This window comes from Lutzomyia longipalpis, chromosome 1 (genome assembly GCF_024334085.1).
Source record: "Lutzomyia longipalpis isolate SR_M1_2022 chromosome 1, ASM2433408v1".
NCBI classification, from domain to species: domain Eukaryota; kingdom Metazoa; phylum Arthropoda; class Insecta; order Diptera; family Psychodidae; genus Lutzomyia; species Lutzomyia longipalpis.
In genome coordinates, this window is record NC_074707.1 from 20,009,224 (window position 1) to 20,481,626 (window position 472,403).

At 35.1% G+C, this 472,403-nt stretch overlaps 83 protein-coding genes and 2 long non-coding RNA genes across 131 annotated transcripts; 49 read left to right on the forward strand and 36 right to left on the reverse strand.

The window, feature by feature from the left end:
- Nucleotides 1–1,404: 1,404 nt before the first annotated feature.
- LOC129796800 (involucrin) lies at nucleotides 1,405–7,957 on the forward strand. 2 transcript variants are annotated; one of them, XM_055838888.1, is made up of 4 exons: nucleotides 1,405–1,831; nucleotides 5,007–5,275; nucleotides 6,475–7,109; nucleotides 7,167–7,957. In XM_055838888.1, exons 1-4 carry the CDS (start codon nucleotides 1,811–1,813, stop codon nucleotides 7,829–7,831), a joined length of 1,590 nt encoding a protein of 529 aa, XP_055694863.1. In that variant the 5' UTR covers nucleotides 1,405–1,810; the 3' UTR covers nucleotides 7,832–7,957. The 2 variants fall into 2 exon arrangements, with proteins under 2 accessions (XP_055694863.1, XP_055694862.1); XM_055838887.1 differs by having other exon boundaries at nucleotides 1,465–1,831; nucleotides 6,475–7,957.
- Nucleotides 7,958–10,162: 2,205 nt separating this feature from the next.
- LOC129796773 (protein split ends-like) lies at nucleotides 10,163–13,855 on the forward strand. Its single transcript, XM_055838849.1, has 3 exons — nucleotides 10,163–10,219; nucleotides 10,435–10,615; nucleotides 10,694–13,855. The coding sequence occupies exons 1-3, from the start codon at nucleotides 10,166–10,168 to the stop codon at nucleotides 13,456–13,458; spliced, it is 3,000 nt and encodes a 999-aa protein (XP_055694824.1). The 5' UTR covers nucleotides 10,163–10,165; the 3' UTR covers nucleotides 13,459–13,855.
- Nucleotides 13,856–19,386: 5,531 nt separating this feature from the next.
- On the forward strand, nucleotides 19,387–21,759 carry LOC129796890 (probable zinc transporter protein DDB_G0282067). The gene is made up of 2 exons (XM_055839024.1): nucleotides 19,387–19,798; nucleotides 21,456–21,759. Exons 1-2 carry the CDS (start codon nucleotides 19,538–19,540, stop codon nucleotides 21,684–21,686), a joined length of 492 nt encoding a protein of 163 aa, XP_055694999.1. The 5' UTR covers nucleotides 19,387–19,537; the 3' UTR covers nucleotides 21,687–21,759.
- A 249-nt stretch (nucleotides 21,760–22,008) lies between these two features.
- On the reverse strand, nucleotides 22,009–40,252 carry LOC129796788 (zinc finger protein with KRAB and SCAN domains 5-like). Of its 2 annotated transcripts, none has more exons than XM_055838870.1 (7): nucleotides 39,931–40,252; nucleotides 28,217–28,336; nucleotides 26,045–26,571; nucleotides 24,084–24,620; nucleotides 23,522–23,693; nucleotides 23,115–23,450; nucleotides 22,009–23,033 (listed from the first exon to the last, which is right to left on the reverse strand). In XM_055838870.1, the coding sequence occupies exons 2-7, from the start codon at nucleotides 28,325–28,327 to the stop codon at nucleotides 22,908–22,910; spliced, it is 1,809 nt and encodes a 602-aa protein (XP_055694845.1). In that variant the 5' UTR covers nucleotides 28,328–28,336; nucleotides 39,931–40,252; the 3' UTR covers nucleotides 22,009–22,907. The 2 variants fall into 2 exon arrangements, with proteins under 2 accessions (XP_055694845.1, XP_055694844.1); XM_055838869.1 differs by lacking the exon at nucleotides 39,931–40,252 and adding an exon at nucleotides 29,554–32,633.
- A 344-nt stretch (nucleotides 40,253–40,596) lies between these two features.
- Nucleotides 40,597–41,323, reverse strand: LOC129796893 (uncharacterized). Its single transcript, XM_055839027.1, has 2 exons — nucleotides 41,135–41,323; nucleotides 40,597–41,066 (listed from the first exon to the last, which is right to left on the reverse strand). Exons 1-2 carry the CDS (start codon nucleotides 41,152–41,154, stop codon nucleotides 40,646–40,648), a joined length of 441 nt encoding a protein of 146 aa, XP_055695002.1. The 5' UTR covers nucleotides 41,155–41,323; the 3' UTR covers nucleotides 40,597–40,645.
- Nucleotides 41,324–41,670: 347 nt separating this feature from the next.
- LOC129796829 (ELAV-like protein 3) lies at nucleotides 41,671–59,729 on the forward strand. Of its 10 annotated transcripts, none has more exons than XM_055838937.1 (9): nucleotides 41,671–41,998; nucleotides 50,487–51,317; nucleotides 51,701–51,736; nucleotides 51,990–52,093; nucleotides 52,945–53,098; nucleotides 53,206–53,467; nucleotides 54,335–54,379; nucleotides 55,141–55,429; nucleotides 56,429–59,729. In XM_055838937.1, the coding sequence occupies exons 2-9, from the start codon at nucleotides 51,104–51,106 to the stop codon at nucleotides 56,462–56,464; spliced, it is 1,140 nt and encodes a 379-aa protein (XP_055694912.1). In that variant the 5' UTR covers nucleotides 41,671–41,998; nucleotides 50,487–51,103; the 3' UTR covers nucleotides 56,465–59,729. The 10 variants fall into 10 exon arrangements, with proteins under 10 accessions (XP_055694912.1, XP_055694910.1, XP_055694916.1 ...); XM_055838935.1 differs by having other exon boundaries at nucleotides 41,672–41,998; nucleotides 51,701–51,745; XM_055838934.1 differs by lacking the exon at nucleotides 41,671–41,998 and adding an exon at nucleotides 48,121–48,782 and having other exon boundaries at nucleotides 51,701–51,745.
- LOC129796781 (tRNA (cytosine(34)-C(5))-methyltransferase) lies at nucleotides 59,606–62,241 on the reverse strand. Its single transcript, XM_055838857.1, has 4 exons — nucleotides 62,086–62,241; nucleotides 61,348–62,025; nucleotides 59,932–61,278; nucleotides 59,606–59,859 (listed from the first exon to the last, which is right to left on the reverse strand). Exons 1-3 carry the CDS (start codon nucleotides 62,161–62,163, stop codon nucleotides 59,935–59,937), a joined length of 2,100 nt encoding a protein of 699 aa, XP_055694832.1. The 5' UTR covers nucleotides 62,164–62,241; the 3' UTR covers nucleotides 59,606–59,859; nucleotides 59,932–59,934.
- Nucleotides 62,242–62,315: 74 nt separating this feature from the next.
- LOC129796867 (uncharacterized) lies at nucleotides 62,316–63,421 on the reverse strand. Its single transcript, XM_055838989.1, has 2 exons — nucleotides 62,666–63,421; nucleotides 62,316–62,594 (listed from the first exon to the last, which is right to left on the reverse strand). Exons 1-2 carry the CDS (start codon nucleotides 63,322–63,324, stop codon nucleotides 62,435–62,437), a joined length of 819 nt encoding a protein of 272 aa, XP_055694964.1. The 5' UTR covers nucleotides 63,325–63,421; the 3' UTR covers nucleotides 62,316–62,434.
- A 92-nt stretch (nucleotides 63,422–63,513) lies between these two features.
- LOC129796864 (F-box/LRR-repeat protein 15-like) lies at nucleotides 63,514–64,619 on the reverse strand. The gene is made up of 2 exons (XM_055838986.1): nucleotides 63,859–64,619; nucleotides 63,514–63,784 (listed from the first exon to the last, which is right to left on the reverse strand). Exons 1-2 carry the CDS (start codon nucleotides 64,518–64,520, stop codon nucleotides 63,586–63,588), a joined length of 861 nt encoding a protein of 286 aa, XP_055694961.1. The 5' UTR covers nucleotides 64,521–64,619; the 3' UTR covers nucleotides 63,514–63,585.
- Nucleotides 64,620–69,774: 5,155 nt separating this feature from the next.
- On the forward strand, nucleotides 69,775–70,210 carry LOC129796908 (uncharacterized). Its single transcript, XR_008751287.1, has 2 exons — nucleotides 69,775–69,889; nucleotides 69,981–70,210. It is a non-coding gene; the product is annotated as an uncharacterized LOC129796908 (long non-coding RNA).
- LOC129796869 (F-box/LRR-repeat protein 15-like) lies at nucleotides 69,814–71,078 on the reverse strand. Its single transcript, XM_055838991.1, has 2 exons — nucleotides 70,242–71,078; nucleotides 69,814–70,175 (listed from the first exon to the last, which is right to left on the reverse strand). The coding sequence occupies exons 1-2, from the start codon at nucleotides 70,901–70,903 to the stop codon at nucleotides 70,025–70,027; spliced, it is 813 nt and encodes a 270-aa protein (XP_055694966.1). The 5' UTR covers nucleotides 70,904–71,078; the 3' UTR covers nucleotides 69,814–70,024.
- Nucleotides 71,079–71,211: 133 nt separating this feature from the next.
- Nucleotides 71,212–72,134, reverse strand: LOC129796896 (glia maturation factor beta). The gene is made up of 3 exons (XM_055839031.1): nucleotides 71,904–72,134; nucleotides 71,746–71,836; nucleotides 71,212–71,686 (listed from the first exon to the last, which is right to left on the reverse strand). The coding sequence occupies exons 1-3, from the start codon at nucleotides 71,904–71,906 to the stop codon at nucleotides 71,367–71,369; spliced, it is 414 nt and encodes a 137-aa protein (XP_055695006.1). The 5' UTR covers nucleotides 71,907–72,134; the 3' UTR covers nucleotides 71,212–71,366.
- A 5-nt stretch (nucleotides 72,135–72,139) lies between these two features.
- LOC129796834 (WD repeat-containing protein 74) lies at nucleotides 72,140–74,393 on the forward strand. The gene is made up of 5 exons (XM_055838950.1): nucleotides 72,140–72,359; nucleotides 72,444–72,675; nucleotides 72,734–73,138; nucleotides 73,204–73,405; nucleotides 74,160–74,393. The coding sequence occupies exons 1-5, from the start codon at nucleotides 72,278–72,280 to the stop codon at nucleotides 74,334–74,336; spliced, it is 1,098 nt and encodes a 365-aa protein (XP_055694925.1). The 5' UTR covers nucleotides 72,140–72,277; the 3' UTR covers nucleotides 74,337–74,393.
- LOC129796847 (luc7-like protein 3) lies at nucleotides 74,333–81,027 on the reverse strand. 2 transcript variants are annotated; one of them, XR_008751280.1, is made up of 7 exons: nucleotides 80,780–81,027; nucleotides 80,332–80,712; nucleotides 80,063–80,262; nucleotides 79,835–79,993; nucleotides 78,479–78,585; nucleotides 78,291–78,407; nucleotides 74,333–76,164 (listed from the first exon to the last, which is right to left on the reverse strand). XR_008751280.1 is itself a non-coding variant. In XM_055838963.1 (6 exons), the coding sequence occupies exons 1-6, from the start codon at nucleotides 80,876–80,878 to the stop codon at nucleotides 78,364–78,366; spliced, it is 990 nt and encodes a 329-aa protein (XP_055694938.1). In that variant the 5' UTR covers nucleotides 80,879–81,026; the 3' UTR covers nucleotides 74,333–78,363. The 2 variants fall into 2 exon arrangements, 1 of the variants encoding a protein (XP_055694938.1); XM_055838963.1 differs by having other exon boundaries at nucleotides 74,333–78,407; nucleotides 80,780–81,026.
- A 627-nt stretch (nucleotides 81,028–81,654) lies between these two features.
- Nucleotides 81,655–86,517, forward strand: LOC129796797 (proton-coupled folate transporter). The gene is made up of 4 exons (XM_055838881.1): nucleotides 81,655–82,589; nucleotides 82,655–82,814; nucleotides 85,339–85,427; nucleotides 85,511–86,517. The coding sequence occupies exons 1-4, from the start codon at nucleotides 82,067–82,069 to the stop codon at nucleotides 86,425–86,427; spliced, it is 1,689 nt and encodes a 562-aa protein (XP_055694856.1). The 5' UTR covers nucleotides 81,655–82,066; the 3' UTR covers nucleotides 86,428–86,517.
- A 216-nt stretch (nucleotides 86,518–86,733) lies between these two features.
- Nucleotides 86,734–91,818, forward strand: LOC129796856 (uridine-cytidine kinase). 2 transcript variants are annotated; one of them, XM_055838975.1, is made up of 5 exons: nucleotides 86,734–86,941; nucleotides 87,041–87,106; nucleotides 87,208–87,642; nucleotides 87,729–87,777; nucleotides 90,837–91,818. In XM_055838975.1, the coding sequence occupies exons 1-5, from the start codon at nucleotides 86,741–86,743 to the stop codon at nucleotides 90,977–90,979; spliced, it is 894 nt and encodes a 297-aa protein (XP_055694950.1). In that variant the 5' UTR covers nucleotides 86,734–86,740; the 3' UTR covers nucleotides 90,980–91,818. The 2 variants fall into 2 exon arrangements, with proteins under 2 accessions (XP_055694950.1, XP_055694951.1); XM_055838976.1 differs by lacking the exon at nucleotides 90,837–91,818 and adding an exon at nucleotides 88,380–90,752 and having other exon boundaries at nucleotides 86,753–86,941.
- Nucleotides 91,819–91,823: 5 nt separating this feature from the next.
- On the reverse strand, nucleotides 91,824–114,304 carry LOC129796312 (protein crumbs). 3 transcript variants are annotated; one of them, XM_055838150.1, is made up of 12 exons: nucleotides 114,037–114,304; nucleotides 107,825–107,959; nucleotides 105,849–106,064; nucleotides 102,616–103,614; nucleotides 102,403–102,534; nucleotides 100,535–100,792; nucleotides 99,563–100,407; nucleotides 95,953–98,728; nucleotides 95,761–95,885; nucleotides 94,781–95,028; nucleotides 94,544–94,712; nucleotides 91,824–94,397 (listed from the first exon to the last, which is right to left on the reverse strand). In XM_055838150.1, exons 1-12 carry the CDS (start codon nucleotides 114,083–114,085, stop codon nucleotides 94,320–94,322), a joined length of 6,030 nt encoding a protein of 2,009 aa, XP_055694125.1. In that variant the 5' UTR covers nucleotides 114,086–114,304; the 3' UTR covers nucleotides 91,824–94,319. The 3 variants fall into 3 exon arrangements, with proteins under 3 accessions (XP_055694125.1, XP_055694108.1, XP_055694116.1); XM_055838133.1 differs by having other exon boundaries at nucleotides 91,824–94,144; nucleotides 114,037–114,303; XM_055838141.1 differs by lacking the exon at nucleotides 102,403–102,534 and having other exon boundaries at nucleotides 91,824–94,144; nucleotides 114,037–114,303.
- A 1,687-nt stretch (nucleotides 114,305–115,991) lies between these two features.
- LOC129796891 (zinc finger CCHC domain-containing protein 10) lies at nucleotides 115,992–116,785 on the forward strand. Its single transcript, XM_055839025.1, has 2 exons — nucleotides 115,992–116,141; nucleotides 116,215–116,785. The coding sequence occupies exons 1-2, from the start codon at nucleotides 116,095–116,097 to the stop codon at nucleotides 116,618–116,620; spliced, it is 453 nt and encodes a 150-aa protein (XP_055695000.1). The 5' UTR covers nucleotides 115,992–116,094; the 3' UTR covers nucleotides 116,621–116,785.
- Nucleotides 116,711–119,771, reverse strand: LOC129796775 (DNA replication licensing factor Mcm2). Its single transcript, XM_055838852.1, has 3 exons — nucleotides 119,651–119,771; nucleotides 117,394–119,526; nucleotides 116,711–117,321 (listed from the first exon to the last, which is right to left on the reverse strand). The coding sequence occupies exons 1-3, from the start codon at nucleotides 119,654–119,656 to the stop codon at nucleotides 116,794–116,796; spliced, it is 2,667 nt and encodes an 888-aa protein (XP_055694827.1). The 5' UTR covers nucleotides 119,657–119,771; the 3' UTR covers nucleotides 116,711–116,793.
- Nucleotides 119,772–119,861: 90 nt separating this feature from the next.
- Nucleotides 119,862–122,110, forward strand: LOC129796836 (cell cycle control protein 50A). The gene is made up of 3 exons (XM_055838952.1): nucleotides 119,862–120,211; nucleotides 120,529–121,341; nucleotides 121,424–122,110. Exons 1-3 carry the CDS (start codon nucleotides 120,160–120,162, stop codon nucleotides 121,633–121,635), a joined length of 1,077 nt encoding a protein of 358 aa, XP_055694927.1. The 5' UTR covers nucleotides 119,862–120,159; the 3' UTR covers nucleotides 121,636–122,110.
- Nucleotides 122,111–124,527: 2,417 nt separating this feature from the next.
- LOC129796785 (DNA-binding protein Ewg) lies at nucleotides 124,528–135,748 on the forward strand. 4 transcript variants are annotated; one of them, XM_055838865.1, is made up of 8 exons: nucleotides 124,543–124,741; nucleotides 125,918–126,333; nucleotides 126,406–126,492; nucleotides 126,715–127,200; nucleotides 127,461–127,604; nucleotides 128,872–128,997; nucleotides 129,095–129,361; nucleotides 133,256–135,748. In XM_055838865.1, the coding sequence occupies exons 2-8, from the start codon at nucleotides 126,040–126,042 to the stop codon at nucleotides 133,457–133,459; spliced, it is 1,608 nt and encodes a 535-aa protein (XP_055694840.1). In that variant the 5' UTR covers nucleotides 124,543–124,741; nucleotides 125,918–126,039; the 3' UTR covers nucleotides 133,460–135,748. The 4 variants fall into 4 exon arrangements, with proteins under 4 accessions (XP_055694839.1, XP_055694840.1, XP_055694837.1 ...); XM_055838862.1 differs by lacking the exon at nucleotides 133,256–135,748 and having other exon boundaries at nucleotides 124,551–124,741; nucleotides 129,095–132,308; XM_055838863.1 differs by lacking the exon at nucleotides 133,256–135,748 and having other exon boundaries at nucleotides 124,551–124,741; nucleotides 127,461–127,568; nucleotides 129,095–132,308.
- On the reverse strand, nucleotides 135,733–136,357 carry LOC129796901 (protein transport protein Sec61 subunit gamma). The gene is made up of 2 exons (XM_055839038.1): nucleotides 136,223–136,357; nucleotides 135,733–136,157 (listed from the first exon to the last, which is right to left on the reverse strand). Exon 2 carries the CDS (start codon nucleotides 136,144–136,146, stop codon nucleotides 135,940–135,942), a length of 207 nt encoding a protein of 68 aa, XP_055695013.1. The 5' UTR covers nucleotides 136,147–136,157; nucleotides 136,223–136,357; the 3' UTR covers nucleotides 135,733–135,939.
- Nucleotides 136,358–136,886: 529 nt separating this feature from the next.
- Nucleotides 136,887–138,116, forward strand: LOC129796855 (uncharacterized). The gene is made up of 3 exons (XM_055838974.1): nucleotides 136,887–137,050; nucleotides 137,112–137,588; nucleotides 137,649–138,116. Exons 1-3 carry the CDS (start codon nucleotides 136,957–136,959, stop codon nucleotides 137,987–137,989), a joined length of 912 nt encoding a protein of 303 aa, XP_055694949.1. The 5' UTR covers nucleotides 136,887–136,956; the 3' UTR covers nucleotides 137,990–138,116.
- A 1,173-nt stretch (nucleotides 138,117–139,289) lies between these two features.
- On the reverse strand, nucleotides 139,290–151,108 carry LOC129796578 (tyrosine-protein phosphatase 69D). The gene is made up of 8 exons (XM_055838642.1): nucleotides 150,827–151,108; nucleotides 150,569–150,677; nucleotides 150,100–150,472; nucleotides 148,281–150,027; nucleotides 145,487–147,078; nucleotides 142,627–142,934; nucleotides 142,412–142,547; nucleotides 139,290–142,036 (listed from the first exon to the last, which is right to left on the reverse strand). Exons 1-8 carry the CDS (start codon nucleotides 150,939–150,941, stop codon nucleotides 141,956–141,958), a joined length of 4,461 nt encoding a protein of 1,486 aa, XP_055694617.1. The 5' UTR covers nucleotides 150,942–151,108; the 3' UTR covers nucleotides 139,290–141,955.
- A 288-nt stretch (nucleotides 151,109–151,396) lies between these two features.
- LOC129796784 (zinc finger protein 486-like) lies at nucleotides 151,397–153,760 on the forward strand. The gene is made up of 2 exons (XM_055838861.1): nucleotides 151,397–151,905; nucleotides 151,962–153,760. Exons 1-2 carry the CDS (start codon nucleotides 151,531–151,533, stop codon nucleotides 153,480–153,482), a joined length of 1,896 nt encoding a protein of 631 aa, XP_055694836.1. The 5' UTR covers nucleotides 151,397–151,530; the 3' UTR covers nucleotides 153,483–153,760.
- An 830-nt stretch (nucleotides 153,761–154,590) lies between these two features.
- LOC129796888 (ubiquitin-conjugating enzyme E2 G1) lies at nucleotides 154,591–157,776 on the reverse strand. The gene is made up of 3 exons (XM_055839022.1): nucleotides 157,621–157,776; nucleotides 156,968–157,070; nucleotides 154,591–155,387 (listed from the first exon to the last, which is right to left on the reverse strand). Exons 1-3 carry the CDS (start codon nucleotides 157,664–157,666, stop codon nucleotides 155,030–155,032), a joined length of 507 nt encoding a protein of 168 aa, XP_055694997.1. The 5' UTR covers nucleotides 157,667–157,776; the 3' UTR covers nucleotides 154,591–155,029.
- Nucleotides 157,777–157,861: 85 nt separating this feature from the next.
- LOC129796805 (SH2B adapter protein 2) lies at nucleotides 157,862–163,166 on the forward strand. Of its 2 annotated transcripts, none has more exons than XM_055838895.1 (8): nucleotides 157,862–158,155; nucleotides 158,230–158,340; nucleotides 158,408–158,549; nucleotides 158,611–158,733; nucleotides 159,794–160,030; nucleotides 160,116–160,709; nucleotides 160,799–160,969; nucleotides 162,039–163,166. In XM_055838895.1, exons 2-8 carry the CDS (start codon nucleotides 158,240–158,242, stop codon nucleotides 162,228–162,230), a joined length of 1,560 nt encoding a protein of 519 aa, XP_055694870.1. In that variant the 5' UTR covers nucleotides 157,862–158,155; nucleotides 158,230–158,239; the 3' UTR covers nucleotides 162,231–163,166. The 2 variants fall into 2 exon arrangements, with proteins under 2 accessions (XP_055694870.1, XP_055694871.1); XM_055838896.1 differs by having other exon boundaries at nucleotides 160,799–161,023; nucleotides 162,039–162,154.
- A 979-nt stretch (nucleotides 163,167–164,145) lies between these two features.
- LOC129796857 (uncharacterized) lies at nucleotides 164,146–166,068 on the reverse strand. The gene is made up of 2 exons (XM_055838977.1): nucleotides 165,833–166,068; nucleotides 164,146–165,371 (listed from the first exon to the last, which is right to left on the reverse strand). The coding sequence occupies exon 2, from the start codon at nucleotides 165,056–165,058 to the stop codon at nucleotides 164,165–164,167; it is 894 nt and encodes a 297-aa protein (XP_055694952.1). The 5' UTR covers nucleotides 165,059–165,371; nucleotides 165,833–166,068; the 3' UTR covers nucleotides 164,146–164,164.
- A 119-nt stretch (nucleotides 166,069–166,187) lies between these two features.
- Nucleotides 166,188–170,883, forward strand: LOC129796863 (spermidine synthase). The gene is made up of 3 exons (XM_055838985.1): nucleotides 166,188–166,326; nucleotides 166,403–167,000; nucleotides 170,632–170,883. The coding sequence occupies exons 1-3, from the start codon at nucleotides 166,196–166,198 to the stop codon at nucleotides 170,764–170,766; spliced, it is 864 nt and encodes a 287-aa protein (XP_055694960.1). The 5' UTR covers nucleotides 166,188–166,195; the 3' UTR covers nucleotides 170,767–170,883.
- LOC129796790 (moesin/ezrin/radixin homolog 2) lies at nucleotides 170,835–174,078 on the reverse strand. Its single transcript, XM_055838872.1, has 8 exons — nucleotides 173,675–174,078; nucleotides 173,234–173,346; nucleotides 172,601–173,170; nucleotides 172,316–172,525; nucleotides 172,015–172,251; nucleotides 171,798–171,944; nucleotides 171,422–171,735; nucleotides 170,835–171,344 (listed from the first exon to the last, which is right to left on the reverse strand). The coding sequence occupies exons 1-8, from the start codon at nucleotides 173,679–173,681 to the stop codon at nucleotides 171,134–171,136; spliced, it is 1,809 nt and encodes a 602-aa protein (XP_055694847.1). The 5' UTR covers nucleotides 173,682–174,078; the 3' UTR covers nucleotides 170,835–171,133.
- Nucleotides 174,079–174,391: 313 nt separating this feature from the next.
- Nucleotides 174,392–177,086, forward strand: LOC129796830 (tryptophan 2,3-dioxygenase). Its single transcript, XM_055838945.1, has 7 exons — nucleotides 174,392–174,525; nucleotides 174,906–174,961; nucleotides 175,519–175,620; nucleotides 175,693–175,826; nucleotides 175,999–176,358; nucleotides 176,426–176,675; nucleotides 176,737–177,086. Exons 1-7 carry the CDS (start codon nucleotides 174,506–174,508, stop codon nucleotides 176,958–176,960), a joined length of 1,146 nt encoding a protein of 381 aa, XP_055694920.1. The 5' UTR covers nucleotides 174,392–174,505; the 3' UTR covers nucleotides 176,961–177,086.
- A 63-nt stretch (nucleotides 177,087–177,149) lies between these two features.
- Nucleotides 177,150–178,450, forward strand: LOC129796848 (MTRF1L release factor glutamine methyltransferase). The gene is made up of 3 exons (XM_055838964.1): nucleotides 177,150–177,448; nucleotides 177,507–178,021; nucleotides 178,089–178,450. Exons 1-3 carry the CDS (start codon nucleotides 177,239–177,241, stop codon nucleotides 178,333–178,335), a joined length of 972 nt encoding a protein of 323 aa, XP_055694939.1. The 5' UTR covers nucleotides 177,150–177,238; the 3' UTR covers nucleotides 178,336–178,450.
- LOC129796777 (ER degradation-enhancing alpha-mannosidase-like protein 3) lies at nucleotides 178,342–184,463 on the reverse strand. The gene is made up of 8 exons (XM_055838854.1): nucleotides 184,184–184,463; nucleotides 183,976–184,122; nucleotides 183,495–183,647; nucleotides 182,992–183,430; nucleotides 181,914–182,798; nucleotides 181,603–181,837; nucleotides 178,862–179,124; nucleotides 178,342–178,788 (listed from the first exon to the last, which is right to left on the reverse strand). The coding sequence occupies exons 1-8, from the start codon at nucleotides 184,297–184,299 to the stop codon at nucleotides 178,711–178,713; spliced, it is 2,316 nt and encodes a 771-aa protein (XP_055694829.1). The 5' UTR covers nucleotides 184,300–184,463; the 3' UTR covers nucleotides 178,342–178,710.
- A 434-nt stretch (nucleotides 184,464–184,897) lies between these two features.
- Nucleotides 184,898–186,712, forward strand: LOC129786969 (sodium channel protein Nach-like). Its single transcript, XM_055822236.1, has 4 exons — nucleotides 184,898–185,244; nucleotides 185,313–185,907; nucleotides 185,976–186,201; nucleotides 186,276–186,712. Exons 1-4 carry the CDS (start codon nucleotides 184,898–184,900, stop codon nucleotides 186,710–186,712), a joined length of 1,605 nt encoding a protein of 534 aa, XP_055678211.1.
- A 1,355-nt stretch (nucleotides 186,713–188,067) lies between these two features.
- LOC129796897 (uncharacterized) lies at nucleotides 188,068–189,599 on the forward strand. The gene is made up of 2 exons (XM_055839032.1): nucleotides 188,068–188,463; nucleotides 189,160–189,599. Exons 1-2 carry the CDS (start codon nucleotides 188,163–188,165, stop codon nucleotides 189,252–189,254), a joined length of 396 nt encoding a protein of 131 aa, XP_055695007.1. The 5' UTR covers nucleotides 188,068–188,162; the 3' UTR covers nucleotides 189,255–189,599.
- A 247-nt stretch (nucleotides 189,600–189,846) lies between these two features.
- LOC129796832 (uncharacterized) lies at nucleotides 189,847–191,792 on the forward strand. Its single transcript, XM_055838947.1, has 2 exons — nucleotides 189,847–190,365; nucleotides 190,961–191,792. Exons 1-2 carry the CDS (start codon nucleotides 189,892–189,894, stop codon nucleotides 191,612–191,614), a joined length of 1,128 nt encoding a protein of 375 aa, XP_055694922.1. The 5' UTR covers nucleotides 189,847–189,891; the 3' UTR covers nucleotides 191,615–191,792.
- Nucleotides 191,793–193,703: 1,911 nt separating this feature from the next.
- LOC129796883 (protein cereblon-like) lies at nucleotides 193,704–195,036 on the forward strand. 2 transcript variants are annotated; one of them, XM_055839014.1, is made up of 4 exons: nucleotides 193,704–193,833; nucleotides 193,980–194,215; nucleotides 194,282–194,459; nucleotides 194,520–195,036. In XM_055839014.1, the coding sequence occupies exons 1-4, from the start codon at nucleotides 193,743–193,745 to the stop codon at nucleotides 194,564–194,566; spliced, it is 552 nt and encodes a 183-aa protein (XP_055694989.1). In that variant the 5' UTR covers nucleotides 193,704–193,742; the 3' UTR covers nucleotides 194,567–195,036. The 2 variants fall into 2 exon arrangements, with proteins under 2 accessions (XP_055694989.1, XP_055694990.1); XM_055839015.1 differs by having other exon boundaries at nucleotides 193,980–194,182.
- On the forward strand, nucleotides 194,580–194,876 carry LOC129786971 (RNA guanine-N7 methyltransferase activating subunit). The gene has a single exon (XM_055822237.1). The coding sequence runs from the start codon at nucleotides 194,580–194,582 to the stop codon at nucleotides 194,874–194,876; it is 297 nt and encodes a 98-aa protein (XP_055678212.1).
- A 43-nt stretch (nucleotides 195,037–195,079) lies between the features above and the next one.
- LOC129796835 (zinc finger HIT domain-containing protein 2) lies at nucleotides 195,080–196,346 on the forward strand. Its single transcript, XM_055838951.1, has 2 exons — nucleotides 195,080–195,191; nucleotides 195,252–196,346. The coding sequence occupies exons 1-2, from the start codon at nucleotides 195,160–195,162 to the stop codon at nucleotides 196,309–196,311; spliced, it is 1,092 nt and encodes a 363-aa protein (XP_055694926.1). The 5' UTR covers nucleotides 195,080–195,159; the 3' UTR covers nucleotides 196,312–196,346.
- A 347-nt stretch (nucleotides 196,347–196,693) lies between these two features.
- LOC129796808 (probable citrate synthase 1, mitochondrial) lies at nucleotides 196,694–203,783 on the forward strand. The gene is made up of 4 exons (XM_055838900.1): nucleotides 196,694–196,947; nucleotides 200,420–200,581; nucleotides 201,694–202,053; nucleotides 202,139–203,783. Exons 1-4 carry the CDS (start codon nucleotides 196,900–196,902, stop codon nucleotides 202,973–202,975), a joined length of 1,407 nt encoding a protein of 468 aa, XP_055694875.1. The 5' UTR covers nucleotides 196,694–196,899; the 3' UTR covers nucleotides 202,976–203,783.
- Nucleotides 203,784–204,478: 695 nt separating this feature from the next.
- Nucleotides 204,479–240,141, forward strand: LOC129796238 (spectrin alpha chain, non-erythrocytic 1). Of its 5 annotated transcripts, none has more exons than XM_055838026.1 (10): nucleotides 204,479–205,171; nucleotides 222,694–222,866; nucleotides 223,269–223,940; nucleotides 224,036–224,223; nucleotides 224,867–228,266; nucleotides 228,334–235,536; nucleotides 235,602–235,908; nucleotides 235,996–236,145; nucleotides 236,405–236,587; nucleotides 239,445–240,141. In XM_055838026.1, the coding sequence occupies exons 1-10, from the start codon at nucleotides 205,132–205,134 to the stop codon at nucleotides 239,654–239,656; spliced, it is 12,528 nt and encodes a 4,175-aa protein (XP_055694001.1). In that variant the 5' UTR covers nucleotides 204,479–205,131; the 3' UTR covers nucleotides 239,657–240,141. The 5 variants fall into 5 exon arrangements, with proteins under 5 accessions (XP_055694001.1, XP_055694009.1, XP_055694025.1 ...); XM_055838034.1 differs by having other exon boundaries at nucleotides 235,996–236,127; XM_055838041.1 differs by lacking the exon at nucleotides 204,479–205,171 and adding an exon at nucleotides 218,514–219,220.
- Nucleotides 240,142–240,338: 197 nt separating this feature from the next.
- Nucleotides 240,339–240,902, reverse strand: LOC129796899 (uncharacterized). The gene has a single exon (XM_055839035.1). It carries the CDS (start codon nucleotides 240,738–240,740, stop codon nucleotides 240,393–240,395), a length of 348 nt encoding a protein of 115 aa, XP_055695010.1. The 5' UTR covers nucleotides 240,741–240,902; the 3' UTR covers nucleotides 240,339–240,392.
- A 1,509-nt stretch (nucleotides 240,903–242,411) lies between these two features.
- LOC129796794 (putative mediator of RNA polymerase II transcription subunit 26) lies at nucleotides 242,412–246,968 on the reverse strand. Its single transcript, XM_055838879.1, has 3 exons — nucleotides 246,713–246,968; nucleotides 244,576–244,838; nucleotides 242,412–244,048 (listed from the first exon to the last, which is right to left on the reverse strand). Exons 1-3 carry the CDS (start codon nucleotides 246,735–246,737, stop codon nucleotides 242,627–242,629), a joined length of 1,710 nt encoding a protein of 569 aa, XP_055694854.1. The 5' UTR covers nucleotides 246,738–246,968; the 3' UTR covers nucleotides 242,412–242,626.
- A 4,690-nt stretch (nucleotides 246,969–251,658) lies between these two features.
- LOC129796886 (uncharacterized) lies at nucleotides 251,659–256,826 on the reverse strand. The gene is made up of 3 exons (XM_055839018.1): nucleotides 254,712–256,826; nucleotides 254,230–254,588; nucleotides 251,659–252,062 (listed from the first exon to the last, which is right to left on the reverse strand). The coding sequence occupies exons 1-3, from the start codon at nucleotides 254,793–254,795 to the stop codon at nucleotides 251,981–251,983; spliced, it is 525 nt and encodes a 174-aa protein (XP_055694993.1). The 5' UTR covers nucleotides 254,796–256,826; the 3' UTR covers nucleotides 251,659–251,980.
- Nucleotides 256,827–257,600: 774 nt separating this feature from the next.
- LOC129796812 (protein DDI1 homolog 2) lies at nucleotides 257,601–262,154 on the forward strand. Of its 2 annotated transcripts, none has more exons than XM_055838904.1 (4): nucleotides 257,601–259,208; nucleotides 259,382–260,278; nucleotides 260,345–260,567; nucleotides 261,928–262,154. In XM_055838904.1, exons 1-3 carry the CDS (start codon nucleotides 258,947–258,949, stop codon nucleotides 260,554–260,556), a joined length of 1,371 nt encoding a protein of 456 aa, XP_055694879.1. In that variant the 5' UTR covers nucleotides 257,601–258,946; the 3' UTR covers nucleotides 260,557–260,567; nucleotides 261,928–262,154. The 2 variants fall into 2 exon arrangements, with proteins under 2 accessions (XP_055694879.1, XP_055694880.1); XM_055838905.1 differs by having other exon boundaries at nucleotides 258,735–259,208; nucleotides 260,345–260,594; nucleotides 261,810–262,154.
- On the reverse strand, nucleotides 262,122–268,880 carry LOC129796786 (apoptosis-inducing factor 3-like). Of its 3 annotated transcripts, none has more exons than XM_055838867.1 (4): nucleotides 268,687–268,880; nucleotides 267,872–267,967; nucleotides 267,712–267,791; nucleotides 262,122–263,970 (listed from the first exon to the last, which is right to left on the reverse strand). In XM_055838867.1, the coding sequence occupies exons 1-4, from the start codon at nucleotides 268,695–268,697 to the stop codon at nucleotides 262,298–262,300; spliced, it is 1,860 nt and encodes a 619-aa protein (XP_055694842.1). In that variant the 5' UTR covers nucleotides 268,698–268,880; the 3' UTR covers nucleotides 262,122–262,297. The 3 variants fall into 3 exon arrangements, with proteins under 3 accessions (XP_055694842.1, XP_055694841.1, XP_055694843.1); XM_055838866.1 differs by having other exon boundaries at nucleotides 267,872–267,970; XM_055838868.1 differs by lacking the exons at nucleotides 267,712–267,791; nucleotides 267,872–267,967.
- Nucleotides 267,970–272,227, forward strand: LOC129796803 (probable tubulin polyglutamylase ttll-15). Of its 4 annotated transcripts, XM_055838894.1 has the most exons (6): nucleotides 267,970–268,354; nucleotides 269,940–269,962; nucleotides 270,289–270,379; nucleotides 270,446–270,945; nucleotides 271,001–271,782; nucleotides 271,855–272,227. In XM_055838894.1, the coding sequence occupies exons 4-6, from the start codon at nucleotides 270,448–270,450 to the stop codon at nucleotides 272,174–272,176; spliced, it is 1,602 nt and encodes a 533-aa protein (XP_055694869.1). In that variant the 5' UTR covers nucleotides 267,970–268,354; nucleotides 269,940–269,962; nucleotides 270,289–270,379; nucleotides 270,446–270,447; the 3' UTR covers nucleotides 272,177–272,227. The 4 variants fall into 4 exon arrangements, with proteins under 4 accessions (XP_055694869.1, XP_055694867.1, XP_055694868.1 ...); XM_055838892.1 differs by having other exon boundaries at nucleotides 269,940–270,379; XM_055838893.1 differs by lacking the exon at nucleotides 267,970–268,354 and having other exon boundaries at nucleotides 269,487–269,962.
- Nucleotides 272,228–272,509: 282 nt separating this feature from the next.
- Nucleotides 272,510–273,528, forward strand: LOC129796866 (histidine protein methyltransferase 1 homolog). Its single transcript, XM_055838988.1, has 3 exons — nucleotides 272,510–272,591; nucleotides 272,663–273,060; nucleotides 273,127–273,528. Exons 1-3 carry the CDS (start codon nucleotides 272,537–272,539, stop codon nucleotides 273,502–273,504), a joined length of 831 nt encoding a protein of 276 aa, XP_055694963.1. The 5' UTR covers nucleotides 272,510–272,536; the 3' UTR covers nucleotides 273,505–273,528.
- A 252-nt stretch (nucleotides 273,529–273,780) lies between these two features.
- On the reverse strand, nucleotides 273,781–278,107 carry LOC129796798 (acetylcholine receptor subunit alpha-like 2). The gene is made up of 9 exons (XM_055838882.1): nucleotides 277,571–278,107; nucleotides 276,705–276,749; nucleotides 275,972–276,081; nucleotides 275,695–275,875; nucleotides 275,461–275,620; nucleotides 274,966–275,369; nucleotides 274,717–274,898; nucleotides 274,273–274,474; nucleotides 273,781–274,185 (listed from the first exon to the last, which is right to left on the reverse strand). Exons 1-9 carry the CDS (start codon nucleotides 277,769–277,771, stop codon nucleotides 273,994–273,996), a joined length of 1,677 nt encoding a protein of 558 aa, XP_055694857.1. The 5' UTR covers nucleotides 277,772–278,107; the 3' UTR covers nucleotides 273,781–273,993.
- A 2,390-nt stretch (nucleotides 278,108–280,497) lies between these two features.
- On the forward strand, nucleotides 280,498–296,238 carry LOC129796799 (acetylcholine receptor subunit alpha-like 1). 3 transcript variants are annotated; one of them, XM_055838884.1, is made up of 10 exons: nucleotides 280,498–280,895; nucleotides 283,329–283,807; nucleotides 284,834–285,040; nucleotides 285,127–285,171; nucleotides 285,436–285,545; nucleotides 285,684–285,864; nucleotides 286,002–286,462; nucleotides 287,470–287,684; nucleotides 287,854–288,113; nucleotides 289,389–296,238. In XM_055838884.1, exons 3-10 carry the CDS (start codon nucleotides 284,852–284,854, stop codon nucleotides 289,590–289,592), a joined length of 1,665 nt encoding a protein of 554 aa, XP_055694859.1. In that variant the 5' UTR covers nucleotides 280,498–280,895; nucleotides 283,329–283,807; nucleotides 284,834–284,851; the 3' UTR covers nucleotides 289,593–296,238. The 3 variants fall into 3 exon arrangements, with proteins under 3 accessions (XP_055694859.1, XP_055694861.1, XP_055694858.1); XM_055838886.1 differs by having other exon boundaries at nucleotides 283,346–283,807; XM_055838883.1 differs by lacking the exon at nucleotides 280,498–280,895 and having other exon boundaries at nucleotides 281,435–283,807.
- Nucleotides 296,239–296,272: 34 nt separating this feature from the next.
- Nucleotides 296,273–297,108, reverse strand: LOC129786972 (uncharacterized). Its single transcript, XM_055822238.1, has 3 exons — nucleotides 296,935–297,108; nucleotides 296,685–296,869; nucleotides 296,273–296,571 (listed from the first exon to the last, which is right to left on the reverse strand). Exons 1-3 carry the CDS (start codon nucleotides 297,106–297,108, stop codon nucleotides 296,280–296,282), a joined length of 651 nt encoding a protein of 216 aa, XP_055678213.1. The 3' UTR covers nucleotides 296,273–296,279.
- A 307-nt stretch (nucleotides 297,109–297,415) lies between these two features.
- Nucleotides 297,416–297,884, reverse strand: LOC129796904 (uncharacterized). Its single transcript, XR_008751283.1, has 2 exons — nucleotides 297,678–297,884; nucleotides 297,416–297,544 (listed from the first exon to the last, which is right to left on the reverse strand). It is a non-coding gene; the product is annotated as an uncharacterized LOC129796904 (long non-coding RNA).
- Nucleotides 297,885–298,700: 816 nt separating this feature from the next.
- Nucleotides 298,701–299,651, forward strand: LOC129786973 (uncharacterized). The gene is made up of 4 exons (XM_055822239.1): nucleotides 298,701–298,850; nucleotides 298,931–299,088; nucleotides 299,208–299,315; nucleotides 299,528–299,651. Exons 1-4 carry the CDS (start codon nucleotides 298,701–298,703, stop codon nucleotides 299,649–299,651), a joined length of 540 nt encoding a protein of 179 aa, XP_055678214.1.
- A 259-nt stretch (nucleotides 299,652–299,910) lies between these two features.
- LOC129796843 (uncharacterized) lies at nucleotides 299,911–301,742 on the forward strand. Its single transcript, XM_055838958.1, has 4 exons — nucleotides 299,911–300,436; nucleotides 300,526–300,810; nucleotides 300,880–300,987; nucleotides 301,059–301,742. Exons 1-4 carry the CDS (start codon nucleotides 299,937–299,939, stop codon nucleotides 301,195–301,197), a joined length of 1,032 nt encoding a protein of 343 aa, XP_055694933.1. The 5' UTR covers nucleotides 299,911–299,936; the 3' UTR covers nucleotides 301,198–301,742.
- Nucleotides 301,743–303,418: 1,676 nt separating this feature from the next.
- Nucleotides 303,419–305,126, forward strand: LOC129796837 (uncharacterized). Its single transcript, XM_055838953.1, has 4 exons — nucleotides 303,419–304,203; nucleotides 304,277–304,438; nucleotides 304,575–304,682; nucleotides 304,748–305,126. Exons 1-4 carry the CDS (start codon nucleotides 303,539–303,541, stop codon nucleotides 304,878–304,880), a joined length of 1,068 nt encoding a protein of 355 aa, XP_055694928.1. The 5' UTR covers nucleotides 303,419–303,538; the 3' UTR covers nucleotides 304,881–305,126.
- LOC129796877 (uncharacterized) lies at nucleotides 305,089–307,092 on the forward strand. Its single transcript, XM_055839000.1, has 4 exons — nucleotides 305,089–305,284; nucleotides 305,403–305,776; nucleotides 305,850–305,972; nucleotides 306,054–307,092. The coding sequence occupies exons 1-4, from the start codon at nucleotides 305,126–305,128 to the stop codon at nucleotides 306,190–306,192; spliced, it is 795 nt and encodes a 264-aa protein (XP_055694975.1). The 5' UTR covers nucleotides 305,089–305,125; the 3' UTR covers nucleotides 306,193–307,092.
- LOC129796853 (uncharacterized) lies at nucleotides 306,494–307,811 on the forward strand. Its single transcript, XM_055838971.1, has 4 exons — nucleotides 306,494–306,673; nucleotides 306,768–307,255; nucleotides 307,332–307,454; nucleotides 307,653–307,811. Exons 1-4 carry the CDS (start codon nucleotides 306,494–306,496, stop codon nucleotides 307,789–307,791), a joined length of 930 nt encoding a protein of 309 aa, XP_055694946.1. The 3' UTR covers nucleotides 307,792–307,811.
- On the reverse strand, nucleotides 307,809–308,490 carry LOC129786974 (uncharacterized). Its single transcript, XM_055822241.1, has 2 exons — nucleotides 308,129–308,490; nucleotides 307,809–308,052 (listed from the first exon to the last, which is right to left on the reverse strand). The coding sequence occupies exons 1-2, from the start codon at nucleotides 308,488–308,490 to the stop codon at nucleotides 307,809–307,811; spliced, it is 606 nt and encodes a 201-aa protein (XP_055678216.1).
- Nucleotides 308,491–308,847: 357 nt separating this feature from the next.
- On the reverse strand, nucleotides 308,848–309,567 carry LOC129786975 (uncharacterized). Its single transcript, XM_055822242.1, has 2 exons — nucleotides 309,071–309,567; nucleotides 308,848–308,983 (listed from the first exon to the last, which is right to left on the reverse strand). The coding sequence occupies exons 1-2, from the start codon at nucleotides 309,565–309,567 to the stop codon at nucleotides 308,848–308,850; spliced, it is 633 nt and encodes a 210-aa protein (XP_055678217.1).
- Nucleotides 309,568–310,393: 826 nt separating this feature from the next.
- LOC129796879 (uncharacterized) lies at nucleotides 310,394–311,263 on the forward strand. The gene is made up of 3 exons (XM_055839006.1): nucleotides 310,394–310,697; nucleotides 310,833–310,949; nucleotides 311,016–311,263. The coding sequence occupies exons 1-3, from the start codon at nucleotides 310,471–310,473 to the stop codon at nucleotides 311,176–311,178; spliced, it is 507 nt and encodes a 168-aa protein (XP_055694981.1). The 5' UTR covers nucleotides 310,394–310,470; the 3' UTR covers nucleotides 311,179–311,263.
- An 809-nt stretch (nucleotides 311,264–312,072) lies between these two features.
- On the forward strand, nucleotides 312,073–313,989 carry LOC129796807 (tRNA modification GTPase GTPBP3, mitochondrial). The gene is made up of 3 exons (XM_055838899.1): nucleotides 312,073–312,429; nucleotides 312,500–313,637; nucleotides 313,709–313,989. The coding sequence occupies exons 1-3, from the start codon at nucleotides 312,336–312,338 to the stop codon at nucleotides 313,971–313,973; spliced, it is 1,497 nt and encodes a 498-aa protein (XP_055694874.1). The 5' UTR covers nucleotides 312,073–312,335; the 3' UTR covers nucleotides 313,974–313,989.
- Nucleotides 312,691–337,333, forward strand: LOC129796823 (zwei Ig domain protein zig-8-like). 5 transcript variants are annotated; one of them, XM_055838923.1, is made up of 9 exons: nucleotides 320,135–320,672; nucleotides 321,300–321,569; nucleotides 323,266–323,751; nucleotides 327,558–327,754; nucleotides 328,060–328,118; nucleotides 328,812–328,975; nucleotides 331,027–331,154; nucleotides 331,427–331,595; nucleotides 332,022–337,333. In XM_055838923.1, the coding sequence occupies exons 3-9, from the start codon at nucleotides 323,682–323,684 to the stop codon at nucleotides 332,444–332,446; spliced, it is 1,212 nt and encodes a 403-aa protein (XP_055694898.1). In that variant the 5' UTR covers nucleotides 320,135–320,672; nucleotides 321,300–321,569; nucleotides 323,266–323,681; the 3' UTR covers nucleotides 332,447–337,333. The 5 variants fall into 5 exon arrangements, with proteins under 5 accessions (XP_055694900.1, XP_055694898.1, XP_055694899.1 ...); XM_055838924.1 differs by having other exon boundaries at nucleotides 321,325–321,569; XM_055838927.1 differs by having other exon boundaries at nucleotides 320,324–320,672; nucleotides 321,325–321,569; nucleotides 332,044–337,333.
- A 27,403-nt stretch (nucleotides 337,334–364,736) lies between these two features.
- On the reverse strand, nucleotides 364,737–367,590 carry LOC129796818 (uncharacterized). The gene is made up of 7 exons (XM_055838913.1): nucleotides 367,263–367,590; nucleotides 367,010–367,137; nucleotides 366,761–366,882; nucleotides 366,495–366,681; nucleotides 366,247–366,400; nucleotides 365,891–366,111; nucleotides 364,737–365,187 (listed from the first exon to the last, which is right to left on the reverse strand). The coding sequence occupies exons 1-7, from the start codon at nucleotides 367,473–367,475 to the stop codon at nucleotides 364,929–364,931; spliced, it is 1,284 nt and encodes a 427-aa protein (XP_055694888.1). The 5' UTR covers nucleotides 367,476–367,590; the 3' UTR covers nucleotides 364,737–364,928.
- Nucleotides 367,591–386,937: 19,347 nt separating this feature from the next.
- LOC129796881 (uncharacterized) lies at nucleotides 386,938–389,052 on the reverse strand. Its single transcript, XM_055839008.1, has 4 exons — nucleotides 388,876–389,052; nucleotides 388,646–388,807; nucleotides 388,444–388,569; nucleotides 386,938–387,378 (listed from the first exon to the last, which is right to left on the reverse strand). The coding sequence occupies exons 1-4, from the start codon at nucleotides 388,937–388,939 to the stop codon at nucleotides 387,152–387,154; spliced, it is 579 nt and encodes a 192-aa protein (XP_055694983.1). The 5' UTR covers nucleotides 388,940–389,052; the 3' UTR covers nucleotides 386,938–387,151.
- A 454-nt stretch (nucleotides 389,053–389,506) lies between these two features.
- LOC129796826 (signal peptide peptidase-like 3) lies at nucleotides 389,507–394,492 on the reverse strand. Its single transcript, XM_055838929.1, has 7 exons — nucleotides 393,898–394,492; nucleotides 392,421–392,848; nucleotides 392,219–392,341; nucleotides 391,959–392,150; nucleotides 391,347–391,800; nucleotides 391,154–391,274; nucleotides 389,507–391,076 (listed from the first exon to the last, which is right to left on the reverse strand). Exons 2-7 carry the CDS (start codon nucleotides 392,653–392,655, stop codon nucleotides 391,008–391,010), a joined length of 1,194 nt encoding a protein of 397 aa, XP_055694904.1. The 5' UTR covers nucleotides 392,656–392,848; nucleotides 393,898–394,492; the 3' UTR covers nucleotides 389,507–391,007.
- Nucleotides 394,493–395,553: 1,061 nt separating this feature from the next.
- LOC129796831 (opsin-1-like) lies at nucleotides 395,554–397,141 on the forward strand. The gene is made up of 2 exons (XM_055838946.1): nucleotides 395,554–395,834; nucleotides 395,993–397,141. The coding sequence occupies exons 1-2, from the start codon at nucleotides 395,715–395,717 to the stop codon at nucleotides 397,010–397,012; spliced, it is 1,140 nt and encodes a 379-aa protein (XP_055694921.1). The 5' UTR covers nucleotides 395,554–395,714; the 3' UTR covers nucleotides 397,013–397,141.
- A 93-nt stretch (nucleotides 397,142–397,234) lies between these two features.
- LOC129796789 (cilium assembly protein DZIP1L) lies at nucleotides 397,235–399,326 on the forward strand. Its single transcript, XM_055838871.1, has 2 exons — nucleotides 397,235–397,489; nucleotides 397,550–399,326. The coding sequence occupies exons 1-2, from the start codon at nucleotides 397,381–397,383 to the stop codon at nucleotides 399,271–399,273; spliced, it is 1,833 nt and encodes a 610-aa protein (XP_055694846.1). The 5' UTR covers nucleotides 397,235–397,380; the 3' UTR covers nucleotides 399,274–399,326.
- Nucleotides 399,327–399,509: 183 nt separating this feature from the next.
- Nucleotides 399,510–401,550, forward strand: LOC129788192 (EF-hand domain-containing family member C2). The gene is made up of 3 exons (XM_055824254.1): nucleotides 399,510–399,563; nucleotides 399,620–400,636; nucleotides 400,711–401,550. The coding sequence occupies exons 1-3, from the start codon at nucleotides 399,510–399,512 to the stop codon at nucleotides 401,548–401,550; spliced, it is 1,911 nt and encodes a 636-aa protein (XP_055680229.1).
- Nucleotides 401,551–401,872: 322 nt separating this feature from the next.
- Nucleotides 401,873–406,361, forward strand: LOC129796774 (ras GTPase-activating protein 1). Of its 2 annotated transcripts, none has more exons than XM_055838851.1 (5): nucleotides 401,873–402,115; nucleotides 402,332–402,495; nucleotides 402,587–404,036; nucleotides 404,111–405,171; nucleotides 405,247–406,361. In XM_055838851.1, exons 2-5 carry the CDS (start codon nucleotides 402,345–402,347, stop codon nucleotides 405,396–405,398), a joined length of 2,814 nt encoding a protein of 937 aa, XP_055694826.1. In that variant the 5' UTR covers nucleotides 401,873–402,115; nucleotides 402,332–402,344; the 3' UTR covers nucleotides 405,399–406,361. The 2 variants fall into 2 exon arrangements, with proteins under 2 accessions (XP_055694826.1, XP_055694825.1); XM_055838850.1 differs by having other exon boundaries at nucleotides 401,889–402,193.
- A 1,622-nt stretch (nucleotides 406,362–407,983) lies between these two features.
- LOC129796900 (protein kish) lies at nucleotides 407,984–408,519 on the reverse strand. The gene is made up of 3 exons (XM_055839036.1): nucleotides 408,389–408,519; nucleotides 408,210–408,319; nucleotides 407,984–408,149 (listed from the first exon to the last, which is right to left on the reverse strand). Exons 1-3 carry the CDS (start codon nucleotides 408,389–408,391, stop codon nucleotides 408,044–408,046), a joined length of 219 nt encoding a protein of 72 aa, XP_055695011.1. The 5' UTR covers nucleotides 408,392–408,519; the 3' UTR covers nucleotides 407,984–408,043.
- A 106-nt stretch (nucleotides 408,520–408,625) lies between these two features.
- Nucleotides 408,626–410,590, reverse strand: LOC129796801 (5'-AMP-activated protein kinase catalytic subunit alpha-2). The gene is made up of 3 exons (XM_055838889.1): nucleotides 410,291–410,590; nucleotides 410,032–410,214; nucleotides 408,626–409,960 (listed from the first exon to the last, which is right to left on the reverse strand). Exons 1-3 carry the CDS (start codon nucleotides 410,588–410,590, stop codon nucleotides 408,812–408,814), a joined length of 1,632 nt encoding a protein of 543 aa, XP_055694864.1. The 3' UTR covers nucleotides 408,626–408,811.
- A 366-nt stretch (nucleotides 410,591–410,956) lies between these two features.
- LOC129796842 (MYG1 protein) lies at nucleotides 410,957–412,220 on the forward strand. The gene is made up of 2 exons (XM_055838957.1): nucleotides 410,957–411,405; nucleotides 411,458–412,220. Exons 1-2 carry the CDS (start codon nucleotides 410,957–410,959, stop codon nucleotides 412,203–412,205), a joined length of 1,197 nt encoding a protein of 398 aa, XP_055694932.1. The 3' UTR covers nucleotides 412,206–412,220.
- A 91-nt stretch (nucleotides 412,221–412,311) lies between these two features.
- LOC129796817 (pseudouridylate synthase 1 homolog) lies at nucleotides 412,312–413,878 on the reverse strand. Its single transcript, XM_055838912.1, has 2 exons — nucleotides 413,729–413,878; nucleotides 412,312–413,671 (listed from the first exon to the last, which is right to left on the reverse strand). The coding sequence occupies exons 1-2, from the start codon at nucleotides 413,769–413,771 to the stop codon at nucleotides 412,350–412,352; spliced, it is 1,365 nt and encodes a 454-aa protein (XP_055694887.1). The 5' UTR covers nucleotides 413,772–413,878; the 3' UTR covers nucleotides 412,312–412,349.
- LOC129796889 (39S ribosomal protein S18a, mitochondrial) lies at nucleotides 413,875–414,656 on the forward strand. Its single transcript, XM_055839023.1, has 3 exons — nucleotides 413,875–414,050; nucleotides 414,134–414,412; nucleotides 414,490–414,656. Exons 1-3 carry the CDS (start codon nucleotides 413,942–413,944, stop codon nucleotides 414,606–414,608), a joined length of 507 nt encoding a protein of 168 aa, XP_055694998.1. The 5' UTR covers nucleotides 413,875–413,941; the 3' UTR covers nucleotides 414,609–414,656.
- Nucleotides 414,657–415,115: 459 nt separating this feature from the next.
- Nucleotides 415,116–418,376, forward strand: LOC129796779 (facilitated trehalose transporter Tret1). The gene is made up of 4 exons (XM_055838856.1): nucleotides 415,116–415,351; nucleotides 416,051–416,283; nucleotides 416,344–416,825; nucleotides 416,893–418,376. Exons 1-4 carry the CDS (start codon nucleotides 415,335–415,337, stop codon nucleotides 418,279–418,281), a joined length of 2,121 nt encoding a protein of 706 aa, XP_055694831.1. The 5' UTR covers nucleotides 415,116–415,334; the 3' UTR covers nucleotides 418,282–418,376.
- A 1,170-nt stretch (nucleotides 418,377–419,546) lies between these two features.
- LOC129797587 (gustatory receptor for sugar taste 64b-like) lies at nucleotides 419,547–423,140 on the forward strand (the record flags this gene model as incomplete). Its single annotated transcript, XM_055820447.1, has 9 exons — nucleotides 419,547–419,588; nucleotides 419,650–419,927; nucleotides 419,990–420,242; nucleotides 420,337–420,433; nucleotides 421,588–421,962; nucleotides 422,031–422,317; nucleotides 422,383–422,540; nucleotides 422,612–422,864; nucleotides 423,036–423,140. Coding segments are annotated over 9 exons (1,848 nt in total), but the record flags the coding sequence as incomplete, so codon positions are not given.
- Nucleotides 423,141–423,194: 54 nt separating this feature from the next.
- LOC129796585 (TBC1 domain family member 1) lies at nucleotides 423,195–432,086 on the reverse strand. Of its 5 annotated transcripts, XM_055838654.1 has the most exons (12): nucleotides 431,654–432,086; nucleotides 431,169–431,266; nucleotides 430,927–431,104; nucleotides 428,394–428,669; nucleotides 428,252–428,323; nucleotides 428,058–428,186; nucleotides 427,707–427,990; nucleotides 427,580–427,627; nucleotides 426,226–427,092; nucleotides 425,403–426,147; nucleotides 425,087–425,339; nucleotides 423,195–425,018 (listed from the first exon to the last, which is right to left on the reverse strand). In XM_055838654.1, exons 1-12 carry the CDS (start codon nucleotides 431,771–431,773, stop codon nucleotides 423,907–423,909), a joined length of 4,182 nt encoding a protein of 1,393 aa, XP_055694629.1. In that variant the 5' UTR covers nucleotides 431,774–432,086; the 3' UTR covers nucleotides 423,195–423,906. The 5 variants fall into 5 exon arrangements, with proteins under 5 accessions (XP_055694629.1, XP_055694638.1, XP_055694647.1 ...); XM_055838663.1 differs by lacking the exon at nucleotides 427,580–427,627; XM_055838672.1 differs by lacking the exons at nucleotides 430,927–431,104; nucleotides 431,169–431,266; nucleotides 431,654–432,086 and adding exons at nucleotides 429,613–429,717; nucleotides 429,814–430,097.
- Nucleotides 432,087–432,881: 795 nt separating this feature from the next.
- Nucleotides 432,882–435,487, forward strand: LOC129796882 (ras-like GTP-binding protein RhoL). 4 transcript variants are annotated; one of them, XM_055839012.1, is made up of 4 exons: nucleotides 432,882–433,118; nucleotides 434,549–434,816; nucleotides 434,886–435,003; nucleotides 435,071–435,487. In XM_055839012.1, exons 2-4 carry the CDS (start codon nucleotides 434,583–434,585, stop codon nucleotides 435,274–435,276), a joined length of 558 nt encoding a protein of 185 aa, XP_055694987.1. In that variant the 5' UTR covers nucleotides 432,882–433,118; nucleotides 434,549–434,582; the 3' UTR covers nucleotides 435,277–435,487. The 4 variants fall into 4 exon arrangements, with proteins under 4 accessions (XP_055694987.1, XP_055694986.1, XP_055694984.1 ...); XM_055839011.1 differs by lacking the exon at nucleotides 432,882–433,118 and adding an exon at nucleotides 433,328–433,469; XM_055839009.1 differs by lacking the exon at nucleotides 432,882–433,118 and adding an exon at nucleotides 433,369–433,625.
- Nucleotides 435,488–435,968: 481 nt separating this feature from the next.
- On the reverse strand, nucleotides 435,969–438,570 carry LOC129796846 (lysosomal-associated transmembrane protein 4B). The gene is made up of 6 exons (XM_055838962.1): nucleotides 438,423–438,570; nucleotides 438,164–438,283; nucleotides 437,497–437,677; nucleotides 437,288–437,426; nucleotides 436,953–437,217; nucleotides 435,969–436,880 (listed from the first exon to the last, which is right to left on the reverse strand). Exons 2-6 carry the CDS (start codon nucleotides 438,269–438,271, stop codon nucleotides 436,557–436,559), a joined length of 1,017 nt encoding a protein of 338 aa, XP_055694937.1. The 5' UTR covers nucleotides 438,272–438,283; nucleotides 438,423–438,570; the 3' UTR covers nucleotides 435,969–436,556.
- Nucleotides 438,571–438,627: 57 nt separating this feature from the next.
- Nucleotides 438,628–440,729, forward strand: LOC129796865 (cytoplasmic phosphatidylinositol transfer protein 1). The gene is made up of 5 exons (XM_055838987.1): nucleotides 438,628–438,834; nucleotides 439,152–439,300; nucleotides 439,723–439,811; nucleotides 439,884–439,891; nucleotides 439,970–440,729. The coding sequence occupies exons 1-5, from the start codon at nucleotides 438,784–438,786 to the stop codon at nucleotides 440,507–440,509; spliced, it is 837 nt and encodes a 278-aa protein (XP_055694962.1). The 5' UTR covers nucleotides 438,628–438,783; the 3' UTR covers nucleotides 440,510–440,729.
- Nucleotides 440,730–440,836: 107 nt separating this feature from the next.
- LOC129796811 (protein singed wings 2) lies at nucleotides 440,837–444,280 on the forward strand. Its single transcript, XM_055838903.1, has 4 exons — nucleotides 440,837–441,160; nucleotides 441,479–441,933; nucleotides 442,002–442,342; nucleotides 442,416–444,280. The coding sequence occupies exons 1-4, from the start codon at nucleotides 441,105–441,107 to the stop codon at nucleotides 442,956–442,958; spliced, it is 1,395 nt and encodes a 464-aa protein (XP_055694878.1). The 5' UTR covers nucleotides 440,837–441,104; the 3' UTR covers nucleotides 442,959–444,280.
- Nucleotides 443,236–446,966, reverse strand: LOC129796776 (uncharacterized). The gene is made up of 6 exons (XM_055838853.1): nucleotides 446,839–446,966; nucleotides 446,524–446,758; nucleotides 446,193–446,432; nucleotides 446,037–446,131; nucleotides 444,264–445,964; nucleotides 443,236–444,180 (listed from the first exon to the last, which is right to left on the reverse strand). Exons 1-6 carry the CDS (start codon nucleotides 446,844–446,846, stop codon nucleotides 444,012–444,014), a joined length of 2,448 nt encoding a protein of 815 aa, XP_055694828.1. The 5' UTR covers nucleotides 446,847–446,966; the 3' UTR covers nucleotides 443,236–444,011.
- Nucleotides 446,967–447,609: 643 nt separating this feature from the next.
- On the reverse strand, nucleotides 447,610–449,177 carry LOC129796825 (short-chain specific acyl-CoA dehydrogenase, mitochondrial). The gene is made up of 2 exons (XM_055838928.1): nucleotides 449,032–449,177; nucleotides 447,610–448,955 (listed from the first exon to the last, which is right to left on the reverse strand). The coding sequence occupies exons 1-2, from the start codon at nucleotides 449,057–449,059 to the stop codon at nucleotides 447,775–447,777; spliced, it is 1,209 nt and encodes a 402-aa protein (XP_055694903.1). The 5' UTR covers nucleotides 449,060–449,177; the 3' UTR covers nucleotides 447,610–447,774.
- Nucleotides 449,178–449,431: 254 nt separating this feature from the next.
- Nucleotides 449,432–452,718, forward strand: LOC129796833 (TBC1 domain family member whacked). Its single transcript, XM_055838948.1, has 4 exons — nucleotides 449,432–449,633; nucleotides 450,857–451,359; nucleotides 451,438–451,587; nucleotides 451,651–452,718. Exons 2-4 carry the CDS (start codon nucleotides 450,860–450,862, stop codon nucleotides 452,111–452,113), a joined length of 1,113 nt encoding a protein of 370 aa, XP_055694923.1. The 5' UTR covers nucleotides 449,432–449,633; nucleotides 450,857–450,859; the 3' UTR covers nucleotides 452,114–452,718.
- Nucleotides 452,719–458,060: 5,342 nt separating this feature from the next.
- On the reverse strand, nucleotides 458,061–470,187 carry LOC129796816 (lachesin). Of its 3 annotated transcripts, none has more exons than XM_055838908.1 (10): nucleotides 469,890–470,187; nucleotides 468,064–468,601; nucleotides 464,746–464,867; nucleotides 464,436–464,643; nucleotides 462,124–462,297; nucleotides 461,910–462,038; nucleotides 461,586–461,784; nucleotides 461,074–461,222; nucleotides 460,115–460,174; nucleotides 458,061–459,170 (listed from the first exon to the last, which is right to left on the reverse strand). In XM_055838908.1, the coding sequence occupies exons 2-10, from the start codon at nucleotides 468,164–468,166 to the stop codon at nucleotides 459,004–459,006; spliced, it is 1,311 nt and encodes a 436-aa protein (XP_055694883.1). In that variant the 5' UTR covers nucleotides 468,167–468,601; nucleotides 469,890–470,187; the 3' UTR covers nucleotides 458,061–459,003. The 3 variants fall into 3 exon arrangements, with proteins under 3 accessions (XP_055694883.1, XP_055694886.1, XP_055694885.1); XM_055838911.1 differs by having other exon boundaries at nucleotides 468,064–468,475; nucleotides 469,890–470,170; XM_055838910.1 differs by having other exon boundaries at nucleotides 468,064–470,187.
- Nucleotides 470,188–472,403: the final 2,216 nt, after the last annotated feature.

A 472,403-nucleotide genomic window follows, 5' to 3' on the forward strand; every position in this document is an offset into this window, starting at 1 on the left:
AAAGGTTTCGTGAAGCCCTACAAATGTCTAGAACATTGCAACTTCGAAAAATGACCGCGAGAGGCGCTAAAGTCAAAATCAAAATTTTCGAAAATTTCGAACTCGAATATTTCGAAAATGCCATTATCGATTTACTTCATATTTTAATATATTATAGTTGAGGTTAAGACCTTTCCAACGATAGCTCAAACTCGAAAATCTATGGAGCTGTTCCCGAGATATGGCGTTTTAAAGATTTCTTGGGGGATGACTTTTCAACTTTTTCGGACTTTGCGCGTATTTAAATCAATTTGCGTTATAATTTGCTCTCACAAAATTGGTACACTGAAAGAAACACAGCTCTCGTAAGCTTGGTCAGCTTACCAGTACATTTGTTTCTTTAAGCACCTACATTTTATGAAATGTATTTAATGTGCAATGTCGAGGGAATTTCCTTGATCTTATTTTTTTCTTCGATGCAAGATCTCGCAGATTCGATGTGAAATGTTAAAGGTTCTTTTACAAAGAGAGAAATTGTGCCAATTCAATTTGAAAACCAACAAAATGAGCAAAAGTATTAAGGAAAAATTTAATTCTATTTGATGTTTCTAAAGTAATCTCATCGCTAAAAAGTTTATTAAACCGATGATGAAGATGATCAACAATTTAACTTTTCTCCTTTCAATTCTCTCATCAACACTTTGGCTACAAAATTGCATTCAAAATCCCATTGTTGATCTTCCTCATCAAAGCATCATGACTTTTATATACAAGAAACATGCGCAGCCATTGAATTTAATCAAACAAATATTTAATTAACTCTTCAGTGCAAATCCACGGAAAGCACTTGGCATTTAAATCGGACAATTCGAATAATTATATGGATTCCCTCAATTCCTCCTTCTTTAAGACCGCGAACTTCAACTTTCAAGCTCTTTTCACCATTAAATTGAGAGATGTTTTACCGCAGGGTAAAAGGACTTCCGTGTAAGCTCGAGGGCTGGTGGGTAGTGCATATAGATTGCATAATGCATAAACACTCACTTACGGTCAGTTCTTGCAAATTCCGCGTGCTTGGAAAATGCGTGGAAATGGCGTAACGGCAAAAGGAAAGCATAAAAGCTGTTGGCTGGAAGAGTTTTGTGACTTGAAGATGGCACAGCGAGATACATAGTATTGCAACATGTTCCGGGTATAATGTGCTGAGGTGAGGTGAGGTGGTGATCCCCAAACAGATGCGTCCAAAGAGGCGAGATGAAAAATTTCGCGCGGAGCGATGTTACAAAATTGACACGATGGTGGCATCTTTCTCTTCCCAGCCAGCACTATCACATTGAGTTGGCTCCATAGTACGCCCCTCTTTGACGCCTCCTCGAGACACCGTGAAGCGGGTTTCGTATTTTTAGGCAAGTAAGGCACCATCGTGGTTCTCCGTCGCGTTGTGCTTTAGAGCCAATATAAGAGCTACCCAGCTGTTGTGGAGTTGCAGTTTAAAAGCGCGCCGTTTCCGCTCAAGACGTCTCAACATTCGTGGAGCTTTTAGCACCGTAAATTACGTATTAATATATTATATTATTTCCTTGAGAGTCCCCTCTGTGCGCATGAGGAGCTGGGTCTGCGCAACAAGTGCCGTCCAGTGCGTGTCGCGAGGTAGTGTGTGCACGACTGTGGGTTAAGCAAAAGCTCGCAATTGGGATTAACTAGAGCATACGATAAATGTGTGATATTGGAGTGTAAATTGGATTTGTTTTTTTCTTCTACTGCCATCGCCAACGACCTAGCCAATTAGTGGAAATCATCCCATTTTTGGACACAGCAACAAGGATAAAATATGGCTAAAGTGTTTCTTGTGGTACGTTTAAATGTGACATTAATTGATGGATTTAAGTTGCCAATTAAAAGATCTTATCAAAGTGATTCTCATCACGTACATACTAAAATTAAATTAAATATATATCAAAAAGCTCACTCAATAAATCAATCTTCATTCGTGACTATTTATTGCCATCTTCATCGTTGCATCTGGTGGACAAAAAGAGCGATTAATTCATGAAATTGATGATCCACACGCGATGGAAATGCAAAAGAGCCTCCATCGATATCACATTACAAACAGCAACAAAAAAAACCATTTAAAAAGTGACGGAAATTGTGAATCGCCAAAAACGAGCTTTTGAATACATAAGAAAAAATGTTTTAAAAAAATCCCCCTGATTGGGATCAAAAGAGCATCAATTGCATAATTTGGATTAGGCGATATATCGCCTTTTAAAAACACAGAGACACATAAAATTTCCGCTTTGTGGTCCATTTGTAAATGATGATGGGGGCACACAATCAATGGTGGAAATTGAATTAAATAACAGCTCTCCGAATGAAGAATATCATGCCGAATGTGCAAGAGACTTTCTCTTGGACGAGAGTGAATGCATACCATTAATATGTATAAGATTTCTTCTTCATGGGACTCTTCCTGGATGTGTGTAGTATATGGTGGCTTTTTCTTTGTCGACATTATCAATTTGAAACAGGTGTAAAATACACCGATCCACCTAAACATTCGCGTCTGCCTCAACATGCATTTTGCACAAAGATCTGTGTGGAAATTATGGGAACAAAATCCAATATTTTTATTTCTTTGAAAGTGGGTCAACTTTTGCGCGATTTTCTACTAATTTAAAGGATTATGATTTATTGGATATTTAGGTTTGGGCCATTAACTGACCACTTTATGATTCTTCTTTGATGGATCGAACATTATTTTATTGAACAGACCAATGAATTTTAAACGATTAACCTAATTTTTTTATTATTTCCTAAAAAACAATAGAGATATTTATTTTAAAAAATTAAAGAGTCTTCATAGCCCATATAAGATTTATGTAGCTAAAAACTGGGTTATGGAGTCTTCATCAAATTTTGTTTAAAAATCAATCAAGATTGCAATGGAGGCGCCTGGTAATCATAGCTTTTATGGTGTTTGATTTTACCCGCTAGTTTTTTGAACTTTCTACTCAAAAAAAAAACATTTAAAAAAAATTTTTTTAATTAATAAAGTTATTATTTTTTCTCAATTTTCTCAATAAAACAAATAAATCGCATCACTTTTCTCTAGCTTTCGATTGATAGAGTAAACAATGCAGAGCATTTGAAATTAATTTTATAAAAAATAATTCAAGCAAATCATCATCAAAACTCTGGTTTTTATGTCAACTTAATACTCTTTCAATATTTGTTTGAAGAAAAAACTAGAAAAATTATCAATTTATGCGAATTTAAAAGGCACAAGATTAAAAAAATAATAAATGAAACGTTAATATTAAAATTCAGTTTCGTTTGATTTGAAGTTCTTGACTCTTGATTGTATCTTATTAATGTTAATTTTAATAATAAAGAATTCACAATATAACCAGGCGTCTCCATCTTAAAATAAAAGGGACAGTTTGACAATTTTTGATAACTTTTCAAGAAATAAAAATCAATTTTTAGGGTTAGTTTCGTAATTTTATATTTAAATTAAAACTGCAGTTAAAACAAAAATAATACCTAAAACTAGTGGAAAAGTTAAATTACCAAATCTTAACCGAATTAGCTCTAATTTCCAGCTGAAAATTAATCTAAACTTTTAAAAAAAAAAAAAGAGAGATCAAATGAACCCAAAAATTACCCAATCAGGTTAATTATTTCTCCATATCTATGCCTCATTGAATAATCCCAAAGCGTGTGATCCAAAAGTACTAATCAAGGAGGTAGACTGACCTATATTTCTGCAGTAGTGCAACACCCAAGTTCAAAGGTGTGTGTACCAGTAATTTTCGCAAGTTGAGTTTGCATGCACGCCCCACGATTTATTTCTGTCTTACCCGCTGCGCCACGTGAAGACAATTTATGTAATTTGGCTGGTGTGGCACAATGATGAATTATCCACTTTCCCCGCCATGCTCATCTTCTGATGAGATGGAAATTAAACAGTGTGTGTGGTGCTATTCTATGCCACGACTTTTGCGAATTACATTAACTTCCTCCTCAATCAAAACAGCAATCAACATCGCCCCAAACAATTGGGAGGAAGTTTTGAGTGCATGATGGTTTGTTTTTTTTTCGACGCACCCATTTGAAGTTAATATTAAGCATCTTGAGAGTCATCTTCACATACGCTATTATGATACTCGGCAATTTTTGTATGAGCCACCGTAAAAGGCCCCAATTTGCCACGCTTCGGATTGAATTGAGAAGAGTCTCAAAGATAAAAAAAATCATTGTTTTTTTTCGAGGTATTGCGGCATCACGATGAACCTCACGAATTTACTAATCGTTCATCTTTGCGATGCTGCTTATTTTATTTGTACGCAGAAAAACGTGATGCAATTGCCCGCACAACGAGATCACCAATATTACTCACTAAATCTGTCCTGAATTGCCCATCGACATGAGTTGTGAAAGAAAACGTCCACGGATTGATTTTTAATAGCTTTCGTTATGAAATAAGTTGGGGAAAAAAAAGAATTAAGAAGAGCACACGCTATGGCATTCCGCAGAGACAGTGTTCTTGTTGTTTGAAAAAAATAAGAAGCTCTATGTACTTCCGCTTTCGTTTTATATATATTTCACTTTCATTCGATGATACGGAAACCACGAGGAGGAAACACCACCGGCTAAAAAAAAAGTAAAACATGTTGTTTCTGCGTATGAAATTACCCGAAAAATTGCAGAGGCAAAAATTGTAGGTATTGAGTGCAAAAGAAGTCCGCCACAAAGCATTTCCAAATGACCACCTTTGGAAGTCTTTGCTCATTGAGGCATGGCGCGTGGTCTGCGGGATTATTTTAGCGACAAAAATTCACACACGAAGAGGCCAGTGAAGGGAAGTCTCTTCCATGAACCATTTTCCATGGCTTCTTGCATTCTCATGTGCTTGTGCAATGTGTGTGGATCGCATTGCACTTGAGGCTGTTTAAATTCACTTATAGCTATGAATAATATATGGACGACTTTTTGGTGATGCAACTGCCTTGATTTTCTCGTAGATTGCACTGGCATTCGTGGCCACGGGCGTGCTGGTGGAAGCCAAGAGTGGAGACAGGAAGAAGGCCTTTTCAGGCAAACCAACCAAGACACCCAAATCCGTTGTTGATTTATTCAATGGGCTTCCGGAGGAGGATATAAAATTCCTCAAGGAGCTAGATAAGCAGTTTAAAGTTCACGGGGATACTATTAAAATTCGCATTGAGAGGGACAATACAACAGGAACAACACAAGGAAAGAATTCAAAGAGAACCATCGATGGTGATTTAGGGTAAGAGTTTTTTCTTCTTTTCCATTTTTTAACACCTACACACCTAAATTATAAGCAAAAACAAGAAGAAGAAGTAAAAGGTGTTTACGCATGATTGAGTGACCTTGACCTAAAGCTGCCATGTGGGTTAATTTATAATTATTTTATAGGAAAAAGTCTGAAAAGAAAGGAAAATTCGTCATCTCTATAAGGTCTATAAGAAAATAATCTTAAAATTTTGATTTAACTCATTGAATCAAAATGAAGGTCTTGTTAGCAAATTCTCAGGAATTTTGCTTTGAGTGGTCCAGCAGATAAACTTCAAGATAATTATAGTTGTTTGCAGATCAAGGATAAAGTCATTACAAGACGAGCAATGAGATTTTTAATACAGTTTGTTCAATAAATGCTCCAAAAGAGCTTTTTATTCAAATTTTCTGATATGTTTATAGCTTTTACATGGAGCTTTTATACCAGCTTCGGGCTCTTTTTTTTAACAGACTGTTGACTCTACCAAATAGCCAAAGAAAAACCATTAAAACAACATATATAGATTAACAATTAAATCAATAAACTGAAATTATTTGAACGTGTTTTTGAAAAGTAGAACGATGAATTTGAAGGCAAATTGTGATAAATTTTTCTTTGCAAAAGAAAATCTTTATTTGCCTTCATAGATCTTGCTTGAGATGAATTTATTTAATAGAGTCGTTAAAAAATAAACTTCTCATTACTTTCTTCCTATGTGAGAAAACATAAACACAATAATTAGCATAAATGATATGTTTTTATGTAAAATGTGCAAATTATTTTGATGAGATTTGCATTTGAAAACTTATGCAACTTCCCGGCATTCCATTGCTTTTATCTGCCATCGATACATGATAGTTTTTTCTCAACATAAAAATATGATTAAAAAACATACGAAATGAGCTCCATTGGAGATGTGCAAATTGAAAATTCATCGAGAAATGATATTTTTTTCACTTTCATCGTTTAATGATGGACGGTGGTGATTAAATTATCTCAAAATGCCATGTTCATTTTTGTGAGGTTGCAAAATGATTTTCATTGAACGGAAGTTGAGGAAGTTTTGTGGTATTGATTTGAGAAATTTATGTACGAAAGTTGCGTCTAATGTGTCGCTCTTCACGCAATGTTTATTAATGGCCATTTCGGGGCAATTTCTCACTCTCTCTCTCTTCTTCCTCTTAATATAGATACGGTTACCATCGCAATCATCGACCAGCTGGACCGAATTTCTACTTCTCGAAGCCTAAATTGGAATTCTACCCGTACTCCCAGGAAGATATCCCTCCACTGCCTCATCCAGCGCAGCATCAACTTCAGCAGCATCCACTTCATCACAGGAACAGGCAACGATTGAACTTCCATCCAACGAGACATCAGCCACATCACTATGGACACACTGCTGTTGAGATTCAAGCATCTCCTGGCTATGAAATCCACGAGAATACATTTGAGCATCCACCACCACCTCCACAGCAACCCTACCATGCGGATTTCCAGCAACCAGCTGCCTACCATCATGCAGAGCCTGTGATTGTGCTCAAGATTCCCGGGCCACAGAAGTACGCAGCCCATTTGCGTGTCCTTCTTCAGCAGTATCTCGAAGTGCGTGCTGCACAATTCCTCCAGGAGTTGCAGCAACAGGAATTACACCACCAGGAGCTGCAGCATCAAGAACAAGTCAATCAACATGGGAATGCCATTCAGGAGACATACGTTGAAGAACACATTCCAGAAACCAATGGACACACCTTGGCTACAGCTCAAGCTGGAACACCACATGACGCCTATGGTCCACCAGGACATGACCAACAAACAACTTATGGTAAAAAAAATGAAATTTTTAAAGAAAAAACAAAACTAAATGACTTTTTTATTTCAGCACATCCAGAACATCCTGAAGTACCCCTAGCTGAAGCTTATGGAGCCCCACAGCAAGAGCAGGCAATCTATGATGCACCACAACAGGGACAAGCTGTCTATGAAACCCATGAGATTCACTATGAACCCCAACAAGCAGTGTTCATCAACCAAGCTCTCTATCAGAATGATCCACGTGCAGCTTATCAGGGTCCAGCCTACCTTCCAAATACCGCCGAACAACCGGCAGAGCAGCAGCAATTCTACTATCAGCAACAACAGGAGCACCATCATGCCGAAGATGATTTGCCATCGTCTGAGAACTACCCAAGTGAACAGCATACGAGGGTGATTTTCACGAAAGAACTCCACAAAGGATCAACGCCCAAGTCAACACAAGTAGAGTACCAAGAAGAGTATCAAGCAGCACCCATTGAGCAGCACTCCACAGTCACTCCACTGGCCTTCAGGACACAGGAATACTACCAACCACATGAGGTGGAAATGGACGATGTTGTGGCCATCACGCAGAAGCCCTTCAACTACCATGCTCACGTCTCAAGTACGACACTGAGTCCGCCTGCTAAACGGGACGTTCCACCCTACACAGAGGAGCAATTCAAGAAGCTCAGCAAACTCGTGCATAAGCTGAAGAGGAAGCAGGAGGTAACGGAGGAGAGCAATTGAGCAACACCACCCCCGCGTGTATATAGAAAGTCTCTCTAAGCATTTATTTATTTTTCACCTCCCTCGTAAATAGGTCAACTACTTTGTAAGGACTAATGAATAAAGAACATCTTTTGTACAGACAAAGACATTTTGTTTTAAATTAATGTTTTTTTAGATTAAATTGGAAGATTTTGAGAACGAAACGATGACTGTTCGAGCTTTTATTTCAAGGATTTCTTAAAGCTCTGATGAGTCTTTCATGGATCCCTATGGGCATGATGTTGAAGCTCTAAACGCTAGATTGTAATTAATAAATGAAAAGAGCCTAAAAAAGATTTTTTTCTATACTTAAAAAGAAAAGTATAAAGTTGCTTTGCTAGTATGACCCAAAAATTCCCGAAATAGAAAATTTTTCAATTATAAAACTGACTGCTCTTTTTCTCTTAAATTTTTCAATAATTCCTTAAAGCCTATAGAAGAAAGAGAATTACATTCAATAAAAATCATGAAAAACTTTTCCTGATTCTTCCTTTCTCTCAAGGAATTAACTGAGAAAGTCTGTACAGGAGAAGGTATGCAAAAGCTGAGCTTTCTAGTTAAAAGAAAGAAGTCAAAAATTTTAAAGAATGCTGCAACATTAATTTAAAAAAAATTAAATAACAACCCCTTTCACTGAAATTTCCACACTTTTCTCTCTAAATGTTATCAGAGTTGTTTCATTTCATTGCATTCATTATGTTCACACTATTCACAAGTTTGAAAGGAAAGAAGGGCAATTTTGCTTTCAATTTTTTTTTGCATAATCTCATACATATTTATGTTTTGGCCATACAATTTTGCAAATTCATGCGGGTGGTCAAGAAACTCCTCGCTGGAAGAATCATTGCTATCGCTCTGTGCACAATGACCTAAGATTTTCCATAATCTCACAAGAAAAGCGTTTCATCTGAATAATTGCGCGCATATTACTTTTTTTTTCTCTTCTCCCCCTTTGGCGAGTATTTGCAAGTGAAAAAAAACAACTTTTCACTTTCGATCTTCGTGCCATAAAATGTACGCCTAAAAAAAGAAAATCATCCTCAAAAAAAATCGCGACACGCTCCGGGAAAGTGCTCGATCTGCCCCCATAAGAAGCTTTCTTCTTGTCCAAGATGTCCGTGTTGAAGATCCAGTAATTGTTGCGATCACCTCGCTAAAAGAAGCGGAAAGACAAGAGGAAAAAGCGAAAAAGAGTCATAAAGGGCATTCTCAATTTCTTTATTTTATTGTTTTAAACTTTAATTAGTCTTAAAAATAACAATAACTTGCCAACAACATGATATTGTTTCCGATACGACTATTAAAACTATGTATAGGTAACGGTGAAGATCTTGCACGTGGGTGGAATGGAAGCAAAATACTGTCTCTCTGATCATCTTGAAAGATCGTTTTTTTGTGCAAAAACTAATAACCGTTAAGATGCACTTAAATTTATCGCGTGAAGCAGAAAAGTATTTGAGAGTGTTTAGTGGAATTTCACAGATGATCCTCATTATGATTAATGCGATGATCTTCATATGAGATCAAATGGAAAATTGATCCTGATTTTGTGGCTTCAAATGGGTAGGTTGGAATTTTTAAAATTAACGTTTTAGAGTTGTTAAAAAGATTTTCTTCTCAAGTGATCTTTTACTGCGATCTTGTATTGATCTACGAACTGATCTTCTGTTGTCTTTGCTACGATCCTTCTTAATGTAACTCCGACCTGATCTTTTCTTAATCAATTTTCTATTATTAGATCATTCTACATATTTTACATATTTTATGATCAGTTAAAGATGATCTTTAAAAAAAAAACAATAAATTAAACATAAATCATTAAACTTCTTCACGTTTACACATTTTTTCATGAGCATAAAAAAAGAAACAAATTTACATAAAGTCCACGCGCGAATGCAGTTAATCTCATAAATTAATTATTACCCAAAAATCCGCTGGAATTTCTTGAAAATCTCGTGTTCTCCAGCGCAGATCATCGCTATCGAAGCATCATCATCACTTTCATACGGATGAAGGGGGTGCGCGCAGTGAAAATTTTTTCTGCCGCGAAGAAATTCATTCGCAATTGCATGCGAAAGTGGAGGAGAATTCATCTATATGAAACAACTACTATGTACTCTGTGTGGCAAAATAATCGTTGAATTTAATACATTTAAAATTGCGATTTAAAAAAACCCCCCACAATAGACCTTGTTGTGCCTCGAGACGAAGACGAATGGTGCGATATGGTTTTGTGATTTTCTTCGTTCATGACTCTTTTTTTGCGCTAAAACGTTATAAAAGCTCCAGATAATATCTAATTTCATTCAATTGATGTTCAGACCTTGCACCGAAATGACCAAACACAAATACCTGCTACCACTGCTCGTAAGTGCGCCCTGTGATTTATTAAACCCAATAGTGCTTTTTGAGGATTTACTTCGTTTTTTTTTCTCATGGATTTAACGTTCAAAAAGAAGAAAATAAATCTTTGTTTTGTGTGGAAGTTCAGTGATGAGAAAAATTAGAGAATTGTGTGCGAAAGGAATAAAAAAAATTTCTGGAAGTGCTCTAATTGGGGATTATTGTGTCTCTTCCGACAGATTCTTTTCGCTGTGGAAGCGACCTCACAGAAACAAATCAACCACCGTCGTCCAATTTTGGATTACAAAAGCGAGTACGACAATGGAGATCTTGTGGCACAGTCAAGCACCACAACGGTGAGGTGGCTCCCACCACCTGGCAAAGGGGCAGCTACACATTTTAGGAACTATCGAGAACCAGGTAAGTCACAGAAAAAAGCAATTTATGCTTCTTGTGTGACAACAATGTGAACGATGCGTGTGCAACATTCTTCTGCAGATCAAATGTACCAAGCGTCGTCCACGTCAGCCGTCACGTCGAGCGCAAAGGCACCTCCAAAGGTCAAGAAGATGATCAAGAATACGGCCTACGAGATGTCGGATGCACTAGCAAATACGGAGACAGCGGCGGAGTACGTGTCCACAGCACTGAAGATGTGGAATGGCCCCACGAAGCCAACTGCTGTTCCAGAAGCCAGCAAGAAGTCTCTAATGAAGTACGACGTTTTCGATCCAAAGCAAGCAGCTGAACTTCTTCACCTCAACCAATTTGATCCGCAACTGTATCAAGTTCCTCAGTCAATTCAATCTATGCAAATCCCGACGCACTACGTTCAACCAACGCAGTACCTCCTGGAGCCTGCTCAGTACGAAGAACAGGAGCCAATGCCACAGCAGTATCATCCAACGACCCTTCCACCGCAGCAAGTGATCACATTGCAACCAGTTGTGCAAAAGAGGCCATTTGAAGTTGTTGAAACTGAAGCACCATCAACTCCGCCACCTGTACCACGATATGCTCGTCCTGCCATTCGTAAACCATCAAAAGTTGTTCGACAGAAGGCACCTGGAGTGGTGGATAATTCCTACGATCCCTACCAGAATGCTGTAACAAAACCCGAACCATTTGAATTGCCCACAAAAGCTCCTGTCCACAAGGAAGTTACTGCTGAATCCCAACGAACTACATACAGCCGAAATCCAACCAGTACTTACACTGTGGAATCTGGTGGTGAGACCCACATCCATCATCACTATGCTCCGGTGAATCATCAACAGTATGAGGATGAAACTGTGGAGGTTCAGGAAGTTCAAACGCCAACAAGACCCAAATACGTCACTCCCAGGACTCGTTCGAAGCCATCTACGCATGCTTTCCAAGTCCAACATCTTCATGCAGTTACTGAGGAACCTAGTCCTGCAGAACACACCACACCCTACAGAACAACTACTCCGTACCAGCAAACACTAAAGGCAACAAGTCGCCCTTTAGCACATAGTCATCAATCTTATTCACATCTCGCACAGGACATTGAGAAGGATCTCTCATCGCAGAGCTATCAAATTGAAATTCCCCGAGAAGAACTTATAAAGCACATTGAAGAATCCGTTAACAAGTACTTGAAGAATATGAATTTGGAGGAGAAATTTGCCAGGGAACGTCCACGACCACCATCCTATGTGCCCAGATCTCAGCAGCATGTCACAATTATTTCGACAACACCTCCACCACAACCACCTCCAACAACAACCCCTCTGCCCACAACCCCAAGACCAGTTAAGATTCCCCGAAGACGGAGGCCAGTTGTGATTCAACAGCAGCAACCGCAGCAGGAGATAAATCATGATCATCAAGAGCAGCATATCATTGTGTCAAATGACGAATATCTCCCGCCATCCTTTGTTGTGCACCAAAGTCACCCACATCAAGTACAGCAGCAGGTTCAACAGCAAGTTCAACAGCATGCCCAACAAGCTCATCAACATGCTCATCAGCTTGCCCAGCAACATGCGCAGCAGCTCGCACAGCAACATGTTCCCCATACAGTGACGCATCAAGTTACACACCAAGTTCCACATCAGATATCGCATCAGGAGCCAATTGTTGTGACACAACCAACGAAAATCTACACCTACGAAGAGAGTTCGGAACAAGCTCCAGAGCAGGTGTACAGGCAACCAAAGGTTGTGCATCAGGAGCAGTATCAGGCGCAGTATCCACCAAATAATGAACTCTCGCGTGAATCAGTTGTTCACAGTGTAGATCTAACAGATCAGAATCCTAAACATCGACCCACGCATATTGACCTGAGTGCTCTTGATGTTGGACAATCGTGGTCACATGGAAATACATTCGATCACACGGCTGCTCTGAAGAATCTGCAGGGATTTGATCAGAGCAACGCCGTACTCCAACCAGCCCCACATCCAAAGCTACACTTCAATTCACAAACCTACCATGACATCAATGCACTACCGTACAACCCCAATAGGGATTTTGTGTCAACTGTTGAACCACCTGTTGCTGCATCAACTGTTCAAGCTGTTGATACATCAACAACATTCTACAAGAAGCAATCGTCGTATGGACCAATGCCTGCTCACAGTACAGTCAACGTCAATGAGGGCTCTGCATCTGTTGGTGCATCCATTAGTGTGGGGGCGGAACAAAATGTCCCTGGACTGCGGGATGAGCAGGTAAAGGCAATAACTGATGAACTTGGTCCTGTACACATTATCAATGGACTTCCCGTTGTTAATCCCTACAACATTGATTTGCATACGCTGAAGTTTATGCTTGGCTCTCCCATGTCTCCGGGGAATGTTAATCAAGTTCAAACTCCCCACCCGGCTGGACCGTCGTCTGTGTCTGAAGTCCCTCCACCACAGCCACATAAACCACGAAAGGTTCAGGGTAATAGTCAGTATACGCGGGATAGTGGCTGGACGAATGCCGTACGGGTACCCATTTCGTCCGGAAGCAATGCAGTCCAGTACAAATACACAGGGAATGACCTACCGTTGGACAGCTACAGTCCCAAATACAACAACAACCCCAAAGGTGAGGGCTACCAGGTGTCACCTGCAACGCACTCCAAAATGCACAATGCCCATCAGAATGGGTCACAGTTCACGGAGGTGATGAACAAAGGGCGCGTAAAGGTGCTGGAGGTCAAGGCTCCCCGAGTGAAGAAGCAACAAATCAAAGGCCGGGAACCGGACACTGAACTGAAACCGCCGCCAAGGTTCCCAAAATACAATTAATGTTTAATTGGGGTGGGGTTTAAATGCTTTTAGAGCGGGTGGGGCCTCCTAGGGTAAACATTGCAACAAGTCCATCCACCTCATGACCCCAAATTGAGGTGGTCCTTGCACCTATTTATACTTCACTCTCTCTCTCTCCATCCCTTGTCTTCTCCTGCAAAAGAAGTGCATGCAAAAAATATTAAATTCCAGCGTTAGAGCAAAAATACTAATTATAAAAAAAATGGAGTGTATGTACATAGAAAAAATGCTGAAAGTTAATTTACCGTGTCGTGCGTGAGATAGAGAAACTAAACTGAATAATATTTTGTAAATACCAATTGTAATTGTGATAATTATTAATTTTTGTTAAAAAATAAAAATAAAAAATTAAGCTACGAGAAGTGGTTTCACAGATGAGCTCACGTCTTTTTTTTTGTGTGCGAAGAGAAGCTCGCGCGCGAAAATGGTGAAAAATTAAAAATTCATCGCGAGGAAGCCGCCTCAGGGCATCATCTCACTTTTCCACATCAACTGCGAATCAGTTCTGGCGTCTTTGGTGGATGCTACTCTTGTACGTGCACGTAATGATGGTCGCGCCGATTGAGCGAACACAATCTATGCACAGCACATAAGAGCATGCATTTGGGTTGCAACTGCGCGCGAGATTATTTGGGCGCGCGATAGCACAATTGTTCGAGAAAGCATAAAAATGAAAGTACAAAATAGCAAATCACCCGCACTCGAACAGAGAGATACCTACCAAACAGACTCCCGAACCACGCGCAAATGGACCCAGGAATGCCCATTGCAATCACGCCAAGCGCACGCCTTGCTGATTTGACGAGACAACGACACGTGCTGCGAGAGAAAGTGAATTAAAATGGAGTAAAAATACAAAATTATTCAATCACTTTGATGGCGAAAATTTGATAAAGATTTAGCATGCAAAGTTATTCTCAAATGAATTTGGCATTAAGTCAAAAATCTTATTATTTTAGATTTATATATTCCTCAAATGTCTCTGCCATGAGAGCTTTTGGAGCTTTTTGAACTTTTGGGAAATATATATTTATTATTTCTTGCGAGGAGTGAAGATTAGAATTAATAAGCTATAAAAACGTATTAAGAGAATTTAAAAGAATCCCATTGAATTTATCACTCTTAAAAATAATTTAGCGGAAAAGAACAAAAAAGTTAATCAATTCTACTAAAAAAGATCTTTAGTTAAAATAATTATTTTATTCCTTTAACTATGAAAAATATTTGCAAGAACTTTGCAGGTTGATTTTTAGCCTAATTTACAAAAATTAAAAATAGTTCATTAATAAAGTCATAAAGAAAAAAAGAAAAAAAGGACATTATTCGTTTTTTTATATTGAGTAAACCTTCATGCGAGAAAACAATCTGAACACACATAATAATTATTTTAAATTCTCTGCATACGTTTTCATAGCTTATTGTAGGGCATCAAAAAGGATTAAAACTTGCCAAACAGACTTTCCATTTTCCACAAGTTTCAGCTTCGAAAATCTGCCAAAAGTTTGTTCAAAAAATTCCCAAAATGACGTCAAATTGGTGCATAAGTATTGCATTTTGTTTTCTTTTTCATAAAGTGACATTATTGTTTCTTTTTAGGATAATTTTCGCCAGGTTTTCCCATCAAATCCTAAGGGAAAATTTAAAAGGGTTGCCCATATAAAAAAGAATAAACTCCTTTTCGTTTTTTATATCCAATAAAAATCTATAAAAAAAATCATTTCTTCTCAAGTTATTCTAAATTCTTTCTCACATAATTATGTTTTTTTATCCAAAGGATACAATTGAAGTTGAATTTAGCTAAATCATAATAATCTTTTACATTCTGTATATTTGCATATTTTCGCTGAATTATTTTTATGAGTGAAGAATTCACATTAGAAGAATAATGATAATTCGTTGTTAGGACAGAAAAAAATCAAAGTGTTAAAAAAAATCAAGATACAATACGAATTAAAAACTAATGAATAGAAGAAAATCTGAAAAATCGGAAAAGCTGCGCATTATATAAAAACGAATGATTTAGATTGAATTAAATCAATAAAATCATGGAAATCTTCCGCAATGGTAGCTGAATTAAATGCCACTGACGCCGCATTGCTTTGCATTTATAAATTTTCTTGGCAGCAAGAAATGGCGGAAAAGTGCTTCCTTGACAATTTGATCACCGGGGAAAGCTCGAATAATTTAGGTGAGATTTATTGCGAGCAGTTGGATCATTTTTTTTTGCAAAGTAAACCCCTCAATCTAATATGATAAATCGTCGTGTTGTCTGAACTCTCAATAAAATTTCGATCATTTATATTCTATTCGTTGCAAAAGAAGAAGGAAAAGATAAATGATAATAAGGAGGTGTTATACTTCCTTGTTGCTAATTTCGAGGATCAATAACTATGTATAGTACTCTCAATTATCGATCACGATTAAATCTCGAATTTAATGTCTCTATTGTGAAAGAATTGTTGGCGCAATCAGAAGAAAGTTTACAATACATACCTACATTGTATGTTGTGGCAATTGATCGCGATGTATTTTCATTAAATTCTCTTCTATTTTGAAATTCATATTTTATTTTGTTACATGCGGGGAGTAGCAGCATATCTAATTACAATTTAATTTATTAGCTGTCTAGTCAACAAAAGACAGATGTTATTTTTCAAAGCAGTATAAAATGATTACAAAGTATGTTTGTTATTTAATTTTTGAGTCTTTTGTAGAGGATTAATTTTTTCTTCTTTTTTCCTCATTCTCTTTGGGTGCTTTCAAAGACATTCACTTTTTTGAAATGCACGCTAGAAAATCGATGGGTTTACACTAGAAAAAAAAATATTGTAATAATTTTAACCCAAAATTGTGTGTAGAAAATCCATGGACACACATAAAAATGCATGAGAAAATTTGTACAAAAAAAGCGTGAGTCAAAACGAGGTGTTTTCTCATTATAAGTCTAATGGATTAATTGCCTGAATTCGTCGTAACTGTATAGATATATAAAATCCAGCCAATATGTTATGTTCATTATGCAATGTTCTCACAGGCAGCAACATATTAAATAACATCTCCTAAGTAATTTTAGTGATGAGCGCTATCGGTTTGCTTTAAACGAGCTTTTTTATTAACTAAGAAGATTTATTTATTAGTTTTCCATGCAACGCGATAAATGTGCATCTAGGAAAGTTTATTTTTCTCTTTCTTTCTCTATCACATTGAGTAGTAATTAATGTAGTCTCTTCAGGTAAAATAATAATAAAGAAATATATTTTATAAAGCATTTTCTTGCTGAAAAGGTTAAAAAGCTTCAATGCGAAATAAATTCCTCGTGAGAATCTCTCAATCAAGTGAGGGTTTTTTTTTCTTTTAATTTACCAAATGAAGGAGAAAGTCTTGTTCTGAATTTCTCCTGAGAAGAGGTACACAGACAGATTGTCGTAATGAAGCTAGTTTTATGCTTTGAGCACTTTGAGCCCCCTCGAGAGAGATGCTTAGTTCATGTAGCCACGTAATCTCTGCAACATTTTACAATTTAATTGATCACTTCCGGACGGATTTGCATGCATTTGAACACATTTTATGCGCCGAGACTATGCAATTTTCATGCTCAATCCAAAATTCAGTCAAGTTTGCAATTATGGGGCAATTACACGCAAAAGACACAGACATTTTTTTCTAATGTTTTACTTCGTGGGTGGAGTTTTTGCAAACATAAATTTGAAGAAAACAAAATTAAAAGTGAATGAAACATGGCAGGAAGTTGTTGACTTCTCAAAAAAAATTAATAATAAATTTATTGTTTTGGGTTTTTCTTCCGTTCAAAGAAAATTTCTGTAAAAATTCAATTCAATGGAGAGGAAGTATAAAAGTAATTAATGGAATTTAGGTCTAGTGCGAAACCCATTTTATTTATGTATTTTTTACAAGACTCCTTGTTTAATATTTAGGGCAAAATTAATTTTATAGTTACCCACAAATTCGGAATTAATTATTAAACTTTTAAATCAAATTAATCAGTAAATCGATAATTCAGTGAAATTTTTACCAAATCTTATTTCAAAATTATCTGATTTCAGAAAGTTCTAAAGCTCTTCCTATTTTTTGAAAATAAAAACTCTTTAAGCTAATTTCTTAAACTCAAATCAACTAAGAAAATTTTCCGAATCTACTAAAAAATGGTGAAATCCTTTTAATCAAAAAATACTCACAATGACGTCCAAGAAAAAAGCTCATCTTTAAGCTTCATCAAACTAGCGCCATCTCGTGACACGCACCTGCCTCTCTTTTTGTCCATCTTCATCATCCGTTGAAACCAGCTTCACCACCAAAGCCAGCAAACAAGCAAAGCCAATGAAGAGCTCACGTAGAAAGGTGATGAGTGCGAATTCACTTGGCGGGAAAGCAAGAGCGGAGGGGTGGTGTTGACTTTCCTCCGTGGTGTCAAAGTCATTGCCAACACACCGTGTGTGTACAACGGGCAGGTACAAGCGTGGAAAATTATATGGTATGCTTGTGTTGAAGAACGAGTTCCATTTAACGCATTTCAATCACACCATCGCGCGCCATCACTCACGGATCGCGATCTTGAACACCATCCAAGAAGTGAATTTCTTTTGTCCGTGCGCGGGAAAAGTCGCGCGCGAAAGCGTCGATCGCTTGGCCGTGCCAATGATCTCTGGCAAAACTGTTGCGCAAGAGATGATGAATGTCACAGAAGAAAAAAAATTCGTGGGCAATTGTTGCATCAACGTGAGATTGTGTGACAAAATAAGAAGCTGAAAAAAATGAGATAAAACAAATGAAAAAGAGATCAGAGCACGAGATCACGCAAGGAAGGAAGCAATGGCGGGTGCTTTGGGAATTGGAAACAACTTTCACGAATTCGTTAATCCGATCACTTTTGTTGGGCCTCAAATGATGGGAATTGGTGGCACTATTTCCGCAATTATCGCCGTTATCAATGAAAGTCAGCTCAGAGATCATCGAATGTGCAACATTATTCTATGTAAAATGCTCTCTCACAGCTGCCAAATGAGAGACATTTTCTCCAATGATCTTAATTGGATCACTTGGCACGTTAGATAATCTCCTCGACAGCACATTTCATATTTCTCCTCTTAAAGCCATTTTGCAGATTAAAACTACCTCCGAAATGATCGAAATCATTTGCAAAGCCCCTTTTTTGTATGCGGAAATTATTACATATATTGCATAAATTCATGCCAATTAAGCTATGAGGGAATTTTATGGGTAAATCTATGTGTCGCTACCAATAAAATACTGTGTGTATGATGTTTATTTTCTTGTGCTAAATCATCCAACTAAATACGATGTAATAATTTTCAGCCCCACTAATTTGCATGGGGAAACCCCCAAAGCGTATTGATTTAATCGCAAAGGGAGATTCTTCAAAAAGAAGAATTTCTTTACAATCTTTTTCTGTGATAAAAAAAATCCCAGAATTAAGATTTTTCATAACCAGAATATTTGAAAAGCTTCTAGGGAAAATTTCTCAATATCCTTAATTAATTTTTAAGTTAATCCACAAAATAAATGAGAAAGAACACCTCCCATAACAAAAACGATCGAAAAAGAAAATTATTGGAAATCCAAAACATTAATAAAAATCCATTGAATGCGTTGGAAAAAAAACAGAGCATTTGGGTGAAAGAGAAATGCGTCACACCATTAATCAAACAAGTAAATAATGCAATTTTCTTGTTCTGCATTCACCTTTTTTTTGCCTTCGTCGCACACCTCTTACATACAGACTGCACGCGGGAAATCCGTCGTGGTGCGTTGCGCACGTCCACTAACCGCACACAGGGTGTCATGTCCACAAATGCTCGCACACTTCCGATGCTGCTAACACAGGAGCCCCATTCTGTGTGCATGCCACCGCCAGCTGGGGAGAGATCCCCAATGGGTAATGTGAAAGTGGGGGCGCCGCATATAAAAGGCTCACCTGGGCACACAATTTGCATTCAGTCGCGTTTATCCAAAGTGTTCGTGTGGATTTGCCACCCTGTCCCAATTTCTCTCGCATTTCTTCTAATCTACCTTAGTTAAGATGTTTAAGTTGCTTGTGATTTCCGCCGTGATGGCGTCCGCCCTTGCTGGGATTATTCACGACGATTACGGACACGGTGGCGGTGGTGGCGGTGGCGGTAGTGAGACAGATCATCACGTTGAGGTGGACCACAAACACGCAACGTCCCATCAGAGCTTCAAAGTGCACCACTTCCATGCTGTGCCGGTGTACATTAAGAAGGAGGATCAGCACCTGCTCAAGCATCCCGTTGAGGTGTCTGGAGTCAAGCACAAGCTGAAGGTAAGGGAACATGAATATTATTTTTTTCTTTTATGGAGAGGATATTTGTTTAAAATCTTGATGAAATTCTTAAGAAGAAATCAATTTAAGAACAAGTTTAATTAATTTAGAAGTAGTTCCAATCAATTCTTTAAAAATAGAACAAAGAAAAATTCAGAGTCTTGCGTCAAAATGGCTTTAAATTAAATTAACTGAAAGCAATTAAAAGGATTAGTTAAAAATAAATAATTAAAAATTCTTGAAATATTTCCTTAAAAAATTCTTTTAAAAGATCGATTCGATTGGTTTCATTAAGATGTAGGAAATCTTAAACAATAAGAATTTTTAAAGAAAGGGTCTTGAAAATAATCAATTAGCAACCTCAGAACACGAGAAAGAGTCTATGAAAAACTCTAATTAACAGTTAAGGTAAATGAAAAAATAATTATTGCTATGCCCCTGTCAAATTTTTTTAATCCTTTTAATTTATAATTTAATTTAAATCTCTCTTCTTAACCATATTAGAAAAAGAAGGTTCATAGCATTCCGCCATATTTGCGAGGTTCTAACCTAAATGTTTAGCGTCCTTATTGAAATAAATCGATTTTTGAACAATTTTTTGGTATTTCGATAGTAAAAATCGATTTTGAAAACATCGAAACACTAAAATATCTTCAATAAATCGATTTATTTCAAAAAGGACGCCAAACATTTAGGTTAGAATATTGTAAACATGGCGGAATGCTACAAATCATTTTTATTGTGGTTAAGAAATATTATTAGACTAATTTTTCACAGAATACGCAATCTTGAAGTAAAGAATTATCTTCCTAATAATTTCTTTACACAAAGCATTGATTAACTACCAATTTTGCCTACATTTCTCTCGCAATTTTATCGCATTAAAATGCCCCCAAATGAACCGAAACTAATTTCAAATTAGCGGGAGTGAATTGAGAGGTAAACATTAAATTGATAAATTGACATTAATCATTAACTCTGTGTGCGCCTTTCGCGGTAGAGAGAACTTTACGAGGTTATATTTTACAAAAGATTTAATGAAAGTCATGAAAGTGCATAAAATTCATTCTTCAAAAAATTCATTATAGAGTCAAGTTGTATAATTTTTGCATTATTATGAAATAATTGCATCAATATTTTACATCAGGAAACATCCAACGCTGATCAACTTTACTCTGAAATTATTCAATTAATTCATTAGATAAAATTAAGCTCCTTGTTGGTGGAATTAAAATAAATATAAATGAAGCTTGGATTTTTCTTTAAGACCTCTTTAGCTCTTTAAAAAAATAATCTAAATAAATATTCATTGAAAAAGAATTATGAAAAACTCTTAAGAATTTTCCTTCTAGATCTTCGGATAAAGCAAAGAAAAATTTAATTTTTATGTCTTTTAGAAGAAATTTATTATATGTAATTGAAATTATTCTGCATAACGTCCTTTTAACGTCTTCTATCTGTAATCAAACTCAAACAAAAATCCCTAAAGTCCTTTAAGCTTTTAACTCTTCACTTAAATAAGAGCTCAAGAACTCAGAATCAGTCAAATCTCTGCTATTTAACAATTTCAAAACCTTTCAGTTAGAAAAGATTAGGAAAAGATTTCTAAATTAAAAAACATTAAATTAACTCACACACCTTCCTCCCTTCCTTGCAGGTCCTCCATCCAGAGACTGAACACTCCCACGGGCATGGATTGACACTGGAGAATCACAGTGAATTCGAGGATAAGACGCTTGGCGGCTATCACGGTGGTGGCTTCAGTCATGGCGGACACGAAGGCGCCGCTTCCTACTCGGGCGGCTTTGAGCACTACGGTGGTGGCGGTGATGACGGCGATCACGGTGGCCACGAATACCACGACATCCACGTGGGGCATCACGAATAGAGCGTATCTCCCGCTCTGCGTTTCCAACTGTAGATCATTGAGCCAATAAAAGCGACTGTTAAGTTATAAACAACCACAAACTACTTCATTTTCCGCCTTTCTGCTCGAACTTTTCTTGAGCTTTCACTCATTTCAACTTTTTTCCTGCTTTTTCTCTGTAAGAAAAGTGGTTTTGTTGTTCTTCTGGTTGTTTGTTTTTCTTACCATCGAGTTGCTGCACCAACACGCCGTTCTTCAATAGATTTGAGCGCCTGCAATGAAACGAACCCGCTGAATTAAAAACCAAACTTTTGCGCCAGAAACTATATAGTTGTAAAAGAGCTTTGTTATTGAATTTCTATAAACTTTATTTACAGAGCTTTTTGTATCAACTTTTTCTACACAATTTGTTCATGTTTTTTTGTATTCATTTTTTCGAGTTTTGTCTTTGTTTCTCAAAGTTCTCGCTTTGTTTTTGTGTTGGAACTTCTGTAAGCTTCTCCATCGCTAACGAGCTTCAAGCTCTCCCGGGCGCGTTAAAACTTACAAATTCCAACTGGAATGTTAGAGCTTCCCAAAATTTTAAAATTTTCATAATATAACTACATAAATCACAATAGAAAAGGAAAATCTCAAGAAAAACAAATAAACAGAGTGTGAGGAAAAGTGAGAAAAGAAAAAACTATTGAGAATGCTCTAATACCACGTTTTGCTTATTTTCAAGAAAATTGTTTTTTAGGAAATGAACTACAAATGAAAAAAATACTAAATTCAGAGAAATAATATTTTTAAAAAAAAATCTTCTTGTAGAAGATAAAATCTTAGAAAAATACTTAAGGTAAAATTTAAATTAAATCCATTCTTGGAAATTTTTTACAGAGCTGCCTTTTCGGCTTATTTCATTTTTCACTTCATGTTTTTTTCTGCTTATTTCTATATACTTACAAATCCACAAAATATATATTTTTGTTTTTATATAATTCTCTTCTATATATCAGTTTTAAATCGTATGAAAATTCTCTCATATAATTTGTCTTTCAGAATAATCTCCATTAATAAATTGATAAAATGTCATTAAAAATCCGTTTTTTTTTTCTTGGATTTTCATTCAACTTTTCTTTTAATCCGTTTTAAAAAAGGAAAATCTGCATTGAAGCCTCATCTCTGGCGGCCATCTCACTATGAGCTAACAACCCTCTCCCCTTATCTGGGGCTCCTTTTTAGCCCCATATTTTGTCTATTCTAGAGAAGAGACGACGTAGTTGGTGGTAGGCCGACATTTGACACTGAACTCTCCGTCGCTGTGGTGGCCACAAGTTGGGGGAGTTGAATTTGAACAGGTAGAGTTGTGTTGTTGCTTGTTGGTACCTACCATGAAGCAATAAAATTGATTTTATTAATAAATTGAAGGAGGCACAGTGAGGGGCATAAAAACAGAACCAAACTTACATGAATGATTGTGGTATTGGTGCCCGAAGTTACGGGATTTGAAACGGATGTTTGAATCGTGGACGTTTCCACCCTCGACGTGATTTCCGTGTCCCCACTCGCATCGGATGGTTGTGAATTTGATCCAGAAACCGACGTTGGGATGGCCGTGATTGAAACTGCGGGCACAATGGTCTCAATGGAGCTACCTGACGATGCTGCTGAGGCTGCAGCCGCTGCAGCAGCTGCACTCGCTTGCGCACTTAGTTCCTCCTTCATTCTCTTCATTGCATGCGACTTTGCGTGCTTCCGCAAATGATCCTTCCTGTAGAAACCCTTCCCACATTCCCCGCAGATCTACAAACAGCCCAAAAATATTTTATTTTAGAAAATAAAACTTCCCAATAAAGCTTATATGATCAACAAACCTCCGTTTTTTCCCCACTGTGAATGACAAAATGAAGATTTAGATGCTCTTTGCGCTTAAAGCCCTTCATACAGACACTACAGATATAGGGTCGATCTGGATTGTGACCCAATTTATGCCTCTCCAAATGTTCCTTCCTCTTTAGTCCTGCACCACAAATATCGCAAATAAATCTATGGAGAAAAGAAACAAATTTTGGTGTAAAATTTTCACGACCATCACTGTAAATGCAACATTAAAACCAAAACGGTACCCATTTCCCAATAAATCTCCAGGCAATTACACAAAAAGTTTCTTTTAACAAATTAAAAAAGAAAAAAATTGGTCAAACCAGAGTGAAAAGAAGCTAACTAATCTGGAAGCCCCGAAGCAAGTGAGATTCTTTTAGCACTTAATCAAGACATTCTAATTGCTTCATTTGTGGAGATAGAAAAGACATTTTCTTTGTTAATTGAACGAAGAAGTGGAGCTCTTGGGGTTTTTGGTTTTCTATCGACCATAAATTGTGGGCTAAAGAGCCCCCAAATTGGTTGATCATGCCGGGAATTTTTTGGGTTATTTACCTCCTTTCAATTTTGTGGACGGATAAATGTTGCTCGAGGTTCTCCTTCTCCGGATAGGCACGATGACATTCCGGGCAGCAAAAAAGAATTGTCCCATCGAGTGCTGTTGCAATGTGTACCTGCCCCGGTTTGGGACGTTTCGGTTTTGGGGGTTTCTTCTTGTACCGTCGCTTCTTCTTGGTCTTCTCCGTGCCCTCACCCGCTGCTGGAATGTCCCCCTGGATGTCCGTACCAACACTCGCATCCTGACTATGAGCTTCCTGTTGCTGCTGCACCTGATTCCCATCCACCTGCTGCTGTTGCTGCTGCTGCTGCTGCCCCGAGTAATCATAGCTGATTATTGCCCCATTTAGTGGACTATTCTCCACTTGAGATTCACGTTTAATGGTTTCCGCGTTGAATTTGAGGAAGTGATGCAGGTGCAGTGGTAGCTCCTGCGTTGGGATTCGCGACAGGTACTCCGAAATATCCGTGGAGGCACTGGCACTCGAAACCGGATTCTGCTGCCACACTGGCTCCTGTTTTATTTGAATGGGTCTGAGGGGGAAGAGGCATTGAAAATCTCATTAGATTTCTTCTTCTTCGTAGCAAGATTTGACTAATTTTAGTTTTGCCCACTCTCCCCTAATTAGTTGGTGTTCCACTTTGTGGCCAACACCAAGTATTGTAATCGTCGGAAAAACCGACCACCTCAGATCGGGCTCAAACTTGGTATGAGCACGTTTTAGACATCCCACATTACGAAAATGGTGGTGGAAAATTTTTGATCCGGCCGGCCTGCCGGTGGTCCAAACTTTGCCTTATAGCTCGGGAACGGTAACAGATAGAGACTTCGGGTTTGAAGTTTTCTATAGAAATGTGGGTGTAAAATTTCATTTTTTCGCATTTTCAAAATCCAAGATGGCCGCCGTTCGCCATTTTGAAATACCGTCAACCACTTCCCTTATAGCTAGAGGTCTGAAAGTTTAGTATGTTGTAGAGCTCAGTGAGATGTTTTCATCAACAATTCATACTTGACAATCGGTCAAGCCGTTTAGCAAATATGGCGGCCTAAAGCAAAAAGTGTTTTTTCGATATAACTTGAGAACGGCTTGACCGATTTTGACCATCTTGGTACCAAATGAAAGGTATTGAGAAGCCCTACAACTGTCTAGAACATTCCAAGTTCCAAAAACATCCGCAAGAGGCGCAAAAATCAAAAACAAAAATTGCCTAACTTTAAGGAACTATATCTCCTAACATCTGTTATCGTTTTCCTTTAAATTTTGATATGTTGTAGCCTGACTCAATATCTTTCATCAGTCCGAAAATGAAGAAATTCTATGTCGCCGTTTAGAAGATATAGCCATTTGAAAAATTCTTGAATTTGAAAAGTTCTAAGAGTCATATCTCTTGAACGGATTGTACGATTTTGCTCATCTTAGTATCAAATTAAAGGTTTTGCAAAACTCTACAACTTTCTAGAACATCAGAAACCTCTAGAAGCATTCCTTGAAAACAAAAAGTGCAAAAAACTGTTTTGGTAGAACAAAAATCCGCCATTTTGTGTTCTGGAGGTGACCTTGAAAATTATTGAAATTTATGTTAGTTTATAGCCTGTTTTAATACCTTCCAAAAACTAGTCAAGAAATTTCTGTAGGTCCTATAGAACCGGAGATATGACCATTTTTATCCATCACATTGTCGAATTTTACAAAAAAATCAAATTTGTCTGCTAATTGTGCTCACAAATCGCACGTTGTGGGACACCAACTCTTATAACTGGACGCGTTATGATTGACTTATCTTTAAGTTTTTCTTTCCCTTCTAATCTTTCTTTAATTTTCCCACACTGTTCAATTTCTTTCATAATTTTCCTCTATTAAATTTATCAAGAAATTCTCCTTATTCAGTTGTTTAGTTTATCAACAAGAAATCTTCCCACCAACAAAGAGCAGAGAAAAATTACAAGAGATACCTACTTGGCAATGGTTTGTTCCTCTGTATCTTTGGAGCTGGGCTCCGTTGTTTGGGACCCCGTATTTTGTTGAGTATTCTGCTGCTGCTGTTGCTGCTGAGCCTGTGACGTGAGTGCTGCTTGTGCTTGAGCAATGAGTTGAAGATCTTGCGGCTGAAGTGCCGCCACAACCGTCATCCCCTCCGGTAGCCCATGATTCTGCAGGATATCCCCTTCTTGCGGAGCATAGGCCACCGTAAGTACCGTTGTACCCTGCTGAAGCCCCTGAATGGGAATCTGCATTTGGCCCATTTGGAATTTGGGCTGTTGCTGAATGGGATTGGGATTAACCACCTGTATCTGTACCGTTTGCTGCGCATCTCCCGGCTTTGCGCCCGGCATCGTGATCGGGAGCGTTATGAGTGTCTGATGCGATTGCTGCAGACTATTCGATGTTGTCGTCGTCTGTGTCTGCCCGGGGAATGCCGCCCCACTTTCCACCGGCCGGAGGTAATGAACTCCGCCATCCCCTCCAGACACCAATCCGACCACCTGTTTCCACACATTTATTTATATATACATTTAGTATAGATACAGAGTAAAGGTACCCAACAAACCAATTCATGAGAAAATTCTCCCGCGCGCGCCAAATCTCTCACTCTTCGTCTTCTTCTCTTCAAAAATAAAAAAAAACTTTAGCAGAACCACGCGGTTACATCCTCTCCCCCCCACACACACACCTATTTAATCTCCCGCCAAGGTAAAGCACATCGAGAAACTTTTCCCACGAGGAATCTTCAGAGCTCATCTACTACAATCACAAATTTTCCCATCATGTTTAATTTATAGAAAATGTGGATTGTGGGAGAAAATTTATCAATTAACGTGCTCGCACTTCATCAACCCACAAATACAGCTGCGAATCCATTCACCCACAAAATGCATTAAAGATGCAGTTTTAGAATGAACAAAAAAATATGCAGTTTTATGCGAAATTCGTGTATGATGTGGGACATTTTAGAAGGCTGAGAAGGTCTTAAAAATGATGCATCTCTATGCAGTTTAAAGGGAAAACTGAAAGTTAAAAGATTTACTGGAAAAGCTGAATTATTCATTTTTTCTTTTAAAAGATTTTGTAACAGTTTTGAAAATTTGATTTTCTAGCATTTAAAGGATTTGTTGGATTTGTTTCAATATTTGTAGGATTTATTAATTATAAACTAAAAGATTTTAAGGACTTGCGAGACTTGAAAAAAATTCTGAATTTATTCAGTTGTTTGTTATTTGCCTTGCAAACAGATTGAAATAAATGTTAAAAAGTAAACATATTCGTCTTTAGAATTAAAATTTTTAAATCAAATTCAAATCTAAAGAATTTCATATTTTGAAGACCTGATGAAGCGGGAACAAAGCTCTCGAAACGTCGTGTGGAAGCATATTCTTTTCTTTCGTACAACGATCTACAAACCCTTTAAAAAAAAGTTCTAATACCTTTAAACCCAAAATCCTAAAAAAAAAACAATAAAGAATTTTTCGAAAGAAGCCTCATTTTTCAGGCAACTTTGTATCTGTGAAAATTGATTGATTTTTTTTTTTCACTTTTTTGCCTCCAACGGCCATGACATTATATTCGCATTTATGGGAAAAATGAGAACCTCACTGTAATAATCTCTCACGATTCCACAGTAGGTACAACAGCAACTTGTGGAAAAACTAAAATAAGTGATTGGAAACACTTTAACTTGAATATTGCAATGAGTTGTCGACTTAAACACAACTCTAATACTCATGTTTCTGTTTTTTTTTTCTCCCCATCTCATGGATTTTTTTTTCTTCTTATTTATTATTTATATACCAATTTAAAGCATTATGTATGAAAACATAAAATCGTGTTTTTCTCACTCTTTCGCACACACTGTCTCCCCCCATTCATATGCCATTTAATCACCACACAACATACAACGCACACACAATCCGCCGCGGTGTATGTTTTAAATGTTATAGGAGTGAAAGTCAATTTTTCAATTGGATAATTTATATATAGAAAAAAAGCAGAGACTCATGCTACTTTAAAAGATACATCGGGATTCAATTCATTTCATTCACTCCATTCTCTCAATTGTGTGAGATTTGTAGCGCAACAAGGGGAGCCCCTAAAGGGATATTCTAAGTCTACCTATTTGCACTTTAAGCTTACCTGTCCATTTGCCGTTGTAATGTTCTGTGTAAATTTTGCCGCTGTGAATTGATTGACGGCATTTGCAGGTAGAGCACTGGCGAATTGGGTCGTAAACGGGGAGAAGTTCATTTTTTGGTACTACAAGGGAAAAAATAAATAAGAATTAATTTTAAAACTTGAGAATTTTTATAAATTCATTAAAAGCAATTCATTAAATTGTCATGAAATTAGTAATTTATAATTTTTCATAATATTTTAAAGATTATACTCAATGCAGCATATGCAGTACGCATCAAAAGTAACTTAACTATTTTCTAATTATAATTTTTCTAGTATAAAGTGTAAAAATTCAAGAATTTTTATGTTGATTAAAAGTCATCTTAGAATTTTTATAATTCTTGAAATAAAACTTGAATGGTCACGTTATTTTTGAAACTCTACAGAAACAAAATGGCCAAAATGTGCGCATTTCAAGCAATTTTTTTAGCACAAAAATTTATTTTCTTAATCAAAACAACTGAATTCTTATCAGTATTTGGCCATTTAACAAGAGTACAAGCATATTTAGAATTTTTTGTTTCAAAATTGGCTTGAAATCGCTCCCTTAATTTATTAGTTTGATTATTTAAATATTTTTTCGAGTATTCAGTGTTCCATTAAAAACTATCTTAACTCATTAATTCATCAACTCATCATTAATTTCATCAATCAGTCCTATAAAAGAAATTATGAGAAAATTAATTTTCTTTTAAATCCGCTGGCAATTTTGCACAGTTTACTTGAAGAGCATAAAACCTTTTCATTCCTTCAAAATGAGTTTTGGGATGTCTCCATAAAATTTTACAAATCTGGCTTGAGAATTAGATTTTCTAAACCGTTTTTGAATAAAACATTTTAAAAATTCTTTCGGCTTTGATATTTGTCTATTATATATTGGATAATTAATATCGTCTTTATCTTGTAAAGTTCAGCAGGACTGTTTAAATCGTTCTAATTAATTGTAGTGTTGGATTCCTTAATTAATAAAAATGTCCTCAATTCTTTTTGTAAGAAAAACTCCTCAACATTTTAAATTTTCCCATAGATTTATGTTTTTTTATCATAATGGATATATTGTTAACATTGCAGACCTGAAGAAGGACAAATAGATCAACGAAAAGTAACTTTTAAAGAATGTCAAATTCATCTCAAGTTAGTACAATTTCATTTAACATCACAAACTGTACGAAAGACTTCAACTCTCTTCACTAACTGACAAATCCTTCAACCAAAACCAAACGTGTTCCTTTTCCTCGCACCAAGATTTTCAAACTGGTGGGGAAAATGCAAGAATGGTGAAAATTCAAGAGACTCACATCCAAAAAGTTATCATTATCATCCATTTCCATTTGGGAATCGGGACTTGAAGATTGCTGAATAGCTGTAAATCGAGCTCTTGAAGACGCGCGCGCAACACACCAATTCTAACAGTTATATTCTTCTTTTTTTCCACTTCTCTTTCTCAGGGAGAAAATTTAAATTATAAGTTTTAAAACACGAGCACAGTTAGATTTTTTAATTCAATTTATTCTAATTAATTAGTCTCTCAATGGTGGGTGCAATTAAAAAAAACTTCAATTCCACATGATTTTCTTGGTACTGATTTTATCCACACAAAAATAAAATAATTAATTTTCAAGAGTTTATATCACTTTTTTTTACTTTTGGAAATGCTTCAATTTTTTTGGGACGTTGTGGTTCGAAAATTCCACACTGTTCGTTGGTTTTCTTCACATCCGAAAAGTTGTTTTTTTTTGCACCAATGAAATACCTTTGGAAGTTTTTGAGTGAAGAAATCTAAATTTTAATGAGTATTGTTGGATGAATATAAGTCGTGGAAAAGATTTACTTTAAGAGTGTTGCTTGTGTTTCTTTTTCTTCCTTTCAAATTGCAACACTATGAGTCACAATTGAATTTTTCCACACAGGTTTTTCTTTGAAGGTGTATTTCAACGTGAAAAGTGTTTTAGTATATATTGTTGAAAAATCAACTCAGCACCACGTCACGCCACACAGTCTTTGAGATGATCATTAAATTGCAAAAATTCCACTGAAATCACCCAAAAATTTGCTGGTATATACTTTGATGACGATGAGGGAATTTCCCATGAGAAAAAGAAATAAATATAAAACTCGCACAAGTTATTTTAAATTATTCTTCAGCAAAGAAGTTTAAAAAAAACTAAAGTTTTTAGAGGAAAAACTCAAAGGGAGAGGGTTTGTGGGGTCCTCCCTCTCTCTCTCACTTTTTGTCCACAAACACAAATTCACTTCCAATGTTTGATTTTTATGCTTCTCGTTGTAATTTCGAACCCTCTTCTCGCCTTTTCTTCTTCTTTTTTTTTCAAACGAATTTTCCTTCCACTCTTCACGATGGTGAGACACACTCTTCTTTGGGAGTTTCCGCCACCATAGCACCCAACTCCCAACCCATCGACTTTCCACACACTCCGTGAACGCACGCGAACTCAACACTTCTTGTGTGCAGCAGCCACCAAAAGACCACGACGGGAGAGTGGATAGTGTAGACCCACCGAAATGTGGGGGTTAAATGTGCGGATTTTCTGTGAGTAGATATAAAAGTGCTTGAATTGGGAATCGTCACTGGCACACGCACAGTTCCTCTCGAAACTTGGGCACGAAATCAACTTTCCGGATATTCGGCATCGAACCGTCTCGTGTCTTTCTCAATTTTTTTTTTCGTCAAAAATCTTTCTTTTTTTTCGGGGAGAGAAAACCATTTAAAAGCCACAAACCCGTGTGTGACCCATTCGTATTGGTCTCGATCCGCTTTTACAATAAACTTCAACACTGCGGCAGAAGAAAAGAAGTGATATTTCCACCTCGCGTTGTTGAAAAACTTTCCAACATTATGTGGCCACAACCACTGCACCACAGCACACATAGCAAATACATTTGCAAAAGCTAAAAACCTCGAGAGATCACATCGCGTGTGTATTACATACTTTTCATTGTATATATACGTACATAGCTATATCATATTAATCCATACAATGAGAGAGCTTTTTATTCCACCTGAAAGTATTCGTGATTCGTCAGTGCGGAGAAGGTTCACAACACCTGTGTGAGTGTTGGAGAACATTAAGCATAAAAATGTTGCTGCTTTGTGGTTTTATTGAAAGTTTTGTCAGACTTTTTTTTTCAAAGTTCAAAAAATTCTTTTCAAAGTCTAAATTTTGAAAAATATTAGAAAAAGTTCTATCTCAGATATACAAATTTTTGAATCAATTTTTCAAAGACACGTCGATCTTAACTAGAATCTTCTTCAGGTCTTCAAATCGTAGGGAAATATATGACAGGATTTATTATCTTAAAATCCGTATGATTTCCGAACAGAAATAATTCATTTTGAAACACTCATAAAATGTATTTAAAACCAATTTAAAAATATGATTTTTAAATGATTAAAAAGAAATGTCAAACTAGTAAAGAAACTTAAAGCGTTAGAGAAAAAAAACGTTATATTTTGAAAAAAAAAAGGAATATTGATTATAAAAAATGAACTTTAAACATTATAAAGTAAACGTCAAACGATTTAAATGAAACTTACAACGTTAGGAAGTGAACGTCAATTGTTTAAAAAAAATGCCCCAAACGTTAAAAAAAGTACCTAAAAAATGTCAGAACTATAAAATAAAACTGTCAAAAGCTATTAATTCGAATGCAATAACGAATGAAACAATTACGCACATGTTTCATACATTTTAAAAGGAATATAAAATACAAGAGGGGCGTGGCTTATGAATTTTGAAGCAAATCTATTCAGAATTATTTTCAACTAAATTTTTAAATAATAAATGACTTAAAAAATTCCCCCAAAACTTATTCACTGACTCCAAATTTATTTCACGGTGCTCGTACTGAGAGATTTTATGGAACAAGACAACTATATGGCTTTATTAAAAATCATAAATACTCTGTTTATGTCTTTTGGTGACCCCTTTTAGTTGTACGGAGAATCCCATTTTGAGGTGCAATTTACGAAATATCCCAAAAACTTTATACCTTCAAGTTTTGATTCTTCTTTTGGGAAAATTCATTTAAATGCCCTCATCATCATTGTACTTCCTCTTGTCTAAGACTCCATACATAAGTGTAGTTTATGCTCACTAAAGTGTCGAAAAGGGAGAGAAATAGTGTAAAAGAGAGAGAAAATGTACACACAAAAATATTTCAACCTCTTGATCACCACATGAAAGAAATTTAGAAAGTGGAGAGAGTAACGTGAATCGCTTGTGATTTCAATTCGAAAACCTTTACAAAACCACCTTTTTGCAAAGAAACTCGCCACGAAGTGACTTTTTCTCTTTTGCAATTTCGCAATCATTTTTATTATTATTATATATTAGCAAAATAAAAGGAAAAAAAAAGAGAAGAAAATTCTTCAAACACTGCAATTTTTTTTTATTCCATTCACCCACACCTCTAAAAGTTGTTGTGCAATTTTAGCAAAACTGCTCAACCTCTTTTGAATGTTTTTTCTTCTTTCTTTTTATATATTTAATTACTTATAGAAAAAAAATTGAAGACTTCTTGCGTGCTTCTTAGCGATTTGAACTTCCAATTGATGGATGGAATTAAATGTTTACCCATAAGTCACTCATGTGAATTATTCTCTCTCTCTCGCGGTGTGACTAAATATTTAATTTAATAATACAACTTGTCTTATAAAATTGCTCATCGTAATACTTCCTCAAGCTGATGCTCGTTTTACATCGTCGCGCAAAACCTGTTTCCTAAAAATCCTCAACAATTTATATTTATAAAGAAAAACAAACATCACAAAATCAAATGTCTTTTTAGTGTTCTTTTTTTGTCTTTGCAAGAAATTTATCATTCTCACGGACTTTGCGAATGGTGCTTCCAAAAAACCGCAAAGAATTTTATTATTTGGTATTTGATAAGAAGTCTGTTATGTGACTTTACGACTTTAGTTTTATAGCTGGATGAAGATTTGTGTTTGAATTGCAATTTTTTAAAGGAAAAACGTGCTGTTTTCATGTTCTTCTGCAATGTTCCAATTTGAAGGCGGGATATAAAATGAACCAGAAAGTCGCTGGAAAAGCTTTTTCTTTCATTGACTTGTACCAAGATTGAGGAAAGAAATGTAGAAACACTTGCAGAGCCCTAAAAGGTGAAATTTTGCCCAAAAATAGGTTTTCTTGTGAAAAATTAATTCTTGGATCGATTCTGCAAAAATCTTATCTTTCAACTTAAAGATTATTGCAAGTTTTCTTTGGGTTTCCGGTCGTCGCCAGGGGTAGAGATTCTCGTCCAAATGAAAGACGTACTTCCCAAAGCTTTCAACCCCTATCCGGGCCTTCTTCAGTGGATGGAAGTGGGTGAATTTCTTTATTTAACAATTAACATTCAAACAATTTTATATAACAATAATTCTTACTCGTAACAGATTCTTTGGACACGTCTAACGTCACTGACTTTTACATTACTATAGGACATCGCGAGGGAGATCTTTGATTCTATGGGGGTGGTTTGTTCTCGGTTTTAAATGAATTTTCCTACTTTTCTTGTACAATTTGTGTTAATTCTCTTTGTTTGGCGGAGAAACTATTTTTAACGGCCTCTGTCACTATGAATAATTCAATTCTCCGCTGTGTCATTTCCCCTTTCCATTTGACATTCATTCATCGATGTGTTTCGTTGAGTTTGCCTTCCCCTCCGTCTATTTGTTGATGTTTTGTTTAGCGCGATGAGATTTGTGTAGACACTGCTGAGCCTCTCCACATCCCTCCTGGAATTCACCAGCAGGGGAAGATTCTCTTGTATGTGGAGCATCTCTGTGATCAGACGCCTTGTGTAGTGTCTTTGGGTATCCAGGATCTCCACGTCATCGAATCTGAACATATGCCCAGTGGTATGCCAATGCTTCCATAGTGCGAGAACAAACCACCCCCATAGAATCAAAGATCTCCCTCGCGATGTCCTATAGTAATGTAAAAGTCAGTGACGTTAGACGTGTCCAAAGAATCTGTTACGAGTAAGAATTATTGTTATATAAAATTGTTTGAATGTTAATTGTTAAATAAAGAAATTCACCCACTTCCAGCCACTGAAGAAGGCCCGGATAGGGGTTGAAAGCTTTGGGAAGTACGTCTTTCATTTGGACGAGAATCTCTACCCCTGGCGACGACCGGAAACCCAAAGAAAATTACCTCACGCCAGGTTCAAACACAAAGATTATTGCAAGATTTTGACAGTTGGAGCAAAAAAAACTTTATTTACAAAATAAAGTTTTTTTTTGCTATTTTTTAAAAGAAAAAATGAAAAATCTTTTGTTCCATGAATTTTTATGAATTATCTGAGAAAAAAATTTCTTGAAAATTATTTTTCTTAAAGAAATAAATTGCCAAAATCAGATTTTTCATAAAATACAACTGTCAAATAAAAAGAAAATTCAAATATTTTTCACAAAAATAATTTCTCTACGAAAACCATGATAAATCAACATTTTGGTGATCTTGAAACTTGTCAAAAATCCTAATTTTCCCCTCTACAAAATAAAATATTGCGAAAAAACACACTTTGTGTACAAAAATAAATTCCAAACAATTGCACAAGATTCTTTAACAATACAATCTTAATTTAATAAATCTTTTCTTTCTTTTTTTTTTGCTGTCTTTATTTTTTGAAAAATAAGAACAAAAACAAGCATTTCAATATGAAACGCAAATGTTCTTTTTTCACGCAAGCAATGCAAAAAGTGCATTGAAATGATTGTCCGTATCGTAATTCCCTCGTATACATAAATAGAAGTTTTACAGAATAAAGTAAAAAAAAAAAAGAAATACTTGCACAGAATCATTTTTGTGTCATTCACACACTCAAGAAGCGCAATATGATGAATTTGAGATTTTTTTTCTTAAGCGATACCACACAGAAGTATAGGTAGGGGATTTCGTATGAAGAAAATCTCTATGTACACATCTTAATTCATTTTACGGTGAAGCATTTTGAGATTTATTGTAAGACGTACAGAGACAAAATTCACCAAGTGGAAAGGTACGGGGCAGGTGGGGGGAGGAAATCTACATCATCATTGCGAGAATACAATGGCACAGGTAAAGGATTTGAAAATGTCTGTAAGACATTCATTAAAATGTGTTGTTGGCTCACATAAAAGCCATATAGTCGAGCAAGAATTCGAAAGTAGGTTACAAGAAAACTCAGCATTGCCACGTTTATCCATCTCATTCACACACTCATTTCAGCAAGTTTTTTTTTTACTTCTTACTTCTTATATATCTCCACCGTGTGTCTCTCTGTCCATAATACAAACTTAAATGCTGATACCTGAGGTTGGGAGCTTTTTTTTTTCATCAGCAACCTTTTTGCAACTGTATGTTGACACTGCATTTTTGTTTTAAATATAATAATCATCATTTTCAAATTCCAACAAAATGTTGCTTCTCACACACATTACACTGAAAAAAAACCTTTTAAAATTGGGTTGACTACCAAGCAGAAAAAAAATCGGAAATAACTCTTTTTGCCTTCAGTCAGCACATCAAAGGTTTTTGTTTCACTTTTCCAATGCTATTATGCATTATTTACTGAGAAATCATAAACGTGGGGGTGTTGACCGGAAAATCAAAACAATGCGCCCCCGCATAAATGCCGGTCTCTCTGTGTGTGAACTCCGTGGGAGAATCCTCCCCCACCACCACCATTTGGGCACACTCCAAGCGCACAAAAGTCGCACACGCGGTTGTAAAGTGGCGGGAAGAGACATCAGTGCCTGATAAGAACTCCCCAGTCCTCGCACGGTGTTCTCCCACCTAAATGCAAAATTATATAAAAGTAGGAGTGAGGAAACAGAGACTCTGGGTCACAAAAGTTCTCTCTCACTGGGATCCCACAGACCAGCAGAGTAGCTCGCGCGAGCTCTAAATTAATTTTATTGGAGCTGCTTTAAGCTACACAAAAGATATCTTATTACGGTATTTGATCAAATCAGAAAGAACTAAGAATAATCGTTAGAATGTCTTATTCTTCTGATTTCTGAGGATCAGTCAATGAAAATATAAAACAAATCGAAATATTTTTTATTAGTCTTAATAATTGTTCAATTTAAGGACAGTAGAGTTTTTAAATGTCCTCTAAAAACCTATTCTTCCTTTGATTTTTCACGCCTGTTTAGATAGGAGACACACGTTAACGAAATTTCTTGCATGGACCCAATATTTATTTAGGCAAGTAGAACAACTCCTTAGAAAACTCTGCTTAGGAAGACAAGTCTAACTCTGAGCCTAAAAGTCCCAGTTCTGACGAAAATTTTGACAAACAACCCAAATAATTAAATCACAATGAATGTAATGAAAGAAATAAATTCCAATCTCTTTTCCAGTCTGATCTTCATTGTTATAACATTACCAAGTCCACGTGCTCCCGTGTGAGTTAATAGGAACTTCAAACTGTTGGTGTAATCTGGATGGGTCAGTGAACTTCCCCCTCATCTGCACATAGTAAATACATTGGATGGGATGAATGAAAGTGACAATGAATGGGTGACGAGCGTGAAGCACAAAAAGGGGCCCCCTAAATCACGCGAATGCATCTTCCACCCTCCCTCTAAAACGCCGTCGCGTCACTGAGTACCCCACTTCTTGCCCCCCAGACAGATCCCACTTTTTCGGCACAGCCGCAACGCCATGGGGGAGACCCTCCAACGCAATTTTTGATGCCAAACAAGTGGGGGGAACAACCACGTGAGAAGGGGTGGGAGAAATGCCTGGTGGGGTGGTGGATTGTTTGTGTATCATCATCCACATCAATCCCACTTCCTCCTCCGCCGCACCACACACAGCTGCGGAGCGGGAAAACGGAGAAGGCACCAACAGAGGTGGGGGAGAGATAACGCAAGGAGTGTGAGAATTTCACGCACTTGTGTGCCTCTCCTCTCGCATCCTCATCCAAACACCACAAGCATCCATCTGTCCCACTCTCTTTAGTGGTTGCTTATACCACCTGTGAGCACATGGCTTCCAAAAGGGACATCTCCCACCAACAGGCAACAAAATCCCCCGTGTCAGCCAGCAAAATGTGGTCAGTAGAAGGGGCAAAAAAATGGACATTAAAGACTACTCAACGAATGGGCAGAAAGGACCAGGAAAAAAAATTAGAGAAACGAACTACTTCGTGGTCTGAGTTTTGTGCCTCGAGGGAAGTCAATTCGACTTCTATGAGTGGGGATGAATCTCCTTTTCGTTACATACATGTCCCTCTTCCCACAGCCACACACTTTCATTTCGCTTCACTTCTTCTTTTCTGCCTGTCACACAAATCCCCTTCCTTTCGAGAACTCCCTCATCCCTTCCATTTATTCTTTTCTTCCATCCACGTGCTGCGAAACCCCCTCTCTCTTGTTTTTTGTTCGCTACAACCGTGCGTGGAGTTTGTAGGGAGTTTATAATTTAATGGACTCTCTCTCTGTGTAAAACGAGCGAACTAATCCCAAAAGGCATCCCCACAGTCCCTCATTAGCCATTCAATGCATAACATCCGAAGCATTTTGTATGGAAATGGACAACCAAACGCGACACATCTAACTATGAGGCATTTATTCACCAAATATGCTCTGCTGTACATAGAAGATGGGAGCCTTCAAGTGATTAAAATGAGTAGTGGAACTATCTGGTGGCGGAGGGACAACGCTGGTAAAAACCGATCTACACTATGTGGCCTGCCGAACGAACGCCAATGCCCAGCATCAGTACGCTAAGTGATCGCGGAACTTCCCGTGCAATGATCGCCACCGACGGGACTCCCCCCTTCAGCCAAACAGTCTTAGGACTCGCGCGGAGTAATCTTCCGAAAAAATCTACATGTAATTAACGCAAATTGAATTTGTAACAAGAACATTGTAATTGAGTAGGAATGAAAATAAAGTATTATTATTATTATTATTTTTTTTTTTTCATTCAATATGTTATACACAACCATTGCCTTTTTGTACATTATTTATCATGGACACCACATAGCCTTGACGTGGCTATTTTATAAAGTTGCAATGTACAAAAAAAAAAACAAGGGGTTTATCAGTGCCAAACAGACCTCCTTAGAATCTAAGGATTATTCGGGATTACAATTGAACACCTTGCAAGGAATTTTTGGTAAATTTTCTTTAAGGTGTAAAACATCGTGACGTCAAGCATATAGCCTCTTTGGAAACGATTGAAGTTAATCTAAACGCGATAGCGAATAGGTACATAAAATTTACATTGGAAGACAATTAAATGGAGATATCAATTTCTTATCAACTATACGGGTTTATAGGTTGTTTGCACTGCCTCAATTGAGGCAGTCACGAGCGAGACAAAACTTTTTCTTGTCCCCGCTAAAACTTTAAAACATCCTCTTATACCACATTAAATAACAAATAGTTGATAGTATAGATTATTTTCTAGGTCAACTAAATTTTTCTTAGGAAGTCAAGGTCTCAAATGGAGTGGCAGATTATTATTAGTAGGTAATTATATAAGTGTTACAAATTAAACAGTCTCAATTTTTAAATATCAAAATTATAACACAGATAATACGGGACTCATTCATTACAAACTTTGCTTAAATTCGCCTTTTATTTAATTCTTCCATTTTACTAAAAGAAAACTATTTTAAAAGATTTTTAAAAGGTTATAGACGTTAAATAATCTAGAAATCATTTTTATACTAAAAGGTTTGATTCTTACAGACTCTATCAAACGTTTTTGTTGAACTTCATTCAACAAACTTTAATTAAATTAAATTTAAATTCAATTTAATACGTATAAATATATGCGCAGCGCATGCTTGTATGTTTGCGCTGTATGCTGTTTTAACATCTCTTTTACACAAATTATTTTCATTCTAAGAAAAACTAGAAGAATTCTAGCTATCTTTTAATTGTTTATTCTTAAAGCAAATTGTCTCAAATAATTTCACTTTTCCTAAAATAAAATACCTAAAATTTAAAAATAAATAAATAATAAACAAATATTAAATTTTATTCTTTAGTTAAAAACAAAGAATTAATCAATAATTCATAATATTCGTCAAAAATAATTCAATTATTTGCCAGATAACCGCCAAATTGATTCTTTTAGAAGAGAAATAGTTTTGATTTTCCTTTAAAAAAAATTCCTAATGAATCCCGCATGAATGAATATTTTTGTTTTTTATATTTTTTATTTTAGTTCTATCCCCCTTTGCTGTCCTTCAAGTGGGGGGTAGGAGAGATCGCACAGGGTGGGGGTGGGTGAAGAAGATCATAGTCAATCAGCATCAGGGTGAGTGAGAGAGCATCAGCGGTGGGAGAAGAGACCGAATTGATATCATTCGGCTCGCGTCGCACTCGCACGATAGGGGCATCGTGGCGTCTCACTCTCCCTCCCCGGACGCCACCATCGTAAGCCCCCGGGCAGGAGCGCCCCTCCACAGCCAGAAATACCACCACACAGCCTCCTCATGCCATTCCCTCGCAACACAGAGCATCCCCCACTTTCCCCCCGCCACTTCCCACTCAAGCACGCTCCCTCTCCATTTTCGCTTGTAGCGCGTCAAAATTAGGACTGCGGGATCAGTGGCTGTGGCGTCGCCACTGCGCCCGATTTCATTCTGGCCCTGGATGTGCCACACAGTGCCAATCCCGACCGTTTCACGCGACATCCCACACTCACCTTTTCACGCTGAGACCCTGCCTTGGATTTTTATTCTTCTCGCCCAATTTTTCTTCGTCGTGGTGCCCCCGAAGAATGTAACGGGACCCCCAATTCTTGCTGCTACTGCTTCCGCACACTCACGCACGGCCGGAAACACTTGAACGACACTACCACGGAATCCGCGGGAAAAAAATGTATATTCCAGCTACTTTCCCAAAGAATTTTCACGGCAATTCTCCCTAAAATAATTCACGAGAAAATTTCGTGTTTTTCTTCACACAAGTTGTCAAAATTATATGTACATACACAGAGATATCTTACATCGACGCCACCTGGCGATACATTATTGCAATTGAGTACATTACCGATATTTATTTGAATATTCCCGCGTCGCTTTGCTCAATCCGCGCCTAACTTCATACTGCAAAACAGATGATTTTTTATTATTGAAAATAAAAATCCAGGAAAGCTCAATAGATTTTTCTAGATTTGATGGCATTCCTGGGTTTCCTAAAGTTCCCATCTGGATCATAAAATAATACAGTGGAGACCGGGTATAAGATACACTCGGATGTATGTACTACTCTCGCTCATTACAAATAATGAAATATAGCAGCAGCTTGCCACGGAAACCAAAATCCAATGGAATTTCCTTATGGATTTTCTTACAAAACACCCCTAAAATTGACTCACAAAGCCTCCTTTAATGCGAGATTCCTCCCCAAAAAAATCATCACAGCTGAACAGTGTCATCCAATTCGAAGCACTGGAAACGTTTTAATCGCTGAATATGCAGCTCAAAGAGGAGTTTGTTCTTCAGGAAGTAGTGCGGATTCTCAATGATACTCAGCTCAGGGCAATATTCTGACATGTGAATACTGTCCTGTGGCACCTCTTGGGGTTTTGGTAGAATGCTGAAGAATGGCTGTTGCTGGGCAGAAGATGTATTTTGTTGTGAGTAGAAGTGAACAAAGTTCTGCGGAGGCTCCGTTGGGGGTGCCTGACTGTAATTTTGGGTACACATCGCATCGGAATTTGAGCTGTTACTATCGTAGATTTGTGGCAGGGATGTTGTGGTCAGATGAAGATTATTTATTCGCTTGGAGAGTGGCATAAAATCCATTGAAGCATCTTCCTCCTCCCTAGAACGTTTCCTTTACGAAACGCAATTGAGAAAATGTTAATTTTATCATTGAAATTAGAGGATTCTGAGGTGGCTCACCTGTTGAGAATGTGATCCATTGTTTAGAGATGATTTTTAAGTAACACAATAATGTTTTATTGAAATAAATTGGGCGTTTTCTTCACACGAAACAATGATTTTTTGTAAATAAAGAAAATGTCATTGATGTTCATCTCACAATACCAAAGAAGCCAGCGACACCTACAATTTACTTACGCTAATACAACTTTCCCGGCTGACAAGGCTTAAAATAATTTTATTACACCATAGTTTTTAATATTTTTTCACTACCATAAGACAACCGAATACTCAAAACATTTTTTAATTAAATAATAATTAAAAAGTATTTAAGATAAGCAGGTAATAAATCAAATTCTTATTATACCTCTTATTTCTAATCTGCTTGACATTTTGAAACAAAAAACCAAAAAATTATGTATAGTTGATTATTTATTACACGTCGCGTAAAAAAAGATTTTCACGTAAAATACTCGACCCGGGTGTACCACCCCTTGCACCAAAAATCATCCCTCGCTTTTAGCCCACCACACCTCCGTATGCGAACAATCTCTTTTCAGTTTGTAACGTCTGAGCCGAGGGTGCGAACGCGATTTGAGCGCGTGCTATTTTCGCATTGCATTTATTATTATTCAATTCATTTCTTATTTTTCATTTGTTCTTCCACGTCATACGAAGAAAAATTAATATACATACATATTATCAGAAAAAAAATCCGCGTTGTCCGGAAAATCCAGTTCAGTGCTATTTTCCACGAGAATTTTTCATTTAATCTCAACTTCTTGGGCGAAAAAGAAGCGGAGGGTGGAAAGAACCCCGTTCTTGATAGAAGTTAAGCAAAAACGGATTATCTCTGGTCAACCACCTTCAGGATCATCTTCTGAGGTATTTTTGCATTTATTTTCATCTTTTGTTTTTCCGTAAAATATCGCATTTTCAGGGGAAAATGCAAAACTCCCTCGCCACCCTTTAGTTAGTAGCCGTCTCGGCGGCCATTTTGAGCATTTCCACCCCAAATTTTCCCTTCAAAATCCGCACACACACTTGCCGTCTTTTCGGGGCGAATTCCCTCCTTTCATACAAAAAGGGAAGATTTCCCGCAGAAATACAGTACAGCAACCCTCATACCCACCCTCTGCTTGTACAATTTTTTTTGGTTGAACGTCTTTTCTGGTCAATGAACTCTGTGAGTGCCTGGGCCCAGCTATTGCTGCTGCATTGATGCACCCATTTTCTGGGCACTTTCGCGTGGGTGGTAATACATATAGATAAAGTTAGGGGTGTGTCCAGGGGAATACGGATGCAAACGCTACACGGCCCACACGTTAAACTCCCACGGAATTTACATATTTTTAGGATAAATATGGCATTACATTAAAATTTTAAAGTTTTTTCCATTAATTTTCTTGAAAAGTTGAAAAAAAAATCTTTTTGGCCTTTTTGGCAAAAAAATATTAGTAAAATACTGATATTTTATAAGAAAAAAATATGAGATAGCGAAGCTAACAAAGAAAAAAAATTATGCTAATAATTTCATCCACACCCTTGTTAGGTGAAAAATCTTCTGGGGATTTTCCTTCCGGGTCGGATTTACCGGAGAATGTTGAGCGGATGTGAATGGGTGGTGGTATAGCTACACCCTCGCCAAAATCACAATTTATAAAGCAAAGTGTTTGTTGTGAAAATCTGAGCTTTGATTTTGTATTTTCATTGCTAGAGAAGATTTTTATTTTTATACGGCATTTTAGTTTTTTTACGCTATAATGTTTTTTTAATTAGCAATTTTTGGAGAAAATGGTGTAAAAAATGTAGAAAATTCTGTAAAAAAAACTTTAAAAATAATGAAAAAGTTTCATAATAAGCAATAATGTCAATAAATCGTTAAGAGAAGCACGAAAAAGAATAAAAAGTTGCCCAAAATCCTCAAAATTAAATAAAAATCAACAAATAATATAATTTTATGAAATCCAAATATTTAGAAGATTTACAAAAATAAACTTAAAAGTCTTTTCAGTTACAAAAGTTTTAAAAAAATGATTTTTTCATGCTAAGAAAAAGAATTTGCAAAATACCTCAACTAAAAAAATTAAAGAGTATTTTCTTCAAAAAATAAATTAGCCCACACATCTTATCTGCCCCACTGCCACTCAATTGCAACGGGAGCTCCATTTATTTCTAGAGCGCCGACGCACAATGAGAAGCTTTGACTCCCTCGAAATTCCATTCATCCCCCAAAAGAGCAACTAAAACAAAAAAAATGTTTCATTTTTCCGGGATTTTTTTTTGGGGGAAATTTGGGAGCCCCCTGGGGTATGTTGCAACTTCCGCACGGATTCCGCATGTAATTTATGCATAAATTACAACAAAGAACCTTTTTTATTCCGCACACACTTGGCGCATGTGCCGCATTTTCCCATAATTTCCCTTATTCGCCATATATATGTATTATGTATGTATGTACGATCAGAACCCAACCCTCGTTGCGTTTGGAATACAAAATCCAAGAGGAGGTTATAATGAGGACGAGGAGCAATGGATGGAAAAAAAGCCATGAGTGTGGATATATTGGAACAAGGATATAAATTGCACAAAATGTGCCAACAATTCGACAGGGCGACTTTTTTTCTCTCTCTCGAGTAATTATTTATAAATAAAAACTCCCTCTTGGTGCAAAGGAAAGTCGAGAGAGTGACCCCTTTCTTTTTTTGCAAAAAAAATTCTCCAAATAAATTAGTTAAAAATCCCTCTTCACCCCTTGAGTCGCGAACTCCCTTTGGCGGGCTTGCAAAGGGTCGTGTGTGAATGTCCAATTTTAAATTATTAAAAATGCAAAAGACACAGAGACTGACCCCTTTAATGTTCGGATATAGGCAGGCAGCTCAGCATAGGCAGGGTATATGAACCCCAGCGAGAATGATAGGGCAAACAATGCCACTGTAGTACGTGTAATTTATGTACAACATTTTCTATGTAATTCATCGTCATGAAATGATTGTTTGGGTGCATTTCAAGAGGGGTGGGTTGTGCATTGTGCGGGAGGGTGTTTAATGTTTTAAATTTAAAGGGACCCGACTGCACGATGGCCTTCATTCAAGAACTCGCGCGCACTTCAATCACGGTCTTCTGTTTTTAGTTTGTAGAATTTTCTTCCTGCCGACTCTCTTTCCAGCTACATACATACATAATAGAGGAGAAATCTGAACCCCTTTGAGCCTCTAGCCAAGAGAGCTGATTAATGATTCCAATTCAACTGTGTATTGGATGGATTTGTTTGATGGGGGAGTTTTTGAAACTACACACAGAAATTGATATTCAATCAATATTTTAGTGGCTTCTTTCATTTTTTTTTATTCATTTCAACATACCCAACAATGAAATTAAACTTTCAAGAAAGACCCCATCCTCCAATCAGCTTGCATTTTATCGTCGTCGTTGTAAATATAATTGAGGCGCGGAAGAGAAGAGGGAAACATGGGTGCTATATCGATCAAATATAGTACATTCACCTCATTGCCAATTTCTCTATCTTCCTATCAATCACACAAAATTATTTTATTGATACTAATCCACTTTCAGAAATGAAAAGAGTCGGTGGTGGAGAACTGATGAAGAGATTTCTATTTGAAATGTTGAGGGAATTAATCTTAATTGAATCAAAAATTGTGACGAATCGTAGCTTTTTATGTAAGGCCTGATGAAGGTCCTGTTCGTTCCCAAGAAAACCTTCTATTTTTAGGTATTATTTAACAAAGGAATTGATGCCCACTTATATGAAAGATGATCCTCTATCGCAGAACAATTTTAACCCATTCCATCTTGTGGAGGATCAAAAAACATTGAAGAATCGCGAGAGAAACTCCCCAAAATCCACTGGGATCACATCGAAAAGTGCAAATAAAAATTGCCAAAAAATTCAAATATTGCGACGCCATTTGACGTTTTTATCACTATAAAAAATGTTTGAAAACTTTTTTGTAGACTTGTCGCTCATTTTCCGTGGAGTTTTTTTCTAGTCAAAATAAATATTTATTATTTCGTTTCTGGAGTGACTCCTACATCTGAATCTGTGAAATCTTCTGCTCCTTGGAAGTCTGTGCATCTAATGATACTCTCAAAGCACTAAGAAAACAAACTCATTGAGAGTTTATTGCTGTGAATAATTTCATGAGACTTCCGGATGTCTTTCTTGACATTGTAGCCTCCTCGAGAGCGGATGCAACAAGGAGGAGGGCATAGAATCTCTGTTCACTGCCCGTTGATTCAATTTCAATGTGCCGGAGCAAATCTTTCGCTTCCGGAAGTCCCAATATCTCCAGCAAAACCTCATGGGCATTCTGCAGAAAAGAACTCTGAGAGGCAAAATGAGAGTTGAGAATCACTTTTGTCAGCTCCAGGAATTTATTGCTCTTGGGGAAGATGTATGGGAGGACGGTGATGAAGATTTTGTGGACTTGCTCAGTGTTCCAATCTCAGAAGGAGACTTTCAGGAGCAATATCAGAAATGTCTTCCGTGCTGGTCATGATTTGCTTGAAGACTCCGTCGAATGTTTCTGGATACTGACTACTATATTGATTTATACATCAGAATCAGGTATATTGCGCTGGATGAGATTCAACTCGGTAAGATTTGCTAAAATTCTCACTGCCAAAGAGGCCCAAAAAAATGTAAAAAGATTTGTTTTGATTTGCAAAGGGCTGGTTCTATTAACCTCCCTCAGCTTCATTTCGCTGTGGATCACCTGATTCAGATGTAGAAATCACTCCAGAAACGAAAAAATAAACATTTATTTTGACTAGAAAAAAACTCCACGGAAAATGAGCGACAAGTCTACAAAAAAGTTTTCAAACATTTTTTATAGGGAAAAAAACGTCAAATGGCGTCGCAATATTTGAATTTTTTGGCAATTTTTATTTGCACTTTTCGATGTGATCCCAGTGGATTTTGGGGAGTTTCTCTCGCGATTCTTCAATGTTTTTTGATCCTCTACAAGATGGAATGGGTTAAAATTGTTCTGCGATAGAGGATCATCTTTCATATAAGTGGGCATCAATTCCTTTTCTAATGAAAACATTTAAAATGAATAATTCAAAAAAAAATTAATCGTTGTTGTATCCAGATAAACAAATCCAAATATTTTATTGCATGTTTAAAAATTTTATTTTGCTCGTGCTTTCCCGTATTATCTCTCACAGACAGTTTTGGGGTTTATATGAAATTCTAACGTCAGCAAAGAATGCATTTCTCGTGAAATTCAGCGAACAATTTGAAAAGGAGAAATTTCAGCATGAATAAAAAATTCCACAAGTTCCAGAAATTCTTATTTGTGCCCTGATTCTGTATGTCAATTGAGGAAGAAGCCCCCGCATATTTAAAATTCCACCCACACAGAGAGAGCTTTCTCACATAAAAGCCACAAAATATTTTCTCAAAAATTATTTCCCCAAATACGAATGAAATTTGCCCCCGTTTGGGGGTGGCAATAACACAATTTTCCCTCTTCGTGGTGAAAGCATAAAATTGGTGGGTGAACTGACCTGAATTTCCAGAGAGAAATTGCATTTTCATCCCCCCAAAAATAGGATTATAAATTTTCCTGCAATCTTCTTCTTGCAAAATGTTCCATATGCACTATTATGTTATAATAGATAATTTAAAATGCAATTTTCTCTCTTCTCTGTGGCAAAAAAATTGACTTTTTAAAAATCAATTAAATTATCTTTTGTAATATGTTGCAAATTTTGTTTAACCCTCTGCAAACTCTCTCCATGTTATACAAGGGATTGTTTTCTTTCTGTCGCGCAGAATACCGCAAATTGTCTTTTAATACGCAGTTGTGCTATAAAAGTGCAATGAAAATGTCATAAATTTCCCCGAGATGGCAAATGTGCGAATTTTCATGAATAAAATTCATGTTTTTGCGCTCTCTCTCACATCCAAACGAAGGGATTTTCTTGTCTGTTTGTTTTTTAATCAATTTGGACTTTTTTTTCTCCTGCTCTGAGTGAGGGTTGGGGGTTGATTTCATATCTGTGCAGAGTATGAGGGGAAATGAACTTTGTCATTTCCAGATTATTTTTCTTTGGCAAATCATATTTTTCTTTCTACTTTCCATTTGCGCTGTAGGTCCTTGACTTTCCACGCGTGTGTGGGAGTTCAAAGGAAAATGCCTTTTGTGACTTCTTGACTTCTTATGTGTGTTGTGTATATCTTCATAAGACGAAAAGTCATCCTTCTTTGGTAGCAGAGAGAAGATTCACATGGCAACGAAGCGAAAATATTTTTATCATTCACGATGTTCCTTTGTGGAAGATTGAAAGGGCTTTGTGGTAATTTCTACGCCCACGCCGATGTGCTGAATTCGTGCAAATTGGGCTAAAAATACCTTCATTCAGTGTGAAATCTCTGCATTCAGCATAGCAAATCTGCTGATGGCATGGAGTACGAAAAAAAATCCCTAAAAGTGCTAAAAAAATTTTTTTTTGATCAAAATTTGATTTTTAGACCTTTCGGCTATAAGGGATGGTTAAAAAAATTCCCAAAGCTCAAAGAAAATTGAATTATTTGATATTTTACAATATTTTAATAATTATTTAGCCATCATGCAATGATAAATGAACAGAATATTGAGTCAAAAATTGCTCATTATTAAGTCCTTAAGTTTTCATTATTAAATGCACTAACTCTTATTTATTTAATCCATTCAATATCGCGTCTTCAGCCGTCTTAATCCTCTCAGTTTCATCAGGAGAATAGCAGAAAATTTAAATTAATAAATAACTGATATAAAAGAGCAAAGACTGATAAGTAAAGAGACTTTGCAAAAGACTTTAGTCACTGAGACTTCCCATTTTCCACTGTATTCAATTGAAAAAAAAAATCCAGCAAAAGTCTGACCAAAAAAACACCCAATAACGTCACTATTGTGCTTTTTCTCCCTTTCAAAGAATGAAACGTAAGATTTCTTATCAAAAATCTTCTACGAAGTTTTAGCAAGAATACTTCATACATTAAAAGAGACAAAAAAAAAGCACAATGGTGACGTCATTTATCACATTTTTTGATCAATTTTTGGCGAATTATCTTAGCCAAATCTAATAAAAAACTGAGTCTCTTTGGAGACATATTATTCTTTTTTTATCCTTAATAAAACTACGATAAACCCGATTGTTTCATCTAATATGGAGTTTTCCATACGGAAGTGACTAAACTCCTTTTCTTTCGAGCATTTTTTGCAAGTAGAAATTACAATATCCTAAAGAGATGACAAAAATATCAATTTATCAAATAGCCTGAAGATTCTTGGAATTTATATAAAAATAATGCAGAATGTGACCTCTCGGCGCTTTGAAAATCAAAATTGATTGCACACACTCCACTCTATACCCAATTTATTCCCTACTCGCAATCGCAACGGGTCACCCACACGCTGGAGGAAAAAAAATATTCTTCATGTCCCAAAGGGCCACCACCGTGCTGAGGAAAATGATTAAAATTATATTCCACGTCACAATCAGGCAAAGAGGGATTTTTATGCTATCAGACACCGTGGCGAGGGTCCGAAAATGTGCGTCGCAGGGCCCTTTAAATTAAGTATCTCTGTTTAGTATATCGTGACTATAGCAGCAGCACACACACCGCAGAACCACCCTCTGAACCAGATGGTAATGTGTATGTGTCCCTTTAAAGCATTTTGATTCGCATGCATTTCATGTCGCTCCATCCCTCCAGGACATTACATTGCGCGCCACATACAGGAGGGCGAATGTTGATTCATCTACAAATACTCCCTTTTTCTATGCGGAGCAACCTTTTGTAGATGATAGAGGGTAGTTTTCGTGTATGGAACATTTTTCGGGCATTGACCTCTTCGCAACATTCTCTTGTGAACCATCCGTGAAATTCCCTCCAACCCCTCGTACAACATGGCTTTCTCTCCCTGCATTTTTGGCAACTTCTGGCATAGCTCAGGGATTTTATGTGCCTTTCGGCGCAATGAGACAATTTTGGGAAGGAATCCAATGAGGACTCTTCTCATCTTACGCCTCTTATCCACCACGATTTTCCTTTCTTTTTTCTTGGCACACCATTGGCTCGAGGATCATTTTCCCATCTCAAATCCTTTTTTTTTCTTCCTCTAACAAGGAAATTTATGAGCCTTGGAGGAATTTTCCAGCCACATAGGATACACCACAAATTTGGCCTAGAAATTGCCAGGCCAAAAACGAAGCGATAAATTGATGATTTTTCTAGCCTACGGGACGCAATTTTTCATCATTCTTCCCCCCCCCCCCCCCCCGCAACCCATCGTAGCGGATACAAAAGAACTAAAACCACAATTTATCTCAACACAGAGTGTCACGTTTTAATTCAATTCCCTCTCTCTAATCTCTTTCGTTGCCATTCACAAAAAAAAAATCCTTTTGCACCGAGAAAATCGATCAGAAGCAGACGTCGAGGACTTCTTCGTTATTTATCATTTTAAATCCCGCCTGTGTCGTGGCTTTCAGACAGATAAAATGAAATGTGATTGAAGAGTAAATGCGTGGATTTTGTGTGTAGTTGACACTGAGGGTTGGTTTTGCATTAATATTTATCTTTCTAATTAAAAGGAAAAGGAGTGCAATCATTTTTAACTGCTCAGATGAAGAAAATCATCAAAATTATCAATAAAAAATCAAGAAGAGTCAAAATACTTTTTTTCTAATTTTTCATAGTTTATTTGAGAAAATTTTAATAGTTTTAGGGGAACCTGGCGTTCCTAATTAAAAACGAGTAAAAACCACGTCCCCATGGTATTTAAATTTCACATTCTGGGACTAAATTATTCAGAGTTTCCTCAATTAATTTTTAGCAGAAAAGAGAGAATCATTTAAAGTTTGAAGAGTTTGTAGGCATATTTTGGCTAGAAGATTTGCATTTTATGTTTTCAAAAGACCATTAAAATGAATAAACTCCTTCTAAAGTAATAAATAAAAAATTCCTTCAATTAATGCAAAAATTTTGATTGATCTCAAATTGATAGAATAATATTTTCAAAGGGAAGAAAGGGAAAATGTTGTACTGTACCCAAAGACCTTTAATTACATTAGAATTTGCCCTTTTCAAGGGAACCCATATGGGTTTAATGAACCAAAAATCTCCCTGACGTCTCTGCAATTTTCTTGTTCAATCATCAAAAAAAAGGTATTCCCGTCGTGAAATGGGGCGTATCCACAAATCAGACCCCCCAAAAGGTAGAAATTGACGTAGAAAAGAGCAAGACAATTTATCATAAAATATTAACACAGAAATTTACCTCATATTTCCCCCCTAATGTGCGCCTTTCTCTTTACTAACCCCCAACATCTCTCTCTCTCTCTTTTCCCATTTCAGTGTGACGAAAACCACCCCCACATTTTTTCGAGAAAAAAAAACCTACTCATTGTGAGTAAATTGACGACAAAAGCGGTGGATTAAAAATAAACCAATTCTTATACTGTGAAACAACTGAAAAGTATTAAATGTGCTATTAATCATATTAAAAAGAAAATATTAAATCACGATTTTAAGCAAAAGAATTACATTTAAAAAAAATTGAACCGTGAGGAAAATCTCGTTTTAAAAAAAAAGTGAACGAAGAACCGAAGAAAATTGTTGTTTTCCAATTTTATATACAAAAAAAAAGTAAAAAAGAAAACGCATAACAATAAATTTAATAAGAAAAAAAATTTAGTGTATTGTGTGGAATATTTTTAAGTGATTTTAAAGAAAATTTACTCTGCTAACGAATATAATACGAGGAAATAGGTGAGAAGGAGAATTTGCATAAATTTAACTGAAAAAAAAACGAGAAATTACGCAGATTTTTGGGAGGCTCAGTGGCGTGTAAAAAAGCAGGACAAAAAGGATTTTCCATTGTGAGGAGAGGAAATCAAGAAGTTTACAGCACGTGGCAAAAGGGGTTGGATTTGTGCATCGAAGGGTGAGGGTTTAGAGAAAATACAAAAAACATGACTAACACGATGGAAACTGCAGTGGCACAGAATGGCACAACACAGACAGCTGCCAACAATGGCAATCCCGGTGAAGGGAGTCAGGATGAATCCCGGACAAATCTCATTGTCAACTACTTGCCGCAAACTATGACGCAGGAAGAGATGAGATCCCTCTTTGCCAGCATTGGGGAGCTTGAGAGTTGCAAATTGATTCGCGACAAGGTTACAGGTAAGTCTCTCAGCGTTCCTCCTCAACCCCATTGAGGGGCTTTTCATCTTGCACCCCTCTCTTCCCTAATGCTCTCTTATTATCTCCGCTTCTCTATACATAACTTTTACAAACTTTCTTTCTTCTTTACCTCTGTGTGTCTTCAACATTATTATGTACACCTTCTCTTGAACCCTTTTCTTTCTTTCTCTCTCTCTCTCTATGCGCCTCTTCAAGCTCTATTTTTATCCACAATTATTGATTCAAGATTGATAAAACAATTGGCGTTATTTTAGTTCTTTTGCAATTTATCATGCACCCTTCATTAAGAATTATTCCTCACAAGCATGATTCATTCATAATCATCATTTTATTTTTATTTTTTTCTTCTTTTGTAATTCTAGTCTTTCCTGCATCTGGTAATCCGGCACTACAGCAAGGTAAGATATGTAAGAGCTTTTTCATATCAATTTTATTAATATTTATATTTAAATAAAATTCTTTCTTTTGATTCTCTGCTCTTTCTTCAAATATTTCTCTATGCCAAATTTTGTAATTTATCTAACTATTTAACAAAGAAAAAACTCCAAATTTGCTTCTTTCTTCAGCTTTCTTTTTTTTTTTTTGAAAAAATATTGCAAAGAATTTTTCTTTTGATAATAAACTTTTCGTATTTCTCTGTGTCTTCTTCAGGTCAGAGTTTGGGATATGGTTTCGTGAACTATCAGAAACCAGAAGATGCCGAAAAGGCCATCAACACACTTAATGGATTGAGGCTTCAGAATAAAATCATTAAGGTACGTTGAGAATTTTTCAGTCTTTTAATATTTCAATTAAATCGAAATTTAAAAAAAATGACAAAGATTTAAAATAAATGTCAAAAAAGAATAAAAACATCAATCGTTAGAAATGTCAAACATGAGAAAGATAGCATAAAAACTTTCCAAATCATCAACCGTTAAAACAGCATCACAGCTAAAAGAATTGTCTAAGGTTGTTAACAAAATGTCAGAAATTCAAATTGAAAGAAAGACGTTGAAAAATAACATCAAACGTTAGAAAAGAAATGTCAAGTCGTACTTTAATCCATTTCCAACGTCTTTAAAACTTTTAAAAAGAATTTTAAAAATTATTGATTAGATTTCTAGCTAAACTAGACTCTATATCTGAAGAAACTCAAAAACTTTTGCAAATTCTAGTCTTTCATGAAAGAGACGCCCTTCTGTAAGAGAAAGGTGATTTTTCACACAAAAACAACATTATTCCAATTTTATGATTCAGAATATTAATGTTCAATTAATATTCATGAGAAGAGAGAATAAATTTTTCTCCTTTTGGGTACCTATATAATGTTTTAGTGAGTAGGTATCCCTCCAACATAGAAATCACCTTTTGTATATGGAATTAGCTCTTTCTCCTGTCACACCATGCCCAGAAATAGACTTGTCAATGTCACTCTTAATAAAATTCGAGAAATCACCACTGATGGTGGAACAAGATAGCCCAATTTCTCCATACGCAATCTTATGCGGGGCATTTAATTTTTCTCGTTTTTTTTTGACCACCCCCATTGAAAGGATTGACCTTAGGCTGCGGAGAGAGAAAAAATACTAAACTCATGTGTTTGCGTGCTTTCTGTATTTTGCAGGTGTCCTTTGCACGCCCCAGTTCGGAATCGATAAAGGGGGCGAATTTGTATGTTTCTGGATTACCAAAAAGCATGACACAACCCGAGCTGGAGGGTCTCTTCTCCCCCTTTGGACGTATTATAACTTCACGTATCCTGTGTGACAATATCTCAGGTAAAACGCAATACTTCCCACCCACCCATACACACCCTTTCTCTGCCTAAAACTGCCCTACTAACGATTTCGTGTCCGTTTTGTGATTTTTTTTTAAATTTTTGTAGTTCAACAATTTGTGGCGAATGATTTGCCAACATCGGGTATGTCCAAAGGTGTGGGTTTCATCCGTTTCGATCAACGACATGAGGCAGAACGTGCCATCCAGGAGCTGAATGGGAAGATCCCCAAAGGCTGCACGGAGGCAATCACTGTTAAATTTGCCAACAACCCCAGCAACAATGCAAAGGCTCTCCCACCTTTGGCGGCTTATTTGACGCCCCAGGCCACGCGGCGTTTTGCTGGAGCCCTCCCAGCTGGGAGATTTAGGTAAAAATAAAAAAAAAAACCAAGACGCGTCCTCCCCCAATCATATGCCCCCAACGACGTCAAGAAATCCTAGATCAGCAAAAATAGGAGAAAACAACTCCCATACATACAAGACACACTGAGAAAAATAATTGGAAAAGTTTGTTGATTTTTTAAGCCATAAAATGATTGATCTGAATCAACGGAAAAATTAGAAAAATCAAACAGATAAGTAAAACATAAACGAGCAATAAAAATCAACAAACTTTCACACAAACAAACCCACAAAATTTACAAACTTTTCCCATTTTCTCTGTGTTTCGTGCAACAACGAAAGCTTTTGTGATTTGATCAAAGCTTTTCCTTTTGGCCACAGAGGAATTTTCCTGCATATTTCGCCCACACAACAAAACAAAATCCTTCAGGGGATACATAATCCGTCGTTCCCACACCCCCGCCCTGCCCACCCACACACACACACATACACAATTTAATTTCATGGTGTTTTCTTCACAACTTTTTCATCAGCGTGAATTAAAGTTGATTTTTCACAATTTTCTTGATTTATTTTTTTTCTCTCAATGAGCGTTTTGTGATATATATAATTTTCGTTTATTTTTATCAAACGAGTGTGTTTTTGTTTCATTCAAAGGGTGTCACACAAATCTATATTAAAAAAATATATTTTCTTTTAATTTTTCCTTCAAAACATTCACGCAATTTTTGTGATTTTATTATATAAATAATTTTCTTTTTTGAGAAAAAAAAATCTGTCTCTATGATTTCTTAATCTTTTGGTTGGCAGTGATTAAGAAAAAAAAATCTATGCTTCTAAATTTTATCATTTTTATATACAAATATTTGTTTTTTCTCCATTTTTCATTTTAGCATTGGGAAAAGTCCATTGCTTGCTATAAACAAGGGTTTGCAGAGGTTTGTATTTGTTATTTTTTTATTTTTATTCGTCTCCTTTTTAAAGCTTTTTCGTCAACTAAACCCCTTCCTATCCTTCTTTTTTTATAATAATTTAGTTTTCTCTCCTTCTGTGTCGTTTTTTTTCTTTCTTTCTTTCTATTCTGTGCCTCAATTTGTCTCCTCGTCAAGTCAATTTCATATCAAGAGCAATTTTATTTTATGTGTGTACCATAAATGTCCTTTGTTAGCAATTTGTCTGTCTCGTAGAATTGAAATTTTATATTCTTCTTTTCTTTTAAAGAATTTTTTTTTCAGTTGATTTTCTTCTTTATTTCAATTTTCTCTTTTTTCTTGTAGTTTTTTTCTGTGAGAGTGATTTCAATTTTATTAACTTTCTTCACATTTTTTCTATGAGTTCTTTCTCTACTATCTATGTATATATCTTGCTGTATTATGTACATATAATATTGTTTAGCAGCACCCACAAAGACTAAGAAGAAAGAAAATAAAATAAAATAGAAATCTTTCTATATAAATCCCAATCACTCTGACAGAAATCCAATATAGAAAACCTTTAAATAGAAACGTGTTGCAAATGACCCCAAACCCGCTCGCGCCATCAAACCTCCCCCATTTAAGAACTCCAGAAGGCACAGAATTATCCCACCATCACCACCCTTGCAAGACAAAGAAAGAGAATGCAATCCCCACTTCCCACCGTCAATGTAAAATGAAAGAACTTTAAAGGGAATGTTGGGTGGTAAACATCTATCTTCCAGATATTCCCCCCTGGCTGGAGATTTGCTGGCAAATACAATTCTTCCGGGTACCGCAATGACTGGGTCCGGATGGTGCATTTTTGTGTACAACCTGGCCCCGGAGACGGAAGAGAATGTCCTGTGGCAGCTCTTTGGGCCATTCGGAGCCGTCCAGAGTGTCAAAGTAATTCGGGATTTGCAGACAAACAAATGCAAAGGCTTTGGATTTGTCACGATGACCAATTACGATGAGGCCGTCGTGGCCATTCAATCCCTCAATGGCTACACCCTTGGCAATCGCGTACTGCAGGTAATTTTATTGTTTTTTTTTCCTAAAAATGTTTTCTAATTTAATCTAATTTTATTTTTTAAAGAAAACTTTCGAGGAAAGCTCACAGAGCTTATTGTTTTTGATTAAGCTAGTTTTTTTTTTATTAATTCCAACCCTCACCCAAAGGTATTCAGGTCATTAGACCTATGTAGAACCGCTATATAAAAATACAATACTTGTAACTTTTGAATCAGGCTATACTATAGGCGCTCTCCAGAAGCCCAATGAAAGCCCTGCCATCGTCCAGAACATTAAGCTAGTTAATTATTCCGAATATTTGAGTTTTTCTTCGATTTTACTGAACGGGATTTTGATAAAATTGAATGCTAAAACGGAGAAGATTTTATTGGTTATTCTGCATACATAAAATCCTCATATTTCCTTCCCAGAGACCCAAAAGATTAATAAACTTTGTGAGATAATTTTCTGCACAACGTCTCCCTCACCTTCGAAAAAGGAGCTTTATTCATTTTTAAACAAGGGGCGTTTATCTGACGGATATTTTAATTTTTCGGCGAATCATGCGAATATTTCCGAAGATCGGAATATTTTATTTAAAAAAGAAAAAAAATCATTTAATTCATTTTAATTTCAAGACTAAAAAATTGAAACTCGAAAAAGTCAAAAAGCTAATTTAGAACATTTCGGTATGAATTTAGTATTTTTTAGGCTTGAATTTTTCGGCCTCATTTAAGTCTTTTTGTGCTTGAATTAAATTTTTTTAGGCTCAAACTAATATTTGAATTTTCTTGGCGAAACATCCGAATATTAGCAAATAATCCGAATATTTCCGAAGATCCGAATAATTTCATTCAAATAAACCTTGTTTTAAGTTTTTTTTTGTAAATATTCCTTATTTAAATTAAATAGCCAACACATGGGCAACAATTTTTGTTGCCATAACTTCAAAAATCTTTCCTAAAACATCATTAAGCCTAGATTTTTTTAAAATTGGTTTTCTCTTCTCTTTTTTTCTAGGTCAGTTTCAAGACAAACAAAACCAAGACCGCCTAAAAGGGGTTTTCTTCTGCAGACAATGCTGAATTGATATTTAAAGAAAAAAAATTCTTCGTAAGTAAACAAAAATGAGATATAAATGGATTTACAAAACCTACATTATTATACTTAAAAAAATATATTAATTAATATTATTAGAAAATCATCATTTTAAAAATTCATAAATTGACTTATACGCAAGAAAAATGAAACCAACACCAAACACTTTCCAAAGAAAAAAAAACCAACTCTTTTGTGAGTTGGGCAACAAAGTAAAAAAAAAAGATTAAAAAAAAGAAACAACTCTTTAAAAAAAGAATATATATATAATGCTATAGAGAAACGAATGAAACGAAGAGATTTGTGAAAAAAAATGACGCTATAATCCCAATATTGCAATATTTTGATACATTTTTGAATGAAGATGAAAAAAGACAAATATTAATATTTATATATTTAAATGAGACATAAATTATTATATACATATATAACCTCTAATCAATTTTATTGCACCCTTGGTCACTTTTTTACCAGAGAAAAAAGAAAGAAATAAGAGAAAAACAAATATTGAAGGATTTTTTTGTGTGAAAGGGGAAAAAATAACCCCCTGCGATATAAAAAAAATGAGTGAGAACGGGGAGGTTCTTTTTTTTCTTATTAAAACAACTACCTATACTAAATATTTTATTCTAGTCTGGCAAATTGCCAATTTTATCTCTTTAGGATTTCTTTTTAATTCTTAAAATCAATCGTGAGTTTTTAATTAGACAACTTTTCCCATTTTTTTAGAAGATGTTTTACAAATTTTATTCTTTTAGCGATCATTCCATTCCACGTGCGTGCTGGTAGTTGATATTAGGACGATGTAAGGAGTGAAGAAAGTATAAAAGTCACACAATTGTAGAGAAAAGGAAAGAAAAAAAAGAAAAAGAGGGTGTAAGCAATTCCTAGATGTAAGTGTTGAAAGTTCTGTAAATTGAACAAAAACCCAAGTTGTTGTAAAATGATAAAAAAAATGATGACCATGTTGAAGGGGAAGTTCTTTTTGTCTGCAAAAATTAATGACGGAGAAGAAGAAAAACTTTCAGAAGAGAAAAAAAAATAAGAAAATAAACGAAGCGACACCGCCGATGTCATTTGAATTCTTTATCACTATTTTTGGGTGTATTTAGCAGAAAAGAAAAACTAAACGGATGGACACGAAAAGAGGCCGTTCAGACTTAGATTTCCGCATGTATCAAGTGGGTGGGTGTGAAGAAAAAGATAAGTTAGAACGTTAGGTTACTGCCAGTCTCTGTAGTTTACTTAGAACGTCATTCTTAGAATATTTCTAGAAGAAGCTTTGCAGCATTTTGGAGCTTTTTTTTAACTTTGTCTATTCTCATCTGTTCTCTGTAATCTTTCAAATGAATCCTAAATTACTAAATAACCTTATTCTAACAATACATTCTAACCGTTCTAACCTACAAATTCCTTATTTTTCAATTTTTCTTCAATTTATTTCCCATATTTATTTTCATTATAAAATCTTTGTAACGTATAAAGGCCTGGCCCTACTTCTTCACCCCCATTCCTGCTAAATACCTAAGCTTTCAACGAAAGGACATTCATTTTTTTTCTATATACCTACCTACTAAAATATAGCAGTAATCATAAAAATTTTGTTGCAGAGTGTATTTTGTATTAAAGATTTCTTTATATTAGTAAAAAGAAAATATTCGCGCACAATTTATTTAAAAAGAAATAAAGAGAATGTTTTAAAAAATCCATGATAATAGTTTTAAAGAAAAAAATGGCAAAGAAGGAAAGTTTTTTTTTTAATTCTATCGCAAGCTTTTTTGAATTATTTCTTTTAGTCCAAAGGAAAATTCCCTCTTCTAACGGAAGTTTTGAAGAAGTTAAAAAAATGCATTAGATTTTCCTTTATTTCTTGCATCCTTCCGCGTAAAATTTTCGAAAAATGGTAGGATTGAAAAAACAAAAGATTTAAAGGAAATTAAGAAAAACAAGGCTAAAGTGCAAGATTATTGAGATACTCATACGAAAAGAAAATGAAGAAATGATGGAAGAAAAAAACACGAATTATATTTAAAAAGAATGAAAAACAAATACTCTTAAAAAATTGATATTTAAAAGAAATTTCAAGAAAAAAAACAAATAGATCTCTATTCTGTAATTCTTCACTCAAACTTTATATTTATTATTCATAAATAGATGAAAAAAATGAAGATTTATGTCTTATAAGAATGAAAAAAAAAGTATAGTCAAATCGTATTATTTAAAAAAAAATATTTTTAATCCAAAAAATGAAGAAGAAATGAGAAGTAAATGATAAAAAAATAAAAAATATAGTGAAATTGTTCTTTTATGTCTAAAAAAATGAAAAAGAAAAATCCAATAAAAAAAGATATTAATTTGTAAAACGATCTCTAATTAAAAAAAATTATCAATATGCTGTGTGCTTTTAATGATAAACAAAAAAAAGAGGAATGAGAAGAAATTAAAACAAATGGGGAGAAAAGAAAAATTTTTATAAATTTTATATATAAATTCAAATTTAGTGTGATGTATTTTCGTTTTTTCTGTTGTAATTGTGTTTTTAAATGAAAAAAAAAGAAGAAGAATATGTTTGTAATGTTTATCGATGGAAGAAAATTTTCTTTATAAAATTACTTTGCATGCTTTTTCACTCACAACCTTTCTTTTTAAGTTAAGAGACAAAAAAAAAACATTTTTTTCTAGTCAAAATGATAAAAATAGTCACTAATTTATTAATTCTTATAATATATTTAATTTTTAATGAAAAAAAAAACAAATATTAGTGGTATTCGTATCTTTGCGTATTTATATTAGATGAATTATCATAAACTTTTCATTAATTTATTAATTTAATTTATTTATGTATTTATTTCATAAGATGAATGGATTTAATTTATATTTATTCACATATTTTACATGAATAACTTTATATTTTTAATGTCTCGTAATTTATTTATATTTTTCTTCAAACAAAAAAAAAAGAAAATCCCTTCATTTGCCGTAGAAAGGAAAAAATAATCAGCAAGATGGTAAAGAAAAACAATTTTCAATGGTTGGGCATTTTGAGATTTTTCGTCAAATATTTCAAGAATATATTAACAAAAACATGAAAAAAAAACCTTTACATTCACTATAATCTTTTTATTTTCTATAATATGGTAAATTTATAATGAAAAAAACAAAACTTTTAATAAAACTTATGTACTTCTCAAAGAATGTGCAATAAAGAGTAAAAAAAATCCAACTTACCCTTATTTTTCGTTTAAACCGAAAAATCGTCGTCTGTTATGAAGGAAAATTATTTTATGCAATTATTGGAAAATTCATCTAATTGAGGTTTCAATTTTCTGTGTGGAAAAGGAACTTTTCCGTATCTGCAAAAAAAAAGAATTTATTCTTTAACAGAATATTTCCCTTTCCTCATTGGGAGATAATTAGATTCCTACCTTCTACTCCATCTTGGCCTCCTCTGCTTCCTTCTCAACAACTTCCTCCTTCTCTTCTTCCTTCTCGTCCTTCCCGTCCTTTTCATCTTCCTCTTCCACCACCAACTCCTTGGCAGCCTCCTCTTCGGCTTTCCGGAATTTATTAACCTCATACTTGGACACATCAGCCCGGAGGAGTCTCAACATGTGCACCGTCTCACTCTGATCCACATACGCCCTGAGACTCGTTGTCCCGCGCCACCCAACAAGGCTCAGCTGCAACCTTTCCTCCCGATACTCCAGAATACAACTTCCGGGCGTTACTCCGGCTATTCTCTCACGTGCTGCCTCCGAGAGTTCCTCCAGACGCGGTGGCTTAGTCGGATCGATATTCTGCAGCAAAGTTACGAGGTCACTGCGCTCCAGCAGCACCCTCCTGCCATTCCCAACGAACTCATTGACACTCGGTAGCCCCTCTTGGGCAAGACGGAAGGCGCACGACATGTTCTTATTGTCACACCGCACGAATACCTTCACACCCGTATTGATAATCTTCAGGGCATCCCCACTGAGTTGCACAACATCCCGAATGGCTTCGGAGGCGAAGTAGATGTTCTTCTTCTTCCCCGTGAAGCAACGCGTCAGGAGGCATGTTGGATTGAAATCCTCCCGGAGAGTGTAGAAGGATTTAATTGACTCAAAAACATCCTCATCGCCGTGGAAGAAGACAAAAGGCTCCTCTTTGTACCCACCGAGGCGTCGTTTCTTCTTCTGCGGACCCTTTGGGGACTCCCTCGCCTCCGTTTGCGTCTTCTCCCACGGCATAGGCCTTGTCTTCACAAGTACAGCCACAAAGAAACCCCCAGTGTCCTGATGATGCGGCAAAATCCGCATACAACGCTCCAAATGGAATTGCTCCACATCCTCAGGGGGGAACATCTGTGGACGGAGGATTGTGTGATACTTCTCGGGAACTTCCGTGAAATTCCTGTAGAAATCCATTTCCTTCGTTGCAAGCTCCCATTCACGCATTCCTGGATCAAATTTCAATCCTGGCACAAGATTTGAGGCATCAATGAGCTCCAGAGCACCTGCGGATTCCTTCAGGAGACGCACAATCACAGCCTCATTCTCCACGGGATTGAATGAGCATGTGGAGTACACCATTCGCCCACCAATGGTCAACAATTCAGCTCCTCGCTTTGCTATTCGAAATTGAACGCCATTGAGATTTGTTCCATGGGCGGGATTCCACTTTGTCCAGATATCTGGATTCTTCCGCAATGTGGCATCACCACTGCAGGGAACATCGCAGAGAATCCGATCAAATTGCATATTTTCCACCTTTCCGGATTCCTTGTTTGTACACTGAAAAGAATTTTTGAAAAAAATATATTAATAATAAAAAAGAAAATTCCTAAAGATTTTTTTGCTCACCAGAAGATCCGGAAATCTCTCACTGTCCTCATTTGTAACCAGGAAGCATGGGGAATTGAGTCTCTTGGCTTGATGGACGAGCATATAGCAGCGGCTATTGTCAATATCATTGGCAATCACAAATCCACTGGGGAGCTCCTTCTTCTCCTCCATCTCAGCGTGCAGAGCCTCAATCAATTGGGCCGTCTTTGATCCCGGAGCCGCACACATGTCCAGCACTCTATGATGTGGCTTCACATCCAGCACAATCGGTGGGATCATAGACACCGTCTCCTGCCGACTAATCCCCCCTGCATTTGTTTCAGCAATGAGAAAATTGTGGAGCTTATAGAAGATTTCCGATCGACGAATATCCTTCCGCGAAAGCTGCAGCTGCCACGCCAACTCTCCAGGATACCATGGAAGGGGGAATGGTTTCTGAATTGTCATCTCGCCCCCATCCTCAGTGACTTGCTTAAAGTACTCCGTGAAGTATTCACTCTTAATGATGTCCAGAAGTGTCTCAGACTCACCACGATAGCCCGTGACACGAAATGCTGTTGGAAGATTCGATTGCAGGGACTTCATAAAAGTCTCCCATTCACCTTCGGGGACAATCTTTTGTTGCTTGTAGTACTTAGAGAAGGATGCATTCTCCCGCAGGATTTCCACGTAGGGCTCAGACCGGCGATCTGGCTTCTGGAAAGAGGGATAAAAGTTACACAAAAAGAACAAAAGAATACCTTCAAAGCGTCTTACCTGATTATTTTTCTTATCTCTCTTCTTTTGTGCAAAGGGATTTGTGTTGTTTTTCCTGTTTTTATTCCTTTTTCCCATTTTTTTTAGCAGGATTTTCTTGCCGTGTGGTGTAAAAAACAGTGCAATGCGAAAAGCCACAAGTTGAAAAGTGAGGTTAGACTCATTTTATTGGTGGAATTTAAAAAGAAATTGTAACGTCTGCTTAATAAAACCCCAAGAAATATAAGAAATTCATTTATTGCATTTATTTATTGTTCTTTTATAATATTTCATTGGCATTTGTTTTAGTAAAAAATAAATCTAAATTATTGTGGATTTTCCAGGAGAATCAAATCCAGAAATCTCAATCTCAGATCAATGGGGGAAGTGGGGGAATGAGTAATACATTGAACTCCGTGAGAGTTCTTGCGTAGCTGCAAGAAATCCCACGGTCTTCTTCCAACATTTCGCTGTCAGTATCGTAATATTTAATGTAGAGTTGTACCCTGTGTTGATTTTTAGTGAAATTCCTGCAAATTAAAAAAAAATAAAAAAAAATAAACGATAATAATTTCGGATTTCATCAATGCAATTTACATACTTGAGGACATTCCTATCTCGAATAATTGAGCCTCGGAAATCGATAACCTTCAGATTGAAGCAAGTTTGGGAGATCGTTGTCAAAACCGGTGAGATATCAATATTACTGTAAGTCAAGTTAATCACCTCCAATTCCGGCTCATTGCGAAAGAAGTGCTGAAGTGCTTCCACAGAGAAGTTATAGCATTCGCAAAAACTCACAGATTTCAGCTTTTTGTTGTTGTTAGCGAACTCAATCAAGAACTCATCGTGAATATTCATACGAATGAGTACCAAATTTTTGATCTTTTTGCAAGCAACTAGTGGAACAAGTCCTCGAGAAGTTATTCGCTCGCACCAATCTATAGCAACAGATTCCAAAAGACGATTATTGCTCATCAATTGGTGCACTTGATCATTACTCAAAGTCATTCCATAAAAATAAATTTCTCGAAGCTGCCTACAAGTCTGAAGAATCAGGGGAATAGGTCCTTTATCGCTACTGCGCAACACAAGCTTCCTGATTCCGGCAAACATTTGATCCGCCAACTCCTTGCATTTCCGGGAACAAGTGCGGAAGGTTGTAAGATCTTCCCTTGTTAGGTATGGCGCAACGTGATCCACCAAAATCTCAGCTACAGGCAGATCCAAAAGACTCCTCGAATAAGACGCGTTATCCATTTTTTAATGATTTTCTTTACCTTTCACACAAAAACTTAAGAACTTTTCCAAGAACACTGCAAAAATCGACCTGTTAAACAATTTTTTTTCCGTCAAATGATCGGCAAAACTCGGATTCAACTCGTGCAAGTTTATAAGTTTCCGAATGAAGAATTCAAAAAAATTGGTTTATTGCAAATTCATCATTTTGTTTTATTATAATAATTTCATTGGCATTTGTTTTAAAATTAAAAAAAAAAATACAAATTTCAGCTTCGATCATTACCATAGCATTCTCAAAATATTTACCATCCTTTCTTCTTCGTATTCTTCGTCTTCGACCTGTATCTTGAACTTCCTGAGAGTTTTTGCGTAACTCCAAGTAATCCCACAATTATCATTCGCCATTTCGTTGTCGCTATCATCGCTATCGTCATCGTAAAATTTAATGTTGATTACTACTCCAGGTCTAGCAAAATTCCTGAAAAAATAGTAAAAAATAAATAAATAAATAAATATTCGGTGATACCTTCGGATTCCATCATGGTAATTTACTTGAGAACATCCGTATCCCGTAAAATTGAGTTGTAGACGCACAAATACTTCAGATTGAAGCAGGACTGAGAGATCGTTATCAAAATCGGTGAGATATCAAAATCTCTTAGTTCGTCTATTTCGATGTGCTTCAATTCCGGTTCATTGTGAAAAAAGTGCTGAAGTGCTTCCACAGAGAAATTAAAGCATTCGCCAAAGTTTGCTTCTTTTAGATTTTTATTGTTATTAGCGAATTCAATCAGGAATTCATCGTGAATATCCACATGAACGAGTTGCAAGTGTTGGATCTTGTTGCAAGCAATTAATGGGACAAGTCCTCGAGAAGTTATTTGCTTGCATTTAAATATATTAACAGTATCCAAAAGAAGATTATTGCTCATCAATTGGTGCACTTGATCATTACTCCAGGTAACATGATACAACTCAATTGTTCGGAGCTGCCTGCAAGTCTGAAGAATCAAGGGAATAGGTCCTTCATTACCACAGGAAAACACAAGCTTCCTGATTCCGGCAAACATTTGATCCGCCAACTCCTTGCATTTCCGAGAACAAGTGCGGAAGGTTGTAAGATCTTCCCTTGTTAGGTATGGCGCAACGTGATCCACCAAAATATCAGCTACAGGCAGATCCAAAAGACTCCTCGAATAAGACGCGTTATCCATTTTTTTTTTTTACACAAAAACTCAAAACGGTAATTTCGCTGGGAAATTCGGCGGAAAACGCGAGAAAATTGCAAGAAACTAAAAGTGTGAGGGAGACAGTATCAGTGCACCGCGTCTCATTTTCTCATCAACAAAGTGTACCAAAAAAACATCAGTGGTGGCTTTTGGAACTACATTTGGGGCGCCAAATTCAAAAAAATAGTCAAAAAATATCAAAAACATGAATTTTAAATTCTTTATATTTACCCTATAAAACATTTCCGCTCATTTGCCGTCAATTTTACCGGGTAAAACCTCAGCGAATGACCGGAGATTTGACTTTTTCCCATGGAGAATATCCGCACATGACCACAGGAGACCGCGGCAACACTATAAGCGAAAATACATGTACTGCGTACGCAGTTTTCCAGGGTAAATCTCCGAGGGATATTCTCCATGGGTTCTCGTGCTTGTCTACCGTAGGATAATATCCTTATGTACTCTCTCTATTTTGCCTATGGAGAGTATCCATAGATTTTCGTTAATTTTTCTGTGTAAAATTCTAACAAAAAAATTTTAGTATATAAGGAGAATTACCGTCTATTTGCTGTGGTTTTACCGGTAGAAAATATCTCTCAATTTTCATAGTTTTTACTACTGGTAAAATTCCCCTAATTTTCTGTCATTTTACCACATGACTTTTTCCAGGCATTTTCTTTAATTTTACCCATGGAAAATATCTGGCAATTTTCTTCGTTTTTACTACAGGATTATATCCATACATTCTCTACAATTTTACCCATGGTAATTATCCGATAGTTTTCTTGATTTTTACCCCCAGTAAATATCCGTTGATTTCCTACAATCTTACCTTGGGTTATATTCCGTGCATTTTCCTCAAAATTGGAGGTGATGGAGTGGACGACAAAAATATTAAAAAGCGTAATTTTTTCTTTATTTTTTTTATTTATTATGATTATTGCTTACAGAGAAGTGAATATATACAATACATATTTTCTTAAAAGACTATTGATTTACTTACATCAGAAAATAAATGGAATTAGACTTAAATCTACTGGAGACTCGGGAAAAGTCATGTCATTATTTTTTTTTAATTCAAAGAAATTTGTACATTTTTTTTTTCTAATTTAATGCAAAGTGTAATTGATCTACAGTGGGACCCCAGTACAACGACCACTCGGATGTACTCTTCACACTCATTATTTTCAATGCGCGAGAGTAGCTCAACCAAGTGGTCGTTGAACTGGGGTCCCACTGTATATATTTTAATTGTACTACTACCATATCTAGTTGTTTTGGGAAGTATCTTTTTTTGACAATAATAATTTTGTAATAAACTAGTACTTTAATCTTTGGCTTGCAATTCCAAACTGAAACTTTTATTAAACTTTACTTGATTATACCTTAAAATATAATTTTCATACAATACAATTAGTGGGCGATTTCGCCACACCTCCCTCCTAATGGGAACGCACGTCCCCGTGCGTTGATGCTTTATTTGAGAGGAGATATGGGAATTACAATGTTTAGGAAATGCTTCTAATAAAGAAATTAGGGGTAACTGGGGCAAAATGTTATATCGCAAGGTTCGGAAAATGGACTGAAAATGCATTTTCCCATTGAGATAGAAAGAAATCGTGTGAGACAAAGTTGTAGCCCAGAAAATTTCCTATAAGACAGTCGTCATTATAAAATTAAAATATTTTCTCAGTACATACCAAGGAAAATATACTTCTCAATTAAAATTAACAAATTGCCCCATGTTCCCCTACATATATTTTTTAGAACATTATAATTATTTTATTATTCAAAATTACTTTTCTTGTTTAGAAATTTAGAGATGTTTTTTTTGTAAAGAATTGGAACATAATTCTAAAATGTATATTTTTCAAGTGACATTTTAATAAGAAAGATGTATTTTTTTTCTTTATTTTTGAATTGAATTTTAATTAAGGGGGGTCTCTTGGGAAAGCTGTTAGAATTTACACAGTTTTAATGTTTTCATTTTTCTTGGGATTTTTCTTAAACTCGGTTTTCCAATGTTAGTTACGTTTAAAGACTTATTATTGAAGAGTAAGATAATAACTTTCCGCCATCTTAGGTGCGACGCCATCTTGTGATTTTCCGACTTTTCCACAGAACTGTCCTAAAACACAAAGGTAGGTTTTTCTCAGGATCTACTGGATGGATTTTGATGGGGTAAGAAGCAAATGAATGAGGAAATACCAATACAGATTTTGATGTAGCGGAATTTTGAATTTCCTTTCTGGGGTTGAGAAAAGTGGAAAAACGTCAAAAATATCTGAAGTCACATTTTTCCACTTTTCTCAGCCCCAGAAAGGAAATTCAAAATTCCGCTACATCAAAATCTGCATTGGTATTTCCTCATTCATTTGCTTCTTACCCCATCAAAATCTATCCAGTAGATCCTGAGAAAAACCTACCTTTGTGTTTTAGGACAGTTCTGTGGAAAAGTCGGAAAATCACAAGATGGCGTCGCACTTAAGATGACGAAAAGTGATTTTCTTACACTTCAATAATTAGGCTACAAATGTAAATAACATCGGAAAACCAAGTTTAAGAAAAACCATAAGAAAATGACAACATTAAAAGTGTGTAAATTCCAACAGTTTGTCCAAGAGACCACCCTTAAAAGAAGTTGATTTTTTTTGTACCTATTACTTAAATTTTGGAGTAAGCCTGGAGCTGTTGCTTGAAGTAGGGCTGAAGTCAGGGGGATGCCCAACCCCGAGAAATCAGTACTTTTCGTGAGGCAGCAGGTTCTTCCGATCAAAATAAGGGATCAGTTTGCACAATTCCACTTGCAATCGAAAGTACATTTAATTAGCTCTCGATTGATCCCTATCTCATCATAGAAATAACATTATTAATATAAAAAAAGTTAAAGTGTTTCTCGGGAATCGGTCGAGATTGAGCGAGATTCGAGAATTCCTCATACATTTTGGTCAACAAAAAGTGACTTTTCTTCACAGAAAATGAGGTTATACCATCCCCTTGGCTGAAGTGATCGTTGGTTGATATTGTAACAATCACTTGCTGAGATGTTGTTGTTGAGAAGCCTTTGCGATCGCAGCGTTGTATGATAAAGTGATTTCAGTACTGATCTTTGTTATGGATGATACGATGACAGAATGCCATGGTTGGTATGCCGACGATTAGTGTATCTCTGATTAAATGAATTGGATGCGCCACCCTGCATTAAATGAATAGAAAAAGACATTAGACAAAAAAAAAGAAAATTGCTACATACGCAATGCATCAATAATAAAAAAAATCCAGTTATAAGAGTTGGTGTCCCACAACGTGTAGATGTTTGTTTATGCGTTGTAATACTATTTGTGAGCAATATTAGTAGGCAAAGTTGATTTTTTATGAAATTCGGCAATTTGATGCATAAAAATGGTCATATCTCTGATTGTATAAGACCTACAGAAATTTCTTGACTAGTTTTGGAAAGGTCTTGAAATAAGCTATAATTTGATATATATCTTAATGATTTTCAAGGTCACCTCTAGAACACAAAATGGAGGATATTTATTTCACAAAATGAGTTTTTCGCAATTTTTGTCCTGAAGGGATGTTTCTAGAGGTTTCTGATGTTCTAGAAAGTTGTAGATAATTGCAAAACCTTTAATTTGATACCAAATTGAGCAAAATCGGACAAGCCGTTCAGGAGATATGGCTCTTAGAACTTTTCAAATTCAAGAATTTTTCAAATGGCCATATCTTCTAAACGGCGACATAGATTTTCTTCATTTTCGGACTGGTGATAGATATTGAGTCAAGCCACAACATATCAAAATTTAAAGGAAATCTATAACAGATGTTCGGAGATATAGCCCCTTAAAGTTAGGCAATTTTTGTTTTTGATTTTTGCGCATCTTGCGGATGTTTTTGGAACTTGGAATGTTCTAGACAGTTGTAGGGCTTCTCAATACCTTTCATTTGATACCAAGATGGTCAAAATCGGTCAAGCCGTTCTCTAGTTATATCGAAAAAACACTTTTTGCTTTAGACCGCCATATTTGCTAAACGGCTTGACCGATTGTCAAGTATGAATTATTGATGAAAACGTCTCACTGAGCCCTACAACATACTAAAATTTCAGATCTCTAGCTATAAGGGAAGTGGTTGACGGTGTTTCAAAATGGCGGACGGCGGCCATCTTGGATTTTGAAAATGCGAAAAAATGAAATTTTACACCCACATTTCCCTAGAAAACTTCAAACCTGAAGTCTCTATCTATTACCGTTCTCAAGCTATAAGGCAAAGTTTGGCGCACCGGCCGGCAGGCCGGCAGGCCGGCCGGATCAAAAATTTTCCACCACCATTTTCGTAATGTGGGATGTCTAAAACGTGCTCATACCAAGTTTGAGCCCGATCTGAGGTGGTCGGTTTTTCCGACGATTACAATACTTGGTGTTGGCCACGAAGTGGAACACCAACTAATAGTTAGGGAAATTATCCTTTTTTATGATTGGACGTTAATCAACATTTTCAATATCGTCACTTAGCACTACTTTTGTCGTATGTGTCTAAAAACTTCAGAAAGAAAAAAGATTTATAACAACAAAAGTAGCGACAAGCGATGTTATGTAAAAAAAGGATATATTCCAAGAAGCTTTGAAAAATATCACAACTTTTTTTGTTTGATATATACATAAGTACGGGAAATAAAAAAAAATATAGATTAATCAAAGAAAATAGAAAGCATTTCTTACCTTTTTCAGTGTTTTTTCAATTTATTCACATTTTTTTTTAATTCACTTACACATCACATGCGCGCGCTCCTTTCAGTAGAACATCTCACAAAGAACTGAATATTGTGAAATACTCAGACGAGTGTTGAGCACAAAAATTTTAAGGGTAAAATGGGAAGGTTGAAAAAAATGAGGCCTCATGTGCATGTAAAATAGACCCATGTACCTAAGGCATGTCTTTTTCATGCATATTTCGAGAACCCGAGACCCTAATAAAACCATAAAAAAGGTTTACTCAGTTGCATCTTCTCTTGCCCTCAGAGTGTCTCACCCAAAAAAATGAATTTGATGACAAAAAATTTCGCGGAAAAATAACAGCACACTCGCGGAGAAAATCTATCAGGAAAAACTTAGGGAAATACAAACATATTTTCCATGGAAAAATTAGCAGAAAAGACTGCAAAATATACACTATAAAGTGAATTATCCGTGTGGAAGTACATAAGGGAATGCAAAGATATTTTACGTGGAAACACAACGACGAATGCCAGATATTTTCCGTTGGCGAATAATTTCCAGCTATTTCCTTTTATTTTACCCCCGGAGAGTTTCCCATAGTGTCTCCCCCATGGATAAAATTTTTACAGGGTAATTAATTCATTTGTTCTATTAAATACTTCATTGGCATGTGTTTCAAATTAAAGAAAATAAAACTAAATTAACTTCCTTGTGTTTTCAGCTCCTGCAATCATTGCGGATTTTCCAGGATCATCAAATAAAATCTCAAATCCTGATCGATGAGATCTGTACATTAAACTCCCAGAGATTTCTTGCGTAGCTAAGAGAGATCCCACGCTCTTTTTCCAACATTTCGCTGTCACTATCGTAACATTTAATGTAGAATTCTACCCTGCGTCGATTTTTAGTAAAATTCCTGCAAATCAAAAAATAAATAAATAAACGATAATAGTTCAGGATTCCATCAGTGTAATTTACATACTTTAGGACATTCCTATCTCGAATAATTGAGCCATAGACTTTCACACGCTGGAGATTGAAGCAAGTTTGGGAGATCGTTGTCAAAATCGGTGAGATATCAAAATAACTGCAAGACAAGTTGATCACCTCCAATTCCGGTTCATTGCGAAAAAAGTGCTGAAGTGCTTCCACAGAGAAGTTATAGCATCGTCTAAAATTCACAGATTTCAGCTTTTTGTTGTTGTTAGCGAACTCAATCAAGAACTCATCGTGAATATCCATAGAAACGAGTGCCAAATGTTTGATCTTGTTGCAAGAAACTAGTGGAACAAGTCCTCGAGAAGTTATTCGCTTGCACGAATCTATAATACTAACAGTATCCAAAAGACGATTATTGCTCATCAATTGATGTACTTGATCATTTCTAAGAGTAACATAACCCAAAAAAATTATTCGGAGCTGCCTGCAAGTCTGAAGAATCAGGGGAATAGGTCCTTTATAACCATAGTCCAACACAAGCTCCCTGATTCCGGCAAACATTTGATCCGCCAACTCCTTGCATTTCCGGGAACAAGTGCGGAATTTCGTAAGATCTTTCCATGTTAGATATGGCGCAACGTGATCCACCAGAATATCAGCTACAGGCAAATCCAAAAGACTCCACGAATAAGACGCGTTATCCATTTTTTTAAGTGATTTCCTCGATTTCCTTAAACTTTCACAAAAACTCAAAGATTTTTCCAACAAAACCCTCCAAAAAGCAATCGTCTTTCTTAACGGTTTCTCCTCACCAAGTGATCGGCAAAATTCGGATTCAGTTCGTGCAAGAAATTTTGTTTGCAAATTCGAAAAATTGGAAAAATTCAATGGAAAATTTTATTAGGTTGTCCCAAAAAGTTTCAGATTTTTCCCACATTGTTTATTTTTTCTTATGGGTTTTAATAACAAATATTGAAAATACCAATAATTTCAACACAAATAAATAAAACCAATTTTCCGGTCTAATGAGGCCTTTAATGGGAAAAAATGTCTCTGACAATGAGACTTCTTACACAAAATGGGGACTCCAGTGGGTGGGGCCCCCGGAATACAGAGGGCATTTGGCAATGTTTTAGGGTTTTTGTCTTCTTTTCGCATCATCGCATCTTCACTTTAGCTTCTCCCGCAGCCACTCTTCGGTGAAGTCATCCAATTCCCGCACCTCGTACACCCGCGTGAGTTCAGCCTCCCGCTGCAGGGCCATCTTGGTACCAGCATACATCATCTGGAGCTCCATCTGACTATCCCGTGGTGTGTAGAAGATGAAGCACATTGGGTAGGAGACCCTCTGGTCGTCGTGCTGCATCCGGTAACTCAGAATCACATAGCGTGGCTGATGCCCAGGCAATTGTTCCTGCAATTCCTCCACTGAGACATCATCAAAGAACTCATCCAGCACCACCAGCTGCTTCTCCCGGTCAATTTTCACTGCAAAAACGAAACATTTTCAATCAGTCACAGTTCATTGATTGTGTGGAAAAACTCACAGACAAGTGCTGAATTGTTGGTACTCTTGCGGAAACGGAACTTCTTCAACTCCTCCCGTACTTCTGGACTGATGTCACACAACTTATCGGCCTGAAATGCGTGGGAAAAGCACTCAATTAGACAATCCGGGAGGTAACCAGAAGTGACTCATCCTTACCATTGCGAGTATTGCTTTGGGATTTTCTCAAATTCTTGTACAAACGGTGGGCAAAATTATCACATAAAAGGAATTACCAATCACCTGGGGAATTAGAGAGAATTAATTACGAAATCTCACACTCTTTTGCTAAAATTTTCTCTATCTCATTTTTTTTTGCTTCCAAACAAAAGAAATTTTCAGGGAGGTGATTTTGATGAATGTCCCAAATTGAACTCTACTCTCTTTTGTAGTTTTGTGTGTAGTTATCAGGGACACTGTAATAAAAACTACACGTGTTTTTGTTGTTTTGATTTCTTCCACTACAAAAAGTAAAGAAAATTGTTAAATTTTGTTGAATTTAGAGGAATAATTGGCACTGGAAGTTGTGAGAAATGTTCCTGAGGAACGTCAAAGAATCCAGCTATACGGAGGATCATAGAATCTACGTAGGAAGCTGCGTGGGGGCCCTCAAAGGTCTTCTAACCTTCAATTTTTAGTCAGAGAATTGGGATAAATTTTGCAAAGAGATAAAATAAATTGTTTTAAAATGTTTTTCAGAGTATGATCTTACTGCTGAGAATCCCTATAAGCCAACAAACTTCCAGAAGATATGTGACTTGGAGCTAGGCCAAGGAATCAGTGCCCTGAAATGGGGAAATGAGGAAGAAACTGAAATCCTTGTTGGGAGGAAAGATTCCGTGATTCAGATCTATGATCTTCTAAGGAATTCCTTGACAGCGACTGAAAAACTTCCCAAAGGAGAAGTTGTTAGCGTTTGTCGAGCAGATGGGTAAGAAATATTTATTTTTATAGAGATTTTTTGGGAGATTAATTGTCGGTTATTCCAGGAAACTCATTGGAGCCTCCAATTTGGGACAGATTTACATCTTAGGTTCAAAAGACAATGTCACTACCTTCACAGCTGGGACAGACATATCACGGATGCGCCAGTGCAAGGAGAATACCAAACTCCTGGCCACGGGGGGAAAGGAACGAAAAAATAATCTCAAAGTGTGGAATATTGAGCAGGAAATACCGATATTCTCATCTAAAAACGTTCCGCATGACAATCTTCAGCTGGAGGTTCCCGTGTGGGACTCTGATGTGGATTTCTTGGACAGTAGCACCCTTGTCACGGCATCACGATACGGATACATCCGGACGTACGATATACGGACACAGAGGCGCCCCGTGAAGCAATTTGTGCCAAAAGAGGAACAACTCAGTTTCTCCTGCCTTGCCACGTACGAAAAGTAAGTTAAAAGGATACAAATTTTCCCTCTGAATAGACTTTAAACAGACTTTTTGTTCTTTCCAGCCTCGTTTACGTGGGACTCACAACTGGTGGGATTCGTGCCTTTGATACACGAAGCCTTAAATTCCCCATTCACACGTACAAAGGACCCAGTGGGAGTATCACTGATCTCGCACTAGATCACACTGGGAAGTTCCTTTGTTCCTCCTCCCTCGATCGCAATGTGAGAATAAATTCCACCATTAACAACACAATCCTCTATCAGGTAAAATTTTCTTTAAAAAAGGAACAATCTTTCATTAAATATACTTTACGAGGTAATTTGTCGCTTCGCTCCAATTTACCTCGCCCCGATTCGCGGAGATTTGTTGCGCTTCGCGCAAATTTTAGTGAGAAAGGAAATGTGATGATTTATAAGTAGATTAGAAATACAGTCTTGAAAAAAGTAATACAGCCGTTGAAAAAGTAATACAGCCTTTAGAAAAGTAATACAGCCTCCAAATAAAGTAATACAGCCACTTAGAAAAGTAATACAGCCCTTAAAAAAAAGTAATACAGCCGTTAAAAAAGTAATACAGCCTTTAGAAAAGTAATACAGCCCTTAAAAAAGTAATACAACGATTCAAAAAAGTAATACAGCCTTTAAAAAAATTAATACAGCCGTTACAAAAGTAATGCAGCCGTTAAAAAAATAATACAGCCGTTGAAAAAGTAATACAGCCTTTAGAAAAGTAATACAACGATTCAAAAAAGTAATACAGCCTTTAAAAAAAAGTAATACAACCGTTAGAAAAGGTAATACAGCCGATAAAAAAGTAATACATGATATTTATATGGGGGCTTCGGGGGGAAAATGGATACGGCCACTCGAAACCGCCTGATATAAGGAGCCTCTGTACCAAATTTCATCGCGATCGGTCAAACGGTGTAGATTTGTATAGCCGAACACGACGGAAGATTACCAACAAACAGACCTTTCTTTATTATATAGATTAAATTAATTTATTTTTTTCTTTCAGTGCTACGTCAAGACGAAACCTTCGAGGATTCTCATCAAAAGTCCCGAGAAATCGGAGAAATCAATCAAAAATGAAGAAATTGCAGAGGAATCAATTGAAATGCAGACAACAGAAGAAGATTTTACAAATGATAAACTCCTGAAGCGTCTCAAGAGAAAAAGAAAACTTTCAAATTAATTTTCTGTGGATTTTTATTTATTATCTTCTTTTTTAAATAAAACATCCTTCAATTTTTTTGTTGTAATTTTACATCGAAACTCCTCACGTTTACACAACTCTTTAGTTTAGTTTTGAGGGACGAAAAATTCTCATCTAAATGGAGAAAATACGTTTTAGTTTCTTTTTTTTACACTTGGCGACAAAATTGAGGAAAATTATTAAAAAAATTTTGTTGATTCCTTCTCACACAAACATGCTGGAAAAGAAGGGTGATGGTAAAAAAAATCTCTCAAGGGAAAATAATTTCCCTTTTCTCCCATAAATACATAATAACATTATCATGGTTTTATGAAGTTTATCTCTAAAATAGTTTTATAGTTGTTTTTGTAAAGAATTTTCACTATAGGATATGAAGAGTTTTGCAATTTAATTTGCAAAGTTTTTTTGTATAATTTATTTTTTATTATTTATAATTGGTAGGATATTTGCCTTTAGATTTTGTTTAAAAAAAATCTTTCCTTTTCGAATATTGCGTTAAAACGATTCTTTTGAGATTATTCTTTTTTTTTATAGAACCCTAGACACATACCCAATATGCTATAAAATAAAATAAAGATTTATTGATTTTATTGAAAATGATAAATAAAATCTTCTTCGCGTTCTTTTGATTTGTCTGGATAACTGGAAATTTTTTTTTATGTTTTGGATGTATTTTTTAACAGAAAAATCAGTTATTTTATAGCAGAAAATGTGGCTCGACTAATTTTAACGGGGCTATCACACTTAAGCTCCAAGTGCTTGAGCATCATAACCTCTATGTGAGTACGAGAGAGACAACAATGCTGTTTTTTCTCGTTTTGTCACATGTAAAATCTTAAGCATCAAACGCTTAGAGCTTAAGTGTGATAACTCCTTAAAGGTTATCTATTTTTTTAGATTGAAAAACAAATCCTACAAACCCGTAAATTATATTACGAGGAAAGATTCTTTTTTTTATTACAAAATCTAGGCCTTTATTTTAAATGATTTTCTTTGCAAATGCAAGGTGTCTCAACTTAAACGAAGAACTTAAAATCTCATTCTCTGAAGAGATTTTTATCTAATTCCGTTTTCACTTTTTTATCTTCCTAGAAGAGCTCAAAGAAAAAAAAAATTTAATAGTTAATGAGACACCTTTTGCCGAAAAAAATTAATTAAATGTCCTTTCATTAAAACAAAAATATACAATTTAAAAAATCTAAATTGAAGTAATTTGTAAATAAATAGAAAATTAGAAAATAATATTTTAAAAAAGTGTCCTAAAAACAGAAATTAAAAATTTCTTATTTCCTTCATCAGCTAAATTTTTTTTCTTCTATCCTATTTTTTGCCTCACACTCTCTTTCTCTTTTCATTTGGTTACTAAAATGTTCGTTAGATTAAATCTTAATACAATTGTTTGTTTTTTTTTAAACAATATATAGAGATATATATGGATAAATTTATTAAAATGAGAAATATTCATTTTGAACGCACCTCCAATGAGTGGGCGAGTGGTAGACGGCTGCCTTGCTGCTCTTCGTTTTTTTTCTGATTAAATAAAATCCAATCAGAATTCTTTCAGACTGAGATGTGGGTTGATGGCGTCCAAATGCAGCTCCTCCTGCATCCAAACAGCATTCATTGTGAGTGAGATGTCCTAAATTTTTATTTTTGTTACCTCCAAATTGTCATCCTTCGCCACAGTCCTCTTGCAATATCCTCTCAATTTTCCTTTTTCTTCTTCATTCAACAAATTTTTACAATGACGACGGATTTATAGGGGAAGTTGCTTCTGCCTCTCTCACTCACTCATTCTGCAAAAATCCTAAAGCGGCAGAAAACAAGGTTTTTTAACCCAAAAAACAATCCCACCTTTGACTCACATTTTTTTTGCACGTATTTTCACAATAATTTATCTTCTTGATCTCTCTGGCTTTTCGTTGTTTTTTAAAGACGAATCTTTTTTTTTTTGTAAGTTTTCTCTCTAAAAGACTTTTTCTTCGTACTTTTTTTGTGTAGCATATTACAGTTTTACAGTATATATAAAAAAGGAACAATAAAAAGAAATAAGAGCACAACACACATTGCAGAAACACGTTAAAAATTTTCTTTTGGATGATTTTTCTTTAAAAAGTTTTTTTTATATCACAGTTCTTTCATCTTTGGCGAGTCTTTTTTTGCAATAAAAAGGCGAAAAAGTTAATTTGTTTAATTTTCTTGTACATCCCTAAATTGTGTAAAAAAAAACTCTTCTAAATAGGAAGGATAATAAAATTTTTAGTTTAAGATATTTTTTTGTAGGTATTGTATGTAAAAACAGGGTTATCCACAAAATTTGAAATTAATTAAATTTATTTCTCAATTTGTAACGAGGATTTTTTAAGCTGAATTTTAATAACTTTACTCAATTTAGAAAATAATTCATTTTTCAGTTATAATAATCTTCTGAAGCGTTATATGAATATTACCTGATGAAAGACGGAAAGGTCCGATATGTCATGAGGATTTTGAAATATTCATTTTATTACTATAATTGAGGAAAAAGTAAAATAGAGAGAAAGAATTTATCACTTTTCTAGATATTTGCTAAAAATCGTTTCTTTTTTAGTTTTTTCAATAAATAAAGAAAAATTGAAGCTAAAATGACAGAAAATTAATTTTAATATCTCGTTTTGCTCGTTTTTTGCTCTTTGGCCTAGAATTTTTTTTTGGACTAGATAAATAAATATTCTAAATTCCCTTTAAACTTTAGAGAAAAGAATAATTTTTTATGTGATCTTTCTGCAATTTTGTAATCTTTTACTTATTTTTGGCTGACGTTTCTGTTCTATGAGAGTTTTACTAGAAAATTTGTCAATATAGGAAAATTTTTCTTTTAAATATAGAAGCTCAATTATTCTAATTTTATATAATTTATTATTCTTTTTAAACGATTTTTTAACTGATCAACATTCTCTCATTCTCTCTAAAACATATTTACAAGGATCAATATAAATGATTTTTCTTCTTCAAATTTTGAGAATAACCCTGTTTGAAATAAAAAAAATTCAATCTCATGTTTTATAAATACCTCGAATTATGCTCGCTGTTGCATTGCTGTGTGTAATTTTTTTTCTCAAAAAAGGCATTTTCTTTAAACATTTTCATTTGGGGTCCCTGTTCTTATCCAGACGTCTCAAATAAACGTTTCTTTCTTTTCCTATAAAAATTTTCTTCCCAACGCTCCCAAAACATTTTTTTACAAAAAGAATTTAAAAAAAAAATAATAATATGTATACCTCGTGGTCTGGAAATGGGTCTGAATTGAGCAGAAGATTTTTTTCGCTAAAAAATTCCGCATTATTTTATGTTTTTTTTTTTACTAACCTGATTGTAACGCCGTGTTTTATCAAATGGGCCCAACAATTTGCTGGTTCATTGTTTTTCTTTTTTCTTTTGTATCTACTACATTAATAAGGATTTGTATGGAATTCTCTATAATAATAATTTGTTTTACTTGGATCTCTCTCTCCGTGTGATTATCCTCTCTATAAGCTGTGAGGAGATGGAACCTTTCCTATTTCTTTTCCTTTTTTTTTTGCTTTTAATTTAGGTATATTATTCTCTCTCACTCTCTGTGTATTTATCCACCCACTCATTCATACTCCAGACAACACGCAATTTTTCCCACACATGTTGTGAAGTAAAAAAAAACATTTTTATCGATTTATTGATAAAATAATATTCTTGTAAAAATAAATGTTTGTTTAAAAAACTAAATCAACATTTATGGGAAAAAAAGTCACACAAACACACCCACATTTTGTACATCATACGACAATATTGATTAAAAAATAAAATAATATAAAGTTTAAAAGAAAAATAGTAAAAAAAAAAAAAAGATATAAACATCGGAAGATATTTTGTGTGTATAAAAAAATGAAAATAATAAATAAAAGGAACTCCACATACCTGGATCCATGGGTTATTGTTTTTTTTATAGTTTCTGGGTACCTCTAAAATATGATGAAGGAATCTCATTGCATCAATGCAGACTACGACTACGACTCCGCCTGCGATCGCGGTGATCTACAAACAAAAATTAACTTCGTCAGTTAAAATAATTAATTTTCCTTAAACTTGAGGGGGGTGGAACTCACGTCTACTCCTGTATCGATCTCTATCCTTGTCGCGTTCTCTTTCCCTGTCGCGATCACGATCACTTCCTCTGCTGCGGCGATCATCTCGACGTCGATCATCATCCCGGCTAGAAGAAAAAAAAATGTACTGGTAAGCTGACCAAGCTTACGGGAGCTGTGTTTCTTTCAGTGTACCAATTTTGTGAGAGCAAACTAGAACGCGAATTAATTTAAATACGCGCAAAGTCGGGAAAAATTGAAAAGTCATACCCTAAGAAATGTTTGGAAGGCCATATCTCGAGAACGGATCCATAGATTTTCATAAATTTTTTTTTGTTTGAAAGGTCTTGAAGTCAGCTATAACATATCGAAAAATGAAAAAAAATTATGTCGCCATTTTCGAAAAATTCGAGTTCGAAATTTTCGAAAACTTTGTTTTTGACTTTAGCGCCTCTTGCGGTCATTTCTCGAAGTTGCAATGTTCTAGACATTTGTAGGGCTTCACGAAACCTTTCATTTGCGCTTGAGTTGATCAAAATCGGACTTGTAGAACCCGAGATATGACATGCCAACTTTGGAAGGCTATATCTCGAGAACGGATCCATAGATTTTCTTCATTTTTGGCATGAAGCTAGATAATATGGTCAGCTACAACATATCAAAAAATCAAAAAAAATTATGTCGTCGTTTTCGAGATATTCATCGAAAACTCATCGAAAATTTTGTTTTTGATTTTTGGCCCCCTAGCGGTCACTTTTGAAACTTCGGATGTTCTAGAGAGTTGTAGGGTTTGTTGAGATCTTTCATTTGACCCCGGGTTGATCAAAATCGGTCAAGCCGTTTTCGAGTTATGGTCGATTTTCGATGAAAAATTGTGGCGGCCATATTGACTAACCGGCTTGACCGATTTTCGAAAATGAGGTATCGTTGGAAAGCTCTTGATGGACCCTACAACATATCAAAATTTCAGCCCTCTAGCTATAATAGCGGCTGAGATATAGCGAAAAGAAAATTTTGAGGTTATTCAAAATGGCGGACGGGGGGGTGGGGGGGTGGATTTGACATCATAACCGGATGTCTTCCGGTCGATATTTAAACTTTGCCGTTTACCGCAAGTCTCTATCTATCACCGTTCTCTTGCAATTTAGCTCTGAACTCCGGACGGACGGCCGGACGGCCGGCCGGAAAAAATTTTTTTTTGGCGCATACGTTTTTTGGAATGTGGGGACCCTAATTCGTGCTCATCCCAAGTTTGAGCCCGATCTGACGACTTTCGATTTTGCTCGATACACAAAAGCTGTGTCTGAAAGAAACACAGCTAACTTTAAACTTTCAACCCTTTAAACAGAGAAGATAGCTCCCGGAAAGTGAACAAACCTCGATCTCCTGTAGCGATCATCTCTTCTGCGATCGCTGGATGAACCATTATCATACCGTGGACGTCGTTCGTCATCCATGCGCTTCTTCTCCGACTCAGATCTTTCCCGTCGACGAATTTCGTACATTTCCTCAATTACCTTCCTCACCTTGGAGTACCTGATCGATGGAATTTATCAATAAAACTCTAAAAAGTTTTCTTTTGAAAATTAAGTAAAAAAAACTCACCCTAAATGTTGCTTTCCCGTTAAATGATCTTCAATTCGTTGCTGAGCATCTCCCACAATGAGAAATGCTCCACAAACTTCGCAAACTTCCATTTGCTTCTCCTGCGCCTGGACCATCTCAAGGGACCAATGGGCATTCTCACTGCTCATCATTAATGCATCCTTTTCGTCCTTAAGCTGATCACACAGCTTCATTAGGCCCTGTAACAAAAATAACTTTGAGTTTAGCAAATTGTGGAAAGAGAAAACGAATTAATTTGTTCAGCAAACCTGGGCTTGATCTACATCCCCACGGTGACCAGCTTCCTCAGCCTCCCCAACGAGCTTCATTATTCTCTCTGTGAGAACATTCAGCTGTTCCTGGTGCTTTGAAATGTGGCCACCGTGTGTTGGGGAATCCGGATCATCCTTATTCATGAGTTTTAGCCGTAGCTTCCCTTTGTGGATCTTCCGGTCAACCTCGTTGACCATATTGTTGCAGAAACGCAGAAATTCATCCTCATACTGCCTCTTCTTGGCCGACGTGCGTGGTTCCTCCTCATAGAGGCGCTTCGCCTCGTCATCATGCAACTTGGGGCACTGTCCCAAATCAGCTTTTGTATTCACAAATAAATCATGCGGGCAGAATTTCACGAGGTAGTACTGACAAAACTACAAAAAAATAAACAATTAAGCACTTGGGGGGCACCACAAAATTGCGGGGGAGCTTCAAAGTTACCTCCGGATCAAAACAATTGAGTTTTTTGCATTTTGCATCGGGGTCCAAGTTGCGATTCCGCCCCATTAGCTCATCCAGTAGCTGCCTTGCTGAATCCATTGTCAAATGCAATACTTCTTGGTGCACAAACAACACTTTTACGTCTTTTTCTGCATTTATTTGCAGGGAATTCCAATTTTCTTTTTACAATTTTCTCTCGTCGTGCGTGGAAAAAAACAATTTGTTCTGTCAATGAAATGTGAAACATGCGTATATGGAAACTTTTCGAGTTTCAAATGATCTTGTGTTTCATGTATGCATCGTTCATTTTGGCGGGAGACTTTCGCGGGCTTTTTTCATCCAGCATGGTCAGCATGGGGCAACATGCGCTAAAAATCGGTGAAAGGTGATTTTTTAACACCTGCTTAATTAGCATACGATGCACCTTGACCTCTGGGGCCTCTTGGTAAATTATATTAATTTTGTATAAAGTGCAATGTCATTGCAATTTTGGCGATGAGCCCTCAGGGGGCCCAATAATTCCCCGCCGTCGCAGATGAATCAAATAAATCACCTGCTCAATCAATAATGAGTTTTTTGTTCTGTTGTATAGAAAAATTGCTGGAGCGTGTGTTTTTATTTACACACGAGAATCTTTACATAATAACCCAACCAAGCTCCCCCACTTGAGGTCATATCCGGCTCCGTGTGTAGGTCTCTTCTCAACCAAAATGACCACAGTGTAGCTCTTTTTTTATCACATCTCCTCCGTGTGTGTCCCTCTTGGTCTTTTTGTACTAACATGAGAACATTCGTCCCCCCACAGTGTGTGTAAGAGGAAGATGATCTGCGCAGAGAAGCAGAAAAAAAAACGAGTCTCAAGAAATTCCAACACCACAATTAACAGCAAAAGATGTGGAAGCCTTCGCGTGTAAACAGGTTTTCCATTTTCTTTCTCTCATTCACCTGTGCGCGAGAGGCAGCAGCAGCAGAAGGTAAGATCCTCAGCGACAGAATTCTCTCTGCTTCTGCCCGTGGCATTCAGTTTAGATTTTGGAAGTCACGCAGGATGACCACAGACGCGGAATCTCGCAGTTGGTGTGATATTTAGCACTACCCGGACGATCGTTTTGTGTCATCAACGAGTTTCTTATTTAGAAGCCGCCGCCACCACCTCTTTTAGTGCAGCTCGAGTGGAGAATTTTTCATTAGCAGTGATTAGCAGATAATTTTGTGGCTAGAGAATTTCCCGCGGGGTTCAGTTTATATTTTCGGGGGATTTATTGTGTGATTGGAAGTGCTGTGGAGATGGTGGAGATGGCACTTGCACAGAAAGTTCGAAAAGTCCTCGGATTTTGGAGGCACATCACAGTGGAGCCACTGCTCCTGTGCTGGCTCCTACCCAGTTGCTTCCTCATTGCTGCCATGGAGAATCTCGAATTGGAAAAATCCTGTCGTGTGAATCTCGGCCTGGAGGACATTGTGTGCACCAATATGATCAACAAGACCATCCACAACATTGATTGCACCGAAGTTACCCCACCGGAAGTGAATGTGATGAATAAAACGGTCGATGGGGAGGAGAATCGAGCGGAAACAGTGCTTGTGAATGAAGATGGTGTTGTGAATCTCGATGTGCTCAAGGAGAGGGTTTGTGCAGCAGAGACAGAGAGTCAGAAGGTTGTGGCTCTCATTAAGGGCTACCGTGCTCCCATCTCTGCCATCTTCCCCCTCATCATTGTCCTCTTTGCCGGGGGATGGAGTGATAAGAAGCGACTCCGGAAGCCCTGTATGCTTCTTCCAGTCTTTGGGGAATTTCTCGGATGTCTCGGTAGGATTACTCATCTTCTCTAAATCTCTAAAGAAAATAAAATTAACTCGAATCTCCCCTTGAAGCTCTCTTCATCTCTGCCATCTTCATGCTGCAACTCCCGATGGAATTTGCGGGAATTCTCGAGAAGCTCTTCCCCGCAATGTGTGGAGGTTTCACCCTCATGCTAATGGGGGTGTACAGCTACATTACTGATATAACTGCTGAGGAAGATAGAACTTTCAGGTAGGTACTATAATTGAATCCTCCCTCAGCCACGGAAGACGTTTTAATTTTATTTAAATCTCATTCAAAAAATTCAAAGCTCGTGTTGAGATTTTAGGAATTTTTTTGTTGTCTACGATGATGATTTGTGGAAATATCTTATTTTTCTATCAACAAAAAATATAAGAATTTTAATGAGTTTTTAGTTGTTGCAGCTTCTGTGTGTGGGTCAAAGATTAATTGTGGGACAGCAAATATTATTTTGTTTCTTTGATTTTTCGGATTTTTCTTGTTCTTGAATTCTTTTTTTAATCAAACATAGATCGGCTAAAAAATATAGATCACCTTTCTTAATTTTTTTTTAGAGCTCACCGAAATCTTTACTGTGCTAAATCTGTTAAATGAATAAATTAAGTTCATTTTTATTAAAATCGTCCAAGCGTATCCAAAGAATTTTGCAATTTTTGCATTGAAATTGCCACTATTTTGATTTTTTTATAAGTTATGCTCGTTATGCTTGTTTAGCGTCTATCAAAATGGCGAAAGCAAACTTTTCTTTTTAAAGTTAAAAAAAAAGTATACCAGCCTCTCTGTGAATAGGAAAGAGACAACATAATGTTTTCTCCCGGTCTTTTCCATCAAGTTTTTTTCATTTTTCCATGCAAAATAATCCACATAAAATGTTTGGAGCTGTTGTATTATAACACCATTACCGTATTACCCAAAAGTTGAGATTTAAGCAATTAATTGAACATTTTATATGGAAAAGTCAATCATAACGCGTCCAGTTATAAGAGTTGGTGTCCCACAACGTGTAGAAGTTTGTTTATGCGTTGTAATGCTATTTGTGAACAGAATTAGTAGGCAAAGTTGATTTTTCTTTGTAAAATTCGGCAATTTGATGGATAAAAATGGTCATATCTCTGGTTCTATAAGACCTACAGAAATTTCTTGACTAGTTTTGGAAAGGTATTGAAACAAACTATAAATTGACATAAATTTAAATAATTTTCAAGGTCACCTCCAGAACACAAAATGGCAGTTTTTTGTTTTACGAAAACAGTTTTTGGCATTTTTTGTCCCGAAGGAATGGTTTTAGAGGTTTCTGATGTTCTAGAAAGTTGTAGAGTTTTACAAAACCTTTAATTTGATACCAAGATTAGCAAAATCGGTTAAGCAATGCAGGAGATATGGCTCTCAGAACTTTTCAAATTCAAGAATTTTTAAAATGGCTATATCTTCTAAACGGCGACATAGATTTTCTTCATTTTCGGACTGGTGAAAGATATTGAGTCAGGCTACAACATATCAAAAATTCATGGAAATCTATGATCGGGATTCGAAGATATTGTCCCTTAAAGTTAGGCAATTTTTGTTTTTGATTTTAGCGCTTCTTGCGGACATTTTTGGAACTTGGAATGTTCTAAACAGTTCTAGGGCTTATCAATACCTTTCATTTGATACCAAGATGGTCAAAATCGGTCAAGCCGTTCTTAAGTTATATCAAAAAAACACTTTTTGCTTTAGGCCGCCATATTTGCTAAACGGCTTGACCGATTGTCAAGTATGAATTGTTGATGAAAACGTCTCACTGAGCTCTACAACATACTAAAATTTCAGATCTCTAGCTGTAAGGGAAGTGGTTGACGGTATTTCAAAATGGCGGACGGCGGCCATCTTGGATTTTGAAAATGCGAAAAAATGAAATTTTACACCCACATTTCTATAGAAAACTTCAAACCGGAAGTCTCTATCTGTTACCGTTCTAGAGATATAAGGCAAAGTTTGGACCACCGGCCGGAGGGCCGGCCGGCAGGCCGGCCGGATCAAAAATTTTCCACCACCATTTTCGGAATGTGGGATGTCTAAAACGTGCACATACCAAGTTTGAGCCCGATCTGAGGTGGTCGGTTTTTCCGACGATTACAATACTTGGTGTTGGCCACGAAGTGGAACACCAACTAATAATGAGAGAAAACAGGATGTTGTCTCTCTCTTTTACTCGCGCAAAAGTTTTAAAGCTTCAAGCGCTTGAAACTTCCATGTAATTAGTCCCTTAGTTCGTAGCTTAACTTTTCTAATTTCCCTCTCCTTCTAACCCAATCTTTTTAAATTTTCTTTTCAAAAATTTAATCCCAAAAATCCATTTATCAACCCTTTGGCCTTTTCCAGAAATATTTTAAATATTCTAATATTTATTTGTTAACATTCTTGAAGATACCGAGAAGCAAGAGAGGCCAGTATTGTCCACAGACAGATTATAATAAATAATTTTATTGTAAAGAAGAAAAAAGTCAAAAGCTAGTTTTTCTGGGATGTGCATTTGGGATGACGGAATCAGCGAGAATTTAAGAAGAAGGAGAGGGAGAGATAAAAAAAAGAGAATAGAATGCCATTGAAGCAAAAAGAAATAAGCTAAAAGATGATAATAAAATGCTTTGGGTGCCAGAGAGGTGATGGCATTCCCATTTGGCAATCAATTTTAAAGCTTAACTCCAACATCGAAGAATGTTTTTATTAAAAAAAAAAAAATTTCATTACACAGATTCGGTGTCCTTGCGGTCTCCATCTCCCTCATCCCAATCGCCGGAGTTCCCTGGAGTGGGTATCTCTTTGAGAAGCTCGGCTATATCTGTGAGTGGTGTCGTCACACATTCAGAAGATCAAACAGTTGTAGCATAAAATCTTCTTTTCATTTTCTCCACACGTACCTATAGATCTCTTCTTGCTCTGCTTGGTCATCTATATTGTTGGAATTATCTATGCATTGATCTTCATCAAAGAAATCCCAGCACCGCAGCAACAGCAGCAGCCGCAGCAGGAGGAGAAGGGAGGGGATACAAATGGAGTAAATCTCGAGAATGGGCGTGAGCAGACAGTGCAGCAGGTGGTGAAGAAGAATGCAATTCTGGAGTTCTTTGATCCAACACTCCTCAAGGATTGCATTGCCGTTGTAACGAAGAAGCGTGAAGGTAATCGCCAGATGATGATCATCCTCCTGATTGCGGCATATTTCACCTTCTTGGGACCCCCATTGGGGGAAACTGACTTCATCTACCCCTTCACGAGGAAGAAGTTCAACTGGCAAGCCACGGAGTACGTGCTCTTCCTCACCTACAGCACGTTTATTGCTCTCGCGGGCACCGTCATCATGATTAGCTTCGTGAGCAAGTACCTAAAGTGCTCAGATCCCCTCATTGGTGTCATCTCCTCCATTGGAACGGTCATCTCCAAGCCAATTCTCGCTTTTGCCGCCACAGGAGCTGTCTACTATGCCGGAACCATAATAGATCTCTTCCTTGGGTGCCGTCCCATTGCCCTGAAGAGTATCATTTCCACCTTTGTGGAAGCCAATGAGATTGGTCGTGTCTACTCAATTCTCGGCATCATGGAATCCTTGGTGCAATTTATCTTTCCCGCCATGTACAGTGCGGTGTACATTAATACCCTGGAGAACTTTGTGGGGGCTATCTACCTTTTTGGGGAGATCTTCTTCGTGCCCACACTCATAATATTCATTATTCTCTACATTCAGCACAAGAGAAATTCCCGCGACCAAAAATCCGACGAGGAGAAGAATGACGCAAGCAGGACAAATGGAGTGGCTCTTGAGGAAGAATCCACGTACATGTGATCCTCCTGGAATCTCTTGATTTCCTTTTTTTTTTAAACAAGAATATCCTATTTTTTATCCTGAATAAAATACTCAAGTCTGCCGTTAAAATGTTTCCAATATCATTTTGAATTCTCATGTTTCACCTTTCTCTCATGTGAAACACAATGTGTATGTTTTAATGGCCGCCCAAAGTGTAGTCTCTATGTTTTTCTAATTGTATTAATTTTGTACTTGGTTATGTCGGTCAAAAATGAACTCTAATGTTCGCTAGACCTACCATGGTTTTTGGGGGGGTTAAAAAAAAAAAAAAAAAAAAAACACAATGTGTGTGATGTTTCATTGGAATTTCTTCTTGTGTGGAGAAGAAAAAAAAGTTTTTATTTTTATTTCGTCGTACCAAAGAAAAATAGTGAAAATGAGTGAAAATTCAGCTTATTTGGGGGTGAATGGTGCAAAAAGTAGTGCCACAGTTAATGGTGAAGTGAAACAACCATTTTTAATTGGTGTAGCAGGTGGAACGGCATCGGGAAAGGTGATTTTCCTCCTGGATGGGTGATTGGATCACCCACAAGAATTTTTCCCGGAAATAACATTTGGAAAAATCCACTAAAATGTGTATTTTTTCACACAGTCAACAGTGTGCAAGAGGATAATGGAGCAATTGGGGCAAGCTGATATGGATCATGCACAGAGACAGGTAGGAAATTGTGTGGAAAAACTAAACACAGAGAATTATGCAAAAGGAGTGGAGAATGTGAGGTTATGTGAGACTGAGTCCCATCCTCCTGTGTGTCCCAGGTTGTCTCCATCAGCCAGGACAGCTTCTACCGGGAATTGACAGCGGCGGAAAAGGCAAAAGCCGAACGGGGACAATTTAACTTTGACCACCCGGATGCATTCAATGAGGACATGATGCTCCGGACGCTCAAGGACATTCTGGCCGGGAAGAAGGTGGAAATCCCCGCATATGACTACCGCACCAATTCCCTGCGTCCTGAGCGTCTCATCACCATCTACCCCGTGGATGTGGTGATGTTTGAGGGTATCCTCACGTTCTACTTCCCCGAAATTCGTGATCTCTTCCACATGAAGCTCTTCGTGGACACGGATTCAGACACTCGCCTGGCACGACGTGTCCCACGGGATGTCAATGAACGTGGCAGGGATCTCGATCAGGTGCTCAACTACTATCTCAACTACGTGAAGCCAGCTTTCGAGGAATTTTGCTCACCGGTGAATTGACAAAACAAAAAAAACTCCCTCCATGGTCACCCTGCCACCCCTAAATAACTAACATTTCACCCTTTCTTGCTTTGCAGACAAAGAAATTCGCCGATGTCATCATTCCACGAGGAGCTGACAACACAGGTGTGTCTCTTACTCCATTCAAAAACGTTCTCGCGGTCCCCATTTGAAAATCTCGCGGATGCATTTGAGAGTTATCAGAATTTCTATTTTCATCTATCTTCCACTACAAACGCATTCATCATTCTCTTTGCTTTCCCTGCGTGTGGATTCTTATTCTCCACACCACAAAAAAGAAACTTTTCTTTTGCTTTTCCTTCACATTTGCACCGGCATTTAAATGCTGGATTCCACAGCACGCAGATTCATCTCTTCTCATTCCCATTTTGCTTGAATATTTAATGAGAAAAGATGATAATTTCTGCTTCTCTCAGGAACATTTCTTCTGGACATTTAGCTCCCTCTCTTTGCAGCAAGAAGGCAATTTATTGAAGTTATTTGAACTTATTTTGTAAGAGATAAGAATTTTCCTTTGTTTACAGAATATGCACAAATAACATTGATAAGAAGCCTCACGTTGCTTAGAGATCGATAAACTTTATTATTGTTTTTCTTTTGACGTTAGATTTTATAGCATAAGAACAAAAAAAAATAAATAAATGAGATAGTAGAATGTTTGGGCAAGAGATGAGAATTAGCACCGACTTCTGCTTGTGTTTTTGCAGTGGCAATAGACCTTATTGTGCTCCACATCGGTGAATTGCTTCGTTCCGGAGGCTCCACGGCCAATCTACCGCCACTCTTTCCCATGCAACGACGTGACCGGGAGCATTAGATTTTAGTGATTAAATGCGATGTAGAATAAAAAGAGAGAAAGTTGGAACAATAAAAAAAGCGAGAGGATTGTTCCAGCACGCAAAGTTGAGCGCTTTTGCACCACAAAAGGATACTCATGATGGGAATATCCTCTTGTACTTAGATACCTAACTACTTAAAAAAAAAAACAAGAAAACAAAGTCAAACATTTTGTAGAAAAAAAAAGTAAAATTTTAATGTTGTTAGACACGCAAGGAGAATTGCTGTAAAAACCAAAAAAAAAATTTAATCTGTCTATTTAGTTGAGTATCAATGTACTATACTTATTAGTCTCTGGTATTCTACAGCGTTGCTATTAACTGCTGTTGCACAGAAAATTATCAATTTTATTTTTTTTTAATAAAGAAATAAACAATTCCAGGCTTTGATTTGTTTATTATTTTTCAATTAAAATGTGTACTTTGAAAGCTTCTTCGTATTAGTAGAACTGTAGAATACCACAAGTAGCTATTTCCTATTATTACATTATGCTTGTAAAATTCATTAACCAAAAAATAATGAATTCTATTTTATTTCTTTTGTATACGTATTTACATGTTATTTTGTATTGAAAAAAAATATTTTATTGAATTATTATTACTGTAAACTGTCGTTTTATCTATTCTTTTGTAAAGTATTCTATAAGAAACATGTAGGAATTTTTAAATTTAAATAGTCTTTAAGGTCTTATTAAGTCTTTAAAGGCTTCAGATGCAAAACTTTTCCGTACACAAAAGCTTTTACAGTTAAGCTCGCGCAGTAGGACCGTCCTCAATACCGCGGAGAAGTCCTATTGAGGACGGTCCTACTGCACAACTTGGCCGTATAAAATCCTACAAATCTAAACAAACGAACAAAATATTGGAAGAATTCGTAAATAAAATAAATTCCCTAAAAACCAGTGTGTTACACAAATATATATTTTTTTAAATACACTAAATGATTTAAAATTTATTGTTTAATAAACGGAGGAATGTCCTAAAATAACATATATTTCTGTAGATGAAATGGAATTACTTTTTTTAAGATTAATAAAGGTAAAACAAATTATTCACTTTAATTACGTCAAGGAGTTAAACAAAAAGGTTTTACCTGTTGTTTGAGATTTTATTCATTTTCTGAATTTTAAAACAGAATTTCGATATTTTTACTCACTCCTTTTGAATTCTATTCACCCCAGTTTACGATTAAAAGTAAATTTTTATTTTCACATCCCTTTTAGAATTTTTTTTTACAAAGTTTTCCATTTTGAAATTCAATTTACTCATTATCCAGGAATAAATAAATTAATTTTGGATAAGAATCTCTTTCAATAAGATTGGAAAAACTATTTTTTTTTATTAAAAAAGAAAGATAATGAAGTAGGAAGGAGAATTTATTAAATAATCATGAAAAAAATTAACAATAATTAATTTCCGTAAATTAATTAAAACATACCTACTTAATTTTACTTTCTTATAAATGAAAATGATTTGATCATCAGTTCGTGGCAAATCTTTGTAAATTCTTGTATGCGGAGAGAATTAGAATTTTTAATTCAAGAAATATAATTTTTTTCACGGATTTTTAATAATTTTTGTTCTTTAGTTTATTCAGCTAAATTATTCATTGTTAGATGGATTAGAAGCGTCTTTTTTTATAATTCATGAGACATTAAACGCTGAGTTGTATTGATTTACAGTAAAGACTTGTAGAACAGCCTTATTTTATACAAATTCAATTAATTTACTACGTAGCATAAAAGAAACGAATAAATAATATCCTTATTTTGTATTAAATCCGAAACATTTTTTTTTTCATTGAGAAAATGTTGTAAAATGATTTTCAAAGGAAAGGTTGTAAAATCACATTTTCCAGTGAAATTAGAGAAAATAAACAAGCAGAAAATCCTTTAAGTATGTTTTGAATTCTTCCACATTGTTCTAGAGCTCAATGAGAACACGAAGATTGCTTAAAAACTCAAGGAAAATATTCTAAAATCTCAATAATTTGTCATAAATTAAAAACTCTACATGTTTCTTATATCAATGCTATTAATGAGATACTTTAAGCATTTTTCCTTCCATCTTCCCACCCACGCACAAAAAAAATGAATATGAAAGTCATTCTGATAACTCTCAAATCATCATTCCCGTTCTTTAAATTTTTTTTACGTGAAAATTGAACCCTAAATTATTTCCATTTCTGTAAACCAATAAAAAAAATCTTTTTAGTGAGTGTGAATAAAAATATTCTTCAATGAATTAATTTTTTTAAATGATTTTTTTACAGTAAAAAAATATTTTGTTTTGTAATTTAATAATTTTTTCTTCTAAATTTAATTTTAGTGGCAATTGAGTTGATTGTTGAGCATATTCGGGACTTTCTCAATAATCGCTCATCGGGACGTGGTCAGGATTTGAGTCTTCCACCAGTGGCGGAGAAGAAAAAGAAGCCCGACAATATATCACCTCTTCAGAGGCTCCACTGAAATGTCTTTTGGCTACATCAACATATAAAGATATTTCAACGCAGAAGAGGAATCACAAAACAGCAATAAATACAATGGCAACATTTGTACAAAAAGAAAGGGAAGAGGTGAAGAAAACAATCCAAAGAACCCCCTTAATCGACCATCGGGAATTTAACAACAAAAAATATTTAATTTTACGAGTTTATCGCTCTCTTTAAGACTTGTTTTTTCTATAACAATATCTAGTCGCAATTGGCTATAAAAATACGCTATTCTCAACTGGGGTGAATAAGAACTTATTTCTTTTATTTGAAAAATCAACCTGAGATCCCTTCTAGAAGCTTAAAGCCGACAGAATCTAGTCTTACGGTTTTTGGTAATTTTTAAAGGATTTTCTTGGATCTAAAGCAATCAAATTTTGTCCCTTTTTGCTTCCTTCTAGCCCCAGTTGATGCAAAAACTGGGTGTCCCAAAAACTTCTAAACAATTATAAATTAGAACCATTATACTCCCCTGCTTGCCCCTAGGTTTTAAGGGACACCCACAAATGTGTTTGTTTTTTATTTAAGGCTGCAAAAAAGAATGCCAAAAAGTTTTATCTTGAATATTTTAATCAGAACTGATTAAATTTGTATTTATAAACCTCCAAAGAAAATATATTTATTGTTTTTTTTTATTTAGATTAGGATTTATTTGAGTGAAGACATTTTATCGCTTTTTGTCCCTTATTTTTTGTAGCTATAAACCTTAAATTTTAAGGGCTACAGATGTAAGTTTTAGTGCCATTTTGTGTCTTTCGAGATTGTTGGTAAAATGAAAAGTAAAAATTATTTTTTAAAAAAAGGAACAAAATAAAAGATTATTTGGAATGTATATTTAATAAATTTATTGTTAATATAAAATATCTCTGAGATAGGGAAAGAAAAAAAATTGTAGATAGAGTATATTAAAATTATAATAATATATTTTAATAAAGAACGTGATTTACTTTTTTGTGTTGAAAAAAATCCATTTGTTTTATTTTTGAATGATTAAAAAGGTTTTTCTTAGAGGAAAGGAGAATGGTGTGACCTTAAATATTATATCAGTCATTAATTAATTGACTTGCTGTCCCTTTTTTTCCTTTAAATTCTCATTTAATCTAATCCATTTCTCCCTTTGGTTCTCATCTCATTCAATTGGATTCTTTCGCAGAAAACTGTACAAAATTATTTCTCTTTATTTCTCTATTTTATTTACTGGTTTTTCTTACGCAGTGCTGGATTTCTTTTTTATTATATTTACAAATTAATATTTTATCTTAAAACCTTTAAAAACTAAGTAAAATATTCCTTATACGCTTAAGTACAAAAGGATACGTCTTTTTTTCTGCAAAGGACGGCACTTTTAAGGCAACAGTTCATTTTATTTTATTTTCTTACGATTTTTATTCCCAAATAAATGTTTTTTAAGAGTTTTTTTCAATAATTTCAATCAAGGACGGTTTGATAACTTTTTTTTAGAGTATTTATTTAACTTTCTATTCGTCCAAAGCTGGAATTTTTCTTTTTTCTTTCATTTCTCCAAAGAAAATCAACTACAAAAGGAAGGAAGAATACATTTATAGATTTTTTTTAAATAAATGAAAAATAAATCCAAGGATTTTTTTTTCAAATTTATTTAACCATCAACCATTAAAACTGATTCGATGGCAAAAGAATCCAACACAGAGGTTGGAATAATTAAAATACTGACGTAAAGATATCAATCAGTACTAAAATTTTGTACAGAATTATTATATTTTTATTTATTTTCCTTCTTTTCTATTAAGTACCAATTTATTCTAATTATTATTCTTTTTAAATTTAATTTTATTCTTATTGTTCTTCACATATTTTTTTATTAGGTAGTAATATTAAGTAAAATATCTCCATTTAACCGAATTTCTATGTTAATTTAATATTTTAAAATTCTAATTCTTATATTTAATTTATTATTTAATTTAAAAACAAACTATTTATAGAGAGAAAATATTTAGAATTTGCTGAATTTAATGCTTAATTGTTTGAAATACTCGCATTGGTTCGTTAAGTGGAAGATTTATTGGGAAATTGCTATGATTTTTATATATTCAGACAAATTATTACGCCACTTTGTCATTAACCCAGCTGGCAAAAAATGTAGAAATTTTCATTAAGTTAGATTTTTTATATAACCGTATTTGGTTTAAATGGAAAAACTTTTACCAAAAAAATCCTTTTCTCAATTTCAAATCTTTGAATCTAAAAAAATCCGCAGAATGTATTAAAAAACGAAGCAATAGTCCAGTAAAATGAATATAGACCAGCCGGGTAAATTTTTCTACACTTATTTATTACACGTTGCGTAAAAAACCTTAAAAGGTTTATCTACGTGTATTATAATTGGTGTGAATGATAAAAGATGTAAAGAAATACTTTAAATCTTTAATAATTTTGGCAAAAAACAACTCTAGGTGGATTAATTTTATTCCTTTAATTTTTTCTTTTGAATTAAGATTGGCATAAATTCTTCTTCTGCTTTCCAAGACTCCATTTTCCCAATCATCTCCCACATTTATGAAATGTTTTAGTAGTATTTCAAAAGCTTCACGCATTAATCCACGTTTTTCTTTTAAAAATAAAATCCCTTTTTATTCGTCTTATTATATCCTTATTATATGTAACTATATATCACAATTAAAATTCTCTCAAGGCAACGCGCATTTCCTAACTTTTTTTCTCTTCTTCTTCTTCGTCTATTATGTATTTATTTTACGAGTCGAATAAATAAGAACATTTCTCTTGCTAAGAAAATTATTGTATAGAAGGTATAAAAAATAGAGGACCCGCATTTTTTAGTCTAAGCAGAACGCGCGGAATTGTGTCTTTTTTTTGCACACGGAATGGGCGGAATGTTGGAGGCTTTACGCACTTTAATAATTTAAATTTAAATTTAGATGAGCCTCTCCTCTGGCGGTGGTTTGAGCACATTATCCATTTCAAGGCGTGGGTTGCAGTACTCTTGTGCCGAGGGGCTATACGTACCACGGGTGGCTCTCTTGTTGCGCGCCATCACCAGGAAGGCCGCTAGGAGGGCTCCACCGAGGGCAAGAAGCCCCACAATAATCGGAACAACTATTATTGCAATATCCGTGGGCGCATAGCCTTCCTGAACTGGTGTCGCCTGAGCGAATTAGACAGAGAGATTTCGTCATCATTTTATCCCATTTTAGCCCCACACAAACTTAATACTAATTAATTAGTTTAGCTATAAAAAAAAAACAAAAAGGTGCAAAGAAACTCCTTTTTTTGCTCTTGAAAGAATGAAAGTTGTGCGCTAAATGAGGATGTGTTGGTTATCATGTAAAGTATGAGAATGAATTTCTCACTGCACGCTTTATGTACAAATACACATAAGTTGTGTAGGAATTAGCATCCTAGAATGAAAATAGAACAGAGAGAACATCCTAATAGATAGGCAAAGAGCATCCCTTTCTTATGAAAAAAAAGCCAACAGTGCGAAGGAAAAGCGATCGTGCATGAAAGGGGAAAAAGCAACAACAAAAAACTTTTTTAAACTTACAATTTCTGAGCAATTTCTCCCCGTGAAGCCTTCGGTGCAATTGCAAATGTACTCAGGTTGTTCTGCGCAATCTTCAATGCACACCCCACCATTCAGACAGACCCCCTCCTCGAGGCAGGGATCTGAGAAGTCACACTGTCGCCCACAGAGTCCCATTTGGCAGGAACATCTACACAGAAAAAAATTGATTAATAAAAAAATCCTTTTGGGTTCCTTTTTAAAGGAAATGTTTCTCACTTGAAAGATCCTCGAGTATTGAGACACATCCCTCTACCACCGCACGTTATCCTCCCTGTTGCACATTCATCAATGTCATGATCGCAGTGAATACCATCGAATCCCGTCCCTGTGCAATTGCATCGATAATCCCCGAGGAGATCAATGCAGGTGCCACCATTCTGGCACGGTTGTGATGCACATTCATCAATTTCAGTCTCACAGAATCTCCCACCGAAGCCCAAACTGCACTGACACACTGGCGCCAGCTAAAAAAAAAAGAATTTTAATTATTAAATCAAGTTTTAGAGTCATAAAAATTGCTTTATGTTGATTAAAATTTGAGAGTCCAAATCATCTGAATTTTAGGGTCAGAATTTTGAAGTTTTGGGGACAAATCTCTAAAATTTAGAGCAAAATCATTCTTAAGTTCAATTTAAAAAAAAAATTGAATTTTGAAGAATAAATTCAGAAACAAAAATTTTAAGTTGAATAATATTTAAAAAAAATATTTTTTAATTTTAATTTAACCCTTCGCGTTCTTTTTATCACGATATTTGTCCTTAGAATATCCCCTTAGAAGATAGTTTTTAAGCAAAATGTCTTCTTTAGCTTTTTTTGCGTGAATTTAATGCATTTCAAATGTGAAAAAATAATTAAAACTCACAAAAAATTGGGAAAATAAAATATTTCAAGTTTGGGTGTACGTATGATCCAAAGAACGTGAAAGGGTTAATACTCAAAATTAGTTTTTAGAGCTTTAAAAATTTGCTTTACTAGTTCAAAATTGAGGATATAGAAAATTGAAGAAAGAATCACAGCTAAAAGATGGAACAGTATAAAGCGAAAATAAAGACAGAATCCTCGAGCCTAACTCTACGTTTTAAACGTAAATTAAATGAAAAATTATTTTTAAATTGAGTTTAAAAACAGTTTAAAAAAAACGACTTAAAGTTAAAATTTCAAGTTAATCTAATTAAAATAAATAAAAATATCCTTACCGATGGCTCCGCAAAGCAGAACCCACCATTCTGACACGGTTCAACATGGCAGAAGGGAACATCACAGAGAGGACCCACAAATCCTGCCAAGCAGTTGCACGTAAAATTATTCCCCGTTGTTCCATCTAATTGAAAGGAGATTCAATTAAATTCATCTCAAAATTAATCATCAAATCTTCCGGATAAACTTACTGTATCCATCAACGCACGCCGATCCATTGCGACAGGGATTATTCTCGCAAGTCACGAGGCGCAGGACATCACATTGGGGCCCTGCGTACTCCTCCGTGCAGGCACAACTGAAGTCTGCAATGAGATCCGTGCATGTGCCACCGTTGTGGCATGGATTTGAGAGACATTCATCAATCTCCAGCTCACAGTGTCGCCCCTCGTAGCCGGGCATGCATTTGCACGTGTAATTGGCAATGCCATCGATGCAGGTGGAGTTATTTGTGCACTCAGCTGCGAGGCACTCATCAATGTTCTCGGAACAATCATCCCCCGCATAGCCTAGTGGACATTCACAGGCATACTGATCTGATGCATTTGAGCATGTCCCCCCATTCTGACAGTCACTCTGGAAGCACAGGATGCACCCTTCTTCGGGTTTTGTCGAATTGAGCGTGTAGTGTGGCCGTGGCTCCATATTGTCACGATAGACCTCAATGTCCGGGAAGTAGGGCAGGAGGAATCCACCGACACGCACCTCACCCAAGCATCCCTTGAATTTAGCACCATTATTTGCCGTCCCCTTGGGCACACTATTCTCCACATGTGGCGGAACACCGCCCAAGTAGATGAGGAATTGCCCCGAGAAGAGATGCTGGAAGGCATTCTGATCGACTGGAGCGAAGATCAGTGGATTTGGATCTGGCATTGAATCCCATCCCTTCCAACCACCCTCGAGGCTACCATCCTGAACACGCAGGGAGATTGTGCTCCAATCAAAATCTGCCATTTCCTTGTGGAAACGTCGTGTCTCTGGCAATTCCGCCGATGACAGACGCCACTGTACTGTGACCTGATCATTGAACACGGCAATCTCAAAGTACATATCCCCATCTTGGACGTACAGCAGTGTCCCACCGGTCTTACTCCTGTACGACACTTCAATTGTCGTCTGTTGGTAATCATCAATCTTCTCCATCTCTCTGGGTTGGAACTCAAAGGCCAGGGGGCTCTCTTCAATGCCCTGGAATGTCATATTTGTAATACACTCAAAGCCATCATCGAGATTCTGGCACACAGCATTCCCCGGGCATTTGTGCAGCTCACAGAATTGAATGTCCTGACACAGCTTCCCCTTGTACCCACGTGGGCAAATGCAGACAAAATCATTCCACGTATTGCGACAGGATGCCCCATGATGGCATGGTTGCACCCGGCAGAGATCATCAGACACCTCTCCTTTGAGAATTGATGCACGATCAATGGAAACATCCCCAAAGGGTGGAGGCAGTGCCAAATTTGCCTCATTGAGTGGATACAGCTCCACAATCATCACCTGCGATCCATTTGACACCTGAACATCCTGAATTATGCCTTTGAAGTAATTCAAATCCGTGGAGAAATTAGCATACGGTGGTGGTCCTCCGAGGTAGAGAACTTGTGCATCCAAAATTCCCGTAGATGACAGAGTTTTCCGGAAGTATTCAGTACCATTCAGCTTCACCTGCACAAGCGTCAAATTCCGGATAACTTGAATGAGATGCGTATAGCCATTGTCCAGCTTATTCCCACCCACAGTGTAGGCTTCGGGGGTGCCATTGAATTGAATCTGAACATGTAGTTCCCCACCAAGAAGCTTAGCTGACACATAGGAATCCCCAATGTCTCTATTTGATGGAATCTTCCGGGCATCGCTGCCCAAATAGAAAATCTGCCCTGTCGGTTGGCGCGTCTTGATGAACATGGAGATATCAACGATTGTCCGGACAGATCTCCTTGGACGTTCAGCCACGTCGACAATTGCTGCGGAATTCGTTGTATTCTCATGCCCAAAGGTTGCAGCGGTGATGTTGAATTTGCACGTTGGTCCTAGGTGCGGGCGTGTACACGTGCAGGAGAATGTGTGCCACAGATCTGAGCACAACCCATTGGAATTGCATGGATTTGGCTTGCACTGCTCAGTACGTGGGCATCCCTGTTCCACATTCACCAATCGCACGGTTTTATTGTCCGTATCAAAGGGGAATACCCACTGCCCATTGATCACGACATCCTCCATGCATCCCACAAAGCTCGATGGTGTATGCGTGAGATGCCGAAGGTAGGAATTGAGATTGGGTATCGTTCCACCGAGATCTGTTGTTGGGAAACTCGTATGACTGGCATTGGTGCCTTCGTAGGAATTTATCGGGTAAATTGTTTGCTCCTCATTGGCAGACAACACCAAATGGGATGAATTTATGGCCACAAAAACCTTCTGCCATTTACTATCATTCAACCCTGAGCCAATAAATACCCCCTCCCACTTATTCAGCAATGATGAATGGAGATTAAGACGACCATTGACCAATTCCAGGATGTAGCTGTACGTATTCCCATTGCCAAAGGCCAAGATTCCATTGGGGAGTGTTGTCCGGAAGCGCAATTGGATTTCATAGCCCTCATCGCGGGAGGTGTTGACGGTGATCAAGCTACTAGCCACGAGGGACATTGTTGTGACTTTCTCACATGTGGATCCTTGGAAGCCAGCACGGCAGGAACAATTGAATTTGTGGAGAGTCTCATTCTCCAGGTAGGGAATGCAAATACCATCATTCAAGCACGGCTGACTTACGCACCCAATGAGGCTCACGCTGCAGTTCTTGCCACCCCAGAGGGGATCACAGTCACACAGATAGTTATCCCGACCATCCATGCAGGTTCCATGAATGCACGGCTTGTACTTTTCGCACTCATCAATGTTGATCTCACAGTGCTTACCCTCGAATCCTGGATCGCATTCGCATGAATACGTCCCAACCTGATTGAATGTTTTATTTGATATTTTAAAATTTAAAATAAAAAAATACCTATTCCTAGATCCTCTCTATCATTTTAAGAATGTGGGGAGAATCATCTAATAAAAATTATGATTTTATTTTCAAAGTTTTGCCGAATTATTAAGAATTAAAAGCAACTTGAAGTTTGTACACTTTTTGAATAAACTTTTCTTCCAGGAACGGTTTGACATGTTCCCGGAAAGTGCCATAAGTGCCTGAAGGTTGAGTATTCATCCTGCCCATTGTAACAGGAAGTTTCTAAGGGATCTTAGGAATCTATACTTTTCAACACCCGGTTGATCTTTGATTACATTTAGGCGTCAAAATCTGAGTCTATAAAAATGCTTCACACAATCGTAAAGAGGACTTCCTAAATGGACAGATTTTGACTCATAAATGTAATCAAGGATCAGCCGGGTATTGAAAAGGAGATTCCTTAGATCCCTTAGAAACTTTCTAATACAATTGGGAGTCATCCTGCACAGCTTCCAGGCACTTATGGCACTTTCCGGGAGTTGCTAAAATTACATTAGGTATTAATTTTTGAAAAGAATTAAACAAACATCTCAATAACTTTAAAAATTCTTTTTTTTTAGAACTTCATCGATAATATTTATTTATTTAATGTAAAAACTTCATCTCATGTAATGTTTTCAATAAGTCTTACGTATTCTTTTTAAATGTTATAGGCCCTGAGGAAGGGCTTACATATATAGTCCGAAATGTCGGTTTTAAATAAAAATTAACTGGCCTTGTATCCGACCGAAAATCTGCTTTTTTAACTTCTCAATTTCCTTATCAATTACAAGACTTACCTCATCAATGCAGGTGCCATACTTGGAGCAGGGATTACTTTCACATTCATTGATGTTAATCTCACAATTCCTCCCGATGATACCATCAACACACACACATTCATAGCCACTGGCATTCTCGTAGGCAAATGGCCGTGAGAAAGCAGCCGGAAGGGCATATTTCTGGGATTCTGGCAGCTCATACAGGAGCTGATTGGATCTCTGGTAGCACGTTCCGTTGTACTGACACGGTTTCACCTCACACTCATCAATGTCCACTTCGCAATTCTTTCCCGTGTACCCGGAAAAGCACTCACAGTGATAATCATTAATCTCATCGATGCACTTTGCCCCATTTTGGCATGGATTCGTCTCACACTCGTCAATATTCAACTGACACTGATTCCCTGTATAGCCGGTGTTCTTGCAATCGCACTGATACCCACCCAATTCATCAATACACCTCCCCCCATGCTGACACGGCTGTGATTCACAATCATCAATATCAATCTCACACAACCGACCCGTCATTCCGGGAATGCAGATGCACGTAAAATTGGCAATCCCATCGAGGCATGTTGACCCACGAGAGCAGGGATTCTCAGCACATTCGTCAATATTCAATGAGCAATCCTTGTCCGAATATCCCGGCTGGCACACGCACTTGTAGTCATTAATGAGATTGAGGCATGTTGCGCCATTTTTGCACGGACGACTCAAGCATTCGTCAACATCGAGATCACACACGGCTCCCGTGTAGCCCGGTTCGCAGTAGCACTTGAAGGAACCCACGCGATTGACACAGATCCCATGGCCACAGACATCGGGTTTCTCGCATTCATCCACATCATTCTCGCATCGTGTTCCTGGAATTGATTTTTATTTTACAATATTTATTTACTTTATTTAGCATTATTGCGTGTCACGGAGCAATTTTCTCCTTTAGCTACGCAGAAAGAGAGAGACAAGGGAGAAGATACAAAATTCTCTCACCATTGTAACCACTGGAACATTTGCAGATGTAATCATTTCCGGCGACAAAGCAAGTGCCACCATTGAGGCATGGTTGTCCAGAGCAGGGCGTAATTTCTGGACAATTGCTCCCATTGCACGGTACAACTCTCTCACAGTGATTACCCTCAAAGCCTGGCGGGCAGATGCATTCGGTTGTGTTGAAGCTGCAGGTGCCCCCATTGAGGCAAGAGCAATCATCGGCAAATGGTAGTGCCACTGGGGTTTCACATCGTGGACCTAAAGCGAAGAATTCGAGGGAAATTTTAGGCTTTTCTCTCTTTACTTGTTTGTGAGTGAGAGCTTTTTGTCACCAACATGCGGATTTTTTTAAAATTTTATTTACAATGCAGGGAAGCTAATACAATCAGCGACATTGAAGCAGCTACAGTTTTGCTTGAAGAAGCTCCTGAAGAATCTTTATCGCTAAAGCTTCTTTGGAAATTAAAGAAAAAAATAAAGCTAAAGAACACTCAAAGAATCTCTGTGCATAAATGCTTCAATTAAAGCTTCAAATCATCTAAAATGTACTGGTAAGCTGACCAAGCTTACGGGAGCTGTGTTTCTTTCAGTGTACCAATTTTGTGAGAGCAAACCTAAACGCGAATTAATTTAAATACGCGCAAAGTCGGGAAAAGTTGAAAAGTCATACTCTAAGAAATGTTTGGAAAGCCATATCTCGAGAACGGATCCATAGATTTTCATAAATTTTTTTTTGTTTGAAAGGTCTTGAAGTCAGCTATAACATATCGAAAAATGAAAAAAATTTATGTCGCCATTTTCGAAAAATTCGAGTTCGAAATTTTCGAAAACTTTGTTTTCGATTTTAGCGCCTCTTGCGGTGATTTCTCGAAGTTGCAATGTTCTAGACATTTGTAGGGTTTCACGAAACCTCTCATTTGCGCTTGAGTTGATCAAGATCGGACTTGTAGAACCCGAAATATGACATGCCAACTTTGGAAGGCTATATCTCGAGAACGGATCCATAGATTTTCTTCATTTTCGGCATGAAGCTAGATAATATGGTCAGCTACAACATATCAAAAAATGAAAAAAATTTATGTCGCCGTTTTCGAGATATTCATCGAAAACTAATCGAAAATTTTGTTTTCGATTTTTGGCCCCCTAGCGGTCACTTTTGAAACTTCTGATGTTCTAGAGAGTTGTAGGGTTTGTTGAGATCTTTCATTTGACCTCGAGTTGATCAAAATCGGTCAAGCCGTTTTCGAGTTATGGTCGATTTTCGATGAAAAATTGTGGCGGCCATATTGACTAAACGGCTTGACCGATTTTCGAAAATGAGGTATCGTTGGAAAGCTCTTGATGGCCCCTACAACATATCAAAATTTCAGCCCTCTAGCTATAATAGCGGCTGAGATATAGTGAAAACAAAATTTTGAGGTTATTCAAAATGGCGGACGGAGGGGTGGGGGGGTGGATTTGACATCATAATCGGATTTCTTCAGGTCGATATTTAAACTTTGCCGTTTACCGCAAGTCTCTATCTATCACCGTTCTCTTGCAATTTAAGTTTATGATCCGGCCGGACGGCCGGACGGACGGCCGGACGGACGGACGGCCGGCCGGAAAAAAATTTTTTTGGCGCATACGTTTTTTGGAATGTGGGGACCCTAATTCGTGCTCATCCCAAGTTTGAGCCCGATCTGACGACTTTCGATTTTGCTCGGTACACAAAAGCTGTGTCTGAAAGAAACACAGCTAATATTTCTCCATAGAATTTTCGCAGAAGCTCTTCACAGCAAAGCTTTAGCTCCTCCAACACGCTGCTGACTGAAGCATGAATGCTAATTTAATAATAATTGTAGGTATATAAGAATGTGATAATGAACCTGTAAAGCCAGCAGCACAGATACACGTAATATTCGAAGCAGTCCCAATACAAGTGGCCCCATTGAGGCAAGTGCATGCATTACTTTTAGCTGATTTTTGACCAAGCTTTGGGATGCAGTACCCTACAGGGCCTATAAAACAGAAGCAAAGCATTTTTTTTGCATGACGAGCGAGCTTTTTTTTCGTGTGCCATGAACCCTCATTACTCTTACCTGTTGTTCCTTGCTTGCACACGCACTGACCACCGATGCATTCGGAATCATTAGGACACTGTGGGCATGGTGGGGAGATCTCACACATACTACCAGTGTAGCCGGACACGCAGGAGCACGTGAAGGTCCCTTTGCCGGGAATGCAATTGCCACCGTGCTGGCAAGGCTGTGATTGGCATTCATTGATGACAACATCACACGTGGGGCCCCCAAAGCCAGGCTGGCATTCACAGATAAAGTATCCGTGTGTATCGTAACAATTGCCCCCATTTTGACACGGATTCCTCTGCTTGCATTCATTTATATTGTCCTGACACACATTCCCCGTATACCCCGTCCCGTCGCAATTGCACGTAAAACCCCCAATTTCATCGCTACAAATCCCATTGTTCTGACACGGTGTGGATTCACAGTCATCACGATCAAATTCACAGAATGGCCCCGAAAAGCCATCCAAACACTCACAATCCACCGTCTTCCCCAGCACACGACAACTTCCATTGTTCCTGCACGGACTGTTCTCGCACAGCGGATGAACACTCAATTCCGATTCACATCGTGGTCCCGTGAAGCCAGATGGGCAGAAGCACTGCACATCACCACGTGCATCCTCCTGACAGGTGCCACCGTTGAAGCATGGCTGATTGAGGCACGGTGGTCCTGTGTCTACTTCGCAATTCTTCCCACTGTACCGCGCAGTGCAGTGGCATTCGTAGCTGTCCGGACGTGAAATGCACGCCCCGTGCTGCATGCAGGGATCGTGAATACAGTGATCCACAACGGAATTGTGGACAATGTCATCGTGATCGGGGCCACAGGGACCACTCGGGAGGGGACAGCCCGTAAAGAGAACCCCAACGGGATGCATGGCGGTGTAGTTGAACACCAACCCAGGACCATGGAGCATGCAGCCGGAGTAATTTGTGCCCAAGATCAACACAGCTGCCTCATTCTTCACTTCACTATCAGTGAGGAATTCCGTGTTGTACGTTGCATTGGCTGCAAAATAATTTTTTTTCTTTAATTTTAATTATTTTCTTTTTAATTTAAAAGGAAATTTTTAAAAAGAAAAAAAATATTAGAAAAATAAAGAAGATTTAAGAGGAAAAAATTCTTTCATTTTTTTTGTCGAAAGAAATTGAAGATTGAGAACTTTTCTTAATTTACTTTTTATTCATTTCATATTAAAAGGTTTTTTTTTTACGTTAATAAAATTTAATATAAGTTCTAATTTCAATAAAAAAAATTCTAGATTTTTTTTAATAGAATATTATTTTTAAAATTCAAAAATTTTAAAAAAGTTTTATAGCTCAAATAAATATCAAATTAAGGTCCTTTCTGTTTTTTTCTAATTTTAAGAATCACGCAATTTTCTTCTTTTATAATTTCTTTTAATAATTTTTAGAGTTTTCTTTAAAAAAAATTATAACAATATAATATCGTTCTTCTGAAGACAATCAAAATACTTCAGTAAAAAATGATTTATTTCTTTATCAAAAGAACTAAATGATGCCCTATGTTAGAATAATTCATGCACAAAAGAATTTAATAATAAATATATAAACTGCAAAGATAAAAATTAAATATAGCATGGATGGAACAGTATAAAGCGAAAGAACGGTAAGTAAAACTTACGGGCTGTGATTCTTTCTTTGTCAGTGAAATGTGAAATTGACGGAAAATTAAGGATGGGCAAATTTTGAGGAAGGCTTTCTCGCGCACCGAATCACAGCCAACGCGCAGATAATTTGTGAGAAGCCTTAATCGTGGGCGTTGGCTGTGATTCGATACGCGAGAAAGCCTTCCTCAAAATTTGCCCATCCTTAATTTTCCGTCAATTTCACATTTCACTGACAAAGAAAGAATCACAGCCCGTAAGTTTTACTTACCGTTCTTTCGCTTTATACTGTTCCATCCATGCTATATTTAATTTTTATCTTTGCAGTTTATATATATTTATCTTTGCATTTTTATATGTATATATATAATGTATATATCTATGCATTTATATATATATATTTTATTTTATTTTATATGTGTATATAAAACGCCCCGCTTCGCGGGGCGTTGGACTTATGCAACTCAAGATATGACATGTAAACTTTAAAACGCGATATCTCCGGAACGGCTACATAGATTTTCTTCATTTTTGGCATGGTGATAGATACTATAGTCAACTATAACATATCAAAATTTGAAGCAATTCTATAAAGCGGTGCTCGAGATATTCATCGAAAACTCATCGAAAATTTTGTTTTCGATTTTAGCGCCACTTGCGGTCATTTTTTGAACTTGCAATGTTCCGAGCAGTTGTAGGGCTCATTAATATCTTTCATTTGAGCCCGAGTTGATCAAAATCGGTCAAGCCGTTCTCGAGTTATGGCCGATTTTCGATGAAAAATTGTGGCGGCCATATTGGCTAAACGGCTTGGCCGATTTTCGAAAATGAGGTATCGTTGGAAAGGTCTTGATGGCCCCTACAACATATCAAAATTTCAGACCTCTAGCTATAATAGTGACTGAGATATAGCGAAAACAAAATTTTGAGGTTATTCAAAATGGCGGACGCGGGGGTGGGGGGTTGGATTTGATTTCATAATCGGATGTCTTCCACCTGATATATGAACTTTGCCGTTGACCGCAAGTTTCTATCTATTACCGTTCTCTTGCAATATTGCGTTATATTCCGGCCGGACGGACGGACGGACGGCCGGACGGACGGCCGGAAAGATTTTTGGCGCATACGTTTTTTGGAATGTGGGGACCCTAATTCGTGCTTATCCCAAGTTTGAGCCCGATCTGACGACTTTGCATTTTAGAGTGTACACAGAAGCTGTGCTTCTTTTAAGAAAGAATCACAGCTAAAAAGTGGGGGGAAATATAGAAAATAATGTAAATCTGAAGAATAAAACATGTTTTTGTTGTATTTCTCCACGGACATTGTGCAATGCATTATAATGAATTATTATTATGCTAAAATTGCACAAGAAAATTAAACCCACAGCAACTGTTTTGCGCGACTCTTGCATACAATTTTCCATCTTTTGTGCCATGAAAAAAAAAGAGAAGAGAATTCTGCTTCGTTCTCCCGCGGTGTAATCAAAAAGTACAAAGAGGTAAAAATTTTCGCCATGGTGCATGGAGACAATTTTTTCGCATGAAAGGTGTTTTTTTATTTTATCATCTGCACAGCTGGAAAAAAAAGAAACATCAAGTAAAAAACAGACACTCACCAATGACCATTGATTGACGATCAACAATGAGATTGAGATTGCCTAGCTGGTAGAGAAATTCAATGGTATGCCAGCGATTGTCAAAGAGCCCCGCCAGGACGGGAAAGTTCACCGTGAGGTTCTTCTCTGGCGTTGCCAGGCTCACGGTGACGGAATGAGGATGAACTGCCAGCCTCAGGGTGTGGAGAGCATAGCGCTGTGAAAAGATTTCACTGCCTGAAAATAAAATGAAAGAAAAATAAAATAAAAACAGAGTCCATAAGCAAAAATACTTTTTCATTTCTAGACCGTGTAATTTATTCCAAATCATAACAATTATATTAGTTTATCGATATGATATAGAGAGAAAGAAAAAAATATCTCCTCTTTTTTTTTTCTCATTGATCAACCAATATTTGCTGTACAAACCTACCTACAAAAAAAACCTTCAAGAAAAAGATCATCCTCATTGTTAATTCTTTTTCAATTTAATTCGCACACTTCATCTTTTTTCCATCTTGTTGTTGCCCTTCTATTTGATTTACAATTCTTCAAAAAATTTCTCTTTCTCCTTCATCTCAAGTCACGCACTTTTAATACCAAACCCATTGTATTGAAAGTAGTTTAGTGGAGGAAAAAAAAAGACCTAATGTGTTGTACACAATTATGTGAGACACATTTAGACAAAAAAAAAGTTTTGCGATTAACTTGAAATTGCTTGGAAAATTCTAACATTGCGAAATTGCAAACATTGCGTCAATATTTTGAAATAAAACCTTGAATTTCGCAGAGATTATGGCGAATGATAGGAAAAAAGGGAATAAATTAATTATAAATTGTGCAGAGACTTCATTCAATTTCCTGAGATTCTTTTTAAAGCATTTAATTGTATTTTTTTAATACAATAATAATTAAAGTTTAAAAATATAAATTTTTGGCTTGATTTTTATCTGTGGGTAATCTTTTCAATTTTATGCGTTTCTGAAAGAAGTTTATTTTAGGCTTAATAATTAATCCAGATTTAAAAAATATCAGTGACATAGCAAAGGAGTTTGTTAAATGTCCTTAATGTTCTAGGAGGTCTAGGAGATAAGATTCTTCTTTTTAAGGTCAAAAGAAATTATTAAGAGAAGTATTCAGTTTTTCACTTTATAACTTTCCAAAAAATCCCAAACATATAAACTCCTCTGATTGATTAAGTTCTCTTCAACTGTATGTTGTAAAATGTAAAATATCTTTCAGCCAGACAGTGTTAGAAATATTGATTTTTGGCCTTTAAAAGAAGAAGCCTTCCTTTAAAATTCAATCTTAAATTAAATTCGAAAGAACAAATTAATAATTTTATGTTAAAAATTATTTAAAAAACGAAATAAGGAAGATTTTCTAAAACTCACGTGTTTCAAATTGATTTTTAAGAAGTCCCCCACTAGAGAAATCCTTAATTAAATTTACCTCGCGCAACCAAAACCTTCTATATCTTGTTTTTTTTTCTTCTCTTTATTTATTTTACGTTCTTGCTACGGAAGTTATGGTTCAATGTTCCAAAATATTTATACCTACCAAATTAATCAATACGATATGCGATAAGGTTTTTGTAAGAAATAAACATTTCAAATTATTTACTAAATTTATTTATTAATGAAATTAAATTCTTACAAACGAAAAAAAAAAACATTTCGAGGTGTTTTTGAAATAATAAATTTTCATGGGGAAATCTTTGAAATTCTTTCCCGTTTTTCCCCCCTTCTTCTGTGTCGCAAAATAATCGCTTTGTTAATCCATCTGGTGCTTTAACATTATATAAGATATCACGAAATGAAGAGGAGTTGCGGTCATTGCGAGAAAATTGTCTAATTGGAGTGGTAAATTGCGTGCTCACACAATGCAATTACAAATTGTTGGCATACATCTTTGTTATGTTTTGTTGGATAGAAATGTGTGGGGCCGGGGGGTGGTACAAAAGCGTACGATAAGTATAAAATAAAAAGATTATATACCTCGACATGTTCGAAAGGTAATTGCTGAATGTCCCCAGACCGGCATTGGCGTGAAGAGTCTCAAATAGGCTGAACCATTGAAGAATGCCTCTTTGGGTTCCACAACTGCTGCTATGGAGATTGTTGGTAGCAACACTGAAAAAGAAATAAAAAGAAAATTTTCCTCTATTAGTCCATACTCTTCCTGCACAAATGTGACTCACACACATCAGTTTCTCATAGCGCGATAAAAATCATTTCCCAACACCCACAAAATAGATTTTTTTTGGGCTACCTAACAATTAATTTCCCCACATGTCCCGCAGAATTTATGGATGATGCCTATTTTGGAACAAAACACTTTTTCTTGGAGAATGGTGAAACCCCATCCACCTTGAATCAATTGGCCGTAAAAATAGCACATATGAGATAATTTGCATTTTAGCAGCAATGCAATCGATAAGGAATGCCGTGTAATATGGCGGAGAAATCATCAGACAAGATTGTTGGATTGTTGTTGCACATGCCACACAGAAACCCTTTCCTTCTGCTACTTCATTAAAAAATAAAACATTTAACAACAGCATGGTGGATTTATTGGGAAGGAAGAGAATTTCGAAGAAAGCTGCAACTCCGTCTGACGCAGGAGCGCGTGCACGGAAGAATGGAAATGAAGCACCCACCTGCTGTTGAAAGTAATTTTCCCCAAAAAATGTGATCAACCTGCCCTGGCCTTTTGCGGAAGTTATACACACCAAAGACCAAACAATTCAAAGAAGTCTCTCTCTTCGTGTACCATCTTTAACTCTGTTTCGCTTCACCAATTTCTAAACAATAGCATAATAAAATATTCTCAATTTTTTTTTTCAACTTCTTCTCACTTAAGCATTCTTCCCTTCTTCTTAACTTTAAGCATTTATACAAAAAAAACACAGGTAAAAGACATCAAAGAGAATTCATAAATTTTTTTTTTCTAAAGATTAAATATAAAACATTTTTTTGTTTATCGAGGAAATCCTTCTGTTTGTGCAAATAATAGTCAAGTTGTTGGCTAAGAAAGCTCTTCTTCACACACAGAGTGTGGTAATTCTTATCAGAAAATGTCTCAATCGTATGTAGAAGGAGAAAAAAAGACACAAACACCTTCCTCAATAGCACTCCCAAAGGCCAACATGTAAATTTTCTCACGAGTTTAGCGTTGAAAAAAAATCCCTCCATTTTTTTCTCCATCTTCTTCTATACATACGCTTTTATTGCAATAAACAGCCAGCCAACCCAGCTAGCAAACAGGGAGAGACAAAGAAGAGGTAGAAATGAGGTAAAGTCTTCCGGAGACGTTCATAGAATAAATAATAATAAAAAAAAATCTTCAAAGTCTGACCACGTATCTCTTCTTCTTCGAAAAGCCCAGCTATATGCATGCATATTCAAATGTTTAATAAGCGAATATTGAATTATAAAATAATACTCTCGATTTATTATTTTTTTAAAATTATAAGATTAAAAAATCTTTATTAATTTATCAGAGGAACAAAACTTATAACTTTTTTACGTTTCCAGCGACGTTTCGATTTCGTTATTTCCTCTTTATTTTATTCCATTGACGTTCATCAAGTTTAACTGACATTTCGGCTCTCTGTTTAACCCCTTCATCATGATGACAATTTTTGGGAAAATCATATGAATTTCAAAAAACAATATCACCCACTTCCAAAATAACTTGAACTTGTTGAAAATAAATCCCAAAAAGGAACGAAAAGAAATCATTACCTAAACAAACATTAATATATTTGATGAATACATTAACCGGACATTGCAGTATCTAACCCTTCCACCATATGTAACGAATACATGACAATATAAGCTTTACTATTTTATCTCCATTATTGTCCAAAGCCATCATGCTCCATGTCTCTTTGTCAACATTTATACGACAGTGATTGGCACTCAATTAAACATTACGACACACACACTCTCCCTCTCTCTCTTGTTTTCCCGGCACAAGAACTATTGTCTTCTATTTCGGACAACAGCAATAACTACAAGAGATATATAGCATGGGTGTGTCACTGAGCCATCTGATTGACCACTTGGGCGGTCAAAATGCATCATCACGACGACACCAAGTCACGCGTTCACGGAAGGAAATACCAATAAATCATTTTGGAATTGCCTCGAAGGAATTTCTTCAGATGATGAATGAGTTGAATTGAAGATTAATAATTTCACTCTTTCTCCCGCTTCTTTATTTCAACATTAAAATTGCATACAATGTTCAATTTAAGAAGGTGTTCCCGGTGCACTTTTCACGCGGGGGCAAAACCATCTTGAAAGAAGCCAGACGTTGAAAAGAGCTCTCAACTCAAAGTTGATGTCTTCATTGTTGCTAATTTCCCTTCTTATATGTACTTATCATGCACAAATCTCTTTTGATCTTGTGTTTAATCATGAATAAAAGATTTTAAAATTCAAAAAAAAATCCTCGCAATGAGCCACGAAAAACTCTCATTTAAACACTTTGCTGAAGAATGTTTATTAAGTAAAGTAAATTAAAAGAAATAAGAGACGTTTAATTGAGAGATGGTAGCATGACAAAAGAGATCATTTGCAAAAGTGCAAAAAGTACAGCAAAGGTGCGATGAACTTTGATAAAGTCAACGTTTGGTGGAAAAAAAATTCAAGTGAAGGTGTTTTAATTTCTTTTACTTTGAGCACAAAACTTTACGATGTCTCAGCAATTTTTTTTTCATCTTTCTAAACAATTTCAACTCTCATTTAGCCTTTTAGTCTTCTTGCCATTTCTTATAAAAGACTCTCTTTGCACTATTACATTATTAAATAAGGCTTTGTCTCTACGTGGGAAATGTGATTCTTTTGGGGAATTGTGTGATGGAGTTAATATTACATTTTGCTTTTAAAAGTGGAATTTGAGAATTTTGCAGTGAAAGTCAAGTCTTCTGCATTTTATGGTTTAAACTTTGACCAAATGATCTGGAAAGAAATTTAAATCTTAAATATTACAAAAGACTGAAGAAAAATCAATCAGATTTTCTATTTTTCAATAAAAAAATGAAAAAAGGGAAAAAATTATTGGTTTTCATTTTATCAAATTGATTTTTCTTTAATCAAAGATGTTTTTCAACAGAAATTGATTAAATTCTTTACAATATCTGTGATTTTTTTAATGCACAAGAATTATAAAGCCATGAGCTACATGTAAGAATCCACAAAACACGCGAGATTACCTTCAATTCGTAGATAATTGGAAGATATTTTCAAGACTTTTTAAAATTATGTTTACAGTTTTTCTTTGGCAATTTTTCTTTTCAACATTCTCTCTCTTTAGTGCTTCATCATAAGACAACATTTAAAGTAATTTTCTCATATTTTGGTAGAACTTCGACGTTATTTCTTTTTCTTCATGCAGCAGCATTTATCTTTCTTCACGAAGAGAAATGACTTTCTTTTGGATAAATGTATATCATAACATTTAAAAAGATGGAAGTGAAGAAAAAAATCTCACAGAGAGTAAAAGAAATTTGGTGGCAAGTAGACCAAAAATGGTAAAAGCCATTTCTTTTTCAATTTTAATTAAATACCTGTCTAATTTTTTTTTGATTCGTACTTCTTACTGTTTCGGTTGAAAAAGTGTCATAGTCACGTCTTGTTGGTAAATGGAGAGGAAAAATTAATTATTTTTGTATTTTCTGAGAGATATAAAATTGCCGTGACATTCCTTTTTCCTCGTAGCGCCAAACGGCTCTCTTGAAGGGTTCAACACCACTTGAGAAAAATTATGAGAAAGTTGATTTTTTTTTGTGTTGAGTGAAAGGGGATGAAAAACAGACAAAATCTCAATGGGAATTCTATTGAGAAGACATCATTATATTTCTGGGAACTTCTCAAGCACCTCAGAGAGAGAGAGAGAGAGAAGAGAAAAAGAATTAGAAGAGTTTTGCCAAATGCGTGTACATTTGCCATTGACATCAACCTCTTCATAATAATATAAAATGCCAGACTCGCAACACTGCTGGAGAAAAGACTTGAAGGCGAGATTGAGGCACAAAAAAGGCCATTAAACGGGAAATACAATTTTAAAATTTGTGCTCAAAATGAAAACATTACAGAGAGGTTGTTGTTTTGCATAATCAACCTCCACTAGTTTCAACTTCTAAAGCAACTTCTTTGAGCACATTTGCTCAAAGAAAATGTCCCATGAAGAGAAAAAATGTTTTACTTTAGGCCTTCACACACCACACATCCATTAAGTCCAATCCATGTCGTGACATTTAAAGCATTTAATAAAAGAAAAGAAAAAAAAACAAGAAAATTGCAAAATAAAAAATATATATAACAAACTTCCGATAGAACCTTCTTTTGCAAAACATTTATTAACTTATGCAAGACTTCTTGTTGCTCATTTTTTTTTGTGCAATGTGGGACAAACTGTTTCTGCTAAATTATGTACATATCCACACCACCAACAATCTCCTCTTGTACTCTCTTGTTGAAGAAGTGAAAGAAAACCACAAGAAAGGTGAGTCATAGCTCTGTGCAAAGAACAAGCAATTGGAGAAAATATTTCACCAAAAACCATTTAGATTTGCCAGCAACTTCCCTATATGAAAGATTTTACCATTAGATTGATCAACAAATTGGTCTGATTTTCTCTCCTATAAGCAACTCACTGCAGAAATATTTTAATTGCCAACCTTTAAAGATTTTCTTTAAAATAAAAAATGAAGAAGAAATTCCCCAAGCGCACGATTGAACATCAGATTCATTTTGTAAAAGAAGATGTTTTGAGTAAAATGATATTTCCGCGGGAAAGTTTCAATAAACTCAACGGAGATTTTTGTGCAAAAAAAATGCTTTTCGTGCTGGTAAGCAATCCGCCGTGTTAATTGCCTTTTATTGGTTTGCAATTCAATTCGAGGGGAGTTGAGGTGAGAAGAAAATAAAGCGACAAATCTTTGTGAGTGAGTGACAAACCCACACAAAACCCACAAAATGAAATTCCTAGAGTTCTTATTCAATTGCAAACGATTTCTTTTAAGTAGAACACGATGAAATGATTTTTTTCTCATTAAAAATCTTGAGGAAAAACTTTTTTATTTTACAGCTCGAAGATCTCCTTCAAGTTCTCTATTCTTTTCTAATCTAATTAACTCTTTAAAATCTTTACAAAAAATCCAACAAGACGATCCCTGAAGAATTTTTTCCAGTAAAACTCTATTAAAATTTATCATCTCATCAGAAGATTTCTTCATCTCTCCATAAACGCCTCTTCTCAATTCTTTTTTTCATCCCATCATTAAAACTCTCTGATTGAGAAATAATAATCCAGGAATGAACAAACAATCCAGAAAAAAGAGACTTCTGGAATTCAACGACCAGGGGCTCGATCAAAGGGCTGACTGATAATCCTATTAGAAATCTTCAAAAAAAAAATTCTTGGAGAAAGTTGTTGATGATCGTGAGGAGGAATTCTCTCGAGAGTGCTTAGGGGCGTCACATGGGAGAGTGCCTGGGAGGAATTTAAAGCAATTCTCGCGCGCTTATCTGGACAGCGTTGTTCTCTCAATATAGGAGGGGGCACAGGCGACGGACGGGAAGAGGATGCCGTGTGTGTGGACGACAAAAAGAGAGATCTATTGTTTGACCACAACATGAGACTGTGTGCGAGTGCTGGTTCACTGGATTTCCCGTCCTCCTCCATGGTCCCCCGCGCGCTACCTCACAGGTGTGCGCTGATGCAATTGTTTGTCCAGCAATTGTGGGATAGAATTGAAGAAATGTCTGGCTGCTTATAAAGCAATGAGAGATCCAATTGTCCGGGGCATCTGAATCAACACACAGATCACTACTCTCTTTTGCTGCTTTGTTGTGATGCGATCTCTTCTTCTTTTCACCTGGCCCAGGCTACCTGCTCGCATTTTCTACTTCTGAATTTTTGTATTTCTTCTCTTTTTATTCTGGGCCACCCTTCTTGCCCCCGGACACCTGGCGACGACTCTTGTTGTGCCCAAAAGGCACCACCAAACCAATACAGATAGACAGGTATTCGGAGGCAGGCAGATGGTGTCTCTTTCTGCCCAACGGCTGCTAAGGTAGAGGTGAAGCAAGCACGCTGAGTGAGTCACTCCCGCCGAAAGAATTCCACAAATTATACACACTATCACACGGAAACCCACAAAAGGTGGAATGGAGGAGGCGCAACAAGAGAGACTCACCGAAAATTGCGAGCGCCCCAATTGTGGTGCTACTCCCCAATAAATGCATCTCGAAAAGGCACCCTAATCCCTCCAGGAATGTTTCATTGGCGATCCAACTTCTTGCACTTTTTTTCTCACACCAAATTCCACCAGTTTCACTCCACAGTCACACACAAAAAGAGGCACAAGAAAGGTGAGATCACAAGTGAATTCCAACCGCAAACCCAGCACACGTCCGCACTGCTACGTCTTATGTTCGCGACTGAACTACTTGCGTGTATGAGATGTTCTATGTGGCTCTTCTTCTTCTTCTTTTGTCAGGGCTGGACGTCATTTTGACATTCACACAGCCCGCCACTTTAGTATTATGAATTTTTACTAGTTAACGAACTTTTAAGTCCACTTTTTGTGCTATTTTAAGGCTCATTGTCTTTCTGTTTTATACACTTATCGCAATTAACGAATAATGCATTGTCCATTTGCATATCCTCCTCTTGTCTCTCTTGAACTCCTGTTGGTATCACACGTTGCTCTTTACAACAGATTCTGTACATCCACAGTTGCACTTCTAATACTTAATATAATAATAATAATTGTTTAATTTCATTGATTTACACATTTTATACAATTTTTCTCAACAAATTCAATTTGCGATATTACTTTGTAATTGGCCCTCTACCCCGGGGAGGTTTGACCAAGAGTCGTGCTTAAACCCTCTCGGCCTCCGGAACTTCATACATCCAATTTTGGTACAGTCAGGTATTGGTTAACGTCGCATGGGATATACTCTTTCCACTTATTATTTTTAAAGGGTGGAAAGAGTATATCCCATGCGACGTTAACCAATACCTGACTGTATTTTCCTTGCTTCGTACATTTGTTATGTCCAGGACTGAATCCTTCCATCACCATCTTCTTTCCATATGGTATGATATCTTCTCCTTCACCCAGATAAATTGTATCAATTACTCCTTCTTGAACACTGGACATGATTTCCAATTTGCAAAGTGTGGTTAACCACAATTTACACATTTAATCCCTGTTTTGCATGGGTTAGGGTCATGCCATGAGCTTTTCCTGCACATCTTACACATGTAGCCTGTCCTACGCTTCTCTCATGAATATGGCCAAATTTATGGCATGAGAAACATCTTGTTGGCCTTGGGATGTAGTCCATCGTTTTAATAATCCTGTATCCAACGAGTTCCGGTCGATCTCACAGCTCAAAGGTAATCACAAATACGTTAGATTTGACCAACACAGTTTTATTCTCTTCTGCTTTTCTGTATTGATTCTATCTTTTGCACTCTTTTTCTTTATATTAAAATTAACAATTTCAACCACCTTCTGTGATGCCAACTCCCTCTTCATCTCATCCAGATCCCAGTACTTCATATCTTCATCCCTGACAAACGCTTTCATCCTGTTCAGCTCTCATGTTTTGTCATTTTGACCTTGATATTGTTAATTTCCGTCACAATCTCTTCTGCTTGTTTCTGCGTAGTTTCCACAAGTATCCATTTCTTATCTTCCTGATTTTTACATCCCTACAAGTCTTTAGAGCCTTATCTGCTTTCCAAGGTTCGAATCTCTCCAAAGGAATTCCATTCTCTCGCTTTATTGTAAGAAAACTTCTTATCTTTATCTAACCGAAATGTCTTCTAATTCACAGCATTTTCCACCTCCTTTGAACCTCTTCTACTTGTCCCCATCTCGAAAAATATCCCTTTCGGCTCTGGGAAGAACCTTCACCACTTTTCAATTTTATTTTCATTGTTTTTCCGTATTAAAACACATTTTTTTCACCAGAATTATTTTTAGCGTCACCACTTTTTTTCAAATATGTAATCATAACCGCCCACCCGATCGGTAAGTCAAACATGACGAATGCCTTACATATCGCATATGAGTAATGAATACACACGATGCGTCGTTCGGGACAACTCGGGATTTTTTGTCCAATCGGCAATCCTCCAAACCACAACATAACCCCACTTTATCCTTGTTTTTCTTCCTGGGTGAAAAAGTACAATTTTGTGGTAAAAAATATCCTCAGACGCCCCAAAAAGTTCCCAAATGACCCTTGCTGGGGTTAGTGCTCACAAGCTGGCCCAGAAGAAGAGGTAAACTGCCCCAAATGCCCGTATTTTGTACAATTTTCTCATCATTGCAACTTTGTTGACATTTTTTTTTCAGGGCGGAGAAATTGGCCGCTTCCTTTCCAAATGGGGCACGATGCCAGAAGTGCTTGGAGTACGGACACTGGAGCTATGAGTGCAAATCCAAGCGGAAGTACATGCACCGTACATCGCGAACGCAGCAGCTGAAGAAGAAAATCGGCGAAATTGAAGCAAAAGCAGGAAGCTCAAGTGAGCCAAAGGCAAAGGTGCAGAGACGGAAATCTCATGATTCCTCATCATCGAGCGACTCTGAATCCGATTCGTCTGATGACTCGTCTAGCAGCAGTAGCAGTAGCAGCAGCAGCAGCAGCTCCTCCAATTCCTCATCAAGCGACACGTCGGACAGTGAGAGTGATTCATCTGATTCCTCTGACTCCTCTTCATCCTCCTCATCGTCATCATCTGCACGAAAGTCTCCTTAAATTAATTACTATTTTAAGAACTTACTAGACCTATTATTATTATTATTATTATTATTATTATTATTATTACTAAAAGAAAATTGCTGTATATAGACGTAAGAAATCAATTGTATGTAATTTTAATTCAAACAATTATAAAAAAAAGAAAATTATGTGACATTGAAAGGGATTTTTCACTGAGCCACTGCAGCTTCTGGGACCACCTGGACAATAATTTTGCGTCTTGGATCGTAGGTGTATCCATTATTGGTGAAGAGGGGACTGTCGTAGAATGCCTTTACGGTGTGCACGTTGATCTGTTTAGCTCTCTCGATGAGATCGCGTTCCATAATTTCAATGTGAGTGGCTGTGGGGCCCTCCTTGCAGCGCACATACATCAACTGGTCCAGGGAGAGTTGACGCAGGATGAAGAAGAGCAACTCAGCATTGTCCTTCTGGAATGACAAGTACTTCTGGAACGTGGAGCGCATCTTCTTCATCACGCTGAACTTTTGTGCCTCAATGAAGCCCTCCAGCATCATTCGGATGGCCATATTAACGTCAATTTCCTGCACAGAATCCCTCAAATGCATCCTTGCGTGTGCCTCTGACATTCGTATTACACTCTCAATGTGCCTCACCGTGATGGGAAGGCTTCCCGTGGCCAGAGATTCCTGACGCAGCTGTGAGTACATCTTGGCAATTTTATCTTGATCCATATTCTGCAAAAAGAAAAAAGAAATAAAATGATTTTGTGGCCAAAGATTTAAGGGGAAAAATAAATTGAAACGAACCGTGAGCTTGGGATGAACATTCTCCTTGGCATAGACGAGATATTTCTTCAGCAATTCCTGTGGGATCTCCTCGGCATTTGTCACATTCTGTGCCTGCTGACTCTCCTGCAATCCATCCTCCATGGCGGGATGATGCTTAATGTGCGATTGGACGACAAATCGTGCCAAATGCTGATCCTGAATCGGATCAAATTCATCCTTAACGACACAGAGGACGTCAAAACGCGACAGGATTGGCTCAGAGAGATTCACATTCTCCGTGAAGGTCATACTGGAGTCGTAACGTCCACCAATTGGATTGGCAGCCGCAATGACGGCACAGCGTGCCTGAAGGGACGTAACGATGCCCACTTTGGAGATTGAAATGGATTGCTGTTCCATTGCCTCGTGAATGGACGTGCGGTCTTGATCGTTCATCTTGTCGAACTCATCAATCAGGCAGACACCCTGATCTGCCAGCACGAGAGCTCCAGCCTCGAGGGTCCATTCACGCGATGTGGGATTGCGACGGACGTAGGCTGTGAGACCCACAGCTGAAGCTCCCTGACCCGTTGTGAACACCGCCCTGGGGGCAATCTTTTCGATGTACTTCAAAAATTGAGATTTTGCCGTACCCGGATCGCCACAGATGAGAACATTTATATCCCCACGGATTTTATGCTTCTCCCCGGCATTTTTGGCTTCACCCCCAAAGAGAGCCAGAGCCAGACTTCTCTTGATGAAATCATGCCCATAGATGGATGGTGCCATGCTGGCTACAATTCGATCACCAATTTTGGGATCTTTGCTCAGCTTCTGAATCACAAGGATATCCTCATCCGTCAGGGACTGCACAACTTGCTTGGAATCCTTCACGACAATATGATTAACGAGGATCACGGTGGCAAATACCGGAAATCCCTGATCTGTATTCAAGGAGCCATCGTAGTTATTTGTATAGATGCCGGTAATTTCAATTTCATCCCCCGGCTTGCAGGAGTCACACAAATCAGCCAGGAGGATGCAATCCTTACTCCTGGGAATTCTTCCGGCAGGAATTCGTCCCGGAGATTCATGCAGTGTGATCTTCTGGTAGTTTCTGTACAGTGTCTGTTCCATGTTGATGGAAAAGGGTCCAGAACTCTGACACTCTGGGCACGATCCGGGTTTCACTTCGGCATTCTGGGATTGCACAAATGGGCCCAGGATGTAGCCACATTTGACACAATCATACTTAATGACGGAGAGCTGCGGCATGACTCCTGTTGTTGCCGTTACGACACCCAGAGTACGCACCAATTGATTCAAATGCAACTTCCGGAAGGTCCGAAGCTCCTCCACGAGTGGAAGATCAGAGATTCTCACGTGAATCTCATTGGTGACACGCTCATACGTTGGATAGATGCTGAGAACCATATCCTTGGCAACTTTATCGAAGATCTCAAACATCTGGAAGGGAGCTTCGGGAAGGAAGTACGCCAGGACGTGTTCCTTCTTAGCCAAATCGGGATAGGAGACAACAAAGCTCGATTGATTCTGTTCGCACATCCTCCTAATGCGTTCTCTATACTTCAGATGACCACCCTCATCCACAAATGTCCTCAGGAAGTTCTTGAAGCGATTTGTAATCTCCGTACGGGGTGCAAGCATGGAAACCCATTCCTTCGTTGAATGCCCTTTGGTGTCCTCGAGATTCTCAATGGATTCCACCATTTCCTCATCTTCCAGCTCCCCACCCATTGCTGCCTTCTCTGCAGCACGTCTCTTGGCCCGTGGGATGTCATCTTCATCATCACTGCGATCATAGAGCAAATCACGGTCGTCTCGTACGATCCCCAAGGCACGATCGCGGCGTCTCATCTCCTCTTCAGCTGCTCGACGATCTGCAGCTGAGATCACGCTGTACGCATCCTCATCATCCAAATCAGCTCCTTCATAGCGATCTAGCTCAGGGATTGGCCGATAATCATTCTCCATGCCGTCCCCAAAGAGCTCCTCTCCTTCCTCTTCTTCATCCTCGTGGACGATTCCTTCGCCCAGGAGATCAACGGCGTTCTCAAATTCCTCCACGGGGGATTCCAATACCTCCCGTATCTGACGCTGATCCTCATTGTCCACATCACTGGGGGTTGGTGGAATGGGGGAATCTGTTTCCTGGAAATTCATTTCAAACAATGAGGTTAGAACCAAATTAAAATTATTTTTCCCCTTCAGTTTGCATTGAATTCTCAAAACTTTTTAATACTTTCAATTGTTGTAGTTGTTTGGGAATACTTACCGACATATTTTGTGCAAATTGAACGTAGAAAAATGTGGAAAACTATAAAAAATAGAAAACAACACAGCACAACAAAAACACCACAAAGCCTCTCAATAATTTTCCCGCGCGAATTTATCCCAATAAACATAAACTCGTCGAAAACTTTCCTTTGTTGAGGTTATGTTCTAAGAGGGAATTTTGGTAAAATGATAAAAATTGATTCTACGACAATCTTATAGCCACAGGAATTCCTGGAATTTATCCATTTTAACTTTCGAGAAATAAAAATCTGTCGTTTTAGACAGAATCTTTTTTTTTCAATCAATATTGGAAAGAAAGGATAAAAAATTTCCAAAGACAATCCATGGAATAATCGACAGATGTTCTTTATTGGGTGATGAGTCAGATTGTCAAAAATTCGTGTTGTGTTGTTTTTATCTGAGGAAAAAGGAGTTTTCCGTGCAAAAGGATCAATAATTTCCTGAAACGCATTATTGGGACTCCGTGGGGCACTTTAGTGTGAGAAAATGGCTTCTGTGGGGGAGTCAGAAGTCACTGTAAAATCGAAACGACCTTCAGGTGAGTTCCTTGGCTCAGCTGCTGCTCTTAAAGTCACTGATATTGCTTTCTGGTCGTTTTCTTACATTAATGGGGCTCTATTCTACAATTTATTTCCTCATTGAAATTCGGAGAATATTCTTTAGTTAAATTCTGAAATTTTGCTTGAAGCATTCTGAGTGTTCTATAATCTGATTATTTGATTAGCTAATTAAATGGAAGAAAACGAGAAAATCACAAAAAATCAATAAGGGTTTAGCTTACTTTCGTCCATGGGCTCGGCAGGGAGAGAAAGAAAAATGAGAAAATCGATAAGAAAGTAATTTTTTTTCTTACAGATTCGGCATTTAAGCAGCAGCGCCTTCCAGCGTGGCAGCCTGTTCTCACAGCTGGCACTGTCCTGCCCACATTCTTCATCATTGGCATTGCCTTCATACCTGTTGGTGTGGCTCTGCTCTACTTCTCGGACAATGTTCAGGAGCACATTATTGACTACACGCACTGCAAGCAGCTCGGTAGTCTCACAAGTAACATCACATGCGCCGAAGTTATCAAGACAGACGGTGGGAATTGCACGTGCGAGATTACCTTTACCCTGCATGAGGATTTCCAGGGAAAGGTCTTCATGTATTATGGGTTGAGTAACTTCTATCAGAATCATCGACGCTATGTGAAATCTCGCGATGATGATCAGCTTCTGGGACGTCTGTCGTCAACACCTTCAAGCGACTGCATCCCCTTTGCCTATGCTGATGAAGCTAACACAATCCCCATTGCTCCCTGTGGGGCCATTGCTAATTCCCTCTTCTCTGACACGCTGACAATTCACTCCCACACTGATGGGGTAGTGCCACTGCTACGTACTGGGATTGCCTGGCCATCGGACAGGGAGATAAAGTTCCGCAATCCAGAGGGAGATCTCAAGCAAGCACTGCAGGGATTTGCAAGACCACGTGCCTGGACGCGGAATTTGTGGGAATTGGACCTCGAGAATCCGGAGAATAATGGATTCCAGAATGAGGATCTCATCGTGTGGATGCGTACAGCAGCCTTGCCAAGCTTCCGGAAGCTCTACAGGCGTGTCGACCACACAAATGCCCCCTTCACGGAGGGTCTCCCCAAGGGGGAGTACACGCTGAGAGTGGACTACGGTGAGTCACATCATTCCACTTGAGAGATTCTACTTCCGGTGTGATATTCCTCACGATAAGCTTCTTTTTCTCTGCTTTTCAGCGTACTCAGTGACAGAGTTTGAGGGTTCAAAGAAGATGATTCTGTCGACGACATCCGTACTGGGTGGAAAGAATCCCTTCCTGGGTATTGCCTACATCGTTGTGGGTTGCATTTGCCTTCTCCTTGGCATTGTGCTGCTATTTATCCATATCAAATTCTCCAAAAACACCACAGAAATGATAAATGTAAATCCTCGCACGCCCTACACATAAAGCACACGAGCACTTATCGCGGGGGAGTGCGAATGAAAGTGATAAAGAAGTTCACAAGAAATACCTTCTCACGCGTGAACAATGCCAATGCAGTTCTTTTTTTTCTTAAGTATTTTTTTTTTGTATCGCGCTATATGATGTGAGATAAGAGTTTAAGTAGAAAATGAAGGAAACCCAAACATTACTTGGTGCATTGATTAAATTAATTTAAAGAAAACCTCTTTATTACTGTGGACATCGAAGATGAAGAAGATTTACCTTTTTTTCTCACTCTAAAACTTTATTATTGCCGCGTAGAAATCACCTGTTTGTATTTCTTTTTGTTATAAAAAAAAATGTGCGCAAATGTATGTAGTGTAGATGGTAGTTTTTGAAGAAGGCAAACTAATGTGCCGAAAAGCGAAAAACAAAGATTAAAAAAGTGATTGTATGTTTAAAAACAATTAATAAATAAATATGAATGTTAATTAAGAAATTCTAGAGTTTTCATTGGTCCGATCGCGATGAAATTTGGTACAGAGACTCCTGATACCAGGCGGTTTTTACCAACGACATTCATTTTCCCCCCAGAGCCCCCCTTCGTAGCGCCCCCATATAATTTTCACGCTTTTTTGACTACTTTTTGAATTTGGCGCCCTAAATGTAGTTCCAAAAGCCACCACTGCTAATTTTTGGTACATTTCGTTGAAGAGAAAATGAGACGGTGTACATCACTGATACTGTCTCCCTCACCCTTTCAGTTTTTCGCAATTTTCTCGCGTTTTCCGCCGAATTTCCCAGCGAAATTACCTTTTTTGTGACCAGGAAACGACGCCGCGTCGATTGGCGTCGCCTGTTCAAAACTCTCAAAATCCGCGCCAGAAAAAGTCGTGCAAATTCCACAAAAAAATCCCGGGAGTTGCGCCCCCAAATTTTTACTGAACGTACTTTGGGCCCCTCTGAGCCACCCGCCAACTTTTGGCGCCCCAAAAATGAGTTTTTCCCGGAAAAATTAATTTTTTAAAATCTTTTTCCACACATTCCACAAAACATGCGCATGAAGTGGTAAATTCCACGCGTTCCACACTCAACCACCACAAAACGCAGAGTGAGAGGAAAATAGTTTTCTTCTCATGCCATCTCGTAATCATCATAAATGACTTAAATGACTGTCAAATTAGGGGAGAGCGGGGCAAAATGAATCAATGATAGTATGAGAAAAAAAAATAATTTTCCATGAAAAAACTCATTTTTTGGGCGTCAAAAGTTGCCGGAAATGCTCAGGGGGGCTCAAAGTACGGCGCGGATTTTGAGAGTTGAACTGGCGGCGCGGAATTGACGCGGCGTCACTTCCTGGTCACAAAAACCTGATTTTCGTGATTTTCCCATGAAAATTCGGCGGAAAACGCGAAAAAACGTGCACCGTCTCATTTTTTTTTCAACAAACTGTATCAAAAAAGGCGCCAAATTCAAAAAATTGTTAAAAAAAAAACATGAAATTTATATGGGGGCGCTACGAAGGGGGTCTCTGGGGGGAAAATGAATGTTGTTGGTAAAAACCTCCTGGTATCAGTAGTTTTTGCACCAAATTTCATCGCAATCGGACCAACGGTGTAGAAATGCATTGCTGAACATAAACGTAATCCTTTATTATGTAAAAAAAAAAAACTGCACGTGCCTGTATCGCGTGCGTGCGTTCACAAGGAGCAGCAGCAGCAGCAGAGGAAAGAAAAGCAATATTGTTGAGGAGGATTGGTGTCGTCGTCTTTGTAGGCCAATTTCTCTCATCACCCATTCCCTTATTGCGCAGGACCCCACCGCGTTGGGCCCCTCACCCACACCGCCAGGATTTTCCATTTGGGCAAGTTCATTTCATTGCCAGAGAGGAAAACTTTTTGGTAAACACGATGGGAAAATCTGAGTCATTTGGGCCAAATTGGCCTTTCCCACCGAATCGTTTCCAATACTGCGACCGTGCGTGGCCATTCTTTCTGCCATCTCGCGTCGCGACACAACTCCCTTTTTTGTGGGGGGTGCACACACACAGCACTGCGTACCACCCTCCTGTCCATCCTGCCCATTCCGGCTGCAACTGGAACATCACTGGAAGCCGCACTGGTGCATCAGGCAGGAGAGAAAATCCCGCGCGTTCCCTTCGGTTGTGGTGGTTGGTGCGTTTGGGAAGGGGTTGCATAACCACCAACATCACGGGCATCACAGGTAGTTTGCAAGGAAGAAGAAGCCTCCTGGATGAAAATTGTTCTTCATAGCTGTGATTATTTTCTGTAAAATTTAGTGGTGATGTGGCTGGGAGTTTGTTATATTTTTTTTTTTGGGTAAGAAAACCAGCAGCAGTACAATCATGGTAAGTTTTTATCGCGTGTCCACTTCCTTTCTCGCCCATCTTATCGCCTTTTCTTCAAGATTTTCTGACGAATTCACTATAAAAGGAGTCTTCTTGTGATTGTTCCAGCCCAGTTGTCGTCCACATGCTGTGTGAGTAGTTCTCTTATTTAATCTCTTGTGCAAAATTAATAATTAAATAATCTCTGCTGTGATTCAGAGTGGGGATTTCTTGTGGATGATAAATTTAGGAATTTTGTGTGTGAGGAGCAGCTCCCCGGAGTCCAAGTCCGGTCGTTCGTTAGGTGTCTAGCTTATGATACTAGCTTGTTAGCTGCCTTACGAAGGGCTTAGACTGTGAACTACCATTTCCACCGTTCATCTTCTGCACACAAACCAACCCCATCGATCTTCTATGGGGAGCTAAAACAAAAATTGGGGCATGGAAATTGATTTTTATATTTTTTTCTCATTGAATTTTTTAAAACACCGCCATTTTTCATGTATGAATGTTTTTTTTTTCTTTTCAAACACATGAAACATGGTTGGATGTTTCTCACTGATGGTGGTGGGTAGGTGAAACATGAGCTTTTGTGGTGAATTGGTCGCAATGGCGAGTGCTTTTGTGGTGAAAATATATTTTCATCAATTTTATCGATCCGAAAGTCAAAAAAGTGTGAATTTTTGGAAATTGTAGTGCAAATTGTGGGTAAAAAGTGATGTGGTAGTGTGCACAATGGAGTGTTTTGTGTGAAATTGCGTTGGCATTGTAAATAGCACGCAGGTGCGATGCACGCAGACGTATTCTCAACATTTTACACTGGGCTTGTGCTGTGCTCGCGCAGTAGAGTGTTTTGGATGGGAAGACCCGCGCCTAGAGTGCATTCAGTGGACAAATCCCCCTCTAGCTAGGGCGCCTCGGTGCGATTTCGCTGAAAAAAACTCACCTCTACGCCTAGAGTGGTGCTCGGTGGAAAGAATTTTGGCTCTAGCGTAGAGGGAATCCCGTAGAGTAAAACTCGAAAGGGCAAACGCGAAATTTTGTGATGCGCCGCAATAAAACATTTAATTTGTTGACAATATGCGGCGCGACAGCGAATTTCCCACAGAATTTGGCATATTCTCACGGGGAAAATGGCCTTTTTGGGTGATTGGAAAATGCGACGCTAGACTTTTTCACCTCCACCATCTATGGCCGACGTCTCGACGACTTTCAATGGGAAAACACGGCCTATTTTCATGAGAAAAACATCACGGGCTCTGCGTTTGTTTACATAATTGCCACCGTGCGTATTTCACGCGGTTCTTTGACCCATCACGCGGGATTTTGGTGCCCCAAAATACGTGTTTAGGGACGTCCAGATGGTGGGAAAATGCATTTTCCCTCTGGGGAGACTACATTGCCCCAAACCAGCAGTGGTGGGACCGAAAGAAAATGCCCCAAATTTTCCCATTTCCCACAACGTCCCAGGCTCGATTGCCATTTTAATAATTCATCTGAAACATTTAATGCATATTTTCCACCCTCATTCACCCCTTGCGTGCATTTTTTCCACGGAAATACGCCATTCGTGCAGCCCCTCGATCGATAAAAATTTCCATTTTGACAATAGGGGGTGAATTTATTGATTTTTTTTAGTCTTCCATTGAAGCAACGTGAATGAAACATAAGATTAATTTGGAGGGAAATTCAAAATGTTTTTTTTTGTTTCTCTTTGATATTAAAAAAAATAATTGAATTTCTCGCTAAATTAAATTTATTCTTTTTGTCTGCTTGTGAGAATGAAGAATGTCGTAAAAAATGTCTTAAAATAAATTATTACTCAATGCATCTACTAAATATTTTTTTGTATATATATTTAGCACCAGCACAGTCCAGTAACTTTAAATGATTCATCATGAAAGTAGTTTCCGAACAAAAAAATAAATTAACACATTCTTTTAATTTTTTTTCTTATAGGAAAACGAGCACGATTGTGTGAGAAGAGAGAGAGAGAGAGTGAGGAGAAGAAATAATTTTTGAGACAAAAGGAAAACAGATCCGCTACTAAAATTTTGAAGTACACGCTGGCCACGGAGGAGATGGATACGTCCGAGGAGGCGATCGAGATGATTGAGGATGCCGCCATCACGGGCGCCTCGGATGATGACGATGGGAGCCCCAGTAGTCCCGAGAGCGCCTATGATGACGGCAAGGATCTCATGAATATCGCCATGGGGGACGATGTGACGGCGCAATTGGCAGCAGCTGGTCCCGTGGGGGTGGCAGCAGCTGCTGCCATTGCGTCTGCAAAGAAAAAGAAGCGCCCCCATTCATTTGAGACGAATCCCTCAATCCGCAAACGACAGCAGAATCGTCTTCTGCGCAAACTGAGGGTGAGTAATTTTTTTGTCTTCTTTTCTCTGAAAAAAATTGTTAAAAATGTTCTTTTTTTAATTTTTTTCCAGCAAACGATCTTTGAATTTGCCACGAGAGTTGGTCAGCAGGCTATTGTCTTAGTGGCAACGCCCGGAAAACCAAATACCAGCTACAAAGTAATTATAAAGTTTTATTTTTTTAAGAAAAAAAATGATTTTTTTATCAGAATTTTCTCGTAAAGTTTTATTTTGTAAGAGGAAAAAAACACCATTTTTGATAAGAAGCTCTTAGTCATAAAGAACATGAAGGAATTTCCAAAGAAATAATCTCTGAAGAAAAAAAATCAAAACGTCGCTGATGCCCAAGAAAATACTGATAAAGTTTTCTTTTTGGGGCAGGTTTTCGGCGCTAAACCACTGGAGGATGTGGTTAAGAACCTCAAAAGTATTGTCATGGAGGAACTGGAGACAGCCCTGGCACAGCAAGCACCACCACCACCGCAGGAAGATCCATCGCTCTTTGAGCTTCCACCGCTTATAATTGATGGCATCCCAACGCCAGTGGAGAAGATGACGCAGGCTCAGCTACGAGCCTTCATTCCTCTCATGCTCAAGTACTCAACGGGTCGTGGAAAGCCAGGCTGGGGGCGAGAATCCACACGGCCACAGTGGTGGCCGTTGGAGCTGCCCTGGGCCAATGTTCGTATGGATGCACGCACAGAGGAGGAGAAGCAGAAGATCAGCTGGACTCATGCATTGCGCAAGATTGTCATTAATTGCTACAAATATCACGGCAGAGAGGACCTCTTGCCGGCATTCTCCGAAGAAGACGAAAAGGCCAACATTCTGGCTACGTCCAATGCCACAACGACTACAGCATCCAACGTAAGTTCATCCCTTCAGCTTCTTTTCTTTCCTTTTGTACTTCTCCTAACAAATTTTTAATACATATTTTTGGTGTTGTGTCTCTTGCAATTAAGGGGGCAATCTAACATGAGGGAGGGTACTTAAAAAAAAATCAAAATTTATAACCAAAACTCATCTCAAATCCTTTTTATTCATTAGAAATATTGTTCTCTTATCTCCTCTCTCTGTCTTCTGTGTCTCTCCTCTTTCTAACATTGCCCGCGGGGCGCTTTTCGCAGGTGGGGGTGTTGAAATTTCACAATGGGGGCACTGTGACGTCGGCAAGCAATCAGCAAACCACAAAGATTCAGATTCAGTCGCCGACACAGACAATAGCAAACGCACAGGTTTGCCTAGACCCGTTGGCACTAACAGATGTGGATGTTCGTACTAATCAAACACTATCAATGTTGTGCAATTTTGTTGTTGTTGTTCTTTTTACCTCCCGTCCACCCCCTTTTTATGCGTTTATCACTCACAATTTTATTTATTTATTTATTTTGTTTTATTTCTGTGCTGTTTTAGCTGCAATTCTTTCTTTCTTTCTTTTCGTTGATTTTGTTATCAGTTTTTTTTAAATGAAAAAAAAATCACAAATTTACTCCATTTTCTTCCTTTTTTTTGGTTTCTCGTTTACATTATTTATTATTTTGCTTAATGAAAAACAATCACTGAAGAAAAAAAATTTGCAGGAAATTTTTGAAGGAGTTTATTCACTGTGATGCTCTCATTATTTCATTGAATATAATACAAATGAGATAAGGTAAAATCTTCTAAAAAAAACCAAAAAGCAATTTTTTATAAAAATCATAACTGATCAGGAAAAATACATCGAGTAAGATTTGCCAAGAAAATGTCGAAAATTATTATATTTGTTGCGTTTTATAGGAAGCATAAATGCATATGCTTCAATTAACATTCTCTTTAAGGGAGCTATCACACTTAAGCTCTAAGCACTTGATGCAAGATTTTACATATGAAAAAATGAGAAAAAACGGCATTGTTGTCTCTCTTGTACTCATGTAGAAGTTATGATGCTCAAACACTTGGAGCTTAAGTGTGATAGCCCTGTAACACTCGAGTACTAAAAACTTTGATTTCTGCAAAATCACTAAAAAAAATTCCTCAATTTTTACTGACTTTACTTACCAAATAATAACGTTAGAAATTAGTAAGCTAATGACTAACGATCTAACGTTAATAAATAGTCATAAAAGTCCAAGTTATTCTGTGTTAGTTGGGAAAATGATCAGAATAAGAACAACATGTTTATTCAGATTTTTAATATAAATTCTTTTGCACGAAAATATTAAATAAAGCAAAAAAAAACATTCTTTGAAGCATGTGGGTATATGCTTCATACAAAAAGATGAATTATGAAGTACCAAAGAGGCGTGGCTTATACATTTTTTGAATAAATCTTTTTATTTTTAAGGATATCAGTAAAAGTTTTCAAATGAATTTTTTCTTTGAACGTTTTATCAATCTTCTATGAAACTTTTTCATCTCCTATTTGTAATTTTCAATGATGTAATGAGAATTTCGCAAAATGAATAGAGTCCTTGATGAAAAATTTCTCTCAGTGATTGTCTTCAATACAAATTGAAATAGAAAAATAATGATTTCAAATATTTCTTTTCTTCGCAACAGTACACACAAAATATGCTACAGACCATCACAAATGCCGATGGATCATTGTCAATAATCCACGTGGATCCCAGTAATTCAATAATAACACTTCCAGATGGAACAACAGCACAAGTCCAAGGAGTTGCGGTGAGTTTTACATCAATTTTTTTCTTTAAAAAGTATTTGTTTTAAAAATCAAGGAGAGAGAAATTTAATTTGGCCGTGTAATCAATCGTCCAATTAGTTGACGACCCAAGGTGAAGGAACCACCGTGCACACAGTTCAGGGTATTGAGGGTAATGGACAGACGGAGAATATGACGGTTGACCTGACAGAAGCTGGCTTGGGTCAGGAGAATCAGCTAATCATCACAGGGGAAGATGGTCAAGGGTATCCGGTGTCTGTGAGTGGCATGATTACAGTTCCTGTGTCCTCCATGTACCAGATGGTGGCAAATATACAGCACCTGCATCAGAATGGCGACGGCACTGTGTGCCTCACCCCAATTCAGGTACCCCAGTCTCAATTACATACTAGTCTACGGCATCTTAGTGGCAATAAGGTCATCCATGCGACCATCAATGCTGCTGCCATGGCAAAGGGTCTCACGGGGCAGACGTCGAGTCTCATTTATCAAATTAAACAAGAGGCCACGGCACCCACAGAGACCCCGAGCAATAATAACAACAACAACAATAATCACCTCCAGGGCAGTGGCGGCGGCGGCGTCGGTGGTGGTGGTATCCCCAATGGGGCGACGGTATCAGTGTTTGAGCCAAAGGAAGAGCCGGAGGAGAGTAGGTGCAATAGTAGTGCCATAGGGCATACAGATTCTAGTCAACCACAGGCCATCATTGACTCCGAAGGCAATCTCATTATACAAATGCGCACAGCACCGGCTCCTCCCACCACCACAGCATCTGCCGCCGTTGCTGCCCATTCCACCCCCGCGCAACCCATTAAAGTTGACTTTGAACCCTAAAAATTCACCTTTCCCACCTCCCATCCAACAGCTCCATTTCCTCGCATTTTATTTCTTTATTTTTTTTCTTAATTATTTATTCTTTCCCAGTTGATTCAGCGTATTTTTATATTTTTTTCTTTGTGGTAGAAAAAAGCACACAGATTGCGTTAAATTTGTAAAGAAAAGAAAAGATTTTTTTTAAATATTTTATGAAGAAAAAAAAATTTTGCTTTATAGTGATTTTTCAACAAAAAAAAGTTTTTTTTCCATTAGGAAACGTTGCAATTTAAAATAATCTTACATTGAAGATTTTTAGAATGTTTGAAAATCAAAAACTAATTACTATTAGGCCTTATTCAGCGACCAAGAAACTCTTGAAATCTTTGAAATTTGTACTGAATTTTTTTTTCTAGTCTAGTATTTTTTTTAATGAAAACTAGGACTTTCAGTGGAAGAACAGAACCATTAAAAGAATTTTAAAATCACTTAATTAGGAAGAAAGTTTAAAAAAAATTAAATCCAATCCAAATTCTTTAAATTGCAATGTTCCCTAGTTTAGTATGGAACCTATTGTGAGTATTTTCTTTCATTTTATAAATTTTATTTCTTTTTCGTTTGTTTTAGTCAGTCGTGTGTGTTCTTTATGAATTATTTTTCTCTTTTTTTAAATATTTTTTTCAATGGATAAAAAAGTTCTTTAACATAGAAAAAAAAGATGAAAAAGAACTAAATTAAAACAAATGGCTAAAAAATCTATTACCATTAATTTATTTTACATAGTATTGAGTATTTTTCTACCCTTAATTGTATTTAAAAAAAAATACAAAAAATGAAAAATAGTTTTAAAGAAAAATGTGTTTTTCGCAGTAAAATGGCGTTTTATTAATTTTTATTGCGAGAATTTCTTTAAAATTTTCTTAAAACAACGCGGACTTTTTTTTCTTTAGAGAGAAAAATAAAATAATTTGTGCAATTTTTAAATCTTGAAAAGAACAAGAGCTTCTAAAAAAAAAGAATTAAAAAAAGATTTTTTTTTGTAAAATTAGTTCTTCATACCAAATAATGCCTATATGTGTATAGAAGCGCAAAAACCATAGAAAGTACAAGTTTACCTTTTAATTATTAATGTTTTATTTTTTTACATTAAATTCTAGTGAGAAAATTATGATTTATGTATAAATGATTATTTTATTTATTTTGCAAACTTTATTTATTTTATTTTTTTTCATTTTATCACCACAAATCTCCATTATTACAATATTAGTTTATACCAAAAATTAAAAAAAATGAAGGAAGAAGATAAAATTAGTGAGAGTTTATACGTTTTATGTCGAGGTGAATGTTTTACGGAAGAATTTTATGTTTTAATTGAAAAATTCTCTTGTCATTTAACAATTTTTTTGTGGATAATCTAAAGAACACAAAAGAATTAAATCTTAAAAATAAGAGAGAAAGAAAACGCATGGTCTTAAATTTAAATAAAAATTCATAGGAGAACAAAAGGAGAGAAAGCATTGCAATCTTATTGCACTAATTTAATCACTCGAAAGCCAAAATCTTTGTGATTTCAGAGAACCTCTATTATTATTATTTTTTAGCTTTTTTTAATTTGCAGCGTAGTTGGAGATATTTTATTTTATTTTTAAAATTCTATTTAATTTCGCATTGTGCATAGAACCTTTTTTTTGTCACAGAGTAGATTTGTGCGTGAGTGATGAGAAATTTCTTTTATTTAGAGAAGAATTTTGTGAGTTTTTTGTGTGTGAGAAAAATTTGCAAAGAAAAAAAAGAAGGAAATCTTCAATTTAGTCAGATAAAAGAAAGAAAATCAACGACAAAAATATTAATTTATTAAAACAAAACAAAGTCCCATTTTACTTAAAAAGTAAAAGAAATGAAAGAAATGAATTTGATTTAGAATGTAGGTTATTAATTTAAAAAAAAATAAAATTAGGAGAATGTTTCGCAAATTTATCCGATAATTATAAATTTGTTTAATCTGATGAATTTTGTGGCATTTTTTTCAATATTTTTAATCAAATTTTGTGTAATATTTGTTTTTCTAATTATTATTTCTTCTTAACAATTTATAAAAAGAAAAATTAATCCAAACAAATAAGAAAGTCAAATGACAGTGATCTCTTTATTTTATTATTTTTATTTTGTATTAGTCAATTCAGTAATTTTTAATTTCTTTGCTGTATTTTTTTTTTTATTTTGTAAAAATCCCTATATTAGTTGGACTGAAAGAAAAGAAAAAGCATAAGAAAAAAAATCAAATTAATGCCACACAAGCCATAGATTTGCCTATCGTCATTGTGTTAAAACAAACAAGTAGTTTGTAGTTTAATTTTTAATTTTATTTTCGCTTTAAAAGAAGGAAAGATAAACTTTTCCCCAGTGAAGGAGAAACTTTAATTTTTTATGTGTAAAGAAAAATTCATCGATGTTGTATTTTAGAATAAAAGAAAAACATCTCTTTGTGTCCTTTTAAGTTTTCTTTTATTTTTTTATTGCAGAAGTGTTTTTGATTTTATTTCATCACGTTTTTGGTTTTAAACAGGTTGTAAAAGGATGTTTTTAGGATCTTTTTTTTCTGTTAAATTTTAAATTTATTAACACATTCAACGCGGTAATAGGAAGTGAATATTTTTTTACGTGATGTGTAATATGTAAATAGTTTACCCGGCTGACCAGTATTCATGACATTTTTACGTTGATATAGACATTACGTTTTAGTAGAATTTTAAGAATTAATTAGATCGTAACACTTGAATTAAAATTAGAATAAACTGAACTTACAAAAAAAAAATTGTTACGCAAGTTTTCATAAATAATTTACCCAGCTGACCTATCTCTATACTTTTGTAATTGTCACATTAATTACATTTTGAAAAAAAAAATACTAATTAGTTGACTCGTACGTGGAAATAGATAAAGAAATTAGCTCAACTGACGATAAATGTTTAACTGATAGTTTTCCCGGGAATTTAATACATTTTTTCTTGATTATAAAATAAAACTTTCAAAATTTCAATTAGTTTTTATTGTTTTGATACGTTTTTAGAGAAAGTTTAGACTGATTAATTCATCCGATTATAAAAAAAAAAGATTTTCAAAAGTTACCTAATATTTGTCAGCCGGGCTATTGTTATCAACTTCTTACAGCGTAAGAGATTGGTTAGCAGTCTTCTCAAAGACGTGTAATAAAATAGAATGTGTTAACAAATAGACCTAAAGAATCCTTTTATTTGCCTGCAACGTTTTTTTTCTTTTTTTTTTCGTGCCGTAAGCATGCCAGAGTTTTATTTTCGTAGGCACTCTCAAATCGTACGTATGTATTCCCATCCTTTACTTATTTGTTTTCAATTTTAAAAAATATCCAAAATTGTCATTAAAAATTCTCTTTAAAAAACTTTAAAACAAATATTTCTCTGACAGGTTGAGAATGGCGAAGGAATGGAAACGATCACAGTGAGTCCGGGAATGCACCAAATGCTTCAGATTCAGGGGGCTCCAGGCACAGAGCCGCAAGTCCTTCAAGTGTTGAGCCTAAAGGATGCCACTGTTCTCACAAAGGCTATGGCGGCAATTACAGAGGTGAAAGGGGATGATTCGGATGAGAAGATTTTCACGATTAAGTAGATGAATTTGCGTGGGAGGCAAGAAAACGGCTCGCTCGAGGTTTGCTGAATATTTTACTTCTTTTTAATCTTTATCCTTTCTCATCCTTTCGGGCTAACAGTTTTTTTTTTGAGAATTTTTCGACTAAACCGTGGTTATATTTGATGTACCTGAAAGACTATTTAAAAACAATCTTCCCTCTTCTCTTCAATTTCCCTCTCAAAAAGAGTAAAAGTGTCTGAAAATAATTTTTTATTTATTTATTTCACTTAAATTTTATATGCAGAGAAAAAAATATTTATTTATTTTTATTTAAAGAAAGTTTTTGTGATTTATTTTGTTTGTGATATTATTTATTTATTTTGCAATAATTTTACAATTTTCGTGTGAACAGAAAATGTGCAAAAAGTCATTTTTTTCAGACACTTTTCCCTTCATTAAAAAATATTTATTAATTTATTTATTCTAAAAAAAAATCATTCCGAAATTCAACAAAATAATATTAATTGAAAATTAAAATAAAAGACACAGGAATTATAAAAAAAATATTCATCCATGGTGAAGGATAAATCATGGAAAAATTAATAATCCATAAAAGTAATTCAATGTGAAATGAAAAACAATTTTTTCTTCTAATTTTTAGTGCAATTTGTGAAAGAAGGAAATTAAGTATAAAATTAAAAATGTAATTGATGTGTCTCTTAGTTTTGTCTCAGGAGGAATTTATTGAGAAAAAAAAGGAAGTTTAACTTTTTTGCGAAGAAGTTTGTTGCCTTTCAATTATTGGAATTTAATTGAATTTAAAAGAAACATTCCCAAATAGGAGAGACAGGGGTAAAGTGGGTTAAATGTTTAATAATTTCCGTAGTTGCTTAACTTGAAGTAAAATGCACAAATAATGAAGAATTCTAAATAGATCAGTAAATAAAATACAATAGTTGTAGGAAAAGAGTTTATTCACTTCTGTTCTTATTTTCCCATTATTAAATAAAATTAATTCGTAGATAGTAAAAATGACCTTAAGAGAATCTTATTTTCTTTTTAAATTAATTTGGAAAGAAATTGTGAAAAATTTTCATGTAAAGATTTAGATGTTTTGTCAAACAATCAGAAGTGAATATAGACTCCTTTTTCGTTCTAAGACTCTGTGAAATGCGCTTTTGAGCTTTTCCAAATGCCCTCGCATGACTCACTCTACCACAGTCCTCCCTAATATGCTTTATATTAATCAATATTTTTTTTTAAATAATTCAACAAACTTCTCCTCAAATTAAACCTTTCTTCCTAATTTTTTTTTTTTTAAATAAAATAAAAATATAAGAGACGAAAAAAATTGCAGATGGTTTGTAATAAGAATTCTAGTCAAGTTTTTTTTTGTCACTACTGCTAATAAGAAATTATAAAATATGTGGTGAAAGAGAAAGAAAAGAAAATGAGTGTTTAAAAAAAATGAAAATTTATTTAATAAAAAAAATCATTGTAATTAATAAAGTAAAAGTAAAAGTTTTAAATTAAATTCAATTTTCGAGAAAAAAATATTCCAAAATTTTTGAGGAAAAATGTAGGCAAAAGTTTACTGTAAAAAATTACATAGAGTCGAATATTAGGTGTATTTTAATTCTCCCATTTTATTACCCGCGTCTACACAATAGGGTCTCACTGTACAGTTAACCCTTTCAGGTCATACGCTGACCCAAAGACTCAATTTTGAAAATGTTTCATTTTGTGTAGTTTTTTTTTTAATATTGAGTCCAAATTAGTACAAGACTATGTCTTTACAATCTCTGATCATTTTTTATAACCACAAAAGGACATTCCCAAGGACTCACAGGATCAGGAAGGACGAAAAACCGAAAATTTTTGAGTTGGGACTTTTTGCCAAAAATGTCCTATTTGAGCTTAATGAAACCTACAAAAATTATTTTTAGTTCAATCAGCTGACTAGATTAATTGCGGACCTGAAAGGGTTAATCCCACAAGAGAGCTTCACTCACAGTGAAGCACAAAATGTACTGCGAGACACGAGTGTAATTTTTTTTAAACTGCATGTAATATTTGTGAAGTGAATGGGAGAGAAAGATTCGTCGTGCGGAGAATTTCTCCGAGCATTTCTATTTTTTTTCTCAATTTACTAATGTAAAATGTAATAAAAAAAATATAAAATCCAATAATAATAATAAAAAAAAAATAGATGATGACTTCCCAGGTTCTTAGATGATTAGGACAGAGATTAAATTATGCTTTTCAGTGTAAGAGGAAGTGAGAGAACTTTCTCAAAAAAAAAAATTAAAGAATTTTTTCTTCAATAAATTTTTTTGTCTTTATTCATTTCATTTTTTTTTTACGTGGAGATTTAAATAATATAATTTTTTTGTTATAAGAAATCTGTGGCCCCACGTGGGGGGTCTGAGGGGGGCCGCCGACACCTGCTTGAAGTGGGGGGTGGTGCTTGCAGAGTAACTTCCGGATGGGATGAACAAGGGATGAGGTGTGTGTGGTACTTACGAGCCCACAATGATATTATTGATGGGGATGTGGATGAGCTTCACGAAGAATCCAATGAAGCCCATTATGCAGAATCCAATTGCCGTGGCAATGGCAATCTTCTGGAATTCCCGCCGATCGGGTTTTGTGCACCTCTTAATTAGGCGGATGGAATCCTTTGCGAAGAGACGTCCGGGTTCACAGAACTTGGCAATTTGATCCATGATTGTACTTCCTGCCGCAAGGAAATCACATTAATTCACCTTCCTGCACTGCCCTTGAGGCTTTTTGGGTACTTACAGTGATTGTGGATGTCCACGGGATGAGAATTAAACTGAGAAATGGGGAATTGCGCGTTGCTTAGCTGGGGAAAAACACGCGAGAAGAATTTCTCTGGCCACAAATCCACCACGTCACAACCACTTCTTCTTCTTCTTTTTGGCCGGACGTCATTTCGACATCCACGTCACACCACGAAACCACAAATCATTAGGTGGTCCATGAAGGTGACGCAATCCTTTTTTCACGGAAAATTTAGGATTGTCCGGGCGTTTTTTTCGTCCGGGTGTGGTTTTTTGGGACCCTGGGAAAGAGGTGCGTCGTTTGGCGCCAAAAACGGGGAAAAATCAATTTTATTTAATTTCAAAAAGTCCCCATAGGTTATAATGCAAGCTGATTTAGTCGACGATTCACTGTTTTTCGCGATTTTCTCGCATTTTCCGGGCGTTTTTCCCGTCCGGATGCGGGTTTTGGGGGCGTAGGAAGCGCCCCCGCGTCGTTTGGCATCAAAAACGCGGAAAATTCACTTTTATTTAATTTCAAAAAGTCCCCAGAGTGTAAAAAGCCAAAAAACGGTAGTCTACTTTCAGGGGCAGCATTCCCTCTCGCTCTTTTTCTCGTCCCCTCTCGCTCGCACATCGTCTATGAAGTCAGCGTATGCGGCATCTGCTGTAAATGTTACAGTGCAGGCTGATTTCGCCAACGATAACACCCGTCAAAAAACACGATTTTTGCAAAAAAAAAAAACAGCAAAAATGTTCGAAAGTGAATTTGAGCGATCCCGGAGTTTCCCCGTGATCCTTGTGGTGCACGACAGTGGTGGTCCATCGGCTGAGGATGTGATAAACAGTGAGAGTCCCTGAAATCCCTGCAAAATCCTCCTAATGAAGCTCTAAATTCCCTCCCACAGACATCCGGAAGAAGACACTCAGTGAAGATTTCGTAGTTCTGGACGAGGAGACACAATCCAAAGGATACAGGCATCATCTTGTCACCAAATACTACGAGACAGATCTCCTCCTAGTCCCCACCGCATCCCCACTGGATGCATCATGCCCACAGAGTCTCCTCAATGGTGTCGAGGGCGTCCTGATTTGCTTCGATGCAAAGAAGAGGGACTTCCTGAAATCCATCCCAAAGTACGCAAACTTCCTCAAGAGTAATCAAATTGAGTTGGGTATCCTGCTCTGTGATCAACTGAGTGACGAGGAAGCCGATGGGATAACCTACCGCGAAGCGAAGCAATGCAGCAAGGAGTTGGATGTGATAGAATTGGCCAGGAGTGTGGATGCCGACGAAGAGGAGGATCCACACAATCCCACGGGGTATGAGGAGCTACATCAGGCACTCCGGAGTTTCCTCTGGTCCAGCGCAGAGGTCAGCAATGGTGAGAAGAATCTCAATCAAATCCATTTTATATCAAATAAACTTCAATTCCCTTTGGCAGTTTATCACCGTAGCAATGGCTACTCCACAATGGATCTCCACGATGATGACGATGACGATGATCCGGAGATTCCGGCAAATCTACGTGGAGTCCCCCCATTGAATGGCCAGGAGGCCAATCCGGAAATGAGTGAAGATGAAATTTCCGCTGAATTGGCCAACTACGAACGTCTCCTGAGTGAAGTCATCCAATTCCGTTCAACCACATCGTCCTGGTCACGAAATGAGCGTCTTGCGTATGCCCAGGAGTTTGCCAGTCTCTTTGACGATCTCCTTGGCATTGATTCCGGCTCCGATGAGGATCGTGCGGGGGATGAAACCCATGAAACTGGTGCAAAATAGGAACCTTCTGTGAGGCTACAAATTGCAGAATATAAATTAAATTTTAAAGGAATTATTATACTTTATAATTACTATATTAATATATTGTATTATTACAAAAAATACGCAATACACAGATTTACGTTTATTTTTTTTTTCTTTTATGTACTTCCTTTATCCTTCTTTAGGGGAAACTGGGGTGAGATGAATGAGTTTTATTTGTTGTTCCTCCATTTTTGGCGGAATTTTTAATCATTTTTTTTATTAAATTTATTTATTGTAAAATATTGACTGTGTATTAAATTAAAAATTATTTAGTTTTTTTTGTTTTCTTAATCACACATTGATCTTTTACAATTAATAGATATATTTTTTAAATTTTAATTTAACCACCCAAAAAGGATTAGCAGAAAGGATACAGATTATTATGTGAATGTGTTGGGGGGTGTTGTGTGTGTTTGGCAGACACTCTGTGACGATATTTTGTGTGATTTTTTAATGATTTTATTTACTTCAAAATGAAAAAAAATTGTTTTATTTTCCTGACATTTAAAATTGCGAGATTTGCCAGAAAGTCAATGAAAATGTGCATTTTTCTGGCAATTTTGTCGCTTTTCGTGAAAATTTTAATATATTCATATCTATTTATTTTTTTTTCTTTTTCATTTGGAACTCTTATTTATTTTAATTTTTCTTTTAATATAATTATATACCCTTTATTCTACAAATATTCAATATCTTTATTTTTAAGGTATATATATTTTTTAGATTATTTGATTTATACTTTTTTTTCTTTTTAAATATTGTTATAGCAATATTTATTCATTTCTTTTTTTTTTTAACTTTTCAGCTTCTTCTACAAAATACCAGCATTATTGGTTTTCTATTTCTTTCACAAAGTGTTTTCATCTCTTGTATTTATTTTATTTATTATATCAATGTGTTTTTTTTTTCCTTTTCTTTTTATTTAATCATTTCCTTTCAATCATTTTGGTGGATTTTTTTCCTCGTCAGTGAGCTTTTCAAAATACATTCAAAATTTCATTATATTTTTTTTTTTACAAAAAGAACTTATTTCTGAATTGTTTTTTTGGCTTTTGCGTGTAAAAAATTGTAAAAAAAGGATGTCCATTTTATTTTAATTATTCTTTTCATTAAATTACAGTCTCTGTTTTTTTTAGTTGGTACTGTGCGGATATTTCATTAATATGTATGTATTTTTTCAAGAGTTTTTATTGGTTTTTTTCTGTTAATTTTTATATTTTAATTAATTATCATTTAATTCTTCTATCTTTGTTTTCCGTATAAAGAGTTTTTCGTGTTTTCTTCTAATTCTTTATCAAAAAGTTGAGTTAGAAAAGACTTTTTTTTTGTTAAAAATTTATTAATTTTTAATTTCTTTTTGGTATTGCACTACGCAATCCTCAATCTCTGTAGTTTCTTTGAATAAAAGTTATCTATAAAAATGTGTTTTAGCTGTGTTTCTTTCAGACACAGCTTTTGTGTACCGAGCAAAATCGAAAGTCGTCAGATCGGGCTCAAACTTGGGATGAGCACGAATTAGGGTCCCCACATTCCAAAAAACGTATGCGCCAAAAATAAGTTTTTTTCCGGCCGGCCGTCCGTCCGGCCGTCCGGATTCCAAACTTAAATTGCAAGAGAACGGTGATAGATAGAGACTTGCGGTAAACGGCAAAGTTTAAATATCGACCTGAAGAAATCCGATTATGAAGTCAAATCCACCCCCCCACCCCTCCGTCCGCCATTTTGGATAACCTCAAAATTTTGTTTTCGCTATATCTCAGCCGCTATTATAGCTAGAGGTCTGAAATTTTGATATGTTGTAGGGCCCATCAAGAGCTTTCCAACGATACCTCATTTTCGAAAATCGGTCAAGCCATTTAGTCAATATGGTCGCCACAATTTTTCATCGAAAATCGACCATAACTCCAAAACGGCTTGACCGATTTTGATCAACCCGGGGTCAAATGAAAGATCTCAACAAACCCTACAACTCTCTAGAACATCCTAACTTTCAAAAGTGACCGCTAGGGGGCCAAAAATCAAAAACAAAATTTTTGATGAGTTTTCGATGAATATCTCGAAAACGACGACATAAATTTTTTTCATTTTTTGATATGTTGTAGCTGACCATATTATCTAGCTTCATGCCAAAAATGAAGAAAATCTATGGATCCGTTCTCGAGATATAGCCTTCCAAAGTTGGCATGTCATATCTCGGGTTCTACAAGTCCGATCTTGATCAACTCAAGCGCAAATGGAAGGTTTCGAGAAACCCTACAAATGTCTAGAACATTGCAACTTCGAGGAATGTCCGCAAGAGGCGCTAAAGTCAAAAACAAAGTTTTCGAAAATTTCGAACTCGAATTTTTCGAAAATGGCGACATAATTTTTTTTCATTTTTCGATATGTTATAGCTGACTTCGAGACCTTTAAAACAAAAAAAAATTATGAAAATCTATGGATCCGTTCTCGAGATATGGCCTTCTAAAGATTTCTTAGGGTATGACTTTTCAACTTTTCCCGACTTTGCGCGTATTTAAATTAATTCGCGTTCTACTTTGCTCTCACAAAATTGGTACACTGAAAGAAACACAGCTCCCGTAAGCTTGGTCAGCTTACCAGTACATTTTTTTAATGTTTTAAAAATCATTTCTAAAATAAAAAAAGTTTCGTTTCAATGAGAAAATTTCCCAAAAATGAAGTCATGATGATAGAAAATTTAAAAAAAAATAAAATGAGTGAACACAATAAATTTTTCCCGTCGTTGATTTTTTTGTTTTAAAAAGAAAATTTTGGCTTTTTCTAATTTATTTTTTTTAATAAAAAAAAAAGATCATATTTTTCAGCGACTAGATGAAAATTTCACAGAATTTTATTTTTTTCCATTAAAAAAAATTTTCTTATAAAGAGATTCTTGAGGATTTTTAATGAAATTTTTCTTCAAAAAAAAATCGAGTAAAGACGAGATGATTTTTTTTAGAAAAAAAAAGTTTTATAATGAATTGAAAAAAACAAAAATTCATCTTCACTATCGGAAGGATGGATAAAGAGCCTCTTTCTGTGAAATCACATGCTCCAATTCGTTCTCAAATGGACAGATAAGTATTACTGTAGTTTTTTTTTATTTAATTTCTAATGAAAAAATAAAACGCGAAATAAGAAAACTTATGAAAAATATTCTTTTAAAAAAAATCATACAAAAATTATTTACAAATAATATTTCCTACATGGTTGTCACATTAATAAAAATTTTCATTTAATTAATAATAATATTAATAAAATTATGCTTCTCATTGCAAATTCTACTAAACTCCTTCATTCTCTTCTCTCTGTCTAAAGTCTAAAGCAGAGAATAAAAAAAAAAAGAAAACTTATAGAACTATTTTGTTTTCTTTCTTTTTTTAATAATCTTGCAAATATTTATATAAAATATAATATAATATGGCCAAATTTGAATTTTCCTTCCTACATGATTGATTTATTTACTTCTCTTTTAGTTTGTTTCTCATTTATTTGATAGAAAATCTCACTCTTGATTATTTTTCGGTGTTCCTATTTTTTTTTTATATTAAACCCTTTCAAAAATATTAAAAAATTTTGAGAATTTTTTTTTCTTGGTCTCTAATTATCTCAATTTGAAGATCTTTATTGAAAATGATTTTTTTCTCAAGAGATGTCACTGCTTGAGAACAAAATCCCCAACAGATGTCGTTTTTTATCCCAATCAGCGCCATCTCTTGCCATTCCCAATTGTAGAATATTAGCCATAGAGCTATGAAACTTTTTTATCGCAAAGATCCTCAATGAAAATAATAACATTTTGAATATCAACCATTTTCTTTCTTTCAAGGATAATAATTTATAAAATGTTTAATAAAAAAAAAGAACATCCCTTAAGAGAGAATATTTTTTTTGTTGTAAAAAAAAGCATTTTTATTATGCTTTTTTTTAGACATATCTCAATCAGTCGGAGGGAGAATCTAGAGATACTCGATGGAGATCAGCATAGTTGACAATCGCTCTATGCAGAAACTCATATTGTGCCTGTTGCGAGGATTTATTAATTTATAATGGGAAAATGTTTCTTACGTGGTAAAGGATATTATGCACAATATATAAAGAAAATTGACAAAACTCCTTTGAAATTCATTCTAGCTGGGAAAAAAATTGAAAGATTTGCCCAAAAATTTAAACAATGACGTCACCATTGTGTTTCACATCCCATTCAAAGTGTGAAACATTCACACCAATGTTTCATTATTAACTTCTGACGAAAGGCACTTTGAAACATTTTAGAAAACAATTTTTTTCTGAAACTTCAAGGATTTCTTCGTCACTGAATACGACCCAATGTCTTCTCTATGATATTGTGCATAAAGTCCTTATTAAAAATAAAAGAAAAAGAAGCAAATTACTTACATAAGTGTCGATCATCATATTGCGCTGAGATCGCAATTTCCTCACTGTCGTACAAATATCCACCCTCTTCTCTGCCCGAAGTTGCTCCACAAGGAAGCACATGGCCACAAAGATTGAGCTTCGATCGGATCCCAGACTTTTTTTTTGAAAAGAAAATTCCATTAAATTAAAAAAAAAAAAACAACGAGCAAACTTTTAATTTTAATGATGCAAACCTGCAGTGAACGGCAATAGGACTCGATTGACTGTAGGCCTTCTGACTGTTGTGATGCTTGAGTGCCTGATCCACCAGCTCAATGATACCCCGACAAACTTCGGGAACTTCCCCATCAACTGTGGGCCAGCCATTGTACTGGAACTGCGTGACTTGAATTGTATCATCTATCTTCACATTGGTCACATTGAATTCTCGCCTCGTGTAGTACGGGCAGCTTTCGCTCTGGATGTACTTCACGGAGATGTGATCGTACTGAATTTCATCATCAGCCCAGTATCGGGGACTCTTCTTTGGTCCATCGCCAATCTAAAAAAAAAACCATCATTGTCGGAACATTTAGAAATATTCTTCAGCCTTATGCTTGTCAATCCTTTGATCTTTTTTTGCATGGGTGTTGAAAAATCGTGTTAAATTGATGATTTTTCACGAATTTTCCTAAACAAGATTCTTTACAAATTCTAGCCGGGTGTGACTTGTTAGATTCTATAGTTATCCTAGATTCACATTCGATCATGGAAAATGGGATATATTGCAAAAAGGATACGATTCTTCCCCAATTTCATAACCTCTATACTTTTTTGAATGAACTTTTTGTCCGGAAGTTTTTATGGTAAATTCCGGGAGTTAAATTGTGGAAAATTGTGAAAATTTTTAAATATTTCCACAATGTTGGCATAATTGTAGCTCCTGGAATCAGGGGCGTAGCCAGAATGAAATTTTGGGGGGAGTTATTTTAAGTTTTAGATGCATGACCTAAGTTTTTGTATGCATGACATTTATTTTAGATGCATGACCCACTTTTTAGGCTTTCATTAAATTTTTATAAGCGTTTTGATATTGAAGATTCTGCTTATTTAGAGTTGCAAACCAAATAATATTTTTAGATTTGAATTTAGCACATTTCAGGTTGAATTTACTACTTTTCAGCTTGAATTTACTATACTTTTAGGATTCAGTTTCAGTCCTTTTTAGACTTAACCTCTAGGCCGCCAAGCGGGGTCGTTGAACGACCCCAGCCCTATATTTCGTGCTATAACTTAATAAATATAAAAGATACCATTCCCATCTTTTGGAAATAAGTTCTTTGGTTATCTGAGGAGGTTGTGTAAAAATTTCAGCTCAATCCGTCCACCACAAGAAAAGTTATTAAGGAAAATGTAGAAGAAGGGAATTCAAAAATTGGTGTAACGGCCATGCTGCGGAAAATTTCTCAGAATGAAGTTAGTCACATCATAAATCATATGGTTGAAGGGGGTTGAAGGGTTGTGTTTACTTTCTCACTTTACCATCTCAGTGTCAGAATTATCGCGAATAAGTAACATAAACAACATAAAACATAATTAGAAGCATATAAATGTGCAAAACAATAAAGAATATTCGAGAAATATTGCCATTTATCACGGTGCGGGAAGTGAGGGGAATGTGGGGAAGTAGTGAAAAAAAATAGCAGTTGCGGTCAACTTCGTGGCAAATTTCTCACGAAGAAAGTGTGAAAAATGAGTGAAAAATGTTTTTCCCTAATATCTTCTTCTGCGTGTTTCCGGGTGGCGAATTTGTGATGCAAGGGGCAAGAGGACTATATAAGGAGTCTAAAGGTAGTGACCCGACAGTTCCCGGTTTTATAGTTTATGAGAAAATCGACTTCCTTCTTGGGGTCGTTCAACGACCCCACCTTGGCGCTCTAAGGAAGCTCCAAGGTCTTGGCGGCCAGCAGGTTAAATAAAAAAAATTATGCTTTTTTAGATTGAAGACTTCTATAGACTTGAAATTACCACGTTTTTGGTTGAACTAAGTACTTTTCAGCTCGAATTTACTATACTTTTTGTTTTTTCTAGGCATATATAATATCTTTTTAACCGTCCGTATACTGTGACCAAAACACTTACGCGCATTACTATTGGTGAGCGACCCCATAGAATTTTTCACAAAAAAAACTAATTCTTTCGTTCAAATGAGCTCTAATAGACTCCTTGGTACTCCCTAAGAAGTTTGTTGTCCATAAAAATAAATTTTTCAATGGATTTTTTGAGGTTAGAAACGTCTAGACCGTTACATCAATTTTTGAATTCCCTCTTCTTACACTTTTGTTAAAAACTTCTTTTCTAGTGGTCGGATCGACCTAAAATTTTTACAGAATCTTCTATGATAACCAGGGAGCTTGATTCCAAAAGCTTGGTTCTATACCTTTAAGAACTAAGGCGCAATAAATCGAAATATAGCTCTGGGATCGGTCACCTACCCCTCACAGTAAACGAAGGGTTAAGCTTTTTTTCTTGAATTTTTGACTTATTTTAGGATTGAAACAGAAATATTTTTATGCTTGAATTTAGTCTTTTTTATTATGCTTGAATTTACCACGTTTCGGGTTAAATTTACTACTCAAGCTAAGAATTTAGTCCTTTTGAAATTTGATTAAATATTTTTTTAGGCTTCAGCTTCTCAATCTGAGCCATTTTGAGACTAAAACCCGTTGAATTCTTTGGCAAATCTGAAGATCCGAATAATTTCATACAGATAAACACCCCTTTGTTTACAAAAGGATCTAGTGACGAGAAATAATGGGTTAATGGGTTAATTTGAGAATAAGATTAGATTCGAATTAAGTAAAACCAGAGATTAGAGCAACTTGAAGTTTGTACACTTTTTGAATTCACTTTTCTTTCCGGAACGATTAGATGTGTTCCCGGAAAGTGTCATAAGTGACTGAAAATTGTGCAAGAAGACTGCCCATTGCAATAGGAAGTTTCTGAAGGATCGTAGGAACTTCCTTTTCAACACCCGGCTGATCCTTGATGTCATATTTGAGTCAAATATGAGAAAAATAAAAAAATATCAAGAGAAAAGAGAAGAAAACTCACCTCAGAGAGCATAACAAGCGTGTTAATACTTTGTTCAGACACCATCCGCCAAAAGTCCCCAATTGTACCCTCAAGTGGATCTTGGGCAATGATAAAGGACTCAGCATTGTCATAGCCCTCAATGAAGCTGGCATTAATGTAGGTGGAGTGCTCGCGCCCAGGTATTGGGGTGAGTATAACGCGATTTCTATCGAAAGGCAAAACACTATCACTGCGATTCTTGCATCGATTCTCCTCCCCACTCGCCACGGCACACGTCTTCTTCGTATCATCCACCGTCGCCTTGATTTTGGCAAATTCCACCTCCAATTGACACTGCTCCTTGCCATCTTGACGCGTCTTGAGTGCCTCAACGGCCGCCCCGAGACCCTTCCACGGCAGCTCAGTACTCCCAAATTGGGCAACCTCCATGAGGGCACGATAGAGGAAGATGTACTGCTTGAGGGATTGCACGAGGAAGTTACGTTGATGTCGCATATCGCACACAGTGTTGAAGATCGCCACCTGCCCCTCCTCATCGAGTTGCTGTAACAGTGAATCAAGCGCCACGAGGGTACCTGTGCGTCCCACACCAGCACTGCAGTGCACCAATATTGGGCCACGTTGCAGTGAGTAGACATTGTTGATTTGCTTAATGAACTTTATGATGCCCTGCGGATGTTCCGGTGCCATGAAATCCTTCCACATGAGATAGTGATACTGCGTAATGTACCTCCTATCCTCCTCATCTTCATAGCCACGCTTCACCACCTTCAGCTCACGCACGAGGTAGTCCGAGAAGCGTTCCTCCGACACAAAAGTCACCCCAATTTCCCCAAATTGCGTGACATCATTCACCTTCTCGGGCCAATATTTGGCACATTTTGTCTTGTTGTACTCCTCCAGATTCGTCAGCATTACAATTATCTCTAAATGTTGCTCCCAAATCATTCGCCAGAAATCATTGACGGTCCCATCCATCGGCCCTTGAGCACAAATAAACTTCTTCCGCTCCTTGTAGCCCAAAATGAAGTTTGCATTAATGTAATCTGAGCCGATTATTGAATTAATTGTTGACAGCTTCACACGTGTCTGATCGTATGCCTTAATATCCGGGTAGCGATTCTTTCCGGAATTCTCTTTTGCATCGGAATTCTTTGTTGTGCGATCACTAAATCTATCCGGGAGCATCTCAAATTCATGCTGAAACCCATAATCACTATCCTTGTGCCGACTCACGTACGCCTGCGTCATGTCAGCCTTTGCAATGGGTGGAATATCCGGAGGTTTCGATGATTGTGTCCCAATGAGATGACGATGATGATTACTCTGTGTACGACCACCACAGAGTGCCCTCAGGCTCTCCCGCAAGCTGATTCCCTCCTCTCCACGAGCCACATTCTTCGTGTAGTACTTGTGAACGATGCACAGGGACATGAGGAGGATGAGAACGATGACAATCAATGCAAGAAGGATCTGAACCACAAGAGCCAGAATATACGTCATATTGTCGGAATTATCATCCAAATTTGGTGGTGCTCCTGCTTGCATCATCTGGAAGTACTCACTGTACGACGAGAGAACCTGATCTTTGTCTCCTTGACGATTTTTTACTGCAAAAAGGAATGAAAAAGTCAATCATAACGCGTTCAGTTATAAGAGTTGGTGTCCCACAACGTGAAGAAGTTTATTTATGCGTTGTCATACTATTTGTGAGCAGAATTAGTAGGCAAAGCTGATTTTTTTTTGTGAAATTCAGTAATTTGATGCATAAAAATGGACATATCTCAGGTCGTACATGACCTACAGAAATTTCTTAAATAGTTTTGGAAAGGTCTTGAAACAAACTATGATTTGATATATATTTCGATAATTTTCAAGGTCACATCTAGAACATAATATGGAGGATTTTTGTTTTACAAAAACAGTTTTTGGCATTTTTTGTCCACAAGGAATAGTTTTAGAGGTTTCTGATGTTCTAGAAAGTTGTAGAAAATTGCAAAACGTTTAATTTGATACCAAGTTAAGCAAAATCGGACAAGCATAACAGGAGATATGGCTCTTAGAACTTTTCAAATTCAAGAATTTTTCAAATGGCTATATCTTCTAAGCGGCGACATAGATTTTCTTCATTTTCGGACTGGTGACAGATATTGAGTCAGGCCACAACATATCAAAATTTAAAGGAAATCTATAACAGATGTTCGGAGATATTGCCCCTTAAAGTTAGGCAATTTTTGTTTTTGATTTTAGCGCCTCTTGCGGATGTTTTTGGAACTTGGAATGTTTTAAAAGGTTGTAGGGCTTCTCAATACCTTTCATTTGATACCAAGATGGTCCAAATCGGTCAAGCCGTTCTTGAGATATATCGAAAAAACATTTTTTGCTTTAGGCCGCCATATTTGCTAAACCGCTTGACCGATTTTCAAGTATGAATTATCGATAAAAATGTCTCACTGAGCTCTTCAACATACTAAAATTTCAGACCTCTAGCTGTAAGGGAAGTGGTTGATGGTAGTTCAAAATGGCGGACGGCGGCCATATTGGATTTGGAAAATATGAAAAAATGAAATTTTACACCCACATTTCTATAGAAAACTTCAAACCCGAAGTCTCTATCTTCTACCGTTCTTGAATTATAAGGCAAAATTTTTGATAATGTAGGATGTCTAAAACGTGCTCCTACCAAGTTTGAGCCCGATCTGAGGTGGTCGGTTTTTCCGACGATTACAATACTTGGTGTTGTTGGCCACGAAGTGAAACACCAACTAATTGATTAAAACTCCTTGAAGATTGAAAGAAAATTTGAACGCACCAATAACTTCCACAAATCCCGTGTACTCGCTCTTGAGATCCAACTGCCCGTCAAAGACACTGAAAGCCGTTGCTTCATTTGCATCTGTTGGTGGACTAATTGTTGGCTTATCATCCAGCATTGCATTCCGCAGCTCCTCCAGGTGCTGCCTTCTGCGTCTCCGGCGATTTGTTTGCGGTAAACTCGTTGAAACTTCCTGCTCAGCGTCTGTGACATCAACTGGAATGAGCGTGGGAATATCTTCCGGGAGTATTGGCTTCAGCGTCGTCGTTGTCGTCGTCACAGTGGGACGTTTCTTTGCCGGTGAACGCCAAATAATTCCCTCCAGGCACTTCCGGCATGCCTCCGTTTGTTCCTCCTCACTCACATTCCCATTCATCCTTTTCCCATCACCCAGGAAGATTTCCGAATGGAAATTCTCTCCCGTCATAATCTCGGCAATGTATGCGCCACCTTTTGAATTATTGTGCGCCTCTTGGTACGTCACAACATCCAGATCTTCCGGCGGTGGGAGATTCCGGACAATTTCCTCCCTTGACACGCGCACCATGTAGATGCGGTAGCAACAAATGGGTCCATTGCGCTCAGAAATCCGCGGAAGGCTCAACTTGAAGACCCAATCATTCGTCTCTGTCTTCACTTTGCCCCAGAGAAACTTCCCAATGGCATCGGGAACAGTTGGGGGCATGACACAGCTCTGAATTGCCGGAATTCCGGGTTTCTTACTCCTCGTCACAGCGTGCACCTGAATGGTGTAGTTTGTATTGGGTGGAATACCCTCGTAGATGGCACGATAGGATTTCTCATCGATACTCTTCGTTTTGGGGCCCCATGTTTCATTCTTCACCACCTGATCCGATCGGAAGGTCGCCACGCCGCTCAGGACAACATGGTATGAAATAATCTTCCCATTCTTCGTCATTGGTGGCTCCCAGGTGACCTCAACGGAATTCCTCCGGGAGATGTTGTAGTGAATGCAGGAAATGTGCAAATTAACCGGTTCCGATGAAATACCATCCATTGTGGTTCCCATGACAGCTTCTGACCAATTTCCACATGCCTTTGTGAGTTCACTGCACGCCCGGACGCGGAAATTGTACTCCGAAGCCGTACGGAGCCCATCAAACATGTACGGTAAGTTCCGACTGTTCTGCAGGTGAATCGCTTCCTTCACTTCTGACGCATTCTCCGCATTAACCACCACTAAATCATAGTACTGAATGTACTCCAACAGTTCCGGTGGTGGTGGTGTCCACCCGATAGTTATCGTTGAATGCGTATTCCCCTTAACTTCCACCGTTGGAATAAAGATGGGATCCTTTTCGAGGGTCTTCACCCACGTTGGGTGCGTATAGGCCGGTCCCATGGCGATCTTATTTTGAGCAGAAATCTTAAATTGATAGCTTGTCAAGGGGTCAAAGTGCTCCAGGACGCACGATTGATTCATCCCCTTGATGCGATCCTTGTAGTACGTGAAGATCTCATCACCCTCCTTCCGGTATTGAATGTAGAATTCCATGACAGGATCATTCCCATCGTTTACAGTCCAATTCATGAAAATCTTATTAGCCCCGACGGCTTTTACGAAATCCAATCGAACTTCCGGACGATCCAGGACAAAAATTGATGATTCCCCCGTGATTACTTCTCCTGTGCGTGGAATAAGGATGCGGCATGTGTACGTGCCATTGTGCCTCTTTGAAACATTCTCCAGACTCAGTGTTACATTCATTCGGGTCTCATTAATCTGCCGGAAAAGAAAATGAAGAAATAAATTAATCAGGAAACAATAAAAAAGAGGAAGAAGAGACAAACTTACCCCCTGAATTCGTGTTTTATTGCTGAGATTGAGATTAATATCCTTGACAGCGGCAAAATCCATCCCATCCACATCCTCCTTTCGCCACTCAATGGAACTCTTGTACTCTTCCGGCGGGAAAGCCTCAACAAGACAGAAGAGGGTCACATCCTTATTCATATTCGTACGAATCCGTGTACTACTCTTATCAACAATCTTGGGCTGAATGATTGGCTGCAGGAAGAAGCGCTTCTCCACACCATCCTCCACATCGATACAGCTGTAGTTGCCCAAATCCTTCAGAGTTACCTTCGCGATTGCCAGTTCTTGTGAGAAAACCTTCCCATCGACAATGGAGTCATCATCATTGACCATGGCTACTCTCGAGATGAACCTAAAACAATTAGATTCCAATTAGATCCAAACGAGATTAGTGTGCAAAGGGGAAAGGAGAAGAAAGAAACCAAAACATTCCCCTTCCGGGACGTACCTCTTGTCGCTCTTTGTGATGTTCTTCCCATTTCTCGTCCAGAGAATCCTCTCGGTGCGCGTAAAACACACAAAGGTGGTATTTGCGTCCACTGGGGCGGCTTTTTCGGCTGTAAATGAGAAAAGGGCAAAAGAAGCCACACAATGAATGACATCCGGGAACTCCCTAACCCCACTTTTCCCCCAACAAAGCAATTTTCAGGCAATTCTCTCATTCCCCATGAATCCCACAAGTTTATTCCCATTCAGGACAACTTACTTGTCTCATCTGCAACCGGAAGGGCAGCGGAAATGGTGAGGAAAGTGAGGAAAAAGATGAAAATGTAAACGCCACCGGAGTGGGCTTGGTCGAGGGTGCCGATGCACTTTTTCATCACTTTTGCGGCACAAAAACAACTAATATCTACTAAATGGTAACATAATCAGTACACTAAATCTAATTTCAGACAAACTGCGGCGGTTTTTACCCACAAAAAAGAACCTGCGACCGTCGACAACAAAAATTTTTTGCATTTATGTTTTACTCAAACAGGGGGTCTACAACATGTTTCACACGCGTTTCTCGCGCGTTGGAAGTTTCACGCCCCTCGATGATTTAGTTTATGTTTCTGAAAATTTCATGAGTTTCATGAAATTTTGAGAATTTTGCAATTTTCTCGTGATTTTTTATGTATTTTTGTGGACGGAAGTAGATTTTAAGCCCAGGAAATGATGCTGCATCGAATGATGTCTCTAACTACAACAGTTTGTGGGAGAGACAAGAAAATTCCAACTCTCGAAAATTGAATTCAAATTCAAAATTGCCGTTTTCTTATCACCGGATTTTTTAAGGTTAAAATCTGGATTTTGGACGAATGTTTTGAAAGTCGGAGAAGAGGAACCGGCTAGAAAAATAATTAAACGCTCTGTCAGCTTGAAAATAATAAAAGTGAATTACTCCTGGATTAAGACAGAAGGACAGTGATGCCGACTCGCTGCTGCGTCCTGGACTGCCAAAGTTCCCAAAATGAGCCAAAGAGACAAACATTCCCCTTTCCTTTGTCACATCCTGAGCTCGTGGAGAAATGGATTGAGGCGCTAAAATTCCATCAATCACAATTAACTTCCGGCGCTGGCATTGTGCGAAAGAGAATTTGCATAAATCACTTCACTTCCGATGATTTGGAGAAGTTCCATCGATTAAACGGAGAAATATCCTGCATTCCTCTCAACAATTATAAATTGAAACCTGATGCAGTTCCTTCAGTCTTTCCTGGGGTACCTCATCCACCAATCCCTAACATTGCTAAGCAGGTTTCAAGTGAAGTTCCCTTCTATCCGATTCCGGACATCTATGAGGTGGGGATTGAAGGAAATTCATTTAAAAGGAACATTCTAAAACTTTTTTTTTTCAGGAAAACTTTATTATGGAAAAGGATCCAATTGCCCTGTCAGCGAATGATTTCTACGTCTGTCAGATTTGTGAAGCAACAGAGAATTTAATTGACATCTCTGGTGATGATAAATCTCACTTCCGGGATGAACTGGAGAAGCTCAAGGGTATAGAGAACAATAAGATGGATCTACTGCAGTACCTTTGTCAGGAGTGTGGGAATAAATTAATGGAGATTAGCATACTGAGGAGTCAGTATGTTATCACATACAGGAAGCTCATTGCGAAGATTACACCACTTGAAGAATCTACTACTGAAATAAGAGTAAAAGAAGAAGAAGAAGCAATGGAAGTAGCAACAACAGAAGGAACATCAGGAATGGATCCTACGGGCGAGGATGAAGCAACTGATGATATATCTGTAATGGAATATGATGACGATGATGACGGCGATTTGTGGGAGAAGATGAAAAAATCCAAATTGAAGCCCGATATCTTCCGGAAGTATCCAAACATGAAGTGTATTGTGAAGGCGTTTGATGCAGCAAATGTGTGTCGAATTGCAAGTTTAGTAAAAAGAGCTGAAAACTCCAAGAACTCCCGAAAATACTATTCCGTTAAGCTAAAGGATAGAGGATTCTGCTGCCTTAAATGTGATACAATTCTGATGAATAGACACGCAGTGATGATGCACAAGTTCTCCCACGATCCACAGAATACTCAGAATACAAAATGCAACATTTGCAATGAAGAATTCTGCTCGCCAGCCAGTACGCAGCGTCATATTCGTGTTGTTCATGAGAAACGGAAGGACTACGAGTGTGGCTACTGCGGCAAGAGATTCACGGAACGCTTTGAGGTGAGGGATCACATGGAGAGGCACCATCAGGGGTATCGGTATGAGTGCGAAATGTGCCAGAAGACTTTCAAGAATAAGCGCAGTTTCAACTTCCACAAGAAGCTCCATATCCCGGAGGAGGAGCGCACGGAGAAGGTACGAAAAGTACGAAAGTACCTGAAGAAGGGACAAACAAGTAAATTATTGGAAAAGCCGGAAAGGCAATATATTTGTCCAACTTGTGGAAAGATTTTCACAAATCATGGCAATTTTACCAGTCACATACTAATCCATGGCGGGAAAAAATCTCATGAATGTTCAGTTTGTGCAAAACGCTTCCTGGCAAAGAATAGTCTAAAGGCTCACATGAAGACTCATACAGGTGAGAAGCCATATAAATGTGAGATCTGTGGGAATGCCTTTCGGCAGTTGGGGCACCTGAACTTCCACCTACTCACCCACACGGGTGAAAAACCCTTTCAGTGCCCAATTTGCAACAAGAAATTCACATCAAATGGAAATTTAACTGCCCACAAGCTCATTCATTCCGGAGAGAAGCCTCTTGGATGTAGGATGTGTAAGGAAAAATTTGGGACATACAAAGCAGTGAGGGAGCATTACAGACTGACCCATTTCCCGGATTGTGATCTCCCAACAGGAGCTGATATTAAGCATAAACTCCAAGAAGTTCTGGGAGATGATTAAGAAATTTTATTTAATGACTCAAGAGAAATAGGAGAAAGGTAAAGAGAAATGGTCAAAAGGAAGAATCTCAATTGAATTCTGTGAAATTCTTGAAATAATTCTTCAAATTCCTCCTGATTATTTTTCTGAACAGTTAAAAATAATGAAGAAAACAAGAAACTGAAAGAATTGACTGAAATAGAATTATTTAGAACTCATTCTGAAATCTCATGATTTTTTACCATTTAATTGTAATTTAATTCTTTTTCAATAAACCTGAAACTTTATTTAATAGAAAAGGTATCTTTTATAAATTCAAGGAAAGTCTTCAAAAGGCGAGAGAAAAATCATTTTATGCCTCCTTCATATTAAATTTATTTTAATTAATTTCTTTTTTAATGAATTTTTTGATTATCTCGGAAATGTGTGAAAATTTACAAATTCTTTAAGCTACTCCTGAAGTATTTTAAGGGTGTTATTCATCTACAATTTCTACTGTATGACTGGTCCTAGAATGAAGCTTGAATACACTTAATTGTGCTACTTCTCTCAACATTTAATCAAGACTGTGACTTTTATTGAAATTTTATGCTTAACCCTTTCAGGTCCATTGGGTCATACGCTGACCCAGACTCGATTTTGAAAATTTTTGAAAATGTTTAATTTTGTGTAGTTATTTCTTTTTAATATTGAGTCCAAATTAGTAGAAGACTATGTCTTTACAATCCATGATCATTTTATGAGCACAAAAGGGCATCCCCCAAAACTCACAGGATCAGGAAGGAAGAAAAATTGAAAATTTTTGAGTTGGAATTTTTTGCCAAAAATGTCTTATTAGACCTTAAGGAACCAACAAAAAAAATTTTTAGTACAATCAGCTCAATAGATTGATCTCGGACCTAAAAGGGTTAAAAACTCATTAATTCTAACAAAATAGAACTTTCTCTGCAGCTCAAAGAATGGGAAGGAATCCTCAAGAGAATTTCAAAGTCAATTTAACATCCTAATTCAAAATTAATCAAGTTTTTATTGCAGAATTTCTTTTGGAGAGGAAAGCATAAAAAACAATTTTTAGCATAAAAGATTTCTGCAGATTGGCAAAAGTGGAAGGATCAGCAATGCAATAAGATTTATTTTCCTTTAGCATACCTTTATTATTCTCTCATCTCATCTCTTTCTTCTTTCTTCTTTATAACAAATTCAAAATTCAAAATTGTATGTAATGGTGTTTTTTCTTTAATATTTTAATCCTTGTCTGTATGTTTTTTTTTCTGTTGATGTTGTATCATGATGATTACTATTGTTTATTCTATAATTATGATGTTTTTTTTTTCTTATTAATGCAATACCTCAATGTATTTAAATGTTTTTTTTCCATGGAAGGTATATTTTTCATGTGAAAATTTATGTTTTTTTTTGCATTTTTTTCTCTTTATTTTCTCTCAGTATTAATAGCAATATTTCCTCCTTCTTCTTCTTCTTCTTCTTATTTCTTCATCATTGTATTTTTATAATTTTTTTTCTTGTTTAAATTTATGCATGTCTGTATATTCAAAATATTAGTATACCTATGAGCTATCTTCTTGTGATTTTCGGACACATCTAGCCACTTTTCTTTTGAATTCCGGGTATGCCTCTCGCCATTCCTTTGCGGCATCCACATTTGCGGGAGACTCATCATTTGGATCAGCCAACATTGATATTACAGATATGAGAATTGTTTCGACTGTATGTACTGGCAGCCAGCGCTCAGATGCCTTCTCATATCCCCATTTGTCATCCCCTGGCTCATGGAGGATACTTATGCAAACATCACCATTCTTCTCAATGTTAGGATGCCAAATTTCAGTTACAAATTTCATACGTGGCGGCCGTAGTGGGTACTCCTTCGGGAAGTACAGATGAGCCTTGAAGAAACCACCCTCGCTGAAAAAAAAAACATTGTGTTTTTAATGTTTGATTTTAATTAGAATCATTTTTTCTATTTTTAATAATAATGGGCCATATTCAGCGACCAAGAATCCCTTGAAATTCGCTTGAAATCTTGAAATTTCAGTACAAAATTCAAAGATTTCAAGGGTTTCTTGGTCGCTGAATTAAGCCCAATATTTCTATTAGTTTTAATTATTTTAATAATGTAAGATCTAACTGACTTTGAAATCGGTTATTCCTAAGATTTAGTTGGCCACTAAGGCGTTGAGGAATTAAGAATCTGTGTTTGAAAAATTTTAATTGAGCTGAACTCATGATCTTTAAAACTTTAGATACAGTCACCCAGGGGAAAAACAATGACCTAAAAAATGTATTAATTAAACTAAATAAATTTTGATTTTGAATCTAAAAAATCTTAAAACTAGAGGTACGTGTAGGAATATAATTTTTTTCATTATTAATCTTTCAAAAATCTTCAAAATTCTTTCATTTTCCGAATAATCAGAAATATTCTTAAAAATTAAAAAAAAGTTTAAAGGGGAGTTTAAGAGTTTAGTTGAAGATTAAAGGTGACTGTGGAATTTTGTTCAAAATTAAATCCTAAATTGCTGTCAATTTCAAAACATTTCCAAATCTATGTCCATAATATCTGTAGCTCTTAAAATATCCAAGACATGGCTAAAATTATTAAATTTTTCATAAAAAATCTCTCCTATAGTCCTTTTAATAAACTAATTAATCAAATTAAAACACATAGGTATTCCTAAAGTCGTGGAATACCAACTCGCATAACTGAAAGCCTCACCTTTGGCTTACTTTAGGAAATATTTCTCAAAGATTTTTTTCATTTTTATTTACAGTGGTGTTCTGTACGACGTCCTTCTAATTTATTTTCATTTCTAATTAAAATTGAAACCTTCCTGAAACGCCGGAAATGGATTTTTTAGGTAAACCAGAACATTCTCGACAAATTTATCAATTCAATTTAATTTTCCTATTCCCAACATGATGGGAAAATCTCAATATTGGGCCTTATTCAGCGACCAAGAAACCCTTGAAATTCAATTGAAATCTTTAAATTTCAGTACAAATTCAGTGAAAATTAAAAAAGACGTCCTACGAGATACTACTGTATTGCAAAATTATTAATTTATCTCTCATTATAACCAGAATTAACGGCTGACAAAATCCTCTTTTAATTTTTAAATCCAATGCCTGTTGAAGATATAAAAAATATTAATTTAAGAAAAATTAGGAAAAGAAAAATTCACAACAAAATAGAGGAAAACGTTTTCACGGAAAAACATCCGCAAGGTTGAACCATTTTGTAAAACATGTGTTTCAACTACTAAAATTTGCACATCTTCGGTTTATAATATTATAACCTCTTTTTTCACACACAGACTTGGCCTGTACCTAAATCTCTAAGAAAAACTTTTGAAATCTTTTCAAAAAACAATTCAAAATACTTCTATTTTATAGAAAAGAAATTAAAAAGATATTTTTAAATATTTTAAAGGGATGTTTAAAGGTCCTATAAAGCACATAATATGGCTGGAATATTATATACTTACTAGAGAGTATCCGGGGGCCCAATAATAAGTACTTCCCATCGAAATATATCATTTTCGTCAATTAATCCGGCTGAAAATCCCTCAACAGGATTTTTGTTCAGCTCTGAAAGGGATGAAAAGTAAACATACATAATATAGTATACACATACATTTATATATTTAATTTCCTAATTAGGATATACATTAAAAATTAACTTTTTTTTTGGAAAATACATCAATTTTACTTGAAATTTTAAAAAATCATTAATTGATAAATTTTGTAAAATTAATAATTAAAATTCCTTTTGGGGATTGATATTTTGCAAAAAAAAAAATCATAATTTTTTTGACAATGCTGTATAAGCCGTAATGGTCGCACATTGAAATGACGAGCAATATTGATTTTTTGTAACTAATTGATACAATAGAGGATTTTTAACTGATTTAATGCATCCCCGTGGAATGCATTAGACAGAATATTGAATTCTTGAATGAATTTTCACAAAAATTGTGTATTTTTTCTGTAATTCTGCGAGAAAAGATAATGGTGCAGGCAGAACAAAGCCATGTTTCCAAGACCACGCACCAATCATCGTGAAAAACTTTATTCATTTTTTGGAGCACCTTCCCCCGCAGATGGTTGCAAATTAATATACTTTTATGGTTAAACTTACCAGCTAATTGTTTTTTAAGCAATAATGAAGATTGGGGCTCTGACATTTAATATAAAATACACGGACAATTTTGTCGGAATAAAAATTTTGTCGGAATTAAAACAAGCTGAGATCTGTCAGAGACTTCTGAAACATCACACACACACGCACATCAGCAGCATAAATGGAAATGTTTCACACAATGCGTGTGAGACAGCGATGAAACATGGCATTTCCAAGCGGGTTACCTGAGGTGAAAAAATTTGATATATCAGTGGAAAAAAAATATGGCTGTTTTGATTTTGATAATGAAGAAAAATTGGAATTTTCACTAAGAAATCAACAAGCAAATACGGAATAAATATTGAAAAAGTGGCGTGGAAGTGAAGAGGAATACGGCAGAAACGACAATTTCCGCAATATCCTTTTGGGAAATTCAAAAATTAAAATGTTAATCTTGTTTGGAGCGAAAACCTTTTCTCTAATCTTCTAAAAATACGCGATTTTAGCATTTTGTGCGTAGAGAGGAAAATTGCATTTTAATACGTAACTCCTTGTATGTATTTAATTCCTTAGCTTTTGCCACTTCCGCATTGAATTAAGGCAGATTCTTATTTGATAAACTTTTAGTAATGCAAATATGGCAGTTGCGGTGGATGTTCCAAGTGGTAGTGGTGGAAACACATGCTGGACTGAATTTTGTGAACGACACGCAAGGGCTGCTGCGTCTGATTTTGCCAAGTAAAATACAATAATTATTTATTTTTCTCAATGAATAAGAATATTAATCATTTGTAACTTTTTATAGATCTTGTGTACACTATATGGTTAATAATCTTCCGGAAGCTGCACGTACAACTGTCTCCCATAGGGATTTCATGAGAAAATTCATTGAATGCTTCTCTGATCATTTTGATACGGAATTTAACAGACGACGGGTTCATCATAAGGTAAAATAAAACAGAGAGGTGGATATTAAACTTAATGCTGAAAATATTTTTTATTCATTAGACTGGAAATGGTAATGCGACTGTTCTCGAAGAAAGTGACTACTCAGAGGATACGGATTCACCAAAAATTACCCACAAACCCTTCTTTCGACGATTATCATTTAAAGGACTTCGCAAAGGAAAGGTAATTATGTATACTTAATTTTTTTCAGAAGGGATTTTCCAGCGATTGACAAAGTTCAAACGAAGACACAATTGATCATTCTGAAGAAGATGCATGATGCATGGATCAAGCACAAGGACTGAAACCGTAAGCGCATGAGAACTTCTCAATGTATCGAGAGGAGCTGATTTGTGCAGCCTAAAGCCATTATAAATTGAGCAGAAGCAGCTCTTGCTAGAAAAAAAATGGCGAACGTTGAGCAGCAGCAGCCTAGACCTTGCCAAATTTTAGCAAGAGTAGCATTGACTAGTCGTAACTTTGGTTCCTGGGGAGAAAGACTTTGCATGTCTTTGATCAGTTATGCCTCCGATAGTTGCCAAGAGAAGACAGTTAAAGAAAAGTGAAAGAAAATTACAGAAAAAAAGAGAATCCCCCTACATAAAAATCCGCATGATCACTGAGTTCAGACGTTTGACGATTCCCAAACAAAGACACAATTGACCACTGAGGAAGACACACAGAAGCGTCGAAAGCTTTGGCCTATAAAATTGAAAGGATGCGTTTGGGTTGACCTACCATCCCTCGGCTGATGCAATCGGAAGGACTAATCCTACAACACCAAGAACATTATATTCCGTCAGAATCCACTACAGTGTCTTTGATATACAGGAAAAGCTCACTGAATCACAGTTAACAAATGAATAGCACAGTAAATAAGGTCATCCACCTACCACTTGGCTATCCACAGTAAAAAGGGACATGGAGTCAAGAAAACTGGAAGTAAAGATAACACAGGATCGTACTATTTGATTCTATTTTACAGAGAGGGCCAACTTCATTGAAGGAAAATGGTCAAGTACATCTTTCATTTATAATTTAACTGAAGAAGACACACAGTAGTGTCGAAAGCTCTGGCTAAAATTGTAAAGATTCCTTTGGACTGATACATCGACAACACATCCTTCTAATGATTATATTCTGTTAATCAGGATAAATTTCCTAACAAGTCTAATAACTTAGAATTTTACAAATCTAGATTTTTTTTCAAAGAATTAAACAGAAAATATAATTAAAATTGCAGGCATTTTTTCACAAACAAAACTCAGATGAAACTGAAATATCCAGTGCTCGTCAAATGAAGACAAAGCTCTCAAAGATCGTTGTGGAGTGTCGAAAGGAAGGCTATGTGAATTATTTAACACCCGAAAGTCTCGATCAGCCCGGGGGTATTCATAAATGGGAAAAATGTCGATTAGCTCTTGTAAAGACCGTCGGTGGCTACATGTTGGAATTCTATTCACCACCAAAGTCTCAAAAGGTTTTTTTTTGCTCTTGGCTATTTTTCTAAAAATTTATCAGAAGGAGATAAAAAAAAAAGAATTAATGAATAATTCTTTTTCCAGCCCCGTAGTGGAGTATTTTGTTTTCTAATATCAGAAGCTCGTGAGACTACGGCACTGGAGATGCCAGATCATGAGAATACGTTCGTTCTGAAGGCAGATAATAATATGGAATATGTAATTGAGGCCCATGATACGGATGATATGAGAAGTTGGTTGGCAACCATAAGATATTGCATGCGAAGTACACCAACAACACAAATACCCGATCAAGCGCTGTTGGTGGTGAGTACGGCACCCAATGCAACGGCAACACCTATTCCGGGACCTGAAAATACAGCCAGTAGCCCCGTTCCGGAAGTACCACCACGACGTCCGGGTGAACGAATCTCATCATCGAGCAATTTTGAATTGACTGAAGGTGATCTAGAGCCTGTCCATGAGACTGATACCGACTTGACGGCAATGATGCGTGAATACCCTTGGTTTCACGGTACACTGCCACGTTCAGATGCTGCCCAGCAAGTCCTGCACGGTGGTGCCAGTGGACATGGGGTCTTCCTCGTGCGACAAAGTGAAACGCGCAAAGGGGAATTTGTGTTAACTTTCAACTTTCAAGGACGAGCCAAACACCTCCGTATGACGCTCAATGATAAGGTGAGATACAGAGTGATGGAATTTCAACAGGTTAAAAAAAATTGAGAGATAATCATTAAAATATCTTCTTCTTACGTAAAACAAAACAGGGCGAATGTCGTGTGCAGCATTTGTGGTTCCCAACCATTACGGAAATGCTGGAGCATTTCAGGCAAAATCCAATACCATTGGAATCCGGGGGGACAGCAGATGTAACATTAACGGAATACGTAGTCCATCAGCCAACTGCCCAATTGACAACGTCTGTTTCACCGAGACATGTGAGATAGCCCCAAATGAGGCGGCTTCCATTTCCGAATTGTCGTCAAATCAGTGTCAGTGCTATTTATTTAATTTTATTTCTGTTTTTTTTATTAGATTTTTTTAAATTTATTCATATTTACATTGGAGTAATTTTTGTTTCAATTTATCAAACAATTTTATTATAATGTTTATTCTGCGAAAAATCCTTTTATGATTTTTCTTTTTATATTTTTAATATTTATCCGGATATGTCTGTACGTTTATTTAGGATTTCCCACTGACACGAGCATTTTAGCTGTGTGTTTTATCCTGTTAATTTGTTCAATTTTCCAGTTAAAAATCTTTTAAAATTCATTCTAAGATAATTTACTTTTTTATCAATTTCTTTTCTATTGCAAAATGAGAGCTTCTTATATTTTTCTTGCATTAAAACGATTTAAACTGAGCAACAAAATTAAACATTTCATACTTATAAATTACCTTATAAAGGAACACACGCAGATATGTTTAAAAGATTAATTTGAATTATATCTATTGCAACTATTAACTTTAGGGGTAGATTCTGATTAAAATCTTTTATTTTCTTTTCAAACAACCTTAAAGTTTGTTGTAAGATTTTGGCAGATGGAGTTTTTAAATCGTTCTTATGTCATTCTATCGTTCTATAAAAGAAAAACAAGGAAATAATTGTTATAGAAAACAGTCAGAAAGAACTTTAAAGAGCCGTGGAAAAATAATTTTCTTTACGAAATCCGTTTAAAGAAATAAATCAAATGTCAAAATCTTATAAGATTTTTTCCCAGAATACCAAAAATCTTGTAGCTGACGAATTGTAAGGAAAGAAAAGAAAAGATTTGTATCAGAATCTACTCCTTTATTTACTAAATATTTTTTATTAAATTTTAGACTAATTTTACGTAATCCCAAGATATTTCTTTCTAATCCTTTCCTTACAAAAAACTTGATTACAATCATCATCTACATAAAATGCTTTCATTCCTGAAGAAATTAATCATAAAATTGAAGAAAAATCTTTTAAGAAAAATCAGAAGAATAATTATTCTAAAATTTCCTTTTACTTTGCAGCCTTCTGTGCAGGTAATTACAATTGGTGGAAGTGTGAGAGTGAAGACTTGTGATCTTGAACTACCTCCCCCAATTATTGCACAAGCGGTTGTAACACCAGCACCAGTACAAGCATCCCAAGCTCATACATCACAGAATAATTCTGACAATGATAACGGACGTGCTGTAGGTAATCAGTATAGTTTTGTGTAGTTAAACTATATACAATGCAAAACACTATACAACACTACATCCTACACATTATATATTTTATGTAAATGTCTATACCACACAGTCTCTAAACAAAACAACAAAAAAGTCTCTATAAAATAGAACGTAAAAGAGACAAAAAAAGTATAATGAGAAAAATAAAATTTTATTGTCTTAATTATACCAATAAATATGACTAATATTATATATTATTACCTACTAATATAAAAAAAATAATATTTTGCTTTGTAAATACAACATACATAATTATATATAGATGAATAAGATGAAGATGAAGCTTTTAACGATAAACTCTATTTTACTTTATATAAAGTGCCATATTGATACATAATACTATTCTTGTATGATATACAGTGTCATATATAAATGTATATAGGGGAGGGTGGTGTGGAGTGAGTCAAAAAAACCAATCACACAAATACATTTTTCAAAAATCAGTGGAAATAAAAAGGATTCCTTCACTCAATTAAATAAAGCTCAAAATGTGAACAAAGTTCATACCAAAAAAGAAATCTTATTTGTGGCCATATTTTTGATTCTTTTTTAGAATTTTTTATAGAAGAAACATCACAATTTTTTAAAGATTTTAAGATCCTCTCCAGCTCTTCCCAAGTTAAGTCTTTCCGTACTTTTGCTTCTCTGTGAGACTGATCATCAATATACTAAAGACAAATTTTATGGAAAAATGATTAAAATTAAATCAAAGAAACTGAAATACTTTTAATGAAATTTATTTCTTAATTTTATTTTTGGAGTATAAATCGACTAAATACTCACCCCACTCCACCTCTATAAAGTAACCAAATTAGATTTTCTCTGCAAAATAAATTCAAATCAATATGTAAACTTATTTATATATTGTATGAAAAAAAAATATGAATGAAATAAACATCAAATTACCTTTATGAGTGTAAGAAATTGTTGTTAATTTTGTAATGCTTCGAGGAAATCAAAAATTATTCAGAAATCTCCAAACAGATTTACGATTTTTCACTGGGATTAACGGGGAAAAGTCAGCAACGCTAGCAAAGATTTGGTCAAAAATTAATATAATGACGTCACCATTGTTTTTTTGTTTCTTTAACCCTTTCAGGATCGAGGTTTCTAACCTCAAATCTGTGACCTTAATTTTCTCCCAAAAAGAAAATGTTTTTCCATTTTTTCTTTTGACGATATTGAAGTAATGGAACTTCCCTACAGATTTAGAATTTATCACGAAATGTCTAATAGATTTTAGATCTTTTAGATAGATTGACCAGAAAAATCCTCCAAGGGTTAATGAAAAAAGAATTTATGCTAAAGAGTGTTCTTAAAGAGTTAAAATTTGTTAATGAATTATTTTGTCTGAAAAACCTTTGCTATAGCTTTCGATTTCATCTAAACTCGATGTATTTAAAGGCTTGGACCTTCACAAAAACAATTTCATTAACCCTTAGAGGATCGAGGTTTCTAAAATCAAAAATTTGACCTTAATTTTCTCTCAGGAAAAAATATTTTTCCAAGTTTTCTTTCAACGATCTTGAGGACTTCCCTTATAGACAGAAGATGTAAAATATATCACGAAATGTTAAATACTTAGATTTTATTAATTTTGAGATGATTGTAGTCCAATTTAAGATTGGCTACCAAAAATTCGTACGAGCAGCGGAACACGGCCAACTAAGTGTCCCACATGCGCCCCTGACGAAACTCAGAAAGAGACTGACCCATACCGGAGCGTGCTAATGGACGACGCTCACACGTACATCCACCGCCTAGGACACTTAGCTCGTACCTTTCCCCCACCCGTTTGCCATGAGACTAGGGTCTGGAAAAAATTAGGACTACATGATTTTAAAAAAAAGTCGAATTGACCACTTTAGCCATCCAAACCCTACAAGGATTGAGGAAAACTTAATTTTATAATGAATTTTTTTTTATTCAATCAAAAGTGGTGTAATGAAATACTTGAGATTAGCCGTTGGTTCTTCGAGAATGTTGGAGTGTGTAGTTGTACTGCCAGCACGACGTGCTGCTGTTGCATCAGGATTGCAATTATTCACCAACAACTCGATGTTCAGGAGTCCTGTATTGTAAATGGTGAGAGCCACTGTATGGGCGAATGCCAGGCACTTTGATGCGAAACGAATGTGTGAGCTCCTATAGCGCATTTGTAGGTCCTGCGTGCAGTTGAACTGAACGATGGTATTGCTGGTTTTTGCAACTTGAACCGTTGCTTCGGCATGAACACGCCCCGTGGCACGGAGGAGGAAGTACGGCTCACGTGGGCTGAGGAGAATGGCAATTTCCTCCGATGACACATCAATCTCATTGAAGAGCATTGCAAAGTTTATCCCCTTCATGATGATGGTGTTGCATTCATTGGGCATTGTGTGCTTGTGGAAGTTCAGTGCGCCCGAGAAGGATTTTGTCTTCAATTCCGCCTCAATGGCAATATTGCTGTCTGTGGCCCGATTGAAGGCAAGTACAAGGGGGTATGCAGCACCACTGTAGATGATAATTAATTTGCAATCTTCATCCGATGTCATACGGAGGCAATTTGTGAGGCTGGACAGATTGAGGGCAAAGGAGATTGTTGTGTCCACTTGATCCAGCTGTGGTTTGAGGTAGTACTCAGCAAAGATTTCTTGTGGTATAAATAGAGATGCTTGAATGCAGAGACCATCCTCCACAGTCAAGCGCATTCCCCCCTTTTCAATTTCAAGAATTACATCCTCCACAATTGTCAGGGATTTTAAAATATGTCTCAAGAATTTCACATTGTGCAATGTAGCCCCGAAGAGCATGTCCTCTTCCCGTAAATTCCTCATTTTTTGAAAAAAGTTTTTTATTCAGTATAATTAAATACCGTTAGAAGGGAAAGAGCCAGAAGGTGTTTACACTGAAATCTCTCAGATTTAGCAATGAAATGTTCTTTGAATGCTTGGCACTGGCACGTGAGGGAATTTTCTTCTACGTGATAAATTTTAGTCCCACTGCCGTAAATTTTAAATTGCTGACAATTATTTTTCGATGGACACTCAAGGCAGGGCTTAATTCGCTTTTCCCTCAAAATTGTCAATGCTTTGCTAAGGGCGGAACTCCCGTAAATTATTTCCAACTGACGAAGTTGTCGTTTTGGTACTGAAATAAACAATTTTATTTTATTTAGAAATAAAAGTTTTAGAGGAAAATGTAAAATAAGGGGATTAAAAATTTGTATTGTAATTAAAATAATTTGTAATCCTATTCACCACGAATTTTCATTTCTTGAAAAGAAAGTCAATTTATTGGAAAAACTAATAATTTTATGTAAAATATGATAAACGATGCTTGTTTTTGAGTAAATTCGGTAAATTCTAAATCAAACTGCAAAATATTACAAAAAAAAAGTTTCACAATATTGCAAAAAAAAAGATTTTTTAGAAAATATTTTAATGATTTTGATAAATTTCGAAAAAAAAACTTTATTTCTTAGCTTCTTAAAAAAACGACTTTTAAGAAAATAATTAAGCAAAAAAAAAAAAACGATATTAAAAAAATTAAATTAGTCCCAAAGTGACCCTATTCACCCCATTTTCAGGTATAGTGTTTTCTCTACTTACATCCAGAAAATCCAATTTTCTTCGTATTTTCTTTACATTTCTCATCAAGTGTTTTTACAATCTCATTACGCACAAGGTAAATTATTCTGCTTGCATCAAAGCTGTTGAGATTTTGCTTTTTCATTAAGAAAATCAAAGAAATAAACTTTTCTCGCGCACAAAATTAAACCCACACACAAAATTAGCAACATAACCTCAAATTTTTGTTTGTTTATTTTGATCCGCTTGACAGCAGTCGTCAAAATGCCATGAGAAGCGGACGTGTTTACCAAGGAGCGACAAACACGTGTTTTCTGTGGCACATAATTCTCATTGTTTCTGTTAGTATCCTGTGCAATCTCGCGCTTCTCAGCATCACCTACAATGGATTTCTCAATGAAGAATTGGTTCAGCGAAGTGAACGAGCTGTGGCCAGGTCAGAGTATGTCACTGAAGGTGAAGAAGCTTCTGTGGGAGGAGAAATCGCCATTCCAGCACATCCAGATATTCGAATCGTGAGTGGGCCCCCCCTGTTGCTAATTCCCCAGCTTGGCTATTTAACATTTAATTTGTTTTTTTTCTAACATCCAGGGAAACCTATGGACGCGTCCTGGCCCTCGATGGGATTATCCAATGTACAGAACGTGATGAATTTGCATACCAGGAAATGATCTCTTTCCTCCCACTCTGCTGCCATCCGGAACCAAAGAAAGTCCTCATTGTAGGCGGTGGAGATGGTGGTGTGGCACGTGAGGTTGTGAAGCATCCACTTGTCCAGGAAGTCTGTCAGGTGGAAATTGACGAACGTGTTGTGGAGCTCTCCAAGGAATACCTTCCCTTCATGGCGTGCGGGTTCACGTCACCAAAGCTCACGCTAACCATTGGCGATGGCTTTGACTTTATGAAGAATCACGTGGGGGAATTTGACGTGATCATCACAGATAGTAGTGATCCCGTGGGTCCAGCTGTGTGCCTCTTCCAGGAATCCTACTTTAGTCTCATGAAGTGCGCCCTGCGTCCCGGTGGTATCGTCTGCTCCCAAGGTGGGACATACTGGACGGAAATGAATCAAGTTAAGGACACACTGACGCATTGCCGGAGTCAATTCCCCGTTGCTGGGTACGCCTATTCCTCTGTCCCAACGTACCCATGTGGACAGATTGGCTACGTCATTGGATCTCTCAATGAGGTAAGTCAACCATCTTACACTGTTTCCAACAGAAACAAACACAAGCACTCATAAAATGAGTGATAATTAAACAAAAGCAATGCATCGACGTCAGATATTTACGTATTTCTGTTGATTTTTTTTTCGAATTCCTTTTGATAAGATGAGGTCAAGAGGGTCATTAAGGGAAGGGAAAATATTTTGTCATTATCATGTTACATGCTGAAACATTGCTATCACACCGTTGTAGCATAAATGCATAGTCATGATATTTAAAATCTTTGAAAGAATTGCTCAAAATGTTTTTTTTTTTCAATTAATTTGTCTCTATTTAAATCAAAAAGTTAAGAATAATTGAAAATTGAAGAAAATATTAAATATTTGTTTGAAAAAAAAAAGTCATTTGTAGGCCTAATGATCATGAGAATCTTCTTCGAAACGTCAACAAAAAGGATCTTTTTTACCTCAACTCAAAGAATTATTCTTTGAGTTCCACAAATTATGCTAAAACAATGGGTGAAATTCACTAGTTAGACAGAATTAAGATTCCTTAAGAAAAAAACTTATGATTCCTGAGGAAAAAAAGATTCTTAAGTTTTCTTAAGTTAATCGAGCAAAATACTTTTTGATGATTTTTACGAATTTCGATGCTCGAAAGCGATCAGAAAAATCAACGAAAAATGTGTATTTAGTTCGATTCAGCCTAACTGAAGAAATCTTAAGTTTCTCTTAAAAAAAATGTAAAATTCTTATTTTTTCTTAGGAAATTTTTAGTTTTTCCTTAAGGAATCTTAAGAAATCTTATGAAAACTTAAGCATTCTCAATAAAACTTAAAGAATCTTAAGAAATCTTAGGTCTTTCTTAAGATTTCTTAAGTCTGTCTGACTAGTGAATTTCACTCAATAGCCGGGGCTAAAATGTACTGGTAAGCTGACCAAGCTTACGGGAGCTGTGTTTCTTTCAGTGTACCAATTTTATGAGAGCAAACTAGAACGCGAATTAATTTAAATACGCGCAAAGTCGGGAAAAGTAGAAAAGTCATACCCTAAGAAATCTTTAGAAGGCCATATCTCGAGAACGGATCCATAGATTTTCATAATTTTTTTTTGTTTGAAAGGTCTTGAAGTCAGCTATAACATATCGAAAAATGAAAAAAAATTATGTCGCCATTTTCGAAAAATTCGAGTTCGAAATTTTCGAAAACTTTGTTTTTGACTTTAGCGCCTCTTGCGGTCATTTCTCCAAGTTGCAATGTTCTAGACATTTGTAGGGTTTCACAAAACCTATCATTTGCGCTTGAGTTGATCAAGATCGGACTTGTAGAACTCGAGATATGACATGCCAAATTTGAAAGGCTATATCTCGAGAACGGATCCATAGATTTTCTTCATTTTTGGCATGAAGCTAGATAATATGGTCAGCTATAACATATCAAAAAATGAAAAAAATTTATGTCGCCGTTTTCGAGATATTCATCGAAAACTAATCGAAAATTTTGTTTTCGATTTTTGGCCCCCTAGCGGTCACTTTTGAAACTTCGTATGTTCTAGAGAGTTGTAGGGTTTGTTGATAGCTTTCATTTGAGCCAGGGTTGATCAAAATCGGTCAAGCCGTTTTCGAGTTATGGTCGATTTTCGATGAAAAATTGTGGCGGCCATATTGACTAAACGGCTTGACCGATTTTCGAAAATGAGGTATCGTTGGAAAGCTCTTGATGTCCCCTACAACATATAAAAATTTCAGATTTTTAGCTATTACAGGGGCTGAGATATAGCGAAAACAAAATTTTGAGGTTATTCAAAATGGCGGATGGAGGGGTGGGGGGTAAAATTTGACATCATAATCGGACGTCTTCCAGTCGACTTTTAAACTTTGCCGTTTACCGCAAGTATCTATCTATTACGGTTCTCTCGCTGTTTCAGGAAAACATTAGTTTTAAGGAAATAAAATTAATACATTTATTTAGTTTAAGAAAATAAATTCATTAGTTTTAAGCACTATCATCATTCCCCTATATTTTCCTCGCGCACATGGTCTTTAGTATACAAAACACCGCTCTTATACATAATCCCTATCACATACTTTTCTCCCGAGCATCGCTCTCACATAAAATTTCTTATGATCAGCAGTTTTTACCCTTGCACTTGATTCCTTCCGTGCGACAGTGTCTTTTTCTCTTTTTATATACTTTGCATTGCACTCTCCCACATAGGATTTATCCCATAGGTAATACAAAATGATGATTTTGCTTTCCAGGAAATAATCCCACTCCATTAAAAATTGTGTCCCTTAGAGATAAGAATAGAGTATAAAAGGAGATGTGGTGGCTAATAAAAATCAGTTTTGTAGAGAACGCAAACCAAGTAAGTGTTTTCAAGCAAAATTCAGTCCTAAATAGAGCAAAGTTTGTGCAAGGAACAAATAGAAGATAGAATCACCCAGATTCCTTCTTTTATCTTGCTAAAACCTTTACTCTACCCCATACGAAACAGGAGTTTGTACAAGAGCCACAGAAGATAGAATCATCCAGATTCATTCCTTTGTCTTGTAAAAATAACTGTTTCTACCCACAGAAACGAGGTTTGTTCAAGAGCTTCATAGAAGATAGGGTTAAACCCATTCTTTTGTGATTCTTGATAAAATTTCGTTTTTTAAGAATAGAGTTTGTGAAAAGAAAGGATTAGAAGACAAAATCTTCGGATTTATTCTTTAATCCATTCTTTCAAAAACCCTATTCAAATATAGGTTTGTGATAGGAAACACCTATCAAAAATCTATAACCCAAAATTCTTGTACGGGATCAATTTAGAAAATTGCCAAATTCCCGTACACTCGCAATTTAAGTTTATGATCCGGCCGGACGGCCGGCCGGAAAAAATTTTTTTTGGCGCATACGTTTTATGGAATGTGGGGACCCTAATTCGTGCTCATCCCAAGTTTGAGCCCGATCTGACGACTTTCGATTTTGCTCGGTACACAAAAGCTGTGTCTGAAAGAAACACAGCTAAAAATCCATGGAAAAGTAACGAAATTATCCATTTACCCAATTAATAAGAGAAAATCGTTTTAGGTCATTCCTGCAGGTAATTTCCTGCCCTACAAAGTTTTCTTAGATGGTCTTTCTCAATCTCATTGAGAAAAATGATTTTTTGAGCATTTCCCAAATTCTTGGGTGATTTTTTTTGCCCCAGTCTCTCCCAAGTCAATATCAAATTGTAGCCAACTTTAGGGATTTCTGAAAACTATGAGCAGAATTTTTGTAGCTCCTACAGAACCCTAAATGTCTCAATTCTTCATTAAATGAAATTAATAAATCAAATAACGCATAGACATTCCTTAGACCACAGAAGTGTTTTCCCGACGTGTGGCGACAATAATGATTTTACGGGTCTTTCGTCGGTAAAGTGGGGGTTTCTCACCCAGAAAAACTCATGTTTTCCAGAGCTTTTGGCTCCGTTCAGAGCTACAGAGAAGGAATTTATTTCTCTGTAGCCACTGAAGAAGGCTCCGAACAGAGTCGAAAGCTCTGGAAAACGCTAGTTTTTCTGGGTGAGAAACCCCCACTTTACCGACGAAAAACTCGGAAAATCATTATTATTCCTTAAACCTATGAATACTAACTTAAGAACGCCTCTCTTAATTTTCTTCCAGAACACAAATCTCAAGGAACCAACGGTAATATTCTCGGAGGAGGAGCTAGAAAAAATGGGAATGCGCTACTATTCCGCTGATATCCATCGTGCTGCTTTTACACTTCCAAGATATGCTGCAAATGTGCTAAAATAAATGGCACCAAACCTGCCTAACAAACTTTCCATGAGAATAACTTTTTTTTTCTGTCTTCATAAGCCAAGTTTTATCTAAAATGTATATTTTCTCATTAAAATAAACTTTATAATGTTTTTTTGTTGTTGTTGTGTGGGTTATTTAAAAAATGCGCAGGAATCATTCCGGAATCTCATTCATTTTTGGGAGGAAAAATAATTTAGAGCAATTGGTGGTGCTTCGTTACGAAGTTTGCAAAAAAAAATAGAAAATAGAAAAAAAAAAAACAATTTACATAAAAAAGGCACATGGATGCATAGAGAGAGCTTTTCTTCTTTTAGATGATTGCCTCATCGATGAATCTCCTCTGTCCCCATAACTCCCTCTCTCAGAGCTCCTCGAAGAATGCCACGCGGGATTTTGTGGAGCCGGATTTGAGTTTTTTCAGCGTTGAGTACTTTGTCTCACCCTGTCGCAATTGTTCGGCATTTAATATGTCGAGTACACACTGATTTTCCTGAATTTTCAGCAATTCAATCTCAGACCGAAGCTCACGTAGCTGATGTTGGACCTGCTTTGACTTCTCCAAGCATTCAACACTACAAAGAATGGAATAATCCCAACGAAAGAGAGATTTTAGTGTCTTTTTTTGGGAGCAAATAGATGGAATTCTTACCGCTCCTTTTCGATCTCTCGATCAATCTCTTCCATATCGCCACCGGCAATGACGTCATAGTGGCACAAATCAACATCGAGTATTTGTGACTCAGTCACATCGCTGCCACTGATGGACGGCTCAACGGAGGATGTACTTTGATTCACTGAACGACTGAGGAATGTCAAAAGTTTCTGCGTGGCATCCCGCTCAGCGGCACGAGCATACATCAGCTCCTTCTTCAGCTTATCCGCCTCCGCTGAACGTTTTTCCTTCTCCTCCGTCAATTTTGCCACATAAAACTCCGTGTCGCGAATTCTTTTCTCAAGATCCCCCTTTTTTCATTCAAAAGCATTATCAACTCATAAATTCATTAAGAAAAATCCTTTTTTTTTACCTTTTCTTTCTCCGTTTTAAGTGCCGTCTCACGCAGGCGATTCATCTCCTGCTTAAATGTGTGCGCCTTGTGTTCCGTGAGGATCATTTGCTCCTGATTCACACGACTCTTCTCCGCATAAATCTCAGCTGCTTCCTCTGAGCGTCTCTGCAAGAACATTTTCAAGAGAAATTAATTTTTTATCGCTAAAAGGAAGAAAAAAAAAAGAAATTCTTACAAGAGCTTCACTGGCATTTTGCATTTCATCTTGAAGTTGCATCAGTCTCTGTTCCAGGTTTGCCTTCTCACGCTCTGCTTGCTCCCGAAGTTGCTTCTCCCTGGACAACTTGTTTCGCTCCACAGCACGTCGTTGCTTCTCCTCTTTTGCTTGTGCCTTCATCTGCTGAATTTCCATTGTGTCTGGCTTTCGACGTCGCATAAATAAATCATGATTCCCCACACACAAATCCAGAATCTGCAGAATATTTAATAATTCAGTTTACTTTTAAAGACTTTTTTGTTTCAAAGAATTTTCTTACTAATTTGTTAATACGAAGTTTCTGGGAGATGAAAATAAAGTTGGGTGATTTATTGTCTACTGGTTTAATTGTAAATTTCTTGTCATCAAAGCCAATGTGCCGTATTTCTGACCACTGAAACGTTGTCCGGGGTTGGAGTTTATTGTTCTTCTCGTAGATATTCAATCCCATGGCTGTGACTCCAAGCCACAATTCTGTATTTTTCTTATTCTAAAATGTTGAAGAAGAAGAATTAGCAAAGTTCCTTGAAGAAAAGTTAAAAGAAATTAAAAAAAAAATACTCACAGTAATTGGGAAGTAATTAACGCCATACATATCAAGATCCTGAGCAATTTTGAGGTATTCCATCTCCGCTTCATCCCTCGACATACCTTTGTGGTCAGAATACCAAATTTTAATGCGATCCTCCCACATTCGCGGGGTCATTTGATACTGATCAATTACACGCTGCGGCAGAAGGCTCTCACTGGCTAGCAAGCCTGGCTTGCAGTTGTCCTCATCGTAGTCCCCATATTTTGCCTGAACAGCATATGAGGCAAGTAGGACGGAAGCTTCTGGTGGGCAGTAGATGTCCATTGAGAGGATACCCTGCTTAACTTGCAGGAAGAATAAATGTTGCGTGATCTCCTGAACGAGTTCTTCATTGACATTCTCCGGAAAGAATTTGGCATAGAACATAAACACGCATCCACTATCATTGGATAAATTAACACTCTGATCTTGCACCTTCTTATCCATCTTCAGCCACGAGAGATTCCCCTTGGAATCCTCATATTGCAACCCAAAGTACCACGTTTCACGCAGACCAATTGTTTGGCACACGAGTTCAAAGAGAAATTGTCCGGTGGCACGTTGCTGTAAAATACACAAATTAATTGAGGCCGTTGCGAAGGAGAATTATAATCTCGTAGAACTCACTTCCAAGTGGAATTCCAGCTCAGAATCAAATGTGATCACCTTGACGGGAAGTTGCTTTTTGGACTTCTTTCGACGGAAGGGACGCATCTTAAGGATATCCACCATATTCCACCCTTGAAAAAAAGTCAAAACAATCCAATTAATAACAAAATCAAAGAAAGATTTTATGCAGGAATGTTGGGAGAGCATGAGAGGAGAGAATAAAATTCCGGGAATGCGTCAGCTGCGTAAACAAACAGGTTGTGCTCGAGCCCCCTGTCTCTTTGGTGTCGCATCGAGTCTATTTTTGGGATAGAAAACGGAAGTCTCACACCAAAGCTGGGGAGATTGAATTTTCTTTGGGCTTCACGTGTGTGAAGGGGGTAACACGCACTACAGGAGGAGCAGAGCGATGGGATGTCCAAAAATAGACCACAAAAAACAGAGGCTCGCACCACTCACCCAACATTTTTACCTGCCTTCTCACGACCCTCCACACACGAATTATGCAATCACGCTGCAAAATTCACGTGCATGGAGTATTTGAGATCACGCAGCACTCACGAGAGTAGCCTCAAGTTGAGTGGAAATTGCAATTAATTGCAAATTAATGGGCAAAATGAAATGTGGCACCCACCCTCTTTTTCTCAATCCACAGTCATACTTCAGTTGCCCTTTTTTCCTCAGTTTTTTCCCTGTCTCTGCACAATGTACGTGTTTTCCTTTATCACAGCACACCCCCCTTAACACCCCAAAGGCACTTGATTCCAAAATACACCCACGAAAATAAACAAAAACCAGATTTTCTCTAACAAAATCTAAATTGAAGAAAACATAATATAAGTTATACTTCTTCTTCTTCACATAAAATTCCGACAGTTGCGCGAGTTTCGTGACTTCGTCGGAAGTATTCGGCGAGATTTGCGCAGGTTCAATTAAATACCGCCGTAATTCAAAAATTCCCCTCATCACATTTTTTGATATTATTTCATTTATGGGATTTATGGATAAAAAAGTTATTTTAAGATTTAAGCACGTATTTAATTTTTTAGAGTTCTTAGAAGATTATGAAATTAAAAAAAGAGAAGTACTTCCCTTAATTAACTAAATAGCCTAATAAATTATTAATTAAAAAAGAAGAATTATCTGCGTTTATGTCCCCGCAATTGTGGAATTTTCTCTCTTCATGCTGTTCAGTTGCTCGCCGTTCGTCACATTGAACGGATTGAAGAGAATTTTGTGCGATTTTCCAGTGCTTTTCCTCTTCTATCTCTAAAAAAAAGGTGCTTTAAAATGAGTTGTCCCTTCAATGGGTAAGTTTTGTGAATTAATAATGTAAGAAAATCATAATTTTGCAACATTTTTTGATAAAAAGAGAAATTCATTTAAAAAAATCATTGAAAAGTAGCTTCTACTAAAGTGTCTTAAAAACTCATTTATTCCCCTTGAAAATATTAACATTAAATAATTTAATTCTAAATATGCCAGAAAAACTCATAAAACCTTTTTTTTAAGAAAGAAAAAGTATTTTAAAAAAATCCATGAAGTATTTTACAACAAAAAATCACAGCTAAAATGCGAGGTTTGCAAAAAAAATGTCGCATGATCTTTAAGTAAAAAAAGCTTATCATAAAATGAAGTAAAAAAGAAATATAAATTACTATTAGTCTAATCTGTGTTGGTTGTTTTTCAGCGGTCCATCGCGTCTTGGTGGTGATGATCTCCCCGAGGAGGGAATGATGTACGGCGGTGAGTGCAAAAAAATGTAAAATTACACACGTGATAACATTTATAGACTTTTTAGACATTTAACATCAACGAATAAAACTTTTTCTTACTTAAAATTACTTGATATAGATATTAAAAATGGTTTAAAATGCGTTTAAAAGGTTTTAAAAGTTTTAATTAAATAAAAAAGACGCATGTATGCTCCATAACAAGTTGTTAGGGCTAATTAGTTTTATTTAAAGCTTTTAAAGGCCTTAATATAAACAAGAATGATTAATTTAATAAAATCGCACAAAATGTACGTTTCAGGTGACAAATTTTTTTCTGAACGTTCTGAGAATACATTTTCTTCTTCCTTTTTTTTATTGCTAAGTATTACATATTTATGTTTTCTTACCAGAATTTTATCTCTTTCTTTGTTAGAATCTTAAAACTAACTAATGATTTTTTTAAAATCTCAATTAGGCTATTTCTGCATGGAGACATTAAAGTCTATCAGTCTATCACTTTTTTTTCTTCTTATATTTTCAAATAAATAAAAATTAAGATCTTTATGCAGCTTCTAATTTCTTTTTTAGAATATCTCATGCTGGACAAAGTTCTAAATGCCCAAAGGCTCGTATCGGAGACTACAGGTGGCAAGGTTCATGATGAGCATCTCTTCATCATCACCCATCAAGGTATCTTTTTTCTCCATGACCTTCAAAAATTAAGAATTTCTAAAGAATATTTTATAATGTCTCAATTCGTAGCATATGAGCTGTGGTTCAAACAAATCCTCTATGAGTTTGACTCCATTCGGGACCTCTTTAAGGCGGATTGTATTGAGGAATCGAGGACGCTGGAGATTGTAAAACGCTTGAACCGTATTGTGCTTATTCTAAAGGTGAGAAGAGCAATTTGATATTCTTATGCTCTAGACGAGGCTACATGTAGTACGCACACTGAAGCCATACAAAAGAACAAGATGAATTGATTTTTTCCTTTGGTGGCCTTTGGTGACTTTCGCTGGTGGTTATTCAATGCCATCCATCATTATGCATTTATTTATGTTGCAGCTCCTCAATGAACAAATTCCCATCCTGGAGACAATGACCCCCTTGGATTTTATGGAGTTTCGCATGCACCTGGCCCCGGCATCAGGATTCCAAAGTTTGCAATTTCGATTGATGGAGAATAAATTGGGCGTGAAGATGGAGCATCGTGTCAAGTACAATCAGAACTATTCTGTTGTATTCGGGCAGGATCCAACAGCTGTTGAGAAGATCATGGAATCGCACAAGGAATCATCATTGCTGGATCTCGTGCAAAAATGGCTGGAGCGGACACCAGGACTTGAGGAAGATGGTTTTAATTTCTGGGGGAAATTCAAGGAGAGTGTGGATAAATTCTTGGAGCATGAACATGAGGAAGCTATGGTGAGAATTTTTTCTTTAAATATTTTATAAAGAAAAATATTTAAAGGATTTTTTTGTTGGCTCGCAGAAAGAACCGGATTTGTCCAGGAGAAACTATCGCTTGATGGATATTGAGATGCGAAGGGGTGTCTACAACTCCATCTTCGATTCAGCATCCCACGAGGCGCTTGTAATGCGTGGGGATCGTCGATTCAGCCACAAAGCCCTTCAGGGAGCCATCATGATCACATTCTATCGCGATGAGCCACGTTTCAGTCAACCACACCAGATTCTTGTTCTTCTCACTGATATTGATTCCCTCATTACAAAGTGGAGATGTGCGTGATGATCCTTATTTAATTTTCCGCCAGTTTGTGATTTTTCTGTTTCTCTTTGCAGACAATCATGTTACAATGGTCCAGAGGATGCTGGGATCCCAACAATTGGGCACTGGAGGCTCTTCCGGGTACCAATACTTGAGATCAACACTCAGCGATAGGTACAAAGTGTTCCTGGATCTTTTCAATTTGTCCACATTCTTGATTCCTCGCCATTGGATCCCACCACTTGACACCAAGCTCAATTGGAGTTTCAATGCTCCATCGGCTCCATCACTGAAGTGAAGTCCTTGGCCGGGAATCTCCTTTTTAAATTTCTGGAGGAAGGTGGGTAGGATGGGCTGGGAAGAAATTATGATCACAGCATAGACGTCGTTATTTTTCCAAAATAAAACGAATATTTTCAAAAAATCCCTCTTTCAATATTTCTTCAGCTACGACAATTGCTGTTGCAAGTGACGAAACTCCAAGGCATTCTAACCTCAATCTCCGTTTTAGAGGCTCAATCGAGATGGATTTTCTGTGAAGATTTTGTGAGAATAAATAGTGAAAATCATAAGAAAATGCTACATTCACTGCTAAAATATCGTAGCCTGTGGTCTTCCAAGTATCTAGGTGTTGTCCTTTCTGTGCGACATTACAGTAATTTGAAGAAATCATCAAATGCAGTTGAACTCCTTGAATCTTGGAGACAGAAGTTCACTGAACTTCAAATTCCGGAAGTCAAATCTTCCCTAGATAACATCCTTGGGTGTGTCCTTAAGCGAAGAAAGGTAATTGCTTTGAGTTTCCCTTAATTAATCTTAATTGATTTACTTACTTCCCTTCCAGGTGTATGGTTTGAGCGAGAGACGAGATTTAATTCTTACCCAGGAAGAAGTGAATGAATTTAACAGACTCTGCCACTGTCGTGAGGCACGTATGCCAATCCAGTACATTGTGGGTGAATGGGAATTTCGTGATCTTCACCTAAAAATGCAGCCACCTGTTTTTATTCCACGTCCGGAAACAGAAGGACTTGTTGAGTTGATTCTGAAGAAAAATAAATCAACAGAGTTTGTGAGATTTTTAGAGATTGGATGTGGATCTGGAGCTGTATCATTAGCACTCCTTAGTGCATTACCCAATGCAAAATGCAAGGCTGTAGATCAGAGCAGTATGGCTTGTTTCCTTACACTCAAGAATGCCATCAGTTTGAAGCTCTCAGATCGCATTTCTGTGTCCCAACATAAAGTAACTGATGAAATCAAGGATGAGGACTTTTGTGAGAAGTTTGATTTTATTGTATCAAATCCACCGTATGTTCCCACACGAGATCTCCTCAAAATTGACCCAGAGATACGATTGTGAGTTATTCTGAACTGATTTTGAAGCAAAAATGAATTTTTATTTAATTAATCTTGATCACTTTAGGTACGAAGACTTGCGTGCTTTGGACGGAGGTGAAGATGGGTTGAATGTAATAAAATCCATCCTAAGGGTTGCATCAAAATTCCTCAAGGATAACGGAACCATTTGGCTGGAAGTTGATTCATCCCACCCTCAAGTCATTGAAGAATATCTCAATATTCATCACAAGACGCTACAATTAAAATTCCTATCCAGCCATCGAGATATTTTTGATAAGGAGCGCTTCATTGAAATCAGAAGAGATCTCTAAAGACAATTTGTTCATACATCAGTTCGTTTTATTCTTATTTCTTTTTTTTATTTACAAGAATCATTGCAAAAACTTTTTTTTAGGGTAAATAAAAACAACTACATACGAGACCTAACGAGGATAGTTTGAATGTACAGGTATCAGTGGTTTTTTCACTTCTCTCATTTACTTTTCCTCATCTTCCCTACATGTTATTTTTACACAATATTTACAAATAACTTTTCTTAATTTGTTTTGAAATTTTTCTCACCACTCTCTCTCTGAATCTTCGGGATTTACGGAACTCTCCATCAAGCACACCATCATCTCTGTACGTCTTTGTAATTCTTTTGTGTATGGTTGCATATTTATCACAAAATTCTCTATATTATTAATTCAATTTAATGTATTTTTCAGTACATTAAGTTCGTTCGCCAATTTCTTGCCTAAGGCCATCATTTGCATTATGTTAATCTGCAAGAAGAAAAAAGAGGAGAATATTCATTCGCGTGCTCTCTTCGTTTTTAATTTCTTCTTGTTTTGTTACCTCTAAATCCGGATTCTCCTGAAGGGCCTTCTTTAGTATAGCCCCATCAGCAGAGAAGAGGAAGACCACGGGTATCGTCACATCATCCTTACCATCGCCCGACATTGCAAACATTGGTTGATTATCACTCGATGTGTTAGCAGTGTTGTCAATGATAATCACCGCCACGGCTCCAGCAGTCTGTGCAGCACGGGCCTTCTCAATGAACGTACAATCTCCCCGCTCTATTATTGCTATCCTGTTCTCGAGCGAGTTCTTTAAGGCTGCCAAAACATCATCCGTTAAAAAAACTCTTTTTAAAGTTCTTAAATGTGAAGGAGTCTATTCATTTTTGTTCCTTTCGTGATCTTATTAAAAAAAAACAGCTTAAGAAACTTCCTAAACCTCCTAATCATATAAAATCCTTCAAACAATGCCATATCGATAAAAAATCCTTATAATTTAAAACCACACCCACATTGTATTTTAATTTGCCTTTGAATGCATAAAGCATATGCTTCAATGCTCTAATTGATATTATATCTGAATACATTAAAATATTCATGATTCATCTTTGCAAAACTGTTTGATTCCTTAACGTCCTATAAAAAATCCTTCTAATGATGGTAAAAAGAAGAAAGGAGTTTATTCAGGCTTGTATGAAAGATGATCCTCTATCGCAGAACAATTTTAACCCATTCCATCTTGTAGAGGATCAAAAAACATTGAAGAATCGCGAGAGAACCTCCCCAAAATCCACTGGGATCACATCGAAAAGTGCAAATAAAAATTGCAAAAAAATTCAAATATTGCGACGCCATTTGACATTTTTTTCCCTATAAAAAATGTTTGAAAACTTTTTTGTAGACTTGTCGCTCATTTTCCGTGGAGTTTTTTTTTCTAGTCAAAATAAATGTTTATATTTTCGTTTCTGGAGTGATTTCTACATCTGAATCTGTGAAATCTTCTGCTCCTTGGAAGTCTGTGCATCTAATGATATTCTCAAAGCACTGAGAAAACAAACTAATTGCGAGTTTATTGCTGTGAATAATTTCATGAGACTTCCGGATGTCTTGACATTGCAGCCTCCTCGAGAGCGGATGCAACAAGGAGGAGGGCATAGAATCTCTGTTCACTGCCCATTGATTCAATTTCAATGCGTCGGAGCAAATCTTTCGCTTCCGGAAGCCCCAATATCTCCAGCAAAACCTCATGGGTATTCTGCAGAAAAGATCTCTGAGAGGCAAAATGAGAGTTGAGAATCACTTTTGTCAGCTCCAGGAAGTCATTGCTCTTGGGAAAGATGTATGGGAAGACGGTGATGAAGATTTTGTGGACTTGCTCAGTGTTCCAATCTCAGAAGGAGACTTTCAGGAGCAATGTCAGAAATGTCTTCCGTGCTGGTCATGATTTGCTTGATGACTCCGTCGAATGTTTTCGGATACTGACTACTAAACTGATTTCTACATCTGCTGAATCAGGTATATTGCGCTGGATGGGATTCAACTCGGTAAGATTTGCTTAAATTCTCACTGCCAAAGAGGCCCAAAAAAATGTAAAAAGATTTGTTTTGATTTGCAAGGGGCTGGTTCTATCAACCTCCCTCAGCTTAATTTCGCAGTGGATCACCTGATTCAGATGTAGAAATCACTCCAGAAACGAAAAAATAAACATTTATTTTGACTAGAAAAAAACTCTACAGAAAATGAGCGACAAGTCTACAGAAAACTTTTGAAACATTTTTTATAGGGAAAAAAACGTCGAATGGCGTCGCAATATTTGAATTTTTTTGCAATTTTTATTTGCACTTTTCGATGTGATCCCAGTGGATTTTGGGGAGTTTCTCTCGCGATTCTTCAATGTTTTTTGATCCTCTACAAGATGGAATGGGTTAAAATTGTTCTGCGATAGAGGATCATCCTTCATACAAGCCTGAATAAACTCCTTTATGTAATAAAAAAAAGGAGTCTATTCACTCTTGTTCGAATCATAGCACATTTAAATGTATAAATCAAAAAAAATCATCCTTGCACAAGGCTAAAACTTTAAATAAAGACCGAAAAAACTATCTTAGAGAAAACACATTATCATTTATTTGCAGCTGTCGCTAATAAAGTCAAAGTGAGATCTATGATGCATATGCTTCAGTGCTTCACTTAATGCTTTTTACCGGATAAAAAATTGAATAAATCTCCTTTTCAAAACTGTTTTTAAATTTATGAAAATCGAACCACAGGGAAAACCTCTTTCAAATTGATTCTATTGAAAGTAATAAAAATCGAACCAGTGGTATTTTAAAAGCACTTAAGATAATTATTTTGATCACAGTAGATATACTTCAGGTTCGTTATCAATATCGATTTTAATTAAAATCAGTCAAAAAAAAAAGTTTATTAAATTGATTCAAATTCTCGTTCAAATCAGACAAGCGGTTTTTTAAATTAATATTCTTCATTAACCCTTTAAGGTCCGCGATCAATTTAGCAAGCTGATTGAACTAAAAATAATTTTTATGGGTTCCTTTGAGCTCAAATAGGACATTTTTGGCAAAGAATTCCAACTCAAAAATTTTCGGTATTTTGTCCTTTCTGAATCCTGATCCTGTGAATCCTTGGGGATAGCCTCTCTTGTGATCATAAAATGATTAGGGATTACATAAAGACATTGTCTTGTACTAATTTGGACTCAATATTTATAAAATAACGACCCAATGGACCTTAAAGGGTTAAGATTAATATAAATTTAGTTATGAATGTACTCACCGGAACACAGGCGAAATGGCTCGGCGAGAACGGCTTTCTGATGGACGGATTGATCGTCTGTGAGTTCGGGACTAAAGTGACTAGGACCTGCCTTGAGAATTTCATAACTCCCATCGGATTTCTTCATGAAAACAGCTTGAAGTTGCATTGACGGACTACTAGCTTGTTGTTTTGACAATTCAACCATTTCTTGCATGAAAATAAGTCCCCTTTCGGCATCTTCCGGGGATTTTGCCTGCAGAAAGAGAATTTTTTTTAACTTGCTTAAAAAAAACAATTTTTAGAATAAAGAAAGAAAAGTTAAGACTTACATTGTAGAAACTATGGAGTAGCTGAACTTTTCCCTCACCTAGAGACACCATAGTGATACCCATGTCGTAGACAGTACGAAGATGATCAGCATTGCTAACTTGAAAGTCCTGAGCACGCAATCGCTTATTGTTTGACACACGGGGACAAATCCCCGTGACCAAATCCCGAATGGGTCGTCGAACTGTGTTGGGAAATAATTTATTTGGGCTCGGGCAGGAGCGCATAAAGTCCAACATGTGGTATTCATCTTCATCTTTAAAGTCCGCCGTGGTATTTGTGAATTGCCCCAGGGACAGTGGCAGGAGATGGGCTTCTGTGGTGAAGATGAAATCATCGAGATCAAGAATGAGTTCGGCATCATCGGCAAAGAGCAAGTAGAGATATTTGAAAGTTTCCGACAGCACAAATGAATCCATCCGGTCTTCATGCTTCCCCGTGCGCACATCATTCACAGCTGCATACCCACACGGGACCTTTGCGTGCTGCTGCAGTGTCCGGAGAACTTTCTTTCCCACTTGTAGGTAGTAGTGATCACCCGTGGCTTTGTACAGGAAGTACGTGGATTCAATGAATTCCGGACGTAGAGGATGCTGCCCCCAGTGAATTTGGAAGTCAAATGTAAACGCCTCGGGGATGAAGGTGTGCATTTGCATCACCTGATACAGCATTTCGTGTGTCTGTACAGCTGGCTTGAGGTCCCCCGTGAGGACCTGCAAGCCCGGCCAGAAAGCCAGCAGGGCATCCATGAAATTGCGTGATTTTGCATGAGGACGATGCATTAGGACATCCAGGAGCATTGGACCCTGACTTATGTACTTCATCACAGCATTGTAGTGCCTATTGAATCGTGCCAAGTATCTTTCATCTCCCAGAAGAACATACGACTGCAGAAAACATTAAAGAAAAAAAAATCAAGAGTTTTCTTACAACATAATTAAAAGAAAAAATGCAAAACATTTTCTTTTGCAACTCATGGTCATTTAAATTTAAAAAAAAACCAATAAAATCCAGTTTTGGAGATCTGGTTTTTTTGGCAATATATCTCGCGCAGCCACCAGTAAAAGTTAAGTAACTCACCTTCAGACAGTACTCGTAGTAGGAATCAATTCCGGCCCCAACACCGGAATCACGACGAATCCAATCGCCAGAATGAACATTGAGTGTGGTTCCCATGAGATCGGAGCCTCTGTGGCGTATCTTCCACAGAGCATCCATGGCAGCGTGTGCTTTAGCCTCGAAAATGGGCTCTCCGCTAAGTCGTGAGAGGGCGGCAAATTCCAGGAGGATTGTCCCTGCGCATGCTGTACACGTTTCCCGCGAATGCCGCAGCTCGTCGCTCTTCATGCCATCCCGTAGATTAACCCTGGCATGTGGGATACCCGTAGATGTATTGAAGGCAGGCAGGAGACGATAACCGAGATCTTTGGCCATCTCAAGGAGCTCCCCACGATACCACATCATTAAATTTGCTTCCTTCTGAATATACTCTGCAAGGATATGAGCCGACAGGAGACCTCTGTGGGGAGAAATAAATCATTTTTAGATCCTTCATCACTCTAAAGTGGATTAATTGTCCTTACCCAATCATTCGGATGTTTGTCTCAAAAACGGACACAATGATATTGCTGTCAAAGGAAACATTCTGGATAACGAGCTTTACGGCATGCTCAAACTCCTCCAGATCTCCGAGGATCACCAACGTGTCCAGTGTGTCCACGAGAGTCATTGAAAAGCTGTAAGAAAGTTAGTTTCTCTCTTGAATTTTCAAGCAAAAATAATGCGAAGGACACACAGAGAAGTATTGCAGAATGCTCGTATTCTCTGCCAAATTTACTATCAATTTGCACAAAATTTGCAAATAGCATCTTCACGAATGACGCAAATAGAATTAATTATACTGCAAGAAAGCTTTTGTGCAATTTCTTTGCATACGTTGCATAAAAATGATGAATAAGTTTTCAGATAAATTGATTAATTTCAATATTTATCTACATTTGAGAATTTCAAACGAGTCCCGATTGGGAGCACCTCTTTGTGGCGCTCTCTGAGGCTTTTACTCACTTTCCAAGCACATCATCCATATCCCCCCGTGATGGGGTTATCCCCCTGTAGCGTCCAGCACAACTCAGGGGCATCAGCTCATCCGCAGGAAAGGCATTTTCGAGGTACGCACGATAGCCATGATAGAACATATCTCGGGCTTCCTCCCTGGAAGAAAAAACACGGATTTCATCATCTCTAAACGTCTCAACACATGAATGCAACTCACTTGAGCATATTCCGCTCCTTCGTGGACATATTTTCCGTGGGGATCCCATCAGAATCTGCCACGGCAGACGCTGCTATAAGCGAGAACACCAGAAGCCTCGTCGTGTACCGGTCCATTCTTCACTATTTCATTACACTTAATATGTCTGTGCTTCAACAGTTTGTACACCTGAATTTCCAACTAAAATTAATCATTTATTATTATAATAAAAAAAAATTCACTTTTTCATTGGAAAAAATATTTTCTGACGTGTTTTTCTAATGTCAGAAGCGTTTTGGTTGAGGTTATGGGAAACTCAACGAAACATAACGAATGTAACGAAAATTTTCCGTTTAGTTTTTCAAAATTTTTGTGTTTTTTTTTCCAACCGGATGTGATTTTTCTTTTCCAGGAAGTGACACTGCCCCTACTGTCCAGGTAAGCTAGAAAAAAAACGTACAATTGATACAATTTGTTTCAATGCCTGAGAAAATTGAAAAATCAAAACAGCCGCCTGTTTTTTACGGCGAAAACTCCCAAGCTTTTTGGAGCAAACGGCTTTTTCGCGGGAAAATCGAATAATGGCGCTAAAATTGCTACCTGCCCACATAATTTGGGGGTAATTAAAACAACCCCCATAATTACATTAATTTACCCTGCCCCACAACTTCGCGCTTGCTTATAAATCTCTGGTCATTCCGTGGAAAAGTCTCTTGTTGGAAAAATTTCTGTAAAATGGTGCAAAGGATAAATTCAGGAATGAAATTCCAGGACTTCAGGAGTGCTCTGTGGAAGTCACTCATTGAATACTTCGAAACGAGTAATCTCCATGGGTACAGGGAGTTTGTCAATGGAGACAGCTTCTGGGTGCGGAGGATAATTTGCATTTGGATGCCCATCTTTGCCACAGCATGGGGTATACAGCTCGTGCTCTATGAATACAATTTCTTCGTATCAAATCCCATGATTACCACCCTCATATCCAATCAGTATCCTGCCTACAATTTCCCCTTTCCTGCCGTTGCAATTTGTCCAAATAATAAAATTAGCAAAACTGCAGCATGGCGGTATGCTCAAGAATTGTGAGTAAAAAGGACGCTCTGCGGGCGCCATTTTGTTTTTGCTATGAAATCAGTTTAAAAATTTTCAGGCATAACCGATCAGATGGAGCTAGATCAGTGGAGTTTATTTATGAGCAGCTAAAGTACTTGGGTCATTTGATTGATGCCCAAGATCCAGATCCGAGCGCTGGTGTTTGGCTTCAGGAATTCATTGATAGGTACGAAGTGCCCAGCGCTTCGGGATGGAGCGATATCAAGGGCTTGATGTCACGGCTACAACCGGATTGCGACAATATCCTCCTGAAATGTATCTACGAGGAGAAGGTCATTGACTGCAAGACGCGCTTTGTACGACGACTCACAATTGAGGGATATTGCTGCACCTTCAACTACCTCCGTCGAACTGAGGATTACAAGACAGATCCAACGCTAATCTATCCAAAGCTCACGGGCATCGGGAAGGGCGTCACAATTGTTCTCAATGCATCAACAGATGACTACCATTTCCCCCTCTTTACCAATGATGGCTTCAACGTCCACGTTTTCTACTCCCACGACTACCCAGATCCATCTGCAGGGCTGATAATTAAGCGCTTCGTTGCACCTCTAATGGAATCCTTCATCCAGCTGCGAGTCATCATTGTCAAGGCTCTGGATAATGTTCACTTCTTCACAGAATATCAGGTTTGTTAATTCATTTTCTTGTCCACTTCCGGAAGTCAAAGAAAGATGCTAATTTGCAATTCCATCAGCGTGGATGCCGCTTCCCAGCAGACCTCTCAAAGGAATACAACAGATTCTACAGCTACAGTGATTGCTTGGTCAAGTGCCGCATCCACAGCTTGGCAGCTCTCTGTGGATGTATTCCTTTCTACTTACCTCGTAATTTTCAGGATCCCATTATGGTGTCAAGTCCCACGTGTAATCTCAATCATCTCCAGTGCCTCGATAGGTACAGAGGTAAACTGCATACAGAATGTTCAATCTTGCAGATGCTTTACATTAATATTTTTACACAGTTAAGGTGCGCATCTATCGCCCAAAGATTACAGCGGTTCAAGGATTAGAACGTGAACTTGAGGACTCAATTGATTGTCCCGAATGCCTTCCTCTCTGCTCCTACGTCCGCTATAACGTCGATCAAACGGATTCCTTCATCTCGCCTGATCCCAAAAATCGTCCAGCTGATGGACTCCTCGAGGGCTACCACAATGTGTCGCGCGTCTCCATTGTCAAGGTCTATTTTGCAAATTCCGACTCAATTCTCTACCATCAAACTGTCCGGAATACCTGGTATGGACTCCTTAGCAATCTCGGAGGGACTCTCGGGCTCTGCGTTGGATTTTCTCTTGTGAGCGTTTTGGAATTCCTCTATCACATGTCTTTTCGTGTTTACCGGGAGTTGTATCCCGTGGAAAAGCATGAAACACGAGACCGGATGTCCTACAAGGAAATGGAGAAGATTCTCAACAAGAAATTGAAATTTTAAGGATCAACCACAAAATTCTTAATTTACAATTTTCACACAATTTCACAACAAATTAGCAGATAATGGGCTCTCTATGAAAATTTTATCGGAAAGCAGAAAGAATTAGCGAGATATCACGGAGGATTGATAAAAAAATAAAAACGTTGGGGAGTCACTCAGCAAAAATTCCCTCCACCACAAATCTCAGCATGATGTATCGTAGCCTGGGCATTGATTCATTACTTGATTAACTTCTGTGCATTTCGCGGGGTCTCATCAATTTCCCACCCATCGCTCATCAGAAAGACATCTTTTGCGCTGTCGCCCCAAAAGGAAAATTGAGTAGTAATTCCACAATGTGGCTACTTGTGCGGGCTGTAGCCCTTTTGGTGTTTGTGTGCCTCGTGGGTGTGACAAGGTGTGAGCAGGATGTGAAGTATCGTGTGTTTGAGGAACAACCACAACCCACCAATGCTGCCCACAACAATGCCTGGATGGTTGTGGCAATAATCTTCATTGTTCTCTTTGTTCTCCTGGCGGGATTTTGCGTCTACCTCTGCTACATGCGACACAAGCGTATGCAGGAGCTCTACGATGCGCAAAATATGGCCAGGATACGCCATCAGGAGTACATTTCACATAAAACAGCATACGAAGGACGCCATTACATGTAAACTTAATACACTGGCTGTTGCTGTTCCCTGGAGTGAGGCGTCGTCTTCATAGGGCGGCTTATCAGTGGAATATTTCTTAGGTGTGTGGGGGGATGTCTACGGATTACGTGGGATTTATAATTTAATTGTGTCCAAATCATGGCATATCTTTGGGTATTCCAAGGAATGGTAGCGTCACTATTACATTCCAAGAAGTTTAGTTTTTGTTGTTGATGTAATCATGTAGCATAATGTTTAGCTGTGTTATATTTCTCATTATGTAGTTCTTGGTGTTTTACAATAAATCTTTATTAATTATTAAAATAAATTCTTTAAAGAAGAAGTTATTTTATTTTACTCGAATTTAATTCATTTCAATTGATGATCAAAATCTAATTCCGTCGATTTTAGGTTATTGATCAACCCACGCTGTTGCGAAAGGCAGCCATATTGAATTTGAATGAATCAAAACTAAAAATCAAACAAAAAATTCCAAGAAAACGTCCAATTCAGCCATTTTATGGAGCATGACGTTCTACGAAAGTTCTAAATAAAGTGTCACACACTAATTATAAAGTATGTAAAAAGAATGCGCGATATCAAAATCAAATCAATCACATCTTTTTTAGCATCCGAACACGCAATCGTAAAAACTGATATGAAAAATCCTTGTGGTTGATTATTTCACACCGCAAAGACACTTCTTGTCTGGTTGCCGAAATCAGTGTGGAGTTTGATTTCAATCAATACATCAGTGGGCAAACACTTGCTCTTTGCGGCTTTTCTGTTTTTATCGGGGTTTCGATTGAACAAGTAAGATGGGGATTGTGCTCCGGATAGTCGTCTTGTGTGTCGTAATTGCTGCTGTTGTGCAATGTGAATATCCTTCCGAGGATGCGAGGATTACGCTGAGGAAATTGCGGCAATTACCACCGATTCCAGAATGGCCACCAGGTACGGAGAGTCCGGATAATCCGATTGATCCAGAAGTTGATGGAGGAGTCATTCCGGATTGGCCACCAACATCAGAACCACCACCCACCGATAATGCAGCTAACGATTCCTCAGCAGCATGGATGGTCACGGCTATTGTATTTATTGTTCTCTTCGTGATTGCAGGTAAAAAGGATGCATAAATTAATTTTTAAACAGTGCAACCAGGACCTAGAATTAATATTTTTAATCTTCTGTTTTATAACAATATATCCCAACCAAAAATTTTCACTAAAATGCTTATAATGATTTGTTCATTAAGCTTATTTAATTGAAACTATATGTATATCAAATATGTTATTCGCTCTGTAATGTAGTTTTAATGATGAATAAATTACTTTACTACTACTAATTGCGGTTTGTTTAAATCTGCGCTGTATCCTTCCGCTAAAAAAAATAATTATTAAAATCTGACTGCAAAGAACCCATTTAAATGGAAGAAAAATTTGCGATCATTGTTAAGGATTTTCTTCCCTTTTCTCGTATAGATCAGCAGGTAATGAAATTTGCGGTAGACACAGTTTTATCAGTTCTAGTTTGAAATTATTTTTTAAATCAATTTATTGCAAAAAAAGGAAAAATCGATAAGTTGAGAATAATAACGTAAAGTACTTATATATAGTGATCATTCGGTTTTGAAGATCATTTGACAGAAGACTAAGAAAACCAAGAAAACCCGATTTTATATTAATTTTCTCGATTTTATTTTTTTTATATACAAAAGTTCTTTTTTTCTGTATCTTTTGTAAATCTTTTAACTTGGTTGCATTTTTTTTTAATATTTCATTAATTTTTAATTATTTTGTAATATTTTCTTTTCAGTGGGAATCTGCATTTACATGTTTGCTACCCTCCCACCTCGTTACAGCAACAACAAGACGTTCACATTGCCTAGGGTTAACACTCCAGCGCACTAAAAACTGAAGGTCCCAGCCTTTCCAGTTTATCTTAATTTTACGTTTTTTCGTACCATAGAATTTTTTATTAAGAATTGTAAAATGATTCTAAAAAGAAATTTAAGATATTTTAATGTTTTCATTGTTCAAATTAATTCATTCATCATCAATAATATTGATTTATGCATAAATTTTTGATTTTTTTTAAAAATAATTTTTATTTTCCTCCGACATTTTGTGCCATTGATAAAACTCAATCATTTTTTTTCCACAAATAATCTGATGAGCTACCAAAATTAATGATCACCTATTTTAAGTAAGAAAAATCAGTCAAATTAAGATTAAAATCAACAATAATTTGTAAAATTCTTTTTTTATTCCCCCCAATTGTCCACGCATCCCTCAAGAGACTCAAGAATATCTATCTTCCTCTCAATTCAATCAAGGGACTAATTGAGCTTTTCTTTTACTTACGTGAGATTGTAAAGAAAACTCTTTGCATTTTATCAGTCATTGAAGTGGTTGCTCTCCCACCAATAAACCAATAATTGATCTGATTATTGAACACTAAGATACGGGGCGTGTAAATTGGATTTTGTGGAGACTTCTTGTCAGTACTTTGGTGAGCGTAGAGAAAAGAAGGTGCTGCTCCTTCGTCATGTTATCTTTTAAAAAAAAAGTGCTTGCGCAGCTTGCGCTTAATCTTCTCGTTGCAAATTATGTGGGATTTGTGGTGGCTCAGGAACCGCAATACTGTGAGATCATCGATTTTTCAAGTGAGGATGCTTTCGCAATGGAGGCATGTGAAACAGGAACGGAATTTTCCTGGACTACCTATGAAGATCTCGCAGAAGAAGATCAAATTCCTTTGCTTCGACCTGAGTCAGTGGGACTTTTGAAGGCTACTGGATCATTTTGTGGTGTTGTGCCAAGTGAGATAACGTTCACCGTAGATTCAGGCTTCATCATTCCAATGTACTCCAAAACACCGATGAATATATTAGTCGAAGCAGAAAATGAAGAGAACAAAATATTGGATATAGAAATATCTTTAAATCCTAATGAATGGTTTTATTTGCGCTTAGAGGGCATGTTTGATGAAAATTCTGTTGGTTTACCTGGAGTATATAAGGTATGATACTTACTTTTAAAATATCTTTAATTATTGAGTTATAGAAATATCGGAAATATCACATAACAATCCTTCGTAAATGTGGGGGAAACAATGGAAAATTCAGAAGAAGGAAAAATAATTTTTGTAAAAAAAAGAACTCACACACTTTTCAAACCGTTATCAGGTGACATGAATGATTAGGAAAAGGTTGATAATTAATCAGAAAGAAAAGGTGAATCATTGACTGCGTTTCTTTAACACTCCTTCACTTTTTTCTAAACTTAAAATGATCAAAGTTTTGTAAAAAACTCTTTTAGCTTTTTTTTAAATTAAATCTCTTCATCATTTTGTATGTCTTGTACTGCAAATTCTTGCAAGTTCTGTAACAGATTTTTAAAAACACTTAACAAAAAAAAAACAGGATTTGAAAATCATTTCAATGAAATAAAAATTCGATATAATGTTGGCCTGTTCTTTTCGTTGTTTCGATTTTGATGGGATTCTTCATCAGAACTATCTGGATCTACGACAATTACATATTTATTTCATTTTCATTTAATTAATTCTTTTAACAATTTAAAGAAAATTAACAGAATGTTCATTTTTTTAATAGATCAAATTATTAGCGAAAGAGGATTTTGAGGATGAGACCGTATACATTGATTTTATTCAAGTATTCAATACGGATTACACTGATGAGGAATGTATTCCAAGGGAACTCGTTGATCCCACTGATCCAACTGATCCAACTGATCCAACTGACCCAACTACAGAAGAACCAACTACCGAAGCCACGGACGAACCTACCACTGAAGTAACCGATGAACCTACAACTGAAGTAACGGATGAACCAACCACTGAAGTAACGGATGAACCAACCACTGAAGTAACGGATGAACCAACTACTGAAGAAACTGATGCACCCACAACCGAACAAACTGATGCACCCACAACCGAAGAAACTGATGCACCAACAACTAACCCAACGGAAGCTCCAACAGATCCTCCAACACTTCCAGAACCTGAACAACCTGAAAATGAGTGGAAAGTCGTTGCTGCAGTTTTCATATCCTTATTCTGTGGAGCCTGTGTTCTGATAATGCTCCTCATCTTTAAGCCGTTCTTCATAAAACCCACTCCGGCGTCCAGTAATCTCGTTACCAACGAGCATCCAATGTCCCGAACAACTCTCCCACGATTGCAAGTTGATTCAGGATCATCTGGAATATCTGGCGTTAACCGGGAAGCTGAAACAAGCTGGCCATAAAATGTTTTGCCTGGCATGAAGATTGATATAAATCTTTGGATATTATTTACCTACATTTTATTAAATCAATACTACGTAAAAGAAGACATACTCATATACCAGGAGTCCCTTATATCCGATTTTTTCAATGGAATGTCGGGAATAAAGTTTTTAAAATAAAATTTATATTTTGTTAAAATTAAATGTTTTTTTTTTTGAGAATCTGATAACACCTACAGAGGGGAAATTCTACCAAACATGCGTGTTTCGTTTAGTATCATTTACCCGCCATAGAGAAATATAAATGTCTCACGTGAAAATAATTCTAGGTGTGTCCCAATCGCTGATTGCATTCCATTCTTCTGAATTGAGGGACTTTGGAAGGAAATAAAAGTGTAATAAAAACAGAAAAATAATTTTTAATGATCCTGTAAAAGCATTTTTGGGGGTACACGTGTCTTTTACCTCGTAATCATGCCGTATCAACTTGTATATAATTCGTAGGTTCAGCATCATACAATGTAGCCAACATGGGAGTTGGGTATATAATTAAACAAGCAAAAGCGCTACTTAAGTATACTTCCACCTACTAAACCATGCAAGAGGTATTTGTTATCAAGCATTCCTTTTTTTTTTCTTCTACTGATTACAGCACAAGAATAAATGCGGTGTGTAAAGTGGAGTCCAGCTCCGTATACGTAAAATCAGCAATATTTTCTCAGATGATAAAAAGCACCCAAAGTGATAAAAATTGTACCGATCAGTGGCCATAATACATAAACTGTTTGTTATGGCCACAATGTCCATTTTTATTGCAATAATATAATCACAAACAGGGGCGGTTTTGTCCAAAAGATTCACACAGAAAAAATGGAAAAGTAACGTAAGCATTTTCCAATTCTAAAGGAAGGAAATGTGAGAAATTCATAAATTCATTCTACATTTCAATTCAAAAAAAATTGCACAAACTCCATTTAAAAACCTCAAGATCAAAATGGCGGTCGTTTTCATGTAACCCACTTTTTTTGCTTTCTGGGTTTTTCTAGGACGCTTCGAAGACTTATAGGGAGCTTTAGGGGTGATTTGGGGGCAGAAATCGTGTTTTTATGCACATTTTTAATTATTTTACGGCTTCAGGCGCCCTATCTCGCCGAAAAAGTTAGATTGACGGAAATTATAAATTCAAATACGCGATATTGACGGTTGGGCATTTCAAATTTTTTCCTAAAAAGTCAATAATTTTCCGCTTTTGAAGCAATTTTTCCATTTTCCCAGCTTCTTTGTCCACTTTTTAGAGTTTTTCTGCTATTTTTTTTTGGCAAAAAATGCGATTTTTCGGATTTTTCCCATTTTTGGTGTACTGCGCCAAACCAAATATGGCGGCTGTGGGAAGAATCAATTTTCTCTGCTCCTACGCAATTTTCTAGCTTTTCCTGCCGCAGAGGGGTTTGCGGGGGTGGAGGACATTTGTTCCAGGGGGTTTCGTGGTTTTCTGAGGGGTTTTTCGGGGGAGTTAATGCGGGGGGAAAAGCCGCCGGCAGTTTTCGTTTTATACTTTTTACACGACTTTTTTTTCCCCGGAACTAATTTTTTTGAACTTTCCGTTTTTTCGCCGCCAATCAACGCGGCGTTGCCCCCCGCAACCGGAAAACCTAATTTCCCCGGAAAAGGTGGAAAACGTGAGAAAATTGTGATTTTTAGCGGTTCTCGTGAAATGAAAGGAACGAAAGGAATGAAATTTACAGTTCTCGTTGAAAAGTTGGATAAATTCAGGGGGATGCCCAACTCCGAGAAATCAGTACTTTTAGTGAGGCAGCAGGTTCTTCCGATCAAAATAAGGGATCAGTTTGCACAATTCCACTTGCAATCGAAAGTACATTTAATTAGCTTTCGATTGATCCCTATCTCATTATCGAAATAACATTATTAATATAAAAAAAGTTAAAGTGTTTCTCGGGAATCGGTCGAGATTGAGCGAGATTCGAGAATTCCTCATACATTTTGTTCAACAAAAAGTGACTTTTCTTCACTGAAAATGAGGTTAAACCATCCCCTTGGATAAATTCGATAAATTCAAAGTTCATTCTTGGCGTAAGCAGCGCCCTCACCTCTCATTGTGGTTAAATCTTTATCGCGATGAAAACTCGCAATGAAAACTCCGGATAAAATTTTAATTGAATTAATTTTGCTTTTTTGTGCGTACAATTTGCAAGCAAACGAAGAAGAAACCCTAATTAAAGGTACGTTCCGTCTGTTTCAGTTGAAATTTCCATAAAACCTTCGAAAGGACAAAAATTAAGGGATTCAGTGCATTTCCTAACCTAAAAAAACCTTTTGACGTGTGATTTTGAGGAAAATGCTATTGAAACTAAATTATTTTCTACAGATTTCCTAATCTGCCGGGCATGCGGAAATGATGTGGCAGTAACAAACTTTTTCCTGCACAAACTCAGCCCACAGGCAAAGTACGCCGCGAACGAGACACTCTTTGATGACCAGAAGACGCTTGTGCAGGAACTTGAGAATCCCTTTGGTATACGCTACCGTGTTGTGCTCCTGAGACACGCAACGTGTGCCCAGATCGATAGTGTACAAATCAATGATATTTCTGAAACACTTGAGGTACAGGGAATGCCGATAGGATGAGTGATGGCTAATGTTGTGATTCTTTTGCTATTTATCTTGCAGTGGAGCAACTACTTCTCCTGGTTTCCCGGCTACGCATGGAAGTTGTGTCTTTGCAGCAAGTGCGGAACACATTTGGGGTGGATGTTTGAGCCAATAGAGACAGCTACGGATTCTCAGGCACTTCCTACGAAGGACGGTTTCTACGCAATTATCCTGCCTAATATTATCACAGAATCATGTAAGTTTTCTCCTTTTCCACAAGAGTTCCTTTCTTTAAAAAAATATTTTTTTGTCTCAGTTGTAAATTCCCTGTTGATGCGTGAAAAGATCTTGAGAGAAAATTAAGTTCGTGAGCAATATGGTCGATCCACACCGCCACATCCGGAACCTCACGGAGGAGCAGAAGCAATTTCTGGAAGAATGTGAAAAGGAATTTACCCACCGCTTCACTGAACGTGACTCTGAATTCGCTGAATTCCTTAAGCGTGAACCCCGTGAGTCGCCTATTGTGGATCCCTGGATGATGGGGCATTCCAATCGAAATCATGGGCATCGAAATGATAATTACCAAAGAGATGGGCGATATAGGAGTGGCAGGAATGACTACAGAGCACATGGGCGTAATTACAATCAACACTACTCTCGCAGATATTAGCCATTTGATTAAATTGACGGATCCCCTGATAACTTCCGGATAGTGGAGTAAAAAAAAAGAAAGATTAAAGAAAAAATGTAAATACGATTGTTCTGAAAATTCGTATTGAGATGCAAAAGCATCAGACTGTGTAAATAAAAGGATTTAAATACTAAACAAACATTTGTAGCTTTAAATTAATTAATTTCTAATAATTCCACTTTCATGCAAATATTTGTGAGGTTATGTCATTCAGATGTTTATGTTTTGTTGTGCGTAAAACGAATGAGTTTGTGGGAAAATAATGTCCTCCATGGAAAAGGATTTTTGTGAGCTGTGAGTTAGATAAAACACTGCAAGGATTCCTCTTTTAATCCTTTGTAAAATATATTCCAGATGCACGAAGGAGAAAGCAAAGTATTCCTGTCCAAGATGCAATCTCCTCTATTGCTCTGTTCCATGCTACCAAAGCCAGGCACATCTCCAGTGCTCTGAGAACTTCTACCGAGAATGCATTGAGGAAGAGATGGTTTCGACGAAAAATCCCAGCGAGATTGGAGAATCAACTAAGAAAATGTACGAGATTCTCAAAAGGATGAAGCACTTGGATGACAATGGCGAAGAAGATGATATTGAGGAGATTTTCAATCCATCTCTCAATGAGAGCAGTGGGGAGAGTGATTTGGATTCAGACGACGATACCCCAGCTGCTGATCTTGCCTGCCGACTCGATGGAGTTGATCTCAATGATCCGGAAGCTGTGTGGAGTAAGCTGACAAAAGAGGAACAGCAGGAATTTGAATCAATAATCAATGCTGGTGATATTACAAATCTCGTTCCTGTGAATACCCCGTGGTGGGTAAAATTGAGCGAAGAGAAGCTGGTTAGAGAAGCATCATCCGTGGAAGAGTCAAATCATCCAGAGATACTCAGCAACATTAGGAACTTCAAGGAAATTTCCCGAATAACTCCTGCCCCGTGTGTTCGTCACAATCTTACAAATATCCTGGCAGCCTATGCCTTCTCTGTGCGCTACTTCAACGGAGATTACGTGAATAATCCTCAGGAATTTGCTGGACTCCTTGCAAACATTTCCGGGAATATCAAATGCAATGCTAACTATGATTCAGATCTTCTTGCCATTGAATCCGTGGCACATGAAGCTCAAAATGAGGGTATTGCTCTGGACAGTGAGACCAAACGGGCACTGCAGGAAGATGTGGAAATGATTCTCCGGAAAAGTCCTCAAAATATTGCCGTCCTGGCAGCTCTATCGGACATCCACAGAATCCTGGCATCAGCAAAAAAGCCAAAAGAGAAGGAAAAATCATCATCGGGAGTATTTTCGAAGAAATTCATCGATAGGGCAGGATTGAAGGAAATTGAGCAATCCCGCATTAGAGTTTATTTGAAGAAAATTGAGTTTTTCTTGGCCTTTTCCAAGGACATTCTATAAAAAAATAAATTATTTAATTTTTAATATGCTAAAAATATATGAAAAGGGTAATTTTTGATGGATTGATAAACCCCTTCTAAACTCCCTCATAGAAAAACGAGATAGCATGAGAAAAATACATTCTTCTCACTCTGGCAAAGTAAGAAAAACTGAAAGTGTGAGGGAGACAGTATCAGTGGTGTGCACCGTCTCATTTTCTCTTCAACGAAATGTACCGAAAAATAGTAGTGGTGGCTTTTGGAACTACATTTAGGGCGCCAATTTCAAAAAGTAGTAAAAAAAAAATCATGAATTTTATATGGGGGCTACCTGAAGGGGGGCTCTGGGAGGAAAATGAATGCCGTTGGTAAAAACCGCCTGATACAAGGAGCCTCTGTACCAAATTTCATCGCGATCAGACCAACGCACGGTGTGGAAATGCATTGCTGAACAGAAACGAAATTATAGACAGAGCTTTTTTTTATTATATAGACGAGATGGAGTTGCCACACGCGCTTAGTTCGCCTCAGACGGAGAAGCGAGAAGGATTTCACTGCTGAGTTGGAAAATCAATTTTTGGTGTGAATTTCTTTAATTTCTTGCCCAATTATGGCTCTTTCGCGTATGTCTTGTTTCCGGTTAGCGACATCGCAGCAGGTTAGTGATGAGAAATTGTTTTAAAAAATATTTTCAAAGCTTTGGTGGATTTTTTTCTGCTTCTAAGAAAACTCACTCGAAAAAAATCAATTATTGGAGAGGGGCGGAGAGGGGAAGTGGCGCGTGGGGCCCCATACGTCCGGAACGCTCTCCACGCTGCTCTAATCGCGGTTTTCCGCTTGTGAAAAAGGGTTTGGAGGTGACTGGGCATGAAAAGTCCGCGGGCACATTACATAACGAGGCCAAATGAAGTGCGGCGGCAGATTCTTGGGGTGGTGGGGAAAATTTTTCATATAAATTACATTAGTACCCCACTTGCAATTGAGACGAAATCAGCATAAAAACACATTAAAGGGGGTGCTGGAGAATGAGGAATTCGTGCAGTGAAAGTGCCCTTGAGTATCCGTAAAATACCCCCCGAATTTCCCATCGCGTGGAAAAGCTCTCAACGAGAATTTGCCAACCTGTCATTTTTTTCTACGCTATACCTTTGATTACATTCAATACACCCAATGAAGCGTCGTCAATGGAAAAGTAGGCGCGAACGTCAACAATGCCTGGTGGAGAACAAAAAAAATAAGGAGTTCCTGACCAAATGATCTCAGTGGGCAAATGGCTGCGTGAGAAAATACGTGCCATTATTTTTAGCAACTGCACTTACTTAACCTCCGCGTGATTATATCATCACACCAAGGAGAAATTTGGCGGCTTTATCAGTTTTGTATGCTATGTGTAGTTGATTTTGCGCTTTCGACCGGGGATTATGGGGGTTTCCGTGCCGGGTAGAAAAATAATTAAGAGTTCACATGATTCCCTCCTCCTCCTCCCAAGTCTCATAATCTGTTCTTGCTTCCCACCTTTCCCCCCCCCCAGCCCAAATAAACTTATCATCATGTGATCATTTATCGCCCAAATGGAGCAACAGAGCAGCAGAAAAAATTGTCTCACACAGAGATAAATGGGAAATTTTACCGTGGAAGATCAAGTTTAAGTTGAAAGTGAAATAATCTTTGCGTGTGGGAGTGGATTTGTTGCGAAAAAACGATCAGCTCTTTGTAGTAAATATGAGTAAATAGGTGTGCAATGTCAAGGTTAACACGGTGAGGACCGGTATGATGTTTGGGGAATTATTTTTTACGCGGCGTGTAGAAAAATGGTCATTAGTGTAAAGAAATGAGTTTACCCGGCTGGTGTTGACCACACTCATTAACTATGGATTTTTCATAATTTACCTTTGTTTTTTTTTAGAACTTTGCATGAGAATGATTAACACTTGCAAGGACACGAATTTCTAACTTCAAACTTTGAGCTCAATTTTTTTTTCTATTATAAAGAAAACGTTTTTCCAGATTTTCTTTTGACGAAATTCTAGTATTTGAAGTCGCCTATACATATAGATGTAAAATTTATCAAGATAAGTTGGATAGATTTTAATCTATGGTGGTTTAAAAAAGTCAAATTGGCAGCGATTACCAGTTTTGTCCTCCAAAGTGATAAAGGGCATTTCTCAGGATAATAATGGAAAGAAAGTTTTAGATTTATTTGCCGGCCGGGTAATTGTCAAATTTGTATACGCATGTAAGAAATTCTCTCAGTGTAAAGATTTGTTATCAAATTAGGTTTATTTAAAAATAAATATTATTACATAAAGAGAAATTAGCCGTATATTGTGAGTAGGTAATAAATTACACTTGCAGTCATGCATTTCACCTTAGACTCATCTAAATTGCAAAACGTTTAAATAAAGAACGAAGAAATGGAAAATATTCTCACAACTCGAACCAGTCTGGGGGGATATTTAACGAAGAAAATATTTATTTGTTAATTATGGAAATAATATTCAACCACTATTTCACTTTCAAATGACTCTGACTGTGTGGTGTTGCTTCAATTTCAAAGTTCATTGATATGCTCTATTTTTAGATAAAGTTTTTCTATTTAATTGAGTTGTTGCAAGGGAAGGACTAAAGGGCACCATGTACTTGAAGAGGTATAATATGTTTTTGGAATAATCTTATCTGATCCAAAAAATTATGTTGAGACCTTCAAGTACATAGAGCTTTAACTCCAAACTTATCATTTAGAGGAATTAAAGTTCGTCTTATGTACAAAAAAAAAATCCCCTAAAGAGCCAACATATTTATGAATATTGTAGGAAAAATAATAATGTAGGAAATGAATATTGTTTATGAATATTCCTCGAAGAATCTGCATAATAAAATGCGCAAGAAATTGTATTTAAAATTCATTTATATGAGAGTTGATAAAAGAAAACAGTGCTAGTCGTGTGTGCCATATAAAAGTCACAAGAATTATATCTTTAGAATTAAGGACACAAAATGTACAATTTATTTTTATCTACGTGTCTCACAGCGTCAACAAACGCACATTTATTCATTTTATTATTTTATGTACCTCCTATACGTTGAAATGAGGCCTCTCGGGCTTTTATATTGTGCGAGAGATTTTTCTATCTTGCATGTTGTTTTCGTGATCTTTTTGCATTGACAGTGAAAAATTTGAGCCAAGGTTTGTTGTGCAATCCATAAAATGTGCTAAAAAAACCAGTCAAAAGAAACATGGATTAAAATCCATTTGGTGGGAGAAGCAAAAAAAAAAAGCTCACAATGGTGTGGCGTAAGAGATTAAAAGAGGATGAGATACAATAGAGAAAAATTCGTGACAAATTTATCAATAGATTTAGATATTTTACCTGTGCGCGCAAAGTGAAAAATAAATTTCAGCACATACATAGAAATTTTCAGGTGGTCACCTTCAATTTATATTGCCCATGAATTAAATGACGAAGGTCTCGTGATTTCTACACATGCACTGTACAATAGATATTGCCTTTAGGTGATAGATTTGGGTGCAAGGGACGATACTCACCTTGCTAATTACTTGTTTTTTCAACTCTTCTCTTACCCAATTTCTTTATTGGTTTCTCCTGTTTTTAGTTATTGATTTAACCCTTTTGCGTTCTTTGGGTCATACTGAGACAAATATGTGAAACATTAAATTTTGCCAAATTTTGATGAATTTTATTGTTGTTCCAACTTATAAATACGTTCAAATTACATAAGACATGAAAGGGTTAATTACTCCTCGTATGCACTATTGTTCGTATATTTCACTGAAACATTTTTCACAGTGATGTTTCGTAGTAAAATTTAATAATTCTAAACTAAATCCGCTCAAAGCTATCAATAAGAAAGGGAGAAAGCTAATTAAAAACGATCTGATTCGTTAAATAATAAAATATTAAAATAAATACCTTTTTTGTACAATATAATGAATTTTTATTTTAAATTCGCGCCTCTATCGAACGTTTCATGAAACATAGATTACGTTTCATAAATTGGAAACTTTATAAATTGGCGGGAAAGTCAAAAAGGCAAAAAAATATCTAAAAAATTAAAAACTAATTAATTTACAAAAAAAAACTATAAAATAAATAATATTTTTTTTGCAGAAATTTGTACCTGCAATACTGACATGCGTGAGAAATATTTCTGCAGACAATACGGATCTCAAGGCAATTCTGTCTGAGAAGATCCCTCGTGAGCAGGAAAGGGTGAAGAACTTCCGAAAACAGTATGGCGCCACAAAGATGGGTGAAGTCACCGTTGACATGGTAAGTGATTGAGTTATTTAATTAATTAGTTATGATGTGAAAGGGGGAGAAGAGAAAAAAAACTATTATCAAATTTCAATTGAAACCAATTGGCATATAGTGGTGGTATAGTGCACCCAATGATCTCTATAGGCGTGTGTCGTGAAGCCTTACTACTGCTGTGTATACCCCTCAATTTAATAATTCGATTGAGCATCATGCCAGCAATTCAATTGAAACCACTTGACAGAGATAAACTAAACAATCTGGCGCAAGTGGGGGAGTTGCTTTCATACTATGTACTATAACAAGTGGATTATGTAGAATGGGGGAGAAATGACAAAATGTGGGTGTGTTTTGTGTGTCACGACCTAAATTGTGACCTTGACTGCGTCATATATTTGTGGTCAGATTGATGTGGAACCAGGCCGATGAGACATTTTGTATGAATGTACGTACAATTCCAAATTGATCAATTTGTCACAATTGATGCTCCCTATCTGACACCACGACGTGTTAAATTCAATTAAATTTGCCGGTAAAAATTTCCTCTGTTGTGTGTAAAGATATGCAAAATCACACTGAATGGAAGTTTCTCGTTTAAAGAGAGCACGTGGTTGATTAATTCTTCTGGAATGAATTTAAAAAAAAATCATTGAAACTGGAATATTTAAATACATCTCTAAATGACGATCACACGATTTATCGATAGAGACGTAACGTGAGATGATTTTTGCATGAATCAATGGGGTGATGAATAGCGTGAAATATCTATTCTGTCGGCGGTCACCGGCTCTACGAGGATTACTCTCTTATCACTTATAAAAAAAACCTGCGATGAGTCTCAATTGCTGCCAATGGTGTGCGCTGTGATAACCTTAGCGTACGCCTAGAGATTCAATTTTTTATTTATTCGGAGCATCAGACAACTCTCTTAATTTCCTCATCTTATCAATTTGTCATCAATTTACATAATTGCATTGAATGTTTTATGCTAAATTTTAATTTATTAAATTAAGAATAAAAATTGAATAAAGTTTGTAGACCTGATGAAGGGATATGAAGCTTTCGAAACGTTAAACTTTACACAAATACTAAATAATATAATTTTGTTTCCTTTAAAAAATTAATAGATGTACGGCGGTATGCGCGGTATCAAGGGATTGGTGTGCGAGACATCTGTTTTGGATCCTGATGAGGGAATTCGTTTCCGTGGACTCTCAATTCCAGAGTGCCAGAAGGTGTTGCCAAAGGCAAAGGGTGGCAGTGAGCCACTCCCTGAGGGTCTCTTCTGGCTCCTCATTACTGGGGATGTCCCAACGCAGGGACAAGTTGAGGCGCTGTCGCGTGAATGGGCAAATCGTGCTGCTTTGCCATCCCATGTGGTTACCATGCTTAACAATTTCCCATCAACCCTCCATCCAATGTCACAGCTATCGTGTGCCGTGACTGCCCTCAATTCTGAGAGTAAATTCGCCAAAGCATATTCCGAGGTGAGGCTTCTTTCTGTATACTGTTGTTGTAAGTGTTAAATCAGCTCAAGTTATTTAACATTGTTTTTTCAACATTATTTTTCAGGGTGTACATAAGAGCAAATATTGGGAATATGCCTATGAAGATAGCATGGATTTAATTGCAAAATTGCCCGTTGTTGCAGCCACAATCTACCGCAATACGTATAAGGATGGCAAGGGAATTGGGGCGATTGATACGAAGAAAGATTGGTCAGCCAATTTCACAAGTATGCTTGGCTATGACAATGAAACCTTCACGGAACTCATCCGCTTGTACCTAACGATCCATAGTGATCACGAAGGTGGCAATGTGTCAGCACACACCGTCCATCTTGTGGCATCTGCTCTCAGTGATCCGTACTTATCCTTTGCCGCTGGTATGAATGGTCTGGCGGGTCCACTCCATGGTTTGGCAAATCAAGAAGTACTTGTGTGGCTGCAGAAGATGATGAAGGAGTTGGGTAATGATTTGAGTGAGAAGAATATTAAGGATTTCATCTGGAAGACACTCAAATCCGGGCAAGTTGTACCTGGGTATGGGCATGCTGTACTGAGGAAGACAGATCCACGGTACCAGGTACAGCGTGAATTTGCTCAGAAGCACTTACCTGACTACCCACTCTTCAAGCTTGTCTCCACCATTTTCACTGTTGTCCCACCAATTCTCACGGAATTGGGTAAAGTGAAGAACCCATGGCCCAATGTTGATGCCCATTCAGGTGTCCTCCTCCAGTACTACGGACTCAAGGAGATGAACTACTACACTGTTCTCTTTGGCGTTTCACGAGCTCTCGGTGTGCTCGCATCTCTTGTGTGGGATCGTGCTCTTGGTCTTCCCATTGAACGTCCAAAATCCTTCTCCACAGATGCCCTCATGAAGGCTGTTGGAGCGTCCAAGTAAAGTCACCATCGTCACCACAATTTGCCCTCCGTGCAAGTGAGCTAAACCCACAACGCGTGATCCCCCAGAATTGACCACAAATTGGGCATTGAGGTATTTTTTTTTATTAATATTATTATTTCACAAGTGATTAAAAATTATTAAAGAATTCGCCACATTTAACGAGGCATCATACAATACGAATACAGTGGGATTAATAAACAAAAATCAATCAATGAAAGAAAAAAAAAATACCTACATACTTACAAAGTTAAGGATATTTGTCTCATGAAGAACACACTGAGAATTACTTAAAAGGAAGAAAAGAAACTTAATAATTTAAAGTAAAAAAGACTAATTAAAGAAAAAAAAATCACATCGAATTCTTTAAATAGAAAAATTGTAAAGATAAAAAAAATCAAACAGCATTGAAATCCTTCGAATTCGACGTGGAAATGTGCAAATTTTTATTTTTTTTCTGGTGTAATAAACATCATAAATTATGCTACAGATTATATTATGAAAGAAAAACTATGCTAAAGGATGAAAAAAATCAGGAACTATGTAACATTGTGTTTAATATTTATTTAAGAAGAAGATGTTTAAGTGTAAAAGATTTTATTTAAAGAATGAAAAAGTAATGAGAAGTTAATGAAAAAAATATATTTGATGGAAAATCTGGAGCCACCTTACAAAGAAATAATAAATTTTAACCCACGCGAGTCCTTCTTTTGTAAAAAATAATTAAATAAATTGATATGCCGAACGCTAAGTATTCACAGTTGATTTGTAGTGTTTAGAAGAGACAATAAAGTGGTTTAAAAAGAGAGATTTTACTTTGGGGCCGTGTTATTTGTGTAAGTGTCTTTTGAGTAACATTCGATTTTGGCTTAACCTATCAGAAGGACCATTGGACATTGGACCAGAAGTTACCGTTTCTACAAAAAGTTGGGCAAGCTCCCTTCCGAACGAACTATTCAAGCATGACATTCCAAAATCAATGCAACACCTGAAATGACAGAAGTTACACTCCGTGCTCTGAAAATGAAGATTGATTAAGAAAAATCTACTGGAAAAGCACACATTTGACTAATTTAAAGAAAAAAGTTAGAAGACCTAGCTACTATTTGAATCCTAGTTTGTTCAAATCGGTTAACTACAACCCGAGATATGCTCAAAAATGTAGTTTTATTCACTATTGGTTTATTAAAATGGCTGCCATGACCGAACCGCTTGACCGATTTTCAAAAATTTAGCAGTTTTTGAAAGATATGAAATGTACCTTTTCAAAACTGGTAGATTTTTTAAAATCGGTTCAACACAACCGGAGATATATTGGCTTGAAATTTGCCTTTTGCTCATCCGGAAACTTTTGGCGGGTAGTGTACGTGTGTGATATACGTTAGGAGTTTTACTACATTACACGTACTGTATACGGTATACATTACATTAGCATTTCTTGTAATGCCTCTATAAGACATGGAATACCAACTGGGGTACCATTTTGTGTACCATGTAAGAAATCAGTTAGCAACATTTCTGGTTGAAGTGTAGACGTACGGCGGCTGCGCGAAGAAAAGGCGGAATTTTTTGTATTTTCCGGTGGAAATGTTGGGAAATTGTATGTGAAAAATATTTGTGGGTATCACCGGGATGGCGTGAGTGAAGAATTTGGTGGAAAAACAAGTAAATTCCCAGAGAATTCAGGATATAGGGAGGAGTAGCAATTTCCATACCAATACAACTAAACCATAAATTCCGTTAGTTGGTGGATTTTTGTGTTGTCGCGCTCTTAAAAAATAAATGCTACGTGGTCTCTTGGAGAGTAGCCACCACCAAGAATAAAGTATCCAGTGGTGCAGATCAGTTGTCCAGGACGTGCTGTGTGTGTGTCTGTGGAAGAGGAAAATTGTGGAATTTTCATGCGCGTCCCGTTTGTGGACGCGAAGTTGAGGATCGCGCGAAGATCACTGTGGGATCGCAGGTGAATCAGTGTGCGTGTTTGTGTGTGTCCGGGAGTTTGTGATGATCCCCACATTCCGGAGATCAAACTAACGAGGGCACCCCATTGTTGGCATATTTTCCGCATCAGACGCGGCGGCCTTCATTCATTGTTTTGGGGGGATATACTGGAGCAGCAACAGCTTTAAAAAAAATCCGTAAAATTCAGCCTAAAAATGTTTGAATTCGAGAATAATGTGTGGACAACACAGATCGGTGAGTTTTCCCGCTTTCCAATCTCTTCTCTTCTCTTTTTTTGTGGAGCCTCTCTTGCCACCTGAAGAACTTTTGCATTCTATTAATTTTATAGATAAAATAAAAAACGGAAAATTTGCATAAATCCATTCTCTTGACCGTTTGGCATTTTCATTCAACAAGCCCAACAAACTCTTCTCTTTTGCAAAATAATAATACACAAAAAAATGTTATTTACATAAAAAGCCTCGCGCAGATTCTGCGGAGAGATTTCTGATCGTATGGGGGTCTGTTGTATGTGTCGCCTCCCCCCTTCCTCTTAAAAAAAAGAGACACTTTGCTGGTGGAGAGACAACAGCCGAGAATGAAAATGAAGACTTTTCGGTCAAGTGTTGGTGTGTTGTGAAATATCACACGGAGAACAACCTTCGAAACCAGTGGAACCGCAATAAAATTCCATTTATGAAATATACTGAAATGAGAAAATACCCCCAAAGGCCTGTCGCTATGCCTGTCAGATGTCTCCAAATGAGATTCTTTCATTCTGTGTGAGTCAAGTAGTGATCTTCCTCGAAGATGCCTCGAAAGATGCGATCGCACGATCATGCGTGAAGATCGCCTAGTTAGTAAATGAAAATGATGATGATGAGTAAATGAGTAAATACAGTGATGATTAGGACGTATGATTAATACTTGGAATACTTTACTGACTCTATATTGGCCACCATGGTCAATTCGGAAGTTAAATTAGTCATTGCGATCGAATCTATTGCAATTTATGAGTCAGAGATCTATTAGAAAATTCAAAGATCTTCTGATAAAACTGCCTTCACAAGGTAGGCACTAGGTGAAGTGAAATTCAGTTCATTAACCAATGAAATCACAGCTAAGATCTCTTGCTGAAATGTTAATAAAGAAAAAGAAGAATTAGTTATTCTCTGATTGGTTGATGGACTCGATAAGAGTATTCATTGACTGATTTCCAACTGATTTTACTTGTGAGGTGGAACTTAACTGCAAACTTGAATTGAATGGATTATAATTTAAAAATAAAACAACGTGCAATATATCTTTCCATCAAGAGAGCACTTTTGTTATTCTTTGAGACAGTTAAGTGGGGATAGAAGAAGTACTTGAATTGTAGCAGGCAACTCTGAACCAGTAGTGGCTCAATTGATAAAATATTGTGTGCTGGCAATGTGCAGGGGAAACGTACAACAAATGAGATGAGAGAAAGAAGAAAAAAAAAGTCTCGTGTAGCAGATATAATTTCTCAATGGAAGATTGAAGAAAAGAAGTGCAAGCGAGAGAAAGAATCATGTCATGGGATGTGTTACAATTTCGGTGTTGAGGTCATCACGGTGATGCGTTGCTGTTGTCTTTCTGCAGCAGCTATACCGACTCTCTCTCCGTGCAGTGCAGCCCTAATAAAATTTAATACATTATGTTGTATATGTTATATACATGGAAATGAAGAAAAATAGTGTGTGAGAGGCAGCTAAGGAATGTGGTTGAAAAACGCAATAAAAAGAAATTAAGAGAGTGAGAGAGATTCCAACAAATCAGGCAAGATTGTGCGGGGAGACATTGGAAGAAGAAGCGCGCGCGATTTGATGGTGTACCTCTGTTGAGATGCAAGCAGTTGCACAAGAGATGGCTTGTGTGCATTTTTGCTTACTATAGTGGCAATTCAACCTTTTGAGGAACGGCCATTGCGCGATCTTCTATTGATGACATCTCTTTGGGGGATTTTATATTTTGCCGAGATGTGCAAGATTTTGTACTCTCTCAGGCCATCAACCGGTTCCGTAATTCAGCAGTTTCATTCCTTAGCATGGCACAAACTTCTTATTCATTGCTGCACGCACAACCAGACGATCAAAACACGATCATAGGGCGCGCGCACGAGGTGATGGAGTTTTCTTCCTCACGGCGATTATCACTTCTCTTATTTTCTTCTCATGTCTTTAATGTTTTTTTTGCACCACACGTTTTCTTAATTAAGTATGATAATTTATAATTTTTAATATAAATTCATTTTTCTTGTTCTCTCATCATTCTTATGGTTAATTGAGAAAACCATTAGAATCATGACGTGGTTGATTCTGCAACAATTCTGTTTCTTTTTCAATAAAACTTGAAAATATAAAAATGATCTTCAGGTGTTTTCTTTGAAAATCTCTGCAAATCCATGAATTTCCATAAAATAATAAGCTTTAACTTTATTTATTTTTATTAGAAGCGATCCACACACAATAAATCCCATCTAAAACGCTAATTCAATTTGATTTCTTCCGGAAAAGAAACAATGAGAACATTTCTTTTTTATTTATTTATTGGTGTTCTTAACTGTGCTGCAGTCGAGTGACGGTGAAAGAGTAAATAAATATTATGTACACGTAAATACATATAGGATTACATAAATCAATAAGGAATTTCTAGTGAGGTTTAATTTTCACTCCAAATAGGGCTTCCACTCTTTCATCGTTTTATGGATTTTATGCACATTTCATGGTGAATATGTTGCGAAAAAGAATGAAAAAGAAAAGATTCGGGGTGACTGATATTTTCTTACAAAATCAGAATTATGTAATGAAAAAATCTTGAATTATATTGTAGAATGAATATTTTTATTGTTTAATTTTATATTTATTCTTAACACGTTTGGGATTGATAAAAATACGTGGAAATCATTTTTTACTTGAAGTGTAATAAATAAGACAATCACGTCGAAAATGTTTACCCGGCTGGTCCACACTCCACATTACTCTTATTTAAACAATCTATTCTTTTTTTACAAGATTAACGTCTTAACGATAGACTTAAGAATTTTCCTTTAAAAAACTAAAACAAATTAATATTTTTCAACTCATTCTTTGACTATTCTTACGGTGTACGTACTCACAATGTAATGGAGGCATGTGTTATGTGGATGTAGCATAACAATTCGTAGAAGAACGTGTATGTGTATGGTGATGGCCGCAAATAAATCTTCACAAATCAAATTGATCCTCCACCTGTCGCGGCTGAAAGACATTTATTTTATCGCTCTCTCAGGCAAAAAAAATTAAGTACCTCCACCTTTCTCTTTCGCGATTAAATAATAGTTTCCTTCTTAGATTTTTATTTTCTCCCAAACGAAATATTGTGTGTGAAGACGTTAAACGATGACTTTGGTGTGTAAAGATGAGTAAATTAAAGGTGTTCATGCTTCAAATAGCCACTATTGCAATTTAGGTGGTTTTGGTTCCAGATGAGAAGTACCAGAGAGTTCTTCTCGCGCGAGTTCAATTAGATGATTTTGCTTCTTTTATTGCTATATATCGTACGTGTGTTCGAGTCTGGGCTGGAAGATCTCCGTATAACATGGAAGAAGTGTGTTAGGAGATTACAATTTGCCATTTCGAGGAGCATTTCATCCATATCGCCATGAAATGCTTGGGAGAAGACCATCTATGCTCTAGCGAGATCCCAGAATATAGTGAATTGGAATGGGTTCTTTATGTATATATGTACATAGCTGTAGACTTTAGAGCGTACAGTGTGAGTCTACCAGAATAATTCTTTCGTGAGGCCGTTGAGTGAGAGAGTTATTCCTCTGCCATTTTATTTATGCGAAATTCCATCTGGTCGATTGCACAGAGTCTCTCTTCTGGGGGGAGCTTTTGGCTCGCGCGATCGTACGTTTATGTAGTTCTTTTTCTATCTTTTTTTGTTCTTCGTCATCATACAACATACTCTCCCTCCCTATCTAGAAACAAAATTTCCCGTATACTCAAACATTTCTGGGTGGTGTAGTGTTGGTATCTTTGCACCAAAGTCTTTGCAAATATTTTAATATTATACAAAATGTTCCATTAACTTTTTTTTTGTGTGTATAATGTACATAATACGCGATTTTTTTTACATTATATAATGTACATAAAAGGAAAAAAAGAAATAAATTGTCTCTTTTCTGCCTTGTGGCCGCGCCAAGATCTTTCTGGTCTTTTCTTACGCGCATCAAGTGGCATGTCTTAAGTATTAAAAGTCCACAAACTATGTGATATCTCTGAAAAAAAAAAGAGTTTTACTCCTCAATATCTTGTCGAGGGCAGCAAAAGCCAAACTCAAGTAATACGACCATCAGTGAAACTTTTCCTTCTTTTTTCTTCGTTTAATCTTACACTCCTCATTTATTATGAATATTTAATCAATTTGTATATTATTATTTTTCCTCAACTTTCCTATATCGGCATTTTATTGATGCGTGTTTTATATGCAGCATATTATGTATAGCATTGTTGAAAATCAAGTTCTTGGACAGATTCCAGTTGCTATTTTATATTTTGAATAATAAAAATATTTTCAATATATACCTACTATACATAATTTCCATACTTCACACACAACACATATCGTGGCTAACAGAGCCGCAAACAGCATGTACAAAGTGACGTGGTTCAGGTGTTTAAACAACAATAAAAAGTGTTAAACTTTTAGATAGTTGTCGTATTGAAACTCTAATGAATTTAATAGCTGTAGGTATAATAAATTGTCTTATAGGTAATTCTTTGGGCTACCTTTTACTCAATGATAAATATAATACGCTGGAAATATTTTTTTACGCGACATGTCAAAATATTGAATTAACCCGGCTGGTTCAAAGACTATTCTTTGTCGTAATTAGGACATTGATGTTAAAGAATAAAAGAAAGTTTTTAAACACTTGAGAAAGGACATTCTCTAGAAAAATAATTAATTTAACAATAAAGTATTTAATTTAGTCTCATAGCATAAAAGGAGAGAAAAATATATAAAGAATCTCTAAAGAAGAAACATCACAACCACCCACTCATTGCTCACAATGATGCTTTTTTGTTCATTTTTGCCTTTTTATTTGCCTCTTGTTGACGACATTGATTTTCAAATAAAATCATTGAAATTCTTGCTAAATGTCCATTTTGAATTCCATTCTCAATGGAAGAAAATGAACTCACTGTGAAATTATCTGACGAGTGGGGTATTATGTGTAGTTATATTGGTAAAAAAAATAAAGAATACGCATTGAAGAGATTCTGAGGTCATTCAGATTCAGATTCAGATTTTTATTTGAGGCGAATGCGTATAGTCGCTTTCATCCCACTGCGACCTGAAAGGTCTATTGTGGAAGGGTCCTCGGTTCTTTATCATCATTATCTGATATATATTGAAGATCGATATTGCCCAAGCCGAACGACAGCTCGCGGCAATTTCTTTCCTCATTGATCGGAATCGATCGCCAAAGGGTAGGCAAATGTTTCCATTCACCCTATCACAGAATCAACAAAGAGCGCTCAGAGGGTTATCATTTGTGAAACTGGATTTGTGTACAGATTGGAAAGTCATCTAGGTGTTACCTTTGCTATCTACACATAGTATTACAAAGAAGGGCGAAAGTGCCCAAATCGTTTCGGCCCTTCCTCATTTGAGGGGAAGGTAGATGGCGCATGAGGTCTTTTTAAGGAAATTTGGGGGTAAGCGAAATGCAAGGAGGACCTTCCTCCCTTTCATAAGATCATTTGCTTTCGAGCGCTCATGGTGATCACTTGAAGGGCCGCATGAGCTGAGCGTTTTTTCTATATGGACTTTTTTCTATATGAACTTTTTTCTGTATGAACTTTTTTTTGTACCTACGATGAGAGGGTTGTAGAAGAGGTGCACAAAAAAGGGCTGAAGGAAGAAAAATGTACACGGAGTTGAGTTCAGATCTTGCAACATTTTTGGTTGTACATGAGTGGGAATGAACAGAAATACATTTTCTTTCCCTTTTGCACAATGAGATCTTCCAAAGTCTCGAAGAACACAAATTTTGTCTTTTCGAGCAAAATTCTGCCTCAAACACGCTGGCTCACTCGACACGAGCTGATATTGTTACTAATGAATTTAAAATACTCGATATAAACTTTTATTTATATAAAAAAAAATTTAAAGGTTTTTTTCAATCACCTTTTGGGTCAACTTTGAATCAAAAATTTTCTTCTAAAGGTTAGTAAAATATTAATTTTGAAAACTCCGTGGAAATATTAGGTAAATTAAAAAAATATATAGGTACTTAATTAAAAATAAATAAATTCAAAAAACGAAATTGAATTTCTTAAAATATACCTAATAATTGATCAATATTTGGCTAGACCGGAATAATAGAAAAATTCTATTTGCGGATTTAACCCTCCGTATACTATGAGGGGCAGGTGACCAACCCTAGAGCTATACAGTGGGACCCCAGTACAACGACCACTTGGTTGAGCTACTCTCGCGCATTGAAAATAATGAGTGTAAAGAGTACATCCGAGTGGTCGTTGTACTGGGGTCCCACTGTATTTTGAATTACTACGCCTTAGTTCTTAGAGATATAGAACCAAGCTTTGAGAAATAAGTTTTTTGGTTATCTGAGATGATTGTGTAAAAATTTCAGGTCAATCCGACCACCAGAATAAAAGTTATAAGGAAAAAATATAAAAAGAGGGAATTCAAAAATTGTTGTAACAGTCAAAATTCCATTTTCTCTTCACTTTGTCACTATTAGTCTCTTTCTAGAAGATTCTAACCTTAAAAAATTATTGAAAAAAATCATCAAAAAATCCATTGAAAAATTTATTTTTGTGTTCAAAATGGATAAAAGACTTATTAGGGAGTACCAAGGAGTCTATTAAAGCTCATTTGACTGAAAGATTTTGCTTTTTTGCAAAAAATTCTATGGGGTCGGTCACCTACCCCATTGTAATGCACGTAAGTGTTTTGGTCACAGTACGGAGGGTTAAGGCGTTTAAAGAACAAAGTGAACAAAACTTTTTATAATTTTCAGCGATGTTTCAGCATAGTGCTACTTGGAATTTAGGATTTATAATTGTGTTTGAAGTAGTACATCGAGTACATCATTATGTTGAAAAGATAGTCAAATTAATATTTTAAGAATAAAAAAGAAGTTTTTTGAGGCTTCCAAAAATACTTTTCGCATGTTAAGAAAAAAATATTCTAAAATATTTTTCTTTTAGCGCTTTTTAAATCTTTATATTTCTTCATTAGCTGGGTAGTGCAGAATACGAAACGGATGAGTGGTTTTTACTAACTTAAAGGGATTTCTCAGTCAGTATAATTATTTTAATCTGAACATGTCACTTGGGGTGAATTTAGTCGCTAATGTAAACAGTATGGAGTCGCTTCGCTCCAATTGACCTCGTCTCGCTTCGCGGGGATTAGTTGCGCTTCGCGAAAATTTTAGATAAATTCTAAAATATTGGTAAAAATTAAGCTACTCGAATGTGGTTTAAAGGGAAATAAATACGGCTGTTTAAAATCTTCTGATATAAGAGGCCTCTGTATCAAATTTCATCACGATCGGTCAAACAATGTAGAGTTGTATAGCTGTACAGAATGGACGATTACCAACAAATAGACCTTTCTCTATTATATAGATAGGTATTTTCTAGCCTTCCATACCAAAAATATCATGGTAGATTTTGTATGCTTCTCTGTTTTAGTGGTTTGAAAAGTAAAATACTTAGTAACGGATTAACAGATGAGAAGTGAGATTAGAAACTGCAAATAATATCATAGGTGAAAAACCATTTCCAATGTCGGAAAATACCATCAACTTTATTTAAACCTCATATTCCCTCAAATGGCCTTTAAAAAATTCTAGGACGAAAATATCACATTAGATTGACCTATCGAGGAAAATATCTTGACTTAATTATTTATTATATAAAGTTTTCTGTCCGATAATCCATACAATTTCACACTTATAAATCCTAAAGATGCGACAAAAAATATGCCGAAACATCGCTGAAAAGTATAAAAGTTGTGTTCACTTTATTCGTTAAACTGACTAATAGAATTTATATTATTCTGGTCTATATTTTAATCAACTCAATTTTTTTAAATATTTTTTCTTTTATTTTACTAACCTTTAGAAGAAAATTTTTGATTCAAAGTTGACCCAAAAGGTGATTGAAAAAAACCTTTAAATTTTTTTTTATATAAATAAAAGTTTATATCGAGTATTTTAAATTCATTAGTAACAATATCAGCTCGTGATGAATGAGCCAGCGTGTTTGAGGCAGAATTTTGCTCGAAAAGACAAAATTTGTGTTCTTCGAGACTTTGGAAGATCTCATTGTGCAAAAGGGAAAGAAAATGTATTTCTGTTCATTCCCACTCATGTACAACCAAAAATGTTGCAAGATCTGAACTCAACTCCGTGTACATTTTTCTTCCTTCAGCCCTTTTTTGTGCACCTCTTCTACAACCCTCTCATCGTAGGTACAAAAAAAAGTTCATACAGAAAAAAGTTCATATAGAAAAAAGTCCATATAGAAAAAACGCTCAGCTCATGCGGCCCTTCAAGTGATCACCATGAGCGCTCGAAAGCAAATGATCTTATGAAAGGGAGGAAGGTCCTCCTTGCATTTCGCTTACCCCCGAATTTGCACCAGTCCGCGCGCCATCTACGTTCCCCTCAAAAGAGGAAGGTACGGAACTCTTGGATTTTTTCATCCCTTCAGAGATTGTATTACTATATAAAATTATTATACAATGGTGTTACTTTCGTTCTCCGTATTTGATGCAAGAGGGCCATTGTTTTTTGTGGATGAGAGTGCATCATTTCTTTCTCTCAATCCAACAATCTGACCAACGTGTACCACTACAACGTTAGCCAGGCAGGGGCATTTTCATCTCTGTTTTTCGGCGTTCGCTTCCGTGTGCCTGAGAGAGACATACCCACAGCTGTGGATAGTGAACACAGCGTGAATACAGCATGCCTTCTCGGCGAGCACAGTACGATGTTTGCCTATCGAGATACAAACATCCTATCCCTTTACGGGCGGTACCGTCTGTATTCGAACCAGAGACTCTATGGACACAACTCGAGTGTTCTATCCACTGCTCCCTGGGCCCTCTTCTGAGGTCATCTTTTTGCACACTATTGTATTTTCTTAACTATTATTATTTTTTTAACATCCATTTTGAGCACAATAATAGGGTGACAGTAGCACTATTCTAAAAATAGAATTTTAACATTCAGTGGCAAAGGAATGTCATTGTAAAAAATTAAGGGTGCAAAATGGAGGGTTTCAAGGCGAAAAGAAGAAGTGGAACAAGAAAAATCTGTGTGCCAGATGTGAAAACGAACCCCTCAACAACATTCGATGTTGTCTTTCCATTAATACCTCAAGAAATTTTGCACAGATCTTAGGGTATTTTCTGAAGGAAGGAAAGACTCGTAAATGGTGATCTTCTCTTTGTTTTTAGTGAGTCATAAAATAAATTCTATTATAAAACTTCTTGGAAAATGGAGAAAAGAAATCTATTTATACGGGAAGTTTATTCAAGTGTGTTCATTTCCAATTAAAAAAAACTAAAACTCCATGATGATGATTAAGAGTGAGAATTAATGCGTTTGCTCAGTGAGAGAGTGAGAGAGAGTGCAAGAAGTGGAAAATTTATTTTAATATTGAAGAATACGAGACCAGGGTGGAAAATTGACGATTCTAATGTAGTTATTGCCTCATAAAATACGAGTTATATATCCTCCTTTTTGTACATAGCACTGTAATTCTTCACATTCCTTTACCGTTTGCTGGAGATTTTCTCTGCTTCAGATTATTCCTTTTTGTGTCTTACAGAATTCTGAGAATATTTGATATGTTCTAGTACATAAGTCAGACGTCTCATATGCTAAGATTTTATTATGAAAGCTATCAAAATTAATTTCCTCCATAATACTAAACACATGGAAGACAGTTTTGGATAAACGTTGTTGTTGATTCAACAAGACGGTTTCCTCTACTTCCTTTTATATCAAAGGAAAAAATCTGAGCCTGAACTTCAAAGAGAACGTGATGCAAATCTCATTCTTTAAAATAGTTTGTAAATGAAAGGTAAATAAATAAGAAGAAGACACTGTAAGCTCTGATTGGTTGATCAATACGGATAACGATTTTTCATTGGCCGTTACTGTCTTGTAAGGGGTAGGACTTCTGTGCAAGGTTAATTTGAACAGAGTATACTCATTTCTCTATGATTTGTCTTATGATTCATTATTTTAACTATTTAGTAAAACCATGACACTAATTTTGATTTCTCCAAACAGATTTGTTTTTTTTTTCTCGAGATCTCTGCAAATTCTTCACAAAAGGCCAAAACTCTTCATTTATTATTTACAAAGAGTTTGCAAAAACATATAAGAATGTGCATGCTTTTTTGTCACAAACTTTATTAGTCGCGCGTGCAGCATTTAATGCTGGATCTTGGGGATTTTCAAGATATTTTTTAAGTGAATAATTTTGAAGGAAATAATAAATTTTTCGGATTATTTCGGGTTTCATCTTCTCCCGAATGTTCGGAAGACCAAACAAGAATTATGGCGACTCCTCTTTGTATATAGTTTATTTAGCAAAAATATATAGATGAAACAAGACCTTATGTGTATTGTTTACTACATTCTTGCAACGGGAACTGTTGTAGAAAATTTTACTAAAAAGGAAGGGAGAAAGAGAAAGAAGCGAGACCCTTTTTTTTCTCAAGAGTCACAATTCATGGTTTTTTTTCATTGTGTATTTTTCTCATTTAAATTGCATGAATAAAAATATAAAATGTCTGTGAAGAGATCACAATAATAAGTTCACAAGAACTTCTCATGCTCTTCTACCACCACATACAGGAAAATTACTTTAGTTATGCTACCAACTATATATAATTCTATTTCAGTGCTGAGGGGAACTCCCATAATCATTGCACATTTACCTTCTACTTATATATTTGGCTTCAATGGAAAGTGAAGCATGAAATAAAGAAAAAAAGCAAAAGACATTCTTTCTCGCGAAAATTCATCCAAGAGAGATTTTGCATTCGACCTTGGTTTGGTGGAGTGTTGTGTGCTCCAATGTATTCGTGAAGTCTGAAAGATCACTCAAAAAAACTCTTACAAGAGTCTTTTGTATATATACATACATTTATGTACATCTATATGTAGAATAAATAGAGGTACATTCATAAGGTTTAGTCATTGTGTACAATAAGAAATTTTCCTAGTAGACCAACCTAGTATGTATATTTTTGTTAACATAATTCTCATGATGTTCACAAAACGATAAAAATGGGCAGTAATGGAATACTCTGAAGAATACGTTGTGTATGGTAGTATGGTGGTATGTTTTATTATGCAAATTGGAATAAAAAAGCAAGAAGACATAATCCAGCATTTAATGGAGTTTAACGAAAGAAAAAAATTAGACAGATACTTGAGACAAGATAAATTTTTGGCAATTAAATTAAACATGACTCTCGTAAACTTTTATCCTGATTTTTCGCAGAGACAGAGGTTGTTTTTATTTAAATGGAATTCTTCAGTGTTGAATAAATGTCAGTGTTGTGAATATGTGAAGAGGGAAATTGAATCTTGAATTGAATGATTTGTATTGAATAAATAATATATTACTCACCAAAGTAAATATACTCACTTTTCACTGTTTGAATAAATCAATGAAACCAATAAAAAATCGGGGACAATTTCACAAAAAGTAGTAAATTAAAACAAAGTATTAGTGAAGAGTTATTTTGGCATATTTGTCTAAGGATCACGGAGTAATAATTTTAAATAAAGCTAAAAGTTTCTTAAAAACCATTTTTCCACAAAATGAATTTCCTATATTGCAACTAAATAATTAGGTACCTACCTATGTGTTTAATTTGGTGACAAAAATTAAACAAGTGGAATAAAATGGTTGGATGATAATTACATGGATGATGTAGTGAGAAATATTATGGTTTAATTAACTACCTACTACAGGTGGGTGTATGAATATTACGGGGAAATAAAATATTTTCATTGGCAATTAAAATAAATTGAGCATACTCAATTACCTTGTTTTTGCTCTCTTTCTTTCTCCCAAGTAGCTAATCTTTTCTGTAGAATTTGCATTATTGATAATTTTATTTACTAAATGAAATACAAACAATAATGTAAATACTTAGAATTCTAACGTATTAAATTACCTACGGCAAATTCTTTAATAAGTAGATATATGTTTATGATATAAAGAGAGACCAAGAGCTGCAATATAATTTCGCTGAGAAACAAAATGACATTGTTGTGTGAATTAAAAGAAAAAAAAATGAAACATTATGGAATATGAGAATGTAATTGGATACTTAATTAGGCACAAGTCAGTCTAGTGGATTATATGAACACGTATGGGGCACAATGTCTGCAAAAATTTTAAGAAATATAGATGACAAATGAAGGAGATGGTTCTGATGAAATATTGTGGACAGGGGAGTAGCCAGAAATCTGTTCAAGAAGGATTTAGAAATCAAGTTTTTTTTTATTAAAAGATCATTAAAAATTATTTAAAAAGAAAGACTTGATAATCAATAGATGCTTCTTTATTACCGTTTAACGTATATTTTTATCTTTTAAAGTTTCTCTTAAAATGTTTGACGTTTTTTTTTCTAACGATTGATGTTTCTTTGCTAACGTTTAATATTTCTTCGTCAACGTTTAACGTTTTACGTTTTACGTTTCTTTTCTAATGTTTGATACTCCGTTTCTAATCATTGTCGTTTGTTTTCTAATATTTTGAAGATTTTATTTTAACATTCGATGTTTTCTTTCTAACGTTTTATACATATCACAAAAAAAATCGTTAGAAAATTCGTTATCGCTCAAACTTTGGTCAAACCAATTGAATCAATTAATCTTTGAGCAGTTTTTGTCTCAATCAAATGTTTATTGGGAACGTTGTGTGGAATGTGTGAAAGTATTAAATAAAATGATAATATACTTTACACAGCTTAGAGAAAATCCTTGCCCCCGCTTGAAACATTCCTTCCCTCTTTACTATCTTATCGCAAAAATGAATATTTGCGTTTTGTGGTCTCTTTTAGCTTATGAATTTCGTACTCTTCCACTATATATGCGTGTGTCTTTGTATAGAAGAGGTGTATCAATTTAAAATATATAAAATCTTTTTTTTTTAATAATTTAAAAATTAATTCAATATGTTGGAGATTATATATCTGGTGTTTCATCAATGAATGCTTTGTGGTTTTTTATGTGAAACCTTGATGATTGAGGAATTTGATACGATTTTCTCACATATAGTTTTAACTAATGTAAAGCAATTGACACACAGGGACATGTAACTTCTGAGAAAATAAAAATAAATGTAATGCTCTAATTGATTCATTGAAAAAACTTTCGTATCTCCCTATGTATTTAGCACCAACATTTGATATCAGTTTGCCTTTCGTCTTTATCAACGTATATATCTCTCACTCTTATATATATTTCACACATTCCCATAGGGAGTTGGGTGAAATTTACCGCGAACGATATTCAGTTGAGGTGCGATCTCGTCACCAGCAGTTACTGTCGTTAATAGAAACTTAAAAAATCGAAAGAATCACAGCTAAAATAATATTTGTGTCTGTGAGCGCTGTGAAGAAAAAAAAATCTTTTAGTTTAGAAGAAAAAACCGGAAGATTTGTAAATTTTCAATAAAATATATAAAAGTTGTATTCATTTGAATTGGAATTCAACTTTATGAGTCACGGGGTGCGGTATTCCACGCACGAATTTCAAAATAAATAAATTTGCACTGTGAAACCGGACAATCAACGAGAAGAATAAGAAATTCCCATCGCATTTGTGCGATCACATTTCTCTCATATGCTATGCTTATAGCGGATCCCATGTAGTGGTTTTGTGTGCCATTTGTGTCAATTAAATTTTATCATCAGTTTGAATGAAAAGTGTTGGAAAATCGTGTTTGAATATTTAGTAAAACACACCACAAATGCTATACGCGTTTTGGCATAATAATACAAAGTGGTGATGATAGTGAGGAAGAGAGATACAAAAGGAAACAAAGAAATGGTGAAATGCAATAAAATACAATAAATAAACTACTTTATTATCACTCACAATATAACTTATATTGGTGAAGAAGATTTATGACTTTTTAAAGTGTGGAAATTACAGTGTTTTTTTTTGGGTAGAAATTTTAACACATTAAGAACCGAAGAAGATGTATTCAAGACGATATGGTAATTGATGTTTTTTCTTTACTAATTACTTCGTTTTTTTTGTTTTTAATTTACTTCCTTTTAGTCGATGGCATCAGCCAGAAAATTTTTAATAGGTATTTCTTTCTTATTTTTTGAATATATCGCGCCTTACGCCATGAGGCTATTTTTATCGTTATCAGAGGCCTTATCAGTGTTATTGAAATCGGCGGCATTCCCGACACTCATAGTATTTTAGCTGTTTGAAATAGAGAAACTATATTCAGACATCTATCTTATGTACATAAAGGTAGTTTTACTCATGAGATTTCCTTTAGTTTTTTTTCGGCTAATTTTACCTGTGTTAAGCTTTTCTTAAAAATGAATCCATAAACTCTTTTAATCAGCCTTAAATTTAACTAGTTTTTCATTTATGGTTTTGTAGAAGATGGCTCCATTTATAGGACCACAATTATGTGCCATCGAAATTTTTTTTTTCATAAGTCATTCAGCTCTGAAATTCTTATTCTTTCCATATGAATTAAGAAGTGAATGTAAAGTCTTTTTTTTGCACAGTGGCTTTATTAGGTGTGTGTGTATCTGCGGCTCAATTTGCATTTTTCAATAGGTAAAGAAAATTGTGATTGTGTGCGAAAGTAAATAAGAAAGAAAAACTAAAGTAAATAGAGATGAATGTGCTGTAGTCGCTTTAATTTATCATTCACAGTGAGTTTCTTTATATACCACATGCTCGTGAATGCCCACCAAAGCGAAAAGATAACTCCGTTCCGAGACATCTAAACACAATTAGCATCAATTTAACAAAACAATTGATGGGATATCGCTGTGATGCTTTTTATTCGTCAATATTGATGATACCAATTTAGAAAAGACAATTTTATTAAATGTTTTTACTATCTTTATAATTTGTCATTGAAGTTTGAAAGAATTTAAGAAAGATGTTTTGCGCAAAAATGTGGAGAAAATCTTTGAAATTTAGAAAAAAAGATCGAAATATTTCGTTTTATTACATTGCTAGAAGGCCTGATGAAGGAGCCAAGAATGTCATGGTCATAAAAATAGGAAAATACCAGAAAAAATCATTGAGAATTCTTTAAATTGCCATCAATTGCCGGCTTCAAATTGCAAATACGAAGGCATTAAATTGCAAAATTTCACTACATTAATCATACTAGAACTTTAACATTGTTGCTTCCCCACATCAAGTGGATGGATTTAGTGAGTTTTGAAATTCAATAAAGTTCCATGGAGAATGAGAGTGATAAATATTTACTCAAGAGATCATCACACAAGCACACAGCCATATAAGCTGAATACCCCATTTATCTAAGCTCATTTCGTAACAATAAAAAATGTATGTATACTTGGTTTAATATTGATACACATACAGTATACGTGATGATAAGAAAGCGCACAAACCATGTGATCCAGAAGCCAGAAGAATTTATCTATGGCGTAAAAGATGGACTAGTTGTGTGATATCATACGCAAAAATAAAATAATTGCAATATAAAATGCGGTAAAGCTTGCGGATTAAGACAGAATCGTTGGTATATAAATAAATCGATTTATCACTGCCCCAGTCCATCATACCTCCTATATATAGAGGTATGCATAATGTACCTACCTTAAATTACCTAACTCTCCTACATGCAAGTCACAGCTAATTTTCACCTAAAAAACTTTTCATTGAGATAAGAATATTTTTTTGGCTTCTATGTACACAAATTTGGGTATATTGTTAAGGGGGAGTGTGAAAAATTTTCTTGACAATGTTGCCGCGAGAACTGTTCATGGCCATGAAAAGAAGACCAATATTTACTTAATCGATCACTAATTTCACGCTCAATGACAATACATAACACGAAGTTCCATTTTATTCAACACATTCCCTCGTTTTTAATTGTCTTCTTTTTTTTTTAAATGAATGTGGCAGAGGTTGTAGAACTTTTTTCGCTTTTAAAGCTTTCAATTTTAAGTTCTCTTCAATTTCCTAATTAGTTTTCTGAGAATGGTATTCACACCCCTAAAGATACTTTAAAAGAACCAAAAAGAAGTAAATTAGGCAATTGAATGAATCGTTGAATTTTTTAGCAAAAAAAGAATTTAAGTTAATCAATGACAGGAAACTATGAAGAGAAATCAGAAAGTTAAAAGAAAAGAAAATAGGCCCAGATAGGTGGAAAATAGAAGACTGAAATTAATCAGATGAAGAGGCGGAAGTAAATCAGTCAAAACGATAGAAGAAAATCACTAAAAGGAAGTGAAGAAAAACCATAAAAAAGAACAGTTAAAAGATTAGTAGAATATTAGCTAAAAGAACAGAAGTAATTCAGTTAAAATAACAGTAAAAAAACAGTTAAAAGGACTGAAGAAAATCAATTAAAATAACACGTATGTAATTAGGTATTAAAACGTAATTCAATCCGTCAAAAGGAAATAAGTGAAAAGAGCAAAAAAATCATTCAAAATTGTCGAAATTAATCAGTTAAAAGCACCAGAAAAAATAGTCAAAATAATAAATGAACTTTTCTTGAATTTTCTTCCACTAATCTCAATTGATTTATCTGCCAAAAATCAATAAAATATATTTAACCTTTCACAAACTCTTTTATCCAATTAGTGCTCTACGGGTATTTAAATGAATCACAAATTAACTGAAAAGAAAAACTTTGGCATTGCATTTTGTGGCTGAATCGCTAAAAAAATAAACTTTCACGCTAAATATGTGATTGACTCGTTGTGGGACAATTTTTCACGAGAAGACCCCTCCAAAAAAAGAAGGTTTGTGAGGCAAGTGAAGTATTTTTTGCTTTAATGATGTCAAATGCATGGAATTTGGGTGGAAAGAAAGACGAAAAAAAATTCACGGAAAAATGAAAAGAAAATTCTTCCCCAAAAGCTTCAAGGATTAGATTCTAATCTCTTTTTTGCAGCAATATTGATGCAGGGTTTTGTTGTTATCATAAACCTTGGCTATAAAAAACTTAAAATACTGTTCTCTCGCACCTAGATTCGTGGGTGCCTGCCTATCATGTTGCCTCTGTGTGTGCGTTTTTCAGGTGATTCCATGAGAGAGCATTGGGAGTGAAAAGTGTTGTAAATGTACAGATGTAGTGTAGAAAAAAGAGAAACAAAGTTTAATAACATTTAATACACTTGAATGCATTATGATGTGTGAGAAAAAATGAAGCATGTGAGAGAGATAGAGAAATAAATATGCGCGAGAGGTGAATTGAAAGGCAAAAAAAATGCAAGATTCACCTGAATATGAAATTGTAAAATGTAAAGTGTAAAAAAAAATTAAGAGAGCACTTCAGGTGGCACGGAAGGAACTAAATTAGACAAGAGAAAAAATTCTTTAATAGGCTTGTTGTTCTTATTGGGAGAACATCTCCCCTACTTCTTGTTTAAATTCACAAATCACATGCTAATTGTTCTTGCATATGTTCTTCTTTTTTATTCTATGTTGGTGCGCACGTGACAATAATAAGGGGGACAATATGAACCGGGTGGGTATTCGAGTCAGGTGCAACAGAGGAGTAACATGACACAGCGCGAGGGAATACACAAGTTTGAGAATGAGAGAATTAAGACACTGCAGGAGGAGCGGATGCACATACAGAAGAAAACATTTACGAAATGGATGAATTCCTTCTTGATAAAGGTAATTTGCGGTAAAAAATTACAAAAAAATCTAAGAAAATTATTATCTACCTGAAATGAAAGTAATAACTTGTTAGGTTAGTTGGTTAACGCGGTTAACGCACGGACTTTGTATCCTGAATGATGTAGGTTCAATTCCCGACTGGATAGAAACTTTTTTCCTTTTTCCCTGTCTAGGTTTCCATGTCTTTTAATTTAAGGAAAAATAATCCATCTAAAACATAATTTTCATTAAAAATTCAACGAAAAAAATTTCTGCATGTGCAAAAAAAATATTTTCCAATATTTTAATAATTTTCTTTTCACTTTCTACATGTAAGTGAGTGAAGCTATTGTCACGTTTTATAACAAACCGTGCCTGAGTGTATGTATTAGTTTTTTTGTTGTTATTTCTTTTTCACAGGCAAAAATGGAAGTTAATGACCTCTTTGTGGATTTGGCCGATGGAATAAAATTGCTGAAATTACTTGAAATAATTTCGGGTGAAAAATTAGGAAAACCAAATTCGGGACGAATGCGTGTGCACAAGATTGAGAATGTGAACAAAAGTTTGGCTTTTTTGCACACAAAAGTCCGCCTTGAGTCAATTGGGGCGGAGGATATTGTCGATGGGAAGCCACGGCTGATTCTCGGTCTCATCTGGACGATTATTTTGCGATTCCAAATTCAAGAGATTGAAATTGATGTGGACGAGGAGAATGAATCGAGTGAGAAGAGATCGGCCAAAGATGCACTACTGCTGTGGTGTCAGAGGAAGACTTATGGGTATCAGGGGGTACACATACAGGACTTTACGGGCTCCTGGCGCTCGGGGATGGGCTTCAATGCGCTCATTCATTCGCACAGACCTGACCTCTTTGACTACACCTCACTCACACCGGGGCGTCACATTGAGAACCTCAATCATGCCTTTGATCTGGCCGATCGGGAGCTTGGTATCCCCAAATTGCTGGATGCTGAAGATGTGGATACAACTAGGCCGGATGAGAAGTCGATTCTCACCTATGTGGCATCGTATTATCACACCTTTGCACGCATGAAGAATGAGCAAAAAAGTGGGAAACGAATTGCAAATGTGAGTTTTGTGTGGAATTTTCAGAGATTCTTCTCAATTAATTTTATTTTATATGATTTATTAAATTAATAAAAATAAAATAAAATATTCTCTAGATTGTGGGGAAATTAATGGATGCAGACCGGAGAAAGATTCACTATGAGAAGCTCACAACGAATCTTCTCGAGTGGATTCGCCTCAAGACAGATGAGCTCAAGCAGAGAAATTTCCCCAACTCCCTCGAAGGTATCCAGAAAGAGTTGGTCATCTTTAAGCAGTATATTACGATTGAGAAGCCACCAAAGTGAGTATTTTTTACATTGAAGTTGGTTCTTTGCAGAGAGACGTTTGTAATAGGATTTTTAATGTTCCCACAAAGACTTTTTTTACTAAAAAAATCATGAGTAAATAGAAATATTTTTTGAATTCATTATATAAACTGTTCAAATAAACTTTTCACTGAAGCTCCACCTTTTTGTGACGTGGAGGAAAAGAATTAGCCAATGAAAAGGCTTTGTCTGAATTTGTCAGCCAATCAGAGCTCAAATTCTTCTTCTTATTCATTTATATTTCATTTAAAAATTACTTGTCGATCAGATTTGAATTAAATTCTATCTAATTTTTAGGGTTTAATGTGACAGATTTTAGTTTTAAATTAAGTAAAAAATAAAATTGTTTAGAATGAATTTTCTCATAAAAATGTTATAAGCATAAAATGCAATTTAAGACCTTCCAAACTCTTCATTCTCTTTATGCAAAATAATGTGTCATTTTATGCTATAAGAATTGCATAAAAATGAGATCATTTTCTCCATAAATTCTCTTATCACGACAAAAAGAAAAAAAAGTAGTGATATGGAAAGAAGGTAGTCTCAACGGGTAAAAGAGCTCAAATGATATGGCCTCTTATCTTAATTACGAAAAAAAATCGTTTTTTTTTCCAACAGATATAAGGAACGAAGTGAAATTGAAGCTTTGTATTTTACCATAAATACCCTACTTAAGTCCCTGAATCAGCCACAGTATATGCCGCAGGAGGGACAATTGGTGAATGATATTGAGAAGGCATGGCAAATGTTGGAAGATGCCGAGCATAGGCGGGAGGTTGATTTGCGCGAAGAATTGCTGCGGCAAGAGAAGTTGGAGCAGCTAAATTATAAATTTGAAAAGAAATCCGTCCTGCGTGAGGGATACCTCAAGGAGATGATTCAGGTGTTGTCAGATTCACGCTATGGGGCGAATTTGCGACAGGTTGATGCCACTGTGAAGAAGCACGAAGCCATTTCGGCGGATATTCTGGCACGTGTTGAGCGTTTCAATGATCTCACCGCAATGGCGGATGAGTTGAGTCGTGAGAACTACCACGGGAAGGAGAGGGTGAAGAAAAGGGAGGAGGAGGTGCTCAATAAATGGCAGAAACTCCTGGATCTCCTTGAGAATCACAAAAATAATCTCACGCAGATGAGTAATTTGCTCAATATGCTGCGGGAGATTGATGCCACAATGTCCACAATGAAGGAGCTCCAAATGCAATTTGCCTCTGAGGATGTTGGTCCACATCTTTTGGGTGTTGAGGAGCTCCTACAGACGCACGCTCTGCAGGAACTCCAAGTGACTGCCCTTGGGGAGAATCTACGACGCTACGTACGACAGTGTCAAGCGCTGAAGCAGACAAATCAAAAGGATATCCCACTGCTGTTGCAGAAGATGGACGAACTGGATGAGACGTATAAGAATTTGCAGAAACAATCAGCTGAGAGACGTGCAAAACTCGACGATGCCCGAGATTTCTATCAATTCATCGAAGATTATGACAATGAGGAGAGTTGGGTGATTGATAAGCAGCGTATCTGCAAGGCAGTCATATCGGCAAAGGATCTTCGGGCAGTGATGTCACTGCAGCAGAAGCACAAAGCACTCGAAGATGAGATTAAGGTGCGAAAGCCAAAGCTGACCCAAATCACCGATTCGGGTAGGCGATTAATTGAAGCCAAGCACACGAGATCAGCTGAGTTGCAACCACGCATCGATGCACTGGAGCAACATTGGAAGGCACTCGAGAGTCTCGTGGAGTTCCGGAAGCGTCAGCTTGAAGATGAAATTGAAGCGTATCAATTCTACACGGATGCCAATGAGGCAGAGTCGTGGTTGAATGAGAAAATGGCCCTAATGGCATCCACGGACTATGGGGTCGATGAACCATCGGCACAAGCATTGCTGCAGCGACACCGTGATCTTCAGGGTGAATTGAATGCCTACTCGGGTGATGTGCTCAATTTGCGGCAACAAGCTGAGAATCTCATAAAGGCGGGTATTAACAATTTGGAGCTATCTGCTGAACCGGAACCCCCAGTGCCTGAAGTAGAGCAGGAAGAGTGGGTGAATGAGAAGAGGCTCGTACCCAAAGAGGTGTGGGAAGATGAGGAAGTTGAGAAGATTGAGCGACGTATGGTGACGGAGGAGAAGCTCTTCCCGCACGTGAAAGCGCTCTACGTGTTTGAGGGGCAGGGCATGAAAATGGCCAAGGGTGAGGTGATGATCCTCCTGAATAAGACAAACAATGACTGGTGGTCTGTACGGAAGATGGATGGCAAGGAGGGCTTTGTCCCTGCCACGTATGTGCGTGAAATTGAACCACGCACCGTGGCGTGTATTGTGCCGAAGCTGGAGAAGGTGAAGACGGTGCAGAAGGTGAAGAAGACGGTGCTAGTCAATCAGGTGGTGCCAGTTAAGCGGGTCCGTCCGACGAATGTGTCCCAAATCAAGCCACTCACGAAGCGTCGTCTCGTGAGTGATATCGTCGAAGGGGGTGAGAGTGTGGAGAAGAGACTGAAGAAAATCTGCACAACATACGACACACTCCAAGATCTAGCTCAACGTCGTCATCATCTTCTTGAGGACTCAATTTGCCTCTTTGGCTTCTTCCGGGAGTGTGATGACTTCGAAAAGTGGATCAAGGACAAGGAGAAGATGCTGAATAACAGCGATAGCAGTGAGAATGTTGAAATAGCCAAGAGGAAATTTGAGAAATTCCTCACAGATTTGTCGGCATCGTCAAAGAGAATTGATGCACTTGATGCAGCTGTTGAAGACTTCATCCAGCAGGGGCATTCGCAGTTGGACAAAATTAAGGCTCGTCAGAAGCAAATTCACCAAATGTGGGATCATCTGAACTACTTGAAGGCTCAGAAGGAGAAGAATTTAGCCGGGGCATCGAGTGTTGAGCTGTTCAATCGTACGTGCGATGAGGCAAAGGATTGGATGAATGAGAAAATGATGCAATTGGATGCGGCTGAATGGGGGAGAGATTTGAAGACAGTTCAAGCCCTTCAGCGACGTCATCAGAACTTGGAGAGAGAGCTGGCGCCAATACAGGAGAAAGTGAATCGTGTTAACCTGCTAGCGAGCTCCGTGAAGGGCTCCTACCCGTCAGAGAGGGCAAATGTGACGCAGCGTCAAAATGAAATTCAAGACATCTGGAAGAATGTGCAGAATAAGGCGAATGAACGTCGGGCACGACTTGAGAATGCCGTTGGGCAGCAAATCTTTGAGAATAGCAGCAAGACTCTCCTGTCGTGGGTTGAGGAGACAACGGGAGTCCTCAATGCGGACATAATTGCCAAAGATGTGGAGACAGCAAAGAACCTGCAGAAGGCTCATATGGATTTGGGTGATGAGATTCGGGCGAAGGATGATGAATTCCAGGAAGTTACCGCCCTCGGAGCCCAACTCTATCAAAGAAATCCCAAATTGAAGGAAATTGCCGAGATGAATGAGAATCTACAGCAGGCACAAGCAAATATTCATGCCATGTGGCCAGAAAAGCAGAAATTCCTTGAGAATTGTCTCGAACTTCAAATATTCAATCGTGAAGCTGATAAAATTGATGCAACAACAAAGAGTCACGAAGCTTTCATTGAGCAAAAAGACCTCGGGACGTCTCTGGATGAGGTTGATGCAATTCTCAAGAGGCATGGTGACTTTGAGAATACCTTGGAGGCACAAAATAAAATTCTCCGTGCTTTCAATGATAAAGCCAATCGTCTCATTGCTGGGAAGCACTACGCTGCGGATTACATTGATGATAGAAGAAATCAAGTGCTTGATCGTCGTCAAGCTGTCCGGGAAGCGGCACAGAAGAGAAAATACGACTTGCAGGCTTCAAAGGCTTTCCAGCAATTTGCAGCTGAAGTTGAGGATCTCGATACGTGGCTCAATGAGAAGATTAAGGTGGCAGGAGATCAGAACTACAAGGACTTGTCCAATCTTCCGCGAAAGATTCAGAAGCATACGGCTTTTGAGAGGGAGTTGCGAGCCAATGAGGGACAATTGCGTAACATAAATAAGGTAAATTTTTATTACTTTTAATTGTCTTTTAAACATTTAATGCAAATTTCCTTTTATTATCTTCCAGGACGCTGATGCTTTGATCGCAACAAAGAACAACGTTGATCGCGTTGAGGAGATGGTTAATGGACTCAACAAGAAGTGGAAGGACTTGATTGCACTGTCAGGTGAGAAGGGACGATGCCTTGAACAGGCAGCAGCTCAGCGTGATCACAATCGCAGCATTCAGGATGCAAAGGATAAGCTGAAGGACTTTGAGAATGGTCTGCAAAGTGACGACGTCGGGCATGATCTCCGTAGTTGTCGAGATCTCCTGAAGCGTCATGAAATCATTGAGACCGATATCATAATGTGGGAGCAAAAGATCTACGAATTGGTGACGTCGAGTGAAGAAATGGCCCATGAGGGGCATTTTGATGCACGCAACATCCAGAAGGAGACGAAGAACATCCAGAAGAATATTAAAGACCTCAAAGTTCCCATGGAGAAGAGGAAACAGGCTCTGGAGGAGAGTTTGCGGTACCACAAGTTTGGTTTTGAATTGGACACTGAGCTGCAGTGGATCAATGAGCGACTCCCCACGGCAAGATCTGAAGGCCTCGGGCAGAATTTGCATCAAGCACAGAGTATGTTTAAGAAGCACAAGAAGTTGGAGTCTGAAATTGAGGGGCATCAACCAATGATAACCAAAGCATTGACATTTGGGCAGAGTCTCATTGAGCAGGGACATCCGGAAGAGAAGAAAATTGAGGAATTATGTAGGAATCTCGAGCAATCTTGGGAAACGTTGCTCGTGGAAGCGGCCAATCGTACCAAGAGACTCGAAATCTCCCTCAAAACTCAGCAATATCTCTTTGAAGCGAGTGATATTGAAACATGGCTCGGTGAGAGGAATAATTTGCTGAGATCCGATGACTACGGACGTGATCGGGAGTCTGCTACGAAACTCCTGACAAAGCACAAAGCTCTAGAATTGGAACTTGACACCTATTCGGGGATTGTATCAGAGATGAGTCATACAGCAGCTGCTATGGTTGCTGCAAAGTATCCAGATAGCAAGGTTATTGCATCGAAGCAACAAATGATTGAATCCATGTTGAAATCCCTCCAGAAATTGGCAGCACAGCGTCAGGTTAAATTCATGGAGAGCCTCTATCGGTACGAGTACTTCTTGGAGGCAAATGAACTTGAACAGTGGATAAATGAGCAGGAACAAGCTGTGTCATCGGATGACTATGGGCAGGATTATGAGCATCTGCAGGTGCTGCAAAATAAATTTGACGATTTGAAGCATCACATTGAATCCGGAACTGAGAGGTATAAGCAGTGCATTGAATCCGGAAGGAAGCTTCTTAACAATGAATCCCCCTATTCGGCGGCAATTGAGAAGCGTCAGGAAGAGCTAGATGTGGCATGGAAGAGTCTTCTGAATTCCGTTGTGGAGCGAGAGCAGAAACTCGCAGCTGCTGGAGAGATTCATCGTTTCCACCGAGATGTGGCTGAAGCTCTATTCCGGATACAGGATAAGAATGCGAGTCTTTCGTCGGAACTTGGGAAGGATCTCAATTCCGCCCTGTCCCTCATTCGACGTCATGAGGGCTTTGAGAATGATTTGGTGGCTCTTGAGGCACAACTTCAGGTCCTCGTGGAGGATTCAGTGCGCCTGCAGACGAAGTATCCATCAAATGCCGAAGCAATAGCCCAACAGCAGCAGAATGTGATTGAATCGTGGAATATTCTCAAAGAAAAATCAACTTTGCGCAATGATCAATTGGCTGCAAATTACGATCTTCAGAGTTTCCTTGCTCAAGCACGAGATCTCCTCCTGTGGGCCTCCAATCTCCGTGCAGCTCTACAAGCTGAGGAGCATGTGAGTGATGCAGCTGGAGCTACAGCACTGAAAATTCAACATGATGCCATTTACGGTGAGATTGAGGCGCGTGAAGAGAAATTCCGGGAATTGAATGAGCTGAGTGATTCAATGGTGCAAACGGGACACTATGCAGCTGCAGAGGTTGAGGACAAATGCCTAATCCTCCTGGATGAACGTCAAAAGCTCCACACAGCGTGGAATAAGAAGAAAATTCTTCTAGAGCAGAAAATTGATCTTTTCTGCTTCCTCCGGGATGCAAAGCAAATTGATAATATTTGTTGCTCCCAGGAGGCCACGTTGTCCACATCGGACTTTGGGAATACCATTGAGGAGGTTGAGAATCAAATAAAGAAGCATGAAGCCTTTGAGAAACTCATTCAGACACAAGATGAAAAGGTTGCGTTGCTGCAGAGTCACGGGAGGAAGCTTGTTGAGCAGAATCACTACGATTCGGCGAATATTCAAAAAGTCCTCAAGGATGTTGTTGAGCATAGGCGCAAGGTGGTTGATTTGTGTGCCATCCGGAAGCAGAAACTCATTGACGCCCTTCTCTATGCGCAATTTGTGAGTGATTGTGCCGAAGCTGAGGCGTGGATAAGTGAGAAGCTGAAGAAGCTGGAGGTTGATGATAGTTACACCGACGTGACGAGTTTGGAGGATAAAATTAAGAAGTTGCAGAAACATCAATCCTTCCAGGCTGAAGTGGCGGCAAATGATCAAAGAATTAAGGAGATTCAGGACAAGGGTGATCGCCTGATAAAGAAGAAACACGAATCTTCGGAAGAAATCCGCAAAGCCGTACGAAATGTCCTCAAATACTGGAATCACCTACTTGAGGAACTCTCAAAGCGTGGTCGTGGCCTGGAGGAGGCTCAAGATATTCTTGAATTCAACAATCATCTCGATAAACTCGAAGCCTGGATCAGGGATAAGGAGCTCATGGTTAATGCTGGTGATACGGGAAGGGATTTGGAGCATTGCAATGCACTGAGGAGGAAACTAGACGACGTAGATTCGGACATGAGAGTTGATGATCAACGTATAAAGAATATAAATGTCCTGACGGATAAACTCCTCAGTCAGGGGCCGAAGGAAGTGAAGAATGTTGAGCAGAGACGTGATAATTTGAACAGTAAATGGAAGGCTCTTCAAGGGGCACTCAATGCGTACCGGAAACTCCTCGAAGGTGCTTATGAGATTCACGTTTTCAATCGAGACGTCAATGATACATCCGAAAGGATCACGGAGAAAGCATTGGCAATGAAGATAGCTGATGTTGGAAGGGATTTGAATGCCGTTGAGGGGTTGCAACGGAAACAGGAAGCACTGGAGCGTGATATGACGGCTATTGAGCAGAAATTGAATGATCACAGTAATGAGGCAACCCTTCTCATCCACACCTACCCACAGCGGAAGGAAGACATTCAGTCGAAGCTGCAGGAAGTGCACGAGCACTGGAATGCCCTTCAGGAGGCAACTGAGAAGAAACGAGATCTCCTCCGGAATGGCTATATTCTGCACAAGTATGCTGCTGATGTGAGAGAATATGAGAATTGGGTGAATGATATAATGAAGAAGATGGATGCTGCACCAAATCCAAAGACAATTGATGAGTCCGAAATTCAGTTAGAGCTACATCAGGAGCGAAAAGCTGAAATTGATGGACGCGATGAGGCCTTCAAGGTGCTACAGAAGCACGGGAAGGAGTTGATAAATTTGGAAGAAGCAAAGAATATTAAAATGATTGATGTCTCGAAGAATCTTGAGACACTCGAAGGGCTGCACAAGAAACTCCACACTGCATGGCAGAATCGTGCTGATGGTCTCAAGGGAACGCACCAGATTCTCCTCTTTAAGGCGCAAGCCGATCAAATTGAGGGTTGGTTGAGGAATAAAGAAGCCTTCCTCAACAACGACGATCTCGGGGATTCCTTTTCATCCGTTGAGGTGTTGATTAAGAAGCACGAAGCCTTCGAGAAGCTCCTCAATACGAATCAAATTGACGAATTGAAAGCTTTTGGGGATGCCGTAAAGTCCTCCAGGTGCATCGATCAACGAGCCATTGAGCAGAGAATTGATGAAATTCAGGGGAGATATGAGAAACTAATAGCAACGTCAGCAGAGCGTAAATCAATGTTGCAGCAATCACTGCAATATCAGGAATTCCTTCGTAAATTGTACGAAGTGGAAAAGTGGTTGCATCAGAAAATGCAAGTGGCATTGGATGAAAATTACCGTGAGGTGAGCAATCTGCAGAGTAAGATCCAGAAGCAATCAGCCTTTGATTCGGAGCTCAATGCAAATGTCCATCGAATTAATGTTGTCATGAAGGAGGGTGAGAAGTTAATTGATGAGAATCACTACGCAAGGGAAGAGATCCTTTCGCACCTTGAATTCCTCGAGACAGAATGGGCCAAATTGCAGGAGTTGTCGCGTGAGAAGAAGGAGAGATTGGCACAGGCGTACGATGCATTGATCTTCGATCGAAGTATTACGGAATTCAACAAATGGATGGATGAAGTGGAATCGCACCTATCGAGTGAAGACTACGGAAAAGATCTGGCATCTGTGAATAATTTGCTGAAGAAGCATGAAATGCTGGAAGCTGATGTGGCACATCATGCTGAAACGTGTGAAAGTATGAAGAAGACAAATGAGGAATTCCTCCGGATTAATCACTTTATGCAGGAAGAGATTCACGAGAGGGTAATGGTGACAATCAAGAGATACCATTCACTGCATGAACCAATCTCGATAAGACGGGAAAATATCGAAGATTCCCAGCTGCTACATCAATTCCTTCGTGATGTGGACGATGAGCTGCAATTTATCGACGAGAAACTCCCATTGGCTGCCTCAACGGATCTCGGGAGCAGCCTATCAGCGGTGCAGAGTCTCCAGAAGAAGCATCAAGCTCTGGAGACGGAAATTCTCTCCGAAGATCCCATTATTTCATCCGTTATTCAGCGTGGACATCAAATGGTGCGTGACAATCACTACGCGAAGAATGTCATTGAAGCTAGATCGGGGATGCTACAGAAGAAACTTGTGACCCTTCGTGATTTGGCCAGTGTTCGTCGCCTTCGTCTCTTGGATGCTGTTGAGAGTCAAATTTTGTACACTGAAGTCATTGAAGCGGAAACGTGGATGAAGGACAAACTTCCAATTGTTGCATCGCATGACTACGGGAAGGATAATGATTCCGTGCAGAGTTTGCAGAAGAAACTCGAAAGTTTGCAACGAGAATTATCAGCCTTCCGGGCAAATATTGAGAAGATTGATAATCTAGCTCAGGGCCTAATTGATCGTGGGCACTTTGACAAGGAGAATATTTTGGCAAAGAATGAGAATATTAAGGAGCTCTATGCGAAACTCTGTCGCCTTTCAACGGAGCGTGATAAGAAGCTCAATGAGAGTAAGAAGTACTTTGAATTTATCCGGGAAGTGGATGAATTGCATGAATTCATCCATGATCAGATCACTGTAACGGCATCCGATGAGTACGGGACGGATGTGGAGCATGTTGAGCAACTTATTGCCAAATTTGATTCATTCATTTCCAATTTAACTGCAAATGAGGGACGTGTGGCAGCAGTAATAGCCAAGGGGAATACTCTGCTTGCTGAGAAGAATTCCTACGAGCCACAGATTGCGGTTAAAGTGACTGAGACAAAGCAGCTTTGGGATGAACTGAAGGAGTTGGTTCAGGCACGTCAGGAAGCCTTGGCAGGTGCAAAACAAGTTCACGTGTACGATCGTACGGCTGATGAAACCATAACGTGGATCAATGAGAAGGAAACGGGATTAATGTCTGAGGATTATGGACAAGATTTGGAATCAATTCAATCCCTTATCAGGAAGCATGAAGTGTTTGAGGCTGAATTGGAAGCTGTGAAGAATCAAATGGATATTGTAATGAAGGAGGCTACAAAGCTAGCTGATACCTTCCCCGATGCCAAGGAACACATTGAGGTGAAACGTGATGAGACGGTAGAAGCATGGACGGATTTAATTGTCAAAACTCAAGCACGCAAAGAGAAGCTCCAACAAGCTGAACAACTTCAGGAATACTTTGACAACTACCGCGATCTAATGGCATGGATTAATGAGCAACTGGCCAACATCACAGCTCCCGATCTTGCCACAGATGTTCCCAGTGCGGAAACACAGATAAAGCAATTGGAGGAGAATAAGAAGGAGGTTGATTCACGCAAGGATGCCTTTGAGAAGTTCTACGAAGCTGGGAAAATGCTCATTGATAATAAACATTTCCTCGCCAATGAGGTGCGTCAGAAGGTGGGTGTGCTGGAGCAACGCTACAACTTCCTGCAGCACACACTGGTGGAGAGGAAGAAGATCTACGAGCTGAATCACGATACGAGAATCTTTATGCGTGAGGCGGAAACACTGGAAAATTGGATTAATGGACGTCAATCGATGGTGCGTGATGTTGAGTTGGGTGATTCAATTCTCCAAATTGAGGATCTAATAAAGCGTCATGATGACTTTGAGAAGACCGTATCGGCGCAAGAGGAGAAATTCAATGCTGTGAAGAGGATAACAATGCTGGAGAAGTTGATGAGGAAGCAGAAAGAGGAGGAATTGGCGGCGCAAAAGGCAGAAAAGGAGCGTCTGGCTAAGGAACGTCTGGAGAGCTTGAAGCAGAAGGAAGTTCAGCGAATTACGGAGGAGAGACGAAAGAATGAGAAGCAGCAGGTGGATAAGAATGGACCAACGGACACTGGTGCGGGGGGTTTTGTCAATTCCTCAAAGAGTCTCGTCTCAATTCCCGGCGGCCAGGAAACCCCAACAGCATCACCAAACCCCACGGCTCAGGCCACAGTACAAAAATCCAATTCAGTCACAACATTCTTCGGTGAGCGCCTCCGTCGTGGCTCTGAGGGGAATATAAAGCGTGCTGAGAGTATGAAAGTCGGCCCCAAGGTGCCCAAGAGGACCCCAAGTTTCACAACAAGACGACGCGCACATAGCTTCAGGAAGGACAAGGATAACAGCCTCCTACCGCCAATTGAGGTTCAAGGCTTCCTGGAGCGAAAGCATCAGCTTCAGAGCGCCGGGAAGAGGGCTCCCGTGCGTTCGTGGAAGAATTTCTACACCATTCTCTGTGGGCAGCTGCTGTGCTTCTTCAAAGATGAGGAAGATTGCTACCAGAAACGCGCAGCAACGGCACCCATTAATATTCTCAATGCCAAATGCGAGAAGGCTGATGATTACACAAAGAGAAAGAATGTCTTCCGTTTGGTACTTATGGATGGTTCGGAATTCCTCTTTCTCGCCAACACGGTTCATGAGATGACAGATTGGATTAATAAGATTTCCTTCCATGCAAAACTTCCGCCAAATCTTCAACTTATGAGCTATGACGACACTCTCAAGGTAAATTTGCAACAAAAGATTGTTTGTTGAGTGAAAGAAACTTAAAATTTTTGATTTTTTTTTAGCAAATGGGAGAGGGAAGTCCCGATGTGAAGAGTTTGACGGGAACGGAGGGCACAGATGCATCATCACTGAGTTCACGTACATCATCCCCGGACTCCCAGGTGCGTGGATCAATGGATAAGTCACCGAGTACGCCACAAATAAACTTCCTGCAGCGGCAGAAGGAGCTAAAGGAGATGAATAAGGAGCCCCCGCATACGGGGCAGATGGAAAAGCCACCAATTCCACCAAGAGGTGCCCCACCACCAGCCCCTCAGCGACAGAGTAGTACGCAAGAAGTTCAGCTGAGAAATCGCAGCTATTCCAACGGTAAGTGTCGTCATCATTTTAATCCACGCATGATTGGAGAGATTAATTAGAAAAATAAATAAAATTGTGTATTTCTTGTAATTCTAGGTGTTCCCCAGCAGGATGGCGGTGGCTTTGATGAAAGTAGTAATTATGAGAATCAACAGAGACCGCATTCCATGTTACCTTCCATGCAGAGCGCAGCAGCAAACAATGGGGATGAGACATGGATGCGCCAAAGTGAGTTCAGACAGTCAGGTAATTTCTTGTGCTTTGCTTCAAATTAGTCCCGCTAAATTAAGTACTTTTCCCATTATTTGCTAATCCCTCGCGCGCTGTGATTGCTCTTGTTACATTGACGACAATCACTCCATTAAATTCCTTCTTATTTTGAGAGAGTACACAGCGAGGAAGAAAGAGAAGAGAATGAAAGAAATGAGAGATAGGAAAAAAAACAAACGTTGCACTCTTTTAAAAAAAATTAAAATTTGCAAATGAATCCCTAATAAAATCCCAGATAAACCACCACCACTGCCAGCAAGTCTACCACCAATGGGTGCTGGGCAGTACAACAGACCGATGACCCACCATCCGGGAAATTATCACCCGGAAAGTTTGCATCACAATATGCACCGCATTCACCCGACGCCGATGAGACATCCGGCGGAATTAAGTTATGCAGCGGCAGAAGCAAGAACAAGTAAATAATTGGCCAAAAACACAAATTTTCAAACTCCAAAAGAATAGAACTTTTGTAGATTTTAGCTGTGTTTCTTTCAGACACAGCTTTTGTGTACCGAGCAAAATCGAAAGTCGTCAGATCGGGCTCAAACTTGGGATGAGCACGAATTAGGGTCCCCACATTCCAAAAAACGTATGCGCCAAAAAAATTTTTTTCCGGCCGGCCGGCCGGCCGGCCGGCCGTCCGTCCGTCCGGAACCTTTTGCTAAATTACAAGAGAACGGTAATAGATAGAGACTTGCGGTAAACGGCAAAGTTTAAAAGTCGACTGGAAGACGTCAGATTATGACGTCAAATTTTACCCCCCACCCCCGCGTCCGCCATTTTGAATAACCTCAAAATTTTGTTTTCTCTATATCTCAGCCGCTATTATAGCTAGAGGGCTGAAATTTTGATATGTTGTAGGGGCCATCAAGAGCTTTCCAACGATACCTCATTTTCGAAAATCGGTCAAGCCGTTTAGTCAATATGGCCGTCACAATTTTTCATCGAAAATCGACCATAACTCGAAAACGGCTTGACCGATTTTGATCAACCCGGGGTCAAATGAAAGATCTCAACAAACCCTACAACTCTCTAGAACATCCGAAGTTTCAAAAGTGACCGCTAGGGGGCCAAAAATCAAAAACAAAATTTTCGATTAGTTTTCGATGAATATCTCGAAAACGACGACATAAATTTTTTTCATTTTTTGATATGTTGTAGCTGACCATATTATCTAGCTTCATGCCAAAAATGAAAAAAATCTATGGATCCGTTCTCGAGATATAGCCTTCCAAAGTTGGCATGTCATATCTCGGGTTCTACATGTCCGATCTTGATCAACTCAAGCGCAAATGAAAGGTTTCGTGAAACCCTACAAATGTCTAGAACATTACAACTTCGAAAAATGTCCGCAAGAGGCGCTAAAATCGAAAACAAAGTTTTCGAAAATTTCGAACTCGAATTTTTCGAAAATGGCGACATAGATTTTTTTCATTTTTCGATATGTTATAGCTGACTTCAAGACCTTTCAAACAAAAAAAAATTTATGAAAATCTATGGATCCATTCTCGAGATATGGCCTTCTAAAAATTTATTAGCGTATGACTTTAATACTATTCCAGACTTTGCGCGTATTTAAATTAATTCGCGTTCTAGTTTGCTCTCACAAAATTGGTACACTGAAAGAAACACAGCTCCCGTAAGCTTGGTCAGCTTACCAGTACATTTTTCTACTCAAATTCTTAGAGAAAAAAAGCTTTTCTTCTGCCACTGATTTGCATGATTTCTATGCTGATTTTCTTTCTCAATTTACTAACAAATTTTTCTGCATTTTTCCTCCTTTTTATTCTCTTGAATTTTTTATTTAATAAATTTACTAACCCAACTCTTTGTAGATTCTTTTAGAAACTTTTTTCAAAGGTTCATGAAAGTGGGAAAAATTTGAGGAAATTTATTGTTAATTTGCACTTAAATAGCAAATTTGGTGTTTTCGGGTTTGGGTATGATTAAAAATTGGCAAGCAATGCTAAGGAATAACGAATTTTGCAATAATTTGATAGGTTTTTTTTATTGTGATGCACATAGCAGTTAACCCATTTATGCCATGTCCTGAAATCGCTGATAATTTTTTTTATTTATTCTTCCCTGGATGATTCCTGAACCATATTAAGTGGTTAAAGAGAGGTTGATGCAATAAGCAAAATATTCTTTTATTAAAAAAACAACTTACTGGCGTTTTCCAGAAAATCAGCTTCCGGAAAAATTTTTCTGACCTTTATGGATGTTCTGTAAAACATCTTGTACATCTTTCAACACATTCCTACAGTTGGCATTCTACAAAATAGGATTTAATTACTAAAATATCAATTATAAAAGGAAAACATTTTAGATTTTTCTTAATTTATCTTCCGGAATATCGAATCCTTTTCGGAACAAGCAATCATCCAAAATTGAACAAATTATATAATAAAATAAAAATATCCTTATTGAAAGATTTCCTTTTCTTTACGATTGAATGGAAAATTTAGGATAAACTATGAAGTTTTCCGGAAAGAATTTTTACCAGGAAAATTTTTGAAAATCCTAAAAATATTTTCTTGCTATATTTAAGCTCTTTTTTTTTAATTGTCTTAGAAAGGTTTCTTTTCTACTTTTTGCGTATTAAGAAGTTTTATATGATGCAAAAGAAAATGTAGATCTGAAAATATTTTAAAACATTTACAATTTTTCATGATTTAGCTTCCGGAAAATAAAACAAAATTTCCAGAATGAGAAATTATTAAAAATTATTTAAAAAAATCTTTTTCCAAAATGTATTTTTTTCCTAACGTTTCAGTATTAAAACCATTCAGAATCAGATGAAAACTTGATCCGAAAAATTCGAAAAAAAATCGAATTTCTGCCTGAAAAACTTAACCCGGAAAGCAATGGGTTAACTTTTTGCTCATAAATGCACTTGAAATTGATTTTTGAATGGAATTTCATGCATTTTATTGCTAATTGAATTGGCAGATGATTGGGTGATTAATGTCCAATCTTCTCACCATTGGGTGCACCATTAACAAAAAAAGAAGTTTTTGTATGATGCTTGCTTTTGCAATTTTTTGTGAATATCGCACGCTGAAGAAGAAGAAGAAAAAAAACGAACTTTTTGTGCTTTTTGAGTGCTTTGTTGTATGGGGTGATTGATTGATTAATCTCTTCTCGTCTCAATAATGCGATCTCGGAAGTAAAGAGTGTGAGAGAGAGCCTTTGCAGTGAAGAGAATGAGAAGAATTTTTCCCGTTTTCTATTCAAACATAAAATTGTATACAAACATAAATTCCATCAAGGTTGGGGCAATTCACGGCACGACACCACGTCAGTCACCGTGAGACCAGTATCAATGCCACAAGATCCCAACCGCTTCCGGACGTCGACGAATGAAAGTTCCAGCGAAAGTGAATCCGTACAGTCAAGCAGATCCAGCGTGAGTGGATCAGGGAATGGCAAAGAGAAGAAGACGGGGATGTTTAGAATTTTTTCCAAGAAAAGGAAATCCTAGACTGGAGACAACTATAAAGTGAAGCAACTATTTTTTTGTTTGTTATTTTTTTTAAACATTTAAAAAAGAAAGAAAAGTGAATAAAAAAAAAAGATAAAAAATACGTATTAAAAATTCTCTTTATAAATATTTTGTAACGTACATTTATACATAATATTATGTATATCTTCTATATATATATTATAAATAAATAAATACAGAAAAAGAGAAAAGATTGTTGAAAAATAAAAGAAAAAAATAAACCCTAGAAAATATTCCAAAAAATATCTTTTCTTAAATTAATCATTGAAGAAAAAAATATAAATGGTTTTGGGATAGAGTTTATATTATATTAATGAAATAATCTATTTTCGCAAACTTTTAGTATTACAAGAAATTATATAAATATGTTTTCTATAAATTCACTTGTATATACATATCTATCATTTAAGAATTTGTATTACACCATAAAAATATAAATAAATACATTTATTCAATAAATAAAATTATTTTGTTCAGTGTAAAAAAAATGTTTCAATAAGAAATCTTTTGGTGAAGATTTTCTCAATTTACAGTGATGCCTTCGTAGTTAGAAAGTCCTTTATTTTTCAGTTAAAATTGAGGCTTTTAAAGTCTTAAATGAAAACTGAAAATTAAAGGACGTAATACACGAAGACATCACTGTGCGTAGGTGGTACAGCAGTATAAAAATTCAGTGCGTGGTTCAACTTAATGAAAAAGGACATTTGCGTCAGTTTTATCGTCTTCTAGCTAATCCAGCATTGGTGAGAATCTTAACAATTTGTTCCCGGGGGATTTTTTCAGCTTCACGCTCAAAGACAGGCATTTCCTTGTCCGTGAACCAGGACTCCTTGGCCAGGCCATCAGCAACACGGGGATTGCTGTAGAAATTATCACTCTTGAGGAGCTCTGGTGGCAATTGCTTCTCCCTGATGGAGTTCTCAACAACAGCTGGATGTGCCAATGGGGGATCCTCGTGGATGGGAACGGAGTCACGATAGTAGGCCAGTGGAATTGGTTCCTGATGGAGAAATTGCCCACTTGTGGATGTAACCAGAAGGAATACAGCAATAATGGCGTTCATGTTGAATCCTCTTTTTAACGACAAAAAACAAACACTAAAGGCACAAACTTAGAAGACGATTGTTTTACGAGCAACACTGTCACCTCGTTCGATTAGCACAATCAACTGATCGTACACAGTGGCATGGATTGTTCTTTTATGCCCACGAGACTTCTATGCGCGATTGGGCAGAAAATTCTGCTGTATGCGGGATGATGGAGCGGATTTGCACATGATTGTTGTGGAGGAAGTGGAGGAAGAAAACGGTGAGATTGTTTAATGGAGCATAAAAAAAGCGAAACAAGTATGTCTCGCGGAAGGAACAGCGCAGACACTTAACAGCATTCGCAAGATCTCGTTGACCACGAGATTACACTGTCAGGGACACAGCAGCTCTGGGTGAGCAATGCCCTCGCTGGAGGACTCTCCCGTTACAAGCAATTTCGCATCTAATGGCTGAGACTTTCCCGTGTGCGAAGGTGGCAAATAAAGTCCGGAAATGTATCATGTCAACCTTGCACGTGCTCTCCAGTTAATTGCATCATCACCCACCATTTCGGAGATCTCTCACATCACTCACTCATGCTCACTCAGGGGCCCGTCGTCGTGAACAAATTGAATTAAATTTCTATTTCCCACATCTCTCTCTCTCGCTGTCTCCCTCTCCGTCTGGACAGGTGAGCGTGATCATTATAATTGCAAAAAAAAAAAAACAAGAAATCAGCGCTCTGTCGAAGCTGCGAGAGATATCCCGGAAGGTCATTTTTGGATTAATTCACCAGATGAGCGAGTTTTTTCTTGTCTTATTAAATATCGTTATCTCTTTGGTGGAGGCATATTATTTGTGCAAATTTAACATGAGAGCGAAAGTAAATAGTTTAGCTGAATGCTCATATTTTATTCAATGTTTTTTTTACGATAAATATTATTTAAATCCTTAGATTTGGCGCGATAGTTGAAAGTATAAACTACTTCTTCCTGGTTTTTTTGATTTATAGAAATTACCGTTATATGGGAAAGAAAAATTGTAATATATATCGGTATGTCCGAAGATAACTAACTTAAGTAGCAAAACTGGCTCACTGAGTTCTTCCACGATTTTTTAAAAGTATTTTTTAGTGCGTTCTAATGTCAAAAACTGTCATTTTATTAGATTTCATATAGATGGTCTTATGAAGTTAGGATCATAGGGTCAAAACAAAAAAAAATAGCTTTTTATGTGAAGGATAAAGAAATTAAAAAAGCTTTTTCACTATCCTTTTTAAAGAAGTAATAATAATTATAAGATATAAATTTCCTTAATTAATCAAGAAATATGTTTTATTTCAAAATAGACCGTAATCAAAAAATACTGCATTCACAGGAAAAAAAGTCGAGTTAGGATTTTCTTGCTCGGAGTTTCTATTTCTTGTATGCTTCAATTTTCTTTTAAAGAAATTATAAAGATGAAACATTCGTTCAAAATATACTTCTTAGAAAAATTTCAACAAAAAACGCTTTAAGATCGCTTTAAGACGATCAATTACAATATTACTCCACCCACAAATAATTCCAATCGTGTTTGAACATAAAAAAAACTTACCTGAATTTATTAAAATATTGTTGCTCTTTAGCAAAAGTCAATCAATTTCTCTTTGCACGACTTTTCATTAGAAAATTTTAATTTGCGATTTTGATGGAGATAAAAAATGATTTTTTAGGGAAATTTTTTGTATTTTTTATTTATTTTACATAATTAATAAATATACAACAAATTAAATCTTTAAGTGTAAGAAAAAGAAATAATACTACGCAGGAGTGAAGAGCGCTACTGAGACGCTCCCCTAGGATTGGGGGTATAGGGTGGTTGGTGGAGGTGGTGGTGTAGGAGGAAGCTTCCAAAAGGAGCTGTGATGTGCTCTATTTTCTTAGGGTTTTGTCTCTTTTGTTGTGTCCCGCTGCTGACGCTGCTGGTAGTACTGATGTTGGGGATGAGGAGCGTAGAAGGTGGCAGGAGCAAGGATGGCGGGTTGGTATTGACTCCCTGCCGTCTGTGGGGCAAATTTGTGTGTGGGATACTGCTGTTGAGGAGCGTAGGCTTGCGCCTGAGGCTGTCCCTGGTGATTCTCGTACTTATCAGCAGAGATGGGAACTGGCACAGGGACGTGGATGGGTGTTACAGGGTAGCCGGCATCGACGAGAGCTTGGAATTCCTGCTGCGTGAGTGGACGCTGCTGGGATGGTGGAGTTTTGAAGACGGACTCCGCCAGGCTGCTAACGGATACTTGAGAAGCAGGTTGACTGGAGTGCTGCTGGGACTCCTGTGAATGGGATGCAGGCTTAGCGGTATAGTGCGATTGTTTGGTGGGACTAGCGAAGGATGGTGATGGGGTGCTGGTGGAGTGTGAGACAAAGATTGAAGAGTGTGCCGATTGCTTCTGCTGCGGCTGCTCAGGCTTCGCATGCTGCTGCTTCTTAGCATCCACGGGCTTTGTGGTAGGAAATTGTGTATTGTGTACATTTTGTGGCGTACTTTGGGGTGCCTTTTCGTGGTATGAGTGAATGGGACTTGCCAGCGCGTGTTCCTGCTGTAGAAGTTGCTGTTGCAGATGTTGCTGCTGCTGCTGATGCGCCTGTTGATGTTGAGGAGCTGCCGCCGCTTGGAATTGCTGCAATGGTTGCACTTGATGCTGAAGAATGGGAACAAAGTGAGCCTGTTGTGGAGGTAAGAACTGAGGGAATTTGCTGGCTGCCTGGTAATCAGCAAAGATTTGCTGCTGTTGCTGCTGCTTCAATGCTGCCTGTGGGATTGAGGCTGCTGCTGCCGCAGCGTACTGCTGCTGCTGTGGGATGTACTGCTGCAGAGCCTGTGGCTGATAGGGTATGAAGACAAAATTGTGCTGATTCTTTGGCAGAAATTGTCGTCCCTTTGTCACTTTTGTCGTCTGTCGTTGACTCGATGCTGCCTGCTGGGGCACATTTGCAGCCACAAGCTTCTCAATTTCCCTCTCAAGCGATGAATCTCCAAGGGGATGTCCTGTGGGCTTCTGATACAACTGAGCATACTGACGCTGACCGAGGAGAACAGCTCCCTGATGCGGGACGAAGGGAATAAAATGTTGGGCTTGTGGTGGCTGAGCAGCAGCTGCCTGATGGAATTTCTGCGTGTTTGCAATGAGCTGGAGGTACTCAGCATCAGAAATGGTATTCACACGTGGTGCCTGTGGGAGGACCAATGGTTGCTGCTGCTGATACAATCCCTTTTCCACATGAAATTGCTGTGGGGCAACAGATGGTGAGAGTTGTCCTTGCGCGAGCTTCAAGTAATTGCTGTTGGCATTGTTGGGTAACTGCAAAGAAAAAAGAAAAAGAATCTTCATTTAATTTCATCGCATAAATGCATCTTCTACGGTGTGCAGGTGTCTCTTCTATTGCATCGACAAATCACATGCGTGACGTAATGTAGGGGGTGGTGTGAGGGGCGGTCGGATGTTACCGCGACATGGTGAGTACAACAAGTTGTATTATAGAGAGATCTATTGGGTGATTTAGGTGCCTTTATGGGAAAATGGCAAATGGAAGTCAGTGAACAATCACACGGTGCCAATGTGTCTTCACCCCAGGATTGTGACTTCTTCATCTTGATTGCACAATTGCAATCATCGCAAGTCGTGCCAGTCATGAATCACGACTCCAGAAATCACAGAACAGTGCCCCCCCCCCCTTCCCCGCATCTCTCTCACCGCAGTGTGGTTTTGCTTTTATAAATGCATTTCTCGCATTGAAAAAATAAAAGATTTCAACGACATTACAGCGAGGAACCTGACTTGGGATGCGGGTCATCGCGTGATTGTCATCTTACACTACATTTTCATACCTTTCTCGCCGTTGCTGATGATGCATACGTGGCAGGATCATCGGGGATGGCGTACTGACCCAATCCCGGTGTCACTTGATTGCCATAGATCAAGGGTGTAAAATCCGCCGTGAGTTTGGTGGGAACTTTGGTGTGCCCAGAGATTTGTCTCTTCTCTTGCACTTTCTCCGCTGATGCTGCTGCTGCTGCTGCAACTACTGTTTTCTCATCGACATTTTTTTCCTCTGACGCTGCAAGATTCAATGAACCCAAAGCCAGAGTAGCTGTGGATGGAAGAAAGCAGAGGAGTCCAAAAAAGACTATGTCACAACGCATACACGGCAATTATCGACTTGCCATCATTAATCAATCATCGAGAGCAAATTTCTAACATGCTTCAGTGCATTTTATTTGCTACAACCACAAGAGGTGGGCACATTTAATGACCCCATCGAGGATTAAATTGACGAAAGCTGACCATATAAAATATTATTTTTCTTTAATAACGTAAGAATTTGTCTTTTTTATTAAAAAATTCTAATATGAGATAAAATTGCATCGTTTCGCTAGGAAAATGCACGCTGTTATTTTTGGTTTAGTTTTCTCCTCATTTTCAATGCTTTTGAGGTTCAATTTCTTGACTCAAAGTCTTGAAACTGATTAGTTAATTTAGCTTGAGAATTTCTTATTGTTTTCTTTATATAAAACAATGATATTTGATGAATTATTTTCACAATTTCTTTTCTTTTTGCTGTGACAACTCTTTCTTATTTTTATAATTTTTTGATTTGAAATAAATAAGGATTTTTATTAAAAAAAAAAAACGGATTTAATATTTTCACAAAATAAATTACGGAGTAATTTAATTTGAGCTGGCAGCAAAGGCCAAATTCGTCCTTCTTGTTAGATTTAAATAAAAATTAAAGTATAAAGAATATAATTGTCATAAAAATTGAGTAAAAATTTAGTAAATTCATATTAAGGGATGGTCACGTTATTTTGGAAACTCTACAGGAACAAAATGGCCAAAATGTGAGAATTTCAAATAATTTTTTTGAGCACAAAAAATTATTTTTTAAAACGAAAGTACTGAATTCTTATCAGTATTTGGCCATTTAACAAGAGTGCAAGCAAATTTCGAATTTTTGGTTTTAAAATTGGCTAGAAAATCGCTTTTGAAAGTCCCCGAGTTTCCAAAATAACGTGACCATCCCTTAATTGAAAAAAAAAGTTGAAAATGAGTAATTAGTAGTTTTTTTTTTCAAAGTTGGTAAATGCGAATAAACTACCATCCTATCTTTATATTCTTGTATTTGTTGGTAAAATAATAAATCAAGTTTGTAACAAAAAAATCAAAAATGTTCTGCATTTTTAGTAAACGTTGAAATGTTTGAATGAATAATGGTTTATTATATCCAAGAGATACATGATTATCTATAATAGGACTATATTTATACTATACTATTTGAAATTTAGTATTTTCGTCCTCAAAGGAATTTGTTTAATTTTTTACCAAACTCTTAGGTGGTAGAAGTTGGTAATTAATCAAATATCATTAAACGTATAAGTCATTTAGAGACAAAAGCAGTAACTTTCTTTGGCAAAAATATTTCAAGTTACCAACATTACCAATTTCTTTTTTATGCTTCTAAATTATTTAAACTTTGAAGAACTTTCACAATATATTGTGCATAATATCCTTTTATAAAAGAAAACAGCCTGCATTCACATTATGCTGGAACTGTTGTGTTTTTTTGAGTTTCTCAAGAAATTTTTTAAATATTTTCCCACTTTCTTTTATGCCTGATGATAGGGTTAATCATATTCCTCGAAACATCACAATAAAATTAAAAAAATGGTTAAAAGTCTTCTTCCGTGTCTGCACTTTTAATTAAAAAAAATCATTTGATCTAATTTGTAAAAGGAAATTAGTATGATGAGTTAATTTTATAATTCGCATCTTGAAAAAATAAATCACTTCTTGCACATTGGTTGCAGTGAAAGACACGCTGTTTTGTCATCGAATCCGGAAGTATATACAACGTACAATATTATGATAGAGCTCTTCGCACCAAGCACTTCTTGTTGGTTATTTAATCCACAATTATGGGGTAAGAGGAGATAGTATCGGTTGTGAGATTAAATGGGGAAGCATTACCGATAAAAATTGTAGAAATCCACATTATGCTGCAATTTCCAATCAACACTCTTCCGTTTTCAAAGTGCAAAAAAAACGAAGAAAAAGATCACTTCACTCACGATCGGATACGGCACTTGAAGATGGCTTGGTGCAATTTTCCGCGAGACGTTCCGCGATTGATGGGAAATCAAATGAGTGTTAGAAAAAAAAACACTGAACAACTTGAGAGCCGCGTTCGGGGTCTTGTTTAGTCCGTAATCCGTGGCGGTCTAGTGAGAAATTCAGAAATGGATGGCTATTTATAAAATTGAGCGTGGTAGTCGAAGGGGAGACGCCGCTACGGTGCGCAAGAAGATGAAGAGAAAGGCTCCCTCCACACCATTTGATCATCTTCTTCCCCCCAGAGACAACCGCCGTGACGCCGCAAATCGGCACATACCGTGGCTCAAAATTGATGGAGGAGAGTTTCTTTAACAAAATCTTCCACCTCTTTTGCTTTTTAGCTCTCCTCCAAAGACATCCAACTCTCGGGGGGATATCCCCGTCATTTTATGCCTCAAGTGTGAGAGAGAGCAAGATCATCCGCCACAGCCAAAAGATTCCTTCTTATGCTGCATGTTACTCTTGAGCAATAAATGGAAAATTTTTGGCCATCGCTTGAGTGACTCTTTCAACCGAAATATGGGAAGTTACGGTTTTAAGTAAAGGTAAAAATAGGTAGTAAAAGTCTCACCTCAACTAATTCTATAATCTCCCCATCAAAAAAGGGCCCTAATAAACAAAAAACATTCAATTTCATCCTCCTCCGGGGCACCTTCACATAATTTGAGATATATATTGGATGTAATTACATGCCTTGGAGTTTTCTAATTTTCATGCGGGATTTCTCATGTTTGTTTTACACGCGCATAAGACAAGCTAAAAAGATGAGAGTGAGAAATATAATATCTCAGATCGGCAGCAAAAAAAAACGAAGCCACACTTGCGACTTCACATGACTTGCAATCGATCATTGAGAAGATTTTCCATGGAAGAAGCTTCCTTCTAATACATAATTTTTCAATGCATAATTTTCCATTGAATACGCATAATAAATTTAAATAAAAAAAAAAACTACGTGCAGTGACATAAAAATTCGAAATATATAACTTCTTCTTTCCCATAAGAGATCTATGAGAATTTTGAAGCTCATAAAGCTCAGTTTTAAAAGCTCGAGCATTAGCACCTACCTGTGTGAGCATTAGAAATTCAGAACACATATTAATGTGCAAATTTGTAAAAATATAATAACAAAAAAATTCGCGAAGAAGCAAGAAAATAGAGAAGTTGTGCATTTTATTGTTGGTTTGCTGAGAAATTGCAACAAAAGAATTCATTTGGCACATTTTTGCCTAACTTATGAGAAGAAAATGTACCTAATTAAGTCAAATTTCATCAGGCTGCTACTTTTTTTTATACTATAGACAGACATTTGTTAATTTTTATTTTTTATTTTAGTGCGCACCCGCAAGCTTCAATGGGGGGATTTGCCAACGACACTCTTGTGATTTCTGCGTATGCAATGCACCTGAGAGGTGAGATTTTTTCGTTGTTTTTTTTTAAGCTACTACTGCAGCTGCAATCCATTCAAAAATGGTCAGTCACACGCGCACATGTTGGCGTAAGACATCATCCGCCAACACTTAAATTGGCATTTTTGCAAGCACTTAGAGACGTTGATCAACTTTGGTAGAGTATAATGGTTTATTGTGGAAGGCGTAATAAAAGTTAATTTGGTGTATTAAAAATTTTCTCATACTTGTCGCGTCGTTTAACATGCGTACTCGTCTGTGATCGATCATATTGGGATCTTCCGGTGCTTTAGTCCACTTGATCAGTGAATCTCTTCTCCAAAACCTCGACCAGCATGATCATCAATTAAATTGTTGATTTTTTTTATGACAATATACTGTTTATTCGCACTCACTTTTCCCCAGCAGTGTCGGTAGAAATTCCTTTTACCTGTAGAGAATACAGGTGATGATTTAAAATAATGTCGCATTTATTAAAAAGTAATTAAAAATTAAAGTGAATGGAGTAAAAGAAATGTACATTATACTTATTGCTCAACTGGATAACATATTCCAACAGTTTTTCGGGATTTTTGAAATGAAATAAATTTTATAAATGAAATTTTATTGAATTTAAAATTGGCAAGTGTAAGAAATTATAGTAAAAATCTTTACAGTAGATCCCTGGTATGAAATGCTGAACTTTCGAAATTACCCCCACAAACATTGACATAAAAATGAGGGTGCTGTTTTACAATTTTATAGCAAATTTTAATTCTTTAGATCCAATAGTCGAGACACATTTCATGCCATAAAAATATTAATTGGTAGGTTCGAGTCACTAGTTGCTCCGGATGAAATTCTGAACTTATTCTGCTGTAAATGATTTTAACACTTGGAGGACCCAACATTTGGCACAACGCGGAGGAGCAAATTGGTAATAAGTACCAGTTGATAAAATATGCTCAATAATTAATTATTAATCAGTTTATTGAACAAGGATCGAAAGTTTCATTAATTCTCAATCTCCTTCAAGCATTTCTACACCGAATTACTAAATATTTAATTTAGAAAATCGTCACTGAAAAAAAATTGCGTAGAATCGATGCAGAATTGACAATTCAAATGACTTTTTTAGCTACAATTTTGCATAATTTAAAATTGCGCCTAAATAATCACAAACTTTGATTCTTTAAGTAACTTTTTAATCACTTCCGGCAATAAAATTAGTCCACATTAATTATTTTTGACTGAGGAAAAGTGAACAAGAGTACTTTATTTGGGAAATATGGGGAAACATAACCTCAAAACAATGGCAAAAATGTATGGGATTATGACTGGTAGTTATTACCAATTTGATCCTCCACGTTGGATTCTGACTTTGACCTAAATTATCTTCCAAAGAAAAGACTTTTCTCGAGATTTTCTTTCTGCTATCTTAAAGTAATTAAAATTCCCTACACATAGATGCTAAATTCATCGAGATAAGTCCAATAGATTTTATTCTGTGACGATTTTAAGGTTTCAATTGGTACCAATTACCAGTAAAGTCCTCCGAGTGTTAAAAAGGCAAATTTTAAGGTTCAGATCGACTGTCAATTGCTATAAAATTAACAATCAGCGCCCTCATCTTTCGTAAACGACAATTGTAATGAGTTCTAAAAGCTCTATTATTTTATAGCACGAGATAAGATGGTTTTAGTTTTCACCACCACCGCATTTGTCTCAAAGAAAGTTGAGGGCATAGTTTGTCCATTTTATAGCAATTGAGGGCCAATCTGGTATGTGTCTAGAATATACCAAAAAATCTTTACAAATTCTTAGAAAAACGAGAAAAAGAGAATAAAAACTTCCTGTAGAATTTAACAAATTTATTTATTTCAATCATTTTAACAGAAAATTTTCTTTTAAATAAAAAAGAAGCGTCTCTCGAAGATCATAATTCATGATCGTCAATATTGTTTCATTGCATATTGATGAGGAAAAATTCTATAAATATGTGGAGGAGGTATAATGATGATGTTGGCTTGAAGATGCTGCACACGATGATGTGGTGATGTGCCTTATTAATTAGTTAGACAATTAATTATTTATATGGGAAGGAATTTGCTTCTTTCTCTCCATCAACCATCACGTATGTAATGCACTTTATAAATATAGCAAGCATGAATCTGGGTCACACACTCACAATTCGCCTGTGAGATTATTTTCACTGTTACTAGAATATAAGAGTTTTATTTTTTTAACACTACATACACTTCATTATGAGACGCTTGAAGTGAATGAATGCATGAAAAAAAAACAATTTCATTTTCACTTGGAAGAAGAAAACCGTTTGGAGTGCAAGACAAAAAGAGCAATTAAATGAAACTGCGGTATTTAAGTGTTGTATTTTTTCTTCAATTCTTTTATTTCCAAAGCGCGCCAATGTGTACAACAATTGTTTTGTGAGAATATCATTTTATTTGCGATCGCGATGATTGAATTCTTTCCGCGATCTCTCCATGGTTAAAGGTCAAATAATCTCAAAGATGTGTGTGATTATCAAATTATTATTCATTCCCCTCTCTCTCTCTCGCACTCTTTGTGTTTACTTCATCATTCCAGCAAGACTATAGAATTTGTAATTGATGATCACCAACATTGAACAAAAAAGTAACAACCTCCAAGTATTGAAGCTCTTTGTTCATTCCTCCTCAATCGATCCTTTCTAACAAGCTTCTGGCGCTTTAACACTCCCCTTTTGCCCCCTCGGGACTCTTCACGCCATTTTCACGAAAAGGTTACATCGCGCTATAATGCAGTTTAAATTTATTCTTAAACTACCCACAAAAGGGTGAAGTCAAAGAAGCCGCACACAGTATTTCAGACGTATTGAAAGTTTCTGAAATAATAAGGAGATATAAATCTAATCAATCCACAGATAAATTGACCGAATAATATGATCATAAATTTTGAAAAGAAAACCTTGTTCTGAATTTCAATTCTAATCCCCATTTACATTGCATAAATTCTCTTTTTAAGGACAAGGATAGTAATTCACTTCAATTTCTTTTTGTAAAAAAAATGGCGGAACTATTCGTGAAAATGAAGGCGTCTGTCTGAAGTATGCTGCATTGCATGATTTGAATTTCGATTATCAACCGTCTGGAATTTCTTTCAAACAAAACATAAAAAGCAAAAATTTGAATAATTTTATTCATATTTTTCGCGTGAGAATTTATTTTCACTCACAAAAGAGTATAAATATTATCAACCATCAATCTTTCCACAACTTTTGTGACAACTTTCGCATTCCGCATCATTGTCGAGTGCCCAAGAAAATGAGATTATAATTTATCCATAAACCAGCTGGAGGAGAAGGTCGTTTGATGGATGCAGAAAAAAATGAAAGAAAACACACGCGGTACAACATTTCTCTCATATAATACATTTAATATGCCAAAAAAATACTCTAAAATACATACAATACACTCGTTGTTTTTGCATCTCAGCACATAAATTAACTTAATATTTGTTTTTCGACATTAAATTAATTGAAAAAGAAGTAGATGGTAGAGAAGAGAAAAAAGGCGGTTTTCTTGCTTTACAGACCACCTTGAAATGAAAATGAAATGTGTTTTTCGGGAAAGGTCCACCCAGGTAAAAGAAAAATCTCATTTAAGGTGAGAGGGTAGAGTATGTGTGTGCAGAAAATCGCGCGCTTTAGATTGGCCATAGTGTAGAAGAAATGGAATTAAAAATGATGGTGGTATTTTGGCACTTCCTCCAATTTCTTTTTCGGCGTAAATGGATTGAGCTCGGGATCGGTGTTCAATCTGCAAAAGAGAGTGAAATGTGCTTTTTAAAATGGTGGCAGATTTTGCCATTAAATGAGACGTGACCGAAAAGCCGCACATTGTTTGGATTAACGAGCTATTAGATTGGTAAAAAGCTATCAACCTTTCTGTCACTTAACTTAGAGTCTCTTTGAGTTCATTTAGAGTTTTAGAGTTCACTGCTAATGTCTCATTAAATAATTAAGTATCTCGAAAAGTTAATTCCGTTAATAAATGACTTGTTTTCATAATTCATAACCCCTTCGTTTTTGAATGAAACATTGAAACATTGGGTCTTTTTGTTTCAATACTTTTATTTCTCAGTCAAAATGCTTTCTTTGGCCTTATTTGAGCTAATTTTTTGACTCAATTTGCCAAATTTAATGTATTAGAAAAACATTTAAATTAATTTAACCTTTTCGCGTCCATTGCACCATATGCTGACCTGAACGTGAAACATGTTATTATCTTGAATTTAAATTAATTTAATTCTTTTTCTGAGTTAGAAATAAGTTTAAATTTTGGGAAGAAGAGGCCAAAGAATTCGTTCTGACTGAGAAATATCCTCTGAGAGCGTTCTCAGAATAAATATCGTGATAAAAAGAATTAATGTTTCAATGTTTCATGAGGATACGAAAGAATTAAATTCAGAGAAAAATGTTTCACATTTGGGTCAGCTTGTGACCTCCCAATGGACGCAAATGGGTTAATAAAAAGTCGAAGAAAACGTTCTATTGTTAATATTTAAAAGAAAGTCAATCATAACGCGTCCAGTTATTAGAGTTGGTATACCACAACGCGGATGGGTCAGTCTATGCGTTGTAATTTAATTTGTGAGCAGAATTAGTAGGCAGTCGATTTTTTTGTAAAATTTGGCAATTTGACAGATTAAAATGCTTATATCTAAAGTTCTATAACACCTACAAAAATTTCTTGACTATTTATGGAAAGATATTGAAATAAGCTATAATTTGACATATATCTCAATGATTTTCAAGGTCACCTTCAGAACACAAAATGGCGGATTTTTATTCTACCAAAACAGTTTTTTGCACTTTTTGTCCTAAAGGAATGGTTCTAGATGTTTCTGATGTTCTAGTAAGTTGTAGAGAATTGCAAAACCTTTAATTTGATACCAAGTTGAGCAAAATCGGATAAGTCGTTCAAGAGATATGGCTCTTAGAAATTTTCAAATTCAAGAAATTTTTAAATGGCTATATCTTCTAAACGGCAACATAGATTTTCTTCATTTTCGGACTGGTGAAAGATATTGAGTCAGGCTACAACATATCAAAATTTAAAGAAAATCTATAACAGATGTTCGGAGATATTGCCCCTTAAAGTTAGGCAATTTTTGTTTTTGATTTTAATGCCTCTTGCGGATGTTTTTGGAACTTGGAATGTTCTAGACAGTTGTAGGGCTTCTTGAAACCTTTCATTTGATACCAAGATGGTCAAAATCGGTCAAGCCGTTCTCAAGTTATATTGAAAAAACACTTTTTGCTTTAGACCGCCATATTTGCTAAACGGCTTGACCGATTTTCAAGTATGAATTATCGATGAAAACGTCTCACTTAGCACTACAACATACTAAAATTTCAGACTTCTAGCTATAAGGAAAGTGGTTGATGGTATTTCAAAATGGCGGACGGCGGCCATCTTGGATTTTGAAAATGCGAAAAAATGAAATTTTACACCCACATTTCTATAGAAAACTTCAAACCGGAAGTCTCTATCTGTTACCGTTCTCGAATTATAAGGCAAAGTTTGGACGACCGGAAGGCCGGCCGGAAGGCCGGCCGGCAGGCCGGCCGGATCAAAATTTTTCCACCACCATTTTCGTAATGTGGGATGTCTAAAACGTGCTCATACCAAGTTTGAGCCCGATCTGAGGTGGTCGGTTTTTCCGACGATTACAATACTTGGTATGCCACGATTGTGGAATACCAACTAATAATTATAGAAATTGGAAAAACTTTTGTTATTTGTTTGTAAAACTTGTAGTAGTTATATAACAATTATTGGAAAGTTAATTGATTCTTTTAAACGCTTTTCAGTTCAAAAAAATTCCATAATATGCAAAACTTATCATTAAATGCATTATAATTTATTAATATGCGGCTTAAAAATATTTTTTTAAATTGTAATACTTAATAAGATGTCTTACCTCCACAGGTTTTGCGCTTGATGGCAATCAACATTGTACCACCAATCACACCCGAAGAGTTTCTGATTGAAAAGTGTTCCATTTGTGCACAAGAACGATGCACCCTGATGTCCCTCACGTCCATCATGGCAGACATGGTATGCCTGACATCCTGTCTCAGGATTGGCATACATGCCAGGGATTACGGGTACGTGACCACAGTGGAAACTCGTATCGGGTACTTCGTGGTAGATGGGATAATCAACTCCTGGCACACCGGGGATTTTACTAAAGTCCTGCTCCTTCTCCTTCTTCTTCGCCTTGAGCGAATTCTGGTGGTACACCGATCGTTCGTGGTACACATCACCGTAATACTGTGGCTGTATGGATTAGAAAAAGTTGCGCAACATAAGCAAAATAATGCATAATTAATGGAATGCAGATTCCATTTCACTTTTTTTTTCGTATTCATTCACATCTCCATACTCTCTCGCGCCACTTACTTCATCCACATGAATCCGGAGGCACTCAGCAATGGTCAGGAGTGCAACAAGTGCGATGACCCCAATTAACACTTTCGTATACATTGTCACAAGGAGGTCTCTCTTGCACTTTTCTTTGTTTAACAAAAATTTGAGATTAATTAAATAAAGAGAAATGTAGGGCTCTCGAGTCTGAAAAGCTCACGACAGGCTCACCACTCGGACTGCCGTTGTGCTGTGGTTGGGGCCGTTTTTAAGAAATGCGCCTGGACAAAATGTTGGGTACTTCGGACAAAACCAATAAACTCGATTGGCTATGGTGGGATCAAATTAATAATGTGTATCGCGTGTCTGGTCATACATAGTACGGGGTCTCCTAAGTAGCCAACCACAGAGCCCACCATATTTTCTCATGTTTGTATTAGTTGTGGGATTTTTGATTTAGGCTAAACGATAGTATAACTATAATACACATTTATGTGCACCAACAGCCTGTTTCCCTACCAATTTTGTCGAGGTTTTTTTTCTCTAAAAAATAAATTTTTATATTTTTAAATTGAACCTCATTTCAAATTTTTATGATCACTCTTTTCTTCTTCTAATCAACGCGCATCTCTCAGGAGAAATTGCAACGGATGCTCCGACCTTGTCAGAGCATTCAATCTTTACACCATCAGTCATATACAATTTAGAGATGGAAAGGTGCATCATATAAGCAATTTCATGTCCCTCTCTTCCATGGACCACATCTCATCGCAGTGAGGAGTCTCACTAAGGTGGGGCAAAACTGCAGCTCGACTTTACCTAAGCTTTCAGTTCACCTTGTACCAATAGATTTGAAAACTCAATGTTGTTGGGTCGTTTTGAGCCTGCTTTCACTCTTTATGAGCAATATATACATAACTTTTCGATTGTATGTGAGACTTTGCGGCTCGCTGCACCAGTTTTTCGCCATTATGCTTTTCCACACACTCTGATCTTTCCATCTCTCCTCATGCTTTGCCATCGTTTTTCGCGCTATATATGTATCATTATACATAATGTAGTATGTAAGTATATACTAAGTTATGTCTACAAGGTGGGTCCCTTCAGGTGTTGCACTAATAGTTTGATTGATGATTAGCCATTAAAGAGGGCAGAAGAGGAACATTTCAATAATTCAATTGCAAATACTCAATTTTCTATGCTCATTTTGTTGTAGCATAAATCATTTCTTCACTTTATTTATCTCTTTGCTTCTTTATTAAGTTAATTTTCATATGTCTTACGATCCTCATGAAATGAAATTTTTGTTAGCATAAAAAGGAACAATTTAAAAACATTTCAAAGAATCTGCATGATTGCAGGAACTTCAAAACTCGCTCAATTCATTGAAATATTTATTAAAAAAAATATGATCGTGATGTTGAGGCAGTGTGGTGTGCAAAAGTGGTTTTCTTGAGATTGCATAACAATGCCTTGGACTTGCTGTCCCAATTCAAATTTTCAGATTGAATGATCACATGCGATCGTGGGTGATGGCGAAGAAAAAAAATGAAAAAGAGACTCCGTCAAAATAGCTCACAGTATGTTGTGAATTATATCTGGCGGTTCCGCAATATTGTGCCGAGAGGGAGGAGAAAACATCAGAAGAAACATTGTATTGTGCAGGCAATATGGATGGATTTTTGTTATAGTAAAATGCCAAACCACTCATAAATTCTCTCTTTCATCGTCACATTTCAATTTTCACGAAATCACGCCGTGAAATTTCCTGTCCCATTCGATCGCGCAAAAGGTGAAAAATATGGGCATTCGACTGTGGCGTAATTGAGATCATTCCAACGACAGGAGTCTCTGCTCTATGTTGCATTTTATTGATTAAAATTGCTTGGTGAGGAGAGATCTTGCTCACATAAAACTCTAAGAAAATGAATAAATTTACATTAAAAGAAAACTTTTGAACCATTTTTCTTATTTTTTAAGCAATTTGTGAAATTGCAAGGATCATAATAAATGTTCACGATCCTCTTAAGATCAGCTATTACCAATATCTCTGAATTCCAACTGCTAAAACGTCTCTGAACGTTATCAATGGATTTTCCAGCACAGTGTCAACTGGTTATAAATTAACTCCGTACCAATAAATTAGCGTTGATCATTCACTTTTCTCATGCCCTTGATCGTCAATTTCACCTAACGAGCGAGAGTGTGATCATTCATCAACCATAATAAGAAAGCCATATATGTGATGAAATGCTATATCGTTATGCTGGGAGTTTGTATTTTACAACGTAAGGATTAATTTTACGTTGAAATTTGATTCGTTAGTTGTACATTATCTCAATTTTTATAAGAGTTTTGTTTAAATAATTTAAGAATAAGTTTTTTAGGAATTTTAATTAATAAATTAAAAGAAAATTTCTGGACCGTAAACAAAGTTTTTGGATACTTTTGATATTCTTTAAAACTCTTGGATTTTGTAATATTTTTATTACGTATTAAATCGGTCAAGCAGAACAGCAGATCAAGCTTTGTTAAAACATTTAAAAACTTATTGAAATTTATAGTTTTAGAGGTAATTTGGAAGTGTTTAAATTTAACCGTTTAAAATGTTTAAAATAGGATTTTTAATTCTAATTTTCTAAAAGAAATATTTTTCATTTAGCGCCAATAACGATTTTATACCAAGTTTGAGATCGATCTCTGTGGATTCCAACGAGTTCGAGTTGAATAAAATACTAAATAATAAGGCAAAAAAACGACGATCAAAGACCAATAAAAAGTTCGTAAAAGAAATAAACTCTTTTTTTTTTCAATAAAAAATGCGATTTTGTGACAACACCACAAGTAATATTTTGCGGAAGATTTAATTGCAAATTCATTTTTAATTCATTTCTGTTATATAGGTAGGTATATAGATTTTTTGTGAGTAAGCACGGCACGAAAGAAGCTACCCCCCATGAGTAACATTGAATTGATTGAATTTATAATTGAATTCATCAATGGCGTGGGCGGGAAGGAGTGGCTCCGATATGTTACTTCCGAGGCTTCCGATTGACGATTGTGGTGTGAATAAGTCAGGTAAATGTTCGATAAAATGTACAATTAGCTATTACATTCCTTCCTACATTACCGCGTGTGTGTGTGGTATATGCGGAGACTATCTCTGGGACTTTCCGGTTGCATTCCTTTTCGGATTATGTTGCGTTTTGCGTGAATGAAGAGTGACAGCCATTATGTGCCTCATAAGCTCCTCTTACCATTGCATTGCTAGCTCTATTGCACAGCAAAAAAACGACTTTAATTGTTACTTTTTAATGGTTGGCTTGCGTAATTTGTAGCGCATATTTGCCATATTCATTCTCGAGCCCCAAAATCACGGGGAAAGGCGATGAATCCCACTCATTGGATTTTGTTGGGAGGCTTTCTTACTTTTTTTTTGCTCCGCAGCAAATCTTCGCTTTTTCGCTCTACTGAATTAATTCTATATCATTTCACTTTTTCTTTGATCATTTGGTATTTACTTTACACCTGACGAGTCAACATTTTCTCGATTTAGTGATTTAATTATCAAAATACTTCATCAAAATTATTTAACCGTGTGGTGTCGTTGTGGTGTTAAAAAAATTGAAAAGAAATCATTTCACTTTTCTTATCTCTGTGATTGAGCGAAGGAGTTTTGCTTCTCTGTAATATAATTTAAATTTTTAAATGTTTTTTTTTTTTTAATTTCTAATTTGTTACCTACTTTATTTTCTCATTCTCGTGAATGAAAGTTAAGTCTTTAAAAGGACGCCAAGGATGCCATTGAAAAAGATTATCTTCAGATTTTTAACGTCCCAAAAAAGTAAAAATTAATTAAGGAGCATTTTATTCAACCTAATCAACTAATTTTCTCTCTGTTCTTACAGAAAAAGCCTCAAATTCTAATTTTCTTTTGAATAATCTTTTGTTGAACTTGATCACAGTAACGGAAAAATTTAAATGAAAAAAATGTCTAAAGATTTTCGACCAAAAACAAGTGAGCGAGAATTTTTGCTGAGTGTTGCGCCGGTTTCTGCGGAAAAAAGTGGAAGTGTGGAAGTATTGGTCGAAGGGTAAACATTGCTTTCAAAACACTGCGATTTCCCATTTTTCCACTTTTCTATGAATTTCCGTTCCATTGTGATCAATTTTCAATTGAATAGGCACCAAGAACACATCCCGTCTTCGTACAATTACAAATTATAGTTTCTTTTTCTTTTGAGAAGTGTGTGTGGGTTGAAAAGAAGATAATGAAGATAACTGTGACAACACTGACGGATTTCATCTTCGTCCTGGATGTATCGGAAGATCTGGAGCTGGAGAACTTTAAGGCCTTCTGTGAGGTGGAATCGGGCTTTCCAGCTGCTGAGATTGTGATTGTCTTCAATGGGCGTCCACTAGTGGATGATAAGAAATCCCTAAAAGATCACGGAGTTGCTGATGGAGACGCCGTTGTGCTGCAACATCTCACAACTGGTCAAATGGGAGGATTTCAGCCTCAACAGGGTGGAGGTGAGATTTGTTTTTCTTCTCCTTTTCTTTGTTATTATGTGTACTATTTACCGGGAAGTGAGGTTAGGGAGCGCTGAATGATGCGGCGAATCTGTGTGGTGTGAATTGCGCGCAATCCCGATGCACCGCAGTTGGGGGATTTTATTTTTAACCCAGACAATGCTCCCACGCAGGTTTGCCACAGTTGGATTTCAGCTCAATCCAAGTGCCAGGCGGAGGTGTGGCCTCATCCTCAATGAGTCAGCGTGGGCCACTGACCGTAGCACCTGAAGATGACCCCAAAGTTGTGCGGGATATGTTTCTCAATAATCCCGACACGTTGGCACTGCTGAAGCAGAATAATCCCCGGCTCGCTGACGCCCTCACATCGGGGAATCTTGAGACGTTCGCAAAGGTGCTACAGGAACAAATTCAGGCACGTGCGGAACGTGTCCAGCAACGCTATAAAATGCTCCAAGCTGATCCCTTTGACCATGAGGCACAGCGTCTCATTGCCGAGGAGATTCGTCAGAAGAACATTGAGGCGAACATGGAGGCTGCAATGGAATACAACCCGGAGACATTTGGTACTGTGGTGATGCTGTACATCAATTGTCGCGTCAATGGGGTTCCCGTGAAGGCTTTCATTGATTCCGGGGCACAGACAACGATTATGAGTGCCGGATGTGCCGAGAGGTGCAACATTATGCGCCTCGTGGATACCCGATGGTCTGGCATTGCCAAGGGTGTGGGTGTGCAGAAGATTATTGGTCGCATTCACATGGTGCAGTTGCAAATTGAGAAGGATTTCCTCATTACGAGCTTCTCCGTACTGGAGGAGCAACCCATGGATATGCTTTTGGGATTGGATATGCTCAAGAGGCATCAGTGCAACATTGATTTGCAACGGAATGTCCTCCGAATCGGTACAACGGGCACTGAGACGGCTTTCCTGTCTGAAAGTGACTTACCCGATTGCGCCCGACTCTCCGGGGGACCTGAAGATGAGTCCAAAGCTGTGGCAGAATCGGCAAAATTGGCCGAGGAGAAGGCAATTCAGGAAGCTCTCGAGAGGAGTAGACAAAATATGCGTAAGTTCCTTTGATTTATTTTGATTTTTTTAATGATTTTCTCTAATGATTGATTGTTCTTTTTAGCGTCTACGAGTTCTGCAACATCAATATCATCGACATCTAGCCCAAATCCTGCCACAAGTGTTCTGCCGACTGACAATTTTACAGAGAAGGACGTTGAGGAGGTAGCCAGGATGGGATTCCCGCGTGAAAAGGTGATTGCTGAATTGAGACAATTCAGAGGTGATCGGAAACAAGCTGTTGCTGCTCTTTTTGCAAAATCCCTTAAATTCTAGAGGTTAAATAGGTAAGTTAAGGAACAAAAATAATTAGAAAGTCAATCATAACGCGTCCAGTTATTAGAGTTGGTATACCACAACGCGGATGGGTCAGTCTATGCGTTGTAATTTAATTTTTAAGTAGTATTAGTAGGCAAAGTTGATTTTTTTTATGAAATTCATCAATTCGAAAGACAAAAATGGTTATATCTCAAGTTCTATTGCACATACAGAAATTTCTTGACTAGTTTTGGAAAGGTATTGAAATAAGCTATAATCTGACATATATTTCGATACATTTCAAGGTCACCTCCAGAACACAAAATTGCGGATTTTTGTTCTACCAAAACAGTTTTTTGGACTTTTTGTCCTCAAGGAATGGTTTTAGAGGTTTCTGATATTCCAGAAAGTTGTTGAGAATTGCAAAACCTTTAATTTGATACCAAATTGAGCAAAATCGGACAATCCGTTCAAGAGATATGACTCTTAGAACTTTTCAAATTCAAGAATTTTTCAAATGGCTATATCTTCTAAACGGTGACATAGAATTTCTTCATTTTTGGACTGATGAAAGATATTAAGTCAGGCTATAACATATCAAAATTTAAAGGAAAACGATAACAGATGTTGGGAGATATAGCCCCTTAAAGTTAGGCAATTTTTGTTTTTGTTTTTAGCGCCTCTTGCGGATGTTTTTGAAACTTGAAATGTTCTAGACAGTTGTAGGGCTTCTCAATACCTTTCATTTGATACCAAGATGGTCAAAATCGGTCAAGCCGTTCTCGAGTTATATCGAAAAAACACTTTTTGCTTTAGGCCGCCATATTTGCTAAACCGCTCGACCGATTTTTAAGTATGAATTGTTTATGAAAACGTCTCACTGAGCACTACAATATACTAAAATTTCAGACCTCTAGCTATAAGGGAACTGGTTGATGGTATTTCAAAATGGCGGACGGCGGCCATCTTGGATTTTGAAAATGCGAAAAAATGAAATTTTACACCCACATTTCTATAGAAAACTTCAAACCCGAAGTCTCTATCTGTTACCGTTCTCGAGATATAAGGCAAAATGACGACCACCGGCAGGATAACCGGCAGGATAACCGGCAGGATAACCGGCAGGCCGGCCGGATCAAAAATTTTCCACCACCATTTTCGTAATGTGGGAAGTCTAAAACGTGCTCATACCAAGTTTGAGCCCGATCTGAGGGGGTCGGTTTTTCCGACGATTACAATACTTGGTATGCCACGATTGTGGTATACCAACTAATTGAAATTTAATTTGGGGAAGTTTTTTTTCGAAGAAATAAGTTAATTTTTGGTCTATTTTCTCTTTTTTTTTGCTTTTAATTTCATGGATGGGTGAATCACTTTATTTTTCTCAAGAACTTCTTGACAAGACTAATCATGAAGATTTGTTTAGAGAGAGAGAGAGAATTAGAAGATAAGAAAATTCATAATTTAGTAGAAGAAGAACACGATGGCACAATGGGCTGGGGGGGTATGACCATTTATCGTTCATTTCCCCCCACTCTGTGTTTTTTTTTATATATAAATACTTTATTGTAATAAAAGAAGTGTTGATGCGAAAACACATGAACAACTTGCAATAATTTATTTATTTTTTTGTTTAACATCAACTTAAATAAGTTGCTAAAAATACTGTTTGATGACTCTTCGGAGGAACGGAGGAAACAGCAGTAGATTTTTGTTTTATTTACAATTCCTGCGGGGTTTTTGTTTGTTTATTTATTTTTTACATTTTCTGACATGAGATTATTGTGGATGTCCATGCAAAGGGTTCAGTTTCGAGATCTTCTTTTCGGAGGGTTTTACCTTGCATTTGTAGTTCAGCAAATTGCGAAACAATTGGATCTCTGTTGCATGAACACATCCCAATAACTTTGCCGGATTCATCAAAGTGGAATGCCACGAATTTGAGATCCTGCAGGCTGCCAACAACACGAATTTCATGGGCTTTCCCATAGCCAGCATACCGGAAGGATTTGCCAAAGAGAACTGTCCAGAAGTAGGGTACAGCACGTAGTTGTGTCCTCTTCCCCGACATATTCAATGCAGCAATGCGTCCGTGGTACTGTGCTAGCCCATAGTGACCAATTGTGGCACGATCGAGGCCAATAGAATGCACCGGTGCATTGGCAATGTCACCACCAACATAAACATTCTGCGCATTAGCTTCCAAGTAGAGATCTGTGTCAATTGATCCATCTGGATTCACCTCAACGCCGGAAGTTTTCAAGAAATCCGTGTAGAGTGTTGATCCGACGCCCATTATGCAAAGATCCGCACGAATTATCTGTCCATCAGCTAGTTGAACAGCACAGAGTTTTCCATTTTCCTCCAAGCATCGATCAATCCCACTATTCATGACGAATTGTACCCCCTTATCCCGGAACATTTGCATTATTCTTCCACCAACTTCACGACCAAATACAGGTTCAAGGGGCACCGCTCCCCGCCCCACCACCGTCACTCTGGCCACCTTTCCAGCAAGGTATGCAGCTGCTTCGAGTCCAATAAAACTCACTCCCAGAACCACGACGTGCATCTTCTCCGTCATCTGCGAAACAACGTATTGGGCATCTGCGTAGTCCCTCATAGTAATAACATTAGGTAGATCATTCCCTGGGCAGTTGTGCTTCCTAGCCTTAGATCCCGTAGCAATGTAGATCTTGTCGTATTTAATTATATAGCCATTATTGCATGAAACCGTCTGATCCTTTGTATCTAGCTTAGTTGCCTCAACATCTAGCATAACTTCAATGTCATTTGCATCGTAGAATTCTTGCTTACGCAGTGTTATTGCTTCCAATTTGGAATCCATTGCTTTATTCACCTTAATACGATCATACGGGAGGACGTTTTCCTTGCAGATGAGCACAATTCTCCCCGTGAAGCCTTCTTCACGCAATGTCTGTGCGCATGTGACCCCTGAAGGGCCCCCACCGACAATTACGAATGTTCTTACATTGCTAGGATCACGTTTTGCCATATCTTTTACCCGCTTATTTGTCTCAAGTTCCGTACGTTTTGCACGAACTTTCACCTGACCCGCTTCCACGCTAACTTGGTAGCACGGCAGGGAATCCAGCCCTGGAAAGTCCTCAATGTCTCCAGTGGTGAGATTGAAGCACGCCCCATGCCACTGGCAACGTACGCGTCCATTGCTGAGTGCCCCACTCGAGAGGGGAGCTCCGTAGTGGGTACATTTTGTCCCTAGAGCCGATAGTTTGCCATTTTGTCGCACAAGGAGCACCTTCCCGGCGTCCGTGAGGTCAAATTGTTTCATTTCATTCTCCCCAATATCCCCCTCGGCACATACAATGCCCTCAACATAGTCAACACCTAGGTCACGATCCATACTCGATGATGCACTCGATGGTTTTGATTTAGGTTCGGCGGGTGAATCTGAAAGAAATAGCAAAAGTGAGGAGACTTTTAGTGGCAATTTTGACGCTATATTTAGGCTCTAAACTTGCCCCCTATACATGAGTGGCTCTTCCGGAAGCCACATGGTATTGTAGTTTGAAGTGAGTTTTAATTTAGGAAAAGGCAGAGAAAGCTATTTTAAAATTGGTCGTTGTTAAAGTTCTTGTACCCTTTTTTTAAGATTTTTTGTTTCTTAATTATTTAGGCTATTTTTTAGTCATTTCCTAATCTTTTCAAGAACACTATCTTTAGTTCTTAGGATCTTCATAGCCGAGAGGTTCTAGTTACAAGCCTCAGGCTTGCTTTATTCGAATGTACAGGTTCGAATCCCACCTGCAACTTCTTGGCTTAAATTTTCCTAACTTTCTTTTTGGCCTTCTTTAAACATTCGTAAATCCTTCCTTAACCTTTTCTCTCTCAAAGATTTCTAAATAGCATGATACACCTTCAGTAAGCCACACAACTCTTGTTCATTTTACGAAAATATTTGAATTAAATGATTGCAGCATTAAATACACTTTCATATGCAATTTTTTTGTCACCCCCATTGAAGGAAGAGAAAAAGAACTAAAAGTCATTCCATGATTGAGAAGAAAAGTTGAGGGGTTGTGAAAGAAAATACCATATGTGGTCATCGCGGAGTTTGTTGAGTGATTAGATTATTCCAGAACCGCGTGTGTGACCTTTTCACTCTTCCGCTCACGGTGGAACTTCCTTTTAAGTCGACAAATCGTAAGGGGAGGGTATTTAAAAAAAAAGTTGTAAGAGAAAGAAAAGAAGAATAGAGGAGAGGAAAACCAATTCAAGACACGAAAGTTGAAATACACAGAGGAGATTAGATTGACCTCATTATGCCGAACGTCCGACACTCTATTTTACTATGGGTATGTGTACTCCCCAGCTGTGTGTCCAATGCCAACAATTCACGGACAATATTATACCATTGGTCATGTTATCTGCGCCCCATTCTTTCCTTTTGCAAAATACTTCCATTCTCCTTTTAAAATACCTACAATGTACATACAGCTAGTGTACATTAGAACTACATACATTGCAAATTCTCAGCATGTTTTCCGTAATGCATGATGGATTTTTTCTTCCTTGCGACCATCGCTTTATATACATAAACTACCTACATTTACTTGTCATTCAGCAGATCAAGCTTATTTTTTTTAATAATATTTTTATATATTACATACATTAGACACTCACATTGGGAAGCAGAAAAAAATCAAACAGAGAACTATTTTTATTTACAAAATGAAACGCGTGTCTAACAAACCGTCTAATTATAAACTAAATCACGTGAAATTTCGTAGCGAAATCGTGTTGCAATTTAAGAATGAAAAAAAAAGACAATTTGGAGTGCTACAATGTCATGGTATGAAAGGAATTTATTAATGACCTACAAGTGATACAAAGCTAGATCAAGTAAAGCTTTTAAGACGTACAATCAACGAGCTTTAAGAGCTTTAAAACACATCGATCCTAAGGAAACCTTCTTCAGGACACTAAATTTCCCACAAAAATAAACTTCCTAAATTCCTTACAAAAGCACAAAAATTCTTAACTTTTTATCAACAAAAAAAAAAGCTGAGAATGAAACAGCTGAAAAAATGTTTAGTCATCCACCAAACAATGTGAGATTAACTTCTTGAGCAATTTTTGAGATAAAATCACCAGATTATGTAAAATAAATATACTGTGAGCTGACAAAAGCAACGCGTGTGTCTCTAAAAATAATTTTTAAAACACAAAACATGGTTAAATATTAATTGCAAAGAATGAAAATCGATAAGGGGGCATCAATCATTCAGCAACATTTGGGACGTTGAAGGGGAACGTTAACATTTCTAACTAGATGGTTAAATGCAAAGACGAAAGGAATTAAATTCATAAAATTATGATGATTTATGTTTAGGTCTACTAATGACCTCAGTGACCCAAGAGTCACAAAAGGGTTAGTAAAAACTCTTGTGTAAATAAAACAATAGAATTGAATGATTTTCAACATAATCAAAGCGGTTTTATCTACAGATCGGTTCAATGAATGGCATGATTAGATTATATTTTGTACTTCTACAAAAATTGCTGTGTTAATATCACTTAATGTGGACTTTTTATTTTGCTCTCTTTGACCTTTTTCTGTGTTGATAAAAGCTGAATATTTGTTTTGTAATTGTTATAAATTAGATGAATTAGGAATTTTTATTATGCGTAGATGTTTTAAAGTAATTAACACTTTGAAGGCTAATGTGATATTAAGGAGAGTTCTTTAAGAATATTGAAAGAATTCGCAAAGAGGGAAGAGTTTATTTTTAAATAATTTTATTGCTTGGGGTAAAAATAGATATTTTGAAGCTTTTTACTGTAATAAAATTTTCGAAAGAAGCATATCTCGTTTAAAACTATATTTATCAAAAATTCAGATTTACTCGTGATTTCCTTTAAAAAATTAAACAAAAAAAACTTGTGTGGAAAAACCTGCGGGGATTTTCTTTAAATTCGATTGATGTCATTCGTGCAACTTAAGAGATTAACCCATTAGTTACCGCGCTAAAATTAAATTAGTATAAATAAGTAAGTTTTTTAGAATTCTGATTTTTTTCGCAATTTATTATTTTTAAGATTATTTTAGCAATTAAGATATTTCTAGCGTTTTGTCCAGAATATAGAAATCGATATTAAAGTTAGTATCAAAGTCTAATTTTCGGATCATCAATTCCGGGATAAAGCTTTTTAGCTTCTAGCAGATGCTCCAGAAAGGATTTTGTCCTACTTTTTGCATATCCCATATATTGACTTGATGCAAATTAAAAACCCTTTCTGAAACTTTTAATAACTATATACATTATGTCCCTCATAATTCAACTTCCGGAATTTAGCAAATAAAAATATCCAGAAAGAGAAATCACATACCTTTCGAAACTAATTATCCTTTTATCAAATTAATTTTATAAATAAACATTTAGTAAAAATTAATTTTGGCGGAATTAGATCAGAAAATAATTTTAAAAAAAAAGCCAAAAAAACTTTACGTAGGTATCTAATGGGTTAACAAAAAAATACGATTAGAAAAGAAGTGTTAAGTAAATTAAAAAATGAATTGCAAGATGGAGTGGAAATTAGTGGGATGAGTGTTACTTTTCTCCTGCTTGCAGAGAATATACTAAAATTTCTTGCCAAGTCATTATTCAGATAGTTAGCGGTTTAAAGGGGGTTAAAGGATAAATTACGGTAATTTTGCATATCATAACGACCATTTGCATTATTTTCTACTACACTACAAGCACGCCCTCGAGAATCCTCATGTGAAGAACACGCTTTTAACGAGCGCCTCCTCCATCCCCAGTTAGTAGCACACATAATTATGAAAGAGAGATTGAAAAGGATAAAAATCACTTAAGGCGTTAATTAAATAAAATATAATAATTTTTTTTATTACCACGCACTACACAGATTGGCAGGTCAAGAGATACTGATCCCGCGAGTAAACTCTAATAAAATAAAAAATGTAGTGGCTCATGTTGGAAATTTTTAAGGTGGGGAGACGCGTTTAAAAACTTCAAGGTTTCCCATTCATGATTCATGACAAATTGTTTGATATTCCACACAAGTTGGGAAATACCGAGTATTTCGCACTATGAGCTGTCTTTCATACTTGAGTGATCTCAAAAAGTTAGAATTAGTGATTTTGTTTGTTCTTTTGCCAAATATTACCAACATCCTCATCGGCGGTTTTTGTTGAAGAAAAATTTTTGCAATTGATGGAACCCATTTTGAAGGGATTAACGGCCAATCTGCAATTGTGGATAGAATATTTATGTGAAGAAGATTTATAAAAAAGAAATTTCCATGCACTCTTTGTAAGGAAGCACACCTGCTGCTGATTAGTGGAAGTGCCACAGAAACTTCCTTCGTGGATGCAGTGGCGAATAAATGTCTGGTAAGGCACTTTATGTGAAACCGGTGGAACCTGCTGTGCACGAGGGAGGATACAATGATCAGATTGATGGGGTAATTCGTAACACTTTCTCACTTTTTTTTCTACATTTATTGGGAAAGAAGGCACATCATTGCGAGATTGATGAATCACAAGAAACAAGTTCACTTTAATGGGAGGTTTTTTTCGGTTGTTAAAGGGGCTACAATTCGGACAAATAAAGCGGCATTGAAGTCGTGATCAGTGCAGAGCTGAAGAGTGACTGACCAGTACCAGCAGCGCGAATGAATAGAGGTGTACCTATAGTACCCATATGGTATGGAATACGCGCCTTGCGTCACAACGGCGTACTTCCTCCTCTTAACCACCGTACCCGCAATCTTCTGACTCTCCATACAAATGGTGTCTGCGCGCCACAAGGTCAGTTACACCAAAGAGCAAAGAAGAAGGCTTTTACTTTTCTTTTTTTTTGAGACATTAGGAGGGAAAGTTTTATGGGAGATTATTCAGCAGATTTTGGGGAAGTAATCGGAACCCATAAGAGGTCGACCACATTGTTAATTGTGATTGATCTCTCTCGTATATTCCTTCCCCCACGTTTTAGTATGACTCCAATCACGTCTGGAGAGATAAGAAAACTCCATTCGCGATGGAGAAGAAGCCATGCCACTATCGATTGACTGGCGGCCCCCATGAGAAGAAACGTGAGACCGGGACGTTTGCGTGTTTAACTGACCAAACTCGTTAATTACCTCGATATCATTTCAAATTGCTGGAGATAGCACTTATATAATCAATATACATGTAGCACCAACAATGCTCCTTTTTCCCAACACACAACTTTTTCAATTTTCTCAACTTTCTCGCAACTTTCTGCTCCAAAAGCACAGAGATTTTCAGTAAAACTCCATGTCAAAATCAGCTGGATTTGGACGTGAGAGACACAGCAGAGACGCACTGTTCTGAACAGAGATGATAATTTTCCAGATAAAAATTTTTATTAAATTCCCAAATTTATTGATTTTTTTTAATATAATCTTTAATCAAATTCTTATGATGGAACTTTAAGAATGATAAATTCTTAATCCTTGGAGAAGTATTGTGTGGATATAGGTAGTGTTCTTCTGAAATATATTGATAGGAGAGGCAGAAACTAAATAAGTCAAAATTAGGTTTTGAAAAAGCTCAAATTATCATGTTTTCCTAAAAATAGAGGAAAAGTTCTTCGAGAAAAAGTTTTAAAGCGGAAAATATCATGATACGAATGATTTTTTCGGAAATTGTAGGATATTTTGGGCTTTTCTTTGATTCTTCTTTTTGAATATTTTATCCCTGCTGTATACCTCAATAATTAGAAAAGTCTAAAGTAATACATACTTTTAAATATTTTTATTGTTTTATTAAATTCGATTTAAAAGATTTTTATATCGGAGTTGGCTGCAATCTCTTCTAAAAGATTAAAAGCAAATTATTAACATAATGATGATATTATCGGATATTTAACTTGGAAAAGGATTAGTTGAGCAGATTAACTAAAAATAATTCGTGCTCATCCCAAGTTTGAGCCCGATCTGACGACTTTGCATTTTTGAGTGTACACAGAAGCTGTGCTTCTTTGAAGAAAGAATCACAGCTAAAATAAGAGAAAGCTCTAAAAAATTTAGTTTCCTACCTAATTTCACTAGAAAACGAAAATTAAACGAAAATAATTTTATCTGTTTTGTTATTTTTATTAACCACTTTCCGACGGATTTTAATCAAAAATAACTATTTCTTAATCAAAAGATTTCTTTCAGTTATAATAGCGATACAAAATTTACATCGTGATATCAAAAACTATATAGTTTTCAGATTTAAAAGCTCAACTTTAAAAGCTTTACAATTTGGTACATTCATCATAAGGATAAATAAGCCCCGTATGACGGTACATTTGCTTGAATAAATTGGGCACAGAATTGAAAAAAAAATGACTGTTAATTCGTGTAATTCCTTCCCGCTTTACCAGGGGGCGCTTTTACAGTCTCACAGGTAGATATAGCCATCATAATATATGTAGGGGAACGTGACCAAATTCTGACCTCCAAAAGTCCGCGCAGAATGAGAAAAAAATTGTATAAAATAAAAAGCAATATTCATAAATTTGGTACCATTTTAAAGCCCATTTGATGCACTTTTTACTCCCATAACTTTCTACATTTAAAGCTTTATCAGTTTTAAGTAGCAGCGGATTGAAAAAAAGGTCGAAGGAGGTCGGAATTGGGCCACGTTCCCCTATGTACGCTGATGGTCTCTACTACAATAATTTACGAGCCAAAAACTTTCTCTTCTTCAATTCTCACAACTCATATGCGAAGCAAACAATCTCGATTTCTTCGTGAAGGTCTATCTTTATAATGTGAATCAGAAGTTAATTCCCTCCAATTTTCGGGTGATAACGTATCAAAGGTAAGTTACCGATCAGTTTGGAAGTAAATTGGGAGCAAGACATTTTAATTTTCTTACTAATTTCAGAGATGGGACCAAAGGAGGACAGAAAATCACCATCAAAGCAACCACCGAGCAACGCCCCTCAGGCATCTCAGGAAGAGACAAGAAGTAGTATTTTTGATCTTCATACCTCTGTGGGACAAGTTACCTTTATTGTTGTCGTGGCAGCTATTGCAGTCCTCATACAGGCACTCCCACGAGACTTTCTCTCTCAATTGTTGAAGAGTGATTCTCACGAAGTTCCGGTTGCTAATAAAGTGCCACCTGTGCAACCAGCTGTGTGCAGACATCCGCAAGAGCCATCTTACATCATCTACAATCCTCGAAGTGAACGTGAAGATCATTTGCAGCATGTGAAGGCTGTGCTGGAACGCTTGGGATTCAGGAGGGCACAAAATGAGAGTAAAGATTGGGACTTGATGTGGGCACATGACTATCCCTTCTTCAAACTACCCGAATTGCGTCAATTAAAGGAACATCAGCGTGTAAATCATTTTCCTGGCTCTGGATTCCTCACAAATAAGGTAATTTCCTTGTTTAAAAAAAATAGGGAGGATCTTAAAGTACTTTTTTTTGCAGGTTGATCTCGCACTGACCGAATCAAAGTACATCCCAAAGGCATTCCGTCTACCAGAAGATGCAACCAAGTTCATGGAGTACGCCAAAGCATTCCCTGAGAAGGAATTCGTGCAGAAGAACAACAAACATCGCCATATCTACCTCAAAACAATCCCAGAAATTGATGTGAATGACAATGAGACCTTCATTCAGGAGTACATGACAAACCCATTTCTTGTTGATGGGAAGAAATTCGACATTGGTGCATATGTGGTGGTTACTTCAATAGATCCCTTAAGGATTTATGTCTACCACGGAGACTACCTTCTCCGGTTCTGTCCAGTGGAGTACTATCCCTTCGACAGGAGCAACTTGGATAAGTATGTCGTTGGGGATGATTATACGCCAACGTGGGAGATTGAATCACTTGAGAAATTTCACACAAGAATGGGATTTAGTATGAAGGATTGTCTCGATGCCTACGTGCGGAGTTTAGGGAAGGATCCCCGTACCATTTGGGATCAAATTCACGACTCAATCCGGGAGATTGTTTTAAGGAAGGAGAGTCATCTCGTGTCAACGCTGCAGCGCTATAAATCTCGCAAGAATTTCTTCGAACTCATGAGATTTGATTTTATTGTCGATGAGAATCTTCGGGTTTTTCTCCTGGAAGCCAATATGAGTCCAAATCTCTCGTCTGCTCACTTCAAACCCAATAAACTACTCTATGAACAAGTCATCTACAATGCTCTTAAGCTCGTTGGGATTGGTTCTGTTGTCCGTAGGGAATCACTCAAAGCGAGGTAAAGAATTTTTTTTTGAAACAAGAAAAGCCTTGAGCTGAGCTTACAGAATGCTTGATTGTTATTCCACAGAAATACTGATGCCGAAGCTATGATGTCATCAATGAAGAACATTGCAATTGATGCTGATGTTTGCGCCAGTGAGACATGTAGCAATGCAGTCACAGAGACATGTAACAATGAACTGTGTCAATTTTGCCGATGGTGCCTCTCAAAGGATGACCTAGAAATCCTCCATACAGCCTACAGGGAGCATACAAATCGTGGAGATATGCTGAGAATCTATCCAACAGGTAAACATGATGTTCTGGATGATTCTTCTCTCACCCCACAGAATCTTTTCATGAGCAAATGGTTCTCCGAAAAGTGCCAAAATGACCACAGTTGGTGTTAATTTTATAATTACAAGAAGAGATTTTACTTATAAAGCCAATGTGTTCGAAAAGGTCTCTGAGAATTGACCAAAGGTGCTAAATAATTCTCTTTTAGTCTCAAGAAATTGAAGAAAATATTAATTAATTTATAAATTTCGTTTTAATTAATTTAAAAGGATAATTTATTCTTTGAAACCTTTTTGTTTGGGTTGAAAGGTTGTAACGGTTGAAAGTTCGTATAGTTAGGGAATTTTTAAATAACGCGCGTTCCTCGAATACTTCAATGAAACATTTTATTCCATTGATGTTGAAACGTAGCGATTGAAGCACGTGGGTTAGTTTATTTGTTTTTGTTTTGTTACTCAAAGAATTTGTGCAGGATGTTTAAATTTAATTTTAACATTAAAGAAGATCCCGAAGGAGTCAGCAAAGAAGGTAATTTACTAAAGAATTGCTCAAGAAACTTTAATTAATAGAAATTCATTTAAAAATGTTAAATCTTTCAGAGAAAGTGAAAGAGAAGGAAGCTGCAGAAGAGTCAAGGGCATCAGTTTTGGGATTTGAGAAGATCATCCCATTTAAACATCCCTCTTTAGGGCATAAGGACTATGATAATTCCTTTTCCATTTTCACTTCTCATGACATGGAAATTCGTATATTGGACAGGGGAGTGGAAGAGGAGGAATTAGATAAGCAGGAAGAGACACATTCAGATCTCATTCCGGGAACCTACGAAGGTGGATTTAAAATCTGGGAATGTACACAGGATCTAGCGGATTTTCTTCAAGACAACTTAAAGGATGAACTTGAGGGAAAGAATGTGCTGGATTTAGGATGTGGAGCTGGTATTTTAGGGATGATTGCCCTCAAACTCGGAGCAGCAAAATGTCATTTCCACGACTATGTAGGACTTAAGTTTCTTAATCCTTAAGGATTCAATCATTTAATTTTTTCTGTTAAATATTTTCAGAATAAGGATGTTTTGGAGAATTTCACAATCCCCAACATTCATCTCAATACCGAAGGGGAAGAGAAAATTTCCATTGATAAATGTGAATTCATTTCCGGGGATTGGGAAGCTTACACCGAAGCTACAGATGATACGTTTGATGTAATCCTTACATCTGAGACAATTTACAATCCTGCCAATAATAGGAAATTAATTAATCTCTTCATGAAGAAGCTGAAGAAAGGAGGGAAAATTCTTCTCGCTGCAAAGACATATTATTTTGGAGTTGGTGGTGGATTGAGGCAGTTTGAGGAGCTTCTCGATGGGAAATTGAAGAGTGAAGTTGTGTGGAAAAATAAGGATGGTGTTATGAGAGAAATAATAAAGATTGAGCATTAAAATCTCGAAAGAAAAAGAAACTACTGAAAGGTAAATGTTGTCAAGCAAATTCTCAATAGAAGACAAAAATCGTCTGGAAAATCCTCTGTGGCACCTCTGGCAGGGTTCGACGATAATCTGGCCTTTAATGGTTCGAAGGACTAGATCAGGAAGCTAAGAAATCAAACATGATTCCCGGAACTGGCAAAAAACGACGCAAAACAGGACTAAAAAATTGAGGGAACTTCTGCATCAGACCTAGGCTAGAACATCAGTTTCAGAATACCAGCAAAGTAAGTAAGATTTTTTTTATACATATATAATAAGGGTTTAAAGAACAAAACTACACAGACAGGGTATACAAAAAATGTTGCTTTACATAGATCATTATGTACTTTGTGTATTATTTTCTTTAACTTTTTTAATACGTCTTCTGTTTCTTTTTATTTTTCTTTAAATTTGTTCTGTTAATTGTGTTATTCATGTGTTATGCCTTAAGAAGTAGGAGCTTTAATCCTTAATGGTGAGATTGAAGAGCTTCTGTGCAATAATTGAGTATTTCTTATCAATTGGCTCAGTTGTGTCATAAAGAGCTGGAGCTTCGCAGAGAATCACAAATGTCCCGAGAATGGAAGCTGTTGTGAAGATCCAGAGGAAGAGACGATCAAGTACCATTGCAATGAATCCCCAGTCTTGATCTTCCTGCATTTCAAACGCAGTTTTTTTTTTAATAATTAGTATAGGAAGGTTTTGATTTCTTTTTTTGTGATTTTAAGTAGTTCAACTCACGGCATTAAATTCATCCTGACGCTGCATATGGTGTTGGATGAACATCACATTGTGTATGGCCTTTTCCAATTCAAATGGGTACTTTTTGTGATTTTCCACATCACTTATTGAATCATCCAAGCCCGACATTACTGATGGTAGTCCATTGTAGCCACCGAGGCTACTTAGTCCCCCACCTAGAGCCTCTACTATTCCGCTAAATCTGTTTCGGAGTTAAAAAGAAAATATTTCAGGCAATTACAATGTGATTTCCATAAATCTGTGAAACAAAACATTCTAAACAAGATGACTACATAAAATGCTACATATATAATGTACTAGATAACTATATAATGCTCTAAGAGAATGATGACCCTCAAATCGATTCATTCATGCCCACAGACAAGGAATCCAATTTGAATATGTTGGAAAGAGATTAATTGATAGGTCAATTTGTTTTAGTACCTGTTGGTAGCGGTTGTCGTGTGGATACCATTGCATCCCCCGGAGCGACCTTGCATGTGTCGAATGGAATCTGGGCTTGAGCCACCGGAATTGCACTGCATGGCGGCTTGAGCCGCAAGAGCAGCGCCGAATTTTGACTTTTTCAAATTTTTCCCGTAATTTATTTTACGTGCAGCCAAGTCCTAAAAAATCAATTTTTGTAAAAGAAATTCAGTTTAATTCAAGAAGAAACTCGAATGGTTAACTTACTCGTAGGAGATCTTTCGGTACACGCATTAGGAGCAACTTTGGAAGACGCTTTATGAAGAAACTCCGCACCCAGGGGGCCATTTTGTGTGTACTGGGCTTACGGTAGTGAATATTGAGGATTATGATTGTTATAACGACGCTCAAACCGACAAGGAGCATGGTAAAAAGGAGATATTTTCCCAGCAAGGGTAAGGCTAAGGAGGTACTTGGGATGATTTCTGATATCAAAAGGAAGAACATTGTCTGTGACAGGAGAATACTGATGCAGAGTGCGATTTTTTCACCAGAATCCGCTGGTAGGTAGAAGACTAATACGCTCAAGTAGGATATTCCAACGCAGGGGATTATCAGGTTGACGGTGTAGAAGAGAGTCTTTCGTCGGAGAGTTATGTTGAAGAAAATATCTGTGGAAGAAGATGGAATTTATCATCTCAACTATTTCTTTTCTTTTAAGCAAAAATTCGTTCTTTTAAAGTCTTAAGAAATATAATTTACCAGGATAGGGCTCTGAACAGCAAGGATAGTATTCCTCATGACGTTCAGCTGGTACTCCCAAAATATCCCATTCAACACTGGGATAAAATTCACGCAATTCAATCCCAATTTCCACCTTATTGCCTTTGTCTTTCTTCTGATCTTTATGCTTCAAATCAATCTGAAAATCATTCAATCAATTAAATTAAATTTTTTTTTCAAGCCAAAATAATTAATTTAAAAAAAAAAAATTACCTGAAAACCATCGTAGGTCCACGAACCAAACTTCATGAAGCACGTCTGCTGATCAAATGGAAAGTACCGAACATCTATTTCGCAGGAGGATTTGAAAATAGCCGGAGGTGTCCATACAACTTTTCCTGTATAGTGAAGAATTGCTTTTGTCATCGTTGTTACAACATACTCTCCATCAGCACTGGAAGAAGAAGGAGCAAAAAAAAGAGTAAAGGTCAGTGCCAAAAATTTTCAATAGCTTAAAGAACTTTAATGTTGGATATATTTCTGTACTGACTTATTGTAGAGAACTATATCAGGAAGCCAAATATGTTCTGATGGTACATATAATTCCGTTACACCACCATATTCCGTTGGATCCCATATAAATTTGTAATCTTGCCATTCCTAAGAGGGAGAGACAATAATGAGAATTTATGTTAATTAACAAGATACTTTGTGTAGGGTTTTGCTGACGCAGAAATCTAATTTTTTGGTCAGAAAATTATTATTTGAGTCAGGAGATGATTTTAATGAATCGAAAGAATATTCCATTTTGAGCATTTATTTATTTTGTCTTTATTTTATTGCATGAAGTATAAAATTTATTTATTAAAAATATAATCATTGAAATAATTATCATAAATGCTTAATGTATGTATTAAAAGAGACAAAAAACAATATAGTGACGTAAATCTTTGGATTCTTGAGAAAATCTCTTGAAGGGAATTCTTGAGCTAATAAAATGCTTAGAGAATTGCTAGAAGAGCTAGAATTCTTTTTTTTGACAGCTTCTATGAAAAATTAGAAATTAGAGGTATTAGAGTATCAAGAGGGTAAAAAAATCCTTTTAATTATTAATTTGGTTATTTTCAATTTTTTAAATCTTTGCCTGTTTTGCTAATAAACAGTAGAATATTTTCCTGACTAAAATATAATATTTTTTCTATCAAAATGATAATTTTCTGATTAGGAATTTGTACCGAATGCAGTAGTAATTCTTAGAAGTAGTAGGTACAATTTATACTTACGTGCTCCAACCACACGTTTGTTGTAAGGATTTGATCCTTTAGATTCTGAAAGAAAAATTCGATTAAAATAACTTATTTAACAAAAGTATTGGATTAATTGTTTAATACTTCTTACACTGATTAAAGAGTTAGTTATTGGGTAGCAAGAAGTTGGTCAAAGTTTCTAAAAGGGTTAAATACCTATTTATTCTAATTCTAGTGTTTAAGTTCACAACTTTTTGATTAAATTTAGTAAAAAAATCTTTAAAAAAGAAACAAAACCTTAGAAAAATTATATGTATATGGTAAAAGTATGGAAAAATCTTTTACCAACCTTTGTCTCTCAAAGATCTACTTTTTTTTAATGTTCTTTTTCTGTGATTTATCAAAAATTATTATTTTAATTTAATTAAAAAGAATCTTTTCAAATTTCTTGTTAATTTAATTTATTTCCTTTTATCGATAATAAATTTTTAATTTGTACTCTTTGTTATGCTACACTTGAATGTAGAGCATTGGACCACTCTATAAACTTAACTTGAGCTTTCTCTTATCCTCTCTTTCTCTTTTTTGGGTGGATCCACCAGAAAAGTCATGAATAGCAATGAAAAGGAGCAAAATGAGATTTAGAAAAGTATCTCTTCTATGTTTCTTTACATTTTCTATTTTAGATCGTATTTATATTCATTCCTTCATAAAAAGAAATGTAAATATTTTATTGCGAAATATGGGAGAAGAGTTTCTTGCATGTGCCTCTCCCCAAAGATTCCTTTTTGCTCAAATGGAGAGGATATAGAGCGAGAGGAAACACAAATGGGGGTGGCAGAATATTTCTTTATTTTCTATTTTTATGTTATTTCTTTGCTTATTTTCTTTTGTCTACTCACCAAATCAATGAGTTGCGAAAGTCGAAGTCCTAATTTCACGAGGACTGTGTCATTATTGTTGCTCACAGGTCTTATTAGTCTATTGTAGGTGCTTAGTAGGTCATCGTACAGTCTTTTGGCGTCAGGATTTGCATTTGCCACATTGAGAAGTTGATAAATAACACATAAAAGAAAAATATGTGGCAATCTCCTTTGCATCATGTACTTTTGTGAAAGCTTTTTTTATCTCGTAGTATCAGATTTTTTCTTTTATTTCAGCATGTTTTTTCTTATAAAAAAGTTTTTTTCACACGTTATTTTTTTAACCATTTTGCGTAGAGATTGAATGGGTGGATATTTACAGTGAAGAATTATTCTTACTACAATCACCCACCGCGAAACATCTTCAATTGAGTGCGAAGGGTGTGTGGGAGGGTTGAAGAATTGGGTGAAATTATGGGCGATAGCACGTGTAAAAATTAATAAATTTACAAAGTAGAATAGTTTATTTTGCGAGATGATTTTGAATGTTCTTGCTGTGACTGTCCGTCGTACACTATTTTCGCAGCAAAGGGCGCATCCGTGAGGTGGATTTTTGCTCTGGGAGCACAACATCCTGTTCACTCGGGACTACCATATAGCGCATAAAGTAGGATGTGAAGCTATCTCACTCCCTCCATTAAAATATCGTCACCGATCGATGGGAAAAGCGCATGACAATTGATTCTCATTGGGAAATGGGTAATGCCTCTTTGGTGCTCATCCTATGTTGCCCAAAAAAAAAGAAACATTAAATCCCATCTGCAGTTAGTGCCAAATTTTCAGCAATTTTCCCAAAAAGAATTTTCACAAATATAAAATTTTATTCTTCGTTAGATATTAAATTAAGATTTTTCAAATAGGATAAGAATGCAATTGAAAAAAACAACAAGAAGCATCTTTTCTTGGCCGAAAGAAGGTCATCCTACAATAATGAACTTTTAACACGCCCTTTCCAAACATTTATATAGGTATCTATGTAATGTACATAGCACATGGTATAAATCAAACTTTATTTTCTTTTCATGTGAACTCAAAAGTTAAAAGTATTTTATGTATTATTGCTCAATTGGTCCTTAGGGTTTGTAGATGAAATACTTCAAGTACAATTCGTTTTATTTATTATTTTTTTGGTTACAGATCCTCCTCAAAGTTGAGGACTATGGAAATTTGTGGCTTTTTTACATTTTTTTTATTGTTGTGGATACTTCAAAGAGTATCATGAAAAAAAATATCCAAATTCTTGTGGTTTCTCTTGGTTTCGAAGCTTTCATACACAATGACTTTCACAGAAGAAAATGCTTTGAAATTTCAATGTTAAAAAAGAGCTTTTTGTGCATGCAAAATTGTGAATTCGAAAGGAAATCATTTTGCAATTTGTAGCAGATTGGATGTGAATAATTGCGAAATAGTGATTTAATTAATTCATCGGACTATTTCTCATGATTGTGTGGCCAATTCGGGTGCAGTTGATAGTTTTGGTATATACTCATAGGCCACAAAGCTGAATGTTTAAAGGGAAAAGTGGTCAATAATCGAAAACATCGATTAACCTCTTGGAAAAGGCAATCAGTTTAATTTTCCAGGGAGATTTATTTCATTTTATGAGGAATTGTTTGAAAAAATAATATCGATTTAAAAATATTCAAAATCCGATAATATTCAATTCAGACGTTTCGGAGATTTTTTATCCCTTCTTCAGGTGCAAATTAATGAAAGATTTCTGGTCTATGAAAGGTCTTGGGAATAGCTCATTTCTGGTGAACACTTGTCTATGATTCTTCTTTGAAATTATGTCTTTTGGTTATCCAGAAAGTTATCAGGTTTAGATCAGGCATTTTGGGATTTTATTTGTGAATTCATAAAAGCTCGCAAATTACTTAGCTATATGTTTTCTCTTTTAGGATAAGCTTTTGGATTCAATTTATGATCGTTAAAGACACAAAGGTTTCTCGAGTATAGATTTTCTGTACCTAGACCTTAAAAATTGTCTAAATAATACTAAGCTTTATTTAAAAAAAAAAAAAAAAAACGGAAATTGCAATTTTATCTTCCTAATAATGTTTAATATTGCAGAAGAAACAAAGACGTTTTAGAAAGCTGGTTTCAAATGAATCCTTTTCCTTAAGCGCTTTATGACAATTTATCGTGTGGTAGTTGAGAGATAAAATGAGGATGTTTGTGTTAAAGTTTATTTACTCAACGAGGTAGGAAAAGGGGGGCATTGGGGTGTTAAAAATTGAAGTGAATTGCGGTTACTAATTTCGATGTTGTGGCCTCCGTGTTCTTGTGTGGTGCTGTTTGCTCAACTGCTGTACTTTGCAGTGTCCAATGCTTGTATTCACCAAGGAGACCGACCAAACCTTGTAATCCGTTGGTTCATTCGCCCTGCGCCCCAATTTACTCCACACATACCCTCCCGTATACTAACATAGAATATCGACTTGGAAGCTTTCGGTGGGGTTTCGGTGGTAGTTCGGTTTGGCTTGGATGTATTCACTAAATGTCCACAGAAGAGACCCATGGATTTCCCAAACATTTACAGGAGAGATCAATTCTTTTATTTCTTGGATATTATTAGACCATTAAATTCCAAATGTTGGAGGGAATCCTTCTTCAGTCCTTCACAATGTGGGGGAGGAAATAAAGAATGCGAAGATGACCATGTTAATGTGTCCGGTTTAGCATTGTATTCATATGTGGGGGGTACAGTTAACATGTGCGGTGGGTGTGTTGGACGAAAAGCTCCAAAATGAGGAAAATATGTATATGAAAGCATTGACAAAAGAATAAATTTCCCATGATACACCAATTCTCCATGGATGCGCAATTTTATCAGTTCACTGTGCGCAGTTGCGCACTCCCGAATTCTCTGCAACCTACTCCAGTTGCTTCACAGAACCCGCAGATTGAAGAAATCGCTCGAAAGTTTATTGAAAGCGCGAATTGTTACCATAAAATTTTTTTTCTAGACATAAATTAATCATAAATAATGACATTTTATTTAAGAACATTCCTCCAATAAGCATTTGTGAGTTCCGTTCAGGGCACCCCGTGAGTTCCATCATACCACCCCCCACATGAATAGGAGGATTCATGAGAAAAAAAGGCGTATGTTGTGCGATGGAAGATGTAGCTTACGGATTGAAGGGTGTTTCACGGAAAAATTCGACCTTATGTAATTATTAAAGTATTGTGTGCTACAAAAAGAAATCATGGCACAGTGTGCAAGTGATGATCGCAAAACGAGAAATTTATAAAGCTTTCCGGATCCATGGATTCGTATATTTATAAAAATAAAAAAAAGGTATTTTAACTTTTGTGCAATATCTACCCAACTAAATAGTTCTTTGTGAAAAAAAATTGGTGGTGTGAATACACAAAAGAGATAATAAAATTTACGTACTGAAAAAAGTATATGATATTCGTATATAATGTATCAACCGTAGTGAACCCCCTAGGCACCCCCTGCATATGTATATTTTTTTGTAAATTTAATTGTAAAAGCTTTTTCAATGGCTCTATTCTCCATTTGGAACTTTCTTTTGGTGGTGTGTGAAAAAAGCACGCCCAAGACCATCTTAAATTCTAAGGAGATGTACCATGCGCTATGTATATCGCAACGAGATGAAACAAAGAAAAGAATTTATTCTAGAAAAATTAAATACTAAAAAGAAATTATCTAAATAGTGATTGAGAGTATAATCCTAATACTTTACACAATTAAGTTAAAAAACTATATGAAAAAAATTGGAACCCTAATTTGGTATTAAAATTAACTTTCTCATCTCAATGCCTTTAACATATTTTTCCGAGTCTAACCATAAAATTTAGAAACTGGGTGGAGTGATTTGAAAATCTAGATTCCGTCTCAACTTTGGAACTATGTACGGCGAGAAAAACTTTCTCACAGCAATTCATCAAAATAAGTGAAGCATCCCCATAATCTTTCACTTAACTTTATAAGGTTTACAAGTGTGTGACGATTTCATTCAGTCCTAATATTTTTTTAAGAAGGAAATGTCTCTTTATTAATTTTTTGTGGATATTTCGTTCACTCTATTAGCAATTTTCTTATAAATTATTTTAAAGAGAATTTTTCTTCGAGAATTAAAATAATATAGGAAGTTGTTCGAATGGACATTTGAATTCTCCCTTTTCTGGTCACAGTGGCCAATTTAGATCCTAAAATAGACACACAATAAAACATATTTCATGTCTAAATTAATTTAATCGTATTTTATCGTTTAAAATATCGTCAAAACATTTTTTTCTGAAACAATAATTAAGGTTAAACACTGAAAATCACTTGAAGAGCATAAATTGGCCACAATGGCCACATCTAAATTTTTGAGGTTATGGTGGTCTACCTTTGCAAAGTAAAAGCAATGTTAGTTAGAAGTTCTTTAAATTAGAAATGATTTGAAGTGAAAATTTTAAGCTGACAAGTGCAGGAAAGATTTATCAAATTTTTAATTAATGAAATGGTTTTTATGTTCAAATTTAAGTGAAGCGAGGGCGGGGCTAATTAAATCATTCTGTGTCAATTCAAATCCACAGAATTCTACGAAGGGAAATAATTTTTTTCATTGAATTAGTTTTATAGGAATCAGCTTTTGAAATTTTTCTCAATATTTTAATTATTAATTTTCGCTAAAATTGAGAGGCAATTTTAGTCAATACTTGGGTTAAATAAGTCAGGCGAAATTACGGCCTACAATTAGATTTTTATTTGACGTAGTTTTGCTTCTTTGTTTAAGAACGTTTGTAGAAATTTTAAATAAATAACCAAGAAGCTCGACTAAGTAAAGCTCAAGATGCTATATTTCCTGAGCAAGAAAATTTTAGAATGGGTTCTTACTAGGGCTTTAGACTATATTTCTTAATCTCTTTCTTGTCCCATTGAAAATCCTTCATTCCAAAAATACCGTAAAGTATTAAAAATTAATTTTAGAAATCTTATATTGTACAACATTGGATGCAATTCCATACCCCAAGCATATTATGGGATTTAACAAACAAACGTATAAAATAAACATACATACCACATAGGATACATGTGGTAGATTTTCATAAATGCATTGTGGTTGAATTTTGACATACTTGGACACATTTTGTACCGAAACAAAGGCGAAAACTTTTAATACAAATCTCTCATTCTTTAATTCTAATAGAACAATTTATTTTTTGTGTATCTACATAGCATAATTCAATAGGTAATTCAGAACAAACAACAATTGCACCATTCAAACTCATACTAACACTCCTTTTGTACAAGTTGGAAATTTGCAATTTCCTCTTGTAAAACCCATATATTTCCCAACTTGAATTATTGTGACGCAAGCAAATATGTAATTAAATTCAGGGAATACGTATGAGAGAATGTTTTTAACGGTCCTCTTTGCAAGGAGTGCGACAATTTTGTTTAATTTTTGTTGTTTTATCCACTTTATGTTTTAAAATGTAACATTAAACATTAAATATTTAATCCCACATAAACTGCATCCCGTCTGAAACATTGCATGTGTAATTTGCACTATTTGAGTTATTATAATAATATTTATTTGATATATAAATGTGTGGTATACCTATGCAAAGTGAGTGAGAGAGAGCTTTAGTTTTTGTTCGTTATTTTTCCTAAATATTTTCGCAGTGATTCCGGAATTAAAGGAAACGAATACGTCCTTTTGTATGCAAAAGGATAATAAATTAAAGGAAAATTACAACATACCTTTTTCAGTACGATCTTTTTTATAGTTTAACAACACGATGATTATCAAAAGGATAATCAGTGCGTGCATATGATGTACATGGAATGCACATTGTATTAACCCATTAGTGTGCTAAGTAGAAACATTAATAAATAAATTATCTAGTTTTGATAACACTGCTAAACAAATGACTGTGAAGTGCAACATTAATGTCATGCAACACCTACAAATCTGATATGATAAAAAGTGTCTGGTAGGGCTAGAAAAAAAGAAAGAGAGAGAGTGAAAGAATAATAATTCAGTCATCTCATGAACTTACAAATATATCGCTAACAACCTTGGCTGTGGCTTATCGGAAAAAAAATTAAATACAATTTTATAGTGCGAAGAAATCTTCCTTTGAATGTGTTTGCTTATAAGACTGCAGTGTTAATCTGTACGCCGGAGACGACTTCTCAGGAGCGCTAGGCTGCCACTCGCAGGCGATGAACCGACGTGCAAATCGACCGTAAGTTTTAACTATTTTATGCTTCAATTGTTTGGCTTTAAAATAAATAACCTTTTGTATATAATAATAATTACTTATAGTTTAACACTTAAAAAGTATTAAAAAAAGATTTTGAGAAGTAAATAGATGAAATCGAAGAAACAATAATTAATTTTATTAGGATTACATATTTTAACTAGTTTCGAATGAAAAGGATAATTTTCTTTACATTCAGCAAGGTGTCTGATTAAGAAAACAAAGCACGAACTACGAATCCAATTACACGAAATTAAAATTCTGCGCTTTCACTAAATGTTGGAAGGAACAAAAAAAGAATTCTCTGTTGTAAAGAAGTTTATTCATTTTAATACTTTCGTGACTATTTAGAAACATAAATAAGAATATAAAAAGGTATAAAAATGCTGTTAAAAATGGTTTACTGTAATTTTAAATTTTTAACATGATTATTTGGAAAAACGAGTGCTATCTGGGCAATGTATAGAGCGTTAAGTTCTCATGCGAAAGGTCTCCGGTTCGAATACAGGACTGGCAAAAGCATTTGTGATTGGATCAGCAAATCGATACATTCCTATTCACAAAAAGCTCTCTCGATGTAATATTTCCAAAAGCCCTCATTTACTTCTTCTCAAGAAGAACGAAACAGCAAAATCGAGACACATGCCCTCGTTCCTTAATTGGGATTTCTGGGCAACAATATTTATTATCTGAGACAACCCAGAAAAGCAAAGAAAGATTCACGCCCATTAAGGGAAAATTAAGTGAAATTGGGGCGTGGTTTTTGCGGAAAATCTGTTGCAATTTTTTCCTGGTTAACAGTATTTTTTGGCTAATTTTTAAATGCTATTTGATTCTCTGGCAGGTTTTCTCTATCCTATGTGTATCTTCACTTAATCTTATGAGGGCTTAAAGATGAATAAACTCCTATTTGTTGGGAAAATTTATATAATCAATATTCCTCAATCTTTCATTTATTCATGTAAAAATTTGGAAAATCCGTGCAAAATATTTGATGTTGTTCTCATGTAGGGATGGACCTGGCCTAAGATGGGGAGCGTGTTGTACACAATTGTGTTCGTAGCGTTACAAATTGCCACTGGATTGGCCAACCCTGATTCAAAGCGACTGTACGACGACCTATTGAGCAATTATAATCGTCTAATTCGGCCTGTTGGCAATAATTCTGATCGTTTAACTGTGAAAATGGGCTTGAGACTGTCCCAATTAATTGATGTTGTAAGTGTTTTCATTCAAACTTTTAATATTTTTGCATTAAAAAAAATATATATAGAGAAATCTTATGCTTTTATGTTTGTTTGCAGAACTTGAAAAATCAAATCATGACAACAAATGTTTGGGTAGAACAGGTAAATGTATAATTTAATTTGAAAGATATATAAAATTTAGGTGGAACACGAAAAGTCTTTTCGTGCAAAAGGAGTCTATTTATTTTTGTTCAGAAGAATGAATAGACTTTTTTTTAAGGAATTGTTCATGATTTATAAAAAAAAATATTCATTGAAACATAACTTTCTAAAAGAATACATGCACTATGCAATATATTAGAGCTTTATATAGAGGAATATATTCTTAGTTTATTCACCATTCCATTATTATTTCAATACAAACAGGAATGGAATGACTATAAATTAAAATGGAATCCGGATGACTATGGAGGTGTGGATACATTGCATGTTCCGTCTGAGCATATATGGCTGCCAGATATTGTGCTATATAACAAGTATGTTGAACAATTTTTATGCCTCTTTTAGAATTCTTAAATATTTAAAACTGTTGTGAGTGCAGGCATATAAAAGTTTTGTGTAAAAAGTGGGGAAAATATAAACTTATATGAGCTACTTTTTTTTCGCTTATGCAGTGCTGATGGAAATTATGAAGTGACAATAATGACTAAAGCAATTTTGCATCATACGGGTAAAGTAGTTTGGAAGCCACCAGCTATTTACAAGTCCTTTTGCGAAATTGACGTAGAGTACTTCCCATTCGACGAGCAGACATGTTTCATGAAATTTGGCTCATGGACGTATGATGGCTACATGGTGGGTAAACCATTTCCCCGTTTTTTTCTTCTTCCCTTTTTCCTCCTCCTTCGCCTTGGTCCTTTTTCGCAATTTGCTAAATGATCCGCATTTCTTCATATTCTCTTATTTTTGTTTCGTTGACCAATTTCTTGCAGGTCGACTTGAGGCATCTGCAACAAGCTCCTGATTCCGACAATATCGACATTGGTATTGATCTACAAGATTATTATATATCCGTGGAATGGGACATAATGAAAGTACCAGCAGTACGAAATGAAAAATTCTATAGTTGCTGCGAAGAACCATATCCTGATATCATATTTAACATAACACTGCGCCGAAAGACGCTATTTTACACAGTGAACCTTATAATACCATGCGTGGGCATCTCATTCCTATCCGTTCTTGTTTTCTACTTACCAAGTGATTCTGGAGAAAAAATCTCACTATGTATTAGCATATTGCTATCGCTCACAGTGTTCTTCCTGTTGTTGGCTGAAATTATTCCACCAACATCACTCACAGTGCCACTTCTTGGAAAATACCTTCTCTTTACAATGATGCTTGTTACACTTTCCGTCGTGGTGACTATTGCCGTGTTAAATGTTAACTTTAGGTGAGTTCACAAACAATTATTCTTCGTTGCTTTTTTAATGCAATCAAAACTTTTTTTTACATATATTTTTTGTTTGTGAGAAACTTCTCTGAATTCTTTATTTAATTTTTTTCAACGTAATAATTGGGATTTTTGAATACAGGAAAACCAAGTTATATAGGTATTTAGAGTATTTTGCTATATACATTGTACATCATTATTAGAGGTGAATAGGGTGGATTTTTGGATCCAGAATTTTTAAAGTTTTTAATGGATTTAAGAGCAATATTTTCAAATTTATAGCAGCTTTTATAAAAACGTTTCCTTTAAAAATGTCCTAAAATTTGATAAATATTAATCGCTCAACAATAAGTTTTAGCTGTGCTTTTTTCTCTCTAAATTTTCACGAGAAAAGTGAAAGAAAATATTTAAAAAAAAATATCTCATCCAATTGCTCATCTAATAAATAAAAAAATAAACGTTTAATGTCTTAATACATACTCAAAAGCAAAATTGAAAAACTTGTACATCGGAGCTCTACTGTTTACCATATTCTACTACATTAAAAGCTTTACGAAAGTTCAACAATATTTTTTAATTATTTTAAAATTGTTTAAAAAAATAATTAACTGGTTAAAAAGCAATTAATAAATTAATTGATCAAAAATTAATTACTGATAAATTAATTTTTAAATGAAATTCAATAGCTTATGCATCAATGAAAGAAAGATTGTCAGGGATATAATTGAAAAAGGATGCAGTTCATCAATATAAATTTCAATTTTTTGAGAAGGAAATATATTTGAAAGATTGTGGGTTGGGCACGTTGAGAAGTGACAGAGAAAATTCAATTTAGTTTTCTTCCTGAAATTCCTTCAGGAAAACAGTGTTGTAATTTCTACGGAAATATTCACTTGGCTCCATTTCCGTCTTTTTCACCGCATATTGATAGACATAACATAACTATATATACAAAAGTACATTTTCTATATATATGTGTATTCTTTTATGGTGTATTTTGTATGTAGATCTCCAGTGACACATAGAATGGCACCGTGGGTGCAGCGACTGTTTATTCAACTTTTACCAAAAGTTTTGTGTATTGAGAGACCACCAAAAGAGGATGCACCTGAGGAAAATGCACCACAGGATGTACTCTCTGAAGCTTTCAATATACCCCCAGATATTGATAAGTTTATTGATTATGGGAGTAAACGCTTTAGTGGTGACTTTGGTATACCTGGTAAGTCTCTGATTTATATGACAAATTATATTATTTTGTTTTTGTTGATACGAGCACCTGCTGCATGGTCCATTTTCACGTGATTTCCTGTCCAAAAAAACTTTCTCTTTTTTCTCTCTCTCTTTATGTACTGCGGATTTTGGTGGGTGTTTGGATGATTATTATAAAGTTTTGCCACCATCGCGTTTCGATGTGGCTGCATCCGGTGGTATGGGACCGTGTTTCGGTGAACCACCACTGCCAGCACTGCCATTGCCAGGTGGAGATGATGATCTCTTCAGCCCTGCCAGCAACGATGACCTAAGCCCAACATGCTGCCCAGATCTAAGTCCAACATTTGAGAAGCCGATAATGCGAGAAATGGAAAAAGCCATGGAGGCATCGAGATTTGTGGCTCAGCATGTGCGAAATAAGGACAAATTTGAAAATGTAAGCATAAAACCAAAATTATACTACATATATATGTTGTAGAGCCCCCTAAAACCGAGAGTGTATGGTGGGGAGAGCGAGAGAAAAATTTTTGGGTGTGGCTGTGATGCGTTTGGCATCAATGTTTCGGTAAACGAGTCACGTCGTTCTCTTCTTTCCTTTCTCTCGCTCTCTTTTGCTTACTCCTTCGCTTTCTTCCCCAACCATCACCTCCAATCTCTCCCCCTTAAGTGATGGCACTATATATATACGTACGTAGCACACTAGACTCCCGCAGACCTTCCATCTCAGTGCATATATATATAATAAATATACATCTATAATCTATATATGTATGTTGCTGGAAGCACACCCATGTTAGACGAAGAAATTGGGAGGCCGTAAAGTTTTCTGTTGAAATGATTATTATTAAGATAGAAATAGTAAAATCTCTTATTGCATATTTCCTCTCTGTTATGTGTCTGTTAGACTCCATCAGGCATAAATTTTGTTGATTTATAAATCTCTTTAAAATTGTATGAGATTGATTTGTTTTTTTTTTGAGATGACTGGGAATCTCTTGAATTACAAGATAGGATTTTCTTTTTGTGACTTTACTTATTTAATCAGTTGAACATTTATCATGTTGCCTCCTTATTATGCTAAATGTCAGAAAATCGCATTGAGAAGGAGTGCCTTTAGCCGTGTTCCAGAAGATAAGAAAATAATATAATATTAATGACTGCTGAAAGCAAGAGAGAGGAGGCGTCAGGAAAATCACTAGAGTATAGAAACTTCCAAGTATATTAATATGTTTTTTGGGCGGGGGTAGTCAGTAGCACAAGGGATGGTTCTTATTTGTGAAAGTTTCCACATAAAAGTGAAAGTCTGTCGAATGTTGAGTAGGATAGGATGGAAGAATAAAAGAAAAAAAAATTGTAATACTTTATTCAACTCTATTTAGTACAGTACCTACTCTCATAAAAATATAACTGCATATTATAGATAGGTACGTAGTAGATAAAATTGTTTACTACGAAGTATTTTAGGTACTTTGAATCATCGTTTATGATTAATTTTGTATCCATAAAGGAGATTTATTATTAAACATTGCGAATAACTTTATAGAATACGAAGTCTATTGCAAGTCGAAACGTCGCTAGATGGAAGAGAAGTTGAGCTTTTTTTGAACTTTTTCAATTTTCCTCAAAACGAATGACTAATAATTAGTAAAAATAAATAAATTAATAAATAATCTAAAATTAGAATTAAGCTCATCTCGTTAATCTTTTGCAGGTTGAGGAAGACTGGAAATATGTTGCAATGGTTTTGGATAGATTATTTCTTTGGATATTCACGATCACATGTATCGTTGGTACGGGTCTAATACTTTTTCAAGCACCTAGTTTGTATGACACAACACAACCAATTGATATTCTCTACTCGAAAATTGCCAAGAAGAAGATGGAATTACTTAAAATGGGTAGCGATGGTGTATAGCGACCAGCAGGGTTCGCAGCCGGATACTGGAACATGTTTCACAGTTGGCTGCGAGCCCTGGTCGAAGAAGCTGCCCGGAATTGAATACATTGCACAGCAAAAAAATATATTTATACATATAACCTCCATTCACAAATTGCCGTGTGAATTAACTTTATATATAATAATAATGTATAAAGGTATATAATAATTATAACAACAACAACAACAAAACTTCATTGTGTTTTCTGGACATTCAAAGAATATCACAGTGAAGCCGCACAGTTATCATGCATTACATAAGAAGAAGAAAAAAAGAACAAACTAGAGAAAAAAAAACAACATAGAAATAGTTTAAATAAGTATAAAAATTATTTGGAAAATTTATTCAAGAATATTTTCATTCAAAATTCGGTTGTTGGTCATTGTGAGTGGGGGAAGTATTCCAAAAATGGTGATTCCATCTATAATATTATGGGAACGTTTGAAATTCTCATTTAATTTAAAACAACCTTATATCGAACTCTCATCTTGAGATCGAACGTAGTTCAAAATATTTCTAAAAAAATTGCAAATGAAATGTAAATAAATAAGAAGAAGAGTCTATATTTGAAAGATGATTTCTGATTGGCTGATAAGTAAATGCGAAACGTTCTCATTGGTCAATTCGTCTTCCCTACGTCACGACTAGGTGGTTTAGCCTCTGTGCAAGGTTAATTTGAACAAGGCATAGGAAATTGAAATTTATTCGAAAAAAAATCAGAAATATGAAGAGAATTTATATTCCCCTGAAATATAATTTGGCTCATAAAACTTTCCACGAATTTAATGAATTATTGTAAAAAATATTCTTTATGCAAACTAAAGGATAAATTTTGCAAACAATCGTATTATATCCCTTGAAAATTGAGCGTACCAGAGAGAATTCTCAATGAATGGAATAAAATTTCTCCTTCCCTCCCACCATTGTTCAACAACATGCATTCTGAATGAAAAAAGAAATTAAATAAAAGTTCATAATTAATTTCTTGTTTATCCGTGATATATAGCAAGAATAAATCAAATTTAATACGTCAATAACAACATATGGATAACTTAACAGTATAGCGAAAAAAGAAGAAAAACATTTAAAACAACATTTAACAATAACTAACATTTTGTGGCTATTTTTATATTAATAAGGTTATCATATTATAGGTAACTACTCTTAAGGTCAAAAAAAAAACTTAAAAATTATAAAAAAGAATTGTTTTACTTAAAAAAAAAATAAACAAAACAGCTCAACGAGACTAATACTAAGATTATAATTGAAATATAAAATTTAAAGAAAAGAAAAAGTGAAGTGTAAATAAGCATTTGTACGTACTTATAGTGAACATGATTTTTTCAAATCGAAATTGTTAACTATATTATAGTAAAAAAAAAGTAAAGAAATATTCGATTGGTGAAAAAAATTCAAAAGCACATGAGCACGTGGAATTTATTGAAATGTGATTATGAGATGATAAAAATGCAACAATACATCATGCAGGATACTGTGTCTGAAAGTCTCATGAATTTTATATTAGACAGCAAAAAGAAAAAAAGAAAAATTGTCATGAAAATAGCATTTATCTAATATTGAGATATTTTCTGCACATATGGAATTGAGTAAATTTCTTTTGCATTATTATTTTTTTTTAAATACAAAAATTCGAAATAAAATGGTATCTCCTCGTTAGTCAGGGACAAAGGGGTTCAGTCTAAGGTCAATGCGAATTTTCTATTAGATTTCTCATCGTAATAGACAAATATTTATGAGAGATTTTACAAATTGTAGCATTAGACTAATCCTTTCTTTTCTAAATCCCTGCGCAACATACACACACCTTTTTCATACTAATAATTTTCACAACTACACTCCTCTCTAAACTGAAAAAAAACAGCGTCCTCAATAGTAAGGAAAAAAAAATAGAGAATCATTTGATAGTATAACCGGAAATTAATATTTTGAAAATATAGGTATTGTATGACGTTAACAAAATAAATTTATGATAGTGTCTGTTTATAACAAAACAAAAAAAGAATATTAAAAAAGCGATTGGTTTAACTAAAAGAACTTAATAGGTACTTAATAAGGCGATAATTTTGACACTATCCTTAGAAGCTGCTAAAATGAATAGGAAAGAAAATCTCATGAAAAAAAAACATCCCTAAAAATGTCTCTTATAAAATTTAAAAAAAATACAGAGCTTTTTCGTAAAGAAAAGAAATTAAAAGAAAGAAAAAAATTTAAAAGTAGTTCCAAATGGTAATAAATCAAAATGATTTCTCTTCTGTTTTATTCGTACGGAAAACTTTCAGAACGTGACTATAAAAAAAACATTTAGTTAGAAAGGAAAATCGTTATTTTGTGTCCACCTTCCCCCCTTAAGCGATAGTTCAAATGATTTTATGTTCAAAAGCTTTTAAAGGCTTTGAACTGTTAGCTAGTTTACAATCAGTTACAATGTTTGTGAAAAAGAAACTTTAATGGATTATCCGGATTATCTAATGTGTTTGTTAACGATAAGATTATGTATACGTGGTAAATTGATTTATTTGTTGAATTAGAAACGTGAAGAACTGAGAAAATTTTCTTATTTGAGCGAAGTTAGTTTGATTATTAATTAGTATTTTCAACAACCAACTTTATGAAAAGGAAATTTCCCAGAAGAATTTCATAAATAATTAGATAACCATATGGGTTCATTCCCACCAAATAAATACCAAAGATAGACAACCAGATTAGTTTGATAGCATATACTTTTCTCCAAAGAATTATCTTTCTTCACTGTTCAAGAATAAAGCCATGATTAATCCAGATACAAAAAGACGCACAAATAGGTTTTTTTTCTTTATTTCATTAGAAATTAATTTGTTGCTTAATAATAAATGGAAAAGTTCCTGGAAAAATCCATAAAAACGCTTTTTTTTTAAATATTCAATTTATATATAGTATATTTTTTTTTATAAAATTGCGAAATATTGTGTGAGGAATTCAGAATTGAAATCTATTGATTTGTTGTCCATTTGGATAGTGAATATCATTAAATAAAACTAATTTATTTATATTTTGTACATAAGTCTTCCGAAAAAATTAAATTAAATTTGAATATATTTTTTATTTATTAGATGATAATAGAATAAACAATGGCTGAAATTATTTTTTTTCCTTAGTTTTGTTAAATTGAAAAATAAATGAAATTTGCGAATTAATTTTAAGTTTATCGAATAAAATATTTTGCCAATTCATGGAACTAATTTTAATGGTCATTGTTTATTCAATTAATTCCGAGAAAAAATTAAAAATGTTTTAAAATTGATTATATTTCAGCTACATGAACTATAGAGAGGGTTTTTCTTTTTTTTTTATCCAAAAGTGTAATAAATTTAAAAAATGTTCCTTATCTAATTGAAACAAATTATGCATTCATTTTAATTGAATTATCATTTAAACTTTGAACAGAATAATATATTGAAAGCTTTTAACATAAAAGTTTATCATTTATCTTTTATGTAATTACCATTATATATAAATCTTTTCTACCCAGGCTATGTAATTCACAAAAAAGCGATAAAAGATATCAATAACAGGAAGATTAAACAGTTTTTTTTATGTTCAACGGAAAATGATCGTAAATTGAACTAATTTTATAAAGTGAATAAAAAAATAGCATTAAAGTTTAGCTCCCTTTGATATCTCAAAGGCTGAAAGTACTTCCCAGAGCGAAAGTAATCCAATTCTTCCCATTTATAGACAGATAAAAAACCATTTAAAAATGTATTTTTAGAGAGAGCGAGTCTGATCCAAGAAAGTGTAATTTCCAGATCTATGCAAAATAGTAAAAATTAATTTCATTACGAGATTTAACTTTTTTTTTGTTTAAGTGCTCTTGTACCATAACATCCACAGTATTATAAAATATTCAGACGACTTTAGAACGTGTAATATATTTTTGCATATTTGTGATAATTTACAAACTATTTTACTATTAGTCAGGATTGTGAATTAGTGATGTGCTTCGTCTTTTATCCTGATCTGCTGTTTATAATATTAAGTATTCTGCACCGTGAAAGTATGATCTATATTTGTTTATTTACCTACTTAATATTTATATCTAAGCAGAAATTTGTGTAGTTAACATCAAAGAACCTAAAAGTATTTAATTTTTATTATTAGAATGCTTAATTTTTCAAATATTCTTCCGAATTTTTTCAAGTAGGTTACTAACCTATATATTTTTTTCAAAAATTTAAATAAAAAAGAAAATATGTAGAATACTATGTAGAATCTGTCTTGGATCGAAGTAATGGTGTTTGCCAATATTAGGTATAAAATAATAAAAAATAATATATTTTATCTAATTATTTATATTAGCTGTGATTAAAAAAAAGATACATTAATTTTTCGTACTATCTAAATTTCAAAGTCGTCGGGCTAAAACTTGGTACTTTTTTTAAAAAGAAAAAAAAATCAATAAAAATAGAAGATTAACTTTTTCTTTAAGTTTCTAGTTGCAAATATTTAAAAAATAAAAGAAATATAATTTTACTTTTAGTGAATATCACGTGTTTGTACAGTAAGACAAAAAGTGTATAAAAAATAAACGAAAACTTAGATAAAGGCAAGTTAAGATAATATTTAAATGAAGAACACAGTTAACATGACGAATAGACATAGGTTTACGAATTAAATGAAGAAAAAAACAGAAAATTAAATATTAAGAAAAAAACTATAAGATTAGTAATATGAAAAATAAATGCGCTATAAATTAAAGAAAAGAAAAAGAAATGAGAAATGTAGTTAAGTTGTGTGGTATGAAGCGTAACATTTAGTTTAAAAAAATAATCAATAATTTTTTTTCATTATGAAAAATAAAACTGGAAATATCAAATTGCAAATATGTAATATGTTTTTTTTCTTTTTTTGACCGCCCCCCATCAATCCAAATTCCTAATTTCAAATCAAATGTCTTCCACTATTAAAAAAAAAAACAAAACATTAGGATTTCTACCTTCTTCATTCGTTAGTTATTTTTTACAATTCGTGTAGTCACAAAAAACATGGTTTTTCTATGCAATGACTGCTTACTACATATTAATAATTGCGTTGTGAAATTATTTTAAAAGAAATTTTAGTTTCATTGTAGTTATTTTAAAAAAGAAAATTAAAATAAATTAAACTTTTTAAAGAAATACAAAAAAAAAGAAATCATAAAATGTCTTCTTTTCATTACAATTGTAATGCAAGAAATTATTCAAAATTTGAGTAATTAACCGTATAAAAAAAAGCTTGAAAAATGAAATGCATTTTTAAAAAGTGAAATTGTATTTTTCAATTCACACAAAAACGGTTTCACAAGTATAAACATACCTAATGCTAAAATTTTTGTAGGATCCTATTTGACATGTGAATTTTTTTTTGTAAATGCAACAGTATATCGAAGGCTAAATTGTAAAACAATTTAGTCATAGATAGGCAAGAAATCGGTTCATTAAATAATATTTTTCAATTGATAAAAAATGTTTAGAAAACATAATTTTCTAATTTATTACAAAAAATGATAGTTGAATAATATTAGTTGCAAAAAATGATATTTCCTTTGGATTTCAAATAATTTAAGAAACATGAAAAATATTTTATCATGAAAAAGTTTAAAAAAACGTCAATAAGATAATTTATTTTGGAATTAATTTTATTGGTTTATTATTCATATTTTTTTTCTTCAATGTTACAGTTAATTTTTTAATCATTCATTGAATAAACAGCAAAACAGAAATAGGAAGACTATACAAGAAAAATATGAAATTTAGATAATGTAACTACTAGTGTATAACAGTATTTATAATATAAAAAATATAGAAAAAAATAAAATATTGATTATTTCATTTCAAATATACCTACATAGACAATCTACGAAGAGTAACAAAAAAGCTGAATATATAGATATTATATGTAATATGACTATTGCTCAAAGTTTTCTCACACACAAAAAAAACACCTAATTGGTTGAGAAAGCTTTTTCGGGTTTTTTGTATTTTTCAAATTGCACACGGAGAAGCAACAATAAAATTATCTATATTATTTCTTTTTAAGTAAAAAATGAAGAAAAAAAAATGAAAAAAAAACAATACATACCTACGACAAACACATAAAATAAACACAAAAGCTAAAAACACCCAGTATCCTAGTAGGTATATACTAGGATATGTAGACGTAAATTGAAAAAGAAAAATTAACTGTGTTTGAGACAGTTTTTATTAGAACATGCATATAATATGTAATTTCTATTATATATAATAGAATAATTCATCACAATGTATAACACACAGGAGATGCAAAAAAATAAACTCACAATTTACGCTCTTAATTGCTAAAATACTTAATCTTTTTCGTAACCAAACACACGAATGTCTTATATTTTTATGCAAGTACTATGAAAAAAAAATTAGAACCAATGTACGTAAAGAAAATTTCATAAATACTCCATACACGAAAAAAAAAGATTTGCAATTAAACATAAACGAAAATAAAGAAAAAAATAGAAATACACTACACATAAAATAAATATAATAAATAAATAGATATACTTATACCTAGATTGTATAAAAAATATGATTAAAAAATAAATGTTACGCGTTAATATTTTTTTTGAAATTTATTTATTTTCTTTTTTTTGGGACATTTCATATAATAGTTTGATCTTGGAATGGTTTTCTGTACCTTCCTAAGGCAAGATCAATGAGAGAGAATCCGCAATGGGGGTAAATTTCATCACAATTTACCTTCTTTCGTCCCCTACGGTGTGCCATATCGTAATCAATTAAGTCACGATGCTCAAATGAGAAAACTTTCTGCTTTGGCAAACTAAATATAGTTCGAAGCATTTCTTCCACCATGTTTGACCCTCGTTGCTTGAAGTACTGATGACTCTGGCATAGTGCCTTTAAAATGCAATCTTTTCCATTGTATCCCATGCTTGGAGAAAAAAATAGATTGAAAAGTAATTGAGACAGCGAAAACACATGAATGCATAACGCATTATTTTGCAAAATTGCAAAAAGACGATCGAATATTTAAGGATTTCTTACTCATTCATTGCCAATTCAAGTTTCCCATATAAATCACGTCGAAATCTCCGTGCAAGAACTGGACTGAGACCAACAAAGTAGGATTGATTAGTTGGTAATTCATAGGCAACACCCCAATTGAGAGCCCAACTAATGAATTGATCACTTGGGTTTCCGATTATTCCAATGGTCATGCATGTTGCAGCCTAAGAAAATAATTTATCACTACTCCTCTCTTATTTTAGTTTTTCAATCTTCACGCTTGACTTACAGAGAAACTCGATCCTTCCGGGAAAACCAAATAACGTTTTGTTCTCGATAAGATTCTCTCGGATTTACTCACTTCAATTGAGGTCTCGTTAATTGACGAGCAATTGCACAAGGTGAGCAATGTCAATAGGGGAAGAATTAACAAGAGCGTGTTTTTATGAGATATTTTATGCATTTTCGCGTTAAATATCACAAATATATTTTTCAACATCACCTCAATATGATATCACAGTACCAACTGAAACCTAAACCTCTTCATCACTCTCGTAAATCAAACCATGTCTCTCTGTATCAGTAATTTGTGTTGAATGATGGGAGAAGTGGGATTAGACGACTTTGCTGAGTGCTCGTGTTCTCAATTTGTTCTATATGTAGATCAGCTAATAAGGAGATCATCATGAGACTTTTAGCGAATTTAATAGTGACGAAACGACATTTCGTGAGCTTTCTTTCTTCTTCATCAGGTAAGTAAAAGAGTTGGATAATCAGGAAAACTTTGTAAATTTATTAAGCAGAGATAACTTAAAAAGATAACTCTTGTTTACACTCCCTCCACCACTGATTTCCAACGCTGAATTATTAGGAGATTTTTCCTATATGCGAGTCCTTCACTGTAATAGAGGAAAAAAATATTTCGATACCCCGAAGATTATGAACCATACTCGTGTGTTAAAAGATAGGAATATGGTTCATAAAAATCTTATGGCGTGTAGATTTAAAAAAATAATGAAAAAAAAAACTTACCTGTCTTGGATGCTGTGGTGTCCTTTCCAATGGCGGCCAGGCCTTGTTTACAACGACTGAGGCTCTCATGTATTGTCTCAGGACAATCTTCTTCTTCTCCTTGAATCGGCGATGCGATATGACTAATTCTGCCAATTTTTTATCCAGTAATTCCACGTTTTTCTTCATGACTTCATCCACCTTTGATTTTGATGCTTCCGCCATGGTTGCTGTATAATTATACAATTATAGACATTGGACAATTAGAAATTGTCTATCACAATTTTGCAAGAGATGATTTTCTTTATTATACCACGGTAATTATACAGCAGTCATTATTTATTTGCTTTTGTAAACAATAAATTTTAGCTTCGAATTAATCAAGAACATTGGTTACAATAATTATATTTTACTATATTGAATCCAACAAATTTGTCTTAAGCTCATGTGAGGAAGGATGCAAATTTTTTAGAAACGTTGGCCATACCTATAGAAAATTATTTAAATCAATTTTCTTTAGTGAAAATCCAGTTTTTATATTCTAGCTAAAATATATATATTTTTTAAATTGATTAAAATTTATTTAAATTTAAAATAAATTAAAATTTATTTAAAATCTGCTTAAAAAATAATTTCTTTTCCACTTATCTTGACAACTTTTTGAGATTTATGAAATTCATATAGCTATGCCATTCTAACTGTGCGAGATGAAGCTGAGAAGAAATTCATAAACTAGACCAAAAAGTCATCTCCATACTTGCTAATGAAAGGTGTTAAATAGCATAATAACCGTTTATTTTCTGTTAAGAACCCACATGAGAGGATACTGACCCATACTAAGAGGCTTTTTTTTTTTTAAAGATGAAAAAATATTCTGATGTTCTGGATCCCCCACAAGACATTTATTGACGATTCGTCAGTGACCCCACCAAGTTACCTATTTGTTCTTCTACCGACATAAGTGTTTAGTAGGGTGTTTAATATTAGAGCGTTCTGCTAAATTAATTATTAGTAATCTAACTAAATAAACATTATTAAAAAAAAATGAAAATTTATCTCATCTTAATTCTCCTTTCCATCGTAAGCAGTGTTTTAGGAGAAATTCATGATAATTCTAGCTTAACAAATGGAACCATTTCTGTGAAGAAGAGATATCGACGGTATTTGGGATTCCTTAAAAGTGGAAAAGTTTTTGTGAGTTGAAACCTAATTTAAAATATTTAAATTAAATCATGTGATGTCTTAAAAATGAAATAAAAAAATCTCTTGTACAGTTTCGTGTTAACATGAAAGACAATGTCATAAAATTAAATCAACTTTGGGCACACGGATGGGGATTTCGGCAGAACTACGACATCAACTGGCCATTCCCTTCAAGTTACAAAGTTCGTCGACGCGACGTTCATGATACTGTTGAAACTTTTATGGAAGGGTAAGGAGATGTCGTCTTCTTGTGATGGTAAAAAGCCCCATGAGGAACGTCATTTCAATTCAATTGGTACTTTGCTTTTTTCTCTCTCTTCCCTTTTCCTGTGTTTAAACCTCATAAAGACTGGGATTCAATGGTCGTGCCTGCCTAAGAAGGTCTGTTTGCGAAGCTAGAGACATTGATATGGAAGAAAGTGGAATTTTTCGGAAATTATTCAAGAAAGTCTTCAGGTGAGGATGAATTAATTGTATTAGCTTTCAAATTAATTCTTTTGCTTCAATTTAAAATAATTAAACTTTACAGAAGCTCATTCTTATATAAGAAAAAATTAATGAAACTAGAAGTGATTCTAATTATAGAGGATTACATCATACATATATTGCACATAACGTTCTTCGCTGTTTTAATTTCTTTTTTAATTTAAATCTTTTTCCTTCATTAGTGCCCCATCACCGTGGACTGTTGATTTAAGAGAACATTCCTACATGATTCCAACATCTTGCGAGGAAATGCGTCAGTCGTGTCCTATAAATTTCTTAGATTTGTCCCCATATACTGATTTGTGAGCATAGAGAGGAACAAGACCGTCACGATTCTATAACGGAAAGTATTGTACATATATTTCTTTACCTTTGCACAACACTCTAGAAAAATTTCCCCAAATGTCGCTATGGCGCTAATTTATATTTTAATTGCATTAAATTATTTTCTTATTTTATGCTGTGCTAAATCTTTAAAAAAAATTCTCTAGTTTCTTTTTCTTGCGTATTAAGTGGTGGTAGATGAGATTTGAGAGTCCATCTATGGAAGAAGGCAGCACGATGTAGCATTTCAGTGGAGCATTTTGAAAAATGAGGTGGAATTTGTGGGTTTTAGTGCTGGTTTTCGGCGGAATTGTGGAATCATTGCAAAATGAGTCACATCGAATTTTATCGCGAAAGAAACGTTGGCTCACCTTTCCTGAGGGCTCATCCCTGCAAGTGGTTCATTTTACAGCTATACCCGTATATGGGTTACCTGTGGTTTTCCTCATAGGTGTTACAGGTGCAATTGGTTATGAATTACCGTACTACCCACTCTCGGATATTGCCGAAGAGCTTGGTGAACGTATCAAGAATGGAACATTGGGCCTACGACACGACAAGGATGTCACAAAAGTGAAATATGTCGATAAACCCTATACTGGAGCCACAAATCACAAGTACTACTACACACCAGCAAAGCAGAAGTACCCCTATGGGTGGAATAACAATCAGCATTTATCCTTCTACAACATGAGCGTACTGAGTGATTTCGCTAATCAACCTGCTGTGAAGGATTTAAAGAACTTCTGGACTACTCTCAAAGGGCGGTGAGTTTTCCTTTTATATTCATTCTAAAAAAGATTTTAATGAATTAATTCGTACTAATTTCTTAATTTTGTTTTTTTTTAAATAACAGATTTAATGAATTCGCCAAAAATAATTTTCAACAATACCCAAAGTATCATCCAAAGTACAGCAGTAGAATACCATTGTCAACCAGAAGAAATGATGCATTTCTTTTGAGGAGAAACAATCTACTAAGAGGGCATAGAAAGCATTTCAATCTCCTGCCAGTTCTAGCAAAGCGCAGTACGGAGAACCATCATTTTATCAATGCAACATCATTCAATGAGCGCTTTAAAATGCATCCAATTGAAACACGACATGAACTCTATTCTCGAATTGAAATGTTCTTGGAAAAGTATTTTTATTCTACAACTTTTATGTGTAAGAAATTGTATTTAGTTGTTTCTCTTTCATTCTTCAATAGGAAAGGTTTAAATGGGCGTGAGTGCATCTTGAGGAGTCTGTGTCAGTCAAAGAAATCTTCAGAATTGCCAAATACATTTATCTCAGAAATCATGAAGGTTGTTTTTAGGTTTGTTAAACTTTTTTTCTTTACTATTTGAGATAAAGCTAAATTTAAAGATTAATTTTAAACGTTTTCAGTTTACCAAAGCATGATAATTTGGACAAAAATTCTTACGATCCGGAGTATTATGAAGCTCATCATGGTGAAAATGAGGATTGCTCTCGCACTTACGAAAAATGTCAACACAATTTGTGGGAAAATCCGTTAATAATTTAATGTTGGATACTGATATGTTGTGTAAATTCAAATCAAGAGATCATTCAATGATTTTAGAGTGTTAAAAAAATTTTGTATTGCTTGATGTGGTACTCAACAGTTTTCCTTGTCATTACTTGTTGTCTTTCCTCTGATACTCTTGTAGTTATTTTGCCGACGTCTTCACAGTCGCTCATCTCCATTAACACTGCAGTTCTCTCTCTCTCTCTTATTATTTTTGTACCTTCTCACATACTACCACACCTGAAATAAAAATAAATGATTGATTTTCTTGAGTTTATGATTATTGTATTCATTCATAAATTAAATAATTCTACAAAAAAAGTTTTCTTTATTTTTTATGTTTCAAAAAAAAAAAACCAAAAAAAAATCTATTTTGATGTCAGTTAGACTCAATTTTCATTACGCGTAATTCACGTAATAAGTTTAATATTCGCCAAAAATCCTTTTGATTTTTATTTATTTTTTCGTATTGTACATAGTAATAAATAAAAGTCGAAAAAAATCCTATCGAATAATTGGCCGAATATGTGTAACCGTTTGAATAGAAAGTCAATCATAACGCGTCCAGTTATAAGAGTTGGTGTCCCACAACGCGTAGAAGTTTGTTTATGCGTTGTAATGCGATTTGTGAGCAGAATTAGTAGACTTTGATTTTTTTGTGAAATTCGGCAATTTGGTGGATAAAAATGGTCATATCTCTGGTTCTATAAGATCTACAGACATTTTTTGACTAGTTTTGGAAAGGTATTAAAACAGGCTATAAATTGAGATAAATTTCAATAATTTTCAAGGTCACCTCCAGAACACAAAATGAAGATTTTTTGTTTTACAAGAACATTTTTTGGCCTTTTTCGTCTTGAAGAAATGGTTTTAGAAGTTTTTGATGTTCTAGAAAGTTGTAGAGTTTTGCAAAACCATTAATTTGATACCTAGTTGAGCGAAATCGGACAAGCCGTTCAAGAGATATGGTTCTTAGAACTTTTCAAATTCAAGAATTTTTCAAATGGCTATATCTTCTAAACGGCGACATAGATTTTCTTCATTTTCGGACTGAAGAAAGATATTGAGTCAGGCTACAACATTTCAAAATTTAAAGGAAAACGATAACAGATGTTGGGAGATATGGCCCCTTAAAGTTAGGCAATTTTTGTTTTTATTTTTAGCGCCTCTTGCGGATGTTTTTGAAACTTGAAATGTTCTAGACAGTTGTAGGGCTTCCCAATACCTTTCATTTGATACCAAGATGGTCAAAATCGGTCAAGCCGTTCTCGAGTTATATCGAAAAAACACTTTTTGCTTTAGGCCGCCATATTTGCTAAACCGCTTGACCGATTTTCAAGTATGAATTGTTGATGAAAACGTCTCACTGAGCCCTACAACATACTAAAATTTCAGACCTCTAGCTTTAAGGGAACTGGTTGACGGTATTTCAAAATGGCGGACGGCGGCCATCTTGGATTTTGAAAATGTGAAAAAATTAAATTTTACACCCACATTTCTATAGAAAACTTCAAACCGGAAGTCTATATCAGTTACCGTTCTCGAACTATAAGGCAAAGTTTGGGCGACCGGCAGGACGGCCGGCAGGCCGGCAGGCCGGCCGGCCGGATCAAAAATTTTCCACCACCATTTTCGTTATGTGGGATGTCTAAAACGTGTTCATACCAAGTTTGAGCCCGATCTGAGGTGGTCGGTTTTTCCGACGATTACAATACTTGGTGTTGGCCACGAAGTGGAACACCAACTAATTTGACGTGTAATGATGAGATATAAATCTGCTAATTCATTCATTCATTTTTTCTAGATCACATGAAAGACGTGCTATATACTATATTTGCAGGTATATAGAAGAACCGCTAATACTTCACGTACCTACCTACATATGTAATGCAAAACATGTATGAAAATTTTGTGGAATGAAAAACAAATCTTTACCAAGAACTGGGAAAGCACGGATACAAACAGAGGATGATACATTACATTGTTAACATCACGAACCTCCTACATAAGGAAGAACAAAGTAGAGAAGTATGTATATATTATGTACATATATATAGTATAGTTATTTATGTGCTAAATTCCATGTAGTGTTTATTAACAAATATAAATTATTTTCTTGGATATATCTTTTGTACACGCATGTGCATGATAGTGTGTGCGTGAACTTCTTGTATGTAGACAAATCAAGAAAACAGGTAATTAAACTACTGTATCTTGTATTCTCGATCAGTAGATGATGGAACTGTTATTAGTAATGACTTGTGAATCTTAGTGGGGCGCAGTTGTTAAAAAAAAGAATTTTCTGAAATTTTTTTTAAATTTAAAAAAGGGTGTAACAATGCGTAAATTAAAAGACATGCTTAACAATTGGAAATGGTGGTTTGTTGTAATTTATCTCGTGATAGGAATAGTTAATTGTAGTGGTGAAAATTATACGGAATCCAGCAGGAAACTATCACGAAGGAAACGCTATTTAATGTTCCCCGAAGGAAGTTCCCTTCAAGTTATCTACGATCAAACAATTCCCGTAGTTGCTCTACCATTGGTCTTTACCGTGGGTGTAACAGTGGCCATAGCGTATGAACTACCCTCGAAGCCTCTTAGTGAATTAGCGGAGGATTTTCGCAAGAAATTCGATGTTCTCAAGAATAATAATTCAAAAGCAGACAATATAAATCACATAACGTACGTTTCGAAGGATAAAATTTGGAAGGATCGCTACAGTGGAATAAATAGGCATGATTTGTATTACCAAAAAGATCAGAATATTGCCTCAAATATTCAATATCAAGTGAAGAGGAAGAATGATCCACCACATGTTTATTATGAGAACAATAAACCCAATCCATGGATTGAGAATGAAAAACTCAAATACTATTTTGGCAATAAATATCAAAGTTTCGGTAATGAAGATAAGAAGTTTAATTATATAAAAATGCTGGCCAACCGGTATACAACTCCGGTTCCTCAGCGTCCGGCACAGAGAAAGGATTCTTCAAATAGGTGAATTTTTTTGCTGGATTATTTAAATAACTCAAGCACGTAAGATTGATTTTTGATCTTTGTGTGATTTTAGGAGTTTCAACCGAAAGGTGCCACACCGGAAGCACATAATACAGCCGGTATTTGGTAAACGAAGTATCGATGACGTAGATGAGGATGAGGAAGAGCTGCATAAAATTTATCATATATCCACAAGGCAACGTCTCTATAACAATATCGAGAGATACCTTGATGAGTACGTTTGGATTAGGGATAGTAACCCCTTAATTTTAGCTCTAGAAGTTTCCCCACATGAAAATCTCAGCTAAAATTAGGGGTTGTATTGATGATCATTCTTTTATTCTAAATTAAAATTCTTCTTCAATTTATAGCAAAGGAATATCGGGCAAGGAGTGCATACTGAAGTCACTGTGCGAGACAAGGAATAATAAGGATTTACCAAATACTTTTATGGGTGCCATTTTGAAGAGCATTTTCCGGTAAAATTTAAATAAAATTTAATTTATTTCTTCAAGGAATTTATTAAAAAAAACTTTTTTTTCAGATTACCCCATTTAAATATTGCCGGTGAGCATGAAGTAAAAGACTACATGGAAGCACATCACAGCGTGGATGACTGCATACAAACGTATTCCATTTGCAAAAGTAATTTCTGGACATCAGAATTTGTCAAATAAATTAAACTTTTCATGCTGGGGCTCTGTGTAGGTCATGTGTATTTATTTTATTTACAACACACTCCATTTAAATTGAAAATTTGATTATTTATTCATATTCTTACATAGGCTTATTTGCTCAAATAATTATTATACATATTTATGCCAGAAAGCGGTAAAGAACAACATTTTTAGGTTTTTTAAATCATTTCTTACTTTCACATCATCCAGAACGTTCTCAGAAATAAAAATATTTTTTAAGAACAATGAAAATTCATTTTCTTTTGAGTATCATGCTTCTGCCTATACTTGTGTGGTCTCACGCAAGCTCTCAGGAGTTTTCCACGGCATACCCAACAGGAATTCAGAGATTGCTGTCACGCAAGAGAAGGTATCTCTTATTTCCCCCTGGATCTGGACTAACGGTAAGTCACCTGGTGTGGAGGATGGTCTAAAAGTTTAGGAAACTCTGCTGAAATAAATTATCAAAAGATATTTTTTGTTCTAATGTGTTTAAATTCAACTGATCTCTTTTAATGCTAGTGCATCTTTTCAATGGTAAAAGGAATCATATTTAACTACCCAACTGGCTATAATACAGTGTCAGAAATGAATTTTGTCTACGATCTACCCGACACAATGTTTTACATTAAAAAATGGAAAGCCCTTCAAAATAAATTCGGACCTAAAGCACCTAAAACCACAAAAGCTCCCGTGCCAGAGGAAATTATCAGTTGGAACCATCCACACAAGACTGCTTGGGGTTCATGGAACACATGGAATCCGAATTCTTCAATCAGTTTTCCTGAAGAAGTTGATCACAGTTCTTGGGGAGATCATGATGAATATTATGAGCTAAAGCATCATAGATCTTATAAAGAACGACGTGATTTGTATCAGAACATTGAACATATCATGTAAGTATCCTGGGGTTAAAGGTAAAATAATTTCTTAATTTATTAACATAAAATTTCTCATTAAATTTTAAAGCGATGTGATGGACTTTAAGCTGATTAACCGCTTTTGCATTCTAAAAGCTATCTGTGAAGCACAGCATTTCCTCCTTCCAAAAGGTTCTTCTTTGTTTCATGACATATTTAGAATACTCTTTACGTAAGTTTGTGTCGTGTTCATTAATATTTATTTACCTCTGCTATGAAATTATAATTCATTGCAATATCCTCCCCTTTGCAGAGTTCCAATTACATCAAAGACTTCGCCGGAATTACGAAATGCAATGACTTTGCAGGAACATGAATGTGATTTAGTATTTAAGGAAAAGTGTCCAATGAGTATTTTACAAATGTTTCTCCAAAGTGGGAAATTGTTCTAGTATTCCACAACATAAACTTTTAGAAAATGTAGATATACAATACATATATTTAACATGGATAGGTAGCATAGAGGTGAGAAATATTAATGAGATTACTAATTTTCTCAGCTTTTTAGCATTAATTAGTGAGTTTATTTTTTAAATTTATGATTATTGACTTCGCATTATAAATAAAGTTTAGCGCAAACAGTCAAGTCACAGAATCAAACTCAGCAGTATTAATTGAGATGTTAATTCAGTTGGTGACACCACCGTTGCAGGAGAAACATTCTTACTGAGAGAAAATATTTCTTAAAGGAAAATGTGTCTCAAAAATATACATTTAAAACCATTTCTGATAATTTTAATTGCATGTCTTTTGTGTGTTGCAATAGTTTCCTCCAGTTCTTGCCTCAATTGTACTGAAAATACATTTAAATTCACAGAAATAATCTCACGCAAGAGAAGATACTTGGTTTTCCCACCAGGATCAACTATTCTCGTGAGTTGACACATCTTGACAGAATAATAGCAAAATGTTAATTAAATAGCATAAAATAAAAGCTGTGTGTATTTTCCGGAACTCCCTGCAAAAGTGTACACTTTCTGTGGTGAAGGCTTTTATGTTTACATCACCAAGAGGACACAACATGGTGATGGAAGTGGACTTTTACTATCCCCTGCCAGATAAGGTGATCCATCATAGGAAGGAAAATCCCAAACCCGTTGAAACCACAACGCAAAAACCAATTGTTGCATCGCCCCCAGTTGAGTTACTTGACTTCCATCATGATGATGATTTGCATAATTTCCCGCATTACCACGATGAAGTGTTAACGTCACACAGGAAAAATGATTTGGGGGTGTATTTATCGAAATATAATTACCCAAAATTTAATAAAAAATATTTTAATCAGAAAATCAATCAGAAAAACTACATAAATCCTCTGTATAAAAGCAAATTTCGCAACAAAATGCGAAAAAGGAGAGATGAGATGAAAGAAAGTCTTGATGTTATTGGCAATCATGAGCACAAAGGTCACAGGGATCGTCGAGATTTCTACAGGAGTATTGAAAAATTCATGTAAAGCAACCAAGATGAGTATATTAAATTACTTTTTTTTCTAATTTATTCTTAAAATTTTTCCTTCTTTGCCCAGAGATGAAAATGATGTTGGTCTAGATGGTCGTTCATGCGTTCTAAGGACTATTTGTGAAGTACAGCTTTGGTTAATGCCAAAGGGAGTATCACTCTTTCATGATATTATACGCCTCCTGTTCTCGTAAGTAATGCATATATTTTTCAAAGAATTATAAGATTTACTATGTTGAGAGTGGAGTGGATCGATTTTTGAGCTCCAAAGTTAAAACTTTAAATTAATTAAAATATTATTTTTCTAATAAAGATTTAAAAGAAATCTCATTTATCAAAATAATAGAAATTTAGTGATAAAAATATTAATGTTAATTATTAAATACAGATTGCCATCAAATAGTCATCATATCGACCATTACAAGGAAGCAATGTCATCTGATGAGTACAACAATTGTCAAGTTTATGAAAAGAAATGCCCCATAAGCATATTGAGCTTTATTCTATATAGCGAGAAAAAAATATAATTTTCATTTTGTAAAAATTAACTAAATAAAAAATTGTCAAGAAAACCATCTCCATCTGGGCAGTTCTTGTACAAATGCCGACAATCCATACCACTAATACCAGCCATTTGGGCTTCATGGTAGCACTCATCAACTCTTGATGTTCCAGGAATGAAGATTGTGTCGATAATTTCACCAAAAATTCCATTGTGATGGTTTAGAGGTGATTGAGAAACTTCACAGATTGTTCGTAGGAGGCAATCCTTTCCATTCTTGCCATTTCTAAAATAAATATAATATTTCAAATAATTTAAAATATTAATTTTCTGATGAATTAACATTGCTGGCCGACACTCACATATTCTTCGATCTCACAAGAATATTGTAAATAAATTCTCTCGTTTCATCCACCATTGCACCTTGGGGAGTTTCGTTCCTCTTAAATTTCCTCGAAAGTCCTTCGAACGTAGCTGGTGACCAAACAATTTCATTGGGTAGCCGGAATTGGCCTTGCAAATTGTATGCACAACCTAAACTTCTCTTGTGAGCAAGAACTACTGGTACACTAAAGCCCATTATAATTTTGACCAAACCCCCAGCCGGGGGGTATATGAGATAGCGCTTGGATCTCTCACCAACTTCTGCTGAAGTGTTGTTCAATGTGGTGTGGGTGGAGCGCATTAAGATGAGGAAGTACAGTATTAAGTGCAACCACTTCATTTTGATAGTGGAATGGAAATGGTGACATTAATTCTCAAGCTGATGATCCTTTCGTTATATGACTTTTGTACTTTAACCCATCTTTATGGTATAAGAAAAGACATAAATGTACAATTGTGACGGAGATCCAAATCATTTATTTAAATGGTCTGTTGATTTTTTTACTTTCATGCAAATTGAATGTATTTAATTTTAACATTTTAGTAAAGAGATATTACGGTTGATTTTTGTTGAATAATATTTATTTTTGTGATTTTTGTCGTCTTTTTTAAAGCACTTCTTGTAAAATGAATTTATTTCCATGAAAAAGCTCATAAATTGTATTAATATGTAATGCAAACAGACGCGACACATTTCCTACATAATCATACTTATTGAGTCCAACAATCCTTTATTTGGGGGACATTTGCTGAATGATGATTGACAATTACCACCTCGTAGACCAATGGTACGTGCTGCGGTGTACTCCGGGCCGAGTTCATCGTCTTGTGGTCTGCAAAAAGGGGTTGACAAAAATAAATAAATTGCGGGATCAAATGTGTGAGGAATAAATTAGTACAAGAGGAAAAAAAGGATTTACGTGAAAATGAGATCTATTAATTCACCAAAGAGACCATTCTGCTTGTATGAACTCTCGGCGACCTCACATACAGCACGAAGAAGACACTCCTCACCATCAACTCCACGTCGTTCCATTGTCACTTTGAGCAGGGAATAGAGCAATTTCCTTGAATCATCCTTTTTGGGTTCATCCATGGTTCGTTGGCGTTTCAGGCGCCTCTCGAGACCCGTAAAAAAGGGGGCGCTTAGGGGGGATGTAACATTCGGTTGAAATTGGTACTGTGCTTGAAAATTGTAGGCTACATTGAGGCTCCTCTTTGTGTTATCATTAAAAACAACAGGACATGAGAATCCTAGAACTGCCTTTGCCAAACCACCATTGTTGAAGATGAGAAAACGCTTCTGACGACTTAATAAATCACTTTCTTTCTCACTGACGTGCACGTCTTTTGCATTATTAAATGCAATGAGAAATGAGAGATAGTAGAGAGTAATAAATATTAAAAATCTTTCCATTGTTCTTTAACTTTTTTCAACTATGTCAAAAAAGAATTTTATTAAATTTTAATTCTTTAGCTGATTCTTCTTCTCAGCTTCCACTCCGTACCACACCTATTCTTAATAATGCGTTTTCTCAAGACAATGTAACAACATCCTCTTTCTTATAGTTCATTCATCCCTCCCTCGTAATATGCACAGAATATTTGCTCCTGACTAATTATGTTAATTATACAAAATGAAAATCACACGGTACGAACCAAGTCATTGCCCAGTAGACACAACAAAATTCATTATGACTATCTCCGGTTACACAAAATCTTGATCTTTTTGATCACGAGATTGGGAATGACGAGCAAGTGACTAACTCAGGAGAATTAAGTTCAGTGAAAGAATAGAAGATTCGAATGATCTAATTAAGTAAAAACCAATGACTCTCACCACATACCTATCCTTCCATATTACATAAATCTTTGGTTTTTCTTTCAAAGATCGCACGAGTATAGAGAAAAATTTTTCACTGTTATATTTTTTATTTACATTCTTATTATTTTTCACGTGACACCACGGTGCGATGTGAGAAATATATATTTGTTTAGGTTGTTGTTAGCACAACAACTCAACAGGAGACGCGACAAATATTAACTGCTGCAGAATATCTTCATTTTAGTCTAAGGTAAACCACCGAGAAATTGTAACTTATATTAATAAAATGCCAAAGTCTAGAAGGTTCTGTGCTGTTAAGAATATTCTAAAATATGTTTTAATCGTCAACTTTTGGCTACAATTTAACTTTTTCGCCGTAAATGCTTTACTTTTCCCCCAATACACAGTTCTTCAGGTAATTAAAAATATTTTCTTTAAATTAATTTTATCTTTAATTTTTAAAAAGTAATTTTTATTTTAATTCCTAAGATAACAATGGCAATGGTTCTTCCTATATCAATACCTAATAGAAAAATTGCTCTAAATATGGGAGTTCAAGTGAACTACAATGCACCCTATACTCCAGCTGAATTTTACAATCCACCCTATTGGCAGTCAAAATCCCTCCATGGCGAGGAAAAAATTAATCCACCTAAATCTCACGTAAAGAGGGATTTAACTGCTGGAGAATTCTACAGGATACTTGGAGAAGTACTGAAAGTGTGAGTAGTTGAGTAATTTATCCTTACAGAGGTCAAAAATTACTTAATCGACCTTAAAGGAAAGGCGAAGCTCGATAAGAACTTTTAAGAATTTAATGGAGTTTGTGGATATTTTTTATTAATTAAATTCTACAGCCAAGGGATGGAAAATGAAGAAGAGTGTCTTCTGAAGGCTGTTTGCCAGATGGCTGAATACCCCATTACTTACGGGCATGATGACCTCATTGAAGAAACTTTGCATTTTATTTTCACGTAAGAAATTCTCTTTTTAAAATTAATTTTTAATTTTTTAAATTAAATTTCCCATTTTTCTTGCAGACCTTCAATTCACAAATCTTTCGCCAAAGAAGAGGAATCAATGAGGATTGCCTATGAGGAAGCAGAAGCCATTGGACGGCATCATGGTGATTGCGATAAACATTATGTAAAATGCCATCATCACACGCCAGTTGAAAAATTAACACGACTTGAGGAGATTTGAGAGAGAACATTGAATGAATTTTAATTTTTGCATAATCCTAAAACATTGTACAGAAATATTTTTTTAACCACACTCGCAGTTCTGAGTCCTGGACATGGGTACAAATAAATCATGTCTTTCATTCCTCAGAAGATCGCTCAGTGAAGGTGGTGCTAGAAATTTCCTCTTCCCACAATCTCTTGGATGCATTTCTCTGGTAACTTCGGTTTTTGAAGCAGCAGGACGACAACCAGGCATGCGGATTTTTTTCTTCATTTTGAGCTGAGGGATGGTAAAGGTTGTCTTGATGGGGGCAGAATCGTTCGTTAATCTGTGCTTGTAGGCAAAAAACGTTGACTTTAGCATCTCATATGCTTCTCCTTGGCATCCACGCTGCTCAAATCCTTGAGATGAACTTCCCCATGCCTCTTGTGCTCCTCCTCTATGCCCACAAGGCACGTCCGAGTGAGTGTGAAAGAATTTACTGGATGATTTCCTCAGGTGAGAAGTGAATTTAATATTTCTCAAAAAGGACGACATTAAAAATTTTGGACGAGACGAAAAATTTTCAAACAAAACGTTTAAATCGCTTGCTGAATTAATTTAATTAATTTATTTTTTGTCAAGGAGAATTAGATTTTTGTGCAAAAATATCATTTCTTGAATTGAAAAGCTCAAAAAAGCTCAAAAATTGAAGGAAGCAAATTATATATATGTAGTTACATACATAATCCTTGTTGGCACAAGAGTGAGATGCAAGATACATATAGCAAGGTGCGAAAGCAAGGTGAATTATGAATTTCCACACATCGTGTCACACTTCTCGCACACACAACAACTTTATCTTCCATCTCACTGAGATCTTGTGCCGAAAAAAGAGTTGCGGCCAATATTTTCCGCCGCGTGAAAATTGGAATTGACGCGAATATCTTGCATCTCACTCTTTGACTAAAGAGTTTGTTTACATTTTCCGGTGTCCTTTAATTTTAGGTGTTTCCACTTGAATTAATGACCACTATTTGTTCTAATTAATCCCATATTAAACGTATATTAATAAGGAATAAAGTGCATGTGGAATTTATTGAGAAATTCCGCGGAAATTCGATAATTTGACAAAGCTTTTCATTGCTCGTTCAAATAAACTGAAAAGAAAGTCCGGAAAAGAGGCATAAATAATCATGTTAAAACTAAAAGGAGCCTTCTTAAGTGGTGCTAAATTAATCATGAGGAAGTTTTCTTCCAGTGCCAACACAATTTACAGCTTGTCATCAGGTAATTCGTGAAATATTCACTGATACTTGTCTATTTGAATGGAATTGATTTGTTGTCTTTTACTTTTCAGGTCAAGGAAAATGTGGTGTTGCTGTAATTAGGGTATCTGGTTTGAAGTCCCTGACTGCCCTAATGACTCTGACAACTTTCAAAGCACCTCCCACCCCAAGGAATGCATATTTGAAGAAGATATTTCACCCAAAATCAAAGGAATTCATCGATCGTGGGCTAATTCTTTGGTTTCCTGGTCCGGGAAGTTTCACCGGAGAGGATTCGTGTGAATTTCACGTTCATGGGGGACGAGCTGTTGTGGCGGCACTCCTCGATGCACTTGGAAGTGTACCAGGATTGCGGCCAGCAGAACCGGGTGAGTTTACAAAAAGAGCTTTCTATTCCGGAAAGATGGATCTCACAGAAGCCGAGGGTATTGCTGATCTCATTCATGCTGAAACGGAAATGCAAAGGAAATTGGCTGTGATCCAAGCAAATGGGCATTTGGCAAAGAAGTACAATGTGTGGCGTGAGAAACTCACGAGGATTCTGGCACATTTTGAGGCATTTATAGATTTTGGGGAAGATGAGAATTTTGACGAGGATGTGCTGCGAAAAGTCATGAGGGATGTTGGTGAGATTAAAAGAGAAATAACTGAGCACATTGATGATGGTCGTAGGGGTGAGATACTGCGTAATGGGGTGCGTGCTGCTATTGTGGGTGCACCAAATGTTGGTAAGAGTAGTTTTATAAATATCTTAGGAGAACGACCAGTTTCAATTGTTACGGATATTGCCGGAACAACGAGAGATATTGTTGAAATAAGCTGCAACATAAGCGGCTACCCGGTGACAATATCAGATACAGCAGGACTTAGAAATAAAGGGAATGACATTGTTGAGGATGAGGGTATGTTGCGGGCAAGAGAATGTGCTAAACATGCCGATTTTACCATCATAATTATGGATGCAATACAAGTTGTTGAGTATCTCAGCAAAAATCCACAAAATTCAATTCGGGATTACATTGAGGAGTACTTGAAAGCAATGGAAATTGAAATATATTCACCGGAACATATATATCTTGTTAATAAGACAGATCTCATTAGTGAAGCGCCCACGAATTTAGCTGAGCAGAGACTTTTCTGGGTATCATGCAAGAATTCATTTGGATTGCAAATTGCAATTGATGAAGTGCGCAAAAGTTTGAAAAATATGTAAGAGAACACAAAAGTTTTACAATTTCACAGAGGAATTGGCAATATTAAGTTCCATCGTTCCATTTCAGATGCGGAGAACCAACAACTGAAAATCCTGTCTTAAGTCAAGCACGACATCGTCATTTATTATGCGAAGGACTAATTCATTTGAATGTATTCCATGACTATGTAGGCATCCTCTTAAATAGCACCAATTCACCCGTTGAATTAGATTATGCCATTGTAGCAGAAGAAATACGCTCTGTTATTCAATCAATTGGCAAAATTACCGGATCTGTGACTACCGAAGACATATTAGATGTTATTTTTAGGGACTTTTGTATTGGAAAATAAATGCTCTTCTCCCGCACCCTCTTTTGCTTCTGTTGTCATTGTCATTGATTTAATAAATTAATGTATGGTGAATTTATTAGTAATATACTATACCTACCTAAAAGTTTGTTTTGGGTATATAAAAAACGTTTTTTTTTTTGGAAATATGATTTATTTTATTTCCTCTCTTAAAAAAAATATTGAAAGATTTTTCTTATATTGATATGTTCATTACCTAACTAATTTATTTAGTTTGGTACGTAGGTATCTAATACCTCTTCGTGGTTTGATTTAGGTAGGTATACACACCTAGTAAATAATTTGAGTGCAAAACAATACATGTATTCCATGGATTGTGTGGTACGAAATTAGATCTTACCTTTGACCCTGGATCATTCCCCTTTTGCGACACCAAACACTTCCCCTGCTAATACAGTGTGGGTATATTTGTTTTTGCAGAACAAATGATGCCACTTTTTTACATGTAGCAATCTTTTATTTTTTTTTTAATAAAAAATGAGAGAAAATTATATCTCAAAAAAAAACTGTTTTCAGCATTTTCACGCTGAGAGTTTAATTGAAATGAAAAGAGAAAAAAAAACTATTTTGCTGAAATGAACCTTTGAGATGTCTTATAATAAATTAGGAAGAAGTATGTCAATGCCCCCCCTCCTTGACACATTGGAAAATTAAGTTCCAAAAACTAAAGCGTGCGCAGGGAGGAGAAATTGTGTTCAATCCTCCCACTCCTTTTGATTCTATATATGAGAGCAAATGGTAAGAGCTCCGAGGTCCTTTCTGTGCGCAAGTGTTACACATCCAGATCCTTCGAAAAAGCAGAAAATCAATGCGTCAATTTCCAAGTACATAGCATTTCATCGTGTGAGAACTTATTTGCATCACTGATAGAATTTATAAAACCATGGATTAGCGTAAAATAATCACGATCCCTTCATACCCATGCCTGGAACGTGTGCAAATATTATGTTTGACAGCTTTTTTGTTTTTCCTCGAAATTTCTCAAAGGAATTCTTCTCTGAAGAACAAAAAAAAAACGAAGTTAATTCAGACACGTGTCCCACGCTCTGTTCTTTTGCTTTGGGCTATGTAATAATAAATGAAATAGTTTGGGAGTTGCTATATAGCAGGAGAAAGTTATGTAGGATTCAAAGCAGTATAGGGGATGTTCCAAAATGTATATGTCTTTATACTCTATGATCGTTTATCTTACATAAATAAATAAATGCAAATTAAGACAGTAACCTTCTGGCGCCCCGCGAAGCGGGGCGCCTTATATATAACGTTTATAAAGTATATAAATATAAATGCAAAGTAAAATATAACGGTAAAATATATATATATATATAGCTGCAAAGTATAGATTAAGCAGAAAAGGGAATGTACATGGTAAGTTTCACTTACGGGCTGTGATTCTTCCTTCAGAGGCCAAGTTAAATATATGTAAATGCAAAGTCTAATAGATAGCTGCAGAGTATGGATTAATCAGAAAAGGGAATGTACTGGTAAGTTTCACTTACGGGCTGTGATTCTTTCTTCAGAGGTCAGTCTTAGTGTGAAATTTGATAAAGATTTGGTGGTGCAAACTCTGAGGGAAGGCTAACTCGCGCATTGGCTGTGATTCGTGGCGCGAGTCATCCTTCCCCAAAGTTTGCACCACCAAATCTTTATCAAATTTCACACTAAGACTGACCTCTGAAGAAAGAATCACAGCCCGTAAGTGAAACTTACCATGTACATTCCCTTTTCTGCTTAATCTATACTTTGCAGCTATATATATATATATATTTTACCGTTATATTTTACTTTGCATTTATATTTATATACTTTATAAACGTTATATATAAGGCGCCCCGCTTCGCGGGGCGCCAGAAGGTTACTGTCTTAATTTGCATTTATTGTATATACGTTATATATAAGGCGCCCCGCTTCGCGGGGCGCCATAGGGTTACTGTCCTACTTTGCATTTATATATACATATTTATATACATTATATATAAAGCGCCCCGCTTCGCGGGGCGATAATTGGTAGACATTTTACTTACTTATAGCCATAATGTTATATTAATTTTAATTGTCCATATCTTCTAAACGGCTCGATAGATTTTCATAAATGACCTATCGTTGGAAAGGTCTTGATATAAGCTATAACATACTAAAATTTAATCAAAATTTATGATCTAGTTTTCGAATAGTTCGAGTTTAAAATTTTCGATAATTTTGTTTTTAGTTTTAGCACCTCTTGCGGTCATTTCTCGAAGTTGCAATGTTCTAGACATTTGTAGGGTTTTACGAAACCTTTCATTTGCACTTAAGTTGATCAAAATCGGACCAGTAGAACCGGAGATATTTAATACTAACTTTAGAGGGCTATATCTCCAAAACAGCTCGATAGATTTTCTTGAATGACCCATCGTTGGAAAGGTCTTGACCTCAACTATAACATACTAAAATGTAATCAAAATTTATGATTTAGTTTTCGAGATATTCATCGAAAACTCATTGAAAATTTTGTTTTTGATTTTTGGCCCTCTAGCGGTCACTTTTGAAACTTCAGATGTTCCGAGGGGCTGTAGGGTTTGTTGAGAGCTTTCATTTGAGCCCGGGTTGATCAAAATCGGTCAAGCCGTTTTCGAGTTATGGTCGATTTTCTATAAAAAATTGTGGCGGCCATATTGACTAAACGGCTTGACCGATTTTCGAAAATGAGGTATCGTTGGAAAGGTCTTGATGGCCCCTACAACATATCAAAATTTCAGATTTTTAGCTATTACAGGGGCTGAGATATAGTGAAAACAAAATTTAGGGGTGTTCCAAAATGGCGGACGGAAGGGTGGGGGGGTGGATTTGACCTCATAATCGGATGTCTTCCGGTCGATATTTAAACTTTGCCGTTTACCGCAAGTCTCTATCTATTACCGTTCTCCTGCAATTAAACTTTATGCCACGGCCGGACGGACGGACGGACGGCCGGCCGGCCGGACGGCCGGAAAAGTTTTTTGGCGCATACGTTTTTTGGAATGTGGGGACTCTAATTCGTGCTCATACCAAGTTTGAGCCCGATCGGACAACATTGCATTTTAGGTGGTACACAGAAGCTGTGCTATTCTTTTCTTCGAAAGAATCACAGCTAAAAAAAAGAAAAGAATTCCTCAATTCAATTCAAATGTACATAATTTAGAGAAAGAATGCGTTGTTCATTTTTTTGCCCCAATAAATCCCAAAAATGTTAAAATCGAACGATATGGGGATTTTCCCCAAAAGAAAATCTATACGTTAGCCAAAAAAAAAGGAGAAAAAGGAAAAATATAGCAAAAAATGTACCTAACATGAAATCATGTAAACAATGGTGCACACCAATTCAATTAATATAATTGAGAAATAGCGTGGAAAATGAACATAGACTATTAGCATAAATATTACATTGAGTGGTTCAGTGTGAGAGCTATTTATATTTCTATAATATACGTCGAAAAGAAAATCATTGCCTATATATATGTACTTTGGGAAAATTTCTGATAGAATCTAAATGAACCAGTCTCAGCGAAATTTTTTTGCCCCCAGACTTACCCATTGTACTTTATATCTAGTAAGGCTTGATAAAATTGCATTGTTCTCTTGTACATAGCGTACAAAAAAAACGCATTAAAACTTATATTTCCTCAAGAATAGTATGGAAAATTGCTTTAGATTTTCTTTTAATATATAATTTATTGAGTACATAAATGACAAAATAAATCCTTAACATAACAAGGCTAATGCCTATGTTTGCCATCTCCCACCGTTTACCGTCTCTAAAAGCAACTCCAGACGGAAAAGCGACGTAATGAATTTTTTTCCAAAAAAAAAAAAACTATAAAAAAAACTCCCATTAAAATAATAAATTAAAGGCTTTTCTGATTTAGTTTTTATGTACCTATACACATAATATGGAATTGTGAGAATTTTGCGTGACTCCTCATGTTAGTTTTGCACGCGCATACGGGGGAAAAAAAGACAAGCTAAAGGATGAGTGGAAGGAATATAATCTCATAGTAGATCATTACACTTGCCACTTCACGTGACTTGCAATCAATTGTTGAGAAGCTATTCCACGGAAGTTGATTCTTCTCCTAGATAATTTTCAATGCATTCCATTTTGCATTGAAAATGCATTACGTGAAAATAAATTTCGGAAAATTATTCTTTTTTTTTTTGAGTTTTGAGAAAATTCATCCTGAAAATTCCGCATGATATGTTCGATATTTTGGAATTTGAATAATTATTCCTTGGGGCACTTAAAGATGAATAATGAACGTTTGGAATTTCAACATAAATGTGGTCTTTTTCTAGAACAAAATTTTAGTGGTTTTAGGGGTATTCTAGGTGAATAAAATTTTATTATTTTATAGGTGATATCAAGACTTTCGAACGATATATCATTTGACTTCCTATAAGTCTTCTAGAATCTATTAAAATTTATACTTTATTTCTACGAGCACTATCTCCAGTTCAACATAACCTGAGAATACCAATAAAAATATCAAAAATGAAAACGTTTCAATAAATAACACAAATTGATGGATGAAATTCATAATTCATAAAATAAAAAAAAAAAATCGTATATTAATTTAATTAAATCCTTTTCCTAGAATTGTATCACGTCCAAATAAAAAAAAAAATTTAGTTCAATTGCAATGATCTCGATTAACATTTAACGATTATACCATTGTTTTGTAGTAAATTGCAATGCAACTTCTCTTAATTTTCCACGTAAAACAAGGATGCTTTTCCACCAATTACGAGGTCATACCTCCGCAAAACGTGGGAGCAGTGATACACGTTTGCTAAATTGCAACATTACTTCCACAATTTCATTATATTGTCCATGCAATTGTATTACATATAGTAGATAATGCATATTGCCCAACGTGGTTTATGAATTATTTCCTGCGATGGCCTTTTTCAAGTGCTCTTTTCCAAAAATCTTCCTACATGCGCATTCGTGTATTTGCGCAAGAGTACAACAAATCGATTAATTCCTACAGCTGCCAGCGAATATAATCAGGTATAATAATAAAATTTATACACTATGAGATCGTTAAAATAAATAAACAATTTCTCCTCTAATATAGATTTCAAATTCCCCGTTTTAATACGTGTGAATAATTTATTCATGAGAACTACTTGTGGGATATAAATTTAAGCTTTAGTAGCTACAGAATACTTTAAGTTAGTATGTGATATGTTTAGTTAATAAATAGTTGAGCGGCTTCCTAACCTACACTTGGTTTTACATGAGAAAGTCATAATTTTGATGGTTTTTTTTTCTTTGTAACATTATTATGTATTTCCGGGAAAATTTTTCCAAGCTCATAAACATAATATTTTGAGAATTTATATTATAGTTAGGTATTAATTAAAGCGAGAAGAAATAAATTATTTTAGGATGAAAGTTAATGTAAGAATATTTTATTATGTTGTTACCAAATTAATTAATTGGCTTGAATGATTTTAATGCTTACCCAAACTCAACTTACCCTTCATACCCAAACTTTTATTTATTTCAAAAATGATCATAAACAAAATATGCAAAATATGTTATTGCACTTGAAGCGGTGAATTTATAGTATGTTTTTGGAATCTGAATCTCTCTGTGTTAGCTGAGAGAAAACAAAACGTTTTTCTTTTGAGAAGAAAATTGGGGTCAAAGTCGAAATGATTTTATTTTTATCTATTTACGTATTGTACCTACCACTTTAATGTATATTTTGCGCTTTCAAAGTTCATTAGGCCTTTTTTATTGATAGTTTAAAACTTTTCACATTAACATACTAAAAGTAAAGGTATATGAGGTATATGCCTCATAAATATTCTAGCAAACACCTGCTAACATATTGTATTATCAATTCTTGGCAATTTAATATTTTTTATGGTTTGGTTTTTGACCTAATATTGTGCGACATTTTACCGGCACAATCATAAAATCTACTGTGAATAAATTATGTGTGTGCTACCTTTTTGAGAGAGAGAGTATCTTGTGTTCGAACGCTCAATAAATTACCCTAATTGCTACTTTTCATATTTACATACATTTTCATTGGGGGTACTTGGAGAAATAAACACTCCGTGATAATTTTTTAAGGGGGCAACATAGCGATGAAAAGGGACACTGTTTATCCAAATATTAATTCAGCAGAGAGAAGAAATTATCCATTTTTTATTATACCTGGGCAATGAGAAGTTAGGTATGAATTTATACAGATGTTTCTTAATTTTCCACTCCTCCCGGCTTTCACTCTGTGTGTAAATGTATTTAAATTTCCCCAGGTTCCCCTAACGTAACCTGGCAGTGTGGTGACTCCTTTTGCGCAGTCGTTGCAAATGGGTTTGTGGGGCGATGAGCGAGGGACTATTGGGTCTGTGATGCCAGTAGAACTTGGAGGTTCGATGCAACGGGTTCGTAAGAAGAAAAATGTCGTTTCGCTAGTAAATTCCTAATTAGCTGTAACCGCCATTGTCGTGTGAATAAAAGGACTTTTTGGGGAATTGCTCCAAGTGGCGAAGACAGAAAATATTGGTGAAATAAAAAAAAAATTGGGGGTTTATTAGAAGAAAAAAAAAGTGTGTTGAATGCTTCCACCGAAAGTGTGCAGATGAATTATTGAAAGTGGTACCTCAAAATCAGGACACGATGCGAGCGCGCATTCACTCCTTTCCAAAGTGAGAGACCGGCCTATGTTTGCATGAGCGCGTGGGAAAGAGAGAACCGTCGAAAAGGCTAACCCACCGGAGAAAATCAATTTCCCATTAATTATTCCACAGAACTTAACAGTGTGACGTTGAGGAATAGTCAAATTATAGATTACTTTTATGCTAAAACATTCCTCCCACACCTTGAAACCGCTATAAACATCTTGGGGACACAGCTGTTCATTTATCTAGAACGCAAAGAGAATGGTGTTAAGAATGAGCAGCGGGTGTTAGCTGCTCTTTTTTCCATTTGGTTCTTTTTTTATTCAATAAATATAATATAATTCCTTTTTTGCCCCAAATTCCATCAATTCAGTGCTTCTAACTATATAATGTGTGGCTACGGAAAGTGAACCAAATTATGATTTGATTTGGAAATTGTGTAATATTTCTTCACACCAGTGTACACATTATTATATACTAAAATAAAATTACAACATTGCACGCCAAGGATAACCAATTTTTTCTTCTCTCTCTCTCTCTCTCTTTAAATTACCTACAGTGATATTCGGAAAAGTGTTAAAAGATATAAAATGGGGGAAATCTAATAATTTTTAATATGTATTTTTTGTGAATTTTTTCTTGTGACGTTCAAAGAGTACAAGGAACTGAAAATTTTCAGATAAGAAAAATTTCCGCGCACCAGAAAAGGGAGAGTGATAAAAGCGTTATAATATTACATGTATACCGAAGTATGAATTTTATATGTACTTCTTGTGTCATCGAAAGTGATAAGAGTTGTACAATGACTCGCTGTTCCGAGATCCCTAATCTTATGGATTAAAGCGATGGCTATACATATATTCTACACGAAATTCAAATACAAAGGAATTCGCATCTAGTGGAATACATTACGGAATAGACGAGGTAATATTCCTTTTTTGAAAGTAATTTGTCTGTGATGTGCTCTCCCCTCTTGGAAAATCACATTCAAATAAATTTCCCTTTGAAAGATCACGCAGAGTAAAATCCCTTAATGACACACAACCTTTAAAATACAAAGCTGTCGAGTATGTCTATGTAGGTATCTCAAAAGCTCCACTTGCACATTGCAATTGTCGGTTACATTCCATTGGTTTAGGATGTAAATGTAAAATTTAGAATTAATTGCACTAAAAGGCATTCACATCACATTCCATAATATGTGTCCCAGATGAATATTTCTTTTTATTTACGAGCATCTCTATGGTTTGAGACCATTGAAGCTTTATTAAAACAAATTTAATTAATAAATGTATTTTTTTCATAGAAAAGGATACTCTAAAATTGTTAAAGAGAGAATGCTCATTCACTCCTTAATACCTTTAGAACAATACCCTGTTATCTGGTTAAAATAAATGATAGGTGTACCTACATATTAAGTAATTCACATAAACGACAATTCCCAAAAAGGGTTTATTTACTAATTACATTTAATATACAGAATGTAAATCCATTGTAAGGATTGTAGAGGTGAGATAACGAGGCTAAAATGGATTTTATTGGTATTTCACCTGTTGTTTAATACACGTTAAATTTATTCCATTTTGATTGATTTAAAAAAAAATCCTTTTATAATTATTTAAAGAAAATCTTTGTCAATGCTTTTTAAATACTTTAATGTTTGTCATAAGAAATCTGATCGGAAGATCTTCAAATAAATCCACTTAGTAGTTAAAACATTGAAAAAACATGTGGAAAGTATCATTGAGAAAAAAAATTTAAAATGCTTTTTCTCCATTAAGAATCTTCTTACACTTTTCTTCCCCCCTTTGAGAATTTAAATATAGATTTTGCACCTTATTTTTATTACTCCCACTGCGATGGCACATCATATCACTGCCATGAAATGACGAGGGCCAAATTTTCAAATACATTAAGTTACACTCTCGCATTTCTCTTCCCCCCTTCGCGAGAAAAGCACGAAAATTGGTTCACTTCACATGAATCTCATTTTGGGTATGTTAAGTAAATTTATAATTCCAGAAATTCCATACATACCCTTTGTGGAAATATTTCTGGCAAAATGCTACACACACCTGCAATAAAAACGCGAGTAATTTGAATGTTGAAAATAATCTTTTGCTCACCTGAGAGAAGAAATTTGATAATTTTTGTTAGTCATTAACTCAACTCAGGGAAATCATCTAAACGGATGGAACCCGTAATAAAATAAATAAATAATTAACTCAACTCCGTATAATTGATTTTTTTGTAAAACTGTATGAGTTGATTTAGTGAGGGGTCTAGCTTTGGGAAGATATCCTAAAAAGAGTACAAAATCCGATGTAAAATTGAATTCTTTTCTCGACTAAACAAGTTTTGAGATTCTTAACCCCGCTGAGAGATTTCTGATGTTCTCGTTCTTAAAAGAGTTCTTTGAGAGATTTTAAAATTCAATTTAAACTAAATCAGTCAAGTAAAACCGAAGATAGTATCTACTGACTGACTGGCAGTAATGTAATAAACTTCGATAGCTGCATATCTGCTCTTCAGATCCTCTTTTCATCTTCCAAAATATTTCTTTTTAAAAAGTTATCTCATAAGTAGTAAAATTTTCTTTTTTATCAATTCAATTTTTCAGATTCACACCACTAAGGAAATGTAGTAAATTCAAAGATGACAGCACAGACGTGTGTACAGCTAAGACTGAGGGATGTCTTCAATATATCTGAATATTTCAGATAATTTCAACGTAGTGTTTATTTATCCAAAAATAAGTGTTATATAGGAATATTATATTAAACAAACTTTGGTGTTTAAAAGAAGAAAAGAGAAGAAAAAGTTAATATGTAAATAATTATTTTCATATACTGCAAACCAAAAAAGTGAACAAAGTTAATATTGTGTACCTTGTAAAATTAATACTTAAGTATCATTTAGTTCTGTCTTTTTTTCGTGAAAAAAAAAGAAGAAAGAAGTTACAAGTTGAGTGCTTTGTGCGGTGATTAAATCACCACCAACGCCAACATACAATTTAGTTCTATTGTAATACAAGGAATGGCGCCATACAGACACAATCTTCTCTTAATCCTATGGATAACTCCTCTTTTGATCACACATTCTTCAGGTATGTTAATCACAGCTGTTTGTTTATATTGTTTTCCAACAATAGCTCAGAAAAGAAACGACAAATATAGCAAAAAGTACATACAATAAAGTATATATAACATGAAAAACGTTGATTCGCTTCGTTTCAACACAATGTCAAAACATTCCGTGAATTTTCTTACAAACATCCCCTAACGAACTTTTTATTTCCTTCTATGTGTTTTGAAAGTCATCAGAGAAAATCGATCATGACTCTATATATGTATACAATAATAAACATCAAAAGCTTCCTCCTCAAAAAAAAAAGCTCTCTCAGAAATGTTTTTCTCTGCAAAATTGACTGGAAATTACACAGAAAATCATACCACAAGAATTTCTTTTTAAAGACATGGTATATACTTTCCAATATATCTCAATTTGAACACTATTGTGTTGCAAGCACGGAATCATGCTATATACATACATACATATATCATTAAATATATGCCATAAATTTAATTGAAGGGGTATGAGATGACAGGGGTGCGAGTCAATAATTATGTCGTATTTCTACTCTTTTATCTCTGTCCTATTTGACTTATGTTCGATTAAACTTAAAGACATATAACATCTTCGTATTAATTTATGGAGCTTTGTATATGCGACAACAACTACTTAATTATATGTTGGGAATTAAAATAGCATCAGTAAGTACGTTCTATTTTAGAACACCCCCTTCTTGTTCCTTAAATACATTCGTCTGCGGGTGTTGGATTTTAATAAATAACACAGATTTTGAAAGCTGGCATTTTCCCTTTTCAAAAATTGCTAAACTTAGCAAAATCAATGAAAGGGTTGATTTTTGACCGTCGTAGATCCATGCAAAAATTTCCTCTTTTTATTTAAAGATTTGGGAAATTTAAACAAATACCTATTACAACGTCAGAGAGGACGTGAAACAGGTATCAATTAGGTATCAGGATGTGTGCTATTTTTCAAAATCAACCACCCACAGACGTAGATAATTAAGACGAAATTGTAGGGTGTTGCCTTAATTTGTTAATGCTATATGTAATTTCTCGGTAGGGACAGCATAATATATGAATGTATGTGTGTGTGTGTTTTTTTTTAAATAATGCGTCACATTAAAATAGAACACCCATTTTTCCCAAAAACTCAAAAACAGTGAAGGTTATTCTAATTAAATTACATTCTCTTTTAAATTTGTCCTTCTATTTTTAAATTTGAACTTTTTGTGACAAAAATATATGAATATGACAGAATGATAAGGATACACATATGCCTACGCAACTTGATACCTACCCTACCTACACCTCCTGGTTTTATTGGGGCTTTTTGACTGTTTGGTGTGGGTGGGTAAAGCATACGGCATCGAAAATTCTACTAGTACTACTACTGTGGTAATTTTATGGTTCCTACTAGTGAAACGTAACATTGAGAATAAGTCTAGTGTAGAGAAAATGGGGTAAGGAAAGCGGGCCTTATGGGGTGGGCGCGCAATAGTGTACTAAGAGTGTTAGAAAATGAAGATATAACACAAGCACACCCTGAATGGTAACACATCTACATTTTCATTGTATGGCTTTCTTTATGAGGAACAATTTATTCAGTGCGACATGCGGAATTGTGTTTTCCTCTCATCTCTCCCTCCCATGCCTTTAACTTTATATATAAGATGATTTTATTTCGAAGATACCATGAAAGTTAGACTCTATAGCGTAGGGAAACTGAAAATGAGAAGTAAGAAAAGCATGAGAAAAAATATAAACAAGGGAATTGTGAATGAGAATTCTCAAGAAGATTCTCTAAAGAGTATGGTGTGTTAGCTATGGGATACTCCTATGATGATAGTTACCTACGTCATGTGCTAGGAATCGAAATTAGGTTTCTTTTTGTACTTGCAGCACCTTGAGTTAAATTTTCTTCACCTGTTTTTTTCAGTTGAGAAAAAGAAAAGCATCTTCGCATATTGTTAAATTTTATAACATCGCATTACATTTGCGATTTTACATTACCTGTATAAAAAAAATGCAATATGGTAGTGAAAGTATATAAAGTAGGTAGTTAACCCTTATGCAAACTCCATATCTTTTTCGAGCTCAATTAATTTTATTGCACTCAATGAAGTGCTATATTTGTGTACTTAATATGGGATAATCTTCCGCTCAATTTCCCAATGTTTTTTCATTCATTTTGAGTTTTTTTTTCACTGTGGAAAATATATTTCTATGTAGTGGATAAAACTTGAATTGTATGTGAGAAACTAAATAGAACGAGCTTGACTTAAATGCTCTTCTAATGAATGGTTCTTCTTTTTCAAATTAATCTTTTCTAAATTAAAATCCCCCAAAATTAATTTATTTAATTCTCTCTACCACACGAGCTTAGAAACTAAAATTCTTAACAAGACCTTATACGTTGTATGTATAGACGTAACATAAGCCAAGTTGCGACTTTACCTCAGAATACCATAAAAGTTCTGGTAGAGAAAATATCGATTTTAGTCACGAATACACGGAGAATAGGAAAACCTTAGAAATAAATCTTGTCTCGATTTAGTCCTGTCTCCAATAGGGATTCTTGTACGGAACTTTCACTCAACCTTTATTCTAAAATCCCTTCAAGTCAAAAAGGATTTTACTGATAACGTTTTACATATAATACACAACCTTTATTTAAAGTTTAATGGTTTAATTATACAAAAACCTCTTCTAGTTACCCAAAAATAGAATGACGTGCTATATAACATTCTTTAAAGATCCACTCTTTGCTTCCTAGTTTCTTATACAATTTACCAAATTAGGCAAAAACATCTTCAATATTCACTGAACTTTTATACGCCCCCCATTTATTTTCGTTACGACTCTGAAAATCTGTGTGTGTGTGTCTACAAAAGGTATTATGAGAGTGTGAGACTAACACTGAAATATGTAATTCTATGGTGGGGTAAGAGAGTAACTAAACTCAAATTATCATTCACTTTGGTTGTATGGTGGTGCCATTTGCAACCACATCTGCTGAAATTTTCTATTCCAAAGAAAACCATATAACTACCATTTGGTCGTCGTTTTCTTCCCTTAATTCAAATGGATGTATATAAGAATGATTAAATTGGCGTATATAATTTTATATATGAGAGGGGAGAAATTCCACCCTCATTAAGAGAAACCACATCTTGGTTTCCAACACCTACTTAAATGGTGAACATAAATTTAACCTCTTTAGGTGTATATATTCACAATAACTTAAGTGTGCACGATATTGGTTTAGACAAATTTCAGCATCTCATTACTTCTCTTGAGCACCGTCTCCACAGCCCCCTTCCCAAACTCATCATCCACCCCATTGTACACAATGTTTTATAGTAGCGATTGGCTGAATTTATCACAGTCGGAAAATATTATATAGTCCGTGCGATAGGTACTTATTTTAGGAGATTTCTCATAGCCACTTTATAACTTTGTCTTTTCGTTCTCCCATGCAAAATGATTTATCGATGCTTAGTGCTGAGAATAATATTGAAATTTTAATTAAGTCACACTCCAAATTAACAATTGATCATAACCCACCCAACTGCTGTGTGCCAGATACCATAAAATTTACATTAAAACTCATACCTCGTTGTCTGAAACTTTCCGTGAAAGCTTTTTTTTTAATATTTTAAATATAAAGTTGCCATGAAGCTCCTTATGTTGGTGATGACATGACATAAATCTTTCGGAGAACAAAAGCTTGAGGAATTTCATGTCATATACAAACTTGACTAACTATTGGTGTTTTAAATACACTTTAATTTAATATTATGTTGTTTTCGTATATTTTCAGTCATGGGCGCGCAAAGAGAGTCTTCGAAAGTAAAAGAGAATGCATCAACAAATGTTGGTGGTGTAAAGAATAATATCGAAGTAGATGAACAAAAATCAGGACCTTACGTCGATAAGGCGGCATCTAAAAATGTTACAGCACTTTTAGGGAAAACAGCTTATTTAAATTGCAGGGTCAAAAATTTAGGCAATAAGACGGTAAGTTCCTTTTATTGTTGTTGCAATTTAATTATTCTTCATTAATTATATCTCCTAAAAGCATTCATTTATTTTGAGTGTATATAGGATATGTTTTAATTGATTATAATACATGAATATATCATAAATTTTAAACAAAATGGTGCTTTTATGTGTTAAATGTAGATTAAAAATTTATTGTGCCAATTTTTCTGTCATTCGATGACAGTAATATACGCAATAAATTATTTCATTTTTCGTTATCTTCACTGCTGCAATATAAAATGAATTTGTTTTAATAAAAATATATTCTCCATTCGTTGCAGATGCTGCTACAAGTATCATGGATTCGACATCGTGACATACACTTACTGACAGTTGGAAGGTATACCTACCCCTCTCTATTTACCCTATATGTATACATAAAATATTTTCTTCTCTATATACCCTGCAATAAGAATCCAAGAGCACACAATGCACTTTATAAGGCATGAAAGGACCGAATTTTGAAGTTTACTGCTGCAATTTCATCCCAGAAATTCTGCATCAGACCTTTTAAAGTGCCTCTTGTGCACGTATCTGATTTTTTTGTCGGTCGTTCAGTGAACAAAATTCTACCCCCAAAACTGCGCCAGGTTGAAAGATAAATATGATTTGTGCAAGTGGCAGAAGAACATAAAAATTCTCGTTTTGCTTTCCTATACGCTACGTATACTACACCATGCAGGCTAATCGTTTGACGTTGTGGCTGTAATACTACTTTTTGGAGAAGAGAACTCTTGTATTTTTTTCTGTAATTTTTAAATGCGGGTTTCTCTACCAACTGATACCATTTGCATACTATACGTTGGTATATAATTTATCGGGAATTTGAGGAAAAATTTAAATGGGTCAATTTTTCAACCCAAATGACACTTTTAATTGAAAAATTATTGCGGAAATTAGGAAAAAAAGAACTTATTAGTAAATTGTAATCGAAGGTTTAATGAAGCAATGAGGGGGTAGCCAATTTTGTACGACCTGAATAAAAAATTTAAATTAATTTTTCATCTGCTAAAAATGATTTTTTTTAATACAGGTACACATATACATCCGATCAGAGATTTAAAGCTATTCATCATCCACACTCTGAGGATTGGATTCTGCAAATAAAGTATCCCCAGCACAGAGATTCTGGCATTTATGAGTGCCAAGTGTCATCGACGCCACATATAAGTCATTATATTCATCTAAATGTTATTGGTAAGTTAGAGAATATTATACGCAAAGCCGCTTTGTTGTGTTGTGCACGTCTTTTCCCTTCTTTTCTGTCACCACACACTTTCTGTCGTCGCTACAGACGACACTTTACGCGTCCCCCCTATATACTATTTTCACGTCCAACCCCAAAACGATACAACACAACCCAAATACAAATTCAGCCCCGAATGTGTTTTCTTGTCAACACCAAACTGATTTATAGTTTACCTGATGTGGTTGAGAAGTAACAAGGGGGTACTTCATCTAAATGGAAGGAAGCTCGATATATGTATACCCAAACATTATATTGGATGTATTCCATTCCTCCCGTTTCAATGCAGAAAACATATCGCATACAGTCTGTCAATATAGGTATTTTTATGAATAAATGTACAACATAAAATCAATATATACATATGTACATAATAATAACGTTTATTCATTTATACAAACATCTCCCATTTCATCCCATAATATTGCTCACATTCTGCTCTAATTCATAGAATTCTTGCCTTTCATAACTGAGGGGGTGTGCCTGTGCACAAAATGAATATTAAATATAATTATAAGGCAAAATACATGAAGAAATTAACACGCGAAAATTGCAAAATTTAAACGTTTAAAGAAATTCTGTGAATTTCGGCACCTCATCCGTTGCAATTAAATGAAAATAAACTTTTAGTGGCTTTAAATTAACTCACTTTCCATGAGGAATGCTGGACGGTATGCTATATATATGTGCAGTAAAAGTGTTTGAAAGTCTCATAAATTTGGTATACTGTGTTTGTTTAAGGTATACGGGGCGCAGGGAAAATTAAATTAGCAATAACTATAAAGCTTTTTCAATTTCAATTCTATTTTAAGGAGAAAATAGTTAATTGGTGATAAATTATATTAGAGGATATATGGACAGGATAAGTAAAATTCAATAATGAATTTAAGGGAAAGAACTTGATTTATTAAATTAACTTCTAGCGCTCTTGTGGATTTGTTCTATTGGAAGTTCATGTATTTAGCTTCAAATATTTACTTGATTAATTAAATTATTTATAACATTAAATGAATCTTTATAATTATTTGTGTCAAAAGAAAGATAATTCTTTCTATAAAAATAGAAAATTAATTTTAAAATATTTCTTAAAAAGCCTAAAACAAGAGCTTAATAAAGACATAAATATTATTCTTTTGCTGAAAATAACGCTATAAAAATGAAGAATTGAGAGAGATATTTTATTTTATAAAGCTCAAATTAACCCTTCTCTCATATTTTTGGAAGCTTTTTCGGTTCCTACCATTCACATGCGCGCAACATCCACCCTTTTACAGCAGACCCTTTCCATCCATTTTAATTCCATTGCCCCGTGAAAATACCACATTGTAATTTGCATAAATGTATATAACAATAACATCACCAGAATGTCTCTGCGTAGATTAATAACAGGAATTCCCGAAAAACATATAATAGTGATGGATGCCGGTCATTTCGTATTACAAATCTCGTTGCGAGGCGTTTCGTGTGCGCAGTCAACGCCTGGAATTTAACACTCAACTCATAATTACTCGATTTATCAAAAATATGTTGTGTGTGTTTGTGTGTATATGTATGATGCGAATATCACTGAGGAAAATCTAATGTAAATGATAAATAATATTGCCACTAAACACTCATACCAGACACGATTTATGGTGATGCTTCACTCATGGGATTTATTAATTAATTAATGAGAAAATGCTAAGAGTGAGCGCAAGGGTGGGGATTTAGGGGTGGGAAAATCCAAAGTTTATTGTTGTTAATAAAAGTCGTTGGGAAAGGAGACCGCATATAAATACATACATGTATGTATGTACAGCAAACAGTATGTAGAGGTACTTAATATCTTAACCGCACACACTACCCTCTACTACACAACGTACTACATTCGAAATTACTTTTTATGTCCGATTATATATTTTCTAAACTACTTTTCCGTGTTTATTAACTGCAGAAAAACTTTGTAATAAATATATGTATGTTTCTATATATCTACAAATGCAATTTTGTCGTTATATTTTAGAACCATCAACAGAAATAATTGGAGCACCGGATTTGTACATTGAAAGCGGTTCCACAATAAACATTTCATGCCTTGTGCTGAATTCACCAGAAACACCTGCATACATTTTCTGGAATCACAATAATGCGGTAAGTTTTTTTTAAACCACCTCAACCACATGTACACATGCCCCATTGTAATTTAATTTTTGTGCACACAAATCAATGCGATTTGTTAGATTATCGCTGAACTTTCCGCACTCTGCACGAAACAGGCAGCTTGCGTACATATAATAAAAAAAAATGTAGTACAACCAGTTAATAACTATGCTCACCCACAGCATAGCGAGGCTATAGCAGAAAACATATGTTGTGTTTTTTCATGGGTCCCTTGACGATATAGAAAATTATTTCATTAACAGATAATAAGTTACGATTCACCTCGGGGAGGAGTGTCTGTAATAACAGAAAAGGGCGAGACTACAACATCATTTCTATTGATCAAAAATGCTCGGCCATCGGATTCCGGTCAATATCAGTGCAATCCGTCCAATGCCAAAAGCAAGAGTGTTACTGTTCATGTTTTAAATGGTAATTTTTCAATCAAATCTATTCTATTTTTTTTTCTATAAAACATCCCAAGTAGAAAAGAATTTTACAAATTCAAAGCTCTGACCATAATGCTCTATTGAATAAATTCATTATTTTTTGTTGGTTTGGGAAAATTTTCCAAATGAATGGAAATCGATTTCTTTGGTCAGAAAAATGGTGAAATGTGCTGATTTTTTTTAAAAATTCTATTCTTAGTATGTATTCTGAGAATATATAGAGTTTGCTGTTTTTTCTTGCATTTTATTTCCTTAATTCATTGGCGTTTCGATCTGGATGGAATTTAAGGATATTAAAAGATTCAATCCTGATCATTTTCACATGTAGCATTCTTAACTACTTGGGATTCTAGTTATAGTTTAGGACAGTCTGTTGGGCCTAAAGGACAGATGGAGGTAAATTTAATAGGTGTTTCCCATTCCGTTTCCAGGGGAATTCCCAGCAGCAATGCAGCGCGGGGTTCAAGCTCATCATCTGATGTCACATTATCATTATCTCATACTTTACATGTCTGTAGTCTTGTTTTCTTTACACTTCTGCCGCTTACCTTATCGAGACGCTGCAGAACTGACATAGCTCTGCTACCTCTCACCTCATGTGAATATATACTTATATCCTTTCTCATTATCCTCCTGCATTTGTATTCCTTTCTACGGAATCAATTGCTAAACATGTTACTTTATATGGATCCACGGATCCTTACAACTAAGACTCCTTCTTCATTCATCTTCAAATGGAGAAGTTATCGACACCTGAGTAAAAAGAAGAAATCAATCTTCGGCACTTTTGTATATCTTCCCTTTATGTGGCGCCAAGAATATGCAGTAAGATGAAACCAATGTGGTTATCTTTTTAAATCATCACTCCCCCTACAATGAATCTAAATAAAAAATAAAATGTAATAGCTCTCTAGAAAAAAAAAAACAGAAAAAACACATTTTCTAGGTCAATCTCGTACAAGAAAAACAGAGAAAAACTTCAAATACAAAATTCTATATATAAATTAAACAAAAAAATATACTGTTAATGTAATAAAGTAATCTGAAGAATGAAATTCAGAGATTTTGTTTTGTTACCTATACAAGCTATATAATATAGAGTGATGATGAGAAGAAGTTTTAGACATGATAATTTATTAAAGAAAAAAAAATACAATTTAAAGAATATTGTGACAAATATGAGAGTTTTAAAGTGTTACGATGTATAAATATAAAAAAGAAGAAAGTTATTGACCTATTCAATATGATACCAAAGAAGAATACCTAAACTGAATAAATAAAAAATTAATTATATATAATTTTAGTACACCAGTCCACAAAGTGAATGAGCTTTTTAATGATTGTTTTTCGTAAATGAAAATTTTTTACACTCTTATAGTAAATGAAAGTTTTTCGGTAAATTCTCGGGAAGTTTTTAGTTTTTTTCATAACAAGCAAAAAAGTTCTTGAACACTTTGTAACATCGATATTCGTATTCAATACTATATGCGCAACTTCATTGAATTTATATATAAATTTCAAGAATTATATCGTTAATGCAGTCTTTTTTATTTCATTAATGTCAAACCATGCTGTTTTTGTGTTTATGTACATTTCTTTCTATCGCAGCTTTTCTATGTTAAATTCCGATGTACATAGGTATATAATGTTCTGTTCCTTTCACACTGTAATGGAATAATTTACAACAAAGCTAATTTCATACATAAAAAATTCAATTGAAATTTCTGAAAATCTGAAAGGACGAACTGAAATGTTATGTACATAGAGATGGGCGATAGAATGAGGTAGATAAACAAATTCTACGTGATTGAAATTAATGGAATTAAAAAAAATCTGTGTTCACGATATATTACTAAAATAGTATTGATTGGGGATTATTAGGAAATAACAGAAAAAAACGGGGAGTATTTTTAAGGGGGAATAGCTCTCACTCGTGCAAGAGATTCAGCCTATGAATGAATTTATTTTACATTGGTGCGTGGTATGAAAAGGAATCCATCTCAGGCTAAAAAAAATGATCAGATAACATTTTTTTTTCAGTTAAATTCAGGGTTATATTCATTAATTCAAAATCAATGCAATGAATGCGCAGGAGTAATTGAAAATAATGAGAATTATTCATTTATGTGGTATGTTTAAGACCTACCACAAAAAAACATAGTTTTGGGGGAAAGAGAGAGTTTGGAGGGAAACTGAAGTCACGTGCCTCATTCCAAGAAAATTTCAGTGGGAGTAGGTCATATAATTAAGTCATTGTCTCAGCAGAACGTTTAACCCCTGAAATAGTGGACGGGAAAAAAGAAAAATGGGATAATGGAGAAATAGTGGGATGTAGCTTTCTTTCTTTTTATTTTAATCCAATGAATGTTCAGAGTTGTGGAGGTTTTACTTTTTTTTTAAATGGTTTTAAGTGCTAATTTATTGGAGAAAATGCGGAAACTCGATATGTTTAGTATAATACATAAATAGGACTACATATAGTTCTCAAATGTCGTCGAGTGAGAGCTATAGAATACAAATTAAAAAAAGAGAATTATAACAATTTGTTAAAAAAAAGTTAAATATAAAATGCAGTGATAGGTGTAATTTAATTACACAATTTAGAGAGAAGAGGAGAAAAAAAAGTATGGCTAAATTAAAGTTATATTTCATAATATAATGGTGACTCATCAAGAACTAAAGTGCAACTGAGGGAAAAAACGTCATTTTAAAAATGATTTGTGACTGTATAAATTTAAATATATTTAATGAGACAATATAAGTAGAGAGAAAAAAATCTATGTAGATGCAAAATTAAGGCAAGTGATAGGAGGGAAAATTTCTTGGTAAAACCGGAAAAATATTTAAAGAAGAAAAAGAATCAATCCAAATTACAAATGGCTCTGAATGGTGTTGAGAAGAAACTCAGTCTTAGATATTTTGCATAACTTTGCGATGACTAGAATAACTGAGAGAGAACGTGTGAAATTCGTAGAATTAAAATGGATATTCTGTGATAAAAGTTAATACTTTGATGGAAAGAGGAATGTCGTGCGACTTTTCTTTTCAAATCATCTGCCACAAACTTATCAAATCATTGACATTTATCTTGAATATCTGATTTATTCTATCGAAGATCTAACAAAAGAAAATGTTAGTTTCCCAATCAGATGAAACAAAGAATAAAAATTGTTATTCCAAAGTCATTTTCTTTAATTAAATATATTGATTTGAATTTACACCAAAAACGCTAAAAATATACAATAAATTGAGGAAATCGCGGCTGAAAGTCATAAAAGAGTTTTCGGAAAATCTCAAAATATCGTATTTCCCAAAGAAATTGTGGAAGTAGTTTAGGAAAAGTTCTAAAGCGGAAAATTTCCTACAGGAATAATCTATCCCACTTTCCTCTAACTCTTTGGGAAATATGACATTTTAAGCTATTTTTCAAACACTTGATTGACTATACTAACCACAATTTTCCCGAAATACGTTAAATAAAAAAAGAACAGTATTAGTTTGTATTAAATTTTATTATAATAGAACCAATAAATATTTTTAACTAAATTGAAATATAAATAATTAAAAAGAATTTTGATGAAAAATTAACCCCTTTCAATTTTATTGATTTTTTTAAATGATATATTAACAGAGTTTTGCGGAAAAACAATAGCTCGTAAGAATATTATTATTGAGGATATGAAGGACATCAGTCAAATGCCCATATAATTCACTTCTAGAGCCATATAAAAATTTTATTTTAGAATCTTTAAACATAAATTTGAAACAGTTATCCCTGGTTTTTGTTTTTAAAATTTATAAGCATAAAATTTGGGACACTCGTTACTTATTTAATTGCCCTACTCATAGAATATAGGCAAAACACAACACATTCACACAATGGTTGAGTGGGAGAGAGCACCATGAAATAATAAAAAAAAAATGAGAGAAAATGTTTATGTGACATCAATGGAATCTACATGCATATATGTACTGAAATTCATGCCGAAACGTGATGAAAGTCCCCAAAATATTTTCATAAATGCTCAAAGATAATTTAATATAAATCGACAGGAGTAGAGGAGATGGTGCGACCCTGTCAGCAATGATGGCACACATAGTATTGCGATATTTGGATATTGCGAGGGCGAAGGGAATGGTCCGGGAGGGTGGGGGAGAGAGGAAATATTCAGCGCTCAATTGGATCACATTTCACACAGACAGCTCGATTACAATCATAAATCACGGAGCTTTAGGTTTGCTTCCTTTTAGAAAAGGTTCCAAAAATGAAAATGATTTTCCGTATTTGTACAGTCAATTTTCTTCTACCACATTTTGATTTTCTGATTGATGACCGGAGCATTTTCACTTTATTTGTTCAATCCGTGCACAAATGTTTATACAAAAAAAGAGAACTGTGGATGTTCGATCAATTTTCCCCATGAATTCCACCTACATATCTCTTAAATCAGTATTCAAGCCAAATATAAAAAGGAGGTTCATTAAATTATAAAAGAGTGGCTCATGTGTAAGAAATGGAAACACAAAAGGGACGAAAGTTGAATGAGGATGGTAATACAATTTGGTTAAATGTTTCTTAAGCGGCCTAGTCTTTTGCAGCGAAAAAAAGAGAAAAATAGAACGTATTTTTTACTTACACACACAAAAAAACTCCTTCTGCTAAAGTAATAAAAGAATACGGTCATCGAAATAGAATAAAAAGAAAAGACAAGAAAAGTTACCGAATACAAGAAGAAGGGTATATAGTACCGAGGGAAAAGTAATCCGAAAAACATCCCAGAACAATACGCAAAGGAGAAGGGAGAGAAAAAAACGAAGGAAAATGAGAATAAACGTTCCTCCTTGCGCTATCATTTACTTAAGTTGGATTTTTTAATACACTTGGCTATTAAGGGGAGGTGGTATTCCCTTGTTTTCACTTTTGCCCTTTGATATAACCGTCAGTCATGAAAGCACGCAGAAAACAAATAAAGATATCAATCTCCTGAGCCAGCAACAATAAAAACTAACAAGGCATCAAATACAACAACAAAACACAATCAAAGATAGCGGAAATTGAAAAGAAAATCGGAAAGACATAAAAATATGTTCTACGCATGGCAAATAGAAAAAAATCATATACATAACATACATACATATAAAAAAGGTAATAAGGACACTAATGGCCATTTACTCTCCTAAATATAATATATATGGGATAATGCTCGTTTTCTTAATAAGAAATTGACCTGAGAATTCCTTCGTATACACAGAACTGATTTTACTTATTACTTTTAAAGAAAAAAAAAAATAAAATGAAAAACAAATGAAAGATGATGTTAAGACAAAATTTCAGACAACCATTTATCTGATTTTTATCAAAATGAAATTACAAAAGTTACATAAAATAGATAAATCATAAATTCAATTAAAAAAAAACATTAAAAAAACCAACAGATACCATCAAATAAACAGTATTTGAGAAAAAAAAAGAAATATACCCATATAAAAAAATGAAATTCATGTGTCTAAAAGTAAGAAGTGAGAAATCTAATGAAAATCTTCAAAAAAAAAAATAAAGAAAGTAATATTAGTGTAAATGTGAAAAAATCCGCATAATGTATAATTTTAATTCTGTAAAAACAGTCCTTAAAGTAAAAGAAAAAAATGAAGGTATTCATATGTAAATGTGTAATAAGGGAAAAACTAAATTAAATAAATATCTATTGAAAATTAAGAAAATGATTTTATTTTCTATTTCTCATTTTTCTCTCTCATTGTAATTTTTAATTCATAAAGAAATCTCAATTTCCAGGTTAATGAAAAATCAATGGAAATCTCTATTTTACTCTCCATATTTTCATAAAATCCTAATTCTGACTCATCTGACTTATAATGATTTACCTAAAAACCTTTTAAAGCTTTTTGGTTTTCGTACAATATTCAAAAATTGTACTTACCACCATCCCTTGCTCACGAATTATTTATCCAAATTGACTTATCCACCCCACCTCTATTCGAATTTCCTAAATATATGTAAATTTTATGCATAGGTATATTTTATTACACAAACATTCTTATGCTTGCATGTATGTATGTATGCTTATATTAAAATTCACCATATTCTATCTAATTGCTTTTTAGACACGTTCTTCAAGTATAAACATTTTTTTTTTATTTTCCTAAAGAAAACAGCAGCATAAAATACATATTTTGAAATGAAATATCGCTCAAGTATGTTGAAATTATTATTGGTGGCACATAATGTTGGGGAAAAAATCATCATCAATTCGATCAATACATAAAATTCATCAATTTCTTGTACTTAAATCTTGACGCGTTGAATTTTAGATTGATAGAATTGATAGGCAATGTATTCAGCCGTTGCTATCCTTTACCTATTTTTATTTACCCAGAATGATTGATTAAAATGTATATTACATACATTATTATCTACTTATAGGTGTATTTATATACATATTAAATTGAAAAAATTTCCAATGTAGGGAAAGTTGTGGAAGGGATAGTCAAATTTGGAGAAAACATTTTATTTTTTGAAACCATTTTTAAGCATAGTTCGAAAAGTAACTCATTCCATTGTCATCAAGATATAGGAGTCTATTCATTTTTTGAAGAAAATGAGATATTATATGGGCGTGGTTCGTGCGTTCTTGACAAATCTATACGGAAATATAAATTCCATTTAGCTTAATTTGGTAAATTTCCATATCTTTCTTAAAAACATCTTGAAGTAGTGTTTAATGTGAATTTTTTAATGAAGCCATAGCACGAGTAAAACTGAATTAACTCTTTTAAAAAAATATAATAAAATTACCATTTATTGCTCTACAATTTTATCATGCACTTTAGGCACATTTGTGTTAATTAATATTTAAAATATTTTTTACAACTAATAGAAAAAAACGAGCAAAAAATTTCAATGGAATTTATTTTATTTTATATTCTCTGACAGTGTTAAATTAATCAATTTTTTTGATAAATTGAGTACTTATATGTTATCATATTTATATGCACATTGTTTAAAAAATTTATTAATTCCTCCCACATGCGCAGTATTTCACTGAATAAATAACGCATTCAATGGTCAATGAAACAATTGCCACAACATATTGCAGTGCATCATTATATGAAAATTATGTTGATGTATTTTTTCGTCACTGATATCACCCCTTCCTTCACCCACCCCCGCCTGTCATTCGGTCCATTTATCTCTGTAAAATTGTCTCTGTTGTAAAACTCAAAAAGCGAATAAAATGGATTGTTAGTTACCAAAATTGGAGTTGAGAGAAAGTTATAGTTTAATATTATTAAGATCTTCTTGTTAATTGATAAAGTTGAAGCGAATTGCATGCAATTATTCCAATGTTACTATTTCGCAAATGAACTTTTAATTTCAATTTAAAATTGGCAAATGTGAATTCTCTTATCGCTTCTTCTTCTTCTCTTCAACATAAATTGTTCGTTGATCTATTCTTAAATATTGTTGTGTAAAGTTTCTCTCAGACAATGTTCTTAGTTCTTATCTGTTTTTGGTAAACAAACTGAACAAAGCATATCTTTATTTATGGTTTGAATTTTCTTGCATAATCGAGAAATGTATAAGCGGTGTATGATTTAAGAGAAGGACCAATATTTTATGAAAACTCCTGTAGAATAAATCGATCAAAATGATAGAAAATCAAATAATTATTTTAATGATAGAAGAATGAAGGAAAATTTTCAATATTTGATTTAAAAATTGATTCAAAAGCTTCATAAAAAAATTCTTAGTCTTTCCATAATAATTTATTAGACTATACGTCCTATAGTTTAATGCTACGTAATATTGCCAATGGGGATTAAGCTTTCGCTCTTAAGATGTTATACGCGTGATTGAATTGGAGATGATTAAATTTCCAATTTTCTACGATATAATTGAAAAGAAAAAGTCCAAGTTATGGTAAAACAACCTTCCATAATTTGATCTCAAATTCACCACGAATCCTATATTTTCATCCGTGCACGCCCGGAATATTTCACACCCGTACACACATATGGATTCCTGACTTGGCACCTCCAACGAAAGTGGATTACGAATGAGGAAAACTTTCGCGCCGTCGAAGGGATATGTGTAAGCTCTATGGATGTTTGTGGTTGAGTTTAGAAAGGCAGGTATAAAAGATTTACGTGTGAAACGTGGTGTTTTGACGTGGGTGTTTTGTTTTCTTTCCTTTCGCTCTTGTATATGTCTCTCGCACCAACAGGGGGTTTCACAGGCACTTTTTGTTGTTCAAGAGGGGTGGTGGAGGTTATACGTGAAGGCTGATATAGGATCCACATCAGGGAGAGAGAAGTTATGATACCAGGACAACGAAGCTGGGTTTCTCCACCTTATATGGGGGATTTTTGGCCACAGGAGGTGAGTTAATCCCACACTGACCTTTAAAAGTTACAATTCGTCCTGAATGACAAACTCAAACATTTTCGACCCTCAATACCTATTACAGCAACGCGCAAATATAATTTAATAGAATTTCACCCGTCAAAAGCACATATCATTTCCGACTTGTCTGCATTACGGGGAAACATTAGTGTTATTAATGCGCATATTATATAAATATTTTATACATAAAATAAACTACCCTGAAAAAGTATTGGGACAAGCTAAACTGAATGACCTTTTTTGAGGCAAAAAATTTTCTTTTATTAAAGAGGGATTGCACTTTTTCCTAAAAACTTTTAGAAAAATTTTCATTCAAATCGAATGTTAGTCATAATTTTAATATTTTTTTGCTTCCTATATCTCCTGTATTTTTTGTTATTATCCCACGTTTCACATACATACATCACGATATAAAGAGATGGAGAAAAAATACACCGAAAATGAAGCAGATAAAGCACTTTTTGCACGTGCAAAGACACTGTGAATAAAAGAAATATGTTATATGAAGTGCTTTCTCTCACAGACATCAGACCCCTATCTTACAATTTTCTCCATCACGGACGGCATCTATCGCATCTATCCTCCTTATGGATATTTATGGTTTCCCGACTCTTTGATGGATGTCTGAAGGAAACGAGTATTCTTCTCGACATTTGTCAGGCACCAACGATTCTCCTTTATTTGGTTCTCTCACCCAAAAAGGATCGCATACTATACAAGAAATATATCTCGTAACTCCACAATTTCGATATTCCCATCCGGGAGAGTGAGAGGGAACCTTATTTTTCCCAACTCGCAAATACCTACATAAACTAGGAAACCCAAAAGAAATCGAACTGCGATGGAATACAATGTTAGATAGAATAGAAAATGATTTTTTTTTCTGAAATTCTAGAGAAATAATTTAGAATTAAATTAAGAAACTTATTCTTGCACATTTTGGTATAAAACTGACTTGGAGTTGTAGAGAAAATAATTAGGACGCTAAGTCCTTCCGAATTATTTTTAGTTTTTTGCTAAAAGAAGTCTTAGAAAGAAAATTAGTGAAAAATCTAGGTTTGTTCTCGTTTTAGGAAAGTCTGAAGTCTATTTTTTTTACCCTTTAAGAAGGCGCTAAGAAGCGTCGAAAGCTTTGATCAAAATTGTAAGGATTCGTTTAAACGGTTTAAACCCATGCACCGATATTATTTATTTCTTCACACACCCGGAATACTCCCAATCAACTCTCAGTCAGGCAACTTTTGGGTCCCCTCTTTATATTGAGACACATAAAAAAGCGACAATGAGCAGAAAGTTTTTTTTTCAGCAGAGTTTGAGGTAAATGACACTGCCATATTAACGAATGGATAGACATTTCCTAGCAGTAAATTTTTTCTCTCCCTGGTGTGTCTATCCTTAAGATGGTTAGTAAATACATATGTAGGAGGATGAAGTAAACAGCAAGAAAATTTGTGGAGAACATTGAGAACTTGATAGCAATGAAGCAAAATAAAATATGCAGTAGGTCCGTTCTAACGCATAAATTATTCAGTTGAATCCTTCTTTTAGGGGGGTGGTGGTGGTTGGTGTGTGTGTATATATAACGTTGGGAATGTACATACATAAATGCCCCGTATTGGGGATATAGTATTAGGTGGAGAAGCTCCAATACGTGGGATGGGAGAAGTGTTTTAGCGGTGAAATTTTTTGAACGGAACAGCGAAAAAAAGGGTGATTTGAAAATGGCATCTGTTACAAATGACTCAGATCGATTTGTAAATTGTATGTGTTTGAATACATTTCTCTGGGTATAAAATTTATTTCCTCTTTTTCTTATATTCCCTTTACCTAAAAACGTATTTTTCTGTATACGTGTGAGCCTATGTAGAAGCACCGAAAGAGTCGTTTCTAACCCAGTTTTGTTTCTTTTTCCCTGTAAATAATCCATACATCGAGTGGGTGCTCTTTGAGCTTTTTTTTTGGCAGACGAAAACTGGTGAAAGAAAAGCAAAGGCCGAATGGAGGGAGCAGAGCATGAGAGCAAAAAAAAAAAAGCTCAAGTACCAAACGCCAAAAGATACAGTGAAGTGGATAGAAGGTATACCTACCCGTACTATACATACATATATGACGAAAAGAACCCTGTGGGGGAGTTGAAATTCGTATGAAAGCCTCCCTCCCACCCCGTAACTCCTTAATGTAACACGAAAACGACGATGTGATCGTTTCGTACTAAAATAAATCTACAACCAACTATGTACACCATTGAACAAAGTAAGTGGCAATAAGAAATGATGTCAATGAAAAGTCGGTTTTATTTTATTTTATTGGCTATACTTCTGGGGGGACCCTTTATACCTCAAAAGTTCTATATAGAGGAGCCCGTCAGTTCTGTGATATTTGACTTTTTTTTTGCTTTATTTTTAAACCATGCCTTCAATTTTTGCCAACATTCCACTCGGGACCTTTTTATTCCGTATATTTCCTGGCACAGGTGCGAAAGTATTGAATTTTCCAGGCTATCCAATTTAGTGTCTTATATGTATCTGACGAATCAAAAAGAAAAATCCCCCAATTTAAGCGTCGACAATGTTTTTTTTTTCTTATACAATAAAGTGAATAAAAAAAACCCTTTCTGTCACAAAAAGGATTGTATATAGCAGTGATATAAGCCACCCAGAAAATAAGCGGGAGTGTTTTCAATATAAAGTCAACGACGTGAAGATACCTTCCATAAAATAACAAATTGGATTGCTAAAGACGTATATTACGTAATGCATTTTCCACCATTTTTCACGCTTAACACTACATATTTTCATTTTTCGCACAATTTATTAATTTCACAAATTGAAATACCTACATGGGGGTGTGAAGAAATTTGCTTAACCAGAGTACCATGGAGGAAGAAGGTTCAATTAATGGTGTAATTATCAAAATCTACGATGTAATGCTGGTTACACCTCCTCCCCCCACTTAAAAGCTTTGCCGACAGAACAAAAAAAGAAAATTTAGTGGTGAAATGGATTGTCTTTTTTTTTTAAGTCGCAAACATTCCGCTGTTATGGATTGCTATATGTACGTGGATAAATAAAGTGGGTCAATCGATGGCGATGCTTCAACAATTCAACATAGCCACTGCAATCTCTTGCTCCCAAGTGATTTTGCAACGCTTAAATAGTCAAGATAACAGTCATGTGCAATAAAATAGTGCAACGTTAATATTTTCTTTTTATGATTTAATGTAAAACATAGTACTTTTACAACATAATGGTTGTTTTCTTGACGTGGTTAATGTGAGCTTTTTTGGTGGGAGCTGAGGTGCTCTCTTCGGGGGCGTCAAGGGTGCGTGTCAATCCGAGAAAAACACAATTTTTACCAGAGCTTTCGGCGAATTACCTCGCCTTCTTCTGTGGTCAATTTTTGTCTATTTTTGGATTCCGTCAATTTCTTTTTCTCTTTCAGGCAGTATATTGACCGGATGGGGATATTTTTCCGGGTTTTTCTCAAGTTTTCCCAGAGCATAGAACATAAACACTCTCATTTGGTGGCAGTTGCAACGGTTATTTACAACATAGCTTACGGTGCTACTATTCTTTTCATATAATGTGAGACATTTTGTAATCTAAAATTGGAATGTTCACTTCCACCCACTTAATCATTTAAAAATAGGAGAAACAGAAAAATAGCTCATTTGATTAATTGAAAAGAAGTGAATTAGAATAATCCGAAAGATATTTCTAGAAAGTAAGTTCAAAGAGAAGAATAATGAAGGCTAAGAAGGAAGAATATGAAGGATTAATTTGCAAGAAGAAAATCAAAAGAAAACTGCTGCGGATTTGCAAAAAAAATACTTTGTGGTTAAAAATAATTGCCTATTCTGGGAAACATAAAATGTAAAATGATTGAATTAATTTCAAGAATTCAATGACAACAAAAGATAGATGGGAAAAGATTAGTTTGCACCTACGATGAGCTAAAAAATCTCTCAATTTTCAAATAAACTGATTTTACGTTAATTTTTTTAACTGGATTTACAGCGTTTCAGATAAAAAAAAATTAACGAAAAATCAGTTTATTTAAAAAAATTCAAGATTATCGCTATTTTCGACAACATATCTGTATGTTGTAGCAACAACATATCAAAGAGATTTACAAATACGAATATCCGGATGATAACTCCCATCTATTTTCTGCATTTGCACTCATAGTCAGTACTTAAATACCAAAGGTACATATTGGATAGTAGGTTATACCTATACACATAAAACACCTAAATCAATTAATAGACACACGGTTTTCCTAACAACAAATGTTGCACAAACTTCACAAAGGTAGGATTTTACGTAACAAAATATTGAGGTAAAATAGAGGTAAATTTTATATCTAAAAGAAGGATAAATTTCTCATTTGACCAAATGAATTTTTTTCTTGTGTAAAAAACATAACAAAAGGAGATTGTTGGAGCAATTTGCAAAATTGATATTCTGATTAAACAAGAGAGAATCTGCTGGATGCGGAACTAAATGAAATTAAGTGAAGGAAGAGCAAGAAATAAAAAAAAGTACAAGTAAAACAATTCTCTCGAAAATTTAAAGCAACGTAAAATATACTTGGGGAGTCTTACATACATTGAGATTAAGATGATTGTATTATTTTCGCAGAGTATAGCATCTTCCTTTTTTCAACTTACATTCCCATTGTATTGGTTGAAGGAGGGATTTTTATGCTTGTGGATTAAATTATTTCTCTCCAGCTCTGTATGAATGTTATTTTTCTTACCACTCCTAATTATATGTATTATTTCTTATCAACACTTTACAATCGCAACACTCTCTGAGCGTATTTTACATTTTGCCATCAAAATACACACAACACAGAATATATATAGCCAAAGTACCAGAGTGGAAAGAAAGAAGGCAAAGACAATTTGAATATTTTTCCTCAGAAATATACATACAGGGTTTGGAGGTGTGGGGGAGGGCGACGAAGAAAAAAAAGGACAAAACTTTACATAGTCTTAAGGAAAGGAAATTTTAAATAGTATATGTATATGCATGCAAATACACATACATATATAGAGGAGTAAGAAAGGAAAACAAAAAGAACGTGGTTTGGGTTAGCCCATTTGAAGTGAAAAGACCATTACTAAGAGATTTGTGGATTAAAGATGTAAATTTCATTATGTACGAGAGTTGATAGAAGTACCAAGAAATGCTGATGTGTTTCCACAAAATATAAATAACCTCTTGTGCGCATGCATATGTCTGTCTCTAAAGTGATTTTTCTCTCATCCCCATATCCAGCATTTTTCCCTCCTCCGAACAACTATTATCATTTTTTCTAACAAACTTTTGCTCCAACAAAAGTTAAAAATAACGATTAAATGCATAGGTTCTGATAATCTCATAAAAGTTTCTCAAACTATCTGTTACACAGTTTTCCTTTAAAAGTTTCTATAGGTGGGGCATTAAATAAATATTAAAGTTAAATCATAAATGAGATGGAGGAGGACGAATAGTGCTGTCGATTGATAAGCTTGGTAATCTATTATTGTTTTCCAATAATTTTATGCAATAAGTAGAATTAATTAAATATGAGAAATTGAATAATTTGATTTTCTTCTTGTTTATTATTAATTGCTGGTTGATAGAAATAATAAGATTGATAAACGTTAAGAGATTTCACTGTTGATTCAATATTTATTTGTGATGAATGTATATTAAACAATTTTATGCCCTGAGGAAGTTCCTCAATGAATCTCGAATCGTTTACGATTAAGCAAATAAAAACAAAAAAAAGATCGAATTTCACATTTTCTATCCATTTGTTATTGGATATTTTTCGTATAAAATTCTATTTTGTATACAATTATGCTACAATTAAATTATGTACCTATTATATATAGAAGTAATAACGTCCAATAAAGACGATTGCTTGAAATATATTTTCAAGTTTATCCATTATCATAATCATCTCCATCTTTGCTCTTTTGATATGGAAATTTTTATATAGAGAACAAGAAAAGTATACAAAAGGCCTATTTTATTTTTTCTTTTATCAGATATTTCAGACTAAATTATAGGCCAAAAGGGTTCTGTCCAAAATTCTACCAAATATAAATTTTGAGAATATTTTTTTTTTCTGTGAGATAAAATCATTCAAGATGAACTGATTGGAAAAATGAAAAGTCCATAATATACTTTGTATACACATATAGTAGTTGAAGGACCCTAAACGAGCTTTTGTGTATAATATGAAATTGATATGGCGGAAGTACTTTCATGGTTAGATAATAAAATCTCTTCCCTTTATGTGAAACACGCGCTATTTATTAACTTTTATAGCATATCGTGATAATTAGACTTTTATTAGATTTTTTACACTCACATTATTTATCTTCCTGATACCACCACCACCACCCCCCTACAGCATACTTAGCCATAGATGGGGGTAACGATATGGTTTAGAAGTTTCATGTGCGTCGCTGTTCTGCAGCAACCGTGATAGATTCATGATCTTGGCACAACCAAGTATACAATACAAGCACAAGTCCTACCATATAAGCTGTTTGGTGAAGCACTGAGGGCCTACTTTATTAGGGTAAGTTTTGGAACCGCAATATTTTATTTTGTTTTCGTTCGCCCAACTCCAAAAACACTTTCAGGTATGGAATGGGTAAACTTTCGTGTGGCGGGGGTGGGATAAATTCACTCCATCTCCCCCGCAATGGAGTTTGCAAGGCATACAGTTTGCATGCTATACTCCACCCTCCCATGTCTAGTAGTGGAGATACTGCTGATGCTGAAAGAGAGATGAATATAGATAGCATGAGTCAGGATATTAGGAGCAAAGGAGACAGAGAGACATTTTTGGATATGGTATCCAACTTTAGCCACCCACCCACGTATGTGAGAATCCTCTGTTGTGTCGTAAATATTTAGTTCGCCTCACTATAGAAAACACTAGAGAATTTCTCTATCCTCTCACCAAGCTTAAAATATATAGTCATAACTTTATTATTATGAAAATCTATGAAGCGAAAATCCCAACATCCTTATCCCTCTCTTCAATTGAAAGGGAAATTTTGGGTAATTTTTTTTATTTAAAGAAAAAAACATTTTTTTTTCTGTGCAAAAGCGATTGTTCCAATGAAAACTAACCCAAAACTGTCAAAACTCCAATTTAGACAAAAAAAAAGTTTCAGGATAGTTTTTGGTATGTTTTTGTGCCATAGATATGCAATATTATGTATGTACACGTACATGCCTATGTACATACATATATGTAAGTTATATTATACATTTTCACCTATTATTCCGCAATATCTCACGCTTGTACAAATTTCAATGCTCTCAATCAATATTGATGAAAGATAATATGGTTTTCTAGAATAGAGAACGTCATGCGGGTAGTAAAAAAAAGCGATACATGACGGTTTTATACTCGTTCTTTTCCACTCACACGACTTCTCTTCCCTTTTATATACTAAATATTATAGCATAGAATTATGCGTGTATATTGTGTTGAATGTAAAGCGGAGGTATTGGTACTCAAAAGGGCATAAATGGGAAAGCTTTTTGTGCTCAGGGTGTTACACACTGAATAGAACCATTATGGTACCCATTTATGTATTCAAAACTCTGTTTTATTATAATTTCACGCATTACACTTTAGGTAAATGTAAACGTTTTCCGAGCTTTAACTTCGACACCGCGTGTGTAACGTGATCTTATCATTTTTTTCTCTACATCTCCCCATGTCCTATGCAGAAGCCATCCATCCATAAAGTGATGAAAAAAGAAAATTATATTGATGTTGATCTTTTTAGGAAGGATAGTCAAATATAAACTGAATTTATTTTATATGTATACCTATATATAATATCGTATTGCAGGTTTTTATATATATATTTTTTAAATATATTCGAAAGAAAGATCCTTTGAAAAACCTTATACAAAGGACAACAAAACATTAAAGTTTGCAGTAAGAATAAATGAAATCAGTCTATTGATTTAAATGCAAGAAAAATAATGTTGTCCATGCCAGAGCTTCAAACTATATGGAGCAGCCCAAGAGTTATAACAACAATTCGGTGAAGTGTGAATCGATATCGTTTTCATAGTGTAATCGCCCTAATGGAAGACCGCTTGTTTCAACTACGTACTATCTGAAACTTCCCCTTATTCCATATACTTTACCATACCAAATATACATATATAATATAGGGGAGCCTAGGAAAGTTTGGCCACTTTTGCCACTTTAGCAAAGTTTATAATACTAGTAATTTCTGTGAGAAACATTTTATGCTACAATTTCTAGTTTGCTAAGAATATTCTGTAATACTTTATGTTTAAGTATAATTTCCATTGGTAAACCAAAAGCTTTTTGGCATTCGTGAACTTTCAATATTTGATACATAATTTTTTTTGTCAATAATCTATTCTAACATGATTTTATATTTCTTAAAAAGTTTATCATATAATTTATTGTTAAATTTTCAACATCCAGTATTGTTAAATTTTGGAATTTTTTGGGAAAGCTAAATCATCCAAAGCTCCTCTGTAAAACGTACATTATATCCATAATAATCACTATAGAGAGCTTAACAATACTGTACGAATACCTACTACTCAAGGCAAATTAAATGTGAGATACAATTAGTTGAAAGTCCTAATAAAGTATTGATAATTCCAAAACCATTTGTATGTAGATAGAATGAAATATTGCAAAACCCAATTCAATTAGTTCGTGTAGTAGCATAAAAAATTATTAAGTAGTGAAATATAGCATACTTCCATCCGAGAAATTAACACATTTAGCATTTAATTTTGTTTAAAAGAGGATTGCACCATCGTCTTGTTGGAAGAAAAATGATAAAAGTTTTTTTCTTGCTCGTAATTATCAATTTGAGGAGAATTAGGAGGAAAATTGAGTTTGCTTCACTTGTCATAAGAAATGTTTTTCTATTATTACCTACTAATTAAAAGCTTTTAAATCACAAAAAGAACTTTTATCCATAATAAATAGAGACGTAGAGAAGTTAGGAACTTTTTGTAATTCCATACTAAATGCATATATATTTGTAAATATACATTCTACATAATTAATGCATGGTACCATAGAAACATGAGTAAATTCCAAACTCACAGAACATTTCAACAAATCCTCACATTATATTTTCTAGTAGAAAAGGTTAAATATTCGAAAGTTTTCAACATTAGATTACCCATAAAACTTCTTGGGTGCAAATTTAATGTGGTGGGGATAAAAATTTGACGTGAATATTTGTCTATTGAGAGTAAATCCCAAAGTAGAATGACTTTCTTATATTTTCTTGTCGTTTTAAAACTTTTGCACAATTCTTCAATGAGTAAAAGGGAACTTATTCTTTTCCTCCCAAAGCTCCCGGAGTGGAAAGATGAAATTTCAACATTGCAGTGGAATCTATGTATTTGGGAAACGGGCGAGGGGAAAATCCTCCGCCGAATGTTGAGAGCTTCATCTCTATTTCTCCATGACATTCACTCGTCGACAAGTTTCAAAATAAACTTTCTTCTTCCCAGGTCTTCTCTTTGTAACAATCGAACAATTTCTCGAAAATAAACATAGAATATATGTAGGTATATAAAATAGTTCTATATAACATATGTCTTAAACACATATGTCGATCAATTTTTGTTATATATTTGAGTTACCTACCATGTGTCATAAATTCAAGGAAACCACTAATCTTCAAAGAAATGAGAAAGGTCAAAAAATGTCAAAGAATTATTAACTTCTAATATTTTTTGACATTCTCTGAAATGTTTCAAATTCAATAAAACCTCAGGATTTAAAAAAATATATATTTTGAGGAATTTTATACTAATCTCACACTCTCAATGGGCTTCATATTACTTTTGAAAATCAATTTTACAAGGAAATGTGCTTTTTAAAAGCACATTAATAAATGTAACAGTTTCTGTATGAATGAATCTTTACATCGAAGAAATAATCCGTGAGGATTATACCCATGTATACAAATAAGTAAGGAGGTATGTTGTACATATATGCATGCATTGGATTATATATTATGAGAAAATATATTCTATACACCCTTCAATTAATATAGACGTGTGTAGGTACACCCCAAGTGGTAATAAAATGATTTGATGAGAAACAATTGAGTTGGGTTACATTTCATGGCATAATTTTGATCTTGAATTTAATTAAACTAATTTTGTTGAGAAAATTGTGCCCTTTTGTTAAATTCAGGTTTAGGTTTTCAACATTTTGCATGTTAGACCTAGCAAACATGATTCATACATATATAGAAGTTGCGATGGATAAAGAGTATCCGGTTTAAGGGAATGGATATATTTGTAGATAGATTACAAATAAATAATGTAACTAAAAACATAAAAGCTCTTTTGGTCTTGAAGTTTCATTTGAACAAACGCAAATGAAAATGCAAATACATAGTAAAATGAACTTGTAAACCCAACAAAAGCTTTCCCTTTGTTCTCCATACTAGAATTTTCCACCACACAGTCCCTAATTTGGAAAATCACCTTTTACTTCCTTCCTTTTTGAGGTACGACCAAATAAACTTTTTGCTTCCTGGAAACTTTCGTTCGATTTCTGGGGAAGAGAAATAAATTGTCGCGATTTCAATAAAGGAACCAGTCACTGTGTGTGTGGTGATTAATATTTCATTACACTTCATGGAAAGCTATCGCCAGGACTTCACACCAAGCCTTCGCCAAGATTTTTCCTAGGCAATGCCTCATTTGGACTTTAGAGTTGCAGGCAGACTCCACCAAAAAAAAAGCTCCACACGTTTTTATCCGGTTTCATCATACTTACACTTTTCAAAATTAATTATTCCTTTCATCTATTCACACAGATGTTCCAGTTTATGGTACAAGGAAAGTTTCTCATATTATTCACAGCATGGCATAAAATAGGAGATATACCCAAGACTGCAAGAAATTAATTTCCAGAACCCTCTCGCATCAGCTTCTGTGTAAATATTTTCCAACACGTCTAAAATGATTCCCAACTTTGCATACGCGGAAAAGAATATGAAATTAAATTTGATGAAGCCAATTTTAAACAGGGTGCGCTCACAACTTTCGTTAATCTCAAGGGAAAGATTCAACCACATTACCAATATATATGTATTTAGCTTTACTTGCTGGTTTTTATACTTAAAAAGCTCATCATGCTTCTCTTTCTCATCTCCCATTTCCTATACTCCTCTTTTATACACCCTGCATACAATGGATTTATTTGTGAAGTTTGATAGGTGTATGTATGTATATAATGTACAGTAGATATGTATGTATTTATATACAGATAGAGTGAGTTGGTGATTCAACTAAATCGAATTTTGTGGTCAAATTACATCCACAACTTTTACGTTCTTCCTAGCATGTAGGTATGTTCCATATATGTATGTACATTTAATTTCTTATACGAAAGTCCCATCACGTTTTATGGACTGCACTATGGCATTTATAAATATCGCTGCGAAAATTGAAGTAAAAGATAGAGCGCATAAAATTTTCCCAAAGTTCCTTATGCTACGGATGAAGAGAAAACTTATACCACACTGCTCAACTTGTGTACACCGAAACTAAAGAAAAATTAAACTTATTTTCTTTCCATAAACTCGAAAACTTATAATAATTTGTCGTGATATCTACGTGCAAACATACATAATGTAGTATGCTGTATTCCAATTTTTTTTTATTAAACTTTCGTGCCCTGAATAATTAGGGATGCTGCGTGCTATATTCAGAAATATTCTTGAATTTGATTTTAATTTTATATCTTTTATTGTCTTGTTTTGTAAAATTTGATGTAAATTGGAAAAGATTTATAAAATTCTTGATAAAATTTTAGCAATATCTTCTGGTGAAGCGGCAAGTTTTTGCACGTGGAATATTTCTCTCGAATGCTATATACGAAAATATTCAGAGCTAATAAAATAATAAAAGATTATTGATTAACTATTTTTGACATATAAGCCGTTTATTCATTTTGAGCATTTCATAGCTCATTCAAATGGTTATATTAGAAGAATTTTCTTACATATTATTGAGTGGAAAAATACAGAAAAATTCGCTAAATAGAGAAAATTCTTTTTTTTGTGCATAAAATAATTAACTAAGGGGTAGAAAAATTATTAAAAATTCATCCTTAATCAACTTTATTGATTTTTCTTTTTCTTTTTGAAACCATAGTTTCTTTCAAACTGCAAACGTTGCAAAATAAATTTTACATTACATTTTTTTTTAATTCTACATTATTTTTAATATAACATTTTTTGTAGGCAACGATACACTAATGATACAAAGAATTTTCATTGATATTTGATTCGGAATCAAAAGCAGCCACAACACGATGTAACGTTTTCTTTTATTATTTAGCGTGAAAAAAAATAGCAAAAGAGATTTTCATTCTTCTCTAAGCATTTACCAACACCACCCGCATGTCAACGTGAATATCTTCTGTCGCAACCACCGGTACACATCTGCTTTTGCTTTGGATCGTGCTCATTGTGTTTGACAAAGCACCGGATATATATCAATGTTCATTCATCATGCTACTTGTTTTTGTTTCATCATCCTTACCCTATATATGTAACATATATAATACCCCTCTAACTCCCAATCTTTCGCTGACCACATCATTTTGTTGAAGCATCGTCATCTTTATGTTATTTTAATACTTATATTGTATTGTGTGGTTGAGGCTGAATAACTTGGATTGGATGCGACAGGTATTATTTTATTTCAGTAAAAATGTTAACCCTATTAATGTAACATTCTTTTATTTTATTTTTCAAACTATATCACCCAATTTTAGTATTAATAAATCTGCCACTAATTCTACGAAAACCAAACCGCGCTTTCACCACCACCGACAGGCAGGTCATGAAATTTATATACTTTTTAATTAATACAAAATTTCACCCAACCATCGCATTGTGTTGTGCATATTATCAAATACCATGGCGGCGTTTTGTGTGCTGTGCCAGAGTTATTCTTTCTCTTCACCACCCATCTACCATGTTTTATACCTACAAACATATACATATATGTATGTTTTATATATACATACATACAATCAAATTTACCCCACGCATACCCTTTGGGAGGTGAATGACGGATTGTTGTTTCTCCTTATGTAATTAGTGTGGAGTTTGTGTTTGCTAGGAAAACGAATTTTCCAATTTTCTCTTTTATTATATACATCCAATCACATGACAAAACATCTATAAAACAATATTATTTTATGAGAATTTCTGTTTCTAAAAATATTTTAATATCTTTGCAATAAAAATAAGCTCACAGTGATTTTTCGAGTTAGAAAATTGATTTTTTAATAACGTCACAGAGATAGAGGAAAGGGTTCTAGAGGGAGGATTGTAGGGCTCAATTTGTTGTATATTGTTCTATTTAAAATTTTGCATTATATTCTAAAGCAATGAAGCTACAGATTTTTTTTACCCCAATTCCCTTACATTGTAATTTATTATGGGTATATAAATATACAATGTATGTACAGAAATATACGTACAATATGAGTAGCAGCATAAAGCGTATAGCGTAATTTTGTTGAAAAATTTTAAAATGCCAATTCGTCTTCTTTAATAACTTTTATCAACAAAGTTTCGTATGCAGTATGTAATTTAAAATTTTGTATACCTACTGAATGAAACAATTGTTTGTTTTGAACATAGAATACAGAAGAATTGCAAAAAAGGCGCATTCCATATAATAGTTGTAGTACATTATACATAACATACAAAACAAATCCCTTGTATGTAATAAACTTGAGGGAGAGAGAGAATTCTTCCATATATGTGTACATTTTGTATCAAATTGGATAGACGAACGAAAAGTTGCAAAAAGGATGATGCCACAAAATTCAATTTATCTTTGGAATATGCTTATACCATGACTATGTATAGGATGTACTGCATTACATAGATGTTAAAAGATTTGCATTTTATTAAATTTTGAAATTAAAAAAAAAAGAATATGAAAAAAAAACAACTACAAAATAATCACATAACATATTTAATGGTTTATTACATTATTTTTCTCTATGGTCAGCTTTTTTGCTGAAGTACTTTATGTATGCAAGAAGAGAAATTTATCCCATTAACTTTCAATCCACGCCTATGTTGCATTTTAATAATATGTCCCATTTTTTTTGGTAAATTTTGTAAGAGAATTTTCTATCAATTTTTTTCTTTATATAAATTATGCGAATATAATTTAAATATTTATTCCTCAACTCATTTGAATAAAAAATAAAACATAATTTATATGCCATGTACACATTTTGAAGAGCTGTATATAATAGTTCGAGGAAGTGTGGAGTAGACAGTAAAGTGCTGTGGGTATGTACAAGTGAATTTACTTATGTATTACATGTAGGAAAGTGGTTAACCTCAATGCACAATAAAACGCATATTCTGCTGGGAAATTACTTGTTTGATAATAGCGAGGGTGCTATGGGTGAAGGGACGCAAAACAATTCAACTATCTCAACTTTATTTGTCGGTTGCTGCTTAATTTTAAGAACCCTCTTGAGATACTTCATGAATTTGACCATATCTATGTAACAGCGCAGCATTGCTGATTGCATGAAAATCTCAAAAGAGGCCAGGAAAAATTAAATACATAAGCTCTGAAGCTGTCTCTGTGGAATTCATGCTAAAAATTAAATCCCACATCAACTTCCCTCTGCTCTTTGCCTCCAACCACCATCAACGCAGTCAAAGGTCACAGAAAATAATGGAAAAATTGTTAGTTCTTCTTATTCGACGTGAAGGCTTACATAACTATTTTTTTTGTATGGCAAAAAAAATTCCTCATTTAGCATTGAAAAATGTGTAAAAGCTCTTTTGCGTGAAACTTCTGCTGCACCAAACCTTTATAAACTTTATGCAGCATTGGAAAAGGTGAAAAGGAGTAAAAGTTCGCGTAATGGGAAATGGCAACGGGAAGTCTCTTTTAAATGTCAAAATATAGGAAAATATTTCTCACAGTCAAACTTTGAATCTCATCCTTGTAAGTTAAACTAACTTTAACTCATTATATTATTTACTTTTTGTTTTCTTATTACACATTTCATTGCACTACATGTAATACATATACGTAGTATAGGTATTTACGTAAATAAATAATTGAGAATGTTAATTAAATTTTCGAAAAAAAAAACCAAAGTAATAACAATGAAAAAAGGAAATCTGTACGATCTGTGTCAAGCTTATAGTTGAGGCAGCAACTTTATAATGGGCAAAAGATTAATATTTTTGATTAAATTCATAACAAGACAGAAATGAGTATTATGGTCGTGTTTCGCTTTGCTGGCAGTCACTTTAGTTCTCATGAAATAACAATAGTAGCTCCTTGATAAAACTCACAGGCAAATGCTATTATATGTACATATACTAAACGGCTGATGGTGATTTCATGTTGCCTCTATGAACATTACACCATTGCAAAAGTAGGTATAGTATTATATATGAGATGGTATAAGGACGAATTTTGTTGGAATGAGAGCAAACACATCTGTACAGAGAGAGAGTATTTAATACATGGGTAATTACCAGCTTTGAATTGAAGCCCTCTAAAATCACACACTACTCTTACCATCTTTCGTATCATGGAAAAGCTTATGGGTCCTGCTTTGCACTACATACACACATCCTCTCACTTTACATTCTTCCCCGCATTCAATATCATTCGAGCCTGACTACGGTGATGAAACAGCGGTACAGGCTATATTTGACAAGTCAAATTACTCCGTGTATACTCTTACTTGTAATTCTCCGCCGTTTCCTCGTTCCTGCTACTCTATTTTCTCTTTTATAATTATGCTGCGAAAATTGCAAGAGTCAACAATATAAGCGTTGTACGGTAACGGCAAAAAGGGAACATTTATTTTCTCATTTTTACATGAACACGAAATCACTTCACAAAGTGATTAAATCACACTCGATACAATATGTATAAAAAAAAACCCGATACTATTTCTAATTTATCTGCGCATTTTCTACCCCTTGTTACCTATATAATTACAATGTTATTATTTATGTATCTTATTGAGGAGTACTATATACCTTTATCGACTTTTTGAAGTTAATTTTGAAAAGGGTTCATTTGCAAAGGTTTTTCCAAGAGGAAATGATGCAATTTTCCTTGTTATTGGAGTTGAAAACTGCATTCTCAATAACATAAAGTAAAGTCAAGTGCAAGAGGTCAGATTTAAGACATCCTCTCCTCCTACTCACCGAGAACAAATGTAACGAATATAGCATCATGGTGAGATTACTCCTGGCACCTTCCACATTAGATGTATATTTTCCTAGCAAGCGCAGTTAATCAATAAAACATTTGACCTATATTATTTTCAGCATAGTAACCTAACTGATGGGGACTCCATTAAAATTTCATCCCAGGAAAGTGCACCTATCAAAATTATATATACTTTGTGGTATTTACAATGAATCCCATTATTTTGAAATTTTCTCATTTAAAAGAAATAATTAAATATTTATTTTAACAATTAATTTACTATTTACCTACCAAGTTTGAGGTCAATCCAAATGAGTAATGCTTTTCATTAACCACAATACGTATTTGGTTTCAATATTATGCGTGAAATATACTAATTGATTATTCTGGGGGGAGCAATAAATAATGTTCTATATGACATTCAAACAAAATTTTAGATAAGAGGTAGAACATTGGGGAAAAATCAAAACATGTGATATATTAATAAATCCACGGTGTAGTATATAAAAATGTCTCGGTGTTAGAGAAATGAAAGATTCGAGTATGATCGGAACGACAGATCATTGGAACAGGGAGTCAAAAAATAAATTGGCCTGTCAGACTTCCAAACGAAACTGTTTTCACTCGTCTCTCTGTAATTTTTGCTCTCAATATACTCTTTTATGTACAATTTCAAAAAATATTTATACATAATGTAGATACTCTCTCTCAGAAAAATGAATATAGTTTCCCATATACTGGTGTACATATATAGCTATCCAACACCTTTGCCCTACTTACGAGACTCCAAAACTCTTTCACATAGTCATAAATCTCATCTTGTTCTCAATTTTAAATGCACATCATATAAAACCCTTTTTCCAAAACCACTCTTGTCAGTGTTACGAATTGATTTATTCAATTGATCTACTCTCTCACCCATTTGAAATAGATATTAGTTATTGGTTTTTCCTTGACACGAGACATTTACCTGTTGTAAAATACATTTAGATATGTTAGTATCCTATTTTTCAATCTTAAGGAAAAGGGTTGAGTCTAGAAGGAATTGATTTTTTAGTAGGTACTCAAAGTTCACATTTTTATTGCGTAAAATACATTTTCCGTGTATTGTCTTTAACCTATAGTCATTGTATATTAGTCATAGAAAATGTTAAGAAAATAATTTACCTTTATAGAACACACAGACATGCCGTAGAAATTGATAATTCACAAAAGCAAATTGTCTATTTAAGCACAAAAAAATAAATTCTCTCACTGCCTTCATTTCCTTACCCAGAATATTCATTGCTGTTTCTGAATAGCTACCTACATTCTTAAATGTACAAAATGTATATCCGAAAAAAATAATTAAATTTTCAGGTTTTCTTCGTTGTATATGTACATGATTTTATGAAATTAATCCGGTGAGATTTGCTTTCATGGACGCTCGAAAACCACAAAATATATAAGACCTACTTCATCATAACACACAAAAGCGTGGGTGGGGGTAGGGATGAGGGTGGTATGAATTTGTGAAAGTTATTAAACCTCGTGAATTTGGTTTTATTTCAACTTTTACCTTTCACCTTTTTTTCCACCTTCCATCTGTAAAGAGAGCTCAGCAGTTAATTTACTAGCCACAGACAAAAATGTTTAATACAATGGAAAATATGCTTTCAACTGGGAAATTGTTGTGTTTTTAATTCCCAGAATTGAGGTTTTTGCTCACACCTAAAAAGAGCATATTCTGAATGGCCAGAATTTTCTCAAACGAGAAAAACAAAAGCTAACGTTTAAAAAATATGCTTCACATATGTACATAACATACATAACTTACTTACATACGTAGGTAGCTATTTAAATATCACATGCAAAGGTACATTTTTAATCAAAGGCTGTTTTTTAATACAGTTCTGTTTAGAATAAAATAGAATCACAAGAGGGGGAGTAATCTCTTTTTTTTAACCGTGTATGTTATGTACTTTTTTTTCATCACAAAAAAACATAAACATATTAATTTTCTTTTCAACGATTTGCTCACTGATGTGGTAAATATAATAGGCAATTCCTATAAATAATACCACATCGTTTAATTCTATTTTATGAGTTTTGCATTTCAACCTTTTTTCACGCTCCATGAACTTTTTAAAAAATTCTCATCGTTCACATTGTGTCGTGGAGATTCGACTAATCCCTATATACACGGTGGGAAGTGAAATCCTCACACACACTGAATATGAATTCCATCCAAAATTGAAAGTACCACTCTATTTATGGGTTTCCTCTGTGCCTATGTACATGCCGACATACTATATGGCCAAAGAGAGGCCTCTGGGAAAGATGGTCAGTGAGGAATGTAAATGGGATAACATGTGTTGCAAATTTAGCATTTTGCGCTTGTGTGGCAGAAGTGAATTTAGCCTATGTTGACAAGCTGAAAATTACATTCTATGGGGGAAAATAACAAAAGGGGATAGAGTCATGTGAAATGCAATTTACGCTTGTTGGTAGAGTTCCAGGTATCCCCCATGACTGGGATGACACCTACGATTATTTATTTTTTGGAAATTGGTTGCTACATTGATGAAAAGCACTAAAATTTTCATTTGGATATTGGAAATCTTCTGCTACAGTTGACAGGACTTAACTTTCCAATATATAGTTTAAAACAAAAACAATAGGACACAAAAAAAAGCTTTTCGTTTCGTTCAAAATTGTTCATGTCCCTAACAATCCGAAAAAAAAATCAACATTTACTAAATGTTTATTTATTCTTTTTTTTTAGAAGTCTGCATTCTGCACCAAATTCTTGTTTTGCGTTAAATGTTCACTCTCTCAGGAATAAAATATATACCCTAACTGTGTGGCTTGGCAACAACTGACCGACACATTAAATCACCACTAGTACATAGTATCGCGTTCAATTACAATACATTTTAGATTATCGATATAGTCAATATTTATATATTTTCTGATATATCAGCCGCTGAAATGTATCCCTTCCATAACAGTCCATGCTTCACATAACGCACAATGCTTTTGCCATACCTACTTCAATTTGCATATAAAGTTTTGTTTTTCCCAAAGGGATTTTGCACGGAAGGAGAAAGCATAATTTTCATGGGTTTCCCATATACCTCTGCGTAATTGAAAACTATAAGTAAAATGCTTACCTCAGTGAGGAAAGCCGGAAGCATTTTAAGTAAAAAGAAAATTCCTTGAAATTAATTAATCAATCCCAAACCAAAACTCTTGAAGTTAAACTGCCGACAAATGAGTATGGTTTTCATGAAACCACAAACTTAATTGATTCAATATTACATGAGAGGTACTGTATAGGAGATCATTGAAAGTTCAGGCTCAAGGGTGGACCCCTGTGAACGGTATAAAGTTGATGGGAAAGAGCAAGAGAGGCTGGGGGGACTTTAATAGCAAAATGCGAAGCACTACACCAGGCTGGACCCACAGAGTGTACTTTATCCTCTCATAAATGAATAAATCACTTTTGCCCCATAAATTCTCATTGCCACATCGATGTATTGGACATTATATGTGCAAACTTGTGTTTTATTGCCGTTTACTTGCGTAATATTTCGCTTACAGTGGGAAGCAGTGAATCACTAAATGCGTGTACTTTGCACACCATCCCTATTGAAATTGTAGGTATGTATATAATAGCAAAGTAACAAAATGCCACACTTGTATTTTCACTACTAAATTCATTCCCTAAAACCGAAACATTCCGTATCATAGAAAAATGATAAAAAAAAGAACAAAACAAAGAAAATTCCAATCAAGCTACAAAAATATAATTCCAACACATAAATATTATATACATAGCGTTGTATAGCATGCAGAAAAAAATGATAACAGATAAAATTGTAAAAGGAAAGTTTGTTTTAGTCGCGTTTTTGGCCAGGCCAGGAAACTTTTTTACTTCTTTCAGATAGAATGCAATTAAAGCCACATTTAAAACTTTTGCTGTTGGGGGAGACTTTTTCACGCTTCCCCTTCAATTTTTTGACCAAGTGTTGTTTTCTTTTGGGTGTGATTAAGAAGAATATCATAAAGTATATAATGCGATTTTAAGGAAGAAGCGCGCATAATAATTAAATATGTTATGGAAAAGTGACACTTGGTTGATTTGAATTGTTAAAGAAATCATTTATGAATGACGTCAAGGCTTGGAAGATGAATTCCTCTTAATACACTTGAATTTTTAACCTCAACTTTGAAGCAAAAGAAAATTCTTTAGAATCCCCAAAAGTTAATTAAAAGTATCTCAATATTCATATTCTTCAAAATCTAATTTGATTTCTTCTAACATTATGATTTTATGCAAAACTTAGCTTCAAAAGTTTATTAGTTTTCATGAAAAATCAGCTTCCTTTACCTAAATATACCCTTATTACTTTATTAATTTTATGTTATTTAGTAATTAAGTTTATAGAAAATTTATTAAGTTTAAAATAATATATTCTGGTTGTTTCTCGAATTCAATACAATTAATTAAGTACAATGGCAATAAAAAATGACAACCATATGGCTAGCATGATATTGCATATGTCGTCATATAATACAATATTAAGTCATGGTACGTGAGAGCTCAAGTAACAAAGAGGCGTGAGATATATGTGACTGCAATATAAAATAACCTGAATTCCAATTATGATCCCTTGAATCCCTTTCAATATTCGAGAGTTTTCCATTTCCCCCCACAATTTCCAACACTAATAAAATACCTTTAACCACCAAAGTCCCTTTTGCACGTTTCAATTTTCGATTAGGACAACGCCTCTCTTCCTCCCGCCCCCCATAGAATGAAATTGAATAAAAATATGAATAGAAAATGGATGAAATTTTCCAACCAACACACAGATATTTTAATCGGTTGCCCCAAGTGGATCCTGTGAAAGTAAATAAAATATTCCTACCAGATAAATCTGACCCAAAGTCCCTTATTCACATCTCCGCACATCCATTATATAATATGTACTGTGCATATTATATATGTACGTACACATTAGGTATATGAAGCTATGACAAGAATGAATACAGTGCTGTAATATCCGCACTATTTATGAATTTTGCTCTTCCCAATACCAAAATGTAATTGCATTTCACCATTCAATTGGTTTTATATATGCTTTTGTCTCAAGAACAAATATTCCACCCTAGTACGCCCCTTGTTTTGCCGAATAGGATTTTGGGAGCATTGAAAGGAAAGAAGATGTAATATGTATATCAATGCACATATACACAATGGAAAAATAGTCAAGTTCTCTGAATTATGTAATACTACATCAAACACATGAGGTTTTTATGGATAAGCAAACAATTGTGAGTTAAATAAAAGGCACGTTCTATTTGATCGGAAGATCAACCATTTATTTAAGTTGAATTGAAAGCTCAAATAATCTCGAATTACCTCAGATTCATATGCAATGCAGTTATGCTATCCAATGTGCTGCATTAATATCATATTCTAAACTGTATGAAAGAAATGAGTTTAAAAAAAGTCGAAGAATTTCGGTATCAAAGATAGAATTCTAAAACTTTCCTTTTTTTCCAACGATTCCAATCTGAACTTAAATCGCTATCATACCTACATACATATACTATACGTACTTAAGTGGGATACTTAATATATGTGCTTTCATGTGTATATGTAGCCGTTGTTGAAGCTGATGTTTTCCTGAACAGTTCAACCGCCTATTTTCTGTTTCGCTTTTCTTTCTTCCCGGAAAGCTGGTACACAAAATTGTCGCAAAGATATTAATTACTCCCCAGCATTGTATTTCTCACAGTGACGACAGGCCAAACCATTTACTTGTTCACTCTTAGCGTGAATATAATAGTAATAATTTTTGACGAGGGTGAATAACATGGTGTTGGCGGTTTTTTTTCCACGGTGAAGCACAGACTGAAATAATCGTGAATTTTTTTTAGCAGAGAATAAATATGTACAGAAAAATACCAACATTAGAAATATATGCAAAAATGCCATTTTTGTCAACTGAAAACAAAAAAAAATGATATGTACAATTAAACCAGAAATGCTTATAAAATGGTTAAGTCCCATATTTCGCGTTCAAATGTTCAAATATGGGGTTTTCCGAGGGGGTGGAGTGGAATACAAAACGAGGAAAGTAATAGACCACCAACCAAAGCCGGATTCTGTGGTTCAAACTGATTTTATGATAAACTCATGTTGACTGTATAAATTAAGTACAGCGCGTACCAACGCAATATTTTACCCCGATATAGTGACGACAGTATTGTTTGTCTAATTTTCTCGCCTCTTATACATTCAGTGGCTTATACTTGTTACTACCATTATCGTAGATGTTACAAATAGTAAATCACAAACACACATATTTACGTACAAATTTTATCCATTTACATGTGCTTTAAATAATGCACCCCTCTGTGTCTAAAACATAACTCTGCATACATAATCCTAATTTAAGAGAAAAAGGATATTACTTTATTGTGGTATAAAAATTATTTGTTACCTGTTTTAAGTATAAGTTTTACCTTTAGAATGTGGCTTTCCTATTTTGCTTATTATTTTAATTCTCTGGTTTTGCTTAATTATGTTTCATGTATTTTATATGTTTAAAATAAAATATATAAATAATTTTAAGGGTACACATTGCTAAAGTGACGACATGAACATTTGTGGGACTACCCGGTATATACTTATTTTAGATATTACTGCGTTCCCTCGTACCCATAATAAGTTTAGTCATGTGGCTTTAATTTTTTGCTCATTTAGGCAACATATGGAATTCCAAAATATCCATTTAATACCATGAAATAACATTAGTGGGAAAAAAATTGGGAGATGGGTGCGAAAGTACAAAAAAGTAGTCCAATTATGCAATTGAATTGATACTATTCCCCTACAGTCTATATATATACGTTATATGTGCCTCTGCTTTAGCTAAAATGCATTTACGATTGCAGTTTTTGGGTGGTAGACAACACCGAAATTGAAATTGAAAGCAACCATGTGGAATATTAACATGAAATCAATACAATTGGAAAAATCTGTGCTGTAGAATTTCTTCGCCTATTGGAGCGAAATATTTTACTTAATTCCAACAATATGTATAAAGCTATATATATAATATTACATCCTCACATGCAATTTTGCTTATTTTTCTGAAAGGAAGCTTTTCCATCCATTTCGCTGTTGGATGAGAGATTCACTATATATGAAGGTTTTTTACCAATTTGCAGACTCTGTCTGCAAGTAACAGTGCTGCTGATGCACCTGAGGAAATTCGCCTTGTGTTCCATTGAGCGGTTAATATTGCATAATATGTATATAGTTGAGAGAAGGTTATATGTGCATATGTATATATGTACTGTATCTGCATGTCTAGTGTAGAGACATATTGAGAGGGGGGGAGGGCAACGGTACAGTGGGCGGTGGGATGAGGGAATATATTCTGAGAAATTCTCGCACAATATGAAAATCAATTTTCCTTTATTGCTAGGCGAACAAATATTCATGGAATGTTTATTGTGAATGGAAGAAGCGAAAAAGAATTTTTTCTTTTGTCATTCTCCATGGTGAGTATTAACCCGTCCTCGCATACACCACGCGTTTGTCAAAGTCTTAAGGAATTATTATGATGAAACACCTGTCTGCATAACATTTACAAAATGGGATGTACGTACAATAAATAAATGAACATATGTACATAGATAGAGAGATGAGTACATAATGTATAAAGTTAGTAATGGAATTGATGTTCATAATACTTATTGAATAAATATCTGACCGAAATATGTAAACGTATATACGTAATGTAGATATATAAAATGAAGGTGATGTGGTTATTAATCAAATTCATCTGCCAGCCATGAGCAAACGTGCTCCGTCAGAGAGAGCTTTCCTTCATCTTCTACCACCTTTACCATTCTCCATCACTATTTGTGCTGGAAGGGTGGAAATTTAGAGTGTAGATTAGACTTATCTCAGTGACTTTTTATCGTTTCTACGTTTTTCAAGAGGGGCGTGCTATACTTACTACAACTCGGGATATACTGCATGTAGTATAACCCCCTTGTAATCCATATAATAGCTCGGAAGAGGAAAAGGCTGTACCTTACAAAATTGCAAAGTGACAGAGATGCGGGAAGATATGATGGTAGGGGGTGGTGGGGTAGGTGTAGGTAGTGTTAGGAATGGAGGAAAAGGAGATCACAGCAGAGACCGAAAAGTATTAAAGTGTATGTGGAAAAACATGAAACATTTCTAGAACGTTGTCACGTGCCACGTGCAAATTTATTTCACTGTCTTCAAGGAAATTATTTGAATGAGGAGAATTGGAACGTGTTCCCTAGATGCCATTTTACCATTACACACAGATGGATATGGGGGACACGATTAAAATGAATAATTCACCTCATACTTCACAATCAACATAGTCCATTTTCTCTCATAAAAGGGTTTAATATACAAACAAGTATTTCATATACATAGCATATTACATATATGTGAAATAATACGAATTCCAACAGTGGGGATCATCTAATTCATTTTCTCTTATTAAATTAAGTGGTCACCTTCTCTATCCACGCTCATCTCTCTCGTCCTCGCAATATACTTTATAAGTGAAGTAATTTATTTCAATGTGACTCCAGTTATTTTCTGTAGACTATAAATATCCAATATGAGTGCTCTAAGTTCCCTATTTACCGTCTCACCGCCTAAATTGAGGTTTTTTGCCAACAATTCCTCAAAATTTTCATTGTCCAATGTAAAATCCTGCATTTCAGCAATGGGATCAGCAATGGGAAAATGCAGAATTGGTATGAATGATGCTGCTATGCTGTAGCCAAATGGTAGGTACTTTGCATATTCCTTAAGAAAATTGCTATAGCTGTAAAAAAAAAATACAAGTATGTAATTTAGCGACTACATACATACCTACATGCATAATGTAGTCATAAATTTATCACAGAGATTTTGTTATATAAAATAAAAGGAGAAAAAGTAAATAGAAGTGTTTAAGTTAAGAGGAAAAATGCGCGGAAAACAAAACCAAAAATGTTGATTATTTGCATGGAAAATATTTTATATATTCGGGCATTTTGAAAATATTTGAAGCATTTGAAGAATTCTTTGATATTTAATTATTTCTTGAAATATGCAAAAGAATATTTTTTCTTCACTCAAATAAAATTTCTCCTGGTTAGCATTCCGCTAAAATGACTTCAAAAACACAAAGCAAGAGAACTTTTAAAAAAACATCCTTTTTAATTAAAGGAAATTAATTAAATAAACCATCAAATGACTACGACAATTCTGTCTATTAAGAGACTATTAAAATAAATCTATTATGCAAATGAAAACTGTTGCATATTGCCATATGCACTTAAGCATAATATTAGGTAGGTAGGTATAATGGGGAAAATTCTCACATTATTTAGGATTCTTTATAAAATATTTTCACACAAGACGTTGCATATTTAAGTGTGGAAGGAAGAGTAAAAGTTAGTAGAGAGCTAAAGTGACGCAAACATTTATCACTTCGGTGTGCTCTCGCATTTTTTCATTGCAAAAATTTTCTTAATGCGACAAACCTGTAATGGCTTGGTAATTCATCTTCATTTTTGTTCCATTTTTCACAGAGTGCTTTCACTAATTCAGTGTGATAAGCCCGGAAAATGTCATCAAAATGGGGTTTTCGCACATCTACTCCCGTTGAATTGGCCATAAATGTTGCTAAATCAACCATCGGTGATGAATATCTCAGTGTTTGGAAGTCAAACATCATTGCCATTGTGGTGGATGTGCTATTTTTCTATCGGGAACAAAAATAATGGAAATAATGATTTTCCTGTTTATCCCACACACATACAAATAATATGAAAATAATGTTTTCTCGCGTCACCATTTTCGACTATAGAGATGTATGGAGGGAGGGTGTTTTTATTACCTTGAAGGCGATATTATTGCTCAAGAAGTCACCATGGCAGAGTACAGCTAGTGGTTCGGAGGGTTCATTTAGAATACGCTGCACCTTCATGGGATTCTCCAAATACTCTTCGAAATCCATTAGAAAGTCTTCAGGAATTTCATTGCGTGTCTCCCTTGAAATATACAATGTTCATACACCCCATAGATTATCACACCAAAGCGATTTCTAAACTACCCAAAAAAAAAAAAAGAAATAATTGGCATTACTTTGCCTCCCTAATGGAATTAGTCCCTCTACTTATTGATTTTGTCGACAGGATGTCCCAAACATCGTTTCCAGTTGTGTCCGCAAAGAAGCTTGTTAGCTTGAGTTGTTTTCGAATATCACTGAATAATTCAGGATTTGTCTCCTTTATGCCATACGAGTATCCGTGGAATCTGCCAAGAAGTTTAACTTCTCGGGCAAAACAATGCAATAAAGATACGGGGAATGTTATAGAAATGGAATTTCTCAATTATTTTGAAAATCTCACCAGAGGCTAAAATATTTTCAAGTGATAAATTCGTCACAGGCTTTGCCACACTCCAACCATCTGCCGTAAAGTCACTGAGAACTATTATCTCCTCTCGATGCGTTAGATTGCTATAGAAATACCTTAAAGACACACAATACACATGATATGGAGTTAAACCTTAAGTTGCTGTGACACCTTTAATCCATTTTAATAGGTACACTAAATGTGTGCTTAAGAAGCATCTTCAGTGCAATATTTATTTCTTACTTGGGATAGTAAATTTCAAGATCTTGAAGAAGTGGAAGGATTTTGCTGTACGTTATAAATTCATTCTCAAATAGTTGTGCATAATTTCCACCTTCATAAAATTCCGACGGAATATTTCGTGGAGTGAGCTTAAAGAAATTGTATATAAAATTCTGATTATCTCAAGACATTCTTTTGTAAGGAATTTTAATTCCTTCAATTCATTAGATTTTACTACACTATTAAAAGAAATATAAAATATTTAGCTTCAAACCTTAATCACAAGCAATACTGTGTCAGTTAGTCCCGATTTGACACCAAATAGTTCAACTTTAACACGATAACACAGTGTTCTCATAAAAGTACCATCTTCACCAAGTTTACTTGCTTCGCATGACTTTATTGCAACATCACTATCACAGGAAAGTTTGCCATCACTCACAAGTTTTGGCACCAATTCACATTTGATGAACTCAACAGGATCCATTTCACAATCTCCTGTATTAATAAACTCCCCTTCTTGAAGGAATATATCACCCCCAAAATCACTCTCAAACCTTCTGCAATGGACTGACTACTATATGTACTCTGGGCACTCTATAAAATTAATCATTTTACGGTTATCTGTGGCACAAGATAGTAAATATACATACATTCTCAAATTACAAATACTCACCATCCATCGGCAAAAAAGCATTCTCATACAAATGTAGTGTATTGAATGAGGCATTGAATTGCGAAAAAATCATGTACCAATTGATTAAAAAAATATTCCAATGAAAAACCTTTTTTTGCACTATTTAAATCCCTTTACAAAATGGATTCTTGGAAAATCTGTATTAAAAGAGTTTTATAATTAAATATATAAAGTAAATGATCAATTCCCACGTAAAATCTTCCTGGAATAAATTTTTATTGCAGTCTATTATTTTTTCGAGTTTCGTATCCCCTCAATCACGCACATTATTTTATATGTATGTATGTTATGTTGATGAAGAGATTTAGAAGCTAATCTATCTAATACTAACACAGTCTATTTCAAGTTTTTATCGTGGAAGTTTCATTAGTGAGTGTAGTAAAACAACTCATACTGACTTTGCAAATTTTTGAATATCTCACATTTGATCTCATTATGAATGATGAAGTATTTTGTAATCAATGATTGTACAAATCATTCAATGGAAAAAAATCTATTTCGTACATTTCAAATAAATTTGACCATACTAAGAAATTCAAGGTTATTCAGAAAAAGTAGTGGCATGATAATTAATATTCAAAATTTTAAATAAGTGATTTAAAATGATTGCTGTAACCTTGAAAAACTGTCTTCAAGGTTGACTTTTTTTTTTACATATTTTAATTTCTTTAGTGCGTAAAGCAATTTAAAATCAATAGCATGGTAAGCATGGTTTGATCTTTAGCACCTTCACAATATGCTTTTTAGGTACGGAATTTCGAATGTTTTTTTCCTTCTTCTTCAGGTCTACATAAAGTAGGTATAGCAATATTGGTTTGTAATTTCTGTCTCTTTTAATTTAATCTTCTGAGTGAGTAGGCATTTCAGAACATTTACTAAATATTTAATTTGTGACATAATAATTGAAAAGTCTCTCAAATATGTTCTCTCATTTAATATTACATTTTCCTTCAACATTACAATTGGTGGTGCCCTTTTAGAGCGTGTGTGGGAGTGAAAATGATTCATATGAGGTTTGGTGGAAGTACGCAATAAAAGTTCACAAGTGAAATGTGAACCATGAAATCTTTATACTTCCTTTATCACTTTGTTTACTTCCTTTCGTAACATGCGCTCTCACTTTGTTTGGTTTGTTCTCTTCACTATATAAAAAAAAATTTATTTGAAAATTGAAGTTGAAAAATATTTTAATAAATTTGCATCTCAATTCTTGGATATAAATATCAACATAAAATTCCAATATTGGATTATTCCCAACTCCTTTGAACTTTACAATTTACAACTTTCAAATGATATAAAAAAAGATAATAGAATTCTGTAAAATCTAATATAAAAATCTCTTTGAGAAAAAATATTATAAAAATTTTGCTTTCTCAGTTGGATCTTGCATCATGGGCCGTGTAAAATCTTGTGGGTTGTTTCAGATCATTTAACACTCAATCGACTGTTGCAAAGGGGTGCGAGGATGCGAGTTACATATATACAAGTAATATAATAAATCAAAAAAATAAACCCTAAACCTAAAGAATAAATATACAACCAACTCTTTTTTTTTCTATTAAATTTTACAATAATGGAGACAATGGGTTGGGATAATCCTTATATTCTGCAATCAACTTCAATCCCAGCATTTTTTACATTGTCTTGACCACTTGACATACATAAACTACAACTTGTGTTCCTCTTCTACCTTTTTGTTCGTAATAAATTGTCGATTCTAATGAATTTCCTTGTGAGAATTGTATTTCATTGTTAAAGTATTCTTGTACCTAAATAATATAAAAAAGGTATCCTATTTTCGCAGTCATCAAGTTTCACTATAGCAGCTGCAGTGTTGGCAGGTCTAAAGTGAAAAGCTAGACTTCAAAAAGCATCCCAAAAAAGAACTAAGCGACAAGAAGAGGACGAAGATTATCTTTTTCATGATAATGATGATGATGGGAAAAGTCACCAAGTCGTTTTTCACACGGGCAAAGAAGCAGCAAACTGTAGTAATAAAGTGAACTCACACTTGGTGTTCTCATGTTCTTCTTCATCTTTACGGGAATGACAACGAGGGAGACCGAAAAATCGATAAACTTAAAATGTGTGACGTTGGAGACGAAAAAAAGAGCAATACGAAAGTAAGATTTATGTAGCAAATTTTTTATCAAATTACTTCTCATCACTTTCTTCTCTTTATTTATATCATTTTGTTGATGTAAAGAAACTCGCGTTTGTGTATTTTTACGCAAAAGTATCAAAACAACCCCGTTCTTTTTCATTATCAAGCAGAAGCATTGAGATTTCTCTTTTTTTTTGCAAAGGAAGTGTATAATAATTTCATCAAATTTGTCACCTTGACTATTTTTTTTCTCACCCACGTTGTCTCTTTGCTTGTATTTGTGAAGAAAATTTCATTCATTAATTAAGTATAAGAAATGTAAATAACTTTTGAGAGATTATTTATCTAATGGACTTCTTTTTATATATTTTTCTTTAAGAACAATTTAATTTGAGATCAATCATTCGGATTTTTTCAATAATTGAATATTTATCCTTAAGAGAAATTTCAACTGACAGCTGCTTTAACTAAAAACAAAATTTAATTCTCGAATTGGGCAACATAAATAATATTAGAGCACGTTATACATATATTATGAACGAATATATATATATATATAATACATAATAGCTAAAAGTAGGTACTCTTATATGCATTTGCAGTTGATATATTTAAGATATAAAATTTATATAAAAGAGTTTTTTTTCTCGAGAGGGTGCAAAAAAAAGCTCTATATGTGTGCTTTCTCGACTTTCTTTTTTGTTTATATTTGAGGAATATATAGAAAGGGTACACCTACATATGTATATAAAATATGTATGTGCTTTTATGGAAGAGGGAGAAGGTTACTCAGCACCATAATGGCCGGGATTTAGCTGCTACACCCTCAACATGAAATATCATCTATTTGCATTAGAAAAATATTTTGAGTGATTTAAAAATATTAATCTTGTCAACAGTGCATTGTGGATGATAAAAAAATATTCCTACAGTTGGTATTTCAGAAGGGTTTTCCCTCCAATGTAATCGTTGGAAAATCTTTAGCCTTTTTTTGCTTCTTGCTTAAAAGAGAATACATGTAATACTTCCCTATTTCCTATAGATAATCAATCTAAATAATGACTTTCATAAAAATAAATCTTTACTAAATGGAATGTTTTTATTATTTTCTCATAAATACAAAAAAAAAAAGAAAAAAATACATATGAAAGAAATTCATTTGGCAATTATCCAATAAAGTTCATAAATTATCCACTTTACTCTCCTTTTGTAAATGAAGAGGGAAGAAAGGCGAGAGGGGTGAGAGAGTGGTGGAATTGATATATTGTTTTTCCTTATTGAACAGTTAAAATCCCATGCCTTTTGGCACCGGTATCGTTGCGATTATTGCTATTGACAGCATTTCTTCTCCTTGCCAACAATACCTACCAACACATTTCTGAGCATCTTCATCAGAAAGAGATTTATGATTTATGGGATTCTCACGCACTCTATATGAGCAAATAATGATGTATTAATTAAAATATTCTTCGTGGAGAAACAACAATTTGGTACAATTGGTTCTGACGTATACACAACATATTGGTGAATTTTCTCTTCTTTGAAAATTTTCACGGAGCTAACAAAGTATAATATTCTCATTTTCTTATTGTTTGCTTAAATATAATCTCTTATTCTACCACGAAACCCACAGACCATAAAGGAATAATTAATTTTGACGTAAACCATACAATAAATCTTGCTCTAATATCTATGTGATGTAGAGTGTGTACTGTACACCTACATTGTATCTTTATAGACATTGTTAAAACTAACACTGCTCTATGCCACGTCGCTCTTTCCACAAGGCTAGCATATTCATCCCCATAACCTTATGGTGAGAAAACTCTTTCTGTGCATTGGAAAATCATTCAGTAAATCCGCCCTTTAATTAAAGACTCCCCCTCATTCTCTCTCGCATCATCCCCATGGCTGTATGGATTCCTTTTTCTCGTACACTGCATATCCTTATTTAAACACCATCTATGTACGTACATACAGCATCCAATCTACATAAAGAGAACAAAAAAATGTATATTTCACTTCACTCACACCACATTTATATGATGTTGAGCAAAGAGAAAGAATCCTTTTAGCTTTTTGGAAACGAGAGGAAAAAGTCTCATCCACTTTGTATGCGTCACAGTCGATCGCTCCAATTTGATGGTATCTTCCGGATAGTCGGGAAAAAATTATCACAAAACTTGATTAAATTTGTATTTTATTTGATTTGATGTCCTCAGCATCATGCTTGTCATTCTCTTTTCCCTCAAGTCTTTTGGCTTTTTTTCTTCTTCTCTCCTCTTCTCTCTGTCTCATCTCATTCCCTTTTGGAAGCTCTGCGTGGTATAGAATCTCTCTGCATCCTAACACAAAATGGTGAAGTTGCTTATCCCTCTAATCAACACCATTTTATATACCACCACAAGAAAAAATATCCCACCATTCACCCCATCTCAAGTGATATGGGGCTATGGGTGAAGGATTCTAAATAAATTTGTGGTGTGGGACATAGAGAGACAAGCCATTGGGTGTTGGGATAAGGACAGTAAACTGTGAAGAATGAAGAGGCACATAATCGAAACCATTCTAGTCCAAATCGATTTTAGCTGTATTTATTTTAGTATTATACATGTGGTGGAACCCCCAAAGAGTGATCAACAGTAAGCCCCTTCTGGTGCTCCGGGGGGGTCCTCCGTGGTTGCGTGTGACACTGAATGGGAGAAATCGAGACGTGTTTGAAATTGGAATGTGCCAATATTGCACTTGAGTATCTTGAGGGATTTTTAAGCGATTCTCACGTTCTAGCTCAACATTCCATCCTGATGCTCAAGTTTTTTTCATGCCTAGGCATCCCACAGCATTAATGCGGTCTTCCTCAATTCATACGACGTTCTTTTGCACATAAGTATGTATATGTAGTCACTACGTCGAGTTCTTGGTTGACAGAATATATATGGAGATACCATTGCACATTCCAATCAACCTAAGAATTATTCTTCAATATCCCACCGACACTTTTGCTCATATCTTACATTTTGATCTAAATAAACACCCACCAAATACATATTAAACTATATAATCGAAATTATATTCACATTTGTACGTATATACATAACACATATGTATGTTACATTCCTTCAGAAATATTTATTATGTATACATATTAGAAAATATTTGCCCAAGTTAGTCATACCTTTAGCTAACATTGTGTAGGAGATATATTGAATTCACATAGCCCATCTTGGGATGAAAGCAAGAAACAGCACATAAACATCAAGAGTGTGAAATGGAAATAGCACTTCTTTTCAGAACAAATAAAGTCTGTGAAAATTTGGACTTGACAGGCGCCACTCAAACCCTTTTTGAATAACCCCATTTCTCTCTTTCTTATTTTCTTTTAGTTTATTTGCATTGTATAGACATACCTACAATTTATTTTGCACTCTTCTATCACTCTGTCTAAATATTTGAAAAACAAAGGAGAAGAATCTCCCTGTCGTATCAAACATAAAAATAAAAGATTTTTTTAAGCATAAAAAATTTTAGGAAAATCCTTTTCATTTAAAAAAAATCGATTCAAAACGAACATTTACATATATAAATTTTTAATTAGTACAATAAAATATTCGTAACCTTTGAACTCTTTTCAACACTCCCGCAATTTACACGCAACTGTACATGAAAAGGAAATGCATTACATATGTAGCGAGAAATGTTTAATAAAACAATCTATACGAGCATAATGACTTCTCATCAGATACGAACTTATACCATGAGCAAATATACGGAAAATACCCTTGAGATTTTAGTCCGTGTGGGAGCGAAAGCTCATACCAAATGATGCTCCATGGTGTGAGACAGGAGAGTATACTAAAATTAGAGCTTAATTATGTTCATATTCATGAAAAAATAAAATATGGGGAGAATCCCTGAAATGGGATAAATAAATAAACAGATAAGTATCAGTTACATCCGAAAAAATCCCAGAAATAGTATCCATAGGGAAAATCACCGGAAATGAGGAATTTTTTTTTCTTTATTTTCACTTTCCTTCCGACCAACTTGAGATTCTTAATTAAACATAGAGGTTTCACTGTGCATTAATAAATTATTTATGGATACAATCTTATTGACTTTCTTTACGCTTTTTCCTTGTGTTTCACACTATAACCTCCTCCTGGCAAAACTAAGGATGATATAATATGAGAAAGGAATTGAGAAAAGAGGAAATGGAAAATTCGTTTCCACAACAGCAGTATAGGTATTAGTTTGCTATATACTTACTGAGATATGTAATGTAAGTATATAATCAAGTATACGCAATCTTTCCACCCACAAACACTTTTCGCTAAATTGCGATTGATGGAATAAATTCAGTGTGGCCAAGGCGGTGTGCGTTGTGTGCTGCATGGACCATGGCGATGGGGCGGCGGCATCAACCTCAAAAATTTCATCTCCCACGCATTGGCTCCCCAAGCACACTGTCAACAATGCGGGTGAAAGGATGGAAATGCGATTTAACAGAAAGCTAGTAATTCCGTTTTATTGTCTTTGTGAATGGCGTCAGACTGTCTTATTTCGGGGGTCTCAAACTAAAAGGAGAAAATGCTTCGTCTCATTCTGCGTCCTCGCAGCAGAGTTTTTCTTCAGAATATGTGGTGTAAGCGTGTAACTCCAGTGCGAAAGATACAAACAATGAATAAAATTTATGGGTGTTTTGTGATCTTTCCTACCCCTCTGAACACAGATTTCATCCATGGAAAAACCGTGAAGTCAGACAGCAATAAGTTTCTTTTGGGAATTGAATATTGCGTGTCTTCCCTCCCCCTCTCAGATTGATATTGTTTTCTGTTTTTTTTCCTTCAAAGTATAGTATTAAATTGATGAACCACGCGCCATTTTATATTCTTACAATTCATCAAAATATACTATCTATGTACATAAAATACAATGTATGTTGCGTTATATAGCGTATGTTGATTATACCAGATAATTATATATTGGGTTTGTGTGTACGTACATACATAAAAGAGAAAATATATTCCTTATTTATTATTCATGTACTTTTCTTTGAAAAAATAAATAAAAAATGAGAAATATTTAATTACGTGAGATTTCATCTGCATTAATTTTCACAAAGTATAAATGGGGTAAAACACATGGTGCAAACCAAAGTGTTTGTGAAACAAGCCAAAAGAGAAATAATTCCTAAAGTGCATTTTGCTATATATGAATAGCCCAATTCTCGGTAATGCATATAGTAGTATACCTATATAATGAATTTCCACAATTAAAGAAATTTCCTTGGCATCTTGTACCATGAAAATAAATTGTATAAACATGCATGAATATGGAACATAGAGATTTTTCTGCACAATGTGCACTAAAGTCAACGATGTTTAATGTAATGTACAAAAGAAAAATATGTTCCATACCATCCACAAAATACAAACTTCATATACATAAGAGAGAAAGCTATGTATGTATATCGATAGTTATTGATGTTTGCATATATACCAACATATGTTTTCCTGGGTAATTGTAAATTGTATTCATTTTCCTCATTTGCATTTGGTTTGATTTGAATACTCCAAGCATACGGAATTGAGAATTTGTCTGACCACATAGATATTCATAATAGTTTCACCCTCAAAATGTTTCAACATGGGAATTTACTAGCATAACAAAATGCAATTAAAATTAATTCAAATTCAATCAAACCATTTTATGCCAAAGAGACAAACAAAATTCATTTCCTTGAAGTTATCATTCAAAAATAAATTTATTGATTAATTTTTCTCAGAATGATTATACAAGGAATTCTTACAAATAGAAATCTTAACCAACTGAAAGGATATATCTCAAAATGTATATAATCTACCTATGCATAGATTAAAATTAACCTACATGTGCCTGATTTCAACATTAACTACAAAAGTCAATTTTAAATGAAAATTCTTAAATCGCACAAGAGATTTTCAAAGTTTTCCTCCAACTGAAAAAAATGATTTTTGTAAAAAAAAAGAATTCTTTATGCCATTTTTATGCATTCTTAGTCAAGAAAGAAAATTTTCGAATTATAGGAAAATACAAATAGTTACAATGGAAAAAATTTGATACAACCTTGTTTTGAAGCCGACGTAAAATTTCAATTTGATACAACCTCTTTAAAAAAAATGAATTGATTATAAATCAGAAATATTAATTCTTACAATCTTAAAGTTAGTTAATCTTAGGGTAGAATTCAGGTTATCTATTAAATGTCCTACTTAAAATCCTTAAAACCCTCTCTTATCCATAAATTAAAATTTGAAAAAATCTCACTCAAAATGTATTTTTAAATAACAAAGGCAATTACCTTTATGATTTCTGCCACATAATACATAAAAAAAGTACTCTTGTTTATGTACTATGGAGGGGCGGTATTGAGAGTGATAAGGAAGTTAAGTACATTACACCCCAACTCCTTTTGCAATTCCGGAGTCAGAGAAAAAGTACTTATATGCGGTCATTCAGAAATTGGACATTCCCACGCGACCCTTATTTACTAGTAGTATATCCAACTGATGCATTGTACGTACACAGTCTTGAATTTTTAGCTGTGTTTCTTTCAGACACAGCTTTTGTGTACCGAGCAAAATCGAAAGTCGTCAGATCGGGCTCAAACTTGGTATGAGCACGAATTAGGGTCCCCACATTCCAAAAAACGTATGCGTCAAAAAAAATTTTTTCCGGCCGTCCGTCCGGCCGGCCGGCCGTCCGTCCGTCCGTAGTATAACGCTAAATTACAAGAGAACGGTGATAGATAGAGACTTGCGGTCAACGGCAAAGTTTAAAAGTCGACTGGAAGACGTCAGATTATGACGTCAAATTTTACCCCCCACCCCCCCGTCCGCCATTTTGAATAACCTCAAAATTTTGTTTTCGCTATATCTCAGCCGCTATTATAGCTAGAGGGCTGAAATTTTGATATGTTGTAGGGGCCACTAAGAGCTTTCCAACGATACCTCATTTTCGAAAATCGGTCAAGCCGTTTAGTCAATATGGCCGTCACAATTTTTCATCGAAAATCGACCATAACTCGAAAACGGCTTGACCGATTTTGATCAACCCGGGCTCAAATGAAAGATCTCAACAAACCCTACAACTCTCTAGAACATCCGAAGTTTCAAAAGTGACCGCTAGAGGGCCAAAAATCAAAAACAAAATTTTCGATGAGTTTTCGATGAATATCTCGAAAACGACGACATAAATTTTTTTCATTTTTTGATATGTTGTAGCTGACCATATTATCTAGCTTCATGCCAAAAATGAAGAAAATCTATGGATCCGTTCTCGAGATATAGCCTTCCAAAGTTGGCATGTCATATCTCGGGTTCTACAAGTCCGATCTTGATCAACTCAAGCGCAAATGAAAGGTTTCGTGAAACCCTACAAATGTCTAGAACATTACAACTTCGAAAAATGTCCGCAAGAGGCGCTAAAATCGAAAACAAAGTTTTCGAAAATTTCGAACTCGAATTTTTCGAAAATGGCGACATAAATTTTTTTCATTTTTCGATATGTTATAGCTGACTTCAAGACCTTTCAAACAAAAAAAAATTTATGAAAATCTATGGATCCGTTCTCGAGATATGGCCTTCTAAAAATTTATTAGCGTATGACTTTAATACTATTCCAGACTTTGCGCGTATTTAAATTAATTCGCGTTCTAGTTTGCTCTCACAAAATTGGTACACTGAAAGAAACACAGCTCCCGTAAGCTTGGTCAGCTTACCAGTACATTTTAGTTCCTATATGGTATAATAAATGATTCAACATTAAATATTTTTCTGCAATTTTTTTCAAATAAAAATTCTGAATTTTTGCTGAATTTTTAAACGTAAAATAATGTTTTTAATTATTTCAAATAAAATAGAAATAAAATTTTCTAAAATAGAAATTTTATAACATAGAAAAAATAGACCTTATTTTGTTTTTCCATATATTATTTTTATAAGACATTTCGAGGGTATTTTCAGTTCAAAAGAAAATCCTAATTAGACCGTAGAAAATTACATCTCACACTGTATATTATATACAAATTATAAGTTTGCAAAGAAAGATCTAAAAGAGTTCACTTTCTAAATGAACTTTGTTTGAAAAGAATTTCCCAGAAGGTATAGAATGAAGAATATTCATGGGAGGGTTGAGCTTGGGTAAATCATTCTTCAACAATGAAATTTTTACCTTTATGGAAGAAGAACATTTTTCATGTCTTGAAAGAGGAATTACATACATGTGGATTTGAAAGTGGTGGAATTTTCTCTCACAGAAAAATATAATGCATTCTCCCTCAACTCAAATGGATACCTACCATACCTACATTTATATTTTGAGAAATGGTGTAAGATTTTATTCCTTACTTTTACAAGTATCTAACGGAAAAAAGGGAATAAGAACACATTCATATTTTTCGGGCGTCAGTTATCATAAAGACTATGGATTTGACTATCGGGAGATATTATTATATATGTGTACATGTATATGTATGTAACGTTAACATTCAGTTCGTTTTTTATGGCATAATATGAAAGCTACCGAAGCTGCAAATGCATATGACTCTCTCACAAACATGTATATATGTATGTACGTACGTACTATCATTGTAGAAGGATTTTATATAGTAATACAATCTCTGAAGGGATGAAAAAATCCAAGAGTTCCGTACCTTCCTCTTTTGAGGGGAACGTAGATGGCGCGCGGACTGGTGCAAATTCGGGGGTAAGTGAAATGCAAGGAGGACCTTCCTCCCATTCACAAGATCATTTGCTTTCGAGCGCTCATGGTGATCACTTGAAGGGTCGCATGAGCTGAGCGTTTTTTCTATATGGACTTTTTTCTATATGGACTTTTTTCTGTATGAACTTTTTTTTTGTACCTACGTTGAGTGGGTTGCAGAAGAGGTGCACAAAAAAGGGCTGAAGGAAGAAAAATGTACACGGAGTTGAGTTCAGATCTTGCAACATTTTTGGTTGTACATTAGTGGGAATGAACAGAAATACATTTTCTTTCCCTTTTGCACAATGAGATCTTCCAAAGTCTCGAAGAACACAAATTTTGTCTTTTCGAGCAAAATTCTGCCTTCAACACGCTGGCTCATTCAACACGAGCTGATATTGTTACTAATAAATTAAAAATACTCGATACAAACTTTTATTTACTTTTTCTTTTAAATTTTTAGAAGTTTTTTAAATCTCTTTTTGAGTCAACTTTGAATCAAAAATTTTCTTCTAAAGGTTAGTAAATTAAGAATTTTGAAAACTCTGTGGAAATATATGTAAGTTTTGAAAAAAAAAATATTTTTTTAAAAAAATAATTATTCAAAAAATGAAATTGAATTGATTAAAATAAGATAATTAATCAATATTTGGCTACACCAGAATAACAGAAATTTTTTCTATTAAAAAATAATAGAATAAAAGTAATTCTATTTTCTATTCTATGAACAAAACTTTTTATAATTTTCAGCGATGTTTCGGCATATTAGCTGTGATTTTTTGTTGCTCGGAATTTAGAATTCATTAATTGAGATATTTGAAGTAGATCATCGACTGCATCATTATGTTGAAAAGATTGTCAGATCATTTTTAAGAATAAAAAGAAATTTTTGAGGCCTCAAAAAGTTCTTTTAGAGTGTTAAGAAAGAATTAGGTATTCTTAAATATTTTTATTTTAACGCCTTTTCAATATTTCTTCACTAGCTGGGTAATGCAGAATACGAAATGCATGAGTGTTTTTAACTAACTTAAAGGGATTTCTTTGTATAATTATTTTAACCCGGACATGTCACTTGTGGCGAATTCAGTCAGTAATGTAAATAGTATGGAGTCGCTTCGTTCTAATTTACCTCGCCTCACTTCGCGCAAGTTTTTGATAAAAATTAATTGTGACGGAACATATTAATGAATAGAGATTCAAAAGAATTCCTAAAATATTGGTAAAAATTAGCTAAAAATTGGGCTACTTGAAGGGAGTTTGGAGGGAAATGAATACGGCCACTCGAAACCGCCTGATATAGGGAGCCTCTGTGCCAAATTTCATCGCGATCGGACAAACGGTGTAGATTTCTATAGCTCTACAGACAGGACGATTACCAACAAACAGACCTTTCTTTATTATATAGAACTAGTCAACCCGAACCCCCAATCACGTGTGAGCAAACTCCATTTTAAGGTATAAAAGAGGGGCGTATATTAGTAAGGGGGATGAATAATACGGTACCCCAAAAAATTTTTAAAATAAAAAAAATCCCGTTATCTGACCCTTCATCAGGTAGAAAATGGGAAAAATCAATTTTTCTGTGAGGGCGCTATAAAGGGGGGTTGGGGCGGAATCCCATATAGCGCTTGCAACTCGTATTGAACTCCTCTCCGCATACCAAATTTCATAAAGATCGACCCAGCCGTTTCGGAGGAGTTCATGTGCCACAAACAAACAAACTTTTCAGCTTTATATATTAAGATAGATATTTTCTAGCCTTCCATTCGAAAAATGTCATGGTTAGTAAATTTGTATAATTCTCTGTTTTAGTGGTTAAAACATCACGGATTTGTAACGGATTAACAGACGAGAGGTTAGATTAGAGACTGCAATTAATATCTTAGGTGAAAAATCATTTCAAATATCGGAAAATACCATCAACTTAATTTACCCCACCGGTGACTATATTTATCCGTCGACTTTCACGAAAAGCAAAAATGGAAAGATAGGAAAAGCTCAAAAACTCATTCCCTCAAACGGCCTAAAAAATTGTAGGACAGAAAATATCGTATAAGATTGACCTATCGAGGAAAATATCTTGCCTTTCGGTAATCCTGCAGAGAAACATATATGCAAATTGACTTAATTTGCCCCAGCCCCAGACGTCAGATCGTGAGCCCCATTTTTTATTACTATATAAAGTTTTCTGTCCCATGATCCATACGATTTCACACTTATAAATCCTAAAGATGCGACAAAAAATATGCCGAAACATCGCTGAAAAGTATAAAAGTTGTGTTCACTTTCTTCTTTAAACTGACCAATTGAATTTTTATATTATTCTGGTCTAGCCAAATATTTACTAACCTTTAGAAGAAAATTTTTGATTTAAAGTTGACCCAAAAGGTGATTGAAAAAAACCTTTAAAATTTTTTTATATAAATAAAAGTTTTCTATTGCAAATTTTGAATTCATTTGTAGCAATATCAGCTTGTGTTGAGTGAGCTAGCGTGTTTGAGGCAGAATTTTGCTCGAAAAGACAAAATTTGTGCTCTTCGAGACTTTGGAAGATCTCATTGTGCAAAAGGGAAAGAAAATGTATTTCTGTTCATTCCCACTAATGTACAACCAAAAATGTTGCAAGATCTGAACTCAACTCCGTGTACATTTTTCTTCCTTCAGCCCTTTTTTGTGCACCTCTTCTGCAACCCACTCAACGTAGGTACAAAAAAAAAGTTCATACAGAAAAAAGTCCATATAGAAAAAACGCTCAGCTCATGCGACCCTTCAAGTGATCACCATGAGCGCTCGAAAGCAAATGATCTTGTGAATGGGAGGAAGGTCCTCCTTGCATTTCACTTACCCCCAAATTTCCTTAAAAAGACCTCATGCGCCATCTACCTTCCCCTCAAATGAGGAAGGGCCGAAACGATTTTGGCACTTTCGCCCTTCTTTGTAATACTAGGTCTTATATAGCAAAGGTACTATCTATATAATAAAGAAAGGATTTCGTTCCTGTACAGCTATGCATTTCTACACCGTTGATCCGATCGTGATGAAATTTGGTACAGAGACTACTGATACCAGGCGGTTTTTACCAACGGCATTCATTTTCCCCCCAGAGCCCCCCTTCTCATAGCCCTCATATAAAATTCATGCTTTTTTGACTACTTTTTGAATTCGGCGCCTTAAATGTTGTGTGAAATTCACTTTTTCTCTTTGAAATATCTGTTGGAGATTTTGCATGGCCCATCTATATAATAAAGAAAGGATTTCGTTCCTGTACAGCTATGCATTTCTACACCGTTGGTCCGATCGTGATGAAATTTGGTACAGAGACTACTGATACCAGGCGGTTTTTACCAACGGCATTCATTTTCCCCCCAGAGCCCCCCTTCTCATAGCCCTCATATAAAATTCATGCTTTTTTGACTACTTTTTGAATTCGGCGCCATAAATGTTGTGTGAAATTCACTTTTTCTCTTTGAAATATCTGTTGGAGATTTTGCATGGCCCATCTTCTATATAATAAAGAAAGGATTTCGTTCCTGTACAGCTATGCATTTCTACACCGTTTGTCCGATCGTGATGAAATTTGGTACAGAGACTACTGATACCAGGCGGTTTTTACCAACGGCATTCATTTTCCCCCCAGAGCCCCCCTTCTCATAGCCCTCATATAAAATTCATGCTTTTTTGACTACTTTTTGAATTCGGCGCCTTAAATGTTGTGTGAAATTCACTTTTTCTCTTTGAAATATCTGTTGGAGATTTTGCATGGCCCATCTATATAATAAAGAAAGGATTTCGTTCCTGTACAGCTATGCATTTCTACACCGTTGGTCCGATCGTGATGAAATTTGGTACAGAGACTACTGATACCAGGCGATTTTTACTAACGAATAATTTTTCTATTGGACCTTTTTCATCTCAATTATTTTCTCCATCTAAAATTTGCGCGAAGCGCAACAAATCCCCGCGAAGCGGGGCGAGGTAAATTGGAGCGAAGCGACAATTTACCTCGTTGTTCAATATATGTATAATACAAGCATCCATTTTAGATGGTGGCATTTATGGGTTGAAGCTCAGAGAAAGCTTCAGGCGAACTTGGAATATTTACATAATTGAAAGTCGTACACCTTCACCAAATGTATAAAGTTCCATCAATTGAGCTCTGTGAAGAGCTTTCTTGATACTTTGGCATCAATACCTAATAATATACATATGTATTGTTACTATATATGTACATACAATCTATATATTATGTACCACCATAGTGATTTTTTTCTTTATTCTTTTTCTCATGAGATAAATTTGAAATGTTAGCCCGCAATTCTCATCATATATATCCCACCCTCACTATCAACCCGTCTGTAAGATTTTACATACATATTTCCCATAAATATATTATACATAATGTACATACATAAAACATAGATGTATGAAGTTATAGAAAAGTTGTGTATAGAGTTAAGTATAAAATTATATTCATTTTTATTGTAATAAATTTCGTTTGAAGTCATAACTTTTACAATAGTACCCACATAGTAATGGGGGAAGTTCATGCCTAAAGCTCAACACATAATGTTAAATGCCATAAACAGACCCCCTTCATTTTCAACGCAGAAACTGATGGTAATATGAAAGTTTAATTGCATTTCCATGACAGGGTAAATTTAGAGTTAAACTAAATTCCATGTGCATTCAACTGATGACACTTTGTACTAAATTTGAATTTTATACTAGCATAAAATTCTATATATTTTTATTACTACAGCTGCGTATGAAAAGAATAATATTTATGTACAATATCACTGATAAAAAAATCAATAGGAGAAAAATTAAAGGAAGTAAAAACAAGAGACTAACGTATTAAAGTTAATAATTCTGTGATATATGAGAAGCTTATTATTTTCCTTGTTCCCTCTTAGCCTCTGTGCGCCATTGCACTGTGTGTGTGCGGAAGTTATGGTTGGGGTCTCTGGAAAAAGCCACGAGAATTCCGGAAAGTCGCATCCCTGATAATAATGTTAAAGCACGTCCAAGAGACTTCTAACAATTCTATTGAAGGCGTGTGAAGTGGTGGCAATTTGAGGAATAAATGGGGGTAATTTTCGCCAAAGCACAATTTTAAATTGTTACAACCCCACACCCACAACCGCGGAAAGCTTTCACCACTGATGAGTTGTTGTGCTGAGGCAATGACTGATGAGTGGGTGGTTTCTGTGGATACTGCTCAGCTGGCGTGAGGTGTCTAAATTACTCCCACATTGCCAACCACCCTCCATTCCCCACCCCCCTCCTCTGGGGTGAGAGACTTGCAAATAGTAATAACAATAATCGTAAAAATAAAAAATGACACGAATGGTGACATTTACTCAGGTTCAACGCATCACATTTAATTATTATAATTTTTGGCCTTGGGTTTGTTGGTAAGATGAAAAATTGTCTTGCAAAATTACTTATGTTTTTTTCTTTTCCTTCGTGGGTTACCCCATACAAATGAGGGACACTTTTCGTGTAATTTGACATCATTTCCGCCCAACCATGTCACCATGTCCTTATCGATTTGATCACAACGAAAAAAATACTATATACATATATTAATATATAATATACATAGCTACCTATATATTTTATGCGTACATTGTTAACGAAAAAACGTTTTCTTTTGTGTAGGAATTTTTCCTTTCACTTTTAATATATATTGGAAGAAAAAAAAGAAAGAGGAGAAAATAATAAGAAAAAATTATAAATCTTCACCATCAAAGTTTGAGGACTTCCAATAAATTAAGTTTATTTGCAGGGGGTAGTGGACGATTGCTTACAGAACTAAACTATATGCCTATCTTGTCTTCCCTCCTACCACAAAACATACATTACCTACTACTGTGCATCAACCTTTACAAATGTTGCAAACACAACCATCATATACGCCGAGTATTAAGGATCTTACACCCTCTGCCGTATAATGGAAAACTGACCCCAATGTATGCACACAATATGATGCTTTGTATGCAATAATAGGCTGCAGTCTGTTAGAGATTAGTATTCGTTCCACACAGAAATCTCCCAGTGTGTGCTGTCCCAATGCAGATCTCTCTCTATGAAATGATGAATGAATTTCAAGGGAATAGCCATTATTTAGAGCTCCATGAAATTCATTTTCTTTCATAGAATTAACTTTTTTTTTACCATCAGTTTATAAAACAAATTAATGAGAAACTTTTAAGGGAAATATAAGAGTTTTTTTAAGACAAATTTTAACAAGAGTTAAAGTTAGGAGAAAGCGGTAAAAACAAGGGTAAAAACTGTTAAGAAGAAGACAAACATTGAGAAACTTTTTGGGCTTTTAAGAATTTTTTTTATGTAGGTACCTGGAAATTTTTTGGACATTATGCATTTTCTTAGGGAAACGTATAAACTTCATTGCTTAAATTATAACAAAGAAAATTCTATAAGATGTTTTCTTCTGATTCCAAATAATCTCTTCTCTGCTGAGAAAATATTAATGTTTGACTCTTAATTTTTCAAAAGAATATTTTCCAATTTTTTTGACATTTTTATTAAATCATTAAACAAAATTTCTAAAGTTTTGTGTGCAGAAAACAAAAAGGCACACTTTCAATTGATTAGAATTTTCTTCGGATGAAAAGTTTTAACTCGATCTTTGCTATAATGCATCGGAGGTAAACACTGCAATCTTGCCAAACAATATGTACATAATTTTCCCCAAATTTTCCTCAAGGATACAAATGCAAAAGGGAATAGAGAAATTTTCAAAAGAGTAAAGTAATTCGCATTTGAGAATTTATTGAATACAATTTGCAAATTAGCATTGTCCCATAGTTAATTTATGTTACTTCCCCCAAAAGTCTCTCACAGGTACGAAAGTCATACCCCAAACCAAATCCCCCGAAAAGTGTTGAAAACTTCTTTATTAGCGTGCGGCGAAGTAACTTTTCCAAGGAGGTAACCATTCTTTTCATATGCACATTTCCACACAAACCTCCTTCATCTCGACTTTTTGGTAAAAGGTAGACTCATTCTCTTTCTCTCTCTGTGCCATGGAACTCTCTGCCACGGCATGGAAATGAAATTTTATTTGAATTGTGGAAAAGTGGTGAAAACGGGAAGAAAATTCAATTGGCAATTTTCATCCAAAAATGTTTGTAAATTTGAGAGTTCATAAAACCAACTCACCGCCCCCTTTTACCTTGCGGGGTCCTCTTCTTTTGCTCTTGGTTGAAAAAGAAGATTAAATATTTCCATACAAAATCATCTCATTTTTATCGCTCTTACCGCGATATAAGAACAGCTATTTGAGGTATTTCAAATTGTTGTTTGCCCTCCATCGCAATATGCCAAGTAAATTGAAAATAAACTTAGCAATTTATTTTGAAAAAATATTTCCCTCTCTAGGCAGAAATGATTTATACATGCAAACACGGTAAATAAATAAGCAACTGGTAAATAAATAATGGCATCAAGGAGAGTGGTGTAATAAATTTTTGGATGTATAAATGTAACTTTGGTTTGATAGTCCCTTAATTTTATATACTCTCCACTTGAAGGCTTTTTAAGAGATAAATTATATAATTCTAAGAATTTCTGTAAATTCTTATTAAACGCCTCCCTCAAATTCACTGAAGCGCAGTTGTTCTTGTTAGAGAAATTTTTGCTTTATAGACTCAAAGGGTTCAAAGATTGTTTAATTTTAAAATTTTAACGTTAACTTTTAATTAAATTGCTAAAGACTTTTCACATTGTCCATTAAAAAATTAAATTTTTAAAAAGAATTTTGGGGACTTGATTAGTGAGGTATTGAAGTTAAGGAAAATCATCATTAAAAATTTTTTTAAGGAGTAACATAAAAATTTAAAACACAGCATAAATTGCCTTAGAAATTGATTTAAAGGAATCCTAAAATATTCATGTAATTCATCCTACATAATGTAGGTTAAATGAATTATTTTCAAGTGTTTAATTTTTTTTTGGCTCACAATTTATGGTACAAAATAAAAGTACATAAATCGTGCGATTTTCATTGCAAATTCCACCGTTTATAGTGGCACATTTTTACTCCACTTGTACACAATTTTACACATAAATACTGTATATATTCCAATATACAACATACAAAATACATGAATGTGTAAATATGAGGAGATTCTTAGGTGATAAATTGAAATTTACCGCTGAAATAAATTTTTATTTCCACGTAATACGTTCCCTCCTTTTTGCCCATTGCATTAAAACTTTGGATTTAAAGAATGATTCCAGTGGCTTAGTTCAAATTATCACAAGAACGCCACATGAGACTCTTCTTGAGTCATATCCGTTGAACAAACGCCTCCAGGATACTCGTACTGCCAGGGTGGGAGGGAGGATGGGAGAGAGAGAGAGTGAGAGAAACCACAGAAATGCGGTATAAAATCAAGATTTATTCCCATCTACCTTTGGCGCCGTGGTAGATTATCATGCAATAAATATTGGGTTTCTCTTGTGCATGTGCTAAAAGGGACGACAAGGCAGGTGGGAATGGTGATGGTGATGGTGAGAGAAAAAAAACGACGGTGGAGAAGAAGTTGAGCATAGAGAGGGGGGTAGATGGTGCTAACGTATAAGAGTTCATAAATCATATAGGCGCCCACTGTTGCAGGACGATGACAAATCCTGCGACAAAAAGTCCCACGGCGTGGGGGATCTTTTTAGTCGCATCATTGCAGGGCGGTTGACCTGGTCTACTCTCGCATATACAAACTTCAATCTCCCTCCCGTTGCGAAGTTCTGTGTAGCATCCGGATGTAGCAGCTCCGACATCCTCAATGTTCACCTTCGTGCAGAAATATGAAATGTTCTGTACTGGAAGTTGAACGACAGAGGTGAGAGAAGAAAGAAAAATGAAAAATTTACTCTCTGTGCGAGGAATGGGGAATAATATTAAAATATGTCATGAGCACAGGCGTTTATCTTCCAAGATGATATCTTGATAGCAAAACTGTGGTCACTTCTAAGAACCATGTAATATGCTTAATAATTCATGAGATAAAAAATGAAAATCTAAATTCTGAATCAACTTTTCGCAAGTTTTCTTTTCTTAGGACAGGTCATCATAAATTCCAAGAAATTAACTTGACGTGCTCTTTTGCATTCGTTCGTCCTTTTTCCTATATAGTTACGAGGTTTCCTGCTCTTTGTCGTTCTTAAAGTTTTTTTTTTAATTGTCATTTTGATGAAGGATTTTTTCACATAATTTTATGAAGATGATAAACTAAAAAATATATTATTACTGAGAATGTGGAGAATTCAAAATTACATTTATAAATAATGAGAAACTGGAAAATCGTTCCAGGATATGGCGGTTTTGATTTTTCGTTAACAAATCTAACTAATTAATCTTCTAATAACGTTAAGAGATTGTCAGTAAAATTAAAATTTGAACGTTAGAATAGAAAGGTCAGAAAAGAAACATTATAACCGTTGAAAACTTAACTTCAAATGTCATGGTATTGTTACTTCTAACGTTATAAGCCAACAAACTCTCAGAAAATACGTAAAATTCTAGAAAAATAACGTCAATGATTAGACAAAAAACGTTGAATATTAAAATAAACGTAAAAAAGTGGCGCAAAATCAAACGTATAAAAAGAATCTTTAACTGTGTAAGAAAATAAACATCAAATGTTAGAATTATGCATAAAAATCTGAATTTTTGCCTCCTAAAGAATTTTAAAAAAATCTTTCAAAATCACTATCATAAATTGATTTTTATGAACATCCCTGATCAACAATCGTATAAAAAAATGAAGGCTTTTGGTGAATATCTCAATTCTCAATTATCAGACTAACATAATGAAGCAATATGTCTCAAGATATCTCTTTCAATCAACCCACAGTAGGTACTTCAGAGAAATTTCCTTCACTAACCTGCTTGATTGAAATAATAAGTATATTTCACACAAACGTCTCCACGTGTCAATCTGCATGCAATTCGCGTTGGATCATTTTTATGCTCTTCCCATATAGCTCGAGTATCTGGAACATTGCTATTGTCTGTTGCAAATCAAAAAATAAATCACAAATTTGTGTTAAAAAAATTTTTTTAACGGAAAAGAAAAATAAATTTTACTTGTAACAGCTAGAGGGTGATGACAAGGAATTCCTGAGACGCCATTTAGTAGATCTGTGCAAGTTGCATTCATTATAGGGCCATCTGCATCAAATTGCGGACCTGGCCATGTGAATCGGAAGCAATACCTTTGATTATTGACCTCAAGATTCGCATCAGTCTCTAAAAGAATTCCAAGAAATCTTAGATATTGAACTTAACACTTCTTCACTATTTTTAAAATTACTCACGAGAGCTGACAAAAAATGAGATTTGAGCAATTCCTACAGCTATAATTATCACAATTTTTAACATTATCTCCTAATTTTTAGCAAAAACAACACGTTGGAAAAAAAGGCTTTTTTCTGTAAATAAAATTAAGCTACTATTGTATTCATGAAGAAGGTTTTACAAATACTGCCCACAATGAAACAAAAAAAAATAACACGGTATCAAGAATTTTATCTTATCTTATCAAAGTGATAATTGAGACAAAGAGTCTTTTAGCGACTTCTTCGAATTTCCAATTAGAAAAAAAATGATCAATGAAATGTTTCCGGAATTCAATTGCTCTCAAAGCTTATTTGATAAAAAGATTAGAAAGAGAAATCTAATATTGTAACGCCCTTATCGCACTAAAGCTCTAAGCACTTGATGCTGAATATTTTTCATGAGAAAAGTGAGAAGAACACAACATGTTGCCTCTCTTGTACTCATAAAAAGCTTGGAAAGTTTCAAACATTCGGACCTGTAGTCTGATAAACCCTTAAGTCAAGTTTCTGGGTAAAGTAGATAAAAAAAATTAAAATTTTCCGAGTAAAATGTTTTTTTAGAGTAAATAAAATGGGTCAATGATGGAGTCATAAAAGAATGTTGTGACCATACTCTTAAAATCATTTACTTATCACTATGTTTACACATACATATTACGATCATGATTTATAATTTCTCAATTCTTTTAAATCTAAAATTGGATGAATATAATTGTTTTTCTTTCCTCTTTTTTTTCTTTTAAATTTAAACGTTTTTTCCAATAATTAAGCTTCACATGTACTACGGAGAGAAATTCTTTAAATTTTTTGTTGGTATTTTTGCTGTTTTTTTATCCATACATACATAATAATCGTATAAAAGCAACATTTACAGTTTATTAGTATTTATATATTACGTTCACGTTCAATCACCAGTTGCGCCCCATGATTAAATTTTCATTTGTCTGATTTTTTTTCTACTAAATATATCACCGGTTGTTTGTTCTTTTTTTTTACATTTTTTCTTTATTAAATCTTTTATTTTTATTTGTTCTAGACTTTTAACTATTTCTTTTAAATATGTTTTACCCTATACGAGAAAAACGATTTCTTTTTTTCACACCAAAGTACACAATATAATGATTTATGTATGTATGTAATGAAAAAATGACAAAATCTCATTTTACAATTTCTAAAAATGTTTCTGTGCATTTCATGAAGAATCATTCTAAATGGTGGGGCCTCACATCATTCTAGAATGAAAAGTAAACTAAGAATTTTCAAAATAAAATGTGTTAACCTTATTTTAATTATTTTTTAGTTACTTTATGAGAAAAACTGAAATGTTTTATTTTTTAAATCTTCAGACTGTTTTTTTTTTAATTTTTTATTCATTGTAAAAATATTGAATCTATGTAACTGTGTTGGTGGAAAAAATGGTTAGTGAAGAAGAAGTTTGAAAAAAGGAAGAAATTAGTAAAATGAATGAATATTTCCTTTAATTGACAGAGCTCAGAATCAAACGATTTTTTTCTTTTTAAATCAATTATTAAATTTTGAAGAGATCATTAGAAAAAAAAATTGTATCAATAGAAATTTTTTAACGTGCTCAACGTTTTTATTGTGCCAAAATTAATGGATATTTTTTAAATAAATGGAATTAAATTGATTAAGAGACTAATATTTTTTTTGTCTAAAAAGTAAATGAACATTTTCTCTTAAATAATTTTGCAGCCTATTCTTGGTGCTCTCTTATCTCTGACTGTGACCACTAATGGAAAACAAATAAACTCTTTCTCTCGCAAATATGTACGTTAGGATTTACTTTTGGACAGTTTGCAAAATTTATTGCAAAAACCTCTTTTGAAAAAAAGTCACGAGAAATTATTTTTTTCAAGAAAAGAAATTTGAAGAAGAAAATTATTATCTTGGGCGGTTTGTTCTTGTTATTATCAATGTCGTGGACTTAAATTTTGTTTCTGCTGCAGCAATTAATGTTAAACGAAAAAAAAAACATACAGTAAAATAAGATGAATGGTACTGTATTAAATATATAGGTGTATCTCTATTTTATAGTGATTTTTTTCTTGATCTAATTAATAAGGTTTTTGTTTCGTTATGAATGCTATTCCTCAGACTTCCAGCTGCTTTGACGATTGTTGCGTTATGAATGGTTCACTCCACATTCGTCTTAGATCGCCCTTTTTTGTGGAATAGTTTTTAATTAATTTAATTTTGTGGTTTTATTTTATTAATTTTTGCTATAGAGGTAACTCACCTTGAGATATGCCATGGTCAACAGAGGCAAGAGTGTGAAGGGGACTAAATACAGGAGTGCCGGTTGAGCAGCTTTGAAAACTTCTGAGCTAACAGTGGCTGTTAGAAGACCAAGAAAATATCTACAAAAAAAAAAGAAAAATAATTTTAAAAATTAATTTTTAAAGGAAAACTTTTTGCAAAAGAAAACTCACCCTAACAAGGAACAATGAAAATACGTAAGTTTTGAACCGACACCTTTTGGCGGTGGTACTCCAGTCTCAGCAGAGGTACTTTGTGATTTCTTATACGCATCGTATCGCAGCACAAAGCATAATAGCAATCCTGGCATTACAATATCTCCAAGTCCCAACATTGAGAAATGTCCATTATTGTGAATACTTGGAAAAACTAATTTTCCTGGCAAATTCAACTTGGGCGGCTCCTTAACAATACCGCCCAAGTTTAATTTTCTCGCAACAATACCAACTGGATTTTCAGCCGGCCTAGTGGCCACCTTAACCATAACATTTGTGCTGAAGATGTAGGATGAGAAGAACACCCAGAACACATCGTAAATTAACAAGCCAGTAAGTAGGAGTGTTGATACTTTGAGACTCGGTAGACGAACAAATGCAATAAATGCAACACAAAGTCCCATGCCCATCGCTGGAAGAAAATTTTCTTTTTAGTGAGTCTCCATTGTAAGAAGTTTTGTAGGAGCTTCCGGTTTCTTTTAAAAGCGTCAAAATGCGTGTTAATTGACACACTCATTCTGACGTTCTAAGAAAAAGCCGGCAAATCAAAAATTCAAAGAGAACACTCACCATCCATAAGAAGCCAATGGCCAGTTAGCACCCAAATACAAACTATTGATACTGCTAGGGAAAAACTAAAAAGTTCAGCTGCCGTAAAACGTCCACAGATCCCGAATGATATTCGATTGCCATCTGAACATGGGCGTATAATATATTGACACATTGGCAGTAGAAGGAAGGCCAATGCAACTGTTGCAATTACTGCAAAATACAAAAATAAATTAACATCCAATTACTTTAAAAAAAAAACTATTTTTCAGCTTCATTACTTGCTGTGCAGACAGCAAAGAGCATTTGCATGGAATCAAAGAAGAAAAACATCACTAATAGTGATATTGAAGCGCCCAAGGGTAAACAGAGAGCATGCATTGTGTCCAATGTTGCAAATTTATCTGAAACGAAGAAAAAAAAAATAAAATAAGTTTTTTGCAAAGTGAATTTTAAATAAGATTACGAAAATGGCCAACTTACTTGTCTCTTGTTGAACTGGTTCTCCAGTTAGCAAATTATTCAGACTCTCACTTTGACGTTTCTTTTCTTGACGCTCACGCGCCTCCTGCTCCATGTTGAGACTCCGGAAGCTACCGTAGACAATGAGTAGCATAGAAATCAAACATGTTGATACCCGTGATGAATCCATTATGGAATATGCCCACTGGTATTCACGGAAATCTGCTGTACCAGAACCACCCGCTACTTGCGACATGACGCCCCGCGTCGTCCCCTCGAACTTTCAACTTTACTCGAGGTAAGACGGCTGCGGAGTTTCACGTAATTTACGTATCCGTAGCCGTCCTGTATGCAGTTGTTTTTGCTTTTATTTTTTTAACTTCTATCTGTGATCCAATTCTCGTGTTTACGTGGATACAGGTACACCTCCTAGTTAGCAGGTGTCAATGCTGAATTGAGAGAGAAAAAAAGATTTTGTAAGTTTGAAATAATTTTAATCATGAATTTTAACGCTTCTTTACTCTGTTCAGAGGAAGAATGCACCTAGGCTACACCCAAATATCATGATCTTGTGTCCATTCTGTGATTGGCCGATCAAACGACGAAAGAAGCCGAAGAGACACGATCATTTATTTGCAACATCTGGGTGCAGCCTATGTGCCATTCTTGTGTAAATTATAGGTATACACACAGTGATTATCTATAAATTAAGTATCAAAAATAAATAAAATTATAATGAGGAAATGTATTCAATATCTAACTAGTAATAAAATAAATTAACGAGATAAGATTATTGCTAAATTGTTATTCTATGGTGTGTCTTTCAGAGATAATCAAGCGAAGTAAAAAGCGTGTAAGTAAACCATTGATACCAATTTCTGCTGTCATATCTCATTACAAGTTTCTTGAACTCATCTAACCCTATGAGATATGTATGTGGCAGCATAAAAAAGGCAATTCTATGCTTCTGAATATTTTACTTTACGTCAACAGAAACCATAATTTAAGGAAAATCTTTGAAATAAATCTTTTTTCCTGATTATAAATTAATTTCTTCACATCAATGAATCCTTTTGGGGGAATTGTTTGTTATCAAAATAATAATATAATCTACCATCAGTTGCACATTTAAGTAGTACACTATGGTACGTGACCCTTAAAATGGTTTTAAAACAACAGAAATTTGTGTAATAAATGAACGGACAGCCACTTCAGGTGATTAACACTTTCTACGGTGAAAGATTTAGCAGAATTTATTTATGCTCCGCTGACTTGAAGAAGTTTGACTCTCCATACAAGAATACATATAAGTCACACAATTTGGTTTCCAATTTATGTACAAATCATCACAAATTTTCTTCTTCAAAACCATCTCAGTTATGCTTCAACACTGTAACTTAAGATTAAATAAAGACAACCGAGTTTTGAAGAGACTTTTCCCTTTGCAATTTACACGAAATGATGAACAATAGATAAATTAAATAAAAGCACAACTTACACAATACTTTTGCAATAGATAGAGATGATGAAAATCGATGGTTTCTGTAGTCTCTTTTATGCTTTCGTATGCACATTGTTTTTAATATGAATTGCAAATGAGATAAATCACAATTTTTAATACTTTTGCAGATTTATTTTTATTTTTTAAAATCTATTTAGTGAGTTTTCTTTTTTTTTTGTCAAGAAGAGATTTCACAGTCTGAAAGCTTCAAACATTATTCCTCTATGCGCTCTATGCAAAGTATTCAACAACCGCCATATTTAGGTATATCTCTTTATTGAGCGAAAGAGAGAGATTTGAGCTTTCTTCCCAAATACACCCAAAATAGGGGAAAACTGTACACCACGGTGAAAGTCTATGGAAAAAAAACTTTTTCATGAAAACCACCTCTCCGTCTCTTCCAAATACACTCCCCCAAATTGCACAAGAATGGCGTATTCTTTACGACATTTGCACTTGAAACTACGCATTCTCACAGTTTTATTTAACCAGCAACATTTAGGAAATTAACAAAGGTTGCAGTTTGTGCTCCAACAATTTGACACCACCTGCCATTTTTTGTTGTCATCCCTCCATGTTCCATACCAAATTCACCATTCTTCTCTCTATGCATACATTCCACACTACAGCTATGCTGGCAGCATATTTACTGACCATAGTATACATAACATAAACATAACTGCAATTTTTTGATACAATTCTTCAAAAAAAAAATTATATCTCCTGGAAAAATAGAATTTTCCTGTCTCAGGAAGCGAAGCTGCGTCAAACGAATGAGGAAAAGCCGAAAAACTGTATCAGATGCGGAGAAAATTTGAAATTAAAACAGCCGAAAGAGCCCCAGATATTTTTCGGCGCAAGCCTAATTTTACAAAATAGTTAAAGTTTTTTTTTCTTTTAAAAATCTAATAATATTAAAATGCTAAATATCTAGGTAAAAAAGGCAAAATTTCTCCATGTTCCCTCACGAAAATATTTCTACGCAATTATATAGATTTCTAAAATTATTATAATTTTTATTCATAAAATCTCCAAATAAAAATAATTTATTTCTAATTAAATAAAACGAAAAAGAATTATGAATTGTTGTAATTTTGCTTTGAAATCAATAAAAAAAACTTTTGGTTTAACAAATTCAATGAAAGAAAAAATAAACAACTTTTTACGACATACAGAATTCTTTAAGCTTGATCCCATGAACTTGAACTTCTCAAAAAAAAAAAGCTTTTATTCAAAGATTAAAGGATTATCCTTGGCAAATTTTTATGGACAAATAAACATTAAAAAAAAAAAAGTTTGTAATAAGAAAACTAATAATAATCAATTGATTATTGCGTAGAAAATCATCCTCTATTCAAAGAAGACGTTTTGGTTGCTATGTACATGTGCTTCGGAAAACTTGGAATGCTTTTCTTACTGATTATAAACATTTTAATCCAATTATTTTCTCCCTCTTCTCTAAAAAGCTTAAGACGCCTGCACGTTGGTGCTGTCTTTTCTTTCAGGGAAACTTCCTTTCTCTTTTTCCCTTGCATGATGCATTTAGAATTTCCAATTTCATTTTCTTCTCAATGGACTTACGTACCATGAGAAATTTAATTCAATTAAACAAATCCTTACATATTTTCCAACTGAGGAGTATATAAATGAGGAAGTTGGGTGAATTCAATTGAGTTACCTTGGTTGAATAGTCTCGGTAGTTTACCATTCTTTCACAAAAAAAAAAAGTACTGAAGTAGTTCGTGTGGTAAAAACGACGATTTTCTTCAGGACTTTTTATTTTAATAAAATAATTAATTAAAAAAAACGTGAAGATGGCAGCCTTTGCTGAACCACATTTTAGTGCATACACCGCGTATGGATCTGGTGGTGGTGGTGCTGGATTTGGAAATGTTACAGTGGTTGATAGAGTACCACCGGAAATGTTATCCATGGTAAGTTCTAGGCTACATATAGGATTTCTACCAACTGTGTTCGCTAGAAAATTATCTAACAGTGTTCTAAAGGACGCGATGGAAATCAGAAATATTTAATGCGAAATTTAAAGTTCTTCATAAAAATCCTTCAAAAATAATTAAATTTTTTCAATCAGGTTGACGCACATTGGTACCAATTCCCTCCGATGAACCCACTATGGCATGCAATTTTGGGATTCACAATTGGAGTTTTAGGACTTGTATCGTGCATTGGCAATGGCGTTGTCATTTATATCTTCACAACAACCAAGCCACTCCGAACTCCCTCAAATCTCCTTGTAGTAAACTTGGCCTTTTCGGATTTCTTTATGATGTTTACAATGGCACCTCCAATGGTGATTAATTGCTACCACGAAACATGGACCTACGGACCATTGATGTGTGAAATTTACGCTATGCTGGGATCACTCTTTGGATGTGCCTCGATCTGGACTATGACTATGATTGCCTTTGATCGGTACAATGTTATCGTGAAGGGCTTAAGTGCTAAACCCATGACTAACAATGGGGCTCTCCTGCGCATAATGGGAATCTGGGTGTTTGCCCTTGGATGGACACTCGCACCAATGTTTGGATGGAATCGCTATGTGCCCGAAGGCAATATGACTGCCTGTGGCACAGACTACCTCTCCAAGGATTGGAAGAGCCGCTCCTACATTCTCGTTTACTCCATCTTCGTGTACTACAGCCCACTTCTCCTGATTATCTACTCATACTTCTTCATTGTACAAGCTGTGGCAGCTCATGAGAAAAATATGCGAGAACAGGCAAAGAAGATGAATGTTGCATCCCTGCGCTCATCGGAAGCAGCTAACACAAGTGCCGAATGCAAACTTGCCAAAGTTGCTCTTATGACAATTACTCTTTGGTTCTGTGCTTGGACTCCATATTTGATAATTAACTACACTGGAATCTTCGAAATGGCCACCATTAGTCCACTTGCAACAATCTGGGGATCACTCTTTGCCAAGGCAAATGCTGTGTACAACCCAATTGTCTACGGGATTAGCCATCCAAAATATAGAGCTGCTCTCTACAAGAAGTTCCCATCTCTTGCCTGCAATGACCCAGCTGATGATACAGCTTCCGTTGCATCAGGAGCTACTGCTGTGTCAGAGGAAAAGCCAGCAGCATAAACAGAGGATCTTCACCTGGCTCTTGCGCTACTGTTGATACTATAAATAGGGACCACTTACACGATTGACGATGAGATTGCTATATATTTTCTATTTATGTTAAATAAAATTCTTCATGCAGCATTTTAATTCTGTCCATTTTCCTCCACTTTTCTATATATAGTTGTTTCCTTGGAATTGGTCTTTAAATTCAATTTTCATTCAGAAGAAAAAGAAAAGAAACATGGAAAATATTGAAGAAAATTTTCTCTAACATTTTCAAAAAATTGCCATAGAAACAAGTTATAACAACAAATCCATAGCAACGAAAGATTCTAAATCAACAACGTTCTTACAGTTAAAAGTCATTCGCATTGATAGAAAAAAAAATGTCCAACACACCTCACAGGTGGAATTACAATTTCCCACAAATTGCACGGGAGTATGGTTTAAATTTAAGTGGAGCTGAGAGTGGAATAATCGATTGGAGATTTATAGGTAAAAATTAATCCTTCTTTAACCTTAGAATGATACCTTATTGTGCTTCTTCTTCCGCAGGAACTTACGATGTTGAAAAGTTAATTCGAGAAAATGATTTTGAACGACTGGAAGCAGCTATTCCTCATCTCTCTGAAGCTCCATTGGGGACAATTCTCAATACTTCCGTACTCGATTCGGGCATATCGAAGTACTTCTGTCTTGCCCAACTTGGACTTCAGTATTTATCATTCTGCAAAGATTTCCTCGATAAGGCAGTTTCGTCCTTGAGAAGAAATGTTTACGGCTTAGAGAAGGAAAAGCAAAATATGCTAAAAACGTACAGGAGGCAAAATGAAGAATTGCTGCGAATGCACAAAAAAGTACAAAGGAATGAGATGCATTTTGAGAAACGAGGCGAAGTCTATCCTTGCAGGAAATGTACAAAGAATTTTGTTACCTCCGAACTACTTAATAATCATGTTCAGAGGAAACACGCAGACTTCTCGGAAAATGTGGAAAATGATAACCATCTGCTGAGTAATATAAAATTAGAATTGGAAATTAAGCAATTGAAGGAAAAATTGAATCATGCTGAAAATGATTTGGCAGAATATCGCAGCAATAATTCTCAAAAAACCATTTATCACTCCTTCGGAATGCAGACGAATTTCGAGGAGGAAAAGGAAAAGGACGAAACAATTGAAATTCAATCACATCGTCAAATGCTCCTTGATTCACAATACCAGCTGGCTGATTTATTGAAAGCTCAAATAAGTGCTTTAGATGAATGGAAAGAGTCAGAAAAGAAGCGATATGAAAAAGAAACGGAAGAAATTAAAAGCTCCTTTCAGGAAGCTTTCAATTTTATGTCCCAAAAAAGACGAATTGTTCTCAATAAAACTAAATTGGATTTATACTCAATTCCTGCTGAAAATGCAAGACCCGAAAAGCAGACAAATGAACTTAGAGAACAACCTTTAAGTAATGAATGGGAAAAGAAATACAAAGATCTGGAAATAAATTACAAAGACAGTTATGAGAAGATGAGCTTCATTCTAAGTAAATTGGATAAGAAGAACAAAGATCAATTGTTACTCATTGAAGAACTTCGGAAAAAACCAGAAACTAGGAATTTTTCCATTCAAGTAAATTTAAATAAAATCCATTCATCTAAAGCTTCTAAAACAAAAATTGAGGAATTCCCAAAGGAAGAATTAGTAATTTCTAACCCCGTTAGTGATAAAGTCTTAATTAGAAAACCCTCAAAAGAAAATATTTCAAGAAATATAAAACGAACAAGAAATGAAGTTTTAGAAATAATAAATTCCAAAATGCACGACGTTGGGCTTAAACCAAACCAATCTTGCATTAAAACGGAAGATTTTGAAAAAATTAAATTAAAAATTGATCACAAGAGAAAAGAAAAAATCCGAAAATTTTGTAATTTTCAAACAACACGTGAAAATATTTTGCATTCATTAAATTTTGATATGCAAAATTTCACAAAGGATTACACTACTCACGATGAAGAATTATCAAATAAAATATTGCAAAAATATTACAATTTAAATAAATTGAACTACGATGTAGGTCTCTTTGATGATACTAACAGTAGTGGTAGAATATTTGATAAGACGGATGGAAGTAGTCAAGAAAGTCGCGATAAAAAATTGACGAAAAATAAGAAAGTTAATTTTGATTGCGATAAAAATGAAGAAAATGATGAAATTTCTTTCTATGATAAGTATTTAGAATCTAGGAAAAATATGTATCAAATATCAACTGATACTGATAATGAGTAGCAGTAAAAAATCTATTTTGTCTTTAATAAATCTTCCGAATATTAAAGTTTTTGAATTTAGGTTGAATTTAGCCCCTATTGCCCCTTAATTAATACTTACGTAATTTCTTATATTTGTCTTGCAATAAAATAATAACGGTAATAGAAGAAATCGTTGAATATAGCAACGTATTTGTTTTTCTGCCCTAATACCATAGAGATTTCAGAGATTGTGAGTAAATAAATTTCCCAAAATAGATGGCAAGAAGATTCACAAAACTACCTCTTCTCCCTGGAAGTACTTTCCGTGAAGTAAGTCGAAAGGTTTTTTCTCTTTAAAATTTCATTAAAAGCTTTTTAAATTGTAGGTAGCAAAGGAGAATTTTCAGAAAGCTCAAATATGGACCCACTACAGGGGAATCCCTATTTTGTCGGATCGCCGTAGACAAGATTCCGTGGAAATGATTGAACTGTATCCAACGGAAATGGCAAGAAATTTAGCCCCAGCTTGGTTGCAGTACGATAAGCAAGTTCTGTGCTTTGAAGGATATTTTCGAGAAGTGGTTGATGATGATGTGTCTGCCTATCAGATTCGTAATATGAAAATATCCTTTTTCCTTGACGACGGTACAGTACAGGTTGTTGAGCCGAAACAGGTGGACTCTGGCATACCACAGGGATGTATTGTAAAGCGCCAAAAGGTGCCGGCAGGAGATTTGCATATACGGAAATTTTTATCGGTTTTAGACCTCAATGTGGGGAAACCTTTGCTGATTTTCAACCGGGTTTACCACATTACGGATTGCGATGAATTTACGAGGAATTTTCTTAAGCAACTCGGTATTAATGTCCCACCAGCCCAACAGGTACCAACAGATCCTGCTATGGCTACTCGTAAACGGCAATCAAACGTACATATTCGTCGATTTGGTGTTAAATCAAATAAGCTCGCTCAATTTCTCAAGAATGATGGAAAAGTTTTGAGATTTATGGCATTTTGGGATGATTCTCAATCGGATTTTGGCTATGTGCGAGATCTCATTCTTCTCTATTACCTCGCTGATGGTACAGTGGAAATAATTGAGATGCTACCCCCAAGTAATGGGCGTGAAGAAACAACGACTTTCCTCAAACGCATGAAGTTGCCGAAAAAATTGGAATCTTTTACAGATTTGGATTTTCAATCATCATTCACGGTGTTGAATGTCTTTGGGGCAGGACTCACAGGTGGGCGTTTAATACCCGACTCTAAGGCATCTATGGACAATTCAAAAGATTTTATCACTGAGAAAGATTTACAAATTGGAAAAACATTATCCGTTTTTGGGCGTAACGTTGTTCTGAGTGATTGTGATACATTCACAAAGAATTTCTACAAAGAAAAGGTGAGATTTGATATTTTCTTTTAATTCTTTAAGACTTCCAAACTTTCCTAATGATTAATTTTTAAAAATTTCAGTATGGAATTGAAGAATTCGTCACAGTCCATAAACCCCTGGATCAAAGTATGATAGCAGCAAAACAACCCGAAAATGATTTACCCCCTTTCAATGGATGGGGCTCGTATGAGGATTCCGAGAAGAATTGCAAAAATTTAGAATTGAAACCATCAATTGAGAATACGAAGAAATTCCTTCAGAGTAAAAATGAAATGTTGCGCTTTGGGGCAAAATTGATATCTAGAGTAAAAGAAAATGGCGAGAGAACATTCATTATAACGTACCATTTAGCAGATGATACAATTTCCGTGTATGAGACACCAGTGAGAAATTCCGGCTTTACTGGTGGACAATTTTTGCATCGTATGCAATTTTTTCTTCCCAATCAAAATCTCATGGCTTCCGTACGCCCTAAAATTTTTACACCCCAACATTTCTATATTGGGGCAAAAATTCAACTATCATACCACATCTTTGAGATTCTTTCTGCGGATTGTCATGTCTTTGATTATATGGAGAAAAATCAAAATGTTTTCCCGTATGCTAATGTAGACACCATAATGACAAAGATAAGGGATGCTATGCGACCTCACTATAAATCTTTCATTGCACCCTACATTCCGAGACTAGCAATGAATAATAATCATGGAGGTTTAACGGCTAGTTTTGAATTAATGCAGGAGATGCTTGTTAATTTGCTTAAACAAAATATAAATCCACATGAAATTCTAACAATTTGCAGATATTTTGATAATAATTCAACAGAATCATCTATTAAGGATAAAGGTAGTATTGTTGATTGGAATAAATTTATTTCTTACATTGATTTGGAGCACAATTTAAGACAAGAGACGGATTAAAACAAAACTAAAATAACTAACTAACTAATAATAAAATAAAGGAAATTTAAAGAAAAACTCACCAATTTGAGAGAATTCTAAGATTGATAAGAACGCTAAAGAATTTGAAGAAGATTTGGAGTGAAACCAGTGAAACAGAATTTTTCTTGCACTGACTATCACCGGAAATAAATAGCAAACTTCCTGGAAATTATTTTGAAATTAAGTTAATGAATTTTTATACCTTTTTCATAAAATAAAGTATTTTATTACACAATTTTCAATACGAAACGTACAAAAGCGAGATGTAATTTATTTCTAACAGTGTAGCAACGACAAGTTCAAGAGTAAAAGACAGTTTTTGTGTCATATTCAGCAGCAGGATATGGTGTGATTGAAAATATACGCAGAGTCCAATTCAGAATATGGAAGTACTGATAAAGAAAGTTGTGTGAAAAATATGTGTTTTCTGTGAATATACCGAATATATATTCAATACAAATATCTCCTGTGACTATTATTGAGAGTATTGAATGACTAAATTTTTTTTTGATAAAGTGGAAATCCAAATTTATATATAGATAAGGTATTCAGTAGGTTAAAAAATTCACTAAAAAGAACATTTCTTGTTGAGAGATATTTTTCATCTTATTTTGTATGAAAGGTCTGTAATTAATCACACGGAGAAAGCTTTCTTTAGTTAGTAAATAAGTTATTGAAGTGATTATATAGTATAGGTATATGTATTGGATGTATTTGTGAATTTTTGGTATATTCTTGCCCTATCTTTTGTACAATGTAGAGTGACAAATTTAATGGCCGAACTACTAAGGGGTCTAATGAGTACCCACAAAGATAAATTGGGCTCCCCATCGACGGGATCTGAGGATGGTGGTGGCATGGAAATGGGTGACTTGGCTCAAGAACTCGAGCAAGATGAATTCGATGCACCAATGCTAGCCAATGGTATGACATTATATATATGACATACATACATTTGTTCCTAATTTATTAGATTAAGTTATGTTGACCATAAAAAAATATTTTTCTTACATAGGGGATCGTCCAGCCCTTATTGCTCCACCTGAGAGTGAATGGTACCATGGACGCTTGGATAGATATAGTGCTGAACAACGCCTGAGATCTGCTTCAATTTTGGGCAGCTACTTGGTGCGTGAGAGTGACCGTAAGCCCGGTTCGTACGTCCTGAGCTACTTGGGACGCACGGGAATCAATCATTTCCGCATCACGGCAGTTTGTGGGGATTTTTACATTGGTGGCAGACAATTCTTTTCTCTAAGTGACCTCGTTGGGTACTACACATCCTGCAGTGATTTACTAAAGAGGGAACGTCTCGTGATACCTGTTCCCCCGCCAGAGCCCGTAAATGACAAGAAGCGCATTGTGGCAATACTACCGTATACCAAGATGCCGGATACGGATGAACTTACTTTCCAGAAGGGTGATATATTCTTTGTTCACAATGATATGGGTGATGGATGGTTGTGGGTTACGGCGCATCGTACCGGGGAACAGGGAATGATTTTCAGGGAACTGGTAGAGGACCTAGATCCGGGCATTGATCCCAATACCGTCTTCCCGTGGTTCCACCCAAATTGCACAAAGAACGAAGCTGTGGATATGCTGGTGAAAGCTGGACCAGGGAGCTTTCTTGTGCGCCCTAGTGACAACTCTCCCGGGGATTACTCACTCTTCTTTCACATAAACAACCAAATTCAGCGATTTCGTATTGAGAAGAAAGGCGTGCGGTACTTAATGGGAGGACGGAATTTTGAATGTTTGGATGCGGTTATTAATAGATACAGGAAGGAGCAAATAGTCGAAGGACATACACTCAATCATCCCGTTGTGAATGGTGCTCAGCCCGAATTTAATGCTCCACCAAGCATGTCGGCTGCTGCTGAGAAAATCTATGCTACCCTGAGGGAGTGTCGTGATCAAATTGGGCAGAAGAAGATAAAGGGTATCAAGCATCATGGGTACTTAATGAAGAAATCCGACAAGAATGCCAAATGGAAGCAACTCTACTTTGCTCTCCTCGTTGAGGGCACCGAAACGCATTTATGCTTCTACGACAATCCAAAGAAGACTAAACCGAAGGGACTCATCGATATGTCCTGTGCTTATTTGTATCAAGTGCATGAATCACTCTGGGAACGCCCATTGTGCTTTCAAATTGTCGAAAGAGCCCTACCATGCCTCGCTACTGTATCATTTCTATGTGCCAACACCCCCGAGAGCTATGTTGAGTGGATTAATGCACTCAAAACACAATGTGTGTCGCAGTTAAGTAAGGCTCAATCAAAAGTACCGCGTCTGCGGGAGTTGCGATGTCTCAATTTGCAAATTCTCGAAGCGCATAGATTACCATTTAAATTAGTACCCCATCCCTACTGTAGCATAACGCTCAATCAACAAGTTAAAATTGGCAAGACACGCGTTAAAGTTGCTCCAGATCCTGTGTGGGAGGAGGAATTCATTCTAGAGTAAGTACCCTTAAGTTTCAAGTGGAATCTGAATAAGAGGAAAAAATTATTAACAATCTTTCTTCCAATCACAGTGATGTTCCTCCAGACATAGCAACTCTAACAATTACAGTCCTTAGTCGCGGGAAGAGGGGTAAAGACTCCGAAATGGCAGAAGTAGTCGTGGACTTGTTAAGCCTCAAAAATGGCCAAGAAACCGAAGACTGGTACCAGCTAATTGGTATGACCCCAATGGGTGAATGGGGTTCACTTAGACTGCGTATGCGCTACTTGGATGACTTGATAATGCCATGTGAGGAGTATAGTCCACTGCAGCAGCTACTGCTGGAACCAGAACTATCTTCCGTGAAAGCTCTCGCAGAGCTTTGCCACAATGACCGCGTGCCTTTGGCCACATCACTCCTTCGTGTGTTCCGGCATGAGAAGCGCGAGACTGAATTGATAAAAGTACTGTGCCAAACGGAAATTGCACGAGAAAATGAAACTACAACCCTCTTCCGTGGTGCATCCCTAGCTACCACCCTCATGGATCTATATATGCGTGCAGAATGCTTTGGCTTTCTACAAGCTGCCGTATCGGACATCATCACAAAGATACTCGAAAGCAAGCAATCAGCCGAATTAAATCCAACAAAAATGGACGTTAATGATGACGCATGCAACAATGCGGAGTTTCTCCTACAAATCCTCGATCAGGTCACCCAATCTATCTTCACATCCCCCGAAGCATGCCCCCGGAATGTCCGCTACATTTGCAATTGCCTCCAAAAAGCCGTGGTGAGCAAATGGCCGTCTGAGCGATTGGTACGAACGCGTGTTGTATCGGGATTTATTTTTCTACGTCTCCTGTGCCCGGCTCTACTGAATCCCCGTCAATTTGGCTTAGTCAGCGAAGCTCCGCCACAGACGGCAACACGTTCACTAGTTATGATTGCCAAATGCCTACAAAATCTGGCTAATCTCATTGAATTTGGTGGCAAGGAACCCTACATGGAGGTTGTTAATCCATTCATTTTGAAGAATAAGGAGCGCATGATTGTCTTCTTGGATCAACTCTCATCGATCTCTGATCCAAATTTACCTCCTGGATATATCCCCGAAACCAGCTACTCAAACCACATGTACTCAGACGCCGGTTTGTTATCAAATTTTTAGAATTTTTAATTATTAAAAAGAATTATTCTTAATAATTTATTTTTTGGTATTTCAGGACGTGAACTAGCCACACTCCATCATATTTGTGTATCTCATCTGCAAGATCTTCAGGCATTGTCCAAAACGAACAATTCAATTAAGAAATTGGTCACCGTAACGGATATGTTGACGAAACATAAATTAAAATATAGAGAAATGATAAGTTAATTACTTCACACAAAAATATTTTGCAAAAAAGACGAAAATCAGTATATTTCACCGAATTATCTTTTACTACTCTCAACTAACGGATAAATTAAAAGAAAAATGTAAAAAAAAAACATTGAAAAATAATGTAATTAATCGACAGGAAATTTAGCATGATAATATTCACATTTTTTTATTTTTCAAATTAATTCTCATAGTTTTTAAAACAAAAAATATTAACAATCAGCTGTAGAAATTATATACACTCCAGTGCTTTTAAATTTTAATTAATAAAATAAATTCTTTATGCATTAAAAAGAAAATTAAATAGAAAGGTAGGAAAAAGGCGATTGTACTCAAAATAATAACACGCAAGTATAAGAGATAAGGATTATTATTATAATAAATAAAGGTTGGTAGTCAGGCTGAGAAGGATCCCATTTGACTACCCTATGCATAGGCTATATAAAATAATTATTATATATTAAAAACAAACTAAAAAAAAAGTCATAAATTTTAATATAAAGTCATTATAATATTTCTTTTATAAATTTTCATTAAAGAATTTTTAGGACATGGCGTATGCTTTATGGTTTGTTAGGAATCGGATACCTTAAAGCTTTTTTTTATTTGCTTTGTGCTTTTATATTTTATACCAAAGGATTGTATACCACAAAAAAATTATTAAAAAAATGGCCTAGCAATGCAGAAAATGGTTGAAATTAGCAACCAAAAATGCTCAATTAGTTTGATTTATTTTTCTTTCACGAATAGAGGGTACAAAATAAGCTCTTGAGTTGAAGAAAGCTCACTATAAGCATATAATATTTTCATACAGCAGCAAGTATGACAAGAAAAAGTAAAAAAAAAAAATGAAAAATAATGTAACAATAGTGTCAATTAGATTCCATTTGTAATCACTCGTGTTAGCATTACACTATAATACACAAACTATTATATAAAATAGAATTAATCTTGTAAAACTTTTTAAGTTTTATACTTTTTTTGTCTTTTCAAAAATAAGTCATCAATCTCTATTTCCTAAGAAATATAACTAATAATCTTCAACAAAAATATGTATTTATAAAAAGTAATTATATTATAAAATTTGATCACTTTAACCCCATATTAATTGCGAATAATACATCCCATGTAGCGATTTTCGATCGAGACTCATTCCTATATGCCTATCTCCCATATTTTGTGTACGAATTAACTTTATATTGGAAATGTAATAAAATATTGTTCTCTAACAAATTTATTATGTGTTTCTGACTCAATTGCTAATTATTTTCGAATTTTTTTAAAGTACTTCTTCAGGTTCTAAAGGTGAATAAATTTATATGTATATATAATGTGTATATCTATGCATTTATATATATTTTACTTTACTTTTATATATGTATATATAAAACGCCCCGCTACGCGGGGCGTTGGTCTTATGCAACTCAAGATATGACATGTTAACTTTAAAACGCGATATCTCCGGAACGGCTACATAGATTTTCTTCATTTTTGGCACGATGAAAGATATTATAGCCAGCTATAACATATCAAAATTTGAAGCAATTCTAAAAAGCGGTGCTCGAGATATTCATCGAAAACTCATCGAAAATTTTGTTTTCGATTTTAGCGCCACTTGTGGTCATTTTTTGAACTTGCAATGTTCCGAGCAGTTGTAGGGCTCATTAATATCTTTCATTTGAGCCCGAGTTGATCAAAATCGGTCAAGCCGTTCTCAAGTTATGGCCAATTTTCGATAAAAAATTGTGGCGGCCATATTGGCTAAACGGCTTGGCCGATTTTCGAAAATGAGGTATCGTTGGAAAGGTCTTGATGGCCCCTGCAACATATCAAAATTTCAGACCTCTAGCTATAATAGTGACTGAGATATAACGAAAATAAAATGTGGTGGTTATTCAAAATGGCGGGGGTCGGATCTGACTTCATAATCGGATGTCTTCCACCCGATATATGAACTTTGCCGTTGACCGCAAGTCTCTATCTATTACCGTTCTCTTGTAATTTAGCAAAAGGTTCCGGCCGGCCGGACGGACGGACGGCCGGAAAGATTTTTGGCGCATACGTTTTTTGGAATGTAGGGACCCTAATTCGTGCTTATCCCAAGTTTGAGCCCGATCTGACGACTTTGCATTTTTGAGTGTACACAGAAGCTGTGCTTCTTTGAAGAAAGAATCACAGCTAAAAAGGAAGAGGAAACATGAAGGTTTGATTCTCCATGGGATTTTCAATAGGAAAAGAAAAAAGAATCTAAAATGAGATCTAAATAATTGGATCAAAAAGCTCTTTAATTTTAGAAGAAATGTTTTATTAGGTAGACGTTTTGAATATTCTTGTCTCCTTCTTCAGCTCAATTCATGCTTTTCCGATTTTGATCAGTTATTCATTTTTTGAAAAAATAATAATTGCCTAAAATTTGTCTAAAACTGCTCTATTTATCAAAATCGGTTGGAAATTGCAGCAGTATGAAGTAAAATAAAAAAAAAATCCTCAAACTTTTACTTACCCGGAAAGCAGAAACTTACAAGGATGGCTCACAGAAAATTCAAAATTATATCATAAATTACGTATAAAAAAATAATTAATGAGCGAGTAATAAAATCTTTTAATATTTTTCTTTAATTTTTAGAGAGGAATTATCTCACTCAGGAAAAGCAAAGTATCGAGATAGCCATTAGAACGCACGCCACTCCCACATATGGTGACTTTCGCTCCCCAATTCGGGCTAATTTCCAAAAAATTCCAAGAAGTCTGCAAGGGATGAAATAAGAATTATTTCTTATCTTTTATAATTTCTTAAAAACAACATACCCTGTCTTATTTCTGTCGATTATACTGGGAAAGATGGACCGCAAGTACGTACATGTGCAGATGAGTAGGAGTATGACGGAAAGTAGGCTTTGGAAATTAAATAGAGCACTCTGAAAACAAAGGAAACAGTTAATATTAAAACTTCTATTTAATTTATTAGTTCTTTGGGGATTTCTTACCATTTTTAAAGATTTGTTTTTCCTTCCTGGGATGATGTGTAAACATGGAATGACATTTCATTGACAGATAAATTGCGTCAAGTGAGTGTGCCGTTAACGAAAATTCCTTCGTAGTTCATCGTTTGGTAGCAAAACTAACGATTTTCTTAAAAATTATTAAAACTTTCTCTAAAAAAATTAAAGAAAAATCTTTTTTTATATTAATGTTTATTTCTCTTTTTCAGTATTAATTTACAATTTTTGAGATAATAAAAGGCCTAAAAGGCATTATGTTGTACTACCCAAAAGAAAAACAACTCTTCTTCTACTAAAGCTCAACTTAGAAAGCAATCAACTTGGAAGATTAAATTAAAGTTTATCCTTTTAGAGACACTAATTTTTGTTTTTTAGGTAACAAGATAGTGGATTAAGGGCATCGCTAACTTAGCGTGCTAATTGAATTATAAGAGCTGCACACATCTCAAAGAATTCCATTGTGTGGTGTCCTGTAGCGCACTGTTGCGGAAACATTGGGTTGAAGGAGTCCGAGAGATTTGTTGGGGGTGTCATACTCTCCATGTCCATGATTACATCATCTCCCTGCTCCACTTCATCACTTGTGAGGGATTTAAAATCCAAAAGGAAAGATTTGGCATCAACCTGATAGAGTTGAAGGGACATTTTCACGTGCTTTCCACTCGATTTATTCTGCCGCCTCACCCTTACGTGGTACGGATTAATGACTTTCCACTCAAAATCAAGAGCTTTCATGGCTCTGTAGACTTCCAGCATGATATCATTTGGTTTACTCTGCGATCGTATACCAAGATGCCACTTAGCACGCTTCACGGGTGTTCCGCGTGTTTTATCAACCCCCTGATAGGTGGTTGTATTTGCCAGCACCCTTTCACGTAGGGGTGCAATGCGCTCTGGATGTGGTCTTCCAGGTGCAGACGATGATGCATTTTCTTGCTTCTCACTCGGAACAATATTAACCGGAGGTGGACTCCCAGCCACATAGAAATCCTTAATTTCAGCCTTTGCCGCCTCATCGGCAATGCGTTTGTTATCAATTATCAAATGATAAGCAATGGCCAATTGATCGTGTGGATCACCACTTAGTAGGGCATTGTGCACCTCACTCTCCTTAACGCCAAACTTCTCACATACCTCACTCACGGCATAAATATCAATTACATTGCTATCCTGTTCCACAGGAGATGGGAAGAGGTATGATGGCAATTCCTTTTGGAACCATTCGTGCTTTTTGATTTCCTCAATTGTTGCCCTTCTTAGTGGATCTACCTGCAGCATTTGACAGAGTAAACTGACAACTTGCTTATTGAGGTATTCCGGGATGGGAAAGATACCGGATTTAATCTTTCGGAACAATGTTGGGACATGCTCGTCGTCAAAGGGAAGTGTACCACAGAGTAATGCATACAAAATAACTCCACAGGACCATATATCAACCTCAGGGCCAGCATAGAGTTTCCCCGATATAACTTCAGGTGCTGCATAGTTGGGTGAACCACAGGAAGTTCTTAAGAACTCACCGTCAAGCATCATATTTGATAAGCCGAAATCTGCAATCTTTAGTTTCAAATAAGAGTGAGCATAATTATATGTTTTAGAGAACATATTTTAAGTAGTTATGTACTTACCTTAACATGCATATTATGATCGAGAAGTAGATTTTCTGGTTTTAAATCTCTGTGAACAATCATATGTCTATGGCAATAATCTACACCGGAAATAATTTGCTGAAAGAATCTCCTTGCTTCGTGTTCTTGCAATTTCCCATGTCGCACAATGTAGTCAAATAACTCACCACCACTAACATATTCCTTTAAGAACATTAATAAACATTCCAAGTGAATCAACAAAATTAGCATTGCAGGTGGAGAAAGAACAGCTAATTACCATAATCATGAAGATATCGGTGGGTGTTGAGATCACCTGGTACAGCTTAATGATATGCGGATGTCGGAAGAGTTTTAAATTCTGTATTTCCCGACGTATTTTACCCACAACATCGAGACTCTTAATCTTCTGCCGATTCAGAATCTTCACAGCGACCTTGTGCTTTGTTAGTTGATGTTCGCCAATTTTCACTTTTCCAAATGTCCCGATTCCCAGTGTATTCCCCAGCAGATAGTGCCCAATTTTTACAATTGGCTGCGGTGTCGACGCATCCGTTCGACCAAAATTCTTCTCAGACATTTTACCGCCGATTTATGTACCTAAATTGGAATCTAAAAAAAATATTAAAGGGACTGACTACGTGAGAAAATTAGTATCTTCATTTTGTGACGCAAAAAGTTTCATTGAACTTACACTTCCTGCAATTTCGCAATAGTAGAATTATTACACTACAACACTATTACATGAAAACTTCTTTCATTCCATTTAAAAACTATGAAAGTCCTTTAATTTGTCAATGAAATATATTTAGCAAAAAAGGTTTATTTTTCACAAAATTAACTTTGGTAAGAACAAAAAAATTCACATAAATGGTAGTAGTCAATGACAACACTACATATCGTCAAGAATCTTCGTTGAAAGTTCGTCATACCTTCGTGAAAAGAAATGTTTTCGTTAAGTTTCTTACGTTCCGGCGTTGTTCTTTTCTCTAACTTCCCAAGAAGACTCATTCAGCCACCCACAGCTTCACAATTTAGCACTAATTTAGCGCGATTCGCACAAAAAACTTTTAAGAAACCGATCTACAAAAATCGATTACTGGAAATTATGTCTGAAAGCGGTGAAAAAACTAACCTAAAAACTATTGGGACTCACGATGGGAGATTCCACTGCGATGAAGCCCTGGCGTGTTTTATGCTGCGCCAACTGGATGAATACAAGAATGCTGAAATTGTTCGATCACGAAATGAGGAGATTCTCGCTAAATGCGACATAGTGGTGGATGTAGGAGGGATATTTGATGTGGCAAAGAAACGCTTTGATCATCATCAGAAGTCCTTTGGAGATTCCCTTAGCTCACTGCGACCTGATTTTGGGACCAAATATGATGTCAGGTGAGAAACTCTTTAATTTTTTTTATTCTTCAATTGAAAATTATTATTTTAGGTTGAGTTCTGCTGGACTAATATACGTCCACTACGGAGAAGAAATAATATCGGCAATTTTGCAAAAGGAAGCAAATGTGCAGTTGGACAGGAAATCCCTTGAAATGATCTTCCGAATGGTCTATGAGAAGTTTATTCAGGAAATAGATGCTATAGACAATGGTGTTCCCATGTTTCAGGGAGAAGCTAAATATTCCATTCATACGGGTATTAATTCCCGTATTCAGGATTTGAATCAACAATGGAAAATTGTTAAAGAACCCTTTGATTCAAATGAACAATTTGGGAAAGCTATGAACCTGGTGGGGTCGGAATTTGTACAGAAAATTCTGCACTATACTGAATCGTGGCTTCCAGCACGAACAATTGTGGAGCAAGCACTCCTGAATCGTGAAAAAATCCATCCTTCTGGAAGTATAATGCTACTGGAACCGTTCTGCCCGTGGAAGGAGCATCTAGCGCAATTGGAAGTTGAGCACAAGATTGAGGGATGTCTAAAGTATGTCGTGTGGTGTGATGGTAAAAGTGATTATCGATGCATGGCAGTACCAGTTACACCTGAGAGTGTCATTTGCCGGAAATTCCTGCATAAGGATTGGAGAGGTCTTCGTGGGGAGGAGCTAGAGAAAGTATCTGGAATACCTCAGATCAATTTCGTTCATCACAATGGCTTCATTGGGGGTGCGTTCAGCAGAGAAGCCGTTCTCAAGATGGCTGAACTGAGTCTTCTTGGAGACTACACTGATTAGAAAATAAAAATAAAGATTCTTACCGAGGAAACGCAGCTACCGATGAAGTCTGTGGTTAGATTCTGATATGAAACGCAACCTTTCTATACGATTTTTTTTCTACAAGTTTTCTCTGCACTGCTGTTCTGAGGATTTTAATTAAAATCATGATACACTCTTCATTGGTTCCTCATTGACGATATTCTCCGGAAGATCAACATCCTGAGTCACCTTCTTAGTAGCCTTCCCTTCATCTTGCCACTCATCCTCATCTTCGCTATTCTCCTGATCATCCATTGATCTCCCAGCATAGTTGTGATTGGAAAGTTTCATCTCAAGCCAATTTAAGAATGGTTTGTCCGTAATTTCTGTCTCCGTTATAATAGGATAGATTTGCTCCCGTACAAATTGCTGAATTTCCTCCTCAAATTCTTCCCAAGTCAGCGGGCAATGAATCCCATCATTACCATACCGGCGATTGTAGCGATCGTAGTGCAATCGATCGAGAACAAGACCCAATCCAGGTGCTCTAGGAATGTATATTCGTTCAGCCGTGAAGGCTTTATCGAGCATATCAATGTTTTCATGACCACGGATGATGGACAAGGCTAAACCAACCATTTTCCGTATTTGATGCATCATGAAACTCTGTCCAGTTACTTTGAGTACCATAAATTCCACATCCTTCACCACAAAAGGTTCCCCTGTTGTGAAGGAAGTGATGTAGCGCTTTGCCGATGGATCCAGGTGTTCCTTTTTAATTGTGAAATTGTGATAATTCTTTGTACCTTCGTACTTCTTCAGAACATCTCCGAATTTCTCAATTATCTCCCGTGGAATTCTATAGCCTTCCATTACTGTATCCACTGCAGTATCCTTCCACGCATCCTTGTCCAGTGCTATTGTGGGAAGTGTGTAGGTGTATGTCCGGGCCATACAATCATTCTTTGAATTAAATCCCTGCGTGACGGTCCTTACAGCAAAAACCCTTATTTCCTTGGGCAAATCCGTATTAAGAGCAGGAACATCGAGCTCCAAAGGAAGCTTCAATGAAACGCACTGCCTCACAGCAGAGACCCCTTTATCCGTACGTGCAGCACGCTGAAAAGCAATGGATTGTGGCATATTGTAGGCTTCCTCAGTAATCCATTTATGCTTCAGCATAGCCGACAACAATTCCTGCTCAACAGTTTTCACATCGGGATTCCTCTGCATCCCATAGTAATCCTTCCCAGCATATCCCAAAAGGACAACTGACTTCTTCCGTTTTATACGCACAAATGGCTCAAGGCAGGCTTTCTTCCCCTCCGGACCTTCTTCTGTTGTACCGGATGGTGGTGTTGTTACCCAGTTGCACCTCTTCTTGCTCCCATCGTATCTCGATTTATATTCTTTCTTTCTTTGCTTCTCCAATGCAATCTCTGCCTTCTTAACGTCAATTGCTTCAGACATTATACCGGTAAATGAACTAAAAAGTCTTCCTGTACCTGAAATAAAAGAAAATTCTTAATAAAAGTTTAAAGATTAAAAACTGCCGTTATTACTTCTACAAACTATACGATTAGATTGATAAAAGAACTTTAACATTTAAGAGATATTTTCCTTAAATGTTCTTTCCACAGAAGAGAAATTAATTGATAAAAAACACGTGTTTTTATTTACATTATAATTTTGGAAAATATTCTGCTTTCGTTAAATTTTCGTTAAGTGAAAGTGATATTTGGATGTGAAAAGAAAAAATATTTTCTCCGTAAAAAATGAGTTATTTGCGGAATAGTTTGAAGGATGCCATTAAATTATCACTAAATGGCATCAATCAATCCTCTCGCACTTTGACTACAACAGCTTCACTTCGATTGAAAGAAAGTAAGAAAAGAAATTCAGAATTCTTTTTTTTTAGGTTATGTTTAGAATTTAGATTGAAGATTTAATTTAAATTTTCCTTCTAGTTAAAACAACGCAAGATAAGAATCATATAACAATTGAAGGAATAATGGTAAAGTCTCCAAGGGAAGAATTTCAAGTTACCCAATTGAAGGAAGCAAGATTGCGAGGAGAGAAGTTCTGTCCCAAATGTACTCTGGGTTTGGATGTGAAGCACACAGATGTCCTGATTCTGAGTCAGTACGTTAGATCGGATGGTTGCATGCTACCACGCAGGATAACTGGGCTGTGTAGTAAGCAACAGAGGAGAATGTCGATCCTTGTTGCAATGGCTCAGAAAGCTGGTAAGAACAATATTTCGCATATCCCATGCAAAAGCATTGTAGCTTATTCACTATAAAAAAAATATTTTTATTTCCAGGATTGATGTCGAATCTAACGCCGGAAAACAGTAAAAAGGACCCAAAATTGCGCTTCAAATGGAAAAAGTTTAATACTTACTTCGAAGAGCATAAAACAAAGGAGATGAAATACCTTTAATACCTGTATAAATTTAAAAAAAATAGAAATGGAATTAACTAAATTTAATCAATTAATTTGTTGTCATATGATCCCTTAAAAGCATAATTTCCATTCCTCATGAAAGGAATGTTGTTATTATATTAGCTCCACGCTTTGAAGATCAATTAGTAGCTTCGCTAATCCCCACAGGTGAGAAAACCCCATTTTTTTTCTTTAAATAAAAAATCAACATTGAAACATGATTCATTACATTTCCAATTCATTTTAATTAGTACCTACCTATCTGAGTATATAAAATAAATACTTCTATGTATCTTTTGCTTTCTTAAAAAACAATCTGATCCATTTGATCTGTATAGAAAATTCAAATATTTATTATTTTGAAGCTCAAGCTCTAGCATAAGAGCCAAGAATCTTTTATGCTGTAGAAAATAAGGAATATAATAGGTATTTAAGTGATTTTCATGGAACTACAGCGCGATTATTTTTAAGTTATCCAACGTATTTGCCACTTTAGCATATCTCCCTCCCTCCAGACAATTATCACATTTTTTCGACAAACTTTGAGATCCATTCAGCTCTGCCAGATGCCCGTGGAGGTAGTTATCGAAAGGAGTTGGTGCTGTTAAGTGCAAAAAAATTACAAATTCTCAAATTCTTCAAAGAAAAATACATAAAAGTGATAAAAATTCTTCATACAAAAATTTAAAGTGTTAAAAAAAAATTAATAAAACAGCTATTGTTATGAATGAACGTAATATGTATGTAAAACAGTGCTATCCTTAATGTGTTTTTTATGCTTAAAAGGTCTTAAGAAAAGGGTGAAAAGTTAGATTCATTTTTTATCGAATTATAAAATAGTGAAATCTAAGAAAATTTTTTTGATATAATTTATTTAAAAAGATTAGTTTAATAAATTACTAATCACGCGACCTAAAGAAATTAGTTCTCATTGCGAATTCGATTTACTCTTTTGAGAAAATTTGAATGCCATTCTCATCTAATTGGTTAAGTCAATTCCTCGTATAGAGTGATGATGAATATCCATGAGAATACTGCGTGATATAACCTACCTATAATAATAAATTTAATATTCCTTTTACTAAATATATATGATATTTTTTAGGAATAAAATGTTTAGAGACTTGTTATCAAAGTAATTAATTAAAGCAAGAGAGATTTATTTCTTTAAAATTAATTAAAACACTAAAGACTGCTTGAGACTGAGCACTAACTGTTTGAGTTGTAACAATAAGTTTGAAAAAAAGTATGAAAATATTAAATTTTAAATATTATTTGATCATTTAACGATAATATATTTTTTAAATTAACTCAAAATCTCCCATGATTCCCCCCACTTCGAGCTTTTTTTTTCCTTTTTCTTGAGGGTCTTTTAGGTCACTGAAAAGGATCTAAATTTAAAAAAAATTGAATAATATATTTTAATGCCAATTTTCCAGCAATAATACTCAAAATGAAATTCAACGTGCAGATTCTGAGAATTACGTCTCTAAACTTCGAATGGTTCTACCCCAGATAATTGCAGTGGGTGTTAAAAATATCCTCTTATTTGGGTACGGTATGACCCTTGGATTTCCCACCATAGTCATCCCAGCTATTCAAGGTGGTGAAGGACGCGAAACAACGCAAGATTCGCGACTTTTACTAAATAAAGATGAAATTTCTTGGTTTAGTAAGTAATTCAAAAAAAATCTTAGAAAAAATAAATTTTATTAATTTTCTTAAAATTCAGGTTCAATCAATTTAATTTGCGTCCCATTGGGATGTATATTTTCTGGAAGTATTACTCAACCAATTGGACGAAGACGTGCTATGCAGCTGGTTAATGCTCCAATACTGGTTGCATGGTTAATCTTTTACTTTTCTTCCGAAGTCTATCATTTGTATATTGGATTGTGCCTTGCGGGAGTCAGTGGGGGTCTCCTTGAGGCTCCTGTGCTGACTTATGTGGCTGAAATTACACAGCCACAGGTGCGAGGGATGTTGGCAGCTAGTGGGTCATTCTTTACAATCCTCGGAGTCTTCACGCAATTCCTTTTGGGGACTTTCTTCAAATGGCGCTTTATTGCTCTTCTCAGTTGCTCCATCCCAATAATATCGGTTGTGCTCTTATTTCTCATCCCTGAGAGCCCATACTGGCTGATTGGGAAGCACAGACTGAGCGAGGCTAAGAAAAGTTTAGCTTGGTTACGAGGATGGGTTGCAGAGAGCAAGGTTTTGAATTGATCTTAATCCTTTTTCCATTTTTTTTTGCTAAAAACTATTTAATTATTTTTTTCAGGTTGATCATGAATTCAAGGAACTGTGTGAAATCGCTAAAAAGCCAGAGAGTCGTGGTGATGAAGAAGATGGAAATTATGAGAGCTGCCTAACCAAGTACAATGCATACCTAAAGAGAACTTTCTTGTGGCCTTTTGCTCTTATCTCATATACCTTCTTCATTGGTCATTTCTCCGGGATGACGACGTTGCAAACTTATGCTGTTCAGATATTTCATACCCTCAAAGCACCAATTGATAAATACTACGCAACTATGCTACTGGGTGTAGCTGAACTCATTGGGACCCTTCTATGCGTTATCCTTGTTCATTTTACAGGTAAACGTCCGCTTGTCTTCCTATCGGCTATTGGTTGTGGATTGTGCTTCCTGGCCACGGGGACTTACACACATTTCCTGCACCTCATTCCCGGGAAGACAATTCGCAATATTGTGGCAAATGTATCGGAAATTGAGAGTCAAAGTGTTGAGGATTTAATTGCAATGAATATATCAATGCCTGAAGAAATTTTCAATGATACATCAATGATGGATAGATTTGACTATGAACCACTCTATGAGATTCACGAAGACAATGCAACTCTTGATGGTTCTTCAATGGCAGAAATAAATCTTCTAACGGACGCCATGAGATTTGTGCTGAATGAATCGGATTATGTGGAAGTTAATGAGACTACAGCAACAGATGATGAAAAGCCCTATCCCATTCCTGATAGTATTATTATTCCCCTCCCAGAGCCAAAGCATAATAAGTATTTGTGGATACCACTGACTCTTCTTCTGGGAAGTGCTGTCCTTTCGCATATGGGTATCCGTTTGATCCCATGGATGCTCATTGGGGAGATCTATCCGACAAATGTGAGGAGTTGTGCTTCAGGATTATCCGGGGGAATAGGGTACGTATTTGGGTTTCTTGCGAATAAACTCTTTCTCGAGATGGTGGGAAATTTCACGCTTTATGGAACATTTTGGATATATTCCTTTGTGAGCTTGAGCGGAGCTCTTGCCTTGTACTTCTGCCTCCCAGAAACTGAGGGACGTACTTTGGCTGAAATTGAAACATTTTTCACCAAATCCAAAAAATCACCCACAATCAGTGTCCCTGCAATTGAACCCAGTCCACCCAAAACTCCTCCTCAAACCAGTATACCACAGAGAACTCCTGACCATCAAGTTAGGCATTTTCAGTTGGACCTCTCAAATTGGGAGAGTAATAAAATATTTGAACAGCACACGGGGCTAAAGAATCACTTTGAAAATCCTTCGAAAAATTTTCATCATGCAAAACCCAAGAGATTGTACCAGCATAGACATCCTGTGATGCATCATTCGCACCATCCACATCCCAAATTTACACCGAATCACCCAGAAGTCTACAATACTCGACTATAGAAGAAACATTAAAATAAATCAATTTGTAAAACTCTCAATTCAAGAGAAGTTCATTAAAAAGTTGTAACTAATATTTAAATAAAAAAATCTAACTATATAATTTTGTAATTATTTCAAGCTCCCCTGTGGTTTAGATGTCGTGATAAATGTCTTAATTATTGATTTGTAGCTCAATATTGTTTATTTTGCAGTAAACACCTCTCAAAATGCATTTAATGCTCTCAGTATAGCAATACAAACTCCACAAAAATGTTTATTTCTGTATAAGATATTCGTGGTCGTGATTTTACAACATAATTTATGTTTTAGTGACAGAAGAATATTTTATTGTGGGAAAAAATATATTTTAAATATTTACTTTTATTAATTTGTTTAAATGGATAAAATAGTGGATAGTGATAAAATCTATGATTCGTTCCAGAGAGCAATTTGGCCAAGTAAGTTACTATTATTTAACTCATTTCTGATCCTTTTAGAAAAAAATATTTCTGGAAAATATTCCATTCTTTTTTTTGAAGAGAGTTCTGCTTAAAATTCTGAAATTACTCAGAAAAATGGTTAAATAGATTTTTTTAAACGGAACACACGCCAAGAATGGGTTAATAAGAATGAAATAAATATAATTTTTTTCTCAATTAGTCTTCTGGTGTGCTCAGTGTTTTGGAATTTTCCCAATAAGTGGCCTAAGAAGTTCTACCCCAAATCAGATTAACTTCTCATGGACAAGCCTACGGACCGCATATGCAGCAATTTACATTTTATTTGCAATCTTTATGCTCACCTTATACACAATGCATATAATATCAATTGGAGTTACAGCCAAAAATTTTGGTAATTTAATTAGAGAATAAAAAAAAAGGAAATCTTTTGCAATTAATGATGTCCTTTTAGTGGGTTTTGCCTTTTTCAGCTGCTGTGTAGTTAGTTTCTTATACTTCATCTGGCTCGCAAGGAAATGGAAAGAAATTATGATTATTTGGACAAAGAAGGAGTCTACATTCCTTAAATTTCCTTACGATGTTAATCGAATCTCAGTTGTAACTCATATTCGTACAATGGGAATAATATTTTTCGCTATGGCACTATGTAGGTATTTATTTTAAATTTTTTCTGTTATTTTTAAAATAATTTAATTTATTTCAGTGGAGCATATGTTATTTCTTGCAAATGCAGTACATAACATTTTTATTGAAGCCTCAATTTGCCAATATAATCTACCAGATAAGGCTAAATACTACTTTCTAAAACAATTCTCACAAATTTTCAAACTTATTCCATACAATATTTTGATTGGCTTAGGTATAACGGTAAGGATCGCAAAAGTTCAAATTTTTAACTTAAAAATTAATTTATTTTAAATATTTGCAGTGGATGAATTTTTCATTAACAATCTCTTGGAATTTTATGGATATCTTTGCGATTTTAGTAAGTGTGGGTCTTTCAAAGAGATTTGAGCAGATTAACAATCGCTTGAGGAATGTAAAAGGAAAATGTGTCCCAGAGACATATTGGCAGCAAATTAGGCTTCATTATGTGGAACTCTGTGAGGTAGTTGAATATGTAGAGATTTATATATCTCCTGTAGTGTTAATCTCCTGCACAAATGATTTATATTTCATCTGTTATCAACTTCTCAACGTTTTCGAGTTAGTGGAATTTTCGAAATATTTTCTTTTAATTGTTTCTAAATTCAAATTATTTTTTGCAGTGTTTTACCATATAAAATAAATGTTATCTACTTCTGGTACTCACTTTTCTACCTCATAATCAGGACAATTTGCCTATTCCTGTTTACAGCTGAAATTAATGATCAAGCCAAGAAACCAATGGAGATCCTAAAGACAATTCCAACATTTTCTTGGTGTGTTGAACTTGATAGATTCATTCATCAAACTGCAAGAGAATCAATTTGCCTATCAGGAATGAGATTTTTCTATTTAACACGGAAACTTGTACTGTCTGTAAGTATTCAATAAGTCTTAATTTAATACACAATTAATCCAATTTAACTAAAAAATATAATTATTCCAATTTTTCTCTCAAATTCTCTTTCAGATGATTGGTACGGTAGTGACGTACGAATTGGTTTTAATGCAATTTGATTATAAAACTGTTTTAGATTTTAAAAATACCACAGATACGAGTTATGCATGTGATTTTTCATACAATGATTTCTTGTAAAAAAAATCTAAATAATATATTTCAATTTTCATCTTATTGAAAAATTAAAAAAAATCATTCAACTAAAAATATAATAATATGAAACTTTTAATGCTTTTTTTTAATAAAAAATTAAATAGTAAAGAATGTGAAAAATATTGAAATGATAGGTAAGTGTTTCCGAGTTAATTTTTATTCTGAACCTCACACATTCTCTAATTAAATAACTTTGAAACAATATTTTACAGCCCCTCCCCAAAAATAATGCAAAAATTACTCTAGAGAAGAAAAATCCTTTTAATAATTTTTTCTTCATTGAAAGCTCTTAAAATCGACGCGCCCGAAGATTATGAACCATACTCCTGTGTTAAAAGATAGGAATATGGTTCATACTTCCGGGCACGTCGAAATATCTTCTTCAAATCTTCTGAGACGAAAAAAAATCAGTTTTAAGACTGATTTTAGACGATCATCTTTTAAAATTTCCTCAAAATGTAAAAGATATTTATTATGAGCTTTTATATTAAATCCATTTTTGAATTTTGTTATTATAAAGCTAAGAAATTATTGTAAATGTATGGATTTGAATTAAAAAAAAATGGCATATACGATCTGTGATACGGGTTTTTTGCCGTTTTCCCGTTGAGATCGGTAGTGGTAAGTCGGCGGCAGCCGCAATGATAGTGCGAATCTAAAAAAAAAATCTAATTCGATTTTAGTTCGTCCAAAAGTTTTTAAAAGAGGATGATCAAAACATAATTCGACTTAGCTCATAATATAAATAATTAAAATAAAATTCACAGGAAGAGATATTTTTTTAAATAAAAATCTTTTTCAAAGGAGTTTAGATTATTTTTGGGTAAGGACTGTAAATTCTAGAATAGGTAAAAAATCGATACTTCAATGAAATTGAGTACTATTTACGAGCATTAACTCAATGGGCTTTTACCTACACGCTACTCCTTTTATAATTAACACAGAGATCCTTAAATATGATATGGAAAAATATTGTTATGTGCATTGACAACTAAATATTCATTCAGTATAACTTTAGAACCTTTCCCATATATAGCAGAACTTTGTTAAAAAGATAAATTATCTCTATGGATTCACTGCATAATGCAATAAGGCCCTTTATCTGCATAGCGCAGTTTCTTGGCATTATGCCAGTTGTTGGGATTCTAAGCAAAAACGCAAGTGATGTAAAATTCAAGTGGACAGCTTTCCGTACGATGTATGCTCTAGCAGTTTCAACTTGTGCTTTCATTGAATGGTTCCTCAGTGCCTATCGAATTCATGCCATTGGCTTCAGTCTGGGAAATGCTGAAGCATTAGCATTTTACACCATAACAATGGTTGGGCATTTTTTCTTTTTCAATTTGGCAACGCGCTGGCCAAAGATTGTCAGATGCTGGGACAAAGTTGAAAAAATCTTCCTCTCTAACCCCTATCAACCGTATGGTCGACGTTTGGATACCAGAGTCAGGATTGTCTGCTGTTCTTGGATTGCTCTTGGAATGAGTAAATGACATTCTATCAAGACTTTTTAAGAAATCATCAAATTCATAAATTGTGGTTTTTCTTTGCAGTTGAATACAGCCTGTATTTATGCGTAGCCTTTATTGGCATTTATTATACTTTAGAAATTTGTCCTGATAGTAGCGTGGGTATTTTGGAGATATTCTTCAAAAGTCAACGCTCACATATTTTTATGTGGATTAAATTCCATACTTGGATGACACCTTTTCTGACTCTTGTAAATATGAGCTTAACATTCTGCTGGACATATTTAGATCTATTTATTATGGCATCTGGACTCGCTCTTGCAACGCGTTTTAACCAAATCACTCAAAGACTAAAAATAATGCAGAATTTGGTAAAATCTGGTAAAAAAAATTAAACTTTTCGTCTTTTATAATTGATTATTTATGCAATTTTTAGGCAATTCCTGAATCATTTTGGGTTGAAATTCGTAGCCACTATTTAATATTGAATGAATTAATTTTATTCATTGATGATCAACTATCGCAAATAATTCTACTCTCTTGTGCAAGTAATCTCTATTTTATATGTCTTCAGCTCTACAATAGTTTCAAGAAGTGAGAAAAAATCGATAAAATTTATTTATTCTTCAATTAAAATTTTTTAACTTTAATAAAATGTTTTGCAGCAATTATACAGACCTTCTATCAACATTTTACTTCTGGTTCTCACTTCTATTTGTAATAGGACGAGCAAGTTGTGCTATCCTCTGTGCTGCCTCAATACACGCAGCTTCCAAGACTCCACTGAAAATCCTTCGAAATATCCCTACGAAATATTGGAATTTAGAACTGGGGCGATTTACTTATTCTGTGACAAAGGACACAATAGCACTCACCGGGAAAAAATTCTTTTTTCTCACCAAAGGATTACTTTTAGTGGTAGGTACCTATATTATATAGAGTAAAAAAAGGAGTTTTTTCATTTTCCTGCTTTGTGGTTCTCTGCATAATATTTAATTTATTATAAGTTTTTCAATGAATGTTGTCATGAGAACGTCAAGATGAATAAACACCTTTTCCTAAATCTTTTCCTATCTAATCTATTTTCAGATGGCCGGATCAGTCGTCACCTACGAATTGGTTGTTTTGGATCAAGTTCACGATGGCAGTGGATCAAGCGAAAATGATACTCATCCCTGTAATTGGACAAATTAATGTAAATTATTTTTTTAATATTGTAAAATGGAAAAAAATATAATATATAAAGAATTTTGTTTATGCTTATAATTTCCAAATTCTTTATTGCTGAAACTGCGTTACATTCGTCTCTATATATTAATTATACATTATAGCACAAAAAAATCACAGATACTACGAAATACACAAAAAATAAGTACAAATTGTATATATTTTACTGAATACTTAAAAAAAAACCTTTAATATGTATCCTCTTGTCATGGAGGATTTGTCGGAAACATAATTATGCGAATACCTATGAGAAAGCGTTTATTTTCTTTTCATTAAATCACAATTTTGATTTATTTTTTAAGCTGTTTTTTTTTTGGAATAAGAAGCATTTTTTCAATTTATTCCCAATCTATTTTCGGAGGAATTTTTCTCAACAGTGAAGCCGATTATATATTTAAAAAAAATATGCAGGAAGTTCAGCATAAAGTGATTTTGCGTGGTAGATTTTTGTACATAATAATCCGTGTAGAAATTTTTGTTATATACCTGAATATACGACGTCTATACACTCATTATTTCCGACAAACAGTTAGTTAATACACATTCAACTCTCAGGAAAATCTACAATTAAGAATAAATTACCATAAATACAAGTTTACTTAAAACATTAAAAATAAATAGAACTATATTGAGATTTGTTTTTAAAAGTTTTGCGAAGCACGAGTTATTACTTGTAATGATGTTCTTTTCATTCATTTTTAATTTAATTAAGTTGAGCTAGCATGACAACGTGTTAACTTTTCTCTAATTTTTCTTCATCAGCACTATGTACTTTGGGAATTGTACCAATGTGTGTCCTTTGATGGCCTGTACGTATTGTTTTCAGCTGTGTTGTACCATTAAAGCGAAAATTGACGTCTTCACAATTGCTCAGGGGGTGCACGGCCGGAGATGGAATTTCTATTTGAAGATCAGGAGCAGAAGAGCTCGATGTATTGCTTGCACCGCTGGATTGATCTTTACTCTTATCATTTGCCGGTGATGAATGGGGGCTAAGTGGTGTGGCGATACCACTATCAATTTCATTGGGACTCCTTACGCTGTGAAATCCCTTCTCAGTACGTTCTGGCAGTTTCATTTCATCCTTCTTGACCATTTGCGATGCACCCTCATCGAAGCTATTGAGTCGCATTGATGCCTTCTGTTGGCGTATTTGTTCGAATGTCCTTTCAAAAAATTGCGATTTCTTCTTCTGCTGCTCCTTGCCCAAATCGAAGGATTCATTGGCCTCCTCTAGGATCTTCAAGCCCGTCCCGAGGTGGCTGTTAACCGATATTGATTTCCCAATTTTCCTCTCCATAAATGTTGGCTTCATCTTCCGTTGTTCTGCACACTGAATCTGCTGTACAATACGCCGCACCTCGCCGGGAATTTCCAAGTCGATCTTAGAATTAATTAAATGATTCACAAATGCCCCCAACGTCTCCACGGTGACCTCGAGGCTCTGTACTTGAACTTGTAGTGCATGAATTTGATTCTGATGTGTGAATTTTGCCTTTTCAAGCTGCGATATTGTTGATTGTGCAATCTGCAGTTGCGTCTCAAGTTCATGATTTGCCTCCTTTGTACGATTAAGGGTCTCCATGTGGTGATTCTGCGTGGTTATTTCCTCCTGAAGGACATGATATTCCACTTGGTACTCAGACAACTGCCGTGAGACATCCATTGCGAATGTTTGACGCATTACTTGATCAATCTTATCACCATCCATGAGAGGCACTGTGTTCTTCATATAATCCATAATTTCCTCAAAATTATCACGCTTCAGTAATTCATCTTTGTGCACTTCCAGCAGGGCAATTGCAACACGAAAGATGACCTCTTGTGATTCGAGAAAGATTAAATCTACAAGGAGAATGTTTACGTGGAAATTTATGAAAATATTCACTCTAAAATTATTTTTGAGAACTCACCAAAAACCCGGGTAACAAAGCCAAGAGGAAATTGTGAGCTGAAAAGCGTTAGAATCCACGGAGCAGCATAGAGAGTTGGAGAAATCTCATTCTTATCCAACCACTCATACAAGTCAGGTATTAAGTCTTTAAGCAAACGCGATAATTGATACAGTTCACGCTGAAAAACCGTCATATCCGGTAGGTATTTATTCCTCATTTGACGCCTAAACATTAAATGTTTCAGCATCTCGAATGCATCTTCCTCTTCCAGCTGAAAAAATAATTTTTATTTTATTTAGAGAGAAATTAAAATAAAATTCGAGCTTTTGCTTACATGAAGAAGGAGGACGCCACAAATGAAACCCAATCCTTGACAGTAACCAAGTTCAGGATCTAAAATGGAATATGCTTTGAGGAGATTGAAGAGAGATAGCTGCCCAATACCAAGGGGTTGTTTGTAAAATTTATGATTGGGAAATGTACGTCCCAAATCGATAAAAATCGAATGCTGGTGCTCTGTGAGATTCTTCAAAAGAGCCTGATATGGTGTATTGAAATTCGGGTAATTCTTAATGTTAGGTGGACCATGGGTGAGATCATGCTGCTCCGCAAGGAACATCCACACTTCACCACGCTTCCCACGTGGTACACCGTTTCGCATTGCCTGCAGCAGGACCTTTGGATCCCTCTTGGAAGGAACACTGCGATTCTTATCGATGTACTGATCCCACAGATCGGCTGATTGCTTATCACATGGCAAAATTTCATCATATTCCAATTTAATCTTTTTAATTTCATTCTCATTCTGCCGTATGCGCAATGTTGTATTCTCCTTTTCCATTCGCGACAGTAATATCGTTTGGCGGATTGCTGTCTGCCAGAGTTCTCGTAATTCTGCTTTAGTGCGCTTTTCACGAACTTTACTTTTCTTCATGCTTCTCAGTGGGGAAATTAATTGGGCATTTTCATCATTTTTGTAATTCTTTGAGGGTGTGACGACATTATTCAGCATAGCTTGACGCCAGGATGATGAATGATTTTCTCCACTCTCCTTGGGGCTGTTGCCAACTTTCATAAATCTAAACAAAATAACATTTTGATCATTTTCAATAACCGTTAAAAATTTATGTAAAAGCATAATAGGCAAAAACACTCACATATCAATCATTGGTGACTTCATCTGATCTGCCATGTGTAGTTTGGAAGGACTAGAACTCCCTGATATGTTCTTGGAGGAAGCACGTGCTGCTGTGTCGGAAGATTCGAGAGTTGGGGAGACAATATCCTTTGAGAAGTTCCCCTCATCTCGACCACCTTTGCGCTTCAGTAGATGATCAAAAGAGTTCGAAAGTGAGCGTTTAGCCTTCATAAAAATCGTACTACCACCCAAGTATTGATTGAGGAATTCACTGCGATTTTCCGCTGTATCGTGAATATGACGCTGCTGCCGGGATTCACAGTGTGCCCGAAGGAGCATCATGATAAATTGAATTTGCTGCACAAGTGTATTCCCGGCCATTTCTTCGGCACCATAGTACTTTGCCATTATCACATTCTGCTCATCTTCAGAGAGACTCTCAATACGCTTAAATATCACGGCTTGTGTCTTCTTCTCGCTGAGACCCTCAATATCGCTGCATAGTTTATGGTACCACAGCATTGGGCAATGCTCGCAGGAGAGTATTTGGGACTTTTCCTTATTCTTCAGCTCAGAGCACGTAATGAATGCCTGGGAAATGGCTGCTACAATATCATCAGCAACATGATCTGATTGGCATTTGAAGACGTACGCAATGAAGCCATCATTTTGAACTTCACGACAAATAATTCCAAAATGATCGGGATTCTTGTGTCCCTGTGCACAGCTAGCAATGTCTTTGAAGTCCTTGTACAGGAGAACTTGCTTCCTATCTGGACTAATGAGACGTAAATCTGTTCGCCCAACGAGAAATACCATTGTACGATTTTGCTCAATGACCGGAATTGATCCTATTGATGCTGATCGATCACGCTTCATAGGTAATCTGAAAATGAAGAAAAGATTTTTTTTAATTTAAATAATTTAAAAAAACAATTTTTTTGGACAATAACTGAAAAATCTATTAGTGAGAAAATTAGTTTTTTGATTAGCAAAATGTTTTATGTCATAAGAAGAATTTAACGTTCTTGATATTTTTAAGATTGAATGAAAAAAAAATAAGAACATTCCTTTTGATCAGAAATATAGTATCAAGATCCAGTTAAAGATTTTTTTCTAACTAAAAAACTAATTTTCTGATTAAAAAAAGATCCGACAGAGACAATTCCTAATCTAACATTTCGAGGGCTGCATTGTAAAACCGGCTAACTCGGTTCGGAGCTCATACCGACTTAGCCGGTTTTACAATGCAGCCCTCGATTTTCATTCCTTTCAAACGCTTTTGGATAGTGAGGAGTTTGGAAATGTGAAAATTAGGATCTAACTATTAAACTACACATCGATCAAGCATTTCTAGGTCCTCCTCTACTTACTCCTTAATACGAGTTGATACTTTAACTGTGTTACGTTGAGAATTTTCACTGATACCAAAAACAGATTTTAAAATATAAAGAAATTTTCTTTTCAAATAAAACTCTTTTAAATATAAAGAATACTCACTCATTCTTAGTAACTGGTACTGTAATTTGACTAACAGTACGCTGTAGGAGTTTTTCCTTCGAACGAGGTGAGGAATTCTCCTTGTCTTCTTCTTTATTCGCTGGATTGCTTGTCTTTTCCTCAACACTTTCACCGTCCTCAACATTGGAAGGTTCTTCTTCAATTTCATTCCTTTTTGCTTCCTCTTGTAGATCAGCCGAAAGAACTTTAGGTGGCACGTAAATTTTAATGTCGTGCGATGAACCAGATGCGACTAAAGGTTCTGTCGAGGGAATTAGTGAATTCTGTGGAAATAAATTTGAAAAACATTTTTTTAAGAAAAAATTAAAAGAAATATCAAAATAATTTTACCCGTCGTGCATCTTCTTGCATTTTCATCATTCTCTGAGTGTCATATGCTTTAAATTTCGGAAGAGCATCATCAATGAATGTCTCAGGGACACGTTTGTGGGAGACTTTAATTTTTCCAACGTACATCACCTACGCAAAAAAATATATTTTAGTTAATTAGATTTTATATCGAATTATCTCAAAGGAAAATCTACCTCAAAAAATTGAGAGTGACTTGGAGAAATATCCGTAAAGAGGGTTAAATTTCCACCTGATATTGCATTAACCTGTTTAAAAGGAATTATTTAATTTTGCGAATTTTTCCTACAGTTTTACAATTAAAATGAAAATTCTTACAGTTCCTGTAGAATTGCTAAGTCCACTTGTATAGCTCTTCGATGATGTCATTTTAGGCGAAAAAATACTCGGGCCACCATCGTGGTGCGCTTGTCTTAGTGCTTCATTGAATTTTAAATTAGACGCCGGTGTGGAATGAATTCCCTGATTCCTTAGAGCCTTTTGCACGGATAAATCCGTTGAACCCGGTGCTGAGACAATACTCTGAGGAATACTCCCCATTGAGCCGCCAATGGTTTGATTTGGATCCCGCATTTGTTGCATGAGTTCGGTCATCTGTTTTAAAATTAATCGCATGTTTTTTATTATGTTTTGTGTGACTAATTTAGATGAATTATATATAATCAGAGTAAACAAAACTTCAATGTAAAAATATATAGTACATCAGTGATTGTACTTGTTCGAATAAAATACCGTAACCTAATCATCATTCACGTGACAAGAAAGTGGACATCCCGACCACTCAATAAACTATTTATATATCGTGTAGCTATATACTGTGGATGTAGGTATATATCTTAATTAATGCATGTACACATAGCATGATTTTTATGTACATTACATTATTCATCTCAGTTGTATTATTAAAAAATAAGAGACATTATATAAAACTTCTTAATTATATAGTAGAAGATTTAATTATAATCTATCAATTTTTTATAGTTTAATTTATGATTCCTAAGATCGACAATTGGCCAATTATTATGTGTGAATGCTGCAATTTAATTTATTGGCTGAATTACAAGCCGCAGAATCAAGATTATGTGAGAATTTTACTAACATTTTAAATAGGTACTAAATTTAAAGCAATACAGAGACATGCCTTCTTCAGACAAGATTTCTAGAAATCTTTAAGAATTAATTGTTATCAATTCATTAACTTTTTGCGTGTGATTCTAGCTAAACCTTCATTTATGCCTAAATGTCAAGAAGTGTCAAGAACATATTTAATAAACGTTGTACTACACATGCTGTTATGTACAGTAACATGTCGCTTGGTGCATTGAAGTCAAATTCTAAGTCACAAATAATATTGCCATAGAATAAGAATAAATTAATATTCAATGTCAAATAGATGATAAATATACAAATACATTGTTTCTCAATACTATTTCTTGGTCAGTTTAGAATTTTCCATTTACTTGTAGGATTTTTTTTACAATTCGCAGAAAGGGAATGAAGAAAAATCGAACAAATCACAAATGGCCAATTTACGTACATTTTTTCTTGTGGTCAAAGTGGATGCATCACTTATTGAGGTCACAAGTATATTGTCACGATTGAAGGGCACGGTAAACATTTTTATTCCTCAATTAAAATGTTGCTATATATCAAATTAAAAAAAATATGTTCAACCCTCAGATTTACTAGAAATTTCATAAATTATCACTTATTCGAATTTTATACAAAAAAAAATTACCTTCAAATCAAACTAATAGATAGGTTTAAAATTATCTTGTGATTTGCACAATATTGAAATTTACTATTTTCCTCTCATTGAAATTACCACTGTTCACAATTTTTTCTTCATATGCGTATTATGTAAAAAAATGTCTTAGAAAGATTTTTTTCCTTTTATTTTAAACAGCACATTCGATTATTTTTATCACAAAGAAAAGTTTAGTTTTAACCCCACGAGAATTAAAATGTTTAAACAAGCTGAACGGTCAACATCAACTGATCGTCTTGAGATTCTTTTCAATTGTGGGATCCCGCGAGACCAAGACAAAATATGTTACAAACATATGAAGATTATTATTATCATCTACTCCTATACAGACATTGAAAGTGACTGCAAATAAAGTACGAGTAATTAAATGAGTTCCCATCCACAGTTTCATTCACGATAAATGTATGTTATTTATATAGCTTCATGGTGTTGAATACAAACTAAAGTAATCCTAAATTATATATTCAACCTCTAGCAATATATTGATGGCAAAGCTCCAAGTTTACTATATAGTTGTAAATCTTCCTTCAAAAATATTTTGCTTTTCCATTTCAAAAACATCTACACAATCACACCTGCCTATATACATTAATATACATAGGTAGGAGGGTATATATAAATTCAAGCGTAAAATAACACAACAGATTTACATTTTTAATTTATAAATTCAATTAAATGCAAAAACATTATATTTGTGATTATCTCAATCTATGAATGATGCAGAAAAAAGCGGTTAAAGCTCAACTTCTTCAACGATAGATTTAGCTTGCAAATTGCAAGGTGTGTTTATCTCGTTTATCTGAATAGAAAATAATCAGAAATTTTAAAGAAAATCACTAATTTTTCTATTTTTTCTTAAATTATTAAATATTTTGTTTGTTCCTGAACTGTTATTTCAAAAAAGTTTTATATTTATTATATTTTTTGTTTTAAATTCATTTCTTTAATTTTTCTTTTCCTAAATTCTATTTGTTAAAGACAGAGTCTTTAAATTAGGCAATATTCTAAATAAATTTGAAAATATTTAGCAAAAATTCATAGAAGTTTTCCTAGTAAAACTAGTTTGTCAAAGGTTAATCTTACCTCATCTTGTGAATCCGTTTCGAATAGATAAATATGCAAAAGTGGATCCCTTGGATCTTTCAGCAAATACAAAAATCCATTAATAGTTCCACTAATTTCCATAAAACTGTCGTTACTTCTTGCATTAACTACACCAATTTCAAAAAATTTACTGCGTGCATCATTTTTTCGAAGCATTCTGTGGAAAAAAAAATTATATTAATTCTTTACATTCATGATATGTGTTTAATTTCAATAATTACTTGCACATTCCTACAATGTGTTTCAGCTGCTGTTTAAACTGTAGCTCAAAGTCGGAATTAAATGTTTCTAAATAGCCGTTTTCAATACCCATGGACAGCTATAGTACATGGAAGAAAAAAGTAGAAAATATTGTATAAGTATAATTTTTTTTTCATTTAAATATTTTAAACGTTGCACTTCTTTAATGAATTGGAGAAAAATAAATTATTTGCTGATGAGCAATTCACTTGTCGTAACATGATGTACAACATACATTATGTAGGTATATAGAATATATACAAAATTATATACCTACATACATACATACATATGCAAACTGACAATTGAGATGTTCTAATATTGAACGGTTTTTCTTGAAAGAGGAGAGCCGCTAATTTGAACAATGAACAGGACATTCTCCTTTTACATTAATACTAAAAATTTGAACTACAATTTTCAAGAAAATACAACATAAATTAAAATTAAAACATAAAAATATTCATACCCTTATATAAATGTCCCTATTAATGATATCCTGAAGAGACCATTTTAGCATTGGGGCAGAGAATCTTGGGTCTACGGAAGCTGATCCCCTCCACAGCATAGATATAAGTTTAGTTTTCATGATTTACACGATTTTATTTTCTACAGGAGACACTTTAATTACTTTTCCCAACAGGAAAGAATTTTTTCACTTGATTATTTAGAATCACCAATGGCGTCTTAGAACATCCAATATTTTTTTTCCATCACTTCAATTCTCATTCTTTTCCCTATTGTTCACCAATTATCATTGTTTTTTCATCACTTATTTATCTTTTTTGTACACTAGAGTGTGTTTTACCGCTTAATTAAATACTATTAAATATATAAGAGAAACCCGAACGGAGTTAATCAAAGAGAATATAGTGACGTATTGGATACGTCAAATTGTGAGTGTAGAATGTTGTGTTGGTTGGGTCATTGCAGAAGTTCTGATAGTATTTTAAGGTATTCTATTTAGTTTAAATATTCTTTTGTTGGAATTATATAATTAAATTAAAAAAAATATATTATTATTTTATCTTATTGTGTAAGATACCAGCTTTATAAATAAGTATAATCGGCCGTTAAAAATTAGCAGGTGGATTTATGTAAAAAAAAGCATTTAATTATTTAAATATTTATTTAATCTGTTCAATTTAAGCTTTCATAAATAGCCAATTAAAACGTTTTAATTTTTATAACTCAAGCAAAGTACTACTATAGAACACATATATTATTTAATTTTAATCATTTACAAATTATTTTATAGATATTTTTTAAAAGATTGATTCACATAAAGAAAATTTAAAAAAAATTAATTTTATTTTTTTTTAAATATAACTTTTGCAATGACCATACATCGCCTATGTTGCCATCTGTGGAAGAGCACTTCAATATAAATTAAATGTAACGTCCTATTCTCATTCCATTTTTTTTTTATTTAAAGAATAAAGTTAAGCGATTTAATTTAATGTTTGAAGAAGAATTATTTTTCATTGTTTATTTTTTTAAAAAAGGAAAAAAATTTCTCCTTCCGAATTGATTCAATAATTCTGAAATTTTTGACACATCTTGGCATTTAAATTCATGAAAAAACCCCTATGTCCGGTTTAGAACGCGAGAGATGTTAAATATGAAAAACCAAAGAGCTTTTTTTACTCATCAGTCTTCACGATCTTCATTGGATGTGCTTTACACACAAACATCGTATAAAATAAAAATGTATAGAGCCTCCATGAATCGAATGAGGGGGGCACAATTATAAACAACTTTTAGCATTTCATTCAGTCTTTGCTTGGTATGCGGAGTGTTTGGTTGAATTTTATCTCATATTGAAACATGTGCTACAAGACATACAACATACAGTTACATAGTTAAAATTTAGTTTTTTTTTCCCGATGGCTTTTGTGCCCTTCATCTCTGTTGAATTATAGAAAATTCAATTAGTAAGTTTATTAAAGATTTTTTTCTTGTTTTATCGAAATACCTGAAGAAGAAGTCTTTCGACTACAGTGATGCTTACAAGGAGGCGCATGAATGTGTGAAATCGTCTGTTTCGTGATTAATGTGTCATCAAAAAACGAAGAGTGTGTTTATTGGTGTTAAACGCGGAGAACTGTAATGTCTCATAGCAGCGAAAAAAAAGCTATATGGTTTTGTACGTGAATCAGAGAGAAAAGAGGAAATTCTTATCGGGAGAAATTCTTTTGAATATTCCGTAAGAACTCTGAAGAAATCAAGTTTGTTCCTTTGAAAATTAAGAAGTAAAATATTGAGATTATAAAAGGAAAGTTGATGTGAGTGGGTTAATTTAGTTAAGTGAAAAAGAATTTTCCACCAGTTGACCTCATAACATCCACCACAACACTTTTGTTCACACCCCGTTTGTTAGAAGAGAATGAAGAATTTTTCTCAATTAATCTGGATATAGGGTCAACAGCCAGAGCAACTAAGTATATAAATTAATTAGTCTCTTGCTTAGAATTTATGCTCTTTTATGCATTTTTATTTATTTATTTAAAAATGTGCACATAGCAGTGATAAGATGGGTTTTCCTTTAAATTTTCCGAATAAAAACATTCTGAAATAAAATTTAGAGATTCGGTAGAATTTGTCACTCTCTTGTGACTACTCCCCATCATCAACTGGAGACACATATGTATGTAGATTAATTACATAATTGTGCAGTTTAATTAACCGAATTGACCCTTTGACGTTAATAATTTTAATTAAATTGAATTTATTTAATGACAAGGATATTCAAAAGAATTTTAGCATTATTTAGGCTTCTGAGTGGAATTAAATTTAATTCTTTGAATAATTCTACCACTTTTGCCATAATATTGAGCTATTTAACGCCGATCGAGAGACGTGATGAGCGTGACACTAATACAAACTTGATGCTTAATTATATTTGTGTATACCCTATCCAATATATCTGCTTGATTTCTTGTTATCAGAGTAGGATTTTCACATTATCTGAAAAGTATTTAATGCTGTAAGAGCAGAGTGAGTTGTGCATATTATTTTTCCTTCATAGGTATTTAAAAATCCATTTTTAAGACAGCTTCAAGTTAGTAAGAAGTATTGCTATGTGTTTATGCTTGAAATTTATATCGCCAACACTGAAAAATTCAGTATACATGAAGAAAAAATTTATCAACAGCAATTCTACGAACTTTTTTATCTGACGACTCATAATTCCATGCCTTATCTGAATCATATATGGTTTTGTATGAGTTGAACTTTAAGACTTCTCTTTTGGTCTGCAGCCTGAACGTGTTTCAGTGCATTTACTTGTTAAATGTTTAATAAATGTGGCAAAAATTGACCTTAAGATTTAATATTTTTGTTGTGTTTTTGCATGTATTTACAGGTAAAAGTATCTATACATTGTGAAAGCATAAAAAATGGCAACAAACATGCGTCCACTGAAGATTACAACTGTTGGTGATGGCATGGTGGGAAAAACTTGTCTTCTCATAACATACACACAAAATGAATTTCCAAAAGACTATGTGCCAACAGTATTTGATAATCATGCCTGCAATTTGGAGGTTGATGGTAAAATGTTCAACTTAACACTGTGGGATACAGCTGGTCAGGAGGACTATGAGAGGTTGAGACCGCTGAGCTATCCAAATGTAAGATAACTTACATTTTTTTTTATAAAAATAATTTATTTTTTTAAATTCAATTCTTATTTTTTACAGACTGATTGTTTTCTATTGTGCTATTCCATCGAAGGACGTACTAGCTATGAAAACGTAATGTCTAAATGGTATCCAGAAATTCGACACTATTCCCCAAGTGTGCCCATTGTATTAGTTGGTAAAAAAAGTCATTTAAAACTAATTACTTTAAAAATAATATTTTAACAAAATATTTAATTTTCCAGGAACAAAAAGTGACTTGAGAACACCGGGATCAGAGAAATTCCTTACCTATGTCGATGGTAAGAAGCTGAAAGCTAAAATTCGAGCTTATTCCTTCATTGAGTGTAGTGCTAAAAAGAATCAAAATTTAGAAAATGTCTTTGTTGAAGCTGTTAAAGCTTGTGAACAAAAACCCCGTACTAAAACGCGTGTTTGTTCAATTTTATAAGAAAAAAAAACAAAAAAGTATGTCAAATTTAAAGCTTCACGTAAAACATCTTTAACTATTAATGGCCATATAATATTTTTTTGAAATAGTTAATGTTATAGTATTGATTTTTGATTCAATCTTTTTTGGAAGTTAAGAATTTTTTTATTTTAACATTTCTGCGTATAAAATTTAAAACCTAGTCAATAAAGAAATATATATTACGTAAAAATTATGTTTTATTACTTTACTTGCTACTTCATCCTATTAGATTCTACAGATTATTTTTTTCAGAGTATTCTATATACGACTGTTCTTAGTTGTAAATTCTTTTGAGATCTAATATTAAAAATTATTATAGCTAAGATTTTCATATCTAAAAAAAATTATTGAGTTTTAAACCTAAAATGTTAGTAAATCAGGTAAAATGTTTCAACCTTTTTTTTCGTTAGAAAATAAAAAAAAAGAATTGAAAATATTAAAATCGATTCAACAACAGTGGGACCCCAGTACAACGACCACTCGGATGTACTCTTCACACTCATTATTTTTAATGCGCGAGAGTAGTATAACCAAGCGGTCGTTGTACTGGGGTCCCACTGTAATACGATTATCTGGATAGGACATCTCTCTACCTCGAAATATTCGTTGATTAAAAAAAAAATATTAAATAAAATACCTAAAATAGTTGAAAGAGAAATAAAAGATTAACATTATTTTTAAATAATTTTTATTATAATTTTGATTACAAATAATAATTTATAAGATCAGGTTTTTTTAAAGATACTCACTGAAGATTTTCAAATAGGATAAATTTCAAATAGGATAAAAATGTAAGGTATATTTTGTAGGTATAATTCGTGTAATTAACTACCTTTTCTCATTCAATTACAATCTAACTTTAAAATGTTATTTAGCCAATCATTAGATTTCCAAGACAAAAAAAAGTAAAAATTGTTTTTTATTAAAATTATTAATTTTTTGGGTATTTAAGATAAAAAAAATATTCTTATGTAGTTTTTCTTTAATTCTGTAGACACAATATAGCTCATTACTTACATACATACATTGGAGCAATTAAGAACGAATATTTCTGTAACGTGCCATGAATTTCTACCATTTTTTTCTAAACTGATTGTTATTTTTTCTACATCTCACCAATCACATATTTTTTAACAATAATTTGAAATATTAGATGTGCTATAGAAGGATTGAATTGTTTTTTTTTATTGTTAAGATTTCTGCTATTTTACTTTTATCCTATTTCAATATTTCTTATGCTTTAAAATGATTTTTTTCTCTTATTTATTACTTCCTTGGGTTCTTGCATTATTATCTTGGGACACGTCGTTGAAATCATCTTGTGCCTCGTTACCACTCACATTTACTTCTGCAGATGTGACCGACGGGGAAACATATGGCGGAGGGGGTGGAATTTCACTTATTGTTGCAGTTACTGAACTTACAGCACCAGCATCAGGTGTGATGTTAGCATCGTCGGTGGTAATGTGACTTGTTGGAATGGATGTTGCCATTGCTACTTGATATGATGGTGGAGGTGCTTGTTTCATACTCTGAGAAATTGCTTCATCATAATCTGGCAAAAGGGAACTGTAGTCGCGTTCCTGAGAGAAAAAATTAAATAATTTCATAAATAATCAAATGATATGGAGAAAAATAGAAAAGAAAATCCCAACCTGTCGATGAGATACATCTGGAATTATGTATGGTAACATGGAACGCAGATCATGTTGCCGCATAGTTAGATACTTGTAGCATCGCCATACAATGCCAATGGCGTAAGCTTTCATCAAAACAACACCAATAAATGCCAATAACACGACAATACTGAGTGTCTGAGGGGTCAATTTAAGCAATTCCTCGCGCCATGGAAATCTGTGACTCTCAGCAATCAGGCGGTGTACAGATCTCAAGTAGCATAAATACCCAGCTGCAGTTAAACTACAAGAAAAAAAAGTTATTTAATTTTAAAATAAATCTGTTACGAGTAGAAAAGAAAATATTTACGTACATTGTAATGGCAAAATCAAACAGCTGCAAACAGAGGAATGGCAGTAAATGTGATGGTTTCCCTTTAATTGCTCCAAAAATCATCATGAGAGTTATTGCTACCATACATATGCAGACAAAACTTCCCATATCAACATTTTCTGAAAGAAAAATTAATTAATTAAATTATCACCTGTGACAAAATAAAATTTATTGATGCGGAATACATACGATAAGTTAGACTATGATCGCGAAAAGCGTATGGAGGATCAATTTTACTGAGGGGTGTTGGTAGAGCGGGAGCATCATTGTCAACAGCTGTTACATCTTCATATCCATTTTCGAGTTCCTGCATCATCACAGGATTCCTCATTATGGCAGCAAGTACTGCCAGGGCCAGTAAATTGAGGCACTGGAATATTTAATGGAGAAAAAATGAAAGTTTATTGATTTTCCTTCTATAAGGATACTATTTAGTTAAAGACATGGAATAACCCTGAATTCGATTTTTTAAATTTATATTTAAGAAATTGTTCGAAGGTCAGGGTTTCCGTCTTATGAAGCCTACGATGGTTTTTTTTAAATTAATTTCTATAAATAAAATTTCCAAGGGAAAATTTAAAGATAAAAATTCGATAAGTTTTTTCTTCTAAAAATTCCATCGTTAGACCTGATGATGATGTAAATTATTATGCACGGTACGTCACATTAAAATAATTTAAAAAATAGAAAGTGTCTTAAAAACATTCTAATGAATCACATTAAAATATCACATTTTGATAGTATTTTTGGGCAAAATTTTACACAAAAATCCTCTCAATATTGATACGTAAAATATATAGCTATATACATATGATTCATGGTTTAACTAAATAATGCACAATAAATAAAAATTTACCAAATGCCACACGCCAATTATAATAGTTGCAGTCCGCACATGCAGACCGAAGCAACAACTCCACTCCTTATTTCGCGATGGACCCATTTTAATTCTGATCCTTAACATTTCATAGAAAATCTGCAAGAAATTAAATGTAAAATAAACTTCATCGAAATTTATTTAAGGTCACATCCACACAAAAGACTAGGAGATTTTTACAATCACTTTTAATATTATTAATAATCACAATTTATTAATTTTTATAAATTAAACATACAAAGTATTGATTGAATTTTCTTTCTCTGCCCAAAATATTCAAATTTTATGGCCTTTTCAATGCTAAAATCACTGAGAAAATCACTTTTTATACGTAACTTTCACCCATTTTTATTTTCTGTTCTACTCTCATGTTCCACACTTATTCCACAACAAATATTGTGCGTCATTTTATTTGTTCGCAACTCTTCGGTTTTTAACACGATAAAAGACATTTTGGGCTGAAGAAAAATTGTAATAGTGAGCTCCCATGTGCGTAGGGCCCACAGACAAGACTGCATAGAATCCCTAACATATTTTTTCCTTTAAAGAAAATTATACATATTTAGTTAAAGAAAAAGGAACCAAAGCATTTCATCATTATGGTGTTAACTAAGGAATACAGGATTTGCATGCCGTTGTCAGTGGAAGAGGTAAATGTGCTAATGAGTTAGAATTTCTAGAAAAAGAAATAACAAATTTCACTTTTTTTCACCTGAGTTGTTTTTAGTTTATTTTATATAATAATCACTGTAACAACAATTTTTTTTATCAGCGCATAAATCCTTTAAAAAATTTATTATATTTCAATTAAACACTTTGATTCCTTTTAGTTGTGATCCCTTTAATTGGGCAAGGGTGCAGAAAATTACATAGGGGAGATAGGGATAGAGTTAGTCATGCAAGGATAAAGAAATGATTTAATTACTAATCATTATTTATATTTATTAAAATTTTTACATTTAATTAGTACCAAATCGGACAACTCTACATGATAGCACGACATAGTCTGGAAAAATCGGACTCAGGGCAAGGAGTTGAAGTAGTCGAGAACTCCGAGTGTGAAAGCGAAGAACATGGAAAAGGGCAATATACGGAGAAAAGGGTTCATCTTTCCAAGTAAGAATACAATTTTAAAATTTTTATTAGAATAAAAAAAAATGGCAAAAACTGGTAAAGTTATCTATGTCCCAGTTTTAAAAAATCGTAAAATAAAGTAAAATTTAGTTTGTTGGTCCAGATTTAGGCCTTTACCAACTTTTGTTAATTTTAATAATATTAAACAATTCGGTATCATTTTCTCAATATAATTTTTCATAAAAGATACTGGGGCTAAAAAAATCAGACAAGAGTTTAAGAAACAGCCTAAGATATTTTATTTTTAAATAAGAAAAATTCTTTTAGAAATTATGTATTATCACTCGATCTATTATCCCATTAAAAGAACTAATAGTTTATGGTTTTTTAAACTATTAACTGACTTACTTAGCCCCAGTCTTTCACACTTTTTTTTTACATCTTTCGTTTTTCTTTTCCTTTAGTCGTCTTCCGTATTGGATACAAGCTGTATGTCCGCGTGTTTTCTACATCACAGAAAAAGCATGGAATTACTATCCATTTACACTAACAGGTGTGTGCCTTATCTAATATTCTTAATTACTCAACAAAAACTATTAATTTTTAAATTCTTTTCGTTTTTCAGAATACACAGTAAGTTCTTTAAAAAGCTAGGATTTATATAATTTTTTTCAATTTTTCTTAATATTTAAAAAAAAAATTTTTTCACAGTGCTCTTTTATACCAAAGTTCAACATTTCAATTCAAACAAGGTATGAAAACAACAACGGAAGCACAGAAAATTGCTTGAAGCTACCAGAAGATAAATTAGCTGAAAGATCCGTTGATCACGTTGATATTGCTTTTGAGGAAATTGATCCTAAGCACTACAAACAGGAAGAAGATCCAAAGTACTTCAAGTCAAAAATAACTAATCGCGGCCCTTTGATTGAAGGCTGGCGTGACTATGAAAATCCAATTATGTGTTCATATAAATTGGTTAATGCTTCCTTCGAAGTTTGGGGTCTGCAAACGCGTGTTGAGGACTTCATTCAGAAGTGTATTCGGGATATTCTACTTCTTGGACATCGGCAGGCATTCACGTGGATTGATGAGTGGTACAATATGACCATGGAGGATGTTCGAGAGTACGAAAAGTCCAAGCAAGTTGAAACTAATGAAAAAGTTCTGCAGAAGAATGCTGATGAGGCAGAGAATCAAATTAATGGCGAAAAGAATAATGAGAACAAATCATCGCTATCATTTGATTAGAAACTTATAAAAAAGAATTTAAAAAAAACTCAAGAAGAGAAAATATATTAGGTTTGTTTTCTTGTTTTGGGCACGATCTTCATTATTCAATGTAAAAAAAAATTGTAGCGAATATATTAAAGTACAAGATATGTATGCAACCCTTATTAGGAAAATCTGTGAATTATGTATGTAGTATTTCCAAAATAATTTAAAATAAATCTCTATGTTATGTGCAAAATTATTCTATTTATTTTACCTTTTATTCAGCAGAAATTCCTGTTTCTTTTCAAATGGAAATCTATAAATAATTTTTATTTTATATAAATTTTGTAGCAAATGATAATGGTTTATTATTGTGAGAAGATTCCATGTTGTTAATTCTTCAATTCGCTCCGGCAGTGTCACGCGTTATCAGTTAACATGTATATTAAGTGAGAAACTCACTAATTTTTCATCTCGCCGTGTAGTATTGTGCTAGTATTTACCTGATTTCCCCCCATTTGCCGAGCATATTCGTTCGAGCAACGATATTTTCCGTGACGAAAAATTTTTCTGTATTCTGAAATGCTCCCATCAGTCTCTATGTATTTTTTCCAAGAGAAAGATTCGAAAGATGGTACGGCGTTGTTGTGAAATTATCTTCCTTATCATTGTGGATTTAACAATCAGGTACAAGCCTTTTATAATTTTATTGTGCATTCTTCTAATTCTTCTCAGGTTCCAACAAGGTTTTTTTTTTAAATCATTCTACATAATGCCATATATTTGTAGATATGTGGTTTGAAAAAAAAAAGAAAACCCGTGACAATAAATTTGTGGAAGTCACAGATTAAGTAAATAAATATGGTTTTTGTGTGAAATAATTAACGCGACTTTTGAAAAACATTTACTCCGCGTTACTTAACTTCTCTGAACAGTTGCAAAAAGTGTTTATTTGAATTGAACAATTTTCAAAATTAACAATTAATTTAATTTTTACCCGAATAGTTACAGTCATAAATACTCCTGTGACGAATGGATCGCCACAATCACCAATGAGACCAATATTGAAAGTAACAATTATTGTTCTCAATATGATAATTCGGTATACTGCACTGGGAACTTGGAGGCAATTCAGGATTTAAAGCTGAAAATGGTGGAAAATTTATGGATTTGTCGTTTTCCCAACAAAACATTTGATCCCTATCAAATCCTCAGGCGATTTACAAATTTAAAAATGCTCCGAATTAACTACAGCAATTTTACATACTTCAGCAATGATTTCCCCGAATTGAAGCATTTGGAAATTGTTAATGTAACAAATACAGCAATGGCCTATACTCGACCTACGCTATTTCGGAAATTGCCATCACTTCGCTACCTCGACTTGAGGGGAAATTGTTTGGATCACATGGAGGGACCTTTGATACTAAATAGTGGATTTAAGAAAATGTACCTCTCAGGTAACAATTTTTTTTGCATTTTTTCATTAAAATTTATACAAAAAAATTCTTTATTTAAAAAAAAATAGGAAATAAATGGAATTGTACGAGAAATATGAAATGGTTGCTGACTTATGATGAGAATGGTCGTGGTCAGAGGGTGGCAGACAGAGAATTGATGCGTTGTGTGGATTTTAAGTATTCAGGAAGACCCCTCCTAGCTGTAATGGACTTCAAATTGCAAATGCGACAGCAATGTGGGCATCCCAACATTAAAAATTGTTCCTGTGTCTTGCACTACATAAGACCCAGTGATGATGGACAGTACCTAATACCAATGGTAACGGTCAACTGTAGTCATCGAGGATTTATGGATCTACCTGATTTTCTGCCAAAGAACACGACGATCCTTCATATAACGCACAATAAGGTATCCTTTTACATATAAAACTTACATAGTACTATAGTTAACTAATAGATGTCTTCTTTTACTTAACTTTAAGATCACCAGCGTTGAAATGTTAAGGACAAATCCCATTTACTTGGAAGTACACGACGTATTTGTTGACTACAACCAAATACATTCAATAGACTTCCTGGAGGCTTCACGATGGCTCAACAATTTCCGTGTCTTCAGCTTGAAGGGCAACAAACTAACGAAATTTTCCAGTCACATCTTGGATAATGCACTGGAAAGGAATCACAATGCAATAAAATTGCATTTAAGTGAAAACCCCTGGAGATGTGATTGTGTCTTTACACCCCACTTCCAAGAGCTTCTCATGAAGTATCACACAATTATTAAAGACTACACTAATATTACGTGCAAATACATTGAGGGTGATAGCAATTTCCGCACATCTGTGATTACATTAAACCGCGGTGATGTATGCAAACTTCCGTCTGAGTATCGCATTCAACCGATTGAGCTGTTGAATGGCATTCTAGCTAGCCTGATTATCCTTGTTCTTGGGAAACTTGCATTTGACTATTATCACTACAAACGGTACGGAAGGGTACCATGGATAGTTACTAAACTACCCTAATTTATTATTTGTTTTAGTAAACATTTTTAAGAAATTAAAAGAAAAGACGACAAGATCGGTAAATTGTTGCTGTAAAGTCGGATCTAAAGGCTTGCATCATCTACGTACTGAGTGAGGCCCCTATAAGGGTCTTTTATACACCCTCCAACATTAAAATTAATGTATTATAATATTGAGGCATTTATTTAATTTAGTGACCTCAGTTGCAAAAATGTCCTTCTCAAGGGATAATTGAGATCGTTGCTGTGAATGTTTCAGTAAAATTCAGTATTAAAGATTTTTTTTTTAGTATTATATATTTATTTCACATATTTATTACAACATAATGTATGTATATAACATACACATAATATTTTTATTTAATAATTTTGGTATTTTATTCAAAGCAGACAGATTGATTTTCCTCGCCTAAAATTCAGTAGCTGCTAACTGTCTAATATTTAAAAATTAAAACAAGCAGTACTGTAACAGTTATGATCTAGATCTACAAATAAACTAAATTGCTAAACTGGAATACAACTTTGGTGCATTAAAATTGTAGCGTGAAATTTCCTAAATTGCACACAAGGATCTAAGAAGTTTTGGGATCTAACCTACACTAGGACACGTCTTTAATAGTTATACTGGAGTAGTGACTTTGGGTGGAATGTGTTGTAGAATAAAATAATGATTAAAAAATTAAGTCCAACATGTGAATACTCAAAACTTTTTTTTGTTCTACTATCTATACGGATATTTGACTAAAAAATATATTCGGGAATTCTTAAGTATAATCTCTTGCTTTTCTTTATGAGTTTTTCACAGATATGATTATAGATTTTGTAAATTAAAAAAAAACATAATGCATGCTACCTGTATATAACTATGTTATTATACCAGAGTCTGAGCATAGGTTGTTTTCTATTACGACCTTTTCTAATTTTTATTTTTTTTTTAATTTTCAAGCCCCTTTAATTAAAAAAAAAAACAATTTTTTCCCAGAATAATGAGCATTTTGAATAAATAAAATATAAAAATAAATAAATGTCAATAAAATAATTAAATATAAACTATTTAGAGTAAAATAACAGAATGATCACGTTCAAGTCGTTTTTTTGCAATCAAAGAAATATTTCCCATTGCATCTGCCGGAGGTGGAAGACCTTTGTGGGCAAGTACTGGTTGTTTGTAAAAAATATTCATATCTCCACATTGATAGCCATATAGAATAGAATCTTCGCATCTAGAATAAATTCAAATATTAATTATTATTTTGTTAAAAAAATTATTTTGTAAAAAAAATAATTTTCTTAAATTAAATTTTACCTGATAATTGTTTCTGTAAATGAGCTGTTGATTTTCAAATCATTGTGCATTTCTTCAAGGAGAAGGAGCTCTTCAGTCGTCCAGAGACCACCACTGTGCAAAATATCCCATTTGGGATCAAAGCAGATGAAGCTGTAATTACCATCACTCTTATCCGCAAGCCCATCGACATTTATGTTGAAAATCTTATGAAGAGAATTTTCAATTTTCGTCAAGCGTGCAATACATATTTCCCACATAGCTTGAATAATATCCTTCTTCTGCACACTATCTTCCTCCAAAAGGAGAATCATCGTCATATTTTGATGTCCACAGAGGAAGAGATCGACTTTTTGGCAATTCAATTCACTTTCTTCATTACCTTCAGTATCATCAATCTTCGAAACGGAAGATTTTCGACGCAATGCCATTTTATTTAAATCAATTGGCGTTAAAATAGACGTATCCGCGTATCCGGGTGTTGTATCCCAACTTGAAAATCCGCTTGATCTCTCATCATCTGCTGCCAAAATACTCAATTTGGACATTAGCGGAGTCAAGGGGATACCAGAAAGTTTTGCTTTGTGTCTCATTAGTGCTTCTGAATTAGAATTGGTGGTATTTGTATTTGGGACCTTTGAATCCATTGATAGGGATTTTAGGGGCAAACTTAATCCTTTGCGTTTTTCAACGATATCTCCTGGAATTCTTTTGGAATTGTTAATATTTGATTTCAGTTCATTTTCCTCCTCAAGATTTGATCTTTGCCTCTTTGGTGTACCCTCCTTTATTACGGCTTCATACTCAAAACCGTCAATTTTTAAACTTTCCACAGTAACGTCTGCAAGCTCTTCATCCTTTTTCGCATCATCTTCATTGGATACATAACTATCATAAAGGTATTTCGATATAGGGTAGCCATCATCATTGAAAACAGGATAATTTGGATCTGTAATAGTTAGGGATCGTTGTTTCTTACAACTATCCTTTGCATCATTCCCCATAAACTGAACATAAATTGGTGTAAGAGTTTGCTGAAGTGTACGCATTGAAAATCTTCTTTTGAATTTTTTAAATTCCATTTCCGGTCTCTTTAGAAAATTCAATAATTTTATTTCTGTTGTCTTCTGCTTAAAGCGTGCGTCTTCCTCAACATTCTTCTGCATCCCCATCATACTTCTGTTGGCACAGATTGGCATTATACTCCCAACGAGGACCTTATTTTCAGCAATAGGTGTCGAACAGACACTCGTCTTCCCGATAAATTGCGGAAAACTATCTGTGTCGCTAAATGTGATGGAATTAATTCCCGATTCGGGAATTTCTTTACTTGAGACATTCTTAAAACGCAATGGCAAATGTGTTGGACGTGATTTAATGGGTTTCGGCAGTACTTCCTCCACATTCACATTGCCACTGCTGGGCAAAACTTCCTCCTCGGGAATGTGGGAGAAAATAATTGATTTATCACGCTTAATTTTTCGCTTAATTTGAGCTGAAAATGTTGTTAAATTCCCAATTTGAGCAAGAGATTTTTGTGCTCGTGTCGCTTCCTGACGCAAACGCATGTACTCAATTGAGGAAATGTACAATTTTATCAATTGAACACCCACAGGAACGTGGAATCCTACGGTTATCCCTTCGGCGGTTGACTTAATGCGATATGGGTCGGTTGATATAATTCTTTTTGAAAGTGACGGTGAGAGTTGGGTTGCAACAACTCTGAAAAATTATTTTAATGTTTTTATAATTTTTCTATTTTTTTTAATATTTATTTTTAATAACGAATCTCACTTGTTGTGATAGAGAATTGCTCCTCCTAAAACTCCTTTACTCTGCTGGCAGCACTGCAATGTCTGAATGGCGTCAAGAAAGATGTTGCTGCCACTCTAAAAAATTAAGAATCAGTTAAAATTTGAATTTTTTCAAATCCTTTATTCAAAAACTCACCGTTGGGAGTTTTAAGATGGAGACATTTTGAAAAATATTCCCAGTATACTGTATTGTTGATATATAGGTTTCAAGGATGTAATAGAGCTTTGTACAGAAATTTCTGTACTGCCCAGAAATTTGCATGCATTGCTCATAAATATTTTCAATATCTCGATGAAATAATCTTATTAAGGATGTGAGTAATTTAGCTTTATGCTCTAAAATTGAGTCAGACACATTTCGATCAGTTCCAAATGCCTTAAATAAAATAAAAATATTTTGAATTAATTCCCGTAAGTTTCACAGATCATTTAATCAGGTAAATCAGGCTAATTAGGTAGGTACTTACCAAAAGAAATCGCCCAAAGTCCTTGATAACAAATTTCCCATTTTCGAGACTAATAATGCTGGGTTGATGGAAATTAAGTTCCAAAAATCGCGAAACCCCCATTAACTGACCGCAAAGTGTGAGCTTTTGGGTATCTGATACCCATGTGGGATGAAAATAGGATACAGCACTAATTGGATCATCAGCTTCATCTTGACATTTTTCCTTATCATACACGAAAACTATTATCACTTCCCTGTAATGTAAAATTCAATCAATATCACACATATTCAATTAAATTAATTTTTACAATTTCTATTAAATATTTAAACTTACTTGGACATTACAATGCTTCCGATTTAGTAGAAAATGTAAATGAATTCCCTTTTTTCCTTTTATTCTCAATGCAAATTTTCCATTAAGCACTGAAACTCAACACCCTCGCCATTACGGGAATGTCAAGCATAAGAATAAATGAATCATACACTTCGAAAAGGTCATAGCTCCTGTCAGAGGGGTCAAAGAAAATTTTGTATGAATTTAAATGGATTTCTTCTTTATTTCTTTGGTAAATAAAAACCAAAATTTACTAAAGTGTTCCTTTATTAAATTAATTATTTAATACAATGATTTTCTTTCGGTATGATAATTTTTAAGAGCATAAAAATATGCTTAAGTGGAAGAAATTAGAATAAAACATAGAGTTGTGTTCTTTTCGAACTCGACGATTCAATTAGTTTCCACATATTATGCGCATACTCACCACATTTTTTTCTTTTAAATTTCCCTCCGCATAAAAACGGTTTTCTAATATGTTTTATGTAAATTTTTCTTAGATTTAGGTTTGATTTATAAAGCTCTGTTTTTTTTTTAACATGTAATGATCATAAAGATCACAGACTTACCCTTTCTTATAGCTAGAACCAAAAAGTCGTTAGAGGGGTTTCCTTTAAAATTTGATCAAGATTTTTTGCTAAAGATGTTACATTTAGGATGATTTATTAATGTAATAAAATTGTTATTACCTTCTCTATTAGACTAATTAGGCTAATATTTCATATTTACGTAATGAAAACTTTCCAAGGAGATTTATAAAAAAAAAACCTATAAAGAAATAAGATTTTATTAAGAATTATGAAAGTTTCATATAAAAACATTACAACTTCTTCTTGATTATAATCCATGATAAGTAAATTATATGAATTACCCAACCCAAAAGAAACTTCATTAAAAATATTTTAGTCTTCTCGATTAAGGTCCCAACGCGCAATTTTATGCCATCTCCTTAAAAACTGATCCAGCAATAACTAATCTCTGTATCTCTGATGTTCCTTCGTAAATCTCCGTAATACGTGCATCACGATAATGCCGTTCAGCTGGCATATCAGCAACATATCCCATTCCACCCAATATTTGGATACATTGATGGGAGACAAATGTTGCTGCTTCAGAGGCGGCCAATTTGGCCATTGCCGCTTCTTTGGTATAGGGTTTTCCGTTGTCTTTTAACCATGCGGCGCGCCATGTTAATAGACGAGCTGATTCCACACGAAGGGCCATATCGGCTATTTTATGCTGGATTGTCTGCAACTTTGAAATTGACTTTCCAAAGGCAGTACGTTTATTTGCATAGTCCACGGCCAATTCCAGGGATGCCTGGGCAATTCCAAGTGCCTGACTTGCAATCCCAATGCGTCCAGCATCGAGAGTTTTCATAGCAATTTTGAAACCATCGCCCAATTTCCCCAGAAGATTTTCTTTGGGAATTAAACAGTCTTCCAGAATGATACTACATGTTGATGAACCACGAATACCCAATTTATCTTCCTTCTTCCCAAGGGAAAATCCTGGACTGTCTTTCGGTACGATAAATGCCGAAATTCCTTTATGTTTGAGATTTTTATCCGTTGTGGCAAAGAGAACTGCAGCATCGGCTTCAAATGCATTGGTGATCCAGGCTTTTGTTCCATTCAGTACCCATTGGTCACCCTTTGCTACAGCCATTGTTGATGCAGCTCCAGCATCAGATCCATTCCCTGGCTCAGACAAGGCGAAACATCCAATTTTCTCAGCATTGGCATATGGACGCACATATTTCTCCTTTTGCTCCTCTGTTGCATTGCCAAGAAGTGGACCAAGGTACAGGGTGTTGTGCACAGACATAATTACCCCCGTGGAGGCACATCCTCGGGATATTTCCTCCAAGGCAATGGCGTAAGCTAAATAATCCAAATCAGTGCCATTATATTTTTCCGGAACAGCAATGCACATCAACCCAAGATCACCCATTTGACGAATTTGATCTTTTGGAAATAAATGCTCCCGATCAAATTTTGCTGCATTGGGTCTAAGTTCATTGTCTGCAAAATCCCGGCATGTCTTCTGGAGCATTTGATGTGATTCTGGGAGGCTGGAGAGGGATGCTATACCTCTCTGAAATATTTTTTGGCATCCTGAAGATAATTTTTTTGATTTATATATTTTACTATATGATTTGTAAAATTAATTAAATAATTATTTTTAACTCACCTTTATTGATAATTATTCTGTTAAGCATTTTTTAAACTAAATTAAAAGGAAACGTAGAAGGAAAAGTCTGCACCTTGGCCGCTTGAATTTTTAATATTGTATCAGTCAAAATAAAGGTTCAAAGGTCAATCAAATACCCTTTAACTAATCGCCATGGAATGTCTGTGGAACTTCCATTTAGCTCATTCACCCATTTTTACAGAATTCTGTAATTTTGGGCAGAAAAATTAAATATAACATAAAATGATATTTCTCTAAAGTAGGTAGATAAATCTGTGAATCACTTATAAAGGTATAATTCCAGGTATGAAATAATCCTTTACATAAATACGAGCTATGCTAAAATAATTGAAATGCTAGGTATCAGACGATTTTCCAATGGATTTCAATTTTTTGGGTAGCTGTATAAGAGTTCTTTAAAGGGGTGGTTGGTATTCCTCCTGAAGTCTTTTAAATCTGTCATTTAGCAAGAAAAAAATTGTCAATTAAAATACAACATACGAGTTATTTTTTTGCTTTGTTTTTCAATTAAATCCAACAAGTATTTTGAAAGAAAAAAAGGGAGAAACAAACCCTTTACTTCTTCTTCAATAAATTCCAAGGTAAGAATATTTTTTTTAGATCAATGTTAAAAGATAAAAGATAAATACGTCATATATGTTTACATTATGACATTGAAGAAAATTATTGAAGAAAAAATATTAATTTGTAGCTGTAGGTGTTAAAATTCTCTATATTTTTATGCTATGCACGTTATCGCAATCATGTAATTATGACACATGGCACAAATTTGTTGATTACTTTTTTCGACAAATTGTGAATTTTCTTCTGCCGTGTAAGAGAAATCGCTGTGGTTAAAAATTATGCACATATAGGTGAGATGTTTGCGATTGAGCCCCCGCCTATTTGATGTAATTAATTCATGGACTTTTCTGACCAAAGCGAAAGATCTTTGAATTAATGAATTGATATTGGAGAATTTTTGCAATAATTTACTACTTATACTAAAATCCGTAGAAATTCTTTTTATGGGGATTTAATATATAATTAATATTCAATCTATTGATGACATACCTGTGTAGGTGAAAATATGCTAATGTTTATGTTGTAAAAGGAAAATTTTGGAATTCCTCCGGTGAGCGTAGAGAATACGAAATTAAGCACTTTAATGATGATTTTTCCCAGAGCTTTCAAAACACTGTGTAGCTTTCAATAAAGCTTTTTCAATGGTTGATTAAGATTGTTGAATTTGTTCAAGACGGAAATAAAGAAGAAGACAGCATATTTATGCTTTCCAAAAACGTTTCCTGCTGATTTGAGGATTACTTAAATCCTTTGTTCTGAATGTCGGAAGAAATTCGTAGGGACGACAGAACAATACATCTAAACAAGATGTTGCAATATAAGGAAAATTCCTGGAATATCTCTAAAAAAATAAATTTTTCTAAATTCTGTTAAAACATCGCGGGTTCTAGACACTCGTTCTATCGTCTGAGATATCAGAACTTTGGAATGTTTAATTCTAAAAAAATGATTTTAAAATGCCGCACATAAAAAAATTTTAAAACAAAGAATGCAATGCTAACTTTAATTCCGTTTTAGAATGGGTAATATTTGAACTTAAATTTCTTGGAAAACTTCGAAGCTTAACCCAAGGAATTCTAAAGATTTTTAATTTAATAAATTCTACCCACGTCTCTTAAAATTAATGTTTAATTCAAGTCCAATTAATGCTCAATTCCAGCTCAATTGATGCTCAATTTATTCCGCAAACTTTTGATTTTTCTTTCCAAATCATATTTTATAGAATATTTTCTTATCGTAGAATATGGCTACATCACCCCATCCTTCAGCTGTCTCGGATACATTATCGAGCATTTCAACAAGCAATAAAATGGCAACATCCCCGCGTTCAGCACCGGATACAATATCCGTATGCTCCACCGTGAGCGCACTATCGAGCTGTCCGGATAGGCATGGCTTTTATGGGGGTGTTCAGTTTACCGATAAACCAAAAGCACCCCTTCCACGGTCACAGATTTTGGCCAGAGAAAAGAAATGGTTGCACATGATGGACATATGGAGGGAGTACATGGCGAAGAATTACAAAAAAGTCCGGGAGAGGTGTCGTAAAGGAATTCCAGCATCAGTGCGGCCACGAGCGTGGTTTTATCTCTCAGGTGCGCATCTTTTGCACGAAAAATACCCAAATTTGTATGAGGAGCTTCTGAAAATGCCGGGAAATCAGCAATATATTGAGGAAATACGAAAAGATCAGCACAGACAATTTCCTTTCCACGAAATGTTCCTCGATGAGGAGAAACCTGGGTATGAAATTTTAATTTATCCACACCCTGCATAAAAGAATTTACCATTTGAGAATTTTCCAATATTAATCCCCTACAGGCGAATAGAGCTGTTCAATGTTCTAAAAGCATACTCAATATTCAATCCACAAATTGGATATTGTCAAGCACAAGCTCCCATAGCTGCATTCCTTTTAATGTTCTTACCCGCCGAGCAAGCTTTCTGGTGTTTCGTCAGTGTTTGCGATAAGTATGTTAAATAAATTATCAAAAATTAACCAATTTAGCTAAATAAATTCTTTGTGCTTTATAGGTATTTAAAGGACTACTTCAAACCTGGTATGGAGATGCTTCAGAGAGATGCCGGCATGTTGATGGCACTTGTAAAGAAAACCTCCCCGAATGTTTATCGCCATCTACAGAAGCATAAAGTTGAGCCATTGCTCTTCATGACCGATTGGTTTCTATGTGCAATGACGAGGACACTCCCCTGGGATACACTGCTAAGAGTGTGGGATTGCTTCCTGTGTGAGGGTATTAAGATACTCTTCAAGGTTGCCCTAGTAATTTTGGGTGCAAGCTTAGGACCACGAAGTATTAGGAAGGTCTGCAATGATCTATGTGAGACACTTGAAGTGCTACGATCACCACCAGAAAAAGTTCTCGAGGAAAATTTTATGATGCACCATGTATTAAATTTAAATTTATCCCGTGAAGATTTCGAAAGGGAACACCAGAGGCAAGCTGAACTACGTCGAAGAGGTAAAAGTTCGTAGTTTTACATTTTCTTCGCAAAGAAGTAAGTTTTTGAACGTATTCTAATTTGCAACAATTAACACTTTCACCATTTGTGCTCAATATCAAATTTTACAGTGCAAAAAAATGAAGATAAAATCAATATTAAATGATTTTTTAAGCTTCAAAAAAAACCTTCGCAATATAGAATTTTTTTTCTTTTGATTGTTGATTCCAAATGGTGAGATTTTTATACATAAAAAATATTATATATTCCTAACAATTGTCGCTATTCTAAGTCTATAAAAATAATTTAAAATCATTTTTTTTTTTAAATATTTTCAATCTATAAAATTACATTTTATTGTTAATTCGAATTCTTGATGTGAAATAAAATCCGTAATCACCAATTTAGCAACACATTTTTAATTGTTTTGAAGTATTAAAAAATGAATTAATAGTCATAATATTGCGTTATACCAAGAATTTATGGCTCGTGGAAGGATGTACTGTACATAAATAAATCACAATTTTTACGGATAATACAAAATTTACTGTTTTTTGGTAGATAATAAAATAAAAATTAAACAGATTTATAACGTCTTTTTGTCAAATTTTTTGTCTAAATAAATTATAGTGAATGAAAGAATTTTTTTTTATTTGAAATATTGATTTTTTTTTCAGTGTAAAAATAAGGAGTTTACCCTCTTTGTATTATAAAAACCTTATTGATTCGGAAAACAATCAGAATTTGTGTAATTTTGTAGAAAATCAAGAAAAAGAAAAATAAATCACTAAAGAAGCATTGCTTTTTTTTAGAGTCAGCTAGGAAAAGCAGGGGTGGATTTTTCTAAAAAATGCTAATAATGACGTCACTATTGTGTTTTTCATCTTCCTTTCAATTCAGTGCAAGAAGCATAAGAATTCCAGTCAAAAATCTCCTTAAAAGCATTAATATAAACGCATTAATTAATATAATACAGATAATATTGAAAGAGACAAAAAATACAAAAGTGACGTAATTGCTGTCATTTTTGGGCATTTTTTTTTCCTTTTTCGCTTAACTGATCCTTTGAAAATTAGACGTATTTTTAGCGAATCGTTATTCAATTCTATTTAATTTTTATAAGAGATTTACGCGAAAGAATAATTTGCATAGTTTTTTTTAATAGTGTTTTTAAACATCGAAACGAATAATCCTTTGATTTTACGTACATTCGAAAAAAAAGTTAGAATCACGAAAATAAATAAACGTTTATTTATCAAACAACTTACAACCATTAAGTTTAAAGGGGCATTGTACGCTCAAAAACAATAATGAGCTTTAAGAACTATAATGATACCTACATAAGATTTCTTCGTTTCCTCTCTAGCATAACACAAAATATATATCCATAATATAAATATTTATCCCGACATAATAAAAGCTGTAATAATGAATTTACAATTCCAATTAAGCAATTCATTTGAAACATTTTACATTCAACGTTAATAAGCGACGCATAAATGATAAAATATGCAGAAATAATGGGATTTAATATGTCCCTATCATAACGACATTTTATCCTACTCACAGAGCACATCTAATATGGATTCATATTAAACGTCGACAACGATTTATCCAACTAAATTTGTTTAATTACAAAATCTCTTTTACAATGTACATTTTAATACATAACATTGTGTACTTTGGGAATAACTAAAATCCAAATATTTTCTTACAAAACTCCCATCGAAGTCATTGTCTGTATGTTTATGTACATCACGCGGTGTACAATACATAATTGTTGAATGCCTTTTTTATCAGAAAAATAAATCATACCTACCTTGAGTAGTGTAGGCGGATTCACAACACGCAGATTGAATTTTCGAAACTTTTTAAGGTATTAAGGCGTTAAAGCTGCTTCTTGAATTTCTAATTAAAAAATAAGTCAGGGGATGGTGGATGATTATGACGCAAAAAGCTCTGTACAATATACGGCATCCTTTGTATACTATTTTTAATACAATAAAATTCCAAGAAGGGCTTTTGTTGGCATTAATAAAAAGAAATTAAATTACACTATTTCTTATGCATCTTTTATTTCTCTTTTTTTTGGTAATACTTTTTTTATTTCTGTAATTTTTACATGTAATATGAACAATAAGTTAGTTATACTTAAAGATAAATTTAATTATAAATATATTACATTTACTATTCTTATTGTAATGTAATGTAATTTTATTTACAAAGTGTCGAACCTACGAGCAATAATTTAACGATTTTTTTTTTAAATTATTATTTAACCTATAATTAAGTTTCCTTTTTGCCCAATTATTTTATCCTTTTCCTTTTATATTTTGCATTTGAAGAAAGTTCAATTAGATGATGAGAATTTTCTCGTATGCAAGTGTCTGTTTTCTCTAACCACCGTAAAGCGAAATAGCTCAGTTTCTTTTTTATTTCACAGCGTACATTCCAGGTAAATAGAACTAAAAAGATATCTAATATTAAAGTCATTAATTAGTTGATATTCCACAGCGGATATGTACGCGAATCTCCTACACAATGAAAAATGTCTTTATCACTATTCTCGTTTACATAGAACGTTCTGGGGTCTAGAATGCTCATTCTTTCTCGTAGAATTTGAATAGATTAGAAAAAAAATTAAAAAAAGGATTTGATTTGTAGGGAATCTCGTGTATTTTTAACATTTTCAATTTGACTTTGTCAAGCATCCAAGAATTAAAATTTTGATTATTAACATTATAGGAAAATTTTTAAAGGTTTTTCATTTCAAATTCTTTTAAAGAATTTGAATAAAACCAAATAGAAAGTCAATCATAACGCGTCCAGTTATAAGGGTTGGTGTCCCACAACGTGTAGAAGTTTGTTTATGCGTTGTAATGCGATTTGTGAGTCGAATTAGAAGATAAATTTGATTTTTTTGTAAAATTCGGCAATTTGATGGATAAAAATGGTCATATCTCTGGTTCTATAAGACCTACAGAAATTTCTTGACTAGTTTTGGAAAGATATTAAAACAGGCTATAAATTGACATAAATTTCAATAATTTTCAAGGTTACCTCCAGAACACAAAATGGTGGATTTTTGTTTTACCAAAACAGTTTTTGGCATTTTTTGTCCCGAAGAAATGGTTTTAGAGGTTTCTGATGTTCTAGAAAGTTGTAGAGAATTGCAAAACCTTTAATTTGATACTAAGATGGGCAAAATCGGTCAAGCCGTTCAGGAGATATGACTCTTAGAACTTTTCAAATTCAAGAATTTTTCAAATGGCTATATCTTCTAAACGGCGACATAGATTTTCTTCATTTTCGGACTGGTGAAAGATATTGAGTCAGGCTACAACATATCAAAATTTAAAGGAAAACGATAACAGATGTTCGGAGATATTGCCCCTTAAAGTTAGGCAATTTTTGTTTTTGTTTTTAGCGCCTCTTGCGGGTGTTTTTGAAACTTTAAATGTTCTAAACAGTTATAGGGCTACTCAATACCTTTCATTTGATACCAAGATGGTCAAAATCGGTCAAGCCGTTCTCGAGTTATATCGAAAAAACACTTTTTGCTTTAGAACGCCATATTTGCTAAACGGCTTGACCGATTGTCACGTATGAATTATTGATGGAAACGTCTCACTGAGCTCTACAACATACTATAATTTTAGACCTCTAGCTACAAGGGAACCTGTAGACGATGTTTCAAAATGGCGGACGTCGGCCATCTTGGATTTTTAAAATGCGAAAAAATGAAATTTTTCACCCACATTTCTATAGAAAACTTCAAATCCGAAGTCTCTATCTCTTGCCGTTCTCGAGTTATAAGACAAAATGACGACCACCGGCAGGATAACCGGCAGGATAACCGGCAGGACAACCGGCAGGCCGGCCGGATCAAAAATTTTCCACCACCATTTTCGAAATGTGGGATGTCTAAAACGTGCTCATACCAAGTTTGAGCCCGAACTGAGGGGGTCGATTTTTCCGACGATTACAATACTTGGTGTTGGCCACGAAGTGGAACACCAACTAATATTTTCTGAGCCATTAATACAACCAATCTAACTTTAAATACCTTTCCTTTTAATGCTGTAATGGCTGGAAGTTAGAGCTGTTAGTATGTAGGTATGTCCTTAACGTGGAATTTCCTCCAGTTCAATATCTTGAAAGGTTAGATCAGCTTAACCCATCCTCACTCTTTGTATGATATATCATACGCAAAATTGGTAATTTTTGATTAATTTATATGACGCGAATTCGCAAAAATTACCTTCCGGGTTAGTGTTTTCCACTTTTATAAACCCTTAACTCTTTATATTAATTTTCTTGGGTGTCAAAAACATAAAATAATGTTATTTTTTGACAAAAATTTAAGTGTATCCAATTGCAAAGTTGTCCGGGAACCGAAATGTGTGTATTTTAAGTGACAGTTCACTTTTTCTCTGCAATATTTTGTGGAAAATCTCTTATTTATTAATAAAACTTTGTGAATTAACCAAAATATCCGTCTCCGGCCGCAAATTATTCAATATTTTACGTAATAAACATCTGCGTATGATATATCATACGTTGGTTGAATTGAGATACTTTTTAGGTTATAGTGCGAGTTTATTTTTGTGAGGGAAGATCTAAGGATTTGGGAATAAAAATATAGATTGCAGTGAAAAGGAATGCCAGGAAGTGCTAAATCAGATACATCGTAAGTATTAAGAAGTATCTAATACCAGGAAATATGAAAATTATAGGAAAAATTTTGATTTTTGTAGGTCTGAGAACGAAGAAGGATAATACATCAGGCTCTGTCCGGAGACTTGTCAGCATATTCACAAGAAGTCTCCGTCCTAGAGCAAACCATGCAACATAAGATGGTTATTTTACTTCCTGGCTACGCAACTGTTTGCGATGAGAATAACTGTGGTAATCACGACAAGTTCTGTTCCTATATTCTTAGAGCTAGAACCCTACAAGAACGCGGTAAGTTGATTGTGAAACCCAAGGATTGGACTTGTAATGGATCAATTAATTAATTCTGGTCCAAAATCTAGCCAGAATACTTAATTTCAACATAAATTATGTATTTTATGCATTTAAATAAATTAAATTTTCTGTGTCAACACTGAGAAAAAATTAGACTTTTTCATCCCCCTTTCGTTAAACGTATGATATATCATACGGTGTCTACCGACGCCCCCATGGGGGCTAAATTTTTTTTTTTTCAGGAATTATATTTCTTATAGGCTTATAAGTCAAATTCTAGGAAATGAAGGTCCTAGGTACGGCAGATCTATGACCTCGTTAGCATGGGTTAAAAATTTTCTACATTTTTTTTAACATTCTAATAAGAAAAATTAACAACAACAAACAATTTTCAATGGATGTTTGGATATATTGAAGTTTTTATCAGGGCTTTTATAGCCAATTAAAACTAATTTGATAGTTTAAGCCAATTTAACAACAAAAATTTATGGATAAAGGATATTTTTCTAGATTAACAGAACATTGTGTTGGCACAATAATGTGGCTCTATATCAGGAATTTTTGCATCTATAAAGTATTTGAAAATTCTGTCTTAATAAACTAAAAATTCTAGATCTCAAATTATTTTTGTAGCCTCTCTTGGTAGATTCTGATCCGGTTTTGATAGATCTGATCACAGCTAGAAGGTACCTTATACTGCCCAAAAATAAGAAATTTCGGAAATTCAGATGATTGAACGATCCTATTGTTAAGGTTCAATTTTATAATATATAGAAAAGTTCCTTACCTCGTCGCCGCCGAAGGGCAATCGTGATCAGAAAAGTTCCTTATGTCGAGTTCCTCAATTTTTTTTGTATAGAAATTCCAGTTAGGTTTAGAACCAAAAAATATCTTCCTTTTAAATTTTTTTAACATTGCCCACATTACGGTTATTTAAGCAAAGGCCGAAATTTTAATCCCTTTAGTCGATAACTAAATAATAATCTGCTAAATCGTTTAATGGGTTTTCTTGACCCTCTAAGTTAGAATATTTAATTGCCTTGTTAAATGGTCTATTGATCGCATCGAAGAAGATGAGATATTTTACTATTAATTTGGAAAAAAAACGTTTTATTAGGCAAGCATTCCCCGTTTACATTCTTACTTTAAGACATCACTTTTCTTTCTCATTGTTTAATTTGATTTTTTTTCACTTCAAATACCTACATCTTACATAAAAAATAATGTATGTAGTTTTATTCATATATTTTTTTATTCAGGATTTAATCCTATTATTTTTTAGTATTGATTAAAATGGTTTGTTTTTGTTCAATTGACCTTTTTTTCGCAATATGTCATGAAAGATATGAACTTGTTACGGATTGATTTTCATTATTTTTTGTGTTATATTTTATTATACACTAAAATTAAAATATGTATTCGTTTTGTATCGTTCTGTATGCATCATAATATCGCATGTTTTAGGAAAATTTTTCATTAAGTTCTTACGATGAAAATGGGGGGGAAAGACAATCTTTACACAGTGAAAACTTTTTGATCACAATAGGGGGATGTTTTTACCTTTTATGGAAAAATATATATTTAGTTTTCGCACGCTCTGGTGTATTTTTCTCAAGTTTTTCTTTTTCAGAATTTTTCTCACAACACTCTGTTCATTGTAGGTGCTATATAACAACACCCAATGCAAAAAAAAAACTGATCTCTCACAGGTTTTACACGGGAAGTAAACACGGGAGTAAAATTATGTGGGAAAAATATGTAGGTATAGTGGGAGTGAAAGAAATACTGTCTCTCATTGTCGTCATCTTCCATGCGATGTCCTATTTATTTTTATTATAACAAAGTGTCAGAAAAATTTACCCCTAATGATTTCACTTAATAAATGGGGGGTGAATACTTCTCATTCTTTTCTGTGTGATTTGGCGCCAGCTATTAGGGCGAGCTTCACTGATGTTGTCAGCTCTGCAGGATTCTCAATGATGTGAAGGTAGTTGTGACGGAAAATAAAGAACTAGCAGCATACATCCAAAGAGTTGTCATGAGCAAGAATGTTGTGTTCGATATCATCATTTGTGGCAAATTGGCACTGGAATTGCCTCTCCCTCTTGCCGCCTCTGCAAGTCCTGAAGGTATATCGTGTATCGATTCAAATTTTATGTATTAATTTAAAGAGAAAGATTCCTATCATATCTTATTTGTGAACATATGTATCATAACATAGCTGATATCTCATTTTATTTAATAATCAATATTCTATAAGGTGAAAGAAATTAAATTAGTTTAGTTTCTTTATACAAAAAGAATTTATTTAAGTTTTTTTAAAATATTTTTTTAGAATAAAAAGATAATTGAATACCTAATGGAAGAAAATTATTTCCTTATTTGTTTTTTTTTTTTATATTTTTTAATTGTCCAAATAAGTGGTATAGTCAGAGAATTAAGGAATTTGGCTGTTTAAACATTTCGGAAGCTCAAGCAATTCACATTTTCTCTTCTAAGATTAAAAAAAACTATTTCTGAGTAAAAAAAATACATTTTTTGTAAAAAGAGATGAATTTTTAAACGCTATCAGAAAACGTCAATCGTTAGAAATGTACATAAATAAAACTAGAATAAACGTCAAACACTACAGTAATCGTAAAACGTTAGAAAAATGTCAATTTTTAAAAAAAGAAATACGCGTTAAAAAAATGTCATACGTTTGAAAAAAACGTAAAATCTCAGCATAATGTCAATAAAAAGGGTAAAATATTTGAGAATAAATGTAAAATGCTAAAATACATGTCACACGTTAGAAAGGAAACGATATACGTTAGATTTTTAAAAACAAATTGCAACAAACTGATAATTTTCTTCATTTTTACTGTCCTTTTAAATATCCAAAAAAAACCCTTCCAATGAATAGATAAATAATATAATTTTCTGACTACTCCCCCTGACCCAAAAATTAATGTTCTCCTTTGAAAAATAAATCATTCGCTCTCATTTTCCTTCACATTCATTTCTTAATTGATTTTCTTTCCTTTTGCAATTAAATAAACATAAAGGAGAAGGATTATATAAATACCTCCAATGAAATTTGCTTGCTCATCTTCAGAGGCAACACTTCCAGGATGGATTTTAATTTCTGTTAAAGAATGAAATAGAGCAAAGTATTAACCTGCTGGCCGCCAAGACCTTGGAGCTTCCTTAGAGCGCCAAGGTGGGGTCGTTGAACGACCCCAAGAAGGAAGTCGATTTTCTCATAAACTATAAAACCGGGAACTGTCGGGTTACTACCTTTAGACTCCTTATATAGTCCTCTTGCCCTTTGCATCACAAATTCGCCACCCGGAAACACGCAGAAGAAGATATTAGAGAAAAGCATTTTTCACTAATTTTTCACACTTTCTTCGTGAGAAATTTGCCACGAAGTTGACCGCAACTGCTATTTTTTTTCACTACTTCCCCACATTCCCCTCACTTCCCGCACCCTGATAAATGGCAATATTTCTCGAATATTCTTTATTGTTTTGCAAATTTACATGCTTCTAATTATGTTTTATGTTGTTTATGTTACTTATTCGCGATAATTCTGACACTGAGATGGTAAAGTGAGAAAGTAAACACAACCCTTCAACCCCCTTCAACCATATGATTTATGATGTGACTAACTTCATTCTGAGAAATTTTCCGCAGCATGGCCGTTACACCAATTTTTGAATTCCCTTCTTCGACATTTTCCTTAATAACTTTTCTTGTGGTGGACGGATTGAGCTGAAATTTTTACACAACCTCCTCAGATAACCAAAGAACTTATTTCCAAAAGATGGGAACGCTAACTTTTATATTTATTAAGTTATAGCACGAAATATAGGGCTGGGGTCGTTCAACGACCCCGCTTGGCGGCCTAGAGGTTAATGCTTGAAATTAATGAAATTATGCAAAGTCAAAGGGGAATTTGTGTAATTATTGTATCGATAAAAGGGGTCATTTATATTGGGAAAAATCAGTGATTAAAATTAGGAAAATCTTCATTTAGCATACCGTAAAGACGAAGGGTGCCTTCTGCACGTCCAAGAGAATTTGTGCTAACGCAATGATACGTCCCAACATCCGTATGTGAAAATGCACGAACAACAAGTCTCATAACACCACGATATCCTGATCGTTGTTCAGTTATACCATATTTTGGACTAAAATTTGTTCGAAAAAAAAAGAGAGAGAGAACTTTAAGTAAATAAATATTTGCAAAAAGGTACCAAAAATAGAGAAAAAAAAGAATTCCTTTAAATAAATTTAGATGTCTTGCAATTTTTCGTTAAAGGTACAATATACTGTGAAAGTGTGGCGTGTGTGTGGTTTTTCATTGCAAGGTGAATGCAATTGCATGTTTGAAATATATTTACAACATATAGAAACTATGTATGGAAGCCCTGGAGGCGTCTAGTAAATCAGTCGAGTTTTACCAACTTGCAGGAAAACACACACACATATGGATATGGTGACACTATTTCGATTTGCATTTTTATGACTCTCAGACTATATAACAAACTTACCCATCTAGAAGCATCTCTGGTCTGGGTTGACCCGATTCCAAACTCGTGGTACTCCCGGTAAAACCATTGGGTGGCATACGGCCACCCTTCAGCCAGTATGACACAGGAGCCGGTGATGCTTCGACCTGACACTCCAGTTGGACGTCAGATCCCAATGGAGCACCTAATAATTGACTTGGGGCTCGAACTGATGGTGCAACTAATTGGTAAATGGAATGAAACACAAAAAAAATTACCAAAACTATCCCCCTAAATAGGCAATAAAGTAAAAAAAAGACAGAGAGAGAAATTACACAAATATCCCAAGAATCTCTATGTACTTACAGTGAACGCTTAATGAAACCCTCTTAGATACTGCGGGGGGAACATCATTTGAGGCAATGCAGAAATAAGCACCCATTTGCCGTCGTTCCAATCGAGATAGTTTCAGAGATGTTCCATTATATGAATCAGCTAGAATATTATATACGTGCAGAAATGTTATATATTTTTATGAAACTTTTTTTTTTTTTGCAACAAAAGATTCTTTTTTTCTTACCTTTGCTGACTTCACGACTTCCAGCCTTTCTTATAAGAATCATTTCTCCATCTTCCCTTCTCCACGTGACTCTTGGGATTGGATTTCCCGTAGCTCGACATGTTAATGATGCATCTTCTCCCTCTTGTACAGCAATATCCGCTGATGACTCTTCGTTGATAATATCCGGAGGCACTGTCAAAACAAAGTATATATATTAATTACCTCTAATGTACATAGATATGTACTTTATGTACATATTAATTGATTGAAAACAAGCAAAACTGAATTGTGGAAGGAATAATAAGGAACAATCAATTAAAATTAGGTCAAACTACGCTCAATATATGCTCAAATCTTAAATTATTCGTTTATAATCTGTAAATTAAATTTAAGAAAAATCCATTAATAGTTGGAGCTCAATATTGAGTCACATAGTTATGGTGAATTATTAAACTACAAATTTTGACCTGTAGTTGATCAATTATTTATCAATAAATGTTTAATTGATGACTTTTCTGATCTGACTTAACTGAATTTTCAATCTTTGGTCAATTTGATTGACTCAATCATCTTGTTATGGTCAGTCAGTTGCTTACTGAATCCATGTCAAAATTTAACAAACTCAATATTGAGGCCATATACGACCACAAAGATAGTCGTTCATTGACAATTTTATTTAAAGTTTGAGAAAACCTATGTCAATAAATTGATCTATGAATAAATTATTAGATCTGACTGAACTATAATTTTTTTTTTAAATTATTATCAACCTTTGAGGAATCCTGAAGTGGATGCTACTTTGATCAATTTAATTAACTTAATCACAAATGAGCTTTAATTCGTTTAATCATTTGTTTATAGGACTGTTATAATGACTAACATTTTCTTAAATCGAGATCGCTCAAACATTTCCCCATATTGTGATCATTTATTGTCAACAAATTGGCTCAGTTTTCGGTCAAATTTCGCTCAATCTTGCTATCTAAACAGAGTTATTTCATTTTCATAAAACCAGAGTTTTCTCAAATTGTTTCCCATCTTGAAGTACCAAACATACAATATGCATTATACCATATTTTTTGTTGTTGTAAAATGAATAAAAGAAATGTGTCTGTTGAATGAAAAAAAAAAGTCTCCACATGAATTGAATTCAATAAATGAATTGAATATACCACGACAACACTCCGATAAAGTACTATAGACGGATGAAATTCTTTTATTATCGATTAGGATTTTCAATTTCGTTCCGCCGCAGTTGCTGATCCTCTGACTCCTCACTCTTCGTCAATTCAAACATGCACAAGAGTGTGTGAGTGCTAAGAGGTAATGGGAATAGGGTATAAAAATTCGGAAATTGTACCACGTTTTCACTCTCAGAGCCGTTGAATTTACTCCTCTCTCACCAGATTCGTCCTCCCCCGCACTTTTTGCCATTCCATCAACTCGATTTGGTCCCAAACACACAAAAAGTGTTTAACTGTTGGCAAAAAACGCTTCAAAACTCGTTCAACTGATGATGCCCGTCCCAAGTGCCACATAAAAAATGGGGGATGAGGGGGTTCCTGTTTTCACTGAAAGTATACATACTTTGGGGGGATGTGTGTATATGTATGTTGTATTGTGTGGATTGTATGTTATGTACATATATATGTTAAGGACGATGTCGCATGGGGTGAACGTGTCATTTGTGAGATGAAAGTTGAACGCTAAAGCAAAGCCGGGGAAAAGGCTAAAGGTGCTAGAAGTGGGAGTAATGAAGACTATAACCACCATAAAAGCAAATTACCTCCAACAGTGCTACCAGAAGGCTACAGGGTTCACAAATATGTGTAGCTTCCAACAAGTTCTAAGGCAGGGAAATCCATGAGAAGTTTATAAGAATGAATGAATTGACTTGAGGAAGAAAAAATTTATTTGTCGAAATAACTTTGATTTCTGGATCCATTTATCATTGCAAATGATTATGCATTTTGTTGTTTGTTTATTCAACAACGATGTGGGAATTATACTTTGGAAAATATAGAACATGTTTTGCGGTATATGTGTGGTGTAGATCCGTTTGAGCGTATTAAATGTTCAAATTTTGCAAATTAGCAAAATTACCCCTTAATTGAGCTTAATATCGCTCAATTGATTTGATCAAACATTGACCAAGCTTTGACCAAATTTCTCTCAATGGTTGATTGAAAAATTATTTAAAATAATTAAAAATACATTAAATCTAGATTAAAACATCCTTATAATTTAATTTAGAATTAAATGATAATTTTAAAAGTTCAAAGGAAAAAAAACAATACATAAATTTAAAAAATGTGAGAATTTTAACATACCTTGAACATCTATACATCCAATTTGTTTCTTCATAGGACTAGAATTTATTTGGCACATGTAACACCCTTTATCGGATTCTCGAATCTGCTTTATTCTCAATCGCCAGGTATGCATATCTTCATGAACAACACTTATGCGATTGTTATGTGTCACAACACGTCCTTGTAGCGCTAACACCGTTTGATCAGACGCTCGTAACCATCCCACCTACAATATACATAATAATGTTCAAACGGAAGATTTATAATCTCACCTTTAATACCAACATAGATTACATATAGCTATTAATACATATATTTTATGACTAACCTTATATCTACCCAAATTCTTAACAGAGCATGTTAAGAGTGCCTCTCTTCCAGCGGGAAAGGTTACATTTGCAATTGTCCCTTCAAATTCTGGTTCTGGTTCAACTCCTTGCAAGTTAGCGTCTGTAACAAAGTTGAAAGAGAAAATGCACGCATTTCATTTGGGAGATATATGCACACAGCATAGATATTACGTGGTACTTGAGTGGGGTATACAAGGGAAAAAGTTTTTATCTTATTCATTCAACCTTCCTCATCCTCTATATGTTTAAACGATTCATCCATGAAATAATAAAATGAATGAAAGAAAATTCTCACATTTGTGTGAACGGTAGGCGAAAAATGAAGAATACTTCTTCTTTTCGCTCCCTAAAGCACTTCAAGAATGTAATTTATATAATAATCAAGGAGGAAATGTAAAGAGGAAATATGTATGAAGGGATCTCTTTTCATCAGTGATAATAATAACAATTTTTCCATCTCTACTACAACACAGCTCTTGCCTCTTTTCTTCTTATGCGCTATGGGTTTTAATAAGGCAAAACGAAACGGGCTTTTGGGAGCTTTTTGGTGTTCTTTCCCTCTTTTATGGGTCGTCTTTTGGCTTTTGTGCGGTTGACTGAAAATCCCCTGGGAAATGCAATTAAATTATCGTTGAGTTACTACTATTACATATGTATGGTACATAAACAGTGGCATTTAATGCATATCTATGTAGTAAACATATTCATATCTTTTATACAAAAATAGATAAAAAGTTAGATACATTTACTGCGGTGGGACGCATTTATTGTTATTGCACCAAAAGCGAGGAGTATTGTAAAAGCTTATCCCTTTGCTCATGCGCCTAGTTATATGTAATACAAATTTATTTTCACCTGAAGCTTTGGATTAAAAAGAATTTCATTTTCTACGGAAAATTTTGTAATATTATAGGTGAAACTTATATTGAGGAGACGTAAAGATTATGTCTCAACGAGCTACCCCAAACGGGGTGAAATACTAAAAGGGACAATGTTGAAATTTACTACGTACAATTATGTATAATCCGGGTAGAAAAGTCATCTTTTGTAACATTTTATTTTCCTATGGAATAGGAACATAAAATAATTCACGTGTAATAATATTCATAATTTGTATGTTGTGAATGCTTAATTGTTTGGAAAATTCTGCATTTAACCTGTTGTATTGCGTGGCATGAATGTATTATGATTGTATATAAGTATATGAAGAAAATTGGGTAATATGAGGTAAGGTATTTAAAAGGAAATGGAGAGTAGATTTTCATGTCTTTTTGCTTTTATATTATGGGGAAGTATTATTGTCATGAGACTCAAATCTGCCATTAGTATTTATATATAGAAAATATGTCAAATAAATACATATATTGCACGGTTTATGAATAAAATTTTCCTCATTATCAATGTCTAAAATTTCAAAAGTGTCTTTCATACTGATTTTTATTCAAAAAAAAAAAAACATTCAAATTATTTTATGAATTTTATTTTTAGAAAATCAAACTTGATTATTAATCAATCCAGGATCGTTTGAAAGCTTTGGAAAAAGAAGACAGATTTTTTTTCAATTCAGTAAAATAATATAAAGGGATGATTAAATAAAAAAAAAATTATAGAAGTTTGACATTTTTTTACAAAATATATTTTGAGACGAATTAAAGAATTTTCTTGCTTTCTCGTTAAATTGTTAATTGGTTAACCGCTTAAGGACCAATAGGACGTTTTTTCACTCTTCGATTTAGTACTATGTTAATGCCTAATTTTGGATAGTTAAGTTTTATTTTTTAAGTCAAAACCAATGCAGGGCTATGTCTTTATGGTTCTTGGAGATTTTTTGAACACAAAAGGGCATCCACAAGGACTCATAGACACAAGAAGAACGAAAACCAAAAATTAAAAAATCTGAGTTTTGCCCAAAATGTCTTATTTAAGCTCCAAGAAACCACCAAAAATTATTTTTATGTCATTCCACCCGCTTATTCCTTATGGTCCTTAAAGGGTTATAGGGGCTCATTCTGTCAGAAAGATTCCCCATTTCCTTATTTGTTGTAATAGGATTGTTGGTATTTTTTGAATCATTTTATTAGAATCTTTTAAAGGGAAAAATTCTTTTTCCAAAATTTTCTAAAAATCTTTATGATTTCCTTTTTTTAAATGACAAAAGAATTATAATATTAAAAAGCTGAAATTGCTAACATTTTCGAACAATTTTCAACTTGTAAATATTATTTTTTTTAACAGAATCAACCCTAAAATCTGATATTTTTTATTTTAGAAATATTTTTTTTAATCCTCAAAATAAATACATTAATTTTTCACACTTTGATCAATTCATTCCTTATAAAGTTTCCTTAATTATTAAACCATTCCTCAAAATAAATTCCTAATAGAAAAGTCTTCCTTCTGCTACATATTCAAATTCCACCATTCAACTTTAATGATGTGATTTATAGATACCTAATTCTGGCTATATATGTACACATACGTATGTATATAACACATTGTGAATAACTGAATCTTTGGCGTGAAATGTTTGGTGCTTGTACCGAAATGTGTGTATGTACCATTTGGGTCAGACACAAATGAGATAAAATCAAGGGCTTTAATCTCACCACCACAACCACCCACCATCCTAAAAATACACAGAAAACGTGGTTTTTTGCCAGTTTACCTGGAAAATACCTTCTTCACCCACCATACACCACCACCGACAAAATTTAGGGAAATTGAATTCTTCAAATTACATCCCGTCGCCACCGACACAAAACTATTTAATCCTTAATAACAAAAAGTTGGATTACACGTACAACCTACCTATATGTAGTATGTAGGTATATAAAGCATAGATACGCATCTACATACAATGTGTGGGTATTTATGAATTTAGAATAAATGCCGGATGTGAGCTTTCAAAGGTAATCTCTTTTTTCTTTGACCTTTAAACAAGAATAAATCAAAAGTTGTTCATTTGACTCCACAGGCCTGATGAAAGAGACAAGAATCTCCGAAATACTGAGAAATAAAACAAACAGAGTAAAATCTGTTCCTTCTTCATCTAATATGTATAGTTATTTTATACATAGCCAAGCAAAAATAAAACGTGCTTGGATATGAAATAAGAAAAAGATTTTCGCCCGCATTGAAGTGAAACAACTTAAGATTCCAATACATACTTCACATTCTCTCAATGTGAGGGGGTGTACTTGTCTTTGCATATCACGAAAAAAATGCATAATATTTTCTCTATTATATTATATCAATATATATAATTTTAGATACATGAATATGTATTATGTACATACCTTGTTGACTAGATGTAGCAGATGAAGAGGCTTGAAGCTCATGCATGAGATACGCCACCGACAATGTGATCCATACCGCAAATACTCGACAAATTGTTGCCATTTTCACAAGTGAAACTGCTGAAGCTTGTATAGCACTGTTTTTCTCCCAATTTAGTACTTGCTTCGCGTTAGATGATTTTACCACCAGCTGAGTGGTGTATGAAGAACAAAGGAAATGGTCATGTCATCACCATTATTAACACTAGAGTTGACTGCAAATTTTGTCAGCAATCTGTTTGCCGTTCTTTGAGGATGACTACGTTGTTGTTGTTGAACTTTGACACGTAGTAGTTGGACACTTTTGTTCGTACTAAGCTTCCTCATATTACCACACTCGAGAGTAGTATAACGAAAAATTTATGCAGCATCACTTTAAGATTTGAAAAAAAATAAGACTTGCAGAGTATCTTCAGTGCTTGATTTGATATATTTTCTTCTTCTATTGGGGTTCTTTTGAGCACGTGCACATGTATATTTTTCTGTTCATTAATAACACCTTAAAAAACAACCAAATGAGCACTTAACACTCCATAATGTATCTAGCATTATGTGGCAGAAAAAGATTTTTTATAATGGTTAGCAAGGATGGGTAAAATTAACGCACATATACTTTCCCCAATATATCATGAGAGTTATTCTAAAATGTCCGCTTTATGATTTATTAATTATGAGGGGGAATTGAATGACTGGTATTGTTTGTTTTAATTTGACTAAGCTACCCCTCAATCAAACATTTAGCCAACGTAATTCACGTACGCCTGGGAAATTTTATATTATTTCCCACTCACACCCCCCTCGCACACGCATTTACCACAATACCGTAAAATCCGTTTACCTTGTAATGACAAGCTTAAATAAAATTTATTGCTCTTAAGCACCTGTTTTAAATCGGATTATTTGAAAAAATTGCTACACCTGGGACAGCACTCACTCGTACACAATTCCTTCTCTGAGAGCTATGTATGCAATGTTAGGTATATGTAGTATACCAAAACACTCAAGGAGAGCGAAGAACTTCATCCAGAAAAATGAAAAACTTTTCCAGCATCGATGTTGGAATACTAAATACTTACTACGGTTTATTAATATTAATTCATCAATTACGTACTACCTATAGTACTTAATGTATGTTTTTCTTTTAGGGAAAAACTTGGAGTATTTCAGTAAATTATAGTCCTGTCATTTGTTGCATTTACATACGCAAATTTACATATTTGACTAAGCCTTTAAATTTCCTTAAACCAACTTAAACCATTTAATCACATTTTAACTTTCATTGGATTTAAATATTCTCTATGTGGCGAATATAAAATATGTGGCAGATGCTTTAATGATGCTGTCTATATCACAAAAACCACTACAAGAGGAATATTATCGTTTAAAAACCTCAAAATTTGTTGGATAAAAAAAACATATAATATATTTTCTGTACGAATAAAGCTCACAGCATGAATCTATGGGAGTTTATTGTGTTATTTTAAATTGGTCACATATATTTAATATTATGTAAAAATTGCCATATATAGTGCGACCTTAATGCAGTCTCGTAAATTTTAATGATTTTTTTTATAATTTCATATACCACATAATAACACATAATTCTTAAATCTTGGCACAGTGAGATACCTATTAGCAAAGCTACTCCTAAACCTAAATATTTGCACACGATACCCCCCTGCGTGTATCGTACAAACATCTAAACTTTCTTCCTATCGTAATGATTAGCGGTGAACATTGATAAGAGCAACATATCATCAATTTTATCACATTCTTATAACACTCACGTTTGAATTTTTATTTCTCACTCAAATAACACCTTTTTCTTTAAAAAATTTAATTTTCATTAAAAAACGCAACAAAAACAATTTTCAGAGCTTTTTGTGAATGAACAGATTCATTTTTGAATTTCTCAAACACACCACATTTTGCTACTAAATCGTTCAATTTTGCGGAAATGCGGATAGTTTTTTTTCTTGCGCGAAATGTGTATATCTTATAAATTCATATGTTGTATTTTCTGTTTACGATACACAACAGATCCCCGTAACCACGTCAAGCCCGCAAAGTGTCACCACGGCGACTGCTTCTACGGAGGATTATCACAAATTTATATGAAATGAAGTGAATGTTGAGTTCTTAGAACACAAAAGTGGTGGGGGATGCAAAGAGTGAGGGAAGTTCTAAAAGAATTTTCTTTGAGTTTTCATACAAATTCCAAAGGATGCGCACAGAAGTGGGGATATGTAGTACAAATAGGTAGCAGGGATTGTACGAATTACCTCTGCGCAGAATCAAACCGAATTTTAGATTAGAACATCCCTTCCTAAAAATTGAATTTTCGTACAAGTCGATGCGTATACATAGTGTAGCATAAATATGTATATCATCACAGATATGTACATGAAATATATACAGAGTATGTACATAAAATTTTTCATATTTACATAGATACATGACATCTGACCAAGCCACAGGATTTTGCTATTTTAACTTATTTTCCCTAAATAATAATTTGGGGATAGATATACACTGCATATACCCACTTAATAGACATGTTAATAAAGCTATTAATTTTCAATGATGCTGTTCATAAAATCATGTAGGTATTTTTGAATTGTCGAATTAGAAACTAAATTCGGGAATAACATCACAGCTATGATGCTCTGCTATGCTGTTACCCCTTCCCCTTTTTTCAGGAATGGACAGACATATGTACATAACATACAGAATATATAGGTAGGCATAGAAATATGTACAGAACATCTATGTATAGGATGTATAGAAAAAGGTGGAAAAGGAATTAGATAAATGGAAAAACTCTATAGACTCTAAAAGCTCTGAAGAGTTTTAAAAAACAACGACGCATTACTTTTCATAAAAAAAAACCTCCAGTTAACCCCATCATCCCCTACTCTGGTATTTTATTTACTCATATTAAAATTTGATAATTTTAATGGAGATTTTCGTGTATTTGTATTATATTTATTCACTTTAAAACCTTCCATAAACTTGTGTGTTCTATAAAAATCAATCATATATTCTTGGGCAGGTGTTGAGGTAATTCATCATGTCAGCAAGACAGGAAATGTCTTTTAATTATATCAGTTTTGGTGAATACTTTGTGCCAACTTTTTTATGTTCTGAATAGTAGAATCAGTTTCGTGGTTAACATCCAACTAACCACATCACTAGAGCTCGTTAGAATATACATAATAGAATAGAAAATCTGTCCCATTAAAAAAACACTAAAACTATGAAGAAGCGAAATAGTTCAAGGAATAGAAATCAATATTTGGACCCAGATGCTGAAGCACTCAAATATACAAATAAATCCTTCTGGAGATTGGTAAAATACAAATTTACATATACCTATTAAGTCTGAACATTTAAGTCTGAACAAAACCAAAATTTGTGGAATATTTGTCTGGTTAAGTTATTTTGTGGACTGTATCTACTAACTAACTTTTATAGACTCAATTTTTTAATTATATTTATCTGAAAGTGATTTTTAAACATTGAAAAAAAAATACTACCGTGATGTGGATTTTTTCCTTTTCCCTAAAATGTTCATTGCTCATCTAATGTCATTGCTCTTAAACACATACGATTGTGCGCTCACGGTAGGAAAGACCGGGGCCAAAAACAGGTAAAACAAATAATAAGGAAAAGGGTAAAAATATTAAAACGAATTAGATCAAATGCTCAGAGAATATTTCTAAGGGGAAAAAGTCCTAGGATTGATCTATCTAGTTTGCTTAATATTTTTGAAAGCTCACTTTAAGCCCTTACTAAACTCTTGCTAAAATTAATGGTTCCCATTTTTTTTTTAATTTAAAAAGCAATAATTTTTAAATGTAAAATCTAAAAATTTCTCTAATGAAAGAAATAGATTTAAAGAAGTTCAAGTTTCCTAAATCTTGAAATCGATCTAAGATCTAGAATTCGGGTTAAGCACAGCGTTGAATCTAAAAAAAAGAAGCTGTGCTTCTTCGAAATAAGAATCACAGCCAAAAATATACTATAGACCCATTTTTTCAATACCTTTAATAATCCTTTTTTTACAATAATTACTAAATTTTGTGAATAAATGACCAAATTACCTAAGTTAGCAATCACTTAGATATTTATTAGACTTATGAGATCAGAACCGTTCTGCTGGAGTTAATTACTTTCGTTATTTCACTAATAAAATATTTTAAAAAAAATTAAATAAAATTAAATAGGTTTTAAAAATTAATTTCTGTGCTGTAATCAACAAGCAAAAACTATAAATGACTGTAACTGTATCGTTTTCATTT

Bases quoted from the DNA above. Each gene is read 5' to 3' on its own strand.
- LOC129796800 (XM_055838887.1), top strand. From the start codon at position 1,811: ATGGCTAAAGTGTTTCTTGTG. The intron at 1,832-5,006 runs GTACGTTTAAAT...ATTTTCTCGTAG, and splicing joins TGGCTAAAGTGTTTCTTGTG to ATTGCACTGGCATTCGTGGC. The intron at 5,276-6,474 runs GTAAGAGTTTTT...CTCTTAATATAG, and splicing joins ACCATCGATGGTGATTTAGG to ATACGGTTACCATCGCAATC.
- LOC129796773 (XM_055838849.1), top strand. From the start codon at position 10,166: ATGTTCAGACCTTGCACCGAAATGACCAAACACAAATACCTGCTACCA. The intron at 10,220-10,434 runs GTAAGTGCGCCC...CTCTTCCGACAG, and splicing joins AATACCTGCTACCACTGCTC to ATTCTTTTCGCTGTGGAAGC. The intron at 10,616-10,693 runs GTAAGTCACAGA...ATTCTTCTGCAG, and splicing joins TAGGAACTATCGAGAACCAG to ATCAAATGTACCAAGCGTCG.
- LOC129796890 (XM_055839024.1), top strand. From the start codon at position 19,538: ATGTTTAAGTTGCTTGTGATTTCCGCCGTGATGGCGTCCGCCCTTGCT. The intron at 19,799-21,455 runs GTAAGGGAACAT...CCTTCCTTGCAG, and splicing joins GAGTCAAGCACAAGCTGAAG to GTCCTCCATCCAGAGACTGA.
- LOC129796788 (XM_055838869.1), bottom strand. From the start codon at position 29,586: ATGGAAATGGATGATAATGATAACTTTTTGGAT. The intron at 23,694-24,083 runs GTAAATAACCCA...TTTTCTCCATAG, and splicing joins GTCCACAAAATTGAAAGGAG to ATTTATTTGCGATATTTGTG. The intron at 23,451-23,521 runs GTTTGTTGATCA...GGCTGTTTGTAG, and splicing joins ACAGTGGGGAAAAAACGGAG to ATCTGCGGGGAATGTGGGAA.
- LOC129796893 (XM_055839027.1), bottom strand. From the start codon at position 41,154: ATGGATCACATTCTCAACAG. The intron at 41,067-41,134 runs GTGAGCCACCTC...CGTTTCGTAAAG, and splicing joins ATGGATCACATTCTCAACAG to GAAACGTTCTAGGGAGGAGG.
- LOC129796829 (XM_055838935.1), top strand. From the start codon at position 51,104: ATGACTAACACGATGGAAACTGCAGTGGCACAGAATGGCACAACACAG. The intron at 51,318-51,700 runs GTAAGTCTCTCA...TTGTAATTCTAG, and splicing joins GATTCGCGACAAGGTTACAG to TCTTTCCTGCATCTGGTAAT. The intron at 52,094-52,944 runs GTACGTTGAGAA...TGTATTTTGCAG, and splicing joins TTCAGAATAAAATCATTAAG to GTGTCCTTTGCACGCCCCAG.
- LOC129796781 (XM_055838857.1), bottom strand. From the start codon at position 62,163: ATGGGAAAAAGGAATAAAAACAGGAAAAACAACACAAATCCCTTTGCA. The intron at 62,026-62,085 runs GTAAGACGCTTT...CCCTCTTTCCAG, and splicing joins GAGATAAGAAAAATAATCAG to AAGCCAGATCGCCGGTCTGA. The intron at 61,279-61,347 runs GTGAGCAAAAAA...AATTCTTTTCAG, and splicing joins AGAGATTTCCGGATCTTCTG to TGTACAAACAAGGAATCCGG.
- LOC129796867 (XM_055838989.1), bottom strand. From the start codon at position 63,324: ATGGATAACGCGTCTTATTCGAGGAGTCTTTTGGATCTGCCTGTAGCT. The intron at 62,595-62,665 runs GTATGTAAATTG...TTTAATTTGCAG, and splicing joins CGAGATAGGAATGTCCTCAA to GAATTTCACTAAAAATCAAC.
- LOC129796864 (XM_055838986.1), bottom strand. From the start codon at position 64,520: ATGGATAACGCGTCTTATTCGAGGAGTCTTTTGGATCTGCCTGTAGCT. The intron at 63,785-63,858 runs GTAAATTACCAT...CTATTTTTTCAG, and splicing joins CGGGATACGGATGTTCTCAA to GAATTTTGCTAGACCTGGAG.
- LOC129796869 (XM_055838991.1), bottom strand. From the start codon at position 70,903: ATGGATAACGCGTCTTATTCGTGGAGTCTTTTGGATTTGCCTGTAGCT. The intron at 70,176-70,241 runs GTATGTAAATTA...TTTGATTTGCAG, and splicing joins CGAGATAGGAATGTCCTAAA to GAATTTTACTAAAAATCGAC.
- LOC129796896 (XM_055839031.1), bottom strand. The intron at 71,687-71,745 runs GTGAGTTTTTCC...TCGTTTTTGCAG, and splicing joins CAACAATTCAGCACTTGTCT to TGAAAATTGACCGGGAGAAG.
- LOC129796834 (XM_055838950.1), top strand. From the start codon at position 72,278: ATGTTCCTGAGGAACGTCAAAGAATCCAGCTATACGGAGGATCATAGA. The intron at 72,360-72,443 runs GTCTTCTAACCT...AATGTTTTTCAG, and splicing joins CTGCGTGGGGGCCCTCAAAG to AGTATGATCTTACTGCTGAG. The intron at 73,139-73,203 runs GTAAGTTAAAAG...TGTTCTTTCCAG, and splicing joins TGCCTTGCCACGTACGAAAA to CCTCGTTTACGTGGGACTCA.
- LOC129796847 (XM_055838963.1), bottom strand. From the start codon at position 80,878: ATGGATTCAGCAAGGCAGCTACTGGATGAGCTAATGGGGCGGAATCGC. The intron at 80,263-80,331 runs GTTTGCTGAACA...TTTTTGTTACAG, and splicing joins GGGATGTAGATCAAGCCCAG to GGCCTAATGAAGCTGTGTGA. The intron at 78,586-79,834 runs GTTTGTTCACTT...TTTTTCTTCTAG, and splicing joins GATCGCTACAGGAGATCGAG to CCGGGATGATGATCGACGTC.
- LOC129796797 (XM_055838881.1), top strand. From the start codon at position 82,067: ATGGTGGAGATGGCACTTGCACAGAAAGTTCGAAAAGTCCTCGGATTT. The intron at 82,590-82,654 runs GTAGGATTACTC...CTCCCCTTGAAG, and splicing joins GGAATTTCTCGGATGTCTCG to CTCTCTTCATCTCTGCCATC. The intron at 82,815-85,338 runs GTAGGTACTATA...TTCATTACACAG, and splicing joins GAGGAAGATAGAACTTTCAG to ATTCGGTGTCCTTGCGGTCT.
- LOC129796856 (XM_055838975.1), top strand. From the start codon at position 86,741: ATGTTTCATTGGAATTTCTTCTTGTGTGGAGAAGAAAAAAAAGTTTTT. The intron at 87,107-87,207 runs GTAGGAAATTGT...TGTGTGTCCCAG, and splicing joins TGGATCATGCACAGAGACAG to GTTGTCTCCATCAGCCAGGA. The intron at 87,643-87,728 runs GTGAATTGACAA...CTTGCTTTGCAG, and splicing joins TCGAGGAATTTTGCTCACCG to ACAAAGAAATTCGCCGATGT.
- LOC129796312 (XM_055838133.1), bottom strand. From the start codon at position 114,085: ATGCATTTATTGGGGAGTAGCACCACAATTGGGGCGCTCGCAATTTTC. The intron at 102,535-102,615 runs GTAAGAGTAATG...TCTGTTTTATAG, and splicing joins GTGCAAGCAAGGAACAACAG to GCCCTGTAGGGTACTGCATC. The intron at 95,886-95,952 runs GTAAGTTTATCC...CCTTTCAATTAG, and splicing joins GGCGTGCGTTGATGGATACA to ATGGAACAACGGGGAATAAT.
- LOC129796891 (XM_055839025.1), top strand. From the start codon at position 116,095: ATGACCCTTGCTGGGGTTAGTGCTCACAAGCTGGCCCAGAAGAAGAG. The intron at 116,142-116,214 runs GTAAACTGCCCC...TTTTTTTTTCAG, and splicing joins AAGCTGGCCCAGAAGAAGAG to GGCGGAGAAATTGGCCGCTT.
- LOC129796775 (XM_055838852.1), bottom strand. The intron at 117,322-117,393 runs GTTCGTTTCAAT...TTCTTTTTGCAG, and splicing joins ATGTTCATCCCAAGCTCACG to AATATGGATCAAGATAAAAT.
- LOC129796836 (XM_055838952.1), top strand. From the start codon at position 120,160: ATGGCTTCTGTGGGGGAGTCAGAAGTCACTGTAAAATCGAAACGACCT. The intron at 120,212-120,528 runs GTGAGTTCCTTG...TTTTTCTTACAG, and splicing joins AAAATCGAAACGACCTTCAG to ATTCGGCATTTAAGCAGCAG. The intron at 121,342-121,423 runs GTGAGTCACATC...TCTGCTTTTCAG, and splicing joins CACGCTGAGAGTGGACTACG to CGTACTCAGTGACAGAGTTT.
- LOC129796785 (XM_055838862.1), top strand. From the start codon at position 126,040: ATGGATACGTCCGAGGAGGCGATCGAGATGATTGAGGATGCCGCCATC. The intron at 126,334-126,405 runs GTGAGTAATTTT...ATTTTTTTCCAG, and splicing joins GTCTTCTGCGCAAACTGAGG to CAAACGATCTTTGAATTTGC. The intron at 126,493-126,714 runs GTAATTATAAAG...TTTTTGGGGCAG, and splicing joins AACCAAATACCAGCTACAAA to GTTTTCGGCGCTAAACCACT.
- LOC129796901 (XM_055839038.1), bottom strand. From the start codon at position 136,146: ATGGATCAAATTGCCAAGTTCTGTGAACCCGGACGTCTCTTCGCAAAG.
- LOC129796855 (XM_055838974.1), top strand. From the start codon at position 136,957: ATGTTCGAAAGTGAATTTGAGCGATCCCGGAGTTTCCCCGTGATCCTT. The intron at 137,051-137,111 runs GTGAGAGTCCCT...TCCCTCCCACAG, and splicing joins GGCTGAGGATGTGATAAACA to ACATCCGGAAGAAGACACTC. The intron at 137,589-137,648 runs GTGAGAAGAATC...TCCCTTTGGCAG, and splicing joins CAGCGCAGAGGTCAGCAATG to TTTATCACCGTAGCAATGGC.
- LOC129796578 (XM_055838642.1), bottom strand. From the start codon at position 150,941: ATGAAAAAGTGCATCGGCACCCTCGACCAAGCCCACTCCGGTGGCGTT. The intron at 147,079-148,280 runs GTGCGTTCAAAT...TCCTTTTTGCAG, and splicing joins GGGATTTGTGGAAGTTATTG to TAAAAAATCGTCAAGGAGAC. The intron at 142,037-142,411 runs GTAAGTAATTTG...TCCTCGCAACAG, and splicing joins ATATGATGATCGACACTTAT to GCACAATATGAGTTTCTGCA.
- LOC129796784 (XM_055838861.1), top strand. From the start codon at position 151,531: ATGCCGACTCGCTGCTGCGTCCTGGACTGCCAAAGTTCCCAAAATGAG. The intron at 151,906-151,961 runs GTGGGGATTGAA...TTTTTTTTTCAG, and splicing joins CGATTCCGGACATCTATGAG to GAAAACTTTATTATGGAAAA.
- LOC129796888 (XM_055839022.1), bottom strand. From the start codon at position 157,666: ATGTCAGAGCCCCAATCTTCATTATTGCTTAAAAAACAATTAGCTG. The intron at 157,071-157,620 runs GTAAGTTTAACC...CATCCCTTTCAG, and splicing joins GCTTAAAAAACAATTAGCTG to AGCTGAACAAAAATCCTGTT. The intron at 155,388-156,967 runs GTAAGTATATAA...TTTTTTTTTCAG, and splicing joins GGGCCCCCGGATACTCTCTA to CGAGGGTGGTTTCTTCAAGG.
- LOC129796805 (XM_055838895.1), top strand. From the start codon at position 158,240: ATGGCAGTTGCGGTGGATGTTCCAAGTGGTAGTGGTGGAAACACATGC. The intron at 158,550-158,610 runs GTAAAATAAAAC...TTTATTCATTAG, and splicing joins GACGACGGGTTCATCATAAG to ACTGGAAATGGTAATGCGAC. The intron at 160,031-160,115 runs GTTTTTTTTTGC...TTCTTTTTCCAG, and splicing joins CACCACCAAAGTCTCAAAAG to CCCCGTAGTGGAGTATTTTG.
- LOC129796857 (XM_055838977.1), bottom strand. From the start codon at position 165,058: ATGAGGAATTTACGGGAAGAGGACATGCTCTTCGGGGCTACATTGCAC.
- LOC129796863 (XM_055838985.1), top strand. From the start codon at position 166,196: ATGGATTTCTCAATGAAGAATTGGTTCAGCGAAGTGAACGAGCTGTGG. The intron at 166,327-166,402 runs GTGAGTGGGCCC...TCTAACATCCAG, and splicing joins CACATCCAGATATTCGAATC to GGAAACCTATGGACGCGTCC. The intron at 167,001-170,631 runs GTAAGTCAACCA...ATTTTCTTCCAG, and splicing joins TCATTGGATCTCTCAATGAG to AACACAAATCTCAAGGAACC.
- LOC129796790 (XM_055838872.1), bottom strand. The intron at 173,171-173,233 runs GTGAGTTCTACG...TGTATTTTACAG, and splicing joins AGCTGGAATTCCACTTGGAA to CAACGTGCCACCGGACAATT. The intron at 171,945-172,014 runs GTAAGAATTTCT...ATGTTCTTGCAG, and splicing joins AAAATGCCAGTGAAGCTCTT to AGACGCTCAGAGGAAGCAGC.
- LOC129796830 (XM_055838945.1), top strand. From the start codon at position 174,506: ATGAGTTGTCCCTTCAATGG. The intron at 175,621-175,692 runs GTATCTTTTTTC...CTCAATTCGTAG, and splicing joins CTTCATCATCACCCATCAAG to CATATGAGCTGTGGTTCAAA. The intron at 176,676-176,736 runs GTGCGTGATGAT...TTCTCTTTGCAG, and splicing joins CCTCATTACAAAGTGGAGAT to ACAATCATGTTACAATGGTC.
- LOC129796848 (XM_055838964.1), top strand. From the start codon at position 177,239: ATGCTACATTCACTGCTAAAATATCGTAGCCTGTGGTCTTCCAAGTAT. The intron at 177,449-177,506 runs GTAATTGCTTTG...CTTCCCTTCCAG, and splicing joins GTGTCCTTAAGCGAAGAAAG to GTGTATGGTTTGAGCGAGAG. The intron at 178,022-178,088 runs GTGAGTTATTCT...TGATCACTTTAG, and splicing joins ATTGACCCAGAGATACGATT to GTACGAAGACTTGCGTGCTT.
- LOC129796777 (XM_055838854.1), bottom strand. From the start codon at position 184,299: ATGGACCGGTACACGACGAGGCTTCTGGTGTTCTCGCTTATAGCAGCG. The intron at 184,123-184,183 runs GTGAGTTGCATT...TTTTTCTTCCAG, and splicing joins AAGGAGCGGAATATGCTCAA to GGAGGAAGCCCGAGATATGT. The intron at 183,431-183,494 runs GTAAGGACAATT...TTCTCCCCACAG, and splicing joins ACAAACATCCGAATGATTGG to AGGTCTCCTGTCGGCTCATA.
- LOC129786969 (XM_055822236.1), top strand. From the start codon at position 184,898: ATGGTGCAAAGGATAAATTCAGGAATGAAATTCCAGGACTTCAGGAGT. The intron at 185,245-185,312 runs GTGAGTAAAAAG...AAAAATTTTCAG, and splicing joins TGGCGGTATGCTCAAGAATT to GCATAACCGATCAGATGGAG. The intron at 186,202-186,275 runs GTTCAATCTTGC...CAAAGATTACAG, and splicing joins AGGTAAACTGCATACAGAAT to CGGTTCAAGGATTAGAACGT.
- LOC129796897 (XM_055839032.1), top strand. From the start codon at position 188,163: ATGGGGATTGTGCTCCGGATAGTCGTCTTGTGTGTCGTAATTGCTGCT. The intron at 188,464-189,159 runs GTAAAAAGGATG...TTTTCTTTTCAG, and splicing joins TGTTCTCTTCGTGATTGCAG to TGGGAATCTGCATTTACATG.
- LOC129796832 (XM_055838947.1), top strand. From the start codon at position 189,892: ATGTTATCTTTTAAAAAAAAAGTGCTTGCGCAGCTTGCGCTTAATCTT. The intron at 190,366-190,960 runs GTATGATACTTA...TTTTTTTAATAG, and splicing joins GTTTACCTGGAGTATATAAG to ATCAAATTATTAGCGAAAGA.
- LOC129796883 (XM_055839014.1), top strand. From the start codon at position 193,743: ATGAAAACTCCGGATAAAATTTTAATTGAATTAATTTTGCTTTTTTGT. The intron at 194,216-194,281 runs GTACAGGGAATG...TTTATCTTGCAG, and splicing joins ATATTTCTGAAACACTTGAG to TGGAGCAACTACTTCTCCTG. The intron at 194,460-194,519 runs GTAAGTTTTCTC...TTTTTGTCTCAG, and splicing joins TAATATTATCACAGAATCAT to TTGTAAATTCCCTGTTGATG.
- LOC129786971 (XM_055822237.1), top strand. From the start codon at position 194,580: ATGGTCGATCCACACCGCCACATCCGGAACCTCACGGAGGAGCAGAAG.
- LOC129796835 (XM_055838951.1), top strand. From the start codon at position 195,160: ATGTCCTCCATGGAAAAGGATTTTTGTGAGCT. The intron at 195,192-195,251 runs GTGAGTTAGATA...AATATATTCCAG, and splicing joins GAAAAGGATTTTTGTGAGCT to ATGCACGAAGGAGAAAGCAA.
- LOC129796808 (XM_055838900.1), top strand. From the start codon at position 196,900: ATGGCTCTTTCGCGTATGTCTTGTTTCCGGTTAGCGACATCGCAGCAG. The intron at 196,948-200,419 runs GTTAGTGATGAG...TTTTTTTTGCAG, and splicing joins GGTTAGCGACATCGCAGCAG to AAATTTGTACCTGCAATACT. The intron at 200,582-201,693 runs GTAAGTGATTGA...AAAAATTAATAG, and splicing joins GTGAAGTCACCGTTGACATG to ATGTACGGCGGTATGCGCGG.
- LOC129796238 (XM_055838026.1), top strand. From the start codon at position 205,132: ATGTTTGAATTCGAGAATAATGTGTGGACAACACAGATCG. The intron at 205,172-222,693 runs GTGAGTTTTCCC...GACAATAATAAG, and splicing joins TGTGTGGACAACACAGATCG to GGGGACAATATGAACCGGGT. The intron at 224,224-224,866 runs GTGAGTATTTTT...TTTTTCCAACAG, and splicing joins ACGATTGAGAAGCCACCAAA to ATATAAGGAACGAAGTGAAA.
- LOC129796899 (XM_055839035.1), bottom strand. From the start codon at position 240,740: ATGAACGCCATTATTGCTGTATTCCTTCTGGTTACATCCACAAGTGGG.
- LOC129796794 (XM_055838879.1), bottom strand. From the start codon at position 246,737: ATGTGGATTTCTACAATTTTTATCG. The intron at 244,839-246,712 runs GTAATGCTTCCC...TTCCATCCACAG, and splicing joins GATTTCTACAATTTTTATCG to CTACTCTGGCTTTGGGTTCA. The intron at 244,049-244,575 runs GTATGAAAATGT...TTTTCTTTGCAG, and splicing joins CATCAGCAACGGCGAGAAAG to TTACCCAACAATGCCAACAG.
- LOC129796886 (XM_055839018.1), bottom strand. From the start codon at position 254,795: ATGTATACGAAAGTGTTAATTGGGGTCATCGCACTTGTTGCACTCCTG. The intron at 254,589-254,711 runs GTAAGTGGCGCG...TAATCCATACAG, and splicing joins TCCGGATTCATGTGGATGAA to CCACAGTATTACGGTGATGT. The intron at 252,063-254,229 runs GTAAGACATCTT...TCTCTTTTGCAG, and splicing joins CAAGCGCAAAACCTGTGGAG to ATTGAACACCGATCCCGAGC.
- LOC129796812 (XM_055838904.1), top strand. From the start codon at position 258,947: ATGAAGATAACTGTGACAACACTGACGGATTTCATCTTCGTCCTGGAT. The intron at 259,209-259,381 runs GTGAGATTTGTT...GCTCCCACGCAG, and splicing joins TCAGCCTCAACAGGGTGGAG to GTTTGCCACAGTTGGATTTC. The intron at 260,279-260,344 runs GTAAGTTCCTTT...TGTTCTTTTTAG, and splicing joins GAGGAGTAGACAAAATATGC to CGTCTACGAGTTCTGCAACA.
- LOC129796786 (XM_055838866.1), bottom strand. The intron at 267,792-267,871 runs GTGTGCTTCCTT...CCACAATTGCAG, and splicing joins CTTCCACTAATCAGCAGCAG to ATTGGCCGTTAATCCCTTCA. The intron at 263,971-267,711 runs GTAATATTTGGC...TATTTCTTTCAG, and splicing joins AACCGCCGATGAGGATGTTG to ATTCACCCGCCGAACCTAAA.
- LOC129796803 (XM_055838892.1), top strand. From the start codon at position 270,448: ATGGGACCAAAGGAGGACAGAAAATCACCATCAAAGCAACCACCGAGC. The intron at 270,946-271,000 runs GTAATTTCCTTG...TTTTTTTTGCAG, and splicing joins CTGGATTCCTCACAAATAAG to GTTGATCTCGCACTGACCGA. The intron at 271,783-271,854 runs GTAAAGAATTTT...GTTATTCCACAG, and splicing joins AGGGAATCACTCAAAGCGAG to AAATACTGATGCCGAAGCTA.
- LOC129796866 (XM_055838988.1), top strand. From the start codon at position 272,537: ATGTTTAAATTTAATTTTAACATTAAAGAAGATCCCGAAGGAGTCAGC. The intron at 272,592-272,662 runs GTAATTTACTAA...TAAATCTTTCAG, and splicing joins CGAAGGAGTCAGCAAAGAAG to AGAAAGTGAAAGAGAAGGAA. The intron at 273,061-273,126 runs GTAGGACTTAAG...AAATATTTTCAG, and splicing joins AATGTCATTTCCACGACTAT to AATAAGGATGTTTTGGAGAA.
- LOC129796798 (XM_055838882.1), bottom strand. From the start codon at position 277,771: ATGATGCAAAGGAGATTGCCACATATTTTTCTTTTATGTGTTATTTAT. The intron at 276,082-276,704 runs GTAAGTATAAAT...TCTCCCTCTTAG, and splicing joins CAAACGTGTGGTTGGAGCAC to GAATGGCAAGATTACAAATT. The intron at 275,621-275,694 runs GTAATTTTTTTT...AATGATTTTCAG, and splicing joins GGACCTACGATGGTTTTCAG to ATTGATTTGAAGCATAAAGA.
- LOC129796799 (XM_055838884.1), top strand. From the start codon at position 284,852: ATGGGGAGCGTGTTGTACACAATTGTGTTCGTAGCGTTACAAATTGCC. The intron at 285,041-285,126 runs GTAAGTGTTTTC...GTTTGTTTGCAG, and splicing joins TGTCCCAATTAATTGATGTT to AACTTGAAAAATCAAATCAT. The intron at 285,546-285,683 runs GTATGTTGAACA...TCGCTTATGCAG, and splicing joins GATATTGTGCTATATAACAA to TGCTGATGGAAATTATGAAG.
- LOC129786972 (XM_055822238.1), bottom strand. From the start codon at position 297,108: ATGCATAAAATATCTCATAAAAACACGCTCTTGTTAATTCTTCCCCTA. The intron at 296,870-296,934 runs GTAAGTCAAGCG...TTATTTTCTTAG, and splicing joins CGGAAGGATCGAGTTTCTCT to GCTGCAACATGCATGACCAT. The intron at 296,572-296,684 runs GTAAGAAATCCT...TTTTTCTCCAAG, and splicing joins CTTGAATTGGCAATGAATGA to CATGGGATACAATGGAAAAG.
- LOC129786973 (XM_055822239.1), top strand. From the start codon at position 298,701: ATGAAAATTTATCTCATCTTAATTCTCCTTTCCATCGTAAGCAGTGTT. The intron at 299,089-299,207 runs GTAAGGAGATGT...AACCTCATAAAG, and splicing joins GTTGAAACTTTTATGGAAGG to ACTGGGATTCAATGGTCGTG. The intron at 299,316-299,527 runs GTGAGGATGAAT...TTCCTTCATTAG, and splicing joins TTATTCAAGAAAGTCTTCAG to TGCCCCATCACCGTGGACTG.
- LOC129796843 (XM_055838958.1), top strand. From the start codon at position 299,937: ATGAGGTGGAATTTGTGGGTTTTAGTGCTGGTTTTCGGCGGAATTGTG. The intron at 300,437-300,525 runs GTGAGTTTTCCT...TTTAAATAACAG, and splicing joins TGGACTACTCTCAAAGGGCG to ATTTAATGAATTCGCCAAAA. The intron at 300,811-300,879 runs GTATTTTTATTC...ATTCTTCAATAG, and splicing joins ATTGAAATGTTCTTGGAAAA to GAAAGGTTTAAATGGGCGTG.
- LOC129796837 (XM_055838953.1), top strand. From the start codon at position 303,539: ATGCGTAAATTAAAAGACATGCTTAACAATTGGAAATGGTGGTTTGTT. The intron at 304,204-304,276 runs GTGAATTTTTTT...GTGTGATTTTAG, and splicing joins AGAAAGGATTCTTCAAATAG to GAGTTTCAACCGAAAGGTGC. The intron at 304,683-304,747 runs GTAAAATTTAAA...CTTTTTTTTCAG, and splicing joins ATTTTGAAGAGCATTTTCCG to ATTACCCCATTTAAATATTG.
- LOC129796877 (XM_055839000.1), top strand. From the start codon at position 305,126: ATGAAAATTCATTTTCTTTTGAGTATCATGCTTCTGCCTATACTTGTG. The intron at 305,777-305,849 runs GTAAGTATCCTG...TAAATTTTAAAG, and splicing joins CAGAACATTGAACATATCAT to CGATGTGATGGACTTTAAGC. The intron at 305,973-306,053 runs GTAAGTTTGTGT...TCCCCTTTGCAG, and splicing joins ATATTTAGAATACTCTTTAC to AGTTCCAATTACATCAAAGA.
- LOC129796853 (XM_055838971.1), top strand. From the start codon at position 306,494: ATGTGTCTCAAAAATATACATTTAAAACCATTTCTGATAATTTTAATT. The intron at 307,256-307,331 runs GTAAAGCAACCA...TTCTTTGCCCAG, and splicing joins AGGAGTATTGAAAAATTCAT to AGATGAAAATGATGTTGGTC. The intron at 307,455-307,652 runs GTAAGTAATGCA...TATTAAATACAG, and splicing joins ATTATACGCCTCCTGTTCTC to ATTGCCATCAAATAGTCATC.
- LOC129786974 (XM_055822241.1), bottom strand. From the start codon at position 308,490: ATGAAGTGGTTGCACTTAATACTGTACTTCCTCATCTTAATGCGCTCC. The intron at 308,053-308,128 runs GTGAGTGTCGGC...TATTTATTTTAG, and splicing joins CTTGTGAGATCGAAGAATAT to AAATGGCAAGAATGGAAAGG.
- LOC129786975 (XM_055822242.1), bottom strand. From the start codon at position 309,567: ATGGAAAGATTTTTAATATTTATTACTCTCTACTATCTCTCATTTCTC. The intron at 308,984-309,070 runs GTAAATCCTTTT...CCCTTTTTGCAG, and splicing joins TTAATAGATCTCATTTTCAC to ACCACAAGACGATGAACTCG.
- LOC129796879 (XM_055839006.1), top strand. From the start codon at position 310,471: ATGGCAATGGTTCTTCCTATATCAATACCTAATAGAAAAATTGCTCTA. The intron at 310,698-310,832 runs GTGAGTAGTTGA...TAAATTCTACAG, and splicing joins CTTGGAGAAGTACTGAAAGT to CCAAGGGATGGAAAATGAAG. The intron at 310,950-311,015 runs GTAAGAAATTCT...TTTTTCTTGCAG, and splicing joins ACTTTGCATTTTATTTTCAC to ACCTTCAATTCACAAATCTT.
- LOC129796807 (XM_055838899.1), top strand. From the start codon at position 312,336: ATGTTAAAACTAAAAGGAGCCTTCTTAAGTGGTGCTAAATTAATCATG. The intron at 312,430-312,499 runs GTAATTCGTGAA...TTTACTTTTCAG, and splicing joins AATTTACAGCTTGTCATCAG to GTCAAGGAAAATGTGGTGTT. The intron at 313,638-313,708 runs GTAAGAGAACAC...GTTCCATTTCAG, and splicing joins CGCAAAAGTTTGAAAAATAT to ATGCGGAGAACCAACAACTG.
- LOC129796823 (XM_055838925.1), top strand. From the start codon at position 323,682: ATGGCGCCATACAGACACAATCTTCTCTTAATCCTATGGATAACTCCT. The intron at 323,752-327,557 runs GTATGTTAATCA...GTATATTTTCAG, and splicing joins TTTGATCACACATTCTTCAG to TCATGGGCGCGCAAAGAGAG. The intron at 327,755-328,059 runs GTAAGTTCCTTT...CATTCGTTGCAG, and splicing joins AAAATTTAGGCAATAAGACG to ATGCTGCTACAAGTATCATG.
- LOC129796818 (XM_055838913.1), bottom strand. From the start codon at position 367,475: ATGGATCCTGTTGAGTTCATCAAATGTGAATTGGTGCCAAAACTTGTG. The intron at 367,138-367,262 runs GTTTGAAGCTAA...AATTTCTTTAAG, and splicing joins CAGTATTGCTTGTGATTAAG to CTCACTCCACGAAATATTCC. The intron at 366,401-366,494 runs GTAATGCCAATT...GTATATTTCAAG, and splicing joins AATTCCATTAGGGAGGCAAA to GGAGACACGCAATGAAATTC.
- LOC129796881 (XM_055839008.1), bottom strand. From the start codon at position 388,939: ATGTTAAAAATTGTGATAATTATAGCTGTAGGAATTGCTCAAATCTCA. The intron at 388,808-388,875 runs GTGAGTAATTTT...GAATTCTTTTAG, and splicing joins CTCATTTTTTGTCAGCTCTC to AGACTGATGCGAATCTTGAG. The intron at 387,379-388,443 runs GTTAGTGAAGGA...TTCAACTTCCAG, and splicing joins TTATTATTTCAATCAAGCAG to TACAGAACATTTCATATTTC.
- LOC129796826 (XM_055838929.1), bottom strand. From the start codon at position 392,655: ATGTCGCAAGTAGCGGGTGGTTCTGGTACAGCAGATTTCCGTGAATAC. The intron at 391,801-391,958 runs GTGAGTGTTCTC...ATTTTCTTCCAG, and splicing joins CCATTGGCTTCTTATGGATG to CGATGGGCATGGGACTTTGT. The intron at 391,077-391,153 runs GTGAGTTACCTC...TCCACAAAAAAG, and splicing joins TGACCATGGCATATCTCAAG to GGCGATCTAAGACGAATGTG.
- LOC129796831 (XM_055838946.1), top strand. From the start codon at position 395,715: ATGGCAGCCTTTGCTGAACCACATTTTAGTGCATACACCGCGTATGGA. The intron at 395,835-395,992 runs GTAAGTTCTAGG...TTTTTCAATCAG, and splicing joins CACCGGAAATGTTATCCATG to GTTGACGCACATTGGTACCA.
- LOC129796789 (XM_055838871.1), top strand. From the start codon at position 397,381: ATGTCCAACACACCTCACAGGTGGAATTACAATTTCCCACAAATTGCA. The intron at 397,490-397,549 runs GTAAAAATTAAT...CTTCTTCCGCAG, and splicing joins AATCGATTGGAGATTTATAG to GAACTTACGATGTTGAAAAG.
- LOC129788192 (XM_055824254.1), top strand. From the start codon at position 399,510: ATGGCAAGAAGATTCACAAAACTACCTCTTCTCCCTGGAAGTACTTTC. The intron at 399,564-399,619 runs GTAAGTCGAAAG...TTTAAATTGTAG, and splicing joins CTGGAAGTACTTTCCGTGAA to GTAGCAAAGGAGAATTTTCA. The intron at 400,637-400,710 runs GTGAGATTTGAT...TAAAAATTTCAG, and splicing joins AGAATTTCTACAAAGAAAAG to TATGGAATTGAAGAATTCGT.
- LOC129796774 (XM_055838851.1), top strand. From the start codon at position 402,345: ATGGCCGAACTACTAAGGGGTCTAATGAGTACCCACAAAGATAAATTG. The intron at 404,037-404,110 runs GTAAGTACCCTT...TTCCAATCACAG, and splicing joins GAGGAGGAATTCATTCTAGA to TGATGTTCCTCCAGACATAG. The intron at 405,172-405,246 runs GTTTGTTATCAA...TTGGTATTTCAG, and splicing joins CCACATGTACTCAGACGCCG to GACGTGAACTAGCCACACTC.
- LOC129796900 (XM_055839036.1), bottom strand. The intron at 408,150-408,209 runs GTATGTTGTTTT...CATCCCTTGCAG, and splicing joins ATCGACAGAAATAAGACAGG to ACTTCTTGGAATTTTTTGGA.
- LOC129796801 (XM_055838889.1), bottom strand. From the start codon at position 410,590: ATGTCTGAGAAGAATTTTGGTCGAACGGATGCGTCGACACCGCAGCCA. The intron at 410,215-410,290 runs GTAATTAGCTGT...ATGTTCTTAAAG, and splicing joins CCGATATCTTCATGATTATG to GAATATGTTAGTGGTGGTGA. The intron at 409,961-410,031 runs GTAAGTACATAA...TTGAAACTAAAG, and splicing joins ATCATAATATGCATGTTAAG to ATTGCAGATTTCGGCTTATC.
- LOC129796842 (XM_055838957.1), top strand. From the start codon at position 410,957: ATGTTTTCGTTAAGTTTCTTACGTTCCGGCGTTGTTCTTTTCTCTAAC. The intron at 411,406-411,457 runs GTGAGAAACTCT...TTATTATTTTAG, and splicing joins GGGACCAAATATGATGTCAG to GTTGAGTTCTGCTGGACTAA.
- LOC129796817 (XM_055838912.1), bottom strand. From the start codon at position 413,771: ATGTTAAAGTTCTTTTATCAATCTAATCGTATAGTTTGTAGAA. The intron at 413,672-413,728 runs GTAATAACGGCA...CTTTTATTTCAG, and splicing joins TAATCGTATAGTTTGTAGAA to GTACAGGAAGACTTTTTAGT.
- LOC129796889 (XM_055839023.1), top strand. From the start codon at position 413,942: ATGAGTTATTTGCGGAATAGTTTGAAGGATGCCATTAAATTATCACTA. The intron at 414,051-414,133 runs GTAAGAAAAGAA...TTTTCCTTCTAG, and splicing joins TTCACTTCGATTGAAAGAAA to TTAAAACAACGCAAGATAAG. The intron at 414,413-414,489 runs GTAAGAACAATA...TTTTATTTCCAG, and splicing joins TGCAATGGCTCAGAAAGCTG to GATTGATGTCGAATCTAACG.
- LOC129796779 (XM_055838856.1), top strand. The intron at 416,284-416,343 runs GTAAGTAATTCA...CTTAAAATTCAG, and splicing joins AGATGAAATTTCTTGGTTTA to GTTCAATCAATTTAATTTGC. The intron at 416,826-416,892 runs GTTTTGAATTGA...TATTTTTTTCAG, and splicing joins GATGGGTTGCAGAGAGCAAG to GTTGATCATGAATTCAAGGA.
- LOC129796585 (XM_055838654.1), bottom strand. From the start codon at position 431,773: ATGAAAACTAAACTTATATCTATGCTGTGGAGGGGATCAGCTTCCGTA. The intron at 431,267-431,653 runs GTATGAATATTT...CATGTACTATAG, and splicing joins ATAGGGACATTTATATAAGG to CTGTCCATGGGTATTGAAAA. The intron at 428,324-428,393 runs GTAAGAATTTTC...CCTTTTAAACAG, and splicing joins TTAGCAATTCTACAGGAACT to GTTAATGCAATATCAGGTGG.
- LOC129796882 (XM_055839012.1), top strand. From the start codon at position 434,583: ATGGCAACAAACATGCGTCCACTGAAGATTACAACTGTTGGTGATGGC. The intron at 434,817-434,885 runs GTAAGATAACTT...TATTTTTTACAG, and splicing joins GACCGCTGAGCTATCCAAAT to ACTGATTGTTTTCTATTGTG. The intron at 435,004-435,070 runs GTAAAAAAAGTC...TTAATTTTCCAG, and splicing joins TGTGCCCATTGTATTAGTTG to GAACAAAAAGTGACTTGAGA.
- LOC129796846 (XM_055838962.1), bottom strand. From the start codon at position 438,271: ATGTTAAGGATCAGAATTAAAATGGGTCCATCGCGAAATAAGGAGTGG. The intron at 437,678-438,163 runs GTAAATTTTTAT...TAAATATTCCAG, and splicing joins TAATTGGCGTGTGGCATTTG to TGCCTCAATTTACTGGCCCT. The intron at 437,427-437,496 runs GTATGTATTCCG...TTTTTCTTTCAG, and splicing joins CGATCATAGTCTAACTTATC to AAAATGTTGATATGGGAAGT.
- LOC129796865 (XM_055838987.1), top strand. From the start codon at position 438,784: ATGGTGTTAACTAAGGAATACAGGATTTGCATGCCGTTGTCAGTGGAA. The intron at 438,835-439,151 runs GTAAATGTGCTA...ACATTTAATTAG, and splicing joins TGCCGTTGTCAGTGGAAGAG to TACCAAATCGGACAACTCTA. The intron at 439,301-439,722 runs GTAAGAATACAA...CTTTTCCTTTAG, and splicing joins AAAAGGGTTCATCTTTCCAA to TCGTCTTCCGTATTGGATAC.
- LOC129796811 (XM_055838903.1), top strand. From the start codon at position 441,105: ATGGTACGGCGTTGTTGTGAAATTATCTTCCTTATCATTGTGGATTTA. The intron at 441,934-442,001 runs GTAACAATTTTT...AAAAAAAAATAG, and splicing joins TAAGAAAATGTACCTCTCAG to GAAATAAATGGAATTGTACG. The intron at 442,343-442,415 runs GTATCCTTTTAC...CTTAACTTTAAG, and splicing joins TTCATATAACGCACAATAAG to ATCACCAGCGTTGAAATGTT.
- LOC129796776 (XM_055838853.1), bottom strand. The intron at 446,433-446,523 runs GTAAGTACCTAC...ATTTTATTTAAG, and splicing joins ACTTTGGGCGATTTCTTTTG to GCATTTGGAACTGATCGAAA. The intron at 444,181-444,263 runs GTAAAATTTAAT...AATTTATTCTAG, and splicing joins TTTACAGAAACAATTATCAG to ATGCGAAGATTCTATTCTAT.
- LOC129796825 (XM_055838928.1), bottom strand. From the start codon at position 449,059: ATGCTTAACAGAATAATTATCAATAAAG. The intron at 448,956-449,031 runs GTGAGTTAAAAA...AATTATCTTCAG, and splicing joins CAGAATAATTATCAATAAAG to GATGCCAAAAAATATTTCAG.
- LOC129796833 (XM_055838948.1), top strand. From the start codon at position 450,860: ATGGCTACATCACCCCATCCTTCAGCTGTCTCGGATACATTATCGAGC. The intron at 451,360-451,437 runs GTATGAAATTTT...AATCCCCTACAG, and splicing joins CTCGATGAGGAGAAACCTGG to GCGAATAGAGCTGTTCAATG. The intron at 451,588-451,650 runs GTATGTTAAATA...TGTGCTTTATAG, and splicing joins TTCGTCAGTGTTTGCGATAA to GTATTTAAAGGACTACTTCA.
- LOC129796816 (XM_055838908.1), bottom strand. From the start codon at position 468,166: ATGGCAACAATTTGTCGAGTATTTGCGGTATGGATCACATTGTCGGTG. The intron at 462,039-462,123 runs GTAAGAAAAAAA...ATAATATTCTAG, and splicing joins AAGTCGTGAAGTCAGCAAAG to CTGATTCATATAATGGAACA. The intron at 461,223-461,585 runs GTAAGTTTGTTA...AACAAATTTTAG, and splicing joins CCAGAGATGCTTCTAGATGG to TCCAAAATATGGTATAACTG.